The sequence below is a fragment of the Sciurus vulgaris genome, assembly GCF_902686455.1.
Source record: "Sciurus vulgaris genome assembly, chromosome: 5".
NCBI lineage: Eukaryota > Metazoa > Chordata > Mammalia > Rodentia > Sciuridae > Sciurus > Sciurus vulgaris.
Genome location: NC_136465.1, coordinates 103,709,694 through 104,246,267, shown reverse-complemented (window position 1 = coordinate 104,246,267; position 536,574 = coordinate 103,709,694). Strand labels below are relative to the sequence as shown.

The window sequence follows — 536,574 nt, the reverse complement described above, 5'->3', positions numbered from 1 at the left end:
ATTTGGTTTCCCGGTCATTTGGTTCATTTTTAAAATTTTGTTTATTTATTTGTTTGACACAACTTGTTTCCTCCTTTATTTGACAATTCCTTTAGGATAATTCCTCCCTTTGCTGATTTGCTTCTTTGCTTTTCATCTCTTCCTCATGGAATATTTTGCTGAGAATGTTCTGTAATGTTGGCTTTCTTTTTGTAAATTTTTTTAGCTTGTGTTTATCATGGAAGGATTTTATTTCATCGTCAAATTTGAAGGTAAGTTTTGCTGGGTATAAGATTCTTGGTTGGCATCCATTTTCTTTCAGGGCTTGAAAAATGTTGTTCCAGGACCTTCTAGCTTTTAGGGTCTGGATTGAAAAATCTGCTGATATCCGTATTGGTTTCGCCCTGAATGTAATTTGGTTCTTTTCTCTCACAGCCTTTAAAATTCTGTCTTTATTTTGTACATTAGGTATTTTCATTATAATGTGCCTTGGTGTGGGTCTGTTGTAATTTTGTGTATTTGGAGTCCTATAAGCCTCTTGAACTTGATTTTCCATTTCATTCTTCAGATTTGGGAAATTTTCTGATATTATTTCATTGAATAAGTTGTTCATTCCTTTGGCTTGTTTCTCTAGGCCTTCCTCAATCCCAATAATTCTTAAATTTGGCCCTTCCATGATATCCCATAGTTCTTGTAGATTCTGTTCATGATTTCTTACCATCTTCTCTGTTTGTTCAACTTTGTTTTCAAGGTTAAATATTTTGTCTTCAATGTCTGAGGTTCTGTCTTCCATGTGTTCTATCCTATTGGATATGCTTTCTATGGAGTTCTTAATTTGGTTTATTGTTTCCTTCATGTCAAGGATTTCTGTTTGGTTTTTTTTCAATATCTCTAACTCTTTATTGAAATGATCTTTTGCTTCCTGTATTTGCTCTTTTAACTGTTCATTGGTGCGATCATTCAGTGCCTGCATTTGCTCTTTCATCTCATTGTTTGCTTCCCTGATCATTTTAATTATGTACATTCTGAACTCCTTTTGTGTCATTTCTTCTGCCATGCTGTCACTGGGTTTTATTGATGTAACATCTAGATTTGTTTGCAGCATTTTCTTTCCTTGTTTTCTCATATTGTTCAGGTATCAGTGGACCGCTGAGATATTGCAGATTTCCTCTATTGACTTACAGTGTCCCTGAAGATTTCTATATATATCCCCCCTTAGCCTTCAGTAGGCTGAAGTCTTGGAGGAAGTTGATAATGCAGTGCTCCACAAGGAAGCTGCCTCTCTAGGAGTGGTGGCCTTCAGGTGGGGTATAATCCCTGCTAGTGGGCAGAGGTGCCTCCACTTGTTGACCAATGGTCATCCAAAGGGGACCTAGGCTGCGGGCTGAGGCAAGGCCTGTTTGGGCCTGAGTCTCTGGTTTTACCGTCCTTGTGGGGAAACCTCACCCAGCAGGGAAGACTCACCCGGTGGGGAGGTCTCGCTGGTCAGTTCCCTCCTAGAGGTTCCCCTCAATTTACAGCTACCACCTGGGCTGGGCTGCCTTCCTCTGCAAAGTTCCCAGGGGCCCGGCCCTACCTCCTGGGCCTGGGAGCCTCACCCTTCGCAGATGAATCTCCTTAGGCTGCCCCTCCTCAGAGAATCTGCCCGCAGGTCTGGAACCTTCACACCGCCCTAAGCCTGTCTCTGTGCGGCTCTTCCACCCAGAAGCCTCCTAGATCCTGGGACCCTGCTCTGCACCTAATTGCCTGGCTATGCGGCCCCTCCTCTGAGCAGCCACCTGGGGCCCCGAACAATCGCTCTGAGTCCCAGAGACCCGCCACAGGCCTCTTCCTCCAGACAGCCGCCCAGTATTCCGGTGCGGTCACTAGGAGTCCAAGAAACTCACTTCATGCCTCCTCCTCCCACCAACCACCCATAGCCCTGGGCAATCAATCACTCTGAGTCGAAGTGACCCTCCCCGTTCCTCCTCCTTCTCCAGATAACCCCCTGGGTGTTCAGGAGCGGTCGCTCTGAGTGGCTCTGAATCCACGTGACCCGCTGCACGGGTCCTCTGGGCAACCGCCCGGAGCTCTGGTGCGGCCACTCAAGACCAAGCGACCCACCACGCTTCTCCTCCAGGCAGCCCCCCTGTGTTCAGGAGCTGTCACTTTAAGTCCAAACAACTCACCACTCGCCTTCTCCTCTGAGCAGCCACCTGGAGCGCTAATGCAGTCACTGCGAGTCCAAACGACCCGCCGCACTCCTCCTCCTCCTCCTACTCCTCGGGGCAGGCCCCAGTGTTCAGAAGTGGTCTGAGTCCAAACAGCTCGCCACGCAGCCCCTCCTCTGGCAACCGCCTGTAGCTCTGGTGCAGTCACTCCGAATCCAAGCGGCCACGTTCCTCCTCCTTCTCCTCAGGGCAGGCCCCGGTGTTCTGAGTCCACACAGCTCTCCTCGCCACTCCTCCCCTGGGCAGCCGCCGGAGCCCCAGTGGTTGCTCCGAGTCCCAGCGCTGTGCCCTACCTTTATCTTTAGAATGTATTAATTTGTGCATAGAAAGATTAGAGGCAATAATAATAGTATTTTAGGTTTTGTAAACCTACCTTGATGTAATCAATCTATTATTCTTTATTGGTTAGGTTATAAAATCTACAGCAAGAATTTTTTAAAATAATGACTTTTTATTTAAGAACTGTTGGAGTTTACTACTTGCCAAAGTGCTTCAGTTTCTATTTAAATAAAAAATCTCTTTGCTCTTCCTGCCTAGTTCTATATATATGTTTATGTGTTTTTGGAGATTGGGATATGTTCTTTCTGCTCTTTAAAAATCTGTTTTGAATTTATGTTTCCCCACTGCAACTGCCAGTCCTTATGAAAGTAAAAGTGGGTTGGATAAGTGAAAATCTCTAACATTTTTATTTTTAAGGATAAAGGGTAATTGAGTTTATGCAATGGATAGAGATGATTTTAATAATCTAATTTCAAACTACACAACTCTTCTTTTTGATATCATGATGATTATAAGTTACACTTAGAACATTGAAAAATAGCTTTATTTTCATTATACTTTACCTTCATTCCAGTGTAATATTAGTCAATCAACATTACAGGATATAGTTTTGTACTAGTTCACAGTTATGAAATTTATCATTTAATGTATGCCTTAGAATGTCAATGTTAGATTGAAGCACAAAAACCCAGATTGATATCACTATTTTAGTGTAAGCTTTTTTAGGACCTGTTTTTTTAGTTCATTTATATATTTTAAAGTGTCTACCACATTGCTTGCTACCTAGCAGACATTAAATAAATACATTCCATCTCCTTTAAAAGTAAGTAAGAGCTTACTTGAAGTCTGAGTTTACTTCAATAGAAGGCACTTTAAAAAGGGGGAAAAATAAGCTAATTTAGCAACTCTTTGGTTTGACAATATCAATGCTCCTGAAACCTTGGTATGGAGACATGGATATCTGACTCTTATCCAAAAATGTAGATAAGAAATAAAGCATCAAGTAGCTAGATTAGAATTGGGCAATAACAATAAATGATCACTTAATGGTGGATCAAAAATCTACCAACATAGCCATACACGTGTATATACACATGCACTTAAGCTCATGAAAATTTTAAGGGATTTTCTAAAAAATTTTAAAGAATATTTCTGATCTATTATTCTTCCTACACATGATTTGTGGCAACCAGTAACTATCATTTCCTTCTCTTCTTCTCCCAGCTCCTATGGAAAAACAAATTACTTGCTATATAAAATACAGGTTATCAACGATATTGCTAATTGATGGTATAGCTGCCAAATTCCGAGTTACATTCTGACAAAGAATGTGACCTAATGTTACTCAATAACATTTCATCAATCACAAGCCAGAAAATAACCAACAGTCATTATTTTCTTTGGATCAGTAATGCAACTTAATCGTGGCAGTTAACATAATTAAAGGTCAGTGACCAGTTTAAAAGTCTAAGTTTGTAATTTTTTTTTTTTTACTAAAAAATAATATGCATTAAGTGATTTTTGAGTTGCATCCAAAAGTATGGGGAAAATCCCACCAATTTGATAAAAAGCTTTCAATGAGTATTTAATGAGTACCTATCCTTGCCCAGTGAAGGGCACTCTAGGGCACATAATGGTAGAGGGTATGATCTCTGATTACCAAGAATTTACAATATGTTTCAGTAAAGAAAATGAACTGATTTAAAACAAAAAGCAAAAGCTTAATGGCTAAAAATTAAACATTGTAGAAGAATAAAAACTATGTAAATTGTCATTGTCAAAATATAACATTGCATAGATGGTAAACTTAAAGGGGATGTGTGAATGGAAGGCATTTCAGTGGTCCCTCTCCACCTGACAAGCTGTTTTCCATACATACAAACTAGACTGGCACATAAAAAGACAACTGTTTCTCCTATCAATTGTTGAGGACTCAAAGTTTAAAACAATGAAACATGGTACTGTTGTCTCAAATTTTGCAGTCAACAGCATTCCAATGACAATTGAGATTATGAATACCCACAAACTTGAGTATCTTTGACTTAGGGCTCAAAGCAGAGAACCAAGGACAAAATCATGAATGATGAAGGAAATTTTTCATTTTATTCACTGAGTAACTAACAAGCAGTTTATAATATCAAGACAACGTGAGTGAGATAAGAAGTAGTAGTGAATGAAGTCATCATATCATTTGAGAAAAGAGAACAAAGACCAGGAAGAATGGATTTGTTTGCAGAAAGGGGTAGAGATCCTTGGACAAGTTGATGGTGAGAGAAAGTGAGAGCGAGAGCGAGAGGGAGAGGAGAGAGAGAGAGATTTTCATGTTGTCTAGAACATTCTAGAATCACTCCTCAATCTTATTCCTTTATTTTGAAAACAAAAATGACCACTTAGAGATCACTGCTTTGATGACTATTTTAGTATATAATAATAGGAAAAAATTTTCAAAAATAAAAATTATTTTTCTGTTAAAAAGTCAACCTTAGTGTTAAACATGAACACAGTAAGGTGGCTGTTCATCATTGCATGGGCTAATCATGCAAACTTTCTTGAGATTCTTTCATCTTATAATCTGTAGAGGACCAATTCAATATGTCAAAACAGAGAAGCTCATCAATGTTAAAAAGCACTTAGATAATCACAGGTTCGTTTTGCTGTTTTATTTATGTAAGTAACCTAACTTTACTCATTCTTCTTACAAATCTGTGTTTAACTTATTCTTTGGTGCCCATCACTAACTCAGATACACCAAATTGAAAAGTTAGAAAAGAAACAGAAAAGTTAACACATTTAAGGGAACACTAAACCTTCATTTCAGTAAAAACAGGAAACCCATATAGCCATGAACAAATATTAAAATTGGAGTGAGTTTTAATTGTTATGATACTACTCCTGAGAGTTTTTCGTAAACAAACCATTGTTTTAAATTTATTTGGGGCTGATATGTGCTTAGGATATTTATCTTCATTTTTCAGGATTTGTAGTTTGGGGGCCTATTTTTATTTCCAAATGGGAAGAGAAAGAGAAAAGACAAGACTTATCCAAGAAATAATGTAAAAAATTTTCAAATTTCCTTAAGCAGACAAACCTGAGTCTCTAGCCTAAATAAGATCACTGAATTTCCACAGGTTAAATTCAAAACAACAATACCATTCACATCATTAGGAATTTCAAAAGGAGGGTTAAAAAAAAAAAAAAAAAAAAAAAACTTAAAATCTCCCAGGCAAGGGACAAAAGGTGGTTGTCTAGATAGGATGAGGAATCAGCATGGTTTTAGAATCCTCATCACACAGGAAACAAAACCACAGACAATTTTCTTGGCAAATTATTTCTTATCTAGAATTTGAAATCCTGACATTACAAAACACACGTGAGGATAAAATAAAGACATTTTCAGGCATGCATGTTTCTCTACAATCTGTTTGCTGTATATACACTATTTGGAAACTCTACAGGTTATTCTCCATCAAAATGCAGAAGTGAACAAAGAACAACATGGTATTAGATGTGAGAGCAAAGAGTGAATTTGCATGTGAGAAAAGCCCTAGAGCTCAGGGCAGTAGTCCAGTTGCAGGCCTGGTGGGACGCAGGGAAGCTGGAACTCTGCAGAAATTGAAAACAACAAACTGGAATTGAAAGGTAATTTAACCCGTGACCATGCAGAATGTGATGTTCAGAGGGGGCTTAGCACTGTGTTCCAGAATGGGGAATAATTCATAAGGAAATAACAAATAAAATAAAGACCGTCATTAACTCCAGAAGAAAAGGTGTGGATTTAAAAAAAGAAAATGTATTTCTTGTGTCTTTGATAAATAACATCAATATAATGGTATAGGGTAATGCCTGAATAATGAGTTAACCAAAAAGGTTGGAAAAATAAGAAGACAAACAATTGAGGAAGGGAACGTAAAATCACTAAATTCATGTATTCCGTATTTGAAGGTCAGTAGATAGTATCTTAAATAATGTTGAATAAAGAATTTACTTAAACTTCACAGGAAATGCGGGACAAATAGTTTTAGAATTTAAAAGTGTTGCATCCAACTATGAGATTAGATGGTAGTATGAGGGGGTTCCTATTGTTATAAGTTTTATAGCAGTATTATAAATTAAGAATTTATGTTATTTTGCTATGAAATAAAAGTAGTAAAATTACACATAGAAGCCACCCAATGGGTATATTAGGGATATATTATGATCTGGTTTATATTTTAAATGTGGGGAAAAAGAGCATGTTATAAAAGCACTTGTAAAGAAGGTGCTCATGAAAAATACAGAAAAATTATAGGCAAAAGAAGTTAATTCTAGTAGTAGAATTTTGAGTGATTTAAGAATTTATTTTATATATGTTATACAATATAATATTGTAAATGTTTACATTATATATATCTGTACATATACATATTTTTAAATAACTTCTATTACTTAAAAAATATAAGCTGACTTCTATTATAAGTCTACTACCTGGGAGGAATGCCTGGAAGTCAGAGATCCCCAGGCAGGAACTAACCAGGTAAAGCCTGAGTCTTCTTGCTTGTGCAAGGTGGGGTGTTTTGTATTCCTGAATTTGTTGTCTTTTGCCTTCTCCCTATGTGTTGTATAAAAGTATAGGCCCCACAAGATCTAGATGTGCCCTTAGACTTGGGTTTGAATTCTAGCCCAGTTATTTACAACTGTGTGATCTTAAGGAACTCATGTGATATCTTAGGCAGGCAACATTATTACCCTTTCCTCATTTGGAAAATGAAAATGCTATCATTCTATCTCAGAGTTATTGTCAGGATTCGATTACATACTAAAAGTAAAATGTCTTTTACTGGGTTTGGCACACACTAGACACTCTATAAATGTTAGTTCCTCGTTTTTAACATCTTATAAAATAATTTATTGTAAGATGAATTTTATGATTCTTCTTATTCCAGAGGGGACCTTAAATTGCAGCTGAATGTATGATAAATGTTTCATCCTAGAACTTTCAAAGCTTTTTAGTTTAGTCACTGGGGCATGTTTCTGTGGATGACCTCTCCATTTATGCTTTGCTTGTTGTCTTAAGTGTTTTGTTTGCTTATTTGAACTAAATGCACACATTTTGTTTGCTGTATCTGTGAATGACAGAGAGAGGGTTGTCTACAAAAACCTTACATGCTATATTAGTTTCCTGGGGCTTCTGAAACAAGAGTGCCACAGACTCTGTGGCTTAAAACAATAGTAACCTATATTCTCAGTTATGAAAATAAGAAGTCCAAGGACAAGGTGTCAGCGGGGCCCTATTTCCTCTGAAGATTCTAGGGAACAAACTTCCTTGCCTTTTTCTAGCTTCTAGTGCTCAACACAATTCTCTGAGTTCCTCAGCTAGGGTGGCATTTCTCCATTCTATGCCTCTGTTGATATCAAATGACTCATTTCCCTGCGGGGTGTGTGTGGTGGAGGTGGTATGTATGTGTATCTCCAAATTTCTTTCTTTTTACATATACAGCAGCCCTTGCTTTTAGGGCTAAGACTAATCCAATATAACATCATCTTAAAGTGATTCATCTGTGAAGACCCTGTATTCCCAAATAAGGTCATACTTATAGGGACCTGTTGTGAGGACTTAATATATATCTTCGGGGCTGGGGCGACAGAGTTCAAGCCATAACGCACACCAAGCATTTTAGTAACCTTGCAGTAAAATCAACATCAAGTTTTATTGTGTCCTCATTGGTAAATGTTTTTAATTTCTAGGAAAAAAAGGAAAGGTATATTGTAATCTTAAGAGAAATTTAATAAACTCAACACCACTTTTTAATCTGAAGGCAAATTTTTAAAGGATTCTCTTATTTTAATGAAATTGAGTATTAGTTTTCATGATATGACCTTTTAATTTTTCATGTTCTTCCATGTAAACTTAACCATTTATGAATAAGTATCAAAGGATCAATAATGGCTGCCCTCCAAAAAAGAAATGTGAGAAACATTCTAGCAAGTGTTGAAGAGCACTAACTTACCTGTTCACTCAAGATAAAATGTAAGCTGTTCTAAGGTCTGAAGCTAAGGTTTACTTTGGGAAACTGTGATAACAGCTTGAAACATCAAACCCCAACTTATGAGTCATGCCCAGCATCCCCTTGCATCTAGCATGATGAAAAAGTCTACTTTAGCCAAGTGGTTTAGGTCAAAATGATATGCACACCACAAAATAAACATATGGGTCCTGATAAAAATAGCACCTCACCTAATCCAATTTTTTTTTTGGTGCTGGGGATTGAACCCAGGGCCTTGTGCATGCAAGGCCAGCATTCTACCAACTGAGCTATATCCCCAGTCCCCAAAAACATTTTGCCTCAGATTATCTAAGTAATTTGTGCTTTATAACTATATCTGTATTTTATCTTTGGTTCCTCAAACAAAAAATATATGAGCATATATTCTTTCTGACGTTTTAAAAAAATTTCAAGTCTAACAATAGCTATGTGTCTGCTTCAAATGTTAATCTGTTGAAATGTTAAATATCTGTTGTTGAAATGTTAAATAACATTTCAATCTGTTGAAATGTTAAATATCTTCTAATTATAAAATTGAGACTTTTAATATTGAGGTATTAAGGTGTGTTTTTATGAAGAGTTTCACATTGGGTATCTTCATATTTCAGAATGGTGTCCTTTGCCCTTACTTTGCTCTGAATACAAAGCACAGGTTAGGTTTTCCACAGGAACGTTTTAAGTTCCATATCTATTCAACTAGTTGTGCCTTTAGTACCTGGCGTAGCTTGGCACATAGTAGGGAGCTGGCGAATGTTTTGATTGAATGAATGGCACTGGCATGGTGACAATGGAATGTTCACCTGTAGCTACAAAAAAAACTCCATAATTCCATGAGGTGAGAGAGGGGAGTGGGGACTGTATCTTCTTAGGCATCTATGAACTTGTTTTGAAAGCCCTTGGCTTGATTTTAAAACCCAGAGGCATCTAGGATGGTACTGTATTATTTGAACTAAAAATTGTTTCTGTTTCAACTAGTGTTCAAACAAATGAGGTGTTGAGAGTATAATGATGAACTGTTTAGAAATGAGTGGGCAGAGTGAAGAGAATTTAAAAAGGGATTGTGACTTTGGGAAAGAGTGGGCTTTATCACCTTGAGGCTTCAAGGTGCAAGGTGAAGAAGCATTTACAAATTCTGAGAAAGTTTTCCATAGAGGACCACAGCCATTAGAACACACCTCCACAGAGGGAGTCACAAGATAAATACCTGTTCTCCAGCTCCTCCTACTTCTGGATTTCTCTTGCTCAGACCCAACTGGAAAGCTGTAGAAAATGCAGTCAACAAGGTATCACAGAATAGGGGAAAGAGGAAGAAAGTGAATCAAGAGAGACATACAATATATATGTAGTGGTTATTCTTTGATTTGACATGTAGAAGAGAGTAACTGATAAAGAAAAACCTCTTAAACACTCTCTAATAGATATCTATGTATGATCATAGTAAAGGTTTAAAACAATGCTACATAAAACTTATAGAGTTTATACTCTAGAACATCTAAAATTGGCATTCCCAATAATTCATCCATTCACTATTCATAGTTTATTCCATGCCAAGTACTGTGCAGGTGGTAAAAAGACAGACAAATCAGGCAGAGCCCTGCTCCTATAAAGTTCATATGATAGAGGGAAAACAGACAATAGTAGCAGTCAGATACGCAGGATCCCTGAAGATAATAAGCATCATGGAGCTGACAAACATGGAAAGAAGATACAATATAACTGTGTAGGTCATTTCAGAAAATGGCAGAGGAACCCCTCTGAGAAGGAAACTTGAAAGGCAGGAGCCAACTCACTTTTTTTAAAACTAGTTAGTGGGTTGTAAAAATGACATAGTGAGTAAAAAATAGCACTTCTTTTTTGCATAAGAAGGATACAACTGGTTGAAAAGTGTCATACCAGGAAAGTGTCTCGTGACACTCTTTCAGTTGCACATGTACATGGTATGGGGCTTTTGCACACAGTATATATCTCAGGTGGAAAATGGTCTAATGATGCCACCTCTAGTCTGACTTATCTGTCACTAACCCCCACATCCAAATCTGTTCATTTTACCCTTTGGGACAAAGAGTTGCTAGGTAGCCAGTCAGCTCTCCTTTTTCAGTTAGGTCTCTTCTGAATATTCCTTTTTCCTCTTCTAAATGAAATCTGGTCATTCCCTGCTGCACTCCAGGCAGAGCTCCGAAGGGGAGAGCATTTGTTTTGATTTATGTTTTGCTTTGTTCCCTGCACATAGTTTAGGACTCAGAGAAGGGGAAGACTTGTGTCTTGTCTGCTCCCTGCTGTTGCTTCAAGCCTTCTCCATCCTTCTCACTCCAGAGCTCTGGGATCTTTGCAGTTTATGCAAACAAACCCTATGGACTCCCCCCATCCCCCTACAAGTTTCATCTCCCAACCTTCAGGTCACTCTTTCACTCATGGTGACTCATGGTGACTTTATTGGTTACTCCCTTTTTTCTTCATTATACTCTGGGATAGTTCTTCTGCCTCAATATCTGCTTAGATTATCTATCCACTACTTGGGCTTCTTAATTTATTTTTTATTTTTACAGACTGCATTTTGATTCATTGTACACAATTGGAGTACATCCTTTTGTTTCTATGGTCCTGCTTGATGTAGATTCATACCATTCATGTAATCATACATGTACATAGGGTAATGGTGTCTGTCTCATTCTTTTGCATTTTTTCACCCCATCTCATTTAGCGGTGCCTATGGTTCTACTATATTCTAATTATCAAAAACTCAAGCACCGCCAGAATTTCTATCCCGGTCTTTAAACTACGACTGCCAATACCCCCATCCATTTAAATTACTTATGCTAATTATCCTACTTCGGTAAGTATGCATCCTCTTTGAGACCTCTAATTCTTTACCACTCTTTTTTTTTTTTTTTTTTTTCTGTACTACCTATGCCCTTCTAATTCACATGACTGTGGTTATGCAGCTTAGAAACCATGGCAAATAATTAAAATCACTTTATAAAAAAACTTTAATTTGTGAGCACTTCTTTCCTTTTTTTAATTGCTACCTGAAAAAGCACCAGTTGCAGTAAATCCCAGCTACTCCCCTACATAGTACTGGAGCATTTACATGTTGCTGGAAAAAGCACATACAGGTTTCAAGTGATTTCACTCTATATTCATGACCAAATCTCAAGTGGGGCTCAGCTTTGATCAGGAATCCTATTCTATTACTCTAGAATGTTTATTCTCTTATCGTCTAAGACCACTATTTAAATTTACCTCTTTTGCCTTAAACTCCAGCACTTCACTTTCCTTCCTTTCGCTTAGCTGGTGCCTTTAAGAAGAAACCAGGAGCCATCAGGCGGGAACTCTCACAGCTTTGCATCCCTGAAGCTACTCTTCTAGCATCTCTACCAGCACCCTATGTCTACTCGGTTACAATGGATGAGACACCCCTGCCTGCACGAAGGATCACTCCTTACTCATTCCCTGGACTCATCCCCTAGTCCCCTCTCCCTTGACCCTCTTCACCTGCATTGTTAGGGTGGCCTTCTCTACTGTTCTACAGGTCCCTTCTCATCAGCACACAGCTCTGTTGTAGGAATGACTCCTTTAGCTTTTCTGGTCCATTCCATCCAAAAACAGAGTCTGGAAAGTCATATCAATTTGATCTCTCCATTAAGTAATTTTTCATTCTTTTCCAGTCATGCCAGTAGGATTTCCATCTCTTTGACTCTCTTGCAACAGCTACTGTCAAAATACCCATCTCCACATTTTCAAATCCAGTAGGTTTTTGTATGTATTCTTTTTTTATTCAACCTCTCAAACTATTTGACATAAATACTCCTTCCCTCGTGAAATTCTTTCTTCCTTTGGCTTCAGAAATAACACACTCTAGTGTTTTCCTTCCACCCTGCAGATGCTCATTTTCTGTTCTTTTTGTGAACTTTTCCCTCATGCCTTAATCTCTAAAAGGCCAGAGCTTTTTAATTCTATCTAAGTATGTTGTCTATGGAATATCTTCCAGGTAAGAGCTTTGAACACTACCCACATGGTAACTAATACTAGGTTGATATTTTGCTCTCCTGGACTATGGATTTGAATATTTACCTTCCCGCTTAATGTGTCTACCTGGATATCTAATAGGCATCTCAAGCTTCAAATAGTCAAAACAGAACACTATTCACTCCACTCAACCCAAACTTGCTTTTTTTCACATCTGACGATTGTATCTTCATCTCCTTAATTGCCTAATTTCCAAACCTAGGAATCATCTTTGCCTTATTCTTTCCTTCATCATCTATATCTTATCTACTAGAAGCCCTTTCTCTATTTCCAAATGTGCCATTCTTTACTTCTAGACTAATGCCAGGCTGGTGTTCAGAGATGTCATCTTCTCCAAGGTGAGCTGTTTCAGGTGATCTGTGACCTGATTTCTTTGCTTCCCTTTTGAGAGTTAAAGTTATTTTTCAGTACTTATATCTGAACATATTACTTACCTTAACTTAATCTGCTTTAATGGTTATGACTGAATTTAAAATTAAATTAAAAATCCTTAATCTGGTGAAGAAGCTCTGCTTTGTTTGAAACCTGCTTCTCCCTACTTCACCTGTTATTATTCTTGCTTTCACTCACTAAGTTACAATCACTTTGATCATTTTCTGTGCCTTTAACATGCTATATATACTTCCTGCTATACTCTGTAAGCTTAGAAAGTTCCTTCCTTGGATGTCCACTAGTTTTGCTTGTGACCAAGATCTTAGCTTTGCTACAACTTTCTTGCAGAGGTCTCTGAACCTCCAATCTGAACTGGTCCACCAGGTGCTATCTACCTCATCCCCTTGACTATTACATTGTATCCCTAATCACTATTTCATGTCCTCTTGTTTATTTACTGTCTATTCCTTGAATTAGGGTGTTAGTTTCATGTGACCAGAGTCTGCATTATTTTCTGTACTTCTCATTATGCACACATCATTTTAATTTCATAACACATTTTGATAATGCACCCTCTCTATTCTATTGTAATGCATTAGTCTCTTCATGGTTTCATATCTTTCTTTGCTTCTGTCTAGAAGCACTAGAGAAACTTACCATTTATAGATCCAACAACTTTGGATCTCTTTTTCAATCTCTATTTCTCTTTTGAGCCAAACTAAATTCTGGTGGAAGGGATGCTTATTCTTTCAACTTGGATGAGGCAAGCATTCTGATCTAATGAACTCTAATCACATGTATGTACTTTATGTACATATTATGCACACATGGCTACTGGAAGATCAACTGTTATGGATGGGATGTGTCAGGGGAGGAAGGTGCTGTTAAAGGGTTCACTATAAACAGGTAGACATTACAGAATGTCTTTGTGGGCCAAGCTCAGGTGCTTTATGCCTCACATAGTTGTGCCTATTGGCTGTTTGGTCTGCCATAATTAAGTTCGACACCACTGCTCCCTCTCCAACATTGCACCTTCAGTCCTTGAGCATTAACATTTTCACTGGGCTTCATTGCTATTATTTGGGTATGGTTTATGTGTGCACCACAAGGGTTCACATGTTGGAAAGTTGGTCTTGAGTGTGGTAATGTTAGGAGGCAATGGAACCTTTATAAAGTGGGGCCTAGTTGGAAGGTCCTTCGGTTATTGGAAGGTTCTTAGGTTATTGGAAGGAATTAAGGTAGTTCTCTTAGAACCCTAAGTTAGTTCTCTCAAGAGGGTTGTTATAGAAGAGGCAAGCCTGCTTCGTCCTCTTTCTTCGGGCTTCCTATCCAGTGATATGTCTCTTCCTCATTTACACACTCCCACCATGACACAACGCAGCCAAGAGGGCCCTCGCCAAAACCGAGCTGATGCCAGTGCCATGCCCTTGAGCCTCCAGAACTGTGACCCAAATGAACCTCTTTTCTTTGTAAGTATCCAGCCTCAGGTATTTTATTATACTAATATAAAATAGACTGTTTATAGGTCCTTGCTTGTGTTTGTTGCTCATATGTCTGGGTTCCCTTGGTGAGTTGTACACATCTGTCATAAGTATAATGACTTTACTACAGAATTTTACCATACCTATCTTCCTAACTACGCATATTGTCTTTTAAAACTGTAGATCATGTCCTAATTTTTTTTGAATATCCACAGTTGAGTAGAGTTTGAAGGCCTTAATTAATACAATTTCTTAACATGTGGCAGACCAAGTAGGCAGGCAGCAAATTAAATTCCATATAAGTTTAGTAGCTGTGAAAATGGAACTGTAGGGCCAAGCAGTAGAAATAAAAGAGAACTGGAAAAAGGAAGTTCTAAATTTATGCACAAAAAGATTTGAGGATCATGGCATTGCAGTAGAGGCTTTATAGGTAGAGAAAGAATAAGCTGGGTTTTAGTAACAGAAAAAAAAAGGGGGGGGGGACATATTGAGAGCCTGGAAATTATTTTCTGCCTCGTAATAGTAATTTTCTTTCAACATCTCTCCAAAATGCATAAGTCTGTTCCAACACAATCACTGTATCCCAAGGAGTAGAGTACTTGGGGTTAAAGATGCTCCTATATACATCCCTAGTAATGGGTAGAGCACCATAATTGACAGTCCTACCAGGATCACAGGGAAAAAAGAAAAAAAAAAAGGTGATTCACTGAAGAAAGGGATACAGTCAGATAAAATCAATGCCTACCATTTTTATAAATTGCCTTATCTATGAGAAAAATGACTTTTTAGAGAATATATATATCAAACAGGCAGAAAATGTTACCATATTCTCTCTCCCCTTCTCACCTCTTTCCTTTCTTATTTCCCTGTCTCCACTCTCAAAAATTTCTCGATTATTCAAATCAAACTCCACATTTTTCTTTGAAAGCAGTTTAGTTCTGCATCTCTGTGGCAAAGTTTGGATAAGTAAAGTATCTGTTAATACTTTTCAGTGATTCTAGTTAGGAAATTAAATCCTGTGATAATTTACTGTGATGCATCATACTATTTTCATGCAGCAAACAGAAATTGAATTATAGAAGCCAAATGAGTCAGGCTTAATAAATAAATATAATCCTCCTCACAGGGATCTGAGTGTTATTTATAAATTTTTCTTGCTTCAGTGCTGCAGCTAGGTGGCAAACATAAGATGAACTTATTTTCTTCCAAGTATTTAGAGATTATTTGGCCCAAAAGGAAAAAATAAATAAAGTGGAGACAAAGACTTTACTTACATTACTGGTTTAATGGTATGTTCTGAAATTAGCTAGTAGAGTATTTAACTGGTAGAGTATTAATTTCAGAAATCTTTAAGTAATAAACTATTCATTACACACAAATAAGCCTGTATGTTTTCATTATTGTAATATGGAACTATGTGATAATATTATTGAATTTTTTTGCTTACAATGTACCTTTCAGACAGAATATTAACATGTTTTATAGATGTTAGCCCTTTGAGGTACAATTTTTTCTCCTTAATTTTTCTTTCTTTTCTCTTTTTAATGAGGTCTTTGTTTTCCCCAGTCTTGAAGTATGTTGTATCCAGTGTTTGGAGTTATTTTCTGGATGTAATACCACTAAAATAAGCCTGGAAATAATAAAAGGTGTCAGATGCAGAGTTATCTCTTCTTTCAGATGGGGGCATGGGTATTTTAAATATTCAGCAAGGAGTTTCTTCAGATAATCTTGGCTAATGAGTAGAAGGAGTTCTAATCACAGTTGTACAGGTGCAACTGGATGAGATTGGGTGGTGAAGGTGTGTTGTGTATAACCAGGCAAGCATATGGATTTCTCAACCTGCATGTCCTCCTCTGTGAGGAGGAAACTATGCTGGTAGAAAATAACATATTAACAACTTTATTTTTATTTTTATTTGCAAATTCTTTCCCATTGTTTTAGTTCAACCAAGGAAGAACAGAATCACCTCTCTTTCTTAGATGGGCAATCTTCCCCAAACTCAGCAAACAATGAATTGTAGAAGCCAAAAAAGGTCAGGGTTTCTGCAGATAATACCTCCCAGAGACATGATTATGAAGTGCAGTACTTTAATGCAGGAATATTATCAATCTGAAAATGTAGCACAAAGATAAATGGAAAACGATGACATTTTAGAAACACATGATATAAACAATGATAAAGAAACTATTTGGGTTAATTAGACATGTACTTGACTAGAAGCTATGAAATGGGTAGAGCTGTTACCACCTCTTCAACCCAGATCTAGTCCAGACATATGATGCTGTTCTTTACAAACTAAGTGACTGCCTGCCATGATTCACAGATTTGACTCTGGTTTCAATACAAACTGGAAAGTACCAATGGCAAGTCATTTACTCCTCCTCTGCTTCCTCATTTGCAAAATAACTGAAATATCTTGAGCGCCTCACATGATTGTCACAAAATTAAATGAGATTTTGCATATGTAAGTCCTTTACAAAAGAGAAAATCATTCAAATGTAAATTATTATTATAAAAGATGAGTAAAGCAGCCAATTATTGAGATGAGCTAACATTGGTCTTATGACTTCTAAAAAATTCATTATTGGGAGTCATTTAGAAATTTATCATATGGAATATTGGCAATATTTTGTCATTATGACTGTACCCATTCACACAATACCCAAGTATATTCTAACTTTTTGTATCTTCTACTGCCCTTTTCCTCTCTTTTACTCCGGCTGCTAAAATATTCATCTGTTCATTTTTTTAAGCAATACATATTGAGCCTTATTTGTACTAAAGCTGTTCTTAACTGAGGATCCCTATCACATTTTCCCTTCCATGAGTTTTCCCTTAATTAATTAATTAATTAATTTTTACTGTATTTGGGTTCCTTATGTGTTTTTCTTGTATTCCATTTAGTGAGCCAAAAAACATACACTGAGCACCTGCCAAAAGGCTAGGGAGAAAGTCCTCATAGAATTTAACCTTTTGTCACAGAAAGGAGAAAGGAAATTCTGACCATTATCACAGCATGATCAGTTTTGACAGGAAAAATTTTAGGTGTAATGGAAGCACATTGGAGAGTCAATTCAGATAGATGAGGAGAAGGGCCCTAAAGGAACAGATATATGAACTAACACTTGGAAGATACCAGTATTTGACTACAAAAACATGGTGGGAAGTTTCCCAGGGACTTGCAGGTGAAAGCAAATAATTGTTAATTCTTTTAAAAAAACTTCAGGTAGATCGTAAGGGTCCAAGGAAAAAAGCAGGTTCTGTGTGGGTGAGTAATGAATGTGAGTTTCTAGAAAAGCAAAGACCAGGCCCTTTGATCTCATACACTAAGTTAAGAAGTTTGAGCTTCTGTGAAGGTTAGTGAACTAGTAAAAGGACTGTATGAATTAAATGAGTATCTCAGAAAGGTCACACCAATGGCTCTGTGCAGGATGGACACACTTGGGGAAACATACCAACTGTGTTTAAGTTACATTTTCTTTAGCGGCAGTAAGGGTTCAGAACTAACAGAAACCATCAGTGCCAGAAATTAGAGGGGGATTGTCATTTCACATGGACAAGAACATCTTTAAGTGTGGTGAAATACATTTCTAAGTGTAAAATTTTGTTGTTTTCTTAACAACCACATTTTTACAGATATAATTTAATATATTCAAGCATTCTATCAGGTTTGGTATGTTATCATTTGTACCAACCATACTGCCAAATGCACATTCAGGTAAAAGAGAACTTGATTGCACAGTATGGGAGAGAATTCCCGGGGTTGGTCTGACATGTCTTCCCTTGGCAAATGACTGCAAGAGTAATTAGAAAGCTGTTACTCTTTTTTAAGTGATAATTAATGACAGACTGGTCCAAACAAATGACAGAGAAGATGTGACCGATGAAAAAAAAAATCTATCAAGGAGAAAGATTACATGAAAACATGAAAAACAAAACAAAACAAAACAAAACGTTTAAACCCACAGTCTTCTTTCCAATAGCCACATTCTAGGCTCCTTGATCTCTTGATTTCCCTCATCTCTGTTTTCCTCTTATGTAAAGTAGTAAAGATCCATCTCAAAGATCAGGTGAGACAATGTACCTTTAGAGCCTAACAGGTCATGCTCAGTTTCAGGATTGACTTTTGGGACCCATGCTGATGGAGGACAAACATTGCTGTTTTTCTTTTTATCTCCGATTCTTTCCTTTTAATGCCCCCACTGTTTGATTTATTTACTATTTTCTTCCTTTTTACACTGATTCTTGTGTCATATAGCAACCAAATCAAATACTCATGAGTTACTGTTCTAATGTAACTCTTCAATTATAAAGTCCTTACAAACCAATATCATCATTTCCAGCATTGGTGAAGATAATTTATGTATTTGTTTCTTTTAAAATTACATAACATCATGTATAAAAGTTAATTGTAGGTACTATTCATGCTTTTGAAAGAGTAGACTTGAATTGAATTTATTTCTAAAAGCATTAGCAAATATTTTCAGCAAAGATTTACCCTTCCTTTCTTGGCTTTCTCAGAAAATTGAAAGAAATACCTGGGTTTTTAAATTCAATTCTGATTTTTAGTTCCAGATTAGCCACTAATATCATGGATTCTCCACAGGACACAGTATGTATTCCCAACTGCACCACGAGAAAATAAAGGAAACCAATAGAAATGGTAAACATTATAGTAATGGAAGAAATCCAAGATAGGTAGTTACTGGATATTTTATGCAAATACGTACATTTGGGCATTTCAAATATACTTAACAATGATCACAGAGAAAAAAAAAAAAACCCTTTGATGGAGGCCACTTGACATTTAGTCCTCCAGATACCATTGTGTATGTGACTAGAAGCTTCTTAAGAAGTCTCACGTTTGAGCCTGCCATTCTCTCTACTAATACAGCCCACAGTAATGCAGACATTGATGTTTTATAGTAAAATTTTCTGTCCATAATAAAATTCAAATGGAAAAGAAATTTCAAAGGCAAAATTTCACATTAGAAAATATCGGGTCCTAAATGGGATCCTGATATCAACTGGAATTCCTTGGCTATTTTTCTTTTTCAACTTGAAAGCAATTCTTATTAGTTGACTAGAATACAAAAAATAATCAGAGTAGACACCCTAGTTCATTCTTTCTAAAAGCCTGTTAATCTGGTCCTTTCTGTTGCCAGCATGTCTATAATGCCGGCATTTATATAATTGCCAGCAATTCTATAATTTTATTTTCTATAAAATGGGTGGTGTCTTTTTCTTCATTCCACCTCATGGAAAAGGTAATCTGAAGGATCATGAGAAGTGATTTCCCTCTTCACAGTCTTTTCTAACAGTACAGATCTCATAAATCAGTTCCTCCATGTAGATGATGCTATGTTTTCCAAGAGATCCAACAATCACAGTGTCATCTGTCAAGGCAAGTCACTTCTTGGCTTTGTGATAACCATATTTGTAGATTAGTTGTTACGGACCTCAGTTTTTGATACCCCATGCAATAGATGGATCCACAATCTCAGCAAGTTAGTGAAGCCTCCTTGAGTCTTACTTCTACTGAATAGTAATTGGAAGGGAAAAAACTAACACCTTTGGACCTTTGGACTCATGCTATTGATACCTCTGATCCTGATGACAAATGTTAGTTTGGGTTCTGCAGGTACACAGAAGTTGACAGCTTTTCTTGCTGGCTATTTGAATCTCAGTTTTTGCATCCATCTATACTCACAACAATGCTTACTTTTTTTCATAGACAGCATCTTACTTGCCTTTTGAAGTATCTTAAGTGCTCCATTCAGCTCTGAAAAATTTCTTCCCTTCTAAGTGTTTCTAGCACTGTGGAATTTTCTTTTCCACACTTTGTGTTTCCAGCTGGAAGAGGTTTGGCTAACATTTGGAAAGGCTTAAATTCATAAACAAGGAAGAAAGAAGTAGTTAGAATTTTCTTTACCACCATCCTCCTTTATGAGTCTTTTTTGTCTCTGGATTTTTTCTCCATCACTGAGACAGATTTTTCTAGGTCATGACACCCATGAGAGTAGGTTTCTCTATTGTGCAAAGTATTATATATGACAATCATCCAAAAGAGGCAGGCAGCGACCTCCACCTCAAACTTCTGCACATGGCATCAGATCAGTTGCACTCCTTTCCATGACTTGTGTACAATTCATAAAGCACTTGTTTAGATAATATTTTGAAGTTCAAATTATCCCCATGGGGGTAGGTAAAGAAAAATATCCCTATTTTGGCAAAGAATAAAGAATTTCTTAGTTAGTGGAGGTAAAATTGAACCTCAACTTCCCAAGTACAACCCTAATACTTCCAAATTCTCATTTATGTATATTTCTGGGGTGTCTTCATTCAGATGCTTGTTGCAGCTTCAATTTCTTCAAACTTTCTACCCAACTTTAAAGGAAGAAATGTGATCAAAGGAAAAACAAATACATAGTTATTTTTATTATAATTATCCTCTACATTGTTACTTCTGTTTTAGAAGTAGAAGAAGATCATCACAGTTAATATGCAGTTTTCAGCCAGTTTTGAAGGAGGCTTAATATTTTCTGCCATTTGAACTGCTGCTATGGCTTAGCAGTGGAGTGCTCGTCTTGCATGCATGAGGCACTGGGTTTGGTCCTCGGCACCACAAATAAATAAATAAAATAAAAGTATTGGGTCCACCTACAATTAAAGATATTTAAATTTTTTTTTGCCATGCTCAATCTATCATAAGTTTTTTAGACAGTTTCAAACTTTTGATTATCCCCTGCTTAATATGCTTCCATTCTTTCCCCTACATGGAGGCTGGAATTCCTTCCCTGAGTTTTGTCCCTCCAGCTTTGCTACCTTTTGTGCTCCAGTTCTTCAAAACCAATGTACTTTCTCACTTCATCAAATCTATTCCTCCTTCAAGAATTAATTCCAATATCACCCTCATCTGAGAAGTTTATCCTTGGATTTCATAAGAATTAAATTGTGTTTTCTGACCTCTTAACAACTATTATTTATAATTTTTTTTTTCTCTCTCCTTCTAAGAAGGACTAGGAAGTCAGGAACTCTGTTCTACATATCTTTATATTTAACACTCTGGCCTGGTGCTTAATAAATGTTTGTTACACAAACCATCAAGTTAATGAATTCACGTAATGAAGCAGGCTCCTAGAGGCAACAAATTGTTAAAAGGTTAGAAAAATTGGACTTTTGAATTAGATCTATGTTTGAATGCCACTTTTGAACTTATGAGCTTACACTAATCATGGAAAAAATTTCTAACCTCTCAATTTCAACATTTGTGTAGTGTGGATATGTTAAGGATCCTAGGGTGCTTAGCACAGAGCCTGGTACATTAAATAGTCAACACAGTTTAATTGTACTAACCATACATTTTACTTAGAAAATGAGTGATAGGGTATGGTTGGTGCACAGCAATTCTAAACAAGAGGAATGGGGTGAAGACATTTCTCAAAGGCACAGGGAAGGAGTTGATCATGGTGTGTCAAATTACAATATCCAGGAAAGATGCTTCCCTAGCAGACAACCCAGGCTTTATGATGGATGAAGTTGCATCAGACAGACATGAAGAAAATTCAACCAGTAAATGGAGCTGATTTTGTTCTTAAAAAGAAATGCTGTTAACTAGCTCTAATCAAAATTAAAGTATGGTTTTCATTAGATTACAATATGGCTACTGGTTGCCTAATGAACTTTGTAGTTATATATTCCTACCAAGCTGATGATCACAACTAAGTTGATTTTCTTTAATACAAAATATGCAGAATATTTATTGAGCTGAATTCCCCACATTATCAATCATCCTCTTCCCTCTTATTAATAAAAATCTGTTATTAAGCCCATATCAGTGGGACCATGTAGAGAATTGTGCCCTTTAAAATTAGAGCAAGAGAGATTCTTAGAAAATGAAATATTTTGAAAAGGTAATGCAGAACCTCTCTATTTTGTGAAATTAAAATCACTATATTGATCTTATCAATCTATTGACAATATCAACTTTGTTAAAACAATGAAGTTTAAATACCTATAAAAATTTATTATAAGATTATAGCTAGACTAGTGTTTAATAAACTAAGTTGCTGAAGCTGGCTTTGAATTAGAGATTCTCCCGCCTTAGCCTCCCAAAGTCACTGGGATTACAGGTGTGCACCATGGTTCCTGGCCTTATAAAATAATCTTGACCATTTACAAATTATCACTAAAACGTTCCAAAATTAAAAGAAATAATTAAAATTATTTGCAGTTTAGACTGAAGTTTGCAAAAAAAAAAATCAATTTCTTGACTTGCTTTAAATAAATTCCCATTCTACTGAACCTGTGCAAATTGAATTTTTAATCATGATTAGAGGCAACATCTTACATTTACATGCCCTCTGCATCTGACTAAAGGACCTGAAATACGATCTTGAATGTGTTCATATTCTCATTTTCTAGGTGGGCAGGCAGCTCTGTCATTTTTTTTTTTTTTTTTTTTTTGTGCAGTGTGGGGTATGGACAGACTGGCCTGCACTGGGGCCTGAGCACCTGGCTCTGCTTCCATGAGGCAAGAGTGGTGCCTGGGCCCCAGACCTCACTTCACTCACAGGACCTTTTCGGTGCCCTTAGACCAGAATCACTTGCCTTCAGGCCGTATCTGCTTTGAGCTCTGCCATTGTCTCTCCAGCTTTGAAACACCTGGCTGAAACATGGAGTAGAGCAGGGGAAGGTGGGGCCAGGCAGAAGGGAGCAGTGAACATATAGGTAGAATCCACCAGGTTACCATGATAGTCCTTTTGCTAGTCTCATTTTTAAAAGGATGGCAAAAGACAGTGAAGATTTTGGGATAAGGCTTTAATAATTATAATTGAAAATTGTCATTAAAAAGATAAATGACAGTACTAAATTATCTACAGAATGAGAAGGTGAAACAGAAGGAAAATCAATTCTGATCTGAAGCTTATCTAAGGAGTAATGATTAAATTTATGTGTCAACTTGAACCGGCCACAGTATGCCCAGATATTTGTTTAAGTGTGATTCCTGGGTGTTTCGAGAGAGATTAGTATTTGAATTGGTGAACTGAGTAGAGGGTTCTCCCTAAAGTGGGTGAACATTATCCAATCTGTTGAGGGCCTGAGCAGAACAGAAAGGGACAGGAAGTGGAATTTCCTCTCTGCTAACTGAATGAGCTGAAATATCTGTTTTTTGGTTTTTTTTTTTTTCCTTGCTTTAGAATCTTCAGGTTTTCAGGACTTCATATTTGAATTAGGATGTATGTAATTTGACTTAACTCTCTGTGGCCTTTGAAATAAAACTGCTTGCCTTGGTTTCCGATTTGCAGACAGCAGATCATGGGTGCTCTCAGCACCATGACCCTATGAGCCAATGCCTAATCGTGTGTGTGTGTGTGTGTGTGTGTGTGTGTGTGTGTGTACACAAATGTGTGTATTCTGTGGCTGCTGTTTCTCTGGAGAACAATGACTGATACATTTAAGCTTCTCAAATTATCAGTTTAAATTTTGTGGTTGTTCTTTCATCTCCTATAAGTAGAGGTTATTCTATAACATAAGAACCAGTCTTTGCAATATTTCTTTTGATATAATCATCTTGCCCTAGAGTCTTCTCTGCATTTTAGAGGACTACTGAGCAGGAGTGAAGGAGAGACAGCAAGCTGCATTCTGTAATACACTTCCTTTTTTCAATCAAAGCAACTCCACTTAGAAATTTTCTAAATTGAACTTTCTAGTAAATTGCTCTCTGGAGAAAGAATTCTCTGACCAAAAGAGAATAAGTATATGAAGAACCTATAGAGTAGCAGAGAAATGATGATTATAATAGAATAAAATGTCTTAGAACAAATAAAATCTATATAATACAAGCTATAAAGAAAAATAACTTATTGAATCATTCATTCTACAGATATTTATTTGTATCTACCGTGTCAACTATCATCTAAGTAATGAAGATACATCTAGGACTTAAATCAGGAAAAATGGTTACTGTAATAATGCTTCTGTTATAGCAGGAGGCAAAATAATCAAACAAAATCTAAATAATATGATAATATGTGCTATGAAGAAAAATAACTTAGGAAAAAAAGAATGGAAAAATAGGTGTGGTTCCTACTTAAAAGGTTTTTATAGGAGGTATTCCTGATAGGATTATGTTTGACCTGAGATAGGAATAAAATGAATGAATCTTTTGGAGCAATGATGAGGACTATACGAAATAAGTATATAAAATCTCATGAGACAGTGCTTGTCATAATAGAGGCTGGGTAAACTGCATTTTCTTCTTGAGATAGGGAAATTGGGCCCTGGTAGAAGATAAAGTGTTGGTTGGAAGCTTGTTCATTCAAACATGTTTTAAGCAGAACAAAAACCAAATATAATCAAAAGTCCTCACATCCCCCTTGAATCCTTAAATTTACACAAGAAAAGTACATTGTAAACACAAGAATAATAAGCTGTGTGTTTGTGTGTGTGTGGGGGGGGTGTGTGTGTGTAAGAAAGACTACATAAAGGCATACGATAAGAGGAAAGAAAAAGGGCTGAATTTTGTAGGGACATTTAAAGTTTTAAGTTTTTAAGTGCTGAAATGTTCAAACATTTCAAATCAGACACTGTCTAATGTGCTAATAAATAATGTTGAGTCAGAAATCAGAACTTTTTTGCAGAGGCAGGAAAATAAGTCCGATACTGTTTCTGGATTTTGTACAGCTCAATTAAGGCCATATATATCATATGGCTCACCAAATTGAAAAATTACAGGTACAGCTGCCCTTATGTTTTAAATAGTGTCATGACTATCATAATTCTGTGCAGAGAAATTGAAGTTTCCTCTGGGAAAATTATATGGACATAACAATTTATATGACTAACTGGAGAATAAATATGGTGCTATAATATACAATATGACATTTACCTGAGTCCACATAGTACATTTAGTGTGACTTCATGGTTTTGGTATTAAATTAAAAATGAAATTGATAAAGAACTCCATCAGAAATTTTATACAGAATCCAGGTGCCAGATTGTGAAATAGTAACTACTTTGGATTTCTAGATGACTAGACCATGTTCGTGTTACCCTACGTTACACTGTTTCTGTTACTAATCTTTGTAGCTACTTATGATACTATTGCCCATAATATCTTATTTAATTTAATTATGAAGGTAAAAGATATAATGAAGGAATGTTTGAGTAATACAAGTTGGCGGTTAGAAGTGTGCTTTTGCTTCTCTAACAGTATCTAGAGTCCTTGTAGGAGAAAATAATTGGGGAAATTAATCCAGTAGGCTGTTCACTGGTCTATCTATGGGATTAAGTTGCCTGCTAGAAGATGGGGTACTGCAGTAGCCCATATCCTCTAAGTACCTCCCCATTCTACTCTTCCAGATTGCTCTTATTTTCACTCATGACCTTCAGCCTTGCTTTTGACAACATTTGCATATCATGTTTTGTAAACCAAGACAGTGCACTCCTCTAAATAGCTGCTCAGGTTATTTTATCTAAGAAAGGAATTCCCCAAGTTAAAGCATCAGACATGCAATGTTTCTGTTGCATAATAAATCTTTTTAGTCTAAATTTATACTGTCATTTCAAAATAGATCAAATTAGAACTGTAAAACTAGAGAGTGTCAGAACAGTGTGACCATATTCTCTGTGGACCAAGTCCCAATTCCTCGTCTCCTCCCTGAATTTCTCCATAAAATTCAGGACTATATTTGTTTTGAAAGAGGTTGTAATTTCTGTTGCTATGTCAGTAAATAGCAGTCTGCAAATTAAGAGAATGGATTCATTTTTCTGAATTATAGTATTATTTTACTTAATAATTTAATAGTGAAATCAAATATTAATAGAAAATACTTTCTCAAATCATCTTTAGGAGGGGTAACTCATCTCAGAATAGATTCAGCCATATCTATTTCTGGAAGTTAAATTACATGGAACTTTAAAGAGTGTGTCTTTTTCAATAACAGAAAAAGCATAGTAGCTGTGCTGGTTTATTTTAAAATACATATTCAGTCTGCATTTTAAATAACCACTTGGCCTTACAGGAATTTCATATTTCAGTAACCAAGTAACATTTAAAAATATAGTGACTTATCACCTGTGCAAGATAAGGGTAATGGTATTGTAACTATAGGAACAACTTTTGATTAAAAAAAAAAAAATACCATCCAGAGGCAGGTCTTTCTGAATGTGGCATTCTATGCTCACACCCTTTCTAGGTGTGGTGTTATTTCTTCTTATTCCTTATAAAATCTAAATGCTAAATATAAATAATGCTTACAGTGCACATACCATGCAGTTCACACTAGAACAGATGGATAGTTTCAATATCAGAGAGCCACTGTTCTGATTTCATAGCAACTCTCTGAATGGCTTATTCATTTCATAATATATCAACCTGCAGAAGAAATTTACTGCAGGTCTGTCCTGGAACTTCAAAAGACACAATGTGTTATTCTGAACAAGTGCTCTTCTATTTACAGTGATGCTTAAGCCTATGAATTTGATTCTAAAAGAAGTTTCTTCACTTCCATTGATAATCACTTTAATTTTTGAGGCCTTTGGTAAAAGAAATAGTGTACAAGGCTGTGAATTTACTGTTAAATAGGGGTGGCTTCATTGTATTTTCAGTCTTCTGAATCATTTTTCAGAGTCATTCCCTATCAATTGTTACATCAATCAAGTTGCATCTTATGGTGTCTATTACGGATAGGAGAAGAAAAATCCCTGTATCCAATTTCAATCTGTTGGGGTCGTCTTGAAATATAAGATATGAATGATAAAATATAATCAAGCTCTAAATGGTGGGAAGAAATTGGGAAGGGCTAAATTCACAGGAGTGCACAAGTTAGCAGAGACTTCAAGATCACCTGCTTTTGATGGGTGGTCAAAAAATGAAGAGAGAAAGCAATTTTAAAAGAAGAAAGAAAATGATCCCTCAAGAAAAGGTAGCCTCATTAGGCATGTTCTCCAGAAATGAAACAGATTGCTTTGACCAGAGTTTAATTTTAGATTTTTTGCGTGAAGGTAGATAATAAAGGACTTTGAAATTCTGGTAGTGAATAGATCTAGAAGAGTGATTCTCATGTGGTTATTCTGTAGAATTTACAGCTAGTTTGTGGAAAACTACATTGTGAGAAATCTTGACGTAGGGTTTAGAACGGAGAGAAATGGAGATCATAGGACCTCATACTCATGTAAAGGACATTCTTCCTAATTCCATATAGCAATTATAGTAAGAAATTAGTTACCTATAGAGAAGTAAATTGGAAAAGTCACCAAAACCAAAGGAAGAGCTAGCTTCTCTGAACTTAAAATGACAGTCTAGGGAAATGTTTTAGTTAGTTTTTTCACTGCTGTGACTTAAGGACCTGACCAGAACAATTATAGAGGAGGAAAAGTTTATTTAAGGGCTCATGGTTTCAGAGGTCTCAAGCCATAGACAGCTGGCTGCATTCCTCAGGGCTCCAGGTGAGGCAGGGCATCATGGTGGAAGAGTATGGCGGAGGGAAACAGCTCACACGGTGATCAGAAAGCAGAGAGCATAGCGACTCTACACACCAGATATAAATCTATACCCCAAAGCCATGTTCCTATTGCCCCACCTCCTCCAATTATCACTCAGTTAATCCCATGAGAGGATTAATTCACTGATGGAGTTAAGACTCTCACAACCCAATCATTTTTTCTCTGAACTTTCTTGCATTGTCTCCCATGTGAACTTTTGGGGGACATCTCACATCCAAATCACAACAGGAAAGCATTAAAAATATTTCTAAAGTGTATCTGGCTAGCCAGACCTGTATATGTCTATCCCATAGCTGTGTCTGGCTGCATCGTAGTGCCACAATTTGGGCTACAGCATTATTTTGTCTAACATGAACATTTTCTTCCCTACTACCATTACAATAATGGCACTTGATATTCAGAGAGCATTTTATATTTACAACTTTGTGAAACCATTAGATTTGCTTTATAGATGAGATCAGAAAAAATTTGATTTGTTCAATCGTATAACCAGAAATAAGATACATGCCATTTGATACTAATTCTCTAGACTTCAGGGTCTCTAACATGTCTATTTTTTAAAAAGCCTTTGATGAACAAAAAGAAATTTAAAATATGGAGCTCAACAATAAAGTAATTCCTGGGAATTGCTGCTGGGTGGTGGTAGCAGTTCCTACATTGACAAGTCCTCCCATCAGATTAGAGATGAAGTTGATTTAATCTTCATCATTTTGCTCAGTTTTTCCCAGAAAGACTTATGATCTTTATACCATACAACATCCCCACTGCATGTTGATAGAAAATCCACCTATTTCCTTTTGGCCCTATGCTTAGAGAGATACAGTTGAACAGCCTCTCAAGGGGTCTACAATTTGGCACCAATAGCTGTTGTTTGCACACAGATTCTGTTTTCCAGGCAGTGTGCCCAGTTTCATTTACATTTTTGTTTATTATTTCTTCAGCTCCACATGCATTTCATCTGGCTGCTTTGGATTATGATCACATTTGTCTTACTCTTCTTTCAAGGGGACAATGTCATCTTAAGATGGTAAATATCCAAATTCAGAATGTGATAAAATGTGTAATTCTGAGTTTTTTAATGCTACACCATTCATTTGCTTACTAGACCATTCCCTGCATGCAGTGGAGTTACCCTAAGGAAATGAATAAGGAATCTTTCTGAGGTTCATATTTGCACATGCTGTCTTGGCAATACCTTGAAATAATAAAAATTAGGGGAAAAGAAAAAAAATCTAATCTATAGGAAAGGAAAACAATATGCCCCTTATTTACCAAGTTGAAATTCAAGTCATTTTTCATTTTGGTTTTGTTTTTGGTGATGCAGCTTGAGTTGTGAGGTTTACATCTAGCTAACATGCTTCATGGAATAATGTGTATAGTATGCATGTGTGTGAGAGAGAGCGAATAGCATGACTTTTCCTTATTCTTTCCATTCCATGGCTGGACATAAATTACTTAAATAAAAGATATATATTCAGTCTTAAATGAAGGGTGAAGAACCTGAAACAGTCCAACTTGCACGTTGGTGCCCCATCTAGCATTACCAATCCCAGTAGGAGGTTCATGTTAAGTTTATAAAAATTTTATTTCTCTATTTATCACACTGTGAGAGACACTACTATGGATGCCAAGATGAACAGAAGTTTAATTAGGTCAAAGGGAGAAAAGGAGTGATAGTCACAGTGGGCCATCGCTACAAATAAATGGGCTTCCATTAAAGCCAGCAGCCCTGAGGAAATAGTGTCCTGTGCATCTGTGACAGAGTGGGGAATGAGGATGTACATCTGAGATGGAGTGGGGAATAGAGAAATGGAAGCAATGGATGTTGCTGATAAGGTAGGCAAGATTGTTGCAAGGTATGGTAAGTTATTCAAAAGAATTTGGAATTTAGCTGGGTGCCATGGTGCATGCCTATAATCCCAGTGACTTGGGAGGCCAAGTCAGGAGGATTCCGAAGTTAAAAGCTAATCCCAGTAAATTAGTGAGGCCCTAAGCAACTTAGTGAGACCCTGTCTCTAAATGAAAATATGAAAAATGGCTGGGAATGTTGCTCAGTGGTTAAGCACCCCTGGGTTCAATCCCCAATACCAACAACAACAAAAAAAAAAAAAAAAGAAAGAAAGGAAGAAAGAAAAAAGGAGGAAAGAAGGAAAGAAAGAAAGAAAGAAAGAAGGAAAGAAAGAAAACAGAATTTGGAATATGGTCTGTTCCATATAGTCATCAGTGTTTAAGCTATTATTTCAGCCTGGGTCATGAGTTTTAGTTTCTGGCATATATTTTCTCCCCCACTGCTCATCAACACTAAGATCTGGGAGTAGTAAGGTAATCAATCCCCTTACATGTGCCTTTTGCGACAGTCTCTCAGTTTGCAGAGTAGGAAACGAGTGCCTCATGGCTTCAGTTTGGAGATAGACATGGTTGATGTTATCACCCAATAAGATTTCAATTTCCTGGGCTCTCAGTTCATTTAGACTACAGGCCATAGGTATGTCTTTTTTAAGAAGGCTCTATTAGCTTTTGTCTCTGTTTGTAGACTAGTATGCCCTCACCTAAATTTCTGCTAAAATTTTTTGATGAAACTGTTTTGTTGGAAGTTTGAAGAAGCAGCCAGAACACAACATTCTGATTTTTTTTCCCACTCATTTACTGAAGATGATAGCTTTGGTTGGCATTTAATCTGTCTTCTAAAATATAGTAGGCAGTATTTTGACCAAATGTTTTGCCATTTCTTAACAAGGGTCAACAACTTTCCCAGCTTTAATATTTATGTCTTCTCACATTTACTAAGTCTGCCACCATTTAGGTTTTATTATTGCATTCCATCTAATCACATTGTTGGTATAAAATATAAATAATAAAAAAACATGTAAAAATGATCTTACTAGTTTGAACGGAGATTTTAAAATAATGAAATAGCAACCTTTAAATTACAAAAAAAATTAAAATTCAATGATAAGTGATAATAAACATGGAGCAAAACCAGTACAGTCATACATGCATATTGCCAAAACCATGCTTTCATTTAGTTGGGCAATATAAATCAAGATTTAGATTTTGATATTATAACAACAATCATACAAACCATGATTTTTAAGAAATAATAAACCCACTTAGAATTTAAATGATATGTGTGATTTTTTTCCTATCCTTGTCAAAAGTAGGAAGCTGCTGATATTAGTTGGGTTGGTCTGTTGTAACAGTATACCATAGACTGAGTGACTTATAAACAGAAGACATTTCTTTCTTACAGTTCTGGAAGCTGGGAATACCAAAACAAGATGCAGGTAGGATCAGTGTCTAATGAGGGCCCACTTCTTGATTCATAGGCAGCTCTGTTCACTGTATCCTCACATGTAAAAGGGACCAATAGCTCTCAGAAGTAACAACATTTCAATTTGAGAGAACACAAAAATTCTGGTCATGGTGCTACTAGAATATTGACATGAAGAACAGAGGACAAGAAAAGTACTATTCATATACTCAATGAAGTATTATATAACTATGAAAATAATCAGGAAGACTATGTTTCAATATGTATAAGTGCTTATTATGTATTATTAAATGTAAAAATTCAGGATGTAAACATGTACATGCATAATAGCAAGCAAGTGAAATAACTTATGAAAAATTATTAGATGAGATTATAGCACAATGATCATAGTATTCTGTTGCATGCCAAAGTCATTTGTTCTTGTATAATTTCCAAGTCTTTGGACACAAAAAATGTCTAAAAAATTATGGACTATAAACAGGCACAACTTATTTTTAAAACATAATAAACAGAAATTATGTTATTAAAACATTATTTTTCTTAGAAGGACTCCACTTCCTATGTTGCAATGTCACATTATTGATACCCTTCCTGCTTGTTTCTCCCCCAGTAATATCACTTTCCTCCACTAAAACCTCAACTCAACATCCACCAGCCACCCCACCATATGCTTTTTGTCAAATACTTCTAGAATTTTATTTTCACTGTAGATGTAATAAGAAAGTAAAGTTGTAAGTGGTGAGAGAAACAGTGCTCATATATTAGCACCCAAGAAATCGAGGGTGCCCCCCCTTTTCTAGTGTTTTGATCCATTATTTATTTCCTTATTCAACACATTTTTATTATGCTCAATTATATGACAGAACTGAACTAAGTTCTGAAAATCCTGTGTTAATATAAAACCAAATAAAACTATGGCATCTGTGTTTACAGACCTCACATTCTAGTGGGAAAGGTAAACAAGAATAATCATGATCTATTCCTCTATTCTCTTTCATTTTTACTTAGAAATTATAATAAATATAATAAAAGGTAAGGACAGAATACCATTGGAGAATCAAAAAGGATGTAGATAGTTTAAAGAATGATTTTCTGGGTAAATGATATTTAAGGACCAAAGTTTGAAAAGGGTCGACTATGTGATGAGTAAGTGTGACTGTTAAGGGGACAGGGGTGGTGAGCAGACAGAGAGAGCACACTCTGTTGAATGTCCTGAGGTTAGAAATAACTTGGCACAGACCTCCTGTCCTCCAAACAGGAAATATGCAGTGAAATAGATACAAGGTGTCATGCTCCCTCCAGGTTGACCTCATACATATAGGACACAATCCTTTTAGTTGTTTCCTTTGGTTCTATTTCCACAGAAAGATGGTAGGTTCTTCTTTTTAGTGTTGAATTCTCAATATATATTTATTCATTTAGTACTAGGGATTGAATGCAGGGGCACTCAACCACTGAGCCACATCCCCAGCCCTTTTTATATTTTATTAGAGACAGGGTCTCACTAAATTTCTTAGGGCCTCACTAAGTTGCTGAGGCTGAGTTTAAACTCATGATCCTCCTGCCTCAGCCTCCTGACTCTCTGGGATTACAGGTGTGCATGACCACACCCAGTATGAGTTCTCAATCTTTAAAAGCAATATTTACAAGTATTTTTGTTGGCAGTTGGTAGAATTTGAAGCTGGATTTGCTCATCAGTTGACCTTTTAAGAAGAATCTATCAAGTGACCACAGATTTCCTAGGTAGTAGCACAATGGCTAGCAAGACAACAGGTGTGATTATGGCCACCATGAGGTTGGTTCAGCTCCTTCCATGGATTTGGCCAACAGGGAATCTCAGCTCTGAATAGTTCAGTTCCCTCTTACATAAAAGCAAAGTAAGATTGGCATGATGGTTTCATCTCGCCATGTCCCTAATTCCACATTATGATTCTAAACCAGGAAAAAGAGACAATGAACGACACTGGTAAATGGTCATTGATGAGTGACCTTTAAACCATGGCCAGTCACTTTCATAATCTTACCCAGAAGCCAGAGGCTATCCTCTAAGGCATAAAGTGTGATGGAATGTCCTGGACTCAACTAAAATGAGGCAAATGAATAAGAACCAGCTTTGTGGCAGTCTTTCACCAAACTGGAATGAGAAAGTGCCTAACAGTGACTTCTTATGAGGTTTCTCCCCTTACTCCAACAGGTTCACAAGACTTCCATCAAGACTTGGTTCAACTACTAAAGCCTGGCCCTGTGTAGAGATGTACAATTTGGTCAGGTCACCATGATAGAGCCATTTGCATGATTTTCAGTGTTACTTCATAATGTGTGTCCCTTGTGTCCTTCATAATCAAAGGAAGTCAAAAGTAATGAATTACATAAAAATAGTGTACATTAATATGAAGCTAGAACAAAATAGCAACTCTTCTTCCACAAACACCACACACACACACACACACACACCACTTTCTAAAGATATTTGCCCTAGGTGTTCCTTACTCAAGATGACTAAATTACACTTTTGTCTTCTCGTCAGGGAGATTGGAATAATGATATCTAGGTAGTGAGGTAATTTTAAGACTACTGTCCAATATGGAGGTATGATTATCTATTGATTAAACAAGAGTGTCCTTGTCCCTACCGACGGGACTAAAACAAGACTTCTGGAAATATATGACATCCAAGCTAATATATAAAGGAAGAGAATACATTCAGTTTATAGTTTTTATTTTTTTAAATTTTTTTTATGTTTATAGACTGCATTTTGATTCATTGTAAACAAATGGGGTACAACTTTTCATTTCTTTAGTTGTACACAATGTAGATTCACACCATTCATGTATTCATACATGTACATAGGGTAATGATGTGTGTCTCATTTCACCTTCTTTCATATCCCTCCTCCTTCCCCCCTCTTTACATATAATAAGAGTTCAAAAATGTCAGATGAAGAATGAGGCCTGGTCAAGGTTGCTGCTGGAAATAAGGTGAGGTCAAACCGACATTGGGTGTTGTATAATGATCTAAGAATTTAGAGTTTATTTTGAATGTATTTTGAGAAGTTAAATTCAAAACTGAGGTTATGTTTGTGTATTAGATAAATTATTCTGGTAGCAGGACATATAGAATTTAAATGCCTCCTACACATACACATAAGAAACTAAATCAAACCAAACAGAATAAACAGTTGCAAAAATAGAAATTGACAATATCATTCCAAAATTTACATGGAAATGCAAAAACAAAACAAAACAAACAACAACAACAACAAAAAAAAAACAGGAATAGCTAAAGCAGTCATGAAGAAGAATGCCTAGGAGAGCTTGCTTTAATGGATAGCACAGCATGTTATAAAGATAGATAATTAAGATGGTGTGGGTTAATTCAAATACAGACGAACCAAAGCAACAAAATGAATAATCCAGAAGGATATTCATATAGATGTGGATGCTTGATTTATGCAAAAGTTGGCATTTTGAAATAGGAGAAAGAATGATCTAGTCAATAGAAAAGTTGAGTCACTTGGATAGTTAAAAGGGAAAAAGGATCTTGCAGAATTAAAGTTATTCCAGATGGATTTTAGATACACATATAAAAGGAAAAGCAAGAAATTCATCAAAATAAAGATAAAATAGGAGTTATTGGTAGGAAGCAGTTTTAAATATAAAATACAAAACTTTAATCAAAAATTTGTTCAATTAATTATTTCAGAACTAAGCACATTTTATCAAACTATGCCATTTGAGAGAAACAGGCCTTGGAGTGGGAGAACTCTTTGCATCATCTATAACAGACTTCTTGAACGTTAGGAAGGACTCCAACAATTGTGGAATAAATTGTGTTGGATTAACACCTAATGTAACTGTATTTGGACCTTCATCCCATAGAACAGATGTCCTTCTAATTGGAATGGACATCATAGTTTATCTATCCTCCCACATATGGAGAAGAGGCAAGAAGACCACCATGAGCAAGCTGGCAAGAGAGACCTCACTAGAAATCGACCTGGTGACATCTTGATCTTGGACTTCCAGATGAAACACTGTGAGAAGATAACTTCTGTTTTTTAAGCCACACAACATATGATATTTTGTTACAACAGCCTGAACAGACTAGATGCCTACCAGTCAATAAGAAAAAGACAGCAACCTGGCAAGAAGAAAAAAGCTAGCAATTCAATCAAGCATTTCACAAAAGAATCTCAAGGGCCAGTAAAATAGGAGGAAAAGTATTTATAGCATCAAAGATTTGGTCAGGAAGTCAGAAAAAAATATATGTCTTTCAGGTATGAAGGACTGTTCCGTCCAGCGGAACCAGCGCAGAGAAAGGAGACACCACCAATCTTTAGTTGACGAGATTTATTGTGTCCTCCCTGTTTTCCTGCCTCCTTTGTTCTGCCACTATCTCCCTTCTTCTACCCTCTCCCTCTCTCCTCCCCCGGGCTCCTAGCTTATCAGCCAATTATAGCAAAGCTTTCTCTCACACAGGAGAGTATGTAGAGGAATGTCAGCATAGCACTATATGAATCACGAGCTGTCCATGCGCGGCATGATATTAGATAGCCAATCCTAGAGCCTGGCGTTAACACCTCATAAGTCTCCAAGCAACTAGTAAGCAAGCAACCTTTTTGGTACTTCCTTATTTTCTTAGTCAGTGCCCTTTGGCTCACTGCCAGGCGCTATCTTGTCCAAGATGGCCCTCAACAAAGGACTTTACTCAAGGAATTAGAAACTTATAGACTCTTAGGAATGGGGACTAAAGCTGAGAGAAGTTTGACCCTCAGTCCACAGCAGTACAGAGAATTGTTCCTCAGAACCAAGAGGTTGTTATGAATATCATGTCTATTGAGAATCTGGCTGCAGTGAGTTCATTTTTATAATATTGTTTTAGTCTCTCAGCCTATATATCTATACCTCTCTTTTATGTAGGAATAGAGATTTAAGGTTTAATGTTTAATGATGACTATTTCTAGGTGGGATAGAATTGTTTGCTGTTTTTGAACTTTACTTTTTCTGTTGAATGACTTAGATGTTTTAAAGTGTGCAAATTTTTATAAGCAAATAACACAAGCAGCTATATTTAAAGGTACTGAAGTACATGTTATAAAGTGTTTTCTATTTCTTTTATGTTAACAAATATTGCAATATAGTAAACCAATGTCTGAGAGTACCTCTGTGAAGCCCACATTCAGGCCAGATTTGGCATGTCTATGTTTACCATGTTAGTGGTGGTAATCTGATAAACAAATGTCCCTGTGTAAGTGATTAACATAGTATTCTGTTTAAGGAAGTGAAAAGTAAATACAATCACTTTTGTAGACCCGATAGTCTATCACATTTAACAATGAGACTGGATTATTCACTAGTAGAATTTTGACACCAAAAACTATCCAAAGGTTAGCTGTGAAAACATTCTGAGTTCCATGCTGAGATGACTTAGTCCAGTGCTTTTTTTATTGAGATCCAGAGGAGCTGAGTTACTAGTTTCACTATTTTCTCTTTCTTATGATTACTAAGTGATAGCCCTTTAGCTATTTGAATAGGTTTGCTATAGCCTATAGCTTTGATGTCCAACATAGTAGCCAATAGTCATGTGAGCCTACTTAAATGTAAATTAATTGAAATTGAATAACACTTAAAAATTCAGCTTCTCTTCACACTGTCTAGATTTCAAGCTCTCAGTGACTAGAGCTGCCACTTTGGATAGTGAAGATCAGTGTTTTTCTGTCATTTCAGAAAGTTCTACAGGATGATAGTCTAAAGTTAATTTGTTCAATGAAAAGAGTTTTTTGAAATTTTTTTTACAATGTTTTATCTCTCTTTTAATGTATTTTTCTAGGCCACTTTTCAAAAATCGCTATTTCAAGAAAAACAAGATATGCTATGTGATATCATATATTAGCAGGCAATTTAACTTGGTTTAAGAACTTGAAACAATATCAGGGAAAAAACTTGTGATAAGAAATCAAAGTTGACTTCAAAGGTTTCATTGCAGATAGAGCTCTTGTCTCAAAATTAATAGGATCTGGAAACATCATCAAATTTTAATCTTAGTCTAACAACAAAGAGCCATTTGAATTATAATTCAGATTAAATGCAACGTATATTTTCATTATTTCAGTTATTCAGTATTTTTTATTATTTTAATGAGGCATTTAAAAAATCTTCCAAAGTTATGTAATGAACACACTGTAAATTGACTCTCAGATGGTTGGCTTAATTTTTCTAGTTCAGGGAAGTTAAATGGTACCTGTGTCAACTACATTTAAGGTACCAGGGGACATGACTTTTTCCTAAGACAAACTTCTCCCATCAGCAGCCTAGGATCTGAGCTAATAATGGCAGTTGGCCAATCTTATGGATTAGTTTAAGATAGCTCTTGCTTACAAAGCAAAATGGCAAGACCCTAGATATTAAGAGTTCATTTAATTTAATTTCCTTGCCTAAGAATAATCAACACTTCTTCCCATAACAGGGAATAAGCATTTATATTTATGAGTAACTCTGTTGATGCTCATTTATTACCACTGATTTATATTAATTGCTTTTTAAAAAATAAAAAACAGTATTTGCAGTTCCCAGTATCATATATACAACACAATCACTTAAAACCGATTACTGATAAACTTGGAAATGCTTTCTGTAAATGTTCTGTGAACTTGTGGTGAGACTGATGCTGTTAGCAACTATACCTTACACATTTTGGATCAGAGTGATACCACATCATTTCATGTATTTGATATCATAATATTTTTGGAATTTTTATTGATATGATTACAAACATATCCCTAATTTGAAGCCTACAGAGTAAAGATACAATTTAATATTTATGTTTTATGGATGAAAGTATGGCCTTCTAATTATATTTCTGGAGTTGTGAATTCTTTGTCCTAATGTTTGCTTCTAGACTAAAATAGATTAACCAACTGTAAAGTACAAAAAATGAAAACAGCTTATATATATGTAAAACATTGAGTCAAAATATTCGATTGAATGATTACTGGTCTTACTTTGAAAATTGCAAAGCTGTATATATAAATTTTCCACCTCTACACACATTTTTAAATATGTAATAAGTAGTACTTGGGTAAACACTATGTTTACATGGTTATGCCTTTACTGCTGAGGTAGAAGTTTAACCCCAACAGAAATATCTGGGTGTCTTAAAGACTAACATTCTACATGCATTTTCTCCCTTTTTTCCAAAGATCTCATGGAAAAAATCGAACCAAGTCAGTTCTGGACAATAGTGTTTGGGAGTACCCAGGAACTGTTTAATACTGGAGGCTCGAGAGGATTCCATGTTGTCCAGAAATGAGGGGATCCCTGAGAATCAAGAGGAACTCACTTGAGGTTGCCATCTGTGAATTGTTATTTACAAAAACGTACAAAGGAGGAGGAGAGGAAGGCCCAGCAACCCAAGGGGAGCCTGGCCTCTGTTGGTACCTAAGATGAGATCCCTAGGCTCTTAGCTATTATTAGTTTTCTCTTCAGTTCATTGGAGGGTCTGCCTCCATTGCCAGCTGCACAGAACCCAACTCTACTGGCTGTTTTCAACATAGTCTCCTGAGCTTAACTGCCTTCCCTTCATAGGATGGGAGATTTGGATGAGCCACAACATTAGATTAACAATTACCTGCATGAAAAAGTACCATGTAAATAAAGTCAAAAGTAAAATCAAAAAATGAAATAGCATATTTAACAACATATAACAAACAATTAATAATTGGATATTCCATCATGTCTATAAAAAATGACAAAAACAGTAGAAAAATTGGCAAATTTCTTAACAGGCTATCTATAATAGAGGAAATATAAATAACCAAAAACTTGTAAACAATGCTTACTTTAGTAAGAAGAAAAATGTAAATTTAGACAACTGTGAAATATCTTTTTCTCTCATCAAAAAGGGAAAGGTATAGTAATTATCACATGTTGCTGAAGATGCTGAGAAATTAATATTATCATGTTTCTTAAATTGCATCTGTTCCTTATTTTACAGTTTTATAGTTATCAAAATTAATACCTTATATATTTTATCCAATTGTATTGATTGCACAAAATCCCTGTCCTCTTCTCTTTTATAATAGTATTTTAATATTTCTTCAGAAATCTATCCCATCTTTATTAAATTAAATCCTGTCAGAACTCCCAATCAAGTTCCTCTACTTTCTTCCAGAATAAAGATTGGCATCTGATTAAAGCAAGTCTACACAAGCCCTCTCCTTTGATTTTGATCTCAATCAGAATTTTATTAGACTCTAAAAATACTGGGGTGCTTAGGAAATCATCCATTTTGGGATTTTATCTAAAATGCTATACATGCAAGAAACACCATTACTGTACATCACTTAGAAAAAGTTGTCAGTTATACAGATAATGCTTTCTTATGACACACTTTCATATTTAACAAAAGAGCTCCTTTAGATGCACTTAGAAATATATTTTTGTTATATATCACTCTTTTTGTTTTTTTAATTTGTTCTAATTAGTCACAGTATCACTCTTGCAAATTAAAAAAGTAAAATAAATTTTCTAAGTTATGTCTAAATCCTCCTCATTTTCAGAATTGCTTTGACCCAGTGTTGTCTTGAACCATCTTTTATTCAATGTTCATAATTCTCTGAGTCATAAATGAGGGAGTTAATGAAGTACTTTTTAGTTTCAGATATTTTCTTCCAAGCTACTGTTTTGCAATTTTGGTGCTTATAATCACCTCTTCAACATATTACTTCACTAATGTAAAATGTATGCACTGTGACTGCTTTGATGTCTTTTCAAACACACTATTCTTTTTCAATAAATATCCACTCATAGAATAATCAAGATGTTTTAATATAATTAAATCAAACATGCCTGTTACCAACTGTGTTCTCTTCCAAACTGTGGTGAGGTCAATATTGACATCATGACCAAGTTTTCAAATGCTCAGACAAGATTATCCCCTTTAAAAATTCTTTCTGTCCAAAAGTGATTATAAGGCACCACCGACTAGAAGATAAATCCCAAATCTAGACATGTTAAAAGATTAAAAAATATTCAGGTTGAAATTAGTAAATATGTTTTAATCATAACAATAACCACAATTACTTATAGATATCTGATAATGCCATGTTTTCTAAAAATCTGAGAACTGATATTTCAGATTTTCCTTCATTTAGAATATATATGTCATAGACATTCTAAGTGTTTTACAAGGATTATCTAGCTGGATTCTATGACATACCTGAGGTAAACACAGTGCATGTGTATCTATATTGGAATATACAAAATATATAGAAAAAATATGTAAAAGTATGTATAAAACTGGATGGAATGAGAACTGGAGGCAATCCAAGAATCTTTTAGTGAAAAGGAACTTAATTTATAGCATGTTACAAAAACTAAGTTACAGTCAGTCTCAGAGCTGCTTACGGTAACTCAGGAACATCCATAGTGACCATAGTTAAGCAAGAAAGTAACTGGGCAGCCTTTGCCCTGGGGAAAGTGGTGTCAAACATTTGCAATATCAACAAATGTCTCTGAGGCCAGGAAAGAGGCCACTGGGTCAGCCATCTGCAGAATACAAGCCTCCTTTACAGAGAGAGGCTGTTCTTAATTCCAGGTAGTTCCTTGTAGACACATATTCCATTGTTACTAGATTTGTCTGATTTTTCAAGAAAATCCATAAGTCCCATATTTTACATGCAATTAATTGACAAGTAGTTAAAAAGTTAAATAATGCAGACCAAACAAAGCATGTACGCAAACCAACTTTGGGTTTGGATAAAGCAAGTAGGAGGCAAGATTAAAAATTCAGAGTCCTCTTGTCTCAACCTTCATTTCGAGGATACATGGCTCTCTACAGAAAAAAGACTGCATTTCACAGGTTCCCTTGGGGCTCAGACTTCATCTGGTTAACTTCAGAAATTTTCAATAAAAACAGCCAGAAAGTGCCCTTTGCCTCTTCTTCTTCACCCTTTCTTGCTTTCCACTGCCTGGAACCCTCCTGGATCTTGAAGACAAGGCCCACACCTTAGGAATAACAGATTGGTGACCCAGAAAGGACCCAAGTTCTTCAAGACATTGCAGAACATAAACTATCAAACTAGCCCTCCTCTTTTAACCATAAGAATTTTACTGGACAAGGAATACATTGCTGTACCATTTAAACCTGCAAATGAAGCTTATTCTATCTTAGGAAACTAAATTGGATAATCTAAATTAAAAATCAGAGGAAACTGCTGCCTCCTATAGCATAGTGGATCTTATATAATATGTTCCCTGATATTTAAGTCACTAGGCAGCAAAATATCAGAGTGAAGAGAAGTGGATTTCTTAGGAAGCAGGTAAAGAAAGGGACAGATTTTGTTATAAGTAATTATACTGGAAGCCAGAAACAAAAAAGCTCTAGTCCTTGTAAGTAGTCCTTTTTGCTTGTGGCCAGGCCTTCAAAGGAGCTGAAGATCATATAATCCTGTTACTCATTCTTATGAATTTCAAGAACATCTTTAATTCTTTTGACTTGTATGAAGGTTTCAATAATCAAAAGCGGGGAATGAAAACAGTAGTGGTAGAGGTTAATAACAGACTGGAAGAAACTATAAAAACTATACACTGTGTATAGGAAATGCACTTTAAATATAAAGTCAAAATGGTAAAAAATAAAAGATGCAACAAGATCTACCATGTGAACACCAACTATAAGCCTGAAGTGGTTATATTAGTAAGACACAAGGTACATTTTTGGACAAAAAATATGACCAAAGATACTGAGACAGTTTGTAAAACTAAAAGGATCAATTCATCAAGAAAATGAGTACAAATTGTGTATGTGCTCAATAACAAAGCTGTATAATGCACAAAACAAAAACTGATAGACTCATAAGGAAAATAGGCAAAATCACAATTATTATTAGAGATTTCAACTCTCAAGTTGGTTAATCACAAAAGACAGAAAATCAATAAGGATGTAAGAGGCCAGAATATTATTAATTATTAATTTTTTGTCATAGTTCCCCAAACTTGGAAGACTCAAGGGAACCATATTTTGAATGTAGGAAAGCCTGTGTTTTTGATGACATCATCCAACAGCCGAGACACCTTGAAGAAACCATGTATCTGGACTTTTTGATGAGATAATGACGAAAGTCTGATTGAATGAGTTTTACTGTGGTTGCATTCAAATACATCTGAATTCATATAGCATCCCTGGGCAATCTCTAGAACAACAGGATAGAGTTAGTTTAAGTCAACCTGAACCTATTTTAATGAGGAAAGGTTTGGTTGAACCTAACCCACATGACTCATGGGAAGCAAGTAGAGATTATTTGTCTAGGAAAGTGGGAAAAGGGATGCTGGACAGTCATCAGCACCTGACTAAGCATGTGCCATAGAAATAGAGTCAGTTAATTTTTTTTCAGGAGAAAAAAAAAAAAAAAACACTCAAAGAAAATTACCAGGTAAAAGCTTTAGAGAGGGTGTGCCTCTCATATAGAAAGTAATTGACAAGAAAATAGACAAAATTGAAGACTTCTCAGTTAAGGAATTTCATTTTCTCTCTTGAGAATTTTTAAAAGAATTTATATGATGTGTTTCCTTCTGGAGAGTGTGTTAGGGAGGCATCTAAGGATGGGTGTAAGAAAGAAGAGATGATTGTTCCAGGAACTTGGCAGTGGAAGGAAATATAGCTGGAGCCAGATTTGAGTGTTTGTGGCTTCTCCAAACTGCAACCTTGAGAGTATCATCTCTGCAGAAAAGTGAGTTACTAATCTCAATGAAGACCCAGAGGGATTTAAAATCAACTCATGGAGTAGCAGCTTAAAAAATGTTGAAACTTCCATACAGGATCAAGGACAAAAATCTTGCATACTGGTACTGGTAGGAGAGAAATTTTGGGTGGTATAGGAGAGATGAATGGATTTTCAGAATAACATTATCTAGGAAATTCTCAGATTTAGAATCTACATTTTTAATGATTGTATAATAAATACATATTACATTATATCTATTACATAGATATTAAATTATGGGTGAAGTTTTATAATTTATTTCACCTAAATTCAGGAGAACTAGGAAAGAAAATGGAACAGGAATTTGATGTACTTATCACTTGATATTCTTTGATACTAATGACAGGGGTGGTAACATATATGGCAAATATTTTGATATAGGTGTGAAAGAATGATAATAATAAGCCTTTTCCCAAAACCACATGTCTAGGAAACTGTTTTAAAAGTTTATCATGTACTTTATAGTATAATATTTTAAATGATTTTTTTTCAGAATATTGACATAAAATTATTAACAGTGAATGAATTGAATTGCTTATGAAAATTTCTTTATTGAGATCATCACTCCAAAAAGAGAAACCTAAATTGGAAGACAGGCTTTTTATAGAAGGCTTGATAATGGTCCTAAACCCTGGAACCTTTAAATGTTAATTTATACAGCAAAGACTTTTCAAGTGTGATTAGGATGTAAAGATTGGACTATTATCCTGGATTATCAGAGCTGGCCCTAATGCATTGACAGGTGTCCTTTAAAGAGGGAGACAGGAGACTTGACTACATATGCAAGAGTAAAAGTTTATGTGATCATCAAGATAAAGGTTGGAGTAATGTGACCACAAGCTTAAGAATGTCAGAATTTGCCAAGGTCTAGAAGAGAACGGGGTTGATTCTCCCCTAGTGCCTCAAGGGAGTACCACCCTGACAAAACTTTGAAGTGGATTTAATGATACTGATTTATGATCTCTGAACTCCAGAAATGTGAGAAAATGTTATTTTAAACCATCAAACTTGTGGTCATTTGTTACAACAGCCATAGGAAACTCATACAGTTATAAAAGGGGATAACATTCTTAAAGGCAATTTGCCACCTAAGAAATCATACATTTGAAATTGTTTAATGAATTGTTTTATGTGATCTACAATTGTTTAATTCTTTGATGACATTGGTTTTGAGAGAAGATAAGCAGAAACCTAATATGAAATTACAAGTAAATCCATATTTAGACTCTCATTTATTAGAAACCCTTTGAATCAACTTCCCAGAGATAATAACAAAAACTTCAAGCAAAGTCATATCTGGTAGATCCTTTGTATTAGTTAAGGTTTTCCAGAGGACAGAATCAGTAGAATGGAAAATATGTATGTGTATGGTTTGACTTACATGATCAGAAGCTGAATGATCCCGTAATGGCAGTCATTAGAGTGAAGAGATGGGGAACCGGTATCTGCTCAATCTAAGAACCTGGAACCTCAGAACAAGTGTGACTCACATTCAGGTAGGGTCTTTCCCACTCAGTTCACTTGCTCCCATGCCAATCTTCTCTGGAAACACACTCACAGACACACTCAGAAATGTGCTTACAAACTTTCTCACTCCAGCCGAGTTGACTGACAACCAAGATTAACTATCACCCCTCAAATAGTTAATGAGGACTTAAAGTTTAATGACCTTAAAAAGGTCTGCATCATGAATTTTACATGTGCTACCAGGTGACTTGCACCTCATAAGAAGCAGGTACTTTCCATTACTAACCTCTCCAAACTCCCCTGTTTCAGTAGTCTACTTTTTCAAAGCCAGAATAGTCAAAATACCAATCCTTAAAAATATTTTTTATAAATACTAGTTACCATAATTTCTGTGGTGTGGTTCATTTAAGAGGCTGCATATTTAAATAACATTTGAAATTTTAGAAATCTCATAGGAACTTTCTGGAAACCTGGGTTCTTTAAGGGTGTTATCAGAAGACTCGGTACATGAAGGCAATGTAAGGGATGAATGATGACAATTTTCCTTAGCAGATTCTAAAAAATGGGAGAAAAGAGACATCTGCTCAGGAACCCATGCCACAGGAGCAGCCAGTGGCAGAAGGTGGAGAAAGATGGGACAAACGGGAGATCAAAGAGCTTCCTGTGGTTATTTTGGGGATGGAAGTCTGAGGCAGCCCTTTGATTTGGGACTTGCCCACCCACATGGTATTTTATGCCTCTTTTGAATGGCCACCCAATTGGAGCTTTCCTGAGTGCCATAGAAAGAAATCTAAGTTGTCTTACTGGCCTTGAAGAATGATCACAAGGGAAAACTATTATATTAATAAGGAGTCAACAAAAACAACTATGGGAGGGGGGGAAGCAAGACAATACAATAAATGAGATTCTCAGTGAAAATATTTCAGGAACTTGGAAAGATCACATTCTTTATTTGATCATTAATAAATTGAGATTTCATATATAGTTGTTATGTAGTGGTCTAGAGGCAGTATTTCTCCAGTTGAAGAGTGATTGATTGTGCCAAACACAAAAATAAATTCACTGTAAATTCCTAGGGGAAGAGTCTTTTCCTGGGAGTGGTAGGAAACAATGCTAAAATGATTTTTTTTCCAGAAATTGAGATTATAAAAATGTATTCTAGAAATCAAATTCCCTAAATGTATGATTTTGTCAAAATGAATTACTATGTGTAATTATAATTCTCTAATAAACATTTTTAAGAAAATATTATAAAAATATGGCATATTTTTCTTCATTTCTGCAGCTGAAGCACACAAATAGGTTACAGTTAAGACTTATCTAACAGGCTTCTAGGAATACGCACATATACAAGGTGAGTTGAAAATACCTATTATAAGATACATGGGGATCCAAGTGACTAAGAAAATGAGAAATAATTTATTTTTATTTTGCTTAATGTTAGTATTGCCAAAGTTTAGGATGTAGATTAAAGGAAATTTCTCTCCCTACATGATTTGATGATACAGAGGGTTGAGCCAATGATTATTGATACCAGCACCCTACTATTATGATAGATAAAATTAAGACACACAATGATCACATAACTAGCTCAGTATCTCTGACTTTGAAATTCAAACTGATGGTTTAATGCACTTAGTAAATTACTTTTTCGAAGAGTGGTTATGTTTCCCAGAACTTTTCAAGTGATAAAAAACACCCCAAACTGGATTGATTAAAATACTACATTGCATGCCAAATGAGTCTTTTTCTGAAGTAAACAATCTGTCAATCTAGAATAAGATAATTTAAAAATAATAGACTTATTTTTCAAATCAGAGAAAGTGATGAATATACAGAATCAATAGTGTCTCACTGGCCAAAAATTTCAGTCCATAAATCTTCTCTAAAAGCTTGTTGGCATTAGTTAGTAGTGTAAATAGTTCTTTGAGAGCTGGTGTCATTTTCAAAATCTGCCTCTACTTTTCTGAGAATGATAACTCCAGGTGAACACAGCCAAATTGAAGAAAATAATGCTATCTCCTCTATAATATGTATTAATGCTGTGAACAATTTTTTTAATATTCAAAGAATGTTTTACATTTTTTCTCGGATCATTTTAAGTCACCCTCTTATCCTGGATGATGACCTCTTTGGACTCTGGTCTAAAGCCTTCTAGAACTTTCTAGTATCCACTGAAAGATTTATATAATTACTACAAATGGTTTAAGTTCTGACCACTTCTGAACTCTCAACTCAAGTAAAAAGAAGATTTTCTTTCTTTTTCTTCAAAGCCCTTCCCCTCTCCACTCAAATTATTTTGAGTTAGAGTGTCAAAGATTGTGTGCTGTCCAAGGCCGAGAACTCTCCATACAGCGACTTCATTCCTAAGGTGTAGAAAGGCTCCGCAGCAGGAGAGATTTGGGGAAAGAAGGGTACTTGCTGATGGGCCTCGGGCAGCTCCCTCACCGACATCCAGGAGACCCGAAGGCAGCCAATGCCAGACCCTGGTCTGATGCCCCTGCCTGATGCTGCTGCAGATTTGGACTGGTCCAACTTGGTAGATGCTGCCAAAGCCTATGAGGTCCAGAGAGCCTCCTTTTTTGCTGCTAGTGATGAAAACCATCAGGAGAGGAGGAGGGTGCCCAGAAGCCCCTCCTCCCGCCTGCTGGAGCATTCTCCGCACCTCCCCCAGCCTCCCACCACTCGGGAGTGCACAACACATTTGTAGATCAACAATCATTATCTGCCTTTTGTAGAAAAGAAAAAAAAAAGTAAATAAAAAATTTAAAAAGTAAAATAAAAGTTTAACTGCTAAAAAACAAAAAAGATTGTGTTTACAAATAATATATACTCTTAACTCTTGACTATCAAATCAATCCAGTGCTCCTCAAGCTAATTCTGGCCTAAGAAACTTCTTCCCAGAAATTATATTTTAAATTCAAGGAGAATTTAAAGTATTTGATCATTTGGTTATTGTCTTTGGATGATATCTTTAAAAACATTGAAAGCATTTACTGGGTCCACTAGATAACTAAACATTTCCTACAACTTTAGTTCTAGAGTTTGTGTTTATAATTCCGTTGGTGCCAAGTACCATTGTGTATAACAAGAAATAAACTGATGTGAACCTGAGGGTAAATGATGAGTTTGCACTAAGTGATGCCCAAATGTCAGCACTGCCTGCCAAAAGATTTTATGGTAATTAGAATAGAGAAATATGGTGGAAGACTTCAGTTTTCTAATATAGGACTGTGAGCAACAGATTAACTTCAGCCAAACAACCTCAATTGGTCATATTAAATCAGTTATTAATTTGAATATTAGTAGCCTTGTAGATTTGTTTCATTTTAAAATTCGCTTCAGTATGCAATACCAGAATGAGACATTTATAACTGATTTTATATTGAACATATTTAAATAACATTTTAATAATAATTTTAATCAGCAGGGATAGTTTGTGGTTGTTTGGTTGATTTGTTTGTTTTCAGTTATAATTTCCTCAAGTTTAAGTGACACTTTTAAGAAACTAGAGATAATAATATAGATAATATCTATCAGATGTGTGGTCCCTTTGGCAATTATCAAACCACTTGAAACCAGCAGTTGTCTTCCCAATAACTGTAAATGGCAAATATTTAAGCAGTCAGTTAACGTTTCTGAGCACAGCAGGGTGAGGAGGGGAATATACTTGTTCCCTTTTAAAATGTCTATATAATCATGTTCTCAAAAGGGGATTGAAATTTCATTTATAAATCATGAACAATTAGAGAAACTTTTGAGCAACCTAAATTGTTTTGCTTACCTAAGCAAGTTCTTAAGTCTCACAGAAGATACTTTGTGGTTTTCCTTCTATTTCCTTTCCTTCTATAGACTAATGTGCATTAAGCTGCCCTCCAGGCATTCATTGTTTTTCCTAGTCATGGCTATGAATAGTGCAAGCACATTGAAATGATGCAATTATGAACATTCAGTGCAAATACTTAAGAAGACTCAAAATCTGTCCTGAAGTCAGTTTTGTGTACTGCTTAATGTCTATGAAAAAGAGCCAAGACAGAAATCAGTAAATGGTATTCAACTTTCTTTCATTTCTCCTGTCCACCATGTTCAATTGATTTAGGAGTTCTCTTTTTGGATATTTATTATCTCTAAAGTCTGTGTAATTTATTTTGCTGCATCATATGAAGATTTGGGGCCACCTGAAAGATTCTCTTCTGGAACACAGAGACTGTCTACTCCCAGACTAATGTTCCTCACTTCAGCAATTCTCATTTCCAAGCCCCTCTCCAAGCTCTAGTCTGAATTAGGCCTAAAAGGTCATTCTTATTATTTCACTGTTTGTTTACCTCCAATGTGTCCTATTTCTTGTAAAATAAACCACAATTTTCTTAACAGGGATTACAAGGTCCTTATGATCCACTTTCATCTATAATTATCGTCTCTATTCTCACATTCAAGCCATACAACCCTTCTCCCAAATTCTAAACCTCATTAAGTGCTATGGTTTGAAAGTTTCCTTCAAAACTTAATGTTGAAATTTAATTACATTTGGACAGTACTATAAGGTGAGGCCTTGAAGAGGTGACTAGGTCCACACTCGTTGTTATGGTTTAGACATGAAGTGTCCCCCAAGTACTTCATGTGTGAGACAATGCAAGAAAATTTAGAAGATGAATGATGGGGTTATGAGGGTTTTTAAACTAGTTAGTGCATTAATCCACTGATATGGATTAATTGGGTGCTAACTGGTATAAGTAGTCTGTGACTGGAGGAGATAGGTCACTAGGGTGTGCTTTTGGAGTTTATATTTTGTACCTGATGAGTGGAGCTTTCTCTCTGCTTCCTGATGGCCATCTCCTGAGCTGCTTTCCACCATCATGCCCCTACTACCATGATGTTCTGCCTCACCTTGAGCCCAGAGCAATGAAGCCAGCTGTCTATAGACTAAGACCTCCAAAACCATGAGCATGAAGTAAACTTTTACTCCCCCTAAATTGTTCTTCCCATGTCTTTAGTCAGAGTGATGAAAAATCCAACTGAAACATTCATGAATGGATAAGTTGATCATGGTGGGAAAGGGTTAGTTTTAAAGGAAGGAGATTGACCACCATTCTCCCCCTCCCTCTCTCTGTCTCTCTCTCTCTCTCTCTCTCTCTGTCTCTTGCTCTCTCTCTTTCTCTCACTCATCATGTGATGCCTCCCTCCATGTAATGAAGCAGCAAGAAGACCCCTACCAAATGCGGCCCATCTATCTTGGACTTCCCAACCTCCAAGACCACGAACCAAGTAATGTTCAATTTATCATTTGCTCAGTCTGTGTATTCTGCTATAGCAGCACAAAACAGACTTAAGCTTCTCCTGTTTCTGTCCCTTCACAGTGCCTTTTCATTTGCTGGGCAACTTCTTTTTACTTATTGTTCCCTGAGTGACACCCAGGTTTTTTCTCCCAGGTATCCCCTTAAACACCATTTTCTCTGAGAAGCTTCCCTGGATTCCTAGAAGTTTTTGCCATGCCTGCTGTACTCCTGTAGAATCTCAAATTTCCCTATTATAGATTTATCACACTTGGTTATAATTTGTTCTTTAATTACCTGTATTTTTTGTTGACCAAGAATAAAAAGTCTTATTAGTTTATTGTGGAAGAAATACATGATAAACATAGTACCTGGACTAACGATTTCATTTTAGGACAGAACTGGAAATGTAGGGTTATGCACAGACAGTGCTATTAAAAATCTAAATTCTTATTGAAACATAATATAAATATAGAAAAGCACATAAGGTTTAAGTTTTCAACTTAATGAATTTTTATACAGTATGATTACCATGTATGGAAATCTCTTCATGCTCTCTGCCAAGACACCCATCTTCTCAGATTCTGACTTCTAACCAAATATATCAATTTCTCTTGTCCATGAACTTAAAAAAAAGTTTTACAGCATATAGTCTTCTGTATCTAGCATTTTCAGTGAACTTACAAATATAATTCATCCTTGAATCTAGCAGTAAAATATTCATATTAATCACTGCATAATATTCCATTACATTAAAAATACCTGTAATAGTTAATTTTATGTTTTAATTTGAATGGACTGAGGGATGCCCAGAATTTTGATTCCAAAATTTATTTGGAAAAATAAAAAACCCAGAATAGTCAAAGCAATCCTTAGCAAGAAGAATGAACATTATTCCTGGGTATGTCACAGAGTACTTTTGTAAGAGATTAGTATTTGAATCTGTAGACTGAGTAAAGAAGATCTGTTTTTACCAGTGTACATGAGAATTATCCAATCCATTGAGGGCCTGAATAGAAAAAGGTAAGAGGAAGGGTGAATTCATTTTCTCTCTTTGAGCTGGAATATCATTTTCTTCTGTCCTTTGACATCAGCACTCATGGTTTTGCTACTTTGATATCGAACTATAACCACACCATCTGCTTTCCTGGGCTTTCAGTTTGCAGATTGCATATCTTGAGACTTCTCCACCTTCATAATCACATAAGTTAGTTCCTCATCATAAATCCTTGGTTCAGTTTCTCTAGAGAACCCTGAATAATACAATGCCACAATATAGTTATCTAAGCTACTAATTCTTGGAACTTGTGCCGATTCTAAATTTGAACAATCATAAACAATACTGACTTGAATACTTTAATACTTAGTGCATATATACACATATTTTTCTAACATATATACCCAGGATTGAAACTGCTTGCTCAGAAGGCATGCATATCTTTAAGGGAATGTTAAAATGTTTATGTATGAATAGGCAATACATGAAAGAGAAAAATACAAATAGTAAGCAATCACATGAGAAGACAGTACATCAGAAAATGTAAATTAAAACACTACACAGACTATTAGCTAAACTTTGAATCTATATATTAAGATTGGATGAGGAAATGAAGACCTTCAAATGCTGGACAAAGTGAAAATTGGTGTCACCTTTTACAAATTGGAATGACTTTATTTTGCTCATTCCAACACCAAGAAGAGTACCTTGCTAAAATAAATAAATATATTATACACACATACTATAAAGTAGTAATCTTGTTAATAAATATACCTCAGAAATATTCTCACAGAGGTGCATAAAGAATCATGCAAATAGATGTTTGCTGCAAATAGTCTTTGGTGGAGAAATTTAAAAATGGAATGGGCAGAATTAATATCATCAAAATGGTCTTACTACCAAAAGTGTATACAGATTTAATGCAATTCCAATTGAAATCCCAAAGATATTCTTCATGGAACTAGAAAAAACAATCATGAAATTCATTTGGAAAAATAAAAAACCCAGAATAGCCAAAGCAATTCTTAGCAAGAAGAATGAATCAGGAGGCATTACAATACCAGAACTTAAACTATACTACAGAGCCATAGTAACAAAAACAGCATGGTATTGGCACCAAAACAGACACATAAACCAATGGCACACAATAGAAGACACAAAGACAAACACACATAAATACAGTTATCACATACTAGACAAAGGCACCAAAAACATTCACTGGAAAAAAGATGGCCTATTCAATAAATGGTGCTGGGAAAATAGAAATTTACATGTAACCAAATGAATTTAAGACCTTATCTCTCACTCTCTAATCAAAGTGAATTGAAGACTTAGGCCTAGACCAAAGACCCTGTGCCTAATAGAAAAACAGTAGGCCCAAATCTTCACCATGTCAGCTTAGGATCTGGCTTCCTTAACAGGATTCCTAAAGTATAAGAAGTAAAATCAAGAATCAATAAATGGGACAAATTCAAACTAAAAAGCTTTCTAGCAAAGGAAATAATCAATAATGTGAAGAGAGACCCTACAGAATGGGAGAAAATCTTTACCATGTGTACCTCAGATAGAGCATTAATCTCCAGGATATATAAAAACCTCAAAAAACTCAACACCAAGTAAACAAATAATCCAATCAATAAATGGGCTAAGGAACTGAACAGACACTTCATAGAAGAAGAAATGCAACCAATCAACAGATATATGAAAAAAATTCTCATCTTTAGCAATTAGAGAAATGCAAATCAAAACTAAGATTTCATCTCCCTCCAATCAGAATGTCAATTATCAAGAATTCAAGCAACAATTTGTTGATGAGGATGTGGGGGAAAAGGTACACTCACACACTACTAGTAGGAATGAGACTCAGGACCTCACATCAGGAAACTGAGAGAGCTTTGCTCAACAAGGGCAAAATATATACCCCAAAGGCACACCCCAGGGACCCACCCCCCAGTCATACCATGCATGCCTTCAGTTCCCTCTAGATTAATCCCTATTGGGGGATTAATTCACTTACTGGGTAAAGACTCATAACCCAATCTTTTTACTTCTAAATCTTTCTGCATTGCCTTACACATGAGCTTTTGGGGGATACCTCACATCTAAACCATAACAAAGATGAAATGCAAAATCAGAGTTAAATGGATAATTCCATAATAAACATATAAACAAATACACATATAAATAAAAGATGCATTTTGCATAATGTGTAGGTATATATACATTATATACCTTATATAGCATTTTCAATTATGTGCTCCTGAGATGCAAACATTTGAAGAAAGGGTTACAGAAACAATGCTAAGAGAAGGAAGTACTGGCTGTTCCCTGAAGGTACAAGTGTAAATTGACTTCTTCCTCTTCAGTGACCACTATTCATTGAACCTATTCCTTTTCTAGATGGTTTTATAAACTCAGACCTATAAACACTTCATTGTCTGGAGTTGATTTTTCTCTTTTATTCAAGAGCTCTCCTAATATTAGAATATGTGGAATACATACCTTAGCAATCCAGCAATACAAAAATATTTTTAGAAAAAGGTCCTAAAACACTAAACACCAAAAACCTTAATTTTTCATTCAGCAATCCATTCGATAAATATGTACTGAGCTCTTTATTATATGCAAGGCCTTGTACTGCTCTGTGAAGATGAAAAGGTGAAACAGTGAGCCAGATGGAACACTTTGAGCTGCTACATTTACAGTAGATGTAAAGGCAGAAACCATTTCCCTTGGCAGCCCTGCTCCTCTCAGTTTACCACTGGAATCTCAGCCAGATGAGCTGGAGTCCTGCCTCCACGGTGAACCAAACACCATTCAACATCCTAACCTAAATATAACCCTCACCTTCTTTACTCTAAATTTACTCATAGACGCCACAAACATCCATAAGAGCTGTTAAAAAATCATATTTCTAGTATACATACTTTTGTACATTTTAACATCTCAGAAAATAGGCACATCTTGCAATCTATGTTGTCTTTAAATTGCTCTCAGCGAGGAGACAACCATGACATATGTGGCCTTGTTCATACCGTTTATATTGTCATTACTCCAGCTGATTAGGAAGTATATTGAGGATAACACATGTTGACTTTAATTGCTTTTTTAAGTGTCTTACAATTTAAAATGGAGACAAAAAGTTCTAATGTACAGAAATTCCTCAAAATAAGGTAGCTGGACATCTAGGGATACATTTGTTATTCTTACTGAACAGATGACTTCATTCACTTAACATTCTTGTTAACAAGTCATTTAAGAGTTTCACTGTATACTACTTGTATGGCTATCTTACTGAATACAAATCATTGCAAGACATACTGACTTACAACAACAAATATTTATTATCTCACACAGGTTCTGAGAGTCATGCTTCTGGGACCAGTTTGATTTCATGGTTCTGGTTGAAGGTCTTTCATTAGATTGTAGTTAAGCTTTCAGCCAGAGTATGGTCATCTGAAATCTTGGCTGGGGCTTGGAGATATGCTTGCAAAATGATTTATTCACAAGGCTGCTGTCAGGAGACCTCAGTTCTGGACCATATAGGCATCTCCACAGGGCTGCCTGAATGCCTGCACAACATGGCAGAGAGCTTCTCCCAGAAACATGATAGAGCTAGATGGAGATGTTTGGCCTTTATGTTCTCATTTCCAAAGTAAACCACTGTCACTTTTGCTTTATTCTATTCAGTTGAAGAGAGTCATTAAATCCAGCACATCCTCCAGGGAAGTAGAATTAGATTCCACCTATTAATGGAAAAAAATCTGCAGACATATTTTTTTAATGGACACAGTAACTTTCTTTTAGTGAATGGTAATGTAGAGAGAGTATAGGCATAATAGGCATCAGTGGCTTAGAAAGACGTCAGAGTGTCCTTTTAAGAAATGATGCATCACACAATACTACCAAAGAGCAATATTTTGTATCAAAATACAAGCATCAACTACTCAGACTTTTTAAATGATTTAGAAGAGTCATATTCTGAATGTGGAAAATTTTAAGATTACCTTATACAATTTATTTTATGAATAGTTTCACTTTTGTCTACCTAGAATAATAATAATAATTTATGCAATAGAAATAGCTGTTTCAATACATATGTGTATATATATGTAAATTTTACATGATAATAAAACATTGTATTATAGTTTAATTAGGAGTATTTTTTCTTTTTTAATGGAAAAATTGATAGTCTCTGAGAACCAATGAAATTTTGTAAATATTTGAGGGAGATTGCACCATTTGGTTTCAGTTTTTTGACTCTGTCTTTATATCTATATTCTTTGTAACTTGAACGTGCCCACCAATTTATGTGGGTAATCTACCTTTCCTCTTGGACCTGTGTTTGTAATATGACTCAATTTGGTCAATAGAATGTTAACAGACATGAGGCAAGTGAAGGCTTGAAAGAGTACATACATGTTTCCACATGCTTTTTTCACTTCGTCTTTGCCATGGGAAGATGCCAGGACTAGACTCCTGGAGGATGGGAGAAAACTAAAGCAGAGCTGAGTTGCCCTCAAGGCCCGATCTAAAGGCAGCCTCTAACAGCTAACAGTCATCGACTCCTAAATTTAAGGCAGCCCAGCTCAGGTAGCAAAGCAACACATCGATTACTGCTACCCAGATGTGTGAGCCACTAACACCTATTGTTATATGCCACTGATGTTTTGTGTTTGTGTTTTGGCCATAAACACTAATGTAGTTAGCTTAAAATGTCGCGTGTTTTCAACATGATTGTCTATGTTTGTAAGATTTTCCAGTGAAGTTCTGAAGTCCCTTAAAAACTTGTACTCAATATTCATGTCATCCTTTCTTAGACAATAGTCTTGATTTTAGAAAGAGCCTCCACCACTGGGCTGGGGATATAGCTCAGTTGGTAGAGTGCTTGCCTTATAGGCACAGGCCCTGGGTTCAATCCCTAGCACCGCAAAAAAAAAAAAAAAAAAAAAAAAAAAAAAAAAAAGTTTCCACCAACACAGTTCCATCATCCCTCATGCTGCTCATGTGCACACACTTCCCTCACATCCAAAGCCTGGCAACCACTATCCTGTCCCCAGAGTAGTTCCATCTTTTTCAGGATGTCATATAAATGAAACCACATAGCATTTTGCATCTGATTTCTTTTGTAGCATAATACATTTCGGATTCATCTACCCTGTTGCACATTATCAACATAAAAGCTTTCAGAAAATGTGCTTGGAGCAGCATTTCAGTCGTATCCACATTAAAGAGAGTGACACACATACAGGTTTCAAAATGAGGAAAGGAGAATATTCTGGGTTGAAACAAAATTAACATTTACCCAAAACCTGTGAATGTGAGCTTATTTAGAGATAGCATCCTTGTAGATGTTACGAAGCGAAAATGAGGTTGTACTGGGTTAGAGTGGGTCCTAATGTCCTTTATAAGAAGAAATTGGAACATGAAGACACAAGGGAGAATACTATGTGACAGGGAGTCAGACTGGCGAGGAACCCCAAAGAACGCCACAACTACAAGGAGCGAAGAGAAGCATGGAGCAAATTCTCCCCCAGACTCTAGATGGCAAATGGGCACACTGATTTCATTTTTGAAATTTATACTTCCAGCTTCCAGAACTGCCAAAGAATAAATTCTAACACAAGAAAATATGAAGATTTGGGACTTTGCTCTTAAGGCAGCATCCTTGAAAGCAAGTGAGTCTATTTTTATTTATTTGTATCGTTTGTTCTGTTTAGTACTATGCATGACAGCAGAATGCATTTTGATTCATTGTACACAAATGGAGAACTTTTCATTTCTCTGGTTGTACCGGATGTAGAGTCACACCATTTGTGTGGCATACATGTCCATAGGGTAAAGATGTTTGTCTTCTTCTCTTTCCTTCTCCCGACTCCTCCGCTCCCCTCATTTCCCTCTACACAATCCAAAGTTCTTCCACTCTTCTCTTTCACACCCCTGACCCCGTTATGTGTCATCATCCACTTATCAGAGAAAACATTTGGCCTTAGGTTTTTTTAGGACTGCCTTATTTCACTTAGCATGATATTCCCCAACTCTATCCATTTACCTGCAAATGCCATAATTTTAAGCAGATGTAACAGAAGACCAAGTTCCTTCACTTCAGAGTTCTGCCTTATGATCAGCCAGACTGAATTCTAAATCCAAATTAGTAAGGGTATTGCAGGTACTGGTATTCATTACCCCAAATAGTAAATGTATTCCTAGTAACTAAAATGAGGAATCTGTTTTTAAAACATAATAGGTAATTTATAAATGTAATTTTGGCCCGCCATAAACTAATTTATGAAGTCAACCTATTAAAAATCATATTTCTATTCAGAGAAAAACAATTTCTGAAGTTGGAAGAGGGGCACCTTTCATCACTATTTTTGTTTTTAATAACCTCCAAAGGATTATAGATTCAGAAAATGATTAAATTTTAATTAATTTTCTAAGTGTCATTGAGGAAATAAAAAGAGAAGAAAAAAAGAAAACATAAGGAAAATCAACATTGCTTTAGAAAAGAAATTTAAGGAATATTTGTTTGTTACCTACATTTCAGATATAAACAAATTAAGGGATATTTTTGTTATAGAAAATACAGCACTTTGATACTTATGATGTAGAAGTAAAGATAAGTCATAGGCACATAAGCATTTTAGGCAAGTTAATATGGATTTTTGTCTTCAGATGTATTTATATTATGTATATATTATGTTGAACTATTTTCTTTGTTTAGTTAAAACTGTCAGTTGAGCTTATAGTAATCATGAAAAATCTGATTCTCATATCTGACCTGTTATCAAATACTCCTGAACATTGCTGCCCGTCCCCCAAATTAGCTTCCTGTATCTCATTCCCCAGATTCTGATTTGGAAAATTCAGACTGAAGCCAAGGGAAACCATTTTGTTTTTTCAACTTCTCGAGAATTTGAAAATTCTGATGGTCACCCAGTTTTGAGAAATGCTTAAATAGAAGGTACTCTCAATGAAAGCTTTGATCTCCCAAAGCCTGGAAAAATTTGAGCTGAGGTCAGTTGAAGGTCAAATACCAAAAACAAAATATTAGAATTAGGAAGTAACCTAATACTTTTGGTCGAGTAATGGAAGCAGGGCTTAAAAGGAAAACTCGGATTCATGGTGAAGCACGTTTTCATGAATCAGGAAGGGAGGTCAGAATGCCAAAGAGAAATCACAATAGGGACACTTGGGAAAAAAGAAAGGCAGAGCTCACGAAGCCCTGAGATTCAGAATTCTGGGTCCAGCCTTCTTAGGACACAGAGAAAGACTTTACCTGTTTCAGACTCCTTGTCTGTGGGTTCATAGTTTTATGCAAATTCTTCTTAGTATCTCAGCTCATTCAAGATCTACCAGTCTCCTTTATTTTCTCAGTCTGCTGCAGATGAGTGATATACATGGGCATCTCCAGGAGTCAAAGTGACTTACTGGGTGATCCTATTTCACTGTAACAATGCTGCTGGCTGTTTTTGTCTGTGTGTGTCTACTTTATTTTTAAAACAGTGAACTGTATCAACATTGTACTGTTGCTTCACCAGTATTATTTATTCCATGCTATTGAACTTATAATGAAAACCTTCTAAAAATGAATTTAAACTTTAGGTAAATTGAAAGGACAGTTGTTATGTTTTGGGTAACAGTAAGACATTTATTTCTTTATAATTTGTTTTCATTCATAAAAAGGACAAAGCACAGTCCTATACTACTCCATTGAAAAATGATAAAAAATAACTAAAAAATCAATTCAATATTTTATCAGTATCAAATAAAACTACTACCACCTTTCCTGAATACAAAGAAACCACAGATGTTTCTATATCTATATAAAGTTTAATTAAGAATCTTGCATCTTAAAGCATATGATACATTAGTTAGTTCAACAACAGTTTAAAACTGATGGTCCCAGTCAAATTCGTACAATTGTATGAGGAAATGAAAAGCTTAAGTTATCAGTATTTGAGATATTTTAGTCTACTTTATCTGTCACAAATTTAAAACTAAAAACCTCCAAAGTCTGTTTTCTTCTTACCTCTCAGAACCATTTCATGCAAAAATCTAGCCAGCTTTGCTCTTTATTACCTTACATTAAAAAATAAAAAGGCAAGCATGCATTTGGCAAAAGATGTAGTTGCTGTTGATATAAAAATGCCCAACATGGGTCACATTGCAAAAGGAAAACCCCATAGTGAAACAATGAAACACCAACATTTATACAGAAGGCTTACAGAGTATTCATTTCCTTTAATGTATGAAGTCATTTTCTTTTTCTAAATAATTAAATATTTTATGAAACCTGGTAATGATCTTAAGACTGTTGACATACTTCCACTGGGCAGTCATTCATTTAGTTGATTTTAAAAAGTTTCATTTTATAACAAAGAGATAAATGTAAATTAATGAAATATTTATCGATATTTTCATAATGAAGACTCTAAACATTTACACATAGATATATAGTACAAAAATTATACAAACTAAAGATAGGGGGTAAAGTAGTAATAGATTTATTTTGCTTCCTGTAAATATCTTTTATGAACCTATAAGGTATCCTTTCTAAAAAGATAAACTCTATCTCTAATTAGCTAGCAAGGTTGTGCTAATAAAATAGGATCATACCTCCTGAAGCATCAAACATTGCACTATTTCATGAGCCAGCTAATTCTTTATTTCCCGAGCTCTCACATCCACACTCAGACACATTTCCATGCACACCGTGGAGAATGAAGAAATGTGCACCCTTCTTTTCACAACTTATTAAAAGCCTTAAGCACCAACACTTGGGAGACACCATCAGACAAATACATCTTCTGTCTCCCTCTGGTCTTCCAGTTTTGCATAATCTTTAAAGTACCATTAACAACATATCAATTTGGTATTTTTAGCCATTTGTCAGTATGGCATTGAAGTGGCAAATGAGCTTAAAACTAAGTTTTGTTTTATATTTTTAAAAGAATACTGTAGCTTCTTCAACCTACAGGTGATGTCTTGATTTCATACCTTCAATTAAAAAAGAGATTATACTTAGGAATGAAGCACAAAAACAAGATATTAGAATATTTTTAGGTAATTCAGATATTCGCTTAACTGTCATTTATTCCTACTATATAAAGACTCACATCTTAATAAAAAAATGGAAGCACTCCTCAAAATTTGTCATTCCACATATGAATAAATACAGCAACATGATGACACCTCAGATAAGAGCTGTGGTTTTTGAGGTTTGATACTGATGATAAGAAAAGCATAAAATAACTTCAGAGTAGAATACAAAAGTAAAAAAATCTTCATATGGTATGTGTACCATTAGAAAACTAACTGAAAAGCATTACTGATTCTGAAAATGAAATATTTAGAAAATTACTTCAAAAATAAGATTACTGATAGTAAGTTCTAGAATTTGGTTTTCAATAGTCAAAATCTTTCAGCTCATTCAGTAAAGTGATTTGGTAATGGAATTTATGTTGAAATGTTTCTGTCATATTCTATTTCTTTTCAGAAAAAAATTAAAATGTTATGAATGATAGGGGCCATTCAAAAATATGCAGGACCCAAAACAGAGGGGATAGTACAAGAGACTGTATTACTCTTACATTTACCACATACAATCAACATTTCAACCTCTATTATATTTCACAACTTGTTATTAAATTTAAAGCACCTGTGTATGGTGATTTTACTTTCACTCTACAGCCTATGGTATTGAATTGAACACTGTAACTTGTCCCATTGGATTAAATCATGCAACTGTCACAGAATCAGGTTAAGTGGTATATAAGGCATATTGGAACGAGTTAAAAATCATTTTATATCCATTTAAAAGTTTATTCTTTTGGACGAAGGGGTTCCTGAATGCCTCAGTCATAGTATGTTGGAAATCAGTTGGATAGTTTGTTGAAGTAAAATTTTTTTGGCTTAGGATGAAGCCGCAGGAATTGGTGGGAATTGTAGTTATCCCAGGATGAGGGGTGTCCTCTGAGCTGGGTTGGGAACAGCAGCTTTCACACCACATTCACAATTCCAAGTAGACAAGGATGCCAAGGGCAGGCAGCAGTAAGCCAAGAAAACTTGACGATAGAGTGGATGTACCTACAAGAAAACCAAACACATGCTTATTATTTCACTGATTAGTCACTATTGCTCATTTAGTCTGCTTGGGAAGGCATAATTGTGTTGCCCTGAAAACCAAATGCTTTGTTTAACAAAACTGTTTTCTTTTATTAGTGATTGGAAGGAAGGAAGGAAGGAAGGAAGGAAGGAAGGAAGGAAGGAAGGAAGGAAGGAAGGAAGGAAGGAAGGAAGGAAGGAAGGAAGGAGGCCATCTGGACTGGTTTTATATCAAGTTTAAAGTAGTTATGGAAAATAATAAGCTCAGAAATGATTATGCTGTTCCTATGATACAACAGTCCCAAATTCCTACCAGAAGGCAAAAGGTCAAGTAAAAGTATATATGAATAAGTACAAAAATAAAATAAAAAGGCTTTAGTAATAAGAAAAAAATGCAACAAATACTAATAATGGGGCTGGGAGTATGGCTCAGTTGTAGAATACTTGCCTAGCATGCACAAAACCCTGAGTTTTGTCCCTAGCTCTGCAAAAACAAAGAGCAACCACCACAACAACAAACTGATAATGTTACCTGGGATAATGATATCAGAGGTGTACAAGACAGATCTTGCATAATTCCATATTCCAATGATTTTAAGACATTTAGGTACTTACACAAAGACTTAAAAGCATTTCTAACAACACTAATTTCTTTAATTTTTTTTTAGCTAAAAAACAATTGCCTTGAGGTATTATTTTGTGAAATAAAAATAAAAATGATGTATCATGCTATGAACACATATGAATTGATATTGCATTTTACCCAGAAGGACTACTTCTGTTGTAAGTTCTTGGCCCATGTGCTTTTCTCTCTAGAACTCTTGACAAAAGAGTTTGTTTGTTTCCATTTTCCACACATTTTAGAAACTAACTTGCTGGAATGAGAGAAGAGCTAAAAATTATAGTCAACAGTTTGCAAAGATAATAGATTTTTGTCAATTTTTAGAAGTTTACTTTCTAAATTGGAAAACTTAAACATTATTATCTAACATTAAAAATGCCCCAAACCAACGCATTCTTTGTAATCTCTTACATTAAGAAGATTTAGAGCATTTCTCCTGAAGATCTAGGCATTACAATCACATCTGTGCTCCCTCTAAGGGGAAGATAAGAATGTCTACATGCCTACATTCCACCATTGCCCTGTTGGCTGCATGGAAAACATAATGGAAAGTATATTTAGACATACCTAGATAAAGTGATCTTAGAAATAAGCAGGACAGTGAGAGTCAGAAAGTGAGGACAAAATTTTAAGAGCGATATAAATGGGCCTTCAGCAGTTGCTTAGAGCCTTAGTAATGCAGATTCACTGCAACAAAACAGACTCCCTGTTGGTCCTCTTCTCTCCCCACCCCCTTATACACACACACACACACACACACACACACACACACACAATTAATTTAAAGTCTCTTCATTTTATTATCCTGATATTATAGATTTTGTAACCTAGATTCAGACCAACCACCACTAGAGCTCAGAGAAAGGATTAGACCTCAGATTTGTTCAGCTCCAAAGGCCATATTCTTTCTACCTCTCTGTCACTATCCCACAGATAACTTTAGGAAGGGATCAATTTTGGAAACACATAAGGACACTGCACCCTACTCTTAATGTGTCAAGACAAGGGCACAGAAAGAAAATAAATGCCATATGAGGAAACATGGCTACCACCTAAACTGTTTCAGAGAGGTCTGCATTCTTGTAGGCTTTTTTAGACCTATTTTTTCTACATAACTTAAAAAAAATACTGTAATGCACACATAATGTTATTCTGATAGATGACTAATAACAAACCTAAATCAGACAGTAAAACATTCAGTTTTCAATGTTTGACCCAAATTAAGAACTCCCCCCTCCCCCCCAGCCAAAGACCTTTGTCTGAGGATGAGTACAGGGTTCTACAACGGTCTATCCTGTGACCACAAATTACATCAGCAATGGGTATGCATTTATGTGCTTGCCTGAGTATGTGGCTTGGCACTGTATAAACTGTGGCTGCAGAAAGAAGTTTAGTGAATTATGGATGTGATTTTGAAGTTTTTGTGTTAGTATGAAAACCAAACACAATTTCATAATTTGTGGCTTCGACATCAGGATATTTGATTTATTTAAATAAACTCTTCATGTTTATGTGTGTTATATTTAATTTCTCTAATGGCTCATGCTTATGTAATTGTGGTCTTCATATTCAATTCTCTTCTCCATTCCAAGCAGAAACTGGAAGCTTGATTGAATTACTATTTAAAGTCATTATAAATGTGGGGTCTATATATTCTTGAGGGATTCTCAATATATTTTGGTTACATATCACACAAAATATATATTACTGCTATCAAGAATAATTCTAGTTCATAGATGATATATACTAAATATATATTTTGCCTTTCATGTATTTGATGAAAGTTAAATATGAACAAATCATCAATCGTGTGAATCCTTTTCCCTAGAAGAAATGTAAAACTAATTTAGAGTACTATCTATTCCATTATATTTTCTTGATTTTTTTTTTTTATCTAAACTCTCAGACTTATTACTTTCTTCAGGAAGGGTTCTTGCTATAGGGAAATACGGATTGAGAGCAGAAGTTTCAATTAAACATTACTTCACTTAAAAGTTGTCTTTTTGCTAAGCAGAGAACAGTTCTCAGTTTTAGTGATATCTCCTTTCTGAGACTTAAATTTGATTACTATGGTCCAATCCAAGTTGCTACTGCTTAGCTAATGCTTGTGACATCATATATAGATTTTTCTTTTTCTGTTATCATTTTTTTGTTTGTGAGTTCACAATTGTTAATGTCACTAGTTTGTGAACAACTTCAGGAAAGGGGCTATGTACATCAAAATCAATGCAGCTATGTTGACCAACTTCAAGACCAGTATATAGAAATTATTCAAACCATAATGACACATAATTGAATCATGTTTTCATTAGCAAGACAGGAAACTCTTCTGATAGATAACCAAGTACAAGGCAGGAGGGAAAACAGCAAGTGGGTAGGGTGAGGAGATCTAAGGAGGAAGACAAGGGACACCACTGTGACCTCAGTCAAACTTTTGATATTTCTCTCTCTCTCTCTCTCTGTCACTCTTTCTCTTTATTTTTAATTATTTTTATATCATGATACCTCTAACTTTTAGAGACAAGGGGTAAGGCAGAGGATTACCCCTTTCTTTGAAAGGTTTTCCTCAGGAAATAGTTGTTTTTTTTTTGTTTTTTGTTTTTTGTTTTTTTTTTTCCAATCAGAGAGATGATATTCATCATCCACACCATCAAAAGGCATTAATTTTGCTAAGTCCTAGGGTTGTCCAGCTTGTCTTGCAAGGCCACTTTTGACTTTTCCAAGGTCTTACAATCTCCCTGGGCTTAGGAAAGAAAGCATTCTGATAAGATGGTTGATCCCTGTACTAAGAAGTTTGCTCAGCATACATCAGTACACATCAGTAGATGTTTGGTGCTGCAAGTTTTTGAGTCCAGTGAAACCCCTCCTGGGACAGCAAGTTTAGAAAGGAGAAAGAGCAAAACTTTGGGACTGAAAGAGTGAAATTAGCTCAGATAGGAAAAGAACAAAATCACCTCTCTTTATACAGGTTAGTAAGGAGACAAAAATAATTCCAGCTGCAAAGTTGATAGGAGGCTCTTCCAAGATGACACAGCAGCTGTAAAAGGCGATGATAAATTCCTCCTTGAGTGGATAGCGTACTGTTACAATGACAGCCCAGCAATGCTTTACTCTTCCCATTTGTTAGTGAGGATACCCAACCACTAACCTGCCCTCCCCTCCTGACCATAGTTAATCCTCACTTTTCCTACTCCTACCTCAGAAGCAGAAGTTAATCCAGAACTGACTGCTAACTTTCTCAGTCCTCCTCAGAATTTGTTGGCAGGAACTCACATCTTACATTAGGTCCTTCTCACTCATGTGTGAGTGAGATTTCATGATTGCTCAGTGTGTTTCCTTGCTGCATTTAGTTAACATTGTCTGGCTATTTGTTCAGAAAACAGATGTGTGCTTGGTTTTTGGTTAAGTTTTAACAGAACAGACTCGCACATATGAGGATCAATAAACAAGCAGCGATTTCCCTAGTCTTAGTAGGAGCGGTGAGGGTGTGCTGGGAACAGCTTCACATGGCAGTTCAAGTAGAGGGCTCTGAGGCCAGTTGAAGAGAAGTACAAACCCTGTCTCTGCCATTTGCTGGCTGGACAATCTTGAGGATGTATGTTCTGTAATCTTTAGTTCCTTCAGCCATGGAATGGGAATAATATGTCTCTAGGCTTTGTTGTGAGATTTGAGAACATATCTACCAAAGTCTTATATATGTACAACATAAACTCTTTCTTTCATAAATAGTGGAAGCCCATTATTGAACTAGATAGGAAAGGGATGCTTTAATGAAAGACGGGTCTGTGGGCAGGACACTGCCAGGTTTTTGCCTTATCTGTGTTCAAGCTTGCAGCTATACTCTGCCCCTGCCATCCAATCACCCCATGGAACACATGGGGTTCTGCTTATCATAGCCTGAAAATAGCTTCTTTCTATAAAGCACTTCAGCAAATATATAGACAGTAGAAAACTCCAAAAAAGTGGTAGCTCTTCACACAACATCTGAACGCTTATTTCTTGCTCTGGACCTGCATATTTTATTTTTTGAAAGAGTAGTTGAAGAAAAAACAAAGTAAAACAAAGCATAAACTGAGCATATTGAATTTTAGACAACCTGCATCAGAGGCCTAAATTTGGGATCTTGGACCCTCAAATCCTCTAAGACTTAGACATTTTTCTTCTAATTAAATGGCAAATGGCCTGAGGTTCCTTACTTCCAATCTTTCTTTTATCTTTGCTCAAGGCCCTCATTATGCCAACCTTGATCTGCTCTACCATTAATTCTTGCTGACTCCCCACTCCATAAGTCCTGACCCCCAGCCCTCTTCTTCACTTACTGCCCCTAAAATAGCAGATAAACTCCCACCAAAAGTAAGTCAATCTGGAGGCTATAAATGAAAGTTTCATAAATAGGAGTGCCTGATACTATCAAAAAAGACTACCAGAGTCACAAGCTTTTTTGAGTCAGTTGGAGACCTACAAATCCTTCTTACCTTCAACATAGGCAGGCTTGATCTATATTTCTGTACTTGCTAGTATGATTATCTAGACCCAGTATTTGTCCCTCATGTTAGTCTAAAAAGATGTTAAGTGGTACATAAGAGTCCTAACTAACTTTACTAAGAAAGTCCTCATTGACACAGATAAAGGGTTCTCTACTAAACACAGAGGTAATGCCAAAAGAAAGATATTTTATAAAAATCAAATGTCATTAGACTTCTTAACTACAGCTTGTGAGAACATCTGTGGCATTATAAAAGCTAAGTGTTGTATATAATAAATCTATCAAATGGGTCTACTGTGCTGATCCCCACATGCTTTCTTTTCCAAGAAGCAATTTGTCTGCAACCCTGCCTGGCCTCTGTAGACAGTATATGCCACATTCCTTAACAAACTACCTGTTTACTGCAGGAGAAATGCAGGCCCAAAATAATGCTGATAAGAGGTGGGTTAAGAATGTGGGTCCTGACTTGCTTCCGGTTTTTTTTTTGTTGTTGTTTGTTTTTTCGTTTTTTGTTTTATTTTCCTGTGGGAGAAATTTGATACCTGGGCCAGAGGAAGGCTTGAGACAACAGAAGGCAGCTGGTGGGGGCCACTCCCCAGCACTGCATGAAGATCTCATGCCCTGAGTCTGAACCCAACAGCCCACAGGGGTACCAAATATTGACCACTAACTGCCTTCTGTATCTGATGGACTTGACCTGATGGTGCAAGGCACCTTCACCCAATGAATTTTGGATCCTGAGATAAAATCTTGGTCTAATCTCATCTTTGGGAAACAGGTGACCCAATAATCCCCAGAGCCTGACCCAAGCAATCTCTCCTCTATAGAAATGCTTTGACCCCAATTCTGTTGACTCTGAAACAGGGAAGCATTATGAGAAATTCTCCAGATAGAGCTCCTCTAACTTTAAAAGAATTAGACTACCTTCTCTAGACTCTTACAAGACTCATTTTCATTTTAACTCCCCCTGTCTTGCAGGAAAAAGACCAGAAAATCTGTCTCAATTAGCATAAAACTAACCCTTATATGTCCTATTTCAGGAATCCAAATTATTTATCATCTCTAGTGGAGATATCACCCACAGCATTAATGGGCTTACCTCCCACTTCAAATTGAGGAGCATAATATGAAATCATGGTCCTGTGAGTACCAATATCCAAAAGGACAAAGGGAACATGTAAGAAATTTTAAGGTCACAACTAGCTGACAAATGTCCTCCCTTAAATTAAAACAGTTACCAAGAAGTTAGTATCCTCCATTCTGAGTGAGACCCCAGTCAGAGGTCATGGAAGAGAAGGCAGAAACTGGTGAATTTTCTGCATCCAAACCTGGCCTGAGTACCAACTGGGGAAATTAAAAATGGTTAAAATGCCCCATGCATGAGGTTTCACTCAAACAGGGGCTTTCCTTCCTTCTTAGATTCTGCCAGATCTCTCTCTCTCCAAGGCTTACAGAATCTGCAGTGTTTGCAAGATTGACAAGACTTGCAGAGAACCAGTTGAGACCAAAGGGGGGAAAACGTGTCACTTCAAATTCCAGCTGCTTGTGGGACCTAAATGGCTGACTATCTTATCTCCTCTAAATCTACCGTGCTGCTTTTTTAACAAGTTCCTCCCTAAACACTACAACACAGGGAGGGAAGATGAAATGATCTCATATAAGTCTTCTGTACCTTGAGAATCTTTACCTAAGGATTTCACAACTCTCTCACTCTTTCAATATCTGAACTGACTCTTATGTTCCAAAGTGTACTCTGATCTGATTAAAGATGTTCTGCATGTTCCTTTATTAATTACTGCTATTTTTTTTAGAACTTCTGATTTTAAAAATTCTATAGTTTTGAGCTCATGGTTTTATGGTGAATTCACATTTGATTCTGCATGCCTAGTTTAAAATATTCTTTCTGACCAGTCTTATTTTATCTAACTATAGAAAAATTTACCCTCTGTCTTTGTTTAAAGGCCAGATTTTCAAGGGTAAGCTCTCAAACACATTGTAGAATCTCCTTTTACAAAATCCTAAAAAAAGGACATGGACATGGTGATGTTGGCAATAAATCTGATAGCCTTTGAGGACACCTGATTTTAGTGGCCACCATGGTTGTTAGATTTTATACCTATAATTTCCAATTGCATAGGTCTCTACATTTAAGTCATAATGTGAAAGTCTAATAAGCTCTGTTTTAATTTCTAACAGTTTAAATCTAATAATGGTTTTAATAAACATCTGTAACATTGCCTCCTACATGTGGAGATCTACCTTCAAACAACTCCAAGATCATTGTTTCCTGTTTTATGTTTGTGTGCACACCTGTGTATTTTGTTGTTGCGTCTACATACGTTCTTGTGTCTATATATTATGTACATGGCATCAAAATTGGCATGTAGATAAATGAGTGCTCATAAGTCAAAATTTAAAAGAAAAAGAGATCCAAATAACTTTTAGTTCACATGACTTAAAAAATTCAATTTAAATTAGGTGAAGGGATGAGACTAAAGATGTCTTTAAAATTACTAACAAATTTTTCTAGGTAGTCAATTAGCAGAGTGTTAGTTTCTATAAAATGTCTACAATGTAATATCCATTGTTTCTAGGATTTTCCTTCAACAGGGAAGAGATAGCTAAAACTGTTGGATATTTTGGTTTTTACAGTTAAAAATGAGTAAACTGATTTAACATCAAAATCAATGTGATTAATAGTAAATACGTTTGTTAGAGGAGACATCTGATTAATTTACAAAGTGCTAAAAATATCAACTGCTAAATATAAAATCAAGTACTCTTGACTTTTGAAATTACATAAGGTAATGTATTTAAATATTAAATGTGTTGTTATAAATTGGTAAATAAAAAGAGTTTAAAATCACTTTGTTTCTAGGTCTTCACTAAAGCAAGGTTACTAAGACTTAATGTCAACAGGTACAATTCTATATGCAAAGAGTCCAAAGAGTTTCAGCTGTGTTTCAATTAAAGTACTATAAATAGCATAAAGTAGTAATCTTATTAAGAGAAATAACAAAATATTCAGAAATTTCATAAGGAAAGCTTTTCTCCTAGGGTCAAATATTAATATACTGATATAAACCAGTTTTAATCCTGTATGTGTTGAAGTAACAAGGATTTCTTAAACATTAATCTGCTCTTATCTATCAAGATAATTTCTTGTGTCTATGAAATTTTATTTAGAAAAGCTGGTCTTAAAGAAATTAGGGTTTGTACAACACTGGTTAAACAACAACTGTTATCTTAGAGTATTATACTATACTACAGAATCTGAATTTTCCTGACTGTATTTGTATTTTCAAAGTATACAAGTCTTTCAAGTATAAGGTTTAGAAGAACATTTTACCAATCTGGTGTCCTTTACACGAAAGTTTAAAGTAAAGGGTTGGGATTATAAAAATTGTGTTTCTTAGTTCATAGCTATTATACAAACTAAATATGTTTTTACTCTTGTTAACTTCATTTTGTATTTTCTTTGTAAACTTTAACTATTATCTGTTAGTGCCTTACAAAAGTATGACATCTAATAAACAACCTGAGTTAATTTGAGATAATAGGCCATCATCAATGGGACAGAAAAATATAAGGTTAACTTCCAGCACTAATGCTGACCCCAATTAAGTAGAAGGGGTAAATAACTATAAAGTTAAGGACATTAAAGATAAAACCTAGTACTCTTACTTTAAGATTGTTAAAACTGGCTTGCTGGATGTTTAGAATCAAAACTTGGAGACTAAAGGAATAAAAGGGTCAAGAAAGAAAATAGTCAATATTTTCAAGTCCAAGTTCAGCTTGAACTTAGTGAACAAGGGAAATCTCTAAGTGTAGATGTTCAGAGATGCGTTTGCTGAAGGTGAGGATGGTCGATGCCTACCCTACCTAGCCTTACCCAGTGCGCTTACTCAGGCATCGGAGATTGAGCTCTGAAGGCACGGATATAATTTTATCTAGGGTTGCACAGGACATACATAGGCACATTATCCAATCAATTAACATGCTTGTTATAAGTATAACAGAGTCAGCTTACAGGTGAACTATATGTCGAGGGTCCACGTAGGGTAAACAAACCAAGTATGCTGAAGCAAATCTGCCCAGCAACAGGTCTGGGGAAAAGTCAAGCTCCAGCACACAGCATGAGGCTAGGCAGCGCAGCGAGCTCACATCACAGCTTTCTGTGATGCATGTCAGAACGAGGCCTCCCCTCAGCTCAAACTCAGCCTCAGAAACTGCAAAGACCTTCATTCCATGGCGAGTCTTTACCCTTACCTCAGTTTCTCTGTTCTCACTGTTTGGTTTACTTAGACCACGGTGTCAGTGACTGCTGTCAGATAAGCTTGAGGAATGTTCCCTATATCTAAGGACTTTGTAACTCTGGGCCCCATGACCTCCTAATCTGGGAGATTGATGAGACCCTGGAGAACAGAAAGCTGACCAGTGCATATGCTGCAAAGAGGAGGGTCATTAGAGAAGGAGACATCCAAATGCTTCCAAGGGAGGCACATGGTCAAGGAGACCCTGACCTACCCTGCAGATGGCACTAAAGAAGCTAAAAGGCTACTCACAAGTTCCCAAGAGTGAACCCCTGAGGAAACTCAGCTGACTCTTAACAACAGATAGGAACAAGGTTAATTTGACCATCTTTGTCTTAAACACCTAGCAAAATAGTTATAACTAATGTACAGCTATACCTGGACATTAAAAAGAAAAGACAATAGTTCTTTTAATGGAATTTAAGATGTACATTTATGTCAGCCCCAAAGCCCCAGTGCTCCCAAATTCTGAGGTATATTTCCTTTGCAAGGCTCATATTTACCCCTGTCTACCAAAAATTGGACTGGACTCTGTACTTTGGTCTTTCTTACTCCTCAAATTGCCATTTCAACTAACAACCAAAGTTTGCCTATCCTGATAATGGTGTACACCAGACAGAAGAGAGCCCATCAGTTTATTCCCTTACTCATAGGGCTAGAGATATCTACTGGGATTGGCACAGGGGCAACAGGATTGGAAGCCTCAATTAATTACTACAAAGAGTTATCAGGACAGGTTATTGAAGACCTCCAGCAACTAACTGATTTCTGGTGGTCCTCACTGGGGGATCTAAAATGATAAACCTCCTGGTTATACCCCCTTATATCACCCTTAATATTCATATTTCTCATAATAGACTTTCTTCCCTGTATTTTTTATTTTATATAGAAACATCTTCTTAGTATGGGGACTTGTTTAGCTCAAACCACCTCCCAGGAACACATTAAAGCCACTCTCCTCCTGTGCTCACAATCTGATTCTCTGAAACCACAAAAAGGGAGTTCATCCACAATGACCTTGAAGCTCCTTCCATATACACCCCTCTTTAGCCTCAACCCTAGGATCTCCATATTCTCTCCCAGAACTTTGAAAGAGGGTCCCCCTACTTGACCCCTTCAGCAGGAAGCAGCCAGATGTGATATCAATGCCCCTATTCATTATCTCTTTTCAGATTCTGGAATGAAGGATATGGAAAACAACCCTTGGTGAGAAAAGGGAAACAATGGGCTCCTGACTTTCACAGTTCCCCATATCTACAACTGTTCCCCCTGATGGCCTGATGCATTCTGCTATGACTCAGTCTCATTGAACCCTGTAAATCTCAGACCACTATAGTAAACAGTTGCCATTTTTTTCTTGAAAATGTGCCCCTCTGCTGCTTAATAAAGCATCACTGATCCATTGAGGTCTATCTCTGTTTCTTTTCTTTCTCTTTCATTTTCTTTCAAGATCACTGAAAGCAATATTGGATAATCAGTGTTCCAAAGTTGTTGACCAGTAACCCTTTTGTCAAAGAGCACATCATAAGAGGAATGACCTGTCTATAACTTTGGAAAGTATGTTTTGTGGCAAATTTGTGGTAAAGTACAAAAATGTATTGCAGGGAATTACATATCTGAGTTACCCACAGGCTCTCAACTTCCCTTTCTCTACTTTTACCTACTTTTTAACTGCTTGAGGCTAATCAAGATAAAAGTGAGTGATCTAATTAGCTACAGAAAACTTAGGCATTTCAGCAAACTAGAGTCATTTCAGGAGAAATCACTGAGATTCACTTAGGACTGGTGCAGTACTAGAAACTGTCAGCATTTTGACCTTATTTATTTGCAGAGGAGTTTTTCAATTTACAAATTCAATCACTCATAAAATTTACTCTGAAAAAAAAAAAACATTTAAAAGATGCTTAAGAGCTCTGTTTTTGAACTTAGCTTAACAAGTTGGGTATTTCTGGGTCATTCACCAGATGTACCCTTCAGCAAATTATTTAATTTTATTTGTGCTCCACTTGATCACAGTAAGGATTAGGTGAGGAAATTAATTCTTAATTTTTGTGGTAGAAAGGAATAAAAACAAACATTAAAGGAGGCAGAACTGAATCAACCTAAGAGATGGATCAACCTTCTGACAAAGGCAATTTTTAAAAATTCATGTAGTCTAGTTTTCTTACAGAATTTGACACTTGATCAATTTGAAGCTATTGAGACAAAACAAATTTTAAAATATGCCTTAACCACAGGGATTTTACAAAATATCTGGGACAACACAATCTTAGAATTATTATTATTTGACAGATTTTTAAAAGAATTTGCCTTATCTTTGTCTTTTTGTGTTTGTATGTTTTCTCTTGCACAGTTTTTTTCTTTCTAGGTACATATCCCATTCTTCATCTTGCCTAAACTCCATCAACAGCAAAAGTAACAATAAAATATAAAACTTACAAACCTACAAAGTAGAAAATTTACTTGCCTGAAAACTGGGAAAATATCAGTGGTAAAATTCCTGCAGTTCAGGGAGATTAATGTTAAAATTTCTTTTAGACAAGTACCAAAATTGTTTTTTATATGTGTTCTAATGCTTGTTAAGAATCTGAAGAATTTTTGAAAAACTAAATTTTTAATATTCTCATCCCCCCCATACACAAACACAAATGTGGGTTTTGGTTATGTTAATTAGTTTGAATCTTTACATACTGTGTTCATAGGTCAAAATATCACATTGCATCCCATAATATACACTACTATTATTTGCCAATTAAATATGAATAAAGTAAAATAGTTCAAAATTAAAGTTGTCTTTTTAGGGAATTAGTTGGACTTGCTTTCAACAGTTCTTTTGGAGAAAATGTCCATACCATTTTCGATTTTAAATCAATTATTATCAATATTAACTTTCTGATTTTAACAAAATGAAGTAATAGATAGTTACCCTAGTTGGTATTAAGAAATTCCAGAAAAGAAACCAAAAAGAAATCAGAAAATAGAATTAATTTATACTTTTAGGTAGAGCAGGATTTTTCTATATTTGATGTTTTTGTTTTCTTTTTTGCCCTCGGATATATATCTCATTACAGTTATCTATATATCACCCTGCTTATTCTGATTTTGCTGATTTTATCTCCTTATGCCTCTTTGAGATGCTATAATACCAAGCTACATGGAGAGAAAAAAGGCAGCCTAAGGCCTACTTATAGTTTTGTCAATAACTAGTTATATAACCAGAAAAAAGAATTTTTTAGGCTCAAAACATGGTTCTGACACTGCCATGATCTTTGGCTATTTTATGCCTCATGAATGTGGACTTTCCCTCTGTAAAATATAGGGTTCAGTGTTTTAAGTCTTAAGGTTCCTAGTAAGGCCATGAGTCTGAATCTAAGCAAACCATAATGTAGTCAAGAATGTCATGCACTGAGCCATGAAATCTGCAAACACACTTGTTATATTTCTCCTTATTTATGATAATCAAAGTTGATATTAGTTTATAAATATTCATTAAGAGCTTGGTCATATAAGCACCAGTGGCTTTGGTGGGTTTTTTCAATCTAGTGAAACCTACTAATCTTGCTGCTTCTACTTGTTTGGCAATTATGAACCGTTATGCCAAGCAAAATAGATTTTTTTATTTTTTTGGCAGAGGTTCATGATTGGCTGGCAGCTGGTCCTGGCAGTTGTGTTTGTTCCTCACTGTTGATTCTGGCCCTTTCCCTGTCAGAGAATGCCAGATTGCTAGGATACATTTCCTCTTTGAGCAAGGAATGAGCATTAGCAATCGATGACTACCAATTATTTTCTGGGAAACATAAAAGCAACCTATAACTACCTCTTTGCCAACAAGCACATGCTTCAAAACCCAATTTTGATATGTTTGTGGGGGGAACAAGGTAAGACAATAATTATGAAGACTTTTAAAATTGGTACACCTACTTCTTTAGAAATGCAAGGTGGCATTTTCACAGGGGCATGAGATTTGGGATGAGAGAATACAATTTGAATACCACAGTCACTCACTTGAGGATGTGACCCCTCAAAGACACTTAACCTCCTCTCTGAGTTCATTTCCTTACCTATAAAATGGGGAGGGTATACTTACATAGTAAGATATTTGTGAGAATTAAATTTTAAAAATATTAGAAATGCACAGTGAAGAACATTCATTAATTGTGAAGTTGAAAAAAACTGTTCATTAAAAAATTATTATTTAGTGAGAAAATGAAAGCCTGGAGGGAGACAGAAGAGTCCCAGATCTCAGTATCTGCATCTGTTCTAAAGAATTGTTGCATGGCATACATAAGGGTTTCATGGATTTGTTCGTTTTTGACTTATATAAATTTTTTTTTTTTTAATAGGAAAAGTCTCTTTACTGTTGACTGGTTCCATTTCAAATACAGCATCTCGCAAGTCACAAGGACCCCCCAGAAACTCTTCATTCATTCCACATTTTCCTTGCAATTGCCCCTTCCAAAATGACTTTTACACACTTTCTGCAACCATACATCCACTATGTCTCAATTCCTGATGTTGATTCATACATCTTTTAAAAAGGGAAGACTTAGCCCTTTAACCCTTCCTCATCACATGAACCCTCCATCCAATCTCTCCTTCATACAATGATGTCATGAAGGGTAGAGCAGTATTATCAGTTTGGTTGCAACCACATCCTTCTGAGCTAAGTCATGTGATTAATATGACTCATACAAATTCTATAGCAACAATATTAAATTTCTTTATTTGTGATTAACTTTATAACAACCAGAGCAAGGGTATTAAATAATCTTTGCATTTAGTTATGAAAATAGCCATTGGAAAGAACATTCTTTGCAGTAGGTAGCTTGAATTTTGTGGAATATATCAAATTACCACCAGGATTAGTTTCTCTTAACTTGAAGTTAGAGAGCCTGGGAACTTCAGATGCCCATTTAATTCTTTTCCACATATTTTTTAAAAGTATTAAATTATTCTTCTGCAGCTTCTACCTTGCCTTCATCTAATTAGTATTGAGGCACAGGGTCAAGTAGAGTCAGAAAGAAGGTTCAAGAATTGATGTACTCTCCTGCACCAAGCTTACTGGTTTCTCCTGCATGCCAGGCTGGAGGGACCAGATGAAAATCTTCATGACCAAGACTTCCTGGACATTTTCAGGAGCTACAGGTGGGTCTACCTAGTGATAAAGAAGGATAGGCTCCTGCACTTCCTTCTTTCCCACTTCCTTGTTCTATTTCTTTGCTTTTTACTTTGGGGGAGACTGGCTACTGTTGTGGCATGTGGATCATAAAGAGATAGAATAAAATTAACTGTTCATGAGAATTGATTTTCTTTAAAATTAATACAAATGTATCTAAACTAAAGAAATTCAAACTAAAGGGAACAGATATGTCTTCCCACAAAGCCCACTGAATTCCTTGCAGTTCTTTTACACAAATTTGCTGGTTTTAACACCTATGTTTGAGGCCATGGCAAGGCATAAAATTTACTTCTAGATGAGATAATGGAAACTTTAAGGCCTAGACTATCATGAAGCTGGATGTCATGACTACTCATCAGAGACAATCTAAATTATATGAAATCCCTAAAATTATAGGAGAGATGCAATATGTTTGGGAGATATGTATTTGAATACCTATCACCATACCAATATTTGTGAGAGAATTCATCTTCAATTCTAGGAAAGGGTAAGTATGTGGCCTATTAAGTTTATTTAGAACAGTAGCTCCTTCAGGAAGATGCAAATTGTGGGATGACCCAGAAAAACTTCTGTCCATCAAGGTTGTGTGTCCCAAAGTAGAAGCAGTATTCAGTTTCATATGACTCCTTATTTGTAGCCACCATCCAAGTGGTTGTCTTACTTGGAAATTTTTCTGATCTCACGTGTACCTCTGATTTTCTTGGTAAAATAAAATCTTCCTCTGACAATGAGGAAAATCCCCAAACTTAAATATGCTGAAAGTGATGATAGGAGAACACTGAAAAGGAGATTTATTTAAATTTACTTCACTTAAATTTTCTTGACAGTCTGACCCATAACATGCATTAAAAAATATTGGTTCAATGTACTCCTTTAATTTTTAACACTTAGTAAGTGCCTACTCTGTTTAGGACACTTAGAACATTTTATTTTATTTAACCAGTATAATGCACAATTGATGTATCTTTATTTTCATTTATGGAGGAGGGTCCAAGGTCTCACATATGCCCACCTAGCAGAAAGCAAATTGGGTACTCAACTCAAATCTTAATCTAAGCCTAGTGCCCTTTCCTCTATCCCTGAACATCTATTCCTCTTCCTGAACATCTCCTAATATTGTTAGATAATGCAGTGATTCTACCTACTTTAAAGTAATGATTTGAGAGGTGGAGATTATTACACGTATCTAAATGCCTCTATAGCCACAGCAGCCAAGAATCCTATTTCCCCACTGGTTCCAAGTGGTGATTCAGAGACATGACTATCTTGGAAATTTTCCCAGGTCTTAAACTGGGGCAAAAAGTCCCACTTGATTTCTCTTGATTTCTCTTTGGCCTTGAGGCTATGATAAATGAGTGACTCACCTGTTTAGTATAGTATCTTGGTACATATGATTTTCCTTCCTACTTTGATCCAGAAATCATTTACTATACCTGGAGCCCCACTGCAGGATTCAGCTATTAAAAAGATCATTGCCTCTCTGTTTTCCTCTACACACATGATGTTCTTAAAAGAAACTGTCCAAATCCATTGAATCCCTGGGACCATTAAAGGATCATAACAAGCCTACAGTTCTCTTTGCACTACAGGAGAAACAATTCAGGGTGTCCTGAAAAGGGTCAGAAATGTGTAAGGAGCTACTGGCCAGAACTGAACACTGACTATTCTAAAGAATGTCTAAGAACATGTGCTTATTCACTTTCTCATCCAGCAGTATAAAATAATTGTAATTACTTTAGATTGTATCTGTACAGAATTTCCTTGGTTCTGTTTATGTATTCTTGAGAATTTCTTCTTTTTCCAAAAGGCTACTTCTTAATCAAAGTTTCATGGTATTGGACCCTTAAATATAAAGTGCTGTTAAAACTATTTTTGAATTAAAAAATGATTTAAAAAAAGTTAGCTTTTATCACTTCTGCAGAGTCAACAAAATCAATAGAGTAGTTACTTCTTTCCAATCATGAGGGACTCTGGGAAATTCTTTAAGAAACCATTTTGTTTATATTGAGCAAGTCAATGCCCACACAGATGATGAGAATTGAAAGCCTTTTCAATACCAGCATTTCTAACAGTACTGCTGCTCTTGTCTCAGTCACTCATTTATATAGTTTTTAGAGTCATTATTGCCTTTCATCTCTTCAGCTTGTATCTTATTATCTTTATAAGTCTTGAATTTTATACAAAGATTTTTAAATGCTAATCAATGATGATATACTAAGCATTTTGAAGTAATTGATAATGAAACTTTGAGGTTCTAAGAGAAATGTTATTGAAGTCAGAAGTTTGAGAGCAATGATTCACTTTTGACATAGTATATCTTACCTGGGCTGTCCTAATTTTTGTTCACCTTACCTAGTTTTCTCAGGTTGGAATTTTTCATTTAGAGTTTGTCACAGGACTCTCTCTCTCTCTCTCTCCTTCCCTCCCTCCCTCTCTCCCCCCCCTCCACACACACACACACACACACACACACACACACACACACATACTTTGTCATTATTCTTACAAAATTTGCCCATCCTTCTGCATTACCTAGCTTAGTTCATGACATCACCATGCACTAAATTATTCATAATAGAAAACAGTCATTTTCAAAACCCTTTTTTTCCTCTCACTTGCAATATATCAACTTGGACATGAAGTTCAATTGATTTATTTTCCAAAGCAGCTCTTGAATCTTAGTTCCACCCTATTGCCTCTGCCTTAGAAATGACCTCATCAGCTCTTGCTTAAATAAAAACAAACAAATAAACAAAAACCCCAAAGCTAACAAATTTAATCTGCTCCCTTTTCACAGTATGACTAACCTGTGCTTTTTCAAATCTACCCTACCTTTGTTTTTGAATTTTCCTCTCCAGATTCACTGAATGAGACACCATTTTTATGTTTTCCCAGAGTCAACATTTTTCCTTAAATTTGTTTCCTTAAATGTCCTTCTATGCCTTTTATGCCTGGAAAAGTCTTAGGGATCTTTAGGAATCACTAAAAGTGTCATTTCTTGAAACAATTGTGCATAGAAATAATTATCTTCTTCTCTGTGCCAGATTCTACAAAACTTCATGCACCATGCTGCAATTATTTCTTCACCTGCCTTATTCTCTTTTAAGTTTACGGCTCCTTAAATAGAGAATAGAGACTACGTTCTTATTGATCTTCAAATTTCCAAGGACTAATTCCTATCTAATGCAAGTTTGGTGCTCAGTACATTTTTGTTGAATGAATTGATTGATGGTCAAAATTATTTTCATTCTGTCACTAAGCTGTGCTTTAGATTTCCCCCCTCTGCTGTAGCTCTACCATGTATTCTCTTTCTTTATTTATGCTGGAAAGAGCATTCTCCTGAGAAAAGGCAGTGAATGAAATTAGTTTCCCTATGAAATTCCCTCTTTGGTAGACCCAAATCAACTAGTTAGTTTAACATACACTGTAGACTTCAATTCTGAAATATGATGAAACAGGGTCTTTCATATATTCCATATTTGAGGAATGTCTTTGCTAGCTAATCATAGCTAGCAAAATATAGACAAAAAGAAAACAGAATTCTACTGGAGAAACTTGCTGCACACCAGACCTTGACAATATTTTTTTTTTCTCTTGTGAAATTTCTGCCCCTGCAGTTGTAAGATGTTAAGCACTATTGAGCATCTTTCTTACTTTATGTGTTGATTGCATTTTTACTGTACAGGGAATATAATCTTAGACCAGTAATCATAATCTATTACTTTTGAGGAATATATTTAGTTAACATTTTAACTTGACTATGTTAGCTTTTAAGTGAATCAGAAGAATTTTCCTCTTATATGGATGGACTCTAGATAATTAAAAGAAAATCATGTGAGTTTATTTAATTTTTCCTCCCCGAAGAATATTGTGGGTTCATTCTGTTTAGATAATAGACAAGGCAATTATAGGTTCTTTCTCCTATAGTTAACAAAATTTGATTTGGAGGTGGGGTGCTATAAATCTCACTTCTGCCTTTCTGGTTTCACTATTTATTTTGCAACATAGTAATTACTTATAGAATGGCCTGAGTGTTTCTGGATCTCTTTGTTTCTCTTCTCCTGTGCCATGGCATGACCCAGTATCAGGTTCTTGTTAATCGACCATATGGAATTAATCACATCTGGGCATAGTGTAGAGATTAAGAGCACATACTTTGGTGTTAGAACTAAATCATATGAATTCTGGATACTTACCTTATCAACTATATGACTGTGGAAAAATTATTTAAACTTTGAATTTCAATTACTTCATCAAGAAAAAGTTGAGAAAACCTAATTGTATCATTATACCAATTAAAGATACAGAGTACATTGCTATTAAACATATTTAATAGCTGGTAGCTCTTCCTATTATTATAACTAGATATATCTATCCTAATCATCTCCATTTGTCAAAAAATTGAGTGACATTCTTCTATAGTGTCAACAGACCACATTCAAAAGAATTCCACACTCAGGAAGGAAAAGATATCTGATCAGGCCCACAGTGAAGGGCACCTACAAGGTAACAAGAGGAATTTAGAGAACCGTAAGTCAAGCCAGGGGGAACCAGTGCTGTGCTACTATAGCTTAACCTTTCCAAGTTTGTGCAAACTAGAAACCAACTGAGGTGAGGCACACCCTTCTTTCAAATAAGAGCAGATCCAGGACTGTCATTCCACTAGCAGGTAAACAGAGACAGAAGACAGACAAATCACTGCCAAGAAAGGTAGACTAACAGGATCCAACTTGTAGATAAAATCAACACCCATAAATCAAGTGTATGTATATACATCAGTGATGAATCCTTTGAAAGAGAATTTAGGAAAACTACTCCATTCACAATAATCTCAAAAAAAAAAATAAATAAATAAAGTACTTGGGAATCAATCTAACAAAATAATTGAAAAACCTCCATGATGAAAACTGTAGAACACTAAAGAAAGGCATTGAAGACCTTAGAAGATGGAAAGATCTCCCATGTTCTTGGATAGGCAGAATCAATATTGTCAAAATGGCCATACTACCAAAAGTGCTATATAAATTCAATGCAATTCCACTTAAAATCCCAATGACATTCTTCATAAAAATAGAAAAAGCAATCGTGAAATTCATTTGGAAAAATAAGAGACCCAGAATAGCTAAAGCAATCTTTAGCAAGAAGAGTGAAGCAAGAGGCATCACCATACCAGACCTTAAACTATACTACAGAGCTATAGTAACAAAAAGAGTATAGTACTGGCACCAAAATAGACATGCAGACCAATGGTACAAAATAAAAGACACAGAGACAAACCCACATAAATACAGTTACCTCATACTACACAAAGTCACCAAAAACATACATTGGAGAAAAAAGTAGCATCTTCAACAAATGGTCCTGGGAAAAACTGGAAATCTATATGCAGCAAAATAAAATTAAACTCCTATCTCTCACCCTGCACAAAACTCAACTCAAAATGGATCAAAGACTTATGCACTAGAACAGAGACCCTGCACCTAACAGAATAAAAAGTAGGCCCAAATATTCATCATGTTGGCTTAGGACCTAACTTCCTTAACAAGACTCATAAAGTGCAAGAGCAAATTGTAGAATTAGTAAATGGGATGGTATCAAACTAAAAAACTTCTTATCAGCAAAGGAAACAATCAATAATGTGAAGAGAGAGCCTACAGAATGGTGGTGTTAGTAATAGTATTAAGATATCTCTTTGGTGTGTCATGGATCCCTGTAGTAGTCTATGAAACTGAGACTACTGGAAATAATGATTTTAAATGAGTAAAATACAAAATAGAGCTAAAAGAAAACCAATTATATAGAAATGTATCTATAAAAAGATTTGGAAGCCAAATATGTTTTCTAACACACTAATATAACATGTTTACCAGTACTTTAAATAACAAGACCTAGAACTAGGTCTAATAATATTTTTGAAGTGCTATATCAACCCTTGAAATAAGGTATGAGAATATCTGCAGTTGCTATTGGTGACAGTGATTTGCATTTGAAGGAATGTTAAAGTTCTATTAGAAATTAGTGAACATTACAACGTATTTTTTTTTCCTTATTAAAATTTCAGGGACTGCTCAAATTCTAATTCATATTCTGGATGTGATCCTGTCTAGATCGTGATTTTAAATGGGTTGTATAGAAAGGGGAAGGGATAAGATCCTCAGGAAAGGGAAGGCAAATAAATCGGGAGGCCAGGACATTATTGGAGAAATCACCTACACAGATAATCGATATCTTAAGAATTAGCCACCAGCAGGCACAACTGGACTCTGAAGCATCTCTGGGCTTAGTGTCCTGTGGAGCCACTCCTCTGCAATTTACACACCCTAGAATCGTCCTGCTTTTCTGTGATTCAAGACTGGTGCTTGACTTTTGATACAGTCAAGTGTGCCGGGTCTAGTGGCAGAAGAAAGACAACTGGCTGGAGAAATTCATACTGTTGAAATATGCTCCAAATTATTTCCTTTTGGTCTGGTTCTATAAAAACTGTCTCTGGAATGCCATCTGATTCACCGCACTGCTTCCATACTGTGAATGGCCCACCGAGAGGCCTGGCTTCTCGCCTTACCCAAATCTGGGAAGTACTTTGAGCCCTGAATATTCCTTCATAAATCATCAAAGCTGGTCCCTAATGTAGTATTGAATGGACCATTTAGATTTGTTGGCGTATTACTTTTCAGTTTAAGTGTTTTATGCTCCTCTTATTATAGCATTAAAGGTTTTTAGTTACAATTGTGAGAAGTTTCCAGGGTCTTATTTTTAACGAGAAATTCATTTTCTTTTATAAACATTTTTCACATTATGTTATAGTCAATTCATGTCAAATCTCAGGAGAGAAAATTTAAAACCCAACCCGCTTTCTCAACACAGGCAATTGTCATTATATTTCCCTAAGATGGTTATAAAGTTCCTGAGGATAATGAATTTTGAAATAGTATTTTTATGCTTGATGCATCAATTACAGATCATTTAATTGCTTTACCTCACATATTAATTGATTCTATATCAATAGAGAATATAAAGTAATAAAATGATTTGAGAGAAGGTATATCTATCCTAATATTTCCATCTTTAGGAACATAGGATATTTCTAATCCTTCTATGTATACAGAAGAGATATATTAATATTGTGACATTAATATGCTAACTTTTAAAAATGCAAATTTGAGCTTATTAATAATTATAATTACATACATAAGACATATCATTTTAAAATATTACCTATTTTCTCATTACCAATTTATTGAAGTAAAGCATTATAATTCATCATTAAATAGGTGAAACTTTACAGCAAAATTCCTCATAGTTTGGTACTATACAAACAAGGTGAGAAAATCAAATTACTATTTAGTGAAACAGGAATTTTTCTGATGTTCAATATTTATAAAAGTAAAACCTATTTATGAATCAAGATATTTCCCTTAGGAACATTGGTTCATTTTCTGGAACTTTTTTGATGCAATTATACTTTTCAAAAGTGGTAAATTCCTCTAATATCCAATCCACTTTTCCAAAGCAGTGATCATATATAGGAGTCCCTGCTCATGCTAGGTTCCAATTTTAGTTTCTTTAGTAATATTCCTTCCATTCTACGTCTTCACAGTATAGCTTTCTGATATCTTCAAATGAGTTTTAAAGGGGAAAGTGCTGCCTCAAAGACTTCAGTATTGTGAAATATCTAATCTAAAATAGAAAACAGAAAACATTTACATTTTCTTATGGCAGTAATGACCGAATCTGTTCCTTAAATATTCCTGTCTACTTGTGTGTGTGAATATTCAAATATTTAAATATAAGCCAAATATATATTTAAAAAGGATAAATTTGAGTTTACTGAGTTTGTTTGGATCAGAGTTCTTTTAGCTTAATTTGTTGACATAATCTTGCATAACTTGGTCAGTATCATAAATCCTTGTTTTAATTTCAGCATCTATACTGACTATGCCTTATTGCTTAAATTAAAAATAACCCTCTCTTTTGAAGATAATGTTCCCAGCATGTCCATAACTTTCCAACCCTCTTCCTCTGCATTTTTATGAAGTTGATCTTTGACCTTATTCCCTCTTCTTCCTAACTTTGAATATTAAGCAGAAATCTTTTTCCTCTTTGCTTCCTTGCTAATCTACTATTCATTGTTTGTTGAGATATTTATTCTCCAGAAAGGTTTTGTCATCCTCAGAACAGCAGTAAATCTTGATCATTTGAGGTAATGGTGGAAATTCCATTTTACTAGAGATAGACTTTTTGACTTGGTTCTGAATATCACGGAAGAGTTTTCTGAGTGGCTTTTGGGTAAGATCAATTATTTTAAGATGGACTTTCAAAAGAGACCTTCTTGTTCAGGGACATTAATTTTAGAGTCTATATGTCATGGATAATTCCTACTGCTTCTTCAGCCTCTTGCATGAAGGGAAGTTTTTGAATAAAGCCAATACTGGGACCTCTCAAGGAGAGAGAAGGAAATTTGTTCACTGGTTATATTTTTGAGACCCTGATCCCATCAGGACTAAAGGTCATCTATTTTCTCAAATAATTTTGAACTGAGGATTTATTATGGACCACTGAAATTGTTCTGATGTATATAGACTCTGTTTGGCTCTTTATTATTTAACAAGAAGTGATGCATCTTTGCTTTCTTCAACCTTCTATTAAATCTTATTGTACTAAAGCACTCTTTAATTTCTCCAGTCATCTATTATATTGGTAGATGGTTCTGTTTCAGGACATGAACCTCTTGGTCCTGTCAGTAGATGATTTTACTGGTCAATCTAAATCTTTAGAGTTATACCAAATCCCTTTCACACCCCTCAATAGCTCATCAAAAAATAGTTCTGGTCTTCTTCCAAATAGTCCTGAATATAACTGCATCTTCCATCTTCTGTGGCTAGCACACTAGTCAAAGCTGATTTCATGTTTTGCTTGGACTATCATCACTAGGCTCTTCACTACTCTGTTTCCAGCGATGAAGAGAGATTTTCACACCATTCACAATATGTCTGTGTCTATCTCAAGGAGTAGATGAAATGTTCTTTTGCAAAACATAAATTTGATCACATCACTTCCTACCTTAAAATGCTTAATAGTTTCACATCACACCTACAATAAAATCCAAAGTCCTCACTAGGACCTGCTGACTCTCTCTGACTCATATCCTATCTACCTCTTCAGACTTACTTTGTCCATTCCCCTCATGGCTTGTTGGGCTGTGGCTACCCTGCTTTTGTTTATTCTGGAATATCCAAACATACTCCAGCTCAGGGCTTTTGAATCGTTCTGGTGATAGTACTTTTCCTTCTCCCCAGATACTCTCCTCACTCCATTGTTTCTCTTTTCCATTGCTACTGTAGCAGAGCATCCTCTCCTCTCCACATTGAAAACTGATGCCTTCACTTCTTCCTTCACTCTTTATCCACCTTTCCCTGCTTCACTCCCTTTTCAGTTATCTCCAGATACAATCACTACTTGATAAAATGCCATGTATTGTCATATATTTATTAATTTTACCTCCTTTCTTTAGAATGAAAACTCTACAAAATATGCTTAGAGAAATAAGACCTTTACCCACACTATTTCTTTTTTTTTTACAGATTTCATTTTGATTCATTGTACACAAATGTACATCATTTTGTTTCTATGGTTGTGCATGATGTAGATTCATACCATTCGTGTAATCATACATGTACATAGGGTAATGATGTCTGTCTCTTTCCACCATTTTTCATAGCCCCTTCCCTCTCATTTCCCTCTATGTAATCTAAAGTTCCTCCATTCTTCTCTCACTCCCCACTTACCCTCCCCCATTATATATCATCTGCTTATCAGAGAAAACATTCAGCCTTTGGTTTTTTGGGATTGGCTTATTTCACTTAGCATGATATTCTCCAATTCCATTCATTTATCTGCAAATGCCATAATATTCTTCTTCTTTATGGCTGAATAATATTCCATTGTGTATATGGTGCTGGGAAAACTGGAAATTCATATGTAGTAAAATGAAATTAAACCTCTCTCTCTCACCCTGCATAAAACTCAACTCAAAATGGATCAAGGACTTAGGAATTAGACCAGAGATGCTGCACCAAATAGAAGACCAAGTAGGCCCAAATCTTCATCATGTTAGCTTAGGATCAGACTTCCCTAACAAGATTCCCAAAGCACAAGAAATCAAAGCAGGAATCCATAAATGGAATGGACTCAAATGCACTTCAGATAAAACACTAGATTCCAAAATTTATAAAGAACTTACAAAATTTGGTACCAAAAGTACAAAGATCCAATCAATAAATGGGCCAAGTAACTGGACAGACGCTTTACAGAAGAAGACACATAGGTGATTAATAAATATATGAAAAAGTGTTCAGCATCTCTAGTAATTAGAGAAATGCAAATTAAAACAACTCTAAGATTTCATCCTACTCTAAGTAGAATGGCTATTTTCAAGAACAAAAACAATAATAGATATTGGCATGGATGTGGGGGAAAAGGCACACATTGCTGGTGGAGTTGCAAATTGGTGCAGCCACTCTGGAAAGCAGTGTGGAGAATCCTCAGAAATCTTGGAATGGACCCACCTTTTGACTCAGTTATCCCACTCCTCGGTTTATACCCAAAGGACTTAAAATTAGAATACTACAGTAATGTAGCCACATCAATGTTTATAGCACCTCAATTCACAATAGCTAGATTGTGGAAACAACCTAGATGCTCTTCAACAGATGAATGGGTAAAGAAACTATGGCATATATACACCCACACTATTTCATAAAATTTACTTGTTCAAAATTATTAACAACTTCTTTAGGGATGAATTTTGATCCCCACAAAATTCTTATGTTGAGTCCTCTCACCCAGGACCTCAGAATGTGGCTACATTGGAATATGATTTTAAGGAGGTAAGTTAATTAAAATGAAGTCGTTAAAATAGCCAATTCAATATGACTATGTCTTTCTAAGAAGAGGAAGTTAGAACACAGACACCCACACAGGGACACCATATGGAGACAGAGCAAGAACTCAGTCATTCTACAAGCCAAGGAGAGGGCCTCAGAAGAAACTGACTCTGGGATTACGTTGCTCTGGAGCATGTGGCCTCCAGAACTGTGAGAAAATAAATATATTTCTATTTAAGCCATCCAATCTTGGGTACTTTGTTATGGCAGCTCTAGACAACTAATACAGACTTCTAAATGCCAAATTCAACTTCTTCCACCCCCTTCTTACTTTTATAACCTTGTGATAAGTTATGTAAATTAGTATTTGAAAAAACATAATAGAGCAAACAAAATATATAAAAAAAATCTCTATACTTCTAGGCATAGAAGTATAGGCAAAGAAAGAGCATTAGCCCCATCCTAGTAGTCTCTTCCTGCTTGCTCGTGCCAGAGTCCTCACAGCCGCCCTGTACTGAATTTTGCATTAGTCATTCTCTTCTTGGTGAAGTTCTGCATGTTATATATATCTTTTTATACAGGACTTCATTGTTTTATATTTTAGAATTTCATATAAATGAATTTACAGGCATTATTTTGTGACTTCTTTCTTATGCTGAACATTAACAATTTGAGAATTCTTATCATGGCAACTCATTATTTTTTATAAAAATAACCATATCAATCTATCATCAATAATATATTTAAACACAAACTTGGAAAAATATCCACTATGAACACAGAATGAAAATATTTATAATCTTGCTTTATAAATTGATCATAAAATTGTAAAGAAAGATACTAGTATATAACACAGCAAAGGTCATAAATAGAACTTCCTAGAAGTGGAATTATAAATAGTAAATCTATTAACATTCCCCTCAAGAACAATAACAATTATGAAATAGTATTTTCTAAATTAATAAATTTTTAAATGGGAAAATGCTAGAAAAATACATTATTGATAAAATATGGGCATTGTTTTTAGATAATTTGGCAATTGCTAAGTGTAAAAAATATATATATACATTACTTGTCTTTAAAATTCACTCCCTTTAATCCAGTATTTCTACTTCTAGTAATGTATTCTAAGAAACAAATTCAGAAAAAAACAGGTCTATGCACAAAGATGTCCATTATGATGCTATTGTAATATGAAAATATTATGTAATATAAAATATGAAAATAGAAGGGAGATCATTAGAGTGGGATTGATGAGGAGGGCAGAGGGATGGGGAAAAGGAGGATGTGTGAATTTGCTGCAGCTCAAAGAGACCTTGGGGAAGGATCAGGAGCAGCCAGGTTAGTTTAGATGCAGAGGTGCCATCTGTGGCCTTGAAAAATGGTAGCACGTGCTTCTAGAACTAGTACTCAAAGTTCTGAAGGACAAGTGAGACTCCAGGAGGTCCCTGAGCTGGAAGCTCACCATTCACTGCTGGAGCAAGCCTGGGTCATCCAAATAGTTAGGTTATCAATCACAGGGGCTGTGCATCTCTTCTTGAAGTCTAATTCACAAAATATTACTTTATACAAATAACTTCTACTTCATTTTCTTATTTGCCACAAAACTAGGAGTTCTGTACAGCTGTTGGGGAGAGGTTTTGAGATGTTATTCAGGATTCACTGGAAATGAAGGGGATTCATATTCAGAAGTAATGTAAATTAAGTTATTTGTCAACCTAGATCTATGTAGGCTGGATTTATCCACTTGAAATCTCAAAGTGAGCACACATAAAATGTAAAAGAAAAGCAAATATTTGGTTACAGCAAAACAGTTGCAGAGATAGCATTCCTTAATAATATCTAATTGCCTTTATTACAGATATAAATTTATTAAATTATGGTGATGGATTTATAAGAATGGCATTCAACTGTAGTATTACTGTTTAATAATATACATTCATAATATTCATGTGGGCATTTTATTCATGGAAATCTACTTCTACTAAAAGAGAACATCACAAAGTTGCTGATGTAGGGATTACTGAATCATATATAGCATCCTGTCATAAGAAAGGAAGGATAAAGTAAGCTTAAAACCACTATATGTATTACCTTCCCTTCCATTTATAACTTATTGTGTAATATTAGAAGCCCAGAACAATTTTGACCTTGAAAATGCCTATATAAGACATTATAAGGATGATGATATCAATATTGCACTTTCATTTAATAACATGTGGATTAATTGAACATTCCATCTGTCATCTTGTCACTTTTATAGTGCACTACTTAGGCACCAGATAAGGGCACATGAGAATTAAGGAGTTAAATCCTCAAAGTTCCAATCGTAAAGTGATTTTTACCCCCTCTTCTTCTACTGGGGAGAAAAGGACAAAAGACAAAATATGTTTCTCATCAGTGTTTAAGTCAGTGGCTTTGGTTATATAGTTTAACTTAATAGCTTAGAGTTACCAAAAATAGTAGGTTAAATGTTTAGATTACGTCATCTGTGGTAACATCAGGATAAATTACAGATTTATTAGAAGACATAAAGTCCACAAAATAAATACACAGTAACTTTAAGTCAAATGGAAAAGATAGCCTGTTCTTTTAGTATCAACCCCAGATTTCTATCACCCTCTTTCTGATCTAAAACATCAATATCTTTTAATAATTCTATGGTAATAAGCTCTACAATTCCTCTCCTTACTTCAAACTCCCCTGCTATATATATTTTCCATAATCACCAATATGATTTTATAAGTGAGAAAATCTGATCCTTTTAATCCCATGCTAAAGGTTTCAAATGACTACTTCTGCCCTTAGGAAGAAGTCCAGCCTCTGAAATGTCCTTAAAAGTCCTCCTTGGTTTGGCTAAGATATCTATAGCCTGTTTAAAACTAAATAGAAAAATAAGGGCTTAGAGTAGGCATGCTCACACATAATTAATTCAATATATGCTTCTCTGTGGATATTTATTTATAACCAATGATCCTTATTACCTGACAGCTTGAATAGTATAGCAAATATGAATTAAACCAAACTAGTTTACTTAAATTAATACTCAAAACACTGTTGCTATCTGCACATTCTCTTCATTTAGCTCATAATGATTGGAAACAACTAAAGGTTGTAAAAAGATAATTCAGAATTTCTTATAGTTTTTTTGATGGAACATTTGAGGTATTACATTTGTCTTGATGTGTACTATAAATATTCGATAAGGAGTCATGTAAGACAGGAAGGCAGTATTCAGGTCAGAAAGCAGTAGAATTACAGATTATTGTGCCTCGTAAAATTTCTAAGTCTAATATAAAGTTTAATCTTCATAAGACTCAAATTTGTAGATCAGCATCTGACATATAAGGCCTATACCTAATGGGGAAATGTATCAATATTTCTGGAGATCTAACCATGGTCTTAAGTTGCCCAAATTATTCATGTTACTAAAATTTTCTCTATGTGAAAATTGTAAATGATTTAGCATTCATTTATTAAATGCTGCTATATGACAAATAGTCCCCTTGGTGCTGGAGATTCCAAAGTTGAACAAAGCAGACAAGAGCTTGCTCCCATGGGGTTTAGAATCAAGAAAGAATGGAGAGAGACAATGAACAACTGGTTGATTTTATTAGGCACAAAACACTTTTAAATGGTTATAAGTGTTATGAAGGAAATAAGACAGTGTTGTGATATGTAACTAATAACTCTCAGAGTTGGGGGGCAGCTAAAACTGGGGGTGGTGCATGGCTCCTCTAAGAAGGTAATCTCAGAGCAGAAACAAATGATAAGAATGAGCCTGTCTTATCAAAATGCAAAGAACTCCAGGCAGAAGGTGGAGCAAGTATGATGCTTCAACCAGGAATGACACCTCTGTGTCCAAATAGACACAAAAAGTCAGTAGAGAAGGGAGAAATCACTTAATGAAGACAAGTTTGGTTAGATTACAAAGGACCCATGGGCCATGAGAAGGAACATGACTCTATGGGATCTCTTCCTAAGAGGAGACATAGATGATTTGAGTATGTGTGGAGAGACCCCTCAGAGTGTGCATACAGTGGATTGTAGGACACCAAGATTGGAACTGAATAAGACCAAAGAGAAATACAGAAATGTATATACCTTAGCACATTTTAAAACATGTGAACTGTGCCCACTGCACTGTATCTAATTGTATATTTGTTGAATCAATGAATTAATAGCATAATAGTTATAAACATCTAAAATCTAGCAATATATTAAAATTCTTGGCTACATATTTTGGATATAAAACTGCAATAAAATATTAAAGTATTAGAAGTCTTTAAATTTGCAAAAAAGCTTAACATTTCCACTTGTATGCTTTTTCTCATTATAAATAATTTAAGCAATTTGCAAATAAATCCAAACTCAAACAACAAAATACTAAAATGTTATTATTCCCCAAATATCTGGCTTTTCATAATGTTGATTCTGTAGTTTCATTGTGCACTTACGGTTGGACTAAGATAAATAATAGAAGTTTTGCAACTAAGAATTGTCTGTTAGGGAAGAAAGTGAGGGAAAGAGGGAGAGAGAAGGGGAGTGGAGTGGAGTGAAGAAGAGGGGTAGTAAAAGAAAGAGAGACAGAAAAAGGGAAGGAGGGAAGGAGGGAGGGAGGAAGGAAGGAAAGAAAGGAGGAAAGAAGGAAGGGAGAGAGGGGAAGATACTCAAAATATGCTTCTAAACAGGCAAACGATGTGTCTTCTATACATAGGCTATTTACACTGGAATGTCTAATTACTTCTGTGGTGTGCTAAAATTGGCCCACACCACCTTCTGAGAGTTGACTGTCATATATTCAGGAAATTTATGAGCAACTATTAAAAACACCATTATTAAAAGTCAAATTAAATAAACTTGTTAAATTAAAAAGCTTGAAACAAAGGTTGTAAATATTCAAAATCCATCACCTCCTAATTATTTTACTACTCTGCAATGTCACCAATGCTCTTAAAGTTACACCCCTCACATCTGCAGGGTGGCAGCACTTTACACTAAGTAAAACCATGCGGGAAGCTTGAAATCAGACATGGTGAGAATATTTACACCACAGATCTTAACAAAGGGCTTTCCACCATCCCCAGAGTCTGTTATTGAGCATTTACCAGCATATCACTTTTATAAACATGTTGACTTTACTGGCTTGGCTATAGAATCTCCAACTACAGACTGTGAGTCTAAATACCAGAAACTATGTGCAGTTTAAACTAAGGAATGAATGCCAGACTTACAAAAAAAAAAAAAAAAGTGTCAGTTATCAAAGTTCAGAATATAGGAAAAGTTTCAAAAGTAAAATGATACCGTTTTCTTTTATCAAATTAGTAATGACTGAAGAGAAAGACAATAACGATGGAGTATTAAAGTGAAAACAGTACACATAATCAATGATAGGAATGTCAATAGATAAATGTCTTCAAAGTACTTCTCCAAAAGCAGAAGTAAAACATTTAGTTTCATTATTTAAATTTAATCAGTGGAAATATCACTTTATAAACCTGTTCTCAAAAACTGATCACTTATGATGGGAAAAACTGAAAGGAGTAGATTTGCTTAAAAGAATATTACGTGTTATTTTAAGTGAAATTTTCAAAAACTTAAATGATAAACAATATTTTCCTAACAATTGATAAAAGTTGGCTATGACATATTAAAGAAAGTTAAAATATGAGATAAATATATGTACACAGAGCACCTAGAAATAAACTCAATTACATGTTAAGTATAATTATTATAGGGTATTTGGAATATGAATGATTATTTTCTATTACTTTTAGATTTCTCTAATTTCTAAATATTCAAAAAAGGCAAAATGCTAATGTTTAAAATAAAAATGAAAAATTTAAATTCACTATCCAATAAATTTTGATAGTATATATGTATTATGGTACATTTCATGAAAATATGGCAGATAGGAAGCTAGCATTTAATTTATTGTCTGATATTGTGTTAAAGACGTGTTATTGGTTTAATATGTAACCTACTCATCTATTTAGTCATACATCACCACTCTTCTAACTCAGGTATTCCTATCTGATTTAGCATCTTCTAGTATTTCATATTCTCTCATAAAATTCTCAAATCAACATTAATTTTAATTCAGTACAATGAAATCATGCTGATAAGGAAAAAGCCTCAAAAATTAAACAAATGAGTGCTATAGAGCCAAAAAAAAAAATCTCTGCCCATAATATACATTAGAAATTAATCAATGATATGAGAAATAGAGTTTGCAGAAAAGAAATAGGCTAACGCAAAAGGAGTCAGGGACCAAGGTAAAGAAGAGATAATGTGCTGTCTTATTATCATAACAATATGCGCAGACAAGGAAAAGGAGCTTTGTAGAGTATTAAAAAATCATTCTGTAGATTTGCTTTTGATGTAAGAGAAGTTTGGATCTTATTAAATTATGGTCTAGAATTAACCATTTTGATGTCTTATATTTTAAATGTACTTTTATATTTTAAAATATTTAATTGGAAAACATTGAATCTATTCAAGGTATAAAACATGATTGGATACACATACATAGTACATAGTGATTATTACAATCAAATTAATACATCCATCACCAACCCTGGTATATGTTAGATCCCCAGAAATTGTTCATTCTGGAACTGAAAGTTTTCAACTATGCTTTCATGCCTAGATAATAATCAACAAGCTTGTGGTATGTTGTAAATTTACTTTTGAGACACATAAGGAAAGAATATCAAGTACCAGGTTTCCCTGACATTTCAAAACTACTTAGGGAAATGTTGATATTGGTATGAATATCAGTTCTACCTTTACTCTTGGGAAGCCATGTGGCATAGTAAAACTTATAGGTATTTAGCTGAAATATGTCTGACTTACCTGAAATTTTGACTTGAGATACCACTCCATCTCCCCCATCACTGTGTGCTCGAACCTCTACAACATACTCTCCGTCTCTGGGGATGGGAACTTCTATGGAATGTTTATGAGTTGAATACAGCTTGCCATCATGCTGTCCATCAGGTCTATAGAGTACCTGATAAAGTCCAAAAACATAAATACTTAATAAATTCAAAATAATGAGCAAATGCCCTAATACTAAAATCAGAATGAAAGTACTTACACTTGCATTCATTAAAAAAAATAATAATAACACATTTAACACATTCATGCATGGGAAAATTTCATGTTATTTCAATTCATAGAAACGATTTCTGGTGGGGTTGGAGTTGTGTCTCTGTGGGAGAGCACTTATCTAGCATATGTGAGGTACTGGGTTCGATTCTCAGCACCACATATAAATAAATGAATAAAATAAAGGTCTGTCAACATCTAAAAATATTTATAGAAAAGAAATTGATTTCTGCTTTGGGAGGAATGTTATAGAAGAAGATTTCCATAAGAATCTAGATTTTATTTTTTGATATGACAGAAAACAAAGAGATGGGAGTTGTGTTTTTTAAGAAAAAAACATAAAACATTTTCAATATAGTAAAAGTCTAAACATATTCTCTCTTAAGTTTTTTACACTATTCTGAAAATTTAGTATCTGATAAAAATATGATAGCATGTGCTATAGAGGATATAGTAACAATCTTTTCTGTTTTACTTTGCTGTGTGTTTAGCAACACTAACATAAATATTATCAAACAAAACTGAATTAATTCTGTCTTTCCTCTGTAAGCTCTAATTATTTTGACAATTATCTTCTTTAAAACAGTTATTCTATGTATCTTGATCACTTAACATAGCATTTCCCTAAAATTTACTGAAGATGTTTTCTCATTTCAAAACTTACCATAGACTATGTCAACTACTTCTGCTATAGGTAAAATAAGAAAGCTGAATGAAATTCACTGACATGGCAGAAATTACACGTCAATCAATGTTTTAAAGAATGAAGCCTGTGTGGGGAACATTTTGGTACTCTTGTATACCTTATATCCCGTCACTGTAGATTCATTTGATAGTGCAACAACATGATCCCAGGTGATTATGTAGCGTGAACCAGACCTTATTGAACTGATGATCCTTGGTGGCTGGCTAGGAGCTGTGGAAAGCAGCAATATGTAATCAGTGGTCACCATATGGAAACTCGGGTCAGGTCTGCAGTCTTATTGCATCAGGAAGTGTAATACTGATGATATAGCAATGGTAACAATTTGGAGGAGTGCTTCATGTTCTGCCAGTAAGGCACTAGGCTAAGCACTTGATATCCCTGATAGCAAGTTTCCTTTAATACACCTGGTGGGCTTGTAGGGTAAGAATATAGCTATCTTGTATTCTTTTCTATCACACTCCACTTGGGTTTCTTTCTCTGCCACTTTTTTGAAACTGCTATTTTCAAGGTCACCAATCACGTCCACTTAGCCAAATCTAATGTCCCTTTTCCATTCTTTTCAAACTTAATATCCTTGGAATATTCCACAGAGCTGAACCACTTCTTTTTTTTTTCTTGAATCCCTTGTTCTTTTTTAAATGCATAGTGTCTTATCTGGATATTCTTTCTTCCTTGGTCATAGTTTTTTCTCATTAATTATCCTGACCTAGCTCTAGTCTTCTGCTCAACTTCTAAATGTTGGCATCATATGGAACTTGATCCTGCACATCCTTCTCTCCTCCTTGTCTAAATCTTCCCAAAGTACTGAAATCAAGTCAATTGTTTTAAACACAATTCTAATTATAGCACTATTTTCTCTTTTGACTTCTGGACATGTGTGCTTAAGTGCCTATCTCTACTTGAACATCTGAAAGACTTCTTAAGTGTAAAGTAATCAAGATGGAACACTTGCTATGTACCTCTAAATCTGTCTTTTATAAATCTTACCATTTTTTATTTTTCAAATGACACAACCAAACCAAATTTTTGTGAAGCAAAAATTTATTCAGAGTAGCAACTCAAATTTACAGGAAGAAGTCAACTCTACCTGTAGAAAATGTACCACTTCTATCTTCATTATCACTCCATACTGCCACCAGCAGTCCTCCTCAAAGATTGAAATGGCCTTCTGATTGACTTTTATATTTTCTCTTAACCCACCATTAATCATTTTCCACCCAAAAACCACAGTGATTTTTTTTTAAAAAACAACAACATAATTAGATATTTCTCTCGACCTTAAAATCTTTCAATGGTTTTGTAGAACACTTAGAACCCAAACTTCTTATTGTGGGCTACAAAGCCTCCGAAGTTTGGCCCCAGGGTACCTCCGTCTCCTCACCTCAAAACCTAAGCCCTGACTCTATTTGTCTTTCCACAGCTAAAACACTTCAGGCTCTACCCAGCTTATGGCTTTGCAACAATTATTCTCTCTGCCCGAAGCAATCTTTCTGCAGCTTGCCACAGAGCTGGTCCTTCTTATCAGCCATCACTGATACTCCTGCTTATAAGTCGTTCACTCATATGACATCTTCTCAAGAGTCTTCCAGCCACCCAATTTGAATTTTGCTCCCACCCAAATAACTTTCAATTTTATCTGTTTGTTTTTTCTATTGCCCTGTTGATAGGACCACATTTAAATATTTCTCAGAGTTTTGATTTGGTTGTTTCCTTCCAGGTCTGGCTTAGTCTCTTCTGTATACTTACCACTTACAATAGTGCTGGGGACATAGTATGTTTTTGAGGAATGAATAAATGGAAAGAACAACAAAGGAATGAATGCTTCTTTTATAATTTAGACAACTGAGTTTTAAGGAGGTCAGGCAATTTTTCTTTTATCATTTACGAAGAGGCAGACTATCTTAAACCCATATCTGACACCAAACTTTGTCTCTCACCACTATGTTCTGTCATCTCATTAGGAGCTTCTCTGTCCCCCAAAGCATTTTATAAGTTTTCAAACCCTAATATTAATCATGTCTAAGCATTCTTGCAAAAGTCCCTAGAGTCTTGCATGTGAATTCTTCTTTTTCAGGTATTCAACTTGGGTTCAAGAAGAGAGATATCAAGGTGAAGCTGGAGTGATTGGAATGACCAGAAAATGAGCAGATTGGGCAGTCTTCATATATGAACAATGGAAAACATACAATAATACAAGAGTAACAGATGTGCGATGAGATTTAACTTGTATTTGCTTTGTGCAGTGATGGTTTATAAATCAAGCCTAGAAAAATGAGCAGAATTTTAATTTTCTGATACTGTGAATGCATTTCTGTGGAAAAAAAACATTTAAATTAATGAATACAGAATGTGAACAAGTTATTTATCTAATGGTACAAAATTTGAAGCAGACTTTACAAAGGGCAGTTGTTTAATTATTGCTATAATGGAACTTTAAATGTATGGAGACATTCTTCACATTTTTTTCAATATTCAAACTAACAATGCTTTAAAAGAAATCTTGTGTTACCATAAAAGATATTATTGGAAACCAAACGTGTTCCCACAATAAGGTAGCAAATTTCCCTCCAATGTACCTATGTCATGATTGAATCCAGTGAGAGTTTTTGACAAGGCTAAAATCAAACTATGACACTCACGTGCTTTCCTGGTGAAGGTTTCAATCACATCACTGGGAGGGCCGCACCCTGCACTATTGCAGGCTCCAACCTCCACAAAGTACTGGGTGTCTGGCAGAAGATTCTCCAGTCTGGCTGAGTACTCTTGACTGGTGACTTGAACGCGGTGTGCAGCTGCTTCTTTGTCATGGGCGGCCCAGTATCGAATCTGCAAATGTTGAAGAGGAGTAATATTTTGCCATAACCCAGACTCTTCAGTTGTGAAAGGTTCTTTTCCATTGTTTCCATATAGTGGTGTTTGTTGAACGTCATATTCTCAAGGGTTATATTATGGTATCACCCTTCTGTCAGTCTTTAGAAAATGGCAAGGTACACATGCAGTTCTTATTAAAGCATCAGGAGCAAATCAAAGCCTCACCTCATTGGTTGAAAGTTTTTATACTGACTAAAAAGAGTATGACTTATCTTCAAACTATAAAAGTGATCTCCTTGAAAATAATTGCCACAGTAATTTTTATCATTTATTTCCTGCTTTATTTCTGTTATATGGTTTCAAACTTGTTAGGAGTCATTGAGTGTTACGGCTTACATGTGGTGTCCCCAAAAAGCTCACCTACGAGACAATGCAAGAAGGTTTGAAATAAAAATGATTGGGCCATCGCTAGTCACCTAATCAGTGAATTAATCCTTGATGGGATTAACTGAGTGGTAATTGGAGGCAGGGTGTGGCTGGAGGAAGTACTTCACTGGGAGCGTGGCTATGGGGTATATATTTGTATCTGGTAAGTGGAAACCTCTCTTTCTGCTTCCTGATCACCATTTGAGCTGTTTCCCTCTGCCACACTCTTCCACCATGATGTTCTGCCTCACCTCAAGCCTGAAGGAATGGAACTCGCCTTCTATGGACTAAGACCTCTGAAACTGTAAACCCTTAAATTGTTCCTCTTCTACAATTGTTCTGGTTAGGTCCTTCATTCACAGTGGTGAAAAAGCTGACTAAAACACTGATAAAGCAATTTGACAGGAGTACAACCTTGTTCGACAAAAGCAGTCAATAAGCAGTCTGGAATATGCCAGAGTAATCTCAAGTTTCTTTCAGAAGTATGCAAGTAAAATTGTTTCCTTCCAACCCTGATAGAAGAAATATAAAGAAATATATCTGATAACTTAGTAAGCTTTATAAACTATTTCCCCTTATAATAATTTTTTTTTAAATTTACCCAAGTTATAAGTAGAAATAATGACTTGTGCTAAAGGATTACAGTCTCCCTGTCTCTTAGTTTAAGAAAATTTCTAAGTTATAATTTTGATTCTTCAAATACAGACTTTATTTTGGGGAGGTTATGGCTCAATATTCTATAATTATACCTAAGGATGGAGTAAAAACATAATTGTTTATAAATATGTTGGTATTTTATATAGTATAGGTTCCCATCTATAAAATTATAATTTCAATTTCACAATTAACTCAAAATTCCAGATAAAAATATCTAAAATTAAAATAATCTGGAACTTTTCATTCACATAAATACATATAAAATCATTATAAAATGGAACTGAATGATCCAAATTCTCATGGCAAAATAAGGTTTATATATAAATGAGGACATTTCTGAATAAGATTAGTTATTAATTGTTTATTTATTCCTCTACAATGTTTTTGTTTCCTAATGCTAAATTTTTCTGATATAATAGTGTATTTTCTAATGATTGTAACAGACACTCCTTGGCATTTTCATCATCAGACCAGAAGGGTAATCTCAGACAGAGGAAGTAGAAGTGCACCAGAGACTGCAAAGGCAGGCTTAGCTGGCAGAAACTTCCTCCTTCTAGATGAGACAGGAGCCTTCTGGTGGAGGTATGGGTTTTTCGAGCTTTAAGCACATTCATCTGAGCAGAAGCAAAATGCTGACATCTAAGTGGGTGTTTGAGCCAGACAAGACATAAGGCCCCTTCCTTGCTAAGCTAAAGAGAAATAAAATGAACATTTCTGTTCTAAGGAAATGCCAGGTGCGGCATTAGGATCATCCGCACTCATTCTCTACTCAACGAACTTCTGATGGTAGGATTTACCCCATCTTGCAGTGATCAAAATGGAGGCCCTCATGGTTCCTGAATTTTTATATGTGTGCTTATTGACCGAGATGCATACCAGAATTTAAAACATCATTCCATTAGGAGAACCTTTATACCCGGTTTAAAGAAGAGAAGCTTTTAGACTAGATGACAATAATGAAGGCAATTTGTATAAGATGTTATATACTAAAATGAGTCACCTTATTCAAATTCCATGATGCATTTGGCACAAAAGAAAAAAAAAAAAAAAAGCAAACCTTTCCTTAATGTATTCTTTGTAACTTATCCTAAATGATCAATTTTTTATTCTTCTGACTCTGGCAGGAATCTATGTAATCAGTCTCCACTGAAATTCATCAATTGAAGTAGTGACTTAGCTATTCCCTTGTAACTTGGGAGCAGAAAGAATCACTGAGTGTGCCAAGTACTCCCTGATTTCATAATTTCTGCATATGAGAGCTGTATAGCATTTTCACAGGTACACTCAACCTTACAAAAACATCTGATGCAGAATCATCTCATTGTGTAATCAGTCTCTTCTTAAGTATATATGTACATATGACTTATGTTTTCAAAGAATCCTAAAATAAATAGAAGTAGATGGATATGTGTAAATATGGCATTATAATTTCTATCTGAACTAGTTGCTGTGAACTTTGAATTTCCAAGTAGATGATAGGTTTGGGCTCTTGCATCTTAATATCCATGATGAGTTACATCATGGTGAAGAAACAACATTAATTTGTGTGAAAATTTGTTTGGCAGTGGGAGTCTACGACCTATAACCATAAAACTGAACAAATGCAATGCTCTTGGTTAATCACTAGGGAGACCAAAAGAGAATCTAAATAAATTAATGAGAAGTAGAGTATCATTACTAGAAAAGTAAATAAATAAATAAAGCAGGTCCCCACTTTGTTATAGTGAACCATAAATTCATGTCCATAGGCTAGAGAAACAAATGCTGTATTTAATTTTAAATGTTTATTAATACATGTTAATTATATAGAATAATGGGTTTCATATCTATATATGCACATAACATATTTTGATCATTTCCATCCCACCATTACCCACCCTCTCTTCCCCTCTCATCTCCCCAATCCCCTTTCCCAACACTAAATCTCTCCTCTACATTCATATTGTCTATTTTTTTCTAGATTTCACATATGAGAGAATATATGTGATGCTTTCTTAGCAGTATATTTACTTCTATTTAATGCATGATATTTAACTCTTATCTACATGTTGTTAAAATCCCTACCATATGCAGTATCTAGTGTTAACTCCTAATAGCATATTAAACCATTATAGAATCACCTCATTACTTGTCTCTCTGCTCTTATAGATTATAAGCTTAATGACAGCAGGTGTATGTTATTTTTGAGCACATTATATGCTAAAATTGGGAACTAAAATGTGTGTGTAGGACTGTGTTTTACCTGTGTCACTTATTCATTCATTAAATAAATATTCATTAGATTCCCAGTTTGTACCAGGTCATGTGCTAAATGCTGATCATGCAGTAGAGAACCAAGCAAACGTGCTCTTCTCATTCATATATCTTTTTAAAAAATAAATCGAGGAATAAATCAAAGTGCTTAAGTTCACATATAATTATTAAGTCATTGGTACAGAGACTAAATGTTTATTTTTGTTCCAAGAAAATGTACTCTTCATAAAAGTATTAAGAAGCTAAAAGAAAATCCTCAGAAAAAAAGACTAACTCCTACTTTTAATTAAGAATGATTATAATAAACTTATGAGCTACAATAGTGTCGCTTTTGTACAAAGGCAACAATTACATCCCTTCTCAGAAAAAATGAGAAATTTGTAATAAAACCAGTCCTTTAACCACATTTACTTCAAAGAAGAGCAGAATAAAATAATAGATGCTACCAATTATGGAGTGCTTGAAGATATTTAGCATTTCTGAAAACTAGGCTTGTGTCATTTTATTATTTACTACTTCTGTAAACCTTCCTATCAATTTCCAAGTTCTCTCCTTTAAATCATGAATTTTGTCTGTCCAAAAGTAATATCTGACACAAGACTATTCCTCTACTTCATATAAGAATTTAATACAATCTTTAAAAAAATCTACATATGGTATTTAAGTGAAAAAAAAATGAGAATAACAACAACAACAACAACAAAAAAGACTGATTTTTAAATTATCCAGGTCCCAGATCAGGTATTAGTACATTCTATGACTATGAAAGGCAATGATATAAATCTTCCAACGTCTATTTGTATGCCATCTGGAAACTACTCAAAGCTCCCTTTTATTTCAGTCACTGGTAGAGATATCAACCAGAGCTAAGCAGGCTTCAAGTAGCTTTCCACAAATACAGGACACCACTTCATCTCCTGGTAGCTGCCAACTTCACACTTCCCATGCAGGATCAACCTTCACTGCAAGGTGAAACTTCCTCAGTAGGCCCAAGAGGAAGAGGAGACAATGCCATGGCTCCACCATTAACCAAGGGGAAAGGAGGGCATCAGTGCTTCCCCTTTTATCTCAGGCAGGGCAGTCCCAAGCCACATTTATCAAGTTTCTTACAGATCTCAAGGGTTGGGGGTCCAAGCTGTCCACAGTGGCTTTGTTTTTAAGCTCTCCCCAGTCATGTTTTCTTTGCCTTTCCCTCCCACGTGTTCCCTTGGATGATATGTAAAATAAACAACAGTAATAAAAAACCCCCTTTTCCTACATCTTTGTGAGGCTCTGCTTAGGGGAGATACAGACTAAGACAGATGCCTTCTCCAAAATAAGAAAACGAAACACTTCCTAAACATAATTTTATGCTTACTAATAAGAACTTCACCTGTAAGAACACTTCAGAAGAATATTTGGGGCTGTTAATCCTTTATGATGATTGTGCAATCAATTATCTGCATTAATCTCCAGTTCAGCTGCTAAGAGTTTTTTCATTCATTATTTCTGATAGCCTAGTTTGGCTTATTTTAATTAAATTAATTAAGTGAATGTTTTACCTGCTGGGTGAGTAAACTAAGTCTTTTGTGGATTTCTGGGAAGGAGATCAAAGTTACTGAAATGACTTTGATAAGGACTTTTTGTGTTTTTCTAGCTCACCTATTCTATGGAAAAACTCACTTGGTAATTAACTTGGAAGTGGGGATATTTTTAACCTGATCATCCCCCAACAGGAAAAAAAAAAAAAAAATGTGTGTCCTTTACACTATCTACTGAGATACACTTTAAATCCACAAAGGAAGACTATTTTTAGACCTCATTACCTACAGTGCTCATTTGAAATCTCAGAATTCAACTTTCTCAACATTATGTTTTATTTAATATTTTAATGTGTTGCTTTTTGCACATGTATCTTTATAACTTAGATTCATCTTAGGTTTTCATAGAAAGTGCAGTGGGATATTTCCTGACCATCTATCTTGCTAAATCACTGGCTTCTTCCAAACTTTTAAAAATAGAAATAATAATCATATGATAATCAGTAAAAAAAATTTCCCCCATATATTCATGGAACATTTCTCATGGGAGAAAATAAATGACACTGATTTTTGTCTTTTAAGATCTGTGCTTGTCTTTGATATTCAAGGGTCTGTGTAAAAGACTTAAAAGGATTTTACGAAAGACTAAATAGAAACAATAATTGAATGATTTATTTCCAACATTTTAAATCTTCCATCCTCTGGAGAGGCAAGACATAGATTAAAATCTGGTCATGGCAATTATTATAAATGTTTGTAAGACTCACGACCCTCATCTTTAAAATGGAGGTAACAAAAGTGGCTGTTCCCTAAGGTTATGTAGATTTGGTACCATGAACTCCTGAAGTATTCAGCACATAAGGGCTCAGTAAGAGCTGCTGTTCTCATCATCATTAATATCATCCCAAACATCTTCATCGTTGCCACTGTCATCTTCAGCGTGCCCAATGGCAAAGAATAGGAAAAAGCTTAGTGTGGATTATTCATTTCCTCTAAGCAACAATCCTATGAGGCAGTGGTGACTCTCTCAGATTTATAGGTGAGGAAACTAAGGAAGTTCAAATAAATCTCCCACAAAATTCCTAACTGATGGAGCTGAGATGTAAACCCCTGTCTGCTCAGCAACAAAGCTCATAACTTTCTACTTGATGTGGTGCTGCAAAAAATCAGGTCTATGAAACCACTTTTCTATGACACACACTTTTCTTTTGAAATTCTTATTTCAGAAACTCTAATTTCTAAAGATCATTTTCTGTGATTTGAGAATCCTTAATCGAGGGTCAATTCACAATCAAAAAAGCTTGTATTCTGATTACTATTTGAATCATTGGTATCACTGTATGGTTTCTCACCTTATATTTCCTTCATACTTTGCTGAAAATTATAAAATAGTCAATATAGAATTTCTGACATAGGGAAAGATAGTATATACTTCTCTAGCATGCTCTTTAATAAAGTGGAATACACATTTAACATTTCATTCTTTTTAAATTTTTTATCTGTTAAAAATGAGTAACATCAAGGAGGAAAAAATCCTGTGGTCTAAAATTTGACTTTTCCTTTTTATTTTAATATTTTTAGTTTAGATGGACACACTAGCTTTATTTTGTTTATTTATATGTGGCACTGGGGATTGAACCTAGTGTCTCACATGTGCCAGGCAAATGCTCTACCACTGAGCTACAACCCTAGCCCTAAAATCTGACTTTGTAACCATCGATCATTGATATCTTCTCCCAAAGATATCTTGGACTTACTTATTTTGAGGATTTGTGACATCCAGAGAATCAGTCTCTCTCTCCTTTTCTACTCAGTCTGTCAGGTTAGTAAATTATGAACACTGGGTAGTCCCAGTCTGCTACTTTCATTCCTAATCCCCTCTTATCTGTTATCTTTATTATAATTTCAGCTGAACCCTCGCAAAATTTACCTGAAGGCACTTTGAAAGTTACCAAAATCATGAACTACAGTGCCAAAACAAAATAACAACAAGAGAAAAGCAATTTCTATTAGTCTAGGTGTTTCTGCTTAAAGGCTTGGGTGGCTTATGTGTCTGCATCTCAGAAACATGGTCTTCAGACAGCCAAAGGTTAAACACTGCATTCAGTCATGCCTCATTATTCCTACCAGTATTCAAAGAACATCTATGTAGTACCTGCTATGTGCCTAGCACTCTTGTCAGCACTGAGAATGGAATAGACAAAAGCCTGCCCTTATGGAACTGATATTCCATACACAGATGGAAAAGCTGAGCACAAGAACAAAGAGGGCAAGCTAGCCAGCAGGCACCTCCAGGACAGCAGTCCTGTCTACTCGCTGGGCGAAACGAAAGGAGGTCTGTGGTGTGTCATCAAGTCCTAACCTTCAATCAGAAAATCTGAGTTCTAGACACTGCCCTGACACTCTTTGTTACTAATAACAGAGAAAACATGTCAAATCTTTTGGGTATTCATTTGCTCAGCTGTGAAGGCAGATGACACCAATTCCTTTGTTCACTTTTTCTACATAACCATGGCCAAATTGTGTTAGCATTGTGTTAAAGACCCCAACAACTTCCTAGTTTGCCATTTCCAGTTTTCACTCCCCTTAGAAGACAAACCCTTCCTACCTGGCTAATTCCTATCATTCCTGAAAGACTGGGTTCATGAATTTCTTTTTTCTGTGAGGGAGGGCACTGGGAATTAAACTGAGGGGCACTCCACCATTGAGCTATATCCCCAGCCTTATTTTGTATTTCACTTAGAGACAGGGTCTCACTGAGTTGCTTATCACTTTGCCATTGCTAAAGCTGGCTTTGAACTTGTGGTCCTCCTGTATCAGTCTTCCAAGTTGCTGGGATTACCGGAGTGCACCACCGGGACCAGCTGGGTTCGTGAATTTCTTTGGGACTTTTTGATTGTTGTCAATTTTCTGTCACCATAGATAACATTATAAGACACACTTCTGGTAAATTTATAATGGTCTCTTTTGAAGGAATTTTAGAAGTGGAACTGCTTAAGTGAAATAAGAAGACCATGTTAAGGATGTTGATATAAATTACTAAAATGCTTTCCAAAACACTTGACATTTTATGTGAATGTCTGTCTTAAAATATTTTGGCTAACTATGAGTGTTATCACCTCAATCTTTATTTCAGCCAATGGTTTGCCAGCATATAGATCTCATCATTCCACCTAGATTAGCCTGTTAGTAACTGTCTTACTCTTTTTCCCCCTTTTTATTGAGACTAATATTTGTACATCTTTATGGAATATATTATGATAATTCAATACATGTATACAATGTGTAATAATCAATCAACTCAGGGTATTACCTATTTTACTCTTGAAAATTAGCTTATAAAGCCCAAAACACTAAACACAGAGAATACAATGTTTGTTGCTCTATCAATCAATAGGACCCAGGACATTAAAACATGCAACTATTTAAAACTTAAGCTTATGTATTTATGAATAAATGTATTTTTGACACAAATTGAGCTCACCTGATAGCTTTCCACTATTTTTTCTAAAACATGTTTCCAATGAACTGATATCTCAGAAGATGATAAGACCTTTACACCTACTTCTGTGGGGGCTTCACTGGGAGCTGAAATTTGATGAAAACATTACATTTTAGATGCTTACATAAATAAATTTGAATAAAACTGCTATATAAATGAATTAGAACTATAACATTTTAAAAATAAATTAGTTTTACTATATCTCCATTTATTTTTATTAATATTACTATGTGCACACATTTTCTTACACATAAATGATAATGTAGACATACAAATATTCATGCACTTTTACAAAATATAGGAAATTCGGGGGATTTCCATGATATCTTTTAGCAAGAAGTACATTATTTCACCCAACTGGTATTTTTAAGAAGGCCTACTTATATAAATTAAAACTGTATTTATCTATTCTATCTTACCAAAAGTAAGAACTTTGGGATTTACTATAAAAATTTTTCATTATAATGAAGTTTTTCCTACTTGTTATTTATTTATACACAGTAATATAATTAATTAAAAAAACTTCCCTCTTTTATGTTCAAGTTAAGATTTTAAAAAAGAATGTAAGATCCTTTGAAACAAGTTGTGACATCCACTGTTTCTTGGGCTCAGGAAAGCTTTTTATATGTCTAATCTTACAACTGGGCATCAAGTCAAATATGTATCAAAAAGGCCTCTGTTCAGGGAGAAAAAGTAATTTACATCCCTTATGAAATTTACACAAAGAAACCAGGGAAACCTTTAAGCAGGGGTGATCAATTTTTATTATCTTTCATTAAAAGGCCATAATCCTATTTAATGTTAAAAAATGTCCTACATATGAACACTGTTGCCTTTCCAAATCAAGGTAAACATGTAGCACTGTGATGGATTTCTTAGAAGTAGAAGAAAAGATTAACAACTTATGCAAGTTTCAGCACATGTGAGTTTTATGAGACTCATGAAATATTTAGGAAAGAAATATAATTAAACACAAATGGCCATGACTCCGTAGATGACAAGCATGGTCTTTTGCCTGGAAGCTTACTTTAGCATCAAATACAGCAGTAAAAAATGACATTGGATGAAAAGATAACTTGTAAAATACTTTTAACTTTCATTTTCTCCAGGAGATGTAGTCATGTTTTTCAAGTTATTAAAATTGAGTCAAGTTATCACGTTTCTGCTGAATAAGTACAGGAATAGAGAATATAAGATTTGTCATCGGGACTTTTGCAAGGTTTGATTATAAACAAATTATTTCTGCTTTTTATTCTTTTAAGTTATTTAGCTGAGCTAAATGACTCCTATGGCTGCCTTTCATATGTGCATTCTTGAATGCATCTTATATATATTTAAAATATACAACATGATGTTATAAGGTACATGTACAATAAAATGACATAATTGGAGTATATAGATCATGAGATTATTTGAATTCATATTACATTTTTGAACAAATATGAATGCTAATGAGTCTATGCCTGAGGACTATATGGGAGAAATTCAGTTGAATTCTAAGGGACACCTGTGTTAATATGAAGTGAAAATAATGTAAATTGGATGACGAATTAGTTGGAGCTTTTTTCCTCAAAGAGAATAGAAGAGTACCTCACACAGTTCTAGTTTTCATACTCTTCCATCCTGATTTTTTGCATGTGTTCCAAGGGAAACTTGGCTAAGGGTAAATGTTTAGATCAGAAGGCAATGAAATCTCTATTTGCTTCCCCAGTCATTAATTATTTACACAGTGCACATGAGTAAGAAGACATAATGTGGACATTTTATCTCTTTGTAACAGGAGTATAAATTTAAAAATCTTAGCAGCTTAAATAGGAAATCATAGGAAACAAGACAATTATGTTTAAAGTTGTATGTCATTTGGTCTAGATACATAAAGTCCTTTATGAGGATGCTTAATTTAGTTAGTTTCTAGAAAAATAGAGAGCCAGTATCAGTATTTTTCCCCTAAATAGCCTACAGGACAAAACATTACCTTTAAAAGAAAAAAAAAAAAAAAAAAACAACTGATTTTCTGATTCCTCTTTTATATAATTATGTTTAGATTCCCTTTAATAAAATTTCAGCACTCTAATTTAAAAAAACTTACTTGAATGCTGCAATCACAGAAATTTTGTATTATAATTTTGAGCAATTTTATAATACATATGTTTTACAATACATATGTTCTAGAATGTTATGCAGTAGACTTTATAAATGCATAAACATAAGTTCCAATAAAGTGTTGGAGAATTTTGACAACCAAATTATAATTAAGAGGCAAGGAACGGGAGTCTAGTTAACTATATTGAACATGATCTAAAGGATGAAAAAAAGCATGAGTAACACTCTTGTCATTTACATGGAGAGACTGAGATTTTACTTTGGCTCAAAATGATACTCATTTGCTAAATATGTAGGACTACAGAAAGTTCTTAATAAGTAAGATGGGACAGAAAGCAAACTGAATGTCAAAGATTTAGATTCCATCTCCCTCATCACATTGGTGAGGTCTGACCTACCGTCTTGTGCTGAATTAATGACAGCTATGAGGCTGTAGGGTCCATCTCCTTTGTTGTTGAAGGCTTTCACTTTCACTTGAAATGCAGTGGAAGGACTCATGGTTTCATCTTTATGAACATATCGGCCAGTGTCTGGATTAGTAACTGTAACTTTTTTCCATTCTTCTCCATCAAAAGGTTTAAATGCCACTATGTAACCAAAATTGTTACCATAGTGGTATTCTCTTGATAAAGGCTACATAGAAGTTAAAATATTAAATAGGTTTTAGTGATAATAGCAGGGAGAAAAATCCTATGAGAATAAATATTCACCTGGAAACATGCTTTTCCCCAAAATGTATTTGCTCATAAGTTAGTTCTAGTGGAAAATGCCAGAATAAAATCATGCTCACATATGTGATGATCTCATTTGCCAAGCGGCATCCTTGCTATTTCTTAAACACTCCATGAGCTCCTGCCTTGGGCCTTCCCATTTTCAATTTCTTCTGTCTGAGATGTTCTTCTAGATGCCATGTGATTCCTCCCAAACTTTCTTGAGCTTTCAACAATACTGATTCTTAGGCCCTATCCTTGGAAACTCAGTTTTGAATTTTAGGAGAATTTCTAATTCAAAATTTTTTGACAGCTCATTTTATTGTGAAGCAGATACCAACAGGGTTTACAAAAATCATGTGATATGGACAACAGTAAGATGTCTCAATTTTAATATTTCCATTTTGGGCAATTACATTGACAGTAAAACTTAGAAATAAATAATCAGAGATTCAGAAAAGCAAAAGGTAAAGTACTTTTTAAAAATCTTGCTTAAAAATCTAATTTAGGTGGCAAACATAAGAGATGACTACAGAGCACTGAGTAAAGTCAAGTTCTCCTGAATATGCACTTACTGAATAAATCAATTTGATTCATGCAAAGTTAAAAATCTGTCTTTTTCTTATAGTCCTCAAAAATCCTTTGGAACCTAAATTGTGTTCCTTAACTATCTACCGAGGTTAAACATTAAAAATATGAACTGCATAAATGAATTTATATAAAGTATTAAATGCCAGATGTCTACTTCATGTAAGTCTGTGTTTTCACAATCTTCCCCACACCCTCCCAACATCTCTCCCACTTCAAAAACCCACAAGTACTATAGTTTGATATAGAACTCTTCTTTGCTTAAGAAAATGTAATAAACTATTTAGATCCCTTAGTAACAGTCCCTTGGATGACTTCTTAGACTGATCTATCATGATGGATTATACTAGGAATCAAAGTAAACCTGAATGAAGAACAATCTCCAATTTAAAAATGGGTTTTGAAATAGTTTCCAAGTTGACTCTTTGGAGTTCAGAATGCCAAGAGAAAATGTTATAAATTACAATTGGGTTACCAGACCACAATGAATTCAAAATATCCTGGAATCAGATAGTTGAATATTTAATCTTATAGGCAACTGCCTCTCTGGGTTTGGGATCCTTGTTTGTGTAGGATCTGCCCACCTTAGCTTTTGCAAACCTGATGAAATTTGACATGCATGCAAGGAAAAAAATAATAAAGTAATCATTCTTGTTTGCAGATTGAGCGTTCAGTTTTATTTTGAATTTACTTCAGGAAACAAAATGCGTTTGCAATTCAGTGTAAAGTACCCTATAATACGTTGAACTCATCAATACTTACTGCCCATGTTATAGTCAGTTCTCTGTTGCTGCCACCCCCACCTCCCACATCAGAAGGAGCCACATTTGGTGCTGAAACAAACAAACAAACAAATATGTGAAACAATAAAAATAGAGGTTATGTAATTTTTTTTCTGATGGTAGCGTTCTATTTACCACAGAAACCATGAATTTTTTCTTTTGCTAGGAAAAACAAGCTTCCTGCATGATCTACTCAATTATAATAACAATGGCTCTCAGTAGCTGTAATAATCTGTTTTACTGCCAAGATAAAAATTGATTCAGTGCCACAGGAAATGTGCCGGTTTCCCTCAGCAAAGGAGAATGAAGCAAATTGGCCTCAACCATCTTGTGTGTGTGTGTGTGTGTGTGTGTGTGTGTCCTTCCATTTAACATGATTTTGAAAGACTAGATATACTCTGTTGGAAAATATTTTAGAGCTCTCACTTGAAGCCCTACAAATTTCTAACAACTCACTGTTTTGTCATTTTTACGCTTCATTCTACAAAATAAATGTTAAGACACCACGAGTTTATATTAACATTGGATAATGTTTCCCCAAATATCTGGAAATAAGAGAAATGTAATAAATCTAAGATTGTCTCTTACACTCTCACTTCCAATTCCTAAGTCTCTTTTGGAAGCTTGCCCCATCAGTGACTCCAACCCTTCTGCTCCGGATCCTCTTACATCATCCTTTGGTCTCTGTCTCTGCTGGAGAGTTTTCACACTGTGCAGTCTCTCTGCTCTGAAGGACTTCCCTGTAATGCTGCTTTCCTCTTAATCCCAAGCCACTACACCCTTTCCTGTCACTGAAGTATGTGAAAGAACGGATATATGACTGTCTTTTGTGTTCATTACATAATCACTTTTTAACAACCCACAATCTGTTTCCACTTCTTCATATTCCTAAAAATCACCATTTCAAAAATTACAAAATTGCTTTTAACTGCCAAGTCCAGTGGGTTCCTTTTTGTTCTTCTCTCTCCTTGAAACCCCTTCAGGGTAGGCATTGTATCTTGTTGGATGTGTAGACAGCCTCTAACTGGAGACGTGCAGATGAATGAAGCTTTGTGTGTTCTGAGTATGCCCCAGCTACTGGTTGCCAGGGATGAGGTCTGTGTTTCCATAGGCTATGTACATTCCCCATGCAAATGTGTTGGCTGAATGGGAGATATTATTCCCCCATCTGTTAACCCTTCCAAGAGAATGAAATGTCATTTCTTCCCAATTCCCTTCCCAAGGGGACACAGTCATACCTTCCTGAGAGTCCTCATAGCAAGGTGACGTTCACTGAAGTACAGATTCTAACAAATCTGTACTTGTGATTTGTGATTCCAAAAGACAAGCCTCAAAACTTTACATGTTAGCCATGTAAGTTCTTTGATGAAATATGTACATTTATTGCACAGAAACAAAATGCAAGCTTTCCTTTATATTTATGAAACTAAATGATGATTTCCTTTATACATGAAAAAAGTAGAATAAAATCTGAGTGATTTCAGTTTACTACTAAACTGTTATCACATTGAGTGTTAGAAGGTGAAATTCAGTGCACAGTGTTGTTAAAAGAGAAATTATTTGTAGCTCTTTAGTTAAAATACATATTGAAGGCTGAAGAGATATTAAAATAACTCTGGAAAGTCTTCTAAACCCATAACTTATATTCTAAAGTTAAAATCTCATATGCTATAGAAAAATAAAAAGTTATTGTCTAATAATCAATAAGTAAATCATTTTTTGTTTAAGTACAGGGTTAGTGGTCATAGCCAAATAATTGTAAAAATAGTTCTAAAATAATGTACTATACTGTAATTTGTTGAATCAAATATTTCCTTTCTTGGGACAAGTATATTAGCTAGGACATTTCACTGTAATGCGTTTCATTATAATCATTTTTAACCTTAAGAACGGAATGAAAAAAAATGGGTATGTTTATATTGCCACTTTATGTTTAAGTGCTTCTTAACATGCTTCAAGCAAATAATTCAAGATTGATTTGTTTCTCAAATATTGCCTATTGGGCTCATGTTGCTGAAAACAAGACAATGAAAGAAAGCACAGAAGTCAAGTTAGTTGTATCTTAACCAAGTGTTTTGATTTCTCACTTGGATTAATTATTGACATAATTTCCCCCATGTTGTCTTGACTATTCACTTGGAACCTTAGCAGATTAGGGGTATTTTTCACAGATGGAGTTGGAACATAGCCTACACATCTAACTTGAATCTGAGACAGAGTAGTTACATGTTCTATTTTTACTTGGCCCTGGGAACACAGGAGGACCTGGTCACACACAGTGATTTGTTTTAGGCAAGTAGATCACCCTGCGCACAAGGGAGTCTGTTTAACTCCAGGCTCTAGCCACTGAACAGAGAACAAACTGGACATTCTTTAAACGATAAATCATTAAAATGAATTTAAGCTAATATTTAGGAAAAATGCTAAAATATTAATCATGAATAAGCAATATTTATAATTTTAATAAGAAAGGTAAAAATAGTGAAATGTTTGAACATGATCTTTTGCCATCATTTCAGTCTAACTGTGATTCCCTTGAGGTTTTTATAAGAGTGCCTCTGTATTATAGTCACGAGTCTAGAAAACTTAAAAAAGAAAATCAAGTCAATGCCATGATTATTCTTTCCTATGAAAAGAAGCTAATACTGCCAATTTTCCTTTTATATTTGAATGCTTAAACAATTTGCATGTAAGTACCTCTTGGGGCTTTGATGTTTGATTTAACAATGTTGAAACTGACTCGTAACAAATCCTAAATTTTCAAAATAGAGTATATAAAGATTGGACCTTGACTCAGAATATGTTAACTACTTATTTGTTATTAATTATTTCCTTGACATGAATAGTCATTTTTATAGACAAAAAGTTAAACATGAGTGTAACTTCTCTTTTTAACTTGCAGAAAAATTTCAAAATGATTTAAAACAAAATATTTTAGTGAGAGATTTTAAATGGTTCTATAAGTAATATTCTAGTCTAGGAAATCAAAGAGATTAAAATCTAATACCTACTTTTATTCTATCTTTACATGTATACCCTTAAGCCCTTAAATATATAGTTTTGAAGAGTTACTAATAAATTAAAATGAACTGTAAAATATTTGGAAATTCAAATAAAAGTAGTTCTTTGTAACTCATGAGATCTTTGATGGTGGAACAGATTGCTAGCAGTTCCAATGCATTTCTATGTTAAATTGGTGTTCTTCCATTATAGATACAAAAGGAATAGAGTCTAAGATAGTTTACAAAAATATTAATGTTTCAGCATCTTATCAGGCAGAGATTGTAAGTATGTTTGTTATTGTAGGCTTTGTTTTCAAAGAGGAAATTTTAACAAGAGAGTAGAGTAAGTTTATTAATTGCTCAATGAAATGATCCTATAAGAAAAGTCAGTTGCAGATAGTATTTGGGTAGACAGAAAAGAATGCTATAAGTTGAAAAAATCATGGGCATAGTAAAATTCATAAGAAGAACCCAAACCAGTAATGGATTATTTATTTAAACTAAATAAAGGACTTAATACTTTCTAGTTTACCTTTCTCTGTGCATGGAAATCCAAATCATCCAATACAGATGTTAAGTTTGTTATCAAAGAAAACAAAATATATTTGGTAATAGATCCTTCTAAATCATATGTAAATCTCACTGTTGCTTTGATCATGCCTTCTCTTTTCACCGTCTTCTATTAACGTCTGATAGTATGTCACTTTATCCTCCTTGTTTCTCCCTTTTTCTTCTACAAATAATTTTGAGCAACTATGGGCAACATGCTGTGTTAAGCACTAAAGATAACAATATAAATACAATCTACTTCAAGTCCTAAAGATGCTCTTTATGATGGTAGAGATTAAGGGCACACTTCTAGTTTTAGTTCAATGTCTTAAATATCCAAAATTTATAAAAGTGCTGAATGAATAAATGATCCCTGCTTAACAACAGGCTCATCTAGAATTTAGGAATTATTTTTACTTACCTCACCTAATTGGACTCTCAGATAAGCAATCTGAAGTATATGAAGAAGTAGCATTATCCCCATTCATGAATTACAAACAAGCTAATTAACTTGTCCACGTTACTCTACTCACAAGTATAGAAGCTGCCAAGTTTAATTCAGGTCTTCTGATGGCTTAAAAATCAATCTGTACTTTGCTTCTTTTAAAAGGATTTACCTATTTAATTATTAATGACAACAACTAACTTTCACATAGTAGTTTCTTACCAACTACAAAACATGTTTTTAGTGGCATTCCTCTCCTTTAATGAACATAAAAGGAAAAAAAAAAAAATAGAAAGAAAAGAAGTAAAAGAAATGGAGAAAGCTAAAAGAAAGAACATTCTAGCTTCTTTGGACATAAAATTAAGACTTTATACATAATATGAAAGTGTTGACTCTGATTTTGTTATTTTTCCTTTTTTCCCCCTCAAAATGGCTTGAACTGGCAAATAAACACAAAACTGTCAAAATAAACCTGAATGTACCATTTGAGGCTATCAATTCACCAACTGCACCTGCAGAGCTAATAGCTCTGGGAATATATCTTACAATGACTCATTATTTCAAAGGATGTTTTTGTTATCTCTTTCTTACAGTCAAAATTAAATGGGCTCAAATGAATTACAAACATACCTTCTAATTCTTCATTTGGGAGCATCCATTTTATAATACAGTTGTCTGAATCCAAAGAATACACTCAACTGTGCTCTGAGATCTTGACTTTAAGTAATTGGACAGATCAGGGCATGTGCAGCATTGGATAATGTCACCTCTCTTTAATCAGCATAATGAGGCACAGATCAACCTTTCTACCAAATGGAAACTAGCCTTTATCCCACATAACATATGCTGGTATCTCTTAGAGTCCTTATAATGGCACATGACAAGACAAACATTCCTCATTTAGAAAGTATTTTTACTTTCTTGTAAGAATGAAAATTGCAAATGTCCAATTTTACTTATATTCATTATTAATAAAGTAAATGAAAAGAAAAACAAAAAGAGAAATTCTGTTGAATTTTATTTTGCAAATATATAAAATGACTTTTAATATGATTAACAATTATATGAAATAATACGATCTATTATGCTTATAAAAATGGAAATATATTGTCAAGTGAGGTGATCAATTACAAAGTAGACAAGAAACCATATTTTTATAAGCATACTAAACTTTAAAATGAACATTAATAGCACAATAAATATTATTTGTTGAGCAATATTATGTACCACAGTGCTTATCCTTATGTTTTTTAATCATAAAAATAATCCCATAAGACAAATGATTTCCATATAGAGATGAGAAATGTGAGGCTCCAAGAGATTAAGTAATGTGTCCAATATCACAGAGCTTCCAAATGATGATGCTCGGATCCCATCAGAGGATTGATGGGTTGGAACTTCAATATTGTACACTGTTTCAGGTAGAGGTTTAGGAGCAAAATCTTTAGAATTAGAAAGATCTGGGTTGAAATCCTGACTCTGCCTCCCATTAGCTGTGTACAATCTTAACTTCCTCATGTCAAACTAGGAATAACTATAATTCTGTAAAGTTATCATGAGAATTAAGTGAAGCAATATAAGCAGAGAGTGAAGCACTATGTGTGATAACCTACAGCCCATGTGTGAATTGTGGTGCCATAAAAGTTGATTAATCAAAGATCCTAAAGCATTTCCTGATTGATAAATGTGTTAGAGGTTATAGGATTTAGTTTTTCACACTTGAAGTAAATGAATCACTCCATATCACTACAGGGCTTTACCTTGTACTGAGAATAAGACCTTTATCATTTTGTAATTGTGTTTGCTGTTTTGGCTATGAAGTCATTTAAAAGAATTTATTTTCTAAGCACACCAGAGATGAAGATAATTTCTCAACAAAATACCATTTGAGTAAAAATAAGGTAAGAGGTAATGCCAAAAAGTAGTTGGTTGCCACAATTTTGGGTTCGATATTACTTTGAAAGATTTTGTTTACCAACATTTAAGAAAAAGACATCGAAGAAAATTCTTCAGAGTTACATGTTAATAAGCAAGGTACTTCTAGGTATTATATTATATTCAAACCATATTCATAAACTCAGATATGAAAGAATTAAATTGAATATGAGACATTGGTATTTTTATTGTTGCTCTTAAAGACATTTAATATCATCACTCCTACTTGGGAATTAAAAAAAATAAATCTAAGACAAATCATACAGCAATTGTGGCCAGATGAAGCACCCATGTAGCAAAACCTTCTCTGGGAAAAATACTAAAGGCATTATTTGTAATGAAATTTGTAAAAGGAGGGAGGTCTACATCTATTATCAGTGCCAAATGAAAGTGTCCTCCTGTCTGTGAGTCATTTTTACTTAAGAAATAGTGTCCAGATAAGACTTGGTTCCTATTACATCAATCAAGAGATTGCAGAAAATTAATCAAATTCAATGAGATTTTTGTTTAAAAAGGTTTGTATTTGAGGTAGATATGTTACAGTGTTGTAACTAAAATATTTGCTTAGGCCAACTTAATTATTCTGTATTTTTTCTCCAACTTTATTTTGAAAATGCAAACGCTTGCTAAATCAAATCAAGTGCACCATCTCTCGGTGTAAAATTATGTGGTCAAAAGCACCAGTCCAGTCATGCCCCATTTTCCTTTTCTTCCTGTTTTTCAAGAAAGAGCAACTGTGTTCAGTCTGACATACAGTAGCCTCCATTGCAAACATAGGTGGCTCTAGGGGATAATAATAATAAAAACAAACACAGCAGTGCTTCCTTTGTACATCTGTGCTTCCTACAGCTCTGACTTAAATGACCTCCATATTCTAATGGGATTTCTATGAGGAAGAGGGAAACACTTTGTTTCATAGGTGAATATACTAAAACAAACAAATAAAAATAATATATAAGACATCTCTAACTTCTTAGTTAAGGATTAAATAAATTCAAGCTTCCAACACAATACTAATATGGTTCATAGAAACAGATGAATTTTTAGGGCCTTGCTTGAGATGTTGTTTTTATGAGAAAAGCTCAACATAGCAATGGTATCAGACAGATCTGAATTTGAATTCTGAATTTTGCAAGTAGGTGTATTAACTTAGGCAAACTACCTAATGTTCCTGAGTCTCCTGCTTATTAATGATCATAGGGACAATACTCCTACTTGGAAATATTATCATGAGGTTTAAGCGAAATATAGATGAAAATACTCCACACAGACCAGATATCTTAATGCTATTTTCTTCATTTAAGAATCAGTCATTTTTATCTGATAAATTAGATAAAATTATAGGAAACTTTGAGAGACCGTTTATTGATGGCCATCTCTGTGACTTAGTTTGCTTTAAAAACTAAAGACATTAGAACTAGTAATTCTGTTTAGAAGTTACACTATGTAATTGAGGTAGCCAGAAACGTGGATAGATGGTATTAAGAGAGCACAGCAGAATTTAATGACAGTCTGTTATCTGCTTAAAATCTTTTCCCCAAAGCACAGAAATTTGTCAATGTGTAGTCAAAATAAAGGAACCCAGAGAGCTTACAAAAAAAAAAAATATCTTTTGATAGACAGGAATGATAAAAGAAGAGCTATCATTAGAATCAGAACAACATTTTGCTTAGAAATTCAGGGGGAAAGGGGAAAGGAGTAGAGTGCATCTTTCAGTAAAAGCTATTTAAATGGAGTTGGTAATTAGCATAAAAATGCCAATTTGAATTTGAAGAACAGCCAAAGTTGAGCAATGATAAAAGAGAGTATTTGAGTGATACCTAATGTTAAAAGAACATGTCCTGGCTATGTCTTGGGGAGCTCTAATTCCCTAAGTGGCACTGATCTGAGAAGTCCTCAGCAAATTCTCTCCATGCCCCCCTGTCCCTCTGCTCTCTGCCACACCCCTCATCCATGAGTATGTTCAGTTAGAAATGCCTCCAAGGTACATAAATCACTAACCTTCTAAATCAAATTCTGGAACCTGTTTAATCCAGACTCAGTCTGGTTAAGATTCAGAATGTACATTACAGTCCATCTTCTAAATACCAACTTCATTTAGATAGTCTCTGGTAGACTGTGCAGTGGTTTCCATTTACTTCTTTCCCTACATTAATTATGCAAAAATATTCAAAACTTCATACTACCTTTTTTGGGCTTTAGCTGTCTTGATATAGAATACATACATGTGTGAAACACATACACACATATACACTTTTTGGATGAATCACTTACCTTAGAGTATTATTTATTTCCACATACTTTCCTCTATTTCTTAGACTGATACTGCATTTATAAATCTTTCAGAATTTAGTTTCTTGCACATACCTGCGCCGTCCGTTTTAATCCTGTTCGATGGTAAGCTGGGCTCTCCTATACCCAACGTGTTAGTAGCTACCACTCGAAATTCATATTCCATCCATGGGATTAGGTCCACTGCTCTTGCCGCCTCCATATTCCCTTCAATAATTGGGGGATCTAAATGAAATAAATATTAAATAGAGATTATTAGTTAACTAAGTTGTTATTTCTATCACTCCTATATTATATGCAATGAAAATAAAAATAATAACTAGAATGTGAAGTTCAAGGAAGAAGGAGAGGTTATTATAAATAATCAACTAGGAAGAAACATGCAACTTAAGAAGTCTGAGGTGAGGGACTGAAACTCTGTACTTCTGAGGGGCTCCCAGGTCAGGCTGGTACTGCTGGTCCAGGGACTACAGCCTGAGGAACAAGAAGCAGTATTCTGGAGGTGAAACCTAGAAAGATTTCCAGAGGCAAGGGTGAAACTGACACAAAAAGTTTATGCACTGCCACAGGTATAGTCTACACATAGCAAAAGATTTATTAATAGGGAAAAATGGATGATGTTTATAACCTTATTTTGGTTGGTTTTATATATGTGTACTTAGATCATTTGGGGCAGTGATAATAAATGTTATACTAGTAAAGTACTCAGAATTCACGTTACTAGACACTAACAGGCAATTATAAATTATGGGTAGGATATGACCTTAGCTTGCTTATTTAATTGACATATGATAAAGTATATAACCAAGACAGGTCTATATTTTACTTTAAACTCTCTACAAATATTTCTACATGATTTTCATAATTAACTTACACATACATGTGCATGCAAATGCCCATACACTACCTATTTGGAAAATTTGTTCCTTTGGGCTTATCTATGACTCATTATGTTAATATTTAGGGAATTTTTATCCTGCAATGCACACCATGAATATGCAGCTTCTTAAGAGGCTGTACCCATTACCATAATAAATTCCAAGCATCCTGGTGTTCAGTTTCTACTTTTAGAAAAATTCTTCTATAGCTCAGACTGCTTCAATTCTCACCCTGCTGCAAGTTTTGCTATTTATTCTCTTATTTTGTTATGGATTTGTCTATAGACAACATACATTTTTGACTTTCTAATTAAAAATTTGGCTTTCCCTTCTGTGTTTCTGTTCTGCCTCTTTATTTTCTATCTATTCCACCGTTCCCTTGCATGTAATCAGAATCTTTTTGTTTTATTTGATATACTTAGGAAATTTTCCTTTTAGGTAATCAGAAGAGAAAAAGTGAAATTCTGGATTGCAAAGGGCTCTTAATAGAGTAAAGGGAATATAGAATGGGTTGTTATGACCCTGGGTTGGGCAGTCCTTCATCCTCTCTCAATGCCTTTCAGTGGCCCTGAGCCCTCTGTGGAAAAAGACACTGTGAAGCTGTAGTGGCTTAAATCATGCCCCCCTCACACATAAAAGTTCATGTCTAAATCTAAATTACCTGAACCTATGCATGTTACCTTACTGGAAAGAGGGTCCTGGCAAACCTATTCAGTTTAAGTTAAGGCTGTAATTAAGTTAAGGTTATTGGAAAAGATCATCCTGGGTTATCCACATGGGCCCCCATCCAATGACAAGTGTCCTGATAAGAGACACAGAGGACAGACTCATAAAGAGATGGAGGCAGTGTGACCATAAGTATTGAAGTGATGCAGTCATATGGCAAAGAACACTTGGAGCCATCAGAAACTGAAGAAGCAGGGAATGGCGTGCTCTCTGGAGCCTTTGGAGAGGGTGTTGCCCCGTCAACACTTTGATCTTGGACAGCTGGCCTCCAGAATTGTCAAGAATAAATTTCTGTTGTTTTATGTTAAAGAGTTTGTAGAAATTTATTATCCCATCCCTAGGAATTTAATCAGAGGCTTAAAGGAAAAACCTGATGGAACTATTTGTCAGTTTGTGATTTTGTGAGTTTAGGGGCTTGAGAACAAATTATTATAAAAGACTTGAAAATATTATGAAAGACTGACCCAATCCCCTCCTGCCTATACAGCAAAACCTTGGCACTGTTTAAATGCCTGGAGAGTGGAAATGTTGGAAGCATTCTAACTGGCCCATCTTGGCAAGGATGTGGTGTTCTCATGATGGCCAAGGTTACCCTGGGGCTTTTCCAAGGAGCTGAGTAGTCAACAGGCAGGAGCAGGTATCTGCTGGATGAGAACAGGAAGAACCAACTGGATGCACAGTACACTGCAACCACTAGACTGATTTCAGGCAACATGAGAGTCCACTATGAAAATACCCCAAATCACAGGAAAACTCAGGAACATAGTCCAAAGACAAGAAATTCATACTTGACCACAGAGAATATTTCAAGGAATGGTGGGAGATAAAGTAGAAAGAGTCAACTGGAGTCATTTTGCAGTAGGATTTGGATTTCAGCTGAGGACAAGGGCCTTTGATTTTAATATCTGAGAGGAAGAAAGGAAGAAAAGTAAGTATGTAACCTTGGAGTTACTACATTGAGAAGGTGGACACAATGGGAAGCCAAGAGATGCCAACAACCTTCTCAAAGGGGAAATAGAAAGTGTGTATCAAGAAGAGGGTCCTTCAGAAAATGCCTCTTGAAAGATTAAGGAAGGAGTTTGACATGTATAAATTAACAATATTCTCTACTAGAATTGGTAATGACTTAAAAAGTGCTCGTTTTAGAAAAAAGAAAACTAAAATGGCATGTGCATTAATTGAATAGGTTTCTAAATCTTGGTTTTAGTTCTGAGTGTGAATTTTAAGCAAAAAAAAAAAAAAAACACAGTAAAGGAGGAAACTATACTTCTTACTTTAGTACTTAGGCGAGATTCTTTTACGTACTTTGATTTTAGCAACCAGCCATGATTACTAACCCATAGACCTATTTACAAAGATCTTGAGGCCAGAAGACTCAGAATAAAGACTGACAGCTTTTTGAGGAAAAGAAAAGCAAGCCCTCTAAGGCCAATAACTCTTAGGTGTTGCCTGGAAACCATGCTTGTGGTTTTTGACCATCAGACCACACTGACTGCAGGTTCAAACCACCTCAGAAATAACTAGAGTCACTTTAGGACTAAAACCAAATTGCTTCAATAATAACTCCAGCCAATATAATCCAAGGTATTCTAGGCTTTGGGAAGTTGCCTGAGTGAGTCCTGATATTTCTTTAAGGGCTCAACTGGAATTTTTAGGATCCTCCATCTCAATCTAAAACTCAAATATTTGAAACTACCTGGAAAGAACTTCCCACTCACAGGTTCTGACTAAAACAGCAGAGCTGTATTTAAGACTGGAATATAACGTTTAAAGGCTTTTCCCTGGCCCTCACACAATCACTCAGTTTTGTGTTATAGACCTTAGACCCATGGATAAATTGATCACCTGGCAAGACTCAGGAAGGAGCCACAGGTGTGGCACAGTTCCTACATCAAAAGGAAAGCAAGCTGTGCTCTGGCATCCCAGCAGGTGTGATTCATGGAACCTGCTCTAAGGAACATAAAAATGAGAAACTCACATTTGAAATGAGAACTACCAAATGTGAAGGCAAAGAAAGAAACAGAAGAAAGAGGGAGGGAGGGAAAGAAGGAAGGCAAGGGAGAAAGGAAGGAAACAAACATCCTACAATAAGCTTGAATAAGCCTTGAGTTTTTTTTTTTTTTTAAATCTATCAATTTGGCAAAGACATAAAATATAACAGTCAGTAAGTATTAAGTAAACACAGCAGAAGAGACACTCCTACTTGTTGTGGGAACACTAACTGGTTCTGCTTTTCATGTAGCCCATACACTAATGTGGTTTACACTCAATAATTTAATTTATAAATGTCTACTTTGACAAAATAATCTAAAGTCCAGAGAAAGATGTTTTTGTAAAGATGTTAACTGTAGAAAGTGCATAGCACTCAATTCAGTCTTCAACTTTACTAATAAATTCATTTTCTTCTCCACTTTGGAGAACAGTTCTTTTAACTACTTCTCATGCTTTCTCGGCCTTACTACATTCTGTTCAACACCCCCCTTACACATGCATACATGCACAGGCACTCACACAAGCACACACATGCTCAAGCTTCAAAATATATACTATTTCATTCTCTAAAGGCAGCAGCATGAACTCTAACACAGTATTTTGAGTATGACCTGAATATCTTGGGAATGATAACAAACTGTCCACTCTTAAAAAAATTGAGAGCAGTATTTATAGTAGATTGTTTTAAAAAATCTACTCTTTCCTCTTCACTTTTCCTCATCTAATTATTCTAAATTTAAATTTAATCTTTGGACTCATGGTAAGAGTTGATAACTTCACCTTGTTGGTCTAGGATCAGACTTCCTTAACAGGACTCCCATAGCACAAGAAATAAAAGCAAGAATCAGTAACTGGGACGGATTCAAACTAAAAAGCTTTCTCTCAGCAAAGGAAACTATCAGCAATGCGAAGAGAGAGCCTACAGAGTGGGAGAAAATCTTTGCCACTCACACTTCAGATAGAGCACTAATTTCCAGAATATATAAAGAACTCAAAAAACTCTATAGGAAGAATACCCAATCAACAAATGGGCTAAGGATATGAACAGACACTTCACAGAAGAAGATCTACAAGCAATCTACACACATATGAAAAAAAATGTTCAACATCTCTAGTAATAAGAGAAATGCAAATCAAAACTACCCTAAGATTCCATCTCACCCCAATTAGAATGGCAATTATCAAGAATACAAGCAACAATAGGTGTTGGAGAGGATGTGGGGAAAAAGGTACACTCACACATTGCTGGTGGGGTTGCAAATTAGTGCAGCCACTCTGGAAAGGAGTGTGGAGATTTCTTAGAAAACTTGGAATGGACCCCCCATTTGACCCAGCTATCCCACTCCTCGGCCTATACCCAAAGGACTTAAAATCAGCATACTACAGAGATACAGCCACATCAATGTTCATAGCTGCTCAATTCACAATAGCCAGATTGTGGAACCAATCTAGATATCCTTCAATTGATGAATGGATAAAGAAACTGTGGTCTATATATATATATATACAATGGAATATTACTCAGATATAAAGAATAATAAAATTATGGCATTTGCAGGCAAATGGATGAAATTGGAGAATATCATGCTAAGTGAGATAAGCCAATCTCAAAAAACCAAAGGACGAATGATCTCGCTGATAAGCGGATGATGACACATAACAGGAGGTGGGGGGGCAAGAATAGATGAAGGAGGGACAGTATAGAGGGAAAAGAGGGGTAGGAGGGGTGGGGGGGGGAAGGAAAAAATAACAGAAAAAAAGAATAATAAAATTATGGCATTTGCAGGCAAATGAATACAGTTGGAGAATATCATGCTAAGTGAGATAAGCCAATCTCAAGAAACCAAAGGAGGAATGGTCTCACTGATAAGTGGATGATGACACATATAGGGGGTGGGAAGGGGGCAAGAATGGAGGAAGGAGGGACTCTATAGAGGGATAAGAGAGGTGGGGAGGGAGAAAAAAATAACAGAATAAATCAAACACTATTACCCTAGGTAAATTATGAATACACAAATGGTATGCCTCTACTTCATGTACAAACAGAGAAAAAAGATGTATCCCATTTGTTTACAAAAAAATGAATTAAAAAAAGAAAACTACTCAGAATTTATATCCAATAAAAAACAGAACTTCAATATGAAACAAAAGATATTTTCTAATGGGAAAAAAAAAAAAAAAAAAAAAACCCTGAAGGTCTTTGACTCTAATAACCTGAAACAAGTGTTATAAGAAGTTCTGTATTTATGGAACTCATGCCAAAGGAAATCCAGTTTTACTGAAAGGAATGGAAAACTCAGCAATAAATATATTCACAAATATAAAGGGATTTGAAACACCTTTCAGAAAAATGAGAATAGAAAAGTGCTTTCTCAGCCTGATAAAAAAATCTAAGATGTTATAGTCTGAACATTTAAAGGAAAAAAATAAAAACTCAACCAATAATATTATATGCAATAAACATTTTAAAACTAAAGGTGAAATAAAGTCACTGCCAGGTAAATAAAACTTTGGAGAATGTTTCTCGCAGATTTGTCTCAGAAGAAATACTGAAGGAAGTTCTTCAGGCTGAAAGCAGTGTTTCTTAGAGGGAAATATGAAGCAGCATGAAAGAAATAAGAAGCTCTGGCAAAGGTAATTATGTAAGTATAAAAGATACACCTATTGTCTTTTTCTTCTCTCAAGTGATTTAAAATAAACAGCAGAAAACTATATATACAGTTGACCTCCATATCTATAGTTTCTACATCTAGATTCATCCAACTATCAATCAAAAGTACTAGAACAAAATCAGTTGCATCTGTAGTGAATAAATACAGATCTTTTTTTATTATTTCCTAAATAATAAGTATAATAACTATTTGCATAGTATCTATATTGTATTAGATATTGCAAGTCATCTAGAGATGATTTAATGTTTGGGATGATGTGCATAAGTTACATGCAAATATTACACCATTTGATATAGAAGACTCAAGATACAAGGATTTTTTTTTTCATCCATGAAGGGTTCTGAAATCACTTTTCCATAGATATTGATACAATTGTATAAATATTAATACATATGTGTCTGTAATACATGTGTATAGATTACATGTGCATTGTATAAAATTGGGGACCTATAATATATTGAAGTGCAATATATTTGACAGTAACTGTACAAAGGGGACAGGTGGAGCAAAGTAGTAAGAAAATGACACAAGATGGTAACTCAAATCTATAAGAACAACTGAAGAAAACCAAAAATTATGAAAAAGTTAATAAAACAACTCCATAAATACAGATATACTTGCTTGTCTTTCTTCTCTTAATTTGCTTAAGCTACAAAATTATAGAAAGTTATATTTAAAACAAAAAGTTATCCATCATCTATCTATCTATATACTTATATAATTATGATAGTATGATAGTACAAAAAAGGGAGAACATGAAATAGAGACATCTAGGAGAAATATTTGCATATCTCTCTGAGTAAGTTAGTAAATATTTGAAGTCTATTCTAAGAAGTTCAGATATCTGGTAAGCCCTACAGAATTGATTAAATGTACACACACACACACACACACACACACACACACACACACATACAGTGAATATCATTAAGAAAATTAAAATGTTATACTAGAAAATGTGCATAATCCAAAAGAAGAGAGTAAGGAGGGACTAAGAAGAACAAAAAAAAAGAAACATTTTGAAAGCAAAAATACAATGGCAGCTGTAATTCCAAGCAGAATTCCAAGCACAACATTAAATGTTTAATGGATTAAAGAATTCAGTCAAAAGGTAGAGATTATCAGACTGGATGAAAATAAACTCTAACTATACACCATCAACAAGAAACATACTTAACAGCCAAAGATACAAATAAATTAAAAGGGAAAATAGGAAACATATGTGATGCAAACAGGAATGGTGAGAGGAAGGAGTGGCTACATTGGTATCAGAAGCACTCTATTTAAAATACAGCTCCCAACTTCCTGTGCTTCCTCACTGTTGTTTCTCTTTAGCACAAATCACCACATGACTTGCTATGTATTTTAATTATTTATTAGCATTTCTCCTACAAGAATGTAAGGTCCTTGATGGCAACGGTGTTTTTGGACTTTTATTTTTTCTCTATGTTGCTCAGCTGTATTTCCAGCATCTAAATCAGGCTCTGGAACACAGTAGAAGCTCAGTAAGTACCTAATGAATGAGCAGTATGGGGCTGAAATAGGTCCTGGGAGTAGAAGAGTGAATAAAACAAAGTTTTCATCCTTATGGAAATTAATTTCGGGTGGATTCTTTTTTTAGTAATAACTTTGCTTTCCTTTTGATTGAGCTACACAGAAAGCATACATAGAAAATTAATAAAAATGACCAAATTGAGTATTCCTAATCTAAAACCAAGGCAAATATTAACCATGTATTGATTTATTTCACTTCGCTCTTAGTACCTATAATTAGTGTTCATTACTTGATTTCTAATATTATTTATAATTTAATCATTGTGTTGTTATTCTCTTCAGAAAAATAGGAAATGCTCATGATTTAAATTTGTCAAAGATTTAAAAGGTTTTTAAAAATGTTTTCTAGATTGACTTGTTCAACTGTATACATAAATAATTTCTTATAATGAGCACAGTGTAATGGAAATATTTCACCTGTTTCTAATTCATAGGAACTTTATACATCTATGTGGAGAATTACTTGTTACTAAGATATATTCTAAATCCTTGAAACAGATTTAAGCTTATATTTGACTAATTTCCCTTGAGAGAAAACAATATGTACAATATGAAATAAATTTAAGTTAAAACACCTTAGTGAGCAAAACTATGTCAGGATAAAGCTAAATTGAGAGTATGTGTGAAGCATAGGATTATTTTTCAGTTTTTAAAAGAAAGAAACATCTTATTTTCTACTTATGTCTTATTTCTTTTTTCTGTAGTGACAAATGAGTAGACATTTCTACTATCCTTCCATATTATTTTATTAAAAAACTCCTATCTTCTTCAATGTTACCAAAGAAAATAAACTGATATGTGATATTCTCAATTAGTCAATTAGTAATGATAAATGGCAATGGTAATAGTTACAGGTAAGTAAAAGTGTCCACATAATAAACTTTCCCTTATTGACTTTTAGAAAATCTAAATATAAGAAAAGAAAAAGTTTGAAAGATACAAAACCTTAAAATCTTTTTTTGAGGAAATCAAATCAGGCACAATCATTCCTGGGAAGTAAATGACTACAGGAAGTAAGCTTTGAATGCTTAATATAATATTTATGACCAATGCAGCTTTTTTAAAAAATGAAGAATTACAATGCAGCTTTTTTAAAAAATGAAGAACTAAAGTTCCTAAATAATAGAATAAAATGAGTCATAAATGACATTTGCCAAAACAAAGACTTTGTAATGATTTTTTTTTTCCCAGTGAATCTTGGCCTCACTGTAATTCAAAGAAGAAAACCAAGAGGTCTCTGTTTGCTTTTCCATTACAGATTAAGACATGCTTAAAGAACTAGTATGCTAAAACAATGATGTTTAAGAAAGAATTTTAACATACATTATGAAATTCTAAAACCTGCAGGATTTTTTGAAAAAGTCACACTGAAACATGTACAAATTAATCAGACAAATACAACTCACCAGTCTTAGCATCTTTCCAGTCATCTGAAAGAATGGTCCTGGTCTGGATAGTGTATTTGGAGATGGGACTATGATTGTCTGAGCCACGGCTCCAAGTGAGGGCCACAGAGGTGGCTCTAATGTCCTCTATTCTCAGACCACCTGGAGGGCCTGGGGGACCTGGAATGAAATGAGCAATGAATCGATGAATTCCAATTAGTGGGTTGAACACACATTAGAATACAAAAATACTCTTCCAAATTAACCTGAACAAGTATATAAGACAATCAAGTGTTGCTGCACTTCTTTTAAATATAGACTATATATAAGGAAGAATCATGAGATATCATTTGTGGTGTTCACCTAATGATTTCATGTCACATTTTAAGGAAGAAGATAAATAGTATCATTAAAACACAGCATTATTATTCAGGATATATATGATAGTCTTCAATTTATAAAATGCTATTGGCATTAAGAGGACCAATACAGATTAAAGGACAGTAAAATATAATGAAATTTTGCTGAAAGCATGAATTAGATACAGCATTATAAGTCAACCCAGGTATGAAAACACTTGGTCAAACATTTCTTTCTCTCTCCTCCAAATGGAACAAACACTTTCTTATAACTCTACCCTAAATGCTCTCACATTACTCCCAATGATAATATAGGTGATCTATTACTTGGAGGGGAAATTTCTGCAAATAATTTTGTATACTATTTGGCATAATAAAATTTCATGTTAGAATAATAAAAATAACTAATAATAAAATAAATATCTGTACTTATCTAAGACATAGAAAACAATCATCAACTCATAGATACACCATGAATATTCAGAAAACATCACATTATATGTGGAAAAGTCTTAGGACTTGTTATTGCAGAACATAAAACAAAGTTAAAAATAGATTTTCACAGATGCTTCATAATTGAGCAACAATGCTATTTATTTATTCTTTGAACTGAGCACTGTGCTAAGTAGCAGAGATGAAAAGATACATGAGACAAACTTTTGGGCTTCGAACAGTTCTTTGTCTTAAAGAGGGTGAAATGGATCAGCAAGCAAATAGCTATAATAGAAAGTAATAGATGCCATGATAATCACATATAAGGTACTTATATTTTGCATCATGATTTCTTCTTTTTAAAAATGAGGGGGGGAAGCATTTAAAATGATAAAATTGTATATCTTGCTTACATTGCTAAAGAAGCCTTTTGGTTAATAGTTCCTAGTACAGATATTTCAGAAAGACCATCACTGTATTTTTTCTTTGCACTACAAAGGAGTTCATGTCCAACTGAATTAGGAATGCTGAATATAACAATCAATACTTAGGTTAAGTAACACCTTCAATTTAAAATAATGAATGTAGTACTAAAGAAGATATTTATATTTATCTTTTAGCTGAAAGTAACATAGTTTTACATCAGATGAGTCGCTTAGCCTAGATTGCTTTTTCTTTCCATATGGGTTTGATCTTTGCAGAAATGTGGGCAAAACTCAAACCTTCACCAATCTCTTTATGGTTGTCCCAAGGAAGAAAAGTATTTGTAGGTCAATGAACACATCATTCTAATATAAAGTAACACAAGACACACCCTATGGATGGTAGTAAATTTTATTATTTGGAAATATATCACATTTGAATATAATAAAGGTAAATTAACTTGAATAACTGTCATTTGTAATATTGTACTTACACTTTTTAACGTTAAATAATTGAAAACAGACACATAAATAACAAAGCACATGTGATATTGAGAGAACATATTGCATTTTTATGTGAAAAATCACACTAAAATACAGTATACATTATTGATAAGAACCAAGAAGTTCAGTACTTCACAGAAAGCATCATTCCAAGTTAATAACTAAGAAGAATATTTCAAAGTATTAAAATTAAAAATTAGGGAGGAAATATAAAGGAAAAATTTTAAAAGAAAGATAAATTTCTGTAATGCATGCATTCAAATACTTTTTCTGAGTTTAAAGGTAAGGTATTTAGAAAATGTTAAAGGGAATTTGAGGCAAAATTGCCATAGGTTCTTTAACCACAAAACTATAAATCATTTCCTTGCTGTTATTCGCTGAATTCTTGGAGTTTCAAATGACTAATATTTCACAAAGATCAAGATTAGAGCTGCATATTTCAGTGTATTTGTTGGAATATTGCGTGCATAATATCTTTTTCAGTTTTCCATTCACTGAAGAGCAGCATTCTTAAGTAAAACATGGCATTTGTCATATATGTTTGACCTGTAGTGAGTTTTTCATAAATATTTGGTAGCTATACAAAATAATTTATCATAATTGATCTCCAGATAGGTCCATAACCATAATGACCATCTACAATACAATCTGCATTCTTACACCTGCCCTGAAATGACAGTGTTATCACAAGGAGGTGGAATTTAGAGGACAAATACAGAAGGTCAGGTTGGTTAGTATTCTTACACCCTTGTGTGGCAATATTACTTGGTAATGTTTCAACTGATGTAAAGTAGCATTTTCCATCTAGCAATTGACTACAAATCTTTCTCAGAAAATAAAGGAGAAAAAAAACTACTATTAAAAACCAGGAATTTTAGAGTTAAAATGGGCTTGGCTTTAAATTCTATGCCCTGATTTATCTTGATCAAGTTTCTTAAATTTACTAAGTTCTAATTTTCTCATGTATAAAACAAAAGTAATGTAAATTGATGATACTGTTGTTAGGATTAAGATGACATCCTTAAAGAATCTAGTGCTAGGCCTGGTCTGTAGAAGTCCTCAGTAAACTTCAGCTAATAACAATATTATTATAATTGTCCCTAGAAGAGCTGTCCAAGTGTCTTAGCTATCTGGCAATAGTGATGGTAGTCCTTGTTAATCATTGTGAGGGATCTATTTACCGCATTACTCATTTATCACTTGCCACTAAGAAGAAAGTAGGAACCTCAGAAAGTAAAGTGTTTTCTGGTTAATTTGATGGAGGTGAGGAAAAGTCCAGAATATGAAGACACTCCTGTCCATACTAAGTAATTAGGATGTGGTAAAAATAGGACAGTGTTACCATAGAGATGGTCAGGCTAGCCCTGTGGTGGCTTGCAGAAGGAAGACCTTCGAGCACGGAGGCTGATGTTACTTGCTTAGCTATTTTTCAGAATGGAGAGAAAAGGGCTGTGGTAGAAAATAAAATAAGGAGCTACTTGTTCCTCAGCACAAGGGAAGGCATTTAAGAGTTTACAACCCTTCTGATTCTATTGTCAATGAAAAAAAAAAAAGCTATACATAATTCTGACCCCACAAATTCCTTTTTCTTAAACTCCCTTCATTGTGTACACTCAATAAATCCTTAAGGAAAGAATCGAAGCCAGGGAAAGCTGTAAGCACGTGAACTGCTACACACAGCTCTTTTCATTATTATCCTCCTAGGCCTCTTTAGAGTTTCTTAGATTGTCCTCAAACACATAGCTAATGATTGACAAGAACATTATCCCAAAGTTAAATTATCATGAAACAGAAAAATTGATCTCATGAAAAGGACCTCTGCCATCTGACTATATTTTAAGTGTCTAGATACATTAGGTAATAAATTACTTCAGTCTTTCAATTTTTTCTTTCTTTTATTTTAATTATTAAAGATTTGAGGTATAGGGGGGGCACTGGAATGCTCCTCTGACTAGCCCAGGAGAGGTCATTTCATCAGTTCTTCTCACTATCATTAATTAAATACTTGGGGAGTTTGAAAGAGAGGAAATGAGTAGAAAAAATAAAAGGAGATTTGGATGAGACAATAAAAAGCTATTTAAGTCATGCTTTTTGCTTTTTTGCTCTTATGAGTATGGTTTTATTTTCCTTCCTGTCTTCCTAACATGTCTCCCATCCCATGCCCTAGAATTTCTGAAATGCATTTTATTAAGCTCATATATCATATCCCTACAGCAGTGCTGCTATTTTTGTTTCCTGATTCTTCCCAGTGCTGACAGTATGTCACAAAGAGTGGACACCTCTAATTGTTTTAGGCCCATCCAGGTGACCAAATTCCACTTTGATACAAGTAACAATACATATGCAGTTCCATGTTGGTTGTTTGCACCTTTTCCCATTCAGAATCAAAATCGGTGTTTAATTGCAACCTTTCTTTGTCTTGCCTTTTTTCTCTTCTCAGCTAGCACTAACACTATGAGTAGTTTTCCTTTTCTATTTTTATTACCTATTTCTTACTGTGCTTGTTTGACACCTAAGTATTCTCTCTCTCTAGCTGCAAGTAACTCTCTCAGAGACTGTTCATTAAGAATGTTCAATAAAACCTCGCCTATGGGGGATAAATAATGGTCTACCAAAGTCCTTGTCAGTGTTATAGTTTTACATCATGGATTCTTCAAAGTTAGCTAAAAGTTCACAAATAATTACTGAGGCTCATTTCTGTCACCTTCTTACCTAGCGAAGGACTTTGGAAACTTCCAGAATGATCCCTATCATCTGCAGTTAAATGGAAAGTCTCACTTGCCACATCTGTATTTGCTTTCCCTAAATTTTCCTTGGTTCTCAACATTTTTACTATTAAATCATTGACCTGCAGCAGATAACAGAGATAGTTCAATATTTTATGTAGATCATATATACTTCAGAGCTTGTTTAAGCCAATATCTGTGTGTTCCATAGGAGGATGCTGTGTCTAGATAGATTACTACTGTCAGAATTACAGCCTGTCAGTGGCAATGCAGAGTCAAAACAGGCAACAGGGCTTCCTGTTGTAATGTGCCCCATCTGAGAAAATGTCCATTTGCAAATTCAGATCATGTGACTCAAATGTGTCATCTGCAAAAAAACTTCTAAAGAACTATCTGAATGCCAACAGTTTTACTCTATTGTTCTCTTGGATTTGTCCATAGTAGTTGAGGAAGTAATGAACCCATGACAGCATAAAATTTACATGAGAAAATTATTAGTAAATCACAAAAGGAAGTTTATATGGTATATGCCAATAAAAATCATAGTTTTCATTGAGTTCTTATTGCAACTGAATTACTGCCAAATTTTTTATAATTAATACTAATACCCTATCCTATGCTATTATATTTCCTATTTTACAGATGAGGAAATATAGTAAGGGACAGATTAAATCAATGACCATGGTCATCCTGCTAATACATGGCAAAGTTAAGGATTTGAACAAAATCAATTTGCCTTGAGGCCAACTTCTCAACAACTACGCTAAAAGCAACAATTTAGACATAGCATTATTATTATACATTTTAAAATAGACTTGATTACTTTCCATTAGTTACTTTTTTATTGGAGAGAATATAAATTACTTGGGCACAGGAGCTATCTTGGAAAAACAATGAAACTATAGTACATTGGTTATAGCTTTTAAATCTCTATCTGATCTGCTAAATCAAATATGTAAAGATCATCACATCACCTATTTATAAATTCTTAATACCTTCCCAGTCTTTCTTGATCACCATAAAGATATTTGTTAATCTTTTCTAAATATTATTAATGTTTTAGGAAAAAAACTTATGTGATTTTCACTCAGTTCTCATTTATATGTAAAATAATTAGAAAAATGATCAGAAATACAATAAATAAACACATTGATAAAACACTTTTTATCAATTTTGTCCATAATGTTCAATGACAAGATTTCAGACATTTTAGGAAAGCTAGCAGGAAAAATATGTTTTCCAAATGATGCACATATTAAAAATAAGCTGACCATATTTTTCTCAATCAATACTTGAAATTCATTTTTTAATATATCAAATGGGACAGAAGACTGGAGAAGAGACGGGTTGTGCATGCCGTGCCCTCCAGCCATGGCTGAAGTTGGTGACTACCTAGCAGGAGCCCTAACATGCTTCTCTCCCCATTCAACAACTACAGTTGGCTTCCTCAACAACTACTGATGGAAATGTATCCCCACAAGCACCAGTCCTTTTGGGACACTCCTGGACACAGCATACTGTTTTAATATTTTAACATAAACCTTGCTGATCTCAAACTGATGTTTAATAGAAAAAACATTTTGTTATCATTTTCTTTCCCAGCAAGGAGTAAAACGGAAGCACCACAGAAAGTATCCCAGGATTCGTTGTTTATTTTTGCCAAAATGACAACTTCCAATGAAAAGTTTGAAGATGATATGGAAACAAAAACAAATTCAGAACTAATTATGATTCCTTTTTAAAATAAGTTAATTTTAAAATAAAAGTTGCTGGGAGATAAAGATCATCAGTTATGTTAAGGCAAGTCTTCTTTACCGAAATAAATTAAATTTCCCTTATTACTGTTCTTGCCCTGAAAATTAGTTAAAGCAATAGCTCTATTTTAAAACGCATATAAATGCACATTAAAAATACATTTATTATAAATGCAAATCAATGTTGTGTGGTCTTGTTGATGTTTGAAACTGTACTAGCAGAAAACTAAGTATTAAATGTCTCTACCATGTAATAGGAGCTTGAGTTTTCTTAACATCTGACATAGATAAAAGTGAACTTAGATTCTAATTACAAAGAGATTGTGACCAAAAGGAGGTCAATTAATCTGTACACTTCTTCTACTTTATATCAATATAATTTGCTTAAATAAGAATGTTGTCCTTTTCCTTGTCCCAGGCGTGCTTGTTACATGGCTTCTAATCTAACTTTTACTCTTTCATTCTCAAACTATATTCCCAGCTGGTCTTGGTGGTATAATTTCAAATATGGACTATGTAGGAAGATGCCCACAACGATGACTCAGACACATATCTCCATGTTGATGTTTATAGACACTTGAAAACTCTCAGCATGATTTTACATAACTTACTAAAAAGGAAATTGATTCAGACCTCTAGTTCAAATTCTAAGAGAATTCCTTCTGTGATGGCAACTGAGTTTACAAAATATAAAAGATGGAAGTAAGATCTTGAATCAGAGACATTTATTCCTTTAAGATGACTAATACATTATTTTGAAAGTAAAACTATATATATAAGTAATAGTTTAAGAATAATATCCATATCCCTCAGTGCTTTCTGAGGAGTTGCTGGAGTTACTTAATGAGAGGTCTGAATCCTGTCTCATACCTAAATATAAAATTGTTTATAAAGAACAAAATTATTTCTTGGGAAGAAACAAGAATTTTAAGCATGCTTCTTTGACCAAAGAATGAAAATTAAAGCATTTTCAAATAATGAAATTTAAGTAGTCCCAGAAAGAGTTATATACTGTCATTCTAATTCCTCCACTTCTGCCCAAGTCCTTTTAATAAATATCTCAACCTTCCTATCAAAAGAAAAGCCCAAGAAAGCTAATGGCTTTATGATAAAATTTATCATAAATGCATATTGCTAGTGGCTTAGCCTTCCTCCCATAAATCTTGCTACAGAGATGATGTTTTCCTACCCATACTGTCCATATTTACTTCCAAATCTCAGTATTCCCAGTCCCTTCAGGGTTATGGTCACTCTTCGTGGTTATTGTTGCTTTTCCTTCTTTCCTACCAAAGAATATGAATGGCACAAGGATAGGAAAGGCTGCTAGAGCACGGCTCCTCTTATTTTATGTCCTAATTAAGGTTGTGCAATGGTGAATTTGACAGCAACATTGTTCATTACCTGCTCAACTAAATCAAATAGTCCATTCAGTGGCAATACTCCTGTTATACTTTACCAGTTCTTCATAAATTTTTCAGGTAATGAGCTAACTTCTGAGATATATAGTTTCAAATAAAAACAAGACAGGAAAACACAAAACTTTCACTTGGCCAGTATATGAAGTACTGGGTTAGTTCACTAAGCATTGTTTTCGGGTATTAGTGAAGCTGTATAATTACATCTAAAAAAAATCTTTTATGTTTAGAAATTTCAATGGGGAAACATCCTCTAAGAACTAGTTTGCAGGGGGAAAATTGCAGAAACTATAAGATTGAGTTAATTAGTCAACTCTAGTATCATATTAAAAAAAAAAAAAAAAGGCTTTCACACAAATGGTGAGTGTGAACGATCACCAGGTTGGAGGCAGGCTTGCACAGACGGGGAGAAAGGGATCCGCCATGCTTTTCTCTCCATCTTTTCTGTTTTTACCTGCAAGAGGAAAGATCAAGGCTGAAGGGAGAATGTGGATGCCAAGTTCCAGGCAGGAAGCCATGAACTTTGGGGATTCACCATGTCCCCTTGACAGCTAAGTTGGAACAATGAACAGAGAGAGCTGTCTTTAAGACACTGAGGATGGAGGTCCAAAGGAGAGCAGGCTGAAGTGACAAGCTTGCCCAATTGAACCTCTTTCCCTCTTAAACAGTGACTCACTTTTTAAAGATGAGTAACTGGAGACCCTTCACAAAAAAAAAAAAAAAAAAAGAGAGAGAGAATTCTGACCCTGTGTAAAATTCATTCCCATAGTCCAAGTCTACCCACTAAAGCATATGCTTATACTCTGAGAAGTTTAACTAAGAAAAATATACTATGGTAGATTTAAGCAATAGTCCTAAAAGGTTAATCAGTAGTTGGATGTGGATGTCATGATAGCCATGTCTAGAATAATATTTAATTTATGTCTCTATTTATTAATAGCAAAAAGGAAGGAAAGAAAGAAAAACATATAAAAAGTTACCATGGGTAATGTGTACACAGTAACTAACAGTATTGTCTTTCACAAATATGGGACTTGAAGCTTATAGTGATTAACCGTCTCTCCTGACCCCACAGGTAATTAAACAGGTAGAGTGAATAGCTAACCTATGTGCCAAATGCCAAAGGCCATAGTGTTTCTCTCACACCAATCTTGATCTTGTAACAATTGTATGTGTTTATTAATACAGCTAAGGTATTATACAAAATGGTGCAATTGACAGACGATCATCTACTTCTTTTTCTTCTTCACAACTCGGGACAGTCTGATTATTAGATTTAGGTTACTTAGTAGCTACTACTGATCTTGATGATAGTTATTTAAATAGACAAATGTATCTAGGAAAATTTGCCTCTGCTGACAGCTTGTTGTATATTTATTTATTCCTCATGGCAAATAGTAACAAAGGTTTTAGAACTCAGACACTTTAAACATATGAAATTTTAAGCTCTTTAAATAAAAATTGAAACTGCCAATTTGATATATTTTCTCCCCCTCTACCCCCACACTTTTTTTTCTTGGTAGTTTTTGATGTATTAGCAGAATGTGTTTATTTGTGATCTGAAGTTTTAAGTCCAGAGAGAAGGGGCTGTAATCATTTCCCCAGTGAGCTTCCCTGAGCAACTCCAGAAACAGGAGCCATGGTGATCATCCAAGCTGTTCAAAGCCCAGACATCAGAGGGACCTGACTCATTTCTCTCAATAACAGTCCCTACAATCTGGAGAAACCCTAAGAAATGTGTGAAAGGGGATCAGCTATGCTGATCAAGAACCACTACAACTGCAGGTGGCGGGTACTCAAAAGTATATTCTTCAAACTACACAGTGACACTCCTACAAAGCATTCCTACACTTTGGTATGTGACAAATAATTTGCTACTAATAACATTGATAATTTAGAAATTTGTACATTATATTTACATACTTATTTTTAACTGATATATAAATGTTGAGTATATTAGTGGGGTACTATGATGTATATATGTATGTGATACACAAACACATGGTAAACATATATATGGTAAAAATATCTTAAATCCTTGTCTGATATTTTTAAAACTACACAGTACATTATTGATATCTACAACAATTCTAGTGTGTAATGCAATACCAACACTTCTTCCTTCTAACTATAACGTAGTAGTACCTGTTAATCAACCTTGCTTCATTCCTCCCCCACCTCACTCTTTCTAGTATTCAGTAATCATCATTCTACTCTCAACTTCTGGGAGATCAACTTCTAAAAATTACACATCTGAGTGGGATCATGCAATGTTTGTCTTTCTGTGCCTGGGTCATTTAACTTAATGATCTCTAGTTCCACACATGTTGTCACAAGTGATTGGATTTCATTCTTTTATGAGTATGTACATTTTTTTAAAAAAATTAATGGATTCAAAATTATCCCTGCAATACGTGAGATGTCACTCACTTGTATCCCAATGCACTTTCAAATAAAGGGATTGCCTGTCCAGGAGTGTCTTGAGAAATGCACACAAACCTCAGTCAACTTCCTTGGTATTCCCATGTCCAAAATGACCATTAATGATGGCAGTTAGAAATTAAAATGGTCTTTTACTTTTATAGGAGAAAGAAATTTGGGGATTTGTGCCAGAGTCTGCAATCACTTAAGAGAGAATCATATACAGTAAACACTTTGATGGAAAAGTGCCCTGGCAGAGACAAGAAGCACTTCTCCCTGCTGCTCTGATCTCATGGGATGCCTGACTCAGATGTAGATTATGTGTGTTCTGAAACACAGGTTGGGGTCCCAGGATCACTTTTGAGAAGGTAGGAGGGAGGCTAACAAATCCTGAACAACTGCATTTGTAGGGTACCAAGAGAGATTCTCCAATCAGTTGTAGAACCTTTTAACATTTCTTCCTTTCCCTTGCAATATGTTTCATTAAATTCCAGTAATGTTTGGAGGAACCATGTGATAGGAATTTAGAGGCACTAAACTCTCCTCCTTATAGCTTCCTAAATTTACCCTATGTGTAGCTGTAAACACTTTTTCTGAGTTTTCTTCATTCTCCTTTGTTTAGAGGTAAAAACTTTGGGGACATAATCAAATTCCTGGGGCTGGGCTGAAGAGGTAAGTTGAGAGGTCATGGTGGTGGTAGGAAGCCATCCTGCACAGGGCACCCTCAGGATAGAACGGCACATTCCCAGAACTTGAAAGAGTAGACTCCATAAAAATCATCAGAAACAAAATTGTTTTGTTTGAAAGGGATTTTACATCATTACTTCTTTTCTTGGTTATTTTATTAGTAATAACACCAAGGTGTTTTTCTTCCTTTGTTTAGTAACTAAAATGAATTGAAAAAGATAATTTTAATGAAATTCCAATTTTAAATAACCTAAAATAGTACGTTACTCTATAACTTAACTTGGAATTATCAATGACTCAGAATATTTGTGTGTGTGGTGGAAAATCTAGTTAATTTGATAAACTAAACATTTACCCACAGTGATAGTGATATACAATAAAAGTTGTGTGGTCTGATTAACTGTCCCTGGGAAAGTTAAGTATTTAGAAGAGAAAAGACATTTCAGGTTGTTGAATTTGGAGCATTGATATCGGCCTGCATATAGTGTGACAAATAAGAATTTTCTCTTTTTTAAATTCTTTTGTCAATGAAATGAGATTAACAATCTTCTTATTACCACTTCACAACAATTTTGTTAGAATGATATGGCAAAATTTATATAGAAGTTTTATAGATAAGTGCATTGTATTACAAAATATTTAAACATTTTGAATGAGTTATTTTTAACTGTATGAATTAGATGCTGTTAAAAAAAAAGCAGGAAAACATAAATCAAAATTTCAATGAACTATTTTTAGGCCAAAGATTGCACTATGAAATCAAGCTCTAAAACCATCTACAATAATTTATTTACTCTTTTTACTATTGGAATTATAACTGTATGAAGTTAACTAGTTGAAAAATATGTTTTAAATTACTATAGTTATTAGGTCATATATATGTATGTATATATATACACACACACATATATTACATATATATGTATATATATATCATATATATCATGGTGAAAATAAATTATATATTATATATCAATATAGTATATATTATATGTATTATATCTTATTTATATAAAATTATACACATATATATATCATGGTGAAAATAAAATTTCAAAATTATTTTATCAGAGGCTTTCTATAAAATAATTATTTCTTGCCAAAATAGAAAAGGCTTTCATTTTAACATTTTCACATGATTTTATCACATTAAATATTTCTGAATTAGAATTTATTTCCATCATGTTACTGTAATCTAGTCCTATTGCTAGATATCATACTGGAAGTCACTGTCTGGATTTAACCTTGCTCTTATACTAAATAATTCTCTGACTTTGAGCAATAACATCCTTGGACTCAATTTCCTCATGTGTAAAATTGGGATAATAAAATTGTGTGTGCCAAAGAGTACTTTTAATAAATGTTATATATCCTCATATAATAATCATATGACATAAGTAATAATGTGCTATATAATTATATTTATTAAGCCATATATTACAATTAAATAATTCTATCATATGTATTTACATTTATTTTATATTCATAATACATACCTTTATACTGCATAAAGACAAGAATTGCAAATATATATTATTTTGTGAACAAAAATTAAATTGTTTTCTAAATATGAAAAAACTAATTTATTCACTTATAAGGAATTTCAACATCATCCATTATCTGCACCTGCTTCCAAAAAACTGACTTAAATGGTATCATTCTCAGCTTGATTTGTTTGGCATGTCTGGTAAATACACCGAGACTTGTAAACCTATGGGGGAAAGTCAGTAGAAAGTCTAACAGTTCACAATGCAAATTAAGTTCTGCAATGTTTTTCTGTTTTCTCCTGGGTCAAAATAAGAAATAACAGAGTTGTTTATTTGTTTGATTGTTTGTTTTAAGGAAGTCGTAGACACAGATCAACTGTGTAGCAAAGAAAAAATTCCAGTTTGCTAAAAGCTGACCAGTTTAATCATAAGGCAAAGAAAGTCAGAAGTAATCACTATAGGTTCAACTTGCATTGAAAAATATAATTTTGGATTGCTGATGTACTTTAAAACTCTAAAAGTAAATGGAAAGTCTGCTATTTTTATCCAAGTTCCTTTTTTTATAAAAATGCACCACTAAGTTCTAACTTTGAAACAATCATCCATTTTCTAAATTCTGTATTTATTATAACCAGATATGCATTTTGGCTCAATATGTCAGCTTTAGTATGTAACAGTTATGGACAACTGGCCCCTAATAGTTTTTCTTTGACCTAAATTTTAAGATTCTCTTGGGCTATTAATAGCTGTATTGCCAAGGCTTCACGCAGAGTGGGGTCAGCATGCCTCAGAAGGGCGCCCAATCTGTCACTGTTCCAACCAGTGTGGGTAGCAAGGACCATTTTGCTGTCTCAGTTCTCCAAGGCTGATGAGACAGAATCTTTAGTCTGTCTCTGTGGCAAGATTTCTTTGGCCAAAGCAAGTGGAAAGCACAGGCAATTATCCAAGTATCTGAGGTAAGTGTGTGTTTTTCTGCCCCAAATACTTGAAAAACTAACTACCTCTTTAATTTGACTATGATGATCTGAACACTGATTTTTTTTTATGCCTGTATAAATTTATCCCTTTTTTGAATCTCTTCCCATTCTTCGGTGTGTGTGTGTCACACGGGCACACGTACATGAGTGCATAGGTGTGTGGTGAGGAATGGGTATACTTGGATACTGATTTTCTATATATACTACATGAAAGTTTTGTCTGTTCTTCCTAATTTCATGGTGACCAAACTGATTAATTTAAAAGTCTTTTTTTGAATTAATTTTAGCCTGGCATGTCTTCATAGTAATTTTGTGTATAAATCCACAGTCATTCGTTTAATAATAATAATTTGAATACAGGGATTCTTGAACACAATGTGAATTTTATGCCAGATACCACAGAATTCTGAACTCTGATTTAGCACCAAGAGTTCCACAAACTTCTAACAGACTCTCCATCCTACTGCTATCACTAACATGCAACTTCTGAGTTAGTCATTCAAAGAAACCCTAAATAATCCTGGAGGTGGTGATTTATCCTTTTCCTAAAAAACATCTTCGGTTCAATCTTTTCCCACAATGTTTCTAAAATTGAATTACTTTTGCTAGTATATGCCAGACAATGGAAAAGGAAAACGGAAAAAAGCCGTTTCAGTAGAAACTGAAATCAGGAATTTTTACTGCTTAGTAGCAGTGATTTTAAAGCTAACTTGATAACCTTTCTAATGTGGTGACTTTTAGAAATTAACTATATATCTAATTTTATTGAAAGTTTCTCTTAGAATCCCAGTATAATAAGACTGAACTAGAGTCCCAAAATGATCAGGTGCCAGTAAATAAATGGGTTATTCAGGGAAAGGCACTTTATCTGATTCCAAGTTTGTGCAATGAGGGAATGAGAATTATCCAGATGATTTTTAGGATTAATTCTCAGTTCCAAATTGTATTTTAATATAAATAACAAAAATATATTTACAAAGCGCTCAACATCTTTAGCATTAGGAAAATGCAAATCAAAACTACACCCATACTTCATCTCACGTCAGTCAGAATGGTACAATAACAATAAATTTAAAAAAAAAAAGAATACAAACAATACTAAGTGGTGGAGACATTTTGGAAATAAAGGAACAATGTTACACTATTGGTGGAATTAGTATAACCACTATGGATATAAGTGTGAAGGTTCCTTAAAAGACTAGGAATGGAACCACCATATAACTCAGTATTCTATTTCTCAGTATTTATCCTAAAGAATTAAAGTGAGCAGACTATAGCAATGCATGCATATCTGTGTTTATAGCAGCACAATTCACAATAGCCATATTATGGAACCAGTCTAGGTGTCCATCAATGGATGAACAGAGAAAGAAAATGTGGAATATAAATATAATGTAGTTTTATTCAGTCATAAAGAAGAAAGAAATTATGCCATTTTCAGGAAAATAGATGGAATTTGAGAGAATTAGGTTAAGCAAAATAAACCAAACTCAAAAAGTCAAAGGTCATATGCTTCTTCTCATATGTAGAAGCTAGAGAATAAAAGAGGGGAGAGGTGATGTGTGTTTGGGTGGGGAGGGGACAATCTAAAGAAAATAGAATGGAGTACAGTGGAGTAGAACAGCACCAAGGTAGGGAGGAGAGGAGGAGAGGAGGAGGTACTGGGGAATGATATTGATCCAATTATACTGTTATATTCTGTGCATGTATGCATATGTAACAACAAATACCACTATTATATATAATCGTAATGTACCAATAAGAATGTAAAATTGTTTTGCAAATGCCAAGAAGTTGGAAGAAAAAACGTTATAATTAATATATCAATTGCCATCAATAGGATTAGCACATGTTTCTCAAAGAAAATTTTTATCTATTCCATATTCCTTAAGGAAAGAGTACTAGTTTCTCTGGACAAACATATCTAAGTAAACACATCAAAAACATTTTTGCCTGAACAGCAAAGACTGGTATTCTCTGGATATAAACTGCTAATACAGAACAGCTGAAAGTAATAAATACTCAAGAGCATTTTTCAAAGGAAAAACTTTCAGCCAACCACTTCTAGTAATTTAAAATGTAGGAATATTATTCAGACTAAAAGGAGTATTGACAGTTCCCACTTCCAGTTTCCAGGTTATTTTATTCAAGTATGTTACCTTTACTTATCCAACAGAGAATTTAAAAGGGGATTAGTCATCAAACAAAATGACCTTCTTAAGAAAGAATCTGGTAACCATGTCATTAGGCCAAGTAATAAAAACTTCAATAGACTATACCAAATAAAGATGGCATCTACCTTGTATTTCTCTCCATTCTGCAACTCTATGTTTGGCCTTGGAAATAAAGTAGAAAGTTACACACACACACACACACACACACACACACATACACACACACACACACACAAAGTGCTTCCAGCTAAATAAAAATTCACATAAGACAAAATTAATATAAACTTCTAATTTGACAATAGAAAAAACATGAACATATTTTTGGGCGAAAACAATTCACACCATTTTCATATTATCTATTTTAGCTTCAGCTATTTTTTCCCTCAAAACAATTTCAAATTTCATGGCACATATGTTGGGGATGGGAATCAGATCAAAAGAAAAGTTATATAATAAAAATCCTTTTGTCTTCTGTTTGCTTTTTGAAAGTTCAGACTTTGGTTAAGAAATATTATTTAATGTACTATCTAGGCACATAGGAGAGGACCTGAAAAGTATAATCCTGATTGCATCTCCTATTTGGCAATTTTAGTGCCAAACATATTTTGTTCATCCAGGTGTCCCTAATAACTAGCAGCATTGCCAAGGATATTTGTAAGATAGCAGGAACAACAGGGAAAGAAGTAAAGCACACACAAGTTTAAACCTAATTTCTTGCTCTTGTGGCTTAGTTTTATGGCCCATTTTTAAATATCTCTCATGAATGAGAACTGAGATTTAGCCAAGCTTAATCTTAATGTGTTTCCACAAGTGTGGCTGAGTAAATCCTGATGATCCTTTGCTCCTAAGTGATGCTCTGAATAGAAGAGCTTTAAGGCCTCCAGAACTATCTGCTGAAGAGCATTCACACAGGGCTGCTCCCAAGACTTGAACATTTCCATGAGCTTTAGAAGTAATCATTTTATTACAAACCCAGACATTTGCATCCATTCTCTTAGAACGATTTTTTACGTTGAAAGCCTAAAAATATCTAAAGTACAATAGAGCTGATTCTTTTTCTTTAAAACCAAAACAAAATGTTATTGAACTCAAATGATCATCTAAATATTGAGCAATTCATAGTGGTCTGAGTTTTAAATCTGTTTGACTATATGACACAACTCTAATTTGAAAAGGTTGATTCTAAAATTACTTCTCTCACTGATACATTATCTTCAATTAATGCCAATATATGACCCTCATTTTAAAAAAAGTCAAACCGTCACTGTCTCTGCAATCTTCTCAAAACAATTTGAATGTCATAATATCTATGACCTCCTGTAAATTTATCTTAATTTTAAATTGATGCTGCATCTGGGGACTTGTTTTTGCTTTTCCTTTGTGTTTTGTCCTTTTTTTTTTTTTTTTTTTTTTAACCATTGATGCATGCTTAGATTGAGTGGTCCTAAGGTTAACTACAGGGTTTTTAAAGCTAACTCCATCTAACTTAGTGTGACTTAGTGTTTAACTGCAACTGTGCTAAAATTATGACAGAAAAATTAAAAGACCATGAAATTAGCCCTTTTCTCTCCCCGTGGAATGCTTTCCTCCATTCCCTGCCATTCCTGGCCTTCAGGTCAGAACTCTATTCCATTGCTTCTAGCAAGACATAAGCATTAATTTTCAATGGTCTTCTGAGTTAATTCTATATAGTTTCCACTTGATAAACTGGAGGAAAGGACTGTAGTACTATCTTTCTGAAACACATTTCAAAATTAATTTATCCTAAAAGTACATCATATACACAAAACAGTACAACTTGCAAACTGTTCAACAGGTATTCCCTAGAATAATAATTTCCCAAATAACAGTTACTACTTCATCACATTTGTCTTGGGGACTAGTTAATTGCAGAGTTGCCAACCCAGGCCAGTTTTAAACATTTTATCACTTTAGGATTATATTCATCTGATGAACTCCATAATGATATTCTTAAAAAATGTATTTAATATTTATTTAAAGGAGAGATGAAGAAATGCAAGGGGAAAAATAGAAAAGGGTTTTTAGTGCAAGTGTCATGCTCAACTCTTCTCTACTGCCTTCAATAATTTCAACACTGCTTCCAAAGCTGCAAGTCCCACCCACTTTGCCTGTTCCTAAGGTTAAATGGAATGCCCCTTAAAAGGCAATGTAGTGCCTCATCACTGTTCAAACATTCCTTTGGAGACTGCCAAGCTCTATGCCTTCTAATCATATCATGTCATTCTTGAAATAAGTGCCCACAATGACTACATGTTTTCTCTATATTTCTAGTATATTTCCAGTGATTTTTTCAAGTCTTATTTTGAGCTAATCACAGATTCATATGCAATCGTGAAAAGTAATCAGAGAGATCCTTCTTTATCCACCACCACAATAACATTTTGTATAAAGTGCCACCAGAAAAATTGGAGCTACTTTGTGCAGACAGAGCCACTCTGTTCTTTCCCTTTCCTTAACCCTTGACCACCATTCATCTCTTTTCTATCTGTATAATTTTGTCATTTGGATTGTTTACACTTTGGGGCTATTATAAATACAAATGCAATAAATATTTGTGCAAGTATTTTTACATGAACGTAAGTTTTTATATCTCTAGGAAAAATAACCAACATTGGAATTGCTGGCTCATATGCTGAGAACATGTTAATCTTCTAAGAAATTGCCATATTGTTTTCCAGCACATCTGTACCATTTTACATTTTTACAAATAATATGTAAGTGACTCAGTCTCTTTGCACGATTTTATTCTATTTTTAATTTTAAGCGATTCTGATTGGTGTATAGTGATATCTACATTGGGTTTTCAATTTGAATAGAAGACTAATGGCTAATCGATGATAGACATCTTTCAATGTGCTTGTTATTTGTATACATTTCAGTGAAATGTCTGTTGCCTACTTATTTTATTGGATTTTTTTGTCTTTAAATTATTGAATTCACAAAACTCCTTATATGTACTACATACAAATTTTTTTGTCAGAAAGGTAGTTTGAAAATATTGTCTCCCAGTCTGTAGGTTATCTTTTTATCCTCTTCACAGAATCTTTTGCATAGCAAAATTTTAAAAATTTTGATGAAGTGCAATATGTCACTTTTCAAATTATACATTATGTTTTAAGGTATCAAGTCTAAGAACTCTTCAAAACTACCTCTAGGTTCTAAAGAGATTTATCTATATTTGTTCTATAGTTTTATAGTTTTACATTTTACATTTAAGTTCATCCATGATCAAATTTTTTAACACAATACCTTGATTTTATTTATTTATTTTTATGTAGTGCTGATAATTGAACCCAGTGCCTCACACATGCTAGGTAAGTGCTCTCCCACTGAGCTACAACCCCAGTCCCCATGATCCATTTTTCTTTACATTTTTCTGTTTTACCTATGAATGCCCAAGTGGTCTAACACCATCTGTTGTAAAGGCCATCCTTCTTCCATTGAATTGTTTTTGCTTCTTTGTCAAGAAACCAGTAGGTATATTTGCATGGGTCAGTTTCTGTTGTTATTGCTAATACACCAAGGTCTACCAGACTAGTCTTTGATCTGGCTTTACTAAACCCATCCTAGAGCTATTCAGAAACTGCCAAGAAAGGGCCTAGAATTGTGTGTTTACATTATCCATAGAGGTGGAGCTGATGCACATACAAGTGTGTTGGTACAGGCGTGCACAAAGATTTCTCATCAACCATTGTGGGGAAGGATAGTGGTGAGGAACTGGGGGACAGCACAGGTCCTCTGTGACTCTCTTTTATTAAATTAGATTTGTTAAGAAATATCTAACATTTAGGAACAGTTTTAAAAGATAGGAAAATGACTATACACAAACCCACCACCTGGCATAAGAAAAAATTACTTATAAAGATGTGTCTTCTAGCAGATGCCCTCCTTCTTTAAATGCTATCTCCTCCCACTCCTTTCTTCCCAGCCCAGAAGTAACCCTTCTTTATTTCATGATTCTCATTTTCATGGATTCTTTATTTTTATCCATATTAGGTATATACCATGTGTGTAACACACACACACACAGCATTCATACACATATACAGATACCTGATTTGTGACTATGTAGAAACCTGAAATAAAAGCAACTGACAGCTTAATTGGAGGACAATTCATCATTCTGACAAGTCTTAAAATCCAGAGTAAAGCATACTCTGAAGTCTGACTTAGCTCAGACTTTATGTTTATGTTGTAATCTAAATGCTGTATTCCATCCCAGAATTCTTGTTTGAAACCTAATCACCAGCGTACTAGTATTTATGTACTAGTATTTGGAGGTAGGGCCTTTGGTTGACTTCTGGTCATCAGGGCTCTGCCATTAATGCCCTACAGAAGAGGCACCAGAGTGCTGTTCCCTTCTACCTTGTGAGGCCCTAGTAAGGTGGTTTCATCTATGAGCCAGAAGCAAAGAAGTCCCTCACTAGATACTGAATCTGTTAGTACCTTGATCTTGGACTTCCCAGCCATCAAAACTATAAGAAATAAATCTTGGTTGTTCATAGTTGCCTAGTTTATGGTATTCCATTTTAGTAGCCAAACAGACTAAGAGAATTTTGCATCTATCCACACGTTCATCAGTTTCTTCATTTACTATGAGTTTTGACATCTCAGAACTTTCTTTCAGAGAGGTTTTCCTGAAATTTACCCATTAAACATCTTTAGAGATAAAAATCTCTAGGGGGATAAACTGTTTCTGTTCATCTTACTATGGTTTTATTTTTTTATTATAAAATAATAATTTGTGTAAACAATGAACATTTAATTTTCTTTTAGCACATTGAAGGTAGTATAGTATGCCACAGTTGTATTAGTACTCTATTGCCACAAGACAAATTAACCCCAAACTCAGTAGCTTAAAAACATTATTTTCTTTCATAGTTTTGGTGAACTAAGAATTGAGTGACTGAGCAGAGTGGCTGACTCCTGATCATTTCTCTCATGAAATTTATAATCAAGATGTCAACCAGAACTATATCTGAAAGGTGTTTCTGGGGATGAAGAATCTGCTGTCTAGACAGCTCACTGAATGATTGGGCAGTTAGTGCTTGTTATTGAAGAAGGCTCATTTCTTCTTCAGGTAGCTTCTTCAGGAGACTGGACTGTCCTCATGACATGGAAGCTGTCTTCCCACAGAACAAACCAGCCAAACATGCAGGCAGAAGTAGAAATGTATTTTACCACTTAGCCTAAAAAATCACACACATTCACTTCTGCTGACATACAGCACAACTCCACGTATGCAAGGGACCACACTAGGATTTATGCATCAGGAGACAAGGATCAGAGGAAGTCATCTTGAAGGCTGGTGTCCCCAAGTTTTATTGCTACTGAGTAGCCCATGTCAGTGTATTGCCACATCTTTGGAGGGAAAAAGATTATTTTTATTCTCATACTTGTCTCAATGTTTTAGAGTTTAACATTCATTTTTATTTTCTTGTGTTTCATTATGATGCTTGAATATGAGGAATCATTTTTGCCACTAATGCTCCCATATTTATAATCATTAAAGTTTGAAAATTGTTTCTCCTTACTTTGTCTAATGTTTCTTCTGGTAATCCAATGTGACAAATACTAATTTATAGTTAAATTTATAGTTATATCTTCAATTTTTTTTTTTTTTTTTTGAGTTTTAGTTTTACTATGTAGTTCAGGCTGGTCTCAAACTCCTGGGCTCAAGCAATCCTCCTGCCTTAGCCTCCTAAGTAGCTGGAATTACAAGCTACCAATCCTAGCTATATCCTCAATGTCTGGAAAATATATTCATAATTTACCTTTTATTCATTCTGTTGAAATACGGTAATTTTATCATATCTATCTTTCACTTCTCTAGTTCATTCCTAGGTTGCTACCATCTAATAAATATTATTTTCAATGATTATATTTATCATTTTCAGGTGTTTCTATTTTTTTCCAAATTTGGTGCATTTTTATAGTACATTAATTTTGACTCATTTTTAACATTTCCTCTCTAATTTCTTTAATATTTTCAGCATGGCTATTTTTATTTTTATGTAATGACTGTACTCTGAAATATTCTTGACTTGAATTACAAATTTTTTCTCCCTCTTGATTGTTTTTGATAGTGAGTTTTTTTTTTCATGTGAGTTATCGTTTTTTTATATATTTGGTTTTCTAAGTCTGTCGGAACCATGAGCAAGGTGGTTTCAAGACACTATTTCAGAAAGGCTACTTTGCATTTGTCAGACAGTGAGAGGGAATGTTTATCCACATTCTGAATTTTATAAATGGAACTTTCAGGACAATACTGTTTGAAGAAAGGTTTCTCTTGTAAAAATAATCTCTATTACTGTGAAAAGTCTAGTGAAATATTTCTAAAGTAAACAGTTAGGTCTGATTAAAAAAAAAAAAACATTAGAAAAGAAAAGTGAAAATTATAGGGTTTGTATGAGCCCATGATTGGAAGATATTTCCAGAGCTGGAGGATTAGACAATGTGCACTTTTCTGGACTCTTCTCCTTGAGCATCCTTGGATCCAATTAGTGGTTAAACAAATTAAAGTGTTACACCTTCAACAGGTAAACAGTTATGTCTGCTATAAAAGATGACATCTCATATTTGATTACTGGGGCCATATTTTATGGATTATTTTCAGTTGACAAAAATTGCTGTTTTTCTTATGTTTTGATCTTACCATATATAACACAGACAAACAAGGGAAAAGTATAATGTTACATTTGCCTTGATTATGATTTTCCTATATTCAATTTTAGTTTTATATTTAGAGACTGCTACAGTTTAGATATGGTTTGTTTGTGTCCCCCAGGGGTTGTTCATGTGTGGAAAGTGTGGTTCCATAGTGTGGCAGTGTTGAAAGGTGGTAGAACTCTAAAGAGGTAAGTCTTAGTGCTGAACCCCACATAGATCAATACTGGTCTCATGAAGTAAGTTAGTTATTTGCATTAGAGTAAGTTGTTAAAAGAGTAAACCTCATCCCTGATTCTCTCTGGCTTCTTGTCTTGCCAGGTGATCTCCCCCCTCACATGTTTTACCATTACTGTGATACCATCTGCCATGACATCTTTACTCAAATTGGCCAATGCCAGTGCGTTGGCCCTGAGCCCCCAAAACTGTGAGCTACATAAATCTCTTTTCTTCATACATTATTCAAGCTCGGGTATTTTGTTATAGCAATGGAAAGGGTACTAATAAAGAGGCACTCAGATTTAAGTGACTTGTCTCCATTCTAAAATCAATTTAACACAATAATAGAAAGCATAAGCCTAAAACACATTTTTCTTGTCATACAAATTGCTTTCATGAAGTTTTACACATATAGCCATACTTACTCATTGACAACTACAAATTCATACACACATGCACACACACATACACACATGGTATGAAGGTAGCAACTTTTTTTTTAACTATGTATTGATTTCCTTCAAGGTAATATATATTAAAGGAAACCCACAGGCTTAATTACATCTAAATACTTATACTTTTGTTTCAGTCATCTGATAGAGTATAAATGTGTACGTAATAGACTAATTTGATTATCAAAAAATTTCTTGGTGTTCCTCAGAGAAAACTGCTTTCCCATCTACAATGTCCACTGTCCCTCTCATAACACTAACTTCGGCATCTGCAGTTCAGATCACTGGTATCCGATATGAATTAACATGAGTCCATGTCAAACCTGGCAAGTTTTATATATGTCTAAAGCCTAGTGAATGCAGTAGTGTGCTCCTTATTAATATTCCAAGATCCACAGTGGAGGCCTGAAACTGCAGATAGTATTGAATGGTACATATATTGTTTTTTCATACACATATATAGTTATGATAAAGTTTAATATATGAATTTGCACAATAAAAGACTAACAGTAATTAATAGAACAATTACAACAATAGACTGCAACAAAATTGTGTGCTTTGGGACTATTGTTATTTGGAGTAAAGGTTATTTGAACATAGATACTGCATTACTGTACAACTAATTGGTAAACCTAGAGAGTTACTAAGTGACTGATGCACAGATAGTGTACACAGCATCAACACAAAGAAACAATTCACATCCTGGGAAGTATGGAGTGGGACCACATGAGATTTCAAGATGTTACTCAGAACAATGTGCAATTTTAAATTTAAAATTATACATTTCTGGAATTTTCCATTTAACATTTTCAGAGCATAGTTGATTATAATTATAATAACTGAAACCACAGACAGCAAAACTACAGATAAGGGGGGAGGACTACTATGAAGTTTACAAACTTTTGAGAAACAGATATTTATTCTTGAATGGCTAAATGCAAACAATCTTTGAAGGAATTCAATCAAAATGTGCTACTAGATATCACTACATGAAATTTATTGGAATTTTATACTTTTACATAAAATGAATTAACCAGCTCTTTGTTTCTCTTTTCAGAGAGTCTTGATCTAGATGGGGAAAAATAAAGATTAAAAATAAAAATTAAGATTTTTAATGCTTTTGGACCATTGCTGCCTGAGAAAATCTGATGATTATAAATCCTCTTCCCAGGAAAATACACATATACATGGAATTCAGCATATAATTTCAGCAGTTTCATTCATCTCTTGAGTACTGTCCATGATCTCTAGGTTATGACTTCCTGAACTAGATGCAAAAATAATTAATTGGACAAATGGACCAATAATAATACCACTTAAAGCAAAATGTTTCATATATTACTACTACTATAAGATATATTGAGAAAAATATGTAGTTGTATATTCTCTGATTTTAGAAGACCTGCAATATGATTTTGACATACTCTGCAGAAATATATTTATCTATTTTAATTGTGAATTTCTTTTGACATAAATGAATGCCTTTTCTATTATTTTTTTCGGGGGATGAACCGTGGATTGAACTCCGGAACATTTGAACATTGAGCCACATCCCCAGCCCTATTTTGTATTTTATTTAGAGACAGGGTCTCACTGAGTTGCTTAGCATCTCACTTTTGCTGAGGCTGGCTTTGAACTCATGATCCTCCTGCCTCAGCCTCCCGAGCCACTGGGATTATAGGGGTATACCACCATGCCTGGCAAATTTTCTATTATTTAAAGTAAAGCTTGGGAAGAGATTATGACTGTGTAGACTTGGACAGGGCTGAGCAACACCTTTCATTTATGTGTTATAGTTTTATTAGCATCCTGCTATTGTTCAGGGTCTTAAAATGTTGTATCATATTTCTCATGAGTACATTTACCAGTTCTTTTGCCTTAAGGTGTTTTTTTCTTGGGACTAAAAAAGGCTTTGGAAAAAAACATTTCCACATAATACTTGCTATAGTCCCTTTTTATTGGCTTTAGCCCTATAAAAATACCTGTTAAGGTGATTATTAATTACCTATGTGTGTGTGAATAATATCATTACTACTCTTGCATTATATCTGTAAAACATCCTCTTTCCTCTGAATACTAGAGAGCATTCTATAGAATTAAAACAATGAGTTCACTATAATGTAATCTTGTGAAAACAATGATGTCCACACATTGTGATTGATCCTTACTGTAATATCAATGCTTATTCTTCTAATATACAAGGAATTTTAATTAAATCTACACTTAGGCTATACTAGAAATGGTTTAATGGCTTGTGCTATGACTAGAAAGAACAGTGAATTCATTCCTTTCCCTAGTAGCTCCTGAAACACAATCAATGTACTAGACAACAAAATACTCTGAATAGAAATGTCGAACCTAAATGAATTTTCTCTAATTTAGTATTTTGTAGCCTTAGAGTTTTATTTTATTTATTAATTTACAATAAGTATTCCGTGGAACATATAGAAAAAGAAACTCCAGTTAGACTCCTTAATCCTCTACTAGGGAGAACATATTTAACTGGAATAATAGTTTTTCTGCATTTTCACTATGTTGCTTAGGGACTCCATATTAACACTGCTCTAGAGGGAATTCAGGAAATGCATAAGACTGAGTGAAATTCTATTAATCTGAGTCTGGGAGGGGAATTAAAACTTATCAAAGATATTATTTTATTTACCAATTATTTGTTCAAAAATATGAAATGTGGATTTAAATAATAGTCAATAAATATTTTCAGTTGGTAAAATGTGAAAAAATGGAAATTTTAATATGACATTGAGACAGAAGAAAAGAGTTATAAAACTATGTAAAGGAATGTGCAATTCATTAAATATTAATTTAAATGCATGCATGAATTTTACAATTTAGGAGATAACTCATGCACAGATAGCTGTAAAATACATTGGAGAAAGAAGTAAATGTTATGAAAGTTCATATTTGGACATTGAAAAAAGATTCCTGAATTTAGTAATATGTAAGCAATACTTTGAAAGTATAGATATGAATTGGTGTGAGAAGTACATTAAAGAACTACTGTGAATCAAGGAACAGATGTGGAAACATGAAGGTATTGTGAATTAGTGGAACATTTAGAGTTGGTTACAGGGAATGATGGTAAGACATTAGAAAGTAAGTAGTCCAAAGTCAACACACAAAATGCCTTGGACACTAAGCAAAATGAAATGGTCTTCATCCCACAGACAACCAGCAAAGAGCCAATTAATGAATTTTAACAAGGTGTGTCATGTTCCAAGTCAGCCTCATCCTCACACCGAGATCAGAAGCAAAAGGGCTGTATTTTCGATAAACATGTATTCCATCACATTCTGAATTATATTATTTATATGAACAAAGGCACTAGTTTGAAAATGAGCAACAAATAGAAGCATGATACATGAATAAATTAGCTTTTTATTCTACAATGATGGTTGGTGATAAGTATGTAATACTCAATATTATAGTAAACAGTATTAGTATATTTTTCCATAAAAAATTAAAAAGGAAACTACACTGTACCCAACACACTAAAAACAACAACAACAACAACAAAATAGTAGGAAATGAAAACTTTTGGTAAGTACTTAGTTTAAAAACACAAACATTTAGTAGGTCTGTGGTGTAACTTTCTAAACAATATAAAGTTAAACAACAACATAAAATCAGTCTTGTTTACTGCTTGTCTGGTATAAATCATTCTCAGACATGGGTAAGAAGCTAAGAGACATTTTGAGGCATGGAATTGAGACCCTACATAAGAATTTGAATTGAGACCCTAAGAGTTACCAGAAGATTACACATATTGCCACAAACCTTTGATTATGTAATTTTGAAATTGTGAAACTCTTACCTCGCACAACAAGGTCAGCTGAAGCTGAGGAATTGTCCACAATTGTCTGAGCAGTGCATGTGTATCTTCCAGCATGTTTCAGCTGGGCATTTCGGATGAGCAGCTCACCATTGGCATCCAGCTGTTAGCAAAAACAGCAATCATTCCAATCAGTGCATTTTCTTTCCCACAAATTATATGGCATTTAGAATCAAAAGGTACTTTTTCTCCCCTGACAAAATGAACACCATTAAAAGGCATCTAACTGTCCTTGCTTAATTTACACATGATTCTTTGGTTTCTCTGCTAAAAAAATAAAGTTACCGAATTCATTACTTAAGGTCGTTTTGAACTTCAATATCTTTATAATTCTATTATTTTTAATATTGGAAAGCTATACTGAGAGAAAACAAGAGATAAAACTATTTTACTGAGCAGGGTGCAATGGCGCATGCCTGTAATTCCAGCAGCTTGGGAGGCTAAGGCAGGAGGATCTTGAGTTCAAAACAGCCTCAGCAAAATTGAGGCACTAAGCAACTCAGTGAGACTCAGTAAACTCATATTAGACTCTCTAAATAAAATACAATAGGTCTGGGGATGTAGCTTAGTGACCGAGTGCCCTTGAGTTCAATCCCTGGTACCCCACCCTCTCAAAAAAAAAAAGAATAAGAAACTATTTTATCAATACCATTTAAAGAAAAATATCAAGGTCTCATAATCACAGTGTTAAATGTCAACATGGATAAATAAATGCTATATGGCTGAGAATTGCTAATTTGGTTTTGCAAAGTTGAATTAATTGTCTCATTTCAAGATATGCCATAGTTCATTTTACAAAGATACTGGAAGTTGGGAGGAACTGTCAAAATGGACAGTTTTACTAACGTACTTTGTCACCAAAATATAAGCTAAGTGAGGATTGTTGTGGTTGTTTTTTGATACTCTATTCACAATGCTCTGACGAGTGTTCAATGAGTACTTTTTGAAGGAGGCTTGAGGGAAGCTCACTTGTGATGATAAGGCAAGATTTCAATGTAATTTGTGAAGATAGCTAACATTTATTGGATGCCTAGTCTGTATCAGTCCTGGGCAATGAATGCATGCATATTATCTCATTCCTTACTTCTGATCACAGCCCTACTGAGATAGGTCTAATCATGTCTACTTTATTAACAGTAAGAGGGAGACTTAAAGGGTGGTCAAGTAACTTAACTAAGATTTCAAGATTTTACTTTTCTGTTACTGGTTTTTCCCTTTCTCTACCTTTTGCTCCTCGATCAATTCTAATCAGGACTTCATCCCTTTGCCTCACCTTACCTAACCTCCCAACAGCATTTGACCTTCCTTCTCAACACATTCAGTTTTTCTAGTCATCTGTGACTTTCTGAAAACTTCAAAGTCATTCTTAAGCCCACCTCTTCTTCACCTTCCTCAAAATTTCATGATAAATTCTTGAATTTATCCATTGTTTCCCACCACTACTGCCTCTACCCTTGTCCTAACTACCAAACTCTCGGGCCTGACTTTTACTGTACTCCATTTGGTCTCACCAGCACCCTGTTCCATTCCATTCTTTTCTTTTCTTTTTATTTTTACAGACTGCATTTTGATTCATTGTACACAAATGGAGTACATCTTTTCGTTTCTATGGTTGTGCACCATGTAGAGTCATACCATGCATGTAATCATACACGTACATAGGGTAATGATGTCTGTCTCATCTAACAATTTTCCACTCTTTTCTTCACCTGATACCCAGAATGACCTTTTGAGATATGCGACCATGCTCAAGTCACCAGTCTGTATAAAAGTGAAAAATTGAAACATTCAAAACTTCCTCTTCCTTGGATAAAAGTCTTAAACCAGTCTGACAGACAACCTGCTTCCTTCTCAGGTGCTGATGCCTGCTTACAAGTTGCTCTCCAGGAAGAGCGCTCCCTTCTCAGAACCACAAGGGCAAGTTGTTCTGTTTTATCTTGGCCCTCCATGATGTTATTGCTCCTGGAAATATGATTTTCTCACGCCCCACTGCATTACCACTTTCACCTAAATACCACACTTCCCTCCCACCCTGATAACAGTTCAAACTACTCCTCAATTAATCTTCCAATTTTCTCTGGAGCAAGCAGTTTCCTTGTCCTGTTTGATCATAGCACTGGGTATCTTATGTCATATTACATATCTCAATTGTGATTAAATATTTGTGCAATTATGTGGCCATCTCCCTGGCAGATAGTTAGTTTTCTGTAAGTAAGAAACGTGTTGTAAGTCCTTGTGTTGTAGGTTCCTATGTCTGTGTGTGCTGTCATCCCAGGACTGGCACCTTGCCAGGAACATAATCCCTAAATCCACATGCTTGAATGAAGTAGTCAAACATCTTATTAAGTATATGCATCTTCTTTTTAAAATAATATATGTTCACATCTTTTTAGCTTCAATCAGAATTAGGTTAGTAGATATGTGACAATGTAAGCCCATGACAATGATGGTATTTCTTAAACACATAAACTGACTGTTCTTGGTGTCAGTGCAATGTATAGTACAGACTCTTGCTACCTGTTCAGATCTCTCCTGCACCCAACTCTGTGCCCAGTCCACCATGAGAAGCTCAGATTTTGCTACATGCTTTGCCTACAGACCTTGTAGATATCACTCCATTGCCTGCCTCATCACATGGTTAACTTCAGCCCAGATTTGAGAAGCTTCTTCCTTCTTCAGAATTCAAAGCCTTGTTGGGGGCTGTGCCATGTTGATCACATCGGCAGCAAGGAGGTTAATTGACATAAGCACACTCAGGTGATTTTATCATCCACGCACACAATGTATGCGCATGTGTTCTCAAGCGCTCCTAATTGTGCCTGCTCGGACATCTAGCATCTTGCTAATCTTTGAGTAAGAGGCGTGGCCCTGCTCTCCGCCTCCTGAAGGTGATATAAGCGTAGGCGCGAGACAGAGACACAGCAGCCATTAGCAGAAAAGCAGTAGAAGAAGACACGCACGGAAGCAGCTAGACAAGAACAGCAGCCATTAGCAGGAAAGCAGCTAGTAGAAGACACACGGAAGCATCAAAACACACGCAGCAGCAGCTAGTAGGGGCACACAGTAGCAGAAGACACGCGGCAGCAGCTAGAGGGAAACACACGCAGCAGCGAGTAGGGGCAGCGGTGTAACGCAGAACGGAGAACTGAGACGCATCACTAAAGCACCTTAGGTAGACACACCCTTAGTTCACAGGATGCAGAACACACCAGTAAGAAGAAGCGGACCTTAAGTGAGGCGTAGCAAGTCTCTTCCTCTAAGCTCCAAGCAAAGCTTGTCCTTCTCTCAAAGTCTCTCTTAAGCAAAGTCTCTCTCTCCTCTCAAAGCAAGTAAACCTCATTTCCTCTATCCTCTATAAACAAACAAGCAAGAAAGCAGTGCACTGAAGAGAAAGAAGTGCCTCAGTTTCCAGTCCACCACCCATAAGACCCGTGCAAGTTGTTGCTGCAAGCAGTGACAAATATCCACGGATTTTGTACCTCTAAGAGCCAGCGACAAGCCTCAGTCAGGAATTGGCCTCAAACTATCCCTACCTAGGATAATTACGCAGCTGTTCATTTCTTCCACTAAAATGTAATTCTTTGAAGGAAGTACTACGTCTTATTTATTATTACACACAATGTACTTAAGGTCATATCTGCCACATGAGATGAATTCAACAAATGTTAAATGAATTAATAAATACTTGTTATCTAAAATGACATGATTTTTTATCCATTTTATTTTATTAATTTCATACATATTTTTCAGTTCAGATAATGATGCCACAAGGTAGCTGTATCCATCTCCTTAAGATCAATTCTTCATGAATACTACTTTTCTCATTATTCATATACTGATTTCATGGGAGAATGTAAAAGTTTTAGGAAAAAGAGCATATTTATAGAAAGAAAGAATATTGTTAATGTTTTCAACAAACCAATATGTAAGTTGTTTTTCAATCTAATTGTGTAGTAAGAATTTGACATTGCCCAAAGAGATTTCTGGCCTTTGCTGTTGGCTTCTGGAAGGTGATCTCTAACATCTTTCCTGGCAGTCTTGGGTTGTACTGGATAGTCTAACAATGTGATTTAGGTTGGAGGTTAGCTACACTTGTATAATTTTAGAGTAGAAACTGATCATAGAGTAGGGATTGGGTCATACTGCATAGTCTAACAATGAGATTGAGGGTGGGAGATAGTTACAGTTGTAGAGTCTCAGATCGGGGGGGAGGGGGGGTGATTGTGCCAAAAAGATGAACATTGTGACATAGAATAGGGGCCTTTGGTAACATGGTATCAGTGAACATAGAGATAGAGATTACCCATGTGAGTAATTCATCAATCATGCCTACATGATGAATCCCTAATAGATACTCTGGATATTGAGGCTCAGGTAACCTCCCTGGTTGGCAATACTTTGTGTATACTACTGCACATCAAAGATGGTTAGTAATGTACTTTGATTTCACAGGGAGAAGATGATGGAAGTTTTGTGTTTGGCATTTCTCCAGGACTAACCTATGTACTTCTTTCATTGGCTGATTTTAACCAGAATCCATTTTTTTTTTGTAAGAAACTGTAACCACAAGTATAACCACTTTATTGAGTTCTGCACATCCCTTCTACTGCCGAATTGAACCCAAGGGTGGTTTTGGCAACCTTCTGAACTTTGCAATTGATGTCAGGAGTAAGGGTGGTCTTGGGGACTGTGCCCAATTTTGTATTTGACCTAACTCCATATACCATACTAAATAGAATTCATTTAAGAAAGGAGAGTAAATATTATTTTATTACTTATATTTTAAAAAGATATTAGAGGTAAGCAGAGCGTAAGATTCTGTATATGAGGAAGGTAATTTTAAAGGTTTTTCTTAAACTATAATAAAAACCAATTGGCACATGTATCTAAGTAATTTTCTGAGATAAAATATTCAAAGTAATATAAAATGAGCAAAACAAAATGAATAGTATACATTTATGAGACAGACTACTTTAATATGCTTTGACATCCTTAATATAAATGTACTGCCATTAAATATTTATTAATAGAAATGTGTTAAGTAAAATGTTTTTAAACTATTATGGCACAAGAATACTATTGTATTGAAAAAAATAATGTTCACATAGAAAAAAGCACTTATTGTATTATATTCTTTACTTAAGTGACTTAGTACTTTGATTGCTCCAGTTTTCTAGCTGAAAGATAATCCTGTGAGCTGCAGATGTAGCTCAGTGGTAGAGCTTGTTTTATAGCATATGCAAGACTGAGTTCCAATCTCCAGCAACAACAACAAAGATTATCCTGTTATCAAACTTCTATTATCTCATTATTTAAAAAAAAATCTTATTATCTGAGCAAAAATATTTTCTTATCCAATGTTATAATAAAAAAACTAAAAAAACTAATATAAAAATGAACAAGGGCATCAACATTGCTTCTTAAAAAGTAGTTATCTGATATTTTTTACTTCTTAATGAAATAGTTACCCTTCTGTTCCTAAGTTTTCAGTTTGAAACATAATACTATTTATATATCTGCTTATTTTATTCTGATAGAAATGACATGGTCTTTCTTTTTATATGGTCACATGTTACAAAAACAAGCTATTTTATGTCCTCAAATATTCCATCAAATCTAAACTTACTGAATGTTCTCAACAAACACTTTTACAACTTTCAATTAAACTATTCTAGAAGTTTAATACAAAACTGATTTTAAAATCGGCTCTGTTTTAAACTTTAGGTTTCAGGTACAGAATGATAGTAAGCAACTTCAACATTTATTCTTATTTGTCCTATATTTGGTGAAGGTATGGTGCTGCATGTCTTCAGAAGGAACGCAAAGAGAAAGCATACTATATCATTTCCAGTATAGCTGTGTACATAGAAAAGCTTTCCTGACAATTTTATAAATGCTGCTAGCACTTTCCATACCTCAGGAGAAGCTGAGGTTCTCAGTGGTTGACAGAACGCTTACAAAGCAAGTAAAGATCATGGACCTCAGCACATTCTAGCCACAAATTAGATGCGAATGCTCTCTATATTTTCACTAAAAGCCACAGCTTGGCTGAATTACAAAATGCTTCCCTTCATATGAGGATAGTTGAATCACATACTGGAAATTGTGATAGCAAAGCTCAGGGATATTCCAAAGTGTGTATGTGGTTGACCACTCAGAAGTTTCCCAAGTTTAAGTTAAAAGACTTTCAAAGTACAACTGCCCATTCCTCTCTCCCCCTCCCTGTATACTAACTGCAAAATAATTACAGCAATATAAATGCACCTAATTACTAATTTGTATTAAATTAAATTAATTTTAATGAGCAAAGAAATATGCTACATGGTATATACAAAGTCTAAATAAAACTTAGAACTCAGAATGATTATTTAAAAAAATCTGCTGTATTCCATTGAAATTCATGGTGAAGGGACAAATATAGAAGACTGAAAGAAAAGGTATCTTTTAAAGGTTTATCATATAAACGTAAATAGAATTTATTAAATATATGTCTTAGAGTCTTTATTCATGAAACAATAACAATTTTCTTCTTTTTTACTTTTCACTTGGTAGAGTGAAGAAATAATAGCTATAGAAGATGCATCTTATGCAATTACTAATGGTAGCATCACCGTCACCAACTTTGCTAATGGTAATATTTAGTAAGGGTTGTCTAGGTGTCAGGGGCTGTTATAAAGACTTTGCATGTACAAATACCCTTACTTGTAGCAATAATGCTATAAAATAGGTACTATTTCTAACTATTTTGCATATAAAACCATGAAGTTACTATGACTACAATTGCTACTACTGCTTCCACTACTGCTGCTATTAATACTACTACAACCACCACAATCACTTCTGCTCTTGCTACCTCCACTGCTGTCACTGCTCCTGAACCCTTACCATGAACTGATCTAATCTACTGAATGATTTTTAAATGTCTGGCAAGGTGCCAGCTACTTCACATACATTTTTCTCATTCATTTTCATAATACCCAGGGATTTACTATTAATACTCCCATTTTAGAAATAAGGCATTTGAGTTTTTAAGTTAAGCTGCTGTGGAAGACTCCATAGGCAACAGATCATTCTGGTTTCACCGGATTAAGCAGTTCCCTAGGCAGTGCTTTAGAAATCAGGTAACTGCATGGAGGTTCACAGTTTGGTAAGTAGGAGCAATAATTCTCATAAATAATATGTTACTATTTTATTATTAAAAATAATTATTGTTTTCCTGCTTAAATTTTCAAACATCAGAAAATAGAATTTGTACAATCACTACCCATAAACCACCAGACTAGATTCAACTATTGTAAACTTTTTGCCATATTTGCTTTATCTAATTTACTAGGTAGCTAGTTCTATTTTTTCTTCTATTATCTAGCTAGCTAGTGCTGAAACCTTGAAAAATAAATGACTGATAGATCAGTACAACTTAGCTCATCAGAAACTTAAGACAGTAGTTTGAAATCTCGAATGACAAAAAAATTCTTTTAATAATTACAAAACCATTTTCACACATAGTTAACACTAATTCGTTAACATTATTTGCTTACAGTTAGTGTTATTTTAAGAAATGCATCAATATTAAGATTACCTGAATCTAAACTTTTTAAAAAATATATAAATCTTATTAAGATGAAGAATGTAATTAAACATATAAAAACTCAAATAAATAAGAAAATCTGTCCAGGATAACTACTGAAAAGGTCATTTAGAATCTACAGGATCTGTAAAAATGTTGACTTTTCTACTTTTGATGATTTGGATATAAACTGTGAGAATGATGACAAAGGGTTCATTTTTGATCAATTGATCCATTTAAATAAAAATTCAAAAGGAGGAAATTTTGTTTGAGGCCTCTGCCAACCATTTTGAATGATGAACAAAAATATCAATGCCTTGGATTTGGAAAAATTGAAAGTAAATTTGGATATCATTGAATTTGTATATTTTCCAAATTGGTTCTAATTAGCCTCAGAGTCAGAGAATTTTCATGGACTACCTAGTAGAAGAATCAGGATGGGAGTTTTGGAATAGGAAGAAATGAGAGGCCCTGTGGGTAGGGCTCCTTACTACACCATAGACAGACAGACACACAGACATACACTTTCATTTTCAGATAGAGAAACCTCATTTTATATATATATATATATATATGTATATATATATGTTCTAAATTAATTTTTCTTTATTAAAGGTATTTTCTCCTAAACATTCTTGTTTCTATTGTTTATTAAAACTTCTAGGGGCTGGGGAGATAGCTCAGTTGGTAGAGGGTAGAGTGCTTGCCTTATAAGCACAAGGCCCTGGGTTTAATCCCCAGCACCAAAAAAAAAAAAAAAAAAAAAAAAACCTTCTAATGTGACCCAACCTCTTCATGTGACAGATGTGGAGCCTGAGGCTCAGAGTGACACTTCTTTGCCAAGGTCTACAACATATCGATGGCAAAACCAGAAGAAAAAAAAAAAAAAAAATTCAGATACTTAGATAATATCATATTCTTTAAAACAAACTGAAAAAGTTTCATTTTTTTTTTTTTAGGAATATGACAACTAATAACAAAATTGTATATTTCTAGTGTGATAGAAATAAGAGATCAAAGCCTACAGTACAAAATTATAAAACTCCTAAGATACCAAAAGTTTATATATTTATTTTTGTATCTTCTTATTGACTTTATATTGCAAGCATAAAAAGCCAGAATAATTACAGTAGAGACAGTTAAGTATATGAAAAGTTCTATGTAAAAATATGTTCTTCACTTTGGAAGAATTTTAGGAGATCCCTTGAAGCCAATCATACATCTCTATGGAACAAAGACCTGCTCTATGTGCTTACTGCTATTCAATTAGCTCTGTCATCAACCAGTGCTCATTAAGCACTTGACGTGGGAAGCTTGGTGGGACAGTGATTTCAGCTGCATGGTCTCTGCGCGGAAGTGTGATGATCCTAAAGAAGCCTGCCCAACTAGAGACACAGCTCATGAATGTAGATAACGCTCTATGTGTTTATGCTGGGAAATGGCAAATAAAATTAGTTATAATTACCTATGACCTAATTAAAGGTTTATAGCCTACCTAATTAAAGGTTTACAAAGGTAGTAAAGAAAAGCCTAACTCCTTTCCAAATAATGACTAATAGGAAGAACAGAGAGAGGACATGGTCCTAAGCGGAATGCCCTTGTGAGTTCTGAGGTCTCAGAACTATGCCAGGGGTCTGCATACTTTTTACATATTTCTTCTTCTTTTCTACTGTTCACTAAAATTTAAGTCTTAAATTCACAGTGCACCTTCAACCTATCTACTACTCATACTAATTTTGAAAATGCCTTCTTTTATCTAGCTTCTTATAATTTATGTCCCCAACACTTTCATCTGCTCAAAATAATATGATTCTTTATTTAATTCTTTCTTAAAAGTATTTCCCAATCTTGGCACTTTTAATAGTTTAGACTATATAATTCTCTGTTGTAAGGGGTCTTTCACATCATAAGATATTGAACAGCACCCGTGCTAAACAGATACCCATAACACACAGCCACCCAACACCTGTGCAGTGTGAAAAACACAAATATCTCCACACATAGCCAAAGTTTCTTAGGGAGCAAAATTACCTTACATCTACAACTATGGATTTAGGACTTACATCTATCTTATTGCACCTGCCTAGTCTTCTACTATGTTTCTTTCTTAATTTGATTCTTGTCTCTCTCAGGATGACTGTCAAATAGTTCTTATCTCTTCCAACCTGTTGCCCCATAATCTTGGACAGTCCTCAGCTTCTTATCCAACAGTGAAGAACAGAGAGCAAACCCTATAGTATGAAGAATAGATTTCTCAAATCTAAACACTTTTTGTGCCATATATAGTATCACTAATAGTTTCTTTATGAAAGAGAACAGACTTTGGGATAGAACCACTAGGTTTTTTTTTTTTTTCTTCTTCTTCAGTGGTGTCGCCTGTACCATCAGAAGAATGCACTACAGACATGTGAATATATCTACTAAAGGAGATCATTAAGGATTGACAAGAGGGGCTGGAAATATAGCTCAGCTGGTAGAGGGCTTGCCTCGTATGCACTAAGGCCATGGGTTCAAACCCCAGCACCACCAAGGGGGGGGGGGGGGTTGCCAAGAGCTTCACAGACCACCTGAAGCAGTGTAGGCCAGACTTACAGTATATTGCAAAAGTTATTGACAGTGTAGGAAGAAAGAAACAATTCAGATTAAACTAAGTAAGCAGAAGTGGTTCATAAATATACTAAAGAATAAAATATGAGTTGAACAGCACTGCCTTGTAGTGTTTTGAACAACTACAGAATTATTTAAATAGGTGTAGACATGAATATTAATCTATGGATTAGAACTACAAGTGATGAAGATCACAAGGCCAAGTAGTCAGCCCACAGGGTTTCAAACCCTTTCTCAGCCATGAGTTATGAGTTATCAGGGCTAGATACTCAGCCTTCTTAATCCTCAACTTTGACGCCTCAAAAGTTGAGAGATTTACATGATAAGAAATACACTTAATCTAGTGCTGGCCAAATAAGCACTGAATAAATGTTGATTATTATGGCCTCTTCTTTACCCTCAACAATGAAATACCTAGGATGTTTTGGTCTTAAGTTAGGTATCCAGCAAAGTGAGCAGCATAAGAAGTAAACTGTGGAAATGAGATCAGTTACCAGAAAAAAAAAATTTGGCAAAAGCTTTTGGAATTTTCAATGGGAAATCATTGCTCTATTATAAAGAGTATTAATAATAACCATTATAGTGGATCCTGTTCCAAGCACTTTATAGGCACTCTTTCATTTATCTTCACAAAAATACTATGAAGTAATTGGTTTGGAAACCCAATGAAGTAATCTAAATAAAGTAAGTAAATGATTAACAGCATTTTAAGAGAGAAAATCTGAGGCTTTAAGAGGTTGCAACAATGGCTCAGGGTCACAGTGTGAAACAGTAGAGACTCGCTTATAAAAAAAAAATGTAGAGACCCTTTGATAAAAAGCAAATATATCTAGTTCAGATTGATCAAACCAAAATGAGTGTGAAGAAAATCTTTGAGTTGTGCCGACTATGGTAAATACAAGGACAGAAATACCCAAGATAAAATAAAGTGGCTGTGAGTTAAGGACATTGTGACCATTTCTGTGAAGCAACCCATTCTCTGGAGGCCCCAGAAGCTGCCGGTTTCAGATATGGATAGTCTAGCTCCCGACCCAGCCTGCCCTGCTAACCTGACAGATGCAGCCTAAAAGAGATAAACTGAAGCTTGCTGTTTGCATTTCTTTAAGAAAGACCCAACCTAGATGTCCTTCAGTTGATGAATGGATAAAGAAACTGTGGCATTATACAATGGAATATTACTCCGCCATGAAGAATGATAAATTTATGGCATTTGCAGGCAAATGGATGAAATTGGAGGATATCATGCTAAGTGCGATAAGCCAATCTCAAAAAACTAAAGGACAAATGATCTCGCTGATAAATGGATGAGGACATATAAGGGGGGGTAGGAGGGGTTAGCGTTAGGGTTAGGGTTAGGTTTAGGGTTAGGGATAAGGAGGGTGGTAAGAATGGAGGAAGGAAGGACTGTATAGAGGGAAAAGAGGGGTGGGAGGGGTGGGGGTGAAGGGGAAAAAATAACAGAATGAATCAAACAAGATTGCCCTATGTAAATTTATGATTTTTAATTAAAATAAGTAAATAATTTTAAAAAAGAAAGACCCCTATTGTAAGCCTCCCAAAATTTTTGTGGTTTTCACTTTTAAACCCAGCCTGCTGGAGTCACTTGCTACTACTGCTCCCCATTACTTGGAGTGGTAGTCCTGATGCATCAGCCTGCTCCTTCTCTTTCCCCAGAATAATTTTTTTTTTCTCTACTGTAGTCTCTGGTGGTCTCACAAGCATCAATAATTGGACCCCAAAACAATAGAATAAAAAGTGAAGAAATGGAGCTTAGAGCCCAAGTCAGGTTATGACAGAGCCACTGAACAATTCATATGATATTTGTGATTTCATAACAGGATTGCTGTAACCTCCTGCTGGATTACAATTTTAATATTTGTAATAAGAGAGTTGGAAAAAATACAGAATTTCAAACTTTAAAAAACTCATGTTTAAGATTATGACTAACAAGGAGAATATCACTGAACATTTGAGAGAAAATGACTCATAGTAGGATGTCAAAAATTAGGCAGCTATTGAAAAACTAAATTCTTTCACTCAGGTACTACCATGAGAAAGGAATAAAATGATATATTACAAATGCATATTTTATGATAGATGGTTTCAAGTCTATTCTAGAAAGAGTTATAAATTAAATTAATAACTAAAATGATTGTCTTTTGTATTTACTCTAAGGGAAGTACCTCCTGGATTGAAAAATCAACACAGAAATCATCTTATAATTAGACTAGAAAAATGTGGACTTGTCACATAACTGTAACAGAATAACAATGTAAGCTGCTTTAAAAACTGAGTAATGTTTAATGACAATAAATATGGAAGCTTCTAATTTATTAAATTTATGCTTATAGTTTTAGGATCCCTGTACATATAAATTCAAATTAAAATGAAATATTTACCAGCCATGATCATGTAATGATATAAACTCAGTGAATTTTTATTAAATAAATGACATGACAGGTAAAACTTTGACATTTAACTTCTTGATATTTTTTATAAATCACAGACTTAAAATTAAAAGTTTTATTATAAAAATAATCTCATGCAGAAGAGGTTTACATAAAATAGAATTATTAAATGTAATATTACTATTCTTATTACTTTCTGTTTGTGGGTTTACCATAAAGTCTTAAAAAAAACCCACATCTTTAAAAATGTAGTTACTTTCTCCTGATAGTCTTATAATTCTAATTGGATAAACTGTAATGAAGAAATTTTAAGATCCCCCATGATTCCACAACATATTCATAAATATAGGAAAAGGCACTAGTTTAATTTCATAAACTAATGCTTCAAATTACAAATTAGTCCAGGCTGTAAAATGTGAAGCCTTGTACAAGACTGCCATTTAGTGGTCAAAATCAAGAATAGCAATCTAAAAATCAGGATATTTAATTTTTGAAGAGCTTATTTTTCAAATTGGAAACTGAAAACAAGCTCATGAAAAAAAATTAAATTGAATATCTTCAATTTTTGTTAGTTATAACTTCCAATATTAATTGGTAGCAATTAAAATTACTAAAACGAAGATAATGGCATCTTTTTTGATAATGGTGAAAGTTTTCAAACATTTCCATCCAAATTTTAAACTCACAGATTATCTCTGATTTATTTTGAATTGTTATCTGTCTTTGTTTCAGCCAGTGTTTCATTTACCCGAAGGCCTCTTACTATGCCTACTTGTGGTAGGGGCTCAGAACCTTTGTTTTTGAATTTTATTTTTTTAGTTGTAGATGGACACAATACCTTTATTTTATTTTATTTATGTTTATGTGATGCTAAGAATCAAACCCAGTGCTAAGCAAGCACTGTACCACTGAGTGCTACAGTGTGCTAGGCAAGCACTATACCACTGAGCTATATCCCCAGCCCTCAGAGCATGTTTTTAAACAAACAAATGCTATTTAAGTATTAGAATATTGCCAGAATTAACTAAAAAAGCGAATCATTATTTAAGAAACACACACATGGCATTTTACCTATGAAATTTTGAACAATAGACAAATGGTGTCAACCGCATTCCCTTCTTTATTCTTGTTGTTCCTAATTCCTGCTATTTCTGTTGTTTCACCCACTAAGCATTAGGCAGGAAGAGCTGCTCCTTAGTATTAACAGCCTCACAAGCAATCACTTGCCATTAAGACTACCTTTCAAAACATTTCTGATGTGTTTACTTAAATTTCATTTAGCTGGGAAGTCTGCCTTTGATGTTTGCCTTAAAAAAGAAGGAAGGGACCAAGGAAAACTTATCTTTTGGAGGTTCAAAAGAGAATTAAGTTTAATAATGTATTTTAAAATAAATATTTGTATATGAGATTTTTTTCTTAATTTGGAAAATTGAACCCACCTGTCCATCTATGGCGTGCTAAAAATGTGACTTTGACATTCTTATTCAATCACATTGCCTATTTAGCTGGTGCTCGGGTGTTCTGTTATGGGTGTATCATTATCTGATGGAAGGAACTAAAACCTGGGCGAATGAATACTGAGATGGGGCCCACCTTGGAACTATCCTGGGCTTCCTGAGGCAACTCTGTGAACTCTGTGTCCATGGTCTGCAGAAGGAGCAAATGCAGTAAGTGACAACTAACCTCCACATTCTTAGGGTCTGTTTTCTCATTTATTATTCATTTTTAATTTGTATTCTAAGTTTTTCTTATTTTACTCCCTTTTTAATGTACTGTACTCTTTTTACCCCTCCCTCCTTCCTTCTCTCTTTTCTTATTACCTTCTTTTTTTTTTTCCCCCCTTCCCTTCCCTCTCTCTTCCAGTCCTCTCCTTTCTTCTCTGGAACCCCATGGCTATTTACATCAACCAGCAACAATGTAACTATTATTCTAAAAGAACATACACACGAAAATAAGGAATTTCAGCTTAATTAGGGAAACTGAAGTCCCCAAGGCTAATTACTGCAGCAACTAAACAAACACTTTAAAATTTATAATACCAAAGAAGTAAGCAAATTCAAAAGTCTATTTTGTTCTTTGTTTTAAGCAAAATATCTCACTCTTTTCCTTAAGTTGAGTAAAATACTGAGTGGCATTTACTTTTCTTGGAAAATAAAACTTACGAATTTTTGGTTTTAGGTTTGGTACTCGGGATTGAACACATGGTGCTTTAACAGTGAGTGACATACTCTGCCCTTTTCAATTTTTAATTTTGAGACAGGGCCTCACTAAGGTACTGAGATTGACCTTGAACTTGTGATCCTCCTGCCCCAGGCTCCCCAGTCACTGAAACAGGCATGTGCCTGCAAAACCCACAATTTGAAGAATTATTAAATTGTTAAGAGACCTTGATAGTGATTTCATTCATGTTAGCTATGTTCATATTAGGTAGATCTAAACAGTTTTAGACATATGAGGACAAAAATATCATATTGCATGATGTCAAAATAAAATTCATAGAATTCATAGTTCTCTAACAATTCTGACAGTTTTCTTAAAAGTGTAGTTTTGGTTCAGAAACAAATTTGTATGTTTACTGTTGATTTACAGTTCTAGCTAGACCAGGTAAATTAAAGAATCTGATTTATAGTGAACACACAGATACATATGTATTGATAACTGCATCAATAATTGTTCATATGCATCTACCAAATAATGTACAAACAAATGTCCCTTTCTAACTAAAGTCTCACTGAACTTAACTGAAAGCCTCTTTGTCTTTTAAAGTGGAAAGTTCTAGAAGAGCAAAAAGAAAAAAAAAAAGGCAGGATGATTTGTAAGCATAATGTTATTATAATGTGTAAACACCAATCCAGATTTTATATAATTTTTAAAAATCTTAAATACCCCACAAGTTTCATATCTATATTAATAGCTGATTCTAACTTTAAAGTTTTATTAATTAAGCATATGTTCTAAATAGATCTTCAGGTTTCTAAACAGTCTTCTTTTTAGGGAAGAGGTTAGCAGGAGCAAGTGACCAATTTCTCTTTTAAATAAACAGCAACCCAGGAAGTCTATCAACAGACCAATGTGGTTCCTTTGCAAGTTGCTGCTCTTGCATTTCTTCCAGGTCTTTTCCCTCTATTTTATTCATTTACATACACTGATTCTCTATATCACTATGCTTAATTATAGGACTCATGGCATGTGCACTTTTCAAGTTTTTAAAATATAGCCACTTAATCCTCCTTTTCAAATCATATTGACTATCTCTTCAAGTCTTGCAATATTTTAAATATATATAAAACAAACTATCTGTATAGATATAGATGGTTTATTGCCCTCACAGAATAAAATAACTACTCTAAAGTAATTAAGTGTAGGTTCTATGCTCTTATCTCATTTAGAGTAAAAGTGAAAGCAGTAGTATATATACACACATACTGAGGTACAATACATATCAGTATAAGTATTTAATTATAATTAAGAGGGAAAATGTACCTAAAATCCAATCAATATTTAATATTAATATCTCTAACAAAATCCTTCGGGTTAGCCCTTTTAAGATTCAAATACTATGATTACTAAAAACTATGAGAAGCTTTTTTTTCCCTGTGTTCTCAAGAAAAATCATATAAAATATGATTATGGTTATAGAAGCTTAATACAGAAACACAAGAATAATTGGGATATTAATAAGATGAAAGTTAAAACACATACCATAAAATTCCTCTGGTAATGGATATTTTCCTTGTTAAAGTCAATCACATAGCCATTGAAGGACCAAACAAATGTGAGGTCCAATGCGGGGTCAAAGGATGCAGCACACTGCATGGTGGCATTTTCTCCAACAGTGATATCAGCATTAATTGGGGCCAATATGATTCGTGTGGGATCTGTAAGTTTTTAAATAAAGGAGTAAAACACAATTCAGGAAAATATAAGATACCATATTATCTTGTACACTAAATGAATAATAACCAACATGTGTTTTCTCTATGTAAAGTAACAAAATGTTTTCACATCCAAATTTCAGAAACAATTTTATCAAAGAGGTTCGTCTAAGAAGCCTTTTGAAATTGAAACTTAATACACGGAGTATTTTAGAAGCTTAACCCTGAATTACATGTCTTTTAACACATTAGAAATAAAGCACCATAAGCCTTAAAACTTATTGATCAAATATTAAATTATTTCTTACCTGTGATCACAAGAGTCCCAGTGCTATTAGCTTTCCCTCTATTATTTTCTGCAAAGCATGTATAGACACCTCCATCATTCCTTGTAATGTTATTGATTTCCAAGCTACCATCTTCCCAAATGAGTATTCTATAAAATGAAAAAATACATAATTTACACAATTAATTTAATAAAATATTACTGTACTCTTTACATTACAAACACTGAATTTTTTTACTATTATTCTACACAAGTCTTGACAATAGGGTATTTTCAAGGTGAAACACCCAGCCTTTGTTTTTACTATTCCTGGGTCCTTTAACTGACTTCTCATTGGTACTGTGGCTTCTCCATTGTCTCTTTCCCACATATCAGACAGAGAGAAATTCCTCTTGCAACAGAACCTAAATCTTTCACACTACACCTATTTCCCAGGTACTCTTCTTGTAACTTAGGGGCTAGAGATTAAAAACTTGCAATGTTTTGTTTTATAGCCCCTCATTCTTAGACTCAATATTGGATTGCCTGTCATTAGATTTTTATTTTCTTTAAATGCATTATTTTCAAAACTTAAATCATTCTTTTCTACATTGAATATACAGAACCTTCAAACCTATTTTCCATTTTAAGGGCAAATTCTGATGAAAGAAAAATAGTACTTATTTACTTCACTTAAAGTGTCAATATAAGAAAATACACCAGTCTGTAAAAATAATAATAGAAAAAAAATACCAAAATTCCACTAATACTATATTCCAGGATTTCCTTTCCCTACTTTATCCAGTTAAAGCTCTTTCAGAATATTATTTGATGTAGAAGAAGGGCAATATCAAAATAATATAGGAATAAATGTAGTTCTTTGATATCCTGGGAGCTTTAACAATGTGTCTTTCTCTAACTGTAAGAGAAGTTGCCCCAGACACTACCCTCAGAACTCCATCACTGGTCAGCCAAGTTCACCCATCCCACGGGTTGCTCTCAGCCAGTGACTGAGCATGGGAGGACCTGTACAGGAGGCCTGTTCCTCTCTCCTTCTTCTGGTATCAGAACTGCATCTCTGTTAGATGGCTCCCCACCTTCCACCCAACTTCCTCTATATTTTCCCTCCCAGGCATTGCCATTAATAAATCCCTTACTCAGCTAGTCCTTCTCTGGCTTCTATTTCTTGGAAAATACATATTACCACAGTACCAATATTAATGTGCCATACATTTTCCCTCTCAGTTCCAGAATAAATCCTTGCCAAACTTCTAATCCCTCCCATTTAATCTTTCTTCAAGCAAAGCAATGAATATTTTGGTGAAGTTACTGGGGGTGGGGGGGAACCACAATTCCTTCTAAAATTCATACTAATCTTTTTAGTTGACTTACGTATATTAGCTCACAATTGATTTTTACCATCTTTAAGGGGTTTAAAGTCATGTACCACATCATGATGTTTCAGTCAATGATGGCATATGAAAACAGTGGTCCTGTAAGCTGAAAAATTCCTATCACCTCTTGATGCCATAAACATTGCAATTTCAAGGGCAATGTACTGCTCACACAGTACATTGCTGGTGTAAATAAACCTGCACTCTGAGTTTTATAGAAGAGTAGCATGTACAATTTTTGCATGATCCCTAATAGTAATGATAAGTGACTGTGCTACTGATTGATATATTTACTGTACTATATTTTATCATTACTTTAGAGTGTACTCCTTCTATTTAATAAAAAGCATAGGTTACTATAAAACAATATGCCATATTATGCTGGCAGCAGCCTCATCCATCTCATGTTTCCCATGTCCCTTCATTGAACTGTTGTCTCTGGTGCTTCATTACATCTTGTGTTGTTTTTTCCATTGTGGTTGTAGGGATGACAAGCCACACCAGCTCGGCTTGTGTAAGCACACTAGGATGTTCACATAAAGATGAAATCACCTAACAATGCATCCCCATGTCAAGTGAAGCATGGTTAGATATGCTTCCAACTTCTCCCTTGGTATTGAAATTACTTTTCAGTAAGAATATTTAGGGAATTTAAATTTTGGTAAAAATGGTCCTCATTCTTAAATAAATTTGAAATAAATTCTCAGATTCTTCTCCTAGTTTTTAGATAATATGCTATGAATCAGTCAACATAATCAAGGAACAATCCAGTTTTTAACAAATTAGTCACTTATTTTCATCAAAATTACTCCAGGATGACCTCAACTTGAAGGTTGTTTATTGTAAATCATACGAATTCTGCTGTAGGAAATAACAGTGGGTCCTCCCACTTACATGACTCAGATAAAAGTCATTTTAGAGTTGACAGTAGCCTATTGAATACAAATGAGTAGCTAAGTTAGTTGTAAATTAAAAAGAAATTCTGTTGGAGAAAGTATTTCATTTCAGTCCAAAATAAAATCATATAAGTAAGAATGTAAGAATAACTTAAATGTAAGTTCTTTCTGATACAAAATTGTATTAACCAGGCCACTAACCAGGCACAGAAATAACTTTATTATGTGAAACCAATTTTTATATATATTATACAATAATATATAATATAGTATTATATTTATATATAATAATTATATATTACATAATATAATAATATTATATGTAATATATTATATAATATGATAATAATATATATTTATATAATGACTTAAACAATTATCTCCATAAGAATATTATATTTTTCTTAAGAACTATTTTGTCCTTAGATATTCTTTTTCAATTAATTCTTCTCATGTCATTTTGTTAAAGTCCTAAAGACTCAGGTCAAACAGATTAACATTAATGTGTTCAAAATTCACAATAACCAAAGTATGGAACCAGTCAAGGTGTTTGTCAATGGATGAAGGGATAAAGAAAACGTGGTATATATAAACGATGGAGTTTTATTCAGCCATCGAGAAAAATGAAATTATGTCATTTACAGGAAAATGGATATAACTGGAGAACATTTTACTAAGCAAAATAAACCAAACTCAGAAAAGTTCAAGGGTCCTGTGTTTTTTTCTTATATGTGGAAGCTGGAGAGGAAAAAGGAAAAGAAAGGTGAGGTGGGATCTCATGAAAAGCAAAAGGGCATCAGTAGAATAGAGGAAAGGGACCAGAGGGTAAGAAAAGAAGAGGGAGGGTATTGGGATGGGTATTGACCAAACTATACTATTATATCAAGGGGATGAACTAATGTGTGACAACAAATACTACCATTATGTACAGCTATAATGTACCAAGAAATGTGGCAAAAATCAAATCTGTAAATGATGGTTTTCAGACTGGCTGGCTGTTTTTATAAATAAAAATTAAAGTAAAAAATAAAAGTGAATGTGTTCAGGTAAGGCCCAGCTATTCCTGCCCTGCTCCCATACACAGTCATAGGTGGGATCATCCTAATGAGACAACTGCACCGGCAAATTCTCTTTCCATGTCAACATGACACAATCAAGTTCCAGTTTGGATATTAATGATGAGTTTTCATAAGATCAGCTTAATTTTTCCAGGTCTTAGACACATCATATTACCTTGTTGGATTGTTGTGGAGATTTATTTTCTATACTTTTGCCAGAATGTTCTTTCAAAAGGCAAAAAATTACCTCATTCCTAAGCCTTTAGACAGATTCGCATTATTCTTACAGGAAGCCCAATCCCCTTAGCAAAGACAACTCTGTAATTTTTATCTGACTCACTGTGTCTCATCCCTTAAAAATCTTCCCCAGGGCTGGGGATATAGTCCAGTTGGTAGAGTGCTTGCCTAGCATACACAGAGCCCTGGGTTTGATCCCTAAACACCACTGCCAAAAAAATACAAACAAACAAACAAACAAAAAACCCAAAAAGTCTTCTCCATTTCTCCTAAAGACAAATCATGCTGATCTTAGTTCTTGCAGGTCCTAACATCCTATACACCTGCCTCAGGGCCTTTGCTATGCTGCCTTCATTTCCTGGAGCACAGTGCTACCCCACTTCCACTTCCCATTCTTCCTATTTCCCATCCTAGTTTTCGCTCTCTCATTAATACTCAATATAAATATAACCTCCTCTAGAAAGCCCACAGAAACAATTCACTGTTGGTTAAGTAAACAGTCTATGCACACCACACATTTATTTTTTTGTACCTAAAGTCACCAAAACATTGGTTGGCTATTTGTTTACTGGGGAGATGATAAGAATAAGGATATTCTTATCATTATAAGAAGATGGGAAGACATGATTGTACTTTGAAATCACCATTTTATTTTCTTATCAACATATTTAATAGGTTAATTGTATAAAATTATATAAAATGTGAATAAATGATCTTGTTAAGAAAAAATTGAGTTAGAGAGATCCTATTTCATTTTGCATGTTTATTAGCCAGATAGCCTGGGGTAATTTACAAACCACAACTTACACCTCTGAGCTTTGAAGTCCTAAATGCCTTATAAATTATGTAATCCTGAAAATTAAATTAATGATACGAAAGCAAGTATTCTACAAAATAAACTCCCAAATAATTAATTTCAATTAGATTTCTAGTTTCCAAGCTGACCTGCTACTGTTGACAAGCCACTCTGTTCCTTTACTCCAGGAGAACTTTGGTTTAGGTGCCGCTTTAGGTTTGCATTCGATTATAACCCTTCCTCCCTTAGCCGCCAAGATCTTTTTCTTCATAGGATTCATTTCAAAAGTTGGAGCCAAAGCTGAAAGGAAAACAAATGATTATTTTTCTCTTCTTGTTAACGAATCCAATATTCCTTCTGTATTACATCACTTCTATTCCACTTTGATTAGGAGAAAGGATTAATCTCAGTAAATACAATTATGAACCATGCCTAATCCCTTTTTTCTTTTATTGAATAATATACACATATCATAAACTTCACTCAGTTCAAATGTACAATTCTTGAAACCTTGATTATAAATACATAATATTCCTTGGTTATAAACTTTAATTACAACCAAATGTTGTGCATAATTTCAACTCAAAATGACCTCTAATTCAATTTTTTTTAATTCATTTCCAAAAGGGAAGTTAATTGCAAGGCCAGAGGGAACTCAGCAGTGCTGTAAACACCCCCATATGGTCATAGTAGGTCCTCCCAATCATACTTTGAATGAACTGTGCAGAGGTTATAAATAAGAGAATTGAAATCTATTGGGATCCTATAATTTCACAAAGCTGCCAGAGGAAGTATATTGGTAGGATTCAAGTATGAATTTAGGTCCTTCTGTTTCCAAAGCATGCAATATTCAAAACAATATCACTCCTCCTTCATTAAACACTTGCCAAGCACTAACTGTGTGCAGACTCACTGCAAGATGCCCAAATAAACAGAGCAATTCCTGCCTTCATGACCTATATACAAATAGCTGTGGGAAGAGGACCCCATTCATTAAGGAGCATATGATCAGCTGTAGCTCATCCTTACACAGTAATAATGTACACAGTAATAATAATTACTGTGTACATCATTCAAAGTACACAGTAATAATGATATCTGGATATTGTGTCTCATGAATGGTCACTCTATTGATGGCATGCTCTCACTCTCTTTTGGGTCCCCACTTCTTGTCCACTGCTCACTCCTCTTGTCTTTAGGCAGACTGTAGGGGAACATTATCCATTCACCTTCCAGTCATCTGTACCATGGCTCTTCTGGAGCCTTTTCTAGGACTATGTATATCTTTAACTGGAATTTGACTCTTCATCTAGTCCAGTGCTTCACTAATTTTATCTATCTGAGGATTTTGTTATAATGTCCATCAGTCAGTATGGGAGGGCCTGAGATTCTGCACTTCTAGTAAACTCCTAAGTACTACTGCTGCTCCTAAGTACTGCTGAGAAGATGACTTTTATGCAAGGATTTAGTCCATTTCATTGTTCTTTTAGTATGAATTTTAATAACTGGTAATAGATAAGTAGCCAATCAACCTGTATTGTACACCTAACAAAGTGTCGAGTATTTTGTGTAGATTCATTTTGGGGGTGACATATTGTACATAAAATATAACAGAAACTTTAATAAGAGTATATTTTTTAAATTGAAGCACATTTAGAAAATAAGAAAATTTATAAATTTTAAGATTTTAATGAAATGAAGTCCCTTAAATGACCTAATTTTATCTGATATTTTGATTTCTAGAAGCAGAATCTAGACTATGTTCCTACATATTTTGGAAGTAGGAAGCAATGGAGAATACTTTTTTCTTAACTAAGAAAAAGAGATTATGATACATAGCCTGACTTATTCTTCACTGCATCACATGCATCTCTTAGAAGAATGGAATCTGGTGTAGAGTAGGCACTTGACAAATATGTGGTGGAAGAAAAATGAATTAAGTAGATAATTCAGGAAGAAAGAGAGAGAAAGAGAGAAAGAGAGAGAGAGAGAGAGAGAGAGAGAGAGAGAGAGAGAAGCACAGTTCCTAAAGGTATAAGGTATAAGAGTAAATTAAGACTAACATAAAGATATCCTGGAACACTATTGATGTGAGACTTAATACAGGAATAGTTTGCTTAATTACTATTTTCAGCAAAAAGCAGAAAGTTTAAATTTGGGAAAGAATCAAACTCACACCATTTGTTTCTTTAAGCATCCAAATGATTTCACATCCCTTTGTACCAAAGACATCTGGGCCTGCAATGCTTGTTTGATACACAAAGTAACTAGAGTAAATGTATTACCAAGGAATTTAGACTCTAGGGAGGAAGACATGGAGTATGATCTTCAGAACTACAAAAATGACACGGAAAGTTAAAATTAATATTGCCTAAACTGTTTTTTGAAGATTCCTTAACACTTTCCTAAGAGTTTCTCGTCTCCTATCATCATCTTCTAGAGTCACTCAATCTGCAGTGATACACGTGGTTTTAAGAGTTTCCTTTTGGTGCAACAAGAATAAAATTTGTCTCACTGAGTCATTGCTTTATGTTTTCAATAACCAATTCTAGAAGAGGAAGTCTGACTACCTGGGTTCATTACTTCAGTCTGAACAAACCTGGTGTCAACTCCTTCGAATAATGTGAAAAGGATGTGACACCATAAGTACTTTGCTAAAGAACTTACTTTAGCAAATTAAAATAAGGAGAATGTGAAAGATCTGAGAGAGATTGTTGCTCTGATCTAGAGAAGTTTGGTGAATGTACTGGGTGTGGGAAAGGTACCTGGTGGACTCTACCATCCTTTAGAACAGAGAATCTTTGAGGAGAGAAGATGTGGCTGTGAATAATGAATTGAGTTTCAAACATTCTGGTTTTGAATTGTTCGTGGGAGCATCTGGATAAACATTTCTTCTAGAAAGTATTGATATTGAGTCTGAAGCTGAGAATAAGTCTCTGGGACAGAGATTAGAAAGATAATAATTAATGGGAGGAGTAGAAATTGAGTAAGAATTTAAACCATCATCATCATCATCATCACCCTGGAATAATTACACATAATATGTGAAGAGATACAGGAAAAAAATGGAATGGAACCAGAGGAATGGAATTCTGGAAAAAGGCAAGGTTTTAGCCAAGCAAAGGAGGGGATGGAAAGAGAACAGTGAAAGAGATGGAGAAGAAGTGGTCTTGGAAGTATGGGAACTGGAAGTCCCAAAGACAAGAGAGATGAGAGTTTAAAAATAAAATATGACTGGAAGAGGTATCTTCAAAGAATATGTATACATACAGGGGTGCACACACATGAGAGAAGGAATAGGTGCTGATATAATATATTGGGAAAAGTAAAAAGCAATGAAAATAGAGGTAGAGGGATGGAAGAGACACCTCCTTCGCTAGATGAAGAGTACTGAGAAGATAGATGGTGCAGAGATAGTTTAGAGTGTGGGGCACAAGTTGAAAAACTTTATGCCAGATTTCTATTCTGATGAAAAGCAAGACAACACCATGAAAACAGGAGTCAGGGTGGGGCAAAGGACCAGCAGAATGTCCTGGAGGTAAGCAACGGTAGCACAGGAGACTCAGGGACTGGTAAAGCTCCAAAGTGGTAAAGACTCATCTGAAGCGAGATCACAGGCAGTGCTGGAGTGTCAGTCTTCACTGTTAGGTGAATTTGTAGACTGTATTTAGCTGCTTAGACATATGAAAGAAGACTTATCAAAAGTGACACTTGTAGCTGGGAAACCTGGAAATTCATATATAATAAAATCAAATTAAACCCCTATCTCTCACCCTGCACAAAACTCAACTCAAAGTGGATCAAAGACTTATGCACTAGAACAGAGACCCTGCACATAACACAAGAAAAAGTTGGCCCTAAGCCAACATTGCGAAGATTTCACCATGTTGGTTTAGGGCCTAACTTCCTTAACAAGACTCAAAGTACAATAAGCAAAATCAAGAATCAATAAATGGAATGGTATCAAACTAAAAAACTTCTCAGCAAAGGAAACAATTGGTAATGTGAAGAGAGAGTCTACAGAATGGGAGAAAATCTTTACCACATGTACCTCAGATAGAATATGAATTTCCAGGATATATAAAGAACTCAAAAAAAGCCAACACCAAATAAACAAATAACCCAATCAATAAATGGGCTAAAGAACTAAACAGACACTTCACAGAATAAGTATAATCAATTAATGAATTTATGAAAAAATGTTCAACTCTGTAGCAATTAGAGAAATGTAAACCAAAACTACTCTAAGATTTCATCTTACTTCAGTCAGAATGGCAATTATCAAGAAAACAAAAACAAGCAACAATAAATGTTGGCGAGGATATAGAAATAAAAGGTACACTCATATATTGCTAGTGGGAATGCAAATTGGTGTAACTGTCAGAAAGAGTGGTATGGAGATTCCTCAGAAAACTTGGAATGGAACCACCATTTGTTCCAGTTATACCACTCCTTGGTTTATACCCAAAGGACTTAAAATTAGCATACCACAGTGACACAGTCACATCAATGTTCATAGCTATTGTTCAACTCACAATAGCTTAACTATGGCACTGACTTAGGTGTCCTTCAACAGATGAATGGATAAAGAAACTGTGGTATGTATACACAATGGAATATTACTAGGCTTTAAAGAAGAATAAAATGGCATTTGCCGGAAAATGGATGGAGGTGGAGAATATCATGTTAAATGAAATAAGTTAATCCTAAAAAAACAAAGGCCAAATGTTTTCTCTGACATGTGGATGCTAATTCATAATAAGAGGGGAGGGCTAGGAAAGAATAGAGTTACTTTGGATTAGGCAGAGGGGAGTGAAGGGAAGAGGGGGGTATGGGAATAGGAAGAATAGTAGAAAGAATTGAATATTATTATCCTATGTGCATATATGATTATACGACCAGTATGATTCTACATCATGTACAATCAGAAGAATTGTTAAACTCCATTTGTGTATGATGTGTCAAAGTGCATTCTACTGTCATGTATAACTAATTAGAATAAATTAAAAAATTAATGACCTTCAAAAAGAGTGGCACATGTAAATTTTGTTTTACCATTTTAAAAATGTTAAAAACCCATTATACTTCATGATTTCTCAAAATGATAAGAGAGTATAGGTTCTCAGTTAAAAATAAAATCATACAATTTATGAAATAATTAACATGCACTGGGAATTTTTCAACAAACCTAAGACAATTTTAAAGAGTTATTCTTTCTACTTAGTCTTCAGTGGAAACAAAAATAATACCATTCCATTCTAAATCACATTTCAAAAACTTTTGAGTTTGGCAAGTAGAGAAAATAATGTGAAATGAAACAGTTTATGAATATCCTATTATCTTTTTATATGTTATTTTCATGATAAACATTTAGGAGAAATTAGAGATGATACTGACCCAAGATTTTCAACTCAGCATTTGCATAAATGGCTCCATATGTGTTTTCAGCTATGCACTGATACATTCCAGCATTTTCAAAAGTCACATCATATAGTCTCAGTTCCCCTTTATGATACTGAAAAGAATAACAGTAAAACACACTGTCTTGATAAACTTTAATAGAAATGCTTTCATTTAGGCTTGGGCTTATCTTTTAATTCAGCTATGTTAGGTTTCTCTGCCCCCGCTGTTACCTAAGATGTGGAGAGTGGGAATTTCATGGCATGGGGAGGAAAACCCACTTACCATGCCCAATGGCTCTTGTTCTACTCATCTTACAGAGCTGAGAGTCCACCTTTTTCCCTCTTGGACCAGCTGGGAGAATACAGTGGGTAAGTAGACAAGGATCCCACTGCTGCTACTTGTCCCCAGGGCTAAAGGTAGGACTTAGAGCGTCTCTCCTACCTCTGTTTCTGTGGGGTTCAGGCAAACAATGGCAAGAAAAAGGGGACAATATCAGGTAGTGGAGATGGATGAGTAGGAAGAAGGGGAAAAAGTGGAACAAAGGAAAAAATAAGGAGAGAGAAAGAGAGAAGGTAAAGATAAGATTATAGAAAGTTGTTTAAACTGAAAGAAGATACGTAACATTCAGTTTCTTTCTTGCTTTTTTTCTTTATTTCATGAAGCTTTTATATTTCAGGGCCACTACTGTTACTCTATTGACTCTCCTGACTCTTCTGCTAAATTTATCCCAGGACTACCCTGAAATGTTGCTTAAACGTGAACTTGGAGACAGCACAACACTGGAACATACATACCGCATATCCATTTTTCAGCCATCGAATCGAAGGGATGGGCTTCCCTGTGGCCACACAGGGCCAGTAGAGATCACTGCCAATGTCCACCTCTGTGTCATTGATATGTTCTACCCACTCAGGAAATGCTAAAAAGCAAAGAACATTTTAAATATCAAATGCAAATCTCAACATCCCTCATAATCTCAAGAGTGTAAATATTATATTTTGTTAACATTCTTATGGAGAATACATTAGATATGGCATGTGTCCAAAATCAGTGTTAGAACTATTGAAACTGTATTTGCACAGGTCTGCATTCTATGCAAATCCTACATTATCACAACATGAGGTAACTATAATTCAGCAATTATTTTTCTATTTGTAAAGCATGTTTTGTTGGAAAGCTAATTCACATAAAATTGATTTTTTTCCCTTTCAACATAAATCTTTCAAATCTGTCAAAAGGAAAAAGAGCTTTTAAACAATTATGTATTAATTAATTATCTTAATTCATTATGATATCATATTTTCATCTTCTGAATAAAAATTCTGTTTTTTTAACTACTTCAGGTATACATTATCTTCCTTTTGTATCTTTCATCTGTTAACCACTGTACTATGCTATTATAGGACTTAAAAATGACTGGTCACTGAAATGTGCTTTCCATATTTGAAACTAAACACAGGAGCTATTGACTGGCAAAATCCATGCTTCAGTGAAATAAATCTCAGTCTCATTATTTGATCTAATCTACCAGATCTGATTCTTCTAGTTGAAGAAATATGCTTGGCAAATGAGAAAACACTAGAAATTTCCCACAAGAAGAAGGAAAAAAAAAACTATAGACAGCAAGCACATGAACAATCTGATAGTCTTGTTGAGTACATCAGTTATCTAAGTCATCCACACAGATGTATGTAAATGAACTGATGTAAAAATGTTAAAAAGTATGGGGAGAAAATCCTGAGTGGTGAGTGGCAAAATTAAAACTCATATTCAGTTTTGACAAAAGTAATATGCATATCTTGTGGGAAGCATTTAACCTTTATGTTAATTTAAAAACAGAATATTTTAATGATATCACCAAGCCCCATCAATAGTATATAAATGTGTACATTTATATAAATTTTTATGGTGCATATAATGTAATTTTCATTAACCAATATATTTGTCTAACACATAGAGAATAATTTTTTAAAAACTGAATGTTAGTAGATATGTTCATGTTAATTGATACATGCCTGATTTTGTGTACAATCTTAGCAATACTTGAAGTAGGAATGCCAGCATCTTTCCTGGCATCACGTGGATGTCACATTACATAATACAATGAGGAGTATAAATAAGTGAATCAGCTTGATACATTCTATGCATAGTTTAATTTTTTAGCCTCCTGATGGTTTGATTATACCTAAAGGAAAACTTTAATATATCTCATTAGAAAAGGAGAAATAATAGTTCCCTTAAATACAAGCTCTATCACCTTGGTCCCTCCAAGGCATTAGATATTAGAATATTCAAAATTCTACTCTTCTGAGAAACTGGAGTGCAGGTTCCTAAATATATTGAATAAAAACATATCTATAAACATTAGAAATCTGATAGAAAAGGGAAGCTTTATTTTAAAATTTAAGAAATCTAACTAGAATTTCCCCAACTCACAAGGCCATTTCATGCACATTTGACGTGTTCATGTTAGTGGGTCATTTGGCATGTAAGTCTGTAGTTCAGAGGAAATGTCAGGGTTAGAGCTCTCAGGGTATAAATGAGCTCATAAAAAGGGTGACTGAAATAGAGAAGAAGTGCAGAGACCAAACCATGAATGCACTAATCTTAGAAAGACACAGAGTTAGGAGGACATGTCAAAGGAGAATGAGACAGGTGCATGAGGAAGTTGATGAAGTGTGGGTTTGAGATGCCAAGTACAGAAAGTGAATCATGGAGAAAGGAGGGATCCAGTGTGGCCCCTGATACTGTCAGATCCAATAGGTACAAAGGAGAATTGCTCATGAGCTTTAGCATCATAGATGTCCTTGAGGATCATGAAAAGAAAGGCTTTGGTGGAAAGGTGTAGATGAAAATCAAATTGAAGTGCACTGAAGAGAGGTAAAAATTGGAGATGGAGACAGCACCTTTAGAGTCTGAATGACTCTGTCAAGATTTTTGTTATATTTTGGGGGAGACTAGAAGAGGAGTAATGGGGTATAAACCATAGTTTATGGTTATGAAAATGAAAAATCTTATTGAAGTTTTAGATGTTTATTCCACATAATGGAACATGACAAAAATGATTTTGACTTTCAAGTGTTGCCTGAAAAAAATATGAGTTTATTTTAATGTGTGAGATTAGAAAACTTTTGCTGAAATGATTTTGTCAAAGAAAAATGATTCCTATGCTAGTGGTTGTCAAAGTGTGATTGTAGGATTACCAGCATCAGCATCTTCTGGGAACGTGTTACAAATACAAATTTTCAATCCTACAGTAGACTTTCTGAGTCAGAAATTCTGAGGATGGGGCCCAGCAATCTGTGTTTTAACAAGCCCTCTATCTTTGGGTGATGTTGATGCATGCAAAAGTTTGCAAACCACTGAATCAAACTAAGTCATAGTACATAGATTCTTCTATGAATACAAAGGTACTGAAAAAAGAGAATGTTGGAAGGAGTAAATGAACTACATTAATTGTGTATTTTGAAAATTATCAAAACACTACTATATCAATCTATTAACAATGATGCTAAAGGTTTAAGTTTATAACTCAAGGTTTAAGTTTCTATAACTCATTTGTGGCATAAGTAAACATGAGGTAGATATTTCACCTTTCTGTACAATGTAATATATTGTACTGTTTTTCAAACTTTTGATCAATATATAGCAATGGAAATTGTTCTGAATAAAATATTGATGAAATTTTTAGAAAACTAAAATATTCACCTTGAACATAAATTCTTGCCTGGTGCTTATCCTTTCCTCTAATGTTCTCAGCCTCACATTCATATATGCCTTCATCTTCCAGTTGGATATTGAAGATCTTGAGGACAGCTCCTGAGGTGCTGATCTCAGCAGTACTTGGCATTGGTTCTAGAACCTTCCGCCATCGGATATCTGGAACAGGACTTAAATAAAAGATACAAGAGCTAAAGATCCACAATACTTAAGATATATTTATAACTAAATATTTACATCATTTATTTCCTGGAAAAGTACAAAAACTAATATTTGTTTATACATGTTAATGAAAAGTATACTTACTTTCCAAGTGCAAAACACTCTAAAGTCACATTTTGACCCATCAATGCATATATGTCCTTGAACTGAACTACAATATCAGCAGGATATGGTTTTGTTGTGCCTAATGTTAAAAGAAACAAACATCCATGAATTATTAAGCACAATAGTGTTTTTGTTTTGTTTTTTAACTTTGTGACTTCTGTAGGATTAGAGCTGCTTCAATGTGGAAAGCTTTTCTCCATACAGGTATTCATCATGTCACACTGTATAGATTCACTTGTTTATATTCAGTATGTGAAAATATGAAGTTCATCGAGCATTTTCAGTTAACATGAACTCATTTTGAGAACTATATAATCAATCTGACTTAATTCACTGCAAAAATTAAAGGAGTCATTAAGGAGCATCAAATATGTGTAAAACATCATGATCAGTGGTGTACAAGACTCAGGAAAATAGAAAAAGAAGAAAGGAAATGAGGAAGAATGGAAAGGAAGACGAGTGGAAAAGAAATAGGCAAGACCAGAAGAGATGGAGAAGGGATGGAAGAAGTATACAAAAAAGATACAGGCAAACAGGAAACAAGAACTGTACAAAGATCTAGAAACTCGACTGATGTTAAAATATATGTTAATTGAAGATCAACTTTAGCCCACAATGTGGAAGACCTGCAAACATATTAAAAGTTTTGAGATTTCCTCATTGGATAACTACCAAAAGCACTTTTAAGAAAAGTAATATGGATATTACCTTAAGTAGAAGACCTATTTTAAAGAATGAAGTATGGAAAAGGGAAATAGAACAGACAGAGATCTAAAGAAGATTGTTTCATTAATTCTGGAAAAACAGGTGAGAGCTAGACCTGGGATACATAATAGAGAGAATAGAAAAGAAAGACCAGACACAAATTGTATTTGAAGCAATTACAGCAGTTAACAGGACTCTCCTTGGATCAACGTTTCTCAAGGTAAAGATCAAAGACTAATGCATCAGAATCACCTGGGATGTTCAGTGAACTTGCAGATTTCTGGGTCATATTCCAGGTCTTCTAAGTCAGGATCTGCATTGCATATTTTTCTCAAAACTTCTCAGTGCCTACACTAAATAACAGCCAAGGACTAGCTGTTCAGAATACCAAGGAAAGAGAAGAACTGATGAGTTAAAATTCTTCCTTGCATTAGGAAAAATAAAATAGTGTGTTCTGATCACTTTGAGCTTAATCTCCTTGAAGACTTTTTGTGGGACAAGTTCAGGACATAGATTTAAAGAGATCTGCAGAAGACAGCTATTAAAAATGTGTAAGTGGCTAAGAATACCTAGGAAATGGGAGAGAAGAAAAATAAGAAAGAAAAATCTCTGGTGAAAAACACTGCAAAATTTGTCATAGCAACAGGTGGGAAATGAGGAGTCCAGTAATTAAAACGGAAAGTTCATGAGAGGTAGAAAAGAAGTGCCAAAATCCAACAGAATAAGGACTGAAAAGAGTCTTTTGATTGAAAAACAGGAAGTTGTTTGCTTTGAATGTGAAGAATATACAGAGGAAATGAGGAAAAGGAGATTTTGAAGATTGTAAGAGAAATTAAAAAAGCAATGTGGTAAAGTCTCCAATTGAATCCAATGGGATGTGAACCAGACCAATGGGAGGCAATAGCTTGAGCAGGAGAAGAAATATTTCTACCACTGAGACAGAAAGTAAGAAAATAAATTGAAGTGCTGAAATGCCAAGTATATTTCTGGGGGAGAATAGGAAGAATGATCACGGGAATTTTTGCACAATGGCTCCTTTATCTTTTGAAGTAAAAAGTGAGAGTATCTAAGACTAAGGAGAAAAAAAATAGCTAGAAAGTCAATAACATGTACTGAATACTAATTATGTCACTTTTTCTTTACAGGGAGAAATCTGGCATCTCAGTGGCATTATGGCATTTTCCCCATTGTCCCACTGCATTCTGGAAGAGGCAGGAACCAAAGCTGTCTATCCAGTCTTATGCTGGTGTTTCCTCTGGTGCTGGAAATCACTGATATTAATGTAGCAGCAGGACTGGGGTAAGAAGCAAGGTAAAAGAAGCAAATATAGTGTGATCTGATTTTTTTAAATAGCAGTGAAATTTAAAAGGAAGTTAGCTCACTGGGAACGTGTCCAGTGGCACCAAAGGCATAGCACCCTATGTGAATTAGAGTAGAAAAGACAATTTATTTACTTAATTTGCATCATATAAATATTTCTTTCAAAATTTAAAAGTAATAAAACTGCCCTTCACCATCATCCCCCCAAATCTGCAATCACTGTTGTTTGTTTAGAGCTAATCATTTGGTGTCTTCATGGACTTACAAAGAAATAGAAACAGCTACAAAACAAAAGGCAGATGCCAGCAACATCCACTGCAACCAATAGACTGGCACTGGGTGGAGGAATCAATCCTAAGCTAAAGGAAACTGACCTGAACTCAACCGTCTTAGGGAAGTTTTGTTAGGTAAATCCCAACTTGAAGAATTAAGCTTTTCACCCCACTTAGATATAGGTATGCCATAAGCAGACAACCTTGCAAAAAACAGTGTATCAAATAAAATACTTACGTTCAGGTATTGGAATGAGTGGGATAAATTTGCTGAACACACTCTTTGTAATGGAAGGACTGGATACAAAGCAGGAATAATTGCCTTTGTCAGATGCCTCAACATTTGCAATGTAGAGATTGCCATTGGTTTGAGACACAAATCTTCGTTTATCCATTGTGATAAACACAGGAAATTCATTGAGAAGCCAGCGGTAGCTAAGATCATCTAGAAGAAAATATTGTTGACTAAATATTCAGCTCTTCTTCAAAAGCAAAGATTCTGTTTTCTAATCACAAGCTGTCAAATAATCCAGTAGAGATTATGGAAGAGCAAATGTTGGAGAAAAGCCAAGACGATCTAAGTGCAAATTTTCTAATAGCTATCACTTTTCATGAATGCAAGCAAAGTACTAAGTAATTACATTTTTTTTTATCTATCTATATTAGTGTATAAACTATTAGCATTCTTTTTTCCATTTCATTGATAGCTTTAAGTGAAACTCAGGATAAAAACTTGCTTAGAATTTTCATGACCACTAAGTATAATTGAGATTTTAATCCAGGTTTAATAATTCCAAAGTCTACAATTCGTCTGCCCTACTGTATTTTATAAATAAGTTCAAAATGACTTAACATATTATGGCTTTATATATGTTTCTTTTCAGTATTCCTATTTCAAATTACAGATTTAGAAATGAGCTTGCATAACCTGTTGTGGTCATATTAAAAAATAAAACCAATAGAAGTGGAAAAACATGTGACTGGTTTTCTTAAATAATAGGAAACATATTATATGGTTACTCTTAGCCATGGAAATTTCATTGATTAGTCATACCAGACAGACCAAAAACAGAATGTTGTTCTTAACTTGCTGCTTCTCCACTCATTTTTTATTTCTATTATGAGGAAAAACTCCCCAGTAGTCTTTCAACAAAAGCACAGGATAAAACTATGGACAAGGCATATTTCTAGATTATGAAAATGATTACTGTCTATGTGAAGACAGATGCTGCTAGGAAGAGTGTAATTAGAAATTCAGATTCCAATTAGATTTGAAATGAAAGTGTACATTCTCTAATCTACTTAGGTTGTACAAACTGAGAATCTCCAATGTGCCATTAAACAATATAGATATGGTCTTGCCCTCGTGGGACATGTAACATAAACTAAAGTCAACTAACGAATTTTTACCTAATGACAAGGCCATTCACTTAGACAAAATAGTAACTGCAATGTGTCAGAGGCTTTCAACTTTCATTACAACAAAAGAAGAAATATTTTACCATTATCATTCAGGGGAGCAAAGGGCTTACTATGTTAATCGACTTCCCAAAAGTCTTACAGCAAGAGGAAGCTGGAACTATTCTCAACTTCCTCCTTACCCGCCATCACCAAAATAAACCGTGCCATGACCATAGTCATAGGCACCCTGGCTCCCTAAGTTAACAATGAGATAATTTTAGCAATCAAAGGACTTAAAATCAGCATACTACAGAGACACAGCCACATCAATGTTCATAGCTGCTCAATTCACAATAGCCAGACTGTGGAACCAACCTAGATGCCCTTCAATTGATGAGTGGATAAAGAAACTGTGGTATATATATACAATGGAATATTACTCAGCCATAAAGAATGATAAAATTATGGCATTTGCAGGCAAATGGATGAAATTGGAGAATATCATGCTAAGTGAGATAAGCCAATCTCAAAAAGCCAAAGGACGAATGATATCGCTAATAAGTGGAGGATGACACATAATGGGGGGGAGGGAAGGGTTAGTGTTAGGGTTAGAGTTAGGGTTAGGGAGGGGGGCAAGTATGGAGGAAGGAAGTACTGTATAGAGGGTAAAGAGGGGTGGGAGGGGTGGGGGGAAGGGAAAAAATAACAGAATGAATCAAACAACATTACTCTATGTAAATTTATGATTACATAAATGGTATGCCTTTATGCCATATACAAGCAGAGAAACAACATGTATCCCATTTGTTTACAATAAAAAAAAAAAAGTTGAGATTGTGAACAGATGTTGAACTTTGAAATGATTTTTTTTAAGTTTCTTTGGATGATCATAATTTTGGTCTTCATTCTGCTAATGTAGTAAACCACATTTATTGATTTGCATATGTTGAGCCATTCTTGCATTCCAGAGATAGATCCTACTTGATCTTGATATATCATCCTTTAAAATGCTGTTGAATTTATTTGCTAATACAAATGGTATGCCTTTACGCCATGTACAAACAGAGAAACAACATGTATCCCATTTGTTTACAATTAAAAAAAAAAAAAAAGAGCTAAGCCCTAATATAGTTCTCACAAAGACTCAATGAATTATCTTCTCTATATATTTCCTTGTCCATTTCTCTGCCCCTTGCAGTTGATCAAATCAGTAATCCTTGAAAAAGCCATTCCCTCTTTTTCTCCTACCATTGTACACTGAATTACATAATAATTTACCATAAAATTATTTTTTCTGTCAGAATAAGTGCCACACATGTTTTAAAATGTTGCTTTTGTCCATGGATATAAAAGACTTCTAACCCTTGCCCCAGGAGAGTCTGAAACATAAATGTTACAGGGGAAATTTTGTTTTGGACAACTGCAGTGCATTTAGCTAGATTCATTGTATTACTTTAAATTGCACTTATTTAGTCTTACTAAATAATGTATCTTTCTCCTAGAAATACACTTTAAGTTCTTTTGTATGCCCTGGAGGAGTAATTCGCAAACATTTTTAGAATATTTTCATGCCTTTATAAAAACTAGCCTTGACAGCATAGTTTATCTACACCAATAAAATCACCAGAGCTTCCAATAAGTGCTTCGACATAGTAAGCTACACATTAAACATGTTTGGAAAGAAATTTATACCAATTTATACCCATTGTGAGTTAACATATTCCCTACCTTGCTCTTCTGCTCATCTGTTTTTGGGCTGACCGTTATTAGTCTGTTGAAATTCATTCATAAACATATTTGACATAACAGGAATTATTTTTCTTAAGAGTATTCCCATGTTCTTATTCAGTTTTGAATTCATACATAAGTCTATTTTTAGTTATTTTATATTTTGTAAATAGAACCCACCCTTCAATTGATGGGCTTTTTCTTTTCCTCTCTGTTCTCACTCTCTAAAAATACAAAGATATGGTTTATATTTTCTGAGATATTGTTAAGCCATTTTTAATGATTATGTTAACATAAAATAGACTGGAAATAAGGCATTGTGTTCTAATTTCAAGAGTCTAGGAATTTAAAAAGTCTCATGCATTTGTGAATTACTTATCTAAAATAAAATCTGAACAAGTTTATCTTTATATGAAACTTAACTCCTACATGCAATGAACTTAATGAACAAATGATATTCTCTGTCATTTTCTTACCCCCTCATTCCTCATTGAGCACTTATTTTGTGCTAGGCATTAAAAATCAGTTGTATATCAAATTTTATTATAAAATTTAATGACTATTTATTCTGAAATGCACATTGTGATTGCTCTTGATAAATAAGTAGCATAGTTCAAATCAGATATTTCTCCTTAGGAAAACTACAGGGTACCTAAACTCAGAGGAAAATGTAAGGACTAGGAAAAATGAGATGTTTCCTTTTGGATTTTTTTTCCTCTGCATAAATGAGAGAGATAAAATTTCTATAATCATGAATTAAAAATCTTGGGCTAGGAGTGTGGCTCAGTGGTAGTGTCTAGCATGCATGAAGTCCTGGGTCTAATCCCTAGCATTGCAAAAACAAAAACAAAAAACAAAAAAACACCACACACATACACACAAAATAAAAATAAATAAATAAAAGTCCCAAATCTTTAATGTAGTAAGATGTACTGAATAATGACTGTGGACCCAAAAATATTGAATGCATTCAGAACAACCTACATGGAAAATGGCACAGGAGTTATTATCTCCAAAGTTTAAATGAGAAAATTAAGACAGATGTGTCCAAGTTTACCTGACAGTGAGGACTCATTCTCAGATAATCACTAGGGTAGTAGCACTTCACAACTATAAATAGTTCCATGTATAATATTCTTAGATACTCAGAAACCTACAACAGATTTTTTTCAACCTTCATTAAAGTTCTAAGCTTCAAAGCACAAAATTTCAATTTAACTGCATTAAGAACAAAGGAAGATTTATGGTATGAAGATGGTATATATGGTAAAAGATGCCATATATAATGTTCAGAGATATCATATAGATGCTAATAACATGAACTGGAAGGAGATAGCTACTCAGATTTTATTCAGTGATTAAGGGTTTTCTTGGACTCATCTAAAACCAATTAAGTTTTAGTTTTAGTTTTTTTTTTTCCCCACAAATGCATATATATCTTTATCAAAGAGGTAATCGATTCCCTTGGTTTAATTTTTTAAGTTTCTCCAAATCATTTTTCTGGTCCATGGAATTCTTTATTCAACACAGTGGTTAAGAAATCATAGAGACTGAAATCAGAACTTATATTAAATATATCTTACAGCTTGTATCTTGGAAATCTTCCTCCCTCTTTCTATCTACTCTAATTTTCTAGGTAATCACATGCAGTCAAACTTTAAAAATATATAATGATAAATCACAAATTGATATTTCTAGATCAGTTGTCATCTGTGAGCTCCACACATAGAGAGCTGACAATATGACTTTGATTTGTAAGTTTAATAGACACCTGACATTTAACATTTCCACATCTATTCCTTCAGCTTAAAAAATGGCAATTTCATTCCTTCAGGAACTCATGACAGAAACTTTGAAGCCATGCTTAACTTCTGCATTTCTCATATCCTCCACATAAATTCTACCAGTAATTCCTCTTAGCTCCTTCAAAATGTATATGGAATTTAACTAAAGGATATGTAAAATTATACAATTAAATATATTCTATTTATCCAGAGTATATCCAGAATTATCTTTCCACCTGTCTGCCACCACTCTGGACCATCATATGCAATACCTGTAACTGATCATCTTCTGCAATACCTGTAACTGATCATCTTCTTCCAGTAACAAGTCATCTTTTCAAAACTGAACTAATGTTATGTAACTCCTTTGCTCAAAATCCTCCAGTGTAATTCTCATTTGAAGCAAAAGCCAAAGTAATTTCCATGAGTGAGAGGATCCATCACAATAGGGCTCTAGTTCCTCTCTCATTCCATTTCTTGCTGCTCTCTACCTTTTTTACTCTAATAGAACCCCTCTGGCTTCCTTGGTCACCAATGGTCTCACCTCAGGCTTTCATTCTTGCAACATCATCTGCCTGGAACATCCTTCTCTCAGCTCTTTCATTTCCTTCAGGTCCCTTCTCAAGGAAGCCCATTCTAAAAGTTCAACCATTCCGTCAACTTACCCTCTCCTCCCCTTCCCTGCATTATGTGTTTCTCCCTAATATGTATCTAAAATACCAAGTATGCTATATCTTTTAATTCTTCATCCTATTTATTGTCTGCCTGTCCCGGCAGAAGGTCTAGAATGCTGGTAGATTTTCTAACTTGCTCCAACTGAGTTGTTACTATGGCATAACAGTGCCTGTTACATAAAGTGCTCACAAGAGATTCCTTGAGTCAATGAGTAAAGGAATGAAGCCCCTCTAGGACCGAATTTCAGATGTAGCTATTGCTGTTCATGGCTATTACCTTGTTTGTGGAAAATACTATGAAGCTGAGAAGGGGTTTCATTCACAGAGTAGCAGTTCCTCAAGAAAATGCCTACATTCTCTTTGAAAGGTTGTCACAACATTTTAAATTTGATGTTCTTCTTGAATTTCTCAAGGAATCCTCTCTCTGTATGTATGTGTGTATATATATATATATATATATATATATATATATATATATATAATAGCATTATGAGTTATGGTATATATATAATTTTCAGGGAATACATATATATATAATTTTGTGCAAGGTACATGTGTATATATGTGTGTACCCATATATACAAATCAGATTGACATATTCCACACAAAATTATTTATAACGGGCTGTTATGTTTCATTCTCTATGGAGATGTTTAAAGTTAAATTTATGACACAAATTGTATAAAACATTATTTTAATTACAAAAAATTTTACATATCATCTCAAGGGGAGGTTTGATAATAAAACAAGGGAACATACATGTATGAAGCATTCTTTTAGCAAGTGCCTTGCTGGCTTTTATTTTACTGATATTATATTATAGAAAATGAATTCGGAGTAGAATCTCATAACGGATGATACTCATTTTGCCTCTTTCCTAAAGTAATGACTATTCTTGCATCTTAGTGTTCCTGAAGAGATTAATAATTTATTACATCTATATCACCTTCTAATATTTAGTTTCAGTTCACAGTATACCGTAGTTGTTAAATTATTAAGAAAATGATTGATTATATATCATGCCTTAGTGCTGTTCTATTTCATGAATAATTTCTCCAAAATCTATCATAATTTTTCCCATATAACAGGAATTTTAATGAGAATACAATCCAACATATATACTGTTTATAAACTAAAATGATCAAAGATCCTTGGTGTTAGGATCAAGTGACTAATGAACCAACAAAGAAACTGTCTATAACTACTAGAAAGTAATACATTACAAATTTAGGCAAACATTGTGTCTCATTTAATTAATGATGAGACATGATTATTAAGTTAGACAATTAGTAAATGTGCCATTATTACTAGAAAAATGGAAACTTGTCACTCATTTCATAGGTACTTATAGACACAGAGACACTAAGTTTACCTGGAAAATGGTATGGGGGATCACAGAGAAGCACCATTCCTTTTCCTTCTTTCACTTTGACCTCAGGGCGTTCCTCAGGTGGGAAAGGATCAAGATCTATTATAAAAAAGGAAAAGGAAATCATTCACTTTCCGGTCAAGAGAAAGAGAGCCATTCATTAAATATTACTTTCAGTAGCTAATTGAGATACAAATGCTCCTCATTTTCACATGCCAGGATTTGCACACACTATCCAAGAGTTTTGTCATGAGTACAAAACCTATGGATACCAGCAACAGCCTGTTTAAGAATTCTAACAACTGAAGATTACAAATATTCTATGAACCTTTGTTTCAGATTTAAGGATAACCTATATAAGGAAGTAAAATGGGACTGGACAAATCAGAGATCTACCTAAGAAAGTAAGTAAAGAGGTATGCTTAGAGGAACTGACTCATTTGAAGGTTTATATTTCCCTGCTAGAGGGAGAATTTGGATGTTGAAAGGAATTCGAGTAAAAGGCAGAATCTTAGTTGAGAAGGTGAATACGACCAATTGCTTGCTCCTTTTCAAAATCTTGGTTGTCTCAGTTCCAATTTCCTTTACTCTTTTCTATGTATTTGGAGCTCTTGGTTTGTTTTATTCCTAGATCCTGGGCCACTTTAATTCTTCATTTCTTTTACTTATACTCATTTTGTTTCAGTCCTGCCTCTCCTTCTGGTCCTCATCTACAATCTGCCCCCAAACTATATTGATTTTTTACTTCCCTTAATATATTGCCTACCTCTGAAAATCCCTCTATTCTGATTTTTATCTCTATACAGAGAAATATTCACATCAACATCTCAAGTCCTGATGTCTCACTTGAATGTCATCCCTATCTTCAATTGCTTACTTGACATTTCAGTTTGGATAACTTCATATTACAATAAACTCTGCATATGAAACAACTATCCAATGCTTTCCCCAATCTTTAAAAGTCGGTTTTCTTTTTCCCATTCCATGTTTAACAAGCACAGAAAATGTCTGTATCTGCCCTTCCTCTGGACTTTCCTTAAAAAATATTGAAGGTCTTCTTTCCTTCAGTGCAATGTAACCTGTTAATTATTTCTCAAGGTTAGTATTTATCATTTACATTTCACTTTTATTACACTAACTTATTTTATTCTTGTTTCTGATCCTGTCTGACCACCTTCTGGTGGTCACTGCCATGTAGTATTTCTCAAAACAACTATTCTCATCCTATAATTCATTTTGCAAACGATTTGGTGCTGGCTTATAAAATCAAGTGGATATCATTTGGTTCAATTCATTTCCCAATGTGCAATGAAAACAACCTCTAACTTTAGCACAGTATCTCTTGAAATGTTTTTAACTATCGACTCCCTATAGGTGAAAAATTTTGTTTAAGTTTAAAATAATTACATTAATTAAAATATAATGTTAATTATTCCTACTAGGAGAATTTAAATATTGAAGAATCAGATATTGCCAGGTAGCATTGAGCATTAGAAAGCTACAAACCACAGCATTGTAATGCCTAACACATTTCCCCCCCCTAAGAATTAGTTTGCACTTCCTTGGAGATATTAATGTATGGCTCAGCACTTCCAGTGATGCTAGTTTTTAGAGCTATGCAATAGTCTTCAACATGGTCTCAGTTTATTTTACAAAATTATCTTTCACAATTTTAAGTACATTCAAAACACCCTGTGTGATTATTTGATCTCTTGAAATTTTTCATCACCATACAATTAAAATCCACTCATCATAAAAGAACCACCTCATCTGCATTGACTTCCTTTCACTACACTGTTTTCTTGCTGAATTTTTAGGGTAAGCACTTATTGATAACTATCTCAAAGATCATAACAGAATTTCTGCATTTCAATTGAAAACTTTCAAACACGTCTGACCTGTCTCACCAACTAACCTGTCTCACCTGCTAACCCGTGTGGGGAGCAAGACCGCGTCTTCTCCAACAACCCACACAGCGAACATTTAGTACTTCTGTTGGAATGTTGAGGCAAGAGACCATTTTCACTGGGAGAAGCAAGTAGAAGGATTTTAACAGGATGAAAGAAACTAAAAGAGTTGACCATCACAAAATTAGTCCTCCAGTTTATATAGATTTTTATCAATAATTAAAACATCTAATTCTCACTTCACCAAATAAAACTGCCCTTTTAAAAGTTATAACTACTTACATCCAAAGCTCAGGATTGCTTCGGTGCTTCTGACCATCCCATAGTTATTTGATGCCAAACAATAGTATGTTCCAGCATCTTTCTGTTTGTCAGGGTTGTTGATGACAAGGTTTCCTCCCACCATACTGTATCGGTCACTTGTCAGATCAACATCTCCGTTATTCATTCTCCATCTGTGAGAAAAAGATATTCATGTCATATCAAAGGTCAGGAGGTTTGGAAACTTTTCTGGACTGGCATTTATCTAAAATAACTTTGGTATAGCTCCACATGAAATCAGATGATTAAGTGTAAAATAGGGTGGTAATTCATACTCTCAAGTATCTAGGGTCATGATATATAATTTAGCTCAGATACAGAAAGGCAAATGTCAAATTACATGACATTATTTCCTCTTTTTTTAATGAGATATATCAAATAATAAATATGTTGTTGAGTTTTACTCCGTAAATTGATTTCTTAGCAGATATACAAGAGTATATCTGAATATAAATATTAGCAATTAATGTACTAGATTCATATATATGTAGGTATGTTCTATGAAATATTAAAAGCATTGATCTATCAGAAATAAAATATAAAATATCAATATCTGATTTTTAAACAGCAAAGAAATTTTGCAGTGACATAAACTAATTAAAATTCTGCTTAGTAAAGGGTATATCCTGACCACTAGAGGGTGATCACACAGTTTGAAAATTATAAGATTCCATTGGATCTTTTGATTCTAAGTCACATATAAATTAAATCAGTTTAAATCAGACTTCCTCAGCCTAGAGTCAGTGGTCACACTGAGTGGTCAGTGCTCCTTTTCACGGTATTTAAGTATTACTTTTGACAAAGTTATTTTTTTACCTGTTTTATAATCTTATAATGGATGGGAACTGTCATATATAAATTAACTAGAAACAGGGATCTAACTTTCTTGGTGAGGTAATAAGAAAAATGCATGTGGAATATAGTTTTCAATTAAGATGACAACCTCAAAATTTTATGATCATCCTGTATGAGCATTTATCCTTTAACGTTTCATGTCCTTAGGAAGGTCAAAAGGCAAGAACCCTGGTCAAGTAATTTAAGTAGTAGAGCCTGTGACCACATCATTCATTGTTGGCATATTTCTGATAAGCAAGAATCATGCCAAAATGCCCTGATGATTTTAGAACATCTTTTTACCAAATCAAATTTACTAGAACATATTCAGTTATAAAGTTCATAATATGGGGGTAATTTAAGAAATAAGAATAGAAAACAATGCTTTTGCATTTTTAAAACCTACCCAATTCCAACCCAAGGAATAAATCTATCCCCCTTCCTTCAGTTGATGGTAATACTGTTCCTGCCCCAACCATCCAGTGCTATTACTTAGACTTTTCAGGACAGTGAGTTTCCTTGTTGGTCAGCTCCAACTGTTGGGATTTCTCCTCCATTATATGGGCTCCCCATTTTTTGTGTATGGAATTGACTTTCTCCCTACGGATCTGATTCTGCCTGTGATATAACCATTAAGTTTTGCTGTTTGGGTAAGCTGACTCACCTATTTTCAGAAACACACTATTGTTACAATTCCTATTGTACTGCTTTAAATACAGCTTTTACCTTAGAGCTTGTTGCTTTGAGGGCAGGGGGAAGATAATGGAGGCCTCAAGGCTGAAAAGTGGGAGATAAAGTTCCCTGTTGTAACTCTTACCTCTCAGGATGTTGCCATGAATAACACATTATCATGGAACATGCTACAAATATAAATCCACTGTGTGAATGACAGATTGCCTGATTACTAAGGTTAGTATGGCTTGCCTGGAATATTAAGTGAATTTAAAAACTTTGAGAGTTCTTTTCCATGAGACTAGTTGAATCATGAACATTTTATTTTCTTTTTCTCCTTTTCTTTCTTACTTCTTTATTTATTGATTTGTTTTTATGTATTGTGGTTAAATGTAGACTGTCTTCTTAATAGGATTAAACATCTACTTGGCTGCTCCAGCTTTCTACATTGATATAAGCCAAGGCAACCTGGGGATTTCACTGCAGGGATAGCCTGTAGGAGGGAAATGGTGATACATTTGCCAAGAGAAGTTTTCTTCTTACTGTCTCTGCTGACGGGCACAAGGCACAGCAAGAAACATAACCCTGCCAGTGTAGTTTCTAGAACACTGAAAACAGCCCCTCTATTTTTTTGACTCCATTCTAGTCTGGAGGCTGACTTGCCAAGGTTTCTGGTAGGCATATCCAGGACAGAGTGTCACAGAATAAGCATCACTGAAATAGCTTTTGAGATTCTATCAATCTATCTAGATAGATAAATACAGAAAAAATTATAGACTTCTTTGCAAGTCATGAAACTTGAGTTTTCAACCTGGATCTGCAATTTACTAAAGCAAAAGCAAGTCAATTTAATTACGGAAGGCTTAGCTTCTTCTCCTATAAAAGTCTTAGGTTGGATCTCTCTATAGTTTCTAATAGCTGTACTAGTTCATGACCAGAACTGTGTGCATAGAATCAGTCCCCTTACATATAGCTTAAGGGTAGCAATAAGTCTAACCCATCAAATATTTTACAACAAATGTATTTATATTGTACTCCCATGCATGAAATTGAAACAATAAAAATAATTTCAAAGGTATGGTGATTTTATGTCTAAATTCATATTTTATTTTAAGAATAATTTTGTAATTATGCCCAGTGGCAAGAGAAAATGAGTCCAATTAGATTAAATGAGGGGAAGGGGATATTTTTCTTTGATATTAACTTTTTATAATAATAGAAAGTTATTTTTCTATCCAGGAATAGGAGTCTACTACTAAAATCAAGGCTGTTGAGTGACAACCTTCAATTAAGTTGGTTGATATTAACCCACTGCAGCCCTTAATTTTCCCATCAATCACCTGCTTTATTTTCATGGAACTGATTCAAATGAAGTTCAAATCCATTTGTGTCTGGTTAATTTTTGAATCTTTTTTTTTTTTTGCATTAGACTAGAAACTGCTAGTGTTCTTTTCTGAACTATCTGAAGCAGGAAAACCCATTGTAACTTTTTCTAAAGTTATTTTTAAAAGCATCAACATTAACTCAGAAAAACTAAAAGGCATATATCTAATAAATTGTCCAATAGGTATAGCTATTTAAGAAATTAGTTCTGTTATCTGGAATACAGACTTAAGAGTACTAGAAAGGTAATACTTTCTAGAATTATCTATGCAAGCTTTATAAATTTAGTTAACATAGAAATATTATCCATCATTTATAGGTATGACTTTTTCCGGATAGTGAGACACATTACTTGTAAACTGGAAAAGGGCTGGCTCGTGCCCTACAGTTTAGTGAAACTTTTCCTTCCAGTGATTCTTCTGGATAAATGGTATTGATTGGTTGCTCTTCAAAAATTGGTCCAAATCCTTTGTCTTCCTCAGAAACTGTGGGAAAATAAAATTATTTTATATAGCAAAGAAAATCTAGATATACTGAAAAAAGTTATTTAAAAAAATGTTAGAAACAAGGTCTCCATTTTAATTCAAAACAAAGATATTATCTCCATGACCCTGATGAAAATATCCTATTCTGTATTCAAAATTCTTTTCTACCCATCCCTCGTCATTTTCCTACAAGTACCTGGTGATTCCATACTTCACTACTTCTAGCAATTAGAGCCATGCTTTCATGCCCCTGGGCCTTTATATATGCTTTCCCCCTTTCTAGAATCACCATTCAACTCTTCTGCAAAAATTTGTATTGTCCTTCATGACCTAGTCATAGAGTTAGTCCCTTCAAGAAGCTACCTCTTGCCCCTCCTGGCTCTAGCTGATTCTGTTTTTTCCCCATACCTCCCTATACCAGTTATGGTACTTAGCATACCCATTGTGATGTGTGTGTGTGTGTGTATGTATGTATGTATATATATATATATATATTTTTTTTTTTTTTTGTACCAGGGATTGAACTCAGGGTCATTCGACCACTGAGCCACATCCCCAGCCCTCTTTTGTATTTTATTTAGAGACAGGGTCTCGCCAAGTTGTTTAGCACCTCGTTTTTGCTGAGACTGGCTTTGAACTCACAATCCTCCTGTCTCAGCCTCCAGATTCCCTGGGATTACAGGCATGGGCCACCGTGCCTAGCCCAACATGATTCTTTTTTTTTTTTTTTTTTCGGTACTGGGGATCAAACTCAGGGCCTTGTGCTTGTAAGGCAAGCACTCTACCAGCTGAGCTATCTTCCCAGCCCTCCAACGTGATTCTTGAGGCAACTTTCTGTCACACTAGATGGTCACTGCTTGGGAATAAGTGGTTATGTCTTTAATCTCTGTAAACCAGTGTCCTAGATTGGTGTGTTTCTGTGTGGTGCTTTAAAAACCTGTTATAAGAAAACAAATAAATTTCTAGAAGCTTTAGGGAAATTAGTCTCTTTCTTGGGTATCTATCTATCTATCTATCTATCTATCTATTTCCTAAACACGTGACCAGCACTGGTACTCAGCAACATTTAGAACAACTCAGAAACAAATCACATAAGTACAAGATCTGACCAACTGGTTTGAAATTCATTACAATATACCCATGTTGTGAAGAAATTGTTCCTGACAGTCTTTCCTCTCTGGAAGGAAAGGTGGCAATGCACAGCAAGATGAAGAGAAGGAACTCACTCACATGTCACCAGTGTGACAGCACTGACACTGCACAGCTCAGGCCCCTGTGTTTCCAAGTGAATTAATATTGATTTGTGTGGCTAGAAAGGGGGACTATTCTTACATAGGGTCACTGAAATGTCTCTGCTAGTTCAAAGCCATAGTTTATTCCTCCAGTTTATTTTTTTAAGAGAGAGTTTAAGGCAAATGTCATGTTGCCTTTTTATCTCTCTAACCTCAACCTTTGTGAGAGATCTCTTCCAACTTACTTTAACAGTTTAAGTGTGTAATTTAAGTTTTGCTACATGCCATTTATCAATGTGCCCTTAGACAAATTATTTAATCTATTTAAGCCTCAATATCACCCTTATAAAAGAGGAATCACAAAATCTCTCATGAGGTTATTATCACAATAATTTTGAGACATTCATGGAAGACAGCAGCATACCTACTTAGCATATAATCACTAAACAATAAATATTTGTTACCAATATTTTCAAATATTAGTTTATATTTTTATGTATATCTACTCTCAGACAATCATAAAGCTCCTAAGAGACAGAAGCCAACTTGTACTCAGTCTTATACTACAGCCGTGGTACTATTAGTGTTGTGTAGACTTAGATACTCAACACATATTTGTTGTACACATAGATAACTAATAAAGTCCTTAAGGTAGTTTCCTCCACCATAAAGCATTAATTTTTCTAAACTAGCTCAAAATGTTTCAAAAAGAGCTGTCTCATTTTTTTAACTGAAATGCTCAAATTGCCATTCAAAGATTTATACATCTCAGTCACAGTCATAACCACCATGCCATTTCAGGTAGCTGGTAAGTTGCTCAGAGGACCTGGGATTTATCTCCAGCAATTCACTTTTTAACTGCTGTTTTATACAAGCTACTTGTGCTACATGGCTTCTACACTTATAAAGAAAAGAACAGGAGCATATGTCCCTGGGACCCCATGGGCCTACCAAAACAATAAATAAAATCGCGAATGCAAAGGATTCACAGAAGCCTTCAGCTAATGATTTTGAAAATGCTGACCTTGGCTGACTCTAGTTCCACATCCTTCTTGAAGTTGAGAATACCAAATATATATATATATATATATATATATATATATATATATATATATAATGCTTTCTGCTTCACTTCTAATAATTATACTGATGATGCCTGCTACTTTCTGGCCTTTCTGAATGTAACAGCACACCAGAGGAAATGAGAAATGAATACAAATCCCTGAAGACTAGAGACTTTCATTTTTTACAGAGGGTCTATATTTTCCAATTTTTGAGAGAAATGCCCCTGTGCTTATCTATGATAAAAGTCATGCTATTTTTCTTCCCACTTGGACAACTTCATAAGCACTTCCTTGACACTCTCCAAATTGCACAAGCTTTTCTGACTGGAGCAATTTAGTAATACCTGCTGATTTGGAGATCCTGCTGTTCTTCCCAATGCAAATAAAAATACTCAAAAAGATAAACAGAGAAGTGCACTTTTATCAGTATATTTAGGTTCTCTTTTTGAGAGTAAGGTGACTTCTATTTTCACTTCATACTTTGATGAAGTGATTTCAGTGTGAATTATTTCAAACATCATGTAAAATCCTAATACATAAGTATTTAGAATACTAAAGATAAATATTTTACTGAGTAAAAAGTTTATAATTATATTTCAAGTAAGCTGCATTTAATTAAAAGCATAATGATGATGTCATCATGGTATTACCAGTAGATAAGATCATCAAGAAGAAACGGATATGGGATGTGGTTATGCCTATAATGTACACACAAGACCACTAAATCTTCACTGGATTTGATTTTGTGTTTCTGCTAAGTACAACAATGTTAGACTAAGGATTTCAGATGTTGCCTTGGGAAGTACAGTTTGATGAACCTTAGGTGTTAGTGTTCTTAGTTCAGCTGATGATCTAGTCTTGGGTACAGCGATGAGTTCTTAGATAAAACACTAAAAGCATGAACCATGAAAGAAAAAAAAATGGATAGGTTGAATATTATTGAAAATCAAAAACTTCTGCTCTGTGAAAAGTACTTTTAAGAGAATCTCAGATCTTCAGAGTCAGGGGATTTTCCTTTGGGACTTTTTCAAAGTTACATTCTACAAGCAGCAAGTTGGAGAAGTTTTATCTGACTATCTTACTTAATAATGGGGAATATAGTAGTGATTGCATAAGGCTTTGTAAAGTTTAAACCAGAAAGAAATGGATGTGGGATGCAGTTATGAAAGTAATGTAAACAAAAGACCCCTGCTGATCTGCAGAATAAGAAACAAATAGGGATTATATTTAAAACAGAAGCTAAGATTATTTTTAAAATATACTCCCCTTTTCTTATTGGATAGAGTCTTCTATAGAGAAGCATCAAATTCTCAAGCTAATCGAAGATTTAACACTTTACATCTCTTTTTCTTTTGAAGTATTCTTCATGTGGACTCATTTATTTTCTAACGTGATTGTCATAAGTCTATCAGTGAAGTATCTTTCTTAAATTTGATCAAAATATTAATAAGAAAAAATCATTTACATATTTGTAGTCAAATTTATACATATTATATTTATATATGTATATATATTTATATTTATGTATATATTATATTTGTGTATTTACATATATATTTATATTTGTATATTTATGATTGATAGGCAAGTGTTACTGATTTTTCTTTTGCAATTTTCAGTCTCAAAATTAACATAATCAGTCAGTTGTTGGATCAAAAATATGACTGCTTCATTTCTCACTATGTGGAGATGGTCCTCTATAATCTTGTTATTCTACTTTATTTCTGGAGATTGAAAGTAAAATAAAATTTGTGCTGGAGAGTTATTTTTATTCATTTTATATCGATATTGAAACAAATTCCAATTCTCATTCTGAAATGTAATCTCAATCTGTTAGTTATTAAACATAATTTTTAAGTATATTATAAGAAGAATCTCAGAAAAAACCTATTAGAAGAAAAGTAATGGCATAAAAATTTGAAGAGAGTCTAATATTGGAATTTTTACAATATTTACAATAGCATAATCATTATAGGGTGGGGTTCAAGCTCTCTTGAAATAAAATAACCTCTCTAAATAAGGCAATATTTAAGTTGTCTCAAAGCATACTTCTAGGCAGTACAGATCCTTGTCTTCACTGTCAATCATTCCCTACTGATAAAAGAATAAAGATGTTTGATGTTTAGGGCTTGGCTTTGAGAACTTCGGTTTTGTAGGCATTTAGAGTCATGAGTAATAGGTAATATTGTAATAATTTATCATAAACAAAAATGCAGAAATCCAGTTTGAAATTCAGAATGAAAACTAAGATCAGGTTAACAGAAAACTTAAGTGGACTGAATTCTCCTTTGCTTGACTTTACCTGCCCAAGAAGAGCCCATCAAAGCTCCATAGCCATTTCCTGGACCAGTGTCCATATACACACTGTGATTTATACAACTGGCATGGCATCTTTCCACAGCTTCCTAAGATCTGCCTTCATCCTCAGATGTGCCATGCTCCAGCTGATGTACCTACTTCAAGAATCCAGTCTATGGAGCTATCACATATACTAAAATAGTAATAATCACTGTAAAATATCACTCAGATAAAAGTGTACTGAAAATAATGCTAAATAACCATTGTAAGACTAACTGAAATAATATCTAGGAAATTTGGGTGAAAATACTCTAAATACATGGGAAAGTCCCTGTCTGCCCTCCCTCCAACCAAGCCATGAAAATAATTATTTTTTAATATTAGCTTTGGATATGATAGAGTCCTATCAAGATGTAAAGTATAAATTACAGATTATTTCTCATTCTAATTATTCTGAAATAAATACTACTGTTTTATTTCTTCACTTTATACTTTTTGTCATTGAATTATAAAGAATTTTAAAAATACTTATTTTTATGTTTTGGTTAGCCTAGATGAAATTTGGTCCTGAAATAGCTGAAGATTTGTTTTTCCTTTTTACTGATAGAAAGGTAAATGCAGATGACAAATGAAAAAGCACCTAAAATAAGTAGTTACTTTCAAATTATATTATTATTATTAGGGTGTAAGTGTGTTTGTGTGTGTTAGTTTTGTGTGGCTATAACCAAAATCCCTGACAAGAACAACTTAGAAAAGAAAAAGCTTATTTTGGGTTCATGATTTCAGAGGTTCAGTCTATGGTCAGTGGATTCCATTGTTCTGGGCCTGAGTGAGCTAGAGAATCATGGCAGAGAGTGTGGCAGAGGAAAACTGCTCAGTTCATGTAAGCCTGAAAGCAGAGTGAGGCACCAAAACGTAAACCCCCAAGGCATGACCCCAGTGAAACACTTCCTCCAGCCATGTCCCTCTGCCTACACTTATCATCCACTACATTCATTTAAATTATTAATCCACCAAATGAATTGATCCACTGATTATATTCCAAATCTCATAATCTAACCATAAATTTTGGGAGGACATCTCTTGTCCAAACCATAATTGTATGGGTGTGTGTGAAAGAAAAAGAGAAAGAGAAAGAGAAAGAAAGAAGGGGAGAGATACTGGAGATTGAATCTATGGTCACTCTGCCACTGAAGTACATCCCCAGCCATATATATATGTATAAGATTATTTTTTTGTACCGGGGATGATTGAACTCAGGGCCATTTGAACAGAGTCACATCTGCAGCCCTCTTTTTATTTAAAGACAGGTTCTCACTGAGCTGCTTAGCACCTCACTTTTGCTGAGGCTGGTTTTGAACTCATGATCCTCCTGCCTCAGCCTTCAGAGCAGCTGGGATTACAGGCATGTGCCACTGCACCTGGTTATAATTTTTAATTGTGAGATAGAGTCTTGCTAAGTTGCCCAGGCTGACCTGGAACTTGCAATCCTCCTGCCTCAGCCTCCCAAGTAGCTGGGATTACACATGTGCATCACCTCACACATCTCAAATGATTCAAATAGTAATTAAATATCTGAGCATTACAAGTTGGTTTTATGCAACTAGATTATATTCATTCTCTTATCTTGATAGAGTGCAATATTGCTTTCACAAAACATGAAAAATTTATAAAAAACAATTAAAAACATGAAGACTAATGAAGCTGGTTCTGATGATTTTACTATATATCATAAATTTAAATTTAGTATAGATGAGTTTTTTGGTATTAAAAATCATTTTTAAAAATGGGGGCAGTTAGTGTTCTTATTGCCATCAACTAGTGGTCAAATTAGCTTGGGAACATCTGGACATTTTATAATTCTTCTCAGAGAGTCATGATACTTTTTGTTAGAACAATGCTATGGGTTAAATTAGGTCTCCTCTTCTTCCCCTAAAATTTATATTTCCTAACTCCCAGTCATCCAAATGCAACCTCATTTGTAAATAGGGTCTTTATAGAGGTAATCAAGTTCAAATGGGGTCATCAGGTAGATCTTGATTCAATAAGATTGGTATCTTTATGGAAGAGGAAACTTGGACATAGAGATGGAGATTCACCAAGGGAAGATTATGTGAAAAGATGGAAGGGTAACATCATGTGAAGTTGGTGGAAGACATTGGAATCATGCTGCCATAAGCAAAGGAATCTGTGGGGCTAGCAGAAGCTGGAAGAGACAAGGAAGAAGACATTCTCTTTAGGTCCCAGAGGGAATGCATCCCTCTAACACCTTGATTATGAGCATCTATCTTCCAGAACTGTGAGATAGTAAGTTTCGTTCATTGTCACCTATTTTGTGGTATTTAATTATGGCAGCCCTAGGAAACTAATACATATTATACTTAGTGTATAAGTAGTATACATATTATTTAAAATTAATAATAAATGATTAAAATAAAATTTGCCAGTTTTTCCCAAATTTATTGGACAATGAAGTCAATTTTAATGAAACTACTAACATCCTTCAAAACACTATAGGAGTAGTTTTTGTTTTTTTTTTTTAATACTCTTCACTCTTGTGTCTTGTCCTCTATTTAGAATTTACTCTACTTCTAACATTTAAAATACTTGAAGTTTCCCTTCCCTACCCTCTTTATCATTAAACATATCTTAGACCGCAAATAACTCTTTTAAAACATCCATCGCACTTTTTCTTATAAAAGGGTTATCTTATTTCTTACTATATGATAAGGGTCTTACATCAAGGAACACATCAAACTCATCCTTATACAGCCTACATGTAGTGATTCCCAGTTGACAAATGTATAAACAGAAATGTCTTTGATGGACTTTGGGCTAAGAATTTCTTGTCCTTTCATCCCACTTGTGGAAGTTCTTTTCCTTCAAACTGGCATGGAATTCTCCAATTGGCATGCAAGTTGTGGCACTGGTTGCTGGGATTCTTCCTAATTTTCCTATCTCCTATCATTATCATTATGCCGTTTCAAGTTACCAGTTTTATTGTGTTCGTAAGAACAGTCACTATACTACAAGCTTTCTTGCCTTCTTTTTTCAGTACTCGCAATTCTGATTTTTTCCAAAGTGCAAAACTGAGATTAATAAAGGTAAAATAATATACATGAGAATTCACAAAATCAGCTAGTAAGAACTAGGTTGTAGGTGCAAATCCAGGTTCGCCTTATTCAAGACTGCATTTGTTTCTAGTATACCATGCTGCCTCTATTTCTGCAAGAACTATTGAGTAGTCAAAGTAGAATCCAAAGTAACAGGATTGTCTATTGTTCAATACATCTTGAACCATAAATTCTGCAACATGTACGGGCTCCTAATGAAACCAAATCTTAAGTTTCTAACTTCACTGACTTCAGTTTTCTCTCTTAAGGCAATGCAAACAGTTTTCTTTAAAATAAATTAGACAGCTATAATATTTAAAGTAATGCTTCAAATTGTAGTAGCATAGCTTTGTTACAAAGCATGTAGGAAGATAATGCAGGCCACATTGGATGTTTTCCATCTGCCACAATCCTATTTGTGATTTATTCACTTGGCAATTGAACAAGCTGAATTATTATCTCACAAAAACCATCGTGTAAATTTCCTAAGTTATCTAACATTAAAAGTTTGTTTTCAAGTGTAGAGAGGTAATAACACAAAGAAGAAACAAGAATTGATTCAATTGAGAAAAGCTATTTAAGGGGTTTTCCCTTTCATCAACTTACCTCCATGACCATACCGTCTGTGCCATGTAAACTCTAAAACAAAAAAGAAAAAACAATTTTGACCTAAAGTAATTATTTGAGTTGTAGTTTCAAACATTACTCGAACAGAATAACTGAGATGCTAGTTAATGACATGGGAGAATCAGTCCTTCACCTTTCAGGTAGAAGTATCTCTACATCTGTACAGATGTTATATTTTGTCTTTACATTTTATAGTTGCAGCACTAGTTTGTAATCAATAAAATTCATATGAATTTTTGGTACTAATAAGATAATTTTGACTTCATACATATAAATGACTTTGCAATAATAATATTACCACATTTTAATTGCATTTACATTACATATGTGTATACATATTATGTATGCAATTATATTTGTGCATGTGTATGTAATTATTATAGCTATAAAATATATAGTAGTCAATGTCATTAAAATTCTTAAGCAATAATGAAGCTCTCTTTTATGGATTCTGGAGTCGGCATAATAAAATTTTCTACCCAAAATAAAATACTATTTTTATTTCCTTAAAAATACATTAGGAATAGGATAGAATGTTCCTCAGTTTTATCATTAAAGCAATCAGTAAGGATTAATTCATGTAAAGGGTGGACACACAGCTATGTCTTGAACTTCAGCAACTATATGAGTCTACTGAGTTAAGATTATTGACATGAAGGTATCAGAAAGACTGATTGTTAGAAAACACTACTTTCAGATAAAAATATGATGTATCTTGCCTTGGAGGAAATATCTCTGAGTGCTTCATATTTGTCTTCAAATGACAGACCTAAAATATTTGTCCTGAAACTGGAACACTCTCACAACTACTTTGTTATTCTTAATGTGCCTACACACATTGTAAATTATTTTAAATATTATTTATCTAAGATTGACTAAATTGATCAAAGATATGTACAATTCAATACTGTTTTGTACCTACTCATAGTAACTCTCAAGAATTGATTATTAATTTTCAGGAATTTTATGAATCAGTTGTTAAACACAGAATTAACATTTACATTATTATGAAGTTACAAATAAATTTATTAAAAACAAAGGGAACATATTTAAAATCATTACTTTCAAAATATTTTAACCACTTTTCATTTCACTGTTGAATTTAAGTATTTCGTTATCGGGATGATGAAAATAACTATTTAAAGGTGAGCTGTGACCCATTGTTTCCAATTCAAAATTAAACGATGTTAATATGAAACTGACCATCCTAGGAGGATTTATTCTCAGGAGTGGACAAATATGACATGCCAGAAATTCTTCCCCTTAGATATCCAAATTTTAAACATTTACCAGCATATTACCACATGAGGTGACAAAATCCTGTGAATTTTAATTGAAAGCAAAAATCTTAAAAAATAGGGCCAAGCCTAACATTAAATTTATTTACTTGTATGACTTGAATGTCAAAAGAAAACATTAATTTTAACTCCATACAACTGATTTAGTGAAATGCAAAACATATTTATTATGTGTGCATAGTTTATAGAAAATATACAAAGGATATTCTTACCTGCTAGACAGGTTGTAAATGAGATTATCATCAGACGACTGACCAGCAACCACATTTTCATCTTGTGTTTAATAGAAATTCATCAAATTTTCCAAAAAAAGAAAAAGAAAAGAAAAAGCTTTAGCTTTTTCGGCAGTTGGGTAGTATTAAACACCTGCATGAAGAAAAGAAATGGAAGAGAGGAGGGGAAATGTAAAGGCAGGATTAGGAAGAAAAAAAAGAAGAGGAAAGAAGGGAAACTGTTTAACATTTGGGGCCAACGACATTGTCAAACCTATTTTATTTTGTACTTCTAGCTTGTAAAATAAATTTTAGCTTATTTAACTACATTTGTAGACACTATCGTAATGAAAAGAGTAGATTCAGTATCACAAGACTGACATCCAGTACCGACACAGCCTGGTCATGAGCAAGTCACTCAACAGGTATGTGTTCAAGTTTCTTTTCCTCTCCAACCACTGAGTATAATAATCCTTTTCTACAAATAGTACAGTTGTCAACATTCCAATATCTATCATTTTCAATAAAGATTAAATTTAATTGAAGTGCTGATAGAAAGATTTATTTAAAGATGCATTTGTGTTAAAGCTTTGTGACCTCACAGGTATTATTAGGATGATATGTTAGTACTACCTATGGGTGGTTTGTAGAAAATTTTTGCCATACTGCTGATTTTTAATAGTAAAACACACTGATTAATAATATACTCATTCTTCCTTACTTTTATCAACTCATTTAACAAATAGTAAACTACTTGGGTGTGTCATCAAGGAAAAATCTAGTTCAACAATCAGATCTTTAAAATGTGAAGAGACCTCTTTAAAGACAAGGAGACAAACTTAGCAAACTAAGCTACAAAACTATGCAGCTGTCTAATTAAAATATCTTGCCCTTACAAAATTTGCAAAAATTAATGACCATGTAATCAATTACACTGTTGAGATTTCACCCAGGGCCTTGGAATAGTCTTATGCAAATGAGGGTACCCACAATTTAAGCTTTGTTATCTACATGGTATCTCCAACTGTATTAAGCATACAAATAAGATGAATCAAGAGAAAGGTGGAGTTTTCTGTGTTAAGAAGTTCCTAGGTCATTAGAAAAAGATATGGATACACAAGTTTGTGTAATGAGATAATTATTTGGACTTATATGCTATTAAATTTGAAAGAAAATGTTAATCATTTTAATTGAAAGCATTGTAAAATACAGCACTGAGCATGTGCCCAAGTGTGGTAGGCAGGGCATGAAAGTGGTGATGCTGTCTGTGTTCTAAGATTTAAGTCATTTGATTACTTTGTAACTCAACCAATTATTCCTGGGTCTTCTTGAGAACAATATATCCTAGGGCATTAAGAAAAGAACTCTTAAATAGGATTCAACAGGAGTTTCAATTTGAAAAGACATTAAACTAAGTTTCAAGTGTTTTATAATAGAACAGAGAAATCTTACATCATAGAACTGAGTGTAAAATATCAAGTAATATACAGCAAGAAATAATTCTAAAAAAACTTAATGATGTAGTGTTCAACATAGAAATATACTTAAATATTATCCAAAAGAGCAAAAACAAAATCTTACTGATTACTTCACATTTCATTGACATGTTGGAGAAAAATATGGGCTTCAGTTAACTTTAGTTACGATGGATTTTGAGAACATAATTGCAACCTTGATTTTCAAGAATTCTAACACTTTGCATTTGGCTTGACCAAATGTTTACTGGCACCACATGAGCCAGGATAATTTTTTTTTTTTTTTTTTTTTTTTTTTTACTTTCAGTGTATTGATTGCTCTGCAAATTATTCATCTATTTATAGAAAAATTTGAGTTGGATTCTTAAAGAACACAGTAGAAATGGGTCAAAGTATAAGCAGGAAATAATTAGAATGCTTTATTGTAGAAGAAGTACCTCATAGATAATTTTAAATTATTGATATTAATTTGTAACCAAATTTATTCTCTTGGAGATTCTGAGAAGATAAGAACTATACATCTGTACAGACAATATGAAATCTAGAATTTTTATTTCGTTTTTCTTTTACTAAGCAGGACCATCCAGAAAGAAAAATAATTAAGTATAATTAAGATGGAGAATGAAGAATAATTCTTTTGGTTGCAGGAGAATCAGTGAAATGACCTGTGGAAGATTTTTCAGTTTTTTTTATTTCAATGCTTCATGGTATCATTTATATCTAAATCTAGATCTAGATGAGAATTACTGGAATGTGTACAGATTGGCTGTGTCTTTCTAAGCTTTGTCAGTCACACACAAATGTGTCTTTGAGCATTTTCTTGGCCCTTTGGTTTCTAATTCTTCCCATTGGAATATGCACAATAATGAGGACAGCTTCCTATTATGAGGAGAAAGGTAGAAAACATCAACAGGAATACATGTAAAAACTGTTGTCTTCATCAATTTATTTTTAAAAATTAACTTTGACAACATATGTGCAAACAGTAGCAAATCACAAAGCATGTACAGCCCAGTGGCAACCAAAAGTGATTATTAAACTGGATTTTTAATGTTCTAATTTATTTACTAATATACTATATATTATTATTTAAAACTCTAAATGACTCTCACAGATATTCAAATTTAAGAGCAAGGGATCCTGGTGTAGTTTTGTTATTAAAAGAGAAAAGGAAATAGAGGCAAAGGATGAAGTTCAAGTCCTCTGGTGTCCTCCATATTTTTCATTTTGATGGACTGTGGCAGGGAGATTGGGTCTATTTACCCATTAACTTTAAAGATAGTCTAAAAAAGTGGGCAAGTCTAAAGAAAGGATTATTTGTGCTCACACAGAGCAAGTGATTTTAGGAAATTGAAAATAAAATACAGACTATTTTTTCTAGGTCTAGGATATTATTTAACACTTCCTTCTCAGATAACAATCACAGTGTGGGGGAACTCATGCCAATGCATAGTCAAAATAATCCAATAGAAGCCAGATAGATTTTGTGTGAATTTTTAGCCCAACAATTCTTTAGCTTGCTACTTTGGGCAAGTTACTCAAACTTTGACTCATTTTCCTCACATATAAAATTTAGAAAATGCCCATTTCCTAGAACTACTAAAAGTATTACATGAGAATTTGCATGTTAAGATATTTAGTATTTTTTTTTTTTGGTAAATATTAATTTATTATTCTACTAGGTCATAGACCTGTCAGGGCAAGGGACATGTTTCTTATTCATTGTTCTGGCTCTCTGCCAAGCATGTATATATTTTATTTATGACTGATATATATGTAAAATAAATGAAAGAATAAATGAACCATGTGCATTACTATATTCCAAAGCCCTTGCCATAAACCAACTGAAATTTAATTTTAATTTCCTTAAATAAGGATAAGATGGTGACAATAGGTACCAAGAACTGTATCTTAGTGAGGCTTTGATCTTTCTCAGAGATTATGATGACTTAAAAATGTGCTCTTAAAGATGTTCTAAGTATCAATATTTTAAGGCATTCTTAGATATGCAGTTAGTTGAGTGCTGATGGAAATCTGTCTTTCAGTTGGAACATGCACACTCTAATCAGAATGCAAAGTTTTTTCATTGTTTTGAGCCTCTGTGTCTTATACCATGTTATCTCTTCCTTCACTTCAAAATGTTGCCATTTCAATGGGACAGTAAGCCATCACTCTGGTGGCATGTAATTTAGTTTGCTTAATGGGTTTCTTGCAGGTTGGGTATAAAAGCGACTTTCACATCTTGTTTACACATGTGCTTTCTGATGGTGATTTGCTTTACTGTGTCACCAGCTATCTAGTCATCTGTGACTCCTGATCATATCCCTCAGCAGCACAGTAGAGAAGCTAAACTCATTTCAGCTAATGTGGAGGAAACCGCCCTTACAAGTTCTCTCTTAAGGATGTAGCACTAAGCAACTCACAGTCCCTCTCTGACCTCCATGGGCCTGGCAGTATTGCAGCAAATGAAGGGACAGAGGAAGAAAAAAAGTAACTATGACAAATGTGTCAGTTACAGGGGCAGAATTGTTCCATCTCAACAACTGAAATAAAAGAATGATCAGAAGCATGCATACATTCCTGTCCTGAGGCCATGCTAGGCTGGCCGGCTCCCTGAATTTCTTGGCTTTCAGAGAGCCCTGTGGCTCTTATACTCCTCAATCTGGCATCAGGCCACTGGATATTATATCCCATAGCCCATCAGAGTTCTAAGGGACTCTAGTGACTGGCTCATCACTGACATATAGTGGGGCTGTACTAATGTCCAAAAGAATCCAGCTTCCTCTTTTCTCCAGCACTCTTCACTAAATCTCTTAACTATGTCTGGAAACAACAGCACCTCTGTATGTGGTAAAGAAATGCAGTAGGATTCCCCCTCTTCCTTCCTTCTCCCCATGCCTGTCTTTCTCTCTCTCCCTCTTTGCTCTAGACAATTCTAGTTGAGAAATGTGGGCCATAGCAAGATATGCATTCTGTCTGGAAAGACACTGTCTAGCTCTCCTGCTCTTATGCAAGATAACTCAAATAAATTATTCAGAAAAGCATCAACAGTACATTAGCAAGCATTTAGTCACCAACAATTATTTACAAAGTATTTAATACTGCTATATAATGAAAACGTGTTCCATCAAGACCAATAAAACAAAATTTTCATTGCACTAATGGTTATTTTATCTACATTGAGGGAAAACAAGATCCCAGGAACACTGAGAAAATACTCAGATGTATGAGCAAGTGGTTCCATCTGTTTTAAAAAGAAAAAAAGTTTGTTTGTTTTTTTTTTAATCTTCAACACAATTCATGAAAGGTGATTTTAAAAGGATAGTTATCCTAAGTATAATTTCACCTGGTTCCTTGTCCTCATCACTCTGTTCTGGTTCTGAAGAACATTTGCTATCAAGTTCTATTTCCAAATGCTTTGAAGAAGCTTGTTAGAGTTAAGCACAGATTATTCTAGTTGAAAGACACCAATACTTCCTACTCTTCAGTTCAAAACTGGGGGACATTTTATTCTCAGAATCATTCTAAAATACTGCCCCTGCTGCTCTGTCCCTTAATCTTCCCAGTGTTAGTTGCCCAGTCTGTAAAACTGGATATCATCCTCTTAATTTAGAGAATTATTGTGACATTTAAGTAATGTGTATGTTTGCAGATGCATAAGTCTTATGATGTGTGCTTGTAATAGGGGATAACGGAATAAATGAAATTTGCTGGGAACAAAATGTTTTTTGAATTTTTAAAACACTACTTCTTTAGAAAGGGGATGTTATATATTCAAATGCTAACTTCATTAAATACTTTCATATAAGTATTATATCTCTCCAGTTCACTTAAACATAGATGTCACAACTTTCTCTAGCTGAATAGTGGTGTGTTTTAGAACTTCAGCTATCGCTTCAGAGTGACTTCTTTAACTTCTATCATCAAGTTGTTGTTATTTCAGTTTGAGCTTTTTTATGCAAACTTATAAAAATGTTTGACTATCTTACTGCTATTGTCAAGTATATTTAATAAAAAGATCTGAAGATCTACATAAATGAAAACATTAAACATCTCCATTTTGTTTTTATCCTCACCAAAAAAAAAAAAAAAAAAAAAATCTGAAGAACATTGTGCTTTAAGCCAAGGAATATAGTACATGCCCAAGGAAAATATCCCATTTTCTGAAAATTATTATATAAGTAGTATCCTTTCTTTTTCAGAATAGAATCATATATTGCTTGACTAGCAGACAAAGCTGCATTGATCTGCAATGGTCTTCAGATTACAAGAATTTAGCCCCTGACACAATCTACTATTGCATGTGATTGCATGTGAAGGATACATTTATTTGCAAACAGTTTTTAAAAATATAACACCCTGGGAGTGTGAAATTTAATAACTCGGAGGATACTGGGGAGGGGAGGGATCTAAAGGCTTTTTGCAGATATGGATATTAATTGAGTGCTGACAGCACAGCCTGTGTTTCTGAAGAACTGATGTACACATCTTAGATAATTGAATTTATGGTTAAATTAATTACTCTTTAATTTTTAAAATTATATAATGCATCCAAAGGAACTTCAAAATAGTGGAACCACATTTATAATATTTATAGCATGTTTTTCACATGATGTCATACAGAACCATCAATGAAGCAGTTGTGATTATTCACTGGATTTCAGGAAACCATCACTATTACTTGGTAGGATAAATAGAAAGTCCTATGTAGATTTTATACCACATTGTAGGAGTGTGTGTATGTGTGATTAGGTACTTCATAAAACTTGAGAAAATGCACAAAAGCCCTGCTGATCCCAAACTCTCTCTCACAGAAAACTGGTATGGTACCAATACCATACAATTATTTTTCTTGAAACTACAAAACCTGAGATCCTAAAGGAAAAAGAAAAGATTAATAATGAGCAAATCAAGCAATGTGACTTCTTGGTTATTGGAAATTCCGAGAATCTTATTCTAAATCAATGAATAAAGGAAGTGCTTTTATTAAGCAAGATTTAACAGTCACATGCATATTTATGGGATTCCACTCAACCTCTTTCCCATCAACACATTAATAAAAATCAGTTTGCTACTCAAGGGCAAAGCCAAATTTTATTTTACTCTGAATTCCCAGAATCTAGTGCTAGGGTTGTCAAAAAATTGTTGTTTGAAATCTAAATGAATACTCAACAAAAATGTGGTAAGACATAGAAGGTGAGTTTAATAGGAGTTGAGGAAGGATGAGAGGGAGTACAACTGATAACACCCCTGTGGTCAAGGATTTACAGGAATGACAAGTGAAAGAAACTGGATGGAACCAGGTGGCAAAAGGGTGAACCCAGCAAGGTTACTCAGATACATGAGGACAGTTTAGTTGCAAGCAACACACACAAACACACTCACACGTGCTTAAAATGTTACAAATCATTAATTGATATATTATTTCATATGATCCTGACCCCAACTGCCTGAGTTTTCAGAGACAGACCAGGTTATAGGGATCATGTGGGTCGCCCAAAAACATGTAGCTAGTGACAGAACCAGGATTTGAATCCCATTCCAGACAACTTTTAATCCCATATTTTTACTGCTTAAAGTTTTAAAAAGATACTTAAAATATGTCCTTACTGTAGATAACAAGAAAGGATATTTTATGTATTCAATGATTAACATAGTTTTCATAACCATGGGTCAGTGTTCTGGAAAATGTAGTCTAGGGGCCACCTACCTCAACAATGTTTGGGTGCACTTGTTAATGAGATAAGAGTCCTGAGCAACTCATAAAAATAATCAGTTTCTGAAGATAGCCCAAGAAGTTAAGTCAAACTTCTCAAGGAATAGATAGGTTCACGAATTATTGAAGTAAGAATATTAAGTGAAGGTTGTAATATTTCCACCACACCCAGAGACAGTCTGTAGGCAAATTTGTGCATGCAAATGTGTTCTAAAGCCACACCTTCAGGCAATGCATTCTAAATCATGCTATGCCCCATGTAAGAATATACCACAGTGAGCCCCACTTGCGCATACATAATTATAATGCACTAATTAAAATAATGATGATGATGATGATGATAAAGAGCTATTAGTAGAGTAGACTGAGCAGATCAGTGGAAGGGAGGAAGAGAGGGAAAGAGAAGGTACTGAGGAATAAGATTGATCAAATTGTGTTCCTATATGAATGTGTCTTAATGAATCCCACTATTAAGTATGATTATAATGCACCAATAAAAAATTATGAAAATTTAAATAAAAAATAAAAATCAGAAGATATGCAACATTTAATAGTCTCTTAAAATTGTGTCTGTACTCTACTTTGGCATCTAGCCACCCAGACAAAATAGTCTGTCTACATCTGATTAACTTTGTCATATCATAATGAAAACGGTGTTTTGATATGTGGCTTTGAGTAATACCTAAAAGGGTTCTAACTTTCATATGAGACAATCTTGTTGGATTATATAATGACCTGACTGTGCTTTTCACTTCTCTTGTTGCCCAACTGCCTCTCAAATTGATCTGTGATAACGGGACTACTACAAAGAAATGTGTGCTGCGATACCTTCCATGTGAATCATATCAAAAATCCAAAGTTGAATTTAATAAGTCTTTGACAGCAGAAAAAAATTCCCATGCCAGCGAGACTGAATGTTCAAACTTCTTTCTCTTTTGCTCTCACAGAGTTACACAAAAGGACAAGACCTGTGAAGAAACAGTGCCAGATTGAAGAGCCCACTCAATTTACACTGAGAGTGTTAAGGTCCTCCCAAGCTTTAATATCCCCTCCATATGGCTTTATTCCTCTGTGGAGATGCCCACATCTAATAAAAAGGCTTCATTGCTGCTGTCATTTCTGCTTTCTAAGGCTCCACTCTAAGCCATTTGCTCTCATGTTTCTGCAAAGGCTCAGGATGTTAACAGCTGCTCCATGCTGCACAGTATCTTTATGTTCTGCAAGTAAAAGAGTAGGTATTGATTCTACTCCACCTGTCCAAAGGTACATAGAGTTTCTTAATGCCTTCTGACAGGAGACCTACACACATAGGGAGAATGAGGTTGATGATCTTATAACTCCTATGGGTGGCTGTTCAGGTTAAGAAATATGCCAAAGACATGTCTCCTCCTGGGAGAGCATGGTGTAACCATGGCAGTCTATTTTGTAAATAAAAGGGAAGAATCACTGAATGTAGAGCATTATATTAGTACTTGACCTAAGGAACCATTCATACGTAAGCCATTTAAGTCCTTATTACTAGAAATAACACAAGATAAATTTTCTTTGAAATGCACTTCAATGCAGTTTTGAAAATTCAAAAGCATTTATTTTTTTAAACACATATAACAGGAGTTCAATGAACATTTCCATAATTTGACCATTTCGACATCCATGTTTATAGTATGTAGTTCTAAGACCAGGAAATTTGATTTATTTTCTTTGAAGAATATGCAACAAAATAATCACATAAGGTAGATGGAAGGTGAATTTTTTTTTCTTGCAAAACTGGGGATTGAAGTCAGGGGTGCTCTACCACAGACCTAAATTCCCAGACTTTTTATGTTTTATTTTGAAACAGAGTCTCAATTAGGAACCCAGACTGGCCTTGAACTTGTGATCCTCCTGCCTCAGCCACCAAAGTAGCTGAGATTACAGGTATATGCCACCATGCCCAATTGATGAATGGTAATTTTTGATTATTCATTCATTCATTCCATTTATGTTTTCAAATTATCTACCATGTCCAGAAATTATGTAGGAGCAGCACAAATTTGGTAGATCAGAGGCAAATATTCAGCAAGGAAATTTCTAAATATGCTCCCCAACAGCAAGGGCTGTTTCCTACCTACATTACCTAACATGATGCCTTACACATTGAGGATTTTCAGTTAATATCTACCAAATAAATTTACTGACTAATGACTATGGATTTTTGTTCCATATTTGACAAATAGATCCACATGAGCAGAAAGAAGTAGCACAGTGAAGTCATAAAGTAGAAAAGGAAAGATAAAATTCAGAAAACACTGAGAGCATAATCTTGAGGGATCATTTAAGAAAAGCAAGTTGAAAGAGAAGTGTGATGAAACTGCAGGAGCATAAAGGCCCTGGGTTGAACTTTTGGTTTCCTCCCTGGGTAATGAGTTGCTGGTGAATAGTTTAATCCTAAATGCTTTGGTTCATGACAGCTCTGTGCTTCACACACCTTTCAAAAGCTCCATTACTGAAAAAGACATTGGAGAGACTACCTAAATCCTGAGTCCTGATGCCCTTGGGGTGTTGAAGTGTTGGATGTATATTGACAACAGGGTCTGGGGCCATACAGAGAGCTTGGTCTCTTTTTATTCAGATTTGTATAAAATTTAATTGAGTAGCCAACATGAAAAGAGTGACTACATATATAATTTCATATAAAATTATATAAAAAAGAGGTGAATCATGCAAAAACTGAAATCTAAAGGACTAGGATTCCATAGCTTCTGGTAAATCTTTATTTATTGTCTCTCAATGTATGCATTTTATTATATCAAATCTAAGTCTTAGCAAACAACAAATACTAATTACCTACTATATGAAAGTTCTTAAAAGTCTCAAATGGTAATAGAAATAGAGGCAAATTATCAAAACTTAGAAGCTTAGATTCTAGTTAGGTACAAGAATGAGAGAGATCTCTCTAAATCTACCTTTTAATCCCTACCCACCGAGAGGAAGCATTGTCTATTTTAAGGAACATATATCCAGATTTCTGAAGCTTAGTGCACAATATAAAATTAGATTTGACTTTCAGAAAATGTAACTGTCTTGTACTTCTCTGGCTCAAAGTTTATCAATGATGCATCATCATTTCATAATTCACTCAACAACTGTTATTGAACACTACTTACAGACAGTATACTAGGCCACACAATTAAAATCAATTTAAAGTCCTAGTTTAGTAGTCTATCTTGCAACTTGTAACCAGGCTCCACTTCAATAGCTTAAGTATTAACTCAATTAATTAACATAACCCAATAATGTAGCTACTATGATTAACCTCAGCTTATTGATGAGAAATGTCTCATGTACATTTCAAGACCCAAATCAAAATTTATTCTTATAGAAAATGGTCTTCTTGGCTAATCTTCTCCTCAGAGGACTTTTCCCTTGTCTAAAGTCTAGAAGCAGCTGTTTGGCTTACTCAGTAAAACCTTATTATTATGTATTTGGTTGTTGCTATAGTTTAGATCTGGAATATACACCAGAAGTGCGTGTGTTAAAGGCTTGGTCCCAAATGCAGCAAAGTTCAGAGATGGGGCTCTTGAGAAGTTATTGGATCATGAGGACTCTGACCTCCTCAGTCAATTAAGCCATGGGTATTCATAATTTAATGGCATTATTAGTGGTGGAAACTGTAGGAGGTGGGACCTAGTTGAGGGGAGTGAGTCCTTGGGGGCATGCCCTTGGGGTCTATCTCTTATCTCTGGCCCCTTCCCCCCTCTCTGTAGCTCTCTCTGCTTCCCACTGCCATGAGGTGAACAGCTTTGCTCTGTCCAGTTCCTCTGCCATGATGTAATAATGCCTTACTACAGGACAAGAAATAATGGGGCTGACCAATCATGGACTGAAACATCTGAAATCATGAGTCAAAATAAATGTTTCTCCTCTAAGTTGATTATCTCAGGTACTGTGTCCCAGAGAAGAAAAGCTGACCAATACAGAAAATTCCTATGTGAACTCTTGGAGCAACTGTTTCACTTACTCAGTAATATGTTGTTTTTATGCTCTTGCTTATCTTTTAAATGTGACGCTACTTCCAACTGAATATAGTTATATTTGATTAGAAAATAATATTTGAAAATGATTTCAGAGGATTAGAAAAACAATATTTTGGAGAAGTAATTTGTTTGCTGAGACTTGGTATTTCTTATAAGTCTTAATGGTCTATGAAGATAATTAATAGAAAAGAATATCTGACCAGAAAACTGGTCTGCAAACTGGACCTATAGTAATGGTACTTTAGGTTTTTATTCTTATAAGGTAGTGAGATTGAAGAAAAGTACTTGTGGGTATAATTAGACTAATTTGTATGACTAGATGGCTTTGGGCAAGTTATTTTAGCATTTGAAAAATGGGAAAAATAATAGTTATAAGAATTATATGAAAAATGTTACCAAGACATATCATAGTTTCTCTTTACTAGTTAGATTATAAATTACTAAGGAAAAAGAACATGACTTATAGGAGGCATCGTATTTCTAATGGGAGTTAGATACTTTGCTTAGTATATGAATCAATAAATGTATGTGTGCATGTTTAATAACAGAGATTTATGTGTCATAGAAGGCATCTGACAATTAAAAGGAAAAGCAAGTATAAATATCTATGCAACTGTGTTCATTCAGAGCTCTTAATCACTATCAAGTATTTAATATTGGTTGAGGGTAATTCCATAAATTTTTTTGTAATTGGGAGAAAGAGTACAATAGGACTTCTCTTCTGAGACCTAATGACATTTCTAATGCAGTGCAGTTGCCCCTATAATTTGCAATGTAGATAGGCTAAATTAATAATGTACTTAGCGAATATGGAAATGTTTACAGGCAATTTTAGTTATTTTAATATGTTGAAGAACCTATCATGTGCACCAGATGAGGTCTTAGGGTTTCAACTGATCCCAGAAACACAGCCTGTGCTTCTTCAAAGAGGGATGGATCAATGAGAGATGAACACCCAGTGGATGGTGCCAGTAGAGACACTGGAAGTAGGCAGTGATAGATGAATTCAGGAATGAGTCTTTTAGTTTGGCCTTTGGAGGGAAAAACGCTGCTACTTGGCAAAGGAGAGGGAGGATTTGGGTGGGAAAATGAGTTGGCCAAAAAATAACTTTCAAGCATGTTGGATTTCTGTTTCTTGATAGACATCCAAGTGGAGGTACCAAGTAAACATTTTGAATAAATGAGACCAAAATTTGGAGATGAGAGGAGCTGTAAATAGCCTGCATAGGACTGTTTGGATGTGACCTGTACAACAATAATATTTGAAGTGCCATAGTAGATAATTGCTTTATGCAATGGATAAATCAAAGGTAGAAAATGATGTAGCAGAAACATAAATCTAAAGTGATTTTCCCCCATCATAACTCTCAAAAACTAACAAAATAAAACAAGGGAGAGAACTGTGACAGCTGTACCTATTGGCAGGATCCCAAAGCTCTTTGCTCTCTTGCCAGATTATTGACTTGCTTTACAAGTTTGGAGAAATACTTTTGGCCTTTATTCTGCATTTCTTCCTGAAATAAAATGATTTTTTTTAATTGCTTCTTCTGTGGTTTTGGAGATTTAAGGAATATCTCCACTATGATTTCAGTTTCTTAGAATAAGGATATTAGAAACTCAGAGGTTATTAAATACAGAAATTTCTCCCCTCCTATTTTTTGTGAACTAATTTTGAGTATATACTCTAAGGTTTTTTATGGCTATTCAAAGACTTTTAATTTTATTCAATAATATATCAGTGTTAAATTCAATATGTCCAAATTTTTGTCTCTGAATTTTATATTATCATTGACATTTTAACTGACATTGATTTAGCTTGAAACCCAAATTTTTTACTTGACTATGCAAAATGATATAATGATCTACACGGTAAAGAAAAAAAGGAAGATTTCCCAATTGAAAACAAAACTTTGGCCAAAAGGTAATATTTTTTACTTGAATTATCTAAGAGGTTATTCATTCTTCATTTGTATTTAAACTATATGTGAAATATTTAAACCAGGATGTTCCTTTTTAATATTTTATGGATTTTATGTAATATGTCAGTAGATAGATGATGCTTTTAATACAATCCTTTTTTTTAATTCCTCCTGTTGTTTTCATTTGTCTGAGTTCTTTTTTTTTTTTTTTTTTTTTTTTTTGTTACTATATCTTGAATCTCTGGGATGGAAGATTTATAATGATTTGTAGTCTGCTAAACTGAATCTCTAAGCATCTAAGCATTCCGGTAGGAAGAAAAGGCAGCAGGTGTTGCCATTTATATATAAATATATATATATATATTTTAAATATATATTATATAATGAATGAGATAGTGGCAAACTCTTACAACCATGCAGGCTGAAAAGTTACCGGTTTCAGATTGCAAAATTAGACTTGGTCCTTGCAAAATTAGACTTCTATTTAGGAAGGTGGAACAGTCATTAAATAAATTTTGTCCTGAAATGGATTAGTTTTCCTGTTGTTGGGGCTGAGATAATGATACCCCATAGTCTAAGCATTTTTAACTTTTTAAAAATTCAGTCTCAGAATCAAGGTCTCTCTGACCTCTCACCCTCTGTCTCTGGCCTCTCTTTGCCTTCTGCAGCAGAGAATTTCTCTGAGATTCCTCTATTTACCTAAAGGTGGATCCTCCAGAGGATTAATTCACAAGAATGAAGACTGAAAGTTAAACACACTCCCTGAGTTGAAATAAAGTTTGTCTCACCCCATTTTCTGTCCTTCAAGCCCACTCATTTCCCCTCAAAATCATTTACTCTTCTCGTAAACTTGCCTATAGCCCAACTTTCCTCTTTCATGAAAAGGATATTTAAGCTTCCATCATCTTTGATTATTTGAATTTCATACATTGGGTGACTGTTATGTGTTTGCACATTAATAAATTTGTTAATTTGGCTATTGTTAATTTGTTCTACAGACTCAAATTTCTGAACTTTCAGAAAATAGAAAGTTCTGTTTGCCCCTATATTGTCAAAAACAAACATCCTAAGTAAATCAGGTATTATTCCTGACAAACAAGTAATAATGATTATTGACAGTTCTTGCATACCCTGTTGGTGTGCCTCCTTCTTTGGAAAGGATTCCATTTTGTTTTCTGCAATTATTTTTATTTAAGTAGGAGTCAGTAACCTAATATATCTGTTCAAAGAAAAATCTAATTTGATTGAGATAGAGGTTTGCTGAGAAAGAGTGATTACTCGGTTTCATCTGGATCATGCATATTATTTTATGAAATCTGAAAACTACATTGAAAAAAACATTTTAGAGGTCTTTATTATAGCACAGATTTTGGACATGAGATAATTTCAACTGTACAGTAGTTACCTTCTTCCTGCTGCCTGCTAAGTGCATCTAAGCTATACATTCTGCACCTTCAGACAGTAGAGTGCAAAGATGCAAATTCTCATGACAGATCTTTGTTTAACCTTATCAGTTAGTAAGTTATTTGACCAAAACCAAACTGCAAAAAGAAAATATTTTCTCAACAAATGGTTGCAGCATAGAAGAGATCAAATCTTCCTCTCATTGAATATATATTTTAATAAAATGCTAAGATAAACATAGAACAAAAAGTCAATATTGTCAAGGGGTTGGTTCTTCTCAACATTACCTAGGGATTCAACACAATCCCAATTAAAATTCCAGAAAATTATATTGTGGATATCAACAAAGTGATTCTAAAGTTTATATGTATAGTAAAAAATACAGGATAGTGAACACAATATTGAAAAAAGAAGAATTAAATTAGAAGACTGATGTTATCTGACTTTAAAACTTTCTACGAAGTTGTAATAATCAAAGCAGTGAGATATTTGTGAAAGAAAAGGACAGCTAGATCAATGGAACAAATATATCCAATTAAAATAGATCTTTGGCAAAGAAGAAAAAACAATATATTGGAGAAAATTAGTGTTTTCAATAAAGGATAGTGAAATAATTGAATATCTATGTGCAAAAAAAAGTCTAGACAGAGAATTCACATTCTTCAGAACCTGACTCAAAATGCATCATAAATCTAAATATAAAATAAGAAGCTATGAAACTCCTAGAAGATAACATAGGAGAAAATCTACGTAAATTTGGGTAGAGTGATAAAGGCACAATCCACAAAAGAAAGAATTAATAAGCTGAGTTTCATTAAAACTAAACACTTTTACTCAGCAAAAACTACTCCAGGAGAATAAGAAGACAAACTTAAATTGGGATAAATATTTGCAAAAGACATATCTCAACATAAGAAAACAAACAATCCAACTAAAAAAGGACCAAAAGATCTGGACACCTTGCCAAAGATGTCAATGTAGGCTCATCCACTATAAGAAACACGCTGTGGTGAGGGGTGCTCTGCGGATGAAGCCGCGCATGTGGGGGACAGGGTGTAGCTTGAAACTTTCCACACATTCTGCTCTGTCTTGTTGTGAACCTAAAACTGTCCTGAAAAATTAAAATCTATTCATAATAATAATAAATTTCAAAAGGGAGAAACAAAGTGCAATGGGAATTACAGGATATTCATACTCAGCTTATAGATGACTTTACAGATAGACCTCATCCAATGCTATTCCCAGAACTGATCATCAATGCATCTGTATTTATTTGTTTTTTATTTAAAATATTTGTATAGTGTACAGATTGACAACCCATAGGTGGGAGTCCAGTGAAAGAAATTACTCATTTTTGAACACCAACTCAGTTTCAGATACTGGACAGGTTGTTTAAATATTGCTTTCGGTTATACATCGTCCAGGAGGTAACTATTGTTAACTCCAACAAATGGATAAACAAAATCATGCCAAGAGGATCGAGGGACTCAAGGATGGCTATAAATGCTGTTACCTGTACCCTAACATCTCCATCCTCATCCCAGAGCTCCTTCCCTTCAGTTCTTCTCATACTGGACAAGGTGTGATGGTTAAACTCTGCCATGGTCCCCGTCAAGTTCCTTTCACAAATTACCTCTTTTATTACTTACAATGACACATCAAGATTTATACTACAAAATTTTCCATTTTTCATATGAGGGAATCTATTCAGAGATGAGCTATATTTCTTTTTTATTGCAAAGTAATATGCACAATGTAAAACTTGCTATTTTAACCATTTTAAGTGTTCAGTTCAGTGTCACCGAGTACATTCACACGGTTGTACAACCTTCACCGCTATCAGTCTCAAGAACTTTCTTACCTCTCCACAGGGAAACTTGAGTTACTTTTAATATTGGAAACTTGATCAGAGTTTTCCTCCTTCAGTGAGCACCCGCTAATTCATCAAAATGGGTTGCAGTGTTTTGTCAGATCTAGTTCTTGCTTGTGCATCACATACTTCTCATTGTGTAACTCTCATTCCTTTCACAGGTTTCGCCTTAAATATACTTCCTCACAGAGGTTGTCTCAGGATCCCCAACTATAATCAGAATGTTCTGTTGCACTTTCAGTTTCCTGTGACTTTCCTTTACAGTAAGTAGAGTGCTTATGACTAGATGATCCTCAATGTCTGACTTCCCCACTGATCCTCAAGCTGCAAAGTTTCCTAATGTACCATAATGCCTATCAAGGCTTAAACTGTTTTAAACTCCTGAATGTATAAATTAACACTTTGAACATTATAACTATTTCAGTAATTTAAAAAAATAACAACCTAATATAAGTGCAGAATACCGGAAGGGATAAATGGATGAGACTGAAAAGGAATGCTATTCTAGTTGCCCTTTTTCTTCTTCAATCACATTCAAGTTATTTACCACCATGTTTAACTTTAATATGCTTTTGTTATTTCATTTTAAAGTACTTATAACATCCCCCATCTTTGCTTTTTCGTCTTGCCATTATGATCTAAAATCTAACTAATAAAGGGCAGTGATTCTAAGTATTGGCCTAGTCAATTCTCACAACCTAATAAACAATCTCCATCCCCTAGAAATTTATTAAAAGGACAGATGGGAAGTATGAGACATCAAGTTGAAATCTTACAGAGAATAACTTGAGAAGGAATTCTCAAATATTTTTATCATTTTACAGCTTCAGTCAAAATATTTTCAAGGTCCTGTGGAACAACACCTGCTGGCAGAGACCTATGGCCCTCTGGCAAGGGGCCACTGAGGGCTCCTCCTGTGAGTGTTTCTTATAAATGCTGAATCGGGGAGGTGATCGCTTCCCTTCTCAGCATCTCTCACACTCTTTGACCTTGTTTTGTTTGTGGAATAAGAGTCTTATTCTGCTACACTTAATAAATTGATAAAGTGCTTCCATAGTCACTTCAATAAACCATGTCAAAACCTCGCTGCTTCCCTACCAATCAGGCAATTTGATTTGACAAAACACCTTCTATCCTTTCTCCTGTTTCAGCAGTAGAAATATGAAAATAATAATTACTGGCAGAAGGTAAATCATGGTCTATTTGTTTGTGCTTTTTTTATTACCACATTTCTTAAAATCCTAACCTATACTCTAGAACAACAAACCACATGGTAAGATTATAATCATACCCTAACATATTCCTGTTTCCTACACACGTAGGTGACCAATCTGTGGTTGTAGCTTGTTTTATGTTTCTAATGTTGCCTTTAAACACTTAGAATATTACTTTCTAAATTTAAATTAATGTATTTATAAAGAGTCCTTTTCAATCTATCAGTTATTTTCACATAGTTCTATGGAAAATAAGGAACTGATTTTTAACTGTGGATTATATATACACACACAGGAAAACTGATAGTACTAAGACAGTTGATTTCAAAATTTAAAATGTCTCTTACAAAGTTAAATTAATCAGGATATAAATAAGACTGCCATTTATCACTACAAATTCAGATTCATGTTTCTGAATTTTTTATGGTCAAACTCTCTAGATAATTGAATGGAAGCTAAATAACATGCAAGTCGACACACAGCATTTGATAGATTGATACCACTGAAAGAGTTCAGGAAAGGTCACCCCAACAGAAGATGCTTTGGTATGTTGATTACTTTGTATTGAGGGTACTTAGCGGAACAGCACATGCAGGCAAAAGTTTTCTCTGTTCTCCCTTTATTTCCCTAAAGATGGGTTCCAAAAAAAGAGTTCAACTGTCATGAGTCACCTCCTGGGAATATTAGCAATCAGGAAAGATTAACTCAGAGCACAGGAAAGGAGAATGGAGTTTGGTATTATATACCTAGCAAGGATATAACCTGTTCCAAGGGGCCATTAACCTTTCCCAAAATTAGTTTACTGACCCCTAAATTGCCCTTACTTCCCTTGTCCTCTCCTGTATGAAGAGGGCATATAAGCTAATAGGCCTCACTGAGTTTGGGGGTATCCACATTTATTTTTAATGTGATGACTCCAGACACCTATTAAATGTTATACAGTTTCTCCTGTTAATCTGTCTAATGTTAACTTAATTCATATTAAAGCCATAGAACCTAGAAGGATACAGGGAAGCCATTTTTTCTCTCGTCAGAGCCATGCCAAGGTTCTGGGGCTAGATTTGAAGTTCTTTGTGAACTTGGCCCTTCCTTGGCTATGGCATCTGTCTACCCCATTGCCATCCACAGCACCTGAAACATGCAAAACACCCCTTGAATATAAATTTAAACATACATGAATTTTGTACTACTCTGAAAGCTTAGGCAAAACTGTTGATAATGAAGTAAAATTAGATTTCAAACAATTAGAAAAGAGGAGTTAAGATTATTATTTGCATGCAGTGTGATTATATATCAGTATACCAGAGAATATGTATTTAAAAAAATACTAGAATTAGAAGAGTTGATTAATGTAGGTAAACAGAAGATAAATATAAATCAAACAATAGTTTTATTGTATACCAACAATAATTATTTAGTATTAAGAAAAAATAATGTTAGCAAACACAATTATTTAGTGATATTCTTAATAATTGGTGTGGGGAAAAAAGCTATAAATGTTTAGTGATACATCTAAAAGAAACATTGAAGAATCAGAGAAATACACAATTTCCCCAATAAGGAGATTTGATGTTATTATTAAGTTTTTCCAAAATGATGCTCTTCCTGTTAAAGTACAAATGGATCTCTCTAAACTTGATATAACAAATCTCAAAAACTGGATGAAGAGAATATTAAGAACACTTTGAACTAATGGCTAACACTAGCACAGCACTTACCACCAAAAATTTTAAATATATTTAGTTCTCATTTAATCCTTTCAATAAATCTCTGAGGTAAATGCTATAAATACCTCAGTTTTACAGACAAAAATTAAAACACTAAGATGGGAAGTAATTTACCCAAGGTCATATAGTTAATTAGTTGGGAGGCTGGGAGTCACACCCAGGCAGTCCAGCTCAAGAGACCATGTGTTTAAATACTGTGCCAAATTGTTTCTCAAGGCTAGTAAAGTGAGAATGACTCCACCAGATAGAAAAGAAAACATAAAACTCCATAAAACAAGTGTGTTGTTCTTGTAAGGATAAACAGATTTGGTAATAGCTGATGTTTCCTGAGCATTTACTATGTACCAGACATCTTAGATATATTATCTCACCCTTCACAATGTCAGAAACAGACAATATGAGTGGTGCAAATATGAGAATAAGGGAATAATTCCATAAATTGGACTCACTGTGCTGACCCCCAGGTGCTTAGCTTAAGTGGACAGGATATATTACATTCCTCAGCAGACAACCTGTTATCTGAGGGAGAAATGCAAGCAAGCCCAAAATGCCAGTAAAAAGAATACAAGTTACCCTGAAGCAGTGGGGGCAGGGAGGCTTTTGTGACCCTTATACACACAGATCCCAGAACTCAGGGAGATAAAGACAATTCTTCCTAACCATTAAATTTGTAAATAAAAAAATATATAAAATAAAATAAAAAAGTTCCAATTAGAACTGGTCAGCATGGACCAAAGTGATCTAGAATTGTCATGCTCAGTGGGGTCTTGAAAGTCTGAAGTCATTCTGCTGTTAGTCAGAAGTTAAGAGGTGGACCTGGGCAGGACTCTCTGGAAACTTCCTGGGATCTCCAATAGAACTAGAGGTTAGGAGGGGCACACCATCCTTCTAAGAGGATCCACTCTCTCCCTTAAGAGTGTTCCTTTCTCCTTTTTCCTATCACTTCTAATAAACTAACTCATGCCTGTTAGTCTGAGTGACAGATCTGAAATCCTTCTGGTGTGATTGCAAGAAGCAGGGTTTGAAGAGGGGGACTACGTGGCTACCTCAGCTTCAGGGCAGTCTGGTGCCCTGTAGTAAGTAATACCTTGTGATATAGCCTCTTTCTTTGTGTTAATTTTGGAGATGATACAACTGTGGGATATAGATTAATCAACTTGTCCAAAATTGTGATGGCTATGATGACAATAAGTAATAGAACTGAAATTTCAACCCAGGCTTCCATGTATACACTTAATCTTCTTCATTTCTGAAAATACTGATAGGCAAATGAAGATAAATATCGTTTAACAAAGAGTACTGAGGCAATGTAATAGTCAGAAGAAAATCAATTTATATTCTATACTACATATATCAGCACAAACTCAGAAGAATTAAATGTTAAAATATACAAATCAAATCAACTTAAAAGTAACAAAGGAAACAAATATATAAAATTCTGAATAGAAGAAAATACAAAGAGGAAGTTTTAAATGGCACGCAGAAAAATTATGAATAAATTTTAAATTAGGTAAAAGTTAAAAAAAGATTTTAGACACAGTTGTAAAGAACTCATAGCTAAAGATGTAAAAGAATTATAATCACAATAGAAACATGGATGGAAAACATGATTAGAGACTTATATGAAAGAATATGAGTGACTACTAAATGAATTAAAAATACAACTTTAAAAAGCTGTACATATGTTTTGATAAAATCTGCACAGCATTAAAATTAGTAATATTCAATGTTAATCCAAGTGCAGTGGTTGGTATTTTTCTACACAGATACAAGAAATAGTAACTAAGAAAACATTTTGAGAAAATAACTTAGTAATATGTATCAAGCATTTTAAAAGAGTTCTGACATTTTGACACAGAGATTCCCCGTAGAGAAATTAATTCTAATGACTATATTTATTTATTATAACATAAATATACCAATTGTTATAATATACCAATATTATGAAATATTAGGGAGATCTTAAAGTTATACTTATAAATGCCTCATTAGAATCAGAGAAAGCTTGTGAACTATATTATGTAGAAAAGCAGGATTGAATATTGTGACTTCAAAAATACAAATGTATAAAATGCAAAAAAAAAAAATAGAGGGCAGGAAATGAAGCAAAACAGAAAAGGAATGAACTGGAAAAAAAAAAAGTAAAATAAGACTTTGGAAATACATCAAGGTACATTAAAATTACAATAACTATAAAGGGATCAAACAAATTTACATATTCAAAGGCAGGGACTATCAGAATTTATTTAAAGGGAAAGAAACCAGACTTTAAAGCTCTTAGCTAATATATACTGAGTATTTAAAAGAAACTAAACATGAAGTGATATCACCAAAATATGTATACTTCTGCATGATGGTATTATAGTGATCTTTATTATCTTCTTTATATTTTCTGTATAACCAATATTTTCTATGATGAAGAATATGTTACTTTAACAGTAAGAAAATTATTAAGAAAACATTTAGATGAGTTCAACATTATGTGTGCCTTTCTTTTAGAAGTGATTTTGACAAAATATCATTGTATGCTTACAATTTTATCCTTACACAAAGTTTTACAAAGAGAATTTCTGTAAGTTTCAGTGTGACAAATTTTTAAAAATTTCCAAAATGGAACTATGTAAGTGAAATTATAACTGACTCTCTCAGGATACTAAGTTAATAGATTATTTTTCTACTTTTTAAATCAGGACATGCTACCACTACACTTTCTTATTACGGGATAGAAGACAGCTCAGTAGGGGATTTCATCTTCAAACTGTGTTTCCTAGCAACACTCCTTAAGCCAGAGTGTCTTTTCTATCAATCACTCACATCTGTGAAAAATACTTAGAAACAACTCTTTCATCCTGTGAATAAACAATGTGAAATAGGCTAGCAGGCAGCTGCAGAAGGAGAAAAGGAATACCAATTCTATAGTCCTTGGACTTCTTATTCACTGTGGAATATTATGACGCCTGCACTTTAAATTTGGATAAATACATCTGCATTTTCAATTGCAATTGTACATTTTAGTAACACTTTTAATTGTGGAGGTTTTATAAAGAAAAACAATAGATACCATAACTATGCCATTCTCATTTTTTCAAGACCAGAAATAGCCACTGATTTTGAAGAATACATTTAACTTTAAAAAAGTAGACTTCTTATCAGATTAACCATTCTTAACCTTGAATACAAGTGAAAATCACCTGGCAATCTTTTAAAAACTACTCATGCCCTCGTTCAAATTTTGTTATTTTGTCCGAATTGAGGCTTGCTTAAAAGTCTTCCAGATGATTAAAACACATAAACTAATTGAAAAGCACAGCACACCATACAAAGCTTTTAGTAAGGTATTAATTAACTTTCTATAACAAATGAATGAATAATGATGTTCAAGTAGAGCTTAAATATACTAATTTATGCAAATATTTCCAATCATAAGTCAACTGTAAAATTCAAATAATGAAACCATAAAAAACTTGAAATAAAAAACTAATGCTGTGTTAAAAAGAAGAAACAAAAAATATAGTTTTAAAATCTTTGCTACTATAAACTATTTTGCTTGTATTAAATGTGGAATATGTTAAATTCAAAGCATTTATTTTATTTTAGTTTACTTTTTGGTACTGGGGATTTAACCTAGGGGTGCTTTACCACTGAACTGCATCCTCACCCCACCTTTGAATTTTTTTTTTTCTTTTTATTTTGAGATAGGGTCTCACTAAGTTGCTGAGGATAGTCCTGAACTTGCAATTCTCCTGCCTCAACCTCCTGAGTCTGCAAGTACAGGCAGATGCCACTGTGGCTGGCTAAAATTCAAAGCATTTTAAAAGGAAATTTTGTGTACATGTGTGTTGACACATATACGACCTTGAGCAGGACATGGCTAGCACAGGGGCTTACTGAAGATGGAATACTATTTTGAACTATACCATACTATTTATACTTACACAGATTCTAAGGGATAGGCAACAGGAGAAAGAGATTCAAGTGAGATTATTTCTTCTGAAACAACTGCTATTTATGGTCAAAGAGGAGAGAAAACCTAGACTGAATAGTGTTTATATCACTCAGTTTTCTGCAACGTATATTCCAGAAAATTGGGAGAGTGAGTTCAAAACCAAAAATCATCTAGGATACTGCAACATTTCTTTTCAAACTGGAACAGTTTTAGAATTGTTACTTTTTGATATAAGTTTTTCCTCCTGTGTAACATTCTCTAAATCAAATTAAGAAAGGCACAAATATATGTACGGGTTTTTTTTGTAACCCATGAATCTAAATAACTAGAATCAATCACTAATAAAGTTTATAGTATTCAAAATCCTTGTTAGTCCAATTTATTTTGTACATACCTTCTCTGTGACTATTTTCATGATAATTTCTATTCTAATTTATGCAAATTAGAATAAAATTAAATCAAAATAGAATCTTTTTTATTGCCTCATCCAATCACAGTGGGGGTTAACTCTTAGTAAACAAATCATGATAATTTCTATTCTAATTTATGCAAATTAAATAAGTGGATGATGACACATAATGGGGGGTGGAAAGGGGGCAAGAATGGAGGAAGGAAGGACTGTATAGAGGGAAAAGAGGGGTGGGAAGGGTGGGAGGGGTAGTGGGAGGGAAAAAATAACAGAATGAATCAAACAACATTACCCTATGTAAATGTATGATTACACAAATGATATGCCTTTACTCCATGTACAAACAGAGAAACAACATGTATCCCATTTGTTTACAATAAAAATAAATTTAAAAAAAAAGATAGACTTCTGATTTGTGCCTGGTAACTGTATAAAACCTATCCTTGTAGCTACAATGGTGGGCTCAGAGATGAGCTTGTGACCCTACAGGTTCCAAGCATAGGATACAGTAACTATTCAGGAATCAACAGAAGTTTCTCTCCACTACAGGACTTAATCCTAAGAGGATGTCAACCTAAAAACTTAGAACTGAAGGGAACTGTCACGGACCCTGAGAACAAAACAGAGTGAAGAAAAGGATAAAAACACATTCCTGTTTGAATCATCTGAATCTCAGATATTTCTGCATTACATCTGAACTTTTCGATGATAAGTACCAGTATAAATCCCTTCCTTCTTCAGTCTGTTTTTGTCGTGTGACACTTATTGTCCAAGGAATCCTAAATGATGCTCAATTTTCACAATGTCCTTACTTGCCTAAAAATAAATTCTATTTTGTCCACTGCACTAATTGCCAATATCCTGGCTAGTGAATAAAATTTGTCCTTTCTAGTACCTTTAATTCAACATAATTTAAATGCAAACCTGTTTATACCCTGCATACTAGCCAGAGATTAACCACTCTATCCTGAAACTTAATTATTTTTATTCCCCTCCACACACTATTAACTCTGTATATGCATTTAAAACCACTAACTCAGAAGGGAATATTCTCACACTGTAAACCTACTTACTCCTTCCACCACCACTCAAAAACAAAACCCTCCAAAATTCAGCAAAAGAAAAAACTCTTTCTCTTCCTTAGACTTCCTAAATTGTAGAACTCAAAGTAATCTTTCACCTCTAAATTCTAGTTGATTCTGGATATTTTGGTACTAAGTGAATGAATATACTCAGCATGTATCAGCTATATCATTTCCCTTCTTTTTAAGTTCTTATCTATTACATAATATTTACCTTATTGTAAATAGTTACCACACCAAGTAAATCTGATTCTTAGGAGTTCACTCACTCTGCATTATACTATCCTGTATTTGCTCTAGAAATCAGCAGTTAATCCCTAGAATACAGGGATTATCATGGATATTTTTTGTAATCTTTATTCAGCACATCTGATGAGATAATGTTACTTATTTTTATATAACATACAATTATCTCTAAGAATTTATTCCCTCAAAAGAGTTAGCTATTTTTTCTTTTCCTTGTTAAAAATCTCCAAATGCTCAACAAGTGAACAAATTATGAAATTGAGTAGCATTCAATGTAAAACTTGAGACAGGGGCAAAAGAGCAGTCAGTGTAGATAATAAATGGGTAGGGAGATGGGGGCTGATTGAAAAGGAAATAAAATGCTAATACCTCCAGAGCACTTTCCCTTCCTCCAACCTGTTGCCAAAGTTACCTACCTCCAGAGAATTGTTCCTCCCAGCAAGGAGTTGTTAATGAATGCCCCTGGGAGGCTCCTTTCCTGCCTGTATACCTGAATAGCCCCTTTCCCACCGTGGGTACTCTACCTTTCGGGTTAGGTAGGCAGGATTGGAGAAGGGGCATGAGAACAAAGGAAATCAGAAATCTATAAAAGGGGCAGGACACCTCCACTCCATTGACACCAGCTTTGGACCCCCTCCTCTTCAAAGGAGTCTTTGTCTTTCTTTCTCTTTATTCTACCCTTTAAATAAAACTTTTTGCTGTTGCCTCAGCACTTCTCAGGTGTTCAATCTTCAACATCAGGGGAACAGGAACATAGATACTGAGTTCTTTTCAATACCAGTATCATTTCTTATCTCAGATAGAGGTTCAGCCAGGACCACCACCAAGATAAGTTCCTTTGCATGTAACCCACATTTTTCTGAGGTGCGACTTTCTGTCTCTTTCCTTCTTTCTGGAGGCCATAATGGTCACCTGCCAGCTAATTGAATGCAGTTAGTGCAAGTCACCATTCTACAAAATGGGTGACAGGATTCACAGCCTACGTGGCTCCTAATCACCTATCTTGAGGGTCAGGTATGTTGGATTCTGCCAAAGCCATTTCTCACTATCCTATCCAGGCTTGGAGCACATTTGGCATGAGTATGCAGGTCTCTAATTAGTCTTATTTTATATAACTATAGGAGATTTTATACTATGTCTTTGTTCAGAGGTCAATTTTTCAAGGGTTAGCTCCCAAATACATTGGAAAATCTCCTTTTACAAAATCCTAAGAAGGATATAGACATGGTGATATTGGGAATAAATCTGATCGCCATGGAGGACAAGTGGCCGCCTGAACTTTTGATTTTGTTGTCTACCATGGTTGTCAGAAGTTACACCTAGAATTTCCAACTGCACAGGCCTGCCTTATATTTAAGTTATAATATAAAAGTCTGATAGGCTCTATTTTAATTTCTAACAGGTTAAATCTAATAGAGGTTTTAATAAACATCTATAGCATTGCCTCCAACTTGTGGAGATCTAATTACAAAAGATCTTTGTTTCCTTCCCATCTTATGTATGTGTGCACACCTGTGTATTGTATTGTTGTGTCTACATATGTTCTTGAGTCCATATATCATGTACATGGTATCAAAACTGGCATAAATGAGCATTCATGAATCAAAATTTAAATCAGAAATGGATCCAAATATATTTTAGTTCATGTGACTTTAAAAAGTTCAATTTAAATTAGGTAAACAGATGAGAATAAAGATGTGTTTAAAATTACTAACTCAAGTTTTTCTAAATTGTCTTCTGAGTGTTGGTTTCTATGAAAAGTCTAGAATGTAATATCCATTGTTTCTAGGATTTTTCTTCAACAGAGAAGAGATGTCTAGTGCTGTTAACTATACTCGTCTGATATTTTGGTTTTTATAGTTAAAAACAAGTAATTTTAATCTTCATAAATATGTTTTTAGAGGAGACATCTGACTAATTTGCAAAGTTAAAGTGCTAAAACATCAACTACTAAATACAAAATCAAGTGCTCCTGACTTCTTAAATTCCATAAGATAATATATTTAAACATTATGCACTTTCATAAATGGGTAAATGAAAAAGGCTTGAGATTGCTTTGTCTCTTTGTCTTTATATTAAAAAGATTACTAAGGTTAAGATTCTATCAGGTATAATTTTATAGACTAAGAATATATGAAGGTTTAGTTGGATTTCAATCAAAATAAAACACAGTATTTCATCTTATTAAAGTAATTTGTCTAAATTCAGAATTTAATAAGGATTGTTTCAGAATACAAATTTAAAAGGAGATTAATAGCTAGTGAAGAGATATAACGAGATTCTAGATATGGAAATATGTTTTAGTATGAAAGTAAAAGGAAAAAGAAATGTTTCTGGATGAGAAAATCTTGGTAAAGTAAAAATATAGAATGTCTAAGTTACAGAATGTTTATGGAGGGTAAGTTTCAAAATATGTGTAATTAAGTTGGTTATATATAATTAGCACAATTAGTTAATGTTATTTAAGACTTTTTCCTAAGGTCAAATATTAATGTAGTGATATAAACCAAAGTTTAATCCTGTATGGGTTAAAGTAACAAAGATTTCTTAAAAAAATGAATCTGCTTTGATATGTCAAGATAATTTCTTGTGTCTGTTAAGTTTTATTCTTTAGAGAATGACTAAACAACTGTTAGAGTATCACAGTACATTTCAAATCTAAATTATTCTCTAGAAGCTAAACTTGGTTAATACAAGAACATCAATGTAACTCTGGTACTGTTATTGGCTTCTTTGTATATTAGATGTATTTCTATCTTCCAAGTATGCAAATCTTTAAAGTATATGGTTAAGAAGAACATTTTACCAAGCTGGTTTTCTTCAAATTAAAGTTTAAAGACTTGAGCTTATAAAATTTGTTTCTTGATTCATATCTATTATACAAACTAAATGTTTTTACTCTTGTTAATTTCATTTAGTATCTTCCTTGTAAATTTTATAATTGTTATCTGTTAGTGCCTTACAAAAGTGTAAGTTCTAATATAACAACCAGAGTTAATTTGAGATAATAGGCCATTGCCTATAGGACAGACAAGATATGAGGCTGACTTCCAGTACTAACACTGACCCCAAATAAATAGAAGGGGTAACTTCTATTCAACTAAGTAGAAGATATAAAATAACTGTAAAGTTATAGACATTAAAGTTAAAACCCAGAACTCTTACTTTAAGACTGGTGAAACTGGCTTACTGAATGTTTAAGACCAAAACTTGGAGACTAAACTTAGGAAATAAAAGGGCCAAGGAAGAAAATAGCTAATATTCGGATCTTGCCCTCTGATTCAGCTTGAACCCACAGAACAAGGGGACTTTTCTAAGGGCTTTGCAACTCTGAGTCACGTGACCTCCTGGTGGGGGGACGGGTTCAATGACACCTGGGAAACAGAATGATCAGTGCACATACTGTAAAGAGGAGGGTTTTTGGAGAGGGAGATGTCCCTAATGCTTCCAAGGGAAGCCAGGTGGTCATGGAGACCCTGACCTATCTTGGCAGATGGCACTAGAGGAGCTAAGAGGCTACTCACAAGTTCCTAAGAGTGACCCCCTGAGGAAACTTAGCTGACTCTTATCAGTAGACAGGATCAAGGTCAATTTGACCAGCTTTGTCTTAAACATATAGCAGAACAAGTTATAACTCAAGTACAGCCAGCCATACCTGTGCATTTAAAAGAAAAGACAATAGTTCTTTTAATGTAACTTAAGATGTACACTTGTATCAGCCCCACCAAGAGTAAGTTATACTAAAGGGTAAAAAATAAAATTCTTAGACAGGAGTGCCTGATAACTATCAAAAGAGACCATCAGAGTCAGAAGGTTTTTTTCAGTCAATAGTCAAGTTAAGGCCTATAAATCTTCCTAACCTTCAACAGAGATGGACTTGATCTATTTGATTATATGATTTTCTATCTAGGGACAGAAATAAAGGGAACTCTACTACACACAGAGGTTATGCCAATAAAAAGATATTTTACAAAACTCAGATGACATTAGATATCCTAACTACATCTCATGGGGGCATCTGTGATATTATAAAAACTAAGTGTTGTATTTACATTCCTGATAACTCTGGCAATGTAACTAACATCCTTAAAGATTTATATTCCTAAATAGAGACCATGTACTCACTGGCCTTGTCAAGGACCAACTTCTTATCTCTTGCACCTCCTGGTGAGACTACTGGTTTCTATCTTCATCATGATATTCATTGACATGTCCCAGATACTACAATATTTATTTTGTATTAATCTTATTCAAATGCTCATGTATTCTTGTTTGTCTCATGTAAGCACCCATCTCCCCAGATGACTTTACAACCTCTTGTTTCAGAACCAGACTTTTGCCATTGACCCCTCAACTGACCCAAAACATTCCTAAAAGGGAAACCCAAACTGTTTGCCTCTGCATTGCCTCCTCTCAGCCCGAAGCAACCAGAGCAGTCATAGTCCATTTCCCCTTACATCAGTATAGGTTCCATTATCAGAGGCGGGGTTGAGGGTGTGGGGGGCCAGCCAGTGTGGGTAATGAATGACAGGGTAGGGAGACAGGGGCTGATTAAAAAGGAATTAAAATGCTCCAGAGCACTTTCCCCTCCTCCAACCTGTTGCCAAGATTACCTGCCTCCAGGGAATTGTTCCTCCCAGCAAGGAATTGTTAATGAATGCCCTGGGCAGCTCTCTTCCTGTCTGTACTCCTGGGTGGCTCCTTTCCCACCCTTGGATCATGCCACCTTTTGGGTCAGGTAGGCAGGATGGTAGGAGGGGACATGAGAACAAAGGAAATCTGAAATCTATAAAAGGGACTACTCCCTTCTGCACCAGCTTTGGAATCCCTCCTCTTCCAAAGATTGACGACTCTCTCTCTCTCTCTCTCTCTCTCTCTCTCTCTCTCTCTCTCTCTCTCTCTCTCTCTCTCTCTCTCTCCTATCCTTTAAATAAATATTTTTGTTCTTGCCTCTGCATTTCATGGGTGTTCAATCTTTAACACCCAGGAACAGAAACCAGGATCCTGATTTATTTTCTTTTACTTATTTATTTATTCATTACTTTTACAGACTGCATTTTGATTATACACAAATGGGGTAGAACTTTTTATTTCTATGGTTATGCACAAAGTAGATTCATGCCATTCGTGTAATCATACATGTACATAGGGTATTGATGTCTGTCTCATTCCAGTATCCGTCCTACCCCCGCCCCCTCTTCCCTCTCATTTCCCTCTATATAATCTAAAGTTCCTCCATTCTTCTCTTACCCTCTACCCCGACACCCCCATTATCATGATCCATACCAGTATCATTTGTAGCCTCAAAATCACAACACTTATAGCCTTGGTTGTAACAAAGTATGTCATGTGTCCCTGTGAACCTCCTGGGCTCTCTTATCATAGGGACCTTACTTCTTCCTGTTGGTGAAAGTCGGAACTATCACTAAATTCTCTTCCAGCTGCCAATTGTCTTCTCTAACGTCCCTCTCTGCTTCCTGACGTTCCTCTTGTTGTTCTATGGTGGTAATGTTAATCTCTTCTTTAATTCTAACCTGCTGGCCTCTTTCCTAATTTTCTTTCTCTTATTGCTAATCTTCACCTTAATATGTAGAAAGAAGAGAGAAGAGAAAGAACATTGGGAGGGGAAGAGTTGGGGCAGCATAAAATGCTTTCATCTATTCCTGGTCTGCTACTTCCATGTCTAGCATTTTCTTAGAGAAAAAGGGACTTCACAGTATTCTCAAGATTTTTGATTAAGCTAAGGGATTCCACAGAAATGGGCATTCTTTATTGTAAGAGGAACACTGAAAAATCCTTTGAAGAAATAGTAAATAAAATCCTGCTGAGGTGATTAAGCTTCCAAAGGAAAAACTGACAAATGCTCTATGAGGAAAAGACAAAGTAATACGTGATAAATGATTTAATATGTATAATTAAGGTCATCATAATGCTTCAAAATCTCAACTCAAAAACCATGACATTGATTTAGCTTCCACACATGAGACTACTCCAGGCACAGCATAGTTGCCAATCAATCTCGAAAAACAAACCAAGGCCAGATGATGTGACCTCACTGCCCTTCAGATACCATTGTGTGGACTTTATTTTAGATGGAGTTAAAAAAAAAATGAATCCAAAACATCTCATAGAAAGTTAAATAATGTGAGCAACCTTTGTGAACAGAGAGTACATTAAGCATGTGAGCCTTGTAAATGCTAAGGTAATTTCTTCCTTTGAAAAAAAGTTTTGAAATATGTTTAGGTTTCTCACTTTGCTTCTTTCAAAAAATTACAGAGTGAAAACCAATGTTTAATTAAAATTAATAAAACATTTAAAAACATTATAAGATGTTGTAGGTTAATGATTTGTGAATCCATCTGAACATACCATTTTGGATAACATAATAGCAACTTTAAGGAAATTCACTGTATAAACTTTAATTTAAAAAATACTGTATAAATGTTGCAAAATACTGTATAAGTTGTAAAATACTGTATATCCCTGACCTTTACTGTACACAAAATAGGAGATATAAATGTACATGTTAGGGTAGTTATAATGGGAAATTGGCTGGTGGTAAGGACTGATGAAGAAAACATTATTATTATTTTGTGATTTCATTATTGAGCTAAGAAATCACAAAATAGGAATATTCACACTCACAATTATTTTTGTGAGATTCACTTCTTTCAGCAACTCATAGCCAAATGATTAGTGGCAAGAGAAATTGAAGACACACTTGAATATTTAGGTTTTGAAAAACTGTAGTCAGACAAGTAATATAAATTCATCTTGATAAATTTTGGAGAAAAATAATGCAGGCAAACATCATTAATAAATGTATTGAGCTCATTAAAATGATATAATCACAAATCTCTTCTATAAAAGTTTTGTTGACAGAACAAAATAATACTTGTCCAACATATCTGCAATTTTGCTTGTGTGTGAGGAAGCTGAGAAGTCTGTTTCCAACAGGTGGGAAAAGAAAACATGTTTTAGTCAGCTTTTCACTGCTATGACTAAAAGACCTGAACAGAACAACTGTAGAGGAGAAAAAGTTTATTTGAGGGCTCATGGTTTCAGAGGTCCTAGTCCATAGAAGGCCAGCTCCATTCCTCAGGGCTTGAGGTTAGGCTAAACATCATGGTAGAAGAGTGTGGCAGAGGGAAGCAGCTTACATCATCAGGAAGCAGAGTCTCCACTCAACAGATACAAATATATACCCAAAGCCATGCCCCAATTTCCACCTCCTCCAGTCACACCCTGCTGCTTCAGTTACCACTCAGTTAATCCCATCAGGGAATTAAATCATTGATTGGATCAAAACTCTCAGAACCCAATCATTTCTCCTCTGAACCTTCTAGCATTGTCTCACACATGAGTTTTTGGGGGACACCTCCCATCCAAACCATAACAAAACACTAGCAACTAAAAAATGTTCAACATGTATATTTAATAGTTAATAATTTGGTATAGAAGTAGACATATTAAAATTTTATAATAATAATAATGTATGTTTTTTCCATGCTAATTTAATTTTATTCTCCTTAATAGAATATTATGCTGCACTTTTGCTGATGCTAGTATCCTAAAAATTTTTGAGGATAAAGGTGCTCATATCAATGGTTTTATCCAAACTCTAGTAAAGAGGACACATGCCTCATTTGATATCATACAATACCAGTCATTTACTTTTTCCATAAGTTTACTGGAGGATTAAGTGTAACTCTATATCCAGTTTATTCCAAAGATGTTTGGGTATTTTTTTCTTCAAAGCATTTCTCTTACTTTGATTTCGAGTCAATGAACACCCCATTAGCAAAGTATGCTTCTTTTAATTAGTTTCTAGGAATGTACAAAAGTGTTTTCTTTTTCATATGTTTCATGTAGAAAACAAAACTGGTGAAATGGATGTATATAGACATTAATTTCCTAGTAAACATGTAGTACATTGGAAAAAAACAAGTTCATTTTTACAAATATTTAAAGTGTGGCTATTTCATGTTTTCTAAGTATTAAATATAGCATTCATTTCCAAAATTAAAATATAAAATTTGGTGATGACATTATTACAGGCAATTTTACCCTGGACAGGCACTGATTGACTTTTAAGGGTGATCAAAGAAAGAAGTGTGAGTTTAACATAATTTTCTGAAAAGTGAAGAATGATTCAGGATATCTGCTTCTACCCTTCCATGCAATGTTACACTTGAGTATTATACTATCAGGCCAGAAAAAGAAATAAAAGGTAGAAAAACAAGAAAGGAAGAAAACTATAATTATTCAAAGGTATATGATTGACTATGCAGAATTTCTTTTAAATTTTGCAAATAATAACTAAAATTACATTGATTTTCATCATATAAATCAATTATAAAAATTATTTGTAGTCCTATAAACAAGCAACTGACAGTTAAAATATATTTAATAATATTTACATTAGCAACAGAACAATTAGGCATTTAGGGGGAAAAAAGCACAAAAGTAGAATAAAATCCTTGGAGGAAATTGTAAAACTTTAGCAAAAGACTTTGAAAGAAGGCTAATTAAGTGAAGAGACATTATTAAATGTCCATAGATAGGAAATATTGACTACTTTAAATTCCACTGAAAATATTCTACAAATTCAATACTATTTCAGTCAAAATATCAATAGTATTTAGCAGGGCATTTAGTAAGATGATTTAAAAACTTATGTTGAATAGTGACCCGCCACGAAAAGTCAGAGCAATTTTGAAAATGAAATAAGTGGGGTTTTTATTATTGCAGGTTCCTTAACTTTTTCTAATGTTATGATAGCTACAGTTGTATAATAATATTGCAGGTGGGGAACAATAAACCAATGGAACAAAATAGAAAGTTTAGAAACATACAAAAGAAGACATGATAAATGATAGAAATATTCCTGCAACTAGTAGGGGACAGAATGGGTTATTTAATAAGTAGAATCTGGGACAACAGATGATTCAACTGACAATAATTTTGCCCTCAAATTACTAACAAGTTTAATAAAGAAAAATGTTTCAAAGCACAAAACTTCAGACTTCTAAGGGAAAACGAAAAATAGAAACACATTCACGACCTTATGGAAAAGGATTCCCTTAAAAAGATACAAAATCACCATCACAATTGAAAAGTTTTATAAATTTTGCTATATTTACAAAAAAGTGACTTCCATTCATCAAGACACCATAAACAAAGTGAAGAAACAAAGCACAGCTAAGGAAAACTTATTTGCAATTCACATAACTGACAAATGCTTAGTGTCCTGAGTATGTTAAAAAAAAAAAAAAAGAAAACAAAAAGGTCATGCTGAGCAATAAAGGACAAAAGAGGAAAAAAAAAATAGAAAATTTGGCTGAAACCTTGACTTCTTAGAGAAGCTGCAAGCTGCACAGCTGATAAATGCATAAAAAAGTGTATGAAAACATCCTAATCTCAGTAGTAACTAGAGTAAGCAAAATAAAACCACAATAAAATATCATTAAAAACCTATTAACATTTTAAGATTTTGAAAATGCCACATAATGATAAAGATGGAGCAAAGAATCACCTATGACTATGTAAATTGTCACATTCATTTCAGAAACTAATTTTGCCAAAATCTAGTAATGTTGAAGATATCTATGTTCTATGTCCTGGCAATACCACTTCTAAGTATAAATTCTAGCATAGTAACTCTAAAAACATGGGGAGATTTAAAAATTCTCATACAAAGATCATTTAGAAATTTTTAAAAAAATTAAACATGTAGGTACTACATCACTCACAGCTCTATTCCTGGGCATTTATCCCACAGAAATACAAATGTATGTTCAAACAAAAACATGAGCATGAATATTCATAATAACTTCATATATAGAGTAATCCCCCTTTATTTGTGGTTTCATTTCCCACAGTTTCAATGACCTGTGGTCAAAGGGGCCCAAAAATACAAAATGGAAAATTTCAGAACTACACAATTTTAAGTTGTCACTATTTTGAGTGGTGTGATAAAATCTCACACCTTTCTCTCCTTTCTGCCTGGGATGGATGCAAAGACAGCTTTGTACATCATATCCATAGTGAATCCCCCTATCACCTGTTATTTGCTTTTGACAATCTCAGTTTCAGATTGTTTACTGGGTTCAGTACTACTGAGGTTTCAGGCATCCACTAGCATCCTGAACATGCATCCCCAGAGTAAAGGGTGAACTACTCTTAGCCAAAAGTTAAAAACTACCCAGATGTTTTTCAACAGGTGATAAGCTGAGATAAAAATTTGTAGAAGACAAAGAAGAATAGGGAAATTTGGAAGGACTTATTTACACTTTGGGGATTTACAGACATGGCCATTAAAACACATTGGTGTATTTTAAAACTACTACATTCTTTAAAGCAAGATCCAGGGCCAAATGTCATGAGCATCACAAAGATAGTTGATGTTCCTCATATAATTAAAATGCCCTTTGACCTAAAACATGAAAATTTTAACATTAATATTTGGTAAAAGCAAAGAAAGATTGCTACATTTTATATTTGATTTGAAAACTTTTCTAATAATAAGCCAATGTAGTTTGTATCATGTTTTAAAATACACATTATTAGAAGCTTAACCCAGAAAAGCTTTATCAAAATTGTTCAATAAAGAATTATAACTATTCTTTGGACCATGAAACTGTTATACTTTATATCTTTCATCATACATAATATTTTATTACTTGTAATGCATAATTGAATAGTCACAAAATGATTAGGAATATATATTAATAATTTCTTAAACGAACATAGAAAAGCTAAAAATATTTCATATTTTGTGGGACATTTTAGAATTAATTTTTAAGTGACAATTTTGTGTTTCCTACCTAATGCCTCCTTGTCATGATTATATAATATTTCAGTTTCTGATTGCAATACTTATTGCATTACCAAGAATAAGGTAGCAGAGCAGAGTGGAGAACAGCATGGGGTTGGCTTTAGTTGTACATTGGCTGCCTACAATGTTATGGTTTGGAGAAATGACCTTGTCTCTTACCCTTGATTTATGCATCTGTTAAAAAAGGAAATAACAGTACTAGACTCACAAGGTCTTTGAAGATGCAATAAGACAACACGGGTAAAATGCTTAGTGCATATAACAAACTACTAATATTACTATAATTAGTATCATTATTAGTATTTCTTAAAGACCAGTTGAATATCAGATGAATTTCACTAAGCCCTCTAAAGAAATCTATATAATTAAGAACTCCCCAGGTAGAATTAAAGTAGCATTTTAGTTATTTCTGTGGATACTTTTATTTGGGTCCACACCACTTCATTTGATGGATATTAGATTATTACACTTGATACCGCTACAAATGACAATGTGCGAAATTTAGTAAATGACTGTGATTTTCTATCATACTAGATCCCATATGGTCAAGCTCTAATCCTGATTGATAAAATATGTGTGCAAACTTTTTCAACTTATTTGGCATTTGTAAGTCAATTTTTTTCCTTCTGTACAATTAAGAATTATACTAGATCATTTCTGAGGCAATTTCAAAGGAATGAGCCTAAATAAATTAAAAATAGCTTTTATATCATTCTGTCCCTCAATGTCTTCAATCTCATTCAGTGATGGACAAAGAACAGATATAAATTCATATTGTAAAAACATATATATTATGTATAGAAAATCACTCATTAGATCATTTTTGTGTGCATGTTGTTTTTTGGTTGCCAAATAAATAAATAAGTCTGAAATATCTCTGTTAAACCACCATCAACAACAACAATATCTGGCCAAAAGAATAATAACAAATGAGCATTCAAATTATTTTAGAATGATGTAAGTTGGTCTGACTTGCTCTATTAACACAATCATTTTGAGTCAGTCTTATTTTATTCTGTTTTGGTACTGTAAAATATAAAGCATAGCCTTATATAAAACATTTAAATCTCTCTCCTCCCTGATTGGAGAATACATCAGAGAATGGAATAACCATTTACTCAATTGATCAGGCACAGTGATTATTATTATCTTTTTCTCTCCATTGATATCCAATTTTTAAGCAAGTCATTTAGACTATAGTGTTGGAATATCTTAAACCCAACCCACACCCTCTACTACCAATCTATCCTGTACCCCCATGTGATCTCCCTGAAGTCCACTCTGTAAAAGTTTCAGAGTCATCTCCCATATTTCTCCTCTCCCTAACATCATACGATAAGTGTTCACTGCCACCAAGCATCTTCTAATGGCCTAACACCCATATATCTTAGCACTCACTTACTCCCTGAACACAGCGCACCCAGGGCATACCATAATATCTTGTGGTTGTATTCTCTAGCTTATTTTTCTTTCTTGGGACAGCTGCAAGCCCTTCCTTAGGGAATTTGAGCTTGTTATGGAACTGACTCCCAGCAAATTCTGATGGTTTTCCGGCCTGGTAGGAATCTTCCATGACTACTTCTTCCAGGTAAAGTGACCACAGACTTTATGTATGCTTCAGTGGGAAATTGTTCCTACACTCTCACTCACTCACTTATGTACTTACCTGCTTGTTTGCTAGTTATAGATAATGCAACATGAAAATATCCATGAACTGAAACTCTCATAGTTCTCGTTAGTCTTTCAACTCAGACCACCCTTTATGATCTTGCCATACTCAATTATATTCTTTACTTATTTGAGTGTGAGGGTGTGTATGTAGGGTACAATGTGCATAACTCCATAATAAGCATCTGTACATCAGCAACAGTATCTCTTAAATGTCTGTCATTCCTTTGCCCACACCATTCCTACCATATCATGTGTCAAAATAAGAAATCAATAAATATTGATTTAAATTTATTAGTTCCCCTACAAAAAATGATAGCTAGAATTGCCATAAATATTAGGTTTAGAAATTAATACCTCTGACATGTCTCTATGATTGTGGACAAGTGAGCAAATGCCCTACATTAAGAAACAAAAGGTGAAAAAAATATATAATTTGAATTCTATTCCAAGTCTCCTTAGATTTCAAATTAAAGTAAAAGTACATAGTATCTTATTTTTTGCTCTAAGAATTGAAAAAGAGATCCCCAGTACAATGGCATTTTCCACAAAGTATAATGTCTTTTGTTAAAATAAATAGATTATGCCATGCTTAGTTCCTTCTTTCTACAACTCAGTAATTTTATGCTCCCTTTTGTTTCCCCTTATTTCTTGAATAATGCCAGGAATGTGTTACATGAGAAAAAATAATCATTGTCTTCAAAGTGTGTTTTTTGTATTTGCAACTCAAAATAATTTCCTTTCTAGTCCAATATCTTTATTCAGGACACAATAATTAGCAGTTGTTACAGTTAATTTTTATTTAGTCTGCAAACCATGACTGGAATATGAAATGAAAAACCACTATAAGTTTTTCAATAGATTTAGCATAATAATAAGCATTATTTATCAAAAAGCTATATATACAATATGTGCATTACAGTTCATTGATTAAAATAATGTATGTATATGCAAAATTAATGCAGTAGTAAATTTAGTATCCTGTTATACTGATTGTTTTTATTTTTTGAATATCTTAAGATCAAACCTTGTAGACTATCAATTATTGTATTATTTTGTGCTTTCAAACACAAAAAATCTAAAATGATGAATTCATATTCACCAATGCAGTATTTTATTCACATTAATAAAAATTTAATCAGAATTTCTTTTCTATTTTTCATACCAATATTGATATTAATATTTATAAAGAAATCTAAAATGAATAATGATAATGTAACATTAAAATAGGAAATAACTAACTGCAAGATCCACAATGTCAATAGATCCAAGAGGTGGGTGATATTTTATTCATTGGACAACATTTTTAAAGCATCTAATGCTTTAAAGAACTATAACTACTTGTAAAAGAAAACATAGCTGGTCTTTGTCCACATGGATTTTATGATCTACTGAATTAGATGAGGCAATGACAAGGACAGTTGTTTCTGCTGCATGGAGGGGGGTGCCACCACAGAGATCTGTAGGGAACATTCCTCAAGCTCATCTGACAGCAGTCACTGACATCATGGTCTAAGTAAGCCAAACAGTCTGGACAGAGAAACTGAGGTAATGGTAAAGACTCACCATGGAATAAAGGTCTTTGCAGTTGCTGAGGCTGAGTTAAGAGCTGAGGGGAGGCCTCGCTTATCAAGCACCCCAGCAAGTTGCGATGTGAGATCCCTGGAGCTGCCTTGCCTAATGCTGTGTGCAGAAGCTTACCTTCCTCCAGTCCTTTGTCCCAGACTTGTTGCTGGGCAGAATTACTTAGGCATACTTGGTTTGTTTACATTATCTTGACATACAGTTCACTTATAGGTTGATTCTGTTACGCTTTAACAAGCGTGTTAACCTGATTGGATAATGTGCCTATATATGTCTTGTAAAATCCTAAGTAAAATTAGATCTGTGCCTTCAGAACCCAGTCTCTGGTGTCTGAACTGGGGTAGACACTGTATATCCTCACTCTCAGCAGGACCCCTAGTCTCTGAACATCTACAGAGATCCAGGGCCACACATAGAGAGGAGCTTGTGAAACAGGAGCAGGAGGAGCAGAGTACACTTTTTAAGGAAGCAATAGTTCACAGAAGTTGAAGCAAAGTGCATGAATGGTGTTATTGTGGAATGCAGAGCTGAGAAAGATGTTATGCAGCGGTCAGCGCTTTTTTTGAGTATCTTCGAACTATACCTACTGTAGATTTTATAGAAATTATTATAGCTGTTGTTCCTTAGACAGTTAAGGTTCCTATTTCAATTCTTAGCCATAGGTATCAAATGAACTCAAATCTCTGCTCCCATTTCCCATAGTATTGTCCAACTGTAGAGTAATTCCCAACATATAGGATATGACCCACAAGAATTAAAAGTCAATGTGAATATTAAGCTTTATTCTGATAAAAACAAATAAAACAAAAGATGAAGACTCCAGTTCTATATCAGATTGCTAAAGACTTTTATGACACTGTTTCTTTCTTTCCAGTGTACTCACTTCTTATCAAAACATGATGATTTTTATGTTCTATTCTGTGAACTTTGTCGGGCTACTGACCAAGAGCAATGAACTGATCTGTGCTCTTGGGATAGCAGATCATGATAGCTTCCATTGTTACTACTTCCAGTTAGTACCTTAAGATTTGAATAAGGGTATTCAAGGGAAAACTACTTAACTAAGAGCAATGGTTCAATAAATGTGACATTAGAATATGTTTGAAGAGCCCTGTAACTCAGGCTTCTGAGACAGGAGGATTCTGAATTTGAGGCCAGCCCCAGCAACTTAGCAAGACCCTCAGCAAAAAGTGAGACTCTGTCTCCAAATAAAAAATAAAAAGAACTGGAACTGTAGCTCAGTGGTAAAGTACCCTTGGGTTCAATTTCCAGAACAATAACAACAACAAAAATCTGAAGAAGCATATAAGTCTAGAACTAAAACTCTATTGCGTACAAAATGTCCTCTCTGCCCTGCCACAGTTAATAAACCTTTTGCAGGACTTTATGGCTATATTCACATGGGTAGATCTGTTAGTACTTAGAACAGTGCTTTACATAATGAAACTTAAAGGATAGATTAATAGAATCAATTATAAACATCCAAGAACATAATTCAGTCTAGATAAATTACTTTATGATTCACTCATTCAATAAATATATTTTGATTGCTCACTGATAATAATACTAAACACCCACTCTAATCCAAATGTTCCACATAATTGATTTACTTAATCCTTATAGCAAATGGATGAGAAAACACTTATTTCTTAGAAGGGCGTAATAAATAAACAAAATTTCAACTAGTAGCATCTAAAAATTTTATCCATTAAAAGCATATGAATATACTTATGTTCATAATTTGACATATCTGATTTTGATAAATTAAAAATACCCTACCTGACATAATTGTATATTTCATATCATTGGTTACACAGCCCTCAGATTCTCTAGCTTTCGCTTGCACAAGTTTCACATTCTTTCTGAAATATGCCCTGAAATATTTCAAAAATTGAATTTAAATTACTAACTTTTTAAAACAAGTCACTTTTTGACTATTTTTACACTCTCTGGCCTCTTAAATTGATGAATTAAATAACACATTTTCCAACATTAGGATAAAGAAAAGTTAGCATTCAAATGACTACCTAACTCTAATAAATAAAATCTTCCATAGAATAATTAGTTATATTTATGGTGGTCAAGATTTTATACATTGAGAAAAAAGAATGTCATTAGAAATAAAAACAAGCAAAGGAATAGGAGCCATCATCTCCAGAATGAATAGAATCTAAAAGCCATCATCTCCAGAATGAATAGAATCTAAAAGCTCTTAATAAGTTGTGGCTTTTGATTAATGACCTTTTAATTTCTCAAAGCAAGTGATTTTTTTTTAGTAGTAAAGCCAAAGCCACAAATTACAACAGGTCTCAAGAGCAGAGTCAAAAGCTAAAATATAATTCATGGTGTTTCCATCCACACTAAGGCAAGTATAAAATTACCACCAAAGACATCTCCAAAATAATACTGTAGATAAGTAAACAAATAAACAAGTAAATCCAGAAAGTTCACCTTTACACTGCTTTTCCTGTGTGTAAAGGAAACAGTATGACTTCATTTTTGTGTTATTAAATATTTAACAAAATAAAGAGAATATATATAAATTAGAAGAACCGTAATTCTAGAAAGTTGATTTTAAATACCAGGTCTCTGCTAAATACTAATCTTTAAAACACAAATATATGTCTGTATGCTCTAATCAAAGTGACCAGAGAAACTCATTTATAGTTTATAGAGTAATTATCATAAGATGTATAGAGCTGCTGTTAAGTATATGTAATTTATAACTGCAAGAAATGAATTTGATCCATTCAGGAATTACTGAAACTTAATTTATTGATTTTGCATTTGGACGTAGTATAATAATTTTCAGTCTGGGAACTAAGACCTAAATTCCTCTGCCATTGGCAGCATTATACACTGCCTTTCTTTGTAATCACCTAGAATTTTAAATATACACAAACACACATACACACACAAAGTAATATTTATATGTGTATATATATATCATGTGTAAATATATATTTTAGCTTATTTAGATTATTTTTATTTTTGTCTCTCATACAGGCATACCTTAATTTATTACACTTTTTATTGTACTTCACAGGTACTGCACTTTTTTTATATAAATTGAAAGTCTGTGACAACCTTGCATTAATCAGGTCTATGGTCACCAATTTTTTCAACAGCAGGGGCTCACTTCATGTCTCTATGTCACATTCTGGAGATTCTCACAATTGTTCAAACGTTTTCACTATTATCATACCTGTTTTGGTGATATATGATCAGTTACCTTCATGTTGTTCTTAAAATTGTCTTGGGGAACCACAATCCACACTAATACAAGATGGCTGACATTAAATGTGTGTGCTGAGTACTCCATTGATAGGCATTTCTGTCTCTCACCAGCTCCTTGGGGCCTCCCTATTCTCTAAGATAGAACAGTACTGAAAATAGGTCAATTCCTAACACTACAATGGCCTTTAAGTGTTCAAGTGAAAGGAAGGGTCACAGGTCTCACTTGGAATCAAAAGCTAAAAATAATGAAGCTTATTGAGGAAGGTCTGTCACAAGCCAAGACAGACTGGAAGGTAGACCTCTTACATCTAAGAGTTAGCCATGCTGTGAATACAAAGGAAACATTCCCAAAGGAATTAAAAGTGCTACTTTAGTGAACAATCAAGCAAAAAGAATGTGAAACAGCCACATGGCTGACATGGAGAAATCAAACCCACCACAACATTCTTTTATACCAAAGCTGAATCCAGAGCAAGGCCTCTTCAATTCTGTCATGCCTAAGGAAGGTGAAGAAGCTGCAGAAAAATGTCTGAAGCCAGTAGAGGTTGGCTCATGAGTTTTAAGAAGAGACCAATTTCTACCACTCAGAAGTGCAAGGTGAACAGCAAGTGCTGATGTAGAAGCTGCAGCAAGTTAACCAGACCAACCAGATAAGATCACTGATGAAGGTGGGCACACAATAGGTTTTGGTGCAAACAAAACAGCCTCACATTCAGAGAAGATGAGATCTGATCTTTTTATAGCTAGAGGTGGAAAGTCAATATCTAGTTTCAAAGGGCAGACTGATTCTCTAGTCAGAGGGTAACACGGTGGGAGACTTTAAATGGAAGCTGATGTTCATTTAGCATTCTGAAAATCCTAGAGCCCTTAAGAATTACACCAAATCTACTCAGTCTGTGCTCTATAAATGGAACAACAAACCCTGGATGATAGCACATCTGTTTATAGCATGGTTTACTGAATACTTTAAGCCCACTGTTGAGATCTATTGCTCAGAGAAAAAGATTCCTTTCAAAACAGTATTGCTCATTTACAACACACCTGGTCTCTCAAGAGCTCTAGTGGAGATGTACAATGAGATTAATGTTGTCTTCATGCCTGCTAACCCATCATTCTGCAGCCTTTGGATCAGGGAATAATTCAAGTTTTCAAGATTTACTTAAGAAATACATCGTGTAAGGCTATAGCTGCATAAATAGGACTCCTCTGAGGAATCTGAACAAAGTAAACTGAATGTGTTATAGAAAGGTTTCACCATTTTAGATGCCATTTAAAACATCTGTAATTTATAGGAGGTTAAAATGTCAGCATGAATAAGAGTTTGAGGAGGGCTGATTCCAGCCTCCATGGATAACTTTCAGGAATTTAAGACCTCAGTAGGAAAAGAACTATAGACATGGCTGAAGTAGCAGAACTAGAATTAGAAGTGGAGCCAAATGATGTGACTGAATTGCTGCAACTATGTGGTAAACCTTGAGAGTACAATGAGTTTTTTTTGTTGTTGTTGTTTTTTGTTTTGGTCAGTGAATCATTTATTAGAAAGTATTCAAATAACATGACTTTGGATCCCCCAACAAGGGTAATAACACTATTCAGAATCACATTTTGTAATTGCTAATTTGAGGAATCTGCATCTAAAACTGGTTATAGAACATCACATAGCATTCTGTATCTACATTTATGAAGTTTTTGTTTGTAAAAACAACTCACCTTTATCAGCAGGCAAGTTGCTTCTTTTGAATGAAAAGACGAAGTAGTTTCTTGAAATGGAATTTTCTCCTGGTGAAGATGCTACGGACATTGTTGAAATAACAACTAAGGATTTAGAATATTACATAAATTTAATTGATAAAGCAGGGGAAGGATTTGAAAGGATTGCTCCCAATTTTTAAAGCATTTACCATGGGTGAAATACTATCAAACAATATTATGTTGATTGATAAAAAACTTTAAGGAAAAGAAGGTGCTTCTTTGATGGGGCAACTTTCATTGCTAACTTATTTTAAGAAAACCTTACAGCCACCCCAATCTTCAGCAACAGCCACCTTGCCAGTCAGCGGCAATAAACATCAGACAAACACCCTCCACCAGGAAAAAGATGATGACTCACTGAACACTCAGGTGACTTAGCATTTTCTAGCAATAAAGTGCTTTTTAACTAAGGCACATACATTGTCATTTTAGAAATAATACTATTGCACCCTTAATACACTACAGTACAGTTGTGAACACAACTTTTATTTGCATTGGAAAACCAAAAAATTCATGGAACTTATTTTATTGTAATATTCACTTTATTGCAGTGATCTGGAATGAAAAGCACAGTATCTCTGAGGTATGCCTGCACATCTTGTCTTTGTTTTCTAAGTGCTTCCACAGTTTTAAGCATATCATCTGTGCTGAATATTTGTTGAATAAAAGCATTAATTAATGAATGAATCAGAAAGCCAGAACTGTGTTTGACAGTGCCAGGATATAAAAGACGACTTCGATAAAATAGCAGGTTCATATTGATCTTAAGATGAAAAAATGTTTTAATAATTGGCAGAGACTTACAAGCACTTGCCAAGTATCCTTTTGCTTTTCTCTTCTGCATTCACATGGCTGGAGCCTATAACTGGTTCTGGCCAATGGAATGTAGTCAAATTCTCTAGCTCTCTCTGCCCCTAATACACTGACCTTGGAGTTTCTAAGTTCTAAATGGCAAAACCACAGATTTGATATCAATAAGAAATTAACATTTTACATTGAAACAAATATTTGGATTTTTTGTTAGTAGAGCAGAGGTTAGTTTATCTAACATAGAAATCTGTACTTTGGAGAGGGACACTGCTGCCAAGTTAAAACATATTCTACAGTGATAGAGAAATATATAGTGCTCAGATTGTGGGCAATAGGGAAGTCAATAATGGACACTGGAAAGACCTTGATTCATGTATGCAGTGGCAAAATTTTGGCAAAGATGCCTCCTACAAACTCAAGGGAAGCAGGCTACTTGCTCACTGAGCTAGTACTTCAGGGGATGGTTTACAAAGTCTTGTTGTAAGTACTGACTTTACTGCTTATATTTGGCTAAGTTTTATGAAAACAGATGAGCTCAGGAAAGAACTGGCCAATTTTCAAGAGGGATTGAAAACAATATAGTTAAGCCCAGAAACATGGCTTCAGGGTTGAAAAAGACAAACTTTTCTATATAATAAGGAACAAAAATGAATAAAACAGGTTTTCAGTGAGAAAGACCCTGGAAAACTTCTCAGTTAAATAAAGTAAAAGGGTAAAAGTTGATTAAAGTTGTAATCCTTTCATCAGTTGTTCCAGATATTCTAAAGGTAGCAGCTATGGAGTTGTGAGATAAAGCAGGTGCCCTGATAAAGAAAATAAAGCAGATTCTAAAACAATGTATAGAAAAGATGATTGAAGTGTGTTGAACTGTTGAAAACTGAAACTAAACTTTCCAAAAAGTATAAACTTATAAAAGAACATGATCCCAAAAGATATATTCAGTGAGGATGATAGAAGAGGGAAGAATCAGAGGGCAGAGAGAAAAATAAACATAAAATTTCCTTCTGGAGAACAGAGCATGAGTCTTAGCAGAGGCCTTCCCCTTGGTCGGGACAGCTCAACTTGACAAATCGCCTGACCTAGAGGAAAACAGCATGTCTGTACGCACAGATATTTGCATGTTATCTAACCTTTTATTTTCTAATCAGCAAACGTTATCTTTTTCCTCTGCTGGCCCTGATTTTATGTTAGGTGTATTGATGGATGCAGAGGGTGTGTATATGTCAGTGGGAAAGTGCCTTTCAGTTTGTATATTGTTAGACCAAGAAGATGTAGTTACTAACCAAGAGTTCCTGAAAATTGAACTGAATGTAGCTTGGGTTGTGGTGTGATTTGGGGTTTAACCCTTTAAAGAAGAGATTGACATTGCTGTGAATATAGAAAGGGAACAAAGGGACAGAGGGTGACCGCAAATGCTGTTGGTGGCATAGACTACTGGTGATCAGCAAATGACAGTGTTTCTTTACATTTTCCAACTTGTCTTTAGGGTAAGTGCAGGTCACATTTCTGAATTCTGGCATTTGTGACTGAATAAGAGTAATGTATGCAACATCTAGGTCTAAGTCTTAATAATATTCTTCAAAAAACACACAACAGAATGATTTCAGACAAGTCACTAAGCAAAAAAATTATCAAAAATAATAACAAGCAAACAACAATAGTGATAGCCTCTAAGTAGAAGGATCAGTACCCAAATATAAAATATATTTTATATATCACTTACAAAAAATCAAATTACTTACAAAAAATTAAAACTAAATGAAAAGATGCAAAAAGGTGTAACCCATGGAGTAAAATTATTAATGAAGTGCTAGTAAGTAGAATGAATCCAGCAATACACAAGAAGGATTATATATTGTAACCCAGGAATTTTCTCCAGGAACACAAGGTTGGTTTATAATCCCCAAACAAATCAATTATTAGTAGAAGGAAGAACAAAAACCAGGGGAGTCGAGATGACAGATTAGAGGCACCCAGTATTTGCCTGCTTCTCTAAGAGAGAGAATTAAAACAACAGAAGTGAAGTTGCTTACTGAGGTGGATGACTGTGGGAGATTGCTGCTATTTAAGTTAATGTACAAAGACTTGAAGAATTGAAATTGCAAGGACTTTGGATAGTGGAAAAGAGAATGAAACAGAGTGCCCCAGCAATGATCACAGAGCATGACAGAGGGAAGGGAAATATCACCTTGATGGAGACAGAGGTTAATGAGGGAGAGTCCCAATGAGTTCCACTTGCACAAGATTTGGTACTCTGCAGGGGTATAGTTCAAACAGGTAACAGAGCTAGAACCTAAATAGTGAACTGACTTTGGAGAAGTTCTCTGATCTTAACAGCATATTTTCACAGTACTGTAACTGAGAACCTTTTGGAGAAGAGTCCTATTGTCTGAGCCTTACAACTCTGGAAGTGAAGTCTTCTGCATTTTCTTGCCTTCAGGACTGTGCAGCAATATCATTGCACTGGTTGAGCAAGTGGCTATCCCTTATGTCAGTTTGGCCTGGGGGATAGAATCTGACATAGGCCAGCTGAGAAGTTTATGTAGTAGAGAACCAAACTGTGACATGGAGGGGAATGCAAAGTGCAACTTCTTTAAAACTTGCAATTCAGGAGAACTGGCTCTTGGAGTCCAGGGGAGTGAACAATCATGTCCAACTCTTTGTGGTAAATAAGCCTGGAAACACCAGATGTGTGGGTAGCAAATTGCATGGATTCATTCACCATTTCCCCCAGCAGAGATCTGTATGATTCTAGTCTCCATAGTGTTTTTCTGCCCTCAGGATCATCTGGAGACAAACCACAGAGTCAGAGGTATCCATGCCCTCAGAGTGCATAGCATAAAAAGTTCTGGAAAGATTCTTTGCCAAATGAGTCCCACATTCTATATTAGGTAATTAACACACTGCATCATCACCATCTATCTTTCCCTTGGAGTGTGCAGCCAAGAGAGCTTCAGTGAGAATCTTTACGTGGGAGCTCTGCATCCTGCCCTAGCTCATTCCAGCGTGCAAAGTAGCTGAGAAGTGTTCCAACAAAGACCCTTAAATCAGGAAGTTTCATGATAAAATGACAGTAGATAAATATGTTAACGAAATGATGCCATATCTCTGTACCCTTTCACTCTTATGGTAGACAGAATGGTAAGATGGTCTCAAGATCCTTGCTCCCTACCTCTGGCATAAACTTTCTATATCATTTGCAGTGTGGGTGGGGTCTCTGAATATGATGGGATATCATGCCAATCAACAGATTACATAATAGAATAGAGGTGAAAAGGTACTGAAAAATCTAACTGAAATCTCAAATAGATGATTCTGAATTCATCCAAAGCAAAGGTAGCCCTCAAAAGAAGGTTTGGGGCTGGGGATGAGACTCAGTGCTAGCATGCATGTGTATGTTTAGCATGAGCAAGGTCCTGGGTTCAGTTCCTAGCAAGACTTAAAAAAAAAAAAAAAAAAAGAAAGAAAGAAAGAAAAGAAGAATTTAGGCCTTTCCTAAAGAGAAAGTCTCTGACCTGCTGTGGAGTAAGCTGTTTCCTTGAGAGAGGAGATTTGAGAGGGAAAAGGAATGGTGAATAACTTCTAGGAGTCAGTGACCATGACTAAAACCAGGAGGACCTTATAATTAACAATAAGAAGAATTCTACTTAAGATTGGAAGAGAACTCCAAGCTCCAGAAAGGAATATGACCCAGCTAAACTTGATCCCACGCTTGTTAGACTCTGATCTAGGATCTATTTAAGCTGCTCTTATGCTCCGGAGACACAGAAATTGAGATCACAAAGCATGCCTCAACTCACTAGATTTGTGGCATTTCATAAGCAGAATAGAAAAGTAATACACCCACTATCAAAAACAGAACAGAAAACAAAAGCAAAACAAAACACAAAAGAATTGTTAGATTGATGAAGGAAGCTGATCATTTAGGGGGCATGGGTTATCTTAGGAACTGAAAAAGGCTGTGTCTGCAGATCTCAGACTTTCATGAATGTACAAGAATTTATACATTCAGAAAAATTTTATTCCAGTAGTTTTCCCTTAGTCTCAGTTTCTTTTCTGTGATATAAGTTATGTGTGGTCAACTGTGGTCCAAAAATATAATATAGAAATTTCCAGAAATAAACAATTCATATGTTTTAAATTGTGAGCTATACTGAGAGGCATGATAAAATCTTGTACCATCCTGCACTACTCTGTCCAGGATATAAATCTTCTCTTTATCTAGTATATTCACCTTGTATATACTATCTATCTATTATTCAGTATGAGAAAATACACTATATGTAGGGTCCAGTACAATCTAGTTTCAGGCATCCACTGGGTCTTGGAACACAGCATCCATGGACAAGAAGGAACTACTGTACTTAATCTGATATTATTTTTCTTTAAGGTTTTAGAATTCTGGCTTCATGCTTTCCATAGTAAGCAACTTTATTTTTCTTTGAAGCAAAACCATACTTCTGAGTATTTGTGTGAACAAGCCTGCCATCAGGTCATCAACTTCTTGTAAATGACTGAGAAATATTAAAGTTTATAGTCCCAGATCTCTGTCCTTGTCAACTTTTGCCAAGGGCTGAGAGGGCATCTCTACTGTGAATGTATCCCTACCAGTCAGAATGTAATGAAGACAAATTAATCAAAATCAAAAGAGAACTACTTGCCTACATATGCTGTGTTCTTTTCAATAGCTTACCAAACCCTTAGAATGGATTATTGAGTGGAAACTCTTGAAATACTCATAATCACTTCATTTTTGGAAAAATTATGTAGATTAATCATTAATTTCTGCTCCTGAAACTACCATCAATCAACATAATACATTTCCCTCTATCTAGATGAACACCACCATCCTCTCCCAAACTCTGTTCCCACTTATTACTTCTTTTTAATGTTCTTCCCATCTTCTGCCTACAAATCCCCTAAAATAATTTTGAGAAAGTTATATGCCTCCTTGTATAAGTTTATATCTAAACTCTTATTCAGATATATATAATAATTTCAAAGAATATCATTTTCAGTATATTATATACTATAAAGTTATTTTATTTAGACATTTTAAAAATCTTGGGAATAGATTAGAAAGAAAGAGAGAGAGAGAAAGAGAGAAAATTCAAAGTTCAGAATGTTCTATGACTTGGTCTCCTAATGCAATAAGGTTTTGTACTAATTATTTCAAATATTATGGTAACTTTCTTGGCTTTGATCTCAAAGAACTTTTTCAGAAGGGCAATTCATTCTCCTATCCACATTCCAATCAGATGTAACCCTGCTTAGCTTCTGAGACTATATGGGAGCATTCAGGGTGCTAAGGACTTAGATAGGAACTATACATTCTCAAGTCATCTTTGTGTATGTATTGTCTCCTAGTCCTCTTGTTTCTGGGATTTTTCTTATGTTCTCTTGTCCTGACACATTCTGACAAGTTTTACTTTACAAATATATATTCCTATACTGAGTACACTTTTTAATTTTATTCTACCTAGAGGTATCGAGCTACTTTGCATTTTATCACTTCCATTGTTAATAATTCACATTTATCTCACATTTCTCAAAACCAGCTTCTGAAATTAGCATATAAAGCCATCAGTCTTTTGCCTGCTCTGTACCTTCACCCCTGTGGCTGATGACTGCAAAGAAAATTACACAACATTGCAGGTCAGCCCTATAAACATCATCTCCAGTTACCAGGCAGATGGCTCCCTGTTTCCCTACTTAGCTATATTCCACTCTCTAAAGAATAATTTAAATGCACTCTACTCTTCTCAAATTTTAGAACTTTGACACATACTCCTAATCTAATAGACACCAAAATTTATTGGATGTGTTCACATCATAGTTTTCTTTTTTTCTAATGTCTTTCTACTTTTCTCCACAATTACTGGGTAACTTGGTCTGCAAACTGCTCTGCATCTACTCCTGAGGTACAAAAATCCTCTCCTAGATAAGATGTACTTGAAAAGATTTCAAAGAATCAACTAAAGATACTTCTATGTCAGAAGTGCAAGCTCCACTTTCTTAGTTACCTTTCTCTTATTTTTCAAATAAAGACATTCTTCTTACCCATCCAAAATTTCAATTGCAGTGACCCAGCATGAAAATGCTATAGGGGCACCAAACAATTAAACAACTGATATGAATGCTGAGAAATACTGGAATTGCTGTTGACAAAGTGAGTGACTTCAAAACACTATTTTATAAATAAGATAATTTCCATTTATTTGCATTCAATGCAATTAATAAGTCTTAAAGGTAGATTTTGGCAATAGATCTCTATGTGATTTTCACATATGATCCAAAGGAGTTCAAATAATTGAATGGCATTGTTATATTCAACCCCTTCTGCCATCTACTAGTTACTATCTATAAAAATAAAAAGTCAAAACAGAATTAATAATAAACCTTGTCTCATTTTTTTCAATAAGTAACATTCCTCCAAAGGTGGAGAATTAATTAAAATTTCAAAAGCCCATCTGTCACATTAAGCAATACATTGCCAATAAAGTTGTACTTCTTTTGTAACTAGCAATTTCTTAGAATTTGAAATTCAGTTATGTAGTTTTAGTCAACTGTACATTAATAAAAAATTTTATCAACAACTTGTTTTAGAAAAAAATATTAATAAATATTTAGACCCTTACAGTTATAGGGAATTGAAAAAATTAAGTGATAAAAATTCACAATTAAAAATACGATCAGATAATAAATTGAACGCTTTTAATCATAGGACATATGACAACAGGATGAAATTCTATCGAATGGAAATATGAATTAAAAAAGAGAAATGCATATAAATTTTAAAGTTCTATAAGAGCTACATTCAAATATTTTTAAATGACTTAATGATAAGCTTAGAAGCTCAATGTTATTTAGACTCTAATGGATACATTTAAGAGTGAGACAACAGATTTATTTTAAAATGTCAAAATTTACAATATGTTGAAAAATTACATCTTCTGCAAGTATTTAAATTTATGATGAATATTTATGTTGGTTCATAAGTACATGACAGGATATATAATTTTACAAATTTTGGGGTGTGCTTATAGGAAATATTTTGGACTACCAGTCTAGGCTATCACTGTTTCTCCCCAAGGTTTCTGCAATATCCTCTAGTATTCTTCCTGCTTAACAGTCATATCCCTCTCAAAAATGTTTCCCAACTGCAAACAGTTGGGAAATAGTGATAGTTCCTAAAGGAAAAAAATCCAACTGGGTTCCTTCTCTACTTAGTTCAATCAGTGACTTCTCATTGCCTTTCATTGTGTACCTCTTCTGTGACACCTTGCCACAGCTTGCCCTTTACCAGCACTCTGGAAAAAGAACCACAGGACTTTCCAGGCCCCCACCTCTGGGCCCTTTCTCAAGTCCTCTCTGTTCTGACTCCTCAGGGTTTCTCACTCCAGTTTCCCTCCTTCTACCATCTGCCCTTCTCCTGATCAGCTCCCAATCATCACTCAGGTCCCAACTCTAAAATCAGTTCCTTTAGAAAATGTTCTTGGCCCTCTGATTTGGAGTTAGAAATTGCCTCCATGTGTTGTCATAGCACATAACTTCTGATTTAGAATCAAAAATTTTAATGGGAGCCAAAAACTTCCACTTGACTCCTCAAATCCTCCTATTTTAAATGGTTAGATGTTTGCAAGATAATCTCTCTTTTTTTCTTATTTCTCCAGCTAATTTCTAACTCAGATCAAGTCATACAGACTTAAGATGCAGAGACTCAAGGTAATTCACAATTTCAATAAATAATACCAAACATAGATTTAGAAATGAGAAGTTGAAATCTCCAAAGTTAAATATGAGAAGATAGGAATAACAAATTAATCCCCTATGTCTGGTTGAATAAATCTTTGTCCTTCAGTATTCAAAATAAATTACATTTCTACAAAAGTCTTTCTTTGCTCATCTAAATTCACTGGCACACACTTAGTCCACAAGAAAATTTATACTTCTGCAATTTCCTTCTCAGTATATATGCAAGATGACTTATATATTTTAAATATTCACCTGTTTAATTAGACTGGACAGTACTGTTAGTAGGACAGTGTGTTTCTGTTCCTACCATTATATCCCAAGATTTAAGAGAGTACTTAGCATACAGCAGGACTTCAAAGTTGCATCAAAGAATATTTGATTTAAATGTTTAAAAGTCAGTCCTATTGATCTAGAATTCTGGGAAAGAGAAGGTATTTAAAGGAAATGAGAAAATATTTGTAAAATTATTTTAATTTTGTACATACAGGGAAGCCTCATTCTGAGTCAGGTATGGACAAGGACATAGTTTGATTATTAGGTCGATGAGCAGTGGCCTACACATACTCTTGTATCTTTTTTTTTTTTCTTTTTTAATGTTTTTCCCAATAACTTGAAATAATCAGAGCCTTTTAAACAAAAAATATGGGTGGATGGGGGTGGAAGAGGTGATGGAGAGAGCAGGAAAGAAAACTGAAATTATTTCTGATATCAAAACGTGTCTGAGTTTCCCCACAGACTCCACACCCTTTAGTAAAATGGGCCTGTGTGTCTCTTGTTTACCACTGAGCTTCAATGCCTAGGACAGTCTCACACAGAGAGGGTGTTCAGTAAATAGGTGCTGAATAAATGAATGAAGCCAGACTACAGCAATACAAGCATAAAAATAATTTTGATGTCATAGATTCAAGTATGCCTTGGATGGAGCCCTCAGCAGAATTTTCCACTTACCCTTTGTATGTCAGCTAGATCCACTTCACAAGGACCTAGTTCCATGTCCTATTCCACACTTCATGTTGTACAAAGAAGATGGAACTCTTCCTTGCACTTGAATTCCTTATGCTGAGGTCTTGCCCACCACAGCCCTTTGAACATACTCCTTTGGCATCCTTTCTACCTCCACTTTTACTCTTAGTTATTCAGACATTTAAATTGCTTCAATTCTGATTCCCCTCTACTCAGGTCTTGTCATCCCTGGTAGAAAAACCTACAGAAGATGAGGCAAAGACAGAAGAGTTCAGTAAGAAATTCTAAACCCCAATTTCTTACATACTTTGTCCCACTAAGAAGAAAAAGAAATACTGAGATGTCCTAGAATATTAAAAGTTTAAAGAAAAGGTAGTGTGTCGGTTAATATGGTGGAGAAAACACATTGCAATAATCCAGGCCATTACTGAAATACTTCAGCAACTATTTAGTAAGATCACTAAAAATATAATAGATATTAGATTAAATTCCCTCATAAAGGAAAACCAGTGAAGATTATCTTCTAGGAGAAAATTGAGTGACTTAAAGCTGATTTAAAAGATTGTGAAAATTAATAAAGGAAGATTTACTAGCACTTTGGAAATTGTAAGAGCAGAAATAATTAGTCTTTGAAATACGTAAAGTTCCCTCACGAAAACGGAGATTTCTATCAGAGGTAGGGAAGAAGGGAATTGAAAGATACATAATAAGTTTCTAAGGCATCAGGACCAAACAAAATCATGACATAAAAGTGCCTCCTTGGTTTTGTGACACTATCTGTTCATCGATTTAATTTTGGGCTTTGAAAAAAATTATTGTGACATTAATTCTAGTAGCATCTTATTTTTCAAATTATTTAAATGGGGGAAAATGTGTCATTTAGAATTGAGAGAACACAGTGCTTAAAAAAAAAAGGAAGGTACATGTGATTCTTAAAACACAAATAAACATTTTGGATATATGATGGGTATCTAGAAAATTTGATAAAAACCTTGAAAGCCATACTCATACTGTGTATTGGAAAGGGCAGTGGTCCCAGATAGAGCTGGTCAAGACTAGAAATAAACATTGCTCATCAAACCTGGAACAATTATGAAGCCAAGTTCTCTGAATCTGTTTCCTCATCTATAAAACATTAAGAAAAATAGCTTTCAAACCAACCTTAAGTACAGCTGAGTAATCATAAGGGGAAGATAAAGTATGCATAGCAATTTTACAGATGTGATTTTATTTTATTTTATTTTTTAGCGAGCATGTAATTCTCTAACAAAACAACCTCCAAAAGAATAAGAATGGTTGACAGACAGATGTCCTAGAGGACTCCCAAAACATGGATGCGTCTTCTTTATGGGCTGCATATTTAGTGCAGAATACCTACTCCTTTCTGAAATGATTTAAAGTACATACACATGTACAAATACATATGGGTGCACATACAAGTATAATTTTTTAAGCTAGGTCTTTTATTCCCAGAGCACTGACGGAAAAAAAAAAGGAGATGAAGAGGGGAAGAGGAAAGAGAATACGCAAACTAAAAAGAGAAAGTCATGCCTACTTCTAAGCTCTAAGTTTTTACTAATTTATGTTTTGATATTTACACATGGGAACTCTGTTAATACAATTGACTAAGAGCCCAATCCAAAGATTTCCCCATTTCTACCAATACTTTTGGAAGGTTTTGGAAAATAACTTTGCATCAAATCAAAGATTCACTGCATAATAAATATAATTCCAATCAGAATTCCAACAGGAATATTTCCATTTCATATCCTAAAGTGTGAAAGTCGTCTGGGTGAAAATAACCCCATTAAAGATAATTGGGTGGAAAAAAAATTTGCTGAGTTCGTTTTATGCAAACAAGTAGTATTTTAAACCTAAAATGAAAAAGAATACAATGAAATGAGTAATTCATACTTGGTTTAGATTTAGTGCAGAAATAATGCAAAAATGAGTAATAGCTTCCTGCACAATTCCCCCCCAAAAAATAGAAACCATCTCATGTCAACTGGTATATGTCTGTACTGATTATAATCTCAAGGAAAGATGAGAAAAATAGATGCACTCTACTTATTCATCTAAAGATGGAGCTTATTCTAGGCCAGCTCATACTTTAATATATCACTAGATAATTTTTATTATGTCAGATAAATAAAAAGATAAAAGATTCAAACTGGGTCTGCAACATCGGAAGCCTCTCCACCTTTTTTTTAAGCTTGAAGAATGATTAAGGAATAGATTGGAGGCTTTAACAATTCCATTTTGTTTTATGACACAAAAGAAAAGAGCTTTCAGTAACTACTCAGTTCTTTTACCACAACTCCTTGTGGTTGGCCCTGCAGGACTTAAGTTGGGATACATCTAAGGTAATAGTTTAAAAGTAGTAAATATACTCAGACTTCTGCCCAAAAAATTAAGACAAAAATAAAAATTCCTGTCATGATCTTGGAAACTTTAAGTCAAAATTCTATAAGCTGACAGTCTTTAGAAAATATGAAATGGGTGAAAATTTGTTATAAGTTAATTTCATAATGATCAAAATGAATATGTTTGCGAGACATACCCATGGAAGGAGGGGTCAGAAAAATAAGCACCTGCACCTATGTAAAATATACAACTTAAATTTAAATAGAACTAACTCAGCCAGCATCAATTATAATGCTGAAGATATAATCTATTTAAAAACTCACTTTTCCAAAGAGTTGAAGAGTTGAAGAGTTGACTGGTTGATCGACTCTTTGACACTGTATAATATGTAATATGCATATACATAATATATATAAATGAGAAAACATATTTATATTTCTCATTATAAAATAAACTTACAACAAATTTTTGTTCATTTTTTATTTTCCTAATGACTATCAGCTTACAGGCACTTGGCTTGTAGTTTATTTAACATTATTATTTATTTACATATATATACATCATTGTGTGTATATATATTTCTTTAACATTATATATATACATATATATGTGAATGTATATATATGTGTGTGTGTGTGTGTGTGTGTGTGTGTGTGTGTGTGTGTATATATATAATATCCATCTACCTATCTATTCATATATACATACACTAATACAGTATTCTGTATCTCATGGGGGAAAAAATAGGCTTTTCCTAACTTAAACTTATTTTGCCTGGATTAAATATGACATGGCTGACAAATGGGTTTTAAATCTTTATATTAATAATACAAATTGCTATTAATTTTTAACAGGTGTGTAAGAAAGTGCTAGCATTACTTATTTAAGGGAGACTCCATCTTATCTTTAGTAGAAATTCTTCAAGTAGGTAGAAAATATGTCAAAGACCTTAACATAATGTCTGACATCAGTTACCATTATTTCTTCTGGTAAATTCTAATCAACCTTCATTATTGGTTTGTGTGGAATCAGAGGACAGATAGGATTGGACCACAGTTGTGAGGCAGTTTCAAAAGAACTATTGAAAGATTCACTGTGATTTCAAATCTCTAATATGCTTGCTTTAAAGTCTATTGTTAATGCATTTTAAACATTCATTTGTGTTTTATTTTCCCTGAATGAATTACTTAATATATATTTATCACATAAAAATCAACCTTTTAATAGTGTAGGTTTTATTTTTTAATGTTAAATTTACTTCTATTTTCTTTATATCATTTTTTAGATGTGCATTAATTATATGCAGTTCTGTGAACATTTCATTTGTATTTGAAAATCACTTTGATAACTGGTAAAATCAGGTATGACTTATTTCCATTTTAATGATTAGTAATCTAAAGTTTAAAGAGATTAAGCCATTTGTTTAAAATCTCACAGGACTAAATTTGGGTTATCTGATTCTTAGTCCAGTGTTGATGATACCACACATTCATATTTATTGAAATTTTTAAGCATGCAGGGATATTTTCTTTTGGTACTTTAGTACCTTACTGACATGGGCCTATCACAAGTATACTAGTACATTGCATTCCTATATTGTATTTGATTATTTTACTTGAGAAGGCAATTCATGGAAAAAGAAGTGATATTTTTCCTTTATATCCATTATATCCCTTTATATAGAGAGTCTCTACTCTCTTGTTAGTTTTTTAAAAACTCATGCTCTATATTCTGTATACACTACAAAGCACTTATATATAGTTCAGTACTGTACAACTTCAACAAGAGTTTCATCTTCTAAGCCAAAAGACTAAGACTGACTTTCTAGTTGCCAGACATGACACACATCCTTGAAAAAACAAACTAACAAACAAAAAACAATTTAATCACAAAAGCCTCTTCAAAATATCCTTCCTTCATTTTATTTCAGGGGGCACATTATTATTTATCATAAATTCTAAAATATCATTTGAATCACTTGACTTTTAAAGAGGAAAGGGTCCAGATGCTAACTCGTGAACCATTTACCTATTGCTTTTTTCATTTTATGTACACTAATACTTCCTAAAGTAAAGTGTGGCATCTTACACAGTCAATAAAGCTTTTAACATTGTCTTAAGTGAGATACCAAATCAAGTAACCTAGCCTATGGCCCATTACTGCATTGCCTATTTACTGAACAGAAAATTTTGTTATGGGAAATCTGTCAATTTAAAAAAAATGAAAATATAAAAGGAAAAGTCAATCAATAATATGACTTTCATCTACTAAATTAAGTACTTTTGATAATATTAATCATTTTTCTTACCACTGAGCAGTGAAAAATTTTACAAATGAAATGGGGGAAAACAGTAGTTTGAAAAAAAAATTAAAAGAATATCAGATGCATTTTTACATACTGATATTCATATTAGTTATGTTGTCAAATCACACAGCCCTGAGAATCCATTCTGTGGATGAGGAATTCCTGTGGCATTTCCAGAAAGATACATTTCCAATTGCTGCCTATATATTATGAAGTCACTGTTTTTTAAACTTTTCTCTAAAGATCTTTGAAAATAATAAATTCAATGCTCAGTTCACATTTTTATTTGTCACTAACAGGCAGCACAATGTTTGAAAGAGACATAATTAAAAGAAAGAACCCCCATTAGTGAATTATTTTTCCCCCTCTGAAATATACCTGTTGCAAACAAAAGAAAAAGTTCCCCTACTATTGAGTACAGTGGAGTATTGAAGCATGGGAAGAACGGAGATGAGCGTGAGATTTTGTGGTAGCATTGAGTTCTCAATATCCAAATCCTTGCTCTTTTCTAAATTACTGGTGGATTTGTTCTCTTTTTCATATCAATTATCCACCAGAGTTTACTGTTTTTCTAATTTCCTTTGCAGGGCCATAGCTAATTTCTCTTGACTTTTTCCATACATTCATTTCCTAAATTCATTTTAGAACATACCCCCCAAAATCACAAGATTGTTTCCCCAGCTAACTCAATCTATGACCATTTTTACTGCCTATGAAGAATATTTAATTTCCATTCTACTAATATGCATTTTTTTGTTTTTTTTATAACCTAAACTTGTTTACTCCATTCATTCTACCAATAATATGTGAAGATTTTTTTTGTAGTTTATCTCATATGTAATTATGAAATGGTCTATTAACAGTAAATACTAACTTATTTTAAATAACCAATCATACATGTAGCATACCCATGACAAAAACATCAGTTTCTAAACCAAATTGAAATGCTGGGTATTATTAAACCATTTAAAAATGCTTAATGAGTTACAATAATGATGTCACTTAAATAAATATGCAAAACATTTAACACAGTGTCCAGCAGGAAGTAAAAGATGAATAAACGTTGATGCTCTCATTTCTCCCTGTGAGCAGTCTTTGGAAAGTCAACAAAATACAGAGTGTGATTTTACTGTGGAAGAGGTGATAACATATATTGGAGAATAACAAATTCATTTTTACTCTTCATTCCTCTTATTTACCTAATTGCTAACCAGTGTGATAGTCATAATTTTTCTTCATTTAATGTCTATTACTATCTACACTTTACTGGCTACTTCCATGTGAGAAATGTAGATTTATACAATTTGCATTTCAAGTTTCACACATTTGCTCTTATTTATTCCTAAATTATAAGCCACTAAAATTTCTGATTTTAATAATATAACCAAAGCATTAACACAAAGTCAATTAACACATGACAAGCTCTTTTAAAGAATTAAATTTATATTGATGCTGAGCATGTCCCAATGGTGCCCACTTCCTAATCAATGCTCATGAATGATTTCTTCCAACATTCTCCTGTGGTTGAAATCTAAGAAATCTAGTCAGGCAAGGTAGTGCATGCCCATAATCCCAGCAGCTCAGGAGGCTGAGGTAGGAGGATTACAAGTTCAAAGACAACCTTGGCAACTTAGTGAGGTCCTGAGCAGCTAGGTGCAACTCTGCCTCAAAACAAAATATAAAAGGGCTAGAGATGTGGTTCAGTGGTTAAGCATTCCTGGTTCAACCCCTGGAACCAAAACAAACAAACAAAAAAATAAGAAATCTACATAATTTGAATCACAAAGGAATGATATTCTTAGACTGAAGTTATTTTCTTAAAAATGTCTCTTGAAATAGATAATTTAGAGAAACAAAAGTAATTCAGGAAAGAACATTTTCCCTTAAACTCTGAAAGTAACTACTTGAAGAACCGTAAAACTGAATCAAGAATTCTATAATTAGGAAAAAAAAAACTGTAATTTTTATATCCTTAGATTTTCAAGTATACACTCAAATATATATATATATATACCCACACTATATATATATATATATATACACACACACATATATATGCTTGAATGCTTATATATATGTGTATATATATACTTATGTATTTTCAAGTATATGTGTGTACGGGAAAAGATTACTATAATTTTTATATCCTTAGATTTTCAAGTATATATATATACTTGTATATATATATATATATATGTGTGTGTGTGTGTGTGTATACACACACACACACACACATATATGCTTTTAAACATTTTTTATTCCACAGGTATGCTTAAGTGGTAGGCTTGGTCATCAGAAAATTAATTTCCACATGTAAAAGTAAAGATTAGTCCCAATTTTTAACATTACCACTTTCAAATCTAAGATTTCATTTTATTCTTGATGGTGGACTAGAGAAGCAGATCCTAAATAATATGATTTCTGGATTACCAAAATTATTTTTTGTTACTGCAAGAATCATATTTAAGTTCAATTTAAGTTAAAGGAGGGCCTCACCTTAATGTGAGGGCCACACCCTGACCTTTATATCTTGAAGCACCACTGACCTACCAGTGAGATCAGGTAAGGGTTCATCTACAGCAGGATGAGGCTGGGGCTCAGAGGCAAATCTCATCCTATTGCAGTAGAAAACACAAAAAGATATAACCATATCATGGGTTTTCTTGCATTGAATAACTTCGAAATAATTATTGTGCCAGAGAATTTTCTTTTATCATATTAAAAGGATTAAAATATGGCATTTATTTAAAAATCAACAATATTTGGCATTCATGCTCTCCTGCAAAGGTCTCATCCAAATATATCTATGTAAACATTGAGCCATGTTCTCTCTCTTCTAGCTGAGTATTCTGGCACCAATAACCCCTTTTTTCAATAACTTTATCATTAGCCCAACCAAGTGACTCATGCCCGTATTATGAGGTACTCTGGAGACTGAGGCAGGAGCACAACTTCCAGGCCTGTATGGGCAACTTAGCAAGACCCTGTATCAAAATGAAATAGAAAGGTCTGGGGATACAGCTCAGTGGTAGAGCACTTGCCTTGCATTGGGGAGGCTCAGGATCAAAACAAATAAGTAAACAAATACAATTATATATTTATCTACATACATATATTTTAATTATTATTCCTACTTATATATTCATATATATTTATTATTGCTACTTAGTTCTACTCTTATCCCTAGATATTTAACATTGTCAATAAATCCTAAACAATGTGCTATTTCAAGACAGTTTTGAGACATAAGCCCAGACCCAATCAAACACATTTTTTTGGCCTAGACCTCTACTTACTTGTCTTACAGGTCATATATTTCTAAACACTCTCTATCATACAATTTGTCCTTTATGAGGAGGTCACTATCTGGAATGTATTCACTGGTTTATGAATACTTTCTTTTCATTTCTACTCCCTGATTGTAATCCATTTCTCTAAACTATTATGAGCTAATTACATAAGTCAAGAAGTCCTTATTACCATCATATTAAGAACAACTATTTACCAACTATTTACAATATAACAAGCAACATACTAAAATGCTGGAGATACACAGATAAATAATATGGAGACTAAAAAAGTGATGAATATTATTTAAAGTAATTTAAAATATTATAATTAAATTTATCCTTAATATTCATCAACTTCTATGTAAGACACAATTTCTGTGTTATTAAAATAAATATAGTAACTTTTTTGGATAAATATCTTTTTAAGTTTTAAGTCAATGTTTTTACATTGATTTTCTAAATCAATATATCAACAAAAATCATATGTTCATTCCAATCACCTGAACTAACTATTTACAAAATAATCTTTGTTAAAACAAACAAATCAAAAAATGTATTCACTGATGGGGGGGGGGTGCTACAAGATATGAAGATATTTAAACCTCAATTCCACCAAAACATAGTGAGGTGGGTCTTCACTGAGATTGGAGCCCACTAACATTGTTGACATAAGAGTCAAGTCCTAAAGGTGTCCTTAGGTCCGTCTCACTATAACCCATCCTTTCCAAAATCTGTGTGTACAGCCTTTAATCATGTGATTGAAATCCTTCCAATAAATTCCTCTTATTTAAGCAAGTTTAAGTTTTTGTCATTGAACAAAGAATCCACTATTACAGGATTCATATTACATTTGGTAAGTATGTTTAGCATAATGAGTCCCTGGTATGGTTTGTGTATGAGGTGTCTCCCCAAAACTCCTGTGTTATTCAGGTACATGCAGAAGTAAAAGGATTAGATTGTGAGAGTCATAACCAAATCAGTCTATCTTAGTTTGAATGTGCTAACTTGGTGGTAATTGTAGGCAGATGGAACATGATCAGAGGAAGTGGGCCATTGAGGCCGTGTCCTGGAAGTATGCATCTGCCCTGCAGCCCCTTCCCGGTTTCCTCTCTGTGCTTCCTGACTGTAACGAATGGAGCAATTCTTCCCCACCATGCCCTTCTACTATGCCCTTCTGCCATGATGTTCTGCTCACCTTTGGCCCAGAGCAATGGACTCAGGCCACCAGGGACTAAACTTCTGGAACCATGAGCCAAAATAAACTTTCCCTCCTATAAACTGTTCTTTTTGGGTATTTTGGTCACAGCAATAGAAGCTGATTAACACAGTCCCTAAATATGTATAAATTTGATGGTGTGATTGAAACAATTTCTTAGATTTCATTTTGACAATATCAATTCATGTGGTCATTTGTTCGAAATGCACCTATCGAACATCTGTATTCAAGGCACCACATTAGATACCAGCAATGCAGTGACAAGCAGAAGTCATGCCCATTTTACTTTTCACCCATCTACAGGAGACTTCCCAGGTTAATTGTCCCTTTTCTTACCTGAATTAGAAAGGGGAGAAAAATTGTCTAAAAGTATTTCCTGAGAAAAAGACATTTTTAAAAGACATTTAAAATCATTATCAGAATAATTCTAATAAGAATAATTTTAGAGAAAACAATAATAAACTAATTAATATAAATGTATTGAAAACTTACTCTCCATCAAGCTATTCACTGATATTTTAGTTGCTTGCACACATCAGATACCTTATAATATTTATGTATTTTCTCAAATGGCATTTTGTTTCTTATTCATCAAATTTTCCACACTTAAGTAAAATGCCCTATCTTTTGAAACTTTTGTTTATGGATGGTTTACTTTTTAAATCATGCTTGACATTCTCCTAATTAAAAACATCAATAAAAATTAATTTGCAACTTTCCATTGGTTCCACTATATCAATTTTACTTCAAATGAAAGGAAGATGAACAAACCAAAGAGTGAAAGGGGTCCAAATATCATTGAATAAATAAATGCATTGACATTTGAAAGTTTCTGCAAAGTGTCAAGAAGATTTAGCAAATTATGGAGATACAGAAGAGAAACATTAATCTCCTAATCCTGAACCAAGAGTTTTTGTAACAGTGTTACTTCCAGATCTGTTTTCCCACCATTGAGAGTGTGAACCTCACTTCTGAAGAGGATTCAGTGACACATGCATTTAAACATGATTTCAACCCCAATTTTTGTTTCTGTTCAAGGTGTGTTCATTAAATGCATGTTTCTTTTTAGTGTGAACCTGTAGGTTTATAGTCGACACCAGTGAAAAACACCAATGAGTAAGCCATTATGCATATATCTTTAAAACTACTTTACCAATCCCATGATTGCCTCATTTAGGAAGTTTCTTCTCTAATTTTGAATAGCATCAATTTATATTCACTTAGTGTACCTGGTGTACATCCCTAAAAGAACTATCTTTGTCTAGCTAGTGAACTTTCTGTTTTCCCGGCTGTTTTTCAATAGACTGTTTTATCCATGGTGATAGGGACTATACTTCTCTTTATATACCCATTACACAGTTAAGGAACTAAATACATACTTTCTGAATTAATAAATTAGTATGGTCCCTAACCTCAATACAATAACAATTATGGGGAATGATATACACATATATCACATGTATACATGTATATAATATTGTTTGTCTATGAAATTATACCTTGCTGTCTGGTATATATATAAATATCTGGTTAAACCACTAGAATATAAATTCATATTTTATTCAGCTTTGATTATCCCCAAAGTCTAGTATAGTGCCAGGCATATATGTAGGATTTGCCATAGATGGTTCATTAGCTAAGGAATTTGCTCCAGGTTTTATATATATATATATTAATTCTAAGTTTACATATATAGCAAATGGAAGTATCTTATCTACTTAGAGCATATGTAGCTATTATGAAGCTCAATCAGAATGGCTATATTAAGTCAAGTCAATCCTATAAATATTACTGTGCATGGCACTATTTATATCAACCCATTGATAGAGGCTGTCATTTATAGGTGCTTAACTACATTACACAATTGAATAAGATTTCTTTTTAAGTAAGAATAATTGCCTAAGTATATGGTGACCTAAGGGTAAGTGAGTATGAAGGCAGAAGAGACCAAATGGCTTGTAATCATCTTCTTTATGTCACCACTTTTAATAGCCCAAGATAATGTAAGGCATCTTTATAAAGACAAAGCTATATTCAGATTTCCCATAGTATGATAAATTCCCTTTTCAATAAGTTACCATTCTTATTTTATTTCACTTTCATATTATTTTCATTATCTTTTATTCTACTTCATTTTATTTCAGTAGTATTTTTTCAGCAAGATATTTCAACCAAGCCAGGACCAAAATCAAACTATCAGACACACAAAACTAGGAAATAAAATAAATTTTATGTTCATATTAATTTTACAGAATAAATTTCCTTAGCTGTAAGCATCTTAGAATTTTGTACTAAAATCTTGCCCCTGTAGAAGATCTTTGTTCATCTTTACTACACAGCACTTTTTCAAAAGCATATAGTAAAAGTTGTTTTCCCAGGCTTAAGTAAAGGAAAAAACTGCATTTGTTTTCTATTCTTCTTGCCTATTTGTTCTGGAACTTTGTGCCCTCATGTTGACCTATTTCCTTTACTACTGGTCCACCTAATTCACCTCTTGGCTGCCTACCCACCCAGTTCTTCAGTGTCTTCTGCTTGTCACACAGCATCTTTCCTTGCCAACTAATATATCATCTTCCATCTGTTTAAATTCCCATGTTCTTTCTGGCACATCTCCGCCTCCATCTTCCCTCTCAGCCACCTACCTTGCTGCCCTTCCATCTGCTAGCATGACTAGTATCTTTTCTAACCTATTCCCAGCCAAAATCATCGCCACTTTTGCACGTAAGCTTATCGAAAGTTTACTTCTTAAAGGGAGATTGCAATTGCAACAACAACTTACACAATCTCAGTGTAGAAAGGAAAGTTAAAAGGCATAAAGATCAGACACATGTTTAATGTTTGAATTTTTCCGCACTATAATGTCATTTTCCATTCTCAACTTCCTTCAATAATGGTGGTTTGAAACAGTGGAGTACACCACAGGATGATATAGCTAATGTCTTTCGGTATGAATGCTTCAGAGGCCTACTTTTTGCATGGTTCAGTTCTTGTTATTTTTGTAGTTAATTGTATTTGGTTCATTGTTACAAAGCTTTGCATTCACGGATTAGTAGTAACCTTTTCTTGGACACCACATTCTCAAGAAAGTTCAATTCAATTTTGTAGACTTAATGTAGCAGAAATATCTTTTAATTAGGGTGTGTGTTATAGTTGCCTACTGGACATGAAAGACATTATGTAAACAACACTAGCATTGGGTAATTACAGATTCAAAAATTTGGGTTCTCAAGTAGTATAAAGACAGCATTTTCTCTCAGCGTTGATGTTACTGCTTGACAAACTAGAGACTTGCCTTCATGTAGTTGATATGATAAACTACAATTAGGTTGTTTGAGGAATTTTTCTTTCTCTATTTGCAGTTTTGAGGATGGAACCCAGGGCATTTTACCACTGAGCTACATCCTGAGCCTTTTTTATTTTTCTATTTTGAGACTGAATCTATCTAAGATGCTGAGGCTCTCAGTGAACTTGCAAACCGCTTGTCTCAAGTCCCCCCATTAGCTGGACTTCGGGAAAATATTTAAAACTCTAGACCTACGTATCTTAAAAGTCTAAAAATTTCTAATTGCTCATATTTCTGGAGGACAAGTCCTCTATCAATCACAATTTTGAAAATAGTTAAGTTTATGCTTATAGCAGGATCACTCAGAATTTATCCTTAAATTCAAAATAACAGTTTAATAAAAGACTGTTTTTTAAATAAAGAACTTTAAGTAAAGAAAGAGCTTTATAATATACATATCATATGTGTGTGTGTGGAGAGAGAGAGAGAGAGAAAGGGAGAGGTGTTAATTTGTATTAAGAGGACTAGAGTGCAATTCAGTGGCAGAGCACTTACCTAGCATGCAGGAGGTCCTGGATTTAATCCCCAGCACCACAAAAACAAGCAAAACAAAGGTTAAAAAAGACTTTTTTCATTTTTGTTTTAATATAGGTTTTATTATTTAGGTCTAATAAGGACAACAGCTCTGATGACTACTGCCATTGAAAAGACAGCTTGTTATACATAAGAGAAAAGGTACACCATACCATATGGAGCCATATGAAGATACACAGAGGCCAGTCAGGAGGCACATGGAGAGAGGGGACTGTGTGATTTTTCAGAGGAAAGAATAGAGGGGACAGGTAAATGTTTAGAATTGTTTATTTTGGATAATTTCAGAGGGCCCTGTCACATAGAAACTAGTCATCTGATATCTATTCTTGGAGTGACTAAGGCAAGTGGATAATAACCCAAAATATCAGAGCCCAGATAGGAAGGTGGGTTGTAGGTATGGACTCTGAATTGGCTGCTTTGCATTTGAATAGGGAACTCAAGTGGAAGTTGTTTACCAACTCTGGTTATTGGTTAACCCTGGGAGGGACAATCTCTATAGATCAGCAAAGTCAAAGCATCAGAATGCAGAATATAATAGGATTAATAATCCTATTAATAATTTAGGATTGATAATCATTAAAAAGAAATGTTGAGAGTTATCTGATGCAGGTGTTAGAAACTTCTCTAGTATTAAATATTTCTAGTGAGGTTAAATGATGTCTGTGAGTGTTCATTACCTGTAAAAACAAGTTTTAACATGATATTCTGGCAGTTCAGTTCTTACTAACTTGACCACACTTTGTTTTTTTTCAATTACAGACCTCTAAACCCTCTGTGTCAGTCCTGACATTAAAATATATAGTATTAATGTTTCCCTGCATGTTTTTATGAATTTTTTTCCTTCAGGATTTAGAATATGGATCCTCATTTTTGCTATGACTATTACCAAATATTTTGACCCTCCCTACATTGCACCTACTTTTCCCTTTATATTTGCTTTATTTGTTTCCAGTGTAAGCACAGGCTCATTATTTTTTTCCATCTAAAGAGTCAGACGACCTAGTGATAGGAAACAGACAGATGTGAGTGGTGGGAACTTAAGGTCAAGGAAATCATTCTATAAACTGGGCCCACTATGCTCGAGACTGGGGCAAAGGACAGGTACCCGATTATCAAAGAAAAGGAAGTAAGTAGATGGTAAATCCCTTTCAACCAGTTGCTAAGAGCCTCCAGGGGAGGGGAAGGGTTGTACTTTCCATCACAAACACCCACTGGGTGACTCTCTTCAGTCTTTTGGTCACATAAGCATGAGAAAAAAGGAGACCTAAAATCTATAAAGGGGCAAGACACCCCCCACTTCCACAGGCACAGCTCTGGATCCTTCCTCTCTCAGGAGAAGTCTCTCTCTCTCTCTCTCTCTCTGTCTCTCTCTCTGTTCTGTTTCTTAAATAAAATTTACTTTTTTGCTTTTGCGTTGGCATTTCTTGAGTGTTTAATCTTCAGGACTACAGGAACAAGGACCCTATCCTGATTTTCAAGACTGATGTAATGCTGACCCCCATGTGATTTCTGTTTTAAAAAGCAATTTACCTGCAACCCTGCCTGGATTAAGTCACCAAGATATATTACATTCCCCAGCAAACAACCTATTACCTACAGGAGAAATGTAGGCCCCAAATGCCAATAAAAAAAATACAAGTTACTCTGAAGGAGTGGGCTGGAATTGAGGTCTTCTGTGAACAAATTCAAGAACTCAGGGTGATAAGCATAACTACCTCTATAAGACCAGATTCCAATTAGAACTAGTAATATAGGTGAAAGAGAGCTAGAGTTATTGTGCACAGAGGGGCTAAAAAGTCTAATGTCATCCTGCTGTCAGTCAAAAGTCAAGATGTGAACCTGGGTGGTACTCTCTGGAAACTTCCCTGCGATCCCCAATTAAAACGAAGGGCAGGAGGAATGCGTCATCCTTCTTCCCTCTGAGAGGACCCATTCTCTCCCTAGAAGTATACCCTTTTGCATTTTCCTCTATCTTCAGTAAATTCATGCCTGCTATTCTGAGCTTCATATCTGAAATCTTTCCCGTATAATGACAAGAACTGGGGTGAAGAGGGGGTTTCTGTGGCTGCCTCGGCTCCGTGGCATGGCTCATGCCCTGTAATACTAGCAAAACTACAAAAAGAAGATCATTCAAATGCTTCCTTATTGCATCGAGTTGTCTTTTGAGAGGAAAGACATTAAGAACCAAAAGAAAAATGGGATGAAAGGTGTATTTCAAGTGAGAGGGAATCAATAGTGAAGCGTGCATGAATTTATATCAAAGGACACACCCCTCAGTATCCACTCCTGAGCATACCTTGAAGTGCTTCATTAACTACTCAGGGTATATTTCAAGGTAGAACTAACTTCATCATTTTCTCCAATGAGAGAGAAAAGATAAAATCTTTTGATTATTACGTTTTAATATAAATTCATACTCGAAAAATTTTCTGTGAATTTTACAAAGCTTAGAAATGATCAGGAATTTTTTCCAAAGAATCAAATGGGGAATTTCCTTACAATGCAAATAAAAGCTCTTAGTTAATTTGTATATGTGTTTTAAGTTTGGGAAAACAGACATATTATCTCACTATGAATATTCTGAAGTCTCTTAACCTGCCATAAGTCATCTATAATTTTCTCACAATCCTATATAAATGAATATATACATATAAATATATATACATATATATAAGCATAGATATGTAGTTCTCTATATAGGTTTATTATAAGTTCCAACAGCCCTTATATATATATATCAGTATTTATTCCCTAAAAGAAATTAATAGTTTACCATTTCAAAATTTTCTTATCAACTGATTTCTCAGTGTGCTAGTTTATCTCTAAAATTAATTTTAAAGTAAATGGTAAAACCATTGACTAGTAAACCATTGACTAGAATTCTTACACATTGATTTTAAGAGTCATTAATAATGTCTATCAACCATGAATTAAGTACATTTTGTTTCAAAAATCTTATATTTGATGTTTTATTATTATATTTTCTGTCTTTCCTTTTCATTATGTCTTTTTGGAATATCTTCAGTCCCTTTTTCCAATTATATCTAATATGATTATACCTCACCATAATAATCACAAACCAATCTTATTTTGGTGTTTTACCTCATATACATCGAGGTTGATGCTCACAAGTTATTCATTTCCTGTTAGGCTCTCCCCAGAAAGAGTCTACAGAAATTAATATAACTACTTGAAAAGTGGGAACTGAGGCTCCCTTGGTTCACATTTCTGTCATGTGATTCAGCAAATATTTCTTTTCCGTCCATTGAGTATTTAATGAGATGGATTAATGTCTTGGCTTGACACCCGAAACAAGACAGAGAGGTTTAGGTAAGTTCAAGTGCAGTGCTCCCTGTATCCCTCTGTACCATCTCCCATGCTCCTGCATTAATTTCATTGCTATGATCTTGTCATCCAGCGCAGGGGCTTCTACTCAGCCACAGTCACCTCAGCTAGATCCAACAAGGAGCACTGCCATTACACTCATTACTCAGAATTTACGTGTCATTAGGCATAAATACCCTCAAGTTTCTGCTCCCTCCATTCTTTTTCATTTCCCTTTAGTTTCCATTTTACTATCTGATAATGGAACACCTCAGCCAGGAGGCATCTGGGCAGAACTAAGCACCATGACTCAGCATCAGGAGACCTGGAAGATATATAGGCACCTACTTCTTGCTTTCCCTCTCTAAGGAAAAACTCCATGTGGGCGCTTCCTCATATACCTGAACTAGATTAGCCTTGAGGATTTAAACGCTGTGGTCATGCCTAGAGTTCCCTGCCACGCCAACAGGCAGTTGATAGGAAACCCAGCTGATGTAGTAACACTGTGGCAGAATTGAAATGCACTGTGAAATGCTCAAGGAGTGGTTTTCCTGTGCTCTTATTATCAGTGTTCCATATTTCTTCCTTTGTTTTTAAGTAAAAGGATGCCTATTTTACAAAACATAGTTGGCTTTATTTATTATCGGTTATCAAAAGATTTAGCAAACATTTTTAAAACAATATCAATAAAAACACTTAAGGAAGTAGAATTACATATATATTATACATTGTTTTATAAATTATGTATCATATATATTCATATATATATATATTTGCTGATAATGTAATAATATAAATTTACTGTTGAAAAGTCTCCCTAAAAATTTTACTATATCTAAAGTCTCTTATTAAATGTATGTTAAAGCTATTTTCTCACAATAAAGAAATATTCATGAATTCTATGCTGAACATTATTTGTATACTTCTTAACTGCCATGATATTTAAACAAGTAGATTTAATTCACAAAGACCTCTAACCAATATAGCATTACAGTATATTTTCAGGTCTGTAGGGTTTTTGCAAATTTTACTTGGCTCTTATTTTATGGGTCCTGTAATTGTATAAGCTTAATTTTTAAAACATCAAGAGAACTACAAATCTTCTCCCTTCCTCTCTTTCTCTTTCCCTCCCTCCTCTCCACCCCTTCTCTGTAAATTTCACAATATGCCATCTATCCATTCCTTTTGGAGTAAGCCCTTGACAGGAGGAAAAAATAAAATAACAGTTATTGTAGGTAAAAGTCAAACTGTTCTGTTTCAGACAAGGTCTTCTCTCAAGGACACACTAGTCCAAATGGTTTTAATTCCATCTGCTCAATTTGTATGCAACATAGTATTTGAGTTTGAGTACCTCAGTGCTTTCCTCTACTTGTGGGAGAAGGATTGAGCATTTTTTGGTTTCTATCATCATCATTATCTAGAATGAGAAAATGTTGATGTTAAGGAAATAATCTGAGCCAAAGCAATGCCACAGCCCTGCTAAAACTTCTCCACCAGGAGGTAATTTTCACTTATTGATTCAGCTCACTCTCAGTGCTGTCCCTCCCCGGTTTGCAGACATACACGTTTGGGCTCAGGTACATTCTTGAAAAGCCTTGCATGCAAAATTAAATACCTAGTATGGTCAAACACAAAATAAAGTCACCTCTCAATTAAGATAACAATTGAGAGCCCTGCCGCTGCTTTACAATACTGAGGTCTGAGTCCACCTTACTATTACCACCACATCACCATTATCCCAACTCAGCACATTCTAGTTTAAATTACCTAAACTAGAGAAAAATCTTGGACTTACCTCATATGTTGAATTATCTGCCGTTCTGGGTATTATGTCTATTGCAAATTGTCCATTTGAATAAATGCAGCGACAGTTATATCACAATACGCCTCTCTCCTGCAGCAGAAGGCAAGTTAAAAGGACTTCAAGCTGTGACCTCAGAGGCAGGCACAGCCGCTCCCATCCTTCAGCCAACCTTCTGGGGAGAACAGGTTAGATGACTGCAAAGCTGGCTCTCTACATAGCAATACTTTCAAATAAAGCCTTCTGTGCTGTGAGCTGGGGGGTTTACATCTTCCAAATTCGGCTGGCCCGAGTCAATGCTGCTTCTATGCCTGAAAATATTAAGCATTTTACTGCAGTCACTTAATGCAAGAAACTATCTGAGGCGACTTCACAAACCCTGTCATTCTGTTTGGAGACTAAAGAATGAGCACAGAATGAGCACGGCATGCATAATTCATGCATTAAAATCTTCAATGCACTTCCTGTAGCCGCTGTTCTATCCAGTAATGGGCTATTGATCACCTCATCGCTAAGACAATCGGAGCTCCCTGATTGGTTTATTTCCACAAATAAAATTACAACCTAAATCACAAGCAGAAGCCTCCAACCCTGCAGCAGCCACTCGGGTAAAACATTCACATAGACAAGATGACATTTGCATACTGCAGAATGTTCAAACTGGACTCTCTCTTGGGCAGAAAATGCTACAGCATCTGTTTTTTCTATTCAAAACACATACGTACTGCAGGTTTAGGCTGGATGCTCTACATTTTCGTTAAGACACACAAAGTTGTTTTTCCTACCATTTCTGGGGTATCAAAAAGGCTCAATGAAAATTAAGAAAAAATAAATAAAAGGGAGAGTAATATGTGGCTATAAAAATAGATTTTGTTTTAAAAGCTGGACTCATTCAAATAACCTTTTTTAGAATACATTAATTTTTAAATAATTATTTTTTCATTTTTATAAAGTATGAAGAGTTTTTTCTATAAATTATCATAGTAAGTATGTGTGACCACAAATATTAACTATTTTGAATCCCAAGTTCCTTTACTTTGAGTGTGTCAGTAGTTCTGAGGTCTCTTTTTCTAGAACTCAAGCTTGTAAGAACACCTCACTGTTTTCAAAACCCCCAAAAAGATGCTTTAAAACAAAATGTACATTTAGATATGATATTCTTTGGGAGGGAGAAAACAAAGTAGTACTTCAGAATGGCATAATAGTATTTATAAAAATACAATAGTAGGAAATCCATACAAAACAGAATAATGCATACATGTATAAGGAAGTTGTTCACTCTTCAGTGTTTTGGAAGTAAAACTAAGTCTTATTTTTCCACCCACAAAGGACTGAACCTAATGTTATTAAGGTCACTGAGTTGCCTAAAGTCTTGTCTTTCCAAAGCTTTATTCATAATGTGTGTGTGTGCACGTGCACACACATGATTTGTGTTTCTATGTCATCACATAAATATGTGTGATGACATAGAAATATGAGTATATGTAAAACCAGAGTAAAACCTTCAAGCTTATATTTTGAAGTTAGAATAACGAGTAACCATTGGAGGGTAGCTAAGGTTTCCCATCTGACATTTATATTGTAGGGAGCAATTCCCCTTTGGAGAACATAGGATCATTCTGGTTTTTGGTCAATAAATCCGCAGTTGATATCGGCCCTCGAGGGTAGTAAAGGTGCTGAAGACAACAGAGACAACCAAGGAAATATGCCTTTCTCAAATGTATGTAAAGAATAATCCCTGCTTGCACTGATAAAGATTAAGTTAAAATATCCTAAATGGCAGTATGAGAAATTAATTATCCAATTAGTTAGTCTTTAATATATTCCATATTCTTATTGTTGTGTTTTGCCCTTGGTAGCTTCTATTTTTATATTTATATATTGCCACTTACCTAATAAATTTCAAGTAGACTACATAATATTATTTATTTATTTATGATTTTATCATATTATTGTTATTTTATAATAATATTTATCTTTCTCTGAGTAGTATTCCTTATTCTTTAAATAGGATATTGAAAAGTTTCATATATTTTTAAAGTTATAGAAGTTTTATCAAACATCAACAGAAGTAATTTCATATGAAGAGAATATCTTATTTAAAAATAATATAAATTTCAAAATTTTTAAATGTATTGATTATAAGGATAGAAAATCTAAATTACTGATATAGCCTTCGGTAATTACAAATGTAAGCATCAGAAATTCAAGCTCCCTGAAATGACATGACAAATAGTGCATAACCAGGTGCCTATGAAGAGAATTAGTTTATTCGGTCTCTCTGCAGTGAATGGGAGAAAAACCAGTATTTTTTTCTCCCTTACAAATATCAATAGTTCACGTCTAAAACAAAGACTGAAAATTTGGATCTGCTAGTTGTCTAAAAATGGGGAGAGAGATGAACAGAGACAATCAACCTGGAACAGACCAACATTAAGAGCCAGCAAAAAGGAGGATATAAGAGAAACAATGAATATAATAAAATCCCAAAGAAATCAAAAAAGGGAGGTGGTAAGAAAGACTTGAATGAAAATTCCTGGAGAAAATAGTACTCTCATATAAAACAGTCCAAAGCTGTAATAAAGAGCCACTTTCCATTTTCCAGAAGCATGGCTATGCTTGAGAAAAACACTTAACCGATCCTTTCAAAAGGATGAAAAACAGAGATGGCCGCTTGGAACAAATTTGATCTCATTGCAAATCAAGAGACTTTCCAATATTTCAAATTTTTAATGCATGTAAAATACAGAGTGAACACTATATGGTGAAGAGGGTCAATAAAATAAATCAAAATTTGGGAATAAATCAAAGCATATTTAGTTTGTTAAATCTGTATGCCTATTAAGGTGTATAATTAGACTGCCTGAATACTGTCATTTGGAAAAATGCACAATTTGTCTCCAATATAAAAAGAAAATAATGTCACGAGAATGCAGGAAAAGAATTCAGTCCAAAGTTCTTACAACCCTGAGCTCAAGGAGATAAATTCCATAGGAGATTACATTGTTCCATGAGATTGAAAACATTCTTTCTACTTTTCTTTTTTTTTTATAATTTTAATTAAAAATCATAAATTTACATAGGGCAATGTTGTTTGATTCATTTTGTTATTTTTTTCCCTTCCCCCCTCCCCTCCCACCCCTCTTTTCCCTCTATACATTCCTTTCTTCCTCATTCTTACCACCCTCCTTATCCCTAACCCTAAACCTAATCCTAACCCTAACACTAACCCCTCCTACCCTCCCCCCCCATGTCCTCATCTGCTTATCAGCGAGATCATTCGTCCTTTAGTTTTTTGAGTTTGGCTTATCTCACTTAGCATGATATCCTCCAATTTCATCCATTTGCCTGTGAATGCCATAATCTTGTCATTCCTCATGGCGGAGTAATATTCCATTGTATATATATACCACAGTTTCTTTATCCACTCATCAACTGAAGGGCATCTGGGTTGGTTCCACAATCTGGCTATAGTGAATTGAGCAGCTATGAACATTGATGTGGCTGTATCTCTGTAGCATGCTGATTTTAAGTCCTTTGGGTATAGGCCAAGGAGTGGGATAGCTGGATCAAATGGTGGTTCCATTCCAAGCTTTCTGAGGAATCTCCGTACTGCTTTCCAGAGTGGCTGCACTAGTTTGCAACCCCACCAGCAATGTATGAGTGTACCTTTTTCCCCACATCCTCGCCAACACCTATTGTTGCTTATGTTCTTGATAATCGCCATTCTAATTGGGGTGAGATGAAATCTTAGGGTAGTTTTGATTTGCATTTCTCTTATTACTAGAGATGTTGAACATTTTTTCATATATCTGTTGATTGCTTGTACATCTTCTTCTGTGAAGTGTCTGTTCATTTCCTTAGCCCATTTGTTGATTGGATTATTTGTATTCTTGGTGTAGAGTTTTTTGAGTTCTTTAAAGATTCAGGATATTAGTGCTCTATCTGAAGTATGAGTGGCAAAGATATTCTCCCACTCTGTAGGCTCTCTCTTCACATTACTGATAGTTTCCTTTGCTGAGAGAAAGCTTTTTAGTTTGAATCTATCCCAGTTGTTGATTCTTGCTTTTATTTCTTGGGCTATGGGAGTCCTGTTAAGGAAGTCTGATCCTAAGCCAACAAGTTGAAGGTTTGGACCTACTTTTTCTTCTATAAGATACAGGGTCTCTGGTCTGATTCCGAGGTCCTTGATCCATTGTGAGTTGAGTTTTGTGCAGGGTGAGAGATAGGGGTTTAATTTCATTCTGTTGCATATGGTTTTCCAGTTTTCCCAGCACCATTTGTTGAAGAGGCTATCTTTTCTCCATTGTTTATTTTTGGGACCTTTGTGTAGTATGAGAAAATTGTATTTATTTGGGTTTGTGTCCATGTCCTCTATTCTGTACCATTGATCTACCTGTCTATTTTGGTACCAATACCATGCCGTTTTTGTTACTACTGTAATAGAGTTGAAGATCTGGTATTGCGATACCCCCTGCTTCACTCTTTCTACTGAGGATTGCTTTAGCTATTCTGGGTTTCTTATTCTTCCAGATGAATTTCATAATTGCTTGCTCTATTTCTGTAAGGTACATCATTGGGATTTTAATTGGAATTGCATTGAATCTATATAGCACTTTTGGTAGTATGGCCATTTTGACAATATTAATTCTTCCTATCCATGAACATGGGAGATCATTCCATCTTCTAAGGTGTTCTTTAATTTCTTTCTTCAGTGTTCTGTAGTTCTCATTGTAGCGGTCTTTCACCTCTTTTGTGAGATTGATTCCCAAGTATTTTATTTTTTTTGATGCTATTGTGAATGGGGTAGTTTTCCTAATTTCTCTTTCTGAAGATTCATCACTTATGTATAAAAATGCATTGGATTTATGAGCATTGATCTTGTAATCTGCTACTTTACTGAATTCACTTATGAGTTCTAAGAGCTTTCTGGTGGAATTTCCAGGTTCCTCTAAATATATAATCATGTCATCAGCGAACAGGGATAGTTTGAGTTCCTCTTTTCCAATACGTATCCCTTTAATTTTTTTGGTTTGTCTAATTGCTCTGGCTAGAGTTTCAAGGACAATGTTGAATAGTGGTGAAAGAGGGCATCCCTGCCTTGTTCCGGTTTTTAGGGGGAATGCTTTCAGTTTTTCACTATTTAGAATGATATTGGCCATGGGCTTAGCATAGATGGCCTTCAAAATGTTAAGGAATGATCCCACTACCCCAATTTTTTCTAGTGTTTTGAGCATGAAGGGATGCTGCATTTTATCGAATGCTTTTTCTGCATCTATTGAAATAATAATGTGATTCTTAACTTTTAGTCTGTTGATATGGTGAATGACATTTATTGATTCCCGGATGTTGAACCAACCTTGCATCCCTGGGATAAAACCCACTTGATCGTGGTGCACTACCTTTTTAATATATTTTTGTATGCGATTTGCTAAAATTTTGTTGAGAATTTTTGCATCGATGTTCATTAAGGATATTGGTCGGAAATTTTCTTTCCTCGATGTATCTCTGTCTGGTTTAGGTATCAGTGTGATATTGGCTTCATAGAATGAGTTTGGGAGGGTTCCCTCCTCTTCTATTTTATGGAATACTTTGAGAAGTATTGGAATGAGCTCTTCTTTAAAGGTTTTGTAGAACTCAGCTGAGAACCCATCTGGCCCCGGACTTTTCTTTGTTGGTAGGCTTTTGATGACCTCTTCTATTTCATTGCTTGAAATTGACTTATTTGAGTTGTGTATGTCTTCCTCGTTCAGTTTAGGTAATTCATATGTCTCTAGAAACTTATTGATGTCTTCGAGGTTTTCTGTTTTGTTGGAGTATAGATTTTCAAAATAGCTTCTAATTATGTTTTGTATTTCACTCGTGTCTGTTGTGATATTTCCTTGTTCATTCCAAACTTTAGTAATTTGAGTTTTCTCCCTTTTTCTCTTTGTTAGCGTGGCTAAGGGTTTATCAATTTTGTTTATTTTTTCAAAGAACCAACTATTTATTTTGTTAATTTTTCCAATTGTTTCTTTTGTTTCAATTTTGTTGATTTGGGCTCTGATTTTAACTATTTCCTGTCTTCTACTACTTTTGGTGTTGGTCTGCTCTTCTTTTTGTAGGGCTTTGAGTGGTAGTGTTAAGTCGTATATTTGTTGATTTCTACTTCTTTTGTTGAATGCGCCCCATGAAATAAATCTTCCTCTCAGTACTGCTTTCATAGTGTCCCAGAGATTTTGATATGATGTGTCTTTGTTCTCATTTACTTCTAAGAATTTTTTAATTTCCCTCCTGATATCTTCTGTTATCCATTCATCGTATAATAGTGTATTATTTAATCTCCAAGTATTGGAGAAGTTTCTGTTTTTTATTCTGTCATTTATTTCTAATTTCAGTCCATTATGATCTGATAGAGTACAAGGTAGTATCTCTATCTTCTTGTGTTTGGTAACAGTAGCTTTGTGGCATAAAACATGGTCTATTTTAGAGAAGGATCCATGTGCTGCTGAGAAGAAAGTGTATTTGTTCTTTGTTGGATGGTATATTCTATATAAGTCGGTTAAGTCTAAATTGTTGATTGTGTTGTTGAGATCTATGGTTTCTTTATTCAATTTTTGTTTGGACGATCTATCCAGTGGTGAGAGAGGTGTGTTAAAATCACCTCGTATTATTGTGTTGTGGTCTATTTGATTTCTGGAATTGAGAAGGATTTGTTTGACGTACATGGATGAGCCAATGTTCGGGGCATAGATATTTATGATTGTTATGTCTTGCTGATTTATGCTTCCCTTAAGCAGTATGTAATGTCCTTCTTTATCCCTTCTGACTAGTATTGGCTTGATGTTCACATTATCTGAAAATGTGAACTGAGGATGGATACTCCAGCTTTTTTGCTGTGTCCGTGTGCATGGTATGTTTTTTCCCATCCTTTCACCTTTAGTCTATGGGTATCTCTTTCTATGAGATGGGTCTCTTGCAGGCAGCATATTGTTGGATTTTTCTTTTTAATCCAATCTGCCAGTCTATGTCTTTTGATTGATGAGTTCAGGCCATTAACATTCACAGTTATTATTGTGATATGATTTGTATTCCTAGTCATTTCACTCATTTTTGTTTTTTGACATAATTTGGTTTCTCCTTTATTTGGCTGTTCCTTTAGGCTAGTTCCTCCCATTGCTGATTTACATCGTTGTTTTTCATCTCTTCCTCATGGAATATTTTGCTGAGAATGTTCTGAAATGCTGGCTTTCTTTTAGTAAATTCCTTTAGCTTTTGTTTATCATGGAAGGATTTTATCTCATCGTCAAATCTGAAAGTAAGTTTTGCTGGGTATAAAATTCTTGGTTGGCATCCATTTTCTTTTAGGGCTTGGTAAATGTTGTTCCAGGCCCTTCTAGCTATTAGGGTCTGAAATGAAAAATCTGCTGATATTCTTATTGGTTTCCCCCTGAATGTAATCTGATTCTTTTCTCTTGCGGCCTTTAAAATTCTGTCTTTATTTTGAATGTTAGGTATTTTCATAATAATGTGCCTTGGTGTAGGTCTGTTGTAATTTTGCATATTTGGAGTCCTATAAGCCTCTTGTACTTGGTTTTCCATTTCATTCTTGAGATTTGGGAAATTTTCTGATATTATTTCATTGAATAGATTGTTCATTCCTTTGGTTTGTTTCTCTAAGCCTTCCTCAATCCCAATAATTCTTAAATTTGGCCTCTTCATGATATCCCATAATTCTTGTAGATTCTGTTCATGATTTCTTACCATCTTCTCTGTTTGGTCAACCTTGTTTTCAAGATTAAATATTTTGTCTTCAATATCTGAGGTTCTGTTTTCAAGGTGATCTGTCCTATTGTTTATGCTTTCTATGGTGTTTTTAACTTGATTTATTGTTTCCTTCATTTCAAGGATTTCCGTTTGGTTTTTCTTCAGTATCTCTAACTCTTTATTGAAATGCTCTTTTGCTTCCATTATTTGCTCTTTTAACTGTTGATTGGTGCGTTCATTTAATGCCTGCATTTGTTCTTTCATCTCCTTGTTTTCTTCCCTGATTGTTTTAATTATGTACATTCTGAACTCCCTTTCGGACATTTCTTCTGCTGTGCTGTCATTGGGTTTTATTGATATAGTATCTAGGTTTGTTTCGGACATTTTCTTCCCTTGTTTTCTCATATTGGTCAGATGTCAATGGGACTCTGTGATATTGTAGATTTCCTCTATTGGCTTATAGTGACCCTGCAGATTTCCAGTGTATCACCTACCAGCCTTCAGTAGCCAGAAGTCTTGGATTAATTTGATAATGCAGTGCTTCTGAAGAACGCTGCCCCTAGCCCGCTACTGGTTCCAGGGAGAGAGACCTGGAGAGGTCTCTTGTTGCCCAGCCCTGGTCCGAGAGGCTGGTTGTAGGTCGGAGGTCTCCACTGGCTTGGGGACTTGTGGCTGGCTCTGTGTAGACAGGCTCTCACTGGGCGGTTTGCCCTGAGAAGCTAGCCTAGAGAGGCGCTTCCTGCCGGAGGGGGGCTGGGCTGCTTGGGGAAGTCCCTGGGGCCCTGTGCTGGTCACTGAAGCAACCTGCGGGCAGGCCGGAGCTGGCAGTGGGTGGGCCGGAGGTGGCCGGGGCGGGACGGAGCTGGCCGCGCTGCTTCTGTGCAGAAGGGCTCTCACTGGGGGGCCTGTTCCGAGAGGCTGGAGGATCTGTCCCTGTGGGCGGAGTCCACCACCAGACTGCACCAAGCTGCCTGGGGGAGACGCTATCTGCCCTGTTCCACTCTAATAAGCCACTCGAATCCAGGCCTGCCGCCCAGCTGAGCTTCGCTGGGTAGGGGAGACTCACCCCGTGGTTCTATCTTAGTCTGAGTCTCTCAATGCCTCCCCTTCTTGAATCCTGGGTTCTGGGGTGACTGGAGATGCAGTCACCCTCTAGTCTGCCATCTTGGATCGCCCCATGGAAAAAGCCTGCAGCTGGAGGGGGACAATGCTGCCTGGAGTGGTCTCTGGCTGCTCAGCCCTGGTACCAGAAGCTGCTTGCGTGTCGAATGTCTCCACTGGCTTGGGGACTTGTGGCTGGCTCTGCGTGGAGAGGCTCTCACTGGGCGGTCTGCCCCGGGAAGCTAGCCTAGAGAGGTGCTTCCCACCGGAGGGGGCTGGGCTGCTTGGGGCTCTTTCTACTTTTCTATGTCCTACCAGTACTATAGCTACCCACTAATTGTAGCCCATTCATTTATTTAAAATATATTTATTATGACCTTCTACATGTAAGAAAGTTTGCTAGCTAGAAAAACAAATATGTATAATCAGTGACTGCCTCCAAGGTGTTCAAATGTTAATTACAAAAACAAGTAAATACCCTGACATAGAATGATGAATTTATTTAGTAGGGTACATATTATGATGTACAAATGAGAAAACTATCAAAGCACATATAACTACACCTGTATGTTAAGTAACTACTAGGTAAATGTCAACTCTTCCTATTTTTATTCCACTACATGAGGCATCATGCAGAAGAGATATTGGTATTGTCATCTATCCATGGGAGCATCAGGAAATGATTCATGGAAGGGGATGACATTTAAGAAACTGGGTGGTATAATGAAAATAACATAGGCTTTAATGTTTGATGAATTTTAAATTAAATTCAGGCTTTTCTGAATTTAACTATGGGAACTTAAATGTGTCCTTCATACTCCTTGAGTATCAGTTTTACCATGTACAAATCAAGGTAAATATGTTTCCTTTGTGTACATGTGTGTGTGTGAGTGAGAGAGAGAGAGAATCAACTTAAGGCACCATCATTTTAAAATACAGTTTATGTAGTTAGTCAATGGGAGTTTAAATTCTACTTCAATTTCCTCATTTCTAATAATATGTGTTTTTCTTAACCTCACAGAATTATTAGCAAATTCAAATGTTGCAATGTCCTTATGTCACTTAACTCAATTTAAGACACAGTAAGGAACTGACAAATATTTATTCATTTCCTGCCAAAGTTTAGTCTTAGAAGAAAGGATTTAAGGGAACGGCATCTCTAGCAAAACAAAACAAAACAAAACAAAACAAACAAACAAAAAAAAACGCGTATTTGTAGGGAAATAGGAGATCCGGAGATCCCACAATATGCATAAGAAACTCGAGCATCTATATTATGAGTACTTTGGATAAAGTGAACATTTTGTTAGGTGGTAAGGCAAAATTAAATAAAATGTGACTTATAGAGCTGTTTTTTAAAAATTTTAATCCTGAATATAAAGGACATTTCAAATAGTATTAAGGTATTTAATACTATTTTGCAGAGAAGGAGATATTTATAGATGTCACCAAAAAAATAATATGATTAGATTTTGTGGGGAGATGAAAAATGAGTGCAGTAACCAGATGCAAGGAATAAAACTAACAGAATACCATTTGTGTAGTCTGACAGAAAAGGATGAGGGCCTAACCATGGCAGACATAGGGATATGGAAATAAAGAAAATACTCCAGAAATGCTGAAACTTTAGAGTCAGTAGTTCTAAGTAGGACTGAGGTTGAGAGGAACCATAGGAGACCTTAATGGTTTGACTTGAGTGACTTGTCTTCCTCCCTGCTTCTGTCAATACAAAAACCTACTGGTATTGTGAGAATATGTTGAGATAATGAGAATACAGTATTAGACATAGCAAACTAAACTTGGATACAAGATGATGCGTTGATGAAGATTTGGACAAATAAATTTCCAGTACACAGCTGGATAAGGGGTCATATGAAACTGAAATATTGACAAATAAATACACATAAAAGCCTTCTGTTAATGTCTTGACATAGTAATAGATTCATAATAAAATAGAAAACTGCTCATATATATTACACATACATATCGAAGCTGGAATAATGCTTACTACTTTAATATATTAGTTTAATTTGGCTGTCATGAAACCCTTATCAGTTAAGTAGAATTTTTTTCCGATTTTCTCAATGGAAAGTCATGCTCAAAAGAAGACAGTAATTTGACCAAGTCACATGAGCAATGAAGAAGGAAGCTGGAGGTGACATCAAGAATTTCTGAGTTTGCTGGGCAGGGTGGCACATGCCTGTAATCCCAGTGGCTCAGGAAGTTGAGGCAGGAAGATCTTGAGTTCAAAGTCAGCTTCAGCAAAAGGGAGGCTAAGCAACTTAGTGAGACCCTGTCTCTAAATAAAGTACAAAAAAGGGTTAGGGATATGGCTCAGGGGTAGAGTGCCCCTGAATTCAATCCCTGGTATCCACCCCTCCCTCAAGAAAAAAGAAATTAAGTTCATAGCTCAGGCTCCTTCCACCATATTCAGCTGCTGAACCATCCCTGGAACCACTGTCACAATGGAGTGTTTTGAATCCATTTCTTTGTACTTTTATGCCCCAGAAGACCAATCAATGGTCAGTTTTGTATAAAAATTATGTCTGATAATTGTGACTAATTTAAAAAATTAGAGAAAAGAATTAGAATGTAGAAAAGTGAACGCACTTATGTTCCAACATATTATTACATATCTCCATATATACATATACATGGTTATATCAGAGCTAATTTATAAAAATGTGATTATCTCATTCTGTAGGTACAAAAATAGGCTGAAATAGTTTATATAAATTTCTTAAGGGTGAATTGACATAAAGAAAATGACAGAATTTGAGTTCCTCTGAAAACATAGGGCTATGCTTATTATATAAAATCACATTTTCATAAGAGTTTTAAAATTTCACTCAAAAAAATAAAATATAAATGTCAAAATAAACACAGTTTATAAACTTAACTCTAAGGTAAAAGTATGGATGAACTCATACCTTCTAGTTTGACTCACAACATTTAAAAACAATAAAAACAGAATAATTAGGTAGACATCAATGCAAGGTAACAGAAACAACAAAACCAAGGGTACATAATGTCATAAAAGGACCACAGTAATTTTCTAATAACCCACCCCAAGAAAATGGAAATTTGCAAATTGCCTGAAAAGGAATTGAGAATAGTTGTTTCAAGAAAGCTCAATAAGCTACAAGAAATATAGCCAGATGACTTAATGAAATAAGGAAAACAATATATAAAGAAAACAAGAAGTCCAACAGAAAAATAGAAATAGTAAAAAAGAACCAAACAAAAATTCTGGACTGAAGAATACAAGTAATAAAATAAAAAGTGCAATAGACAACATAGATAGCAGATATAATCAAACAGAAGAAAGAACTTGTGAACTTGAAGACAGCATTGAAAAACATCCTGTCAAAGGAGATAATAGGAAAAAAGAAAGTCTATGAGATTTATGGGACATAATCAAATTCACATTATAGGAAGGAAAAGAGAAAAGAATATAAATATTGTAAAAAATGATGACTGAGATTTCCCCAAATCTGGAGTAAAGATGAATATGTAGGTACATGAACTTGAAACTCCAATCAGGTTCAAACCAAAGAAGACTTCACCTAAACAAATTATAATCAAACGATCAAAAATAAAAGATGAAGATAATCATAAAAGCAAAAAGACAGGAGGTTCCTCACATACAAGGCTAATTCCTTAAAGCATTCAGCAGATTTCTCAGCAGAAATTTTTCAGACAATAAGTTGGATAATATTTTCAAAGTGCTGAAATAAAAACTGCCAACCAAGAATACTATACATAGTAAAACTGTTCTACAGAAGGTAGCAGAGATAAATTCCAAAAAAAAAGCTACTAGTTCACTAGTAGTTCTACCTTATAAGACATACAAAACTAAATTCTGACTACTAAAAATAAAGGACAATAATTAGTAAGATGAAAACATACGAAAGTAAAAAACTCACTGGTAAAAGCAAGTGTATGGTCAGAATACACTAGTACTGGAATGGTAGCATGTAAATCACCTTCTATTATATAAGATAATAAACAACTATTAAAATTAAATGTAGTTAAAGTCATTTGTTGGTGGATATTAAATATAAAACAATGTAACTGGAGACATCAAATTTTTAAAATGTGTGTGGTAAGAATTGTATGTGATCAAAGTTAAGCAGTTATTAACTAAAAATAAACTTTTATGATTATAACAGGTTCTAAGTAAACCTTGTAATAACCACAAACCAAAAACCTATACTAACTACATACAAAGAAAGAAAAGAAAATCAAAGCATACCACTTTAGAAAGTCATCGAGTCACAGAGGAAAACAGCAAGAGAAGATGAAAAGAAAAAAGGATCTACAAAATAACCAGAAAACAACAACAGCATTGTCTTTACCTAAATATTAATAATTACCTTCAATATAAATGGATTAAATTCTCTAATCAAAAGACATAGAGTGGATGAATATATTCTTAAAAGACCCAACTATGTACTTTATATAAGATATTCACTTTTATGGATACATGGAAACTGAAAATAAAGGAATGGAACAAAATATTCTGTGCCACGGAAAATGAAATAAAGCCATGGTAGCTTAAATTATATCTGAAAAAAAAAAAAAAAGACGTTAAGTAGGAAACTGTAACAAAAGACAAGATCATTATATAATAATAAAGAGGACAACGCATCAAGAGGATTTAACAACTATAAATCTATATGTCCCCAATATTGTAGCACCTGAATATATAAAACAAATATTAATAGGAACAAAAGGAGTTATAGATAGAAATACAATAATAGTATAGTACTTTAACATATTGCTTAAAACAATGGTATTGTCATTGATCATCTAGACAGAAGATCAATAAGGAAACTGTAGACTTGAATAACTCTGTATACCAAGTTAACCTAATGGATATATACATCACACTCCATCCAACAGTAGCAGAATATATATTTTTCTCAAATGCACAAGGAAAAATCTCCAAGGTAGATCATATGTTGAACTACAAAGACAGCAAATTTAGAAGACTGAAATTATATTAAGTATATTTTCTAAAAAAAACTAGAAGTCAAATAGAGAAGGAAAAGTGGAAAATTCACAAAAATGTGGAAATTAAACAATGTACCCTTGAACAAGAAGTAGGTCAAAGAAGAAATCAAAAGGTAAATTAAAAATTATCTTGATATGAATGAAAATTAAAAGAGATACAACAAAAGCAATTCTAAGAAGTAAGTTTATGGATAAATGCCAAATTATAGTAGAAAGAATACATCAAATAAATAACCTAACATTACACCAAGGAACTATAAAAAGAACAAACACAAAAGTTAGTAAAGAAAGGAGATAACATAAATCTGAATAGAAATAAGTGAAAGCAAAATAGAAAATGTCAATGAAGCCAAGAGTTGGTTGTTTAAAAAGTTCAACAAAACTGTGACAAATTTTTAATGAAACTAATAAAAAAAAAAGTAGATTAAAACAAATCAGTTGTTTAAGACATTATGACTATTCTACAGAAATACAAAAAGATCACAAATGACTACTATGAATAATTATATGCCAACAAATTGTATAATCCACAAGAAATGGATAAATTACTGGAAACTACTACCAAGACTCAATAATGAAGAACTAGAAAATTTTTACAGATCAATAGTGAGTTAAGTAAATTGAACCAATAATCAAAAATCTCCCACCAAAACCAACAAAAAACCTGAGGCCTGATGGGTTTTCCTGGTAAATTAAAGTAATAATTCCAGTCCTTCTTAAATTCTTGCAAAAAATTAAAGAGGAAATGCTTCCAAATTCATCTTGTGAGGAGAGCTTTGCCCTAATACCAAACCACATAAGACACTACAAGGGAAAAAATTATAAACCAATATAAAAGAGATGCAAAAATCCTCATATCAGTCTTTTAAAAGGTGTTTTCTGCTGTCATTATAAAATACCAAAAAGATCATGATTCCAAATTCTAGAGTTTAAACACTATGTATATCTCTATTTTTATCTCTTATGACATACAACCTCAAATCTAAAATATCATAAAATTCCCATGATGTCTTTGGTTATCAGTTTTATGGGAGGCAAATTTTAAAAATGAATTGAGCCAAATTTCTATCCATAAGAGAATTTTAACAAGGAGGAATAATTTTATGAGCCTGTCACCATCCTGATTCCAAACCCAGATATCAAAGTCAAACAAGGACACTATAAGCAAATTATAGACCAATATCTTTGAAGAAAACAGATAAAAATCTTCAACAAAATATTAGCAAATAAATTCAACAGCATTTTAAAGGATGATATATCAAGATCAAGTAGGATCTATCTCTGGAATGCAAGAATGGCTCAACATATGCAAATCAATAAATGTGGTTTACTACATTAGCAGAATGAAGACCAAAATTATGATCATCCAAAGAAACTTAAAAAAAATCATTTCAAAGTTCAACATCTGTTCACAATCTCAACTTTTAACAAAACAGATATAAGAAAGAACTTGCCTCAACACAAGAAAGGTCAAATATGAAAATTCCACATTTAACATTATAATAAATGGGGAAACACAAAACCTTTCTGGTAGGATCAAATAAAAGGCAAGGATACCTTTCTCCTCACTTCTTTCAACATAGTACTGGAAGTCCTTCTCAAAGTAATTTGGTAAGAAAAAGAAATAAAAGGCTTCCAAATTGGAAAGGATGAAGTAAAACTGTCTGTCTATAGGTGACATGATTTTATGCATAGAAAACTTTAAAGACTCCACAGAAAAATATTGTTAAAATAAATCATCTAGCAAAGTTTCAGGATACAAAGTCAGCTTACAATAATCATGTGCATTTCTACATATTAACAATGAACTAGGAAAATAAATGAAAAAAAAGATTATAGATTAAAAATAATAAATTACTCAGGAATTAATTTAACCAAGAAGGCAAAGGAGCTGTACACTGAAAAGGATAAAACTGATGAAACAAATTGAAAAAGACAAAAATAAATATAGCAATATCTCAGGTTCATGAACTGGAAGGATCAATATCCTTGAATTGTCTTAACTCCCAAAACAATCTTCATATAGGTTCAATGCAATTCCTATCAAATTCTTAATAGCATTCCCCCCACAAAAAATAGAAAAAAAATCCTAAAATTCTTAGGAAACCACAAAACATCCCAAATGACCTAAGCAATCTTGAACAAAGTAACAAAGTTGGAGGTATCACACTTTCTAATTTAAATTATATCATTAAGCTATAGTAGCCACATAGATACATAGACCAATGAGACAGAATGGAAAACCTAGAAATAAAACCACACATATACACATTCAGCTAGCCTTCAACAAAGTTGCCAAAGAATACATGTTAGAATACATTCTGGAAAGAATCATTCTTGCAATAAATGGTCTGGGAAACTGCATACACATTGTTATGGTTTAGATATGATCTATCACCCAAAGGTAATGTGTGAGACCACCAAAAAAGTTCACAGGTGAAATGATAGGGTTATGAGACCCTTAACCTAATCAGTGTGTTAATCCATTGACTGGGCAGTAACTGTAGGTAGGTAGGGTGTGGCTGGAGGAAGTAGGTCACTGGGAGTGTGCCTTTGGGGTTTATATTTTGGCCCTAGTGAGCAGAGTTTTGCTCCCTAATTTTTATTTCCTGAGCAGTTTTCTACCTCCACACCCTTCTGCTTTGATATTCTCCTTACCTTGGGTCCAGAACAATGAACTGAGACCTCTGAAACTATGAGTGCCAAATAAATTTTTCCTCCTTTAAAATTGTTGTCAATTCTTTTGTTCACAGTAGAAAAAAAAAAAAAAAAAAAAAAACTAAAACAGAATACATGAAGGAAAGAAAAAGAAACAGAAAAAGAAAAGGAAAGAAGAAATGGGAAACATTTTGTGTATATCATTGAAAATTAATTCAATTCAAAAGAGATTAAATGCTTAAACAGAAGAATTAGACCTGTAAAATTTCTAGAAGGAAATGCAGAGAAAAGCTCAATGATATTGGAGTTTGATTTTTTGGATATATCAAAAGCAAAAATAAATAAGTGTGACTACATCAAATTAAAAAGTTTCTACACAGCAAAGGATCAAAATGAAAAGCAATCCATGGAATGGGAGAAAAATTTTGCAAAATATCTGCAATATAAGTGATTAATATAAAAAATATATACAGAATTCACACAATTTAGTAGTTTTTAAAAAGACAAATTACCTATTTAAAAAATGAGCAAAAGATCTGAATAGGCTTTCTCCCACGGAAGACATACAAATGAACAATAGGTATATGAAAATGTGCTTAGCATCACTAATTATCAGGGGAATGAAAATCAAAACCACAATGAGATATCCCTTCACATGTTAGGATGGTTGAAATTAAAAAGTTAAAAGATAACAAGTGTTGGTGATAGTGTTGGTCAGACATTATACATTTTTGTTTGAAATGTAAATTGCTATGGCCATTATGGAAATCAATATAGAGGTTCCTCTAAAGCATAGAATTACCATCTGATATAGTAATCCTAGTCCTGGATATTCACCAAATTTCCAAAGGATAATCACTATGGAGGAGATAGAGATACTCACATGATCACTGCAACAATATTTACAATAGCCAAGATACGTGAACAGCCTTAGTGCCCACTGATGAATCCATGGATAAAGAAATCTGGTATACACACAAAGGCATGAATATTATTCAACCTTAAAAAAAGAAGGCAATCTTGCCATTTGTAGTGTCACAGATGAACCCAGGATACATCATGCTAACTGAAATAACTCAACCAAAAGGTAAAACTTGGAGACCTAAGAGGAATAAGTTCTGAAGACCTAACGTACAACATGGTAAGCATGATTAGAAACAATGTATTATATAGTTGAAATTCTCTAAGACATTAGATCCTAAATATTCTTACCACAAAAAGAAAACTGTGTGAGGCAATGGATATGTTAATTAACTTGTTGGTAGGAAACCTTTCAGAGTGTGTAAATGTCAAAACACTGCCTTGCCATCCTTGTACCCTCATGCACCTTGAATAGAGAAAATTTTTATTGGTCAAATACAACGAATCAAAATGCAGTCTGTAAAAAATAAATAAATAAATAAATAAATAAATAAATAAAAGGATTCAGTTAATGGAAAAAAATATATACCTCAATAAAACTTAAAAAATAAATAAGCGGACATATTATATGAATATGAATTATATAAATGAATAAGTGCCAATAACAAAACAAGCAATATATTCACTACAATATTTTAATTAGCACATTAAAAAAACAGGCTTTCTTTATGGGTTTCAAGCCTCTTTATCATTTAAAAGGCACTTAAAGACTTTTGAATAGATGTACTTAAAAAACAATTACATTATGATTATAGCATGAAAGTATATATTGTGTGCATATATGTAGATGTGTATTTGCATTCAACATTGTGAAGCTTTTACTGAAGACAACATACTTCACATTAATGTACATTAAATGTACTTTGTACACAAGCATGTGTATACTAGTGTACATCAGGGTACACTAATATATCCTCTTCCAATTTCAATGTTAGGCACTATCCTGACTAAACAACATAGATTAGTTTCACCTGGATTTTTTTTTTTAATACAAATATCTGAAATCAAACTGTAGAACTTTAAAATTCTTCAGCTATACAGTCATTTCAAAAGTAAGTTTGGACAAAAGTTTTATGTTCACACTCTTCCCATTTTTATTTGACTAAAAGTTCAAGATGTAAAATGTAAGAGTGATAACATGCTTTCATTTGAGAAGGCAATTGTGAGTTAGCTGGTTTTGATGTGCATACTTTGGAACACATTTTATTTCCTATCAAAAACTCTATCCCATAGCAGGATATTAATGTACCAGTAACTTCTTTCTCAAAATATTTGTTTTTGTGAAGTTATTACAGAAGGCAATCAACTTTGTTTCTTCATAAAAATTCTATCTTGAAACTAGCAACTATAATTTCCTGGAAAAGATTTTATCGTAGACATTTGTCCTATAAAATTAAAGAGGCACTCTTAAATGTACTTTGAAAATATAATTAATGTTTACTTCTAGGTAGTTGGTTATAGGGATCTTTTTTAAAAAGTGAAACTTTAATGTAACACATGAGGATTTCAATTAAAAACATATGAATGACTTACACAGGTTGTAAAATTCCTGATTTCTTAGGATGACATATGACCTAGAATGTCTTTTTGGTATAACATGGCAGATGCAAAGTTTGTCCAGAAGGACTAGTATGTAACAGAAATAAATTATGTTTAAGAAATCAGAAGAACAAATAAAACAAGCTTAGGGTAGGGAGGTAAAGAAAAACGGTTTGGAGGCACGCAGATGTGAATACAAGAGTAACACTTAGCTTTCTTGCCTTGGCTAACATTGACTGGAACCCCTTCGTTCACAAATATTCATTGACAAGTCGAAACTCAATGAAGTGCCTGGAATTTAATGGCCCTGGTCCTCAAAGGCTTATCTATGGGATAACAGCTTGCAAGAGCCTATTTTAGCTTCCAGGAATTTCACAAACATGGTCATTACTAGTAATTAAATGATACAGATTTATGATTGAATAAATCATATTTTAAAAATAATATATGTTCAAAATAAAAATTTCCTATATATATAGTTTAATATTATCAATAGTTTAGAGATTATTTATACATATTTTATTGGTAATATAAATATTATATAACAGCATATATTGGGCATCTCTTCCCAACCTCATTGGGAAGATATTGTATTGGTAGCTTGAAGTCAGTCATGATGTATAAATAATTACATGACCAAAATTAGCAAATGCTACAAATTTTATTCTCTAATAGAAAAAGGCAATTGTTGAAGATTTATCCATGTATGCAGCTCACAAGTAATTCAAGAATTTTAAAAACAACAAACCCTAAGTTATTCTAACAACATTTTCCAATTTTAATCTTGATGTTATTTACTCAAAATTTCAACTGATGTTACCTGTGAAGACAGGCAAATGCTGTATGACAACCTCTCTTTCGTCAACTGAACAATGGTTGAACCTAAAGGAAACTCTAAGGAGTACTTATTCAAAAGATCTTTACTTTTTCCCTGTTGACTATTGGGAAAAACAACTGGAAAACATTTTAAAGTGATTATACTTCCAGGTAAACAGAGAAGTGAGCAAATCATTGTGGTTAAATTTTTTTAAACAAATTCACAGGGAAATTCACACACACACACACACACACACGCACACATATGTATATATGTGTATCCTTTAAACCATCTGATTGTGCTTCTTCCTTCCACAATAGTATTAAAAATAAATAAAAAATTCTAAATGTAATTATATTTAAAATCAGTCTCAAATGTGTATTTTTCCTGTGACTGAATAGGATAATAAAGTAGCCACCTAAAAATCCAAAGCAAAAATTTAAAACAGTACAATGGTTCAACAGAATAAGATAAGAATAAGGAATATAGGTTCCTCTTGAAGCTATATGAAAACAGAAGATGATATTGAGGTTCTGACAGTTTCTGAGACTTCTAGTCAGGTCTAGCTTCTAGTCTTTTTATTTATTTTTTTATACACTGCATTTTGATTCATTGTACACAAATGGGATACTTCATTTTGTTTCTATGGTTGTACATGATGTAGACTCATACCATTTGTGTAATCGTGCATAGGGTAATGATGTCTATCTTATTCCACCATTTTTCATACCTTTCCCTCACTCTCATTTCCCTCTACGAAATCTAAAGTTCCTCCATTCTTCTCTCACCCTCCACCCCCGTGAGCCCCAATTATATATCACCATTCATTTATTGGGGAAAACATTTGGCCTTTGGGTTTTTTGGATATTGGTTTATTTCACTTAGCATGATATTCTCCAATTCCATCCATTTATCCACAAATGCCATAATATTATTATTCTTCATGGCTATATTAATAAATATATGAAAAAGTGCTCAACATCTCTAGTAATTAGAGAAATGCAAATTAAAACAACTCTAAGATTTCATCTCACTCCAGTTAGAATGACTATTATCAAGAATACAAGCAATAACAGGTGTTGGTATGGATGTGGGGGAAAAGGCACACTTGTACATTGCTGATGGAGTTGTAAATAAAAGCAGCCACTCTGGAAAGCAGTGTGGAAATTCCTCATAAAACTTGGACCCACAATTTGACCCAGCTATCTCACTCTTCAGTTTATACCCAAAGAACTTAAAATTAGCATACTATATTACCACAGTCACATCAATGTTTATAGCAGCTCAATTCACAATAGCCAGATTGTGGAACCAACCTAGATGCCCTTCAACAGATGAATGGGTAAAGAAACTGTGGTATATATACACAATGGAATATTATTCAGTCATAAAGAAGAATAATATTATTTAACTTCTAGTCTTAAATGTATTAACTTCTAGTCTTTTTATTATTATTTTATTTTTAAATTTGTTTTGATAATTTATATGTGACAGTAGAATGCATTTTGACACATTGTACACAAATGGAGCACAACTTCTCATTCCTCTGGCAGTACATGGTGCAGAGTCAGAATCAATAAATGGGCTATGGAACTACATAGATGCGTCACAGAAGATATACAATCAATCAACAAACATGAAAAAATATTGATCATCTCTAGCAATTAGAGAAATGCAAATCAAAACCACCTTAAGATTTCATTTCACTCCAGTCAGAATGGCAATTGTCAAGAATACAAGCAATAAGTGTTGGTGAGGATGTGGAGAAAAAGGTATACTCATACATTGCTGGTGGGACTGCAAGTTGGTGCAATCATTCTGGAAAGCAGTATGCAGATTTCTCAGAAAACTTAGAATGGAACCACTATCTGATCCAGCTATCCCACTCCTTAGTTTATGCCCAAGAAGTTAAAATCAGCTTACCACAGTGATGCAACCATATCTATGTTTATAGCAGATCAATTAACAATAACTTCTAGTCTTAAACAGGGTCTTTGAATCCCTCCAAACATGGAAGTACCCTTAGGACTACTCCAGAGTCCTGGAAAGTAATAGACTTTGACTTTGGTACAACAACATCTTAAACTTCAGAAGAGGGTGACCCTAGATGACAAACATCATCCAAACTCTCCAGCATAAACACAGTACTGAGCATCAAGCAACAGCATTCTGCCTCTGAGATGCTGGCAGAGCATGGAGAAGATGTCTTCCGTAGGAAAGGCAAAAAGAGTTGGCTAAGAATTGGGTATATATCACAATGTTGGTTTTAAAAAAGAAGTGAAAAACTAACATCAAAACTCTATCAATCTAATCTTTTCTGTAAGCACTAGCACAACACTGGAGAAATCTGAAATTTCTCTTCTATTAAAGATCATCAAAGTAACACTAAAACTCAAAACTTTATATCCATTGCTTCATACTACCAATCTGACAGGAGAAAGGCACACTCATTTTCAGGTATAAATAGAGTTTGGTTTAATCTCCATGGTTCCAGAGTCAAAGTTTAGCATCCCAACTTATGAGATGCATACACATGCTCACACTGCAACCATTTTCAAGAGTAAACCTATAAACTGGCCCATGTTCCTGGAACTAGCAGGAAGTTTAAAATAACAGTGATTAACACACAAAAGGATACAGAGGAAAGCATGGAAAACATTCGTGAACGCATGAAGAATTTAAGCAGAGACATGGAAATGTTAAGCAAAAGATAAGTGGAAATATCAGGAATTTTAAAAGATGATCTTGGAAGCTGAGAATTTCTTTGATGGACTGAACAGTATACTTGACACAGCTGAGGAAATAGTGAACAGAGGACAGTGTAATAAAAATTATCCCCCCCCCAATTAAACAAATTAAAAAATAGTTTTTTTGGGGAAATAGCACAGATCATCCAGGAAGTATGAAACAAATGGTAAATAATAATTGTGTAAAAGTCCAGAAGAAAGAGAATATGATAGAAGAAATACTTGAAGTGATAATGGTTGAAAAATATGGCAATAAATAAATAAATGCAATTGAACCACAAATCTAAGAAGCTCAGAGAGCTTCAAACAATACAAATAATGAAAACCAACATAATATACAGACACATAATAGTCATAATGATGTAAACAAAAATAAGCAAATGTTTTGAAAGGCAGTGAGAAGACAGAAAAACACATGATATAACAAGGAACAAACATAAGAAATTCTATACAGTTCTCACCAAAAACTATGAAAACAGATAATGCTGGAGTGACATCTTCAAAGAAGCAAAAGAATATCAGTCCATAATTCTACACTCAGATAAAATATGTTTCAAATATGTAGGCAGAACAAGAAAATTTTTAGACAAATTAAAACTTAGAAATTTAATTTTTAATATGCTTGAATTATAAGAAATAGTAAGAGAAATTTTTTAGGCAGAAGGCTTGCAGTAGCAGAGAGACAACTTGGACTCTACAAAGAAATGAACAGCTCTGTAATTCGATATTTTAAAAACTCCAATTTGTTGTGTTCTACTTATCCTGAGTTAAAAATTCTGAGCTCTCTGAGAATTTCTTTGATGGACTGAACAGTATACTTGACACTGAAATCATGATGATTTTTTCTCTCCTAACCTCAACTGTCCTCTCCTGTGCTTCTTAACTCTTACCCTATTCTCTATCCATCCACAGGTCCCTGCCCTGTTATTAATGGGAGAATGTCACTATGATTCCACCAGTTTAGACAGGGCCAGGTCACCATCCTCTCTGGTGCCAGTGGAATATTAAAGTGGTTTTATATCCCATTTCAAACTTAAATTTTCTCAAGAGGCTTTCAGACTAACAATTTTTCAAAAAAGCAATAGTAGCTGAAATAAATTGGATGGAATTTTTAAAGAAATATTCTTCTTACAGCTTCAGATAGATTGTAACTGTTTATGTACACATACGTGGTTAAATTGTGTTGAATTTTATTAATATTGTCAATATACCTTTTCTACTTCAACTTTATTAATGTTACATTCCAGGCAATAGAAGTGAATCTTGAAACACTCAACCTAATCTCTGCCTTTTGTTGACCCAACTTCTTTTCTAAATGATGTTTAGAACAAAATTTAGGTGTGACAATTATTTGAAATAATTTTATTTGTTTAAAGAAAGCCACAGCTCCCAAGTTAAGCATTCTCTAAGGCAAACAGCAGCAGTAATGGGAGTCTGGGACTAGAAAGGTAGATTTGACTGATAAGAACCTCAACTGTACCTTCTTTACTTCTGCCTTAGTGAATCATTTGGTAAGCAGTTGTAGTGAATTACAAGCTTGATTTCAGATATTAAAATCTACTTTAACATTTGAGTGTGTGAGCGATGGGGGCTTGCTGCTTCCTAGGCTGGCCTTGAACTCCTAGGCTCAAGTGATCCTTCTGCTTCAACCTTCCAAATAGCCAGGACTAAAAGCACATGCTAGCATACCCATCCATTTTAATAAATTTTAATCATATATACTAGTTACTTGAAATATGTTTAAGGGAACTTACCTAGAATTCAATCACCAAAAATGTAGGGAAATATGATGAGCTTAGCATCCATAATCAATGATTACATATGTGGTTTTAAAACATGACGTCAGAGGGAAATTTTTCTAAAACATGGGTCAGAAAATTTTTCTATAAATGGTAAGATAGCAAATATTTTAGGATTTATTGGTCATGACTACTGGAATCTAACGTTGTGCACAAAAAAGTTATATAAAACATGTAAGCGAATGGGTGTGCCATATTCCAATAAAACTTTACAAAAGCAGGTAATGGGTAGGATTTGGCCTTTAGGACATGGTTTGAAAATTCTTGATTAGAGAAAAGGAAAAATCTACTCTGAACAATGAATGAAGTGATTGAAGATTAGAAAGACGAAATGAAGGGCTGGGGATATAGCTCAGTTGGTAGAGTGCTTGCCTCACAAGCATGAGGCCCTGGATTCAAACCAGCACCAGAAAAAAAAAAAAAAGTTAATGTAAGTTGTTTATTCCTGTCTTTGGGTACAACAAAGTTAAAAAGAAAAATTGTGAGATATAAATTAATATCAAATTAGATTGTGAACTTTTCATTCATTCATCTCCAACTTACATGAGAAAACATTTATTTTTTTATGTAAAATGTTAAATAGTAAATCAAAATTAGTAGGAATTTCTAGGTTCCCTATATTTCCTATGCTGTTCCTAATTCCCTATTTTCCTGTCTCACTCTCACCTCCAACAAAACAGTAGCCATGTATTTTATAGAAAATATTCAATGAAGCTCAAATCTGGATCTACTATAAATTACATTGACTCAGACCCCCACACTTGTGACTTGACCGAAAGAGAGGCATACTCTATTCTGGGGATAAATATTATTTACTTTAATCTCTATTGTTCTTTTACATGCAACCCACAATATACAACTTTAAATGTATAAGATACGCAAATCAGCAAGACACTGTGCTCGTGGTTGAGCAGATTCGATAATAGGGAACATAGAGTATTTTAGGATTGAAAGATGTCTGAAGGGATGAAGCATTAAAAATTATTTCATGGCAAAAGGGTAAAAAATAAATCAATACAAAAGGATACCTTGACTGTAAGCATAAGACATGAGAGGCCAAAGACATTTTCAAGGTAAGAGTGATAGGATTCATTGTAAACTTCTGTTATTTCTGGAGAAGAAATAACATGAAGGTTTCTAAGAAAGTCAGAGAAGGTTGCTTCAACCGTGGCTGACTGTCTAGAAGGTGGACTTCTTATAGAATAGTGGAGGAAAGTGAACTGCATGGGTCTCCTGACCTCCTCTCTGGCACAGTTTTCTATCCATTCTCTAGAACCCAGAGCATCTCCTCACAGAACTTGAGCACCATGCTCTCTAAATTTCCACCTAGTTTCTCTGATAATCCTCTTAATCATTATCAGCCTGTCTACTTCATTTCCTTTTAAAGCTCTAAGGATTTCTCACTTCTCTTCTCTATATTCCTCTGTTCAACTCTCCTCACCTCTTTTCTCTTCCTTTTTCTTGTTTTTTTTCCTTTCCGTTCCCTTCTCATTTCATGGTTGTTCCCCAGATATTCTCATCCATTCTCATAAAATCATGTTGTGGATTCAAATATATCTCCAGCCAAAATGTCTTTTCTGAACTCCAGATCCATCAGACCACTTATGTACTTGATCTTAATGCATGGGGTTCTCACAAGCTTCTCAAACTCAAGCAATCCACTACTCAATTTCCCGACCTAAATTTGGTTTTCCTTTTGTCTTCCCTATCCTACTGTCCACTCATTTGTACATGCCAAAAGGTATGGTGTCATCTTTTACACTTTGAAGGATCACATGCATACTGATAAACTCGACTTTGTTTTTCCAAAGTCCAGACACATCACCCTGACATTCCGCTTGGTCAATCATTCTAAGATAACTGAACTCTGGGTATTTCCCCCTAATCTGATCTTCCTTCAATAATTCTTATCCTAGTAAATGACATACTCCTACATTATCTGCTTTGCAGTCATGGCTACAATTCCCTTTTTTTCCCTTCTGATTATCTACTAAATTCCTCTACATTTTCCTGTCTTTATTGCCAATAACTGAGCTCAAACCATCATTATGTCTTGCTTAGACTATTGAAATAACCTTATGGGGATGAGCCCACACCCACTCTGCCTGCCTGCTAATCCATATCAAATACCATATCAGAGTGCCTAAAAGGATCTTTTAAAAATGCAGTTGTCATCATATTATTTACTGGCATAAAAAGATTCAGTATTTTTCCACCACAATTAATATTTTAAATCTTCTATATAGCATATAATGTCCTGTTGGCCCCCAACCAACCCTCAAACCTCATCTTATTCTCTTTTTCCCCCAACTTTATTATATTCCAGCCACATTGGCAATCTCCCTGGTTCCCTCTTGACTTTAAAAAAATGTTCCATCTGTCAAGAATATACTGTCTCCCCAAATATTCGCTTAGCCAACAGCCTCATTATTCACTCTTCATCTCCTTTTCCACCTTGCAAACTGAATAGAGTCATCTGCAATTCCTTCTCACAATACTTTATCTTTCCTTTATTGTTCTAATCAAAATTGCAATTAACAACACAATTTTGCAAATACTCATTTAATGTTTAAATCTTCCACTATAATATGGTATCCACTATAGCAAAGAACATCTTTGTTTCATTTCACTTTTCATTTTTTCACAAGTCTGGTGTTTATCATTGTTATCAGCACATAAAAGATGCCAGATATTTGCTGTACGCTGGAATAAATTAATCAATGGCACAGTGTGTGCTTGTTTCAGAGGACCTGATCCTTTAAGGTTGAATTACCAGCAATTGTGAAGAGTTGACCACACAGAACTGAGCTGCCTGCCCTGGCGTAAATGGTTCATTCTCAACCTCAAAAGTTGGGCTAAGGATGCTTATTACTAAGGTTTTCTCTAAAACTCAGTGCTACTTATCTCTGTCCCAGGATTTTGCCTCCCTGGTTGATCAAAACATGCTTTTTAAAGAAAATTCTATTTTGACTTGTTTTTCAAAATCCACTCCGGCTTTGTGTACAAACTCATTTATTCTTAAGTGAGAAAGTTTTATCTCCACAACTCTGTGTCTTGACCCACTTGAATCCCCTGCTGCCATTGATCGCAGCTTAGGTTCAACCTAAGTCAGGCACTGATTAGCTGTTATTAATTATATTAACACTAGCTGTGTTTTCACTTTCTTTGCTCCAGAGAATGTTTCTCAGGTCTCTGAAAATTTTTTTAGCTGGCTCCTGTTTCTCTGGTTAAGGCTGATGTGTTGAATCTGGTGTGGAGAACCATGATGACTTTACCTTTCCTCTCTGGTTTCCAGGTTGTGATCTGTTCCTGAACCCTCAATGATTGAGCTGTCACTATGTTTCTCCATCAAAACTAAGAAAACCTCAGTTGAGTAGAAAGTCTGTCAAATTTTTTAATTCAATAATTTCACAAATATTGCTTAAAAATAAAGAACATTATTGTTTTAAACAGGAAATTAAAGAGCTGTTTTTCTTCCTTACTCACATTGTTTATATTTCCCAACACACTTTCCCAACTAGTTGTAAGGAAGAAGAGGCAGCATATCCAAGAGTTGAAGGCATAACTTTTTGTTTCTTATATCCTGGGTTTAATACTATGTTGCATGCTTGCTGACCATTTTCCACAACCAAGTTACTTAAGCTCCTGATACCTTAATGTGTTTGTCAAATGAAAATGCTAATATCAATAATTCCTGTATTATAGGAATATTGTGAGAACTGATTAAAAGAATGTTAATAAACTTGCATAGCATGGTGTCACTAGCTAGCTACTTCTCTGCATTGTTGGTTTCTATAATTACATAAACTCCCTGCAAGCTGGCACCAGGCTTTATGCGTCTGTATCATACGCATCCAGCACAGAGCTGAAATGGAGTAGGTTTACAATAAATGCTTGTTTAATGATTGGTTAATGAATTTTCTGGATTTATCTACTAAGTTCTTTTGCTTTGTTAGGTCTTACTAAGTCAGAAAATATTATCTCCCACTAGAAGAATCATAGGCAAAAATACAAGGGTTCCTTTTCTATTCCTTTTTTTCTTTTCTGCTTTTTTAAAAAAAATTATTTTCTTCATAAGGAACTGAACTCAGGGGCTCTCCGCTTCTGAGCCACACACTCAGCCCTTTTTATTTTTGATTTTTAGACAGCATCTTACTAAGTTGCAGAGGATGGCCTAGAACTTCATATCCTCCTGTCTGGACCTTCTTAGTGGCTGGGATTACAGGTGTGAGCCATTGTGCCCAGCTACAAGTGTCACTTTCTGCCAAAGAAATGATGCTATCATCTTACTGAAGTGCTAGCTTTTTTTATTTAAAATTTTCATTACTTTTTAATGATGAAAGGAAAAAACTCCTAGTCATAGACTTAATTTCAGAATTGAATAGAATATGACCTTACTGTATACTCTGGCTTAGTGATACAGATAACCTTAGAGTAAATTCTAAGAAATAATAGCTTTTATTATGTATACATTATTAAGTAACTGCTAAATAATAGATTTTTATGTGTATAGGTATCAGTTATGTATATAAATATCAAATAACAGATTTGACTATACATAAAAGGTTTTATTATATATGCATTATCAACTAATGATAGGGTACAAACATCAAGATTTATTTGTCAGATATGATTTATCAAATCTGATGTTTCCAACCTTATAATGCCTTGTTTTTACAGTAATGCTCCAACAACCTAAGGGACTTATACGTTCATTTAATTTACTGACATTCATTCTTAAGTATATGTGTATATATATGTATATATTTATATTTTTTAAGAAAATAAATTAGAATAAGACTTTGAAAAATACTTATACTCTTTTCAGCTTCAAAGAAGTAAACAGTATGGACAGATACAGGCTTCAACACCCTGGATCTCCATATTGCAATGTTCCAAGAAATACCCACTGGTATCATCTACCTAAAGAATATCGTTTGCTATTAGTCTTGGTGCAGGTCTGCAGGCAATGGATTTGTTTAATTTCTTTCTTCTTCTTCTTCTTTTTTTTTGCCTGAAAAAATGTCTTTAGTCAGGCTAAATTTTTGAGAGGTATTTTTGTTAGGCATGAAATTAAACACTGAATTTTTCTTCTTTTAGTGCTTTAAGATGCAATTCTTTAATGATGTAGGGTCCATGTGGAGGACAGGAGAAAAAAATATTAAGAACAACAAGAAATTTCTGGTTGATAAAAGTAAGTGGATGTAGACATAACTCATCCATATTAAGAAAGTACAATAAATGTAGAAAAATTGAGGATAGTTCATTGTTCTGTTCCATCACTTCATTCTGCCTAAACCATTGGCATGCTATCACACACACTGATTCTTTCTTAGTAGGAGCAGCTCTTCAACCAGTCTTTTGTACCTGAACTCTCCTCCTTAACACTTTTCTTCTCTGATTATTTGTTTTCTGTCTTTTTGCCAGTAAAACATTTCTGTTTGTCATTCTTTAAAAATTAAAGGATAAGAAACATCTTCTCATTTTATCTCTAGGTATTTCCATCCACTCTAATAATTTGACCTATCATGTATAATAAATTCTGACTTACATATGGAAACAAAATGTCTTTTTGGAGCTCCAGATTCATCAACTCATTTCCACATTTTCTGTTTACACTTGGGTAATTAACAAGAGTCTTAAACTCAGGCAGTCCACAATTGAACTCTGGTCTTTACGCCAAAATTTGGTCTTCCTCCATTCTTCCCTGTTTCAGTTAATGGTACCAATCTCTGCTCATCTGCTCCATAGATTTTTATATTTTTGCCTTCCTGCATAGCCACTAGTCCTTTGCTCTATTGGTAAATCCATGTTGAATCCACTGTGTTCTTTCTCTTCCATTGTTATTAACCTAGTCCAATCCAGGATCATTTCTGGATTTCACTATTGCAATGAGCTTCTAAAAGATTTCCCTGTATAATCCACACCAAAACCCTACCATAACAATGTAGAAGAATATTTTAATGCTGGTGTTATCATTACTACATGGTTTAAAAATTTCCAATGTTTTCTATTGCAGTGACATTGCTACTCTGTTTTCAACAGATTATCGCTGGCCCTGTGTCACTACTAAACTCATCTTGGGCTATTTCCCTTTTTTATTTTTACTGTATGCCAGTCATCTCGGGCGTCACCCTATTCTATCCCAATGTGTACACTCTTTTAAGTCTACAATGATTTTCCCCTAGCTCTTTTCTCAACTAAGTCCATATCATATGTAGAGCTGTTGTTTAAATTTTACTTTTTCTAGAAACTTCTCTGTTCATCTTCCTAACCTCCCAAGCTAGGTTAGGTATCTTCTGATTTCCTTTAACAATACCTGTACTTCATCTGGGTAAAACTTATGATAACTGTCATTAAGTACTTGTGCAAGTGTTTATTAATGTCTGACATTACTGATAACAGGGATCACGTTTGTCTTATCTTTGTATCTCTGTTACTTATCACTGCTTTTGGCATAGACAGGGCACCAGAAAAATTTTCTGAAGTCATAAAGAAATAAGTCAGTTGGAGAAGATACAACCTGATCCTTTAAGATGGAAACTGTCAACTGTACCCTAATAGATATGGGCTGCCTGTTTCCAAATACGTAGTTTATATTAAACTTCAGACTTTGACTATGAATCCTTTGTCTTTAACATTTCTCCAAAATAGCTGTTCATTTGTCCCAGGATTTTTATCTTCTAGGCTTGCCAAACTTGCTCTAATTTTTAATTCTGCTTTGATCCTTGAAGCACACTACTGCAACCTCTTTAATTTGTGCTGTGTGACCTGTTCTGACTTTGTGTCCAGACATATCTTCTCTTAAGTGAGAGAGGTTCCGTTTATCCATGACCATACTTAAATTCTGTCCCTCCTGAAATTATGTTCTCCCACATTCCTACCTTGCACTTCAACCTAAGACGAACATCCATCAACCATTATTAATTCTAGCTTGGAGTCTTCATTCTGCTTTCTCTGGGGACAATCAGGTCAGCATCATGAGACTTCTTTGCCAGATCTTTTAGTTCTAATCCAGGACTTCTCAAACTTTAATATGAGTACAGATCACTTGAAGAGTTCATTCAAATTTCAGATTCCCAGGATCAGATTTTGATATGTGGGTTCTGAGGGGAATCCCCCAAGTTTACTTCTCTGCCAAGCTCCCAGGTAATTTCCAATGCTGTTGTTGCCAGTAATAGAATCATAATGGAAGAACAATATTTTAATTGATTGAGGAAAGTTTGTTAAAATCCTGTCTGAACCTGCTTAAGATTTTAAAAACACCATGTTTCATCATTTCTTGAAGATTACTATCACAATCTAAGCTATTTTCCTTTCTTATTGTTTAAGCCATTAGACTCCTTCTACACCTCACCAAGCCCTCTCTCTTATAAACTGTTTTCTATAAGAAACATGCTGTTCCCTTATGATATTTAAAAGCACTATTTATTCTTTTCACACGTCATTGGTCATAGCCAAGTTGTTTTTCATTAGGAGAAGATATGCATTTAGTGGTGAAATATGTATTTCATATGCTGTAGCCTTGGTTTGGTCCCAAGAATGACATTTACTATTTGTAAATTCTGTTTATTGCTCCTTCAAATTAGAAATATAAAATAGCCATATTTATATGCACAAGAATATTTCATTGATTAATGCAAGAATTTGAAAAAAATAGCATATTGATTGCTATGTAAGAGAATTAAAAACTGTTAACCTGATTTTTATTTTGTATCATGTCTGTTTTTATACCACTTCTAAGTTCAATTGAGAGATTATTTGCTTTTTTTCCTCAGAAATTAATTTACTAAAATTGTTAAGAATTCCAGAAAAATAAATTTAAATTTTAAAAGAGTAAGTAAAAATTGTTCACCATTGTTTCCCTACAACCTGGCACAATGTTTTAGTGTTCTGTTCACTATATAGCATGTCGCATAAACCTGGTATAACCTGACAAGACTTAATTTCTGCCAGAAAGTTAGCAAACATAGTTTTGTTTAAAACTGGTAATGACTCTCAATTTACAGTTTGCCAAAGAACTAATACAACTCTGTATGTATATAGAGAAAATACATATATTTAGAATACATATATTCTACACATATACATGCATGTACATAGATATCTATAAGTTCTGTTAAACATATAGATTCTGTTTAGATATGTTTTTCCTTTTTGGGTGTATGTGTATATTTTTTTTTTTTAACATGGTCTTGTTCTGGTCTTGAACTCCTGGGCTTAAGGGAACCTCTTGCCTCAGCCTCCAGAGAAGTTGGGATACCAGGTACACACCATTGTATCCAGATGTATAGATACAGATATCTAAAGAGCTTAATTTTAAGGAATTGTCTCACAAGATGTAGATGTGGAGCTGGCAAGTAAAATCTTCCTAAGTTAGGGCTATGAAAGCTGAAAACTGGGCAGGAGTTGAAATCTAGAAGCAGAATTTCTTCTAATCTAGAAAGCTTCAGTGTTTTCTCCTGAGTGATCAGATGAGATCTTCCACATTATGGAAGGCAATCAGATCTACTTATAGATAACTGATTATAGATGGCAACCACATTGGTCAAATGCCTTCATACTGACACCTGGATCAGGGTTTGATTAAATGGCGAGTCATTATAGCCTAGTCAGGATAGCACATAAAATCCATCACAACTTCTTAATATCTACAAAACAAAAGTAAATTCCTGGTATTCAAGGACCCGCGTGACCCAACTCAAATCCTCCCTCTTAATTCCTCCTTCCTTAGTCAGGAGAATAGATTTTCAGGTTCCATCAATTTGAGAAGCCTTCTCCAGTCATTCCTTCCCATGGGAAGAATTACAGTAACCTTTCCCTCCTCTGTTCTCAGAGTCATTGTAACTTTCCCATATTTGTGTTGAAGTCCTTGTCCTTGGTAAATTTCCTCTGCTGTTGAGAGTTCTTTGATTGTGGGGAACATGTTTTTTATTTTTTCTATCCCCTACAAGAAAATTTTCACCACTCAAAAGAAATTTGTTAATTTTATAAAATTATATCTCAGTCAAAAGTTTCAAATAATGGCTTCACAAATTATGTAAAATTTAATTATCTTTATTTAAAGGAAACCCATTTTAAAGGTATAACACATTAGTAAGTAGTCTATTCCATTTTAATAAGGATATGATTTACTTTTAAAAATCCACAATATTTAATAAATAAGATTGAATATTTTGGTCAATAAAGCATTTGGGTAAAATACTAGGTGTAGTATATTTTTAATGACAAAATTTATTAGTTCTGCTTCATTTAAATTACACATTTTCTCATCAGCCATTCAAGGGAAAAAAGGGATAGTTATTCATTTTCAAATTCAAGGGGCAGGTTATAAAACAGCAGGAACTCAGGCAATTCAGCAATCTATCTATCTTGAGAGGAATAAAACACTATTCCACTCTGTACTGGCTGGCACAGATCTTCACCAACAATCCCCCATTTAGATATAAAAACAAACTGGCCTTTGTATTTTGTTTATGCTGTCACCAGAGCATTACTCTCAAAGCACTTCAGCAGTACAAAAATAATGTTGCTGTCTCTTACAGGCATAACTAAAAAATATTCACTGAAAGCAGTGCTCAAAGAGCATGTTTATATTCTATTGTACAACCATAGAGATTTTAAAGCAAATTTCTTATTTTGAGAAGATCCTTAAGATTTTCTGGTTTTACACATGTCTGAGTAAAACAGTGAACACATATTAGATGCATGTAAGAAAATTATCTAAAAGTACTCACTTTTTCTCTGTACCATCCCGAGCATTTAAATTTACAGCCTCATTGAGAAGATTTTAAACAAACGGATGCAGTAACATGTTATAGGGGCTATGATATGATTAAGTACCAGATTCAGAGAAAGTAGAAAGAACAGACCAGTGTTATTCCCTTGTATGGGGTGAAAATGAAGGTTAGAAAAGTTTCCTTCACCTGAGTGATGGAAGAAGAGTAGTTTTTTTTTTTTTCTTTTGCAAACAGAGACCTACCACAGAGCTGAAGAGGCCAGAGGGGTTCTTAGGCCCCAGGTTTTTGTGATTCCCCTGAAAGGATTTTGATCCTGTCACACATAGTAGCAGACCAGAATTTATTAGAAGGGAATGAAAAATGGACAAAGGGCAACTCTCAAAGGATAAAGGGAAAGAGTGGGGCCTCCCTCAGAGGAGAAGGAAAGTGCATCACCTTCCAACACTTCAAGTTTATTTGGGATCCCAGGGAAGTTTCCATAGAGTCCCTTCTGGGGCTACCTTTTGACTTTCCACTAACAGCAGGATTGCATCAAACTTCCAAGTCCCCACTGCAAACACAGGTACCCAAACAAAACTCTTGGGAAGTGCAAATTTTACTACTACTCTGACATGATAAACATCCAAAGGCCACTCTGGGTCACCTTGACCCAGGCTTACCAGTTCTAATGGAAACTTGTTCTTACATTTTAGCGTTGGTGAGTTTTGTTTCTAAATTACCCTGTCTCCCTAAATCCTGGAGTCTGGTCTGTATAAATGTCACAAAAGCCCCCGACTTCAGGTTGATTTGTATTCTTGTAGGTAAGGAGGAGTCTTTGGGCCTGCATTTCTCCTGCAGATAAGAGGGTGTTTGCTGAGGACAACATATCTTGTTGACATAAAACAGGACAGGTCCAGACTGGCCTCAGGCAAATTGCTTTTTAAAAGGAAGCATATAAGGGGTCAGCAGAGAAGACCCCATCTGTAGAATCATCCCCCTAACTTCACCACTCTTGTCTGTCTACTACCATTGTTTTTCAGGTGGCAGATAGGGAGTTATTACAGGAAGAGGAAGTTACATATAGGAAGTGATAAGGAACAACCCCATTTGGTTTATTGTCTACAAAGAATGATACAGTGAGGCATAATTTAGAGGGGTAGAGAATGACAAGGCGTTATTTTTATCTTATGAATTTCAATATTTGATTTCTAAATCCAAGGTGCTTCATGTCCTGGATCCACATTTTTCATATAGTCTTATTATATTCACATAGTAGGTGCCAAACAGATATTTATTTAATAAAGATAATGATGAATAGCATTTGCTAAATATCTCTATGCAGAGAACGTTACCAAAGCCTATATGGAGGAATGAAAACAAGCTACAAGTAAAAAATAATAATATAGATAAATAATTATAAATCAAGATAGAAAATGCAAGACATAATAAATAATTATAAATACAGAAAGAAAGTAACATAGAGGTTGTCTCTGGAAATTAAAAATTTACTATTTCCCCTACACCATAGATCAATCTATGTCCTCAGGGCAGTCTGTGTCTAATATTTTAGTGCTTTGGTTTATAATGCTTTTCCTTTGCCTACCTAAATGTTGTAATTTCCATCTTTTATACATCTGGATTTTATCTATTTCAAAGAGAAGAAAGAGAAATGAAAGTAATTAAATAGTAAAAACAATTAAATGCCTTTTTTGGTTACTGATGGAGTAAACACAAGTATGCTTGGGAAAGTTTAATGTTCTTGGGGGTGAGATAAGGACTCCATACAATGTAAATATGAAGGAAATAGAGATAGAAAACTAGCCACTTACCCTGTCACCAATGTTTAGGTGGAGTTTAAAGCAGAGTGACCTCATTAAAAGTAAAAGAATGTTCTCAAAAAATATCTTAAGAAATCCATCTGTGCAGTGGGCATGCAACCTATCCTATGTACTGCTCCTACTCAGGTGCAGGTGGGCCTTCATTTTCTCCCAACTTGCTGTTTTTCTCCCAACCACCTGTGAGAAAATAAAATGACCAAGTCCTCTCAGTTGAGTCCCCCAAATTCTTTCTATGGAATCAGTCACCATATAGTGGGGCTTTTGGAGCCCTGGAATTGAACAGTTAATAAGCACTTTAGGTATATTGTGTAAAAGATCTTTTTTTTTAATTGTCACAACTCTTAAAGTGATTAAATTAAGCACTGCAAATCAAAATTGCACTTTGATTTTATCTTACACCAGTCAGAATAGCAGTCATCAAGAAGACGAACAGTTAATAAGTGCTGGACAGGATGTGGAGAAAAGCGAACACTTCCACACTATTGGTGGGCTTGCAAATTAGTCAACCACTATGGAAATCAGTATGGAGCTTCTTCAAAAGACTAGGCATGGAACCACCATATGACCCAGCTATATAACTTTTCTGTATTTATCCTAAAGAATTAAAGTCAGCATACGATTGCAATACACAATTACCCATGGCATAATCCACAATAGCCAATCTATGGAACCAGTCTAAATGTCCATCAACAGATGAATGAATAAAGAAAAAGTGTTATAAATACACAATGGAGTTTTATACTGTCATAATGAAAAATGGAATTATGTCATTTGCAGAAAAAAATGGATGGAGCTTGAGAATATTATGTTAAGAAAAATAAGCCAAACTCAGAAACTTAAAGGCTCATATCTTTTTTCTCATTTGTGGAAACTAGAGAGGAAAAAGGAAAAGAAAGATGGTGGGTGGGTGGGGGAATCTCATGAAAATCAAAGAGAGATCAGTAGAATAGAGGAAACTGACCAGGGGGAGTGAGGAGAAGGAAACGGGAAATACTGGGGAATAATATTGGCCAAATTATATTGTTACAGTGTGTGCATGTATGACTATGTGCCAACAAAGTCCAGCATTATGTATAACTATAATGCGCCAATTAAAAATAAAGTAGATGTTGTCTGCTCACTTTACTACTATAAACGTGTGGTTCAAAGAGCTTAAATCATATGCTCAAGAAAGTTTAACAGTGACTAGAAGAGCTCAGATCTGAGCCCAGATCTGTCTCCTTTCTCTCAAAGTTCATGTGTTATTTCTTCTAGAACTATTCTCTGAGGACACCAGCCCCTGATATCCTCTTCTGTCTCTGAATTCCTGTGATCAGTATACAATATGTTTCTAGAAATTCTTCAGGTGAATTTTACCTCCTCACATGGGTTTTGAGACCTTTGATGAATAGAAAAATATTTTATGTTCTTTTTCATGGTTCATAAACCTCCAAAGAGTACTAAGCATGTAGAAATACCTAGGAACATATAGACATTGATAAATCTACATCTTCAAGGGTTTGAGCCCTTATTTCATTTCCATACTAACCTCTCTTCCACTGATGAAACATCAGAATATCACACAATGAGCCATTTATTTCCAGTACTCTAGGAGGAGATGGGGGTACATTATTTTCTGACAATATAGCATATTTTCAGAGACCATTTTTACATGTCCTAACAGTATCAGTTACATTACCTAGTAGTTTATATTATTAGCTCTGTGAACCTACACAAGCTACCTATTTCACAGGCTTTATGTAAAGGTTATAAGCAGATTATTCATGTAAATGACTGTCACAGACATTTGAGAATATGAAATATAGGTATATGACTATAATACTTAAAGAAATACTATATTTATATTTTTAATTTCCACCCAAAATTATCCTTGAGCTTGTCTGATAATTTTAGCAACATCCCTGTGTCAAAAGAAAACGTCAGTGCCCACATGTATGTTAACTGGCCTACTAAAGAAAATGGTCTAGATCTGGTTACAAAGAACATGAGTAAATTCCACCATGAGAATCATATAGTACAGAACTTGAGAAATATTGAGGGCACTTGAGTAAGTAACTACCGATACACCTTGTTAGGAACAAAGTAATAAACCATCTCTGAAATGATACAAAGACATGCATGGGTTAAGCAAAATCAAAGTCACCAAGGTTGTTTTAAAAGTGAATGTGTTTTCATTTATTAAAGAGCTAAAAGGAGCACACTGACAAACTACATATTGTATGCCTTAATGTATGGGAAGAATTCTAAATTTGTCCATAAAATCACTTAAATGGGTAGAAAATTATTAGCTCCAACTGTAATAAGTAAAAAACATTGTTATAATAATGTGAAATAAAAAATTTTGAGGAAAATATTCTTTCCTAACCTCACTCAGAGACTACTAGGAAGCCTCTTTGCAAGCTGTGGCTGACACTATATCAGGGATTCCCTGGAGACATCCTTGGCTGATAGAACAAAATCCCAGGCCTTCCTAGTTACAAAAGGGCCTCCCTCAAATTTGAGTTAAAGTCATTGTTAGGAAACAGGCAGAACTGGTTTTCTGAAATCCTTTATCCTCTGTTGGTTGGTGGTAGGGGTATGAGGGGTGGAGTGAAAACCCTCCCCTGGGGCTTGGAAGTGATTTTGAATAAGAGTTGCTGGCACTCTCTTCTTGCCTATAGGTTACTAAGCAGCAGAATCCCAGATATTTCCAGTGCTGCCAAAGTCTGAGGATGGGAGAGCAGTGAGAGAGCAAAGAGCCTCAGAGAGGGAGAAGAGAGCAAAGCCCAATCTAGGTGTCAAGGCTTCTAAGAGCTCTTCTATGAGATAAAGTGATATTATCACTGAGGTGGTAACAGCTCACTTGGGTAAGGGGTCATGTGGCTTTTTAAACATCAGACAACCCACACCAGGAAGCCATGGGGGAGATTCAATGGCTCTGAACTTCATCTGTATCACCTTCAGAGGAAGCAATGGACTACAGCTGTATATGACAAGTGCTACTAGCCAAGTAGGTGTGGACCTTAACCGTAGGAATCGCACATATAACCCTAGTCTTTCATGTACTAAAGTTTGCAGCTGGAAGGTATCTCAGAAATAGCTTTTTTCTGTATTACCCAGGTCCCATCATCTGACACTAGCTTCAGGAGCAGCTAGCAATGCAGTGGTACACAGGACACTTGTTCTTTTGCTGTATGTACAACTATTTATTTCGTATGAATTGGTGTAAAGTCAGATTCCTTCTATCCCACCTTTAAATAACTACATTTTCCAGTACAATAGACAAATTTTAGATTTATATCTGAAATATTTTCTCTTGTTAGTTTGAGCTCAATGTTATAATTGTACAATAAGTTTAAATGGTGATTATATAAAGACACTACATTGTTCTATTTAACTATTTAGCTGTTATATGTAACTTTAATTTTCCCCATGCACTCTAGAATATGGAATTAGGTTATCACTTTTATTGTGTAAACCTGGAACTATAGCTCTGATAACAAAATAGCAAAGCACAAAAAGAAACAAGTATAGATGTGATCATAGATGCTAAGTGATAAAGTCCTAGCCAATCAAGTTTCAAAATGAATTAAAATTCTCTCTTGGGTAAAAGAACAGTTTGATATTAGAAAATCTATCAATTTAATAACATTGCAGTAAAGAGACATTTGATGTGGACCATGGAAAGAACAATACAATTAAGCTGAATGCAGAAACTGATACAGAAGGACATGCGCCATTGGATTCCTTCCATACAGCTGAAGCACATGCTAGTTTTACTAGACTGGGAAGCATCAAATGTGAACTTCAGCAAAACACTAGATTCAGGTAAGTCATAAGTCTGCACAGGGTATTTCAGAATTAGATGGAAAAAAAAAACCATTAAATTAGCAAATAATTAAGGGAGTAATTCAAAAAGTAAGAATTGCAAATGTTCATAGCATATTTTCCAATGAAATACAAAGAAATTTGGAGACATTGCAATAATGATAAAAATAAAATTATTTTTAAGCTAAGCAATAGATAAAAATATAATATAGCCATGAGAAATGGCCAATACCATTAAAATAATATACTTGAAGAACTTATGACATAGAAAGGTTAAAAGTTCAATATGATATAAATTAGAAGATAAATATGGAATTTAAATATATGCATTTATGTTCTCAAAATATCTCCAAAAGTTAATAAAAACTTATCCATGGAGTGTGAGATTGTACTTTTTTTTTAATTTTACAACTTTTTCCAAATACATGTGCATTTTTTAAATTAAAGCGTTCCTACCATAATAACCTAGACAGATATTTTCTTTAATCCTTATAAAAATGTTGTCATTATCTTTTTGCCAAATAAAGCTTATTTTAAATCATTTGCCCCTACTTTTACAAGTGTGAGTGGAGGTTTAGAATTAACATTTAAATTCTCTTCACTATAATGCTATGCCTCATATAAATGTATTCCTACCTCACTATTCTGAGAAAGAAGAGAAGCCATTATTTCTAGTGTTCAAGAAAATTTCTAAGCAATTTAAGTGTTGTTGATGGATAGGTGATTCAGTAATCAAAATGCAAATAGCTGTATTAGAATTTCATCTCCTTTCCTTGCCAAGCTTCTGCTCAGAATGATAACATTAGTATGACAGCAGAAAGTCATACTTTAAAAGCAGATTATATTATCTACATATGGAAAAAGTCAATCTCAAAGTAATCACTACAGCAATAATTATATAGTAATTAATATTTATCTACAAGGTATTATGCTAAATAATCTGTGGAAGCTTGAAAGAAGTGGAAGACCTTACTCTTCCCTTGCAGATTTTATAATCTCATTTGAGACATATATATATGAAAAAGAAAAATAACAATAGTAAATGTTTAAAACTAAAAATTAAGAATCTAGGACAAGGGAGGAAATTAATGTGTAGTGTCCACTATTTAGTAGACACTGATGGTCACATTATATATAGCATCTCAGCCATCACAGAACATGATGAGTGATGTATCTGAGAAGGTAGAACTCCCAAAGAAGAGGAATCTCTGACGAATTTAACAAGTCATTTAGAAAGAACTTCTTTTTAATTGAATCATTTTATTTGCCCCTAGTCATTTTATATCCCCTAGTCATTTACCTGGGGAAAGTAATAGTAAAACTTTTTATGACCTGCTAAATTATGGATCACCAAACTTTCCCAAGAGTGAGTCACTGAGGGCTTAAAAAAATTTCCAAGATATTATTTGCTGTTGGAGAAGGGTACTTTTTGATTAAATGCTACTGGAACCTACTTGAAGTATTCTGCTTGTATTGAGGTTGCTGGCAGGAAATTTATCAGGAGCCCCACAGAGGTTACCATGAGGCAAGAGACTGGTCATTGACCAAGCTCAGAGTCATGGTTTTAAGGTACCCAAGGAAGGGCTGGAGCTGACAGCCTTTCCTGTCCTGGCCATCGCCTCATGGTGAGTGTTGTAAGAACAGCTGGCTGAGTTTATTCTGGTTGACAGATAGAATCATAAAGTCCAAAAGTGTACATGGATCAATTTTAGCCAGGAGACCCTGTAGTAGCAAAAAGTCACCAGCTAGAATGTACTGGGGAACCAGTTTCCTATGCAGCTCCATGTGCAGTGACGGAATGAATGAACTTCTTGGCTTTCTATTTGCTTAACATTTGGAAGCATGGACAACTGTATTATATGGAGTAATTATCTAGGAATCTTGGGCAATGGGAGTGTGGATCAAGAGGACCTCAAGAAGGAGGCATTGGCCTTCCTGCTAATATGGGTATGCTATGTTTAGGGCCATGTAAAAAAAGTTAAATAATAAGTAAATCAGTAATGACTGCATTTGAAATCCAGCTTTTTAATTTTAGTGCCAAGGTGATGGCTCAGAGAAGTTATATAGCTTGCCTAAGAAGGCATAGCTAGTAATTTGCAAAGCCAGTGTTAAAACCAATTCTGTTTGACACTAACATTCTATCCTCCACATAAGAAATACCACAAGACTTTTATGCATTTTCCAGATAAAATTATACATCAAGCAAAACTTAATAGATTATTACTCACTAGTAGTAAGTTAAAAGAAAAACTCCATATAAATGTTATCATGCAATTCTGGAAGAAAATAGATCTAATATTTATTTTATGAAAAATTCAGTCATTTCATTTTATTCTCCACTGAATGTTAGGCACTAAATCCCCTGTGCCTGCTTGGATTTCTTTTTATTTAATAAAGAATTCTTGTTTTAATGAAAATGAAAAGATTTTCTTATATTAGTCATGCTCAGAAAAGTAAGGCAATAGTCCTTAATATCTATTCTATAATTCATTCTAATAGAAACGATGAACTCATTATTAAAAATCCAAAATAATCCAATTGTGCAATAGAATACAAAAATATAATACAATGAACAGACTCTAGTGACATTGTAATGATACAGTGGGGCTGTAACAGTTAAACCTGTGTTCCCAAAGGTGCTATGGAGAGTGGTGAGTATATATTTAGTACTACTCAAATTATTGTTGATTGATGAGCACTTCCAAGTCCTGAGTAAATTATAGTATTTAGGGAAGTCCACAGAATTGTTGGAAAATCATAGAAAAGTTATAAAAAATATACATTTTTAAAGTAACAAGCAAATGAGAAAAGTTTATCTTCTAAATAAGAAGGCATGACTTTATGCATATGATTTCTAACTCAAGAGAGATTGATATGCATAGAAAACTTTATAGAGCTTTGTCCCAATGCCTCCATAGAACCTCGTCTATAATGGGAATCACAATGAGCTGATAATATTTATTCAATGAACAGATAATTAGATAGGCCATACAGCTATTTATGCTTATATTTATTGGCTTTCAGAAATGTTAAACTGTATAAAAAGCATAACAAGAAAAATACAAATGACACCTCAGAATAACACTCAGCTGGAAGAGAGAAGTGAAAAACAGGATGAAGAGCATGAGGTGGGAAATACTCAGAGGGATGGAATAAACTAGACAGATTCCAATATCTTCTGGTTTCTACTTTTGCTGTTTAAAAGTCTAATGCCTTTCATTTGGCTGTGCCCTACCTTGTTTCTCTAGCTTCTTAAGCTCTTCTTTGTTTTTGGTGTTCTTCAGTTTAATTTTTATGTGTGTAAAATTTTCTTTTAATTTATCCTATTTACTTTTTAAAAACTTCTAGCTCTGAAGACAAGGCAGTCTCTAATGTCCATCTTTCCACTCACAGGATTTAGTGCAGTCTCATTTTGAATGACACCTACCTCACAGATTCCTTCAATCATCTCAGCAGATGTCAAAAGGAGAAGGGTTCATATTGGAAGTATCATAGATTTGCCTCTTGTCTAATGGAATGAATCCTCATGACATACATTATAACAGACACACAGAGGTCTTGAGGTCTTTATTTCAGCAGAAACACTGCCAGTGTGGACTGAAAAGATTGAAGACAATTGATATGAAAAGGACAAAACCTATCTTTGTTGACTTTGGACATGAAGATGTGGCCCACAAGCCAAGATGTCCAGTGGTCTGTAGAAGCTGAGAGCAAGCTTCAACTTAGAGTAGGATGAAAACTAGGAACTCTGCACTACAGCCATAAGGAACTGAACTCTGTTAGCAGTCTGAGGGAGCAAGAAACTTCTCCCTGGAGTCTCCAGAAAAGAGCCCAGCCTGACAGTACCTTGACTTTAATCTGGTGATTCTTGCACTGGATTTCTAACCTGCAGAATTGTAAGATAACAAATCTTTGTTGTTTTACTTAGACACTACCTTTATTTAAGATGGTACTTCTATGGTAATTTTTATAGCAGAAACAGAAAATTATTACAATATTAAACGTATTTTTTTCTGTCTGGTAATTCCAATCTCTGAAATCATTTTAAGTCCATATTTCTGTCATGGTTTTGTTGACCTTCTTGCATCTATTTTTTTCCTTACATTTTGTAATTTTTTAACTATTAAATAGTTTCTTTAGAACTTTATTTTGGAATCGCTTTGAATTTAGGATCATAATGCAAAAGATGAGATTTGTGGGACCACACAGGTGGACTCTATGAAATCTCAGCAAAGGCTAATTACAGTTGCAAGGCCCAGGGGCAGAGTTGTTTCCTTCTAATCAATGGCAAAGTTTTAGATAAGTATACTTCCTGATGGATCTGTTCAGGGTAAGTTTGTTTCTTGTAGACCTTGCCCTTAGACTGTTGCCCCTTTGCATACTGACTTTCTGGTGGCCTTTTGTGTTATATACTTACCTGGGCTGGCCCTAGGCTAGATCTTGTGTTCTAAACTTCCCATTTGTTCACCTCTCAGGTTTCTGCACTTTAAGAAAAATAATAAGCATACCATCACAGATAGTGTATTTTGTATTTTAAATACTGACTTTCTGAAATACATTAATAGCACCATATGAAGATGGACTTCCAGACAAACATAGAACAAAATTTAGAAATTATATTTTCTTTCATGGTTTCAACAACTAAAGATGTACATTTTCTGGATGATTTTTAAAGTGTTAATCTCTACCTAATCAGAATGAGTAAACCTTCTTTGAGCTTCCATAGCAGGGGAATACACTATGCTATAATAATTTGTTTAGATATCTTGTTCTTTCCTATTATATTGTGAGCATCTTGAAAAAAGAGACCCTATCTATTTTTTTATGGTTAACTCAGAATTGAACACATAATAGGTGCTGAATAAATGTTAGACAAATGTAAACAATGAGTGAAGGGTTTCACTAAAAGCAAATTCATCATAAGAAGTTGTACATACAATTTCAACTTGCATGTTTTTACTGCTTAAAAAAGGACTTTTTATTTTTATAATGTTAATCCTAGCATTAGGGAAAGACATCTCTCAAAATGAATTTGTGGCTTAAGAAGTGCTACTCTTCTTTCTTCTTGTTTACTGATTCACATGTTTCATGGACAATGAATGTTTGATTCTAAAATATAAGTGATTTTAAATTGTATTTTACCTGAAACATTGTTAACAGAATGATGATAATGTCAGATGAAAGAAAATGCTTAAAGTAAGAGAAAGAACATCGTCAGGAACAAACTGAAATAAATGTTTACAGGAGCACTATTCTAAGTAATTTGCATTATTAAGGGAGTTGCGTGATCATCCTTTATTCTGTTCCTTAAAAAATCAACATTATGTTGCCAAACAAAGAAACAAATCCCAAGCAAAATTTTTGGTAGTTTACAATGAAGCATAGGACACAAGGCATTTATTCAGCTTGCAAATCTTCTCACGTGTATTTTTAAAGATTAGCTACGTTTCTTTCATACATATTCATCTGAAATTATCTTTAAAAAACCAGCTATTTGGTGGTTCTGCAAGTTGGTGCAACCACTCTGGAAAGCAGTATGGAGAGTCCTCAGAAAACTTGGAATGGAACCACCATTTGACCCAGTTATCCCACTTCTCAGCATATACCCAAAGGACTTAAAATCAGCATACTATAGTGATGCAGCCACATCAATGTTTATAGCAGCTCAATTCACAACAGCTAAGCTATGGAACCAACCTAGGTGCCCTTCAACCAGTTAATGGATAAAGACAATGCAGTGTATATACACAGTAGAATATTAGTCAACCATAAAGAAGAATGAAATTATGACATTTGCTAGTAAATGTATGGGAACTGGAGACTATCATGCTAAGTGAAATAAACCAATCCCCCAAAACCACAGGTCAAATATTCTCTCTTATATGCAAATGCTAACAGAAAATAAGGATGGTGGAGGGAAGAATATAAGTTCACTGGTTAGACAAAAGGGAATGAAGGGGAGGAGGGAGGATGGGAATAAGGAAGACAGTAGAATGGACATAACTTTCCTATGTACATACAGGAATCTACAACCAGTGTAACTCCACATTATGTACAACAACAGAATGGGAAATTATACTCCATGTATGTATAATATGTCAAAATACATTCAACTGTCACATATAACTAAAAAGAACAAATCAAATATTTTTAAAAATGTAAAGCAAAAATAACAAACCTTACTAAGCAAAAGATAAAATAATCAACTAAAAAAATGCAAGCGACTAATAGCTATATATAAATGTTCAGTGTTACCAGTAATGAAAGAATGTGAATCAAAATTTAAAAATACAGGAGAAACATGTACTGTGATTAGAAGATGACAAAGCAATTATGCTAACACAGTGGTGTTAAAGCTTGATCTTGTATTCTTTCTTCAAGAAAATCTGCCAGTTGCATGAAACTTCTTACATTTATGGTGTTTTATTGCACTTCTAGGAGTCTTTCCAAAGACAATACTTCCATAATTATTTTTTACATAATTAAAATAATAAAGCAGATGAAGAATGTTAAAAATTATTCCATTTTACATGAATTTTTACAGTGAAATCTTTTGCCTTAAAAACTTTAATAAATAAAGTTAATACAATGAAGACCTAATCTGTACTTCTTTCCTTCACTCAACACCTATGTCTAAAGGATATATGAATCGAATCCATTTCCCCTCTTACACTTCTAAAGCAAAATATAGAAACCAAATTCATCTTCTCTAACAAAACTGTTTATATCCTTATATTTCTGTTTTGAAAATTCCCCTTTTGCTATAGGAAAAAAACTTAAAATCATCTATTCTCCTTTTTATTTTTTGTCTTTTACCTAGTCTGTCACAAATAATGTCATGTTTGTTCATTTTTCTAGCAACAAGCATTCACATCTCCTTCTATTTCTACTGCCTCTCCTGGAATTCTATGGATGGTAGGGCTAGGTAAGTCTAGTATTTCATTGTTACTTTTTTTAAACAGGTTATTCCCATCAGGTTATGGATTCTCTCACTCATCTATGATAGTACAAAATCCAGCTCAGCAGTTTTTAGGTATAACATTAGAGATGGGGACCAGTTACCAAGTTGAAAGGATCACTTTTATCAACAAAGTCCACACACCTGCATCTCCTCCAGCACAATCTTCCTTATGTTTTCCTCAAACATGCATCATTCCCTCCAGCACAGTCCACGTTTCTGTCCTCTTTCATGCTTTTGTTAGCGGTCATCATACCATGAAGAATTCCCTTTCATTCTCTCCATCCAAAGCCTGTCTTGCTCCCAATATAGCACATAACTCTTATCTTTCCCAAGTAGTTACATAGTTACAGAAAACTAAAACTTGAGTCTTTTAGACTTAAAGTAACTGTGCCACTTACCAGTTACATAACCTATGAAACTTGAGGGACCTCAGGGACTAATAATAATATAATAATAATAATTTTACTTAATAGAAGGAGGATTGAATGATAGAAAGAATATAGAATGCTTAGTACAGTGCCTAAATTATATTAACATTAAGTAGATATATTATTACGGTTATTTTTCTTATTTATAATTTCTTGACAGATTCCCATTGCTCCCCTCAACACTGGATTCTGGACTCTTATATCAAGTTATAACAGTAATATTGACGGTTGCACTAAACAGTCTAATTTGTTTCCTAAATGTTTTGTATGTTGGCATAGTGATTTCTTTGTGTGGCTATTGGCAGAGAGAACATGAGCAATCCTTCATGCGCTTTTACTATCTTTTAAAAATTGAGGAAGGTAAGCTAACAATGCCATTCAGTACTTATCATGGATCAGAATATTTCTAGGTTCTTAGCAACTAGAAATATGTTTTAATATTTCATTCTGTACAGTTTTGACACAAATTTTGATTTCTTAAAATAGTCATGTACATGTACATAAGTAAATATCTTACCTTGGGATTTTTCTGAATCGGGCTTCAAAATCGGTCCAAAGTGGATATCTACAAACCAATAGTTATGAAATGACAGTTAGTTAACTTGAACATTACAATGTTTCTACTTTTAGTAAACATTCTTAATAGGTTATGCAGAGGAAAAGTTGTATTTCAATCCCCTAGAAGGTCTAAGTTTCTGCTTTAATAATTCCAGTAAGAGCTCAGCAAATTCATAAATTACATTTATAATATCAGTAAATACATTTAAGCTAAGGGAGTCTGACCTTTGTGAAGCATTTTTTCAAACCCTATTAATGGTTTATATCTAAACCATCATCTTATTCAGCATTACTGGCTTCTATTAAAAATTAATGTTTCAAATTAAATTATAATAATGTCATGGCTGAATTTGTCCCATTTGATGATATACAACGCTAAGAACACTAAGTTGGAGCTAGTGACCCACCATTATGCCAAATAATTCATCTTCAAGAATTAATAATTTCTTGTTACAAGACAAAAATCACATCCAAATAGTATTCTAAAGATATTTATTCTCACTAGATGAATAATAAAAAAATTAATAGAAGGAAGAAAACAGTGTTGGATTTCCAAATCTCAGTAACTTTGAAAATTTTTATTGCCATTATTATGGAAAGACATTCTTTACTCCTGAGAAAATGTAAAATCAAATGCAGAAACCAAAATATAAACAGGCATTAAATAAATCAATAAGGATCCATTTTGGTTATAATAGAGAACAATTGAGAAGACACAGTGTACACAGAGACAATTCCATTTAGGGCCATTGATGCTGCTCTATGCACCTAATGATGTTGCTTTTGATTTCCTTTATTCTTGTACTTCACTTTAGTGACTCATTTTGACCCAGACAGTGGTTAGAAGAAAACTAATGAAAAATCAAATTTTTCATCAGAAAAAGCAATGGTTTACCGTTCTTTTAGCCCATGTAAGGTAATAACAAAATTAACAACACATTTTTGTTTGTTCCTAACACATGGGGAAGAAATACTTGTTTCATATCATCTTTGAGAAAAGAGAGAGAAGTTCACTGAGGGACTGGGGCCAGCTTCAGTGGCCCAGGGGAACAGAAATTTATATTTTCTATTTTGATTGATTAGGACAAATGTCCAGTAGGACAGACACTCCAGTGTGAGAGCACAATGTTGGTGTGTCGTTTTGGTGCTGACGTGCTGTCTCTACTTTTGTCTCATCTGAGGTTGTTTGTCCCACAAGTGTGGTTATGGGCTTATTTGTTACCCAGTGTAAATAGGACTTTGGAGGATTGATAAAGTAAGTTATAGCCCAAAATTTGACTTCTCTCTTTGCTGGTCACTAATGTCTTAAGGGTCCTGAATTTTTTTCACATCCAACTTATTTTCATGTATTTGGATTCCATTTTTAGCTGTTTATGGATGAGATAACTCTTGTTAATGGAGGTAACCTTCCTAGTGAGCATGGATTGCTTTCAAGTGTAAGGCAGAGCCTGACTCATAATGAGTCACACCATCTTCATAGAGAAAAGAGACTCCCATTGTCTTGACATAAAGTCCTTTAAAAGAGAAAACTGAATCCTCTGGTGTGATTAGTCATTCCTGGAACCACATTATAACTGTCTACTCAATTAGTCCTGAACTTCTAATCAAAAACAAGAAGCTTGAATAGAGTGCCTTGCTGTCTCCTAAACAGTCTCCTTTTTGGATTCTTGTAATTTTAAGATGAACCTTGAAACAAGGCTTGGTCATATTTTTCCTCAAAAAAAAAAAAAAAAAAAAAAAAGGCATTCTATGAAAATATGAAAGAGGAAGATCTGAGAAACACTTGCAAATCTTGTTGTACATGTTGTGTATTCTAAAACTATATTGTAGCTTCCTACAGTGTTGGAAACTAGATAAACTTTTGGTTGATTTTTCCAGATCTTTTGTCTGAGGTATTTCCAATCCCTAATAGTTTTAAACATCAAAACCCAATCATTTAGATGATTCATTATCTCTTTTTCCAATGCCTATTGTACCTATTCACAAACTGTGAGATATGTAGCTTCCCATGGTCATTTTGACCAACTCTGATACCTTTCTACAATTTTCTCCAAACCATGGAGAATGAGTTGTACTCATTACACATGAACACTTTGCAGTGGTTTCCAATTCCTTCCAATCCTAGCATACTTGAATATGTTATTTGTTTTACTTTGTTATCATTTGTTTTTTTTGTTTGTTTAAGTTACTGGTACTCCTGGTATAATAAGGGCACAAAGTATTTCTTCTGTATTCCTATATTGATCAGCTAGGTCCCCCAAAACCATAACCTTTAAATGGGATAGGACTATGGTCTAGAACAATAAAAATAAGATTACACTTTGGTGTAAAGACTTTTCAGGAAAAAGATAAGAAGTGCAGAGATCTGAGGAATTCAGACCAAATTCTCAGCTCAAACTCTGAACCGGTACTTCAGAACTATACCTGCTCTGGGGAGATTTAGAGTTTTAGCCTAAAAGATTCCCCCTAACAATGGTAGGAGCAGAAACCAGAACTGGACAGCTTTGAACTGTGCTTATCTGTGAAAAAACTTTCATAATCTAGCCAAATGGGTCCTTTTGTACTTTGATCTTACCTGCTCTTTGATATGTAGGCACAAAGTAGAAATAGCAATTTTTATATTCAATTTCTTCTTTTAAAAAAGAGATTTAACTTTTGCTCCCACTTTTATGTAACTTTGGGAACTTTCTATATTGAATCCCAAAGTATTTCTTAACTGCTTTATAGTCAACAACAGGAAATCTTCCCTTTCATGACTTGACTCTAAGAAAGCACATTTAAAAGAATGTCTTAAGTGACAGCAAATGTCTTAAAGGGTGTACTTATAATTAAGGTTCAATTCCTGGTCACTGATAATTGAGGACCTTGGGAAACCTAATAAAAAATAAGTCTCATAAGCTTTGCTGTTTATTTTCTTCCTCCATACCTAATTATTCCTTTAGGTATAGCTACACATCCAAATGACACCAGATGATTAGCTTTTAAATTATAAGTTTCCTTGATAGAATTCTTCTAAGTAGCAGGTGAAAACAAGTTGAGGAAGGTTAAGTTCTTACTTGTTTTAAAGAATGAGAAGTAGCAAACAAAAGGAATTGTTAAATAACCCCATGCCCCACACCACCTCCCAGAGGGTGGGGAACAGATGAGGAATTGACAAATAAACCTTTTTGAAGGATAATTTAAATAAATTTGACATATTTTACATAAGGAACTCAGTATTTACTTTTTTACCTTCCTACCATTTCACTTAAAGCATTATATGATTTCTTCTTGATATATTCAAATTGCCAGCATCACACTTTTGAACTTTGAGTCCACTATTCAGCAAAAAGAGGGCTATTTTAACACAAACATTGCAATAACAGAACAGTTAATCTGGTAACTGAAATAATCAGTAGGTAACACATATAGTATGAACATGTTGTGCAAATAAAATGATTCATATGCTAGGAGGGACAAAACAGGATGACATGAGAGTTTATCATGCTACTCAAAAGAGTGTGTGATTTAAAATTGAGAGATTGTTTATTTCTGGAATTTGCCATTTAATATTTATGGGTCACAGTTGACTGAGAGTAACTAAAATAATGGAAAGTGAGCAGCAGATAAGGTGGCACCACTGTATAGGCAACATCAGCCCCTTCCCTGCCTTTGAGTCCAAGGACCAATTTATTAATACGAAGACAAAAATTTTATTTATTTAAAAACCTTTCAAGATAATTGATAGGGGTTGGTCAATTCTATATTCTAATATTTTTGTATAAAAAATTGAAAAATATGGAACTAAACATACTCTGGAAGTCCTCTGTGGTGGACTAATGTATGAATGTGCTACTGCTAGAGATTTGGAGACAAGAGTTTGGAGGAAAAATGAAAGTGACATTTTTTTAAAGGTTCAGTGACATGACAGAGAAATCAAAATAGGAAGTTGAAAATATGTACCTGAAGTTAAGACAAAGATCAAGGATAGACTTAAGGGTTTGAGTGCCATTTTCACAGAGGTATGAGAGTTAGTGCCAGGAGAATTATGGAACATATGTGGGAGGAATCTAGGATTGGGAGGGATGGGAACAAGATAAGCGGAAAAAAAAAAAAAGAAGGAGAAGAAATAACAGTGTAAGGGTGTGATCAGAGATCAGAGAATGGAGTTAAAAATACCTCACTGAAGCCAAAATCAAACAAAAAACATTTTTAAAATTATTTAGAGCATTAGAGTTATACATAGTGGTTAGATCCATTTTGAAAAAAATATACATTCAAATAATTTGCTTTCAATTCCCTATTTCAGAGAGTTCCAGGAAGGTAAGAGCTATGCAAAAATCACTGCAGCTGGCAATGCAAGAGTAACTTGTGACCTTGTAAAGTCAGTCTCTCCAAAGAGTAAAGATAAGGTGGGATAAGTTAAAGATGTGGAAATAGTGTGAGGACTATTTCTTAGTTATACCTAATACTTAGGAGAAAGCAAGGGAACCATTTATTTTTCCCATCCTTCCCCTGATTCTCCTTCCTCTATACTGGTCTTTCTTTTTCTCCTTTATTTATTTATAATTTATCAGTACTGCCTACATATACATTAATGTGAAATTCTTTGATATATTTATGTATACATATAACATGATTTTATTAAATTTGTTCCATATTTTCTTCCCTTTCCCACCCTTCCTCTCTCCCTCTCATTCTCTAACTTCTATTCCATTGATCTTCCATATATATTTATGATATCTGATCCCCACTACCACCACCATTTCCATCCATTTACTGACAAATGTAATTATTTCACTCTTCTTCATGGCCAAGTAAAACTCCATTGTGTATGTATACTACATTTTCTTGATCTATTCATCTATTGACCGGCATCTGGGCTGACTCCATAATTTGGCTGTTGTGAATTGTACTGCTCTAACATTGAAGTGACTGTATTGCAATAGCTTGCTTATTTTAATTCTTTTGGATAAATACCAAGAAGTGTGATAGCTGGGTCATATGGTGGTTCCAGTCCTAGTTTTTTGAGTATTCTCCACATTGGTTTTCAGAGTAGTTGTAAAACAAAACAAAAACAAGCAAATAAAAAACAATAATTTTAAGAAAACAAAGAACAATTTTATGAAAACAAAAAAACAATTTAAGAGGTTGTCCAGAGAGTTCCCAGGAAGATGAGAGCTGTGCAGAAATCACTGCAGCTGGCAATGTAAGAGTAACTTGTGGCCTTGAAAAGTCAGTCTCTCCAAAGAGTAAAGGGAGGGGGAGTTCAAGATGTGGAAATAGTGTGAGGACTATTTCTTTCTTATACCTATTACAAAGGAGAAGGCAAGGAAGAAAGGAAGAGAAAGAAACATTTTGTTTCCTGTTCATTTTTAGGAATGGAAACTCACTGAACATTTTTCAAGTTCAGAAAGTATCCAGGGAGAAAGGAACAGTTTAAAATATTAAATTATGACCTGACTATTGACCTCACAGGATTGCACAGAATATTTATGAATCCAAAGTCACAGATCAAATTGGTTACAAATAAAATATTGTCCTAATTCTCTCTTAAAACCAAAACCAAACAAAAAAAATTTACTGAGATATAACTTAAACGCTATTAAATTTGTCCATTTTAAGTGTATAATTCAATGAATTTTATTATATTTATAGAGGCTTTACTCATATCTTCAAGATCAGTGTAAGAACTCTTGGTCTTCTGTGTTGGAGGGTTGTAAGAACTTTATACTCAATTAGGAATCCCAAATGCACAGTAGCTGGTAGAATAAAGGAATAAAATTTAAGGCTTATTTTCAATAAAAGAGAATAAAAATTTAAAACAGAAGAATAATAGAAAAATATCATGGGTATTGACCATATCATGGGTATTGCCTCATGTGGAATGAGGCAAATGCTGTAAATAGTTGCTTTTGTAATGTTTACAATAGATAGTTAATAAGTCACACTGTATGAATCAAATAACTTTTGTTTCCTAACATTAAGAATCTATATGTACAGTTGACTCAAGAACTAACTGTACAGTAACATACAACACACTCAGTATATTTTTACCTCACATTGATCTCTATGATTTGTTTTTGTTTGCTTATCTATTATTGTCAATGTTGCCAGAGCAATATTTTACCATTTCATGAAACTATTGTCTCAGTTCTTTGTAGTATGTAACATAGATCTTGAGTTGTAATAAATATAATAAAATTTATCACGGAACTCTCTTTTCAATTTTTTAAAATTCATTTTTATTGTAAACAAATTTTTAAAGATCATAGATTTATATATTTTCACACTCCAGTTTCTGAATGCCTATTTTCAAATTCACAGTGTGTCCATGCTTTACTTGTGCTTAGGAAAAACATTTCTCAAATGAAGTAAAAAGTAAACAGAACAAAACTAAAGATGAAACACAGATTATTCACAATAATATACTTATATATGTTACCCCACATCAGGATATCAGACACAGATTTTAAAATTTCTCCTCCATACAATAGATTTAAGAAATAACCGCTTTCTTATTGAATATGAGAAATACTTCTTTAGACTTTGCTCTAATTTCTCTTTCAAAGACTTTAGTGAACTTTGATTTAATAAAAAATCTAGAGAAGGGTAAAAAATAGACTAAAAGAAGGAAACTAAAGGCATTATTTAAATGTTCTCTTATTATAATCAAAAAAATTTATCAATAACTAAAGTATATGTTGAAATGAGAGTTAAATGTGTGATTTCTGTAGATATTAATGAAATTAGATTGGGTGGGAAGGAATGGAAAACTTTCTCAAAGTACAGATATTATCACAGAGTGTTTGTTAAATTTTCACAAAGGTTGACAATCACCATTAGTTTGTATTTTTCCCCTTCATTGGAGAAGACTATCACTATCTCAAATGCATTTCCTATAATCATTCCACTATGCATTGTCTTGTGAGATTGCAAAATCTCCCTTTTGTAGAACTACAGAACTACTGACAGATCCACTTCTTTCTATCAATAAGACATTTGAGAATGAATTCCAGTCTTTGAAATTCTCCTCAGATACTTTAATCATTAATGCTTTCCTTCCAGTGCCATTCCAACCACTGAAAACCTATTCTCCTTGAGAACTTTCCAGGAAATGTTTTCAGATGAAAGGCTCTTTCCATCTCCAGTCTTTACATACACATACTAATTTTGCAAAAAAATTCTTCAGTGTTCAATTTGTTTTGACTTCATCTCTCTTCTCCAATCAACTCAGTTAGCTACATCAGTCATGTTATTATTTTACCTTGCAATTTCCTGGCTCACAATTATATGTTTATGTTTATAAGAGTCTTCCTATCTTCTGCAAACCAGTGTCAATGACTAATGTTCATGCTAGTCCATGTTCCTTTTCTGAGATCCAGGGACATAAAAACCAGACTGTTGGTCATTTTTACTTGGATGATCCATAGAGTTATCAAAGTTAGCAAGTCTTAAATTAAACTCATTATAATTTCCTTTTCCTCTCCCCCAAATTTCTCATTATGTATCCCCTCACCATTTTTTCATCCCGTTTCTCAAAAAGAGAAACCTGAGCACCTTCACACTCCTTCCTCACTCTCATCTCATACTTTAAACAACCAAGTTCTATTGATTTGTCAAATTAATTCAAACATCTCTCAAATCATCTGCTTCTCTTTACCTCCATTTAAACACAGTTATTTCTACCACAGCAACCATGTTTCTTCTGTAAAGCCTTATTTCTTATAATCTTTCCCAGCTCAAATCTATTATCTTCTTGTAGGCAGAGTGACATTTTAAAAATGTCATCCTTGTTTCACTTTTCTTTTCAAAATCTTTTAATGGTTCCCTGTCCTTCATTCATTCTCTGAACTCTTGGTTTATTTACAGAATATACATTATGATAGGCACTCTGCTGAATGCTGGACTACAATGGCTGCAAGATATTATTCACTAAGATATTGCTTCTTTCCTGAAGCAAGACATTATTAGTTCTACCGTCAATCCAGAATCCACATTTATGGCATCAGAACTCTTCTTTGGTCATATGGTTTATTTGCCTTTTTTGAATGTTCTTGAGATGACCTAGAATTTTTCATCTCCTAAAAGGATTGATATCTCTTTCCTGTTGTGTTTTTTTGTCCCCTCAATCTTTTCCAGACTGAGCCTGGACCTCTTTTCTCTAAGTTTAATATTGAATATTTGAATGCCTCAGCTTGGTTGCATTCTCCAATAAAGCCTCAAGAAGCTGCTCAGATTACATTTCCATCAGGACCTCTCCCTTCCCTGCAAATATTGTTTTGGGTTGGACCTGATTTATCCTGGCTTGATCTCTGAAATGTCGATTTTTCTTACAAAGGGGTATGGATCTACTTCTCATTTCGCAAATAGTTGTTGACTTATGCTGAAAATGCACTTGTGCTCTAGACTATGTTCCCATTGATTTAATAATTTTGCTATTTTTTTGCAGTGCTGGGTTTTGGGCCTTGCATATACTAGGTATACTCTCAAACTGACTATATCTATATCCCCAGACCTAATCAAAACTTATTTATATCATCAATTCTTTTTTAGTTCAAAATGTAAAGCTTTGTTTTTGACTTTCATTCTACTCATTTTCTTTAGAGTATACACCACTATTGCTGAGTCTTCCCTTTTTAAAACCTTCTTTTTTCTTTGATTTTTATGGTATAACACTATATTGGGCATTCTGTTAGTTGCCTTTTCTGTCTCTCATTGGCTTCTGTTTTTCCCAAGATTCAATAAAATCAGTATTCATTACCCAAAACTCTGACCATGACTCCCTTTTTGTTAATATAATTGAGTTCTTTCAAATAATTTCAAAGTGTCTGTAATTGTTTCAAGTGCTCTCTCTCTCTCTCTCTCTCTCTCTCTCCCTCTCTCTCTCTCTCTCTCTCTCTCTCTCTCTTCCTCTCTCTCTTTCTCTTCAGTTCCAGAATCACTGATGCTCAGTTCCTGAATTTCCCAGCGCAGCTGAAGTCTGAGTCTGAAGTCTCTTACTTCATCAGTCCTCTCCACAAGCTTCCTTCTTTTTCCATGGACTATATTTCTGTTAATGTTAGATGAGACACTGTGTGTAACCTGCATTTTCCAAGGCACACAGAAAGACTCAGAGGGCGTTAGTCCCTTCTTCCCACTTACTCAAGCTTGAAACATTAGTGCATTTTACTTCCACTTTTCCTTAGAAAGTAACTACATGTAAAGTGGACATTTTAATAGAGTATATACCCTTTTCAGTCTCACCGTCCCCACCCCAATGAAGTCTTTCATTCTATTGCTTAGACAATCACAGCATTCTGACTAGACTCCTTTTCCACTTTATCCTGCAAGCTGATTCCAAATAAAGATTCCTATATTACAGGCTTGATCATCTTAGTGGCCTGTTCAGATACATTCAATGGCTTCCCACCATCAGTTAAATATTAATTTTGAGCATGTCTAGGTAAAGAATGAAACCCATCCCTTTCAGTGAGTCTGAATATTCAACTAAGAATTTTGGATTAGTACTTGACTGAAAATCTGGCAAAAATCCTACAGGAATAGGGATAAAGTTAATCTTCCAAACACAAAGCAGTTGAATAAGTATGACATACCTTCCTTCTATTTTACTCTTCCTTAGTATAAATTACATAATAGATTTTAGTTATTTATTTTCTGGCGATAAATTCCTCAGATTGCATGTAAGATTCCTACTCAAGGTAGCTGACTAATGGAATCCATCTATCATATAGTGAACAAAACACAGTGTATGATTACAGACAAGTGAGTGTGATTACTTCAATCAAAGAAAATAGATCTTTTCATTGCTTTCTACTGATACCATATACATAAAAATAAAATTATCTTTAAAACATAATTGAAGACAGTTTAGTAACTACTTGATTTGGAATCAAATATTTCACAAATCTATATAGCATCTACATTATATTATTTTGCAGATACTACATCCAGCAGGACTATAGGCAGCCCATAGACTGCAGTGGTCCATCCTGCCTGTGAACTCTGCACGTTCACAAAAGCAGCAGGATAAGTATTTTTCACTTATTAATGTTTTCCTTCACTAATCCTGAATTGAGGATTCAGCTGTCTAAACTAGAACACATCCCTCATGAGCATATATTTTTTCATATCTACCAGAATTTTTGTAAGAACATTATAAAAGAAGTAAATAACACTATACATTTGTTTTAGTTGAAAATTAAGCTCCTCAGAAAATTATTTTAAAATCAAGGTGAAAATATATACCTATTCACACTGTTCAAGAAAAGATTGCAGGTTGACAGGCTGATGTAAAGAAGAGTATTCTAGTTTTTGAGTCTTGAGAAGTGGTTTTAATCCAGATTCTAATATGTTCTGACAGTTATTAAGTAATTCAATAAGCTTTCACAGGCCTCAATTTTTTTAAACTACAGTACAATGAGATTAATTTCTGATGTGATTTCCTATTAGAATGGCATAGGTGTCTAAGAATTTCGTGACATCCTATTGGATTCTCTCCAGGTTTTCCTTAGAACTGGTTTCTCTACTACATGCATGGACTATTTTATCAACAAATGAAAATGCACTCGGGGTTCTCATTTAATAAGCAAAGCAAGACTCAACTCTCAGAATTGGAAAACAATTCATTAACATCTACACACTAATAAGGAAGTTCCCACACCATTAGTTTCATAATGCACCTGCCCCTGACTATTTAACTGTCACTAGTAAAATTTAAGTGCTTCATATTTCATATTTATTATTTTTCATATAGCATGTGCTTTAGATTATCCAATATAGCACACATAATAGAAAAAGCATTTACTTGCCAGACCAGTCTCAGTTTTCTGTATAATGTATAAACATTTCCTCTTTATACACACATTTTAGGAATATTTGCAATTATATTTCATTAATCATATATTATCTTTTAAGTTTTTTGTATTCCTTATGGTGCATCTAGATGCTCAAATTCCAATCTGTACCTGATATGCAAATTATTGTAAGTTATATATACAACCTTTAAATAAAATTTCATGGCTTCAGTCCTCAGGCACTGAAAAAATCTGTACATATGTATACATTGTTAATAGACAGAAATTTTTTTGATTCTCTGAGTGAAAATTTTATTCTTCTGGAATTCATTTTATTTCCAGTCCCAGATAATAGTACACCCAAATTGGCTTTTTAGAAAAGACTCAAAAGGATTTTAATTACTTCCTCTGAAAATGTTCTTAATGAAACACTGGGCCTGAGGGCTATTCTTTTCCAGATGACTGACTGGGTGAATCTTCCCGTTCAGAATCACCTGGGTTATGAAGACTGCCAATTTATCCTCTAAAAGATTGTTTTCAGGTAACAGTGGCAGCATTCTTCAAAGTGCTAATGTAATTTGCTTCAGAAGGAATTTGGTAATAGTTATTGAAATGCAAAGTGTGAATAACCTGGGCAACAAAGTCCCTCCAAACTTGATAGGGTTGTAGTTTTAGCTTCAATACCTGTTGGAAAGCACTGAAACAGTGAAGAACAACCTAGCAGAAACCACTTTTTACTTCCCTGTAATATAGTCCAGATGCCCTTCTCCCCACAATGTATAGTTTGATATCAACGTAAAAGTGATATTTACACACAACTAGTTAAGAGAGTTGGCTAAGGATTAAATCCTTCCTAGAGATGTATTCCTACAAATATTATAATTAATACTGATGCCTTAAAAATATCTAAGTGGCACAGGACCAGAGCACTTGAAAACAACAAGGCTCTTGCCTCAGGTGCAAAATTTAAGGGGGCACCAAAAAAAAATTAGTAGCGAAGATAAATAATATTTTAATGTGATATTCTAAAACATTAAACTTAATGAGAAAAATCTATGAACATAAAATAAAAATCTTAAAGTTTTTAACCACTAAATCAAGTTCAACAAGGCCTCACACTTGCCTGTTGTTTCTTCTTCCATTGGTTAATTGAAGATTACTACAGGTCAACTCATATATGTCAGAATAAATGTTATATAACACCAAATCAATAATTTAATTATTTTAACTTCTTTATATACTAAATATTTACTGTTGACTCTGGCAAACTTGAGAAGCACTTTATATTCTGCTCCTGTTTCTTAAAGAATTGCAATTGGTTGTGATATTTAATAACATTAAAACAACATTTATTAGGAGACCAGATGTAATACAAAGCTACCCTTCTCCCTTTATTAATAAAAAGTAATTTATCATATGCTTCATAAAAAAAAGGTAACTTTCACAACTATTAGATTTTATTGGAAAAAAATTTTTCTACTTACTCAAATGTTTGTTTTTTTAAAGCATATTGAGTTTACAAATTAACACAATAATTAGTTCTTTATATTTTCACAGAGATAGACTACAGTAAGTCTGACTTGGTAATTTGTACACCTACACATGCTTGCATTTTTGTTGGTCCCACTAACAAAAGGAGGACTGGCTCACATTGAGCATTGCAGCACATGTAGACCACCAGAGCTTGAAGTTACAAACATACAGCCCTGTGGCAACTTTACAAGCAATGTTTCAGTCAGGAGGAACCACACATGCTACAGTGGTCCCCTAATTACAATGGAGCTAAAAGAGACTTATCTCCAAATGATTCTGTGGCTATCGTAACATCACAGGCCAACTCATTACTATGTTTATGGTGATGCTGACGTAATCATAGGTAAGTAGAGAACATACAACTATGTATATTGTGTAATACTTGATGATGACAAACAGCTATGTTACTGGTTTATATATTTACTACATTAAACTTTTATCATTATTTTAGAGTACATGCCTTCTGTTTATATAAAAAGATTTTACTGTAAAACTGAATGCTGTTATGCCAGGAGCAGTCTCATATGTTTGCTTTTTTACTGCATCTCTTGATGACATCAAGGGACCACTTTAAGTGATTGACCTATACCATCTAGTTTTGTGCAAGTACACTGTTTGCACTATGACGCATTTCTCAGTGTACAGCTAAGCAGTGAATGATGTGTTTATACAAGCATATGAAGTAGCATATAAATAACAGATTTCATGTTTCATAAAATTAAAATAAACAGTACTTGATTGAACATAAACAAAAAATTTCCAGTTATTTCAAACTTGAGAAAATGCAGACAATGGGTATGTTACAGACATTTCTTGCTAAAAGTCCTCTTCTCATCCTTGTCTACATTTCTCATTTTGCATTCCAACTAAGGAGGAATTCTTTCAGCTGACCTAATGAAAACATTCCTGCAAAACTGAGAGGCCAACCTGTGTGCAGTTGCAGTTCAGCCAGAAAGACTGCTAATTCTTGGCTTTGGACTTTGCTTTAAAGGAATTATTCAGGCCTTTCTGTGGTGTGGAACACGGTGATCAGCCAGCAACTGTTTAGAGATGAAAATAACCTTTCTTTGTTATACCTCCCCAAATGAAGCACCGCTTCAATTTCATACAAGATCCTTACTGTGCCCAATTAACAAAAAGAACAGAGTTGGGGGAGGTAGGGAGGGATAATCAGACATGACCTAGTCATTGTGTATAAAGGATATGATTGCCTAATTAGTGTACATTTAGAAGGGATTTGCAAGAGCAGCATGAATAAGTAATTTAACAAAACTACAGATACTACTTTGAAATAACTGGGATATGGCCCCAGAATTCCAGATCAGGAGGGAGAGGAGCTGATTTGAGGGACCACGTGGCCTATATTAGCTGTACAACATGGCCCTTGATTCCTAAGCAGAAGTTCCCTTTTCCAAAAAAAAAGGTGTTATTAATACAAGATCACAGAGTTGTGGTAAAAATTAAGGAACATAACAACTATAATTTATAAGTCATGGGGCTGGGGATATAATCAGAGTTCTTGCTTAGCATGCACAAGAAAAATTAAATTATTAACTGTTACATAAATGTTGTAAAGGTATTTAATGGATAACAAAATACACTGAGTACATGAAGCAAGATTGTAAAATCAATACCCATTGTTTGAGATGAAATTTCATTTAAAATTATTTTCATCAATCTAGAGAAGTGTAAGTTACCTAAAGATGAGTCAACAAATAATTTCTTATGTCAAGACTGTGCTTTTTAGGAACACAAATTAAGAGATTAATGAAACAATAATTCTCTCTACAATTTACTAGGTTAGGAAAGTCAACCAATTAAGAAAAACTCCTTTAAAGTTATTTTTACCTACAGAAATGTAAATAAGTAAATAAGAAAAGTGGAAAGACAATTATCTCAGGTAACTTTCCAAGTAATATTTAATTAACATATAAAGAATGGATGGTAGAAATGAGATAATTCTATTATTAAGGAACAATTGAAAAGTAAATATTTTACATCATAGTATTATTTGACCCTTGGTAATTTCCAAGCCAAGTAGATATTATGTAACATAAATTGAAATACTCTCATTGATCATATTAAAAATAGATAATTCCTTTATAAAACACAGATGTATTTTGTATGACAGAAGAATTTTGAAGAAAGCATATAAAACTCTCCCTAAACAATGACATCACAGGGTAGATGTTTTTTACAATTAACATGATTCTCCAATCAGCTTCTCTCCAATTCCTCTATTTCAAAATATGTTATCAACATTCACAAAGTAACTCAGGTTGAGCCCTATAGCAAGATCTATTTTTTCTTGACTCCTTTATTTATCATACCCTTCATAGTTATCCATTATCAAGTCTTATCAACAAAATTCTCAAATGATGTAATACCTAATTACCTATCATATAAAGATGTGTACGTAAAACACATTATATATGAATTAATATAAAACACTACATCTGGTCACTATACATACATATTCTTCTCTAGTGCTTATATAATGTTTACAAATCTTACTTTTGTAACCACAATGCAAGACTCACAAACCAAATGGAATGTGTACGCTAATCTCAAGGAAAATTTAACTTGAAATTATAAAACAATTCTAAACCAAAAGGTAATCAAAAAATTCTCACGTCTTGGGAAATTAAACAACATACTGCCAAATACTCCATGACTCATCTCGTGGGAGGATGGGATTATAAGGGGCAATCCTGAGGTGCTTCTAATGATACATGTGTTATTCACTGTGAGCAAGACATCCTAAAATTCCCCTCAGCCCAACTAAACTTCAGGGAGGTTTTTTCCTGACTGTAGGTCCCTGACCTCTTTTCTCAGAGCATATGACTTCAGAAAACTTGAAACTGTAAATTCTTTCTTTATCCCTTTGAGATATAAACCTCCCAAGGCCAGGAAAGTCTGTCAAGGACTTGGAAGCATTCCTTGAAATGTATTTATGTAAAAAGATGTACACCTATTTCCCAGTCTCTGTGGAAGAGTAGGAACCTAACTTCAATAATAAGCAACAATTAGCAAACACAGATGGCTCAATCATATTGACTAGTCTCTCCCTAATAATGTTCAGTACTTTTCCATTAGTTCAGCCCAGTGTTTAAAAATTCTCCTGCCGTATATTTCACTGAGTTCGGTCTTCACTTAGTGCAATAGTCTTAAATAAAGCCTTTCTTGCTTGCTTAACTTGACTAGAGTAAGTGATCTTTGACACTTCCAACCGTAGTTTCCAGAAGAGCCCTTCGGTAGATATTGTTCACCAAATAATCATATTTCTCCTCATCCCCTCAATGGAAAAAGTATATTTTTTATTCTTAAGTTTGAATTTGGTCATGTGACTTGCTTTTGGTAATGGAAAGCACGGATGTGACCAGTTACAAATGAACCATCTCTGAGCAGAGACTTAAAAGTACTTGTATGATTTGGCTCCACCCAGGCTATACCTGCCCCCAAATCCTGCTCCTAACTTCTACTTTCCACCTCACCTCCTGCTATTAAAAAAAGCATGCTCAGTTCCTAGAGAAAATCTGAGTCTCCAGGTCTGGAATTGAAGCCTGAAAAAGAACTATTCCCAGACTACTGCAGACTTCTGAGTGGGAAATACAGTCATGCATTCTATAATGATGTTTTGGACAATGATGGGTCACACACCGAATCCCAGGTCCCATAAGAATTTCTATTGCCTAGTGATGTTTTAACCATGGTAACATTAGCACAATGCATTACTCACACGTTTATGATGGTGCTAGTGTAAATGAACCTACTACTCTAGCAGTTGTGTAAGAGTACAGCACATACAATATGCAGTACATGATTTTTGATAGTGATAATAAATGACTATGTACTACTTAAACTGTACTTTTTATTGTTATTTTAGAATGTACTACTTCTACTTATAAAAATAATATAAACCGTAAAACAGCCTCAGGCATGTCCTTCAGGAGGTGTTCCAGAAGGCATTGTTCCCATCGGAGATGGCAGCTCCATGAGTGTTCTTGCCCCTGAAGACCTTTCAGCAGGATGAGATGTGCAGGTGGAAGACAGTGACAGTAATGATCCTGACCCTGTGTGGGTCTAGGCTAATGTGCATGATTTTGACTTAGTTTTTAATAATAATTAAAAAAAATGCTAAAAGTTTAAAATTTTTAATGGGAAAAAAATCAGTACAACAAAGATGTAAAGAAAGAAAATAGTTTTGTCCATGGCTACTATGCATTTTAAAAGTGCTATTACCAATAGAAACAAAAAGTTTAAAAACTAAAGTGTTTATAAAATTTTTAAAAAGGAAGAGTGAGCCAAGATTAATTTGTTCATGAAGAATTTTTATATAATGTTAATAAAGTTCAAGTGCACAGTGTTTATAAGGTTTACTATACATAGTGTACGGTAGTGTCTTCACATTCACTCACCATTCACTCAGACTAACTTCTAATCCTGAAAATTCTACATGTGACAAGTGCCATACATAGGCATTCCATTTTTAATCTTTTATGCCATATTTTTATAGCACCTGTTCCATGTTTAAATATGCTCAGGTACATAAACACTAATAAGTTATAAATGTGTACAGGGTTCAGTATAGTAACCTGCTGTATAGGTTTGAAGACTTGGAGTCATAGGTATGAAGTAGGCTGTACCATCAAGGTTTGTTTAAGTACATCTTATAATGTTTAGGCAAAAACAAAACAGTCTCATGATGCATTCCTAAGAATATATCTCATTGTTAGATCATGCAGGACTGTAAGTATTCCTGCAAGTCACTGATTCTGAGGTTGTGAGGATACTACAACATATTCTTAGTAAATGAATGAACTTGTCAATGAATTAGCCTTATGCATTATATAGCTCTGAAGTTCCACTTTGTTTTCATCTTTTTATTCTGTGGCACGGTGATTAAAGACCCATACCCTTACCATGACCTACCTACCCTCCATGATCTGTCCCTTACCCATGTCTTTAATCTGGTCAGATTAAAAGTCTACTTCCATTTGCTTTTCTTCTCTATACACTAGCTTCTTCTGTTGTCCTAACATGCTGTTGCTGTGTTCCTTCCCTCCACAGATATTTACTCTTAGTACATTTTTTCCATCTCAGAATATTCTTAGCTGAACAACTCTCTTGCCCCCTTCTCATTTAAAAAACTCCTATTAAATCTTTCAGTTCTCCACTAAAATACCTCCATTAGACAAATTGTTCCTGAACTTCACACAGGGTAAGATCCTTTTCCAAGGCAGATTTATAATCTCCTTCTCTTTGACTTCAGAGCACTCCTCTCACTTTTTAAATGTATAATAATAGCATTATTATTATTGTATCAATTTCTGTCTTAGTCACTAGAATATAAGCCACGGAAGACAGGAATCAAGTATCATTTTACTCAGCATTTTCATCTGCACACAGAATAACACAAAACAGGGTCTTAGTCAGTTTTTATGTTGGAGTTGACAGCTCCTAGTTCACAAGTTCACTCCTATTACATCTAGTACAGCATTTACCGTTACACTTTGCATAAGTAGGCTTACTTTTTTTCTTTATTTTGAACTCATACACAGTTTTCCTGGTTACACATATTACTTGTCTCAAATTTTGCAGATAATTACATTAGATTTGGAAAAGTTCTGACCATTTCTCTGAATTCTCAAGATTATTTAAAATTTTATACCATAGTTTAAGGCGATTATATTCACTATGTGTCCCACAGATCAAGCCCTTGCTCTTTCACCTTGATTCTACCTGGGAAGTTAAAAAGTGTCCACAGAAATCCATCATGGCGAATGTATTCCAGAATTTGCCCTAAATCTCTTTGGGGTAACTTCAGACAATTCCTTCTTCCTTAGAAATTGTAACTTAGACATGCCCATTTTTTATATTTATAAAAGTAAAATCAGAATATATGAATGAAAATGCCTACTCTTCAATTATTTTGAACTCATCCATCCAGGAAATAAAGACCAAAATATGTTCTAATGCCACATGGGTAAGATCAAGTTGAAGATTAGTAACCAAACTAACTGAATCATACATTTTAAAAATACAGGAAAAAAATAAATGCAAATTAAAAAGTGGAAGTACTCCAGTGACTACTACAAAAAGAACAAATCTTTATTACAATTCCTGAGTCAAGTATACATTAAAAAGATAACATCCACTATTTTATGAGAAAAATCAGTGTTATATAAACAAAACATGTTACTGCACTAACTTCTGGAGCCTGTTTTTCTAAAGATGGGTAGAGATTAAATGTTTAGATACATCACTTGACAGTTCCAGAACAAATGCATTACCAACATTTTCTAAATTGTATTTCACTTGGAAACATTAATGAGTTTACTTGCAAAAGGGTTACCTGTCAAATACATTTGTGAAATGTTACATGGATTATAACCTTCCTTAAACAACTATGTGACCTTCAATGGATGAATGGATAAAGAAAATGGGGTACATATACATAATGGTATATTACTCAACCTTAAGGAAGAATGAAATAGTGGCATTTGCTGGTAAATGAATGGAACTGGAGACCATCATGCTAAGTGAAATAAGCTAATCCAAAAAAACCAAAGGCTGAATGTTCTCTCTGATATGTGGATGAGTACCCAAAACAAGGGAGGGTGGGCAAAGGAAGAATAGAAATCCACTGGATTAGACAAAGGAAAAAGAAGGGGGAGATGGGAATAGGAAAGACAGTAGAATTGATTGGACATAACTTCCCTAGCCTTAACCAGAGTAATTCCATATCATGTACAACCACAAGAATGGGATCCTAAATAGAATATGTACATATGTGTACGTATATACGTATGTATAATTTGCCAAAATACATTGTACTGTCAGGTATAACTAAAAAGAACAAATAAAAAATAAAAAAGATTTTTAAAAGCCAAAAAAAATTATAATGTACATTTTCACACATTTCCAATGAACCTACTTTGACTACCACAGATATTTTTCTAAACTGATTTAACAGAGTTATAGATCAGATATAATTTGAGTGTGTCCCCAAAGGGACATTGAATAATAGCCACTCAAACTTGGATGAGATGGCATCTCATCGCAGTTTTGATTTGCATTTCCCTGAAAGCTAGGATACTGAGTAATCTTTCATATGTTTATGGACCATTTGTATTTCTTATTTTGAGAAGTGTCAATTTGAATCTTTTCCCTATTTATTAATTGGATGATTGGATTTTTATTGTGAAGGTTTTTGAGTTTTTTACATATTTTGGATATTAATGAGATGTAGGGACAAGAAAGAAGTAATAAAAATTCTGAAGGCTTGGATTTCAGACACAAAAATCAGTATAAAGTGAATAATATATTTTATGTTCAACTTCAAATAAAGCATGTTCCCTATTCTCTGAACTAAAAAAACAAAATGAAAACCAAAACCCAAGTCAGTACCAAAGTGACACCTTGGTACCCAGATTTAATCTTGAAATACTAAAAGAATCATAGAACTTGGAGGAAATTGATTTCAGATCTGAGGCATGCTATGCATAAGCAGGTGAGGTATAGAGAAAATCAGATTTATCTTGAATTAACTGTCAAAACTGGGTTGTGTGCATAGGGGTTCATTTTTATCTTCTCTCTGGTTTTGTACATCTTAGAAATTTTTCATAATATGAATAGAACAACACACAATTTTCATGATCTGTGGGCATGCAAAATCTTACAATGTGAAGTGTTGGTGTTTCAAAATCTATAGAAAACAATTTTTAAGCAGGTATAAAGGGTTAAATTGCAATAGGAAATCTAAATGACCACAACCTTTGATAATTATAGTTTGATCAAGGGATACTTAAACCACTGGACTATATCCCCAGCCCTTTTCATATTTTATTTAGAGATAAGGTCTCACTAAGTTGTTTAAGGTCTTGCTAAATTGCAAATTGCTGAGGTTGACCTTGAACTCAGACCTTCCTGTGTCAGCCACCAAAGTCTGGATTACAGGTGTGTGCCACCCAACCTAGCTAAATTTTGCCTGGATTTCCTAAATTTAATCCTCCTTTTCTTGTTAGTTGCTCAATAAATGGCAGAATTTGAAGTAGCAAGAGAATTGTCTTAAAAATCTCCTAAAAAATCTCAGAATATATACCCATACTTAAAAACATTGTTTTGAACTTGAACTATTCTGAGTATACAAATATAAATTAACTACTGTGTAAAATATTCATAGTATCAGAGGCTTCAAAATGTAAATGATGAGAAACATTAAATCACTGATGTGATTACAGAGTGGTACTTTATAAAAATAGGGCATCAATAATTAGAAACATGCTAGATAATCATCATCTACATTGTGGGAAAAAATTTTTCCCTAGGCATCAAATTAAGGTGTATAGTTGTGTAAGAAAAGGAGTAGCACAAACCTGGTCAAATAAAGAGAAAAAAGGGGAAATAAATGTACATTTGTTACTTTAATTAATCCTTGGCAATACCAAGGGCTTATTTTACTATATAATGATATTTCTAGTTACCTATATATAAACTAAACATCCTTTTAACTAAATAATAACCTATTATTCCTGCTTATTTTCAAACCATCAGAACCTAAATTTACCTATAGTACTTTGTATTTAGCATGCAAAAATAAATGCTTGATTTTTTTTAAATAAAAACTAACTGAAGATAAATGGTTTTCTTTTTTCATGAATAATATTTTCAATTCTTATGTACTCTGACTTCTTAAAGAATGAGCAAAGCAGACCTTCACATTGATGACAGCAAGAAGTTTACAGTTGTGTGATAAAAGAAATCTTTGGGCTACCACTATCTAATGGCCTAATGGGAACAAAACCAATAAATTAGAATATAACTACTTCAAATTCATTATTCCACTAGTGAGAATTGTTCAAAGTAATGGTGACAATATCTTTGAGTCCTAACTTTAATTACTATCACAAAATAAACCTTATGGTCATACCTTATTTCTACCTGGGTCCTAACTCACCTTTCCTGAGCAGAAGGTTATAAATAGGAATTCTCTTAAGAAGAATGAATCTTCTGAGTTAGAGAATATTTTAAAAAGTATATCTGGATTCTGGGAGAAGTGACAGGAAAGTGTGAGAGGCTCTTTAACCCAATGTAATGGACTCTGTTGACTTCCCCTCCCAAATTCAAACACAGGAACCCCAATTCCTAATGTCATGGCACTAGGATGTGGGTCCTTTGGAGGTAATTAGATTTAGATGAGATCATGTGGATGAAATTTCAATAACAATTAGTGTTCTTATCACAGAGTTCGCACTCTCCCTTTGTCATATGAGGATACTGCACACACACACACAGACACACCAATAAACATTAACAAACTAAAACTAAAATATCTTATAATTATTAATTCAATCATTCAAAAACTAATTATTGGCTATTCACTATGTGCCAATAATCCTGTCTGGGAAATCAGCCATAAACGAGGCAAGCAAAACCACTGTTTTTTTTCTTTTTTAAGTCATATTCTCTAAAGGGGAGAGAACCAGTGTATAAAAACAAGTAAATAATCATGATAGTTTCAGTAAGTTATAAATACTATTAAAATATAAAACAAGTAAAAAATGAAGCAGAGGTACACTTGTAGGACTGTTTTGGATTGGATGATGGGGCACAGCCTCTGAGAAGAGGTGCCTGTTGAAAAGAAGAGGAGCAAACACTGGAGATGTGGGAGGAAACACTCTAGGCACGGGGAATATCTGATGCAGAGGCTCATCACACTCAGCTTTGAAATGCATGAGGCTCCGGAGCACTACCCCATGTCCCTTCTTGTCACAGTCCTCTCCACTCATTTCCCAGATGTCTTTGCTCATCACAATCTCCAACACTAACTTCATATCAGTTTTTGGCACTTTTAGCATCTATCGCTCTTTCAGCACACTGGCCTCTGTGTTCCTTGATGTCCTCCTACAGTGATCCTGTCGTTGACACCACTGTGGCTCCTTTCATCCCACCAATTAGGACATCATTCCATACCTTCGATCTCTAGCACTGCATTCCCTATCACCTCCTTTCTTTCCAGATCCCAGGTGCTATCCTACGAGGACTTGCAATTCATGGATCCTCTCACCTATGTTCTATCCCTTGCCCCCGACTCATGTCCTTACTGCTTTCCCTATGTGGCATACATTTCATGATAGGGCACTAAAATCACTCCATTATATAAAACTCAACAAAACACACCATAGAATCATACTGAATGGTTTCTCCTTACTTCCACTAACAGTCCCTGGAAAAGCTCCATTAAACCATGCCATCATCTCCTGTTCTCCTAGATTAATATTTAATTCTTACATTTCTCCTTATCTGTCTTCACTTTTATAGCACCACCAGGTACTATAATTCCACAAGATTCAAAACTTACCATCAGTTTAAAAAGTGTGGATCACTCTTTTCAAAGCAATTGTTCAAAAAGCAAAAAGCAGAACAACTTGCCCTTGTACATCAGATTCCATTGCTCTCACCTACTTGTATGAATCTAGTAAATTGCCCTTATTTTCTTGTATTGTCAATTTTTTCAACAGTTGTTGAATATTCCCATCAACATATACACTTGTTGTTATTTATGTTTTCTCAGATAGGTTTCTTTGGAAGAATAAATAAATACATAAGGAAAACAACATCTTTTTTTTTTCTGGATGAATAAATAAGAAGAGCAAGTAAATTATTTTTAACCTACAGATTTTAGAAAAGTGCAGTTGTATCAAAATATTTTAACATACTATTAAAGCAAAGATAATATAAAAATATTACTAATAAAAACAGAAATAGAGTTCCTTTTAAAAGATTAGAGATAACAGAAATAGACCTACAATCAATATGACAATTATAGCATGTTCATGCAAAAAAGAATAGGTGGATTAAAAAAAAACTATAAGCACATTGATAACATTGGGAAAATTTACAATGCAAGTAACAGAAAAAGAAAAAAATAGCATTAAAATGCAAATAACTTATAAATCATTGCTTAATAAAAAAAAATTTGGTAAGATGCATTAAGAAATTCAAAAGAAGATGTGGCCAGTAACATATGAAAAATCTCTAACTTCACCAAAAATAATAATATAAATCAAATAAAAATGAGATACTCTGTTCAGCTCATTGATGAACAACTAAAAGAAAAATGTTCAACATCCTTAGCAATTAGAGAAATGTAAATCAAAACTACTCTAAGATTTCATCTCATCCTAGTCAGAATGGTAATTATCAAGAATACAAACAACAATTAATATTGGTGAGGCTGTGAGGGAAAAGGTACACTCATATATTACTGGTGGGAATGCAAATTGGTGTAACCATTATGGAAAGCGATATGGAGAGTCCTCAGAAACCTTGGAATGGAACCATTTGACCCAGCTATCCCACTTCTCATTTTATACCCAAAGGTCTTAAAATCAGCATACTACAGTGATGCAGCCACATCTTTATAGCAGCTCAATTTACAATAGCTGAACTATGGAACCAACCTAGGTGCCCTTCAACAGATGAATGGATAAAAAAAAAGTTACATATATATATATTTCTTATATATATATATATAATTTCATATATATATAATTCTTAAAAAAGAATGAAATTAGGGCATTTGCTGGTAAATAGATGGAGCTGGAGAATATCATGCTAAGCAAAATAAGCCAAACCCAAAAAACCAAAAGCTGAATGTTCTCTCTGATATGCGATGCTAATTAATGATGGGGGTGCTAGGGAAGGATAGAGTTACTTTAGATTAGGTAGAAAGGATTGAAAGGAGGGGAGGAGGTGTAGGGACAGGAAGGATAGTAGAATGAGTCAGACATTATTACCCTATGTATATATGTAACTACATGACTGGTGAGATTCTACATCATGTAAACCAGAAGAATGAGAAATTCTTATAAAATTCATCCATTTTATATGATGTATCAAAGTGCTTTCTACTGTCATGTATAACTAATTAAAACAAATTTTAAATATGAGATACTCTTGTTTATAATACATATTTAGTATATTTAAATTTATCATAAGTGCAAATACTAACATACATTTGTGCATACACACACAGTGGACCATATATTTATTACAAGGCAGACAACGAATACTTTCATACCAATGGGATATGAACTGGTAACATTGTAAAGATAATTTGACAATATGAACTGACAGGTTTCTTTAATATGATTGTTAGAATAGCAAAAATTAGAAATATAATCTTCTTATAGTAGGTCATTATTTAAATAAACTGTAATATATCTTTATATTAGAATTTTATAGACCAAATAAAATTTATGATTTTGAAGAACATGCAAGCACATCTGGCATTGCTCCAGGCACACGGTCAAGTCTACAAAGCAGGTTATAAGGCCGTGTGACGATACAGTTTCAGTTCTCTAAGATATGTATCAGAAATAATACACCAAAAAATAATGATAAGATAGACAACAGAGAACCAAGAATGTGACTCCTCCTAAGTTGCGGATTTATAGGTAAGTATGATTTTCTCAGTATTCTCTTCTTTTTTATAGCTGGATATCCAGAAACTCAAAGTGACAATACTGATGATGCAGGAGATAAATAGGGAGAAGGCAAAGAGTAAGGAATAGAAAGCTTTCTTCTCTCCACCTCTTCTAGTAGGAATTGGTCAGAGTCACTAGAGCCTAAAAGTATGCACTTGGGTAAGGGACTTGGAACCGGAATCTTATTGTGAGATTTCAACAAATACCATTCTATTCTATTCTTACTACTACCATTTTGGGCAATACTTAATTATTAAAACCACTAAAAGCAATAACATATAATGCAGTTATGAAAAAATTCTAAACTCTACCCTCCAAGCATATACCTTGGGCAGTCATAGAATACTTCCAAACTTCAGTTTTAATTTATAAAATAAATATTGAATGAGATAATCTCTTTAGTACATCCATTAATCATTTGTTTTGTTTGATAATATAGAAGAAAATAAGGTGAAACACAACTTTTTGTTTTTGTAAGTCAGATATAAGTACCTCGAAAAAGTGCTAGAGCTTAAAATGATGGTTGAAATATTTTATCTTCCATTTGTGAGACCATTTTAAATTATTAAATAATGATCTCTAAAATTATTGGAAATTCCCAGGAATGGAGATTATAATTATAAAATTTGATGTGTCATAGAATTGTCTCATTTGGAATTAAATGAAATAATCACAAATTTAACTCTGCACATAGCAAACGTTCATTAATGCTGAACAGAGGGGAGAATGTGAATCAAGTCTGGTCCTATCCACAAAGCATAGTTATTTTTCGAAATCACACCAGGATAAAGTTTACACCTCTTAAAACATTTTAAGGTCTTTATATATCTCAGCATTTTAAGGTCTTTATATATCTCAGCATTTAAGGCACAGTTCACAGAAAATATAAGGAAAGAACCTTGAAAGATCTGAAGGTAAAGTCTCTTGAGATTCCACACAATCAAGAAAGTATTATTCAAAGGACAGTGAAAGTGCTACACACGTTGTAGTTCTAAAACAGTGAATTTAGGACAAACTAAATTGCACCAAAGCATGGGCTAATAAACATCAAACAATGCAGTCATTGTAAGCTGAGGCTCATCTATTATTAACATGTGACCATACTAGACAGAAAAGACTTTGTTCCTGTGTTAGTGCAGAGTTATCAAGGAGAATTATATAGTCTAAATTTATTCTAACTGTTCATTTAAAAAAGGAAACTAAATGTTTTCAAATATATTTTATAAATATCAAGTTAAAAAACAAAAATGTCAATAAAAGATGAGAAATTATACTCAAATAATAATTACAAAAATTATATTTAAAATTTAGAATCATGAAATATGTAAGTCATAAAATTCTATAGATGTGCTGTCAATTTTGATTTTCTGTCATTTAAAAGGGTCTTTAGAGAATATGCAATTTCATTTGACCAGTGTAACCACACTGAACACACAGGTAGTATGGCTAATTTACAGAGAAAAAGCTGTGGTTCCAAAGGCTCTTTCCTTTATAGAACTAGTGAAGTTGTGAGGCTAGAACCACAGTCTCTGACATCCACTACATTAATCTTTTCACTGAACTATAGTGTTTCTGTACATAACCCTTCTTCATGAAAATGCCATCAATTGAAAACAAAGGAGACCTCATTGCAATTGGTCTGGGTTTCCTCTTATGAAATCAAGTCATCCAACACACTGAATTTCCCTGAGCTCTACCATGCCTAAACCTCCTCTTAGTTCCCTCTTCTTTGACTCTCTCCCAATATAAAATTTCGCAATGTTCAAGGGCTTTTCAGGCTGACAGAAATGACCCAAACTAAAATGTGAGCTATGAGAGCATGGAAATTATTATAATTTGGATATTAGGTGTCCCCCTAAAGCTCCTGTGTTAATGCAAAAGGTAAAATGATTTGATTGTGAAAGTTCTAACGTAATCAGACCATCGGGGTGAATGAACTAACTGGGTAATAGCTGTAGGCAGGTGGGGCATGGCTGGAGGAGGTGGGTCACTGGGCTCCTCTCCCAAAAGGGCTCACCTTCCCTGTTGCATATTCCCATCTCTCTCTGCACTTCCTGGCTACCATGAGGCCAGCGCACTCCTCCACTGTGCCCTTCCTCCATCATGTTCTACCGCATCTTGGGTCCAGAGCGATGGACTCTGCCTCCCATGGACTGAACCTCTAAAATCCTGAGCCAAAATAAATCTTTCCTCTTCTAAGTTGTACTTATCAGGTATTTTGGTCACTGCTATGAAAAGCTGACTAACACAGAAATTTTGGTCTGTTTTGTTTTCATTAATTTTTTTTTTCCTACAATGGTCTACAATTTTATTCAAGACTATCTGAAATAGTGCCTGACACAGAGGAGATTCGTAAATTTTATTAAATTTTTATTAAAATATAAAACTTCCTGGGCTGGGGACATAGCTCAGTTGGTAGAGTGCTTCTTGCAAGCACAACACCCTGGGTTCGATCCCCAGCACCACAAAACAAACAAACAAACTTCCTTCAACTTCATCTCACTTCAAAGCTCCTAACTTCTCATGACATTTCTCTTCACTTGCTATACTCAAATATCTTGAAACTTTAGTCAAGCTTCAAATCCAACCTCTTCTGACACAATTCCCAGATAATCAATAACCTCCTAATTTTCAAAATGTAATGGCCTCCTTTAGTCTTCAACCTATAAGATCTTGTTGAAAAACTGAATACTCTGTAGATGTTCATCTCCTTGCCACTATTACTATTTTATCCTATTTTTATTTGCCCTTCACTGTTTTCTTTCTCTTTTGTTGACTTTTCCTTTTTTTTTTTTTTTTTTTTCCTTTCTTCTTTCCTTATTTAAACAGGTAATGAAATTCAAGTTATGACCTTGGCCTCCTCCCCTCACTTCACTAGTTTTCTCTGGCCATATCCTTTATACAATGATATAAATTACAGTATCTGTGTCATTAATACCCAAAATAGTCTTCACTTCCTGACTGAGCAAAACAATTGTATGTCTTTTCTTCTTGAACAACCCAGAAAACTCTGAACTAACATCCTCAAAATAAATATGTTTTGTCCTTTTTAGAATTCTCTTTCCCCAAAGTTTCTTTTCTCACTTCCATTCCCTCCCTGGCATTTTATACTTTTCTGATTCTTAGCCACAGCAAATACTTTCTATTAAAAAAAAAAAAAAAAAAGGCAATTAAAAGAGAAAGAAAATTTATAAATATCACCAGTACCACATCTACCAACTTACTTCCACCTGAATCCATATATTACCTCTTTTCTGTTGTTAATATATGTGAGCTACTTCTACTTAGAGCCCATTCCTCCTTATATGCTGGAACACTTCCATATATTTTTATCCACTCAAAGACAAAACTGCAGAATATATCCCTCTTCTTTCTCCTGTCTCATTGATTTTTTTCTTTGTCCTGGATGATCTTATCATCATACAAATTAGATTCTTAAAACATTTCCATTTTTCAAATGTGACAACCAAACTCCCTTGATCCCCCTTCTCCATTCAACTACTTTTCCCTTTCTATACTTTATAGCAGAATTCACAGGAGCTGGGACTACTATTTCCACTTCCTCTTTTTTTGCACATTCTCTTGAATCCAGTTCACCCAGGGTTATATTCTTAGCACCATGTGCAATGGGTCTTCTCAAGGCCCTAATGACCTCTACACCACAAAATTCCTGGTTGATGCTCAGTCCTTATCTTTTAGGAACTAATAGGAACATTGGAAGGATCACTCCTTCCTTCTTGAGACAATTTCAAGACTTACCAAACTACCTATGCAAAATAGTAAGATCGCATCTCTAGCTTCTCTCCTTCCTGAGGTTTTCTGTGCTCCGTACCCAGCCTTATTAGAGTTTTCTGCAGCACATAATACAGGTGGCATATGACATATTTACTTTTTATGATACGTAAGTTCCATAAAAGCAAGCACTTTAAACTTATATCAGTCTCTGGTCCATATTAGTCATGTACTAAATATTTATATCATTCATACTAATTATTCTATTTGTATTATTTTACCCATTTATTTAAAAAATTATAGATACTCTTAATTCTTAGACCATGTGACAAACATGAGTATTTGTATTTTAATTTTCTTTCCCTTTAAATCTATTTTATGCCATTATTGCAAAGCATAAATCAAATTATACATAAATAAATCTGCAGTAGTTGGTAACATGCTAAGAAGGAAAAAATTAAATATCTTAAATAAAAGTCAAAGTTTAGAAAAACTAATTTTTGGTCTATTTTTATTGTACATTTGTATTAACTAATTCACATACCTTCCTTTGGTATTTAAAAATACAGTACATAGGAGGACTTCATAACTCTTCTGATCACATATGCCTGAATTCAAATTACAGTTCTACCATCTTATGACTTTGATTTTGTTAATTACCCTATCAGAACTTCAGAACTTCATTTTTATTACCAATGCAAATGGAATAATCATTAAAAAGAACTGATTATCAGTGTAGTTTAGAGGACTAAATGAACTAATGTGTACAATTGCTACTACTATGTAGATGGTCACACATTTTCTTCATGAGCTCAGTGTTCATTCAAGATGTATAGGTTATTACCAAAAAAAAAGTATTCACCTGAATCTGTAGTCTGGCTCCTACTCACCCAAAGGAAAATTATTTCCCTCATTTGAAAGATATATTAAATGGTCCTAACATACCTCACAGTATTTGAAAACATGTATAGGACTAGTCATAAGCATCAAAAGTAGTATTTTTATTATTAAAAAATCAGAGTTGTTACAGTTTAAACTGAAAGGTGGACAATGGAGATGTAGACTGTTTCCTATGCATTTATTTTGCTATAATGCATTGGCTGCCATATGAAATTGATGAATATTAATTTATAGTGATTTTTTTACTCTCTTTAAGAGGGATAGCTCTATAGAAATATTATGTAACATAGTCCCTGAACCATTGTTACAAAATGGAATAGAATTCCAGAGAGGTAATGAAGTATAGGTGCTTTTCAGTTAGCAATAATAATCAGGAAAATCCTGGGTTAATCGTTCCTACAACAATTGAAAGAATCAAACTGAAATAACCTATAAGTGTCAAAGATTGCTGAGGAATAAGATGAGGTGAAATAACCTGAGGGGAGTTTTATAGATTTTTCAGGCCTAATACATTTCTATTTTAAATTGGTAGGAAAAGATTGACTGAAAATACACATTGCACCTCTAACTTCAAACTAATACTTATTGTAAAAGCATTTTCCCTTCCACTAAATTGTCTCTGCAGCTTGATTCCTCTGGCTTTCTCCCATTTTTGAAAGCATGGTGATCCCCACTGAGGCTTTCCACAGATAATTGATTAAGTCAGGAAGAACATCTAATATAAAAAGCATATCAATATCATTTGTGATTAAATGAGGATAAAGGTCAAAATTCCACTTAATTGTTCTTTTCATTTTACACTATGTTTTCAAAACCTGGAGTATAATAATAGTAATATCTGTAAAAGATCACAGCAGTTTTCAGGAATAATTATTATAGCATGAAAACAAATATCTTAAGCGTAGAACAACATGCAAGACAACAACCAGTGCTTAAAAACTTTAAATTGTTTCAAAACATTTTGGTGACAGTGTTGTATAATTTACTAGGGTTTAAAAATTCCACTCAATATTTACTAGCTGAGAGAACTTGGCAATATACCGTGCCAAGATGAGAAACTGACAATCTCAGTTTCCTTATCTGAATAATAAGTATAGTACTTACCTCACTTATTGGTTGTAGGGATCATATATTTCTCATGTATACCTGGGAGTTACTTTTCACCCTTCCTTCTCCTTTACATTACATGCATGCTTCCTTTCCAACGACTGTTAACTCTGAAACTGACCTCTGCTCACATATTCATTTTATAACCCACCTATTTCTTTCCTCCCCAGCAGGTCTTCTTGTGTCCAGTCAGGTCCTCAAAACATACTATGTACCACTGCTAGTCACTGTGCCCAAAGCACCAAATAGAACACTGATTATCCTCTTCAGATATCTGTACTAACTCTCACTGCCTGCAGGAAAATGTATAAACTCCTGAACTTTTTATTTTATGCTCTTCACAGTCTGGGTCTCTCTGCCTAAAAAGCTTCTAATATTCTCATTTTATGAACACTCCATTGCACTCAAGTTGAAGTACTCCTTACCTAGAAAGAGGTCATGCAAATTCAAGACTCCTTTGCCAAAACAGTTCTTTCCATTGCTTCTCGTGTACTTGCACTTCCTTGAATCTCAGCTTCCTATAAAGGAAAGCTTCTAAAACACAAGCTCACAGTCAAGTTCATCAACATTAAATTTCACTCATTTTCCACACTTCTCTGCATTGTCACTGATGCCATCGTTCTATAGTATTCTGATTAGAGACTTAGTTCCTTTACCCAATGCAATCCATTCTCCAAAGAGCAGACAAAGTGATATTTTTAAAAATACAAGTCACGCCAGGTCACTGCACTGTTTAAAATCCTCTAGTGGGTTGCCATACTTAGAAGAAAACACAAAAGCATCATGCATCACTCTGCCCCAGGCCAACTTGCCTCATCACTTGGGTTCTGGAATTCACCGCTCTGCCTTTGCTCTCTGGATTCTTGGCAAACTCTACAGTTATCCTTTCTTGTCTAAAATCCTTACCGCCATGTATTCACATGGCTGCCTTCTCTGAGAGTCCTTTCCTGATTATCTTTCCTAAAACAGTCACCAACACACACACACACACACACACACACTCATGCACACATAATCACCTCTATATATTTTCCTGCTTTGTTATCTTCAAATTTATTATTACCCAAATCTATTTATTGATTTCTATCACTCTGAACTCTTCAGGTGGAATGTAAACCCCATGAAGTATAAATGCTCCTTTTTAAGACTGAATCACTAATTCAGTATATAGGAGATTCTCAACAAGCATTTGTCCACTTAGTAAATTAACCAAGAATCTTATACCCAGCAAAACTTACCTTCAAATTTGACGATGAAATAAAATCCTTCCATGATAAACAAAAGCTAAAAGAATTTACAAAAAGAAAGCCAGCATTACAGAACATTCTCAACAAAATATTCCATGAGGAAGAGATGAAAAACAAAGAAGCAAATCAGCAAAGGGAGGAATTATCCTAAAGGAATTGTCAAATAAAGGAGGAAACAAGTTGTGTCAAACAAATAAATAAACAAAATTTTAAAAATGAACCAAATGACCGGGAAACCAAATCATTTCTCTATAATAACCCTGAATGTTAATGGCCTGAATTCATCAATCAAAAGACATAGACTGGCAGACTGGATTAAAAAGAAAGATCCAACAATATGTTGCCTGCAAGAGACTCACCTCATAGAAAAAGATACCCATAGATTAAAGGTGAAAGGATGGGAAAAAACATACCATGCACATGGACTCAGCAAAAAAGCTGGAGTATCCATCCTCATTTCCGATAATGTGGACTTCAAGCCAAAGTTAGTCAGAAGGGATAAAGAAGGTCATTTCATACTGCTTAAGGGAAGCATAAATCAGCAAGATATAACAATCATAAACATCTATGCCCCAAACAGTGGCTCATCTATGTATGTCAAACAAATCCTTCTCAATTTCAGAAGAATAGTGTTATCTGAATGCTTTTAATTTTTTTAAATCCAGTGAAGTGGTTTGAATTTGCAAATGATCAAATATTTTGTTTTTTTAAATCTACTAGAGACAAAGTATAATGATTATTAACATATCCAAATAGAATATAAAATGAAACAGAAAATACAAAATAAAAATATTATTCTACCCATTATATAAAATAGTTTCTTATTCAATGTACCATGAAAATCTGTTCCATTTTATATAGATGTTTTACTGCAAGGACATCTGCACTATTATGTTGTAGAGAATTTCAGCTCTATTAAAACCAAACATGACTTTCAGGGTTTGTGAATCTGAACTGAATTGAACTCATTAATGCAGGTCCCACAAGCTGCAAGAGGACTTTTGGTCAACTGTATATCTCTAAACCAAGACAGTGTTTTTCTACCCTTTTCCTTACTGTCCTCAGATTTCTCTTTGTGATAATGCAGATGAGAGGTACAAATCAGTAGACACCAACATTCTTAAAACTTCAGAGGGAACCAAAATGTGTTCAAAACCTCATTCCAAATTATTTTTAAAACCTAACAACAAACTTTTTGCTGAGTTATTTCTTTTTTTCTCCCTGCTATTCAACTTCAGATATTTAATGTTTTCATTGAAAAGGTCCACAAAAGGCCAGAAACAGCAGTCAGTGAGTGAAATGCCTGGCATGTAGTTGTCATTTGATGAATATTTTTAAATGAATAACTAAAACAACTTAAAAAGTGCTTCAATAAGAGTCTCACAAAATATCTGGCCCTAGAATATTATTATAATGTGTACAACATTTAACTGGCTTGAAAAAGCGAGTGCATGATAACTATCTTACTTATAAAAGATGTAGCAAGTAAGAAAAAGAATTATGAATTGTTTAACTGGACCCTGAATGATAGAAACAAACAGAGTTTCTTTATTGGTCTATGCTATCAAATTAATTTCCTCAAATATGTGATATATCTGGATTATATTGATATATAACAGTGAATCATACATTTAGTTCTTTAGTGAATAATAAACAACTAAGCACCTGAATAAATATTGAAATTGCCAATGTTATTAAAGCAGTATTTTAATATTTTAAAATGTTTTAACAATTAAATATAATTTGATAATAGTAAGATTGTCAGTATTTATTTAAAAAAAAAAGCATTTTTGTCTATACCTGTATCTTGATAAAAAAACTATTAACAATAAGGGGATTGAGAGCATAAATGATATTGTAATAGTTATGTGAATAATAATTATTGGAAAACCAAATATGTTTGTTTGTTGTTAAGGTAAAGTAACTTTAGACATTTTGTGATGTGTGTTCAGTTTCATAAATAGAACTACCCAAGAAAAAAATGAGAAACTAACTTTAGTAAAGTAACTTTAGACATTTTGTGATCTGTGTTCATCTCATAAATATAACTACCCAAGGAAAAAATGAGAAACTAGCTCTAGTTCTGAAAATATTTGCCAGAAGAAAATAAATAAATAAAATTGTAATATATCTCCAAATAGGGAAACAGTTAAATAATTCAATATAGGTTATTTTGTAGTTACTAAACATAGTGATTATAAAGATTATATGGCAGTATGGATCATGTTAACTATCAAGTGAATGAAACAGGTTATAAATTATTTCAGCCCAATTACAAATGTTCAAGGAAACATTTGTTTAGGAAATGAAAGACTAGAAATAAATGCATACAATGATAAACACGGCTGTGATTTGAATAAGATATTCCCCCAAATGTTCTTGAAAACAGAGATTTTATTTTTCAAATATATAACATGCATATGTGCTATACCTCTATGCAAAAATCTTGATCCAACTATCCCTTTTCCCAAATTACCTATGAATCTACCCATAGCTATTTCCCCCTTATTCATTCTTAAAAACCGTGATACCCAGGGATTCTTTCTTTTACTCCATCTATTGATCCTATATGGCTGTAACAACCATCTTTTGTTCCTTTGACTCCCAAATCTTTCTCTCCCAACGACTAAGCATTGTTAGCCCATGTATTCTTACAGCAATTGAATGTTCCAGAGGTTACCTGGAAAGCCTTTGTATAACCCTCCTGTATAATGTTGACAGGAATTCCTTTAATCACTTCTGGCATTCTGTAAGTTTTGGTGTTAGTATGACTGTTTCCTAGCCTGGAAGATATAGTAGCAAACTTCACGTATGTGTACTTTTTCCCATCATAAATAACTAGTTACCAAATAGAAGCTATTTCATTCCAGAAGTCTGCTAAATTTCATGCTTCTTTTCCATCCTCACTCTGTTCATCCATTCATCTCTGGTGTTTTATTTTGTTTTTTATTTCAAGCATCCATTCTAAATACTTATATATCTCAATTTTTACACCAATCATATGTATTCACATTATTTTATAATATTATATTATTATGCATATCATGTATAGCATATAAACTATGTTATATTATAGTACTGTAGTATATAGTATTATAAACACAGAGCCATAAAAAGGAAAAGTAATTCGGTAGCATTGTTACTAAGTGGCATAAGTGGCAAAGTTGGTAACCTTTAACTACTGCAACAATCTAACTCTATGTCATTCCTTACAATTACTATTTTAAAAAAAATATTTTGACCTCAAGTGCCCATGTGATTACATTCAATTCATTAGCATCACAAGGAAAGCCTTGGAAAGTCTAGAGCAAGTCTGTTTTCTTATGTATTGTCACTTCCTATCACATATGTTGAATTCTTGTTAAACTGAGCAGAACTCAAGATGTGCGGAGTCCTTTTTCAACCCCATTGCTTTTTGCATGCCTCAGTTGCCAAGAAAACTGTCCCACTCTCCTTAGAAATCCTTTACAAGGCTGGAAGATTTCTTCCTCAATACAGCTTCCCCTCCCCCTGCCCCAACCCTGAAGAATAACTTGTTCAGCTCTTAACATTCTTGTAACAAGATATTCATCTACCTAACACATTTCCTACTCTAAGATTACAGAATTTAATTATTGGTTAATCTGTTTTCCATACTAAATGTGGATCTCCTCTAGAGCAGGAACTGGGTCTTGCATTCATCATTGTATCACTTCTCTTCTAAGATTAGTTGTCCATCCACCTTGTGCAAATTTTTAACTCAGTGTTTGGCACATAATAGACATTCAAGAAATTGTGGATGAGGAAAATTACCAGAGCACCTTCTATCAGTCAATCTCCACAGTGAAGGGAGCTTATAAGAAAACTAATAGCAAAGCCTGACAGAGCCCTAAGGATTGAAGGCAAAGGACATAGGGGAGGCCCAGTTATAGAAATGACAGGAGAGTTGAAAAGCAGCAGAGACAAACTTGACCCACTTGAAAGTTTTATCATTTTTGTAATATTAAGTAATCAAATGCAAGCTAATTTGGACAGAATCCTTTGCAACAAAACAAAAGATCTTCTTCTTTCCCTCTTTGTGTAGCTCTTGGTTCAGCTATTGAGCAATGGAGCTACTATGGTGAAATACCACCCTACCAAATGCTTTTAGTTTTAGCCCATTTAAGCTATTGTAAAACTCAACTTGGCAGTCACCTTGCTGCACAGTGAAAGAACAGGATAAATGAAACTTTCCTAAGTTCTTTTTATCATCAAACAGTAGGAGAACATTATTGGCATCCTTCAGTTGTGGCTAGGTTACACGGGTTATATTTTAAACATTTTAGGCCAAATTCCCACTGTAATGTGATATTATTGGGCCAGTTTGTTTGATTTGAGAGAAAGCCCTATTACAAATAGAAGTGGTTTTGTTTCATTTCTTCAGAGTATATGTAAAACTCTTGGACAGGTTACATATCTAAACTTTATCCCTATAGTAAATAGAGAAAAAAAAAAAAAAAAAAAAAGAAATTCACCTGTCAAAAAATAATGTAAAGCATAATTAGAATTTCAAATGAATTTAATTAGTAATGATAAGACATTATGGATTTATTCCCAGAATTTTCAGAGCTTTTCCATTAAATTTCAATTCATCTAAAAATAGTTATGTGTAAACACCCATCACAAGAGACAAGCAAAAATGGAATTAACACTTGTAATTAAGGAAAATAAATCTAAAGTAAAATGAAATAGTCCACTTCTCTGAGATTTGGCACTTACAAGTCATAACAGTGAATTTATTTCACCTCTCAAAGTCATGTTTACTCCTATAAAGTAGAATATCTAATGCATAGTTTATTTCAAATATTATGTTGATACTTGTAATATCTGGTGCAAATATCTGATCACTAGATGTTATTCAGAATGAAATTAAACACATTTAAATGATGAAGTTTTATGCCTATGAGAATTGCTCAGTAGCCTTATAATTAAAGCTAAACAGATTATTTTTAATCAATTCTTTTATTTCAGGTCATCATTATTCTATCTATTTTCAGGAAAACATGATAACTTTATGAAGATAGGAAGAAGAATGAATTATAAAAATAAGAGAAACCAGCTCACCACGGGCTTTCTTGGAATCACAATCTAAACAATGAAGAAATATTGGTTGATTGAAGTTCAAAAATCAAAATTATTAAAATGGATAAAATAAATAAATATATGAAAGATATATCCAATAAACTAAAAATAGTTCTGCCTACCTTTTAGTCCAGAAGTTTAGTATTGGTTTAGTTCGAGATGTCAATTGCCTAGATATGTATGTGATTTTGTTGTGAGAAAGTATTCAGTTGAGATTTAATTCATCTTTAATATTTATTAACAACAATTTTACATGCACTGTGTCAAGAACTAAATACAAAAAGATAAATATTTTGTTCTGAAGAGTACACTCAGTAGTGGGAAGACTGGTATGGAAATGAAACAAAGAGGCGAATTCACTTGTGAGCTGTAAAATAGAGACTCACAGGGAGAAATCCAGAGGAGCTGCACTTGGCTCATCCCAGATGTGGCAGCCTAGTTAGTTTCTTTAGAATGAATAGTAATCAGCCCAGTAATGCAAGTTATAAAGAAATTCTAGGTAGTAAGAAATGGATTAGTGTCGCAGGAGGGGTTGGAGGGAAGCTCTCAGAGTTACTGAGTGTTACAAACGAGATTGAAGAAGTCAGCCGAGGCTGAGTCCTAAAATGTCTTTCATTTCATGCTAATGTGCTTGACATTTGCCTGGTGAGCCCTGTAGAGACATTGACATATTTTATGTTAGAAAGGGCCACATTATGGGCTTGCAATTGATCATTCTGGCTGATGTTTGAAGAGAAAATTTAAGAAAATATTGTAAGTATGAAGAACACTAAAACAGTTATTACAATTTCCAGATGAAAGAGTATGGAAACCTCAACTGGGGAAGAAAAATATAAAATGGTAAGGAAGATAAGCACAGACTCAAAAAAATATCCATGGTAAGTCCACATTTTGCAATAACTGACATAAATTTACTTCTTTGACCTTCCAAAGTGTTAAAATAGAAGGATACAATCTGAGCTCAAATGTATTCATGATATTTTTAATAAACACTTCATTTTAACTACAATAGAGTTCTAATAAGCTTTTGTACAAGTTTGGGTTAGTCACCCTTTTTTTATTGTTCTTAGATTTTTCTGGAAGATTTTTCAAATTTACTTATCTTTATGAAGTTCAGAATCTGTTATTTTATCTATTTCACAAAAGTTTATATTCAAATTTTTGAGAGAAATTCATTAACTCTGTTGATTAACATAGAAAGCAAGTTTTCCTTGCACCAATATTCTATCCAAGAACAAGATATGGCATGACTTTCTGTGTCTGTGTCTTCCTTCCTAATCCTCAGGGGTGTCATATGTTTTCATCACATAGATTTCGATCCTTTATTAATAAGTTTATTTCACTATCACATAATAAGGGTGGGAGAGGGAAGAATAGAAAGAAGTTCATTGTAGTAGACAAGTGGGACATAACTTTCCTAAGTTCATATATGAATGCATGACCAGTATAACTCCACATCACGTACAACCACAAGAATGGGAAGTTATACTCCATGTGTGTATGATATATCAAAATATAGTCTACTGTCACGTATATCTAAAAAGAACAAATAAAAAATTAAAAAGAAGTTTATTTCAAAATCTCCTTTATGTTGCTACTACAAATGAGGTCTGATTATTCATCATCTTTCTTTTAAAAATATTTTTACATGATTTCTAACATATGAAAAAATACAAAGAATTATAAATTGGATACTCTGTATTAAATACCAACCTCTGACACATTCTAGCATTTGACCATACTTGCTTCAGATTTTCTCTTAAAGAGAGAAAATATTATAAATACTGTTGAAGCCCCTGATTACTTTCCAAGATCCCCTCCCAAGTGGGATTGTCATATAAAATTTAGAACTCACTGTTAAATTTGAAATTCAGATAAATAATGAATAAATATTTTGTATAACTAGGTCTCATGCAAAATGCAATTTGAATGTATTTTTATTTGCTAAATCTGACCTTTCCCCTGAGGTCTAGAAACATCTTGAATTTATTTTTATCATTTTTAAACATTTCAAAACACTACACTTTATGTGATAATGAACATTTTAGAGCCCTCTTTCGGAAGAATTCAAAACATATAAAGGGCTTTGAGATGTCTCTCCAAAATCTCATGTGTTGTGCAATTCAGGAATGTTCAGAGGTGAAATGATTAGATTATGAGAGCTGCAAACTAATCGATGGTTTAATCTATTTGATGAGATAATAACTTGAATGGATTATCATGGTGGTAACTGTAGTCAGGTGGGGTGAGTCTGGAGGAAGAATGTCACTGGGGCCATGCTCTTGGGGACTAGATCTTGTCCCTGGCTCTCTCTTGCTCCCTCTGCTTGCCCATTACCATCAGGAGCACTGTTCCTTTGCCATGCCCTTCCACCACGAAGTCTCACCTCAGACCCAGAGCAATGGAGTTCGATGAGCATGGACTGAATTCTAAAACTTTGAGTCCCAAGTAAACTTTTCCCCCTCTAAGTTGTCCTATCAGGTATTTTGTTCAGGGTGAAGAAAAGCTAACACAGGGCTCCAAAGTGCTTTCATTAATTTGGATCAATCAGCTATATATATAACTCCCCACTGCTATTCTTCATAATTTTTGCAAATTTGGTATGTATATGAATCATTAAATCTTTGTGGTTTTATTTTGATTTTCCTTGATTGGTAGTGGTATTAAACATCCTACTAGGTATTTATTGATCATTGAGATTTCCTTTTCTTGGATATAATTGTTCAAAAACTTTTGACTATTTATTAATAGATTCTTTCAGTTATTTTTAGAATTTTTTGCCCTGTTTATTATTCTTTATCTAAGTTTGGCCAAAGCCCTTTACAAGTCCATGACTTAACTTCAAATTTTGTTCAGTGGTGTACTTTATCAAACAGAAGCTTGTAATTTTTAATCTTTCATTGTGTAGTATTAGTTTTTAAAGTTTAAAATATTTTCACCCTTAAAATTCCTAATCGGTATCAATCATTTTTATTGATATGAAGTAGATTTCCAACACACCAAGCCCTGAAAAACAGAAAACCAACCTTTTCTGTACCATTTATTTAACAGTTTCCCTTTTCTACCACTTTTATGTATATCAATATAACCATATTAATAAAAGTTTCTAAGATCTTTGTTCTGTTAAATTAGAACACTGTATGCTGAACAAATATAATATCACCATAATTACTATAAATTTCTAGTTTGGTACAACAGTATTCCTATTCTTGTTTTTTAAGTCACTTTAGGATTTATAGATTATCCATTTAGAATGTATAATCACGGGTTCCATCCCTACTACTGTAAAAATAGAATGTATGAATCATTATTATACTATTTCAATATTTTGAACACAGAAGGAATTCTAGAGTGTACAAACAAATTTTCAATCTTGGTTTTTGCATCTGTTTGATATTTTTCCCTTTTGATCTCTCAATATGATGTCTCAATCGAGAAACATATTTGGGTTCCTAGAGGAAGCCACACTTAGTGGTGGTGTACTGTTTCTCACTTGATGTTCAATTTTAGTTGCTAAACTTTGAATCTTGCTTCAGGTTCTTTTGTCTATATATCTTTATAATTTGTCATATTTCTGTATTAATGTCATGCTGAATAAGAAAATGTAAATTTTTACTTTCCTGGATTTTGCAGCATTTTAAAACACTACAAAAATTTGTTTCTTAAAGATTTGGTGAAGTAACTATCCTTACTCTAGGGATTTGGGAAAGAATATTGGCATGACAAAGTTTTTGATTTTTTGCCGTTGGCAATTGCTCTGTTTTCAAGGTTCAGTTTCACTCATTTATACGTTCCTAAACAAATATTGACTTTGGAATTTAGTTTTTATTTTTATAATGTTGAACAAAATACTGCTGTGCAGTTCTTTAATATCTTCTACTCTGATGATATTTGCCCATTCCCAGTGCTTATACATTTGTAAGATTACAGTAACTGACCCGATTAGGTTAGCTAATGGACTGATTCATTAGTTTTATTGTTTTGTCTATGTTCTAAGACATTACTTTTCTGCTTTTAAATCATTAAATCCTTTTTTCTATTTTCTTTATATTCTTATGCTTAAAAATCTTTTATGTTCATTTTTATTGATAATAAGCATTTATGGCTAAGAACTTGTTTCTGGTTACTGTGATTTAACTGTATCCCATAAATTTTGATATATAATGCTTCATAGTTACTTTCTAGGTTATCTGCATTGGACTTCATCCTTTAACCCAAGAGTCATTTGAAAGAGAAATTTTATTTTAATCTGTTGTTAATATTTTATTTCTCATTTTTCATCTAGGTATATTGTGCTTTTTTTGTTTTTCTAATCTTATTTCATTGTGATGAGTGAACGTTTTCTGTAATACTTTTGCTTTGGAAATATGTTGGAGATTTCTTTGTGACTTGTTCACCTTTCCTGTATGGATATTCTAAGGACTTTTTAATGCTAACATGATATTATTTAGATTTATGTGTTACTTTTGGTCTATTTGATTATCATAGTCTCAGAGATGAATTAGAATATCCTATATAAATTAGCGTATTCCATGTTTCTATTATTATTTGGGTCTATATATTATGAATGTTACATCCTCATCATTGTTTATATCTTTAACACTTTCAAGTGCACCTGGCTTTCTCACACACTGATTGTGTATGTGTACCTGTGTGTGTTCAGACTTACAGTCTGATTGGAAGAAAGTGGCCCTGGCTCACAATTTTCTGCTCTGTTCCCTCTCCTCTCCCTGGGGTTGTATTTGCACAAGGTCAGCCTTCCTTGCCCCACCCTTCTGAGATATGTGGCTGCAGGATGATCACAATTCACATTTTCCCTCTGCTTCTTCTACAGTTCTCTTCCTGCCAGGTAGAAAGAAGCAGCAGGTTTTCCTCAAGACACATTCCCCTCTGCCTCTCTGTGATGACAAATGCAGGACCAGAGAGTTTCCAGGGGCAGCTCAAGCATATTACTATGGAGCCAAATCAAGGATTATAGGTTTCTCTTTAGCACATCCCAGTGGTCTGGGCACCGTATTTAGCTGACCATGTCTGAGATACTCTCTGTCAGTATTTTCCTGTACCCTAGTTTGGTATTTATTGCATTCAACAATGCTTAATCTTAAATGGTGATTTAAAATTACAGATGTTCCTTGTTTTGTCCAAAGCATAATTTGTATATTTGTTGTTGCTATTCTTATATGAATGATTTCAGGGTAGAGAAAGGGGAAGTGTTTTTGTTTCTTCTTCCCTTAATTAGGATATTTCTTGTACTTTCGAAATTTGTTGATGCCTTAAGCTTTACCCTAAACAAGTGAAATCAGAATCTTCAGGAGTCAGTCCAAGAGCTGTGTAATTTGACAAATTTAAAAGTGATTCTTTGTGAGTGAGATCCAATACTATTAGGTCCAAAGCTTAAAATAAGTTACATTTCCCTGTCCTAGAAAGATACTTACAAAGAAAACAAAAGTTAACAGATAGCTCTCTGTCCCCCTTACTACCTGTTAACCAACTTAACTAAAATCTCTTTGTTCTTCTAAAAGCCCACCACAAAGCTTTACACAGGCAGTTCATAGAGATGACCCACCACAATCCAACCACAAGCTTCTATGCAAGCAGCTCATAGGACCTTACTCAAACAATCCAAACCTGCCCTATAAACTATCCTGAAGCTAAGCCTGCCTGCCTCACCTGCTTTCTTCTGAGTGATGGCCTTTGTCAGACCCTGAAAGACAGATAAAGCTTCTTAACTATGGATCTCTCTGCCTGATTTCTGTGTTGCTTGTGTGTGTTTCATTTTCCTTTCAAATACTTTGGTCAAACCAAATTAAAAAAAAAAAAAAGACGTTTAATATTTAAAAAAGATTCTGCTTTGTGTGAACTAAAACATTTCTAAAAATCTTGTTACACAAGTTTCTTGACATTTCTAAGTTTATCTCCATAAATTCTATTGGTTTTAATCTGTAAGAGTTTATAAATGGTTTTAATTATTTTTAAAAAAAGACATTTACTGAGATTTTATAGAAGGCAAAATCTTGTGTTGGAATATGGAATATTGAGACTTACTTATGTTAGAATATTTTAATACACAAAAGTGAACAAAATATCCTTTGAATCATTCAACAATTACATGATTTAAGTGTAGTTGATCCACAATATTTATCCATTTCTTTTTGCAATATGATCTTTTACCTATTACAAAGTTTTGTGTTTGTAAAATGGTTTCTTTACTGTTCTTCAATTGCCCACGATGTTTTTCCTGCTGCATTATTTTGCTGCTAGCCTTTAAAATAGACTCCCTTACTTGATATATTGTTGAAAGAGATTCTTCCTAAAGAATAGCTCCTAAAGAAATTCTTCCTCCTTCAAGAATCTCCCAATTCAGATGTTTGGTTTTTCATTTCTGAATATGATGGACCATTCATTTGTATTTTTCTTATCTTGCTTATTATATTATAATGTGTAAATTGAAATGATATTAGAATTACAACATGTAATCATTATTTAGCACCTATCAATTTTCAGGCAATGGGTTAATGTCACTATTTTCTTTTAAATTTAAATTTATATTTGTTCTAATTAGTTATACTTTAATTCCTAAACATAAAAATTCTGTGAAATTATTTTCCCTATTTACCTAATGAGAAAACTTGGGTTGAATGAAGTTAAGTAATGTCTGAGAATCACACATCTAGAAAAACACTAGCATTTGAGCCTGTCTCAGGGTAGAGGCGGTGCTCTGTAAGTCTAGTGCCATAAGTCCATTGCCCTTTGAGGGTAACTTTCACCTGGCAATCCTTAGGATATTTGTTACATTGAATCTCATCACTGAACTCTTACCACCAGTCGGATCTTATATAGACTATTTTTATGTAATTATCCATGTGGCACTCTCAAGTCAACATTTTGAGTGTTTCTGTTTCCTCATTATACTCTAGTATTTTAATCAGAAATTGTTCCCAGCTTAATCACTAGTTCTTCTGCCTCTCTCTCCCTTTTAGTGGACTCCAATTGTTTTGTAGATCTGAATTGACAGCAATTACATAAAGCAGCCAGAAGATGATTAGCTTGGAAAGCTGAATTTTGTCAAGTTAATTACCAGTGGTGCACACTGACTTTGATTCATGAATATGGCTTTTAGTAGAGCTCTTAAAGTGAGATGTTAATCAGTCAACACTAATATTTTACAGTTTAATGGAAATGTCAAAAGGAGAGTCTCAGGGAGAGCCCAGGCAAGAGGGACCCTGGTGTGCACTAAAAGAATCACCAAATGTAAAAGAAACATCATTTTAAAGAAATGTTTTACAGCTATTTGATCATGAAATGAACACTCCTTTCTCTATCTGCTAGAGCAGCAATCATATCAATCATCAGTGCTCTAGACAAACATGAAGATCAATTGTGAGGTTGTACTCTTTCAGGTCTGCACTTCCCAAAGTCCATTAAATGTAACCCTGTGACACTAGTGATAAATGTAAAAAAGGCAGGAGAGGGACGAAAACGTATTCCTTTTAAAGATAAAATACTTAGAATTTATTATAAAATTTCAATTTGATTGAAAATATTCTGCAATTTCTTCCTAGATTAATGTTGAATAAATACCACTGGGAATGAAGACTCCCAATCAACCTTCATTCTTCAGACTTCTAAGCCTGCTGCCTTTGGTTGTCTCTTGGTTTCAAAAATCTCTTGGACCTTACCTGAACGCTTGAGGAAGAGAGCATGATAGGAAAATACAAGCCCTGCATTTTGCTAATTTTGCAACTAAACACATTTTAAATTCTGAAAAAAAGTTTGACTTTTATAGCATGTAAGGAATCCATGTTTAAAATGAATATTTCAACCAATATTTTAAAGCTATTTTTTACCAAAAAATAAAAAAACAAAAAGGAACAATAACTGGAACATCATTCAGGTTTTATAAGCTATTTGTTACCAGGCAATATTGTATTCAAGGACACTGTATTTTGTATTTTAAAAGAAGCAAATCAAATGTGACATTAGCCAACAAAATATTACAACCAAATCTATTTATAGTAGTCATAAATATTCTCTCTCCCCTGACTACTACTGGTCTTCTGTCTCCAAATTCATACTCAAGAACTCTATTTCTTTTATAAACAGAATGCAAAGTCTCCTAATTTTGCTATAAATTATCATATCCATTAGGCAACTGGAAAAATAAATTGTCGAGTAAAAGTAACAAAGCAATTGTAAAATTTTAACTTATTAAAATATATATCAACCCTATGAGTAAGGGCAAAGATTGTACAAAATGCTTGCTTCATTCATTATGTAAGCAAAAAGTAGCATTTGGTATTAAGAGGAACCACAAAGAATGCTATTGGATCAAGGAATTTTACATCGATGGAATAATTTGAAAGAAAGGGTTTTTATTCAATAAACTCCTGTCAACTTATCCAAACATTTGGACAAAAAATTTTGTAGGCAAATCATTAACAGTTCAGTGCTTTTCTTTGCCTTTTCTTCAACAGAGGCACTAATAGGATTTCTGAGCAAATGTGTATTTCAATCTTCCTTTGCACTAAAGCCCATCACAGCCAGTGGTTTCTCATACCCCTCTTTGCACCAGAGAAGGAAATAACTCCCAATACTGCAACGCAGTTTTCCTGGTGGCACACCAGCATGGTCTGCAGAATCATTTGACATTTTCAAGGACTCCATTATAGAAATTTGAGAGTTTAAGATAATAAATTAGTAAAATGTAATGATGTAATTTCATAGACCACTATACAATTCTTAATTAAAATATCATGTTTCTATTCTATTTTAAACTTTTGGACAGGGATATTCTCTTGATCATGTATATCTCCATCCTTGGGTTTTGCTTATTCCTCCTATCAAGTTCTGCTTATGAAATTTAATTGGACAGTTTCAATGACAGCCAGAAAGTTGACCTCACATATTACAGCAGCACCTTATCAGATACTTTGTATAATGAATATATCAGGGGAAAATACTTGCCTAAATTAAGCATGATGGGCTTAAAACTGCTTTAACCCTTCCATATGGTTAATTACTTAAAGAGCAATTCCCCTAGCTCTTCCCATCTGCAATTTGAACTTTTTTTTATAGTATAATTCTTCAACATTATTCAGTTTTCCCTGCTCCAACAATACAACAATTATATGAACCAAATGCCTCTTCCCTGACAGTTTGTAGTTTAGTGGGAGGTTACCATGCAATACACACGTTATGTGCTCATATAGTTCCTCTATTAGGATATAATTAGAAAATTTAAGTCACTCCTAGTTCCCCCACCTAGAGATCACCAGTTAAAATGCTACAGTATGTAAGTATGAGTTTGTGTGTATTTTTCAGGTTGGACCATATGAAGTTACTATTTTTATAGATTAGAAATGGTTAATAGGGGTAATTTCAGACAGCTCAACTTAACATATCCTCTGTCTAAGTAACCTATAATTTTACAGTTGGATGAATGATTTTCAGAATGATCTGTAAGCAGTGCTAATACATGGTGCTACATCGTAAGTTCAGTCACATCTTTCATTCTCTCCCTAAGAAAAATTCCTGTAAGCAAAATACGTAATGCCTATCTATGTACTGTCTTAAAAATTTTTAAATTTATTTTAAAATTGAGTGGAGAATACTTGACTCAAATTGTTTTCATTTCAAACTGACTTATGGTGCTTTGAACCTAAATAGCTATGTTAACTATCTCTCCCATGTTTTTAAAATTAAGTATAAATTTCAACCACTTAAGTTTTATTAAAAATCTTTCACTTCCTCCATGTTTGAACTTATTTAAACATAGAATTTTCACGTTTAATATCTGCTCAATAATTCCTAATATATTACTACTTTTCTCTTTGTTTTCCTATAAGTCTTGCCAAGGATTATTGACTTTGTCAAAAAAGAATACTGAGTTAACAATGACATTTCCCCTTTTTCCTAATTTTTGAATTTCAGCTTTGTTTTTGCTGAAGTTTTTATTTTCCTTAATATATTCTAAGTTTTTTCTGATTTTTTGCTATATTTAATACTTAGTTCACTTCATTATGAAATGTAATTTTCTTCTGAGTACAGCTCAGGAAATTGCCCTAATTTTATATGTACTTTTTTTCTCTGTTATTTTACTAGTATGATATAACAGTAGAATTGAATTTCTACCTCTCTAAGAGCCAATTAAGAGAATCATTTATCTCAAATGTGAAATTGGTTGGTTTGGCAAACATTGTTCAAAGCCATTCTAAATCCCCTTCTCATCAGCCTTGGTCCCTTCAAGAGGAGGATGCTAGAATTCTCAACAGGTCTTCATGACTTGGGTATAGTTCTAACCTACGAAATGTGAACAGAAGTCCTGGGGTGCTACTACAGGGAAGGACTCCTAAGACTTGTCTTAAGAAAGTTTACTGTACCTACTGGTGGCATTTCTCATTGGTCCTCTGCTCTTTCCCTCTTCTTGCTTAGAATATGGTCATTTGTGCAGTTTTAGCAGTTGGCTTCAATAGGAGGATGAAAATCACATGCTTAAGATACAATGGAAGGAAGAGATAAGAATATCCTGGAGTAGACACACAGATCTCAATTGCCTGACTCCAGACTTCTTCTTACATGAGAAAATAAACTTTTTTCTTATTTAAATCACTTTTGTCAGGTTTTCCTTTTCTCACAGCTAAATTGAACTTTAGCTAAAAGTATGACTGACTTAAGGGAAACAGCCCCATTCAGATCTCCCCTTACTGCTCAGTGCATGTATTTGAGCTACCATATGTCACAGCTGTGCCCTTCTCCAGGAACTTGGGCATGGTACCCTCAGGCAGTGGTTTGGTGATGAAACAGTACAAAAGCCTGGACCCCCTTTTCTGAAGGCAGGACAATTCGACAGGTTTATTGATATGTCACAGTTTCTACTGGAAGAATCTGAGGCCAGACTTCAAGTTTCTCCCTTCCCCCACACACTCCATTCTAATTCTCTCTTTCTGTTTTTCTTTTTTTTTTTTTTTTTTTTTTTTTTAACTTTTTTTCCCTAAGTGTATACCCTTGATAAATCACTTACTTCTAGGGAATCCTATTTAATTCAGGGATTATTTTATGTACTTTTAAAAATAAATTCCTTGTTTTACTCTATTATGGTAATAATGAATAGATAGCATCTGCAGTATTTGCTTCATGGAATTTTTAATTTTTCTATGGCTTCATATGAGATAGATTTTGTATGGATGCATGGACATTTCAAAACAGTTGATTTTCTCTAACCTTCTGAGTTTGATATGTAAGTTAATTTTTGTCACTTAATCTGGTATGCTGATATTTAGCATTTGATTCTTCTTAGAAGTTTTTATTTCCTAAAATTGCATGTTAATTTCCTGACTCATCAGTTACATATTTATCTGTGATGTAAAATTTCTTGTAATTTATAAAACCTAATCCTCCATTTTCATTTTACACTCTTTCTTTGAATTCTCTTGAATAGTTCAGTGGTAGCCAGCTCCGTTTATCACTTGCCATTGCCTGATAACTTTCCCATTTTATTTAAAATTTTATGCCATGGTAAATGACCTCTAAACTTTCTCTTATAAATAGCAATTATTGAGGTTTTATTTCTTTGCCCCAATCTTGGAGCCTTTCTTCTTTCTCTTTTGTGAGCTTTCATTGCAGTAGAGATGTTAGCCATCACATTTCTTATGTTGTGTCATAAATTTCCTCATAAATATCCTCATAAATATTTATGTTCCTTCTAGTGTTAGAAGTTTTTTGTCTATTGGTTTATGTGGTTCTTTTAACCCATTTTTATTTATTATTTTGTGTATTGATTCTGAAAGTAAACATTCTTTTTACTCCAATAATTTTTTTCTTTTTTTATTAACTTTAAAAAAATTTTTTTAAATTTATTTGTATTGCAAACAACCAATAAAGTTTTTATTTTTTAAATGAATATAGTGTCTTCATTGGTATTATCAATATGAAAATAACATTGTTTCCATTGACTTGCCTCTGTTACCAAGTTTCTTCAGAAGTACTGATATTTGAAAGCCAAAGCATGATTTGAAATTAACATTTTTTTATTTTCCATATTATATCAATAATAAAGAATTGCTTATGTTCTAATTCTGAAGTTAGTCAAACTTATTTTCCCCTAAGATTAATGCCCTCTTCCCCTCTGTCTACAAACTCATTAAGAGTTTTTGTTCTTGAAATGTAAGATATTTTCCATATCCAATTCATTAGCTGCTTCTAATTTGTTATTCCCTACTTTGCTTCCCACTTCAATTTGCTGACTCTGAATGAGACAGACATCATTACCCTATGTACATGTAATGATTACATGAGTGGCATGAATCTACATCGTGACAACCATAGGAACAAAAAGTTGTACCCCATTTGGGTCCAATGAATCAAAATGCTGTCTGTAAAAATAAAAAATAAAAAATAAAATTTTTTAAAAGACTTTCTTGAACTCATGAGAAATTTTCTTTCACTCTTTTAAATTACTGCTTCTCCTGTTCATTCTGGTCTTTTATTGGATTCCTGTTAAATACCTATTGGAGCTCAAAGATCTGGGTCTCCATGTATCTAAGAAAATTTGAATCGAACATATTTAAATGAGCAAGAAAAACTTTATCCAAGACTACTGCAATAAAGGGAAAGAGATCAAACTAAACTCCATTGAATTATTAAGTAGAAGAGTTTTTAAAAGGTGGGGGTAAGCTAGTGGAAAAGTACTAGAGGATGTTAGGGGGACTTTATTACATGTGGTTAGGTCTCTGCTAGTTGGAATTTATTGAAGCTGGGCTTCCATCCTCCCACAACACTGAAAGGGCTGCCATCTTCCTTGATGATCACGTTTTGAATGAGTGGCTCCCAGGTCCTTGGGAAAGACACTCCTGGATTATAAACCTACAAAAAAAGCTGGGAAAAGATTGATATATACCTCAAGGGGGCAGAGACAAAATTTACAATTATAAGTTTTTAAATAAATCCTCTAAGAAAAGGGAGCTCAGGGGTCCAGACTCAGGAAGAAGTCTATCTACAGTTAGTCAAACCAAATGAAACTTCAGGCTGTCTTGGTCACATATCTCTTTTGTCATTTTCTCTTGATCCTTTTCCCAAGTCCCAGGAGAATTTCCTGAACTTGCCATCTATATTACTGATGTGAAATTCCATCAGTGGTCTGTTTTCATTCAGGTTTTAAATTTGGCAATTGTGTTTTTCAGTTATTAAAATCTCTTTTGTTTAAGACAATTTTCTCACCATTATTTATATACTATCTTAATTGAAAAGGTTTTGATTTTAAGCCAACCTAACATATTCTAAAGTTTTTATCATGTATTGTAGTAACCAATGCTTAAGCATATACTTTTTTAATATCATATTTTTGAGTCAAAATAAACCTTTTCTTTCCCTCACCATGACAGAGGATAGTCTGAGCATTTTCAACAGAGTGTTAAGATGGGTTCTGCCAAAAAAACTGGTGTCTTTCCAAATCTTTTTAGCACAATGAAAGGGGAAGGGAGTAGTTTTCATTTATTTTGCTGTCATTTTGCTACGCAGGAGATCCAGTAGCCTGGGGTGGAGATGGAGAGAAATTAAGCCAAACTGGAATGAGTCAGGACAGAGTCTGTCAGTGTATGTTAAAGACGAGTTTTCTTTTTCTCTGTTGAAGAAGACTGCAGTTTGCTTGGCCAACCTTCTATTTTATGCCTGAAAGATCTCTCGGAGAAATCTAGGGATTGCAGTGGTACCCTCTCTTTTTTATCCCCAAATTTGATCTGCCTACCCATGGATTTTTTCTTTTTTTTTCAGCCTTAGGGAGTTACTTGCCTATGCTAGACAAGTACCCTACCACTGAGATATTCCACATTCCCAGTTCTACACAAGCTTTCAGTGGGGAGGATTAGCAAATTTCTTCTATTTGCCAGACCAACTTATTTTTGAGGCAAGCAGAGTAGCCATAATGCCTAGGGTATGTATTAATTTTAGGGTTCACAAAAATGTTTTGTTTTAAAGCTAGAAACATGATTAAATCTAATAACAAATATGCAATAACAAATCATGGTGAATTGTACTCATCTTTGTGCCAAGAAAGAATATAATTTATAATTTTGTTTTCACGGAGGAAGAGACTCATGATGGTAGAGGTGTGTAGCGTTCCTGAAGTCATGATGTGACCTGCAAGCATCTCTTCCACATCCTTGTCCAGATGAGCCACTTTAAAACGAGATTCTTGGTCACTGTGGTTGTTCTGTCAACCTAGTAAGACTTTCCTATATCTGGCAGCAGAAATATGTCAGAGTTTTTAAATGGAATATCATCTGTTGCCATATTTCTCTTTGTGTTATAGTTTGTAGCTTACTGCAGTAAGATACATATAGGTGAAGGGTCAAGCACCATTAATAACACAATATGTTTAAGATAAAGCATTTTAAAAAAACAAATCTGATAACAAGAATATTTTTTCCAAAGCTCAAAAAGCACTCAAACAATACATATTTAGTCATTTTTCATTCAACTGCAATTTTCTCCACTTTCCAGAAAAATTCTAGAATTTAAGCTGGAAGTCTCATATGACCTTCCTGAGAGGCTTCTATATTAGTAAATGTGCCTAAGGCAGCTGAGGTTGGTTTTTTAATTGGACAACTGCTGTAATTATTAGAGATGAAATCTTAAAAATTATAAAACAATTTAGCCTATCAGTGGAAAATCTAATGTGCAATGAAAATAACTCTCTTAAATAGCTAAGAATTAATAATGTATAATTTCATGGTCTAATAATATCATCAGCTGGGCCTGGATCAGAATGGCTTCATAACAAGCAGCATTTATTATATACTTCCTATGTGTCAAGTGCCCTCCAGTCACACATTCTTCAATGTAAACCTCTATAAGTAGCTACTCTTATCAATAGTTTTAAAGCTAATAAAGCAGTGTTAGCAATTTTAGAAAATTTGCTAAAATGAGTAATACTAGTAACAAAAGCCAACTAAATTCTCCTTTGCCATAAATACATTATTCTGCTCTGCCTTGAAAACAACTTTCTTTCACATGGAAATACACTGCTGAAGGACTCCAGCACATGTACAGAAGACTCCTTATTGGCTGTGGTTTTATTTTATTAATAAATAACTTCAAAGATGCTCATAAAAAAAGGAAGCAAGTTCTATTATCCTCTAAACTATACCAGTAGACTTATTAAAATCTACTCCTATTTTTTTTCTTAAAGTAAAAAAAATTCACATTATAAACATTATATGTAAAAAACAGTTTCACATTGTGTGTGTGTGTGTGTGTGTGTGTGTGTGTGTGTGTGTGTATGTGTGGGAGAGAGCAATAGACATTCAGTCACTTTGCTTGACTTTGTGTTTGAGGGCAGTGTCACATACCTATAACACACCTCAATAAACTACAAGGAGCCTGAGGTCAAGGACAATTTCTAATAGAGCCTGCGACCTCTTTCCAAAGCTCACAAGGTCAGATATGTTTTGGACCCAGACATATTTTAAAATTTTAGAAATTTTGGAAGAGCATACACCTGTCTGGAGTAACAGTGTATACTCAAAGACATCAATATTTCTTCAAAAATTATAACTATTCATACTGACTGGAATAATGTATAAATAGCCTTAAATAAGTCCAGAACAAGGTCTTCTATAAAGTGAATTCAGACCAAAAGTCAGGCTTTGGCATCAATGAGTCACAAACTGCATGTGTAGTTTGAATTCCAGAATTAAAAGAAAGGGGGACCTGCAGTTCCTTTGCACTCTTGTGTAGTGTCATCAAGAGGTATTTGTCAGCTGATGGAGAATTCTACTGTTCACAGCTTGGGTTAATGTAATATACCCCAATTCCATAGACAGAATCCTTTATGATAAATTACAAAAAATTAATACATTAAGTTTGAGGATAACAAAGTAAATTTTCCTTCAGCATGTCTCTTTGGCAATGAAAATAAGATGATATTTTTAGAATTTCATATGTAACAAAGAATTTTAAAATCTAGTGAAAGGATCCAACATAAAAACGTAGGAGCTGGGTCTGAGTGCTTTATAATCATCCTCAAGCAGCCTACTTAATTGACATTTTGGGGCAGATGTTATTATAGAAGACATGAAAAACAGCACTTGTGGTTACTGTGAAGGAGGACTGAGATACAGTGCACTGCATCTTTTATATGAGCATCATTATCTAAAGCATAATTCTAATAAATGAGAATATCTTGATGGGCCATGATATTTGGGATTTGGAAAAGGGAGAGAATCAACGAATGTGCTAGTTCTTTTCTCAAAGGGAAAAATATGCTTTCCTTCCTTTATATTTTATACAATCATAGTTGGATTTCAGTTTGAATAATCCAACAGTATTATTTACCAAAGAAGAAAAAAAGTTAGATTATACACAAGAGAAAACAATTTTTGCTATAATTAAAAATCTTTAAAGGGGGTCATAATAAATTCTGATTACCTGGTAGCAATATTGCCTTTGCATTTCAAATAAAATTCATTAACAAAAACAAAATATAGAGTCACATAAACTTAATGGCATGTGAGTTAACCTAACCCATTGGCTCTACTCTCATGTACACACATACACACACACAAAACCTTTGACTTAGGTAACAATATATTACTTATATAAAGATCTACTTTAAGTATTTAGTAATGAACAAGCATACTTTGAATTAAATCTTCAAAGTTAATGAAAAAGCTAGAGAAGAAAATGTCAAATTACTGCTAATAAATACATTTTTCTAAACTTACCCTTTTGACTCTTACATACTTTAGAGAAAAAAATATGTTGTAGATCCTGAGTAGACCAGTCTAAGAAAGCCACATTGCTGAGTGAGAAAATATTAGGACAAGAAAGGTAGATCTTTTAATAACATTAAGCTACTAACTTTAGCTGTTATTGATTCATGGAAAATAATTAACACTTGCTTTGATGTCTAAGATTGCAGTTATACAGAAAGTACATCTTGAACCATGCAAGAGAATATTAAATAAAAATGATACTTTTTGTTGATCTAAAAACACAATAGTAGACTTCCACAATTCACATGGAATATAATCAGGGTTCTGGTCCTCATTCTAAGTTGAATGCTCTTTTCAACAAAAATCACTGTTTCATATCTTTCAGCTGTTGAATTTAGTAACTATTTTATATTGCAGATGATCAAGTTAAGAAGGTCTGCTATTTAGAAATTGCTTGTAAAATGGCTTAGAAATTATATGACAAATTCTTGAGCTAGTTTAAGGTAACTAAATGATTAAGCCAATATATACAAAGCTTCCCTAATTACCATAGTCTGATAATACAGCTATCCTCAGTTTTAAATGATCATGGCTATTAATTAGTTTTCCCATTCTGTTCACATGACATTTATTTAGAATTCTCAAATATTATAAAAAAGAATATTCATAAATATTCAGTTTCATTTGATGAATCAGCAGCTACTATAAACTTCCATCTTGAGCACATTATTTCTAACTGAATGAGCAACACTTGAGTCCTCCAGGGATAAACAACTATATAATTATTTTTGATTGTGCAGTATTAAAAAGTTTAGAACTGTAATAATATTCAGGTGATCAGATAATACTGATCTCAAATAGCCACTATTAAAAGATTTAACATCTCACACCATCCAACTGAGGTGAAATTAAATGCAATGAGGCTATCTACCCAAGGGCACCTTGGGAAAATTTGCTCTGATGGAAAGAAATCCCAGACTTTCATCACATGAACAACCAGGGCCCTGAAATGCACAAAACAGTCCTTTCAAATAAAGGTAACAGGAGAGTCTGGGAAAATTTTGAAGGATAGGTTAAAAGTCCACCAGTTGTGACTTGGAATTGCAACCTTGACTCTTATTGACTCTAACCTTGTAACCTCACTTGGCCTCCATTTCTTCATCTGGAAAGAGGAGATAATTGTTACCTTACAGTGCCATGCAAGTGTTCTATTCAATTACCCTCTTCACACGATAGGCTTTTAAAACACTTTAGTCAGTTGCCTCAAGAAGCCTCTTTTTTGTCCATTGGGACAGAAATAAACTAATAGGCTCTACAGACATGACTGAATGCACTGAAGCAAACTCAGTGTTGACCACAGTCTCCTGGTTTTTTTAATCAGAGAAAGTACCAGAAAATTTTCAAATTCCTCAGAAATATCTTTAAAATTATCCAGAAGTTTCTTGGTTTCAAATGTATATGAGAATGTATATTGTCTTAAGAAAAGACATCATGTGGGATTTTTAAAAAGATAGATTGAATAGTCCTGATTCCACATAAAAACATACAAATACTGAGAAATATCAAACGTAAATGTATTGTACATATAAGTCATTCAATTGAACAATAGAATCCTTCTTGTGAAAGACAAACTATATAACCAATTTATATAGAAATGTCATTTTATATTAGGATTTAAGCCAATTAGATAATAATACAGTCCTAAACTTAATTTTACAAAAATTTACAGACACAAATACTTTACAAGAGGCCCATGTTTTGCTGAAGAAATATGAATGGAGCTCCTCCCACTCACTAGCTGCACAAGGCTTACAGGAACAGTTCTTTATCTAGTGGTACTTGTGACTCTAAAGCTTCAACTTTATATCAATGCAAGGAAAACATGACTATATTTTATATAAGGATATGAAATTATTTTTTCATGAAGTTATAATGCTCCTTCAATAAAATTGACTTGAAACAGAAGAAAAGTACATTTGAAGATGATTTTATATTTATGCATGTTGAAACCCATTTGATAAGCAGAAATTCACTCTTTTTAAATATTAATTTGCATGACTAGCTACAGTCTAAGTCAGAGTTTACTCCAGAATTTGAAGCAAGAACTTTTTTTTTTTTTTATTGTAAACAAATGGGATACATGTTGTTTCTCTGTTTGTACATGGAGTAAAGGCGTACCATTTGTGTAATCATAAATTTACATAGGGTAATGTTGTTTGATTCATTCTGTTATTTTTTCCCTCCCCCCACCCCTTCCACCCCTCTTTTCCCTCTATACAGTCCTTCCTTCCTCCATTCTTGCCCCCTCCTTAATCCTAACCTAAACCTAACCCTAACCCTAACCCCTCCCACCCCCCATTATATGTCATCATCCGCTTATCAGCGAGATCATTTGTCCTTTGGTTTTTTGAGATTGGTGAAGTGAGAGCTTTTTTAAAGTTGGAAAAGGAATACGTGCAAAGAATACAACTCTTCTAAGACATTCCTCTAAGTTCTTTGAAAAATAACTCAATATTCATTTTAGTTGAGTTTAACAGATTATTTTAGTTGAATGCCTATCCTTTATTGACTTTATTGTTTACATATACATTTAGGTAAAATAAATAATTGCTTCTAAACAAAGTTTTCAACTGTGTTTCAGGTCAATAAAAGTGACTACTAAAATCAAAAAGAGTAAGGAGAAAATTTTAAGTCAAGCTTTTGTACCAGGTTCAGGTGCTGATCTCAGGTTCTAGGAGTTACAGGGTCAATTACCCTGAGCAAGTTCCTTCACCTCTCTGAGCTTTTCCTGTAATGCAGGAGCAAAAATAACTTTTCTTGGCAGCTGTGAGGATTACATAAAAATATATACAAAAAGCTTTGTACACACCTACAAATATATAAGCCATTATTTTCTCTCTTCCTATCACTCTGAAATGATGTTGTGAAGATCAAATAAGATCATAAAACATCTAAAAGAGCTTTGTAAACTTTAAAGCATTTTTAACATTATATATGGGATCAGGTTGTTTTTCTGTTTTCAGGCGGATTAATTTCTACATGTGATCCCTAACTCTAGAAAAAAGAAATAGTTCTAGCACAGCCTTAAAAGTAGTTCTCAGATACTTCAGTTTCCCCTAATCTTGTCCCTCTAACCATGTGAAGACATTGTAGTTGGTTTCCACTTTATTTACAGAGATAATTATTGTTAGATTCTAAGTCTAGACTATTTATCATCCAAGGCCTATTACGCTGCAGGCTAAGCCAATGAGTTTCAGATGTACTTGGAAACTCAGCTACTATTTCAGTCTCTGGATGCATTCACATTTGTCCATGCCAGCATGCCAGACACCAAGGTACTATAAACAAAGCTTTATGCATCATATGATGACTCTGCACTCTAATGTGTATGTTGCTCCTCAAATGACACTCTGGCCTTTCAACATTTCTAAGAGGTTATCTCTTACCCCAAAATGTTTAGATTTGTTAATATAAACCAACAAAACAAAGGAGAAGAGAGAAAGGAGAGGGTAAGAGTGAAAGCAAGACAGAGGGAAAGAGAAGCAGCTAGTACTTCTGCAAGGAAATGGAGACTCAAGGTGCCAGTGCCACCTTGACCTGTGCTCTAATGGCCAGTCCCCTGATACTAAACACCTTCCTGCTGTGGGAAAGGTACTCTATCCCTTTCTTTAAGCCTCCTTCCTTACATTGAGGGGGAGAAAAGGTACCTTACAAGTTTATGTGAGATTTATAGACAGATATTTATAAAATGTCCTGTGTACTACGATAACTGACACATGGAAAACAGATCTCAAAAAATGGTAGTTGTCTTCCTGTCTGCACATCTGGTCTGTTCTCAGTCAAGCTCCTCTACCCTTTAGCTTTGTCAAGACCCAAACTCAAACCTGTTAAATCTGAACAGCTGAGTGGTTGGGCCTAGGCACCAGGATTGCTAAGTTACCCAGGCCATCTCAATATCCAGCGAAGGTTGTAAACCACTCTGCCATCCTGACTTTCTAAATACTCAACATACCTGTGGAGTTTAATCCTTAATCTCAAAGGTGTATTGACTAATTATTTGTCATGGCAAATTATGTTCACTCCCATATTCTCAAACTGCTACACTATAACAGGTTTGAAATCAGTTAATGAGAAAGCATCAGGGTTGTTCCACTAGATCCCTGCAGGACTGACTGTAATAAAAACTCAAGACTCTAATAGATTCATTTCTTAAAAGTAACATGAATATCGATATTTTCTCTAACACAGAGTAAACAGAACATGTCCTGGAAAATTACTTGTTTTATCAGTAAGGAAAAAATATATGAGTAATGTTAAATCAAATCAAGGAATCCTGTTACTGTGACTTAATTCAATACATAAACTGAGTTGTTTTGTTCTTTTCTCCCATTACTTAATATTCTTAGTATGGTTATCATTCTCTGAAGGTAAGAGTTATAGGTAAATCTAAGGTACTCAGGAAAGTGCTCCCCAAAAGTGGTTCTCAAAAAAGCAGTATTAGCATCACCCAGGAAGGAGGAAGCTTGTTAAAATGCAAATTATCCAGCCCCACTCCAGACCTCCTGAAGCGGAATCTCTGAGTGTGAGTCCAAGGAATACGTTTCAACAAGCTATTCCAATAATACTTTATGCACATTCATGCTTAAGAATCACAGACTTAGAGGATAGCTAATGCAAATGAAATTCAGTGCTTAATCCATGGTGTTATGTATTCTTATCTCATTTCTTCCTGCATGTATTTTTTCACTTTCCACAAAAAATGCTTACAAAATAATTTCCATGCAGAGGTAATTTCTTCAGACAGTTGCAAAATGACCATGAGGACATGATGAGGGTCTGGTCTGAAAAGATCAATATTTACTTCTTTTATAAGAAACAAAATACTTTCAGTCTATTTCTTAGTGGATTGCATACAGAACATTGAGTTTAATATTGAAGTCGTTCTCTTTCAGCAAGTCCTCAGGCAATCAGAATCCCATGGGAGCTAGAGAGCATATAATCCAAAAGTAGTTCAAGCTGCATAATGTTAACATGGTACACTTGCTTCTAGCTTACTGAAATAAAATCTTCCAATTTTAGTTTCTTTACCCTGAATGCCTAAATACCTGTCCATAAAGAAATTCATATTAGAGTTCTTGATAACCCTAACTTCTTGTAAGGTAACCAGTTCAAAATTAAATAAATGAAAGTCCAAAATCATGAAAAGCTGATTTAGAGGGTCATTTCTTAAAAGAAAAAATACCAATTTCAACATTTATTTTTGAGAAGATATGAGAGATGAGAACATTTTTATGTTAAAGGATTAATAGTTACATATGCTACTATACCATTTTACTTTATAAAGAAAGACAAATCTTCACTAATAATCAATGTTTTAATCATGCCTACTTTGAAGAGATGAGAGGAGGTGCTAAGATTCAATAATATGTGAGATTTTGCTGTCAATACTCTCCAATCTATTAATTTCAGAAACACCCGTTCTGTTCCATTATTTTATTTTCATTGACTTGCCCAAATTGTGTGACCCTTGTTGACTCACTCATGCTTAAAGCCAACATCTGCTTCTTAAAATTCTGAAAACCTTTAACATGTCAATCTGTGGAGAATTTTCAGACAAGATGCTAAGTCAATTCTCAATTATCCTTATAATTAGACAACACCTATTGTAAGTACAACACAAAAAATAGTTGACATTTTAGATCTCGTATATGGACTCTAGATTGTATCTTCAGATTCATATGTGGTCACAGATGAAATTTTTCTAGTTAGTACCCCAAATTCTAATAATAAAGTAAGGCCACAATTAAGCATTTCCATCTCATGCCACGTAGAAGGTAGAAGAGAGAAATCTTCCCAGTGATCACAAGAGTCCAGTTATTACCCAGGGAGAACACTCGCCCTCATCTTGTTCCCCTTGGCATTAAGAATAGAGCACAATATAATTTGAAAGGTGTCATTATACCATTAAATAATAGACTCAGCCAAAAAGGTGTCATTATACCATTAAATAATAGACTCAGCCAAAGCACCGGATGTGGAAAAGACACATGACTATTTCCCAAGGGTTCTCATGGTATCAAAGCACAAGGGTTTTTGGTTAGACATTTTATTTACTTATTTGTTTATTATGTAAATATGGACCTCCTCCATATTCTCCATGCATCGTCATTTTCTTCTCCTATTTCTAATTGCACCCTCAACTTGATGAGACCTCATGATACCTATAGCATGACACCCCTACCACATTCATTAGCAAAATACTATTTGTGAGAATTGTGCTAAGCAATTTTTGCATGTGTTGTGCGATTCCACATAAATAGAAAATTAATCTATAAAAATATGTCCAAAATGCCGAGATTATTAGCATAAAGAAATTAAAAACACTAAGTAAATCTATCCCACTTCATTTTAACACACTTTATTTTGTATCATGTAAACAAGTATGGTGACAACTGTGATAATTAAGCTCCTTGGGATGACAACTTTGATTTTGACCAACTTGAAGTTGATTTTCATTTTTGTTCAATGAATCAATTCCTACAATTATTTCCATGAAGACTATCAATCCATGATTTGAGGAGAAAATATTTCTCTAAATGATATAAATCATTTGTGATATTTTTGAGAGTGGAATAGAAGAAAAAGCTATGATATGGAACTAAAAATAAAAGGTTCATTTCAAATTATTTAATAAGATATAATTGGCTTTGAAATGAACACAAAATTCAACTGACCATATAGTCTTTGTGTTCAAGGGACAGCTAAAATGGTTAAGATGTGAAGACTATTAAATCACACAATAATTACATTTTTGTAACATTTTACTTCCATAATTCCAACTAAATTGAAAATTTCTGTAGGATAGATACTATTTATACATAACATAAGAGTATCAATAGGATTAGGATCAGAACCTTGCTGGTAATTTCAAAGAATCTTAATTGATATGATTAGGGGAAGAATAATGCTATGGGAGTTTAAGTTCTTAACCAGTATCATTAGAAATAATTTGAGGTTTTTTTTTTTTTTTTTTTTTTAATAGAAAAGTTAAGCTTTAAATGAAGTATATCAGAGAAGAGAAAGATCTGGAAAAAAGTGAGGAGACAAAGTACCATTTTCAAATAATAAATAGCATAAGTAAAGAGAAGTACTAATGTGAGTGGTTTGTTTGGAAGATAATAAGGAAGTTTTTTTTAGGGAGCAGTGATAGTATTGTTGGGTGGGTAATATATATGAAGCACAATATCCTTGAAAGGACACAAAGCCAGTGTGGGCCTTAAATTGAGATTTTTAAAAAGTAACTCATAAAATACAGTATGTAGGTCTGCAACATGTGGCCATGTTAGAGTCTGATATATTTGCATTTGACCTTGTTTAGCTCCTTATTAGATATTAATCTTGGGCAAGTTACTTAACTCATTGGGCTTCATGTCCCTTATCTGCAAACTAGCAATAATCATCCATATTTATAAAACCAATGGAGCTATTGTGACAATTAAATCAGGGTAATTATTTAAAGGCAGAGAGCAAAAATGTAATAAATTGTAAACCCTATAGTGATTTTTATAATGATGTTGGTGGTACAGAATTATTTTAGTTTTTTATCCCCTCATGGTTAAAATTGAATGTAAGATGTATTATAAGCTGAAGTTCTGTGTACAGGTTCAGTTTGGTGTACTGGTGAGACTATCAAGTGAAAATGTTCAATGTATTTTTGAAAAGATGTTTCTGATGTACAGGAGAAAGGCCAAGTTTGAAGCTAAATATTTAGAAGCTGGATTAGCACATGGTCATCAAAACAACTGCTGGGAATAAATGCTCATAGAAGTTATATGTAAATTGAAGTCAAAGCTTAAGGCATGATACTTAAAAGATAGGTAGAAGAAGAAAAGACTACAGATACTATACTGAATTCTGGGATTTGAAAGGAAAAATCAAGATATTTTCATGAAATGGCAAGGAATTGTTTTATATACATCAGCTATTGCCTGATAAGTTATGTAAAACAATTGCCAAAATTACAATAAGCATTTCTTTTTCTTGCCTATGGATCCACAATTTGGTCCAGCTACTCTTTAGGCTGTGGAGGTGGTTGGACTTAGCTCTAGAGCTTTGCATTGAATTCATTTCTGCTCATCTATCACCACATATTCCCTGGTTCCTAGCATACTTGTTTCTCAGAACAGATGACAGATGCTACGGGCTGTGCCAAATCGAAGATGCACATTAAAAACCTCTGCTTAGTTCACATTTACTACTAGTACCCTAGGCACAGCAAGTCATTTGATCTACCATCACATCTGCTGGTGTGGCAGTGTGCTCTATCAGCAGGAGTGGAGGAGAGACGAGTATGTGCAGAACAACAAATCCAAACTATGCAATGATCTTTCCAAGGAGGAAAATTCAACAGCATTGATATTTTCTCAAAAATCCAATAACATCTGAAAGATGCTCACATTTCATGAACTAAGATAAATTTTAGTGACTAAGTACAGTTTTAATGACATTCTTGGAACAGAAAACAGATTCAGAGGTTAAAATGAGTGAATTCAAGAAAAAGAATGGAGAAATATGCACAAATGGACGTTTAAAGAACTTTGGCTGAAAGAGAACAGTGAAATGACTTTTGTCATTGTGGCAGGCCAGAGTTTGAGGAGAGTTTTTGTTTAAATTTTTTCTGCATTGTTTTTAAGATGAAATGGAATTAGGCACTGTTAAATGATACAAGGAATCCAGAGGAGAAGCTACGGTTGAAGATCCAAGAAAGAGACAATAAAGAAGATCCCTACAAAGGTGGGAGGCTGTAACTTAGAATCTGAGAGGAGAAAGAACACAGAAATGAGATTTTCTCTTCCACTCTGATAAATTGGGAAGATGGAAGATATTTAGAAACTGTTGACTGGTAATTTTAGGAAAGGAAAAAGAAAAAAGTAAATAAAAAACAGCTAGAAAAGTTAGAAGGAAAAAATAACTGAAAAGCTCGAGGGCAGAATTACAGAGTTAAGAGAGAAAGGTTGGAACTTCCAGGGAGGAAATGAGTTAAGTAGAAGAGAAAATTTCCCTTCATGCTGTGGAAAGTTGAAATCCAGGACAGCAGTAGGCACAATAGAATGGGGAAGGAGCAGGGTTCCTGCTCTTTGACAGGTTTAAAGGATAACTGTAGAGGTAAAGACACATGAGGGTAAAGCTAAATTTAATTAAATAAGGCATTCCACCTTCCAGTGATATTGTTGGTAATACAAATATTAGTGTCATCTTCCATAATATGCTTCAGAAGCGTTGTGGAGATTCCCTAGATTTAAAACTCAACCATAGAAGTAATTATGTGTGTTACATTAAGAAATTTCTTGTGGTAAATTTCTTGTGGTAAAACCCAAGAAATATTTTAATTGACTAGTAACCACAACATTTATATCTACCACCTTATATCAGACTATGCAGAGGAAAATTTTCAGTATATTGCCAAAAACAAAAAATGAATGGACAGATTTAATAGAAAATCTTAGTGGTACAATAGTGATTTTAAAAATAAAAGCATAGGGCTGGGGATATAGCTCAGTTGGTAGAGTGCTTGCCTTGTAAGCACAAGGCCCTGGGTTCAATCCCCAGCACTGCAAAAAAAAAAATAATAATAATAATAAAATAAAAGCATAGGTAATGTACTATAAATTCTCTATAAATTAAATGAATGAAAGGAAAATGTAATTTCAAATTATACTAAGTAGTCCAACATATAATACAATTTTTATCTGAGAAAAATTAGCCAGGAGTAATAGGCTACTCAGACTTAATTTACTTTAAAATCCATCGATTTTCGTTAATACTTATGTAGGAATTAAAGCAAAGAATTAAAATCTCTTAATTTGCAAATAAATTATTATTTTTTATTTCCTAGCCATGTTGAGAACTTGGTAAACTAAAAAAAAAACTTATATTAAAATCCTTAGCAATACAGAAACCACCCCTTCTGTTACAGAGAAAGTAGATTTCAAAATATTGTTCCCTCTTCCCCTTAGAATTAAACACCTTTTTGAGAGACTGATCATTCATCAAAAAATAAGTCCGGCCAAGCACAACATATTAGATCATGTGTGTGCTGAAATAAGTTAGTATTTAACCCAAATGAAAAGGGATGCTCTGATCAGCTAGTGATATTTGTAGTGATGTTTGTAGATATCTTTTTGCCAGAAAACCTAAAAGAAAATAGGATGAAAGAAGAGGAGATATGTAGTGAATAGGGTGACAAAAGAAGTGGCAGCTCTGGCATCCTGGTGGTCTTTGAGGTATTTAAAAGCAATCCTTTGGTCTTAGTCTAAGCAGGTTGTGTGTATGAGTATGTTACATGTATGTGTTGCTGAAGGATAAGCATCAACTCCATCTAAATAAAACAAAATCATTATCCCCGAGGAACCTCAGAGGTATCCTTAAAGGAGTGCAGATTTCAGAGTTGTACTCCAGAACACCTGCCCCAGAATCTGTACGAATAGAGGTCAGGATTCATCATTTTTAATAGTATCAGGTAATTCTTATGAAGTGCAAGGACCGAGAACTACTGTACTTTAACATACCAACCATAAAGCAATTGTATTATGATGATTATACCCACAAGGGTGGAGGCAGTGGCATCTGCTAATAAATTAATGACTTGCCTCTGGAATTTTCAGAGTATACGCTATTATTTCAAAAGAACATTTAAAAATAATTTGTTAAGACATGTGCTGTGTGTGTTGAGCATTTCTAAGTGTAAGACAGCATTCTAGGAATTAAAAGTAAAATGAAAATGATAAAATAAAGCTAAAGATAAAATGCAAAGAGATTATCTCCATTCTTAAAATTTAGTAAAGAAAGGCAGACTTGTAATGTACAAAGCTGCTCCCCCTGACCTTTCTGGTGCAGCCATTTTCCCCGCCTCCCAACCACTTGTCACTCTGTGAACATCCTAGCTAGCTATTGGTTCATCAGTCAGCTTGCAAGTATTCTTCTCCAATATCGGTCCCCTGTTAGCCCAGTGGAATTCAATTGCTTTACTGTAGCTACCCTGCCATCTTTCCTCATCTTTCTCTCCTACTCACTTTCTCTATCCTCCTCACTTTCACACTTTCTTGTGCCCGTGCCCTTTCTCGTTCCCTTTCTTTTCCTCTCATTTTCTCTCTTACCCTGCAGGGAGACACTCTGTTTGCTTAATAAACTCCCTTATGTGATTTCCCATGTCCAGCGTGGTTTCCATGGGATCCCTTACAAGACTGGTATAAATTTGGACAATAAGGTAGTACAGAGGCTACAGCAAAAGTTTGTAAATGGTACTCTGGGGACATAGAAGGTGCTAAATTACCCCAAGAAGTCAGTGAGGAGAAGCTTCCTGAAAGAGGTGACAAACAATAATCTTAAAAAAGGAACAGATGCTAATGGACACACAAGTGCAAACATAGGCAAAACTTTGTATCTTGTCAAAGTAATAGAGACACTTAAAAAGATGTCGCTTTTACCCAGAATTCTGCCTAAAGTCCATTATTAAAGAAATATTGAAGAAAGCTATTATCTGACACAGATGAAAAACTCCTCCATTATTATGCATCAGTCACAGCACTTGCCTGGCCTCAAGTCCAAGGAAGTTTATAATAAATGAAATAGGTAAGTACATGTAAGCTGAGCAGAAGATCCATGACAGTTGTAAAGCTGAAATGAAAAAATCAAATATTCATATAGCAGTATCAAGCCAAAGAATAATGCAAGCAATTGTGAAGGAAAATATTCTCTGGATGCAATAAAATCCTCTTAGGAAAAAACTGACAAATTTTAATTCTCTAATGAATCAAATAATAGGCAATCACTAGCTTTGAAAAAAATAATTGTTTTCAGACATTAGAAACAGGACCAGTGTTGTCAATATACCTCCACATGACACTTCCCAGAACAATGAAGGCTTTAAAAGGACCAAGAAAGTAAAGAAGAAACAACTAGGACATTACAGTTGCTACATGTCAGTTATTCTTTGTGACTTCTCAATATGTAATTTCAGCAGAGTATTAGAAAATAGAGGAATTTTGTGGAAAGTATAAGATTTTCATAGGCCGAGGAGTAGTTCTCTGAGTACATTTCAGTATGACCAATGGAACCACTTAGGTCAATAGTTACAGAAATGTTTTTTCTTTACACTTTTACAACTATAAAAATAAATAAAACAGGAAAAAGTTCTCAGTTCAAAGGAAGCTTCAGAAAACAGCATTTTATAAAAACTTCAGTTTGAATATCTCATAAATCCTCATACTACTGGAAATCTTTTTGGAGTGATGTCATATTGCAAATAACTTTTATATGCTCCTATAACAGATATGATTGTATGCAAACATGAGATCATATGTGTTTATAAAAATAAACAATACTGTTCTCAGTCCTGGTTGAGGGTGAAATGCAAAGCACACACATAAACTTGCCCATGGCTTTCAAAAAGTTATGTATGTCTCAGCAGAAATCAAACTCTCAAAAAAAAAAAAAAAAACTATGAAAAGAAGATGAAAATACATTGAGCTGGGGTTGTGGCTCAGTGGTAGAGTGTTCCCCTAGCACGTGTGAGGCCCTGGGTTGATCCTCAGTACCATGTGAAAATAAGGTATTGTTTATACCCACAACTAAAAAAAAAAAAAAAAAAAACCCAAAATATTTTTTAAAAAAGAAAATATACCACTCAGTACATTCATTTAATTATCTTTAAACATTACTTGAAAGTAGTTTTATAACATACCTAATAACAAAATGAAGTCAATGAAATTATTAGAGATTATTAAAAGAGATAATCTGGAAAGTATAGGTCTGCCAATTTTGCAGCAAGATTTCTTACCAAGGATGATCTCTATATGCTTTTTTAAAACTAAACTTTATTTCCTTAACATTTTTGAAATTACAGTCTCTTCATATCTAGCATATTTTTCAAACTTTACAAAGTCCTCAAAAATATGTTTTGTGAAAACTGACTAAATCAGTGCCTTGAAACCATTGGTTTGGTCCCAGGATAAGAAACAGTCCTTAACACTTTAAAAGAATTTTCTTGATCTGCCATCCTCCCTTCCTTAGCCACATGTCTTGCTACTGTATAATTTATACTCCAGCATGTGTTAGATTTCTTTCTCGAACTTGAGCCCATAGTGACTGTTCTTTGCTTTCATGCCTTTGTCCTTGACATAGAACATTTCCCTAACATAACTTGGCTTGCATCAAAATTCTCGCCCAGTCTCAGTTCACCTTTTAGTCGATTTTCCAGCTCAGAAGCCTTCTGAAGGCAGCAGAAAATTGAACTTATTTCTCACCAGATCTCCAGATCTATAATGCCTACCACATAGCAGATCTGTTTCTGTTATTCTCTCTCTTGCTCTCACTTTTGCTCTCCTCTTAGGATATAAATGAAACAAAGACATATTTACATATTTCTTTCCATTTCTAGCTAGCAGAAGGCACTACTTTGTAAATCTACAAAGTAGATTCATGGGAGACAGGTCCTTTTTGGGTCTGGAAATTGCTCTCATTAAAACACAAGCAGCCTGGGGAGGGTAATAGGCACGTGACAAAGAGGAACCTGCCTGATCACCTCAACCAAACCTCAAGAACAATCAGATGAGAGACAATACAGAAAGTTTGTTTCCATACTTATTTTCCCCAGTTTAGAAAATGAAGTCACTCAATTATAGGATTTGTGTACCTCCCCAAGATTGCATATCTGCTAAGTGCCAGAATATAAATTTAAATCTTTCTGTTCAGAGTCAATGACACAAAAAATAACAAAGCAAGGAAGATTTTGCCATTTGAATTTTATAAAAACTTAAGATACATTTTAATTTAAATGTTGTAAAATCTCAACTGAAATATTTTTAGATAAACCACCTTATATAAAAATTTGAAAATACCAAAATTTATAGTTTATATCAGTACACAATTATGCTTTATTACTTCATCAGTAGTTTATTGGGAAATAGGAAATCTAAACATGTTTTAAAAATTAATAATACCCCATACTAGGGAAGATATACAAAAGCAAAAATCAATTTTGCTAAGAATGATAAATTACTAGAGGGCATTTAGTAATTTTAAGAGCAATTTGAAAATATCAAGAATCTGTAAAAAAAAAAAAAAAAATTCTCCTGTTAGCAGTTTCACTTTAGAAATATATTCTATAGAAATGCCCCCAGCACCATTCAGAAGGAAGATGATTGGATTGTGATAGTTGTAATCTAATCAGTCCATCCTAGTTTGAATGGACTGGGTGGTAACTGAAGGAATATGGGAGATTGCTAGAGGAGGTGAGTCACTGGGGGTGAGCCCTGGAAGGGTTCATTCTTCCTGTTAACTTCTTCCCTGCTTCCTTCTCTCTGCTTCCTGGCTTCCATGAATAGAGTAGCACTCCTTCACCAAACCCTTCCTCCATGATGTTCTGCCTCACCTTGGACCCAGAGCAATGGACTCAGTCAACCATGAACTAATCCTCTGGAACAGTGAGCCAATATACACTTTTCCTCCTCTAAGTTGTTCTTGTTGGGTATTTTGATCACAGATGAAAAGGTGACTAATGTACCATAAATGGCCAAAGTTCTTAAGTGAGCAAATAAGAAAAATGTTTTTCTTTTTTTCTTGCCTCTGAAAAACCACTTATTTGTACTTGTTATATTGATGAAATAAGCTCTGTGGCACAATTAAAATGTAACACACACACACACACATAAAAGAAATATATAAAAATACATATTTAATAAGGTTCTCACAGCACTCTAAAAAAATAAACAAACATTGAAAACAACCTGAAGATTAAACAGTAAAACAATTATATCTCATTAAAAGGGATATCATACAAATGCTAAAGACATTGCACTAGAGTAAAAATGTGTGAAAATATTATAAAGTTGATCATGATAGAAAATAGTGGCAGAACATTACACATACTATGCTATAGTTGCTATAGTTTTGAGAGTAGTAATAATAATGCAATAATATTAAATTTTATGCATAAAATTATTCTGTAATTATATACAAAATGTCACAAATACTTTATGGAGTATTGAGATGAGCAGAAAGAGGATCATCATTAAAGATTTTACAGCTATTAAAAAGATAATATATAATTATGTTGAAAAATAATGTTCAATAAAAATGAAAACCATATAAATTTTAAAAAATGCCTGAAAAACTCCCAAATAAAATAGCATCATACATAATCCAAACATAGATAATGGGTAACAAATATATCATGAACAAGTAAGGTTTATTATCATATTTCAAATTGAACATTTGACATAATATAATTCACTATACTAACTAACCTAATATGGAGAAAAATCTTATGATCATCTCAACAAATTTTAAAATGCTAACAATTTAAAACATCTTAAATAGAAATAAAAGAATTTCCTGAACCTGATAAAGGTTATTTATGAAAGGTTTAATACTTAATTGTGGAATGCTAAAAAATGTTCTTCTGAGTTCAGGAATGAGACAAGGATATACAGATATCACTAGTTTGCTCAGCATTGGACTAGAGATCCTAGCTAGTACAATGAAGGCATTATTTTAAAAAGTTATAAGGAATAAAAGAAATAAATTCAGTATTCTCAAATAATGATTGGGTACCTAGAAAATTAAAAAGAATCAGCAGGTAAATCATTAGTATTGATGGTGAGTTTTGCAAATCTATATGGGGTTGTCATATAAAAATGAATTATATTTCAATTCAGTAAAAACAAAAGTAGAAATTGAAATTTAGAAATTATAATACTTACAATAATATAAAAAAGCAAATACCTAACAAGTCTAACAAAAGATGTAAAATATTCTTACACTAAAATTTTTAAGCATCATCTAGAGAAAATTTAAAAAGCCAAATAAACTGACATATTAGTCATGATCATATATTGAGAGACTCAAATTTTAAAATTTTAAACATGAATTATGTTTAAGTGATTTATAGGTTCAATGCCATCCTATCAAATTTCCAAGAGAAATTTTGTAGAAATTAATTACCTCACTTTGATATTTATATTGAAAGGCAAAGATCAGTAATAGTAAAGACAAAGACTAATGAAACTAGAGAAACTACTCTAGCAATTATCAAGTCCTTTTTTAAATATACAGTCTTTAAGAATGTGTAAATAGGCAAAAGGGCAGATAAATGAGCTGGTAAAACAGAACAGAAAGTTTAAAAGCAGATCTGCCCATATAAGGACACTTAATTTACGACACAGTTAGAATTGCCAAAGAAAGGAAATGACAATAAATGTTTCAATAAGTGGTTCTGGATCAATTTTTATCTTCATAAAAATTAAAAAATAAGAAAATGAAACTCAAGCCACACGCAAAAATTGACTCTAAATGAAATAGAAAACAATATAGTATCTAGAAGACAATACAGAGAAATATTTCCATAACTTTGTAATAAATAAAGATTAAACATTAATTGCATTATCTGTTGATAAAACAGAATATTGAGAGAGTGGTAAGGAAAATAGAGTGAAAAAAGAAAATTGGAAACATTCTCACAGGACTCAAATTAGAATATATGACTGTTCTATCAATCAATAAGTAAAAGACAACCCAATGAAATAGACAGTAGTTTTGAATGAGAACTTTGAAGCAGGATATCTAAGTAGGCAAAACATATAAAGTGTTCAACTTATTAATGAAATAAATGCAAATATAAGCCAAAATCATACACCTACCTATACATACTCCCATCCAAAAGAATAGCTTAAATTTAAAAGATTATTGATATCTAGTGTTAGCAAAGCAAAAGAGCAGCTGGTAATCTCATATACTACAGTTTGGATTGGAAATTAGCACAACCACTTTGGAAAAAGAAGGAATTTCTACTAAAAAATTTTAATTAAGTTTAGCCTGTGACTCAGCAATTTTAATCATGGCTATATCCCAACAAAAATGCATATACATATACTACAAAAAGACATGTCAGTAATAAATTTTATAGGAGAACTATTAGTAATAACACAAAACTGGGAACAACCCAAATGTTCAACTATAGAATAAACATGTGCATTTTGGGAAATTCATACAATGGAGTTTTGCAGAGCAATAAAAATGAACTCTTGCTACATGCAAACTGTGAACTTCTCACAATAGTGTTGATCAAAAGGAATCTAACACAACAAAGAGCATGCTTCTTGATATTGTCCTTATGTTTCAACACTAGACAAAGTGACTCCATTTTCTTGTAAGTCAAGAGAGTCATTACCTTTGGGGAAGAACAAGGTGGTAGTGATTGGGAGGGGCTGGCCGAGGGGTGCTTGAATGCAGGAAGACAGGTTCTTTATTATTAACTGTGTTGATTTCATAGGTATAAATACTCTAATAATTCATCAAGTCAAATAATTTCTGTGCACCTATACATCTGTTATTCTTTAATTATATTTTTTTTAAAAAAGAAATACAGTAATGCTGTGCCTTATTGAAAGTAGACACTTTTCACCACCACTCAACTTGCCCATAAATAAAAATCTCAAGATAACTTTTTCAGAAACACTGGGTCAATTTTCAAATAACCAGAGTTATTAGAATCTCCAAAATAATATATGTAGACCAAGAGTAATCAGTTATGCATTTTAAAAGATTTTCAATTAAATGTTATACTTAATGTATAAAAATAATATATAGTGGAAAGTTTAATCTGACAGAAAAGTTTGTTGTATTAAACGGCTTGAATCTCACACTGGAATATTACCAATATTTTTCTAGTATCTTAGCAGGCATCTTGCCAGTTAAAGAAACAAAATCTGTACTTTAGTTACCATGACAATTAAATACTATCAGATTAAAAGCTTCAGGATAGAATTATGTTTATGGGCTTGTGATGGTAGGAAGCAAAATTAGAGCAGAAAGGCATAAAAACTTCTGATGGTTAGGTCAAAATTCTAGTAATAAATATTTAAATGGTACATTGTAATGATCTAATTCATATTTGGGAATCCTCACCATATAAATCCTGTAGTAGAGGAACTTTTTGTTTATAAGCTTTCCATAAATAAAACATTTGCAAATTTAGAATGATTTAATTCCTTGTGTTAACAATAAATATATTTGAAAGTGTAAGGATAGAGTTTGGTCACTTACAATAGCGAAGTTTTCAACTATGACTCACAACACTGAAACCAGCTATCTTTGGAGTACGGGATAGGTATAGATAAAAGAATGATGAAAGACATTTGGGCACTGGAATCAGACAACCTGGATATGCATTCTAACCTCTCTAAGCATTAGCTTTATACTGTCTATCCTTTTCTTGATTGAAAAATGGAACAAATACATTTTAAAAACCCACTTCATTGGCTTTGTGAGGTTTTCTAGTGCCATGTGCAGCACATTTAAAACAATGGCCTACACAAAGCAAGGCATTCTATAAGTGCTTATTAATAATTGAAGTGAGATCCTAGAAAAGACATTGCATAAACCAGATAGAAAAATAAATCTTATGTCTCAGTATTTTTAATTTTCAAGCTAAGCTTGATCACTACTCTAGATAAATCTTTCTTTTTTTCACAAATTTATTTTCAAACACTTCTATAATTTTCAAAAAAAAATATATATTTGGCCCCTCTGATTCTCCAAGACTGTATAGAATTATATGGTATGCCAAACTGAAGAGTGAATTTGAATATTGTCTATAATTAAGACTATCCAGTAAAATTATTTTAATAATTCAAGTAAAAAAGATAATGGAAAGAACACTGTACTTGTCACCAAAAATACAAAGAAAGTCTGAAACAAAGAACTATAAGTCTAATATGGGGGGTTTGTGTGGGGAAGGTCTACATGATTTAGCAATTAAATAAATACAAGATTTTAAAAAGGTTTAGAACCAAAACTTCTGTCAGCTGGTTTCTTCTCAAATTATTAAAAACCAAAGCAAAAACTGTGTATACGTATCAATGCAGTGAACTTTTATAAGATTGCTCAGGACTTGCAGCTCAGGACTTGATTATGAAAATCAAGACTAATGTCCTTAACCTAGACAAGGTGGTGGAAGTCATCTCATAATGCTTGGGGTGAACAGACTACATAGGATACTCAACCATGAGTAAGATGTTCTTACCTCCTGTCCAGTTTTGTCACTAAGTATAAACTTAGGCAAATTACTTATTTCTCTGAGTTTCTTTATTTCTAAATGTGGATAACCATGCCTCTCAATCTAACTTTCAAAATTCTTTCAAATATTAAATAAGTTTACACAGGAGATGTTAACTAAGGTAATAAAAACTACCAAAGATGATAATAGAAGAACTTTTGTTAAACAGAGAAAAGGGGAATCAATTTGCCCAATATTTACTTCCAACATAGCTACATTTGTTTATCTACATCATCTATGTACCCACAAATTTCTCTTTCCTTATAAATGTCATTTTTTTAATATGCCTACTCATTTAACACTTTAGAATTATTAGTTGTCCTGGGCATAGTTTTTTTTTTTTTTCCTTATAAAATTCATTTTTTAAAAAATTCTTTTTTATCTATCTTACATAAATCAACAAAATCAGGATCTTGTTGAAATATTGTGAAGATGGACATGACTTGTAGATTTTATCAATTTGTTTTTGAGGTCAAGATATGACTACTTCATCTGTTGACATCTTTAAAGGTCCTCTTCAATTTTTTCATTTCTTCAGAAAGTAGTTATTAAGTATCAATTATATGTGAGGTCCTTCCATGGACACTAAGAAGAATTAGGCATGGTCTGTATCCTCAAGGGCTTACAGTGGAAGTGATAGGCAAGTAATCAGTTATAGTACAATCTGTAAGGGCTACGGTAGGGTGTCACAGGTTGCAGAAACACTGAACAGGGGTCCAAAACTCAATACTGAAAATCTAGGGAGGTAGCTAGAAACTGTGGCACTCAACTGGAAGTGTTAAGTTAGGTCAGTTACAAGGAATACAAGGAGACAAGTTATTTCCTCCAGAAAAGAGAATGTGAGGGGGTGAGAAGAAAGGGAAATTGTGCACCATGGAAAATGAGAACAGTTCAGCTGTGACTAGCACTGTGGGATACTGGAGATAGAAGAGATTTGAGTAATGAGAAAATGAATTTAGAGAAGTTACCAGGGACTGTTTATTTGATAAGGACTTTGGATGCAATAAAAAGACTTATTATTTTATTATAGAAAAAAAAAAAAAAAAAGAACTCCATTGAAAGATTTTGAGCTGAGGAGGCACATGAGACTGGTTTTAGAAAGACAACTATGGTTATGATATGGAGAGTGGGTTTGAGGGGAAGAAGGCCCCAAGAGGGGGTAACTGAAATGGGGACTCAGCTTTAAATGTGTATGTGTTCTGTTTTGTTTTGTTTTAACAAAGAAAACAACATCTTTAAAAGACTAAGTAGTTTGCCCCAAATCACACTTGTAGTAATTAGCTGAGCTGGGTTTAATGGAAAGCTCTGCATGCCTCTTAACACCTGTGTGCTTACAGACCCAGCAACCTGTCTCTCATAAAAGAAACAAATGTGACCAACCCTAAGCATTTAGAGAGTAACAATGAAGCAGCACAAGAAAAGCACTAACACACTCAGGTTTATATCATCAAAATCAAGTAGAGGGGGTGAGCAATTATCCAGTGAATTAAGGACCATCTGGATAATCCTGGCAGAAGCAGATTTAGTGCCTGAGTCATTCAGATAATTGTGCAAACAATGTGCCCTGCTCTGGCTGAGTAACCTGGTCATTAATATCTTCCGTAGTACATTTTGCCCTGTAGCACTTTGGAAATGGACAGTAGTAGCTCAGAAAGTATTAAGGTACTGGTGACTTCATGGAAGAGCCTCATAAAGAATAATGGGATCTTAATAGACAGAGAGGTTTTTTTTATGTGTCCCCAGGAGCCTTTACACAGGGGGTAGGGGTTATATACATGATATACATAAGCCAAATCTCTATTTAAAAGAGGAGAGAATTTCAGCAATGGTACCTCATATGTGTGTTTTGGTATTCAATTCTTTGTTAGGGGTCAAGAGTTTTTTGAGTCCTGAAGCTATAAAAGATAGCACTACAAATAAATTTGTAATCTACAGTAAAGTTATAAATTTCTGTTAGAAAACATCTTTAAAAAGGTAAGAAAGTAAGGTAAGCAAAATTTTCACAGCATATCACAGATTTTTTTATGAAAAAATATGAACACTTCAATAAGAAGTCTAATGAAATTCTCAAATTAAGAAATACAAAGAGTATAAAAATAACATTTCTTGAATCCAAAAATATATTATAACCCAAAAGAACAACTAGGTACACAATTTCTGTGATCAAAATAGTCATGTTTCTTTTAACTGTAATACAAAGTGTAATGAAAAGTGCTGCTTTTGAGGAAGCAGGTTGTCAGTATTAAGAGGCTGCAAATATTTATATATTTCCCTGGTAACTTCTAAGAAATTTTCATAAAGAAATCATCAGAGATGCAAAAATTGATGTACATTTATTTTTAATGCCATGACTGAAAAACTGAAAACACTCGAAAGACTCTATATATAAAACATGAATATTTGGAAACTGTAAAATAAACATGGTTAGTAGAAATAGTAAATGAAATGAATTAATGTTTAGGGTAGGTTAAGTAAATGCAAAAATGAATATTCACTGTAACCTCAAATCTATAAATTGAATATAATATGTATATTTATTGTAATAAGACTGGAAGATGGATCTCTCTGTATGGTAGACTTTATTTCTAATTTTTAATTTTTCTTCTTTTTAGAGATATTTTCTTCTAATAAAATGTTATTTTTGATTTAATATTAAAATGTATTTAATGATATAAGTTTGTATTTATATGCTTTTGAAAGCAATTTTACACAATAGGACATTCATACAACCAACAGTGAAATAAGACCCCATCTTCCTTCTGCTACATTTCCAAGGACACACAACTAATCCTATTATTAGTAGTTGAACCCAAGTGTCTCTTGCTCCAAAGTCAGTTCTCGTTAAGATTTGAATTAAAGTACTGTCACAGTTTCAAAGTAAAGTAGAAGCAATACTGAAAATTCAAGATACTTCATACGCATAATGGTATGTGGCATGTTAGATTAAAGCAGAAAGACTGATACCCGGGGACACTTGATATACTGCCTTATGCACTAATTTGGGCATGTGATCACAGATGGAACTAGTACTACAGAAAACAGAGGATACAAATTAGAGTTGAGAATAAAAATGAATAAACTGGTTACTGAATAAGCGGTGTATACCAGGAGGTAGATGTAAGGAAGTTTTGAAAAGTAACTAACCATAAACCAGAAAGCAATGAAAGCTGTAGCATCTGTTGCCAAAAGCTGGTTTATGGGAAATGCCTACTGAAGGGAAAAAAGCAAAAAAAAAAAAAAAAAAAAAAAATAGTTTTCACTATGTATATTATCATTACCATAAACATAACTTCCAATAGCTATTACTTATGAATAATTGGTATGGGCCAAGCCCTATCTAAATATTTTACATGCAGTATCGCAACACATTAAAAATCCTTCTGAAGTAATGCCAAGTGCAGTGGTGCATACCTGTAATCCCAGCAGCTCGGGAAGCTGAGGCACAAGGATAGCAAGTTCAAAGCCAGCCTCAGCAAAAGCAAGGTGCTAAGCAGCTCAGTGAGACCTGTCTCTCTATAAAATACGAAATAGGGCTGGGGATGTGGCTCAGTGGTCGAGTGTCCCTGAATTCAATCTCCCCTCTTAAAAAACCTTCTAAAATAAGCACTATTATAATCCCCAACTAACTTACTAATGTTCGTTTATCTGCATAATGTTCTATAAATGTTAACAACATGTAGGTTCTTTCCAGAACCTTTGCTCTTACCCATGAGAATAGTCTTTTGGGGTGGATAATGGGGGAAATATTAAGAATGGAACTCAGGAGAAAAATTTTGTTTCCAATAAATTGTTACTAATTTGTGGATTCATTTGACAGCTAGGATCAGGAAGAAGAAATAAAAGAGGAGGATTTTTAAAAAAGAAAATTTGACATAAAAGCAATATGGTATCAAGAATTAAAATTTCAAGGAGGAAAAGGGAAGCACAATGGACACTATACCAATAAAGTTGAAACAAGCATCAGGCATGAAAAATAGGAGCTTGCTGGCAATTTGGGATAGGTTCTATGATATTATGCAGGTCATAGGCAATTTACATGAAGAAATAGGTGAAAATAGAACCAGTTGTTGATTTCTTTTTTTAATAAGAAAATATGGCATGCTTTTTATAGAGAAATATAAATTGTCTATCTCTCAACTAAGTCCCTAGTTAGTTACAAGGGGACAAGATACGAGGAAATGTATGGAATAGCCAGTGCAAAGTCATCGCCCCGATTAGGAAATTGAATCATTCTGTGCAAGGATATAGAAATATCTCACGTCATCTATTACTCATCATGGAGAGGATAATAGAGCCAGGAAAAGTTTCCAAAAGTAGTTCCCAATGCTAGCTTTCTATCCATAAATAGATCATCCCCAAATCATTGTCATAGCCATCCAAGTAGATCCTTATGATGGTGCTTCCTCAACAAGAATCTTTGAGGTTACTTAGAACTATGTTCAGTGTGATGGGGTATACAAAAACACAGGTGATAATCTTTTCCTGCAAAGTACTTCCTGTCTAATTAGAAAGCAAAACAGACATAGGAATAAGTTCAAGCAACAAAGCAAGACTGGGACTATTTTTTCAAATGAAAAGTTATCCATTAGAAAGGAGTGATCAATCTGCATTAGAGTCACAGATTTAGGAAAGTGCATCTAGTTGACATATACTAATGTATCATTACAATTAATAGCTCCATTTATTAATGACTTACTATATACCCACCCTCATGGTAGAAATATGCATACATTTTATAGACCCTTCACAGCTATGTGAAAAAGTGGTGTTTTTACTCTCCTTTTAAAAGACAAGGAAACTGAGACTCTAAGATCATAATTAACTTGCCCCAAATCAGATAATTAGGCAGTTACAGAGCCAAAATTAAAAGTCAGCTCTCTCTGCCTGTGATGGTTAGCTTGGTAGACTGAATCATTTATCTTCAAAATAACATGGCATGTTACAATTATATTCTAGAAATTCAATTGAATTTTGCAAAACTACACGTAAGACCAGAACTGGATAACCTTGGTGTGTATTATTACCAGTATCAACATTTACTGAATTTTATTACCAGGACCAAAAATGGTGGGAAGCTGGAAAGTATTTTAATTGAAGGGAATCTGCTATGCAGTCTATGCTCAGTATGTTATTAGAACATTACGGTTGAAATTTTTAGAAGACTTTAAGCATATCACTTGTGTCTTCCAAATTTCAATGTCTCTCATCAGTAACAATAGAAAGATTATCATTAGAAATGAGTAATTCCAGGCAATGGGAAAAATACATGCAAATGTTATCTATAAAAGAAAGCCCATGTAATACAAATAGACAGGATAATAGATATGATGTGAAACAGCAGTACCAATTCAAATATGTCCACAAGAAAAACGTTTTTGAAGAAACATATTAAAATTACCCCCAGAGGTTCTCAGTTTCATAATTCTGCATCTTGAATAAGGGGTGGATCCTTTTCCAACCCCTCATATGCTGCTAGCTGTAAGTTGCCACTAGATATGTTTACCCCCAAATAACCAAGGTACATGCATAATTACATCATTATTCTCTGATGAGTTTAATAAAATATCCCAGATATAGCATGTATTTATTTTGTCTGTTATACTCAGGCTGGTAAGATTCGTTTATCCACTATGAAGCTGAAAACTGCAGGAAAATAGATGATGATAAAATAGCACTTTAAGTATTCAAAATACTATTTGAAAATATTGATCTTTATGTGCATTGCAGAAACATTATTTCATGAAGGGTTTAGTCTGAGGGTCTCTTCTCTGGCTTTTCCCCCAATGGAGAATTTGATTCTCTTTCTGCCCCTCCCACTCAGTGCTTCCAGATTGCTTCAGAAGGCTAAGGCAGCCTGCTCAGCAGCAGGCAAACCAGGCTGGGTGTGCAGGAGCTATATATAGCTCTACCTTGGAGATGTGCACACACACGCACACATACAAATGTCCATAAGGTTTTGGCATGAAGAGAGAGAGAGAGAGAGAGAGAGAGAGAGAGAGAGAGAGAGAGAGAGAGAGAGAGAGAGAGAGAGAGAGAGAGAGAGAAAGATTGCAACTCTCCCATCTTCCCTCCTTCCCATAATCCCAATTTTTCAGGATTCTTAAAGCAGGGTGTCTGCAGTCCCCCAGAGTGATGCAGCATCTGATTTCTCTGCAATTCTTCTCCCTACTGCTACCAGCAATCTGACTCCAACAGGAACAGGCACTGGGCCAACACCTACTACCCAGATGCGGTCACCCAGGGAGGCTGCCTTGCAGCGGCTTGAGCTCATCGGGGCACAGTCACCTGACTCTGGGAATCCCTGAGACCAAACCCACCTTTCAGAAAAAAACTAGGTGAGGTGGTGATTCCCAGTAGAAAACCCTAGGGTGGAAGGGACGAGGCAAAGCCTTCTGTGTCTCTGTCCTCCTCGGCCTGCAGCAGATCGTGGAAAAGGACCCGTGTCTTCTCAATAGAGGCGTAATTAATCGGAAAATGCCCTTCGAGTTGCGGGGATTTTTCCCAACCCCCCTCCCAACGGGAACTAGTTCTTAACAGAGAGGCCAGGGAACAAACAGTCCCTTCTCCCCCTCACTGTAATTATTCCAGGTTTCTGCGAGATGTGCTGGAGTCTAGACCGCAGGTGAAGAGAGGGGAGAGCGGTAGGTGCAGACAGGCATGGGGAGGAAGAGAAGCTCTTAGCGATTTAAGACCTGCGGCTCCCGCGGCTGACATGTCTGCTCCCCCAGCCCCTCCCCTGCCCCTGCCGGGTCGACATGGCATCCCTTGGGCGAGTCACCGGCGGTGGCAGTCACAGCCCCTGAGAGGAAAGTTGAGGAGACACGGGGCCAGGGCTGGGTTCCCTTTCCTAGGGCACTGCCACCCTTCCCTGTCCACCGCCCCCGGGCTCCAGCATCCTGCAGCCCGACAACCTCTACCCTAGTTTTTCCCTCAGTACTTCATGACGAGAGCTGCAGCGACCACAGGAGATTTGGGGGTAACAAGGGCGGGGCAGGGGGAAGGGGTAGCGAGGCAACAGTATGGAAATACGCATTCTTTATTCTATTTGCAAAGAAGAAAAAGTCCTGCCTCCTACCTGGTCCCTGCTCCTGCTTGCCTCGGCGCGGCACAGCTGGACCATACCCTACAGGTTTCCCACTTCCGCTGCAAACACCTGGGAGCGCATCTCCCCTCCCAGCGCCCCTCCTCGCCTCAGCGGAGCCCACCCTAGCTACTTGACAGCAGAATCCCAGCCTTTTTGAGCGGTTATTGGGGCCGCGGGGAAAGTGGGGCGGGGACCGCAGAGAAACCTGTGTCTCTGATTGGACAGGAGAGAGATCACTCTCACCCCCTCCCGCCACCCCGGACCAGGGCTTGCTGCGGACTCGCGTAGCTAAGGAACCCAACTGCAAAGGGTCTCTGCAGTTTCTGGAATCAAAACCTGCTGCTACTGGATTGATGACTCCTCACAGGAGGGAAACTGGTTTGAGGACCTGTCATTAAAGGTCCCCAAGAAGGAGGGAGGGGCCAGGCATAACCAGACACCCAGCACTTCCCTGAAGGGACCATCTGCTCCAGGAGATTTGACAGGAGAAATCAGAGGCAGTCCCTTGATACAGAAGCATGGACTTCAGTGGGGGGGGGGGGGGGGGGGGGGGGGGGGGGGATTATACACACACTCACACATACTTACATGAAAAAAAAATCAAAAGAAAATTCTAAAATGTGAGGATTTTGTTTCGTTTCCATTTTTGCCTAATTGTAACATGGTAGTTTTACTTGTAGAAAAAAGGTTGAACTGTAGTGTTAGAAACCTCCAAAATACCTGGTAAGAACGGTATTTTTAAATGGGAAAACGCTGCATAATAGCCTCTCAAAAGAGAGTAAATTGAATAGATTAAGACTGAACTCCATTAGGGACTTGGCCTTGGGCAGTTCCGTTGGTGGCAAAAGTCTTAAAATAATCTCCATCAGACTGAGGGGCAATTAACCAATCTGTTACCCTTCTATTGATAATGGACCATCATTTCTTTTGTGCTAGACCCTTGAGAGAGAATACATAAACCTAGGTGATTCTTAGACTATTTTAGGTGAAGGGGGACAGGATAAAATCTCCTGGTGCCCATTTGTCACCTCTGCCATTCATCCAGGTACAATCTGAAGCCAATAAACCCAAGGGATTCCTTAAATGGAGGAAGGCTATAGAAAGACCTTAGGCAAAATTGGGTGCAGGGAGTATCTTAATTTAGTGCTTAGGAAACAAAATGCCTCCTTCCAGGAAAAAGCAGAATTCTTCCACCTAATATGAGTACTAGTCTTAGCTAGTGCTAAGCATAAGACACCACTCATTTTTGAAGAGTTTATAATAGACCTGACCATGAACAACTGTTAGAGAAAACAACAACTGTTGCTGTTAAATGTTAAATAAGTTATCTACTCTCAGCTGAGTGCTTACCATTGTTAATACTATCAGGCCAAACTCTTCATGAAATGTTCTTTTCATAATAACTGAAGGAATCAAAATAATGTATTTGAATGTATTTGAAGGGACTCGAGGTAATCTACAGTAAACAATAAATATGATTTGTGTAGTGGGAAACTTTTTAACACTGAATGGAAATGACTGAAAATACAATGACAAGTTTCTTCATTATCTTCCCATTAGACTTGTGTCTTCACCCCCACTATCCACATTAATTATTTCCATTGAATTGGACAAATCATTCATGAGTTACTGAGCATTTATTCTGTGCTACACTCTGCGCTATAGAACTAAGCAAGTAATGCATTGAACTTGTTATAGAGGGGTTCAGAAGGCAATTAAGACAGTAAAATACTGCAGTAGGAAATGTGTATTTTCAATACTAACATCTTTTGATTCCACAGCATAACACTGTGGGTCACAATGAACTCCAGCATTTAAATAGAGGAGATGGAGAATATTCAAGAAAACACTGAACACTCAGGGTATCACAGGAATTGAAACTAGAAATGAAAAGAATAAAGATATCTCTGCTACATGCATTCTTTCATTCCTTCATTCTGTCAACAAATATTAGTATAAATATGGTGATGAATAAGATAGACAAGTCTCATGGAGCACATTTATTATTTTCAACTAGACCATGTTACTTTATGTATTTCCTGATCTAATTACCATTTGTGTATATTCAGGCACACACAAAACTTAAAAATAGCATTAGGATTATTACTATCTGGATCAGTCACCTCATATATTTTCCGATAAAACAGACTCTTTCCAGGTAATTTTGGTTATTATCTCAAAGAGCAGAACATATACATCTGTTCCTGGAATGCATATATCAATATTTATCTAAATACCCAAAGTGTCTGCTGCAGAGTGTTCTACACTTTCCAAATCCCTTTCAGGTATGATCCCCTTGTATTCTTACACAGAAGCATCATTACTAGCCCAGTAGAATACAAAATGATGGGCATGTATATAATGCTTAGTATATGGGAGACAACCTAGATCTATCAACAACATATACTTATTGATGAATATGTGATTAATAAAATGGGAAAGTTTGAAAAATCTTAGAAATCATCGAGTTTCAATCATCAGGTTCCACCTATGATTTGGTGAAGGAAGAAGTCAAATGTAATTTTCCCAAGGCCATATAACTGGATGAAGCTCTGTCTAGTACCCAGGTCTTAATATTCACTCATTATTTTTTCCACCACATGAACAATGACTTTTCTGATATTTCTGAGTTCTTACCCTTTTTCCTTCCTGAGCCATTGGCCTTTTGAAGTTTTCAGGATTGATTTAATTGGTGTATCCATCATCGTCCAGTATCTATAAAATATTTAAAAGTGTGTCACATGGGCTAGAACTTACACAGAGCATAATCAGTAGCTGAGTTTGGGGTCTACCTCATAGACTGGGATCTGAGTAAGTGGGAGTACTGTTGAGGTACAAAGAAAACTGATGGGAAATGGGGGACCAACAGGCAGGTGAAATCTGTCACTTGTTTTCCCTAATGTGAGGAAGAAGTGAATTGTAGAAACATTAGTGTGAATTCCCCTACTGTGGCAGTCTGGTATAGAATATATCTGTACATCTTCAGAAAGAAAACTGTGGGGCAGATTTGCCTTGTTCCCTGGTTGACTGACACCCCAATCACCCAGGGCTCCATATATTAGGCATTACATTGCTAAACTTCCCTTGGCCCCATTACTGAGTTCTCCTGCTATCCCCTCCTTCTTGCACCCTGCATTGGCCCACATTCTTCAAACCTTCCAATTTCCTCCAACCTCTGATTAAGCCTCCGTGAGGGGAAAGGAAACTACAGCAACAGAGCAGCTTTCCACAGCATGGATTCCCTTTCTTTCTCCTCAGCTCCACCCACCATTTCCTCACTTCCACGCTTCCCAGGAGAACAGTTCCTAACATAGCCTGATGTGACAAAGGGGGAGAGTGGAAGAAGGGGCTTTTCCAATCAAAATTTCAAGCTGCACTTAACACAGCAGAAAGGCAGCAGAGGCTCTGCCTACTGGTTTTAAGAGAGTCATCCTAAACCAGCCTGCAGCATCTCAAAGATCACATCAGTCCACTGACCTAGCTTTTCAGAGCCAATTGGGAACACAAGCAAAGGGATGCACAGGGCAGTGTGTGCGTGCCTATGGGTATGCGCGCGCGCACACACACACACACACACATGCACACACACAATCTGTACTGTAATAAGAAAAGGAGACTGGGAACGTAGTTTTCAAATACTAAGTACTGGAAAAAATTGTCAACAGCAGCAACTTGCTACATACTAAAATGCTACATACATAAAATGGGAAAGTTTGAAGAATCTTAGAAACCATTGAGTTTCAATCATCAGGTTCCACCTATGATTTGGTGAAGGAAGAAATCAAATGTAATTTTCCCAAGACCACTGCAATTTTTCTAGGGATTAAGCACAAGATTATAATTCCTTTTGTTTTGGCAGTCCCTGCCAAGAGGGCAGACTTACAGAAAAAGCCACATGCTAATATTGTAAGGATAGCTTTACACAGATCCCATTGTTTCACAACAGTCTACTAATTTCTTTTTAATACTACCCCATATGTATAGTGGAAATTAATATATAATGTAGCAAAAGGACACTTCACTCTTAGTTTACAGCTAATATGTCCTTCAAATTCTTTCAACTTATAGATCTCCTGGGGAGGGGCCAATGCTCAAGTCAGTTGTTGAATTATAGCTTCAGTCTGTTATTCACAAAGAGTCAGAGGTCAGAAATTAGTGAATTCCCACTGTCAACTGTAATTAGTATGTTCTGACCCTCCTTTACCAAAGACAAAATTGTTCCTTGAAATAATGAATACTTTCATCATCTGGAGTGTATATAGAATTGGACGTTAGACCTTTTGACTACATCATTTTGTTTTGCTCTAACAGCATACCTGAGGCTGGGTAGCTTATAATAATAGAAAATTATTTCCCCACAGTTCTGGATGTTGGGAAGTTCAAGATGGAGGGACTGGCATTTGCTGAGGGCTTTTTGCTACCTCATGCCATGGTGGAAGGCAAAGGACAAGCAAGCATGTGTGGAGAAGGGAGCTGAAGCATCCTTACATGGAACCTGCTCCCACACTAACAGCACCAATACGTTCCTGAAGGCTGCCGCTTGGCCTCAGCACCTCTTAAATGTCTCATCTCTCACTACTGGAGATTGTTTCCAATGCATGAGCTGTGGGGAACACATTCAAACCACAGCACCTTTGTTCTATTCCAGACTAGTTAATTAGCTTAGGGATCAGGGAAAGAATGGTAAACCTCAGTTTCTCATTCCTTAAAATGAGAGATGGAATTACATACCAGTCAAAACTGTTGGCTAAGAATACGGTATCCATGTTTTGATTAAAAACTCATCTACTTAAATAATGCACACTGTCCCCAGAGGACTGAGAGGAGTGAGGATAGAGAAAAAGAGGAAAGAATTTGTCCATTTTATTCACGTTTTCAAATATCATGGTGTTTTAGTCAGCTGTTTTGCTGCTGCAACTAGAAGACCTGACCAGAACAACCATAAAGGAAGAAAAGTTTATTTGAAGGCTCACAGTTTCAGAGGTTTTAGTCCATAGGAGGCTAGCTCCACTCCTTGGGGCTCACGGTGAGACTGAACATCATGGTGGAAGAGTGTAGCAGAGGGAAGTGGCTGACGTGGAAATCAGCAAGCAGAGAGAAAGAGACTCTGCTCTCCAGATACAAATATATATACCCCATAGTCACACCCCCAATGAACCACTTCCTCCAGCCACACCCCACCTGCCTCTAGTTACCACTCAATTAATCCCATCGGGGATTAATTATCTGATTAGGTTAAGGCTATAACCCAATCATTTCTCCTCCAAACCTTCTTGCATTGTCTCACATGAGAGCTTTTGGGGGATACCACATCTAAACCATAACATGTGACCTAAAGTTGTTTGTGATAGTCTTCCAAATTTATTTAAATTAGATTTATATTTATGACCCAATTTTCATTTCTGATTATTAATAAGTTTGGTGGGCTTTTTCCTTGTTTTCCATGGGGTTTAGAGATTTTATTAATCATTTCAATATCAATTTGGCTTTGCTATTTTCTCTTGTGTATTTGTTTTCTAATTTATTAATATCTGCTCTTATCTCTTATTTCCTTTCTCTTGCTTTACTTAGTTTTGATTTGGGATATATATGTATGTATGTATGTATATACATATACACACACACATACATGTATTTGTTTATTTATTTATTTATTTATTGAGGCAGGATCTTGCTAAATTGCCCTGGCTGGCCTTGAACTTGCAATTCTTCTGCCTAAGTCTTTGAAATCACTAGGATTATAGGCATAAGCCACTGCACCTGTTCCCAGCCCTTCATTTTAGAATAATATTTACCTTTAAAGCTAATATTTTTATCTAACTAGTGCATTAACATATCTGATGAGTTTTAATATGTCTTATTATCATTTGGTTTAAATATTTTCTGATATTTTTACTTTTTTGACTCAAAAATCATTTAAAATTACATTGCTGCATAGTTATTATCTTTCATTTTGTTTTAGAATTTTAATTGCTTTTGTCAGAAAAATGCTCTAAAAGGATTGCAAGCTTTTGTGAATTGTTGGAGCTTTGTCTATATCCAAAATCTATAGTTTTTGTAAATATGCCACTCCTAAAAAGAATGTGGAGGGTCTGTTCTGGTAATAGGGAATAGCTACTGTTGGGTCATCTCCTACAGAATACCCCTATAGATAAAAATAATAATTTTTGGAAAAGAAAAATAAAACTGACACGGTATTGAAGAAGAGTAAAGAAGCTGGCAGAAACTGCAGAAGCATTTATATGTGGAAAAGGAAATGGTGGGGGTGATCTTTCCATCTTGTACTGTTTTGGATCTTGAAGACAGGGCTACTGGCAGCTCTAGACATGTGGCTAGATCCAGAACATCAGCAGCCACACAATCTTTCTGGTCTGAAGATAAAAGAAGACAGAATTTTAAATGATGACAGAAAATTCCAGAGAGGAGAGATCCTGCAAAAGTCCTCATTTCAGAATATAAACTCTATCTGAACCTTAACCTTATTCTCAAACTACTTAAACACAGGGCACACTCCAACCATCTCAGTTAAGACTGAAAGAACTATAATAGGCTGAATAATGCCCCCCCTACCCTATCTCTGGAACCTGTGAACCTTACCCTATAAGGTAAAGTCTATGCAGGTGTGAGTAAGTTAAGGCTCTTGAGATGGGAAGATTATCCTGGATTATCCAGCTGGGATTGTCCTAAATGCAATCACATGAATCCTCATAAGAAGGAGGCAGAAGGAGATTTTGGTACACAGAGCAGATGGTGATGTGAAGACACAGCAGAGAGAGATCTGAGCATGTTGGCCTTGAAGATTGCAGCGGTGCAGCCATATGCCAGGAGTCCCGACAGCCACCAGAAGCCAGAGCAGCAAGGAACAGACTCTCCTCCAGATCTTCTCCAGAGAGCACAACTTGGCTCACACCTTCATTTCGGCTCCTTGATAATGATTTGGACGTTAGGTCTCTAGTACTGTGAGAGAATAAATTTTTGTTGTTTTAAGCTTTTTTATTGTTTGGAGGAAGAGAATATGTTTTTGTTGTTTCATCGTGATAATGATATGTGAGAATAGCCATAAGAAATTAGTACAAGAATTTAGCAATAATGATTTTAGCTACCTTCCCTGGGAAGACTAAATTTGGAGTTTGAGTACTTTAAAGTTAATTGTTTTCTAAACCAAATGACATATTAGTATTATTTTTTTTTTAAAAAAATACAGAATCTAGAATGTATCATTGCAGTGTTCAGAATATAATTTAAAATTACTAGATGTACCTGCTTTGCTCCATCCACTTTCAAAAGAGAAAAAAGAAAAAGAAAAATGTGATTTGTACGTAAAAGTCGGATGTTGGATTTTAGGCAAAGTTTAATACTGCTGTTAGGACAAAAAGAAAAATGTGCCCATAATAGATATTTTCCTAGCAAATTTTTTGCACACAAATCTTCATCATGGAGTCTGTTTCAGGGTAACTCAACAATGTAATAAATCGCACATAGTCATTCTAGAAATGCAAAAAACTAGGAGACATAAAAGTTGGAAAGAAAACTACTCAGAGATTGGCAAATTATTGTTTTATATTGGTTTACAAGTTTTATGTAACTTGGTAAGATTTCGCTGAATTTTCATGGGTCTTCTGGTGGAATGCTGACTAGTTGTATTTACAACGAAGAAAATTATTTCTTCACCAAACTTTTCTTCCTGACTCATTTTAAGCAGTTGTGACCTATGTGTCTTATATTTTCAATATCCATTTCTCTGTATACTTCCTCTTATTATAAAAATGTGTTATATTCTTTCTCGGAGAAAATCATTTCTGACCATGCATTTCCTTCTAATTATAGTAAGAGACCCCCAAAAACTGAGCAATTCCCACCATGCCCTCATGGCACTTCTCAATTCCCACTTGATTTTCTCTTCCTGCTTCTCTAAGAACTCTAAAGCTGTTTTCTTGAATTCTCTTTTTCAATATACCTCTCAATGTTAATTTTATGAAAATTATGTCTGTATGTCTGGTTTTTGACTCTCATCATTCAAAATGTCCCACACTGAACTAATTTAAGTGGGTAAGAGTTACAAAGGAGAAATATGAAAATATATTCCCCAATATGCCTGGGGAAAGAAAAGGAAGCAGAGATGGCATTGGGTGGATTCTTACTGGAAGAATGGTCAATATGTAGGAAAACAAGAGTGCAGGATGACATTCCTGTTTGGTAAAATACACAGTGTAAACCAGCAAGGCATGTTCAATAACTGAGAGGGGCTGGTTATGATTAAATCATGAGCAATAGATCAGAAATTAATAGGCCTGCTCACCCTTCTTCAAATTAATAAGGGGAACTCCAATTTTAGGTTTTTGGACTTGTGGGTTTTGCCTCCTGAAATACTCTTCTCTGTTTTCTGCATAAAACCCTTTTTCAGATTTTTATTAAAAAACCCTACTTTTTCAATAATCCCATCCATGATCTTCCCAATTAAAGCCGGCATCCTGGGTTACCTGATCAGAACTCACCATCCTCTTTCCTACTTCATTTCCTGCAAGGAACTTTTCATCTGCTGTACACTTCAGCTTTGGTGTCCATCTGATTTATTGTGGGTCTTGTAGAATATACCTGCCCTGCCTCTGCTCTAGAATTTAAGCTCCTCTAGGGATTAAACTGACCTTCTTTTGTTCATGGTTGTATCCTCATGTCAGTCCATGGGACATAGTTGTTACCCAATAAATATTTGCTGTCTTTGAAAAACAAAAATTAAATAATTAGAAACTCAAGCAAACTAGAGCACCCATGACACCATGCTTTTTGCCTGACCCTGTTTTTCTTACAACCTGGAAACTGTTCCTCCCACTTCTTCCCCTAGACTGTTTTCAATCAGGTCAACTCCTATTTATCTTCAAAAATAATTTAGCTGTTGTTTCTTTTGCAAAATCTTCTCAACCCATACCTCATCCCCATACCCAGATACAGTGATTTCCCCTTCTGCATTTCAATACCTTACACATAAGTTCATCATGATAATATGATATTTTATTAGCTGATTTTATTGGTAAGTCTCTCTTCATTACAAGTAAAAAACTTCTTAAAGGCAAATCTGTATTTGGTTGATAAGTTAACCTGGTCAGAAGTGGGAAAAGATGTTATTTCCTTATATCTTCTGTTATATGTTATTTGAGAAGACTACAGAGGAAATGACATAAATTAGATCTTTAGAAACAAATAGAAATTAACTAGATTGAAAGAAGTTAAGTGCTATGTCTTGGATATAGTTTGTCCCCCAAAGGTTCATGTGCTGAATATTTTGGTCCCCAATGTAACAGTACAGAGAGGTGATAGAATCTTTCAGAAATAGGCCCCAATAACTTGGTTATGGGACCCTGCACTCAAAAGGGATTAATGTCCATCTTTTGGTAATAGATTAGGTAACTCAAGACTGGATTAGTTACTATGAGAGGGGTCTACCTGTTTGACCTCTTCTGCACATACTGCTTGCCTCTTTCACATGCACTCCTGTTGTGTGTTATCATCTAAAATGAGGTCTTTACTGGATGGGACTGTCTGAGCTTGGACTTTTCAGTCTCTAAAAAAACATGATCCAAAATAAACCTTTTCATTATAAATTGCCAAGACTTGGGTATTTTGTTACAATGCAAAGTAGTTTAAATAATAAGTAGCAGAGATACAGTTTTATGATTTAGAATTACATTTTTTAGTTCATTTATAGATGAAATAGTAAGTGTAGGTTTCTGATGATCACATTAAGTTACTTGGAGTATAGACATGGTTTGAATGGAGTTCATTCCTCAAAGGTTCATATACTCAGAATCTATGATCAGTTTTTGTCTTGATAAAGGGTTAAGTTGAAGTTCTCATAAATTTATGACAAAATATGGCAAGTTACAGACAAAAGCACTGAACATTCTAAATCTGCCTACAAAAATAAAGAATACATATAATTCAAATTTTCAAATTCCAAATTTTTAATTTCATTTTGCTGCATATGGATTTCCAATTTTCCCAGTACCATTTGTTGAAGAGGCTATCTTTTCTCCAGTGAATGTTTTTGAAACCTTTGTCTAGTATGACATAACTGTATTTCTGTGGGTTTGTTTCTGAGTCTTCCATTCTGTACCATTGGTCTACTCATCTATTTTGGTGCCAATACCATGCTGTTTTTCTTACTATTGCCCTGTAGTATAGTTTATGGTCTGGTAAAGTGATACCAACTGCTTCATTCTTCCTGCTAAGGATTGCTTTGGCTATTCTGGGTCTCTTCTTTCAAATGAATTTCATGATTGTTTTCTCTATTTCTATGAGGTACATCATTGGGATTTTAATTGGAATTGCATTGAATCTGTATAGCACTTTTGGCAGTATGGCCATTCTGACAACATTAATTTTGCCTATCCAAGGACAAGGGAGATTGTATTAGATGAACTTCATCAAACAAGAGGATGTATACAAAAGACAGAGGTGAAGATAAGCATTTAATGTATTTAATTGTAGAACTAAGAATAGTTAATAGTAGATGTAACAGTGAAAGAATAATTTTGTAAGCATTACATATTCTGAAAAAGTAGAAAGAAATGAACTAATAAATGAACTCACTAATAAGTGAACTGAGAAAAGAAAGAGAAAGAAGAAATTGTAATAATATAATTGACCACTTCAAAGGTATTAGATGGGAGTCGGGCATGGTGGCACATGTCTTGTAATTCCAACAACTGAGGAGTCTGAGGTAGGAGGATTGCAAATTTGAGGCCAATATCAGCAACTTAGTGAGACTCTGTCTGAAAATAAAAAATAAAAGATTCAGCATGTAGCTAAAAGGTAGAGCATAATTGAGTTCAATCCATAGTACTACCTCTACTACTATTACTACTACTAGTAATTAATAATAATGATAAAGGTAATAGATGAGAGTCAAAGAATATCATTAAACTTCACAAAATACATAGTAAAATATACATAGTAAAAATAAGAGGATTAAAAACACTACAGCAGGAAAATATCAATAGTTAGTTGATAAAATCTAATTTCCCTGAACACAAAAAGAAATTTTTAAATAAATAAAAATTAACATAGAAAGATACACAGTAAATGTAACATAATCAACACAATTATAGCATAATATGACAGATGCTAATATAATCATATTAGTAAGTATGAATTGACTCAATTCACCTACTAAAGGAAAAATCATTTTTAAATTGACTCATAAAACCAACTCATGTCTCTGTTACATGTCTTGCAGAGACACATGTGTAAAACATAGCAATTCAAAAGTGCTAAAAATAAAAGCATCAGGTTTTCAAGATGGCGGACTAGAGGGTGGCTGCATTTCATGTTGCTCCAGGCTTCAGGATTCAAAAGAGGAGATATTGAGAGACTTGGGACCAACTGAAAGCAGCCGGGTGAGTCTTTCCCGTTGGGGAGGCGTCCCGGATGGGACGGTAGTCCCTGAACGCAGGGAACTTGTGAAGTAGAGCTGCCAGCGAGACACCCCTCCCCCGCTGGAGCAGTGAACGCGGACAACTGGGAGCATCGGAGAGGAGGCCTCTCTGCACAGCGCTGGGATTCGGAGCAACCACTGGGGCTCCGGTGGCTGCCCAGGGGAGGAGCGGCGAGGAGAGCTGTGTGGACTCAGAACACCGGGGCCTGCCCTGAGAAGGAGGAGGAGGAGTGTGGCCGCTTGGATTCGGAGTGACTATACCAGAGCTACAGGCAGTTGCCAGAGGAGGAGCTGCGCGGCGAGCTGTTTGGACTTAGAGCAACTGCTTCTGAACACCAGGGCTGCCCTGAGGAGGAGGAGGAGGAGGAGGAGGAGGAGCGCGGTGGGTCATTTGGACTAGCAGTGACTGCATTAGAGCTGCAGGTGGCTGCTCAGAGGAGGAGGCAATTGGTGAGTTGTTTGGACTTAAAGTGACCACTCCTGAACACAGGGGGGTGGCGTGGAGGAGAAGCGCGGTGGGTCGCTTGGTCTCGAGTGGCCGCACCAGAGCTCCGGGGGGCTGCCCAGAGGAGGCGTGCAGGGGGTCACGTGGATTCAGAGCCACTCAGCTGACCCTTCCTGAACGCCCGGGGGGTTACTGGAGGAGGAAGAGGAATGGGGCGGGTCACTTCTACTCGGAGTGATTGCCCAGGGCTACGGGCAGTTGGTGGGAGGAGGAGGCACGCAGTGAGTTGCTTGGACTCCTAGTGACCGCACCAGAATACTGGGTGGCTGTCTGGAGGAAGAGGTGTGCAGCGGGTCTCTGGGACTCAGAGCAATTGTTCGGGGCCCCAGGTGGCTGCTCAGAGGAGGGGCCGCATAGCCAGGCAATTAGGTGCAGAGCAGGGTCCCAGGATCTAGGAGGCTTCTTGGTGGAAGAGCCGCACAGAGACAGGCTTAGGGGCAGAGCAAGGGTTCCAGGACTGCAAGCAGATTCTCTGAGGAGGGGCAGACTAAGGAGACTCATCTGCGAAGGGTGAGGCTCCCAGGCCCAGGAGGTAGGGCCGGGCCCCTGGGAACGTTGCAGAGGAAGGCAGCCCAGCCCAGGCGGTAGCTGTAAATTGAGGGGAACCTGTAGGAGGGGAACTGACCAGTGAGACCTCCCACGGGGTGAGTCTTCCCTGCCGGGTGAGGTTTCCCCACAAGGATGGTAAAAACCAGAGACACAGGCCCAAACAGGCCTTGCCTCAGCCCACAGCCTAGTTCCCCTTTGGATGACTATTGGTCAACAAGTGGAGGCACCTCTGCCCACTAGCAGGGAATATACCCCACCTGAAGGCCACCACTCCTAGAGAGGAAGCTTCCTTGTGGAGCACCACATTATCAACTTCCTCCAAGACTTCAGCCTACTGAAGGCTGAGGAGATATATATAGAAATCTTCAGGGACATCGTAAGTCAATAGAGGAAATCTGCAATATCTCAGCGGTCCACTGATACCTGAACAATATGAGAAAACAAGGAAAGAAATTGCCGCAAACAAATCTAGATGTTACATCAATAAAACCCAATGACAGCATGGCAGAAGAAATGACAGAAAAGGAGTTCAGAATGTACATAATTAAAATGATCAGGGAAGCAAACAATGAGATGAAAGAGCAAATGCAGGCACTGAATGATCGCACCAATCAACAGTTAAAAGAGCAAATACAGGAAGCAAAAGATCATTTCAATAAAGATTTACAGATATTGAAAATAAAACCAAACAGAAATCCTTGACATGAAGGAAACAATAAACCAAATTAAGAACTCCATAGAAAGCATATCCAGTAGGATAGAACACCTGGAAGACAGAACCTCAGACATTGAAGACAAAATATTTAAACTGGAAAACAAAGTTGAACAAACAGAGAAGATGGTAAGAAACCATGAACAGAATCTACAAGAACTATGGGATATCATGAAAAGGCCAAATTTAAGAATTATTGGGATTGAGGAAGGAATAGAGAAACAAACCAAAGGAATGAACAATCTATTCAATGAAATAATATCAGAAAATTTCCCAAATCTGAAGAATGAAATGGAAAATCAAGTTCAAGAGGCTTATAAGACTCCAAATACACAAAATTACAACAGACCCACACCAAGGCACATTATAATGAAAATACCTAACATACAAAATAAAGACAGAATTTTAAAGGCTGTGAGAGAAAAGAACCAAATTACATTCAGGGGGAAACCAATACGGATATCAGCAGATTTTTCAATCCAGACCCTAAAAGCTAGAAGGGCCTGGAACAACATTTTTCAAGCCCTGAAAGAAAATGGATGCCAACCAAGAATCTTATACCCAGCAAAACTTACCTTCAAATTTGATAATGAAATAAAATCCTTCCATGATAAACAAAAGCTAAAAGAATTTACAAAAAGAAAGCCAGCATTACAGAACATTCTCAGCAAAATACTCCATGAGGAAGAGATGAAAAACAAAGAAGCAAATCAGCAAAGAGAGGAATTATCCTAAAGGAATTGTCAAATAAAGGAGGAACCAAGTCGTGTCAAATAAATAAATAAATAAAATTTAAAACATGAACCAAATCACCGGGAAACCAAATCATATCTCTATAATAACCCTGAATGTTAATGGCCTGAATTCATCAATCAAAAGACATAGACTGGCAGAGTGGATTAAAAAGAAAGATCCAACAATATGTTGCCTACAAGAGACTCACCTCATAGAAAAAGATACCCATAGACTAAAGGTGAAAGGATGGGGAAAAACATTCCATGCACATGGACTCAGCAAAAAAGCTGGAGTATCCATCCTCATTTCAGATAATGTGGACTTCAAGCCAAAGTTAGTCAGAAGGGATAAAGTAGGTCATTTCATACTGCTTAAGGGAAGCATAAATCAGCAAGATATAACAATCATAAACATCTATGCCCCAAACAGTGGCTCATCCATGTATGTCAAATAAATCCTTCTCAATTTCAGAAACCAAATAGACCATAACACAATAATACTAGGTGATTTTAACACGCCTCTCTCACCACTGGACAGATCTTCCAGACAAAAATTGAACAAAGAAACCATAGATCTCAATAACACAATCAATAATTTAGACTTAACGGACATTTATAGAATATACCATCCAACCAAGAGTGAATACACTTTCTTCTCAGCAGCACATGGATCCTTCTCTAAAATAGACTATATATTATGCCACAAAGCTACTGTTAGCAAATACAAGAAGATAGAGACACTACCTTGTATTCTATCAGCTCATAATGGATTGAAGTTAGAAATAAAGGAAAGAGTAAAACACAGAAACTATTCCAACATCTGGAGATTAAACAATATGCTATTATATGATGAATGGATAACAGAAGATATTAGGAAGGAAATTAAAAATTCTTAGAGGTAAATGAGAACAAAGAAACATCATATCAAAATCTCTGGGACACTATGAAAGCAGCACTTAGAGGGAAATTTATTTCATGGAGCGCATTTAATAAAAGAAGTAAAACTCAACAAATAAACGACCTAACACTACAGCTCAAAGCCCTAGAAAAAGAAGAACAGACCAGCACCAAAAATAGTAGAAGACAGGAAATAGTTAAACTCAGAGCTGAAATCAATGAAATTGAAACAAAAGAAATAATACAAAATATTGACAAAATAAATAGTTGGTTCTTCGAAAAAATAAACCAAATTGATAAACCTTTAGCCACACTAACAAAGAGAAGACGAGAGAAAACCCAAATCACCAAAATTCGGAATGAACAAGGAAATATCACAACAGACACGATTGAAATACAAAACATAATTAGAAGATATTTTGAAAATCTATACTCCAACAAAATAGAAAATTTTGAAGACATCAACAGGTTTCTAGAGACATATGAATTGCCTAAACTGAACGAGGAGGACATACACAATTTAAATAAATCAATTTCAAGTACTGAAATAGAAGAAGTCATCAAAAGCCTACCAACAAAGAAAAGTCCAGGACCAGATGCATTCTCAGCCGAGTTCTACAAAACCTTTAAAGAAGAGCTCATTCCAATACTTCTCAAAGTATTTCATAAAATAGAAGAGGAGGGAACCCTCCCAAACGCATTCTATGAAGCCAATATCACACTGATACCTAAACCAGACAGAGACTCATCAAGGAAAGAAAATTTCAGACCAATATCCTTAATAAACATCGACGCAAAAATTCTCAACAAAATTTTAGCAAATCGCATACAAAAACATATTAAAAAGATAGTGCACCATGATCAAGTGGGTTTCATCCCAGGGATGCAAGGTTGGTTAAACATCCAGAAATCAATAAATGTCATTCACCATATCAATAGACTTAAAGTCAAGAATCACATGATTATTTCAATAGATGCAGAAAAAGCATTTGATAAAACACAACACCCCTTCATGCTCAAAACACTAGAAAAATAGGGATAGTGGGAACATTTCTTAACATTGTAAAGGCCATTTATGCTAATTCCATGGCTAATATCATTCTAAATGGTGAAAAACTGAAAGCATTCCCCCTAAAAACTGGAACAAGGCAGGGATGCCCTCTTTCACCACTTCTATTCAACATCGTTCTTGAGACTCTAGCCAGAGCAATTAGACAAACCAAAGAAATTAAAGGGATACGAATTGGAAAAGAAGAACTCAAACTATTCCTGTTCCCTGATGACATGATTATATATTTAGAGGAACCTGGAAATTCCACCAGAAAACTCTTAGAACTCATAAGTGAATTCAGTAAAGTAGCAGGTTACAAGATCAATGCTCATAAGTCCAAAGCATTTTTATACATAAGTGATGAATCTTCAGAAAGAGAAATTAGGAAAACTACCCCATTCACAATAGCCTTGAAAAAATTAAAATACTTGGGAATTAATGTCACAAAAGAGGTGAAAGACCTCTACAATGAGAACTATAGAACACTAAAGAAAGAAATTAAAGAAAACCTTAGAAGATGGAAAGATCTTCCATGTTCTTGGACAGGAAGAATTAATATTGTCAAAATGGCCATACTACCTAAAGTGCTAGACAAATTCAATGCAATTCCAATTAAAATCCCAATGACGTACCTTACAGAAATAGAGCAAGCAATTATGAAATTCATCTGGAAGAATAAGAAACCCAGAATAGCTAAAGCAATCCTTAGCAGGAAGCGTGAAACAGGGGGTATTGCAATACCAGATCTTCAACTCTACTACAAAGCAATAGTAACAAAAACAGCATGGTATTGGTACCAAAATAGAAAGGTAGATCAATGGCACCGAATAGAGGACACGGACACAAACACAAATAAATACAATTTTCTCATACTAGACAAAGGGGCCAAAAATATGCAATGGAGTAAAGATAGTCTCTTCAACAAAAGGTGCTAGGAGAATTGGAAATCCATATGCAACAGAATGAAACTAAACCCATATCTCTCACCATGCATGAAACTAAACTCAAAATGGATTAAGGACCTCGGAATCAGACCAGAGACCCTGCAGATTATAGAAGAAAAGTAGGTCCAGATCTTCAACATGTCGGCTTAGGACCAGACTTCCTTAACAGGACTCCCATAGCACAAGAAATAAAAGCAAGAATCAATAACTGGGATAGATTCAAACTAAATAGCTTTCTCTCAGCAAAGGAAACTATCAGCAATGCGAAGAAAGAGCCTATAGAGTGGGAGAATATCTTTGCCAATCATATTTCAGATAGAGCACTAATCTCCAGAATCTATAAAGAACTCAAAAAACTCTACTCCAAGAATACAAATAATCCAATCAACAAATGGGCTAAAGAAATGAATAGACACTTCGCAGAAGAAGATCTACATGCAGTCAACAAACATATGGAAAAATGTTCAACATCTCTAGTAATAAGAGAAATGCAAATCAAAACCACCCTAAGATTCCATCTCACCCCAATTAGAATGGCGATTATCAAGAATACAAGCAACAACAGGTGTTGGCAAGGATGTGGGGAGAAAGGTACACTCATACATTGCTGGTGGGGCTGCAAATTAGTGCAGCCACTCTGGAAAGCAGTGTGGAGATTCCTTAGAAAACTTGGAATGGAACCACCATTTGACCCAGCTATCCCACTCCTTGGCCTATACCCAGAGGTTTTAAAATCAGCATACTACAGGGATACAGCCACATCAATGTTCATAGCTGCTCAATTCACAATAGCCGGACTGTGGAACCAACCTAGATGCCCTTCAATTGATGAATGGATAAAGAAACTGTGGTATATATATACAATGGAATATTACTCAGCCATAAAGAATGATAAAATTATGGCATTTGCAGGCAAATGGATGAAATTGGAGGATATCATGCTAAGTGAGATAAGCCAATCAAAAAGCCAAAGGACGAATGATATCGCTAATAAGTGGATGATGACACATAATGGGGGGAGGGAAGGGTTAGTGTTAGGTTTAGAGTTAGGGTTAGGGAGGGGGGCAAGTATGGAGGAAGGGAGGACTGTATAGAGGGAAAAGAGGGGTGGGAGGGGTGGGGGGAAGGGAAAAAATAACAGAAGGAATCAAACAACATTACTCTATGTAAATTTATGATTACCCAATTGGTATGCCTTTACACCATGTACAAACAGAGAAACAACATGTATCCCATTTGTTTACAATAAAAAATAAATAAATAAATAAATAAATAAATAAATAAATAAATAAATAAATAAAAGCATCAGCAAAGATATACCAGACAATGGAAACACCAAGAAAGCAGGAACTGTGTGTCTTTAGTATCAAAGTAAAATTTAGACCAGAAGGAATTAAATTACAGCAAAGGCCCTTTAAAATGCCAAAAGCCACAATTCACGTTGAACATATAAAAATCCGAGTATTTGTGCACCTAATAATTCTGTAAACACTTATCTAAAACAAAACTCAAGAGATTAAAAAAATGAAACAGAAACACCCAAACTATGAAATTTTAATACTATACTCTCAATGCAAAATAGTTAAAAAGGAAAAAAGAGTGGGTTAGAGAAAGCATAAATAGCATAATCAACAGCCTACATTTTATGAGGACATGTAAACACTGTACTACAAGCAATATGGAGAGGGCGCTGTCTTAGTACACGTGAAGCAGGCCCCCCAACCCCCGCCAAAATAATTAGAAACAACCTGTAACTCCTACGAAGTAGAAACAACTACAACACACTTTAATTACAATGTAAAACAACTAGAAATTTAAATAAGAATGACTTGCACAGACAGATGAGTAACTCATTTTTAAATAACTTGGGTAGAAGAGTACATAACAAACAAATCACAAAACATTCTGAAAAACCAATAACAAAAACACTTCATATTAGTATTTATGGAATGATTTAAAGCAAAAATCTGAAAATATTCATAGCCTCAAGTATGTATATCAGGATGAGGAAACTATAACCACTGTAGTAGTCAAATCCAGTCACTGCCTATTTTGAGTGACCTCCAGAAACAATCGAGCTTATCCATTTCTGTATGTTCTGCTACCGTTTCTGCACTACAGATGCAGAATTGAGAAGCTGTAATAGATTATATGGCCCACAAAACCTGAAATGCATACTATTTATAGGTCTTTTACAAAAATAGTTCACCAACCCTTCAACCATATGTATCAACAGAGAGATGAAAAGTAAATATATATTTGGCCCCTGTTCAAAAAGTTCAAAGAAAGTTAAGCCAAAATAAAAACAGTTAAGAAGATTATAATAGAGACAAAAGCAGAGATTAATTAGGTAGAGAAAACAGTTTACTGAATTAAATCAAAATCCTGCTTTTAAAAAAATCAGCAAATTAGAAAATACTAGCTAATTGAATAAAATAAAAGATAAAAAAATGACATGGGAAAATAACTACTGATACATAGAAGATACATAGAATATATGTATACATATATATACACATATATATTATATAGTATAAGATATATATACTAATTTTGTACACCTGCATTAAAAATTGAAACTATAAAGTGACTTTCTTATAATTGTACAGTGTATCATCATTGTCTCTAGTAGACAACAAAATAATTTTCATAAAAAATAACAACTTCATAAAAAGTATAAAGACACCTCATGCCCATTAGGATGGACACTATTAAGAAGAAAGGAGGGAAGGAAGGAAGGAAGAAAGGAAGGAAGGAAGGAAGGAAGGAAGGAAGGAAGGAAGGAAGGAAGGAAGGAAGGAAGGAAGGAAGGAAGGAAGGAAGGAAGGAAGGAAGGAAATGAAAGAGAAAGAGAAAGAGAAAGAAAGAAGAAAGCAAGTGTTGGTAAGGATGTGTGGAATTGGGACCCCTTTTTGCACTGTTAGTGTAAGCTTAAAATAGTACAGGTATCATGAAAAAAGAAAGGTAAGCCAAGGTAAATCACTGAAAAAATTAAAAATAGAATTACCACATGATCCAGCAATTCCTCTTCTGGGTATATATCCAAAAGAATTGAAAACCAGGCACACTAATTCTCTCTCTCTCTCTCTCTCTCTCTCTCTCTCTCTCTCTCTCTCTCTCTCTCTCTCTCTCTTTCTAATATGCTCTGCTAAAGAGAGAGAGAGAGAGAATTGCATATATATATGAACTTATATAATTCATAAATATTAATTTTTTCATGTTCATAACAACTGCTTTATTCCATTTAATTTAGGCTGCTGTAACATAATAGTATGAACAGAGTGGCTTATAAACAACATAAATTTGTTTCTCACTGTTCTGATAACTAGGAGAGGTTCTGGTATGAATTTAAGTCCCAAAACCAGCAACATCAAAATCTAAAAGAACAGTTGATCTTTCAATTCAAGACTGGTATGCAGCTTCAAAGGAGTCAGACAGGCAGAGTCCACTCTTATTCATGGGATGATCAGCCTTTTTGTTCTGTTCAGGCCTTCAACTAATTGGGTAGGGGTCCCCACAACACCCACTATACTGACTCCAATGTTAAATCTCATCCAAAAACCACCCCCATAGACACAACCAGAATAATGTTTGATCAACCATCTGGGTATTCTATGGCTCAATCAAGTTAATTAATCATCACATTCAGCAAAAGAATTGTCATAGAACATTACAGGCCTTCAATCTGTAAAAGTTTTAGTTAAATGATAAGTTTGAAAGAAGTGGGAGAAAAAGAATGTGAGAGGTTTGGGAGTTTCATTTTTAGATATATAGAAAATAACATAGATGATAAATGATTTGTAGAATATATACAATTTATAATTTTTAGGACAAATACCAGAAAACAATATCAAGAGTTGCTTCAGGGAGACAGAAATCGAGGGAGGAAAAATATTATATTGGGAAAATTAGCTTATATTTTGAAGTATTAATGAATTTTAAAATTTTAGTTAATTACTAGGAAATTGTTTCTGACACGTTGGAATATTTAAGGAGCTGATTTATGAAATATTTTTACTGAAATGCAAAGAAAGGTTACTCAGTGTTCATGGATCCATATCTTGGTGAGACTTTTTCATTTATTTGCATGGACAAAATAATATAGAATATAGGTGTTATAAATGTAGCTTTTATGCATACTTCCAAGGAGGAAAAATATACAGAGATGCTCATCTGGTGTTTAAGAAATGTATTAATATTTTGAAAATTAAGAAAAGGGTAGTCAGAATTAAAACAGATTCCCAAACAGGAGAGACAGGTAGTAGAATCATTACATCACTTTAGCAGAGCATATTATAAACTCTGGAAATTCTCAGATAAAATTATATTTTGAAATATGTTTTCAATTTCATGATTTTTTATGTAGTTAATTTATTCTAAAAATCAGTCAAGCATCTTTAAGTTTCTCAAAAATACATCTGAATAATACATTTTTAAAGCTGTAAACCACCGTATAAATCACTGTTATAAAATATCTGAGATTGAGTAACAAATATTATCTGGATCAGAAGCATCAAATAAGAGTGACAAAAGTAGCACAAGTCAATAGCCATAAATATTGATAACTAAATAATATTGGATGAAACACCTTTCAGAACATATAAGCCACCAACAAAATGTGGGGCGGGAAGCATGGCCATCCAAATATTTATGAGAAACTTCCAGGAAACAAGATAGAAAAAAAAATCTACAATGAATCTACAGTTCATTCAATATTCATCTTTTTTAATCTTGCCATGTCTTGGAAATGCTTTGAGGTATTATTGTTAAATAGTTAAGTTGAAACTTTCAAAGAGCATAAAATATGGCAGAAGCCTGATAAATTGGAATGAAGAAACAATGAGTTCCCAGATTTCACTGGTCTACTTGGAGCAGCAGTCATGTGCCAGGCTCCTTTTGAGGCAAATCCCATCACAAATCTTAAAGACGGGTATTGAAGGAGTTAAAATTTAAGTGCCCATAATTAAAGCACAGACTCTGTAGTCTAACAAATGAACTTAGGAAAAGAAACAAAGAGGGACAGGCTTGAGGCCTGAACATACCTAAACAAGCCTAAAATAAGACTGCCAAATCATCAAAAACTAACTGGCCATGGAGGATAAACAATCTCCACAAGGCTGTGGACCATCTGGTGTCACTCACTTTCCCCCTTCTTCCCTTTTCTTTAAGGTTAACTTGACCCCTGCTAACCAAAATAAACTGCCCTACCACATTGCTGGAATGTCAATTTGCACATACTACTTGCTGATGTTATCAATGTAGTCATGTGCCTGCTTATGTTTGAATCAGCCAATTATGTGTACCTGCGCCAAACTCCCTAACTTTTCCTATATAAACCCCTGATTTCTGAGCCTCGGGGTCAACTCCTCTATCTCCTGCGTGAGATATGTGTTGGCCCAGAGCTCCGTTATTAAAGTGCCTCGTGCTTTTGCATCAAGCCGGTCTCTCGTGTTTCCTGGAGCGCGCCATCCTGAGACTCGAGTAAGGGTCTTCTTTTTGGGGGGTCCTACAGTATCTTTTCCTCCTTATTACAAATGAGGAACGAACGTGTGACTCAGAGAAAGCAAAAAGCTCCCCCATGCTCATAAATCTAATAAATATAATAAATCTAATAAGTCATGCTTGTAGTTTACATCCAGGTATTTGACTCCATCTCCACTATTCTTTCAATAACTTCATGCTGCTTCAGAAAGGCTTACTCCCCTGCAGTAGTGCTAGGGTCAGCATGTCAACAACTGCTTTTACTTTCCTCCTTTGTTGTGCTAACTTTCCCATCCTTATGATTTCAGCAAAGAATCAAATCAACACAATAACGTGCACTGAGCTTAAGTAAACCAGATGCACCCACTTATAAGATGGAGTAGCACAGATTTGTGCCATCAAGCCTTGGGCATCAATCTTAACAAAACTGAAAAGGAGAGCAACAATAACTGCTCCTAAATTTTCCTTACATTCTAGGAATGGTGCCAAGTGAAATATTGCAGCCTACACTAAAGAAAAAAAAATATTTTTTTTCATTTAATTTAGTAAACAAACAATTCTACGATGTATAACTGATCTTAATGGTAGCCGAAAAAATTTCCTCTTTTATTCTAAAAATTCTAGTTACAAAAATTTGTATTATTTCCCAAAGTATGGGAATATAAGACAAATATATTCACTTCTCTGGAGACACAAAAAAAGAACTGCCAAATTTTCCATACATGCAAGCTTCTCTGGGTTTTCACATTTGTGCATAGATGTGGTAGTGATGGGACCAAGGAACAATGCCTTTGGAGTAGGTTCACCCATCTTTTCTGCAGTCCCTCCAACTACTCATCCTAAACAAGAGTTTAGGATTTTTGACAAAACAGGCCCTTGAAAAATTAAGGTGTGCAGTTTATCGGGTGAGAAACTTAATGTTCACGTATATTGGGAATTTAGACCAAAAGTTGTACACCAAATACTTATTATATTAGAGAATTAAAAATCCAAAATATTTACCAAAATCTAAAATGGAAGATAGCTACCTTGACTTGCTCTCAAGTATTTATACAAAATATCAGAGCAGATTAATGGCAGTGAGGTAGTAGCCTGTTTCATTAATGTTTTTTCATTTATGTGCTAATGTGCCTAAGTTTCCAGAAAATGTAGGTCTTCCTTTTTCCTCAACACATGGCTAATGCAAATGGCTCTTTGCGTGTAGGCAGTAGGAAAAATATGGATTAAAATGATTTACGTGAATACATCTACAAAACAGTGTACATGCCTTTGTCACTTTATGCCCTTTTGTAACTCCTTTAGTGTTAGCATTCATTGTCTCTTTTTCTAAAGAAAAGGAGGCAAATAAGAGCCAAACTGATGACTAACAGCCATCCTCAGACCAATGGGAGAAATGCTCACTTCCATAATATTGTGCCCTTTTAAGTTTTCCCTAGTGTTAGTAATCATCAAGTGAAAGAGGCCATGAAAATAATTTTACAGAGACAAAATTCCAGTTTTTCTGTGGCAAAAGATGCTTCCATATGAGGTAAATGTTTTGTGAGAAATATATTTTAAAATATAGTATGTCCAAATCCTGGGTACTTGCCTCCATTTGGGCCCTGGGCCATCAGTTCACCACACAGCAGTAAGTAACAAGAATAATAATGTTTACAACATAAATAGATCATGTTGTCATAGCTTGAACATTTCCTAATCACATTCTAGCTCTCCGAAGGAAAAATTAGTTTCTTACATGACCTAGAAGACCCTATATTATCTTGCCTCTGCCTATCTGTAAATAGACTCCTAAAGATACCTATTACTAAAAAAGATGTGAGCTATAAAACACTCCCACAAAACATGCCTGTGGAAGAAATTAGGATTTAAGTTTTGATTCTGTTTGACTCTCTAAGCATAGGAATGGGCAGAACAGGTTAAGAAAAAAACAAAAAGAAAGAAAGAAAGAAAGAAAGAAAGAAAGAAAGAAAGAAAGAAAGAAAGAAAGAAAGAAAGAAAGAAAGAAAGAAAGAAAGAAAGAAAGAAAGAGAAAGAGGAAAGGGAATTTTTCTAAGCAGAGTTCAAATCCCTTTGGAAAAATCCACTGAAATTAAGGCATTTGCACGTGTTGGTTAAAGAAAAACTGTTTTTTTTTTTTAATTTGGAAATGACTTGTATTTGCATAATTTCAATGTAAACTTGCTTTGTTATGCCAAGCTTAAAGAAAAATTATTCACTTTGCTTTCAGTGAAAGAATCAAAAAGAGTATTGGCTTCGCTCTCTCATTCACATTTGTTGTGAGATTTTCAGTAAAAGAGAAGGAAATTATTCTAGAGAACTACATATAAAAATATTGAAATGGAAATGTTCATCAAGCAATTTTTTAAATGTACATACATTTGTCCAACCAATTCAAGGCTAAAATTTCTACATAGTTCAGAAATGTTGTCCTCACTTTGAACACAGGGCATAATTTCAGTTAAAATTTTCCAATGATAAGTGCTTTTTTCATCTTAAGATTTCTCCCATCACAGTTTTGATGAATGAAAAGTCTGTACATTGAGATAAATGCCTTCTTTTAATTTTCACTTATTGATTCTGCATTTGTCTTCTTGGCCAAGGTAGAATGCATCTAACTTCTTGTGTACCTACTATTGCTCTGTGTATTTGAGAACAACTGCAGGTCTCTCACCAGTGGTCTCGTGCACAGACTAACCATCCCTGAGTCCCCCAGTGCTCCCTCTCATTAGATGGTTTCTATTCTTTTCATTCTATTACTTTAATTCCTCCAGATGACATAGTTTGCAGATGGTTATACTAAATCATGGCATCAAGTACTAACACAATATCCAGATGTATCATGAACACCAATTAAAGTTTTTTTTGCCTTTCTCAGTCTATAGAATGTCTTTAATAGTATCCAACAGACGTTGCTTTAGGGATATTCCTCAACAATATCGTGAGACATTTTATTAAAATTTCTATGAAAGTGATGAACAGTAATTATATATAATTCTCTTGATGTAGCAGTCTATTTATCTGAACCCCCTAAAATGAGCATAATTTAGGTTAATTTACACTTAGTGGATCCATTACCAAAGTAAATTAACACTTTTTCTTCTAAATTCCCAGGAAACAATTGTCCTGAATTTTCTTCTCTTTTACTAGATGCTTTGCTCCATTATTAGTAGAAGAGTGCATGTGAATGTGTATGTATAAAAGACAGTTGTTTTGATCTGTCCTTACCATTGTAAACAATATGCCTCAAAACCAAAAGCCTGAGTACACTTCCAGGTTTAGAAATACTTCAAATTTAAAAACATACTTGTCCCCTCATTCCTGTGGGTGAAAGATAAAAAGACCTCCAAAAGAGACCTTTTTTGGTGGATGAATGAAGCCAGAAGGATGGATGACACAGAAGACCAAGTATTGCTATAGCAAGTTTTGACATCAGGCAGACCACAATCAGAAGGATCATTGCTAAGTATAAGCAATTTAACAACTAGCACAGATCTGTGTATGAAAAATTTTTTAAGAGTTCAAGGTTTTTAGTTTTGTATATAAAAAAGCATGGCTTAAACAATAATAAATATATTTTCAAATAAGATCTTGATATCATCTACCCCCGTATTTAATATGTGATTTTAAACAACAAAAACAAGGAGTCCTTTGTTTTAAGTTCCTTAGGAAAAAGGCTTTAAAAGCTTCCAAGTCATAATTGATCTGATAATTGATTAGCATTCAGTTCAAAATGTAGAACTCTGTTACAGTCATGCCCTCCTCCCATGCCATAGGAGTAACATCCTTAAACTAAGGAAATCACATGCCTAAGGAGACCACCACTCCCACAGGGAGAAGTCTGTGGGTACTGGGGTTGGGAACTGCACCAGAAGATGCAGAAGCAATTGATAGAATAGCTGAGCCTTACACTTAGATAACAGTTACTGGGCTGGTGCTGTCTCTTAGGCAACATCTAGGATCAGAAAACTCTCCTGCAGTCTTGGAAGAAAGGATAGGAGAACCATTTCAATACCCAGACATTTGGAGTCAATCACATGACTCTGGTTCCAGATTCCTAAAAATATGCCAAACTCCCACCAGACTATAAACCCTCTCAAAGCAGGGCTTTTTGTCTTCTTCAGTTCCCACTGTGTCCCTGTATCCCAGAGCCAGCCCTGACCAGCATGGAGGATGGGATTGGTTAAGTGTTTACTGAATGTATTAATTGGGATATCTTCATGATGAGATGATGTCCTATCCCATATTTATAATCTTTCTTATTTTTCTTATGCTTAATTTACTTAAAAAAAAAAAAAAACTACTAGCAATAGCTAGCATTCATTGAGTGGTATGTGCCACACGCTGTTCTAAGCACTTGACATGCATTAGCTCATTTACTTAAGTAAATTAAGTATGAGTACCTAGCTCCTCTCATTGCATATTTCACAATCTTAGTTCATTTTCTGACTTTGCTACTTTGACCACAAAACTTTCTCCATTGAAAAACACTTCAATTTGCCCAATTTCACCTTCAGTCCCTATACCAGTTACCTTAAGTCCTGACAGAAGCAATAGCTCTAGCAACTATCTTTCATTATTGTGTCAAAATAAAGGGACTTATAAAATGTCAGTCGAGGAGAGGGGCGGTGGGGAGAAATGTCAACAGGACAGATTTTGTTTGTACATATTTTATTCATACATCTCAGCTTTTGAGTATTTAAGACAGTCATCTCAAAGAATCACTCCCTATTGGGTAAATTATATACAGGAATATCATAATCTGGTCTCTGCCTTCTATTCCCTGGTACTTCCCTATGTCTTTGCACATATATTTTTTCTCTCTGAATAAAATGACCTCTTGACAAACATACTTCTTGACAAATTTATTTATCTCCAAAAATCCAACTGTTATTGCCTCTGTGGGATGCTTTTCCTGATGGACCAACATCTCTTTTCCACGTGTTACTTCTATATCTGTTGACCTTGACCTGTTGTACCACTAATTGTACTCTGGGCTGCAGTCTTCCAGTTTCCTGAGCCTTTGGCATAGTAATGTGCTTGGTGCTCATTAAAGCTTTATTAGATAAATGAGGGAATTAATTAAGATCCATTGCCAGATAATAATGAACTTTTCCTGCTCCTCCTAGAGTGAATTCTAATAGCATGTTTTCCCAGATACGATGTGATAAAAAACTTCCTTCAGCTCTAGTGTTGTTTTTCCGAAAGCATTCTCCAGAGGCAGCTTTCAATTCCATCTTTCTGACACTTTCTTACCTCTCCAAAGGCTAGATTGCTTAAAATGTTTGACATGAAAAAGACTCAGAAAGAAACGAAATAAAAGCAAAGGTCCTCCAAAACCCTGTATGAACGTTTTCTGCATCCTCTGCCAGAACCCAAGCTCAACTGGTCGAATGCTCTTACAACAATCCTAATAGATGCTCTGCTCTAGACATTCATCAAACATACATAGGATGCAACGAAAGGTGTAAAGGGTATATTTCTCTTTCCCACACTTCTAAGCATTTATTTTTATTATTGCAATATATTTGCAAATACAAGAAAAGCTAGAAAGGAACTTTAGTAAACAATGTGAAACATCTGGAATAATTTTAGCTTAATAACTTCCATAAGCCTGGATAAACACTGAGTATGGACTCTTAAAGGTCAAAATATTTTTCCTCATGTGAAATGCATTAATAATATCCATATGCCAATTTCAAGAGCCCCAGTTTTCAGTAGGTCAAAATATTGCCAGACTTTTTAATTTTCTTCCTCTATCCTAACCTTACTTTCTTTACAATAACAGATTGACTTCCTAAAGCACACCTCTGATCATGTCCCTCATTCCCTGCTTCAAAAGCTTTTATTAGAACTTCATTATTATGAAATAATGGACAAGTGCTATACATGTGGTATTCAAAGGCCTCCAAATTCAGCTCACCTGATGTTCCCTGTCTTATATTTTATCTTTCATTTGCTTGTTCTCTATTTTCCAAACAAATTATTCAAAATCAATTATTCCACCTGCTATTCTTAATTCTTTGTTGTCTTCCTGAGATGGCTGACCTCTGAACTTCCTAGAGATTTTCCACTTTTCCTTATTGTATGTAACACATGTTATCTTATTTGGCAGTCCTGTGTCCAGGTATGAGTGTGTGTGTACACACAATGTTCATAAAATAATCAGATTTTGTAGGCACGATTTCTTGTTTCTATCTTCTCTTACTCAGAAATTTACAGTTACGAACTCAGTAAATATGCATTGAAAAATGAGTAAGGAATTAAATTTCCTAATAAAACCATTGTTCTGATTAGACATAAAGAATTTTAACCTCAGAAGTTACCAAGTTACCGTCCAATATCTGTTGTGTTTCTACCTGTTGGTTTACCTACCAGGCTGTAGAAGGTTGCTGAAACCTTGACCAAAAATATCCCTTCTGTCTTAGAGAGTGGCGCCACCTTCTGACATTGCTTTTTTTTTTTTTTTTTTTTTTTTTGCTGTTCTTTCAATTAAATGTGGATATTTTCAAATTCAAATTCTCAAAGGAGAGAATTATTATGTCAATATGAAATTATGTCAATTATGTCAATATGAAATTGTTACAAACTAAGTTGACAGTTTGCAAACATACACTCTGGTAATTCACTTTCTGCTCCAAAAACTTTGAAATCATGACAGTTTTAGAAACTTTCTCTAAAATGAATCATGGGTTTAACTTTGACAGTCACTTACTCCCTAAATTCACAGTGATAAATATGCATGTTTAAAAGACAGGATCATTCTTAGAGGCTAACAGAGACATATTCATGAAAATGAAAGATTATATTCTATTCTCTTGCATTTACAGAAAGGCCTAAGTTTTGTCCTTTGATTTTTCAAAAATGATTCATGACCTAAAAACATACTTGCTGGCTTCAGTTCTTAAGTAGTGTATTGTGACAAACAACTGCTTTGCATGTTGTTTGTGAAATGGAGACAGAATATATCATTTTATGAAGACTGTATAAATGTCATACACGCATGTGTGCTTGGATTTGGAGTGGGAAACTCTTTATGAGGGTTTTAGATAAGCAAATGTAAAGTCAATCCTATTCTAGAAAGGAAATCATTCCCATATACTAAAATACTAAATGCTCTACATAATGTAGACTGTAGGCAACTGGTCTCTAAGTAGGGAGGTTCTAACGGGGAAAAAAATGTGGCCCTGGAAGAGAAATGGGTCCCTGCCACAGAGTGGCAAGTCTGGGACGTACAAGAGTGATGGCAGATCTCTGTACACAGAATATGGCATATAGGTTCTGGAAACTGCTAATTCTACTTCTGGGAAAGGAGAAGAAATTATAGGATGCCTCTCTTCCCAAGTCTATTGTAACTTTTTTTTTTTTTTTCTTTTTTTGTTCTCAGGGATTTGGCTCAAATTTTGCTAGATGGTAAGCTTTAAGGAGCTATAGTATGAATGTGTTCGTACATTTAGGATTGCTCCAATGTCCTGGAGTAGTAATATTGACCCAGAGAGCAGTGATCTGTTTAGTTCAGAGAAGCAGCTTGAACTAAAATATGCTCAGTGACAGGAAAGAAGCATCTGGGGGAGAAAGACTCATTCCCAAGTATTAAGCAAGAGATATTTGGAAAGAGGAACTTTGCATAAAATAGCCATTTCCTGTAAACCAAGCAGGACAGGAAATGCAAACTGCTTTCACTTGGATTTTTAAGAGAGGAGTAGCCAAGAAGGTTGTAGAATCTCAGGGTAGTAAGTTCTTAATGATTCACAAACTGTAAGAATTCATGATTAGTAAGACTTCATCATTAATGTTTGTTTTCACCAGTTCCTCATTATTCAGATACATTCTATTTGACTTCTTGGATTCGGCTATGGATAATTAATGCTGTGTCTAGTGTATTTTTCTTTTTTCACTCTTTATTGGATAGAAAGAGTATGTTCAAAGGAAAGCAAATATGATCAGTCAATAAACCCAAACCCACTCTCTTTCTTCTCTTCTAAAGATGCTTTCCCCTTCTACACTGGAAGAGAAGCATCCCTTAATTAACTGTAAAAGGTAATATTTAAAAATAGAAACAGTCAAATAGAGAAAGTAAAAAAGTAGAAACAGCCAAAGATAATGTGACTATAGTGAATTCTACAGAAAATATATACAGCTATTTCTACAATTATAACACAAATATTGGTCCATAGGTAAATGGAATTATAAAGTGTGTGTCTTATTTTCATTTTAAAGCAATTCAACACTTTATATTTTCATTAACTTTGCTGAGGATCCATAACTGACATTTTTCTGACAACTGAAGTCTAACTGGTTTTAAATTAGTATTCCATGTCAGGAAGCAACATTTTTCCCTGCCACTCACATACAAGACAATTAAAAAAGGTGGTAGAGAATTCATCTATCTTTTAATTTGACATTGCTCAACTGTTGCTATTTTACTGATACATATTCTGAGGAGAAGTACTTGTCACAATGACATTCTATCTATTCCGCAGTAATATTTTTTTTATCACATCTGGACATTCCTCACACACAGAATTCATTTGTTTTCAAACATTTGAAAGCTGCTCCTATGCCAAAAACTGTCCTGAATTTTATTGCCTATGTAGTAGACATGGTTTTCCTGTGTGTTTGTTTTTAGTATTTGTTTTGTGTGTGTGTGTGTGTGTGTGTTTGTTTGTTTGTTTTTTTTTTTTTTGTTTTTTGTTTTTTTTTTTTTGCCCAACCAGCTTCCCTTCTTATTATTTTGTAATGAAATTCCTCTTTCCATTGGGGAACCCACTCCATGTGGTTTATGTGAATCTGGTCAGTCCCCATGAAGCACAGGAGAAATGTATGATCCAGATCTGACTAAAGTTTCACCATCTTCCTGGACATTGTAACTGGTCATAGAATATGCACATAACTCAGAACAGGTCAAGAAGAATCTACCATGGAACATTTCTTCTGGGTCAACCAAAAAAGACCTATTCTATTGAGGTTGATATGCTAGTAAGATATGAACTGAGCCATGGAGCCATTTGGTCTACCATGTATCAAGAGTCTGTTCAAGAGATGAAGGGTAAGACTGAGTACTAAAACCCTCATGTGAGGTTTTGGGTCTAGCTAAAACTTAAACATCGGTGTTTTCAGACTTCTTGGTACATGAAAATATATTTTCTCGTTTGTTGAGAAAACTGTTTTAAGTCAAGTTTCTGTCATTTACATGAAAGGACTCCTGACTAATAGATCATTTCCCAAATTGGATGGTCTATGTCCTTCCTAGGCACGTACTAGAATTTCCTGTTATTTTGTTTTAAAACATTATTCCCTATAAGATTTATTTGCCTGGATTATCTACCTATTGATTTTTATCCCATGCTGTATTTTCTTTTTGGACCTGTACTTGAGGGCTACCCTAATTAATGGACCAATAAGTCTCCAGAGCCTGGCCCTATTCACAGATGATAAACCATGAAAAATGCCAGAATAATATTCCCCATAGAACAGAATAAGAGGCAAAGCTCACTAAATTCCTGTTGACTACTGTGCTGATTTGATTGAAATGACTTATGTTGGACTTAGAACACAAAATTGGGCAACAGTAATAAATGGTATGTATAAGATTAATATAGCCATGCTTTTCATCCTCCAAGAACTGGGGCAGAACACAGAAATCCTAAGTGTGAAGGAAACTTTCTCAGTAGCAATTCGATATTGTCTTACCTTTTCTTTTAGCTGATGCTCTTAACATTCAACAACAAAGACTCTAAATGACATTGTTTTCTTTCATTAGGACATTTCTTTTTGCTTTATTCCACATATTCTTTAAAAATAATACATCATTGCTTGCTAAATTTTAGTATTTTTCTGTATCTTTTGTGGTAATCTTTTACTATTCTTGATGTCAGTCATTTTCCGGATTGCTGTGAACACACAGTGATGTTCCCAAAAAGAATTGCTAAAGACATTTGAAGTGTAACCTCAAGTGCCACTAAAAGTTGGATTGAATTCCTATCTCTATTCATCTCCCTTCTGTCTTGGAATTTTAATTTAAATAGATCTAGATGAGTTTGCAAATGTTGACTCTTAATAATAACTTCTTAGAAGAATAAATGTTCCAGCTTACTAATCAAACATCAACAACATCGACAAAAGCTTATAAAATAATTTTTGTTTTATCTCAGTTTTACTCTGTCTTAAAGGCTGGAGTAATATTTTGTTGCTCACAAAATGTAGTGAAAATGACATATGTCATATGAAATTATTTGAAAGATGCATGAGTAATTATAAAAATATAAATTACAATCATTATTCATTTTCCTATTCCTTCTCAGACTATGAGAGATATGTGTAGGTCTCATCTATTGCTAAATTAGATTCTCAGAGATATGCCAGTAACTATATTCAGGAGCCACTTTCACTTCCTTCAATCAGAAAAATATGGGTTACTGAAATTGCATGTGAAAAATCCCGGTACACGTCCAGGTCCAACCAAAAAATATAAACTATTCTGAGTTTGTAAAAGAGAAAAAATTTAAAACAGGAATTGGTCACATAATGAGAAAAGAGATGAAAAGTTAAAGCTAGAAGTAGCAAGAAATCACTACCAGCCTTAGACTGAAGTGTCCAGGGAGAGTAAGTGTATCACATCCTAGAGGTGAAGTCAATTGGAAAAAGCTAGAAAGTGGAGGGGCTTGAGTAATAGAAAATGGAGCCCCAAACAATACTGTTCTCTAAGATTCAAGAGAATAGAGAGAAATATTATTCACCATTCTTTTTTGTCCTCCCTCTGGGTTCAAAGCTGCTCTTTGTCCAAACCAAGACAGAAGACAGCTAGCTAGTGAACCTGAGAAACTCAGCCTGTAAGGAATGGACTAATAGGCTGACAACCAACAAACAAGCTCTCATCATTTCTCTGACTCCCCAGTTCCTAGTCCATACAGGGGTGACAATACTTATCTCTCACTATTATTGCATTAAATAAAATAATATAAACCAAGTATTTGAAATAGAAGTAATTTGACAATCCTGTTTCTTTCCTCTAAGCTTTTGATATCTTTAATTTAGACACTTATGTAATGGTTAATTGTCAACTTGATTGGATTAAGGGATGTATATGATTAAAAGGCTTCTGAGTGTGTCAGTGAAGGTGTGTATAGGAATGATTGGAATGTGGGATCATTAACTGAAGTGGAGACCCTTCCTAAGCATAGGCAGTACCGCCCAATAGGTTGAAATAAAAGTTGGGAGAACAAGGAAGCAGATGCAGATGTAAGCTTGGCTCTTCTTGAATGGGTACTGAACTGCTGCTTCGATCATCTGAGGATATTGGTCTCTTGCTTCTTCATGATCATGGTATCTCCCCTGCCAGGTAAGTATGGTCTCTTGCTTCTTCACACTTCCAGAGTGGACTCTGCCAGTGATTCTCCAGAGAATTTCCAGAAGTCTCGGTCTCAGACTAGGATAGTACTGTTGATCCTTCTCATTCTAAGGCTTCTGACTCTTAAACTGCACAGCTACTGGTTCTTCCAACTCTGTATCCTGCAGTCATGTGGACTATCCAGCTTCAAGTCATGTAAGCCCTTAATTGCTAGGAGAAAATGAAGATTGCCTTGTAATGAAGTTGTATGGGAAAGGTGAGAAGTAACCCAAGGTCCTCCTATGGATATTCTGAGGGGTCCTCTAGTGGAGGTAAGGAGACCTGGAGAATGAAAAGGAGATTTCTTCACAGAGCAGAAAACATTGTAATAGGTGGAGAAATGGTTTGTGGAAAAGTTCAAAGTAAGAAAGAGTTTTTGAGTGTGGTAGGAACTGTTTAGAAAGGCAGATTTAATGAGAGATTCAAGTGAAGAGGGATAGTGTGAACTAGGAGCTAAGGCCTTTCAGGAAGTAAGGAGAGGAAACATGGATGGGGTGGAACTGAGGGGCAGGGATTTTGGTGCTGGGAATAAGATAAGAAGGAGATATAAGGAAGCCTTACCACACAATTCCCTGCAAGTGAGTGACAGGTGTATAAGTGAGCAGGGAAGAAAAGTCATTCCCTGAAAATCCTTTAATTCTTAAAGAAGTAGATTGTTGGAAACTCAAAAGCCACAAATTAATCTTTCACGTGTTTCTTGTATCTTGTGCTCTTATTTCTCTTTCCTGAGGCCTAAGACAGGAGAGGCCATGATTTTTAAAAGAATGTAGATAATGGGGACTTGTTCGCTTTTTCTCTCTTGTCATATGTACCTTTCTAACCATCTATTTCTTCCAGTGAGACATAGGTAAATTCAAAAAAGGTAAGTAAATAAATATTTGCTGTGACAATGCCATCATGTCTTCATGTTGTTTAAAATGTTGATAAAGCCAAATTCAAGTGAAATGGTGAAATATTTTCTCTTTAGCAACTCTCAAAGGATCTTTGAAACAATTATTCTCCTACCTCACCATCTTTGTATTCACTCATTTTGTTGGTCAAATTTTCTTCACTGTGATGAAAGTACTGACAAGAATAACTTAGAGAAGGAAAGATTTATTTGAGCTCACAGTTTCAGAGGTTCAGTCCATGGTCTCTAGTTTCTTTGCTTTGGGCCCAAAAGGAAACAGCACCTCATGGTGGAAGGGTGTGGCAGAGGAAAGCAGTACAGGACATGGCAACCTGGAAACACAGCTTGAGTTCAAGGAACCAGGGATAATATAATCCCCAAGCACATGCCCCCAGTTGCCTACTTCCTCCAGTCATACTCCACCCAGGAATCCATTCCAAGTATTAATTCATCAACTGAATTAATTCACTGATTGGGTTACAGCTCTCATAATCTAATTATCTCACCTCTGAACATTCATGCATTAACACAAGTGCTTTTGGAGGGACACTTCATATCTGAACCACAACAATCCCCAAACGCACACAAAAAAGAGTGAAATGTGTGCTTCCTACCTCAATATTAATGGTAGTACTCAGTTCTACCTCTTTAGGAATTTCTCAAGGCATGATAACAGTACAAGGCCCTTTCCTAGTTGTCTCCCTTTCCAGCTTCTTTCTTGGTTAGTGAACACCTAACTGGAATTTTATTCAGCCCTGGAAACTGATATTATTTTTAAACAATGAAGATTGTTTCATGGCTCTTCAGTGACTGTCACTTACTTCTCCTATGATTAGGATTCTCTATGCCAGTTAAAACAGATAAAATTGAGGATACTGACTAAAAAGCTCAAACATTTCAATGTATAAACTTGACATGTTATCTATACCAATTAAAAGGTTCACACATCAAAATATAAATATTAAAAAATTGAAAGTATTATTTTCATGCAAATATTAAACACATGTCAAATACACATTTAACTCATTTGTGTGGGAACTAACCAGGTTTGCAATTGATTCAAAGGAGGTTAAGAAAGACTGTTTAGGGAAATGTAGTGAATAGAAATAAAGTCATGTAAAAAACAGAATGTTGGAAAGGACAGAACACTGAGGAACAAAATTCAAAGAACCATAAAATTGTAATTGTTGATGTTGTATTTTCTACTGAATAAAAATTTTTTTTTACTGTTGGACAAAATGTTGCTTGTATTTTATAACTCTTGTCTAAATCAATATTATGGTCAAAATTTATAGAATCTGGACTCTAAGAATAAATGTTAAGTCCGACAAAAGTTGTATTTCCCTAGAGTGATACCAGCTAACACATAAGGCACTAGCTACATGTGGCTACTGAGCACTTAAAGATGTGCTGCAAGTGTAAAATGTACACTGGATTTCAAAGACTTCATGAAAAAAAAGAATGTAAGCAATCTCAATAATTTTTATAGTGATTATATATCAAAATAATATTTTCATATGTTGTGTTAAATATAAATATAGTATTAAGATTAGTTCCATCTATTTTTAAAAAAAATGTTACTTGGGCTACTGGAAAACTTAAATTACTTAGAAGACTCTCATTGCATCTCTATTACACAGATCCAGTGGACTAGTTGGATAATGCACTTGTATAACATGAAATAAATACTGAGGAATCTCTACTTTACTTTGTTAAATTTTAGGTGGCATTTATTATCAAAGAATTAAGAAAATGTAATCATTTCTGATGTAAAATTATATTGAAGTAGAATAGAAAATTAAAAGCTCTACCCTCAGTTACATTTTCTTTAGCAAGACTTGGCAAATATGTGCCAGGAGAAGGTTGGGCCTGGATATCTGTAAGTGCATTTCCAAGGCAACTTTTGCATAGAACTCTACCTCTAGACTATAAGCATAGGCCAAACTGCAGTGTCAGACTTTAGGATAAAAACCAAAGTCCAGATACCACCTAATCAAACATAGATCAAGTTTTATTTCTTTATGACCTAATAAAATTACAAGGAAAACTTAGATTTTTTTATTTGCATAAGCCTCTAATATATGTAGTTTATTGTTCATTCTAAGAAAATACCTCCCCACCATACAAGACACAGTAATTTCATTATGATGCAATTTATTCATTCAACAATTTTGATGTCATTTCACTGAGAGAGATACTACTTAGGTGTGAATGAGCAAGGAAACTCCCTACCTTCAGAGAGTTTATAGTCGGGTGAGAGGAAATAGCCCATGACAGAAACAACGACAACAGAAAACTAAAACAAATAGATGAAGAAAGGATAAAGCAGGTTTCTGAAGAGGGTTGCAAGGTATCATTGCAACTTATCCACAAAGTCAGGGAAGCTTCTCATGGGGAGATTGTGAGCAAGCTGTGACCTGAAGAAAATAAGGAAGAAGTCATGAAGTTGTAGAAGAACAAACTCCAGGTGAAAGAAGCCATGTTTGAGAAATCCCTGAGGCCAGAGTGTAGTGGGATTTTCCCCAAAACAGCATTAAGGCTAGTGTGGTTGAGACACAATAAGTATAATACTCAGTGAGCAGTAAGTTAATGGGAGACAAAGTTGAAAGGCTGGGAAGAAGGGAGAGGGCTGCAGACATAAGGACTTTAGTTGTTACTCTGAGTGAGTTGGGAAGTCATTGGATGGTATTGATCATAAATGTAATAGGACCCAGCAGCATATTTTAAAAAGATCATTATAGCTGCTGTGTAAGGAATGGATGAAACATACTTAAAAAAGTGTGGCAGTATCAAGACTGAATAGCTTACTACTATAATACAAGCAAGAATACAATGGCTTAGATAGTGGAAATCATGGTACAGATGATGAGACATGGTCAGATTCTTCATAGATTTTGAAAATAGTTCAGGCAACATGCCTTCATAGGTTGTATGTGGCAGACAATAAAGAAAAGATCAATGTTTTGGCCTAAGCAATGGAAGAATGGAATTGCCATTTACTAATACAGTTGGCCTGTAGAAGGAGCAGAATGGGCCAGAAATGGGGGAAATTAGTACTCGGTTCAGACTTATTAAGCTTAAAATGATTATTTGGCATTCAAGTGAAAATGTGAGGTATGTAGTTGGATATGTAAGTTTGGAGCTCAGCAGATATCTGAGCTAGAGGTGTCAATATGGAATTGATGGCATGTTGCAAGTCATGACACTGGTTGAGATCATCTAGGGTATGAGGGAAGATATCAGAGTACTGAGTTATAGGGCCCCCCAATTTAGAGTTAGGAGAGATCAATAGGAATGAGCAAAGGAGATTGAGAAGGAGTAGCTAATGAAGACAGACAGTGAGAGAGACAGACAGACAGACTGAAATCCCAGAGGTCCAGTAAAGAAAGTGAGAATGAGAAAATGGTCACTCTATTAAACAACAGATGAGAAAGAGAATTGACCATTGCACATTAATCATCAGTTGAAAAGAGAATTGACCATTGTACTTGGCAAGGTGGTGGTCACTGGAGATCTTGAAAAGAGTTGTTTGAACTGAAAGTCATATTGAATGTGTTCAGGAAAAGATTTAGAGAAAGAAATAGAGACTGAAACATAATCAAATTTTCAAAAACAAAGTTACAGGAAAGGGGATTGGGAAATGAGGCAATAGCAAGAAAGGCACAGATTAGATATTTTAGCATATTCGTATGCTTTGGGAAAGATTCAGTAAAGAGGGGAAATTGATGATGCCAAAGAGAGGAGTCAGTTGCTAAATTAATGTTTTCAAATTGGTAGGAAAATTTGGCATTCAGTGGCCAAATGGAAGGATTGACCTCAAAAAGGATAGTGGATATTTAATCCACAGAGATGGGAGAAAGGTAAATTTACAAGTAGGTTTGGAGCATCTAGTTTTTCCTATTTTCTCTGGTGGGAGAAAAGCCCACCAGATTGGAAAGGGAGGTACTGGTGGTTGCAGGAGACAAAATAGGGATAAAATAACTATCTGCAAAGGTGGAAGAGTGAATGTTATGAGAAAACATAGCAGATAGAGCTCCTGGGCAACAGTGAGGGCCAAGTTGAGAATGAGGGTCAGCACAGTGGAAGGCATAGAGAACAAGAATATAAAAGATTATGGTGAAGTCAATATATTCCAAGACTGTCATTAAGTTGATATTGTTCGCAGTGTCCCAACTTCAGAGAGGCCCCCAGAGATTTAGCAAATGCAGAAAGAAGGGAACCACTTAAGATCCTGGACACTGGTTCCAAAGTATTTTGTTTAGGGCTCTATGGCCCAAACCAGAAAACACACAAGGATATAGAGTAAAAATGGCGCAAGAGGCAGACCTAAATAAGTAGCTAAGTAGCCAGGTCGAGTCAATGATGGAAGAGATAAGAGACAGAACAGGACTCACAGCAACATCATAAAGGTCATGATGTGAGGAGAAAGTCTAGGTAGCAGCTAAGAGTGGAACTTGTGAAGGGGTGCAGCTGGGCATAGGGAACTGAATCAGAGTGAGAGCCCAGGGAGGGACTGGTGGGAACCTTACAGTGTGAAGTTGTATGTCTGGTCCAGGAATACAGAGGTTGATCATAAAAGAATGTTTCTCCACAATGACATTCTTCCTTTTCAGAAGTTACACCACTTTTATCTTAAAGTGAGACCACTTTACTTGTTTTCTTGACTTGGAAAGCAATAGTCATCACAGAAGATATCGCAATCAGTACATTCTAACAGTCTGATGAACTTGGAAGACTCCTTGGAGTGCCTTCCCTGATTTCCACATTGCAGATTTCATGGTTAAAAAGCCCTGTACGTGATTTGGAGCCAAAACCACCGAAGTCTCTTTGGAGAATCAAGTTTTGAAAAGAAAACTGATGATTTCAGAAATTAAACCCACTTCACTGAGCAATGATTAGTCATTTAAATAGGAGATTAATCTTTATGATTGAAAAAAACAAAGTATGATAAAATGGAAAATTAATGAGCTTAAATCATCACAATGAATTTGAACCCTGGCTTTAGTTAATTTTTCGTGGGTCTTGCTTTCTTCCTCTACATAAACAGGGTCATAATACTTATCCAGAATATTAAGTTTCAGTCTAGTCAGTTGACATATATGAAAATACCTAATGCAGTACTGAAGTTCAATATGTGCTCTGGAAATGCTGGTTTATGTTCCTCTGATTAAAAGAACACATGTATTTTGTTTTATTTTTCTTTTTATGCCTTCTCTTCTTCCCCCATTCTCTAACTGTCCCTTCCCCTTCTTTCCTTTAACTTCCTTTTTAGGCACTAAATCTTATTTCCAAGATTTCTAGGTGTTAATACTGCATATCCAGGAATACTTGATTTAAATATATTATTTTCCCTTTTTCCTCACCTATAGTAGGAAGTGTGAAAAAGGTCTAAATTCATGAAGTGATAGGAAACCTAAGCCTACTATTTTTCAAAGAATCCAATTACTTTAGTTGTGACTTGCATTTGTCTTAATTACTTTGATTTTGTTTTATCTCTGTCCCAGGGATGCACAGTATGATCTTTCAGAATGTTCCCCATTGACCCTCTTTCAGTGAATGTCATTTTGTAGTGAGAGGGTGACATGAGAATACATTTCCTACAATACATCAGATACTTTCTTTAAGGTGGCAGAGTTTTGTTATTGTTGTTGTTTAATTCTCTCAAAATATCTCAAATCTGGAACAAAATAGCCATCTTTAATAGCTACCCAGAAAGTAAATTCAGTCTGTCCTTCTGGTTTGTCTAGTCTGTGTTATTTTTGCTTAGATAAAAGTTATTGAACTCCTACTAGCCACATCAGCTTTCTCATCAGCCTGGCCTTCCATCATCTCAGAAACATCACAAGGCTGTGGTATTACCTCTCACAGCAGGAGAATTGATGGTCTTTGCTGTTGATTCCTATCTAAAATGTCAAATTCATTTTGTTAAAAATCTTCCCATAGTCCATACTTAGTTTGATTGAAAAAAATTCATTCAAGATTGTAGACCATCTCAGGCTTAAATATTTTATAATATTATTATCTTTAGCCTAGGTGGTTTATTTTAATTAAAAATGTAAAAATATATCTTAGGTAAATGCCTTCTTGAGGGCATGAGTGTAACACCACTTTGCATTTTCACAGGCCTCTCCCCCCAAAATAATGCATTCCTATTTTACATAAAAATTCAAAAAATAAAATAGATACCCAAGTATAAAATCACATTAAATTACCACTTTGTCAAGATTATTTAAAAATGATTTTTCTATAGTGAGTCAATTTTACAGTCATATTGCCAAAAATAGCAATATTTGAGAATATAAGAAAATAGTTATTGAAAAATACAAAGATCTGAACTCATTTTTGTGAGTACCATCAATTATTCAAGTCAGTTTATGAAGTAATGCAAGGGAAAATAAAACACAACATTAAACTGTAATAAACGAGCTTTTATAATATTGCTTTTAAAATGTGTAGACAACTATTATGGAGAAAAATTAACCTCCGTTTTAGGAAATTTTGCTTCAAGATCACTTTAGAATTAACATTAGAGAATATGAGATCCAATACAGCAGAATTTCAAAAGGAGGGACTTGAACGTGAAGAAGCACTGTAGTTTCCTGCAGTCTCCCTAAAAGTGTCCATTCAGGGGGCTTGATGTTGAAGTAGGCAAGAAAAAGGTGAATGGGAAGAGAAGGGAATAAAATGCCAGAATTTGTCCTGTTTTCTTCTTTTTCTTTCTTTCTTTCTTTTTTTTTTTTTTTTTTTTGAGGGGGGAACTCACAAAGATGGACCTGGTCTATGAGCAATGATAGATCTTTCCAAGAGTACACAGCTGCTCATTCCAGCAAACTACTCTCCCATGGAAACCATATGGCTAGTTTTAGGTTTTGATCCTGTACAGGGAATGTTAGCCCTGTCTAGCACGTAGTCTTTCATTGCAGTCTTTTTTAGAAGTCCATCCCTAGTTCTTTCCTGTACTAAAATGTAAATTAGTCACTCACTCTTGAATAATGAAAATATGTTTAAATATGTTGAAATACCTTTTCACACATAGAGAAGTTTTCCCTTTGAGAAAAAAGCAATATTTTTAAAAATCCCTCTTATAAATCCTAAAAGTCTATTTTTCTTCTAAAATATAGTTTTGTTTTTAATTGACACATAGTAATTGTACATACTTGTGGGGTGTGATGTGACATCATGATACATTTGTACAATGTGTAATGATCAGATCAGGATATAAATCCTGAGATTCTCACCTGCTGGGAAACACTGTGATTAGCCCCTGAAACAGAAAGATCTAATATGCCTTGTTGCTTCCAGTTTAAATCAATGACCTGAAAGCTGAAGTTCAGCCAATTTTTCTATCTTCAGGCATTTTATTTAATATTACTTTGAGAAAGTAAGAATAACTATTGGGCTTTACAGAAGGTTTTAACATTCTCTTTCCTGTGAGGGTAAATCTTGCTTAAAAGCCAAGGGTATTAAATTTGTTGAAGTCATATAAAAAAATTAGTTTTTGATGCCAACATAGTGTGGATTTGTTTATCCAGTCAATCCATTCGGGAATTAAAATGGATAAGAAGTCTGTTGGAGGAGAGAGACTGACATCAGGAAGCCTGTCAGTGTTAATTCACTGAAGTCAGTGGAGGGAACTTGGCAAGAGGATTTGTCTCCTCCACGTGCTCTTCCATGCAGAAAGCCTCCTTGGCTCTGCAGTAATTCCCTCGGACATGGAAGACAGAGCTGACCACCACAGTTGGTGGTCCTTTTATTTTGGAGATATATTTGATTTATTCTAGTCCAGGTTTATAATCCTAAAGTATTTATAGAGCATAATAATACTTGGTCTGCCTTACATGTTCTCTGAAATTCAGGATTTAAAACTTAATTCCTCTTGGAAATTTTTAAAATGTAACCTAATTAAAGGTTCTGTGATGATACAGATATGATTGCATATCTGGGGTTGCTTTATTTTTCAACAAAACATTTATAAGAGCAAATAAAAGCATGGTCAGCAGGTGTTGGGAAATCTCAAATTGTATTTGGGCAATGAGCCATTTCTTTGTCTTTTTAAAAAAATTGTCTTTAAATTTGTTGTAATGAAACTACAGTTTTGTCCAACATTAGCTTGAAATCTAAGGGTTTTAAGGTCCTTCATTCATTGTCAGTTGTCTTTTATACTTTGTTGTCAGGTTAAGTAGCATTTGGTAAGATAGTTTGATTTGAACACTGCCATTATAAAATTCATCCCTATATGTTAAATACTTAATACTAGGACTCCCAGCATCTAGTTAAGTGTACATGAGTTTCCTCAGCCAAAGGAAGCCACAGTATTTGCACTTTATCTCCAACACCTCAGTTTTTACTTTTCAGAATGAAGTATATTTCACTAAGTCATGAGCAATTTGTTATAATTTCAAGGACAGCAAACTCCCACTTCTAAAATGCAATGCTGACATAAGTATCTTCTTATAAATCAATCAAAATCTTAAATATTTATATTAGGTGGTCAAAGGCAAGATAGCAGGAATTTGTAACCAATTTCTTGCTAGTGTAGACAACACCCTACATCTTTCACATGCACACACATAGATATAATCTCCCCACATACACAATAGGTGTCTGTCTGTCTCTGTCCATGTGTTTACACAAGGCTTTGTGGTAACAAGGTTTATTCTAATAGAAAATTGAGGTAATCCAGGGACATAAATTAGGACATGAAAACAATGGGATAGTGAGGATTTTTCCTTTCCCTGGATTTGGAGACTGGCTTCTAAGACCAAAAGCTTATGGTCCTATTCATAGGGAAGTTGTGAGCCTGTCACAAAGGGAGCTCCTCAGGGGTCCAGGGCAAATCCGAGGCTCAGGGCTGAGTCAGGACTCCCATCCCCCATGAAACCTGTCTCTGCAGAGCACTCTGCACTGTTCTAGAACCTGGTCCCTGAGAGCTGTCTGAAGGGGCAGAACCACGCTCCTGGCATGGAGACGCTGGTGACCTCCGGCTGGGCAGTGCTGGCACAGAGGCTTTTGCCAAGGAACTAGGATCCTCTTCATATTCCAGAGGTGGGGTTGACACCTTGTATGCATAAGATGCCAGATGGCAAAACCTTTCAGTTTCCATGACACATGCTCTCTGTCCCATTGCCTCCTTCCTCTCCTCCTCTTCTTTTTTCTCCTTCTTTTTCCTTCTCTTCTTTTTGTTCTTTAAATAAAATATTTAGTATTTAAAAAAAAAAAAAAACAATTTCAGATTGCAGGCTACACACAACAGACCCTGACTGGGCTTGACCATCAGTCTCTAGGTTCCCAACTCCTGTACTGAAGGTTTAGAGGAGTGTGACAAATAATCTGGAAAAAGAGCACTGTATTTTTCTATGTACACTTCACTGCTGTTATAAACAACTGCCAAATGCCACGGCCTAATAAAAGCAATAATTACTTTCTACTCCTATCCTAATCCAATGTGGAGGCTAACTGGGGTGGAAGCAGTGGGACCAGGATCAGTCTGGTTCCCATAGCCATTCAGGAACCCATGTCTACTGTCATCTATACCTTCTGAGTATTTATCAAATGCTTTGTATCTGGGTTGCAGGCACGGGAGAAAAAAGAGGGAATCTTGTAAAAGATGATAGCAGCTACACTTGAAAAATGTGCAACCTAGATGCCTTTCAATAGATGAATGGGTAAAGGAAATGTAGCATATATACACAATGGAATATTACTCAGCCATAAAGAAGAATGAAATTAGAGCATTTGCCAGCAAATGAATGTATCTGGAGACTATCATGCTAAGTGAAATAAGCCAGTCCCCAAAAGCCAAAAGTCAAATATTTTCTGTGATATGTGGAAGCTAACCCATAATAAGGGGAGTGAGGGGAAGAATAACAGTTCAGTAGATTAGACAATGGGGAGTGGAGGGAAGAGAGGGGAGATAGGAAAAGGAAAAATGAAACTGATATAATTTTCCCATGTACATATGTGAAAACAACAGAGTGAATCTCACCATCATGTACATCCCTAAGAATGGGATCCTTCCATTTATGTAGGATCTATCAAAATGTATAAATGTATTCTACTGTCATGTACCACTAATTAGAATAAATAAAACTTAAAATTTTTTTTAAATTTTAAAAATGGGATTCTAATTAGAATAATTATATCAAAATTATATCAGATATAGTACCATATATCATCAGGATAATATTGTATAACTACATCAAAATGGAGTCTGTTATCATGTATAACTAAAAAGAACCAATACATTTTTAAAAATGTTGTGCGTCAGTAAACTCAGCCTCCTTGTCCCATCTGAGAAAGGGCCTGGAAAGTGTAATGTGGCAGTGTCTGTGGGAAACAGGCAAGCATGGATGTTAGAGATGCAAGCAATCTCCTTAAAGTTGTGTCAAGGGGACTGACAGTAGCAGTATGCAGGCTACAGTTATGTGAGGTGGGTGGAGAAGGAAAAGTATACAAAGTGACACGAAGAGGGAAGATAAATTTCTACCTACTTAGGAGTAGTCTTTGGCATTATATTTAATCTATATTTAATAGTCTATGTTTCGTATGCAAGGATGAAAATTCCACTTGTGGAATTTGGAATTCCAGACAGATAGCTAGATGCATATAGGTACAGACATAGTCAAATTAAATGCACATTAAAGTCAAAGTGTTAGAAAATAATATTTTCCAACTTGACAGTTTTCATCAACAATTTATTTTTCTAATGCAGAATCAGATTTGGGGGCAGGTTGAAATAAACAATCTCCAATGTTATTTTATTTTGACCAGGATATTAATTGAAGTTTAATTATTTTTCTAGTATCAAAGCATATTACTAAATCTACTAATCATTTTCTCCAGTAGCTAAGATACTTTGTTTACACTCTATGTATCATTACACATGGATATTTTCATTTTACCTTATCTTCTCAGTCAAATGGAAATGACCTTTGTTCAACCTTGTTAATTTTGTTGCGAATTGTACTCAATTAACTTTCATGAATATCACTGTGGGAATTTCAGCAACTATAGCAAAAATTGACATAGCACTATAGTTTAAGCAGAATATTCTGTGTAAGCATTTGCTAGTTGTAGTAGCCCATAAATCAGCACAATTATCTACAATGCACAGATTCTTTTAAGTAAAAAAAAAAAAAAAAAAAAGTATGTCAGCCAACATTTTCACTGTATCATTATATATGTATGGACCGTAAGATACAAATAACAGACTTTGACTTTCAAGAGCTTGGAAAATCTTTCTAAAATAACAAATTCAGTTAACTTTAGAAGATATATTGAATTACTGATTATTTTCTGCAAGCCACTGTAACTATGTGAACTATAAATCTATCAAGAGAATCAACTTTGTTGTATTTTTCATGAGAAAAATGGCAAAACCCCACATCTGCAGCACACAGATTTTTCTTCAGTACATGGACCTTGGACATTCCTGTAGGTGATGGTAAGCCATCAACTATAAACACCTTGGAGGTGCAGATCTACAGATCTCCATAAAATCATTACAAGTAACTAATGTTTAAAATGTCTGGCTAGGAGCCATAAACTACACCTGACAACTAAATCTTACAGGGAATTAAAATAAAATGGAAAATGCATACCTCATTTCTTGGTTGGTTATTACTAATTTTAGTATTTAAAAACTATTTACATGTGTTTTTGTTATTTTACTTCATTCTTGAGTACATTTTTCTTCTCAGAAAGCTGGTTCAGATACATCAAGTTCAACTTTGTGTTCTGGAAATGCTATTTAAATAAAATTTCCTGTTTATTTCCATAAACTCTCTTGTTTCTGGCTTTTAATGTTCATAGATGATCCTATTATGGGGGATAGTGATAATGATTTTGAGGTTTCTGCTGAACCTTTAGACTATGTGTGCAGACTATTATTTTCATAAGAATCCACTGTCCCTTATTGTGGGAGAATTATTTCCCCTCTTATTGGTATCAGAATTGAAACTTCAGGGCACTTTGTCCTACTATAGAACATAAAAATGGCAAGATGAACTTGGAAAAGGGTCATGTAACATGACACTAATTTCATTCTTTAAGATGAGTTTTGGATGATGTTTTAGAAATTTCTGAAATAGTCTGCTTACTCACAGCTGCCTAACAAAGGTGCCTCTTCATGACAAACATAATGTTAATTCTTCCTAATTTGATTTATAGATTTGATGTTACTGTAATTAAATTCTCCACAGTTTTGTGTAGGTCTCCATGCAGAAGTTAACCAATTGATTCTAAAATTTACATGAAAATGCAAAAGAAGTTAAAACACAAGACAATCTTGAAAAATATAAGTAGAGGTCTCCCAATTCCAAATATACTGATGTATTAAAAAGCTATGGTAAGTATGACAATGTGGCCTTGCACAGGAATAGAGGCAAGGAATGGAATAAAAATCCAGAAGCAGACACATAAACATAAAATCAACCTAACATATAACAAAAGTGCCACTGACAACCAGTAGGAAAATGATTTTTTCAATAAATGGTGCTGAATCAAGTAAATATTCATATAAAACAAATGTTGACATCATATACAATAATTAATTCATAGATATACTTGTGAAATATAAACAAATTGTTTAGAAGAAAAGACATGTAAATAATTTTATGACCTAAAGCATGCATATATTTCTGATGGGAAGAAATAGTACATTTGCACAACCATAGAAACAAAAAGATGTATCCCATTTGTGCACAATGAATCAAAATGCAGTCTGTAAAATAAAAAAATAAAAAATAAAGAAAAATAAAGAAATAGTACCAGCTAAAATGAGGAAGAGCAATAAATTGTTTTTCATTAGATTGAGATATTCTGTTCTCAAAAACACTATTAAGAGAATGAAATGTGAAATTAGGACTTGGAGTATCACTTTACCAGTATGTGTGAGGCTCTGGGTTCAATCCCAGCACTGAAAAAAAAAAAAAAAGAGGAAAAGGTATCTATCCAACCTGCCCAATGGAGCTCAAACATACTAATCAGACCCTACCATCAGGTATCAGAGCATTTACTGAATATTTTGCAGTTCATTTTGTTTTCTTCTTCTCCAACACTGATTTTTGTTTTGTGATTACTTCTGCCTCCCCTTTGTGTCCTCATATTGATTTCTCACCTCTCTTTTCCCACTATTATTTCATATCTTCATCAATCAGATATCTTCCAACAATTTCTAATTTTTTGTTATTGTTGTTGTTGTTTCTAATGGACAAGAATGTTCTGAGTTGTATCTATCTCTCAGTAAATTAGAAATTTAGGCATATCTGTAACCTGTTTTCTCTTTAATAATTTGGAATATAGAACCATCAAACTAGACCTGGAATTTTCCAAAAGACAAAATAGACTATGTCAGTGGTAACTTACTGTCCATATGGGTGCTAGTAGATTTTTTTTGTCCAAGTGGAAGGAAAACCTGATGTGCTTAATTGTAATATCTAGCCACAATCCAGTGTGACTTTATTGAGTTAGAGTCAGATCTTACACCCTTCCTACCCAAGATTTCAGACCAACATGAACTGTAACTATGCTATTCCTATTATCTATTGAGAAAAATAATCATTTCTTCAGGCAATATTCCAGAATGCATTTAATCCTTTGCCCCTCTTTCCTGATATGTTGCCAATTGGGAGCTATGGTCTCTGAATGATATGTAGACATTTGTTGGGATCAGAAAGTTTTCAGTTTTAGGAAACTGAAACTGCTCTAGATATATTTTAAGCAGACTTTGGCTTAATGTAAAGAATGGTGTGCTTACAAAAAAAATTACTGAAGGAGAAAAGCAGGCATAGGCCTAGGCCTCCTCCAGGAATGAATCCATGATTAATACAATTGAATCAACCCACAAAGGAAATGCAACCTTCACCACAAACCAGAAAATGGGGAAACAAAGAGGCCATTTCTGAGAGAGTGGGATTCAAAGAACAGCTGTGACACGGAGATAAGAAGCCAGAATTTGCACAACCACCTCCTGACACCTGAAGATAGGAACTACAGAGTAAAATGTTGAGTTGGACCATTGGTGCTGCCTGTATCTGCCTCCCCAAAGCTGTGCTCTAGAAAACTTGATGAACAATGTTCTCCAGGCCAAATCCATGCCATAAACACAGCCACTTTCCACATACATGCAGCCTGCAGATGCTTTCAGTGCAATGACCGAGTAGTAGTGACAGAGTTTGTATGTGGCCTTTTATTCCATGAAACCTAACATTTATAGTCTCTGGCCCTTCACAGAAACAGTAAGTCAACCTCACCCTAGAAGTCAGGGGTTGGAATGTTGTTTTACAAAAACAAACAAAATCTCTATAAAATATACAATGGTGCCTGCCAGAAATCATACCCAAAGGGAAGTGGAGGAAGAAAAGTTTATTTGAGTGCTCACAGTTTCAGAGGTCTTAGTCCATAGAAGACCACTCCATTCCTCGGGGCTCAAGGTAAGGCAGAACACCATGGCAGAAGGGTGTGGCAAAGAGAAACAGCTCACAGATCAATGAGGAAGCATAGAGAGAAAGACTCCACTCTCCAGACACAAAATATATACTCCATAGCCACGCCCCCAATGAACCATTCCCTCCAGTCACACCCCACCTACCTCCAGTGACTACTCAGTTAATCCCTTCACAGATAATTTCAATGATTAGATTAAGGCTGTAGCCCAATCCTTTCTCCCCCAAACTTTCTTGCACTAGCTCACAAGTGAGCTTTTGGTGACCACCTCACATCTGAACCACAATTCTTCATGTGGTTCCATCTGAAAGGAGAACCTAATTCTTGCCCTCAACCTCAGCTTCAAGGTTAGCTTTCCAACCTTTGTTTTTCAATGGTTTGGGTAGGTGACCCGCAAAGGCACATGTGTTAAAGGCTTGGTCTCAGCTTAGCACTTATTTGGATGGGGTAGAATTTTTAAAAGTGAGGACTAGTGGAACTCTTAGGTCGGTGGAGGCAGGACCTTGAATAGAATTGTGGAAAACTGATCCTTCGCCCTCTCTTTGGCTTCTTGACCTTGAGATGAATGATTTTGCTTTGCTATGTGCTACCATCATGACGGGCTGTCCCCTAATCCAAGGTCTAAGAGAAACAGGCCAACTGACCACAGACTGAAACCTCTAAAACTGTGGGTCAAAATAAACTTTTCATCTTTTAAAGTGGGTTATCTCAGGTATTTGAAATAGTAACATGAAGTTAACTAATTCAGTACTGTAGGAAGCCACGTTAAGAGAAAGTCTGGGTGATATTAGTGCTATATTAATATATTCACCAGATTCAATCTTTTGGGTATGGAACAAGTATATATGCACATGTCTTCCTCTACTTAAATGTCCAACAACAATCATGGCAGCCTAAATACCCTTTGGCACACAGATATAAGTGCACTCACCCTCTTTTCAAAAGGAGAGAACATCATCTCATCAGTCACTGTGTTCATCATTTGGTGATATTCCTTCCTCTACTGGTTGAGCTAAAATGCCACCTCATACATCTTTTTTCTTCCTCTTTCCCACAGGCTGAAATATGATGTGGGTTCAAACTATCTGTGACAGGACAGGAAGGGACAGCATTCTAGGAATGGGGGAACAGACAATGGAAAGGATTTGGATCCCTGGTGGTGGTTCAAGTCACCAGTTGGCTCTAGAGTGCAATCCAGACTCACGTATAAAAGACAAATAGGCTTGTCTTAAGCCATTGCATTTTGGATTCTCTTTTATGGTAGCTTAAGTTCCTCTCTTATTTATAAGTTCATAAATTAGTTTAGAAGTTACCATCAATGATACACCCTACAGAAAATAGTAAAAAGGAGGAAAAAAGTTAACCAGTATGTTTACATCTATACAAAGGAAGAAATTACACACAGCTACTGTAGTGCTCACTTTTGCAAGCAGGCATGAGAACTATGCTACATTCTCTTTCTTTTCACCCAATACTTCAGCATGTTGGTTTTATTTGTTTCACTTGATGGTTGGTTGGTTTGGTCTGTAGGTTGATCCAAGCTTTATTCTGAGATGTCTGGTTCCTTGGTAGTATCTCCTGAAGGAAAATTTGGCCAATATCATCTTCCAGTAACTTTTACCCCTAGATCAGCCAGTATTAAGAGGTAACTACAAAGCTCACTTGGTTATGGACCTGGGTCTTTTGTTCCTATTGTTAATCACTAGCTCTGTTTCTTTTTGGTAATTAAAGTAGTCACTGAAAAACATAGTTATTCTCCTCACAACCCCACTTGCTGCTCTTTTGTTTTGTTTTGTTTGTTTTGCAAGAAGAGACTACAACACAATCACCACTATGTCCCTTGTAGAAGCCTTTCTCCCTTCAGTAACTTGAGAAAAATATTGTCCCAAATCTGGTCTGGTATATATTTTGCAACCTCTTTCTGAGAAAACTATTGGCATTCTTAATGAAATTACTTAGCACCATTATACATTTGCCAGATGAACTCTAATAAGCCCAAGATCTCTTCTGGAAAACTAGTCATCCACCCACCATTTAACTGTCAGCCAACAGTCAGTTAGAAATTTAATGATCTTTAATCAAAAAAGATTTTTCTAGATTATCTACAACTGTCTTCTATAAATGTCACTAGCAAAAGATACATCTTTGGTCTGTTTAGGTCTCTTTTCTTGAACTACTTTGAAATAAAATTTGAGAAGTCCACATAATTAAGTTGTCAGAACAGGTTTAAATTAAAAACAAAACAAAAACCACAGTTAAAAAAGAGTCCAAATTGGCAGGGACTTTGCAAAGGTGAAATTGGGACAAGAGGTCAGAGCATCACTTCTATTTCTATTCCTTCCTTCCTTGACTCTTACATTATGGCTACAAATCATAGTTTATTTGAAAACAGTTTTTTTTTTTTTAACTAAAAAAACTAAATAAAATAAGGGTGCTCCTTGCAATCGAAGTAAATTTAAAATTGATGAATTAGAGTATGAATCATTGTTTGCTATCATATAATGCATTTTCCAAGACAGTTCTTAGCCTCACAGGAGTTATCTTCTGGAAAGTGCTATTACTGAGTCTTGAGTATGCTCTTTCGTCATGTTAGGGGACAGTAGGAAACATGGTACTATTGGGGAATCCCTTAGTGTTCATCACATTGTCACATTTTTTTTCCAATAAGAGAAGTTGATTGATTAGAAACAATATTGTGTGTACTCCTGATATTATGAATGAAGCACGGTTGTTGATGCCAGTTGTGCAGACAGGAAAGGCCAAACCAAATCTAGAATAAGGGTCCATTTCAGGGAGAACAAATTAATCTGATAGATACGGTTTGAAGTAACCACACTGGCTCCAAATGTTTTCTTTTCCTGTGTGCAGCAGTAGTCTGTTCTGGCATGTGAAATATTAAGAATACTGTTAGCCAATTTAGCCATGGTGAAGGGGATGCTGTACACAATCGACACCCAGCCACCACAGTCATTTTGTTCCTGAGGCCCTGGAGCAAACACTGGGCTGCCTGGACAGAGGGCCTGGCTGTCATGCATGAGTCCTGTTCATTCGAATTTTTTTAAGTTGTCACATTTGTGATTTTATCAAATCAATCATATTATAAAATATCATAGATGTCATAACATAATACCAATTTACCAATCTGTAGTTAATTGGTGCCATTTGCTGAGCACATTTTGTAAGGAAAGTGACATGCCAAAATTCTAAGTGTAGGGAAAGTCCAGATCTCTAAGACAGTGGTTCATTGCAGCCTTGGAGACAAAGATGTTGTTTCTCAGACACTGAAATTGTGCTGCTGAAACAGGAAAATAATTTCTCTCCCACATCTGAAGAGCTGCTTCAGAAGGAATATTCCAGCAAATATGGATCACACCTCGTATGCTCTCCAGAGATTTTACAAGCTGTGACACCCAGTTCTTGGGCGTGGAAATTAGAGTTTTGATCTTTTCATTTTTAAGTATCAAATGTATGGACTTTTTTTGCCTCAGTATCTTCACTCTGAAATAAACAGCCTACTTCACAATTTCTTTTTAAAATTCTAACACAGTACTTCCAGCCAAATGCATTTAATACTGAACACACACCATATGCCCTATTGCAAACTGGTTTCTGGTTTTCTTAGCAAGTTGCAAAATAATTCAGGGAACTATGGTTAAAGCTATCTTTCTGAGTGCTATTGATAAATGCAACACAATTTTTTTAATACAGAGAACTTGCCTCCAATTTTCTGGCTCTTTACTGTATAATAGAATAGGATTAGACAGTATTAGATATTTCTCATTATGATTTAGTAAAATTTTCTTTTACTAATTTAAACCTATGGCAGCAAGATCCAAGTTTTCTTCATTATATTAATAACTAATTGGGATTAAAAAATCAACACTTTTGGGAAGATTAAATTTGGAGGAACTGAGAGGAAAAGTGAAGCTAAATGTTGAGGGAATGAAGACTTTCTTTCAATAAGACAGGAAACTGTGGCTGTGCCTTTAGGAGTTGTCCTTGGCAGTTACTACTGCTTCCCTTGCCTTTGGCATTCTATATTCCAAAGAATTTAGCCACACTTAAGTGCTAATTGCTAAATAACATTTTGTTTGATTTATATAACCCAAAGCTTCTTTAAGACCTTAAGATAACATCAGAATGTGTACCATCCCTTATTCTTTAATTGTGTGCATGTCAACACAAAGCATATAAATTGTTGCAATGTTAAACTTGTAGAAAAGTAATATGTTTGTAAATAAACCCAGGAGGTCAAGGTTAATTGCAATGCTGTGTCCAGAGGAGAAACAAAAAGAAGACCTACATCCTGAATGATGAAGACCCCCTCATCACTGTCCCTTGCTCCTCCTTTCCTTCCCTATAAAAGCCCTTTCGTGTACAAGTCCCCCAAGATAAAGCTTTGAGAAAAATAGAACCCTCCATCTTCCCAAGACCAGCCTTTGATAAAACCAATTTCCCCACCACTAACAAAGTATTGTTGGGGTTCAATATCAACAGATCCCCAGAGAGTCAAAGTGCGCACACAATAATGCAAGACACACAATGAGGTTATATTGCAAGCACGAGCTTGGACTGCAACCAGTCTCTCAGACCACTACGATGGCTGAGTGGGGAGCGGCCTGGAGGGATGAGAAAGCACTCTATTTAAGAGATTTTCTAGCATTCACACACAAAGACCTGTATATTATTGGTTAACATTTGAATACCTAAACATTTGTTCTCTTTGGTTGGGTCCTGCCAATCTGTTTGATTCTCATTGAGTCCCGCCAGAACTGAATGGTCCTAGAGGAAGAAGGGAGGAGGGAAGGGGTGAACTATGCAGAAGATGAGTCGGGGCTAGGCCCCCCTGTCCTTGATAGATAAGGTTCCCAGGCAGCTGCACATTCCTCGGACAGGTATCTCTTAATAGCCTTGATAAGCCTGGGGCCCCCCAGCACATCCTATTTGTCCTGTATTGGCTCTTGAGGGCGCTGTTGCAACCACCTGCATCCTGGTGATTAAGATAGTTTCTCATTCCTTGGTGTTTGCCCGCCCTTTCCTGTAGGGGGCTTTACAGATGTCACCCTGTTCTCAACAGTGTTGACTTCATGTGGTAAGCAGCTGGACTTAGGTCCTGTAACAAAAATACACACAAGTAGGTAAGATCTCAAGAAAGCTAATTCCGTATCCTAGTCATCATAACCTGGGATGATCATTCATGGAGGACTTACCTTCACTACCTAGAACCATTTCTTCTTTTTGATTTTGCTTTGCTTCTCTTTCGCTTTTTGCTACATTTCTTTGGCAATAAATTCTTTTTTCTTACTCAGGTCATTTCAGTTCAATGAAATGAATGTATAATGAATAAAGGCGTCCCCAAAAACTGATAATAAATTGATTTTATATCCTATTATTTTATTATTTGATAAATTTTCAAACTCTTCAATTGCTTCAAAAAGATGCTTTTTTTGACATTTATTCCATGGAATTTGTTAATAGTGCAAAAATTATTTCTTATTTCAAACTTCTTTTCCTTAACAATAGCTTTACTAAGGCAATTTTATTTACCATAAAACTTAGTCTTTTAAAGTATATAATTTGTGATTCTTTTCCTATACTCACTATGCTCTATTGTAGCCACTTCATACATTAAGCATTGTCTTGTTCATTCTAGAACAAAAGTGATCATTTCAGGAATGACTTTGCCATTACATCTCATATGTTACCAGTGTCCCACTTGCCTTTAAACCCACGCTTAATGAGAAAACTCATCCCAGCGGTTCATCCACAAGGGACCTTTGACTGCAATCCTTTCCCCCCGTATGTGGCAGTATTTTTGCTGTTATTCAAGTGTCATTTGCAAGACCCAAGGACCAGTCTAACAATCTTAAACATAAAGGAGCCAAATACCTCAAGGGAATCAGTACTTACAAAGTCATTTAGTCTCCTTTGTTGTTATTAGGGCTTGGGAGTTGCATTCAGATGTGTGAAAATTGAACTTCCTTTTTATTTCTCATCAACTGAATTAATCTTAGCTCCCTAAACCTCCATTTTGTATTGTTTTACTAAGGACAGAAATCTTAATTTTGCCAGTGTACATTAAATTCAGTTTCTATTGAATTAAAAATACATAATTTAAATTCTGTTAATTAAGAATGCTCGTTCCTACTTTCTCCTCCTTCTCCGTAGGGAGAAAGTGCTTACATATCATTATGGATCAAGGAAAAGGTGGTATCTAGCCATGAGTGCTTTTTGCCCTAATTGGCCTTTACCATGCGTACATGCATACTGGCCTTGAATTATAAACATCCATCCCCCTGGATCACTACACACAGGAAAGGATTATAGTCAATGGTCTGTCATGGATGCACATCTGAGATTGGTTTTCTCATTAAGTTTGGGTTTAATGGCAAGTGGAACACTGGTGACACATGACATGTAGTGCTACTGCCTGGATCTCCAGTTGGCTAGTTGGTAGGAAAATATAGTTCACATATTCTTCAGTCCAGTTCCAAGGTCTATCCAGTGTGGCAGACCAGAATAGTCTACCCCAAAAATGCCTCTTTTGCATTAGGATTATTGATCTGAAAACCAGAAGAAAGATTATTTGCCTAAAAGCAGAACACAGAATTACACAAAGAAAAGGTATCCTGACCTCCATCTACCAGGCAAGACAAAGGTTAAATATGGAAGACAACTTTAGATCCATTTAGCGTGTTGATGGTACCTTATCGGAACAACATCAAATAACCTTACTAACTGACCTTTGTCTTTCATTTGTTTGTCTTCCCATAAGTTGCCACCTTTAGAGACTCAAAAATCTCTTTCCTTTATCTTGTAACTTATCTAAAAATGTACTTTTCAAGTTGGGTACAGTGATTCATGCCTGTAACCCCAGGAGACGGGAAGGCTGAGACAGAAGGATTTCAAGTTCAAAGACAGCCTCAGCAACTTAGCAAGACCTTGTCTCAAAATAAAAAATAAAAAATAAAAAACGGACTCAGTGGTTGAGTGTCCTGGAGTCAGTCCCTGCTAAGGAAAAAAACAATGTATTGTCCATTGTTGAAGATGCTATATAAACTAGAATTCAAAATCATCTTGAGAATTACTAATTTCCTAGACATTACCCATGTATAAATGAGTGATACATATTTGTTTGTTTTTCTGTTTTTCTCCTGCAAATTGTCTTAAAAAAAAAAAAAGAGGTCCATTCCAAATAAGAATTTACAAGGGTTAAGGAAATAATTAACTTTCCTTCTCAATACCAATACTAACTATACTTTCTCAATATTTATTAATATAATTTTCAAGTCAGCATGAAAATTATTCAGAAATTTATCCAAAGTGTGGGCCCCATCAGAAACTGGAAGGTAGGGCTAAAAGACTACCCCACCACAACAACTGCTTTTGCAACCATTTTGACTCCATTGTGAATAGAATGCTCTTCATAACTTCCCTTACCCAGCAATTCAGATTAAGGAGAAGGGCACAGGGCATTCCTGCTCTCTGTACTGTAGGAGTGTGTGATACGTTTCCTCACCCATCATAGAATCAGGGCCAGTGTTCCTGTCACAAAAGACAAGTTAACAAGGGAAAAGCATAACAAATTTACTAAATCAAAGTTTTATGTGACATGAGAGACTTCAGAAACAAAGATCCAAAGACCCCATGAAAGTGTCCATTCTCATGCTTAGATTGAAGAAGAATGGACACTTGTAATTTGGCAAAAATGGGTACGACCTAAGGGGTAACAGAATGGAGAAATTTCAGTAAGCCTGTGTGTTCAGATTCTTCTTGACCTCTCTGTGCAGCATTAGTTTTTCCTCACCCCTTCTGGCGTGAAAGTCTTGGGAACCACACCAAAACAAGGTGGGTTAGAGAATTTCTTTGGGCCACTTCTTTCATGCAAAGGCAGGGAGGGTTGATACTGGCTAATACCTAAGCCAAACCCAGTTTTGACCTGGAGAGGGGCAAAAACAGGCTACCTTTACCAGGTGTCCATGGGGTAACAGTTTTGCTCTCGTCTTGCTATTTCAAACTTTCCCCACAGTCCATAAAGGATTTTGTTTATCTCTTCTGTATCACCCAAGGAGAAGATTCCTATGGTGGAGAGAATCAGAAATCAGCCCCTAACCTACTCATTCCCCTGTTCAACACCAGAGGGAAGTTGGATGTGAGGAGGCTTCTCTTGAAGCTGCTTGTCACTTAAAAGACTAGGATTTTTTTTTTAATATCAAGTTTTACTCACTGTAACTTGTTTCTTGATGAAAGTTAAAGCCCTGAAAACAAAGCACCAGTCTGAAACAGTCTGAAATAGTTTTACTGAGGTAAGCTTGGTTCAAACATTTTTTATTATAGTGAAAGCCTCCATTTTTATGTTAATTTATTTACTTCAGATATTCAAAATAATTTTTTATTCTCTTGTATTTTGAGATCATTCTTCCTGGCACATTTTTCCTTAGAATTCATTCAGATTCCATACCACCCGCCCCACCTTGGATTTTTAGGGCCTTCCCTTTCCAGAGGCAATTGAAAGTCTACTAAGGTAAGAAGAACCATTTGCTTCAGTGGGTAGATAGGAAAGTGGATGAATAAGAAATCATATGTGTGTAAAAACTTAGGTGCAATCCTTCTAAATTTTATACCAATCCTCAAACATTTCTCTCATTGGATCTTTTAATGAGGTGGAAATAGCCTCCCGCCTAGTTTTTTAACATTATGATTGATAAAGTACATGCAATTAAGGACTTGAATGATGGGTGTTGAGAGAAAGGCTGAAAATGTAAACTTTTGATCACTTCAAAAGCAACATGAATATCATAAAGGAGAGATTTTCTCTTTTTTCTGATTGATATGAACCCTGGACTTTTTGCCCCCATTTTATATTAGTGCATTTAAATTATATAAAAAAAATGAGTTTCAGCATCGCATACTTACACATGCAAGTAGCATTCTTTGATCATATCTGACCCTCTCCCCCTAATCCCTTCTTCTTCTCTAATAATCTTCCTGTTACTTTCATGTTACTGTTTTCCCCTAGATTCAATGAGGGGAAGCACACAGTACTGCTTATTTTTGACTTATTTCACTTAATATGATGATCTCTAGTTCTATTCATTTTCCTTCAAAGGACATGGTTTCTTTCTTCTGTATGGTTGAATTAATAGTCCATTGTGTGTATATACCACACTTTCTTTATCCATTGTCTGTTGATAAGCACTTACTCTGATCCCATGACCTGTCTATTGTGAATTGTGCTGTGATATCTCCTATGCAAATAATCCTGTATAAATAATTGGTTTTCCTAGTAGCATTTGATAACGAGGCTGTCTTTATTCCAAAGTATGTGACAGGCAACTTTGTCAAGATTCATATGGTTGTCACTGCCTGGGTTTATTCCTATGTTCTATATTTGATTCCATCGGTCTATGAGTCTGTTTCATGCCAGTACCATGCTATGGCTCTGTAGTATGTTTTGAAATCAAGTTTTGTAATGCTTCCAGCATTACTCTTTTTGATCAGGATTGTTTAGGCTATTCAGGGTATTTTTTTTTTTTTGTCTCTATATGAATTTTAAGATTGCTTTTCTAGTTCTGTAAAAAATGTCATTGATTTTTGATAGGCGTATTGCATTGAATCTATAGATCATTTCCAGCAATATAGCCATTTTAACACTATTAATTGTGTCAATCCATGAACACAGGGGGTCTTTCCATCTTCCAGTGTCTTCTTCAATTTCTGTCATCAGGTTTCTGTAGTTTTCATTGTAGAGGTTTTTCACCTCCTTGGTTAAATTTATTCCTATTTATTTACTTTTGTTTATCTTTGAAGCAATTGCAAATGGGATTTTTTTCCTGATTTCTTTTTTTAGCAAGTCTTGGTGTCTGAACTACTAACAAAGAGACAGTGGGGGAACAGTGGAAGATCTTGCACACTTTCTCCACATGGGTTGATTTACTCACTTTCCCTTAAAAGCATTATTTTTCCCTCTGCCTAATTCCCATCAAATAATAATTAAAGGAAATTTCCAACACTTCTGGAAGAAGTTTATCTTGTAGGCAGTAGATTGCTGATCTCTTCTGGATCTTTCCAGAAATCTAAGTGGGAAGCTGCATTACAAACCGCTTGCCATTTTTTAAGACTAGCAATTTTTTTTAAGAGCAAATTTTACTCAGTGTAATTTGTTTCTTGATGAAGTTAAAATTCTGAAAACAAAACACTGATGCAGACAGTCTGAAAATAACATTATCGGGGTAAGGGTTTTTTTGTTGTTGTTCTTGTTTTGGTCTTCTCTAATGATCGCCTTTGTGCTCTCAAAATGGTAATCATCTCACCCTGTCTCTGCACCTGGAAGTAAAAGAATTCAGTATTATGTGAGGGAGAAGGCTCGCCATGACCCAGTTCTCATCCTCTCCTGCACTGCTTTCTCTTCTGAAAGCGCTGATTGATTTCAAAGAGTGCGCAGCAAACAGATCCTCTGCGATGTGAAGAGAATGAGAATTGGACCCAAAGGTGCAAGTGGAACTGGTGCTAAAAATAGCTCACACTTTAGAAAGTTGATTAACTCAAAGAAAAAAAGTTATTAAAATGTTCAATTAGAATCTCTGCCGGTTGGAGATTCTATTTTTAATTCTTAAGGCATTACGTATGTTAAGTACAAGAGGGTGTGAAGCTTACTAGAAGCAGGAAAATGGAGAGGAATGTGCAAAAGCTTCCTTTGAAATGCAGCCAAGGAGAGAGTTTGGTAGCAGCAAGATTTATTATTACTGCCAGTGCCCCAGTCTAATATTTCTCTTCATTATCATAACAAAATTTTTATGACTCACATTTCTTTGGAATCATGCATACTCTTAAATATTAAATTTTAGAAGTCCATAACCTTGAGATGTTTGTTTTTATTGTATATTTCTTGACCACATTAAACAATAGTTTAATAGCTTAATTCTAAATACTAATTGGTAATACAAAAATCTAATCAACCCTGGAAATAGTACAGCCTGGATAGAAATTCAGCAGCTCAACCTGGAAACCATAGAGTCCTGCTTGATTCCTTCTTCTCCTTCTTAGCCAATCACTGTGGCCTGTCCATTTTGCCCCTTAAATAACATTCAAATCATTCTACCTCTCCATGGTTACAGTCCTACTCTAATTAGTCAAAATTTCTTGCCTCCACTGCTTCACTATATCTTTGTCAATCCGCTTGTGCTTTTCTTCAATTCATTCTCCATTTTAGAAGAGCTTCTTAAAATTTCTCCCTGCTGTTGGTAAATTCCAGTATCCTTTATAAGAGTCTAAGGACCTTGTGCAAACCCCCCACTGCTTAACTCTGCAGCCTCCTCTGAATATCATTCTTCCTCTGTCTCCCCTCAGCACACTAGATGTCAATTGATTCCATGCATACCATCTTCTAACTGAGTGACTTGCACATGCTCTTTCCTCTTTTTGGAATGTTGGTCTCTCTTGTTTGCTTCTCTGACTTCTATTCAATCTTCAGACCTCAGCTTCATCCCCCAGCAAAGCTTCAGCTTTCTGTAAAAGATGTATTTCTATGGTTCTTCCTAGTACTCATCATACAACTCTTCATGTAATATCTTCACTTCCTGTTGCTTATGAGGGCATCAATATCATTATTTCAGTTACTAGTCACAGGGTTTTAATGCATAGCTAATTAAATAATAATCATTTATTAGATGAATTATCAAATGAAGAACCATATATGTAAAAATTATAGAAACTGAAAGGTATTTTTACCTGAATGGAAGTGAAGGGCAAAAAAGTTTTCATGAGGAGTTATGTTTGAGATGAGTCTTAAAAAATAAGTAGAAGCTTGTCAGGTAGAAAGATGTGGTGGAATATTCTCAAATGTGGGTCTAGTATGAGCAAAAGTGCCAAAGTAAATGAGTGTTTGGGGAATGAGTTCATCATGACTAGAATGGATGATGGATGGGGAAGTGATTGCAGTGAGTGTTGGTAAAGCTAATTAAGTTTCAGAATATTAAAGGCTTTTATGCAGCCTAAGTGGTTGAATTCCTAACAGGGGAACAAGACAATCATGATGATTAAGAAAATGACACAGGTATTACTGCATTACTATTGAGAGAACCTGATACAGCAACACATATCCTTTGTGAGTCAAAATGGTGTCAAGTGAATTAATTCAGTTTCGAATATAAAATGTCTTCATTGTGACTTATTTATCTTACTGTAGGATTCTAAGGTTAAAATTAATATCTTTTTAGGAACGAACCCCCCCCCTTTTTTTTACAGTACTGAGGATCACACCCAGGGCCTCATGCACACTAGGCAAGTGCTCTATCATTGAGATACATCCCCCACCCTACCTATTATTTTCAATTTCATAAATTTGCAACTTTGCTTTTTTTCTTTTCCAAAGATATCACATTATTATTATTATTTATTTTTAAAAGGATAGAATTTATTCAAGTGAGAAGAAAAGAGACATTGCTTTTACAGGGTGAGAGGGGACCCAGCAGGGGTTGCCCAATGCTTCAGTATTGAGTAAAAACTTTCCTACTGAATTTATAAACTTGAAGTGTTTCCCATAAACATAGAAAACCAAATGGAAAAATCCAATGATGCCTCAAGTACATCTGGACAATAATCATAGTGCAATACATTTAAATAGAGGCAAAATTAAAAAGGAAGCATGCAAGAAGAAATAACTCTTTGCTGCCATCTGGTGACAACCCATTTTGACACCAGACCATTTTTTCAGGTCCTTACTTCCAAAACCCTATGAAGTAATTGGACCACAAAAATGAAAGTGAAGCATGAGAATCCATGAGACTCTTATCCAACTGGTAAAAAGCCTCTCAGATTGCTAACGTATTTGCAATGTTCAGTGGTTCTACTACCTTTTTAATAACTAGCACAATCACAATAAGATAAGAAAGGTAGAAGGAACTCCTGTTCCTGATTGTTTCAGCCCTTAGAAACTGTTCCTAAACAGAGAGACTTCTCTTGGTCCATTTCCTCAAAGTGTTCACTTATACAAATAAATTAGACTGTTGAACAATTAACCAACTAATTCATTTAACAAATGACTGAGATAATGTAACAAACAAAAGAGACACAAAACCTAACATCTTAGAGTAACAAAAATGAAAAAAGGAAATGAGACAAATAACACTTGCAAATCTTAATAGCTTTGAAGGAAACAAGGGTTGGAAGGAATATCAGCAAGCCTGCTTTATCAGGTGTGGTCAGGGAAGGCTTCATGAGGAGATAGCATTGACGTGGAAACCTAAAACAAGATAATATGTTAGTCATGTAGACATTTGGGATAAGTGAGTCTTAAAGGCAAACATAACAGGTGCAAAAGGAGTAAAATAGGATAGAGCATGGGGTATTCAGTGCATAGAGAATTTTAGAGGGCTGAGGCTGGAGTATGTTGGGGTAAAAGAGTACAAGATAAAACTAGACCGAGATAATGCAGAGACTTCAGGTCACCGAAAGGACTTGATTTTATTCTGAACTCAATGAATAAACATTGGAAATCTTTAATCAAAAGAATAACAATGCAATTTATATTTTAAGTTTTCTAAGTGCTGGTAAACAATATTTTATAAGAAGACAGAAATGAAAGTAAAAAGAAAAATTGGGTTAGCAAGCAAACACTGATGTAAATGAAGTGTTGGTACTTAGTACCTTGTGATGGCAGTGGATTTCCAAAGAAATGAGTAGACTCAAGAAATAACTTAGAAATAAAAATCAAATAATGAAGAACTTACTCATGTGAGCAAAAGCAAGAGAAAGATGAATTGGTGGAAAATGCAAGATTTTGGTTTTGAAGGCTGTAGTTTTAAGATACTAGTGAAGATGCCAGGTAAGCAGAAGTTGGAGAGATTGCTATTTAGAAGGGAGATCTGGCCATGAAGCATAAATTTAGTAGTGTTCTGTATAAAGATGTTATTTTAATCTTGGATTACTGAAACATCATCTAGGGAGGATATATAGCAAAAGAAGACAAGATAAAGCAAGACTATAGGTACCATATCCAGTTAGATGATCTTTAGAGTTGCTTTCCTTGTCCCAACCTGCTTTGACCATTGACCATATAGCCTTCCACTCATGTTCTTCCTAAAGCTCTTTACCAAACTGCAATTTCTATCCCAACTTCCAGGTTCAACCTTCCACCCACTGTAGTCTAGGAAACCATCAGTAGCCAATTCAAGTGAATTGGATTTTCCATCTATGGACCGCAATTCCCATCTACTTTTGCAACCAGAGTCTTAAATCTAAGCAGTTATTCATTTTGACCTCTAACTGGAAGCACAAAGCTTAAGTCTATTCTATCAGTTTGAGTTACTTACAGATTTCTGGGAGAAAGAATGTTAGGAAAAGTTCCATAAAAAATTAAAGTTCCGTAAAAATTAAACTTCTTAGGTCCCATTCTTTGAAGTCTCTTTTTTGTTTTTCATTTGTTTTTGTTTGTTTTGTGGTGTTAGGGATTGAACCCAGAGCCTTGGCCTGCTAGGCAAGCACTCTACCATGGAGCCACATGCCCAGCCCAAATGTATTCATTATACAAAGTAGGAATTTATTAGCAAAAATAAATAACTGAATGAAATCTGTTCATTAATTTGAATTTCTTTTATTCATGCCATGTTATGAATTTTCTCTAAAAATTATTATCTCCATGATTCTGAAAGCAAATGCCATCTCTAAATTTTTTTTTTTTTTTTTTTTTTTTGTTTTAGAGATTGAGTCCAGGGCACTTTACCACTGAGCTACATCCCCAGTCATTTTTCATTTTGAGACAAGATCTCTCCAAGTTGCTGAGGCTGGCCTTGAACTTGTTATCTTCCTAAGTTCCCAAGTTGCTGTGATTACAGGCATGTGCCACTGTACCCAAACAATTTCTATATCTTAAAAGCTGAATAATTTGGAAAAGAATAGAAAGAAAACCTTATTGTTCTTGACATCACATAGAAAAGAATGTTTTCTTTCCTTATCCATGGTCTGCTACAGAAAATGATTTCTCAAATTAATTTTGAGTTTTAAAATATTTGATTGGTGCTGTTAACTGAAGAAATTGATAAGGGAAATTGTACATTGTCCTGCTATGGTACTCCAAGAAGGTCTCATTCAAACAGTAATTAAGATGAGAGGTTTAAGTTTAAATGTACATTCTCTAGCTGGGTTAGTGGCACATCTTCTCCTAGTCTTCTTCTTTTCTGACTGAAACCTCAGCGAAAGAAAAAGTAATTTTAACTAGAAAATATTCTTTTTAGTATCAAGGGCTACCCTAAATTGCCCAGACTGACATTGAACTTGCCATCCTCCTGCCTCAGCCTGGAGTAGCTAGAATTATAGGTTTGTACCATCATGCCCAGATTATTTTTCCTTTTTAGTCACATTTATATGCTACTTAAGTTTCTCTTCTGCTTGAATGAATACTGATAAGTTGATTTAAAACATTTTGTTTTCAAGTAGGTAAGCAATTCTTTGTAACTGAGAAAGCTGAAAGTCAGAATGACAAAATGGATGAAAAGAAAACTCATGGAAGTCTTTCAAGGACTCTCCCTTTCTGGCTTTGAAAGATATTAGAGTGAAAGTACTGTTTTGTTTTGTTTAATGCAAAGCTTCCAAATGGCACAGAAACAAAGAACAACACAGCAAGCCAGGGCTGGGTGGAGGAGAGCAAGTGTGTGGAGGCAATGATACCCAGACAGGTTTGACTTCAGCATGCACTCCTGTTGAGTCGCACAACTTTGGTATTTCTGTTAATCTCTCGGGGCCTAGTAACACATCTGTTGGGTGTTACATCTGGTTCTCTAGTATTAATGATAATGAATATGAACTATCTGGCATATAATAGTTGTGCCATAAATGGTGTTAGACAAATGATTTCCTGTTCAGCATATGTGGATAAAACCAGCTAAGGATCACTCCAAAGATGTGTCTTCCTACCTTTTGAAGGCAATCTTTTCATGATTGTGTTTTGTGCTGCTACATAAGAGAGATTTACTACCAGTTCACTTTGAACCACTAAACCATGACCCAGTTTCCTAAAGGCAGATGGCAAAGTCACTTCCGGTGGGCAGATGGGCCTATTGATTTTCAGTCCCATGAAAACATGAGGCTTGGAAGATATTCTGAGATCCAGCAAATGCACCAAAAAGATAGAGAATGCCTTTGATATTGGCCTGGGTATCAGGGAAGCAAAAAACTGTCAGAAAGACATGTGAAGTTTTATACACTCACATAGTATTGAGGGCATGAAATGGAGCATTCAGAGGAAGCCAAGTTGCCTTCATTTGTGCTGGGGATATTCAAGAAGCTTCATCAACTAACCCTTTTTGTGTGAGATTGCAGCAATGCTTCTGAGTACCAGATGTGCTTTTCCTGAAAGGAAATGGAAAAACTGGACACATTCATATTCATTAATTAGGTAATATCAAAGTTAATTTATAAAAGCAACTATTTGTTGGAGTCACACTGGCAGCAAACATTCAAGAAAAATATTATCTCAATGGGAAACATTTCAGGGACTATTTTCCCTTTGAAATAAATATCAATTACATTGAAAATAATGACCCCTAAAACTAACACCATGAATAGAAAAGTGTATATATTTATCAAACTTTGCATTTAAATTTTAAGAGAAGGTCTACCTTAGTAAAAGCTGTAGCTACAAAATAGAAATCAATAAAGCAAAGAACTCTTTGATAGTCATATATCCTAGAAATAGAACTAATTACCTTAGAAGTTGTGAGCTCCCTACCTCTGGAACATAAACATACCTAATACAACATAGAGGATATTAAATTAAATCCCAATTGATACTGAAAAGTCTATTGATAAGGCCAACCTTTGATTTATCTTTCTGTAGTCTTTATTTTTGTAGGCATCATAAAAATATAGGTATTACTTCCACTTTTGAGAATAGGAAATAAGAATTATAGAGATGTTATTAGAATCCAGGTCTGAATCCAAGCATGCTAAATCTAAAACATTATGGTTTTCTGATCTCTTTTGAGTACAAGTTAGCACACAACTATTAGGTATAAACACCTATTTATAGAGCATTATTTTAGGTAAACTACAACCGAAGAACCATTAAATACAAAGTTTAACATAGTGAATCTATGTGGACATTGCCATTCACCTACTCAATACATATTTCTATTTAAAACCAAAGTCCCCATTTTATCTAGGGGAGAAATACTTCCCCATGTTCCTTGGTACTTATGAAAAATCAGATTATAACCACAGTTTTATAAATGAAAGTGTACTTGAAGCATTGGGTGAAGGAAAATTCCCCCAATAAAAATAATAACTTCAAACATTTATTTGTTCTGACAGTAAAGTGTATTTTGACATATTATACATACATGAAGTATAACTTCCCATTCTTGAGGTTGTACATGATGCGGAGTTACACTGGTTGAGTATCCATGTCTGAACCTAGGAAAATTATATCCAGTTCATTCCACTGTCTTTCCTATTAAAATAATTTTTAATTTATATTTCTATTATAAAAACAAGGCATATTATTAGAAAAAATAGAGGTACACAAAAATAAAACTAAATTCATCTGAAGTCCTATTAACAAGTAACTATTGGTCGTCTCTTCGTGTATAATCTGTTAGTGTTTTGTACATATGCATATAGATTCTTTCACAATAATTTTATTAAAAAAAGGTATAAAGTATATATACTTCTTGGTTACTATTTTTTCCAATTAATATAAACATTTTATTCCACTAACAATCCCTGTACAAGATTATATAAATGGCTCCAATATGTGCCTTTGTGTGATCATAGGCATTCATAACCCTGAGAATGGGAGTCTTATGATAAGGGCAGGAAAGCATACAGCGGGAAGGGCCCTGGGTTCATAATGATTACCCTCATCTCCTGCACCAACCATGAACTATTCACTTTTGGACTCTCTTTTATCTGAGAAAAATATGCTATTAATTTTAGGATGTTATCAGCTATCTGTACATGATACTGAGCTCTAATGCTAAGTTGAGTAGGAAATAAGTTGTTGAAACTAAGAAAGAGGAGTTAGTGTTCCAATGATGCAGAAAATTTGTTTTTAAGTTGTAAGCAATTCAGTAGATGTGATGAAGCAAATAGAAAATATAATTTTTATTATACCCTCAATGCTTGATCTGGCAATCAATTTTGTGAAAGGTAGTCTGTTATACTTCTCAGTTTCTATTCTTCTAAATAAAAATAGGACAATGAAAAGTCATAGATTTTGAGAAAGAATGTTTGAGTATACGTACTTAAGACATCTTTAGGCCACAGAAACTTGTCAATATCCATAAAAGAACAATCATTAAATATGATATATTATCAATAAGAAAGGGTTACATTTGGTTTGGTAGCCTCTGTTTAAAAAAGTAAGGAAAGATGTAAACCAGTTTAGAAAGGTATTACTTGCAAAACATCAATGCAACCTCCAGTTTTTTATTGGCATGTAGAGTTTTGCTAAAACTGAAAGCAGAATCTGAAGACATGTCATTAAAATGGCTAGAGATGTGGTGAGCTAAGCTGAAATAATAAAAATAGTGCAGAATTCAGTCAATTAATTAATAGATTACTAAATCATATTAAGTGAAATAAAGTTTCATCCATGAAAGAATTAGGCAAATTGCCCCTTGAACATGGTGGACACATATTTGCTAAAGTAATCATATTTAAATGCTATGTTCATGAACTGGCATTGCAAAGAATCATTAAAAAGGGCCCATTGACTTTTTTTTTTTTTTTTTTTTGCAGTAGTGGGGGTTGAACCCAGAACCTTGTGCTTATGAGGCAAACACTCTACCATCTGAGCTATATCTCCAGCCCTCCCATTGACCCTTGAACACAAGCAGTCCCCATTCACATGTCTTTGTCTTAATTCACAAACTGATAGGCAATTATATCAGTAAAATTAATCTTCCTGAGACTGAAAAATATATATAACCAATTGGTGGGAGATTGTATTTTCAACTCTGGAAGGATTTACAGTTAAGAAATGGTTGAAATTAATGAAGTGATGAAATTAATATAACTCATCATATGAACATTTTAATGTTAAATATGGAAATAACTTGAATTTTTATTAATCTTAGTGATTTAAAACTTAAAGGTTTAAAGAATTTGATTTAGTTTATCAGAATTGGAATGATTATGAAAACTCGATTTAATATATCCCTAATTTAAATGGTTTTTAGATGTAGTAGAGGTTTTTTAAAGACCTTTATTGTTAGGGTTGTGCATTTGTTCTCTCAGACATTTGAAATTCTTAAGTAGGATAATTTTTCTCAGATTCACTGCTTCTCAGTGTGAGAAGCAGAATAATGGCCTCCAAAAATGTCTACTAGCCTCTAGAAGGAAGGCAACCTGCTGATTCAAAAAGGGACAAAAGGGAATGAGGGAAGGAGGGGGGAAAGGAATAGGAAAGACAGTGAAATGAATCAGACATAACTTTCCTATGTTCATATATGATACACCACCAGTGAAACTCCACATCATGTACAACCACAAAAATGGGATCCCAATTAGAATAAGTTATACTCCACGCATTTATAATATATCAAAATACACTCTACTGTCATGTATGTCTAAAAAGAACAAGTAAAAACATTTTTAAAAGATTAGGCCTTTTAATTTTAACTTTAATAATTTGAATATTGATTTAAATTCTGATACTAAGTAATCTTTTCTATGAAGGAAAAAGCCCTGCTTGAATATTAAAAACAGACAATCCATATTAATCAAACGTCTAGTTTTTAGACTTAACTTTGAGAGTTCAACGTATTTTTGTGTAATAGTGCCTGTTGAATAAAAAGTGGGTTTAGGCATGTACCTTTTACTTAGGAATACTGAGATTGAGACCACATTGACAAACAGGCATCGTAACAGAAACCCCCAACAGAAACCCACCCAGCACACCTAACCCATGTCTTCTCATCACTCTCTCCACTAATTTTCTTCATGGTCTACCTTCTAGCACACCTTCCAATCGTCACATCTTATTGTGGATGCACCTCTGCAGCGGACTCTTTTTTCTGTCAAAAACGACTTTTGAAAGCCCTCATATCTTAGACCTAAAAAATGTGTTCAAAAAGAGAAAAATGTTCACGGTGGCAAGGGCCAGTGACATGCCTAAGGCTATTCTGAAAAGCAGGGGTAGGCCTCTCTGAGAGAAAATTCCTTTCATTGTAGAGACTTCGTATGCCAAACTAATTTTATAAACTTAACATATGTGGAAGATGATATGCTATCTTTGATATGATTAGGATCAAACAGATACGATCAAATACTAGGAAATGATAATAATGTGCTCAAAAGCAAGCAATTACATAAAATACAATGTGGGATTATGGATTTTAAGCTACTCCTTTACCCTTAGAAGCAAGAATTTAGGTGTGACTCTAAAAACAGTAGTGTATACTAATGGGATATATAAAGTTCTTCAGAATCAGAATATTATGAAAGTGTAATGATGCTAGGTGCTTGCACTATTTAAGGCACCAGGTCAACTCTATATGCTGTCTGTGGAGTAAGAGTGTTTTAATTGTAGCACTTCTCCTGATAGCTACAATTTCTCCAGGAATCCTGAAGAATAATTTGAGTGATGATTTTCTCCATTTTGTCATTTTTCTGCTGAACTTCCCTTACAGAAAATCCATTAGCATTCTTAAAGCCCTATAATAAATGCTTCATTTAAACAAACATCTATTCAGTGTTTCTTTTTGGTCAGTAATAAATTATAAACTTCAGGAAAATCACAGTTCTATTTGTGATTATTTGCTTAGGACACAAAACTCAGATATAAATATTCAATAATTAAAATTAAAGGAATAATATCTCAAATTTTAATATCTATATTTCTAAGGGATTACACATAGACATATATTTTATATTTATGCTTATATCCACATATATATGTATATTTATAGCATCTATTTTCTTCTAAAATTTGATGAAAATTTTTATCAACTCTAACCTTGAATTTTCCAGAATTTAGTTTGTGTTTTAGTCTTTTTTTTTTTTTTTTTTTTTTTGCTGCTGTGATGAAAGGACCTGACCAGAACAATTTTAAAGGAGGAATTGTTTATTAGGGCTCACATTTTTAGAGATCTTAGTCCATAGAGGGCCAGCTCCATTCCTCAGGGCACTAGGTGAGAAAAGAACAATATGGTGGAAGAGCATGGCAGAGAGAAGGAGCTCATATCTTGGATCAGAAAGCAGAGAGAGAGATTCCACTTGCCAGATGCAAATATATACCCTATACCTACGCTCTCAATGAACCATCTCCTCCAGCCATACCCCACATGCCTTCAGTTACCACTCAGTTACTCCCAATCAGATGATTAATTCACTGATTTGGTTAAAGCTATGACCCAATCATTTCTCCAAACCTTCTTGCATTGTCTCACACATGAGCTCTTGGGGAATACCTCACATCTAAACCATAACATTCTGCCTCTGGCCCCCAAAAGCTCACACTCATCTGACAATGCAAAATACATTTAGTTCATTCCCAAGAGTTCCCATAGTCTCAAAAGTTCTGAGATTGCTCAAAATTCAAGTCCAAAGTCTTCCCTGAGGCTCCAGGCAATCTCACATTATGAGTTCCTAAAAAATTGAAAGCAACCTACAAGCAGCCAACATATAATGGTACAGAGTAAATATTTCCATTCACAAAATTAGGGGCATGGAAAGAAGGGCTAGGATCAAAACAAGATGAAATCCGGCTGGGTAAACAAGTTCTGTAGCTCCAAGTCTGGCATCTGGGGCATGTGGCATCATGATATTCTCTCCAAAGGGCTTGCGTAGCTCCACCCCATGTCCTTGTTTGTTGCAGTCCAAAGTCCTTTGTTTTGACTTGTCTCTCACAATTCCTGCAGCTTTCCTAGGACCATGTCCCATGTTACTGCATTTCTTAATCTCCAGGGTCTCCCCTGCAGTTTTGGCTTCTTCCTCAAATCTCCACACCTTGCCTTATCAGGGAATGCCCTTGGGGACTCCAATTCTGCTGCATTTTGCCTGGCTTCCAAGGCCTTCCTTTGAAATCTTGATGGAAGTCTCCACAGACCCCTTACTCTAGCATCCTCATTTCTGCAGAATCAGCACCACATGGTTGACACCAAGGTCTACTGTCATCCAGGGATCCTGGCTACAGAAGCCTCTGAGTGCCTGGGTAGCTGAGTACATTCAAAAAACTTCATAGGTCCCCTTATGCAAGAAGGGTACCCCGCTGGTTTCTTCTCAAGAGAATTTTCACCTTTACTCCTTTGAGCTTAATTTGGGTGTGGCCTTGCCAGCTCCTGAGATGCCCTCAAGTCCTTTTTCTTATTGTCTCTGGGCAAAGTCTTTAGCATTTCTTTAGTGACAGTAATATCTTAAAAACTGAAACTTCCTTAGCCCCAATTTTACTTCTGCCTTTCAAGTTCAAGTTTTTCAAATATTTCTACTCTGCTTTCTGCTCCTGAATATCACAATAAATTTGGCTGAATGCTGCCAGCAATATCCATGCCACCTACTGAATGCTATGCTGCCTAGACATTTCTTCTGTCAGATTAAGAAGTTCATCACTTTTAAAATCAGCCTTACAGAAAGTCTCAGAACAAGAGCAAAATGCAGACAACTTCTCAGTCAGAACACAATGTGAATGGACTCTATTCTAAATTTTAAAACAGTCCTCCTTTTCTGAACCTTCTTGAGCCCTGTCTTCACTGACCACGGTCTTGTTGGCACCAGAATGATTGACCATTAATTTCTGCTTATGACAATCTAAAGCATTTCCAGTTTGCACTGCTATACAACTTAAAATTCCTCCTACCAAATCCAAAAAACTGAGAAAGTTTCTGAACCACATGGTCAGGTTAGTCACAGCAACAACCTCACTTCTTGGTACCAATTTTTGTTTTAAATAGCTTTTTTTATGCTGCTGTGACTAAAGGACCTGACCAGAACAGTTTTAAAGGAGGAAAGGTTAATTCAGGGGCTCACAGTTTCAGAGATCTTAGTCCACAGGCGGCCAGCTCCATTCCTCAGGGCTTTAAGTGAGACAGGAACAATGAGGTGGAAGAGTATGGCAGAGGGAAGCAGCTCACATCATGGTGATGGGAAAGCAAAGAGAGAGAGAGAGAGAGAGAGAGAGAGAGAGAGACTCTACTTGCTAGATATGAATATACACCAAATAACCATGCCCCCCCATGAACCATCTCCTCCAACCATATCCCACATACCTTCAGTTACCACTCGGTTAATCCCAATCAGATGATTAATTCACTGATTGGGTTAAGGCTATGATCCATTTTTCCTCCAAACCCTCTTGCATTGTCTCACACATGAGCTTTTGGGGAATACCTCACATCTAAGCCATAACAGTTTGGTAGTCATAATTATAAGTGTAATTTTCAAGTCAAAATTGATTATTTTAGGATTGAAGGTATAAATTAATGTCAGAGTATTTGCATATCATTCTCAAAGCCCTCTGTTTAATATGCAGCATAAAAATATCATTTTAATAACAATACATTTGTTTTCCTGACTTGCAATATGAGGAGGTGGTAGGAGCAACAGGGCAATATTGGAGACAGTGGACTCTGTACTCTTGGAATGATAATCATGACAGTTACTCTTTTACTTCATGCTCCTCTCCTATCAATCCTAGTGCATTATTCATCTTTGAATCCACATGGCAGAAAACCAGCACATAACAGTAGAATGAAAATAAATTGGAATTCTAGCACTTTATTATGAGCAAACTGTGGTTTGGGTAAATTACTTATATAGCTTTACCTGTAAATTACTAGGAAATTTGACAAGATTCTTCCCCTAAGTTCCCTTTCAGACCAAGAATTCTATAAATACAAGTGCTTATATTTTAAAATTCCATGCACTATCACAGACTTTTCATGATTATATTATTATTATTTCACAAGAGTTCTAACTTTTTTTTAATCAGATTGTGCCAGAGATAACATTAGATCAGCCATCTGTCCCTGGAACTGATTTACTTTGAAATGGCAAGGCCATTGTGTCCGCCTTTCAGGAGTGATTGCCTGTGAGATACAGTTGATGCCTGCCACTTTTATTTAATGTAATAACATTTTATTAAAAGCTCTTTGAAAACCAGCAAAAAACACTATTATAGGTTACTAAATATTAGTAGGATAAAAGACCATCACAGGGATTTCTCAAAAATATCCATGGCTGAATAATCAAATGATTTTAAGATAAAAAGAGGACATAAATGAGAGGTAAAAACATACACAATTTATTCTCTGTTTTGATATGAGCAAATTTAATGAAATTGTTTTCAGGCTAACATGCTGCCAGGCTGTACAAAGAAATCCATAAACCCATAAAACGATATCTAATTCATATGAGAAACCCCCTAACTGGATTCCAAATTTAAAAAACAAAACAAAACAAAACAAAAAAAACTTGTATTGTCAGATAGTGATATCAGTGAAATATCATCCAAATTTAGAAAAATTTGACCTCCCCAAGTTGTCCCTAATCTAGTAGCCACCCTTTCCTTAATTCTTCCATCTTCTACATTGTTTTAGTCAGCTTTTTTTTTTTTTTTTTTTTTTCCTGTGGTGACCAAAAGACCTGGCAAGAACAATTTTACAGGACATAAAGTTTAGTTGGCACTCATGGTTTCAGGGGTCTCAGTTCATAGACAGCCAGCTCCAAGACATGGCACCAGGAAGCAAAAAGAGACTAAACTCAGCTTACAAAATACATACCCCAAAGGCACACCCCAATGACCCACCTCCTCTAGCCATACCCTACCTGCCTTCAGTTATCACCCAGATAATTCCTATCAGAGGATTACTACACTGATATGTGAAAGCTCTCAAAACCTGATCATTTCACCTCTAAATTTTTACATTGTCTCTCACATGAGCTTTTGGCAGACACTTCATATCCAAACCGTGATGTACACTAAACATGTTTCTATGTGTAAGTACCTGGGAACTGTTCAGAGATCAGTATGTTATCTCAACTCAGCAAAATCAAGTAAATCACTAAAGTAAAACACACACTGAATATATAGCAGGAGAGTCTGGTTATTGAAGGAATTCAATGTTTAAGAACCATTAGAACTAATGATCAGTTAATAATCAAGAACTATAGATTTATTAGCTTTATGTACTATACTCTTTTATTTTAAATACCAATAAGCTAAAGAAAAACAGAGATGAAAATAAATGATCTACATCTGATGCAGGGTGTGTTTGGCACACACCTGTAACCCCAGTGACTCTGGAGGGTAGATCAGGAGAATTATAAGTTTAAGGCCAATCTCAGCAATTTAGAGAGAACCTTTTTTAATTTGTAAAAATAAAAATTAAAAAGAGTTAGAGATGTAGCTCAGTGATAGGGTGCCCCTGGGTTCAATCCCCAGAACCTTAGAAAAAAAGAAAAAGAATATAAAATTAAATTTCAAAATAACATTTAAAAATGATTTGGATGTAATTTAAATGATTAGCCCAATTTGAGACTGATGAAAAGTAGCCATTTCTGCTTCAGAGACACATGTGCAAAACAGATTTTGGGTACTCTACAGTAAGTAATGCACCTTTTAATAAACAGATTAATTCTAACCATGTTCTAATGTTGACATTGCTTTTCCAAGAGTAGAACTAATATAGTGGCAGAGAGTTCAATCCAGGACAACAGAAAATAGAGTGAGAGTTACAGTTTTCATTAAAGCATTTTTTCCTTTCTTTATGTGATTCTAAAAACTTTGACACATCTTAATGCTAATTTTCAGAATATCGTGAACCAAAAAGTTGTCTAGAGAAACAAATATTCAAAAGGGAGATATACATTCACATAGTTAAGATGATTTTAAAGTACCTATATTTTAATTAAGAAAAATGTTATAATTACCTGTCTATCTGACTAAAATAAATGTTACACCTGGAATGCACCAACTCGGTTTGATATTATGAAATTAAAAATCAAAGCACCCACCTGTGATCATTCAGAGTGAAAGGACCAAACCAAATTTTATAATATTTTGTTTTGCTTTATCTTTGAATTACTTGGGTGTAGAAACATGAATTCTAGTTTGACATCTTATGCTTGGCAAGCTATTTTTCTAGACAGGATAGCCTACAGTAAGAGGTATTATAATTGGACATAGCACCTGAAAGTGAAAAGTTATTGAAAGAAAACATAGGGAAAGAGCTTCTTGACTCTGTTCTGGTCAGTATTTTTTTGGGGGGGGCGGGCTATGACCCCAAAAGCGTAGGGAACAAAAGCAAAAGCAGACAAATGGGACCTTATGAAACTGAAAACCTCCTGCATAGGAGGGAACCATTAGCAGGTGAAGAGATCACCTACAGAATGGAACAAAATATTTGCAAACCACACATCTGATAAAGAATTGATACTCAAAATATATAAATAACTTGAAAAATACAACAGCAAGAAAATAAAAAATCCACCTAAAAATTAGACAAAGGACTTGAATAAACATTTTTCAAAAGGAATGGCCCAGAGGTATGTGAAAGTATTTTCAAAAGCACTAATCACCAGGGAAATGCAAATTCAAACCATAAAGAGGCATCATTTCACACCTGTTAGAATGATTCTCCTCAAGACAAGCAGTGTTGACAAGGATGTGGCTGGTGGAAATGCAAATTGGTACAAACATTATTTAAAACAGTATTGAGGTTCCTCAAAATGTTAAATATAGAACTACCATATGATCTAGCAATCCTGTTTTTGAGTATATATCCAAAGTAATGGAAATCAAGATCTCAGAGATATCTGCACTCCATGTTCTGAAAGCCATGGAAATGACCTAAAAAGTCCTTCTGTGGGTACATGGATGAAAAAAATCATGGTACATAGTGCAAAATACTATTATTTAGCCTTAAAAAAGGAAATCCTGTCATTTGTGACAACATGGATGAAGCTGGAGGACATTATGCTAAATGAAATAAACCAGGCACAGAAAGACAAATAATATATGATCTCCCATGTGAAATATAAAAATCAAACACAGAGAACCAGAGAATAGAATGCTGGTTGTCCAGAACTGGAAAAGGGTGGGGAGATGTTGGTCAAAGGATGCAAATTTGCATGTGAACAGTAAGAATAGGATCTGGAGAGCTATTGTATAGCATGCTGCCCACAATTAATAATGATGTATCACTTGCTTGAAAATTGTAAGAGAATAGATCTTAAAGAGTCTCACCACCAAAAAATAAGTATGCAAGACAATAGATATGTGTATTAGCTTGAATTAATCATTTCACAACATAGTTACAGATCAAAATTATAGTATTCACCATAAAGATATCATTTTTTTTTCAATTTTATCTTAATTAACTGGGGAGGGGGAAGACACAGTATAATAATTTCCAAATTTCAAACCAACTTGTTAAACTCACTTGCCACAAAAAGAAAAATAAGGAGAATTAAAGGGGAGGATTAAAGTATTAAATTTTTATCATATTTAATATTCCTTCTACCCTGTGTTCTCATATTTCTCTGGGGATACTCTCTTCAAATTAGGTGATTTTAATAAAGTAAATGACATTTTGTCAGTAAAAGTAATATTTTTATGAATATTGATATAATTTCCAGTGGAAACTTCTGTTCATTTTAGGAGGCTTAATGGCCCTTATGACTAATTAATTTCTTTCTCAAAATCTTCCTTCAGTTAAAAAAAAATCAGTTTCCTCTAAAGGACTAAATTAAAGTTTTTTTTTTTTTTTCACCTCTTCAAGGGGGATTTGACAATACTATATATTTTTAAAAAATAATTATCCTCAATGTTTAGTGTATATTTAACCTTTTAAAATCTCTTGCTTTTTGAATAAAATTTCTTCAAATGAAATTTAATACATTTGATGGAATTCCAGAGACTGATTTGGGGGATAGGGGAACTGTTCAGAGTTTTTAAGGAAAAATTGGTTTTATTATATGCTTTTTAGTTACTCTTTGGAGGAGGGAGATGAGCATGTTGATATCTTGAAGTTCTTTTCATTACCAATTTTGAATTACTAATTATTAAATATGGGTTCTTAGTGTAGCAATGCCTAGAGAAGCAGCGATCAAGTGGCATTCCAATGATCGAATTTACAGGGCCATTCAGGGCATGTGTGAAGGCACCTGGTGGATACTTAGAGAATCCTCTTCCCTCACAGGGCATTTCAGTGCCCTCTTTCTCTACTTGTTGGAATTCCCCAGGAGCTAACTTCAAAGCCTGCTGTAAAAAGATTTAATCCATAGGTGATCTCATCCAGTAACATAAATCCAGATTACCTTAGTTCATGAATGATTCTCTAATGTGCATTTCTAGTACAAACCATATCCTGAAATTCAGATTCAGATGCTCCACCCTCACTATGATATCTTCATTGGGTTGTTAAATAGGCACCTTAAAATTAATATATGCACTCTTCTCTTCAAAGTCCTTTTCCAATACTTCCTATCTCAGAAAATGGACTCATTCAATAATTCAGGACCAAAACCTTAGAATTAATTGTGCATTTAGTATCCATCCTGGCCAGAGCTTACTGCTTCCTGCCTCTGATACCACCACAACCAACATTATTTTTGCCTAAATTATTACTATCTCCAAATAATCCATCTTCCTACTTTCTTTTTTGTAATTCTCACACAAAGTATTACTGGTAATCCTTTTAAATTTAAATCTGATCTTGTCAATCTTCCAGTCTCAACTTGCCTTTAGAGGAAGAAGGTGGGGGGGGGGGGGGGGAGAGAGAGAGAAAACTATTCCATGTCTTAAAATCCTATATGACCATACCCCTGGTTTTTTCCTTACTTGATTTCCAGACATTTTTCTCTCAGTCACTCCTTTAGTCAACGTAGGTACTTGTGAAAATGTCAGTCATATCCCCAACACATCACCTTTGAACTCAGTTTTCTTTTCTTTTCTTTCTTTCTTTCTTTCTTTCTTTCTTTCTCTTTCTTTCTTTCTTTCTTTCTTTCTTTCTTTCTCTTTCTTTCTTTCTTTCTTTCTTTCTTTCTTTCTTTCTTTCTTTCTTTCTTTCTTTCTTTCTTTCTTTCTTTCTTTCTTTCTTTCTTTCTTTCTTTCTTTCTTTCTTTCTTTCTTTCTTTTTTTGTCTTTGGGATTGAATCCAAGGGCTCTCAACCACTGAGCCACATCACAATCCCTCACTAAGTTGCCATGCCAGATCTGGAACTTGCAATCATCCTGCCTCAGCTCCCAAGTCCCTGGGATTGCAGGCATGCTAGTGCTTGAACTCAGTTTTCATTGCCTGAAATCTTCCCCCTTTCCAACGCCAGATGTTTATAAAGCATCTTCCTCATTCTTTTCATGTCCAGGTTCAAAAATCACTTTCTCAAAGAGGCTTCATGGAAAGTTCAATCTAAAACAGCCTTTTTTTTTTTCAGCCCTCCCAAATTCATCTATCCCCTTTTCCTGCTTTTTCTTAATTGCTCCAATCACAACCTAATATTGTGTTTAAATATTTTATTTGCTTAACTCATCATAATAGAGCTCTGTGAGGGCACAGACTTTTAAAATATTTTAATCATGAATACTCAGAACAGTGTCTCCCGCATACTGGGTACTCAATAAATGTTTGTTGAAGGAATGAGCAGAAACCAGACTTCTACACAATAACATTAGCACATATGGATAAAGTGGACCTTCCCAAATCACCTACTTATGAGATTTCAGGAACATGTAAGATAAAAAAGTTTGCTGAACACCCAAATCTCGATGAAGATATAGATGCAATCTCCCTTTGACATATATAGCAAAATTTGCATATTCAAAGCAGGGAGATGGCAACAGAAGGGAATCAGAAGGGCCCTCTTTGGAAGAAAAGATTAAAAATTTGCTAAGTAACTAAAGCAGTTACTTTTCAGGGAAGGAAACTCCACCAGTAGTTTCTAGCTTTACATTTGTATTGGCAGGAACATTTTATGTGAGATTACTCTTTTAAGACACCTTAAAAGTCCTTTGTTTTAGTACTAAACTCTCCAAATAATGGTTACATCATGGTTTCCCAAGAAGTCAACTTATGATGAGAAACTACTAATTGTGTGAAGTTTGACTAATGAAAAAGTTCCTCTGAAGTTGATCATTTCCAAAATCAGACTGCAGTTTTAGAATGTCACATGAAGACTATGAAGGACACATCTGAGAATCCCTTGATATCCTGAAAAGGTGTTGATGGAACAGTATGGTGTGCATGATCACAACACTGCCCATGAGGTAGTGTCAGACTTCCCTTATTAGCATAGGACAGAGTCCTGAGAACACACAAATCCATAAATGAAATATTTACTTGGTTTTAGCAGTTCACCCTATCCACAACATTGCTTCTCTTATTGACAACAAGATGGGGTGTTGGACTATTCCTTGAGTTCTAGGGGCCAAGGCTGGAGTCACAATGCCTGGGTGTAGGGTATGGGCTGCAGTGGGTGGAACTAAGGAAAGGTCTTCCAGGATGAAAGTGAAATTATGTACTTAGCATGAATCTGTAGTCCCTATGGGCCAGGATACAGAACGTGAACTTGAATAACATCTGGATTTCCAACAAAGGTCCCAAATGGCTCACTGGGCCTCAATTCAACATGGAATCTGGTGTTCATTTGCTGAGTAAGGATCACACACAAACTCTGTGTTCCTGGAAGAACCACAATCTGAATTTTGTAGCTCTTGCTGAGAAGTGCTTCTGTTTCTATTGCCAAGATAAGCAGCCTTAGAAAAGTCTCATTTCCCTACCTGGACCTGATCAATGAACTATGACCTGCAGTCAAATTTAAGTGTCAACCAATCAGGTCTGAGTGCACTTGCAACCTTAGTTGCAGAGTGGGTAGGAGTGGGAACCTGGACAGGTACTATATATAGGCTAGCCCCCTCTCTCTTTCCTCGGGGCACCTTTGTTTTGTAGGGATTTCTGCATTTCTCAGACATGCAAACTTCTTGTTGAAATAAAACCTCCCATTTTATCCTAAAATTTTTTCCTCGTGAACTTTTGCTAACAGGGCAATGAAAAAAACTGAAAATCCAAACAAGAGCACTCAGAGAGGAGGCCAGAGGCAGATCTGAACATGTTGCTTGGGTCCATGAATGTGCAGATCTCTTTTATGGTGTACTGCCTACCTTTCCATTAGTAATGATAGGGAAACAATGCCAGTAGTAGGTACACCGAAGTGGCTTCCCATACCTCTTCCTAAAGATGCAGGTGCTTTACCTATAGAACTTTAAAAACCAATTAGTGTAAATACACTTGTATTAAGAAACCATGACATAAATCTGATCATCTTTGCAATAGTTTGAGTGTGTTTACTTTTGTTTATTCTATCACCTTTATAAATTGTAATATTGAATACTGAAGAATATTTTCACTAGATTTACAAAATGCTATTTTAAACATACCTGGTCAATTTCTTACTGATCAGATCTAATCCTCTTTCCTTAATAATTGCATCTCATATACATATTCTTTCTTGCAAGACAGTACACAGCTTCCTTCTTGAGTCTTTAAGGTCTTGTTCAGTATGGCATAAGCTAATGCCCACATTTGGTTTCAGCAGTGCTTTTTGATAGAAGGCAAGAGAGGTTATGATAACTTAATTTTTGGTCCCAGTTCTCCACTCTTTCTGTAACATCCCGTAATCCATTTTTATGTCTCTCTCACAAAAGATGAGCCTAATTCCCTGCCCTGGAGTTAGGACTTAGCTATGGAATCTTCCTTGGCTGGTGCATTAGCAAGACTCCACACAGGTTATGGTTCTCTCTCTCCTGTCTCCCTCTTCCACTCATAAGGACCCATGTCATTCCATCCATCCCACCCAGTTAACTAAGGATCATCTTTCTAACTCTTTCAGCTGATTAGCAACCTTAATCTATCTGCAGCCTTAATTCTCCTTTGCCATGTGACTTGACATATTTACAGGTTCCAGGTTTTAGGATATGGACATCTAAACTTATATTTTGCCTCCTATTAGAATCTAGTCATGAAGTGTCCCCCAAAGCTCATGGGTGAGACAATGCAAGATTTTTCAGAGGTGAGATGACAAAATTATGAGTGCATTAACATAAGAGTGGATTAATTCACTGACACAGATTAACTGAGTAATTACTGTAGGCAGGGAGAGTATGACTAGAAGGGTATGTTGCTGCATGTGTCCCTTTGGATTTATATTTTGTCCCTGGCAAGTGGAGCTCGCTCTCTGCTTCCTGATTGCCATGTCCTGAGCTGCTTTCCTCCACCCTTCTTCTATGGTATTCTTCCTCAACTTGGGGCCAGAGCCATGGAGTTGACCAGCCATTGACAACATCTGAAACCATGAACTTAAATAAATTCTTCCTCCACTAAGTTGTTCTTGTCAGGTCTTCTGGATGCAGTGATGCAAAACACCTATAATAATACATAAAGCTGTATTACATCCCTGGCCCAGATGTATTTTGGAATTCAGAATTTTTAGGATTTAATGATAACATCCTTAATGGGTTTTGCAGTAGCTTCCTGTATTCTGCACATTAATCTTTCCACAGGAAATACATGAATATTCACTCCAAGTGGGATAAGCAAAGACTATAAATAACTTCATGTCAGTTAAGGTCAGGTGTTGTCATCAGATGAGTTCATTGCAGGTCAGAATTTTGTTGCCAAATGAGATATTAAAAAAAAAAAAAAAAAAAAACCTTGGGTTTTGAACTTTGGGGATTACAGAACTACAAATAATGTGTGTATGCATTAAAATATAGTTAGAATTACAAAAATATTAAGATGCATCCTAGCTTTTAAAATATTCCTTAGTCTTGATCTCAGGCTTCTTTTCTTAAAATTTAAATGGATGTGCCTCAAAATCTGCATGCTGGTCCAATAAAGCCATCGATAGATGCCTGTTTTTGAACTTTCCAAAACAATGGAATTCTAAGTATGTATTTTTTGTATGTCTGACTTTCTTGCCTTAATATTATTTTGTGTAACATGCTTCTGCATTGCTGTAGGTAGTTGTAGACTTTTTTTTTCCTTTTTATTGCTTTATGTAGTATCCATTTTGTAAATATACCATAGTTTGCTTATGCATTCTAGTGCTGATGAACATTTAAGTTGTTTACATATAGGAGCATTAAAAATAGCACTCCTATGAACCTTATTGTGATATATACATTTCTGATGGGCATAAACCAAGGAGTGGAATTTCTGGGCCATAGAGTTGCTAATGCTCAGCATTAGTGGATACCACCAAGTTGCTTTCCAAGACTATCAAATTTATGCATCACTTGCATAACCAATAAGAGGATAAGTAACTATATAAAATAAGTAAGAAATTTGGTTTGTTTCCTCAGAAGAGTACAAGATTCTACCGCCAGTGATGTGTGTTTCAAGCCTGGCTCTACCACCAACCAACTAACCTCCTAGGGCTGAGTTTCCCATTTTAAAATTGGGTTGGAGTGGATGAGTGTGTAAGATCTATCCAAACTCTGAGTCTATGAGAAACAATAGAACAAAAAGTTTTGTTAAGTCCACACTGCAGTGGCTGCCTTCCACACCTCCATGCAGTGCCCCTTTTCATAGCCTGAGACCCAAATGTGCTACCTTGTGGGCTGTTTTGTTATTTGTGGTGTCAACTCCCCTACCCAAGTTTCCTTGACTTTGCTAGCTAGTACTGAGATTTTGAGGCACATGCATTTGAAGCTTAAGAAAATAAGCCAGAGATCAAGGCTAAGGGATATTTAGATGCATTTTAAAGTAGAAGTAACTTCAAATCCAATGGAGCAGAGAGGTTCTCAAATGTATGTTGTGACTGGCAACTGCTGAAAGTAGCACTGGCAAACTGACTAAAAATATTTTATTGAGTTTGGTCATTTAAAGTTCATTAATCTTGGGAAGAGTAGAAATCGCGTTATCTGAAACCATGAGTCCTCACACCTTAAAGATGAAATATACTGACTATATCTCAGTCCCCATAAATTTGAATTTTTTAAATAACTTCTACCTTTAGGCAACCAAGCAAGTACTTATTTATGGACAGAATTTGAAAGCAATGCTTTAGTCTAGAACTTCAAGAAGAAAAAGAATAAGATGATAACTTATTTATTCATAACCATTGATTAAGTAATCAACATGGTAGAGATGTATGTAAAACTACTTCCAGTCAAGATTAGTGGGGATTGTCAAATATGCATGTATAGGATTTATGAGTGTAATGAATTTGCTGAATATAGTTACTGATTCAGTGTCCAGTTTAGGCCTGATGTGAAACACAACCCTATCCTGTCACTTGTGATTGAGATACAGTCCACTTATTCCTCATCTCACTGACTCAATACCCAACACATCTCACAGCTGCTGACCCTGATAAACCGTGATTGTCAATAACAGAGACAAGTCAGTAAGAGTCTCTCTTTGCACGAGTTTTTCTTAAACTAGCCAATCTTCAACCCTGAGGGAAAGCCCAAGGGATGATGTGAGCTTTAATAACGGGAGTCCTGAAGGTCCTCTTGCTCCACACCTCCTGGTTGAGCTCTACACTGCCTTCAGACTTTTTGGGCATCCCAATCTCTCTGGAGTCAGTAAGTAATACATTTTTTCCATCTGCTGCATTGCAGTTTTACTTTCTTGTTGGGTTTCTCCTGAAATACGCCCAAAACTGACTTCCCCAGTCAGGGCTGTCCTAGCAAATGGCTGTCTTGGTTTATGGCCACTCTTGACAGATCTCAAGATGAAATTAAAAAGAAATCATGACAATAAAAATGACAGCAATAAGGCCTGTGAACATTGGGAGGGTGGACTTTCTCCTGGGGAAGGGTAGAAAAAGGCATTCCGGGAGCGATGGCCATAGAGCCCAAAGGATAGAAATGAGATAAATGTAAAAACAGGTCCTAAGAGAAGCGAGTACAGAAACCTACTCTAATGAGTCTGAACTGAAATCAAGTGAATAAAAGCAGGAGCTGGGCACAGCCTGTTATCCCACAACAGAGGAGGTAAAGGCAGCGGGATGGCAAGTTCAAGGTCAACCTCAGGAATCTAGTGAGATCCTGTCTCAACATAAAGAATAAAAAAGCTAGGGATGTAGCTCAGTGGTAATGGGCTTTAGGTTCAATCCCCAGTACAAAAAAAAAAGGGGGGGGGGGGTTGGGGAGTGTAGGAAGTCAATATCTCTGCAGGAAAGGGGGAAAAAAGTCTGGGCTCTCGAAAGTGGTGCATTTATGTATTTTATCTTTCACTGACTTTTTCTCTAGGACAACATGGTTTCTCCCTTGTGCTTCTTTCTAGTGCTCTTTAGCACTTAGTCTCTGCTTTCCCATTATTTCAGCTTTCCTGTGGCTTTGGCTCGCTGGTACCAGCGGCACCACTTTAATGTGTTCTGTTGCCCTGGCCACCAACAGTTATTCTCTCTCAGGATCTGTGTGTATGCCATCTGAAGCCCTCTATTGAAGTTTCTCAGTATCCTGAATCCAAATCCCTGGGGAAGGGAAGCCAACCAGTCATGGTCCGTCATGGTCCGTTGGGTTTCCCAGGCTGATTGAGCCAGCTGTGGGGAGAGTGGCGCAGGAAGACTTCTCAGTAAGTAGGGTTGTGGGCTCCAGGTATCAGGCATTCTCGTGTGGGAAGACAGGCCATGACAGGCCAGTTGGTGTTTATCACACAGACAAGGAAGGAAAGAAAAAGAAATGTCAGAGAATACAGGAGGATGTTTTCAAGAAGGGAAAGAACATTTCAATGTTTATTAGAAAACGATTAAATATTTAAGAAAACGAGGAAATAAAGCATCGCTCTAACACTTCCCATATTGTGGTTGAGAAGAATATCTAGGATGAAGTAAGTTTTCATGAAACAGCAGGCACCCAAAGCAGTAGGTCAGTGAATATGTACTAAAAGGAAAAAAACAGAAGATACAAAAGTAACTTTGAGGGGCTGGGGTTGTCGCTCAGTTGTAGCAAACTCGCCTAGCACATGTGAGGCACTGGGTTTGATCGTCAGTACCACAAAAAAATAAAAATTAAAAAGAAAGTTAAAAAGACAAAAAGAAAGTAACTTTGAGGGTGAAATAATTCGTATAGCCTACACAGATACTTTATTTATTTACATGTGATTTATGAAAACCGTCTGCTAATTCCACTCATTTAAATGTCAAATGTGGAGTTCAGGTAGGTTTTATGGCTTTTTTTTTTTTTTTTTTTTTTTTTTTTTTTTCCCATTGTGTTACTATTGTGGCTCAGACCCTGGATTATAAATTACCAGTGGTACTTGCTAATTTTCTAGTAGTGCCTATGTTATGTTACATATTAATGAGAATAAGTTTCTGATAAGGAGAGAAGATCACTGTAGAAATACATGTCAAATATTTCAGAGCATTTTGAAAAAGTCCTGAAGGTGTAAACCACAGGGAATGCCTCTCTTTCAGCCCTGCCATGGCAAGGGACAGAGGTTTCATAATATTGCATACATTAGATGCTGGGTCAATGGGAAATGAATTAACCTGCCAAACTCTGGCTCTAGAGAATTCTTCAACTTGTCCAAATCATAGACAAAATAGTCTCTAAAGTCCTTCAAATGTGCATTCACTGCTCTGCTCTGATTTTATAGAATTGAATGTCATAAAGGAAGGACCCATTTGCTCATATTTGGTCTTAATTCTTCTAAATGTTTCTTCAGGGCTGAAAATATATAAACTTAAGTGAAAGCACTAAGAAATGTTAATTATTATAGCTTATAAATGGATGAAATTCTTCTGTCATTTTTTATCCACATCACTGAATTTAATTAATACTCAAAAGTTTAGTTCTGAGAAGGATTTGGATCTTCCTTCTCTTTACACAAGAGTTTAGGCTGTTATGTTTGTTAGCCCTTGAAATCCAACTCCTTAACAAAATGTTTCTGAGCCTTGATTATTTTAATTTTCTGCTGAAAGTGTTTTCTTCCTTTCCAAATTAAATGCAAGTTAGAAAATAAATGTTAGTCCAATCTTCAGTGTGTTAGACACCAAACATTTTTGTGTGTTTGGATTTAAATTCAATTCATATTGGACAGTAAAATAACTCAAATACAGGACAAGGAACTCTAAAATATTTTTACTTCTGGAGATTTACAATAATTTATGATTTATCTGTGGGTTAGAACAGCCAACTTTATGCCCCACTGCCCTTTTTCCACATTTCTCCAAGACAGATCATGACTAGTCTAAATTGAATGGGTCTAGTTGAATTACTATCAGCGGTATTCCTGAACTAACAAGGTGGATAAATACAAGTTGAGCCTTTAGAAAAGACATAAACATATCTGGTCTGTTTTAGGGTTTGCATATTTAGCTGCAAGCAACAATGACTCAGTTGTAATCTGAATTCAGAAACACTTCATTGAGTAAAAATATGGAAAACACCTATTGTATGTCCATAAATTTCTTCCTCTGAACACATACATGTTAGCATTTTATGTTTCTTTCTTGCACTTTGTCCAATCCATTCTTGACAGAGAATTAGGATAAAATTAAAAAGTCATTCTTGAACTATGACACATTTGGCACCTGCCTATTCTCTGGCCTCAACCAGGGACACTCTCTTCCATAATAAATGGAGAAGCAACAACTATTTTTCTGTTTGTGAGAGATGTCAAGCTGCTTCCACATCACATCTTCTCCCCATCTTGCTCTTCTCATTAGTCTTGGTATATCCAGGACTTTCTCATCTTCGAGGTGAGGTTTAGGTAGATGTTGCATTGTGATTTTCTTTGTAATTACATCGCTTTGTAATCACAGTTCACAACCATCCATGAGTACAGAATATTCTCATGATTCACAAGACACATAACATAGTAGATGCTCAGTTAAAATTATTTAATAAATGAACAAATTAATGAATAGTGGCTATAATGACACATGAGTAGAATTGAACTTTCATCTGTTTCCTTCAGGTACATTCATTCCCTATTAAGTATCAGAATAACTTAAGCACAGTTTTTGTACCTAAGTCTCTTCATACTGTTTACTTTCTCCATACCCATTTCTTTTCAAAGGTATTAAACTCAATCTGGTGAAAACTACTTCTTAGAGTCCAGAACAGGACAATGTTTGTAAATTTTCAGATGTTTCTCAGGTTATGTTTTATATTAGATAATTTAAGCTATAAAATTTATTGTTTCCTTTTGGTAACTGTCTTAGTCCATTTTCTGTTGCTATAGCAAAATATCTGGGTATTACCCTGAGACTGGGTAATTTATAAAAGAAAAAATTTATTCTGGTCATAGTTCTTGCAACCAGAAGTCTATAATCAAGTGGCTACATCTGGTGAGGGCTTCATACTGTATCGTAATACAGCAGAGGAGCAGAAGGGCAAGCAGGCAGCTGCAGAAGAAGGAAAAGGTACCGAACACATTCCTACCAGCAAGGCATCAATCTATTCCTGACAGCTCCACCCCCATAACCCAAATGCCTCCCACAAGGCTCCACCTTTCAACTTGCCACTCTGAGGAATTGAGGTTCCAGCACGCAATCTTTTGGGGCACACATTCAAACCATAACAATAAAATAACTAAGTTAATACTATTATTTTCTGCTTCCCATCTTTTCTCTTCCCTCTTTTATATGTATATAATTTTTTTAAAAAATCCAGCTAAACTAGACCTTAGGTATGGCTTTTTAAAGATTATGGGTGATTGGACAGGGATTGAACCTTCCAGATTCCAACTGTGGCTCCCAACTCAATTCTCCCCTGGTTAGACCCACAGTGTTCTCTGACATGACTGGATACTATGAAAATTGGAATCTGGCTTCAGCTTTTACATTCCCCTTTCTACACCTGCAAGGACCTTCTCCAAACCACAACAGAGGGTGTTTATTTTTTATTGAGAGCTCTTATAAATAAAATTATTGCATGAATATGAGGTAAAAAGTTGTCTTTAAAAAATCATTAGCTAAAAGATTCATGTACACATCACAATTTAGGCTTCACAAGACATTAACTTCCAATGTGTCAAAATTGTTAAGAGAAATAGTTTATAGGCTATTCCAAAAGAATCTGTTGAGTTTTGACTATGTCACATGGTGTATTTCCTTTCCATATGTGAGTGAAGGTGGAATCAGAAAATTATACACATAGCTCTCTTGGGAATACTTACCAAAACAGGTGCAGTAATGTGATTCAGGGGCTCACACTGTATGCTTCAGACCTCATTGACAGGCTGTCCATTTTTGCTCTGTGTAAATTAATTGAATATGCATATTGTGATGGCAATGTCAGAGAGTGAAACTTTCAAGCTGGCACCAAAATAGATCTCATTTTTATTGAAATATGCAGGAACTTTTGACTGGCAAATACATATGAGAGCATGATCAGGGCAATAAATCGCAGAACACAGCACTGAAGGGCAATCAAGGCAATGGTGTGACAACAGCCGATGCTGTCCTCACACTTAGAACTGTTGCCACACTGGGAGTGGATATTCTGTAATACAGACTTATTTCATGTCACACAGGGTCTTTTAATCCTGCAAGTGTGCCAACACAATTGTAATAGTGGAAAATATGGAATGCACACAGAAATACAGAGAACCCGGTATTAGTTTCCTATTAAAAAAAAAAAAAAAGAAGAAGAAGAAGAAGAAGAAAGACATGGTCTGTTTCTCTGAAATATGATTTTTTTTCAAATGTTGGTGTCATCAAAGCCTGACATATCCCATCAGTGCCTTCTTGTCTCTAGAGACTCTCTTACAAAATCCCAGCATGTGACCCAGGGAGCACCCAAGAATACCACTGCTTTTTGTCCTGGAGTACATTAAAACAAATCCTTTGACCAGTAAATTCTTGAGTGCATATTTCTCACAGATAAGGATGAAAGAGGAAATCATGATCACAATACTGTCATCACAGCCAATGAAACTAAAACCAAGCATTTCATATCACTAAATATACATTGTATATTCAGTTTTCCCTGACTCAAGAATGTCATCTTAATGATTAGTTTGTTTTAATCAGGAATTAAACTGTACACATGAATCACATTTAATTCACATGAATCTGAAGTATCTTTTAATATATAATATTTCCTCCTCCTTTTTAATTCTATTTACTGAAAAAAAACTGGGTCATGAATCCTTGTTTTGACTTTGTATCCTCACAGCATCATTTAAACTGTTCTTATAATTGGTAGTTAAATTTAGATGCATGATTGGCTGTAGCTTTAATATTTATGAGAAGAATATTTTATAACAGTGCTGTTTCTGGGTGGTGCATCAACAAAAATTAATGTCTGGTTTCTCTACTGGTAGTAAGATTATTACTAACAACAACAAAAATTGGACCATAAGGTGTCAGCCTTTGAAAAATCATCTTTAATCTTTTTCATGATAGTTTAAACAGTCATTGGTGATTATTGACTAGATCCATTATTTCACTAGCAAATAAAATGGTTGTCTTTGAATTCTATCATTCTTTTTACATGCATTTGTTTCTATAAAAAGAATTCTCTCATCAACTATTTGTCTTCTTATACATAGAAGAGCGACTAGGAAAATACTTGATTCTTTCTTTTTATTGATTTCTAGAAAAAAACATTCATGTCTAGGAAGTGTTAAAAGAAAATCTGGACAAATAATCAGCTATGTGAGCACTAAAGGGTTGATGAATTGGGCAGCACTCAAAAGAGGAAAGTTCAGGGGGCTCTGCTTCAGTGGTACAAGTAGTGGGCTTTTAAAAGCTGGATATGGAAGCAAAGTAAATTGTCTATGACTAAATGTTTGCCCCACTTTGTAATATGATTCAATGGCAAACCCCTACTTAGAGGTTAATTGGTAGTTTCTGATTGGTGATGCTAAAATTTCAATTTATTGGGGGCAGTTTTCTGTTTACTTATGAAAGAATCCCAGGCACTGGAACCATTTCAGTCAGATGACCTCTTGATTAAAACAAAAATAACATAACTATCCTCAGGGAACTTGAGAGTTTTATTTTCTTCTAAGTACTATGAATTCATGATTTTTTTTCATATAGTTGAAGTGTTTCAATGCATTTGAGTAATTAATTTGTTGCTCAAACTGGTCCCTGTTTGGCCAGTGTGAACCCTTTCAGGTTGGTTTTTAGACATGTCCTTATTGCAAGAGATTTTGATACCTTCTTTGATTTCAGGAATGAAAAATATCTACTCTTCTTGTACATGTACTGCCCAGCTAAGAAATCAGTCATCCCCTTAAGGAGACCTGGTTCCTTTCAGAGGAAAATGGTGCTTGAGGATAAAAATCTGTGCACTGCAGGTATTTGTTTCTGCTAATCGATAGAGCTTATCTTTAGATTGAGTGGACAAAGGAATACACACACACACACACACACATATTATATTTCTATGTATGCATATACATAGATAGGTACATGCACATATAAAATGATAGTAAATGCCAAGTTCAAATTATGTTTCCAATTAAAATGAAAAAATAAGAGTTTTTACCTACCTCAATTGATTTTTATATTAGTATCAGATATCTCTTAACCAGCTCAATTTTTCTATGGGATATGAATTTTTCCTATGGAAACAATGGAAAAGAGGAAATATTATTTAAATTTGGGGCTTCTGATATTGTGGATGTTGTAGATAAATTTGTTAAATGGTCTACCTGTTCCCTATAAGTGACTGACTTGTCTTAATAAATGGTATCAAAAATCTTATAACTATCTTTAATTTTCTTATTGTGTATCTACCCTATTATCAGCCCTTATAAGCTTTACCTCCAGAATGTGTTCTAAACTTATTTACTTTCCATCATCACTATTATTGCTACCGATTGTCAATCATTAGCTTTTGCTGTGCCAAAACAAACAAACAAAAAACTTAGTGCTTAAAAAACCAAATCATTTACTGTTTGCCACTGTTACGCGGGTTGTGTGGGTGGATCTCAAGGGTGGGCTGGAGCTATTGCGCCAGGCTGTAGAGTACTTTTGGAGCAGTGTTGCCTAAGGGCTTAATGGATAGCATGATGCTGCTTACACATTAGAGGCTTCACCTGGGGCAGCTGGGATGTCTAGGAGAAAGCTTGTGCTTGTTCATCTTAAGGATGCCCGTCTGCATTTATTCATATTATGGTAGAAGGATTCATAAGATGAGCATGGCAAAAGCTCCAACAGGCTGGTTGCCTTTTGTTTTCAAGCCTCTGCTTGGCCCATCAAAGCAAGTCACCAGTCCAAACTGAGATTCAAGGACTAGAGAATTAGACTCCACTTCTTGATGGAAGGAATGGTAAAACCACATGGCAAAGTCTGTGCCTAAAAGTGTGGGACAATTCTGTGACCATTTTGCAATGCACCACACCACACCAGGCCAAGTCACTGCTGTCTCTCATGGAGATCCTCACAATGATAATCTGTTTCCACTTTTGTCTTTATTTATTTGTCTCTGTCTGCTTTTTTGAAATATAAATCAAAACACATCACTCTTCTTTCTGAACACTTCAATGGTTTCTAACTGTATTTACCAACCCTTGCTCTTTGCACCCTAGACTTCTTTTTGGACATACTATCATTCTTCCATGGTGCACTGGTCTTCTTTCTGTTTCTGTTAGGACACTTGCTCTAGTTGTTTCTTCTACTGGAATGTTTCTCAAATTTATCCTCAAACATATGACTTTTCCTCATCATTTCAGAGAGACCTTCTGTGGAGTAAATACCACGAGCACATGCTCTCTGTTTCAGGCACATGGATAATTATACTTTCAAATTCTGTCTTAACAATCAGTTTCATTTTTCTCATAGCTCCTAATATTTATCTACTTCCTATTATGCTCCCACTCAAGTAAATATAAACCATATATATCTTATTTGCTTATGAACTCTTGCTTAGAAGAGTAACCATTCCATAAATACTCATTGAAGGAGTCAAAATGAGCTCTGTTATATAGCACTCTCTGGTAGAGCAGGTTGGATGACACAGCTGGACATGATATGAGAAACAAAATAGAATAGCAAACGAATTCTCAATAAAATGTAGTATGTGGGGTATTAGTGTTAACTTTAATGGTGTCTTTCGATAACTTTTCAATTACAAAAGTATGTCAAAACAACAATTGAAAACCCATTTCATCTTGAGCACCAGGTGGATGCATAGGTCCAATGCAAAATATTGGAGGAAGAGTTCCACTAATACTTAGGCTGTGTTTCCCTGACACTCCATTTACTTATTTATTTTCTGAGACTTTCATATCTTTATCAACCATAGACTTGGTATTAAGTCTACTGAATTAACTCAAATGTTTTTAAAAACTCAAGAGAAAAAATTTCCCTCCTTAACTGACCTCTATTCCCATCCAAGGAAAAGGAAATAATTTCATACATGCCACCAGGACAAGTCTGACTCACAGTGTAACAGCTTGTATCCTACTGTCATTGTTCCTTAGGCATAATCTTTCTCACAATCCTCAAGATTAGCTGATGCTTTATACAGATTCTGGCATCATTTAGAGTTCAGTCTTTGATATAATTGAATACAATCCTAACCTGCACTGAAAGATAGGTCTGCTAATGACTGAAGCTCTCATGGGTAGGATTAGATTCTTTGTCATAAGACTCCTGAGCCCCATACAAATCAAGGAATGTGGGTGGATAATTATATTCCTAGATAATCTATAATAGCAAACAAATTTCCTGAGCATTCAATGATAAGGAGCTATTGCACCAGTCAGTTTTGCCTAAGCCACTTGCTACTTTAACAAACTTAACTAATAGCATCAAAATATGATTGGAAGCAAAAGCAGAGAACAGGTAGTCAAGGAGAAAATTTTTAGCAAATACTACAAAATTCATGACCTGGATCAAGGAGAGAGGAAGAAAGTGGAAGCAAGGAGAAAGGAAGGACAAGGGAATACTAAAATAGCAAGGCCATGCTGAGACAGTCCTTTGGTGATTGCCCAGAGAGATTTAGGCTCTAGGGAAAGAAAGCATTAGTTCAGAATAGAACAGGATGCCTCTGAATCTCAGGAACAACAGGAAAATCAGCTGTGGGGAACAACATCATCATGAAACTGGCAACAGAGGTGGGCAGGAGCTGCTTAATGACAGACCTCTGTGGTGGAATTTACCCTAGAGACTGCAGGTCTGTAGCTAGAGACCAGCATCAAGTAACTCCAGCCCTGGGGAGAGTAGGAGAGTAAAGAGAGCTTGGGAGCCAATCAGCGGCTGAATGTAGAGTAGTAATTTCTAGGGTCAATAGCAGATTGGGGTGAGGGTGGATAAAGGTTAGTTGGATATTACCCAGGTATGCTATATGTATATCAAAATATCACACAGATATATGACTGCATGACTGATGTGGTCTTACAATATGTATAATCAGAAAAATGAGAGATTATACTCCATTTATGTATGATTTATCAAAATGTGTAAATGCATTCTACTGTCATGTGCAACTAATTAGAACAAATAAAATTTTAAAAATCACACAGAATCTCATCAACATGTACAGTGAATACAAGTTCATAAAATTATTTTACAATTTAAAAAGAAGGAAAAGGAAAGCAGGACATGCAATGAGAATGGCAATGGAACTCATTTCATATGATTAACATTTTCACAGGAAATCCCCAAAATGAAGAATCTCATTTTATCTTCACTAACCAGGCTATGCATTAAATGGTGTTTAAATGTCATGAGTGAGAGGAAGGATGGAGAGAGGATGGTGTTCCATTCATTTATCCTGTGTGGTAACAAATTTAGAATTTCTTTATGGGCAAGTTTCGATTCTTACATATAGATAAAAGAGAAATTAGTTTTTTCTAATCACAGAAAAATGACAGGTATCTACTCAATATTATCTACATTATTTACTAACTAGCCTAATGATAAAATTAAAGTGGACAAAAAAATTTTAAAAACAGATTACTCCAATTTTGCAAATATAACAATAGGATACTGTTTATGGGGTCACAACAAATTATTATAAAAGTAAATAAATTTTTTTCTTATCTAGTTTTAAAAATATGACATTGTCACATTTAGAGCACAACAAAACTTTTCTTGATATGCTTTTTAGTCAGCTTTTTCACTGTCGTGATCAAAAGACCTGACAAGAACAAGTAGAGGAAGAAATGTTTATTTGGGGCTTAAGGGTTCAGAGGTCTCAGTCTATAGGCTTCCAACTCCATTCCTTGGAGCCTGAGTCAAGGCAGAATAACCTGGCGGAATTGTGTGGTAGAGGAAAGCAACTTCAGACGTGGCCACCAGCTATGAAGGAAGCAGAGAGATTCTGCTTTCCAGATACAAAATATATACCCCAAAGGCACATCCCCAGGGACCCACCTCTTTCAGCCACACACTACCCGCCTTCAGTTACCACTCAGTTAATTCCTATCAGGAGGTTCATTCACTGACTGGGTTAAGGTTCTCATAACCCAATCACTTCACCTCTGCCTTCTTGCACTGTCTCGCACATGAGCTTTTGGAGGACACCTCATATCCAAATCATAACAACCTGTTTTGCTCTCATCTTCTCAACTCCTAAAGCCTGAAATACTTCTTTAAAAGACAAAACTTGAGTACAAGGCCCCTAACTAGTCTTGGATATCCTTACTATACTATGAAATAGTCATTTCCTGTATACTTTGGAATTTCATTCTGTTTTGTCTATTTCTTTATTTCTAAGTAGAGATAAATAAAGTAAGAAATACGCAAATCAGTTCCTAGAATTGTTGTAAAGTCCTTTGCAATGTTGAGGAAAGGCAGAATAGGAACAGACAATAAAACTTATGAAAAAATATTTTGTATGCAATGTGATAGCATGTTTATACATTCTCAAGCAAACTTAGGAAGTGGGTATTTTTATTACTTCTCTTTCCAAGTTGCAGGGGAAGGGGAAACAAGGCTTCAAAAGAAGTTAAATAACACACTAGAATGGCTAGTAAGAGATAGGCAATAATAAGTGTTGATAAGAATGAACAGAAACATTCTGGTGGGAATGTAAAGTGAGATTGCCACTTTGGAAAACAGTTTGGCAGTTCCTCAATATGTTTAACATATATTTAACACAAGACCCGCAATTCGACTACTAGATGTGTACCAAAGAAAATCGAAAGTAGAAGTTCATGTAAAAACCTATATGGGAATATTCATTGCAGAATTATTCATAATAGCCAGAATATTGGAAATGATACAGATGTCCAAAAGTAGATAAACAAAATATGATAAATCCAGAAGTGGAATATTATTCAACCATAAAAAGATTTGAAATACTGATACATGCTGCAAAATGGATGAGGCTGGGAAACATTGTGTTAAATGAAAGAAGCTAAACACAAAAGATACACGCTATAATATTTTAGTAGTATAAAATGTCTGGAATTGGCAAATTCATATAAAAAATATAGTTTAAATACACACACATACACACACACATATATAGTTTAATAGTCATTATGGGATATAGGGAGGGAAGAGTAGAAAGTGGCTGCTAATGGATATAAAAAATTTTTTTTTTTGCATGAAACTATGGTTCCATCTTCGAAAGAGGTGATAGTGAATAAACTTGTGACCATGAAAAAAATCTATCAAAATATATGCTTTCAAGAGATGAATTTTAATTTATTGAATTATATCTCAATAAATGATATTCTCAAAACAGGACTAAGTAATGTATATAAGACTAGGTAGAGGTGAGCCAAAACTGTAACCAAGATAATCTGGCTCCTCGGGGTGAGTCTCCCCCACCCGGTGAAGCAGTGAAGCGCTGCCCGGGCGGCAGGCCCAGATTCGGGTGGCTTATTAGAGTAAGGCAGAGCAGCTAGAGTCCTCCCCAGGTGGCCCTGCCCACTCCGGCTGTGGGCTCCTCCCACAGGGCCAGATTCTCCAGCATTTCGGAGCAGGCCCCCCAGTGAGAGCCTTTCTGCACAGAACCATGCTTCAAGTCCCTGAACCAGGGCGGTGAGTTCCTGCCCACAGGTTGCTTCAGGGACCAGGACAGGGCAGCCAGAGACTTCCCCAAGCAGCCTGCAGCCCGGCCCCCTCCGGCGGGAAGCGCCTTTCCAGGCTAGCTTCTCGGAGCAGACCCCCAGTGAGAGCCTTTCCACACAGAGCCAGCTCCAAGTCCTGGAACCAGTAGAGGACTAGGGGCAGCTTTCCTTAGAAGCACTGCATTATCAAGTTACTCCAAGATTTCAGGCTACTGAAGGCAGGAAGATGATACACTAGAAATCTACAGGGACAATATAAGCCAATAGAAGAATTCTGAAATATCACAAAGTCCCACTGACATCTGACCAATATGAGAAAACAAGGGAAGAAAATGTCCCAAACAAACCTAGAAATTATATCAATAAAACCCAATGACAGTACAGCAGAAGAAATGTCAGAAAGGGAGTTCAGAATGTACATAATTAAAACAATCAGGGAAGCAAACGAGGAGATGAAAGAGCAAATGCAGGCATTAAATGTTCGCACCAATCAACAGTTAAAGGAGCAAATATGGGAAGCAGGAGATCATTTCAATAAAGAGTTAGAGAGGCCAAAGATGGACTCCGTGGAAACCCAGCTTTCCAATACCTAATGCGCCAGCTGATGACAGCGCGAGCCCAACATGATCAAGTAGGTGCATTTGTTGGCTCACCCTGGCAAAGTGCCTCAGGCCTCCAGAAGAGTCTGCCAGCATATCGACGCCTTTTTTGAGCACAGATTGCTCACTGTCAGGCGTCTATCATCCGCCATTTGCCTGCCTCTTGCCTGTCCATCGCCTGCCTTACTCCTATCCATCACCCAAAACTCCAGGTTCACCTCCCGATCATCCGACAGCTGCCAACAGATTGACCGCAGACCGCCAGTGGAGAACCAGCTGCCTGCTGCTGCCTGGAAGTTCACTGTCACAGTACCTGCAGGTTTGATTACACGTGGCTGCCGCCATTTTGAGACAACAGCCAGGCCTGTAGGACCCCTGGCCGGACTGACCGAGTCCCATCTCCAGGATCCCTCAGCCCGACCAATCACTCCCTGCCTCTGGGGCCCTCACATCAACTGACTGCTCCCTGCCACCAGGACCCCCAGACCAACTGACTGCATCCTATCACTGGGACCCCAGACCAACTGATTGCACCCGGCCTCCGGGATCCCACAACCACACCAAACACACCGGACCTCCAGGACCCCTGCTGGACCAACTGCATCCTGTCTCCAGGACCTCCAGCTGACCATGTCGACCCCTGAGCTGCAGCTCCCCGTTTGTCAACAAATTTGGAAGCCAGAGCAGCCATCTTGGATAATCCTGGAAGCTGTAGCTCTGATCTTCGGGTGGGGCAAATCCCATCCTGCAACACCTGCTGGAGGCTTGAAGCTCATTCTCAGGTACCTCTCATACATCAGGCTACTGAACACTGGGAGGTTTCATTACAATATGACTATTATACAGTAGATTTTCTTTTTTCTCCTTCTTTAAAAAAAAAAAGTTTTTATTTCTTTATGTTTCTTGCTTTCTTTTCCTTCTGTTTACCTGTTCCCTCAGAGTCACTTTCTCCCTTATTTACATGATGTTATTGTCCCCATAGGGGCTATTTGGTCTAGGATTGCATAGTGTCTGGTTTGGGCACTGCTAATATTGATCTCCCCTTAAAGAAAGGGTTTTGGAAACCTATAGGGCCACTATAAGCCTATAGGGGGAAATCTCCAATACCCCAGATCTGCAGTGCTAGAGGGGAAGATACATGAACAACATGAAAAAACAAGGGAAGAAAATGATCCAAACAAATCTAGATTCTATAGTAATAGAATCCAATGACAGTATGTTAGAAGAAATGTCAGAAAAGGACTTCAGATTATACATGATTAAGATGATTTGCGAAGCAAAGGATGAGATAAGAGAGCAAATGCAGGCAATGAATGATAATACCAATAAGCTGAAAGAGCACCTGCAGGAAGCAAAAGATCATTTCAACAAAGAGATAGAGATTCTCAAAAAAAAAAAAAAAAAAAAAAACAGAAATCCTTGAAATGAAGGAGACCATAAACCAAATAAAAAACTCAATGGAAAGCATCACCAACACACTAGACCACTTGGAAGACAGAACCTCAGACAATGAAGACAAAATATTTCATCTTGAAAATAAAGTCGCCCAAACAGAGAAGATGGTAAGAAATCATGAACAGAATCTCCAAGAACTATGGAACATCATGAAAAGACCAAATTTAAGAATTATTGGGATTGAGGAAGGCACAGAGATACAAACCAAAGGAATGAACTACCTATTCAATGAAATAATATCAGAAAATTTCCCAAACCTGAAGAATGAAATGGAAAATCAAATACAAGAGGCTTACAGAACACCAAATGTACAGAATCACAACAGATCCACACCAAGACACATTATAATGAAAATGCCTAACATTCAAAATAAAGATAGGATTTTGAAGGCCGTGAGAGAAAAACATCAGATTACATATAGGGGGAGACCAATACGGATAGCAGCAGACTTCTCAACCCAGACTCTAAAAACTAGAAGGGCCTGGACCAACATATTTCAAGCTCTGAAAGAACATGGTTGCCAACCAAGAATCCTATACCCAGCAAAACTAACCTTCAGATTTGAAGATGAAATAAAATCCTTCCAAGGTAAACAAAAGTTAAAAGAATTTACAAAAAAAAAAGAAAGCCTGCACTACAGAATGTTCTCAACAAAATATTCCATGAGGAGGAAAGAAAAACAATGTAGGTCAGCAAAGGGAGGAACTACCTTAGAGAAAAACCACTCAAAGGAGGAACCAAGCCAACTTAAAAACCAAAAATGAGCCCAAATGACTGGAAATACAAATCATTTCTCAATAATAACCCTGAACGTTAATGGCCTAAACTCATCAATCAAAAGACATAGACTGGCAGAATGGATTAAAAAGAAAGACCCAACAATATGCTGCCTGCAAGAGACTCATCTCATTGAAAAAGACATCCACAGACTAAAGGTGAAAGGATGGGAAAAAACCTACCACGCACATGGACCCAGTAAAAAAGCGGGGGTTTCCATCCTTATATCAGATAAAGTGGACTTCAAGCCAAAGTTAGACAGAAGGGATACAGAAGGACACTTCATACTGCTTAAGGGAACCATAAATCAGGAAGACATAATGATAGTAAATATTTATGCCCCAAACAATGGTGCATCCCTGTACATCAAACAAATCCTTCTCAATTTCAAGAATCACATAGACCACAACACAATAATTCTGGGCGACTTTAATGCACCGCTGTCACCACTAGATAGATCTTCCAAACAAAATCCAACCAAAGAAACGATAGAATTCAATAACACAATCAATAACCTAGACTTAATAGACATATATAGAATATTCCATCCATCAACGAGCAGACACACTTTCTTCTCAGCAGCACATGGAATCTTCTGGAAAACAGACCATATGTTATGCCACAAAGCAGCCCTTAGGAAATGCAAAAAAATAGAGATACTGCCTTGTGTTCTATCAGATCATAAAGGACTGAGAGTAGAAATCAATGACAAAGTAAAAAAAGGAAATTACTCCAACACTTGGAGACCAAATAATATGCTATTGAATGAAACATGGATAACAAAAAACATCAGGGAGGAGATTAAAAAATTCTTAGAGGTCAATGAGAATGATGATACAACATATCTAAATCTCTGGGACACTATGAAAGCAGTACTAAGAGGAAAATTCATTGCATGGAGTGCATTCCAGAAAAGGATGAAAAGTCAACAATTAAATGACCTAACATTACAGCTCAAAGCCCTAGAAAAAGAACAGAATAACAGCAAAAGTAGTAGAAGACAGGAAATAATTAAAATCAGAGCTGAAATCAATGAAATTGAAATGAAAGAAACTATTCAAAAAATTGACAAAACAAAAAGTTGGTTCTTTGAGAAAGTAAACAAAATAAATAAACCCTTAGCCACACTAACAAAGAGAAGGAGAGAGAAGACTCAAGTTACTAAAATACATGATGCAAAAGGAAATATCACAACAGACACCACTGAGATACAGAACATAATGAGAAGCTACTTTGAAAATCTGTATTCCAACAAAACAGAAAGTACCGAAGACATTGACAAATTTCTAGAGACAAATGCTCCTCCCAAACTGAACCAGGAGGACATACACGATTTAAACAGATCAATATCAAGCAATGAAATAGAAGAAGCCATTAAAAATCTACCATCCAAGAAAAGCCCAGGACCAAATGGATTCTCAGCCAAGTTCTACAAGACCTTCAAAGAAGAACTCATTCCAATACTTCTCAAAGTATTCCAGGAAATAGAAAAGGAGGGTACCCTACCGAACTCATTCTATGAAGCTAATATCACCCTCATACCCAAACCAGGCAAAGAAACATCAAGGAAAGAAAATTTTAGACCAATATCCTTGATGAATATAGATGCTAAGATCCTTAACAAAATATTGGCAAACCGTATCCAAAAACATATTAAGAAAATTGTGCACCACGATCAAGTGGGGTTCATTCCTGGAATGCAAGGATGATTTAATATCTGTAAATCAATAAACGTAATCCATCAGGTCAATAGACTTAAGGATAAGAATCATATGGTTATTTCAATTGATGCAGAAAAAGCATTTGACAATATACAACACCCCTTCATGCTGAAAACACTAGAAAAAATAGGGATAGTAGGAACATACCTGAACATTGTAAAGGCTATTTATGCTAAGCCCATGGCCAACATCATTCTTAATGGAGAAAAACTGAAACCATTCCCTTTAAAAACAGGAACAAGACAAGGATGTCCTCTTTCACCAATTCTATTCAACATTGTCCTCGAAACTCTAGCCAGAGCAATTAGGCAGACTAAAGAAAAAAAAGGGATATGAATAGGAAAAGAGGAACTTAAGCTGTCACTATTTGCAAATGATATGATTCTGTATTTAGAGGATCCAAAACACTCCTCCAGAAAACTTCTAGACCTCATCAATGAATTCAGCAAAATAGCAGGCTATAAAATTAACACGCATAAATCTACAGCATTTTTATACGCAAACGATGAAACATCTGAAAGGGAAATGAGGAAAACAACTCCATTTGCAATAGCCTCAAAAAAATAAAATACTTGGGTATCAATCTAACCAAAGAGGTAAAAGATCTCTACAATGAAATCTACAAAACACTGAAGAAAGAAATTAAGGAAGACCTTAGAAGAGGGAAAGATCTCCCATGTTCTTGGATAGGAAGAATTAATATTGTCAAAATGGCCATACTACCTAAAGTGCTATACAGATTCAATGCAATTCCAATTAAAATCTCATTGACGTACCTCACAGAAATAGAGCAAGCAATCATGAAATTCACCTGGAAGAATAAGAAACCCAGACTAGCTAAAGCAATCCTTAGCAGGAAGAATGAAACAGGGGGTATCACAATACCAGATCTTCAACTCTATTACAAAGCAATAGTAACAAAAACAGCATGGTATTGGTATCAAAATAGACAGGTAGATCAATGGTACAGAATAGAGGACATGGACACAAACCCAAATAAATACAATTTTCTAATACTAGACAAAGGTGCCAAAAATATGCAATGGAGAAAAGATAGCCTCTTCAACAAATGGTGCTGGGAAAACTGGAAATCCATATGTAACAGAATGAAACTAAACCCCTATCTCTCACCCTGCACAAAACTCAACTCACAATGGATCAAGGACCTTGAAATCAGACCAGAGACCCTGCATCTTTTAGAAGAAAAAGTAGGTCCAAATCTTCACCTTGTTGGCTTAGGATCAGTCCTTAACAGGACTCCCATAGCACAAGAAATAAAAGCAAGAATCAACCACTGGGATAGATTCAAACTATAAAGCTTTCTCTCAGCAAAGGAAACCATCAGTAATGTGAAGAGAGAGCCTACAGAGTGGGAGAATATCTTTGCCATTCATACTTCAGATAGAGCGCTAATTTCCAGAATCTATAAAGAACTCAAAAAACTCTACACCAAGAATACAAATAATGCAATCAACAAATGGGCTAAGGAAATGAACAGACACTTCACAGAAGAAGATGTACAAGAAATCAACAGATATATGAAAAAATGTTCAACATCTCTAGTAATAAGAGAAATGCAAATCAAAACTACCCTAAGATTTCATCTCACCCCAATTAGAATGGTGATTATCAAGAACACAAGCAACAATAGGTGTTGGTGAGGATGTGGGGAAAAAGGTACACTCATACATTGCTGGTGGGGTTGCAAATTAGTGCAGCCACTCTGGAAAGCAGTATGGAGATTCCTCAGAAAGCTTGGAATGGAACCACCATTTGACCCAGCTATCCCACTCCTTGGCCTATACCCAAAGGACTTAAAATCAGCATACTACAGAGATACAGCCACATCAATGTTCACAGCTGCTCAATTCACTATATCCACATTGTGAAACCAACCTTGATGGCCTTCAGTTGATGAAAGGGTAAAGAAACTGTGGCATATACATACAATGAAATATTACTCCACCATGAAGAATGATAAAATTAGGGCATTTGCAGCCAAATGGATGAAATTGGAGGATATCATGCTAAGTGAGATAAGCCAATCTCAAAAGTCTAAAGGATGAATGATCTCGCTGATAAGCGGATGAGGACATATAAGGGTGTGTAGGAGGTGTTAGTGTTAGGGTTAGGGTTAGGTTTAGGGTTAGGGATAAGGAAGGTGGTAAGAATGGAGGAAGGAAGGACTGTATAGAGGGAAAAGAGGGGTGGGAGGGGTGGGGGGGAAGGGGAAAAAATAACAGAATAAATCAAACAACATTGCCCTATGTAAATTTATAATTTTTAATTAAAATAAATTAAAAAGAAAAAAAAAAGAAAATCTGGCTCCAGAGCCTGCATGTTTACCCATTCTATATTATGTAATTCTAGATAAAAGAAATATTACAAAGTAATATTTCATTTTTTTATTTTATCATTGAAGGTCTTTTTAAACTTGATACATAAAAAATATGTTTAAATAGTACATATTTATGGGCTACAATCAATTTTAATTGTGTAATGGTTAAATCAAGTTGAACATGTTTCTGTAAACCTTTTTTTTTCCATCTGCCATTTCCATTATATTTTACCTGATTTAAAAAACATGAAGTTTCTATATATTAATGGAATACCATGAAATGTTTATGATGTCAAACATATCTATCTACCTGAATACTAATCATTTCTTTTTGGTGCAAATGTTCAAAATTTTTTCTTTTACATTTTGGGAATGTATCGTTCATAATTATTGCCAGGGGTCACCCTACTGTACAAGAGCATGCCAGAATTTCATACTCTACCTAACTCTAACTTAGTACCCATGGATCAACTTTTCCCCATCCCTCCCTCTAACCCCAACTCTCTCCAGGCTCTAGTAACTACCATGCTACTGTTAACATCTACGACACCAATTTTTTAAATTATTTTTTATTATTGCTTTTTTATTACTCATACAAGGGAGATCATGTGGCATTTTTCTTCTGTGTCTTGCTTATGTCACATAACATAAACATCTCAAGTTCCATCTGTGTTTTGCATGGTTATACATTGTCACAATGTCTTTTGAATGACTGAATAGTATTTCATTGTGTATATCGCCACATTGTCTTTATCCATTCTTCTGTTGATGGAGTCTTACCTTGTTTCCATTTCTGGGCTACTGTGAATAATGCTGTGATAAACACAGGAATGCAGCAATCTCTTTAACAAACTGATTTCATTTCCTTTGCATATATACCCAGTAATCAGATTGCTGGAACATTTGTCAGTTCTAATTTTAATTTTCTTAGGAAAATTCATATCATGTTCCATGGTATGGAGGCTATACTAATTTACGTTCTCACCAACAGAGTACAAGGGTTCCCTTTACTCCACATCCTTGCCAGTGCTTTTCATCATTTGCAGTTTTGATAATAGCATTTCTTACTATAGTGACATGAACTCATAATGGTTTTGATTTGCATTTCCTTGATGATTAGTGATGTCAGAGAATTTTTCATACAACAGTTGGCCATTTGCCTTTCTTATGAGAAATGTCTAAACCAGGTCTACAGTCTTTTTTTTTTTTTTTTTTTTTTCAGTTTTTGGAGTTTCTTGTATATTCTACACATCAACACCTTGTTAGATACACATACTGCCAACAATATTTCCTCGATTCTATAAATTTTCCCTGAACCCTGCTAGTTGTTTCCATTGCTGTGCAGACATTTTCAGTGTGATGTAATCCTATCTGCTCATTTTTGGTTTTATTTCCTTTCACTTTGGGGGTCTTTTCATAAACATTCTTGAACATTATAAAACTCTGAAGAATTTCTCCTATGATTTCTTTTAGCAATTTCATAGTTTCACATCTTTCATTTAAGTCTTTAATACATTTTCAGTAATTTTTTTTGTAAGCAGTGAAAAATAAAGAACTAATTTCAGATTTCAGTATGGTGATGTCCAATTTTCCCAGCACCATTTATTAAAAAGACTATCTTCTACAGTGTGAGTGATAGAGAAAATTTCAGCACCCTTGTATGAAATCAGTTGACTGTATATGTGTATGTGTACTTTTAGGATCTTTTTCATTCATCTATTTCCTTGATCCCTAGGTCTATATTCCAGTACCATGCTGTCTCATTACAATAGATTTGTAGTTATGTTTTGAAGTTAGGTAGTGGCCTCCAACTCTGTTCTTTTGATTCAAGATGGATTTGTCTATTTGAATTTTTCTGTGGTTCCATATAAATTTTAGATATTTTTTCTATTTCTTTGAAGAATGTTATTAGTGTTTTATAGGAATTACAATGAATCTAGATTTCTTTAGGTAGTATGGATCCTTCAACAGTATTGATTCTTGCAGTCCATAAATGTGGTATTACTTTTCTTTGTATGTATCTGTCCTCTTCAATTTATTTCATTAATGTTATAAAGTTTTATTTGTAGAGATCTTTTACCTCTTTGGTTAAATTTATTCCTAGTTTTTTGTTTGTTTGTGGCAGTGTTGAGAAACTGAACCACAGGACTTACATATGCTGGGGAATTGATCTATCACTATAGGACATCCCCAGCACACTAGATGTTATGTTGTAGTTATTATAAATAGGACTTTATTAATTACTTTTCAGAAAATTGGCTCTTAGAGTATAACAGCACTACTGATATTTTTATGTTGATTTTGTATCCTGAAATTTTGTTGAAAATTTATTAATTGTGATAGTGCTCAATGAAGTCTTTGTGGATATCTATATGCAAGACCATGTCATCTGCAAACAGTGATGATTTGGCTCCCTCTTTTCCATTTTGAATGTCCTTCATTTCTTTCTCTTACCTCATTGTTCTGGTTAGGAATTCCAGCACTATGGCGAATGAAAGTGTTAAAAATGGCCAACCTTATCTTGTTCAACATCTTAGAAAGTTTTCAGCTTTTTAACATTCAGTATAGTATCAGCTATTGACTTAATATTAATGGTTTTCTTAATGTTGAGGGATGTTCCTTTTATATCTAAATTTTTCAGTATTTTTTTCATGAAAGGATTTTGAATTTTATTAAATGCCTTTTCTGCATCTATTGATATGATTATATGGGTTTTGCCCTTCATTCTTTTGATGTGATGCATCACATTTATTGATTTGCTTATGTTGAACCATCTGTTCATAGGGATATATCCCATTTATCAAAGTGAATAAAATTTCTAATGTGCTGTCGGATTAGGTTTACTAGTATTTCATTAATGATTTTTGCATCTATGTTGATCAAGGATATTGCCCAGTATTTTTCTTTTTTGTTCTTTTCTCATTGTATCATTGTCTTGTTTCAGTAACAGAGTAATGGAGGGCCCATAGAATGAGATTGAAGGAATTTTCAATTTTTGAAATAATTTAAGAATAATTCATATTCTTCTTTGAGAGAATAATTGAAATTGGCAATGAAGCCATCTGTTGCTGGACTTTTTTTTTTATGAGAGTCTTTTTATTACTAGCTCAATCTTGTTACTCATTGTAGATCCATTTAGATTTTCTTTTCCTTTATCTTTGAACCTTGATAAGAAATTTGTCCATTGATTCTGTTAGAAAATGTGCAGTCATATGGTTGTTTATGTTAATCTCTAATGATTCTTGGTATTTCTGTGACATAACTTGAAATGTCTCGCTTTTTAAAAAATTTGTTCCAATTAGTTATACATGATAGTAGAATGCATTTTGACACATTGTACACAAATGCACAACTTCTGATTCCTCTGGCTGTACATAGTGCAGAGTCATACCGGTAATGTAATCATACATGTATATAGAGTGATAATGTCTATCTCATTCAATCACCCTTCCCACCCCCACACCCCTCCCTTCCTCTAACTCCCCTCTGCTCAACCCAAAGTTACTCCATTCCAAAGTTCTTCCATTCTTCCCTACCACCACCACCCCTATTATGGATCAGCATCCACTTATCAGAGAAAACATTTGGCCTTTTGCTTATTGGGTTTGGCTTATTTTGCTTGGCCTATTCTCCAGTTCCATTCATTTACTGGCAAATGCCACAATATCATTCTTCTGTAAGTCTCAGTAATAATCCATTGTGCATATATACCACATTTTCTTTATCCATTCATCTGTTGAAGGGCATCTAGGTTGGTTCCATAGTTTGGCTATTGTGAATTGAGCTGTTGTAAACATTGATGTGGTTGTGTCACTGTAGTATGCTGATTTTAAGTTCTTTGGGTATAAACTGAGGAATGGGATAGCTGGCTCAAATCGTGGTTCCTCTCCAAGTTTTCTGAGGAATCTCTGCACTGCTTTCCAGAGTGGTTACACCCATTTGTAGTCCCACAAGCAATGTGTAATCGTCCCTTTTCCCCCCACATCCTTGCCAACACTTATTTGTTGCTTGTATTCTTGAAAATTGCCATTCTGATTGGAGTGAAATGAAATCTCAGAGTAGTTTTGATTTGCGTTTCTCTAATTGCTAGAGATGTTGAATATTTTTTCATATATTTGTTGATCAATTGTATTTTTTCTGTGAAGTATTTGTGTAGGCCCTTAGCCCATTTATTGATTGTTTTTTTGATGTTGAGTTGTTTTGAGTTCTTTATATAGCCTGGAGATAAGTGCTCTCTCTGAGTGTATGTGGTAAATATTTTCTCCCATTCTGTAGGTGCTCTCTTCCCATTATTGTTTCCTTGCTGAGAAGAAGTTTTTTGTTTAATCCTTTCCATTCATTGATTCTTGATTTTCCTTCTTGGGCTTCAGGAGTCTTGCTAAGGAAGTCAGGTATTAAGCTAACATGATGAAGACTTTAGCCTAATTTTTCTTTTATTAGTCCCAGTGTCTCTGTTCTCGTGCCTAAGTCTTCAATTCACTTTGAGTTGAGTCTTGTGCAGGGTAAGAGATAGAGGTTTAATTTCTTTTTGCTACATGTGGATTTCCAGTTTTTCAAGCTCTGTTTGTTGATGAGGGTATCTTTTCTCCAATGTATGATTTTGGCACTTCTGTCTAGTATGAGACAACTGTATTTACATGGGTTTGTCTCAATGTCTTCTATTCTGTACCATTGGTCTACATGTCTGTTTTGTGCCAATACCATGCTGTTTTTGTTACTATGGCTTAAGGTCTGGTATTGTGATGCCTCCTTAGTCTTCTTGATAAGAATTGCTTTGAAAAGGAGGCCGCTCGGCACAGCGCCGGGACTCGGAGCAACCACTGGGGCTCCGGCGGCTGCCCAGGGGAAGAGTGGCGAGGAGAGCTGTGTGGACTCAGGACACTGGGGCCTGCCCTGAGGAGGAGGAGAAGGAGCGTGGCCACTTGGATTTGGAGTGACTGCACCAGAGCTACAGGTGGTTGCCAGAGGAGAAGCCGCGCGGCGAGCTGTTTGGACTCAGAACGACGCTTCTGAACCCCGGGGCCTGCCCTGAGGACGAGGAGGAGGAAGAGAAGCGCGGCCGCTTGGATTCGGGTGACTACACCAGAGCTACAGGCGGTTGCCAGAGAAGGGGCTGCGGGGCGAGCTGTTTGGACTCTGACCACTTCTGAACCCCGGGGCCTGCCCGGAGGAGTAGGAGGAGGAGGAGGAGGAGCGCGGCGGGTTGTTTGGACTCGCAGTGACTGCATTAGCGCTCCAGGCGGCTGCTCAGAGGAGAAGGCGAGTGGTGAGTTGTTTGGTCTTAAAGTGACAGCTCCTGAACACAGGGGGGCTGGCTGGAGGAGAAGCGTGGTGGGACGCTTGGTCTTGAGTGGCCGCACCAGAGCTCCGGGCGGTTGCCCAGAGGACCCGTGCAGCGGGTCACGTGGATTCAGAGCCACTCAGAGGGACTGCTCCTGAACACCCGGGGGGTTATCTGGAGAAGGAGGAGGAACGGGGAGGGTCACTTCGACTCGGAGTGATTGATTGCCCAGGGCTACGGGTGGTTGGTGGGAGGAGGAGGCACGAAGTGAGTTTCTTGGACTCCTAGTGACCGCACCGGAATACTGGGCGGCTGTCTGGAGGAAGAGGCCTGTGGCGGGCCTCTGGGACTCAGAGCGATTGTTCGGGGCCCCAGGTGGCTGCTCAGAGGAGGGGCCGCATAGCCAGGCAATTAGGTGCAGAGCAGGGTCCCAGGATCTAGGAGGCTTCTGGGTGGAAGAGCCGCACAGAGACAGGCTTAGGGGCAGAGCGAAGGTTCCAGGACTGCAAGCAGATTCTCTGAGGAGGGGCAGACTAAGGAGACTCATCTGCGAAGGGTGAGGCTCCCAGGCCCAGGAGGTAGGGCCGGGCCTTTAAAGAAGAGCTCATTCCAATACTTCTCAAAGTATTCCATAAAATAGAAGAGGAGGGAACCCTCCCAAACTCATTCTATGAAGCCAATATCACACTGATACCTAAACCAGACAGAGACTCATCAAGGAAAGAAAATTTCAGACCAATATCCTTAATGAACATCGACACAAAAATTCTCAACAAAATTTTAGCAAATCGCATACAAAAACATATTAAAAAGATAGTGCACCATGATCAAGTGGGTTTCATCCCAGGGATGCAAGGTTGGTTCAACATCAGGAAATCAATAAACGTAATTCACCATATTAATAGACTTAAAGTCAAGAATCACATGATTATTTCAATAGATGCAGAAAAAGCATTTGATAACATACAGCACCCCTTCATGCTCAAAACACTAGAAAAAATAGGGATAGTGGGAACATTCCTTAACATTGTAAAGGCCATTTATGCTAAGCCCATGGCTAATATCATTCTAAATGGTGAAAAACTGAAAGCATTCCCCCTAAAAACTGGAACAAGGCAGGGATGCCCTCTTTCACCACTTCTATTCAACATCGTTCTTGAGACTCTGGCCAGAGCAATTAGACAAACCAAAGAAATTAAAGGGATACGAATTGGAAAAGAAGAACTCAAACTATCCCTGTTCGCTGATGACATGATTATATATTTAGAGGAACCTGGAAATTCCACCAGAAAACTCTTAGAACTCATAAGTGATTTCAGTAAAGTAGCAGGTTACAAGATCAATGCCCATAAATCCAACGCATTTTTATACATAAGTGATGAATCTTCAGAAAGAGAAATTAGGAAAACTACCCCATTCACAATAGCCTCGAAAAAAATAAAATACTTGGGAATCAATCTCACAAAAGAGGTGAAAGACCTCTACAATGAGAACTATACAACACTAAAGAAAGAAATTAAAGAACACCTTAGAAGATGGAAAGATCTTCCATGTTCTTGGATAGGAAGAATTAATATTGTCAAAATGGCCATACTACCTAAAGTGTTATACAAATTCAATGCAATTCCAATTAAAACCCCAATGATGTACCTTACAGAAATAGAGCAAGCAATTATGAAATTCATCTGGAAGAATAAGAAACCCAGAATAGCTAAAGCAATCCTTAGCAGGAAGAGTGAAACAGGGGGTATTGCAATACCAGATCTTCAACTCTACTACAAAGCAATAGTAACAAAAACGGCATGGTATTGGTACCAAAATAGACAGGTAGATCAATGGTACAGAATAGAGGACACGGACACAAACCCAAATAAATACAATTTTCTCATACTAGACAAAGGGGCCAAAAATATGCAATGGAGAAAAGATAGCCTCTTCAACAAATGGTGCTGGGAGAATTGGAAATCCATATGCAACAGAATGAAACTAAACCCATATCTCTCACCATGCACGAAACTAAACTCAAAATGGATTAAGGACCTCAGAATCAGACCAGAGACCCTGCAGATTATAGAAGAAAAAGTAGGTCCAAATCTTCACCTTGTTGGTCTAGGACCAGACTTCCTTAACAGGACTCCCATAGCACAAGAAATAAAAGCTAGAATCAACCACTGGGATAGATTCAAACTAAAAAGCTTTCTCTCAGCAAAGGAAACTATCAGCAATGCGAAGAAAGAGCCTACAGAGTGGGAGAATATCTTTGCCAATCATACTTCAGATAGAGCACTAATCTCCAGAATCTATAAAGAACTCAAAAAACTCTACTCCAAGAATTCAAATAATCCAGTCAACAAATGGGCTAAGGAAATGAATAGACACTTCACAGAAGAAGATCTACAAGCAATCAACAAACATATGGAAAAATGTTCAACATCTCTAGTAATAAGAGAAATGCAAATCAAAACCACCCTAAGATTCCATCTCACCCCAATTAGAATGGCGATTATCAAGAATACGAGCAACAACAGGTGTTGGCGAGGATGTGGGGAGAAAGGTACACTCATACACTGCTGGTGGGGCTGCAAATTAGTGCAGCCACTCTGGAAAGCAGTGTGGAGATTCCTTAGAAAACTTGGAATGGACCCTCCATTTGACCCAGCTATCCCACTCCTTGGCCTATACCCAAAGGACTTAAAATCTGCATACTACAGAGATACAGCCACATCAATGTTCATAGCTGCTCAATTCACAATAGCCAGACTGTGGAACCAACCTAGATGCCCTTCAATTGATGAGTGGATAAAGAAACTGTGGTATATATATACAATGGAATATTACTCAGCCATAAAGAATGATAAAATTATGGCATTTGCAGGCAAATGGATGAAATTGGAGAATATCATGCTAAGTGAGATAAGCCAATCTCAAAAAGCCAAAGGAAGAATGATATTGCTAATAAGTGGATGATGACACATAATGGGGGGGAGGAACGGTTTAGTGTTAGGGTTAGAGTTAGGGTTAGGGAGGGGGGCAAGTATGGAGGAAGGAACTACTGTATAGAGGGTAAAGAGGGGTGGGAGGGGTGGGGGGAAGGGAAAAAATAACAGAATGAATCAAACAACATTACTCTATGTAAATTTATGATTACACAAATGGTATGCCTTTACGCCATGTACAAACAGAGAAACAACATGTATCCCATTTGTTTACAATAAAAAAAAAAAAGAAAGAATTGCTTTGACTATTCTGGTTCTCTTATTTTTCCGAATAAATCTAATGTTTCCTTTTTCTACCTCTATGAAGAATGTCATTGGGATTTTAATAGGAATTGTACTAAATCTGTTTAACATTTTTGGTAGTATAGCAATTTTGACAATATTAATTCTCCCTATTCAAGAGCATGGGAGATCTATCCATCTTCTAAGATCTTCTTCAATTTCTTTCTTTAGTCTCTGTGGTTTTCATTGCCTCTGTGGTTTGCTTTTGCCTCTTTTGTTAGATTGACTCTCAAGTATTTTTTATTTTTGAGGTTATTGTGAATGGGATAGTTTTCCTACTTTCTCTTTCAGTGAATTCATCACTGATGTATAGAAATGCATTTGATTTATGGGTATTGATTTTATATCCTGCTACTTTGCTGAATTCATTTATTAGTTCTAGAAGTTTTGTGGTGGAATTTTTGGATCCTCTAAATGTAGAATCATGTTGTGGATAAATAGTGATAGTTTGAGTTCTTTTCCTTTTTGTATTCCTTTAAATACTTTCATTTGTCTAATTGCTCTGGCTAGAGTTTCAAGTACTATGTTGATTAGAAGTGGTGAAAGAAGGCATCCCTGTCTTGTTCCAGTTTTTAGAGGGAATGCTTCCCCTTTTTCTCCATTTAGAATGATGTTGGCCTTGAGCTTAGCATAGACAGCTTTTATAATGTGGAGGTACGTCCCTATGGTCCCTAGTTTTTTTACTATTTTAAACCTGAAGAGGTTTAAAAGAGGTTTAAAGAGAAGCATTTTGTCAAATGCTTTCTCTGCATCTATTGAGATGATCTTATGATTCTTGTTTTTAAGTCTATTAATGTGGTGAATTATGTTTATTGATTACTGTATGCTGAACCAAACTTGCATCCCTGGGATGAACCCCACTTGATCGTGGTGCACTATCTTTTTAATGTTTTTGTTTGCAATTTGCCAGAATTTTATTAAGAATTATTGCATCTATGTTCTTTAGGGATATTGATCTGAAGTTTTCTTTCCTTGATGTCTTTGTCTGGTTTTGGCCTAGCGGGTGATACTAGCCTCATAGAATGAGTTTGGAAGGGTTCCCTCCTTTTCTATTTCATGGAATACTTGGAGGAATATTGGTATTGGCTCTTCATTGAAGGTCTTGTAGAACTTGACTGAGACTCCATCTGGTCCCTGGGTTTACTTGGTTGGTAGGCTTTTTATGACGTGTTCTATTTCATTGTTTGAAATTGATCTGTTTAAATTGTGTATGTCCTCCTTATTCAGTTTGGGTAGATGATATGTCTCTAGAAATCTGTCTATGTCTTCAAGATTTTCTATTTTTGAAATATAAAATTTCAAAAGAGTTTCTCATTGTCTTCTGCATTTCAGTAGTATCTGTGATGATACTAGTATCATCACAGATACTACTGTGATGTCATTTTAGTTTTCTCTCTGTCTTCCTTAGTGTAGCTAAGGGTTTATCAATTTGATTTAGTTTTTCAAAGAGCCAACTTTTCCTTTTGTCAATTTTTTAAATTATTTATTTTATTTCAATTTCATTGATTTCACCTTTGATTTTAATTATTTCCTGTCTTCTGTTTTTGGTGTTGATTTGTTCTTCTCTTTCTAGGGCTTTGAGATGTGATATTAGGTCATTTATTTGTTGATTATTTTATTCTTTTAATGAAGGAGCTCAATGCAATGAGCTTTCCTCTCAGCACTGCTTTCCATAGTGCACCAGAGATTTTGATATGTTGTATCAGTGTTCTCATTTACCTCTAAGTATTTTTTTATTCCCCCCTGATTTCTTCAACTACTCATTCATCATTCAAGTTTATTATTTAGTCTCCAGGTGTTGGAATATCTTCTATTTTTTATTTTATGGTTAATTTCTGTTGGAAGCTGTGTATGAATTATGGGTTTGTTTGAACCATCATAAGGCAGGGAAGTGAAGTTGCTCTTCTGGGAACACCTGGGTGAAATTCCTGGGTTCAAGAAAGCACAGCTCATGCTGGCGCCCTGACTGAGCTTGCAGTCCTAGGTTCAAACGCAGCTGCCCTGGAGATGGGCGTAACTGCCAAGCCACAAACAACTTGTATTTCCCATTCTCATCCTCTCTTCCTCAAGAAGCTACCACATTGAAACCTTTCGATGTTCTCCCCCTTAAATAAAATATTTGGGCCTTTTCCCCTGGTTCAATTCCAGTTCCTGTCAGGTCTGGAAGACCCACCTGGTGCCCCATATTTAAAACTATTTTCTGTCTATTGTCTTCTGTTCCTTATTGATTATTTTCAGACATTTTATTTTCCCAGCTGTTTTATACCTTCAAGCAGAAATCTTCTTTACTGGGGTGCTGGTAACCCCAATAGATTTCTAGTTCCATTCCATTATGATCTGATAGAATGCAGGGTAGTGTTTCTACTTTTTGTATTTGCTTAAATTTCCTTTGTGGCATAACATATGGTCTGTTTTAGAGAAGGATCCATGTGCTGCTGAGAAGAAAGCAGCTGGATGATGGATGAAATACTCTATATATGTCTGTTAAGTCTAAATTATTGATTGTATTATTTAGTTTGAAGTTTCTTTGTTTCTTTTTTATTTGAAGATCTATCCAGTGGTGAAAGGAGTGTGCTAAAGTCACCCAGTATTATTGTGCTGTGGTCTATTTGATTCTTGAAATTGAGAAGTGTTTTTTTGATGTATGTAGATGCTCCATTGTTTGGGGTATAAATACTTACAATTATTATGTCTTGTTGAAGTATGATTCCCTTAAGCAGTATGAAATGTCCTTCTTTATCCCTTCTGACATTTGACTTGAAGTCCACTTCTTCTGACATGATGATGGAAACCCCTCCTTATTTAGGCAGTCCCTGTGAGTGATGTTTTTTCTGTCTTTCATCTTCAATCTGTGGATGTCTTAGCTTATAAGACGAGTCTCTTTAAGGCAGCATATTATTGGGTCTTTGTTTTTAATCCAATCTACCAATCTATGTCTTTTGATTGATTAGTTTAGGCCATTACCTTTCAGGGTTATTATCGGGATATAATTTGTACTCCTGGTCACTTTGGCTTATTTTTGGTTTTTAACTTCGTTTCTCCTTTGATTGAATTTTCTTTCTGTGTCAGTCCTCCCTTTACTCATTTTAATTTTTTTTTCCATTTCCACCTCATGGACTATTTTGTGAGACAGTACTCTAGTGCAGACTCTCTAGTTGTGAATTCTTTTAACTTTTGTTTATCATGGAAGATTTTTATCTCATTTTCAAATCTGAAGCTTAATTTTGCTGGATATAAAATTCTTAGTTGGCATCCATTTTTTTCAGATCTTGGTATATGCTTTTCTAAGACATGCTGGCATTGAGGGTCTAGGTTGTGAAATCAGCTGAAATCCAAATTGGTTTCCCCCTACATGTAATTTGATTTTTTTCTCTCACAACCTTTAAGATTGTGTCTTCTGTATGTTAGTCATTCTCATTTTAACATGCCTTGGTGTGGGTCTGCTGTAATTTTTCTATATTTGGGGTTCTGTAAGCTTCTTTTAGTTGATTTTCCATTTCATTCTTTAGATCTGGGAAATTTTCTGATATTATGTCATTGAAAAGATTGTTCATTCCTTTGGTTTGTATCTCCGTGCCTTCATCTATTCTGATAAATCTTAAATTTGGTCTTTTCATCTTATTTCATAATTCTTGGAAGTTCTGTTAATGGTTTCTTACCATCTTCTCTATATGGTCAACTTTATTTTCAAGAGTGTATTTTTTGTCTTCATTGCTTCAGGTTCTGTCTTCCAAGTGGTCTAGTCTGTTGGTGATAATTTCCATTGAATTTTTAATTTAGTTTATTGTTTCCTTCGTTTCAAAGATTTCTTCTTGATACCATTTTATAATCTCTGCCTCTTTATTGAAGTGATCTTTCACTTTATTTATTTTCTCTCTGATACCATCCTTTATTTTGAAGATCAGTCTAACTATGTACCTTCTAAACTCCTTCTCTGACATTTCTTCTACTGTGTTGTCTAAAGATTCTATTGTTGGAACATCTTGGTTTGTTTAAGTTACTTTATTCCCTTGTTTTTTCTTGCTGTTTTTGTGTCTTCCCATCTAGTGGTATGGATCTAAGGTAATACAGTTTCTACCCTGTAGTCTTATAGTGTTCCTGAGGGCTTCCACTACCTCACCTTTAAGTGGGAGACCAATATTAATAGCACCCAATACAAATGATATACAACCTTAAACCAAATATCTCCTATTAAGGCGTCTACAGTTTTATCATAATAAACACAAATGATGTGTTCAATTATTGTCTATAATATAAACAGTAAGTTTGCTAAGAGGGTTTACTCTTTCAAATGATGGACAAAGAGGGAATAGAAGTAGTATAGGATGTGATGTTTATGAGGAAGAAGGAGAGAAATAGAGGTAAAAATTTATAGTAAGAGCAAAGGAGGAATTAATAGAGGTTGGCTGTTAACATGTGAAAAGTGAGAAAGAGAATCCCGGGTGACAGACAAGTGAGAGAAAAAATATATACAGTTTTCTTTTTAAAGCAAAAATATAAAAATATACAACAAAGTGTAATATGCTATTCAGACATCCCATTCCTCAATGAATTGATGCATGAAAAATATTTGACTTCAAAGATAGTAGAGATATGAGAAAGGGAACATAAAAAAAAAAAAAAGGAACACCTCAATGAAAAATTGAACAATTGTTTCTCAGCTTCCCTTCCCCACTGATACGTGGGGTTGTCTGAAGTTTGATGGAAGCTCCAGTCTGGTGGGTACTGGATGGGTTGGCTGGGTGAGCCAATAACAAGATGCCCTCACACCCTCTTCCAGTCTTCTCACCCATAGTAGCTGATCCCTTCCATCTCCATGTACTTTAGGACTCACTGATCTGGAAAGAGCCTCGAGTTCTCTAGTTTCTCCAAACTGTTCTTCCTGCCAGGGAAATGCCCCCAGTCTCCAACTTTCCACAGACTTGCCAGATTCAGACTGGCCCATGCAGATCCAGCTGTAATCTGATGAATTTGGGCTTCAGACTCCCCTGTCTCTGCCTTACTGCAGTTCCAAGATCTAAATGCCATTCTTACTTTCAGAGAGACCATCAGGGAGGCACTCACACAAAGGAGTAATCCTGCAAGGGGGCAGCAAGATGGCAGCCACTATCACACCCAGCAAGAAGATCTCAGGTGCAACCAGACTTGCAGTTACCCTGACATAGGTATCCAAGCCCTGACCAGTGTCCCCAGATTGAGGTGGCCATGTCCTGAGATGGTGGCAGTGGGGGGGGGGCAAACCTGCAGGCCCCGTGGCCCTGGCTGTTGTCCCAAGGCAGTGGTAGTTGCATAAAACCAAACCTTTGGGTACCCTGACAATGGACCTCTAGGCAGCAGGTGAATGGCGGGCAATCTACCAGCAAACAAAGGATGATCTCCTGGCAACCAGGGGGCAATCAGGGTGGACAGGTTGGGGGAGGGGGTGAATGGTGAAGGATCAGTGGGCAGTGATGGCTGAGTATTTCCTCTGCTTGAATCCCAGGTCATGAAGTTACAAGGAATGCAGCCTCCTTCTAGTCTGCCATCTTGGATCTCCCTGAAATGTCTAAATTTTGATATGATTTTGGATCTTTTTCTTATTCTAATAAAGAGTTTGTCTATTTTTATAAAGAATCAGTCCTTTTTGTTCCTTTTTTTCTGATTTTTTGTTTTTGTCTCCATTTATTTCTGTTCTCTTATTTATGATTTCTTCTATAAAATTTGGTTTAGGTTTTTCCTCATTCTGGAATAATTGATATACATTAATATGTTGTTTCTTTGAGATGTTCCTTCTTTTTTGTAGTTATACATAATATACATAATATTGGGGTTCATTTTTATGCAAACACAATATATAATGTGCTTCAATTCAGTCCTCGATACTTTCCCTCTTCCTCCCATCATCCCCCATTCCCTTTCCTCTACTAGTATACCTTCTATTTATTTACATTAGTTTTAAAATTAGTACTTTAGAGATACACATGAAGGTAAAATTCACTGTGGCATATTCATTTACATACACAGGATAATAGGGTCAATTTGAACTCACCATTCCTCCCTTTTCCCATCCCTCCTAACTCCCCTTCAATCTACTTCCTTTACTCCACTGATTTCTATTTTCATGGGATCCCCCTCTTTGTTCTCCTTATTTTGATTTAGCTTCTGCAAATGAGAGAAAACATTTGACCCTTGACTTTCTGGGTCTGACTTATTTCACTTAGCATGTTCCATTCATTTACCAGTAAATGCCATAATTCCATTCTTATTGATGACTAAGTAAAACTCCATTGTGTATATTCCACATTTTCTTTATTCATCTGTTTATTGGTACCTGGGCTGGTTTTATCACTTGGCTATTGTGAATTGTGCTACTATAAACATTGATATGGTTGTATCACTATAGAATGCTGATTTTTAATTTTTTTTCGATAAATACTGAAGAGCGGAGTAGCTGAGTCATATAATGGTTCTACCCCTACTTTTTTGAGGACTCTCCTACTACATTCCAGAGTGATTGTACTAATTTGCAGTCCCATCAACAATATCCGATGTACCTTTTAGCCCACATCCTTGTCAGCATGTATTATTGTTTTGAATTCTTCACAATTGCCATTATGACTGGATAAGATATAGTCTAATATTTTGATTTGAATTTCCCTGAGTTCTTAAATGTTGAACATTTTTCATCTAATTGTTTGTCATTTTTTTTTTTTTTTGAAAAGTGTCTCTTTAGTTTGTTAACTCATTTATTTATTTAGGTTAGGTTTTTTATTTTGTTGTTGTTATTGTTTACATTCTGGATAGAAATGCCCTATCTGAGGAGCAGGTGGCAAATATCTCATTTGGTAGGCTCTCTCTTCATGCTCTTAATTGTTTTATTTGTTATTCAGAAACCTTTTAATTTTATGCTCTCCCACTTATTGATTGTTGGCTTTATTTCTTGTGCTTTAGGAGTTCTTTACATAAGTCAGTGCATATGCCAATATGTTAGAGTGTTGTACCCTGTGTTTTCTTCCAGAAGTTTTACTGTTTCTGGTCTAATTCCCTGGTCTTTGTTCCACCTTGAGTTGACTTTTGTGTAGGGTGAGAGATAGGGATCAAGTTTTTTTCTTCTACATATGAATATCTAGTTTTTCCAGTACCATTTAGAGGCTATCTTTTTTCCAACATATATTTCTGGCACCTTTGTTGAGTATCAGATTACTATATCTATGTGTATTTTTCTCTCTGTCTTCTATTCTATTGGTCTTCATGTCTCTTTTGGTGCCAATACCATTCTATTTTTGTTACTGTAGCTCTGTATTATAATTTGAGTTCTATTATTGTGATGCTTCCAGCATTGTTCTTCTTGTTCAGACTTCTTTGTTTATTTTGGGTCTCTTATTCTTCCAAATGAATTTTACAATTGCTTTTTCTAATTCTGTAAAGAATGTCACTCATATTTTGATGCGGGTTGCATTGAATCTGTATAACACTTTTGGTAGTACAACTATTTTTGATAATATTAATTCTGTCTGTTTTGATAATATTAATTCTGTGAGGGCTTTCTATCTTCTAAGTTCTTCTTCAATTTCTTTCTTCAGTGTTTTATAGTTTTCATGGTAATTCCTTTGTTAGATTTAATGCTGAGTATTTTTTTTTAAGATTGTCATGAATAGGATAGTTTTCCTGATTTCTTTCTCAGAAGATTCATTATTTTAGTATAGGAAAGCAATCGACTTATGTAAGTTTATCTTGTATCCTGCTCCTTTGCTAATTTTTTTTAGTGACTCTAGAAGTCTTCTCATGGAGGTTTTTTTTTTTGTTTTTTTTTTTTTGCATCTTCTAAATATAGCATCGTGATCTTAGCAAACAGAGTTCATTTGACTTTTTCGTTTTCTATTTGTATTCATTTAATATACTTTTCTTACCTTTTTGCTCTAGCTAGAGTGGAATGAGACAGACATTATTACCCCATATTCATGTGTGATTAAAAAACTGGTATGGCTCTGCACCATGTACAGCAAGAGTGAAAAGTTGTGCTCCATTTGTGTACAATGTGTCAAAATGCATTCTACTATCATGCATAAATAATTAGAACAAATTAAGAAATTGCAAAAAAAAGATAATCATGTGACTGCTATCCAAACTCTATTTATATGGTGAATTACATTTATTGATTTGCATATCTTGAACCAAACTTGCATCCCTGGGATGAAACCTACTTTATCATAGTATATATCTTCTTCATATGTTTTTGACTATGATTTGCAAATATTTTATTAAGGATTTTTCCATCTATGCTCATTAGGAATATTAGTCTGAAGGTTTTTTTCCTTGATATGTTCTTGCCTGGTTTTAGTATCAGGATGATACTGGCTTCATAAGGAATATATGACATATAGGTCACATATGACCTATATATTTCTCAACATCTTTAAGGTTTTCTAGCTTATTAAAATATAAATGTTGAACATTTTTTCATAAATCTGTTGATTGCTTATAGATCTTTGGTGAAGTGTCTGTTCATTTCCTTAGCCCATTTGTTGATTGCATTATTTGTATTCTTGGTGTAGAGTTTTTTGAGTTCTTTATATATTCTGGAAATTAGTGCTCTATCTGAAGTGTGAGTGGCAAAGATTTTCTCCCACTCTGTAGGTTCTCTCTTCACATTGCTGATAGTTTTCTTTGCTGAGAGAAAACTTTTTAGTTTCAATATATCCCAGTCATTGATTCTAGCTTTTATTTCTTGTGCTATGGGAGTCCTGTTAAGGAAGTCTGATCCTAAGCACATGTTGAAGATTTGGACCCACTTTTTCTTCTATAAGATGAAGGGTCTCTGGTCTGATTCCAAGGTCCTTAATCCATTTTGAGTTGATTTTTGTGCAGGGTGAGAGATAGGGGTTTAGTTTCATTCTGCTGCATATGGATTTCCAGTTTTCCCGGCACCATTTGTTGAAAATGCATTTTTCTCCATTGCATATTTTTGGCACCTTTGACTAGTATGAGACAGTTGTATTTATTTGGGTTTGTGTCCATGCCCTCTATTCTGTACAATTGATCTATCTGTCTATTTTGGTACCAATACCATGCCATTTTTGTTACTATTGCTTTGTAGTATAGTTGAAGTTCTGGTATTGTGATACCCCCTGTTTCATTCTTCCTGCTAAGGATTGCGTTAGCTATTCTGGGTTTCTTATTAATCCAGATGAATTTCATGATTGCTTGCTCTATTTCTGTAAAATACATCATTGGGATTTTAATTGGAATTGCATTGAATCTGTATAGCACTTTATGTAGTATGGCCATTTTGACAATATTAATTCTGCCTATCCAAGAACATGGGAGATCTTTCCCTCTTCTAAGGTCTTTCTTAATTTCTTTCTTCAATGTTCGGTAGTTTTCATTGTAGAGATGTTTTACATCTTTGGTTAGATTGATTCCCAAGTATTTTTTTTTTTTTTTGAGGCTATTGCAAATGGAGTTGTTTTCCTCATTTCCCTTTCACATGTTTCATTGCTTGTGTATAAAAATGCCTTAGATTTATGTGTGTTGATTTTATAGCCTGCTATTTTGCTGAATTCATCGATGAGGTCTAGAAGTTTTCTGGAGGAGTGTTTTGGATCCTGTAAATATAGAATCATGTCATCAGCAAATAGTGACAGCTTAAGTTTCTCTTTTCCTATTCATATCCCTTTAATTTCTTTAGTCTGCCTAATTGTTCTGGCTAGTATTTCAAGAACAATGTTGAATAGAAGTGGTGAAAGAGGACATCCCTGTCTTGTTCCTGTCTTTAAAGGGAATGGTTTCAGTTTTCCTCCATTAAGAATGATGTTGGCCATGGGCTTAGCATAAATAGCCTTTACAATGTTCAGGTATGTTCCTACTATCCCTATTTTTTCTAGTGTTTTGAGCATGAAGGGGTGTTTTGTCGAACACTTTTTCTGCATCAATTGAAATAACCATATGATTCTTATCCTTAAGTCTATTGACATGATGGATTACAGTTATTGATTTACAGATGTTAAACCATCCTTGCATTCCAGGGATGAACCCCCACTTGATTGTGGTACACAATTTTCTTAATATGTTTTTGGATACGGTTTGCCAGTATTTTGTTAAGGATCTTAGCATCTATATTCATCAAGGATATTGGTCTAAAATTTTCTTTCCTTGATATGTCTTTGCCTGGTTTGGGTATGAGGGTGATATTAGCTTCATAGAATGAGTTCGGTAGGGTACCCTCCTTTTCTATTTCCTGGAATACTTTGAGAAGTATTGGAATGAGTTCTTCTTTGAAGGTCTTATAGAACTTGACTGAGAATCCGTCTGGTCCTGGGCTTTTCTTGGATGGTAGGTTTTTAATGGCTTCTTCTATTTCATTGCTTGATATTGATCTGTTTAAATTGTGTATGTCCTTCTGGTTCAGTTTGAGAGGAGCATATGTCTCTAAAAATTTGTCAATGTCTTCAGTAGTTTCTATTTTGTTGGAATACAGATTTTCAAAGTAGCTTCTCATTATGTTCTGTATCTCAGTGGTGTCTGTTGTGATATTTCTTTTTTCATCATGAATTTTAGTAATTTGAGTTTTCTCTCTTCTTCTCTTTGTTACTTTTGTTTACTTTTTGTCTACTTTGTTTACTTTTTAAAAGAACCAACTTTTTGTTTTGTCAATTTTTTGAATTGTTTCTTTTGTTTCAATTTCATTGTTTTCAGCTCTGATTTTAATTATTTCCTGTCTTCTACTACTTTTGCTGTTATTCTGTGCTTCTTTTCTAGGGCTTTGAGCTGTAATGTTAGATCATTTAGTTGTTGACTTTTCATTCTTTTCTTGAATGCGCTCCATGCAATGAATTTTCCTCTTAGTACCACTTTCATAGTGTCCCAGAGATTTTGATGTGTTGTATCATCATTCTCATTGACCTCTAAGAATTTTTTATCTCCTCCCTGATGTTTTCTGTTATTCATATTTCATTCAATAGCATCTCTAGTAATAAGAGAAATGCAAATCAAAACTACACTAAGATTCCATCTTACCCCAATTAGAATGGTGATTATCAAGAATACTAGCAACAATAGGTGTTGGAGAGGATGTGGGGAAAAAGGTACACTCATGCATTGCTGGGGGGTTGCAAATTAGTACAGTTGCTCTGGAAAGCAGTGTGGAGATTCCTCACAAAGCTTGGAATGAAAACACCATTTGACCCAGTTATTCCACTCCTTGGCCTATACCCAAAGGACTTAAAATCATACTACAGAGATACAGCCACATCAATGTTCATAGCTGCTCAATTCACAATAGCCAGATTGTGGAACCAACCTAGATGTCCTTCAATTGATGAATGGATAAAGAAACTGTGGTGTGTATATATATATATATATATATATATATATATATATATATATATATATATACACACATACATACACAATGGAATATTACTCAGTCATAAAGAATAATAAAATTATGGCATTTGCAGGCAAATGGATGAAATTGGAGAATATCATGCTAAATGAGATAAGCCAATCTCAAAAAAAAAAACCAAAGGACGAATGATCTCTCTGGTAAGCGGATGATGACACTTAATGGGAGGTAGGAGGGGGGCAAGAAAAATAAAATAAAATATAAATTTTCAAAAAATTTCTAATGATCCTCTGGATTTCAGAAGTGTCTGGTGCTATCTCCTTTTTCATTGATTTGGGTCTTCTTTTTTTTTTATTTGTTTACTTTAACTAAGGGTTTATCAATCTTGTTTATTCAAAGGACCAACTCAATTTCATTGTTCTTTGTGTTTGTATTCAAATTTTCATTAATTTTAGCTCTGATTCTAATTATTTTCTTTCTTTTGCTGATTTTGGAATTAGTTTATTCTTTTTCTAGGACCTTGAGGTATAATTTTAAATTATTTATTTCATATCTTTCTATTTTTTTAACATAGGAACTTGGTGCTATAATCTTTCCTCTTAGAACTATCTACAAACTGTTCCAGAGATTTTGATATGTTGTAACTCTATTCTCATTTGTTTCTAAGAATTTCTTTTATTTCTTGCCTAATTTCTCCTGTGATTTATTTCTCATTCAAAAGTTTCCAGGTGTTAAAAAAATTTTTATTGTTGATTTCTATTTTCATTTCACTATGATCTTATAGGATAAAAGAAATTATCTGTATTTTTTTATATTTGCTAAGATTTGCTTTGTGCCCTAAAATATTATTTATTTTAGAGAAAGTTCCATGTACCACTGAAGAAAGTGAATTCATTTCTGATGGATAAAACAGTCTATGAATGTGTGTAAGTCCATTTTATTAATAGTACTGTTTAGTTCTGAAGAGTCTTTATTTAGGTTGTGTCTGGATGACCTATCTAATTGATGACACAGGTGTATTAGAATCACCCAGTATTTTTATATTGTGGTCTATTTGATTTTTTATGTTGGAGTGTTTCTTTTAGGTACATGGATGCACCATTGTTTGGGGTATAAATTTTTACAATCATTACAACTTGTTGTTGAAGGATTCCCTTAACGTGTATAAAGTGACCTTGTCTACTCTGATTAATTTTGACTTAAAGTCTATGACTGATATGAATAGCAAACTCTGTTTGCTTTCAGTTTTTATTTGCAAGGTGTATCTTTTCCTGTTCTTTCACCATCAGTCTGTGAATGTCTTTCCTGTAAGATGAGTCTCCTGTAAACAACATATGGTTGGATATGGTTTTTTAATCCAATCTGTCAATCTATATCTTTATTTTTAGAGACTGAATTTTGATTCATTTTACACAAAGGAGGTATAAATTTTTGTTTCTATAGTTGTGCACAATATAGATTCATACCACTCATGTAATCATACATGTACATAGGGTAATGATGTCTCTTTCCACCATTTTTCATACCTCTTCCCCCTCCTCCTTCTCATTTCCCTCTACAAAATTTAAAGTTCCTCCATTCTCTCACTCCCCAACCCCCACCACATTATATATCATCTTCCACTTATCAGGGAAAATACCTTTTGACCCAGCTATCCCACTTCTTGGTTTATACCCAAAAGACTTAAAATTAGCATACTACAGTAACGCAGCCACATCAATGTTCATAGCAGATCAGTTCACAATAGCTAGATAATGGAACCAACTGTGATGCCCTTAAATTGATGAATGGATAAAGAAACTGTGGTATATATATATATATATATATATATATATATATATATATACACAATGGAATACAATTCAGCTATAAAGAAGAAGAATATTATGGCATCTGCAGGTAAATGAAAGGAATTGGAGAATATCATGCTAAGTGAAATAAGCCAATCCCAAAAAACCAAAGACTGAATGTTTTCTGTGATAAGTGAATGATGATACATAATGGGGGTGGGAGGGTAAGAGAAGAACGGAGGAACTTTGGATTATGTAGAGGGAAGTGAGAGGGGGAGGGGGCAGGGGTAGGAAAAATGGTGGAATGAAACAGACATCATTACCCTATGTACATGTATGATTACACACATGGTGTGAATCTACATCATGTACAGCCATACAAATGAAAAGTTGTACCCCATTTGTGTACAAATGCAGTCTATAAAATTAATTAATTAATTAAAAATACAAAGAAATATTTTTTAAAAAGTGACATTAGAGTTATTTATAGTAAACCATGATTAGGTGGATAAAATTCTTATTGAGTTTGCCTGATAAAGATTTCATGAAGATTTGGCAACTTTAGAAGACATCCATCACTCTTAAGCTTTGTATCCTGCTGGAGGTGCTGGGGCACAGGTACTACTTCCCTGGTTGCGATGGATTTCTCACCAGCCTGTTCTTGTTCATCAGCCCAGGGGCCTGAAGCTGCATGCTCAGAGGGTGCTGTGTTTCATTTGCTAAAGGTTGTTTCTATTGGGTGCAGAAGCACAGGATCCAGGGCTCAGAGCTGTCATTGTGCTGCAGGATGCTGTGCACTTGTTCCCTTTCACAGGGTCACCTTTAAAGTGGCAATGAAACTGGTGGCTCTCTGCAAGCATGGGAACTTTGATTGCAGGCTTTTTGTGGGTGGTCTGTGGCACAGAAGTATCCTGCCTGACTGAGGTAGATCACCAGGGTACTATACCCGTGACTGGGAGAGAAAGCTGGCTTGCCTGTGTCTGCCCACTGTTGTGAATCATGGTCATCATTCCACTCTCCTGACTGGTATAGAAACAGTGGGCTTGCCAGCATCTGAACTCTTACTGCCCATGGTTGTGAATTGTAGGTGCTGTCCATTGCCTGGGATAGGGGCAACTAGCCCACTTGTGTCTGAGCTCTTGCTACTCTAGCCGTGAACTGTGTCCACTCCTGTCTTTGCCTGAGCTGCCACAGAGAATGCTTGATCCCTGAGTAAAGGCTAGCATGCCCTGGGAGTGACTAACCTTCAGGGACTAATCCACCTCACACTCTTTGACTGTGTTTGGGGGTAGGGAGTTTTGGTAACTTTCAGCTAGCAGTGATTCCTCCACAAGTTCCTTCTAGATGGATCATTGAGGCATCCCATTGCAGAAGTATTCCCTTTGGTTTTATTTATTTATTTATTTGCTACCTGAGGGGGAGAAGTATGTAGATTTAATTTCTCCTAGAGAGACTAGTTAGCTGTGACCTCTACAAAATGATTGCCATGCCCAGCTTGGCTTTTAGTTGACAGTTTGGGTTAAACTGCTTGATCTCCTTCACCATCTTTGCTGTTTCTGCTGTATTTTAATTTGGCCTGCCCTTCTTTCCAGTTGTTGTTAAGAAATGAGTTTATGTGCTTTTCCTCCCCATCTTTCTCTGTGTTGCCCCTCCTCCATATTCCCATCCTGGTCCAGGTTTGGGGTTGGGGAATTCTGTTCTTATTATCTGTTCTGGTAACCAAACTCCAAGTCCCTACTTGGACTCTACAATATTTAGTTTTAGAGTATTTATTCTGTGACTCACTTCTTTGGTCAGCTGTTAATTCATTTGTTGGTCTCTTTGTGGGCTGCAACAGATTTGGGGATTACTGCCTAGATCCACTCCACTATCTTCCTATGTCTCTTTCTGCTTTCCTGATATAGTCATTGATCACTATGAATTTCCCTCTTACCACTTCTTTCTGTCTGCCATAGTTTTGGGCATGTTGTGTTTCCATTTTCATTCATTTCAAGGGATGTTTTAATTTTCTTATTGATTTCTTCAACCTACTGGTTGTTTAAAGTAAGTTATTTTGATTTCATGTATTTTTATACTTTGAGACATTATTCTTATTATTAATTTTCAATTTATTGTGTTGTGACCAAAAAAGACATTTGATATGATTTGTTTGAAAAAAAATTTGTTGAGACTTGTTTTGTAGCTTATCACATGAGCTATCCTGGAGGATATTGCATGTGTTGATGCAAAAAAATAGTAATTCTGTAGATATTGAGTGGCATGTTCTTTAAATAACTGTTAGCTCCACTGGGTTTAGGTAAAATTTAATTTTGATCTTTCTTTGTTGATTTTCTGTCTGAATGATCTGTCCATTCCTGAAAGTGGGGTGTTTAAGTTTCCAATTATTATTGTATTGGAGCTTGCTTCTCCCTTTAGGTCTTTCTGTATTTGGCTGCTCTGATATTGGGTTCAAATAGTCTTAAATTGTTATTTTTCTCTTACTGACTAAACCCCTTTGACCTTATATAATGAACTTCCTGGTCGCCTTTTACTGTTTTAGATTTAAAGTCCAATTTATCTGACATTACTGTGGGCATTCATTCTTTCATTGTGTCTTTATAAATGAAGTAAGTTTCTTGCAAGCAACATACACTTGGGTCATTCATTCATTCATTTTTCCCCCTTCATTCAATCACTCTTTGGTTATTAACTGGAGAATTGAATCCATTTACTTTTAAGGTAAATATAGACAGGTAAGGTCTTACTACAGTCACTTTGTAACTTCTGATTTTATTGTAATTCCTTTCTTTATCCCAATTTTAATCTTTCTTTGTGCTTAAGTGATTTACTCTAGTAGTGTGTTTTGATTCCTTATTATTTTTGATTTGTACATATTTTCTTTGTGCTACCATGAGGCTTACACAAAACATTTTTGATTATAGTAAACAATTTTTATGTTATAGCAACTTAATATGATCATAAAGATGAAAAAAGAAAACTCAAAACTGAAAAACAAAAGAAAATATACTAAGAAAACTACACTTACACTGCAATGCTCCCCATATTTTGAGTTGTTAATATTCTATTTTATATCATTTTATATTGCCTCTTTTAATATTATTATACTTATTTTTAATTTTTTCACTCTTAAATATATGAATGATTATACATCATGCTTGCAATATTAGAGCCTGATGAAATTGAATATCTCTTATCAGTGAGTTTGATACCTTGTGTTTTTTTTTAACTTATTAATTTAATTAAATAACAAGTTTAAAAAACCTTCTTCTTTAATTGAAGGTTATTTTAATAGGCTGGTAACATGTCATTCCAATTCTAGACTTTTCTCTCTCTTTCCCCCAACCTCCCACCAGCACCCAGTCCAACCTTGCTGAATGAATCTTCCCATGTCTCTTTATTTCTCTTTAAAGAATTCCCTTTAGCAATCCTGTTAGTATGGGTCCAGGAGAAATATACACTATCAGCTTTTGTCTATATGTGAATTTTTATGTCTCCATTTCTAAATCATAGTTTTGCTGGGTACAGTAATCTTGGTTTGCATTTTTTTTCTTTCCTTCAGTACTATGGAAATTTCATGCCACTCTCACCTGGCCTGCAAGACTTTTGAGAAGTTTGCTGTGAGATGAATTGGAATGCCCTTAAGTGTGATTGGTGTCTTTTCTCTTCCAGCCTTGGGAAGCTTAACTTTGAGAACTTGACTGTAAGATGTGTTGGGTACACTTGATTAAGTTAAATCTGATTGGTGACCTTTAACCTTCCTGTATCTGGTTATTTATATATCTCTTCAGATTCAGGAAGTCTTCTGTTATCAAGCCTTTGAATAAGTTTTCTTCTCCTTTGGCATTTACTAGTTTTTCTTAATCCCTAAAGCCTGAATATTTGCTGTTGTAATACTGTCCCCAAACTCCAAGTTCTATTCATTCTTTATTCTTTATCTTTTATCTTCTTTCTTCTGTTTTCTCCAGATGGGGATTTTCAAATAGCCTATCTTTGAGCTCACTGATTCTTTCTTTGGTTTGATATATCTTACTATTGATACCTTCTACAGTGTTTTGAATTTTGCTGATATTTCAAAAAATAAAAATAAAAATCCCTATGGATTTAAAAATTTTTTTTCTTTCATTTCTTTTAACTAATTCTTCTGTTCTCTACATTGCTTAATACCCTGTCCTACCCCTCACAAATGGTGTCTAACTCCACACTATGGTGACTGAGATC

General features: G+C 34.8%; 1 protein-coding gene across 8 annotated transcripts; it reads right to left on the bottom strand.

The window, feature by feature from the left end:
• Nucleotides 1-59,940: 59,940 nt before the first annotated feature.
• On the bottom strand, nt 59,941-408,055 carry CNTN1 (contactin 1; the record flags this gene model as incomplete). 8 transcript variants are annotated; one of them, XM_079139318.1, is made up of 26 exons in its annotated part: nt 59,941-60,737; nt 93,094-93,250; nt 94,152-94,264; nt 96,694-96,880; nt 105,206-105,309; nt 107,725-107,959; nt 109,387-109,457; nt 117,705-117,854; nt 126,858-127,016; nt 153,385-153,505; nt 169,687-169,862; nt 170,168-170,295; nt 174,655-174,805; nt 179,903-180,020; nt 180,703-180,827; nt 183,617-183,798; nt 183,935-184,034; nt 186,491-186,697; nt 193,212-193,307; nt 195,398-195,570; nt 198,678-198,810; nt 207,124-207,156; nt 208,655-208,808; nt 280,456-280,772; nt 328,076-328,123; nt 407,900-408,055. In XM_079139318.1, the coding sequence occupies 23 exons, from the start codon at nt 208,713-208,715 to the stop codon at nt 60,661-60,663; spliced, it is 3,057 nt and encodes a 1,018-aa protein (XP_078995444.1). In that variant the 3' UTR covers nt 59,941-60,660. The 8 variants fall into 8 exon arrangements, with proteins under 8 accessions (XP_078995444.1, XP_078995449.1, XP_078995446.1 ...); XM_079139323.1 differs by having other exon boundaries at nt 208,655-208,715; XM_079139320.1 differs by having other exon boundaries at nt 280,456-280,554.
• Nucleotides 408,056-536,574: the final 128,519 nt, after the last annotated feature.